Here is a 487,587-nt window from a genome sequence, read left to right as displayed (position 1 = left end):
AAGTGTAGTTATTAGACATTTTAATTACACATGGGGCCCACTTTATATTTCTATTGGACAACACTGCTATAGACCAGAATTTCTTCAACTTCAAGGTGCAGATGAGTCACTCAGTAAAAGTGCGGATTCTGATGCAGGAAGCTCAAGGTAGGACCTGCGATTCTGCATTTCTCACAAGCTCTCAATGAAGCCAATGTTGCTGGTCCAGGTGGAGCACATTTGGGAGCAATGGTCTAGATGAGCCAAAGGGTGTGGGGGGGGGTGGAGATCAGCATTAGAATCCTTGGCAACTCCTGTGTTTATGAGGTCATGAGTAAAAATTACAAAAGGCTCTGAAGTGGAGGAGGGGAGAGGTGGCCTGAAAAGGTCCTTAGAGAACTGGAATAGCATGTCGTTGGGGAAGCCATGATGGAAGCATGTCCAGGTAAAACCATCAACAACAGCACACGCTAAAGTCTAAACAGGGCCGGACTGGTTTCTCAATGAAGAGGCTACTGACGAATATAGTGGGTACAGTGTCTGTGAGTAATGGATACTCAAAGCAGATTTCATAATATTGGGGGATAGTGAGTGAATAGAAGTGGAGCTCTTTTTTCCTACAAAGGGAGCTAAGGAAGCCTGCAGGGGCAAGTGAGGTAGTGGGGTGAGGTGGGGGAGGGGTTATGGAGATACTTGTTTGGTTTGGTTTTGCAGGAGTGAGACCTGAGTTGATGATTTATGCAGAAAGGGTGGGGCATGAGGGAGAAGTCAGCCCAGAGACTACTGGTGGCTTCGCTCCTAAATATACGAATGTGTTTACTGAATGTCAGCTGTGTGTCAGCTTCCGGAATAAATGACACAGCCTCAAGGTTCACAGATCCCACAGTCTTGGCTACTAAGGGACCTGTATGCCTCTCCTGTGAAACTTTGAGAAGGCAGTAAACCAAGCATGGATTAGTGATGAGCAATCTTTTCTACAAGAGGCATGATGTCTATGTATATAAGGTCCTCAATTTTTTTGAAATTATATTTAAACATTTTTTATTCCCCAATCACTGAAGGGTTCCATTTTTCTGCAAAAGTTCCACAATGTCACTAGTAGCAACCACTTCAGTATGAGAGGACAACACCAGTCTTTAAAGAAATGTTGAGTGAAATGACACCATGTGGGGCTGATGAAGGGATCAAGACACAGACACAGGGAAGAGATTTGGCATCAGGATTCACTCACAGATCAGGAACAACCAGAAATGCTAGCCCCTTGGAAAATTCTACATCTGGTGGCAACTGGAGTGGGGTGCTGCCCTTTTAGTGGCAGCGCGTGGGGGGATGTGGAGAAAAGTGGCAGCACGCAGGGCTGGCGTGAGGGGGAGCTGGGGAGCTGGTACCAGAGAGAAATGTCATCCTCTCCTATCTCCTCTCAGCCTGAAAACAGTTAAAAAAGAATACAAGTTTGGGCCCCACCCAGCCCATCTTCTGAATAAGCTCTTCAGTCCCTTAAATTGCTGTAGAGATTCCCAGAAGAGTTGAAGGTCAACCTTCCTTCAACTCTGTCCAGAGACCAGCCCACCTGGGGGTTTGTGTGACTATTGTCCCATTGTGTCTAATTGATATGCAAATATTCTAAAGCACAGCAATCAAAGAACCAGCCCCAGGGGAATAAACAAGCTTTAGACACAAAGACAATACCACTCCGCTTCCAGCTTTAAGAGTGCCTTCGGATAGCAGAATCAGCCCACTGAAGATTCTGGGGCTTCTCTAGCAACTTGTCTTCTCTGGGGCCTGACTGCCTCCTAGCTCTGACTTCTTCCTCCTACCTTTTTCCTCTCCCTTCCCAGGGGGGCAGTCTGAGCCATCTGAAAGCAGCCTGGCCCAAATAAAGGAAGAAGCATTCCAGTTCTTTCCTTCAGGGATGAGTGGTTTACCAGGCAGAGACGTGCGTTAAGAAGTGGCTCTTTGTAACACGTCTCTAGAGAAGGGCCTCCTAATGCTCCAGTACATCGAAGCCCAACAACTTGCCCCCTGTAATAGTTTTCTGACACCTAAATAATGAAGGCCCACGCACCTCAACAAGGTGATTTTAAAAACCTTTCTGTTTTCTTCAAACTTCCTTCCTGCAACCATGACTAATAAGCTTCCTCCCCTCAGCCTCCTCCCCAACCTTCTAAGCTCAGCTTGGTCTCCCAAAACCCGCTCCAGCTTGCCAGCCTGGAGAAGCCCTGCCAAGCCTTGGCCCTTCCACGAAGCATGTCTGAAATTTCACATTCTCTGAAAGGCACACCTAGCTCTCATGAATGACTTCTTTCTCTTCACTCCTAGGGTTAGATGTGCGAAACCTCTTCACTTACACTCGTTCATTCAGGAAATGTTTATGAGGGCTTCTTGTGTGCCTGGAGGTTTTGTACAGCACACTAACAATTCCAAGACAAATGAAGTGGGCAGTCCCATTCCCCAAGGAGGAGACCAACCTTGGAAAACCAACCCAGACTTGGGGGTCCTGGTAAGGCTTTCCATAAGAGGAATGGGGAAGGGCATCCTAGGCAGGTGAGTAGGCCGACAAAGGCCTAGAGAAGGGTCCTGGCCTTGTTAAAAAAACACCAGCGGGTCAGCTGAACTGGAGGGCAAGGTCAGACAGAGCAAGGGAAGGGTGGGATGAGGCTGAGTGGGGAGCAGGAACCAAAGCCAGAAGGATCTTTTGAGCTATGCTAAGGAATTTGGTCTTGATCCCTCAGAGATGATGGGCCATTGAAGAAATAACACTGGGGGCACCTGGCCGGCTCAGGTGGTGGAGCACGCAACTCTTGGTTTCGGGGTGATGGGTTCAAGCCCCATGTTGGGCATGGAGATTACTTTTAAAATTTTTTAAAAAAGGAAAGAACTCTGGTGTGGTAAATGCATTGGTTAGGGTGAGGGGGCCCAAGAGTGAAGGAGCCTCACACAGGGTCTGGCTCACAAAGAAACTGGACAAGGATGTCTTTCATGAAACAGCAGGTGAAGTTTCCCAGGTGAGTGATGACTGAGGCCTAAGCTAAACAAATTGTCTTCAGAGAATTTATTTCTTCATTTGTGTGTGTTTGGTCTCTCTCTTCCATTGGAATGGAAGCTGTGAGGTAACATTTTTGTCTTGTTTACTGCTGATTATAAGCCCAGGACTTCTAGTAGTGCCTAGACCCTAAGAGGCACTCAGTAAATATGTGAATGAAGGAATGGAAGCTGCTGGCATATGATGTGACAGATGACTGATGGGGGGCAGGGACGAAGGGGGTAGAATTGCCTGTAATCCCTGCCCTAATGCCGTGACCCCAGAAATGAGGCACCCTTGAAGTTGGTGACTGTATTGGTTTCCTATTGCTGCTGTAACAAATGACCACAAATTTAGTGGCTTAAAAAAGCACAAATTTGTTTTCTTACACTTTTTTTTTTTTTTGGTTCAGCATCTCTGCAATATGGTGCTTCTTTTTTTTTGTTTATGTTTATTTTTGAGAGAGAGAGAGTGGGAGGAAGAGAGAGAGGACCTCGAGTGGGGTAGGGGCTGAGAGAGAGACAGACAGACAGACAGAAGATCTGAAGCGAGCCCCAATGCCAGACTTGAACTCACCAACCATGAGATCATGACCTGAGCCAAAGTCGGATGCTTAACTGACTGAGCCATTATGGTGCCCCTTCTTACACTTCCTGAAGTCAGAAGTCTGAAATCAGTTTTCCTGAGCTAAAGGCAAGCTGTAGGCAGAGTGGCTCTTTTTGGTGCTGTATGGCAGAATCCATTTTCTTGCCCTTTCTAATTTCTCGAGGCTGCCTTCATCCTTAACTCCGGACTCCTTCCTTGAATCACTCCAACCTCTTGCTTCCACCCTCAGGTCTCCTACTTGCTCTTTTCTACTCAAATCCCCTCTGGCTTCCTGTCAAAGGGCACTTGTGATTACAGTTAGTGCCTGCCTGAATAATCTGGGATAATCTCTGTTTAATCACATCTGTAAAATCTTTTTTGCCATACGAGGTAACATTCACAGGTTCTGGACATTAGGATTTGGGTATCTTTGGGCACCAGCACTCAGCCGACCATAGTGACCAGCACATGAGGTAGTGGCTGAGCGCTTGCACGAGACTGCTTAGAGGTTGGGAGGACTGAACCACTTCACCTGAGAGGCAAGGAAACACAGTGGTTAGGAGCATAATCTGGGGCTAAACTGCCCAAATTCAAAGCTCTGCTATTCACTAGCTGTGTGACCTTGGGTAAGTTACTTAACTTCTCTGTGCTTTAGTTCCCTCATCTGTAAAATGGAGATAATAACTACCCCATAAGGTTTCTGGGATAAGTTAATGCCAAAAAAAAAAAAAAAAAAAAAAAAAAAAAAAAAAAAAAAGAATGTGGTAGACTAGTGCCAGTCACACGGTAAGTGTTAACTATTTGAGATAGCCCACAGGGAAAACGTGCAGCTGCCCTGATCCCACTACTCAATTCAAGGTTTCTTAGCAGCTCAACCCTGAAGAAGCAAACTACACTGGGAATCTGAACTCTCTCCCATGCAGGGGAGACCAAATGCCTTGGGAGTGGTAATGCATGACTCCACATTGTTACTCAAAACTCTCCCATTGATTCTCTGTCTTCAGTGTCAGCAACTCTCAATTTTAGAGCATCTTTCTGCAAGTTTCCTAAAAGCAAAGGGGTAAGGAGCTCCCATTTTCTTATATCCCCTTCCACTTGTTCAGTATGAGTTCCAATCCTGGCAAATTATTGTTCTGGGCCTTAATTTCCTCACGTGTAAAATAATAATAAAAGTCAACGTTAAAATAGCACTTACTAGGGGCCCCTGGGTGGCTCAGTCAGTTAAGTGTCTGACCTTGGCTCAGGTCATGATCTCACGGTTTGTGAGTGCGAGTCTCACATCTGGCTCTGTGCTGACAGCTCGGGGCCTGGAGCCTGCTTAGGATTCTGTGTCTCCCTCTCTCTGCCCCTCCCCCGCTCACTCTCCATCTCTCTCTCCTTCAAAACTAATTAAACATTAAAAAAATTTTTTTTAATAAAATAAAATAGCACTTACTGTATGCCAGTATGCTGACCTAAGCACTTCATTTGGATTCATGTAATCTTCACAGCAAACCTACATTAAAGGAACTGTTGTTATCTCCATTTTAAAGATAAGGGAAATTGAGGGCCAGAGTCCTCTGAAGGAACAGTCTTGCTAGGAAGTTGGCATTGGTACCTCTGCTGTGGAACACTTGGTGTAGCTGGGGGTGAGGGGAGGGCATTGTAAAGAATCATTCCTCAGCCATCCCTACTTCTTTAGGGATTTAGGTCGCTAAATCCTAGGCCCTTCCTGGATAGGGTGAGCCTGGGTCATGTGCTCACATGTGCCCAAATTCATCAGGAATTGAGGACAAACCATACCTGGCTCCTTTCAACACCTCTGATAGAGGCTGAGCCACATCTCCTACCAAAGCTCAAACAATGGGTGACTTGCCCCTTTGTTGTGTGACAAATTACCCCAAATCATACCAACTTAAGACAGCAAACATTATCTCACAGTTTCTGTGGGTCAAGAATCCAGATACATCTTTGCTGGGTCCTTCATTTCGGCTCAGGGTCTCTCACAAGGAAGCAATTATGTTGTCAGCCAGGACAGATCCTCAGTCGTCTCAAGGCTCAACTAGGGGAGGATCCACTTCCAAGCTCACTTGTGTGGCCGTTGTCAGAGCTCAGGTCTTTGTTGGCTGTTAGCCAGTGTTCAGTTCCCTAATACATAGGCTTTTCCATTGGTCTATTTATACCATGGCAGCCCTTCCCCCAGAGTGAAGGCTGAGAGAGAGGAATGCCAATATGCCTTCTCAATGCAATATTTAGGAGGAAAGCAGAGAAGAGCAGGAAGAAGGAGTTAAGTTAGGAGGTAAGGGCAACCCAAAGGGCTGGTGAAATGGCTTGATCTTCAGTGTTTTTATTTTGTTTTTCCATATGTTTGGCAGATAGATTCCATATGGAAAACATATATATAACTTAAAACTAAAGGAAAAATAACATAAAATTCAGGAATCCACCATGTAGCAAGAAATGAACAAATTCTCGATATAAAAAACATGCACCCATAATTTTAAAATGGATAAAACTGAAGAAGTCTAACAGTTGCCATGAAATACAAGATCATTGGAACAGATGGAAATCGCCAATGATACTATACAGCAGGTAGAGAAAGCAAAGTTAACCCCTGGAAAAAATGAGTCAGTTTGAAACCTATAAGATTGTGGCATACATTTTTTTTTTTTTCAACGTTTATTTATTTTTGGGACAGAGAGAGACAGAGCATGAACGGGGGAGGGGCAGAGAGAGAGGGAGACACAGAATCGGAAACAGGCTCCAGGCTCTGAGCCATCAGCCCAGAGCCTGACGCGGGGCTCGAACTCACAGACCGCGAGATCGTGACCTGGCTGAAGTCGGACGCTTAACCGACTGCGCCACCCAGGCGCCCCGTGGCATACATTTTAATGGATAAAAGTTGTACCATCCTGTTTCTGTGTTGGGGCTCCCAATTAAAGATACTCTAGGGAGTTATCTTTGTGTATGTAATTACTTTCCACATACCCCGAGACCTGCACTAGTGAATCTCAAATGCTTTTGACTTGGACAAAGAGTAAAAAATACACTTTTATACCACAACTAATGTGTACACATTCACACACACGTATCTGAAGTACAAGTTTTATGAAAACAACACTTAACCTTATTATATTTTATTAATAACATGTATTCCACTCTGATTTTTATATTCTATGTTATTTTAAAATTCTGGTCAAGATTCACTACACAGATTTCATAACCATTGATAGGTTGTGACATGCAGATTGAAAAATACTGCTTTGTAAGATTTTCACCCAATTTCACCCTCAATTACAGAGAATAGGATAAAGCCACAAAGCCTATATTTATATCATTTGACTTCCCCATAGGGAAAAGGAAGGGACTCATGTATGAAATAAACATTTTCTTTTTGTAATTTTAATAATTTATAAAGTTGAATCAAGTACTTTCCTTTCTTCTTTCTTCCTTCCTCCCTCCTTCTCTCTCTCTTTCCTCCTTCCTTTTCTTCCCTTTCTTTCTTTCTTTCTTTCTTTCTTTCTTTCTTTCTTTCTTTCTTTCTTTCTTTCTTTCCAGTCAAGTACTTTTTTCTTTCTTTCTTCTTTCCTTTGCCCAGTAAAGGCAGGCAAAGCTTTATTGGAGCTATTGCTCAAGCTGAAGAGACATAGTACCAACAGAGAGTAGACCTACCTCTCAACCAAGTACTTTACAATCTTTTTCTAGGGCCACCTGGGTGGCTCAGTCAGCTAAGTGTCTGACTTCAGCTCAGGTCATGATCTCATGGTTTGTAAGTTGAAGCGTGGCATCAGACTCCCTGCTGTCATTGCAGAGCCCGCTTCAGATCCACAGTCTGCCCCTCCCCCGCTCTCTCTCTCTCTCTCTCAAAAATAAACAAAAAATAAAATGAAAAATTTCTGTATCTGTGCTTATTTTCCCATCTTCATTTTTATTTTGTATATTCATGTTTTCTTCTTTTTTATTATTTTTATTAATGCTTATTTATTTTGAGAGAGAGAGTGAGTGAATGTGTGTGCAAGTAGAGAAGGGGCAGAGAGAGAGGGAGAGAAAGAATCCCAAGCAGGCTCCCCACTGTCAGTGTAGAGCCTGACATGGGACTCAATCTCACTATGAGATCAAGACCTGAACCAAAATCAAGAGTTGGATGCTTAACTGGCTAAGCCACCCAGGTGCCCCTCTTCTTTTTTATTTCTTGGGTAAGTTAGTAGTTTACTGCATTTCAAAGAGTTGGTTCTTGGATTTATTTTTCAGTTCTACAATTTTTTAAATCTCTAATTGGTTGATTTTTGGATTTGATCTTTGCTTTCCTTTTTTAAAAAAAATTTTTTAAATGTTTATTTATTTTTGAGAGAGAGAGAGAGAGAGAGAGAGAGAGAGAGAGAGCACTCAAGGGGGAGGGGCAGAAAGAGACGGAGACACAAAATCTGAAACAGGCTCCAGTCTCTGAGCTGTCAGCACAGAGCTGGATGTGAGACTCGTACTCCCAAATCGTGAGATCATGACCTGAGCCGAAGTCGGATGCTTAACCGACTGAGCCACCCAGGCACCCAATCTTTGCTTTCCTTATGTTTATTCTGGTTTTAAAAATGTTTTTATACACAGTGCTTAATTTGTTTAATTTTTCTTATTGTATTAGTTGCCTATTACTAATTATTGTTAATAAATTACCCTAAAACTTGGTGATGTAAAACAACATACTTAAAAAAAAATCAAATTAGGGGCACCTGGGTGGCTCAGTCGGTTAAGCGGCCGACTTTGGCTCAGGTCATGATCTCGCGGTCCGTGAGTTTGAGCCCCGCGTCGGGCTCTGTGCTGACAGCTCAGAGCCTGGAGCCTGTTTCAGATTCTGTGTCTCCCTCTCTCTGACCCTCCCCTGTTCATGCTCTGTCTCTCCCTGTCTCAAAAATAAATAAAACGTTAAAAAAAAATTAAAAAAAATCAAATTATAGTTGACACACACTGGTACATTCATCTCAGGTGTACAACATAGTGATATGACACTCTGTATGTCATGCTGTGTTCACCACAAGTGTAGCTTCCATCTGTGACCATACAACACTTACAATTTCATTGACTGTATGCATTGTTGCTGTACCTTTCATCCCTGTGACTTATTCATTCCATAATTGTAAGCCTATACCTACTACTCCCCTCATTCCTTTTTGCCCATCCTCCCATACCCTCTTTCCCTCTGACAATCATCTGTTTCTTCTCTGTATGTATGTGTCTGTTTCTGCTTTTTGTTTGTTCATGTGTTTTGTTTTTTAGACTCCACATATAAATGAAATCATATAGTATTTGCCTTTCTCTGACTCATTTCACTTAGCATGATACCCTCTAGGTCCACCTATGTTGTCACAAATGGCAAGATTTCATTGTTTTTTATGGCTGAGTAATATCCATTGTTTTTATATATACCACATATTCTTTCTTTTAAAGTAGCTGCATGCCTAATGTGGGGCTTGAACTCACAGCCCCAGGATTGAGAATTTCATGTTCTACCAATTGAGCCAGCCAGGCATCCCTACATACTGCATATTCTTTGTCCATTCACCCTTCAGTGAACACTAAAGTTGTTTCCGTGTCTTGGCTATTGTATATAATGCTACAGTGAACATTGGGGTGCGTATACCTTTTCAAGTTAGTATTTTAGTTTCCTTGGGATAAATACCCAGAAGTGGAATTGCTGGTCCTATATTTAATTTTTTGAAGAAACTCCATACTGTTTTCCATAATGGTTGCACCAACTTAAATTCCCACCAACAGTGGGGCACCTGGGTGGCTCATTAGGTTAATTGTCCAACTTCGGCTCAGGTCATATTTTCATGGTTCATGGGTTCGAGCCCTGCGTCAGGCTCTGTGCTGACAGCTTGGACCCTGAAACCTGCTTCAGATTCTGTGTCTCCCTCTCTTTGCCCCTCCCCCACTCACACTCTGCCTCTCTCTCTCTCTCTCTCTCTCTCCCCCTCAAAAATAAACATTAAAAAAATTTTAATTCCCACCAACAGTGTACAAGAGTTCTCTTTTCTCCATACCCTCTCCAACACTTGTTATTTGTCTTTTTGATAATAGCCATTCTGACAGGTGTAAGGTGATATGTCATTGTGGTTTTGATTTGCATTTCCCTGAAGATTAGTGATGTTGAGCGTCTTCCCATGTGTCTGTAAAACAGCATACATGTATTATCTTATAGTTTCTGTGGGTCAAAAATCCCAGCTTTACTGGGCCCTCTGCTTTAGGATCTATGGTGAGGCTGCATTCAAGGTATTGGCCAATAACACAGTCATCCCTAGATTTAACTGGGATAGAACGACTTCCAAACTCACTCAGTGGCTCAGTTCCCCTTTAGCTATTGGTCTGAGGTTGGTTGTTAATTCCTTGACAGCTGGCCTTCATCAACAGAGCAGGCATGAGAGAACAGCCGAGGATAAAAAGGACCAGTAAGATGACAGTAGCAGTATTTTGTAATGAAGGAATATGTCACCCAGGATATGTCACCCCAAAATAGGTCTCTTTGTTATAAAAATAATTTTGAGGGGCACCTGGGTGGCTCAGTGAGTTAAGCGTCCAATTCTTGATTTTGGCTCAGGTCATGATCTCACAGTTTGTGAGATCAAGGCCCACATCAGGCTCTGCACTGACAGTGTAGATCCTGCTTGGGATTCTCTCTCTCCCTCTCTCTCTGCCCCTCCACCACTTGCATGTATGCACTCTCTTTTTCAGAATGAATAAATAAACTTAAAACAAACAAAAATAAGAATTATTTTGAGCTGAATACAATTGAGAAGCAGATACAAGAAAATCTCCCTGCCCTCCCCCATTTGCCCAAAAGTAGCACATAAATATTAAAAGGTATCCCTCCTCCCCTTTCTACCAGAGAGGACAAAAGTTAATTACCAGAGACAACTTTAGACCCATAGCGTCCTGGAGGTGACACTAGAGGAATCTACATAACAAATTTTACTAAATAGCCTTTTCTTTTTTTTTTTTTAAGATTTTATTTTAGGGGCGCCTGGGTGGCGCAGTCGGTTGAGCGTCCGACTTCAGCCAGGTCACGATCTCGCGGTCCGTGAGTTGGAACCCCGCGTCGGGCTCTGGGCTGATGGCTCAGAGCCTGGAGCCTGTTTCCGATTCTGTGTCTCCCTCTCTCTCTGCCCCTCCCCCGTTCATGCTCTGTCTGTCTCTGTCCCAAAAAAATAAATAAACGTTAAAAAAAAATTAAAAAGAAAAAAAAGATTTTATTTTATTTTATTTATTTATTTATTTATTTTATTTTTTTTTTATAATTTTTTTTTCAACGTTTATTTTTTTTGGGACAGAGAGAGACAGAGCATGAACGGGGGAGGGGCAGAGAGAGAGGGAGACACAGAATCGGAAACAGGCTCCAGGCTCTGAGCCATCAGCCCAGAGCCCGACGCGGGGTTCGAACTCACGGACCGCGAGATCGTGACCTGGCTGAAGTCGGACGCTCAACCGACTGCGCCACCCAAGCGCCCCTAAGATTTTATTTTTAAGTAACATCTACATCCAAGTGGGGCTTGAATTCACAACCCCAAGATCGAGTCACATGCTCTTTGGACTGAGCCAGCCAGGCATCCCTAACTGGCTTTTATTTGCCATTAGTTTCCCATATATTTACTTTCCCACAGTTTGCCACCCTTGGAAATGTAAAATTACTTTCCTTTGCCCTGTCATTTCTCTACAGATTTATTGTTCTTTGTTGAAGATATATATAAGTCAGAGTTCTAAGCCACATCTTTGAGTTACTCTTTCCAAGTCTCTCCCATGTATATATGAGATATGCATGTTAATAATGTCATTTTGTTTTTCTCTTTTAATATGTCTTTTGTTACAAAGGCCCTAGCTGAGGACTTAGAAGGATAAAAGGCAAAGGATTTTCTTCCTTCCCTACAGTAATCTACTTACAGAAGTTCCAATCCATCACTACTGCTGAATTTTATTTATTAGAAGGAAATCATTAGGTCTAGTCCATGCTCCAGGGGAAGAGAATTCACAAGGGTGTGAATACAGGTATTAGGGATCGCTAGAGCTATGTCAATATTGCCTACCACACTTACATACAGTCAGTCTTCAGGTGCTTTTGAAGTCATTCTCAGACATGTGTAGAATGGCAAAAAAATGAGTTGGTTGTTGTTCTTGTTCCTATCTGAGGTTGAATAAGGTGACACGCTGCCTTCTTATTCCACATTTTTGTGTGGCTGTTTATCTATTTACTTGTGATTTCACTGTTTATACCCTTACATTAAGTGCTGAGGTGCTGCCTAATGTTCCCTAAGTGCAAGAATGTTGTGATGTACCTTAAGGAAAAATTACATGTGTTAGATTAGCTTTATTTAGACATGAGTTATAGTGCTGTTGGACATAACTTCAATGTTAATCTATTAACAATATATAATAAACAAGCTGTTTTTAAGCAAAACACCCGTAAACAAAGTTATGCATTGATTATTTGACAAAAATATTGTGACCAGAGGGCCACAGGAAGCTTACTCTATATTTTCCATAGGAGCAGTGGTTCAGTATTTGTTAGATTAGTGTTTGAGGTCAGTTTATAGAAGTTACAAATGCTAATACTAATACTACTACTATTAAATAAGATACATTAAATAAATATACATTATTGGGGCGCCTGGCTGGCGCAGTCGGTTAAGCGTCCGACTTCAGCCAGGTCACGATCTCGCGGTCAGTGAGTTCGAGCCCCGCGTCGGGCTCTGGGCTGATGGCTCAGAGCCTGGAGCCTGTTTCCGATTCTGTGTCTCCCTCTCTCTCTGCCCCTCCCCCGTTCATGCTCTGTCTCTCTCTGTCCCAAAAATAAATAAAAAACGTTGAAAAAAAATTTTTTTTAAATAAATATACATTATTATTAAATAACGTGAATCAATCTATATTAGTCTTTGTATTTAAGACTGTGACTTTTCTTTCAAGGTGGGCTTTATATATGCATCTCAGAATTCTGATATGTAGAGCATGTCTATTGTTAAGCTATTATCTGTCAAATCCAAATCCAGAAAGAATTGCTTTTCCAAGTACTTTGAGTCTTACATGCTAGTGGTTTTGAATCCTCCATGCTGGGCTTTGTGAGGTGGGGCTGGAACTCTACAAGCTGTATTTCTTCTGTGTCAGCTGGCTGCTTTTAGGTTCTACCAGTAGGGGATACTAGAGGAGGGGCTTGAAGGCAGGAGAAGGAAACTCAAACTTCAGCCATCAATGCCTTTTTACTATGGTGGTAGCAACAGCAGCTGGTTTTAGCCTCCAGATTCTTTTCCCATGCTCCCTGAACCAGCCCCACTGTACCCCCTCAAAGGCCTGAGTCTCAGCTCGATGGGACCTCTGTCAGAGCATGGCAGCTGCTACCTGTAGGCATTACCTTGAAGTTACCTCAGTGTCCCTTTCCTTCTTTCTGTCCTTTAAGATCTGTCTAAAGTGCTTTAATTTCAAAATTAAATCTTCTCTGTTGAACCACCTATTAGGGTGTCCATTTTCCTGGAAACTAAGTGACACATAGAGATTCTGTAACTTTTTTCTTTAAGTTTATTTATTTTGAGAGAGGCAGAGAGACAGTGCAAGCAGGGGAGGGGCAGAGAGAGGCAGACAGAGGATCCGAAGCAGGGTCTGTGCTGACAGCAGAGAGCCCAATACAGGGCTTGAATTCATAAGCTGTGAGATCATGACCCGAGACAAAGTCAGATGTTTAACTGCTTAACTGACTGAGCCACCCAGGCACCCCTCTTCTTCTTCTTTATTTTTTATAATTTCAAATTTATAGAAATATTGCAAGATTAGTACACAGAAATCCTGGATGCCCTAATACCCTTTGCTGAAATCCATCAATCTTTTTTCATAGAGGTGAAATTCACATAATATAAAATTAACTATTTCACTTATTTATTTATTAAAGTTTATTTATGTTTGGGGGACAGAGAGAGAGAGAGAGAGAGAGAGAGAATCCCAAGCGGGCTCCATGCTCTCAGCATACAGCTCAGTGTGGGGCTTGAACCCATGAACCATGAGATCATGACCTGAAACAAAATCAAGAGTCAGACCCTTAACTAACTGAGCCACCCAGGAACCCTAAAATTATCCACTTTAAAGTGAACAATTAAGTTGCAATCAGTACATTCACAAAAAATCTATCAATTTTTGACATTTTGCCACATTTGCTTTATAATTCACTGTCTCTATAGATGTATATCGATGCATGCATAATTATGCATAATTTTTTATCAACCATTTGAGAGTAAATTGCATATATGACTCTCCTTTACTACAGCTCTTACTACAATTACATGTACTTCTGAAGAACAACATTTCATTTTTTTAAGATTTTTCTTTTTTTAATGTAATCTCTACACCCAACATGGGGCTTGAACTCACAACCCCAAGATCAAGAGTTGCATGCCCTACCTACTAAGCCAGCCAGGCACCCCTGAAGGACAACATTTCATACAAAACTATTGGTACATTACTTTAATCTAATCTATAATCCATAGTCTCATTTTGTGAATTGTTCCAATAATGTTCTTTATAATATTGTTTTTCCTGTTAGTGCAAGACCCAGTCCAGGAAGACATTTAGTTGAATTTAGTTGTCATGTCTGTTTAGTCTCTTTTAATGTGAAATAACCCGTGTTTCACAACACTGACATTTTTAAAAGAATACAGGTCAGATGGGCCTCATGTATGGCTTAGTCATTGAGCAATGGACACTTGGTCTCAGATCATGATCTCACAGTTCTTGAGTTTGAGCCCTGTGTGGGGCTCTGTGCTGGTTGGCATAGAAACTGCTTGGGATTCTGTCTCTCCCTCTCAAAGTAAGTTAATAAACTTAAAAAAAAAATATATATATATAGATCAGTTCTTCAGTTTGGGTTTACTTCTGATTACAACCTGGTTTTACATTGCCATAAGTGATTTGTGACCTTTTCAGGGTATCACAAGATATCTTTCTGCCTCTATGACAATATTAATTTCAATCATCCAGTCAAGGTGTTGCCCAGTTTCTTCACTGTATGCTCATGTGCTCCTTACAACTAATAAACAATATATGAAGAGACACTTTGAAACCATGAAAATATCTAGAAATTTCATAATATTGGTCTTCTATATAGTTTGCAGTTTAGTCTTGGATATTCTGTTGGATTTTTCTTTGATTCAAAGTTATTGTAGGGGTACCTGGGTGGCTCAGTTGGTAAGTGTCCAACTCTTGGTTTTGATCTCATGGTTTGTGAGTTCAAGCCCCATCTTAGGCTCTGCACTATCAGTGCTTGGGATTCTCTCTCTCTTCCTTTCTTTCTGCCCACCCCCCCACTGGCTCACGCTCATTTTCTCTCTCTCTCAAAATAAATAAACAAACTTAAAAAAAAACCACAACAGGACATCTGGATGGCTCAGGTGGTTAAGTGTCCAACTTCAGCTCAGGTCATGATCTTGCTTTTCATGGGTTTGAGCCCCACGTTGGGCTCTGTACTGACAGCTCAGAGCCTGGAGCCTGCTTTAGATTCTGTGTCTCCCTCTCTCTCTGCCCCTCCCCTACTCATACTCTGTTTCTCTCTCTCTCTCTCTCAAAAATAAATAAACATTAAAAAAAATTTTTTGATAAAAAATAAAATTAAACTAAAAACAAACAAACAAAGTTATTGTAAAGAGAGCTTTCAACTGTCCAGATCTTATGGTGCAACATATAACTCCACAATTTCTGTTATTTATTATCTTTTAAAGGAAAAAGAAATATTATTAAAGAAACTATTAGTTATTCTTATTTTGTGATGTGTTTTAATTCTCAGCCTTTTCAATTAAAACATCATCCTTTCATGTTGTTGATATAGTTCAAAACTTGAAAGATGCAAAAAGCATACAAGGAAGTCTTTTTTTCACCAGCTACCCAGTTCTCTCAAATAACCAAAGTTACAAGTTTCTCTGTGTCCTTCCAGAGCTAGTTTCTGCATATAAAGCAAAAACATATGTACACCCTATACAAATTAACTTTTGCCTATACTTGGCTTTTTTCATTTACAATATATCCTAGAGGGGTGCCTGGGTGGCTCAGTGGGTTGAGCAGCTTACTCTTGATTTCAGCTCAGGTCACTTCACAGTTCATGAGTTTGAGCCCCTTGTCCAGCTCTGCACTGATAGTGTGGAGCCTGCTTGGGATTGTCTCTCTCTCTCTCTCTCTCTCTCTCCTTCTCTCTCTGCCCCTCCTGCTCTCTCTCTCAAAATAAATAAATAAACCTTAAAAACAAAAAAAACCCAAAACCGCCCCAAAAAAACCAATACAATAAAACCTTGGATTATGAGTAACTTGTTCTGTAAGTGTTCCACAAGACGAGCAAACATTACTAATAAATTTTGACTTGATAAATGAGTGATGTCTTGCAATATGAGTAGTATATGATACTGAATGTCACATGATCACAATTGAGCCAAAGGTTCTTGAAATCCACTTTGATATACAAGTGCTCTGGATTACAAGCATGTTTCCGGAATGAATTATGCTCAGAAGCCAAGGTTTTACTATATATCTTAGAGATTATTAAATATTAGTACATTAAATATTAGCTTCCTTTTTCATCCTGATGGCTGCATATTATTGCATTGTTTATGTGTACTGTGATTTACTCAGCTAGTCCTCTTGACATTTCAGTTGTTTCCATCCTTTTGCCTTTATATAAACTATGGTGCAGAATAACCATGTTCATATATCAGTACATGTGCAAGTATATATATAATATAAATTCCTGGATGTGGTATTTCTGAGTCAAAAAGTATGTAATTTTGTGCTGCAATTTTGATAAATGTTGCCAATGTATGCTTCATCAAGATTCCAAGAAGATTGTACCAGTTTACAGGGAATGAGTCTTAGCACAATTGTTCCTTTATATGCAATAACTGAGAAAGGAAACTTGAAAATAGTATCAATCCAAGAAGATTCTAAAGGAGTGGCTTTTCCAAAAATGATACATATATTCAATATTGCAAAATATAATAATTAGGATTCAAAAAACTTACCTCCTAGATAAGGCTGGAATTTTAGCTTAATTCTTGTACTTGCAAAGACTGTTGTTTGTCCCAATCTGAAGTCTTGCTATTTGGCTTAATTTTTTACTTTACTGATGTGCATATTTCCAGGCCTGCTTTAAACAACTGAGTACAAACTCAGGAAGGTAGCAAATAGTTCAGCTGTTTAACAGACATGAGCCTGGCAAAGGGGAAGAGGAAAAAGGGCTTTCAGCTAAACCTCTCCTGTAGGCTTTTACTGTCCCTGAGGCATTTTCCTTGCCCAAATAAGAAGGAAAATTATTTTCCAGTCTTAAATCGAATGCCAAAATTATTCTTGGAATTGCTCCCTTAATCTGTCAGTTTCATTTTTCCCATGGAGGCGTGATCAGGGTGGCCAAAACTTCCCAGTCAAAATCAGGAATGGAACTTGATTGCTCCTACAGACAGCTACTTTGGAAAAACTCCTTGCAAGGTGATTTTAATAGTGATTACAAACATCAGAGATCTGGTAGTGGGATCTGAGGCTCTAACTGTAGAGGTGACTTCAGTCTTTCTACGGTGTAGTGGCTAACAGAGATATAAAGGAGTCAATCATTTCCAGCAAAGAGAAGACTAAGGAATCAGATTCAAGGGCTCATCAGTGTTGATCTCTAGCTCATTTCTTTTTTTTTTTTTTTTTTTAATTTTTTTTTCAACGTTTATTTATTTTTGGGACAGAGAGAGACAGAGCATGAACGGGGGAGGGTCAGAGAGAGAGGGAGACACAGAATCGGAAACAGGCTCCAGGCTCTGAGCCATCAGCCCAGAGCCTGACGCGGGGCTCGAACTCCCGGACCGCGAGATCGTGACCTGGCTGAAGTCGGACGCTTAACCGACTGCGCCACCCAGGCGCCCCTCTAGCTCATTTCTTAAGTTCTTCATTTTCATTCTCTTTCCAAGTCTGGTCAAGTCAAGAGTATGGACTTTGGAGCCAGACCCACCTCAGCTCACATCCAAGCTGTGTCCCTTGCTGTGTTGGGAACACAAGTGAGTTAGTTAGCCTCCTAGAGACAAAGGGTCCTCACCAATAAATATGGGATCCCACTACCTTCTTTGTAGGGTCAGTGTGAGGATTAATGGAAGTCAAGTGCATGGGCACAGTGCCTAGCACAGTCTTGACAAAAAGTGTGGATGTTTATTTCTTTCCTATTATCTCCTTTCGACCCCTCTGACCAATGGCTTGAAACTCATTCTTTCAGAGTTTATAGTCTTGCAAGCATTAAGTTAAAAAAGAAACATTATAGTAAGGCAATCAGTGGAAACACCAGACTTCACCTGGGCCTAAATTAGAATTTGGAAATTAAAAAAATATCCATTCCTTTCTAGGTGGTAAGATTTCAAGCCTTAGGAAATGTATTTTTCAGTATTGACAGGTACACTGTTAGAAAATCCACACCTTTGGGGGCAAATGTGCCAGATTTTGTAATCAAGTCAAAACTATAGCTTATATTTAAACATTTCACAATCTTGTAAAGCAATTTAAATACAAACGGAGTTTTTACAAAAGTCAAGTTCAAGTTTCTCCTCTCTTTCCTCTCCCTGAGGAATACAAAACCTCTCAAGAATAGGGAATGGTTTTACCATAGATGGAGACTTTGGAAATTCTCTGAAACAAATGGTTTGCAGATTTTATAAATGCAAATATACAGTAGTGAATTATTTTACTCTAAACTCTTTATTTCCAGATATTTAACAGGGACCAAGTTATTTAACCACAGCAGCAAGATAGGCTAGCTGTTCATCAGACCTGTTTCTTTCTCATACTAGGCATGCAGCTAGACTGTCTTTCCCAGCCTCCCTTACAGTTAAGTACACCAAGTGGAATGTGGTCAAAAGTTATATGGAGCACTTCCAGGCCTGGCCCGTTAAAACTCCCATGCATCACCCTCCATGCCCTTGAACCCTCCCAGCTGACAGGAATGGAGATGACTCCCAAGGCAATCTTGGAAGCCACATTTTTAATATGGAAGGAGCGTGAATCCCTGAATCACTACTTAGAGAAGAACCATGCAACCAAGAACATCTTCATTAGACTATTTTATGGGTAAGAAATAAGCTTTTTTGTATTAAACCAGTGAGATTTTAAGGGATTTATCTCTTACAGCAGCTAGTATTGCCAGTGTAGTCTTAAACACAAAATGTCATCTCAAAGTCCTCAAATGTCTTTATACCAGTCTCCTTGTCTCCTTCCTTCTCATCCTCCCTTCCTTCCTTCCTTCCTTCCTTCCTTCCTTCCTTCCTTCCTTCCTTCCTCCCTTCCTTCCCTCCTTCCTACTTTCCATTTTTCCTTACCCAGTGTGCATCCAGTACACTCCTTCTAGGCTCTATTCTAGGCATTGGGGATGTTGAGTAAACAAAGCAAACAATTTTTGCCCTTGTGAAGCTCACACTATAATGGAGGAGATAGGGGCGCCTGGGTAGCTCCGTCGGTTAAGCGTCCGACTTCGGCTCAGGTCATGGTCTCACAGTCCATGGGTTTGAGCCCTGCATCGGGCTCTGTGCTGACAGCTCAGAGCCCGGAGCCTGCTTCGGATTCTGTGTCTTCCTCTCTCTCTCTACCCCTCCCCTGCTCATGGTATGCCTCTCTCTGTCAAAAATAAATAAACATTAAAAAAGTTTCATAGGAGGAGACAGGCAATAAACAAGTAAATAATATGGTTACAAGCATTGATAATTGCCTAGAAAAAAAAACCTAAAGAATAATAAAACGAGTGAGACAGTGGCCAGGAGGATCTTTTAGACAAGGTTAGGAAAGGCCTTTTGAGGAGATGGAACTGAGCAATGATGTGAATGATACAAAGAAGCTAATCATACAAAGATCCAAAGACACAAAGATCTTAATCATTTCTCTAAAAGCAGTGATTTGTAGAAGGGAACAAAACATAAAAACAGTACAAAAAGAAACAGTGAAATGACTCAACTTAGTCAAAGATGAATCAAAGGGAGATGAAACTCAAACCCCAGATTCATGTGTTTCTAACCTGATGTTGCCCTTGACCAAGAATCTTCAGCATCTTCGGTAAGCCCTTTCTTCCACTCTTGGTTGACTAGTTTCATACTTCACAGTCCTTCAATTTTTTGCCCATATATTCAGGCAACTCAGAAAATATAGTAATATGTCAGGCTCCATCCTTAGACATTTCTAACCCATCTAAATTAACTTAACTGTGGGAACTCCAACAGGTTATTTAACTCTCCAGTCCTAAATTGCCTCATCTTTCAAAATGGAGAGAATCCAGGGGCGCCTGGGTGGCGCAGTCGGTTAAGCGGCCGACTTCGGCTCAGGTCATGATCTCGCAGTCCGTGAGTTCGAGCCCCACGTGGGGCTCTGTGCTGACAGCTCGGAGCCTGGAGCCTGTTTCACATTCTGTGTCTCCCTCTCTCTCTGACCCTCCCCCGTTCATGCTCTGTCTCTCTCTGTCCCAAAAATAAATAAAATAAACGTTGAAAAAAAAAATTTAAAAAAAAAAAAAATAAATAAATAAATAAAAAAAATGGAGAGAATCCTAGCAACTAAGTTACTTCATAGGCTTATTCTGATAATAGATGAGACTGTAAATGTAAAATGCTAGCACAGAGTGCCAAAGAAATATTTTTAAGGTGGAGACTCGTTAGCTCAGCCGTTAGAGCATGTGACTCTTGATCTCAGGGTCATGAATTCAAACACCATGTTGGGCCTAGAGCTTGCTAAAAAAGAAAAGAAAAGAAGAATGTATGTATTTTTAAAGTTTATTTATTTTTGAGATAGAGAAAGAGAGCATGCATATACACAGGAGGGGCAGAGAGAGAATCCCAAGCAGGCTCCACAATGTCAGTGCAGAACCTGATGAAGGGCTTAATCCCACGCACCGAGAGATCATGACCTGAGTCGAAATCAAGAGTTGGATGCTTAACTGACTGAGCCACCCGGGCACCCCCGAAAAATGAAATATATTTAAGGTTAAATTAACTTACAGCATGCCATTCAAAGACTATCTATCAAATTCCCAAGTCCATGTTCTTAAAACGCCAAGATATTTCTGTCTTCTTTAGGGTCGTACTCCAATTCAATCCTCATCTGAAGGGAAAGGATAATATTCCCCACAGCCTTTGTAGTCAGGAACAGCCAGCAGTTGGCTCTGATAGGCAGGAGGCTTTGTGTTGGGGATGTTTATTTATGAACCTGAGATACCCATTTGGCTGTCTGAGGAAAGATCACCATCGGCCACTATCCCATACAGCTTCCAAAGGGCACCATTTACGTAGAACTGTGAGTTGTACTCTGTTTGTGGGTTGGGAAATCAATTTGTAGGCTATGGCCAGAATCTTTTAAAATTTTTATTGAAGTATAACCTATAAGCATAAAAGTGCACACATCAAAAGTATAGAGCCCAATAAATTTTTATAAAATTTATAAAATTTTATAAAATAGGCACACCATGTAGCCAGCCTGACCTGAAGAAATAGAATATCGCTAACATCTTAGAAACACTCCTCTTCTGCCTTCCTAGCCACTACTTCCCTCCAAAACTAACCACTAGCCTGATTTCTACACTAGCTATAGTTTTGCCTTAAAAAATAAATTTTTATTTTTAAGTAATCTCCATGTCCAACATGGGACTTGAACTCACAACTCCAAGATCAAGAGTCACATGCTCTACTGACTGAGCCAGCCAGTTGGCCCAAGTTTTGCCTTTTTGAAGTTTCATACAGATAAAATCATATGGTATGTAATTCTTTTGTATTTGACTTCTTTTGCTCAACATTATATTTATGAAATTCATCAGTGTTGTTGTGTGTATCAATAGTTCTCATTGCCCTAGAATATTCTATATGAATATACTGCAATTTATCCATTCTACTCTTAATAGACATTTGGGTTGTTTTCAAGTTTGGGCCATTAAAGATAGTAGTATTAAAAAATGGCCATTTATCAGGGCACCTGGGTGGCTCAGTTGGTTGAGCGTCCGACTTCAGCTCAGGTCATGATCTCACAGTTTGTGAGCTGGAGCCCCGCGTCGTGCTCTGTGCTGACAGCTCAGAGCCTGGAGCTTGCTTCAGATTCTGTGTCTCCCTCTCTCTCTGGCCCTCCCCGTCTCATCCTCTGTCTCTCTCTGTCTCAAAAATAAATAAACATTAAAAAAAAAAAGGGCATTTATCATGCTCACAGATTCTGTGAGTCAGGGATTTGGAAGGGGCACTGTGGGGATGGCTTATCTCTGCTCCAGGGAGGTATGGGGCTCTGGGTGAAAAGACTCAGTGGTTGGAGGTGAATTGACAGGAGCACTGGCACGTGTCTGGTGCCTGGGCTGGGAAGACTCTTAGGACTAAGTAGGTCAATTAGGTCACCTATATGTGGATTCTTCTGGTTGATGGGCTTCCTTATAGCATGGTAGCCTCGGGACAGTTGGATTTCTTACAGGGTAGCTCAGTTCCAAGCATGAGGGTCCCCAGGAGCAAGGTAGAAACTGCATGGATTTTTCTGATAGGAGACGTTAAATGGTTCTTCCTCCACCCATCTTAGTTGATTGGCTGGGGCCTTGTAAATTAGATTGACAGAAAACCAGCTTAACATGAGAAAAACAGTTTATTAATATGTGCATTACACACACACACACACACACACGGGAACACTCAGTGATGAGTAACACAAAAGGTGGTTATTCTTAACAAAAGGTGTTATTCTTAACAAAAGAATAATAAAATTTTAGAGAAATGACAAAGCAGATGAAAGGGACTTCAAGTTTTTAGGATGACAAATTGTGGGAAGGGAAATATATGGGAGAACTAATGGGAGGTAAGGCTTGGGTTAGCAAGTTTCTTTTAAATTTTTTTTTAATGTTTATTTATTTTTGAGAGACAGAGGGAGACAGAGCACAGTGGGGGAGGGCAGAGAGAGAGGGAGACTCAGAAGCAGGCTCCCGGCTCTGAGCTGCCAGCACAGAGCCCAACACAGGGCTCCAACTCACAAACTGTGAGATCATGACCTGAGCCGCAGTCAGACGATTAACCGACTGAGTCACCCAGGCGCCCCTAGCAAGGTTTTTATTTATTTATTTATTTATTTATTTGATTTTTTTTTTTTTTTTTTTTGAGAGAGAGAGAAAGCACAGGCAAGGTGGGGAGGGGCAGAGTGAGAGAGAGACAGAGACAGAAACAGAGAGAGAATCCCAAGCAGGTTGCATGCTATCAGCGCAAAGCCTGACTCAGGGCTCAATCTCATGAACCATGATATCATGACCTGATCCAAAATCAATAGTCAGATGATCAACTGGGTGACTAAGTCACCCAGGCCCCCCTAGCACGGTTTGTTATGTAGATACCTCTATTGTCATCTCTGGGCTGCTAAGTTCTACAGTTGTCTCTGGTGATTAACTTCTGTCCTTCCTGGTAGAAAGAAGAGGGGAGACACCTTCACAAACTATGTCCTGCATTTAAGCACATAGAGGGAAGGCAGAGAGCTTTCCTTATATCTATTTTTTCTCAATTGAATTCGGCTCAAAAGGATCCTAATGCCCAAATGGCATATTTTGGGGTGATATATTCTACTACCCTCCATTGACTTGACTTTGCATTTGACTTAACACAGCATTATTTCTACACCATTTTATTTGTTACAAGTGAATCACAAGCTTGCTTAGTTTCAAAGGGCAGAAACACAGAACCTACCTCAGCCTAGGGAAGAGTCTCTAGGTTACATTATAGGAAAGTATATGAGATGGGAGACTGTTGCAGCCATTTTGGAATACACAATCTGCCCTAGCTGCTATGACCATTCTTAGAGATTTTTCATGGCCATATGTACATTTCTTTTGAGTATATGCCTTGGAGTGCAATTACTAAGTCAAAATATATATGTATGGTTAGCTTTAGTAGACAATGCTAAATAGTTCTTTTTTTTACCTTGTGCCAATTTATACTTCCATAAATACTGTATGAAAGTTCCTCCATATCCGTGCTAACAATTGGCATTGTTTTTCTCAGTTTAGCCATTTGACTGGGAGTACAGTGGTATTGCATTGTGGTTTAAATTTACATTTCTCTGATGACTAATGAAGTTAAGCACCTTTTCAACTGTTTATTGGCTATTTGAATGTCTTTTGTGAAGTGTCTGTTCAGAGGGTCAGTATATTTTTTCAGATGGAACAGAATAGAAAATATCAGAGTACATTATACATAGCAAAAGTAGGTATTTTTTCCTGAAACATTTATTTATTTTTATGTATTGTAGTAGATACTGTGGTATACTACCCTGATCACCCCCTACAGGATTAAGACACACACTCCCCAGCTGCCAGGAATGTTGCCTACTGCTGACTGAATGCTCAAAATGAGTCTCTCCCCAGAAATTGCCCTTGGTCTGAGGGAAGTAAGTCATCTAGGGTTAAGATCCCTCCCCAGGGAAAGCCCACTTCCAATGGCTGGTTGATTTGGAAAGTGGGTACAAAGGTCTGGCTCTCCTAGAGGTACCAACTTATCCTGGTTTGCTTGGAACTTTCCTAACTTTAAAACTGAAAGTCCTGCATCCTGGGAGACCACTCAGTCCTAGACAAAGTAGGATGGTTGGTCACCCTATTCTTGCCACAACTTGGCACATCACTGATGAGCCAACTTCAGAACTCTCTATAGAAGCAAACGAAGCTTCACTTAGGTTGCAAGAGCATCACAACTCAATTTATCCCTCTGTCCAATCCTACAACCCTTGTTCTTTCACAGGTGCTGATCCCAGAGTACTCCCCAATAAATGAGTTGTATGCAGTTCTCCATCCAGAATCTGCCTCTCAGGGAACCCAAAGTACTGTATACATGTAGCAGGTCCTAATGATAAAATTCATTTTCTTTCTGGGCATTAAGGTCAAGAAAGATATGGAAGCTACTGTTAAAATAGACATTACCATTGTCCACCCAATATTCTTCTCTTGCATTAGTGATAGCAATCTGGTTCTTTTAGGGAAATACAACTCCTCTGACTCAAGTCAGGTGTTCTGCTGGCACCTCCAATTCAAGTACCCCATCCTTTGCAAACTCTCAACCACCACTGTGATGGTGGGCCTGTGACTCAATCCAGAATCATTTCCTAGAATTTCTCTATTCAGCCTTAGAGAAAGAGTCCTTTCTTGGGTCAGCCTCTTCCATTACAATACCAAACCAGAGGCCACATAGCCCATACACAGAGGTACATGGAAAATATGGAGAAAGGGATTCTTCTGACATTATAGTCTGGCTCCAGGACAGCCCTGAGACCTATTTGTACCACTGTATCTCTTCCGGCTGGGCTTCTGCCATTTGCAGCCAAAAAGATCCTGACTAGTGCACAGACTTTTAAGAAGAGCAGATTATGATAATTCAGCAGACAAATAATCAACAGCTGTACTGCTATTATTTTTCAATCTTCTATTTATCTGTCTTCCCTTCTTTTGCCTTGTTTTCTCTACTTAATCAAATCAAACCCATCCTTCAAGATTTATTCAAAAGCCCCTTGCCCATAAATAAACATTTAGAGAAAGAAAGAAAGAAAGAAAGAAAGAAAGAAAGAAAGAAAGAAAGAAAGAAAGAAAGAAAGAAAGAAAGAAAGAAAAGAAAGAAACACCTGGGTGGCTTAGTTCGTTAAGCGTCCGACTCTTGATTTTGGCTCAGGTCATGACCTCACGGGTTCGTGAGTTTGAGCGCAACATTGGGCTCTCTGCTGTCAGCACAGAGCCTGCTTCAGAACTTCTGTCTCCCCTTCTCTCTGCCCCTCCCCTGCTTGGTCTCTCTCTCACAAAAATAAATAAACATTAAAAAAAAAAAAGTCCCTTGCCCAGTGAAGTCAAGCTTTCCTGCCACTCCCAGTTTACATGCAGGCAGAACCCAAACATTATTGAGCTCTTGCAACTATTGTGCTGAAAGCTGCTGCCGTGCTAACACTGGACTGCAAAGGTAGAACAGCGCACAGCCCAGGCCTCCAGGTGCTTTAGTATTATAGTGGGAGAGGCTGACCCACAGACAGTTACCATCTTGAGGTGGTAAGGGCAATGATAGGAATCTCAGAGAGTCCCTTGGAGGGAGGCTACCCTCCAGGGTGGTCCCCAGTGATGCCCACCTCCTGGTATACATACTCTGGGTAGCCCCCTCCCACACTGTATCAGGGTTTATCTCTGTAATCAATAGAATACCATGAAAATAATGGTGTGTGACTTAACAAGCCTACACCAGGGGTTAGCAAACTTTTCTGCAAAAGGCCAGATAGTCAATATTTATTTTTATTTTTATTTTTTTTAAACGTTTATTTATTTTTGAGACAGAGAGAGACAGAGCATGAACTGGGGAGGGGCAGAGAGAGAGGGAGACACAGAATCTGAAACAGGCTCCAGGCTCTGAGCCATCAGCACAGAGCCCAACGCGGGGCTCGAACTCACAGACCGTGAGATCATGACCTGAGCTGAAGTCGGACGCTTAACCAACCAAGCCAGCCAGGCGCCCCCAGATAGTCAATATTTAAAGCTTTGCAGGCTATATGGTTTCTACTGTAACTACTCAACTCTCACTGTAGCATTAAAGCAACCAATAAGTAAATAAATGAATATATCTGTGTTCTAATAAAACTATTTATAAAAACAAGTGGCAGCTGGCTTTGTTGGCCACTTGTAGCTTGCCGACTCCTGTTCTAGGTCATAAAAGACATTTCAACTTTTGACTTGCTGTCTTGGGTCACTTGCTTTGGGGGAAGTCAATTTCCATGTCATAAGGACATCTGAGTCCTACCAGAGAGGTCCACATGATGAAGAACCAAGGCCTCTGCCAAAAGCCAGTGCCAAGTGTGCCGGTCATGTGAGTGGGCCATCTTCCAAGCAGATCCTTTAGCCCCACCAATCCTTTGGATGAGACTGAAGCCCCAGGTGCATCTTGACGACAACTTCATGAAAGACACTGAGCCAGAAGTGCCCAGCTAAGGTGCTCACACATTTCTGAAATTATCTGAACTAGTGAGTGTTTATTATTGTTTGAAGCCACTAAGTTTTGGCTTAGTGCAGGAATAGAGAATAGTGAGATTTGTCTCCCTCCTGACTCCTGAGATAAGCATTAAGAAACCATAAGCTATAGCTTAGGTGTTTTGGTAAATCAGTTATTTAAATTACAAATACATAAATACAAACTCATTGTAAAAGATCCAAACAATACAGAAGTACAGAGACCAAATTAGAAAATCTCCCTGTAGGGGCGCCTGGGTGGCGCAGTCGGTTAAGCGTCCGACTTCAGCCAGGTCACGATCTCGCGGTCCGCGAGTTTGAGCCCCGCGTCAGGCTCTGGGCTGATGGCTCAGAGCCTGGAGCCTGTTTCCGATTCTTTGTCTCCCTCTCTCTCTGCCCCTCCCCCGTTCATGCTCTGTCTCTCTCTGTCCCAAAAATAAATAAAAAACGTTGGAAAAAAAAAATTTTTTTTAAATAAAAAAAAAATAAAAAAAAAAAGAAAATCTCCCTGTAACAATTCCCTACCCTCCTCAGCCCTACAGCCACAGCCCTTGGAGGTGGTATTGACATTTTTGTGTATAATCTTTTAGCCCCTTTCTTGTAGCAAGAATACCTAATGGCTTCTTCCTTTTTTTAAATTTACTCAGCACCTGGTGTATTCTCTAGTGTTTATTTCATTCTCTTTGGTCTTAATGGTTTGTTGTTTTCTTAAGGGACAGCTTCATGGGTGTGTAATATATGCAGGGCCCTGCAATTAGAAAGGCTCTGTGTTTGATTTAATGCTCTGTTGTCACTTTCTTGAAACTCCTAAAAATTTTTTAAGAAGGGAACCCACATTTTCATTTTATACTGGGCCTGGCTTTTGGATTTATCTTCTCTAAGATTATAAAGACAGTGAGGCCCAGGATTGCAGTCCTGTCATAGACATCTTTGAATTTCCCATAGCACCTTGAGAATGCTCACAATAAACATTGTTAATATGAAGGGGAAATTTCTTATCTCTACAGGGCTTTTTTCTTGTTTTTGTTTTGTTTGGCAAAGCCATGCACAGATATCTTTAATCATGATCAACAAACAGAAGAATCCAGAGTTTTTATTATCATAGTTGAGTCTCATTTTCCCTCTGATTTTTGCATGTTACTCTGAGCTTCATTTGTTCCATGAGAGGAACAAAAGAATACTATTCTCTGTTTCTCATTCAGAGAGATCTATAAACACATTCTTAAGAAGCAACAACTTTAGCCCCTTGCAGCCTGCAAGTTCCATGCTTGATAAGTATCCATGCCCAAAGAAGAATTGTGAGCCAGGCATAAAGAAGTGCATGTTTTCAGACAAGCTCAGTAGGAGTGAGTGAATATATAATGGAGTATATAATTATGATATTTTAAATTTTTCATCTGTCCATGCTTCTGTCAGCGATTCTTCTGGTCATTTCGGGGATTCAATGTTCCTTGAATTTCAATCATGGAAAGATTTATCATGACTTCTTGTAAAGAATATATCAGATTTCAGGTTATTCTGGTTAACTTTTTCAAACAGGTTATTTAAAATCAAATTCCCTATTTTTCCAAAATTATATTTAGAATTAGTCCAGGCCTTTCTTTAAGCCATTTTCCCCAAATATTAAAAGAGAAATTTCCCCAAATTTTATATTACTACTTAAAGTTTTTTATGCTTTTAAGAGTGAATGTTCAGGGGCGCCTGGGTGGCGCAGTCGGTTGAGCGTCCAACTTCAGCCAGGTCACGATCTCGCGGTCTGTGAGTTCGAGCCCCGCGTCAGGCTCTGGGCTGATGGCTCAGAGCCTGGAGCCTGTTTCCGATTCTGTGTCTCCCTCTCTCTCTGCCCCTCCCCCGTTCATGCTCTGTCTCTCTCTGTCCCAAAAATAAATAAAAAACGTTGAAAAAAAAAATTTTAAAAAAAAAAGAGTGAATGTTCAATGATTTTTTTTTTTTTTTTAAGTTTTTATTTAAATTCCAGTCAGAGATGCCTGGCTGCCTCAGTCAATGGAGCATGCAACTCTTGATCTCAGAGTTGTGAGTTCAAGCCCCATGTTGAGTGTAGAGATTACTTAAAAATAAAAATCTTTAAAAATAAATTGGGGCGCCTGGGTGACTCAATTGGTTAAGCATCTGACTTCAACTCAGGTCACGATCTCACGGTCTGTGAGTCTGAGCCCCGTGTGAGGCTCTGTGCTGACAGCTTGGAGCCTGGAGCCTGCTTCAGATTCTGAGTCTCCCTCTCTCTCTGCCCCTCCCCCTCTCACATTCTGTCTCCCTCTCTTTCTCAAAAATAAACATTAAAAATTTTTTAATTAATTAATTAATTCCAGATAGTTATCATACAGTGTAATATTAGTTTCAGGTGTACAATTTAGTGATTGCCATGATTATTTTTAAATGGAGTAAATTAGAAGTCCAGAAAAGTAAAATAATAGAAATTTAATAAAATAGTAGTTACATCTTAAAATTTAAAGTAAAATGTTTTCATTATTCATTTAATCATTTGTTTATCAAATATCTATAAAGTTCCTCCTATATGTACCTGACATTGTTTCAGATAGGGAACACAGCAGACAAGTTCTCTGCAGTCTGGAGGTCACATTTTGGTGTGAGAACGTGAGAGTCAACAGAAATAAATAGAGGATGGATAAGTAATAATAATAAAATGTTTAATTTAAAATTTAAATTTTTTTTTTTTTTTTTTTTTTTTTTTTTTTGAGAGAGAGAGCATGAGTGGGAAGGAGACACAGAATCTGAAGCAGGCTCCAGGCTCTGAGCTGTCAGCACAGAGCCCAATGCGGGATTCAAACTCACAGACGGTGAGATCATGACCTGAACTGAAGTCAGACATTTAACCAAGTGAGCCTCCCAGGCGCCCAGGAATGTTTAATTTTAGCTGTTAATGTGTAGTAAGAAGGAAAAGACAAATGGCAGTGGGGGGGCACCTGGCTGGCTCAATCAGAGGAGCATATGACTCTTGATCTCAGGGTTGTGAGTTGGGCCCCATGTTGGGTGTGGAACTTACGAAAAAAACAAAACAAAACAAAAAAACTTTAAAAAAAATTTGGGTATTTATTGATATGTAAACATCTTTATATTATTAAATAAAAAATGGGAATTGTAAAATAATAAGGTATAGGGATCTCAATTTTAGGGATATGTAGGTATATTACCAAAAAAATACATAAATAATAATAATAATAAAAGTTGAGAAGTATACACACTAAGATATAAGTGTAAAAAATACTTGAAAAAAAGAGAAGGGTGCCTGGCTTGGTCAGAGAGTAGAGCATGGGACTCTTGATCTCAGGGTTATGAGTTCAAGCCCCACATTGCACATGCAGCCTACTTAAAAAACAAAACAAAACAAAACAAAACAGAGAGAGACCATTTGAATTTGGGATCTATTTCCCAATATTAAGAACAAGAAAAATATGGGAAGCTTAATTCTCTGGGACCATCAAAAACATTGGCTCTATCAGATTTTATGGCCAACTGGAGAGGAATTTTTCCTGATGGCCTGGAGCCAATACTGACAAAAATAATCAACAGGGTGATAATTATTGTAAGATCTCTGGTTTGCATTAATGTGCTCCCCTGCCCACCTCTATGGCCAGATTTTCATGCTACCCGAAGCAATGCTTTGCACATAGTAGGTGCTGCATGATTATTCACTGCAAGCTGGCAGGAAGGAATGTATGACTGTGCTGTGGAATGGAAAACAGATGTGACTACTTAGGAAATGCAATCAAACAGATTTTGAGGTACTGGGAAGGAGGAGTGTATTTGCAAACCAGGAAACACCCAACCTCAGGAAGCAGATGCTGGTCTGCTTTGGGTCAAAACATCTTTTTCGTAGAAAGCTCCTGGGTCTCATTTTTACTTTGGTGACAATCAAAATTTTTAATCTGTCTGGGGAGTTTCGTTCCAAAATGAGATTCTGAGTGACTGCCCCCATTCACAGCAAGCTGGGTTTTGCGATAATTGCCTTTGATGTCTGTTCTTTGGCCTTTCTACCTCTCCTAACCCCTGTCGCTGTCAATTACCCTGGGAGGCTGCCTGAAACAATGGAGACTATTGCCTCAGTAACAGTGGCATCAGTAGTGGCAGAGGCTGCAGGCACTGCTAAAGGCTTCATTGAGAGCCAAGGAAACTTCCCAGGGTTTGCTCAACTGGTATCTATGGTTTTCCTTCCCACAGTGTGTGTCTACCATCACAGTGTGGGGTGGCAACTCCATCTCAGAGCTCCAAGAGATCCCCAAGTTGCCTCCGCTGTGGTCACAGTGATTCCTAATAGTGCAAGGCTGCAGCTGAAGAATTTGAGGCCGGGTAGGGAAAAGAGGAGATCCTAGCTAGGGGGAGGGCAATGCCCTAAGGGGCTGTCTTCCATAAACCATTTTGCCGTCTGTGCTCAGCAGTCTTTGTTGAAGGATTAAGATATTTTAGGCAGTGCCAGCGACAGAACTAACATCTATTGAGTAGTGATTAAGGGCCACAGGTTGTACAGATCTGTCTTAATCTTACCACATGTAAGAGTACTATCAGTCCCACTTAACAGATGAGAAAAATGAGGTTCTCTTGGGGTCAAAACTTAGATCTCTTGAATCTAAAATCATGTTCTTTCTACTACAAGGAAGTTTGAGGGAATTGAGAAATAGGAATCAAAATTCCTGGCTTGTTTGGTGCAGTATGCTCAATAATTGGCACCAAAACAAGTTCTTCATAGGGACTGGGTTATATAAAATAGCCTAATTCAACATATTGGTTTAATTAAGTTAGAATAAAATGCTCACCTTCAATGCATCCTGATTTGGGGGAAATAACAAATTTTAAGACTATTGAAAGTACTTCATTATGAACTTAAAAAATATTTTTTAGGGGCACCTGGGTGGCGCAGTCGGTTAAGCGTCCGACTTCAGCCAGGTCACGATCTCGCGGTCCGTGAGTTCGAGCCCCGCGTCGGGCTCTGGGCTGATGGCTCAGAGCCTGGAGCCTGTTTCCGATTCTGTGTCTCCCTCTCTCTCTGCCCCTCCCCCGTTCATGCTCTGTCTCTCTCTGTCCCAAAAATAAATAAACGTTGAAAAAAAATTTTTTTTAATAAAAAAAAATATTTTTTATATTAAAAAAAATATTTTAAGTAATTTCTACACCAAACGAATTTACAACCCCAAGATCATGCCTCCATTATGAACTTTTAAAACAGTTTAATAGGTGTCTTGATTCCCAGACCATCACACTTCGAGGATTAGTCAGGCACCTGAGGCTCCTTTTTCAGTTCCTTTCTCTCCAGATTTCCACCATTGGCCATTTTCCTGTGAGGTAAACTAAGGATGCCAGCCATACTGGATGAAGTTGTACTTTGGGCTCCCAATATCTTCCATAAGCAATTGCATTTCAAATCTGCTGAAGTAATATTAGTTACCTCATAACCATGAACTTCTCTGTGACTCTCTGAGCCTAGTCCTAATATTATTTAGCAATGACAAATTGGGGGACTGGGTGGCTCAGTGGGTTAAGGGTCTGACTCTTGATTTCAGCTGGGGTCATGATCTCATGGTCTGTTGTGGGATTGAGCCCCACCTTGGGCTCTGCACTGGTTGTAGAGCCTGCTTAAGATTCTCTTTCCCTCTCCTTCTGCCCCTCCCCCACTCACACCCGCAAGCGCCTGCTCTCTCTCTCAAATAATAAAAAAATAAAATACACAAATCGTTTCCCATTAGTGATATTAAAATGTACCCATAAACCTGGCAAATAGAATTACAGGTAGAAGTGGTTACAAAAAATTCCATGAAGCCAAGAAGTTCACAGAAAGGAAACAGATGGTGTCTCATAATAAAAATTATCAAATTCTTTACTGTGTGGAATAGAACAAGAACAAATTGTCATAGAAAATGCTAGGTTTCTACAAGCAGTGTAAAATGAATTCTTTAGAAATAGAAAAAGAAAAAATTTTTAAGTGTCTACACTCAATTCTGGCAGGGAAAAAAACATATGGCAAGAGAAGTCAGTTCACCTCTTCTGTTTGACACATGTTCTTAGAGATAACCTTGTCCTAGGACTGTGTTTATTTGTTTAGTTTTTAAATGTTATTAATTTATTTTTGAGAGAGAGAGATCGAGTCTGGGGAGGGGCAGTGAGAGAGGGATACAGAGAAGCCCAAGTAGGCCCTGCACTGTCAGCACAGATACGGACGCGGAGCTCGAACCCACAAACTGTGAGACCATGACCTGAGCTGAAATCAACAGCAGGATGCTTAACCAAGTCACCCAGACACACACCCCTGCTCAGGGCTATGTACAAAATAAGAAATTTGTCTTTTCCATTGTCATTAGATAAGTTCTACTTATCAATATAAAATTCCAGCTTCTGAAAAAAGTTGAATACTTACAAAGGAGCTTACACTTTGTAGCAATTCGCCTGAATGCACATACTAAATGTCACAAATTTTATTTTGAACTTGTAAATCTGATTTTGGAAACAATCTGATTTTAGGAAACATTTTCACATTAGATTTAGTTTTATTCTGTCCTACTTCTGTGCAAAAATCTCTTGGTTTCCTGAAGTTTTCCCAAATTCCTTTTACCTATTTTATAACAGTGCTTCTTAAATTTTAATGTGCATGGACAGCTTGTTAGAATGCAATTTCTGATTCAGTAGCTCTGGGATTCTGCATTTTTAACAAGCTCTCAGGTAATGACAGTGTTGCTGGTCCCTAGACTATACTCTGTGTAGCAAGATTTTAGATCACAGAATTCTTAAAACCCAGTGAACCCAGGTCTCAAAGCAGGGATTAAATGGGTTAATAAAGAAAGACTTTTCATAAAGGGACATTTAAGAATGAAAAGAAGGGGTGCCTGAGTAGCTCAGTCCGTTAAGTGTCTGACTCTTGATTTTGGCTCAGGTCATGATCTCTGCACTATCAGTATGGAGCCTGCTTGGGACTCTCTCTCTCCGTTTTCTCTCTGATCCTCCCTTACTCATGTTCTCTTGCTCTCTCAAAATAAATAAATAAAGTTTAATAATAAAAAATAAGAATGAAAAAAATATAAGGGGTGCCTGGGTGGCTCAGTTGGTTAAGCATCTGACTCTTAGTTAAGTGTCCTACTCAGGTTATGATCTCATGGTTCGTGGGTTCGAGCCCCACATTGGGCTCCACACTGACAGTGAGGGATCTGCTTGGGATTTTCTCTCTCTCTCTCTCTCTCTCTCTCTCTCTCTCACTGCCCCTCCCCTGCTCATGCATGTGCACGTTTTCTCTCTCTGTCTCAAAATAAATAAATGAACTTAAGAAAAAAAAAAGAATGAAAAGAATATGAATAGAAAGAAACTACCTTAAATCAAGACTTGTTGAGGTCTTGACCATGGAGAAACATGGATAGTTTTAAACAAAAGGGATTTGGTCACATTGGTTTACTATCACTCCTTTCTTGTTAAGTAAGCACTAAATTTTATTTATTTATTGAATGTTTATTTTTGAGAGAGAGAGAGAGACTGTGAGCAGGGTAGGAGCAAAGAGAGAAGGAGACAGAGGATCAGGTCCAAAAGGGTTCTGTGGTGAGAGCAGATAGCCGAATTTGGGGCTCAGACTCACAAACTGTGAGATCATGACCTGAGCCAAAGTCAGACTGAGCCACCTAGGCACCCCAAGCACTAAATTTTAGTCCCAGAGTCAATATTAACAACACACAAGTCACCACTGGGGAAAGAAGCCATATAACAGAGCATCAAACCCCTAGCCAAGTCTTTATCTCTCCCTGTCTCCCTCCCTCCCTCATAGCAGTTTAAATGCAAGTTGAGAAATTTCATCAAGCACAGGATCGGAGATATGGTTTTTGTTCAGGATATGTATGATCTCCAAGCTACAGACTTCTAGGCCTTCACAGTTTTGCAGAAAAAAAGGGTCATCATGAGAAAAAACGATATAGTCCAGATGGTTTATATCTCACCTCAACAAGAATCTTTCCTGGGCCCTTATTAGGCCAAGCAACTCCTCGGGGCTTTCATAACCCCAATGCATGCTTCGATTATGACACTGAATACCTTGTATTTATAAGCCTCTTTATTTTCTTACTTAAACTAGCTCCTTGAAAAAGATCAAGAAAGTAACCTTTATTGAGTACTTACTATGTGCCAGGCATATTCTAAACACTTTGTATCTCTACAATAGCCTTATGATGTAGGTACTCCCCATTCTACAGATGAAGAAACTGAAGGGCGCCTGGGTGGCTCAGTCAGTTAAGTGTACAACTTCGGCCCAAGTCATGATCTCATGGTTCATGAGTTTGAGACCCACATCAGGCTCTCTGCTGTCAGCACAGAGCCTGCTTCATATCCTCTGTCTCCCTCTCACTCTGTCCCTCCCCTGCACACACACACACACACACACACACACACACACACACACTCTCTCTCTCTCTCTCTCTCTGTCTCTCTTTCTCTTTCTCTTAAAAATAAATAAACATTAAAGAAAAGAAAAGAAAAGAAATTGTGGTAACTGCTGAAATTCATTGAACTAATTCGTGAAAGGGCTGGGATTTGAGCCCAGGCAGTCGGGCTCTAAAACCCACATTCCACTTGAGTGAAAGCTTCCTCAGATATTCCTCTCAATAAATCTACCATAACACAGTGTGGTGTGTAGTAGGCATCCAATCTTGTTGGATTTCACATTGGTGAAATCATCAGGATCCTGCTAGAAATGTAATAAATGGTTATAAAGTCTGGATCTCTGCAAGAAGTCTCAGGTATATCTGCAATGTAAATTTTCCACCTGTGCTGTCTCCACATCTTCAACTTCCATTTGCCCATTGGAATCCAGCTAGGCCTGTCTCATTACTCCACCTTCTCAAGTCACTGCTGTCTTCCATGTTACCATATCTAATATATGCACTCGAGTTCCTACTGACACAGTTTCCAGCTTCTCAAGCAGCATTTCACCCAGATCAGCCCTCTGGTTTCCCTGACACTATACCGTCTTTAATCTGGTGTCCTCATTCCCTCTCAGTGTCCTTTCCTACTTCTTCCTCCCCCCGGGTCTGTAAATATTGGAGTTCCACTGTGATGTTGCATCAGGTAAACTGTGCATTTCCTCTCTCATTCTTTTTCTTCCTCCTTCACCCCTGCCCATTTAGCCTTATGACTTTAAATACCTTCCTTGATGATGTTAATGTCTTCCAAATGTATATGGTCAGCCCAGGCTCTTCCCTCAACTCTAAGCTCAGAACTTTCTTGACATCTCCACTGGCATGTTTCATGGACATTTCAAATTTCACATGTTCAAAACTAAACTTGATAGTAAGGTATAAACAGAAAAACTAACCCCAACAAGCTGTGGAGATAGGGTGAATCTCTAGTCAAAGGAAAGGTCTTGTCACATGACAGTAACTACAAAGAGGAAATTAAGGGGTAAGGAAAATATTTATTAGTAACCTGCCTGAAATTAAAATATGGCTCCTAGATGAGGTGCCTGGGTGGCTCAGTTGGTTAAATGTCCAACTCTTGATTTCAGCTCAGGTCATGATCTCATGGTCGTGGGATAGAGCCCTGCTTCCAGCTCTGCACTGGGTGTGGGACTGGCCTAAGATTCTCTCTCTCCCTCTCCCTCTGCCCCTTCTTACTCACACTCTTTCTCTCTCTCTCTCTCTCTCTCTCAAAAAATAAAAATACAAAAAGTCTCCCAGACGTGTGTGTGTGTGTGTGTGTGTGTGTGTGTGTGTGTAAAATTTGTTTATTAGTGAGGGAACTGGCAGATTGTAAAGCTGGTCCAAAAACCATTTGAAGAATAGAGATTTATGAAGTCTGCCAGGAAAGACAGGCTGAAATAAATTTGCTAGGTGAGGGATAAAACTAGTTAATGTCCTATAGGGCAATAAGATTGTAGCCATTTGGAGGTATCTTTTCTGCTGGAGAGAAATTATTTGCTTCTCTGTCAGACAAAAAACTGCAAGTTATCTTGTAATTTCGTGTTAACTCTTCACAGAGCCTGGGCCTAATCACTTGTATAGAGCATTGCAAAAGTGGTCATTTCCCTAGAGAATTAAATCATCCTTGGGCAAGCCTGTTAAGACAGAATTCAAGTATGACACTGAAAAGATACACATCCTTCTTTTTGCCTTATTTCCAAATTTTGGATAACTTTTCTTAACAAATGTTAGAATCCTTACATACTTTTTTCCTTGAGCACATAGTTTATAATGGACAGAGCTGGGACATTAACTCCAAAGCTCATATTCCTTCTATCATACCCCATTGACACATAATATCTTTTGTTTGGGAGAAGTGCTATAGAGATTTCCAGGCTCTAGGGCTGACAACTGAATATCCATTACCAGGACCGAGTGTTCTTATAATTTGGAAGATGGAATCTTGTTTCCAGATTTCCTCAAAGCATACTCTGTTAGTCCCATTGAGTTCTCTGTTCCCAGAGACCTAGTAAATACTTCAGGGTTTTTTTTTAACTTTTTAAAATATTTTTATTTATTTTTGACAGAGACAGAGCGTGAGTGGGGGAGGAGCAGAGAGAGAGGGAGACATAGAATCTGAAGCAGGCTCCAGGCTCTGAGCTGTCAGCATAGAGCCTGATGCAGGGCTCGAACTTGTGAACCATAAGATCATGACCTGAGCTGAAGTCAGACACTCTACCAACTGAGGCACCTAGATGACCCAACTTCAGTTTTGTATCATTCATTTGTCAATTTACCCAATGTTTTCTTAGTGTGATTTATCTTTATGTACATGTCCAGTCTCCTTACATAGATTATAATCCTCTCAAAAAGTCAAAAGGAGGTAAGTTTTCTAAAAAAAAAATTAAATTAAATTAAAAAAAGGACGCTTTCTTTCTTAATACATTGCTGTAGTACCAGCTCCTTGGATATGCTCTATAATGCTCAGTAAGGATTAGCAAATAATAAGGTCATATATAGATGGCAAAATGAATGCTAAAAATATTGAGAAAAGGGAGACATACTATAAAGTAAAATAATGTGGAAAAACTTAATGGAAAGAAGGAATCTGGAATTCAACTACAGGGACAAATATAATTTGTACTGATACAATAAGAAGGCCATACTTAGCCCCAAGGAGAATTCCTATGACTGGGAATTTCCAGTGATAAGTTCTACACAAATTGTTTCTTCATGAGCAAATAATTTATTCATCCAGCAATTTACATTGAGGGTCAGCTATGTGTTAATCACTGGGGATATAGCTATGCCTAAATCGGACATGACCCTAACCTTCATGGAGATTATAGTGTACTGGGAAAAATCAATAATAATTGCACCACAGAGAATTAAATTACTACTGGGAAATTATACTTCAATAGAAAGTTTACTTGAAAAAATAACATCAAACAATATTAATAACATACTTGAACTTACTTGAAAACAATAATATCTCAACAGGATTCCTCAAAACTGTCAAGGTTATCAAAAATCAGGAAAGTCTGCGGCGCCTGGGTGGCTCAGTCACTTAAGCATCTGACTCGGTTTCAGCTCAGGTCATGATCTCACGGTTTCGTGAGTTCAAGGCCCATGTCAGGCTTTGCTCTGGCATTGTGGAGCCTGCTTGGGATTCTCTCTCTCTCTCTCTCTCTCTCTCTCTCTCTTTTTGCCCTCCCCCCTGCTGGTACTGTCTCTGTCTCTCTCAAATAAATAATCTTTAAAAAAAATAATAAAAAAAATAAGGAAAGCCTGAGAAACTGTCATAGCCTAAGAGGACGTGATACTAAATGTAACGTGATATTCTGCATAGGATGTTGGAAAAGAAGAAGGACATTAGGTAGAATTTCAGAAAAAATAAAGTATGGACTTCAGTTCACAATAATGTATTGAAAGTAAGAAACACATATTGGTTCATTAACTGTAACAAATGTGCCATTTTAATGGAAGATTGTCAAAAGCATGCTGTGAAGGCGCACACATGAGTTGTGTCCATCCGCAATACAGCTTATTCAGTCATGTTTTATGACTAACATAATTGTATAGCAGGTTCAGGATCCTGATTCAAACAACATTTCTCTATGCATTTAACTTGGCTTCATACACATCACAAAAAGCAAAGCACAATACGAAGTCTCACAACAAACAAGATACAACAAGGGGCAGGAAGTTAACAAACCAAATGCAAAATCAGTCTGTGAACACACAGTTGAGATGACTCAGTCTTGTCTGGGTCAGCTCTTGGCACATGCTGCTTATTATTTTAAGCAGTGTAGTATCTGTTATGTTTAAAGATCAATCCAGCAAAGCATCCCATAGCAGTTGCCCTTCTGATGTGGTCATATGTGAAGAGGGTCAGTGTCTGGAGAGTCTGATGGTTTGCTAAAAAGTCCTCCCTTGCATTTATTTATTTTTATAAGTTTATCTATTTTGAGAGAGAGAGAGCATGAGAGAGAATGTTGTGGGGTGTGGAGCCCAACTCGGGGCTTGAGCTCATGAACCATGAAATCGTGACCTGAGCTGAAACCAAGAGTCAGATGCTCAACAAACTGAGCCATCCAGACGCCCCAAAAGCCCTCCCTTTTAAAGGAGTTTAATCAGTCTTGGGCCTTTGAAGGCCTTTTCTGGTTCTGCTAATCATAAATTCTGGGTGTCATCAGCCTGTGCTGGTTTTGGCAATATGTGGCCTTAGCTGCACTGTCCTTGACTGTTTGACATATGTGACTCCATCTTGTTCTCTACACAGATGTTAATAATAGGGGAAACTGTGTGTGTGTTGGGGGGTGTTAAAAAACAATATTCAACCAGGTAAACTGGAGGATCTAATTGGCTTTATTAAGGGATTCATGAATTGGGCAGCATCCCATCTGGCAAGTAGAGAGGAGCTCTGAGGAGGTTGTACAAAACGGAAGGTTTTTATAGGAAGGAGGGTGGGGCAAGAAAGTTATTAGTAAAAGAAAAGGAAGGATTATTCCAAGCAAAGTCACCTTTCCTTTAAGGGTGGAGGGAGAAAGCAGGGGTCTTATTAAGTGGATTACTTCATCTTCCTTTGGGGCATGGAAAGGCACCCCCCACCCCTTGACAGATGACCTCATTGGTACTTATCAGAAAATTCCTGATTAACAAGTTAAGACTATATTATTTCTGGGGGGAAGTTGAAACTGCAATTAGGTTTGGGCTTAAGCCCTGATTTGGTGACTTGGCCTGGCCTAAGTGATGCCATTTCAGCGTAGAGTTTTCTTTTTCACAGGAGAGAAAGTATATGGGCACTGGGTGCTGTCTGCTCAATCTAAAACAATTCTAAGAAAATAAAGTCTAGAAGTTTAAAAAAATTTTAAAGAAGTTTTCTTCACTGTAAATAAAAACAAAAATTATTTGTGATAAACACTAAGAAGGTGAAAAACTGGGTATTTGTTGTTAGAGTCTATAAAGGTCATAAGAAAATGTTTTCTTGAAGAAATCACATAGAAGCTGAGACTTGAAGTTTGAAAAGGAATTGGCTAAGAAAAGAGGAAGTCAAGATCCTTCTAGGCAGGGACCACAGGGAATTCTAAGACTGTGAGAAAGTTAAAAGCGAGGTCACTGTGGCTACAGCAAAAGCCCTGGACATTAATGATAAGACTGCCCTAGATAGACCTTGGATACCAAGTTAAGAACTTTAAATTTTATTCTAAAGCCAAAGGAGAACCATTCATTTGATAACCAATATTATCAGCACTAGTATGTAAAGGTCTGCTAAGCATTGGCCCTAATGCAATGAAGAAAACAAAACCCCTGCCCTCATGAAGCTCCCAGTGGCTTTGGGGGGTGGTGCAAGAGGGAAGATGGGAAAGAAGGCGGAGCACCAAAAAGCTTTTTGTTTTATTCTGTGATGAAGGCTTTTGAGCCAAGGAATGACTTGACCTTTGTACATTATTTATAGAACCTCACTTAGGCTGCTACACATCCCTATAATCCATTCTCTTACACCAGCCAAAGTGACCTTTTGCAAACATAATCAGGCCTTCCTCATTCTCCTGCTTTAAACCCCCTTTTGTTTCTGCTTGCACAGAGATAAAAACCCAAACTCCTAAAACACTTAAAGAAACACTTAAAACCCTAAAGAAATTTCAGCAAAATATGTCTATCTGAAAAGAAAACATGATTTTTTTCATATAGGTTTTTACCTATTTATGATTAAAGTGGGGGGGGGGGTAAGGGGGGAGGAATTCCCTCTCCAGAATAAACCAGGTCCCAGAGGAATTTTAGACATCAGTCTGAAATTACCTGAATATGCAAACCAATGTTCTTTATCCATTCTACCAAACCCTTATCTCTATTTAAAGACCACCCTCCTGTAAATGAGGGAAAAAAGTTTTCATTGTATCCTGAAACTGCATATCACAAATGCACTAAATAAGCAGGTTTGGGAAACATCCTCTTTATTTCTTCCATACTGACTTTTTCTATCCTTCTATTCAACTAGTCCCTACTTTTGGGAGATTTTCTCCAACAAATTCACTTTGATCTTTTTATATATAACCAGATTTGGAGGGTTTTATATCTGAGCAAATTTTGCTATAGTCTTTCTAGGGTACACAATCCAGTGAAAATGATGAGAGTATATTTCATTTGCACAACCTAATGCAGACTTAATTTCAGGATGCAAATATTTAATTTTGTCCTTGGAATGCTTTAAAAATTTTAATTAATGGAATTCTAGGAAGTTATTAAAAAGAACTAGATAGATCTGCATAAAATAATAGGTTCAAGATATATTATTAAAGGAAAAAATTTCAGGACAATACAAAATAATCCTTGTTAAAAATGTTTATCTTGGGGAGCACCTGGGTGGCTCAGGTGGTTAAGCATCTGACCCTTGATCTTGGCTTGGGTCTTGATCTCAGGGTCATGAGTTCAGGAGCTGTGTTATGGAGCCTACTTAAGAAAAAAATGTTTATTTTGTATGTATATTTATATATGGTTGGAAAAAAAGCCTATGTAACTAAGTGCGTAGCTATTTATACTACTTATTCTTGAGCATGAATAATATATAAGATTTCATCTTCCAGATGCACATTTCTGAAATGTTTGATATTTTCTACAACTTTCTTCCTTTCTTCCTTCCTTCCTCCCTCCCTCTCTTTCTTTCTTTTCTTTTTCCTTCTTTCTTTCTTTCTTCTTTCTTTCTTTCTTTTTTCTTTCTTCTTTCTTTCTTTCTTTCTTTCCTTCTTTCTTTCTTTCTTTCTTTCTTTCTTTCTTTCTTTCTTTCTTTCTTTCTTTCTTTCTTTCTTTCTTTCTTTCTTTCTTTCTTTCTTTCTGTCCTTCCTTCTTTTAATAAGCTCTAGGCCCAACATGGGTCTTAAAATCACAACCCTGAGATCAAGAGTCACATGTTCTGCAAACTGAACCAGCCAGGTGCCCCTCTACAACTTTGTTTCTGGTTAGTTGTGAATCACAAAAAATTTAGAGTCTAATATTTATGAAGTATATAATACATTAGTATTTAAATTCATATTTATAGAAACTAATAAAATAGAAGCAAATTATAAGACTATCATAAAATAATGATAGCCAATGATTAGACTAAAATTTCTCTCTGGATGTGAATGACCCTTTTTATTTGGACTTCCAGCTCAAAATGACCTTATACTTGTTAGCACATTATCAGTGATTATTCTAAAAAAAAAAAAAAAAAAAAAAAAAAAAAAAAAAAAAAAAAAATTATGCTGCCATTTGCAGCTTAAATTAAGGAAAAGTCTACCTCTTTAATTGTAATTCCCACTCCCTTCTTTGGGAAAAAAAAAGAGCTTGCCCAGTTCTTACTCATTTACTAAGCAAGCCCCATTTATTATTGACCAACAGTTGCTCTTCTTCCAACCCATTCTATAAGTGAGAAAGCGTGGATGGCACCTGACCGCAGGCCAAATGAGTCTGGGGGAATATCACCTAGGAGTGTCAGCATCTGAACATTCTCAAAAAGTTACTGAGACTGTCCTCCTCTCTCACGGCACCCCTGCCCTAATAGAGACTTTGTATCTAGGCTTGTTGGATGGATTTCTTCCACAAAGTCGCTGTCTCCTCTGGTAAGCCTATCCTGGCCTAGATTACATTGGGTCTCTCTTTAATGGATCTGAACTGCCTTTCATCTGTTCCCTCATCCTAGCTCTTCTAGTAATGCACGGTCTATCACATCTCAGTCTGTCCTCCCCACAAAACTTTGAATTTCTTTTTATCCCTGAAGACTAGCAGGGAACATGTCATTGGTCTACAAATACGTATTTGAATGCCTGTTCTGTACCAGGCCCTGTGCTGGGTGCTGGTATTACCATGGTGACCAAACAGTAAAAACTGACATTATGGAATGTACAGTCTGGTGAAGGAAATTAGTTAAGTAAGTACACAAGTAACTAATAAACTAAAATGGTGTTTAAGGCCACTACATCCAAATACTAACAGAGCATAACAGACTTAGTAGGACTTGGTATAGTTCAGGTGCAGGCTTCCTGGAGGATGAAATCCTTAGGTAGACTCCTGAAGAATGAAAACAAGTTACCCAAGCAGAATGTGTCTGTGTTGGGATGGAGGTAGGTAGAGTACTGAGGCCCAGAGGAATCCTCTAGGTAGTTGCAGAGGCACATGAAGGGAGACTGAACTGGAAACGGCCAGTGCCATGGAGTTAGTGAAAGAAGAGGTAACAGTCCAGGCCTAGGCCAGATCTGGCAGCTCCTCACAGGCCTTGTTGAGCAGCTTGAACTTCACCCTACAAGAAATGTAAAGGTGCTGAGGGGATTGTAGTGGAGGAATGATGTGATAAGGTGATCAGATGTGCATTTTTAAAAGTTGACTTTTTTAGGCCACTAGATGAAAAATGGAATGTAGATGAGTAGGAATGGGCAAAGAGAGATTAGTTAAGACAAAATGTAATAGTGGCTTAATGAGTGTACATTGAATGAATGAACTTTAGAATCAAAGCATAGGATATAAGGTCTGGAAAGTCCCCCAGATCCCATCCAAGTTTTGTATCTCAGTTAATGAGAAAACCGAGTCCCAGAGTGGCACCATGAAGTATTCAATGCTGCACAGTTTATTCATAGCAGAACTAGGACAGCCAACCAGTTATGTATTTTGTCTCTTTCCATGGACCTTCTTATGTGACTCAGCAAGTTTTTAAATGGAAAAACAAAAAAAGCAGTGCTTCACTAAGTGATGGATATATGGAGTTCATTGTGCTATTCTTTGATGTTTGAAAAAATGGATAATAAGCAGTTTTACAAGACACATGGCTTTTTTTAAAAATTTTTTGAATGTTTATTTATTTTTGATAGAGAGAGAGTGAGAGAGACAGAGCATGAGCGGGGGAGGGGCAGAGAGAGAGGGAGACACAGAATCCAAAGCAGGCTCCAGGCTCTGAGCTGTCAGCACAGAGCCCAACATGGGGCTCGAACTCACGAGCCATGAGATCATGACCTGAGCTGAAGTTGGATGCTCAACCGACTGAGTCACCCAGGTGCCCCAAGATGCATTGCTTTAAAACTGTTGGGGCATAGGTCAAATTCAAGACCTTTGAAACAATTTGGCTAAGGAAACCAATCCAGGGCTTCCTGGCACTATGATACTTACATAGTACCCTCTGGTTCCTAGCCTGGTAGACTCAGCTGGTGGTATTAGGATTGACTGCCATGTCATAGATGAAGCCATATTGCTGAACTCCATGGCACTTGTCTAGAAACACTCAACCCCTCTTTGGTTCTTCTGTAAAATTGGGAGCCCATGCTGTCAAATGCAAAAGCAATATAATTTCATAACAAGTTTGATGTCCTTTGTTCAAGGTAAAACAATACACGGACTGGGGAAGTGCAGTGCCTGACAAGCTGTAAGCACTCTTCTTGAGAGATTTTGAGCAAGAGAGAGTCCTACAGAGTGTTAGAAAAGGGAACACAGAAACAGGGCATGATTGGCTAGGCGGTTAGTGGTTTCCTTGTAAGATTAGCAGGTCCCATTTTGCAGGGTAAGCTAGCTGAGTTGGAGGATTGTGATTGGTTTATGTTAGGTTTCCTTGACAGTGAGGCATTTCTCCTAAGAGCAGACTATCAACCTGAGGTAAACTGGGGCAAGTTTGAACTACCTGGAATTGAGTTTATTTGGAAATAGAAGAAATGAAATTCAGGAAACACATGCTATAGCAAGCTACAGGAGAGTCTGTTGAAGGTTTGGGACAGGATTATCAATGTGTAGGGAGTGTAAATAGGGGGATATCCAGCCAGAGTCCAAGCAATAAGTTAGGTGATTGAGGATGAGGAGGGACTCTTGGCAGATGTCCATCGGAAAGGAGATAAGTCTCAGTCTTCCATAAATCAGGCATTTAATGGAAATCAGTCTCTTCGTTCTTAAATTCTTTTCTTCTGAAAGCATGTTCATGAGATTCATTTCATATCCTCTGGTTCCATTTTAGATTGAAATGCTTTCACAAGGTTTACTTAGGTTTAGATTTGTGACCTGGGCCGGGCCACTGGAGCAGCCTCTATTTAGTGGGTCCCCATACACAAAATAACTTTATCAATACTTTTTATAGAGGGGATGTTGTGAACCCAGAGTGAGTCCATGTATGTCCCGTATTTCCTGATCAATGAATGCTATTTTTTTCTTCACTTTTCCTGAACTCTGAGTAATCAATGTCACCAACAGCTGTTTGTATAAACCACCAAGAGTGACCAAATAGTTGTCTACTTATGATTTATATTGCATGCTAAAAATAATCTTGAAGGGGTGCCTGGGTGGCTCAGTTGGTTAAGTGTCTGACTCTCAATTTCGGCTCAGGTCATGATCTCACGGTTTGTGAGTTCAAACCCCACAATGGGCTCTGGGCTGACAGTGCAGAGCCTGCTTGGGATCCTCTCTCTCCCCCTCTCTCTGCCCCTCCCCTGCTCACTTGCTCTCTCTCAAAATAAATAAACTTTTAAAAAATTTAAATAAATAAACTTGAAGAAGTTCTTTTTTATTTTTAATTTAAGCTGGGGATTGTTATTAATTCAATAGTTTCAGAATATAGAAAGCAAAGATAATAGTTTGTATCCACTAAGACAATTTTATGGAAGATGGGTGAGGTAATCCTATTTGCTGTCAATTTGAAATCTCTGGGTTTTGGAGGGTGGTGGCTGACAGTTAAAAGAATTAATTAGCTTTAGTTACCAGTTTCTTTTCCAAAGTCATTGGTGAGGTGGGCCTTCCTTAGATGATGTGATCAAGGAACTCTTCAGGTAGGACCCTCCATTTTATCTTCTTCCCAGTCTTTTTGTACCACTAGATTCTCTGGTATTCAGAAAACATGCAGTTAATCTTCTCCCTATTTTGTCTCCTTAAAAAAAATTTTTTTTAATGTGTATTTATTTTTGAGAGAGAGACAGAGCAACAGCAGGGGAGGGGCAGAGAGGGAGAGAGACACAGAATCTGAAGCAGGCTCTAGGCTCTGAGCTGTCAGCACAGACAGATCCCGACGTTGGGGCTCAAACTCATGAACGGTGAGATCATGACCTGAGCCAAAGTCAGACCCTTAATCGACTGAGCCACCCAGGTGCCCCTATTTTGTCCCTTTTAAAATTATTTTTTCACCTGGGGTGCCTGGGTGGCTTGGTTGGTTAAGCGTCTGACTTTGGCTCATGTCATGATCTTGCAGTTCACGAGTTCAAGCCCCACATCAGGCTCTGTGCTGCCAGTTCAGAGCCTGGAGCCTGCTTCAGACTCTGTGACTCTCTCTCTCTGCCCCTCCCCTGCTTATGTTCTGTCCCTCTCTGTCTCTCAAAAAATAAGCTTAAAAAAAATTTTAAATTATTTTTTCACCCAATCTTTTCCCAGTGAGGGCAGATTCAAAGGGACAAACCTGGTGGCACATTGTAAGTACAAAATAGTTTTTGAGTGAATGAAGCAATTCATAAGCAAATTTGAACCCTATAATTTAAATATAACATTGAAAGATGCATACTGTAGAAATGCATATTATAGAAAGTGAAAGTACCCTCCCATAAGCCCGTTCCACAATATAATCCTGGCTAATATTTTGACCAGTAACTTTACTAAAAATACTGGATTGAACATTCTTGCAGATCTCTGTGCACTGTGGAAGGTTATATTGGGTCAAAAGCTGTGTCTATATGTGTGTGTATTTATTTTGGCAGTGCCATCTTATTCTCCAAAAAAGCTGTAGAATTTATACTCCCCAAACATAGTGTTGTGAGATGGTCCATGAACATTTTATTTTAGTTTAAAAACCCTTACTTTCTAGATTATAAAAGTAATGTATTCTTTTGAAAAGAGCTGGAATAATTTGGATGCATACAAAGTAGGAAATTAAATTTTGCTACAAATTTTGGAGATTAACATATATATGTTAATTCTATATATATACATATATAGCACTATATATAAGCCATATATATATACAAGCACTATATATATATATGCGCATATATATATATATATATATATATATATATATATTTTTTTTTTTTTAAGTAGGCTTCATGCCCAGTGTGGAGCCCAACTCAGGTGCTGAACTCATGACCCTGAGATTAAGACCTGAGCCAAGATCAAGATCAAGAGCCAGAAGCCCACTAACTGAGCCACCCAGACACCCTGAGATTATCTTAGAATGAGACAACAATATGGTCAATATAGTAACTTTCCCAGACCAACTTTACTTTATCTTTTCTTCTTTTTCCTCCAGCATATGTAACCAACCTATGCCACTGCTAAGAAATTCTGAGAGGCCTGCCTAGACCTTCAGCACTTTTATATTTCCAGGCCCTACTTTACATGCAACAATTGTCTTCAGATGCACAAACATCAAATATTTTGTGTGTGTGTGTGTGTGTGTGTGTGTGTGTGTGATATAAAAGGGCAATAGTATAATATTTTTTTTCTTAAAAATACTTGGCCATAAGTAATTTATTAGCTATAATTCCTCAATAACTTTCCTGCATGTTCAGGATTTCTTATGAAGTGAGGAAATCTAGCCTATAAGCTTTAAAACATAAGACATTTTAATAAATGCCAAGTTTATTAAGCTGACATAATGTATATGTAGACATTTAATTAAACCTGATGTTTGTCTTACAATTTGGTTTTCAAATTTTGGAGCATAAACCTTTGTAGACATGGCTGACCTGGCTTAAAAATGATCATATCAGGGGTGCCTGGGTGGCTTTCTGTTGGTTAAGCATCTGACTCATGCTTTCTCTCTCTCTCAAAATAAAAACTTAAAAAAAAAAATGAAATGAAATTGCTGGGACAAAGAGTAAGTACAATGAACTTTAAAATTTTTTTAATTAAAAAAAAATTTATTTATTTATTTTTGAGAGGGACAGTGTGCCCAAGTGGGGAGGGGCAGAGAGACAGAGGGAAACACAGAATCTGAAGTGGGCTCCAAGCTGTCAGCACAGAGCCCGATGTGGGGCTCAAACCCACAAACTGAGATCATGACCTGAGCTGAAGTCGGACACGCAACTGACTGAGCCACCCAGGTGTCCCCAGTGAAATTTTTTAAAACCTTTATTTATTTATTTTTGAGAGAGAGAGAGAGAGAGAGAGAGAGAGAGAGAGAGACTGTGTGTGAGTGGGGGAGGGGCAGAGAGACAGTGGCAGAGAGAATCCAAGCACAGAGTCTGACATGGAGCTCAAACTCACAAAACTGTGAGACCACGACCTGAGCTGAAATCAAGAGTCAGATGAGCCACCAGGCCTCCCAAACTGTTGAGCGTTGTAGCCAAATTACCCTCCTACGAAGTGATACCCATTTACACAGCAACTTACAGTTTAAGAGACTGCTTAGAGTTTACTTTTCTACCTTCCTTCCTTCCTTCCTTCCTTCCTTCCTTCCTTCCTTCCTTCCTTCCTTCCTTCTGTTCTTTCTTTCTTTCCTTCCTTCTTTCTTTCTTTCCTTCTTTCTTCCTTTCTCTTTTGAACAGGGAGGGGAAAACATAGGGAGAGAGAGAATTCCAGCAAACAGCCTGTCATGGGGCTTGAACCCACGAACTGTGAGATTATGACCTAAGCCAAAACCAAGAGTTGGACACTTAACCTACTGAGCTACCCAGGTGCCCCCAGAGTTTTCGTTCTGAAAATCATTTATTTATTTACTTTACATTTTCTCCCCACTGGAATTAAAAAAGCAATATAACACCAGCAAGTACATATATTTGAAAGCAGATGAAAACCTCTCATTGTAGCCTTAGATCTATTTCTGCTCTTCTGTGTTCCTCTGCACCTGAAAGGGGAGCTGGTCTTTGCCAGCTATATGTCCTGGGCTTCCTGTAAGCTGGTATCTGACTGGTTTGGGCTAGTGGGAAACATTGGCAAGAGACTGGAGCAGTGAGTAGTGAGAAGTAAGGCATTTTCGGGGTGCCTGGGTGGCTCAGTCAGTTAAGCATCTGACTCTTGGTTTCTGCTCAGGTCATGATCTCACAGTTTTGTGAGCTCAAGCCCCACATCGGGCTCTGTGCTGGCAGGGCAGAGCCTGCTTCAGATTCTCTCTCTCTCTCTCTCTCTCTCTCTCTCTCTCGCTCTCTGCCCCTCACTCATTCTCTGTTTCTGTCTCTCTCAAAATAAATAAATAAACTTAAAAAAAAAAAGAAGAAGAAGTCAGGCATTCCCCCCTCTGTCCTGGGAAGTGTCTTAGCAAGGACAGTGATTTCCTTTGCTCCCCCTCCTCCATGGATCCACCTGCTGCTAAACAGGCCCACTGCAGAGGTTCTGGCACCTGTGGCATACCCCTAGCTTTTGGCGGCCCTATTTGGCTTCTCTGCTCTTCCACTGCCTCTGCAAACAACCTCTTGCCTCAAATTCCCTCTGTTTTAAATACTTAGAAATGGAATCTGTTTCCTGGTAGGACCCTAATTGACACACACATCACCCCACCATCCTTGCATTATTTTCTAATTTTTTTTAATGTTTATTTATTTTTGAGAGAGGGAGAGAGAGAGAGAGGGTGAACAGGGGAGGAGCAGAGAGATAGGGAAACAGAATCAGAGGCAGGATCCAGGCTCCAAGCTGTCAGCACAGAGCCTGACAGGGAGCTCGAACTCACAAACCACAAGATCATGACCTTAGCCAAAGTTGGATGCTTACCCTACTGAGCCACCCAGACGCCCTCCCTTGCATTATTTTCTTACCACATTTTCTTCCAAATGCTCACATATTTTTACTCTGTCACAACCATGTAAGTTAATATTTTGTCTTCTGTTTCCTTCATTTCACATGTCATCAGCATACAATATAAACATATTTTTGAGTACTTTTAATAATTATATTTAAAGGTTGCAGAGTATCTTTTCTTGTTGAGGTACCATGAATCATTCATCATTTAATGTACATGTACTATGAAATTGTTAGCCATGAGAACTGAGAGTAACTTACTTTCTTGTCCCTGTGCTAAACAATTCTGGGATCAGACAAAAATAACTTAGCTATTTGCTCTGTGAAATTCTTGTTCTTAAAAGACACCACTATGAACCAATTAAAATAGGTTACTAATCAAAATTAACAACTTGTTCATTAATACTTGTTTTAATACCCTCATCTTGCTATGCTCACTAATCCTAAACTATTATATTATAAATTCTGCTTATTCCCAACCAGTTTCCTGCCCTCCCAGACCTGTTTAAGTCATCCAACCTGGGCCTAAAACCCTAGAAATATCCTCCTCTGACTACTAAGATTCTGTCAGGGTACTATTCCCTCTCTCTGTAGTATTCTTTTTTCTGGTGGTCTTTTGGGAGGTTAATGATTGACAGCAATAATCTATATCACAGGATTATCATGAACAGTGAATGAAAACAAGTATCTGAAAGCATGTCTAAACAATAATGCACTTTCCTGTGCATGGCACACAGACTCTAAGATGGCCCTAATTATCACTTCCCTCTTCTTCCCTTTTCTGGAAACAAGAAGATCTAATATGACCCGAGAAACTTGGAACAGAAAGGCAATGAACTGACATTTACTGAACACTCAATATGTGTCAGGCACTTCTGAGATTTCACTTTGTCCTCACATGAGTCCTGCCAAAATGGCATTATTATTCTGATTGTCCAGACTAAGTGAGGCAGGCTGAGAGAGTTTAAAGGATTTGCTAGAGGTCTGACTCTAAATGGCAAAGCCAGGATTCCACCCATGTCTGTCTGACTCAGCTTGTACTTTCCCTCCTGTTATGGCTTTACTTCCCAGACTTGTATTGTTTTTACTGCAATTATAGAAGGTGAGGCTAAGATTTCAGAGCAGGAGACTGTTCAGCTCCTTTACAGAACCCCACAGGGGAAAATAACATTCTAGAGCAGCACTGATCAAATAGAAATATAATGCAAACCACCTATGTAATTAAAAGTTTTCTAGTAGCTGCCACCGAAAATACTAGAAAGAAGTGAAATTAATTCTTTATTCATTTAAAAATAATTACAGATTCACAGGAAGTTCCAAAAATAGTACAGAGGGGTCCTGTGTTCTCTTTCTTCCACTCTCCTCTAATGAGAACATCTTAGATAATTATAAAAATCAAAACAAGGAAATTGACATTGGTACAATCTACAGACCTTAGTCTGTAGAAATCTTAGAGTTCATTAGATTTACATGCAGACAGAAGTGTTCCATCTCCATAAAGATCTCCTTTGTGGTATCCCTTTATACTCAGCAAGCCACCATCCCATATCCCATTCTTTTTTTTTTTTTTTTTAATATTTACTTATTTATTTTTGAAAGAGAGAGCACAAGTGGGGGAGAGGCAGAGAGCCACAGGGAGACACAGAATCCAAAGCAGGCTCTAGGCTTTGCGCTGTCAGCACAGAGCCCGACATGGGGCTTGAACCTCTGAACCGTGAGATCATGACCTGAGCGGAATTCAGATGCTTAACTGACTGAGCCACCCAGGTGCCCCCCCCCCCCCCCCCCCCCGCCGACATCCCATTCTGAACACTTGGCCACATCTAATCTATTCTCCATGTCTGTAATTTTGTTACTTTGAGATGTTACATAGATGGAATCATGCAGCATAGTAGTTTCCCAGGGCTGCTAAAACAAATGGCTACAAACTGAGCTGTTTAAAACAAGAGAAACTTATTCTCTCACAGTTCTGGAGGCTAGAGGTCCAAAATCAAGGTGTCAGCAGGGCCATGCTGGCTCAGAAAGGCCTCTAAGGAAAGATCCAGTCCAGATCTCTTTTAGCCTCTCGCGGTCGCCAGCTTCTTTGGCTTGCGGCCACATCACTCCAATCTCTGCCTCAGTCTTCACATTACTTTCCCCTCTGTCTGTGTTCTCCTCCGTGTGTCTTATATAAGGATTTATGTCAATGACTTTAGGACACACCTAGGTAATCTAGGATAATCTCCTCATTTCAAGATCCTCAATTTAATTACATCTGCAAAGGCCCTGAGAAAGGAGTATGCCTGCCATGGGTGGCTGGAGCTCAGTGAGTGAGGGCTAGAAAAGGAGGAGATGTAGTAGGAAATGTTAGAGGAGGATAGTAGGAGAAAATGCAAAAATTAGAATACCAGTTAATAATAATTTAGCTGCCATACACACGCGCGCGCACACACACACGTTTTGGAGTCAAAGTATGGGGTGTATATTATTAGTATTGTTTTGTGAATATGGACTCAATGTCAGGAGAGATTAAATGATTTGACATCTATTCTAAGCCATGGAAAATCCAAGTAAGCTGTCCTTTGTCCTAAACCTAGCATATATGTTTCTTTTTTTTTTTTTTTTTCATTTTTTTTTTTCAACGTTTATTTATTTTTGGGACAGAGAGAGACAGAGCATGAACGGGGGAGGGGCAGAGAGAGAGGGAGACACAGAATCGGAAACAGGCTCCAGGCTCTGAGCCATCAGCCCAGAGCCCGACGCGGGGGTCGAACTCACGGACCGCGAGATCGTGACCTGGCTGAAGTCGGACGCTTAACCGACTGCGCCACCCAGGCGCCCCCTAGCATATATGTTTCTAACAGCCACATTCAATGTCTCAATCCTCCCTGGACAGTGTTAGGTAAACAGTGCCAACTTTTCCCCCTTCATTTTCCTCCTTTCTAGATTATATGCAGACTAGTTTCTTATGGCAACACATTCTTTCTTCTGAGTACACTACAGGAACTTACATTTTATCTTCATCCAAATCAATATACTTGATGTTGCTAAGGTTTGATTGTGTGATGGTCACAATTATTATTAGATTGTAGTGCTGATTTTGTTTTTGTTTGTTTGTTTTTCTGAGTGAATTCATCACTACTTATTTAAGACATTGTTGGTAGAAAGCCAAGCCCATACTTGAAAGAGTGTCAGTCCTAAATTGATGTCATGTACTTCACTTTCAGTTGTGTTTTGCTCCAACCCCAGCTGGTTTACTATTCTGGTTTACCTGATTTTTTTTTTTTTTAACATTTATTCATTTTTGAGAGACAGAGAGAGACAGAGCATGAGTGGGGGAGCGCAGAAAGAGAGGGAGACACAGAATCCAAAGCAGGCTCTAGGCTCCAAGCTGTCAGCACAGAGCCCGACATGGGTCTTGAACCCATGAACCGTGAGATCATGACCTGAGCCGAAGTTGGACACTTAACTCACTGAGCCAGCCAGGCACCACTGGTTTACCTCACTTTCTTTCCCACAACTCTGCTCCTGCCTCTTCATCTTTCAGCAGAGACCCAGACTCTCCTCCTCCTGAAATGATACATTAAGAATGACCTTAAGGTAACCAATCTCTAGACTTTGGACTAGAGGCAGTCCACGGACTGCTTAGTTTCCTATAAGACACACTCTACTGCATTGTTGAAGCTTTGCCTAGCTGGAAGCAATTTCTCTTCCAAACTTGAAAAGCTCTTACTGTCTGTTCTTTTACTAAAGCAGGGTTTTATTTCCCCAGCTAAACTGTAAGCTGGTGAAGGTCAAAACCTAGTTTATATTTCTTTACCTGCCTCCCACCCTGCAACCCCATCCATGTGCCCTAAACAGAGGGAGGTGCTTGGTAAATACCTGTGAAATAAAATAACTTTAGAGATAAGAAGTGACTTTTTTTTTCATTTGACAGAGAGAGCATGCATGCATGAGCCAGGGAGAGGGGCAGAGGGAAAGAGAGAATCTTAAGTAGGATCCACTCTCAGTGCAGAGGCCAATTCAGAGCTCTGTCTCATCACTATGAGATGATGACCTGAGCTGAAATCAAGAGTTGGATGCTTAACTGATGGAGCCACCCAGGCACCCCAAGAAGTGACTTTTTAGTATAAATTGGTGAGACTCTATTAGGAGAAAAATCATCATTCTCAGATGTAACATATTGTGAAAGAATTTCAAACACTTTCCAAAATAACTCAAACATCCAGACAAACTCATGTCTATTCTCTACGGCTATGTTTTTATTTTTACTATTCTTATTTTTTTTAATTTTGTAATGTTTATTTAATTTTGAGAGAGAGACAGAGACAGAGTGTGGGTGGGGGAGGGGCAGAGAGAGGGAGACACAGAATCCAAAGCAGGCTCCAGGCTCTGAGCTGTCAGTACAGAGCCTGACGCGGGTTTCGAACTCACGAACCATGAGATCGTGACCTGAGCTGAAGTAGGACGCTTCACTGACTGATCCACTCAGGAGCCCCTACTACTATTATTTTTTAAAGATTTATTTATTTTTGAGAGAGAGAGAGCACAAGTGGGGAAGGGGCAAGGAGAGAGTGGGGACAGAAGGTCTGAAGCAAGCTCTACGCTGACAGCTGCGAGCCCAATGCAGGGCTCAAACTCACAGCCATGAGATCATGACCTGAGCCGAAGTCAGAGGCTCAACTAACTGAGTCACCCAGGAACCCCTCTACAGCCATATTTGTTAAAAGTCAGGCTTATTAAAATTATGTAAAATTTGCCCTTTTAAAAGTTGTTCATTTCTGTGAATTTTGGGAGGTTTATACTGTAGTGTAGCCATCACCTTAGCCAAGATATAGATCACTGACATTACCTCCAAAATTCCCTCATACCTGTTTATAGTCAATCCCCTTCCCTAACCACTGGCCCCTGGCAAACACTGATCTGATTTGTGTCTCTATTGACTCGCCTTTCCCAGAATGGCAATGGAACCATAAGGTAAGTGGCCTTTTGTATCTGGCTTCTTTCACTTAGCATAATGCTCTTGACATTCATCTATGCAGCTGCCTCATAGCTAGTTCATTTTTATTGCTATTGGATGGGTCCAGAATATGCCACTCACTGTGGCATAAAAATTTTTAGAAGGCATTTGAGTTCCTGAAACCTCTCACCTTCCTAAAAGCAGAGCCTCTCAAGAGTAGTTTTAAAAAACTTCAATTGTCATAACCCCTTCCCTGGGATCAACTAGGACCATAGACTCTTATCACTTATCCCAGAAGATGAGAGGTCTCCATACCGTATCACACATTGTCACAAAACAATCATATCTCTCGTCTCTTCTGAGGCCCATTTATCTTTCTAAAAACTCATTTGGTTTTCCCTTAAGTGCCCTTTCTTCCCCCACCTGCCCTTATTAAGAAGTCATTACTTTTCCCATAAGTGTCCTTCTCCTCCTCCCCTGACCCTATTAGGATGGTATATAAGCCCCAGATTCTCACAGCCCCTTTGTGTCATATTTTACTGTGTACCCTTTTACATACCTTAACGAAAAGGATGATTGAATTTTATCTTTTGCTAATCTGTCTTTGGCAGTCTAATTCACAGGGCCCTGATCACTTAAAGTAAGAGAGTACAGGGAAAGTTTTAGTTCCCTGACACTATTATTCCATTGTATGAGTGTATTATAAAATTTGTTTATCCACTAACCAATTGGACTTTTTTGGGTTGTTCCTAGTTTTTGGACACTTTCCTACAGGGTCTTTGCATGGCAAATATTTTCAATTCCCTTGAGTTAAGACTGTTAAAAAACAAAAATTCAACCAAGTAAATTTGAAAATCCAATTGACTTTATTAATCAGTTCATGAATTGGGCAGCCTCCCCTCTAGCAGGTAGAGTGGAACTCTGAGGAGTTGTACAAAATGGAATGTTTTATAAGGGGGGGGAGGGGCAAGGAAGTTATTAGCAAAGGGGAGAAAAGATGGTTTCAGACAAAGTCACCTTTCCTTAATGGGAAGGGCAGGGATATTATCATGCAGATTACCTCATCTTTTTGAGGGGGGTGGTGGGGGATGAAGAGGGCCCATGTGACAAATTACCTCATTGATGCTGATCAGAAAATTCCTAACTGATCAGTTAAGACTACATTTATGGAGGAGGTGGAAACTTGGCTTAAGTGACACCATTTTGGACCTGTGGTTCTTTTTAATAAGAACAACAGGATGCCTGAATTAAATGCTATGTGTCTCTGTGAGGAACTACACAGACCAATTCCAACATTTCCATCAGTAATATATGAGAGTTCCAGTTGCTTAGTGTTCTTTTTTTTTTTTTTAATAAAGTTTCAAAATTTTATTTCTAAGAGACAGAACAAACAGAGGAGGGGAAGAGAAAGAGGGGGAACAGAGGATCCAAAGCAGGCCCCATGCTGACCGCAGACAGCCCAATGTGGGGTTCAAACACATGAACCCTGAGACCATGACCTGAGCTGAAGTTGGGTGCTTAACCAACTGAGCCACCCAAGTGCCCTGCTGAGCATTCTTTTTTTTTTTTAAACGTTTATTTATTTTTGAGACAGAGAGAGACAGAGCATGAACGGGGGAGGGGCAGAGAGAGAGGGAGAGACAGAATCCGAAGCAGGCTCCAGGCTCTGAGCCATCAGCCCAGAGCCCGATGCAGGGCTCGAACTCACGGACCGTGAGATCGTGACCTGAGCTGAAGTTGGACGCTCAACCGACTGAGACACCCAGGCGCCCCTGAGCATTCTTTTCAATACTTCATATTGCCACCTCTTTTATTTTTAGCCATTCTAGTAAGTTAAATGATTATTTGAAGACAAATAAGGAAAAGGTGAGGTTTTACTCATCTAAGAAACATTTATTGACAAAACCAGTGTCTGGTTTTAACTTTGGGTGGGTTGATATACTTTGTCAGGTGTTTGATTTTCTTGACTGTGGAAGGAATATTATCATATTGAGAACACACAGTTTCTTATCTCCAGGCTCTCTCGGTCAGGTGAGAAAGACACGAGAAAGAAAATATGTATGAGTATACTTTGGGAGCACAGACTGGGAGCTTTTTGCTTCTCTGTGGAAGGAAGGAAAAGACTGACAGAAGTTGTCTTTTAAGTTAAGTCCCATTTCCCCTAAATTGATGTTGAGTTTTGTAGGTTAACATGTTGATGCTGGGTCTTTAGTATTTTAAACGCAATAGAGGACAATAAGGCTTTCCCTAGCCAGAAAGTAATTAATCTTAATATGAAAATAGGCTTGGGTACCTGGCTGGTTCAGTCACTATATAGCATGTGACTCTTGATCTCAGAGTTGTGAGTTGGAGCCCCACGTTGGGTATAGAGATTACTTAAATAAACAAATACATCTTTAAAAAATACATATATGAAGATAGGCTTAAAAGTTAGGGACATATAGGGACGCTTGGGTGGCTTAGTCTGTTAAGCGTCTGACTTCAGCTCAGGTCATGATCTCATGGTTTGTGGGTTCGAGCCCCATGTCAAGCTCTGTGCTGCCACCTCAGAGCCTGGAGCCTGCTTCAGATTCTGTGTCTTCCTCTCTCTCTCTGCCCCTCATCCCCCCTCTCTCTCAAAAACAAAATAAACATTAAAAAAAAAAAAGTTAGGGAACTATAGATCTGAAAAGACTTCTTACCTTGGATATACCTTGTCTGTGCAACCATTGAACAAAGTGGCTTATCAGGTCCAGAGGAGTAAAATGTTTTTGGGAAGGGGGCCACTGGGGCCAGGGAAAAATAGAGGGAAGACTGGAGATTTTGAGAAATGTGGAAAGAGCATCTGTCTGGCTGGAAATCTGAGCCCCTGAATCCTAGTTCCAGCTGTACCCTAACTTGAGTGCAAACCTGCATAAGCCAAATGCTTGCAAGTCTATCTTTCATCTATAAACTAAGCGCTTGGATGCCTAAGATCTTTTTCAATTGTGAGATTTTGTGGTCTGCATATTATATGGGGGGAGAATTCTGGGAGGAAGGACAATGACAAAGGCCAAAGTAAATGGGCACCTGGGTGGCTCAGTTGGCTAAGCATCCGACTTCAGCTTAGGTCATGATCTCACGGTTCATGAGTTCCAGCCTTGCATTGGGCTCTCTGCTGTCAGCACAGAGCCTGCTTCGGATCCTCTGTCCCCCTCTCCCTCTTCTCCTCCCCCACTTATGCTCGCTCTCTTTCTCTCTCTCTCTCTCTCTCTCTCTCAAAAATAAATAAACATTAAAAAAAAAAAAAGGCCAAAGTAAAGAGAATGCAGGGGAGGGGCAGGGCAATACAGACGCAGCTCTCCAGGGAGGGGGTGTGGCTTACATTTAAACACTGGCAAATAGAGGGGCACCAGAGGCTCAACAGACTGTTAGGGGCACCAAGGAAAATCCAACTAGAGATTGGTGTGTGAAACTAGGGCTATGCTAGGAATACAATATGCAGAAGGGCAGAAGGGAGATTTCCAACAGGAAGGTAGACCATAGGAACCAGGGGTCCAGGAGCATTGTTTTATTCATTCAACAAATAGTTATTGAAAAGGGGCTATTTTAGGGGAGATTCAAAGAGGCAGGCTAGCATGTAGCATGAGGGAAGTCTGTAATAGGTACTGAACTGAGGGTACTGATATGAGTACAAGATGTCTCCACTTTGAGAGACTGCAAAAACCAAGGTACTATCCCCTAACCATTCATTTCACAAACTCTTATTGAACAACTACCATGTTATAGGCACAGAAAATACCAATTTCATTGTCATTGTCCTTCTAGTGAGGAAAGAAAATAAATAAGATAAATAAAATACATAGCATGTTAGTTAGTCATAACTGCTAATAAGAAGGACAACAGGGATGCCTGGGTGGCTCAGTCAGGTAAGCACCCAATTCTTGATTTGGCTAAGGTCATGATCTCAGGGTGTGTTTGAGCCCTGAATTTGGGATTCTCTCTCTTTCCCTCTCTCTCCCTGCCCCTCCATGGCTCTCTCTCTCTCTCTCTCAAAATACATAAAATTTAAAAAGAAAGGACAACATGATTAGATGCAAAAGGGAGGAGGTTGTAATTCTGAAATCGTGGCATCTGAATCAAGGAGAGGTGGGAATGAGCAGCATGGATAGAGGGTACTGGACAGTCTTTCAGAAGAGGAACAGCAAACAGAACAGGGAACCAAAAGGGGGAGAGTAGCCAGGGTTCAAGGAGGCCAGTGAGGCTGAAAGGAAGAGGAACAAGGGAAGAGTTGTTCAAAGTGTGGTTGGGGCTCCAGGAGAGGGTAGGATGGAACCCAGCTCATTCTGGAGTTTCCTTGTTCACCTCCCTTCCTTCTCTTAGCACTTAGGGGACATCTCTGTGTCTCAAGCTGCAGATACTATAGTGGATAAAGACCCTGTGCTCAATTGTCAGAACCAGAAAAATAGGTCAGGGTCCAAATGGAAGCAAGGATAGATGATCCTGCATTTAGTAGAACTAGACCAGGCCTTAAATCCCTGTCTTCAGACAATGCCAATCTTCTTTTTTTTTTTAAGATTTTATTTATTTATTTTTTTAATGTTTTTTAACTTTATTTTGAATGACAGTGAGAGAGTGCATGTGTGAGCGGGGGAAAGGGGCAGAGGGAGAGGGAGAGAGAGAATTCCAATGACATGGGACTCTATCTCACAAACCATGAGATCATGACCTGAGCGGAAATCAAGAGTTGGATGCCTAACCCACTGAGCCACTCAGGCGTCCCTTTTAAGATTTTATTTAAAAAAAATTTTTTTTTTTCAACGTTTATTTATTTTTGGGACAGAGAGAGACAGAGCATGAACGGGGGAGGGGCAGAGAGAGAGGGAGACACAGAATGTGAAACAGGCTCCAGGCTCTGAGCCATCAGCCCAGAGCCTGATGCGGGGCTCGAACTCACGGACCGCGAGATCGTGACCTGGCTGAAGTCGGACGCTTAACCGACTGCGCCACCCAGGCGCCCTAAGATTTTATTTTTAAGTAATCTCCACACCCAATGTGGGGCTCAAACTTACAACCCTGAGATCAAGAGTTAAATGCTCAACTGACTGAGCCAGCCAGGGGTTCCACAGACAACACCTGTCTTGAGGCCAGCCAGTTATGTTTCAAGGCTACTGGTATGTCTCCACAGGGGCAAAAGAGAGCCATAGAGAAGAAACTAAGGATGTCACGTATATTGAACTTAAAAATATATAATTGTGGGCACCTGGATGGTGCAGTCAGTTAAGCGCCCGACTCTTGATCTTGGCTTAGGTCATGATCTCACAGTTTGTGAATTCGAGCCCTAAACTGGGCTCTGTGTTGACAGCTTGGAGCCTGCTTGGGATTCTGTCTCTCCCTCTCTCTGTCTCTCCCTATTCCTGTACTGCACGTGCTCTCTCTCTCCCCAAAATAAATACACTTTAAAAAATTAAAAATATATGTATATAATTGTACTAGGAAAAACTACACATGATTTGAGATTTCAAACAGAATAAAAAGTATCCTAGATTTCCAAGCTGCTGACAATTTTAGACATCACTAGTCCAACCTCTTCATTTTACAGGCAAAATTCAAGAGAAGTGATTTCTCAAAGCAACAGAGGGAAGGAGAAACAATTCTCTAGCCTACCTGCCCTATGCTTGCTGTTCTTTCTCCCTCCCCCCTCCTTCTTTCTTTCTTTCCCCTCTCTCTTTCTTTCTTCCCCCCTTTTCCTTCCTTCTTTCCTTCCTTTCTCTTTCTGTTCTTTTTCTTTTTTTTTTCCCTTTGTAAACTTGCTGAAACAAGGACTCAAAAAATTGGCTTAAGACTCAAAGTTGTTCCTTTCCACGAAAATCTTCAGTAAAAGGTAAAAGATTTGTATGATTTGAAGAGAAACCAGAGTATCCAGTGCACTTTCCATCCCAACTTTTTTTTACCCTCACTAAAAGTTTCAGAATAAGGTTATAGAGAAAGCAAAGCACTATTTTTTAAGTTGTCTTTTAAGTTCACTGTGAACTAAATGAGGAATAGAAATTGTGCTTACTCACAGAGCACAAACTTCAGAACCAGAGTTCAATTCCTGAAGGATCAGTTGGGGAGGAGATTCCTGGAGGGGTGAGCAGTGACAGGTACCACTAAAAACGAAAGGAGAGTGGCAGGAAAGGCCTGAAACATTGGTCCTTGACACACAAATATCTTCCCTTTGGCTGGTGACAGGAAGAGTGGAAGTGAAATCTTTTAACATCAGAATGGAGATGTTGTATCCCAATTTTTATTCACAAACTTGAGTCATGTAATATGTAAAACAGGTATTTGAATTTCAGTGTAACATTAATGTGGGTTCAGTCAAACTAAGCTCTTTTCTAGAGAAAAAAATGAAACACAGTTAGGAATAAAAAGCACGTAGAAGCACAAACACATTTTACCAAACTTTTGAAATAAATCTCCAGAGGAAATGTTATTAAAAACATATGATAACATTTTAGTTTAGTAAAAAGTTGATGAATTAAATATGTAGGAAAGACCCCATATTCTCAAAATAAGAAAACCAGAACTCATTCATGTGTCAAAGTCTTTATCTTGCAGAAGATCTTAAATTTTGGATGCAGCAAAGTAAAATACAGCCTCTTGAGAAACAATTAAGAATTCAAGTTCATAGCACCAGCTCTCCCAAAGGAAATTTTCTATTGATTTGTAACTTGGCCTTGAATTTGACCTGTGGCCTTCATGTCAGGATAATTTGGGTCACTCTGAATATGCCATCTCTTGAACAAGGGCCTCTGCTAATTTTAAATGAATGCAGCTGCCAATTTGCCATTCTTCTTTTTGCATCACAATATGTGGGAATAACTTCGCAATTAATAAAACATCTCCAGCAAGCAGTCAGACTGAGGAAATGAAGGACATTTATCGAGTAAATTTAAAAAGAGATGTCTCATTTTTGCCTTTTTGGACTTAAAAAAAAGGGAAAGAAAACAGTTTATGCCTTTGAGGGCTTTGATAGAGGCCAGAATTGTTCCCTGGGTTATAGCATCTAAAAAAGCCGTGCAGCTCAAATTAGATTTTAGTTAAAAAGAAAAAAAGAAATTAAAAAAAAAAAGTAGAGATAAGTTTGTAGCAGACCTAAAACTTCTTTCTTCCTTTCCTTTCCTCCCTCCCTTCCTTCTTCCTTCCCTCTTTTCTTTCCCTCCCTCCCTTCCTCTCTCTCCTTTCCTTTCTGCATTTCTTTCCTCTCTTTGGTTCAATGAGAATGAATACTTCCCAAGTTTGAATCACAGGAAGTGCTTGCATTTGATATGAAGTAACCAAACCTTTAGTGGTTAAGCCCCTAAGGCCTTTATTCCATCTTGCATCTAAAGCTGCACTAATTAATAATGTACTGTCCTGGGGCACCTGGTGAGCTTAGTCCTAGGAGCATGAGACTCCTGATCTCTGGGTTGTGAGTTCAAGCCCCAGGTTGGGTGTGGAGATTGCTTAAATAAATACAAAACTTAAAAATAAAAAAATACTGTCCTAGTATAGGGAGACAAGGGTCCTACTGAGGTGAAGACCAGGAAAGTGAGGAGTATGGAAGTTGTGTCATAAGAGAAGCAAGTGAAGGAACTTGAAAAAGAAGGGGAGCTGGAACAGGAATTAGGCAAGGCTCAATTGATGGGTTTTTGAGCTGGCTGTTTGCACTGTGTAGAATGTTCCTTCCCCTACTTTCCACCTATTGAAATTCTCCCAATAATGTAAGGCCAGATTGGATCATCATCTACTTTGAGAAGTTTCTAGATCCTCTTAGCTAGGGACCATCTCCCTACTTTGAACCCCCATAGCATTTGCTGCTACTTCTTTTTTAATAGTAGTGGTAGTCCAACATGTCCAGATCAGGTTAGTCAGGGCCTTGAATGCTACACAGAGAGGTGTAAGGAAGCCATTAAATTTCTGAGGATGGGCATGATCCAAGGTATCAAAGGCAGACTAAGAAGGCGTTTCTGGTGTAAACAGAAGGCAAGGGGTACATGAGACTACATTCTCTCTTTTTTTTTTTTTTAAAGCATATTACCATTGTCCAGGTATTATGCATGGTTACCCCACTTTATAAACATGGAAGCCAGGTTACTCTCCGACACATGGTCGCCAGGCAGCCTCCTTGTCCTAGGCACCTGCTTTACCCTCTGTAATCTGAGGATAATTGCTCCACTAAAATCGTGTTTTGAAGGCTCAGGAATGACCTGCTTCGTGCCACGTCTATGGACTTGTCCCCTCAGTTCTGAGTCCGTGATCTTCCCGAGACATTTGTTTTTTCACAATTCACGAACGAATTGCTTTTCCTCGCTTATAGTTTAAATTTGGGATGCACTTTTACCGAGTGAGTATAACGAAGCTTAATTAGTTAAGGGTGGCTATGGGTGGAGATTTCAAGAGATTCTAAAGGGTATTTCCGAGCCCTTTAGACTTGAAAGGCGGGTGACAATAGTTCTAAAGAGAACGGTCAAAGCCTGCAGATTTTTTCTTTTAACAGCTCTATTCTCATCCAGGAGCGGCAAGGCTGGGGGGCAACTTCTCTGTTGTTTGTTTACAAAAGAAATCAAGAAGGGGAGCGGGGCTCGCCTCTCTTTTGACCAAGGGCAAGAGTGAGGGGTCGGGAGGATTAGGTGCGGCTCCCCCTAGGCGCGCCCACAGCCCAGCCACGGCCCAGGGCAACCCCCTTCGCCAAGGGGCGGGGCGCGCCGGGCGGCCACGCGCGCGGGCGGCGGGGTGGGCGTGTCCCGCGGGCGCGCGCGGGCGGTGGAGGGGGCGTGTCTCACGGGCGGCGGCGGCGGCGGCGGCGCGGGCTGGGTGCGCGGCGCAGCCTCCTGTGTTGGAATGTGCGGCTCCCGCGAGCTCGCGGTGCAGCAGAAGAGCAAGCGCCGCCGAGGCCCCGGGCCACAGACCCCGGCGGCGGCGGCGGCGGCGCCCAGGACGGCGTGGCGAGAGCCGGCGGCTTGAGCACTCTCTGTAGTCCCTCTCTTGGGCCTTTGCGGGTCTCGACGTCCCCAGCGCCCAACTTTTCCATCCTCCCACTCCCCTCCCCCCGAAACTCCAGCAACAAAGAAAAGTAGTCGGAGAAGGAGCGGCGACTCCGGGTCGCCGGCCCCTCCTCCCCTAGGAAGGCCGGTAAGCGCGGCGGAGGGCTGGGGGCTCAGTCGCAGTGGGGGAGGGCCGGCCGGGCGGCGGCGGCGGCGGCGGCGGCGGCGGTGGCGGCGGCAGCAGCGGCGGCAGCAGCAGCGGCAGGGGGAGGGCGCGGAAGGACGCGGAGCGAGGCGCTGTCCAGGGCTGATTTGCAGATACTGTGGCTCCGGCGGCGGCCGCCGCGCCGGGCGGGGGCGGGCGGCCGAGCGGGATCGGGTTACACCGGCGCGGCCTCGGGGCTGGGCCGGGGGCGTCCATGGGGAGCGGCGCGGAGCCAGAACCCCCTCCCCAATCGAGGCCAGGCCGCCGCCTCCGCGCGGGCCCGGGCGCCCCTCTAGTCGAGTCCTGAGGCCAAGGAGCGGAGCTGCTTGAGGCCCTGGTCCTGAAACTTCCTCCCCGTCCTCCTGCTCCCAGGTCCCGCCGCAGCCCCTCGTCGGCCCGCGGCCCTCCCGTCCCCCTCCCTCTCTGGCCTCTCCCTTTCGCCGGAAGGCGCCGTTGAGTGCGGCCGGGCGGGTTGAGTCAGCCCCGCGGCCCGGGCGGTTCCGCCAATGGGGCTGGACAGCGATTTCTGCTCTCGGGCCGCCCCGCCGCCGCGGCCCTCCTCACCCGGCCACCTAGGCGCGCGAGCTGGCGGGGTTGGGGCGCGCGTCCCGCGGGGCGCTGTGGCGGAGTGAGTTCGCAAACTTCCGGGGCGCGGGGGAGGCGGCCAGCGCGCGTGGGGCCCCCCTCCGGCGCTTGGGGCCCGACGCCTCCGGAGGGCGCCCGCGGAGCCTCCCGGGCCCTCGGCGGAGGGCGAGTCCAGGGGCCGTGAGAGGAGCCGGGACGCCGGCAACGCGGTAACTTTCTTCCCTCTACCCAAGACTCGGGGCCCGCAGGCCGGGGAGGGGACAATCCCGAATGGGGAAGATTTGGTCTGGCCCAGCGGCGCCCCGAGTTTGACCACTGCCTTTCTTAGTGTTGGGGAGCTCAGGAAAAGCTTCAGGACGAGTGTTGGGGCAACTCCCGCGAGTTGGTGTGTAAATGTGTGCAGTGAGCGGGCCCAGCCGAGAGGAAGCGAGAGCGCCCGAGTTTGCAAAGAGCTGCTTTGTGTTTGGTATTTTGAGAAAATGGCCGAATGCCTATTTCAGTCAGGAATGCCGCCGCCGAGGCAGGCGCTGGTGGCAGCCACACATAGGAATTCGTGCAACACGTTGGGTTTTCGGGCTGTGCTTAGACGGCCTTCCTGACGAACGTTAAAATTCCTTTAGGGATGGTAGTTAGGGTTCAGGGGGGTATTAGAAAACTCGATTTTGGGTAAATTGCCAAGTAGCCTAGGCTGTTAAGCCCTGGGGCAGCTTTTGCCCTCAGTTTGCTTTCTGTGATGGCATTTGATTCCAACTTTTGGTACGTTGGTTTGTGTTTATGCACCTGGATGAAACGGATTACTTTTTGTATTGGGGTTTGGTTTTATTTTTTGAGTGCTTGTCACTTTACTTTTTTTTAATTTGCAAGGCAGCACTCAATTTGAGAATACCACGTTTTAGATTGGAAAGTAATGTGGTTAAGGCGATTTTAAAAGCCCAACATGTTTTCAAGAAGGTGATCTTGTAATGGCTTCCACTAAGCAAGTAGGCCAAGTCAAGCACAATGCGAGAAAGTCGCTGATTGTCCGGTTGAGTTGTACGATTATTAGCGGGGCCGAAAGTTTCTTTATTTTCATTTGTGAAGTTTTGAATACAGGGAGCTTCCTTTTTTCATAGGAGAAAAGGTCTGCAGTTGTTTTTGTTTTTGTTTTTTGTTTTTCCCTTTTAAACAGATCTAGTCATTAAAAATAAACTGTTACTTTTTTACAGTAGTTTATTCTTCTGGAGTTAGTTAAGTTCATCTGAAAGTCAAGTCAGTTGACCAATTACTATAGGCTTCTACTTTCCAGACATGTTTGTACTTAATAAATGCATAGTATGGCTTTTTGATTTCTCCCTTTTCTGATTTAGACAAGTAAACCATTGAAGGGGAAATTGGGAGGACAGCAATTAACTATTCATGTATTGAATTTAAATATAATTTTAGTTAATGTTAAAGATGAAGTTATTTTTTTTCACCAGAAAAATGAAAAGCACTTGAGGGAAGGCATGCCACTGGGTAGGCCAAGTTGATGGATGAGTTATGTCAAACAATTGATAGAATTTTTTGCAGGGATAAGAGAAATTTTTTTGATGACTGCAATAAAGAAAATTTGGAATTACAAAAATATTTTAAAGCCTTAATTTTAGCAATTAATGAACCTCATTGAATTTAAAGATTATATTTGAGAAAATTTTTTTAAGACATGAAGAAGTATAGCGATATTTTGGATGTTGTGTTTAAACTGGTACTTTGTGGTTTTTGTTTTATTTTGAATTCAGAATACAGTCATGGCCACCCAGGTAATGGGGCAGTCTTCTGGAGGAGGAGGGCTGTTCACCAGCAGTGGCAACATTGGCATGGCTTTGCCTAACGACATGTATGATTTGCATGACCTCTCCAAAGCTGAACTGGCTGCACCTCAGCTTATCATGTTGGCAAATGTGGCCTTAACTGGGGAAGTAAATGGCAGCTGCTGTGATTACCTGGTTGGTGAAGAAAGACAGATGGCAGAATTGATGCCTGTTGGAGATAACAATTTTTCAGATAGTGATGGAGAAGGACTTGAGGAGTCTGCTGAAATAAAAGGTGAACCCAGTGGACTGGAAAACATGGAACTGGAAAGTTTGGAACTGAGTGTTGTAGAACCACAGCCTGTGTTTGAGGTATCAGCTGCCCCAGAAATTTATAGCTCAAATAAAGATCTTCCTCCTGAAACATCTGGAGCAGAGGACAAATGCAAGAACTTGAAGAGCAAGCCCTTTCGCTGTAAACCATGCCAGTATGAAGCAGAATCTGAAGAACAGTTTGTGCATCACATCAGAGTTCATAGTGCCAAGAAATTTTTTGTGGAAGAAAGTGCAGAGAAGCAAGCAAAAGCCAGAGAATCTGGGTCTTCTACCACAGAAGAGGGAGATTTCTCCAAGGGCCCCATTCGCTGTGACCGCTGTGGCTACAATACCAATCGATATGATCACTATACTGCTCACCTGAAACACCACACCAGAGCTGGGGATAATGAGCGAGTTTACAAGTGCATCATTTGCACATACACCACAGTAAGCGAATATCACTGGAGGAAACACTTGAGAAACCATTTTCCAAGGAAAGTATACACATGTGGAAAATGCAACTATTTTTCAGACAGAAAAAATAATTACGTTCAACATGTTCGAACTCATACAGGTAAGAGTACCTTTGTAGTCCATAAGTTCAACTCACTTCTGATAGTCAATTCAGTAAATAGTTAAAAGTAGTACTGCAGAAGGGGGATTCTGTTTTCAAGTCCTGGTTTAGTTATTTGCTGTCTTTTTGACCTTGTCATTTAACCTTTTTGTGCTTCAGTTTCTCTCTCCATGGGGGTAACTATATGGGACTGGAAGACAAGTGAAGAAACACTTATTTGAAAGAATGGGCAAGATAACTATTATCAGTGTTATTGCTAAAATTCGTATTCTAACAACTTGGGATTGATCATTTAACTAAATTAGACTACTATTTTTTTAGAAGCTGTATTTAGTTGATAGTGAATACATCTAAGATGCAGTATAGTTTCCCGAAGGAATTGAGGACTTAGACAAAAAGGAAAACTCAGTGATTAACCCTTGCATAGATCCGTTTAACAGAAACAAGCTTTTTATTTGTTTATTTTTTTAATATTTATTTTTGAGAGAGAGACAGCATGAGCTAGGGAGAGGCAGAGAGAGAGGGAGACACAGAATCCAAAGCAGGCTCCAGGTTCTGAGCTGTTAGCATAGAGCCCAACGTGGAGCCCAACACAGGGCTCAAACCCACAAACTGCGAAATCATGACCTAGGTTGAAGTAGGACGCTTAACCGACTGAGCCACCCAGGTGCCCTAGCCTTCAACTTTTTTAAAAAATTTGTTTTGTGGTATTCAGTTCCTACATAGAACAACTTAACTTGTCCCCAAAACATAGGAATGTGAGAAGTTAGTTTTTGAAAGATTGGTGGGATTACCACACTTGAATTCATTAGAAGAAAGCAAACACACATGTGGAAAATGCAGCTATTTTTCAGACAAAAAATAATACTGTTCAGCATGTTTGAACTCATACAGGTAAGAGGACCTTTCTAGTTTGTAAGTGTACTCTATCAAAAAAAAAAATGGAACAATCTTAAAAATACGAAAATTTTCAAATATCCCAAAGAGAATATGAACTTATACCCATTATTATCTGTATTCAACAGTTACCAGTATTTTATCACAGTTGGCAATTTTTTTTTTAATATCAGCTTTATTGAGATATAGTTCACTACAATGGAATTCATCTGTTTAAAGTTACAATTCATTGGTTTTAGTATATTCACAAAAGCTGTGTAACTATCACCACAGTTTTTAGGACATCTTCACCCTAAAAAGAAACCCTATTAGTGGTTGGTCCCCATTTCTCCCCAACACCCCTTAATCATTCACTTTTGAATTGATTTATAAATCTGTGTAAAGGTTCTTTCTCTCTCTCTTTTTTTTTTTTTTCCAACGTTTATTTATTTTTGGGACAGAGAGAGACAGAGCATGAACGGGGAAGGGGCAGAGAGAGAGGGAGACACAGAATCGGAAACAGGCTCCAGGCTCTGAGCCATCAGCCCAGAGCCTGACGCGGGGCTCGAACTCCCGGACCGCGAGATCGTGACCTGGCTGAAGTCGGACGCTTAACCGACTGCGCCACCCAGGCGCCCCATCTTTTTTTTTTTTTTTTTTTTTAAAGTAAGTTGTAGGCCCAGTGTGGATCTGGAACTCATGATCCTGAAATCAAGAATTGCATGCCTCACCAAGTGAGCCAGCTAGGCGCCCTAAGGGGTGTGTCTCTCTCTCTTTTTTAAAAAAATATTTTAGAGAGAGAGGATGTGTGAGTGGGGGGGGGGAAGGGGGAGAGAGGCAGAAAGAAAGAGAAGAATCTTAGGCAGATTCCATGCTGAGCCCAACGTGAGCTATGTCCCATGACCCTGGGATCATAACCTAAGCTGAAATCAAGAGTAGGTTGCCGAACTGACTGAGGCACCCAGGCTCTCTGAAGTCTCATTTTTTAAGAAAATGTTTGTAAATTATTGGGACTTAATTTTCTCACGTTACATTATTTGCTAAGAATTGGTACCTTTGAGGACTGATTAGTGGTCTGAACAAAATGGATGGGATAATCTAGTATGGTACTCTGGATCACAAATGAAAAGGGGTTTGTAGGATGCTGTTTGAACATCAGGTCCCTTTTGCAAGAGTTATCACTCTGCAGGACTGAATCCCACCGGTAGAGCAGGGCACACAGTAGGGAGAAGGAATCGATAGTGCTTTACTGAAGTGGTAGACTTAATAAAACTTGCAGGTGAAATTCTATTACAAGAAGGATGTCTGCAGCAAGATTTCTAAGCCCCAGGAGATAGCTACTGAATTTAAAGCTTTAAAATCTAGTCAAATAAGAGAATTTGTAGATCTTTTGGAATTTGTTGTAACCTTTGACTATCTCCATACTTTGAAACCATTTTAATTTCAGAATTGAAAAAGTTCAAACATTATAAAATTATGTGGCATAGGAAATGAAAGTTACTTGGAACTTCTACCCCATTAAGTACTTAATAGTTTGAATTAAACAGACTAGCCTCATCTACAATGTCTTAAATTCCAGCTAGCATATATACTTCAGCCATAAGTACTTGATATTCATTTAATAATATTTTGAGAACCTTAGGGCTTAATTTAGATTGGCTGTGATCTGTAGAGCTTTCAGGTAGTAACCATGGCATGACTTTAATCTGTACACTTTGATGAACTGTTTTAATTGAGGTATAACTGATGATGAACTTTTACAAATATGTGTACTCCTGATCGCCATATCAGCACCCCAGTGCTTTTGTCTTGATACACTGGGATTTTTTTTGGCCAGTTGTATTTTGCTAATTCATATATTTCCTAAAAAGCTAAAAATGTTTTCAACAACAAATTTAAATTTAAATTTGTCAATTTAAGAATATTTTTAGAACCAAAAAGAAAATGGAGAAAACTGGAAAAGTGTTTCAGTATTCAGTATTTTGTGTGTATTTCCAATTTTTTTGTGAAGTGTTTAAAAAAAAATTTTTTTTTTTAACATTTATTTATTGTTGGGAGACAGAGAGAGACAGAGCATGAGCAGGGGAGGGGAAGAGACTGGAGGAGATACAAAATCTGAAGCAGGCTCCAGGCTCTCAGCTGTCAGCACAGAGCCCTATGCCGGGCTTGAACTCACAAACCATGAGATCATGACCTGAGCCCAAGTTGGACGCTTAACCCTACTGAACCACCCAGGTGCCCCATGTAAAGTGTTTTTTTTAAACAACTCTTTGCCATTTCTTAATTTTTTTGTGTAGTGTTTTATTTTAATCTAATTGCAGTCTAGGTGACTAATTTTTTTTTAATGTTTATTTATTTTGAGAGAGAGCGTGTGCATGTGTGTGTGTCAGTGGCAGAGAGAGAATCCCAAGCAGGCTCTGTGCTGGCAGAGGTCATGACCTGAGCTGAAATCAAGAATCGGAGGCTTAACCAACCGAGTGGCCCAGCTGCTCCTTTTTAAGGGTATATTTTGTATACTGAAGTGTACCACCCACACCTTTTTTTCCACATTAATTTAAGGTTGATTATTTCCACAGAAGGCTAACATTGGTTGTATGTATCTCTCATTTCACATTTTAGCGTTAAACTTGTGTGGTCTCAATGCTTTTTGAAAAGATTCTTTTCTCCTTAATGTCACCTTATTTATGATTTTTTTAAAAGTATTTTAAAACAGTTTGGTAGTGTATACATTGGAGGATAATATTTTGATTATATAAAGTCTGAGTATCTGGTGTTAAATGCATGGTTCTGAAGATTGTATGTATTTATGGAAAAATAAATTCATTTAGTGCTGAAGAGTTAAAAAACGATAGAATCACTTCTCACTTAAGTAGTCTAGTTTTCAGATTCACTTAATAGGTTTCTTCTGTTCTTTATTGAGTGCCCAGTATTAGGTACTTATGCTAATCTTCAGAACAGTCTATTGAGGAATACAAGATAAGTTATAATAGTCCATGTTTACTGAGAGGTAACTGTGAAGTAATGTGCCCAAGGTTAGATACAACTAAGAATCAAAGTTTGATTCTCTTTTTATGGTTAATTATCATGGTGGTGGGCTGAGGATTATTTTTATTTGGGTCTTCAATCAGAAGATTTTTAATTTTGTGTGTTTAATATTTAACCAGTTCACAAATTTTACTTTAAAAGATGACATTTTAACCTTTATTTGTGACTGAAAAATGACTAAGTTTTCTAGAGTAGTTATGTGTATTTTGTAGAATTGAGCAGATAGAAGCAATCTATTCTGTTATAAGGAATTTAAAATAAATTATTAATTGATCCTTTATGTTAATCTATAATGGTATTTAATTTTTCTTCCATTAAGTTTTTTTGGTAATAGCTTGATGGACATACATTTTACATTACCATACAGCTAACTATGGATTGGCCCATTCTGGATGGTTCACATAAATAGAATCATACAGTTAGTATATGGTCCTTTGTGACTACCTTCTTTCACTTAGCATAATGTTTTCAAGGTCCATCCATGTTGTATACACAGTACTTGTTTTCCTTTTATTGCCAAATAATATTTTCTTGGAGGGATATACAACATTTAGTTTATCCATTCATCAGTTAGAATATTTGGATTGTTGGGGCACCTGGGTGGCTCAGTCGGTTAAGTGTACAACTTAGGCTCAGGTCATGATATCACGGCTTGTGGTATCACATCGGGCTCTGTGCTGACAGCTCAGAGCCTGGAGCCTGTTTCGGATTCTGTGTCTCCTTCTCTGTCTGCCCCTCCCCCGCCCATGCAGTGTCTGTCCCAAAAATAAACATTAAAAAAAATTAAAAAAAAAAAAATATTTGGATTGTTTCTGTTTTTTTGCTTTTGTGAATAATTCTATGAGCATTCATTTGCAAGTTTTTGTGGACATAAGTTTTTATTTCTCTTGGGTATGTACAGTTAACCCTTGAACAATGCAGGGATTAGGGGCACCAACCCCGACGTAGTCAAAAATCTGCATATACCTTTTGACTCCCCCAAAACTTAACCACTAGTAGCCTACTGTTGACCAGACTCCTTGCCAATAACATAAACAGTCGATTAACACATATTTTGTGTATGTGTTACATACTGTATTATAATAAAGTAAGCTAGAGAAAACATGTTAAGAAAATCCATGAGGAGGAGAAAATAAATTTACACTACTGTACTGTATTTATTGGGGGAAAAAAAGCACGTATAAGTGGACCTGCACAATTCAAGCCCATGTTGTTAAGGGTCATCTGTGTATACCTGGTAGTGGAGTTGCTAGGCCATATGGTTTTGAGGAGCTGCCAAACTGTTTTCCAAAGTGGCTGCACTATTTTACAATCTCACCAGCAGTGTATGAGTATTCCAATTTTTCCATATCCTAACCAATACTTGATAACATCTGTCATTTTGATTATAGCCATCCTTGTGGGTATGAAATCTTCCATCTCATTGTGGTTTTGATTTGCATTTCTGTCATTGGTAAAGATAGTGTGCATCTTTTCATATACTTACTTGTCATTTATGTATCTTTACAGGAATACGCTCAACATTTTTTTAAAGGTTTTTTTTTTTGTTTGTTTGTTTTTTTTTAATTTATTTTGAGAGAGAGTGTGAACAGGGGAGGGGCAGAGAAGGGATCAAAGGATCTGAAGTGGGCTCTGTGCTGACAGCAGAGAGACTGATTTGGGGCTCAAACTCAGGAACTGTGAGATGTCTGAAGTCGGACACTTACTGACTGAGCCACCCAGGCGCCCTTCAGTTTCTTCATGTGTGTAACGGGGAGTACCTACATCATAAGGTTGTTGCAGAGAGAAAAAGTGTTTAGAATATGCCTTGGTACATAGTAAGTGCTCAACAAAGGTTACTTTCATTATCTTTTTTCACGGAGCTGGTTTAAGAAAGAAAATAAAGAGACTTATAAATACAAGGTATTAAGTGTCATGATCGAAGCATGCATTGGGGTTATGGAGCCCAGTGCAGAGCCTGCTTAGGATTCATCCCCACCCCCCTCAATAAATAAACTTTAAAAAAAAAAAAAGCTCAGTACTGTATGTATATTGTCTATATTGTTAGAATTGTATTTGCCTTATTTACCGTATTTAACCCTAATTATTATATTCTTGCAGGAGAACGCCCATATAAATGTGAACTTTGTCCTTACTCAAGTTCTCAGAAGACTCATCTAACTAGACATATGCGTACTCATTCAGGTTGGTGAGAAATGGGAACTCTTCTATGATTTTTAGTAAACAATTTGTCATGATAAGGAAGTTCTAGACCTGGAACTGGGTCATTATTTATGATTGATTTATTTTTAAAAGCAGTTTATGATTTCTTTTTAATAATTAGAAATTAGAGTGAAAAATTGGTGTTGTATTCATGTGGAGCTGTATTTAAATGTAGATTCTTAACAAGGAATCCATAGGTGGAACTCTTGAAACTGAATGTAAATGCACGCATGCACCTTTTCTGGGCAGAGGGTCCTTAATATTCACCAGATCTTCAACTTAATATGACTAATAAAACTTGAACTACTAGCATAGGCTAAGGCTATGATACAACCCCTACCTTCTAACCCTCTCTCCCACCCCAACACAATATAACACCAAATTTCATAGTGTGTGGTTTTTAAGTTACAAGGATTCCTTCTTAACTTCAGTCCTGAACTGTGGGTTTGTCCTCTTTTGAGAGCTGATAGGGCTTCTGTGGGCTGATTTACAAAAGCCAAACTTTAAAGAATAATGGATAATCCAGGATCTCAATTAATTAATTTATAATAGATAAAATGCAGGACTAAAATAGATAATCCAGGTTCTCAGTTTATTAATCTGTAATAGATAAAATGCAGGACTATAAATGCAGTAGATTCGTCCACTCTGGTGACTGAAATAATCATGATCACCAACCAGAATTGGTCTCCATTGTCAAGATAGGTAGATGGCAAAATTAAAAAGTAAATGTTAGCTTAGGTGGTCTTAAATGGTTAATTCATTTTGGCTACAGTTGATCCTTGGTGAACTACCACATCTGATCAGAATACCCTACTTCCAAATTTAGAATATATACCCCTGTGGGGAAACTATGCTAAAATCTTCCTGTTAACAAAAGTATATATAGGCCCATCTCCCTTTAATAATTAATTGCCTTAAATTTGTGCTGTCTGGATAGCCACCAGCCTTATGTGGTTGTTGAGCTTGTGAAATGTAGCTAGTTTGAATTGAAATGTATACAATACATAGATGAATTCAAACTGAATAAAAGCATGTAAAATATCTATTTTGGGGTGCCTGGCTGGCTCAGTTAGAAGAGCATGTGACTCTTGATCTTGGAGTCTTGAGTTTGAGCCCCATGTTGGGTTTAGAGATTACTTAAATAAATAAAACTTTAAAAAATTTAAAATACTGATTACATGTTGACATGACATTGGTTATATTGGGTTAATTTTATCTGTTTTTTACTTTTGTAATATGACTACTATAAAATTTAAAATTACATATATTGCTTGCATTTTATTTCTCTTGGATATCACTATTTTAAGTCAGTGAGTAACACTTGATTACAGATTCTGACTTGAGCAGCTGCAAAGGGGTCACATAATATGCGTGCTAGCTTTTCTTCATCCTACAGGTTTGTCATGTTAATATACTTTGAATGTTCCTTTTAAATCTCCTAAGCTATTAGTTGAGTCACTTAACCAGAAACCTGATTTTGTTGCTTTGGGGTATGCCCTGGTTTCATTTTCTAAGGGTAGTTTGGATGCTCTCTCAGGCTTTTGAGGGTAGGCATCATGTTCTTTTGATAGATGTGATCTAGCCTTTAAATAAAACATTTAAGAATTTTGTATGAGTTAACTCATTTTAGTCTTTTTTAAAAAAACATTTATTTTGAGAGAGAGAGCAAGTAGGGGAGGGGCAGAGAGAGGGAGAGAGAATCCCAAGATCGATGCAAGGCTTGATCTCATAAACGGTGAGAGAGAAATCGAGTCAGACACTGAGCCACCTAGCACCCCTCATTTTAGTCTTTATAACTGTACTATCATGTATAAGTTCTATTACTGTCCCTGTTTTACCAATGGGGAAACTAAACTAACGCTTTGAGGGAATATGGCCATTTTTCCTGTAGCATGTCCCCCTTTCTGGATTTGTCTTATTTGCTTTCTCATGGTGTCATATAGTTTTTCCTTTGACCCTGTGCCTTGTATTAATTGTACACTGGAAATTAAATCTGAATGCTTGAATTCTACTTAATGTGTCTCATTTGAAGTCCTATCTGGTTGACCCATTATTAGTGTTGCTGGGTCACTGGATTAGAATGATGACAAACTTGTATCTTTTTCATTGAGTCAATAATACTTGTGTCACTGTCTCAGTGTCTGGTGTTTTACACTAGTCGCTAACTTTTGTGTGAATAATTTTTGTGTTTGTTAGCTGTTGTCTTTTGAATCTCTTCACTATGTTAAAAAAGATGATACTCCTTAGTCGCTGTTATAGTACAGCAAGTATTTTAAAAGTCTCTTAATGAGTCGTAGCTACTATTTTTTTTTAATGTTTAAGAGAGAGAGGGAGAGAGAATGCCTTGTTGTTGGCACATAGCCCCATGAGGGCTAGATCCCATGAACTTGTGAGATCACTACCTGAGCTGAAATCAAGTCATGTGCTTACCTGATAAAGCCACCCAGGTGTCCCACTACTATTATTATTATTTTTTAAGATTTTATTTTTCTAAGTAATCTCTACATCCAATGTGGGGCTCAAACTCACAACCCCGAGTTCGAGAGCCGCATTCTCTGCTGGCTGAGGTAGCCAGGCATCCCAGTAGTAGCTATTATTTATTATATGCCTGCCAGGCAATGAAAAATTAATCTTAGTACTCCTAAAATACTTAATCCCAGTTTATGGATTAGGACACAGGTGTAAGATAAATGCTTTATCTAAGGTTGTCATTCCTTTAAATCAGAAGAAGAGCTAAGATTTCAAATGGCTCAAGAAGCTATAGCATAATGAAATTGAAACCACAGTGTATAGAGAGAGCAGATATTGTCTTTTATTGGATGCCAATGGTTTGAGACTCAAATGGGAAATAGTTTGTTTTGTGTATGAGTGTGCAGTTATTTCCAGCAGATCCTATATTTTAATGCTTTTAATAGAAGTTGCCAGTAGCGCTTGTAAGTAAAGTAAGGCTATGTTAGATCAAATTGGGTTGGTAGTTTTTTCTTTTTAATGGATTGCATGGAGTGAATATCTTGGGTGCCTCATCTGTGGCCTGGAGTCTGAACTTTAAGGTCCCCATGGGCATGTTTGTTCCTTGTTCATGTGAGTGTATTTTAGGGAAGAAAACTGTGCTCAGTCTCTTATTTTTGGAAGAGATTAGGCTCTATGGAGTTGGTACATTTTAGCTTCATCTATAGGGTTTGTCTTTTTAGGGCAAAGTAAGAAAGGATCAAAATGTTGATTAGGTGAAAAATTGTTATACTAAATTAATCTAACCTTATCTGGTGTTATTCTCCATTTTATTGGTGTTTCTCCCTAATGGTATTAAAGTATCCTTCACTTGGCTAGTCTTAATTACACTGACATTATATGTTCTCCCTTTCTTATTCTCAGAAATGGTACCATTTCATCCTGGATGAGATACTTCATTCTGGATGAAATACATCTAGTTTGTTTTGTATATGCTGTTACAATATTTGGCTAGTACCCTGTCTTGCTAGCATAGGAGTTCATCTTGAATATTTTTCCATAATGAGTGTAATAGATGTTTGTTAAAGGAGATTAACAACTTACCAAGTTCCACTTCCATGTATTACTCTTTTTAAGGTGGAAAAATATTTTATTCAGCAATAAATTTATTTTCCTTTCACCAAGTATTTGATAATTATTATGGAGGCACTATTTTAATAGCTGGACTTATTTGAAAGATATTGTGGTTTGACAGTCTTCATGAATTCTAGAATAAGCTTTTTCCCTGTTTGCTATTTTATTTTTCCCCTCATTAAAAAAAAATATTTTTTTAAATTCAAGTTAGTTAACATACAGTGTAGTATTGGTTTCAGAAGTAGAACTCAGTGATTCATCACTTACATACAACACCCAGTGCTTATCCCAAGTGCCCTCCTTGATGCCCATCACCTATCTAGCCCATCCCCCACCCACCTCCCCACCAGCAATCCTCAGTTTGTTCTCTGTATTTAAGAGTCTTAGGGTTTGCCTCCCTCTCTGCTTTTTATCTTATTTTTCCTTCCCTTCCCCTGTGTTCTTCTGTTGTATTTCTTAAATTCCACATATGAGTGAAATCATATGATATTTGTCTTTTTTTCTCATTTTAACATGTCATGTCAAATTCAACTTACTATGCAGTTTGGGGTTTTGTTGTCAGTAAACATTTTTTATTGAAGTATAGTTGATATATAATGTTACGTTAATTTCAGGTGTATAGAATAAATTTTTAAACAGTATTATATTGAGGTTCAATTTACACATGTGAAAATGCATACATGTATCTGAAGTGTAAAGGTCAGTGACTTCACATGGTTTCTCCTGTTTGACTGCCACCTGGAGGAAAAACTGAAACATTTCTACACCCTCAGAAAAGTTTTCCCCTTACGCTTTCCAGTCAGTACTCCCTCATAGTCTATCTACCCCCAACTGATACTCTGACTTCTATCAAAAAGATTACTGTAATATTTTTCTATAAAATGTTTTTGACATTCATCCCATGCTGCTTTATCAGAACTTTGTTTTTATTGCTGGGTAGTAATCAATTGTGTGCCTCAGTACTCTCTAATTAAAAAAGGTCCCTTGGGGGGCGCCTGGGTGACTCGGTTAAGCATCTGACTTCGGCTCAGGTCATGAACTAGTGGTTTGTGGGTTCAAGCCCCACATTGGGCTCTGTGCTGACAGCTCAGAGCCTGGAGCCTGCTTCAGATTCTGTGTCTCCCTCTCTCTCTGTTCCTTCCCCGCTCTTACTCTGTCTCTGTCAAAAATAAATAAAGGTTATAAAGGTCCCTTGCTATTCTTTCCAGATTCTTGATAAAAACATGTAAAGCATATAAAAAAACTTTCCCCTTTTGAATTTGCTGTATACCTTTAAGTTAATTTGGGAAGAATAAAATAGGCATCTGATACATGTATAAAGATGAAAAACAGATAAATATTATTAGAATTGGAAAGGAATTAAGTTAAAATCATTGATACAAGGCAAAAAATTATATTTACCTAGGTACTAATAAACTATAAAGTTTTGATGACTAAATCTTCTAATACAAGCAAGATTTAATGACAAGAAAATAAAACTGAGGGGAAGGAATGGAGCAAGTAAACTTTGCCATCAAAATTTAAACAGATTATGAACTCCCTTTCTCTGACCATTTCATATGTAGAGGCTAGCACTTTGATGCTTGCTGTGTAAATACCCTTATTAGTTAGGAGTTATACAATGGTGATATTTCTATTAGCACAAATGTTTTCATAAAAAGATAAACTTCATTCATCAGCTATTAGAGGTAGGGTTTAAATGGAAAAGAAGATAGAGGTGTCTGGGTGACTCAGTTAAGCGTCTGACTCTTGATTTTGGCTCAGGTCAGTCTCCTGGTCGTGAGATTGAACCTCAAGTTGGGCTCTGCACTCACAGCGCAGGGCCTGCTTAGGATTCTCTCTCTCTCTCTCTCTCTCTCTCTCTCTCTCTCTCTCTTTTTCTTTTTCTCACTCTCTCTCCCTCTCTTTCTCTCTCAAAATAAATAAATAAACTTAAAAAAATGGAAAGGCAGGATAAACACATGAATCTTGCCTTTTGTTTACCCATACTAAATTACCAGTTCTGAAAGTGATGATTTATAGGTAATGTATTTGGGCTGCTTGACTCTTTGCTCCAGACTAAGTGCTTTATATAGATTAAATTATTTATAGCTCACAGCACTTAAAGTATTTTACAGATGACATTGAACCTTACAGTTTTCAGTACATTGCTTAATATCTCAGTGAGTTGGAAAAGAGCCCATATTTATTTGATCTCCCATAGTCTCATTCTAGAAAAAGTTCTTTTTTTTTTAATAGTTTATATATTTATTTTGAGAGAGTATGAGTGGGGAAGGGGCAGAGAGAGAGGGAGAAAGAGAATCCCAAGCAGGCTCCACACTGTCAACGCGGTGCCCAGTGTGGGGCATCATCCCATGAACTGTGAGATCATGACCTGAGAAGAAGTCAAAAGTGGACTCTTAACCAACTGAATGACCCAGGTGCCCCTCTAGAAGAAATCCTTAACCATTATGTCACCTGTCTTTCCCCATTCTGTGTCTATATATGTTAAGCAAATGTTTATCTCCGCTGAGGTCATTTATGGAGAGGACAAGAAAGGGCCAAGTAATGCAGCATGTTGTAGAAACCTCTATTTATGAATCTCTTAGTGGACTAATGTGGAAAATGAGTTGTCCAATTAGCTATATAGCCAATCTGATATACCTGGATAAGTTTTTGTTTTTGTGATTATTTTTATCATCAGACATTTTTTTAATCATGTAAAGCTTACCATGGTTTTACTTAATGTCTGAGAAATTTGCTTTATGAAAAAATTAGATTTGCTATGAATTTGATAATGTTTGAGAGATGAATTTTCATAAATGTCAATTTCCATTTTTCTACTATGCATTCCATTGGACCAGTGGGGTATGGATACCATTTGGTAATATTTACTAGAGTGTGATCTAGATGGGTATGTATTCAGGTAGAATGTGTTAATCTTACACCTTTAATTTGGGGGTGGGGGTGGTTTTGGTTTTGTATGTACCTGTGATCTGTGATCATGACTTTCTTCAATTATTTTACATACCATATCTATTTGTATGCCCTTTCTCATTTATGTAGTTTCTTTGCTCGTTTGTTAGAAGAAGGTAGGGAAAAATTAAGAAAAGGTTTCTGGCTTTACTATATTTTTGCTTTAAAATAACACTTCTGGCTGGAAGAATTTGCTGAGTGAAACTTTACTTTTGCAGGGATGGACAAAAGAGTTAAATTTAAAGAAAAGGCCTTTTGCTCCCTGAGGCCAAAACTTTTGTTTTACAACTTCTACATGGAAGATCTGGGAATATAGCCTGGAGTGTAAGATCTTTCCTTTGAAGTCTCAAGATTTATCTTCAAAATGGATGGGAATTTTATATTCTGCTCCATTATACATTTGTTTTAACTGAACATAAAACATTTAAAATTATCTTTTCTCTTTGAGTGCCCTTGTCCCAAAATTCACATCCAGAATCCAACTAACTTTGCCAATAATTGTTGTGTACTTCTTGATGAATTGCTGTTCTCGTATAGTGTTTGAGAGCTCTAGCTTCATGAACTTTTTAGAAGATGATGCTTAAATGAGATCATTGTTCCTGCATTTGGTGTGAGAATTAATGTCAAGGGGTAGAGAAAAGATCTACAAATAAATATGGTAAATGTAAAGTGCATGATACAGTCTTTTCAATGAATAGTTTTTGTGTGTGTTTTTTAAACATATATCCAATTCCCTATATTTTAATAAAAACTTGAATTCATTTCTTAATCTCTGTTCTCTCTAACATCTCTTGTTTGCCTTCAGGTGAGAAGCCATTTAAATGTGATCAGTGCAGTTATGTGGCCTCTAATCAACATGAAGTAACCCGCCATGCAAGACAGGTTCATAATGGGCCTAAACCTCTTAACTGTCCACATTGTGACTACAAAACAGCAGATAGAAGTAACTTCAAAAAACACGTAGAGCTACATGTGAATCCACGGCAGTTCAATTGTCCTGTCTGCGACTATGCAGCTTCTAAGAAGTGTAATCTGCAGTATCATTTCAAATCTAAGCATCCTACTTGTCCTAATAAAACAATGGATGTCTCAAAAGTGAAACTAAAGAAAACCAAAAAGCGAGAGGCTGACTTGCCTGATAACAACATTACCAATGAAAAAACAGAAATAGAACAGACAAAAATAAAGGGGGATGTGGCTGGAAAGAAGAATGAAAAGTCTGTAAAAGTGGAGAAAAAAGATAATGTTTCAAAAGAGAAAAAGTCTTGTAGTAATGCTTCAATCCAAGTGACTACCAGAACTCGCAAATCAGCAATGGAAACTAAAGAAATGGATGTGCACACAGGAAATAATTCAGAAGCAACCTGTAAAACCAAGAAAGGCAAAAGGAAGATGGAAGCTGAAGCCCATCCCTTACAAGATCTTGTTAACGAGGAGGAACCTGTGACAAAAAAGAAAAAGAAGGCAGAAAGCAAATCCAAAAATAATCAGGAAGTGCCAAAAGGTGACAACAAAGTAGAGGAGAATAAAAAGCAAAATACCTGCATGAAAAAAAGTACAAAGAAGAAAACTCTGAAAAATAAGTCAAGTAAAAAAAGCAGCAAGCCTGCTCAGAAGGAGGTTGCTCAGAAAGGGCCTGCTCAGACGGAGCCTTCTCCCAGGGGGCCTGCACAGACAGAGCCTTCTCCCAGGGGGCCTGCTCAGACGGAGCCTTCTCCCAGGGGGCCTGTGCAGATGGAGCCTTCTCCCAGGGGGCCTGCTCACCGGGGGCCTGCTCAGACGGAGCCTTCTCCCAGGGGGCCTGCACAGACAGAGCCTTCTCCCAGGGGGCCTGCTCAGACGGAGCCTTCTCCAAGGGGGCCTGGGCAGAGGGAGCCATCTCCTGTCCCAGAGCCTGCTCAGACGGATATGGGTCAGAGGGAGCCGCCTCCTGCCACAGAGCCTGCTCCAACAGAGTCCCCTCCTTCTGTGGGGCCTGCTCAGATGGAGGTAGTTCAGACGGAGCCTCCTCCCACAGAGCCTCCTCTTCACATGGAACCAATTCCCAAAAAGTCTCCTCGAAAAGATAATAAAAAGGAAAAGTCCCACACGCAGAGTGAAATGGCACAGAAGGAGCAAGTCCTTATTGAAGTTGGCTTAGTGCCTGTTAAAGATAGCCAGCTTCTAAAGGAAAGTGTGGGTGCGAGAGATCTCTTACCACCATCAACACCACTGCCAAAGGAAAACTTAACAGAAGAGGAGTCAAAAGACCAAAAATTATTCACCGAAGACGAAGGAAATAAAGAAGCCCCTCTTCAAAAAGAAGTAAAAGAGGCAGATAAAAGTCTAGCTGGTGTTGCTGCTATTATCAATGAATCTGCTAATATTTCATCCTCTGAACAAAACTTGAATATGCCAGAGGGTGAAACTTTAGATGGTAAGTGTCAGGCTGGCGCAATGCTTTGTGAAATGGAAATGGACACTGATGAGAACAAAACCGAGAATCCCCCTGGCAAAGACTCAGCAGTTGAAGAACAAATGTCACCACTGCTGCTTCCCCTAGCAATAGAAAACCATGAAGCAGTGTCCAAAACTACTGCGACATCACCTCCTGTCACCACGGCAGTAAATGAGTCTCAGGAAATGGATGAAGATGAAGGCATCCATAGTCATGATGGAAGTGATCTAAGTGACAACATGTCAGAGGGTAGTGATGATTCTGGATTGAATGGGGCCCGGCCAGTTCCACAAGAAACCAGCAGGAAAAATGCTAAGGAGGCCTTGGCAGGCAAAGTGGCTGAGGGAGATTTTGTTTGTATCTTCTGTGATCGTTCTTTTCGAAAGGAAAAAGATTATAGCAAGCACCTCAATCGCCATTTGGTTAACGTATACTTCCTTGAAAAAGCAGCTAAAGGGCAGGAGTAATTAAACGTAGGATAAGGCTTCAGTTCTTAGTTTATAAGATCTATTACATTTAATATTCATTTATAGTTATAGACAACGTTTTATTTTTTAAATTGCTTTAATTAGTGTCCAATGTTGATTTTTAAGTGGCACTCTTTTCCTTAGGACTCTGTACACCTATTGATGGGTAAATTTTAGCATATCCAAGGAAGTTAGTGTACTAAACCAGCAGACTCCTAAATCTGTTAGTTTATACATTTAATTGAAATGAGAAGGCCAAGGTGGTATTGTAGCATTCCGTTGCTTTGTCTGGCTGTAATTTGTCACTTTTCTCGCCATGTCTGTCTTCTTGTTTCACTTTAGTGTTTTCTTAGTTCCTGGTTTAGCGCTATAAAAATTGGCATACGTAAATAGCAAATTACTTGAAAAATTTGCCTGCTTTATATAAAGTTAGCACTTTAAAATCTTTTTAGAGATGAGAAGAGACATTTAAATTGAAGAAAAATTCTCCCAACAGTGGACATTGTATCAGTCCAGGTATTTACTTCCTGAATTTTGATCAATATTTCTTATTTGTGTGTGTTAATTGTCATAAAAACAATGATTTTGGTGTGTGTGGTTTTTTTGGGTTTTTTGTTTTGTTTTTTGTTTTTTTTTTTTTTTTTTTTTGGTGCTTTAATGGCTTAAGATGTTGCACATTGTTGTTTTTTTTTAACCTATGCAGTTCAATTTTTTTCTAGAAATAGCATTTGTGTTGAACAGTAACACTTTATACATATATATGCATGTTTATTTTGTCCTCTTTGGAGGGATGCTTTTAGTCTTGTTTGCAAAAGGGCAGTTTTCCTTTTCCTTTGCTGCAATTGTCTTTTTTGCAGAATATGTGTGCAAATTTGTGAGCAAATGAAACATGCAGGTTCAATCCATTGATTTTGAATTTCACATCTTATATCTATGCCAGAATCTGTATTTCACATAAGTTATTTATTTTAAATGGATGTAGTGAATTCACAGCTCTCATTTTGACCTGTACAAGAAACAAACCACTAGGCTCTATATTGAACAGATTTTTATCTCAGAAACCAACCATAAGTGAAAATTTTTGGCTTGTTTTAGTACAGCTACTTCCTAAATGTTCAGTGTTAAGTCATATCTTTGAGGAAAACCTTTTTACATAGATGGTTGGTGTCCATATGGCTACTTGGCTGAATAAAGAACTGAAAGTGATATTTGGAAACTGCAAACCTGGAATTAGGAGACATAATTACTCTTTCAAGTTATACAGAATATCAGTTGTGAGAGTCCAAAGCCATAGCAATTACACAGGAAACCTAGGTGGAGAGAAGTAGTATGAGTGCTGGGAGACCAGCTGCTACTTACTTCCTATGAATACAGTGCAAAAGGCAGGTGAAACTTAAGTACAGTCCAGATTTTAAAAATCACACTTTCTCAGGGATCTCCACAAACTAGTGGGTGTCCTGGCTGTCTCTGACAGCCTCTTTCTACAGGTGAGGCCTCAAATGAATTGCAGCTATCCTGGTGTTCCCATGGGGGCACTTTGTATGAAGAAAGAGTGTATTCCCAAACTTTTTTGGTAGGTTCTTTGGCCAGTTGCCAAAGAATATGAAAGAATCCAACATTGGATTTTTCTTGCTGATAGCAATTATTCATTACAGTAAAAGTGTGATCCCAATAGGGAATCTTGAACAGTGCTGATCCTCCCATGTTCTGTTCTGAAATAACCACTTTCTGTGTCATTTATTTTCTTTTATCTGATGATCTCTTTGAGGCAGGTTTCAGAGTTTGGCAATGCAACATGAAAGATTAGGAAAAGCATTGATGAAGTGTGGGTGGAAAACTTGTTAAAAATCTGAGAGTGAAGTTTGAGTTAAAAGACATTTGAACTCGGAATTGACTGGGAGGCCAAAGATTTAAAGAAGAGAAGATTCTCTCAAGACATGAGGAGTAAGTTGTGTGTTAATGGTGTGTGTTTTGTGTGCATGAATGGGAATTTGTAAATGATGTTGAATTCTAGGTGAATTCATGGCTCCGACAATCATTGTCAACAGAAGATCAAGCTGCAAATATTTATGTTTTAAAACTTAAATTATAAAGCTAGTTAAATCCTTCTAACAACTAGTTTTAATGTTCATGGGTACATTTTATGTAAGTTACCTTTTACATTATATATGAAAAGACTCATGTTAAGTACAGATTGGAGATTGGGAATCAGTTTGGGGAAAGTTTTGTGGATTCTTTCATGCTACAAAAGAAAACAATTAGACATCTAGGGAATTGGACTAATTTTCTTACCTAGTTTTTAAGACTAGAATGGTAAAAACAAAAATATGAAGGAAATTAAAACCCCTTATTATTAAATTGATCTGTGAAAACATTGTTACTGGAAATTGAGTGGGACTTGAGGCCTTTCTTCCAGAAAACAAGGACTTGATTGTCAGGCCTATATTAGGTTCTGAACTTTAATGCCATGTATTTGTACTTGTTAAAAATTGTTTCAATGAAAAATATATTAGTAATATGAACTTCTGGTCTAGTTGGGAGTTCTTCCATTTGAAAAATGTGATATTTGCATGGAACTGTTTGAATCTTTGTTTTCTCAGTTTCCCCTCCACTGGATAGAATTGAAACTAGAATTTTCCCTTTTGTTAAAGGAATAAAAAGTGAACATGTTATTTGTAAATTGATGTTTAGTAACTAGAGATAAACTTGAAATGCTAGAATACATTATAAGCCTAATCCTAGGTAGTCTTATGAAAATGTATCTCTTTTATCTATCTTTTGAACCTATATTCACATTGGTCTTCAAGATATCTTAAGTTATATTTTTTCCTCTTTTCAGAGCTGCTTCTTTGGGGCTACTTTTTTAAATTGAGGTGTAATTCATAAGGGGCTACATTTCTGATAAGGTTTCTTATAACTATGGTTGGATGTTTTGCTCTAGTCTTCCAAGAAGGGCCATTTTATTTTTTAGAGTCACTTCTAAGGTCATGTGGTCTTTAACTTTGGGGACTATTTTGCATATAAGTGCTAATGCAGGTAAATTTAAACCCAAGTAGACCTCATCACATGTCACCCCATGAATGTTGACAATGGAAGGAATACCTTGCCTGTAGTATAATATCAGTTCTGGACTGAAAAGCTGGGGAAGAAACTTAATTTTCTTTTTTGCATAAATCAGAAAAACAGCTAGTGTGCAGTTTCCTTGTTGACCTCAGCAGATGAACTGAGCTGATAGTGTTAATTCAGATTGAAGAAATTATCTGAATCTTGGTTTGTGTAGATTTACAATCTACATGCAATATTAACTAAATCAGATAGCTTTTACATTTTCACGTGTGTGCATAGGCTCTCCCCACCCTTTTCAACATCCACTAGTTAATTGATCGTTTTAAACTGGCATTGAAACATTACAACAATGTTTTGTTGCACCAATTTTATAAACTTTTACAGTGCAATACGTGTTATTTTTCCGAGACAAACCAAAGGTTAATTTCTCAAGGTTCTTGCTGCCTGCTTTAGCAGCATTTGATGGGAGGATCTTTTATATACATTTATGATAGATGAAAAATAAACCAGATTGCAAATCTTTTTTTTTTTTTTTTTAAATGCTTAAACCATGTACCAAGTTTTTGGTCCAAATTGTGTAGGATAAGTTAAACTTAAATTGCATTCTATTAACCAATATGAGTGTATTTCTGTAAGCATAGTTATGTTGAAATAAAGTTTTAAAAAGCATTTTATGCCTTTGTTTATTATTGGTACATCAAGTATTGAAGAACCAAATTTGTTTTGCTGTAATTGCAAGTATATTAATTCCAAAACTATTACGTCTGATAGCCCGTGGTAGGTAGAAAGGTCATGGCAGTCTGTTTGGGGTAACAATCCAGTGGGTAGTAGTCCAAAGCATATCTTTCCTAAATGGTGCTTTCTCAGAGATGGTCATCAGGAAGAAACAACCTAAAGACAATTCATAGTAGGTTTTACATAGTAATTACTTCCCAACCCTTAACAGTTTTAACATAAATATCCTTTCTCAGTAGTAGCAGGCCTGGTGTTAGTACATTTTGACTCATAATTAAAAAGATGCATTGAAGGGAAAATAAGTTGAATTACACTGAGTGTTGACAGCCAGGGTACCATTTTAAGAATTTTACTGTGTTTAGCGGAGATCTGAGAAGAAAATGAAACTCAAGGAAAAGTGATAAGCCATGTTCTTAATAAGAGTCTGCTTTTTTGTTAATGGAAAAACATGTGCTTTTAATGTGTTTTTGTTGAGGTGGAAAAAAAGGGGGAGAGGGTGATGGAGAAAACTGTGCAGAACATCAAAACAACTGGATTGCATTCTGTCCTGATACGGCAAGTGACCCGGAATGTATGGAGTCCTAAAGAAATGGGACGTTTCATACTGATGAGAGATTCACCTTCTGACTTCTTTTGCAAGACTCCTGTCAGCAAAAAAGCAAAATGAATTTGCAAGATTTATTTTATTGGCATGGTAGAATCAAGAACAAGGAGCATGAAAGTTTGCCCGACCAAGGATATGTGGGGAATTTATCTTGAATATAAATGCTATTGATGTCTGACTTGGTTTGTTATCTTTAATGAGTGAAAGAGTGGTTACAAGTGTCTTTCTCCAGTCCCTTTCTACCTCTTTTCCAGAGGCTTACCCTTGTTAGGATGTCTACATATGCGCTACATTTACACTTAACCAGTTGGCCATCTTTTTTTCTCCCCAAGTTCTCAGGGCTTGACTCATTTGTAGGTAGTTACAGTGTAGAAGTATGAGCTTCCAGCCAGGGTACTTCACAGCACTCTCCTCAGCTCCATAAAGGCAGATTGGTGAAGGTGCTAAGAACAATGTGCTAGTGTTTGGTAATAAGGGAAAGTTTCAGTGTTAAGAAATTGCCTTTTCAAAGGATTTTGATGCTTACTGTATCAAGTACTCTGTCAGCCTTTGAGATAGAGCTGGGTTCACAATGGGCCTCTCTTCCTAAGCACTATAAATGGGCAAACCATTTTAACTTTACTGACCTTATTTCTTCATCTATAAAAGGGGATATATGGAATTACTATCCAAAGAGTGGCTTTGAGTATTAACTGCTTATGAAGCGTTTACGCTGGTGCTTTTATTAGGGCCTCTTTTAGCTACATGAAAAGCCAAGTAAGTATCCTTAAATATATAAAGTCCTTCCTCTATTTGGGCATGATTAAATTGTACAGTTCACCTGCTTGTCTTGCAAAACTGAGCTTTTAATGTTAAAGTAGTACGTGGGCTTTTGTATTAAACTATATTGTAATATCTTAAGAGTCAGAATGCTTTTATTTTTTTTCCAAATGCTTTTATATTCATTGCTTTATTTAAGCGGCTAAAATAGGTCCTGGTCCTTAGTAGGGTAAATGGTTGCCCAGGCCGAGAATTGTGTGTGGTGAGTGTTTTTCCTTGATTCAGCTAACTGATATACGATGGTAGTTTTACTGTAATTTTAAAATTCTGATAATGCAGAAATCTCTTCATTTATAGGCAAAGGTATTTTTCTGGATGCAAAGAGAGTCAATCCAAGTAGCAGGAAATAGCAAATCTTGAGAAAGAGTTTTTATTAAGAAACTTGATTTTAAGAAAGGTTCAAACTTACAGAGAAGTTGCAAAAAATGTTACCTTGAAATTTTGTGTACCTTTCATGTGGATTCACTCACATTTGCTTTCTGTATATTATGTGTGTATGATTTGCTGAACCACCAGAAATTAAGTGGCATACCCCCTTTGTCTCTGAAAATTCAGTTTGTATCTCCTAGGGATAGGGCATTCTCTTGCACAACCACATTATATAGTTATCAAATTTAAAACTTTTCAGATTGGTACAGTATTTATATTACAATCTATATTCAAATTGTGCCAAATGTCTTAACTAGTAACCTTTAACAATCCCCCTGTTCCTATCACCCATTGCATTTGTTGTCTCATTTCTTCAGTTTCCTCTTAATTTGGAACAGTCCTCTAGCCTGTTCTTCACAACAGTAAGAGTTTGAAAAGTTCATGCCAGCTGTTTAAAAAATGTTAATTTAGATTATTCTAGTTGTTTCCTCATGCCTCAATTCAGGTTATGCATTTTGGAAGGAATACTAAATACTGGTGCATTGTACCAGAAGGCACACATCATGTCAGTTTAACCCATTATTGGTGTTCACTCTTAGTTAAGGTGTTGTCCACCAGATTTCTCCATTGTAAAGTTATTTTTTCCCTTTATAATATTCTGTGGGAGGATATATTGAAACTATCTGAACTTTCAACAAACCCAATGATTTTAGCATATAATTAATATTTTTTTACAGTTTATTTTTGAGAGAGAGCATGAGCGGTGGAGGGGCAGAGAGGGAGGGAAAGAGAATCCCAAACAGGCTCCATCTCACAAACCATGAGATCATAACCTGAGCCAATATCAAGAGTGGAACGCTTAACCAGCTGAGAACTGAACCACCCAGGTGCCCCTAGCATATAATTATTTTTGCTTGAATCAATTATACCTCCTGTTTGCTGGTACAGGGTCTGTCAAGAGGGGCTTTTTCTTCCCATAGACTCCAGTTCTTGTTTCATGCATTTTACCTCAATTCAGCCAGTGGGGGGGGGTTGCCCTTTCTGACTCCTTTAATAAGGCTAAGTTACATTCTGTTAATACATTGAGGATTCTTATTTATGACCAAGTACTTTGAAACATACCAGATTTCTCTCTGCATAAGTCCTAACAGTATTGTGAAATTATGAAAGCTTGCTGGGATGTCTTAAGGGATAAACTGCAGGTGGAAATTTACCTGTGGTCAAGATTCTGTCACCAGAAGGGGCAATTTCAGAGAATCCTGTCCTAATTCTACACTGGTTTTTGAAATGCTACATACACCTTTTATTTCTTCATGTGTGTGCCCTAATTGCTTTTTTAAAATCACATAATGCAGGGGACCCTGGGTGGCTCAGTTGGTTAAGCACCTAACTTCAGCTTATGTCGTGATCTCACAGTTTGTGAGTTCAAGCCCTGCATTGGGCTCTCTGCTGTCAGAACAGAGCCCACTTCAGATCCTCTGTCCCCTTCTTTTTCTGCCCCTTCCCTGCTTGCACTCTCTATGGCTCTCTCAAAAGAAACAAATAAGAAAAAAATCACGTAATGCAGGGGCGCCTGGGTGGTTCAGTTAGTTAAATGTCTGACTCTTAATTTCAGCTCAGGTCATGATCTCATGGTTCATGGGATCAAGCCCCACGTTGGGCTTTGTGCTGACAGCACAGCCTGCTTGGGATTCTCTCTCCCTCTCCTCTTCCCTGCTTGTGCGCACTCTCTCTCTTTCTCTCTCTCTCTCTCTCTCTCAAACATTGAAAATAAATTCTGAAGCACAGAAAGATAAAATTTCTTAAAAAATCACAATACGTATGTAAGTTCTCAAAATTCAAATAAGTAAATCCATCTTGAATAGCTCTCTTCTTATAAACCCTTACTCTTTCTAGAGTTAACTACTGTCAATGGTTTACTGTTAACTTTTTACCTCTATCTGTATACATATTAAAATGTTTTGTTTCTATGCTTTGACATAAATTGAATTATTGATTTTGCAATTTGCAGAATTTGGAGATCTTTGTCAGTAGTTAAGCATCTTCCTCATTCTTTGTAACTATTGTATAATGTTCCAAAGGGTGGATGTGTCAGGTTTTTATCACTTTAATGCCTATTCTCTGGCCTCCTTCCTGCCAAAATTGGTTGACAATATGGAGGTATTCTGAGAGTGGAAACCATATAAAGTGAGGTTCAGAGAACTCATAATTTCTTACAGTCTTAAAAATTACATTGGTTTATGCTTGTGTTCTTTAAAAAATTTTTCTTTAACATTTATTCATTTTTGAGAGACAGTGAGTTGGGGGGAGGGGCAGAGAGAGCAGGAGACATAGAATCTGAAGCAGGCTCCAGGCTCTGAGCTGTCAGCACAGAGCCTGACTTGGGACTTGAACTCACAAGACCGCAAGATCATGACCTGAGCTGGTGGTATGCTTAACCAACTGACCCACCCAGGTGCCCCTATGCTTGTGTTCTTAAGATTGAACTTCTTTCAGGTTTTCTAATACTAATCAAGTCTTGCACTTTTTATGTTAAAGGTTTTTTGGTTTTTTTTTACACAGAGGATGTATATATTTGGAATGTTTATTTTCGTGTTGCTTAAAATAACAGAATGATGAATAACATGTCCAATATTTAATGTTCAGCATAGATGTGGGTAAGTAATAGTACCTCACACTCAGCTAACATTACTGGGATGAATGAATTATCCACATAATGATATAGTAAGGTATTACAATAATTTAAAGAGGTCCCTATTTGAGCATAGATCTAACTAGCTGGGTCATGTCTACTACACCAGTGTGGGGAGAATCTTACTGGCTTGAAACAAAGATTTTTCCGATGAGTTGCTGTTGTGCCCTGTGCATGGAAGTATGAAATTCCATTAAAGGAAGCTGTTGTTAGAAATAAAATGGCTGATTTTGTGTAAAAGTAGATATGACCCATGATCCATGTGAGACAACCTTGGAGACACTCATGTCGTTGGGAAAAAGCGCAGGCTGGAGATCCTGCATTAGCATCTAGGAGTAGAAGTACTTGTAAGTACCAAGCAGTATTCTAAGCACATCACATTAACCGAATCCCCTCATCATCACTGAGAAGTAGGTGGTTAATTCCCACATTGCATCCTACAGACAAGTGAATTGCTTGATGTCACAGTAGGAAGTGGCAGGTCTGTGCCACATTGCCTTTATTAAATGAAGAATATTATGTGGGGAAAATGGATGTTATAAAAGGAGAAATTAGGAATGGGAATCAAAAGGATTTCCATCTAATCTGAATGTCCTCAATTATAATGTTCTATTAACATGATAAAAAGGGCACTTTATTTTGAAGTATGCTTCATGCCCAGTGTGGAGCCCAGTGTGGAGCCCAGTGTGAGGCCTGGACTCAGAGCCCTGAGATGAAGACCAGAGCTGAGATCAAGAGTCGGATGCTCAACTGACAGAGCCAGCCAGGTGCCCCAAAAGGACACTCTTTTAAATAGGCTTTCCTCTATCATAACTTCTAACCAGTTTATATTCACTAAAGACCATATGAGAAGCTTACCAGCAGTAGTCAGATTAATTTCACCTTTTCGAAATAAACCAGGATAAAACCATTTTGCCCTGATCCTACTTAAGCCTAGTTCTGAGAGCAGAAGCTGGCATTTTTGCTATGTTTTTATATTTAAGCTGGCATTTTTAGATAAGCCACTGTATTCATTATGTGCATAGCTATTTGAAAGTATAAGAATGTCATAATTTAACGTGGAAAGAGCTGGATTTATTTGAAAATGCCCTTGGTTCTTGGGCTCTGTGAGCCTGCTGTATTATAGGCCCTGATTCTTTGTCCCATCTGATCCATTGATTAAAATCACAATTTGAAGACTTGGCAGGAGGTGCATGTCTCCTAGTCTCCCAGAATTGATTGGGAGTGGTGGAGACAGTCATAGGCTATCCACCCTACACAACAGGGAGGAAGGAGAGTGACAGATGTCCCTGACATGGGTTTCTATGTTTTCACTTAATTTTTTAAATTAAAAAAAGCTTCTCTTTCTGCTGTCCTCCCACATGTCTCATTTCTTGTTGAACAGTCACAGAAATAATACTGTTAGCAGTAATAGTAATAGGCATTTCTCTCCTCGTCTTCTGCCTTTTTGGTGTTTTTCAGTGTGAGCACACACATACGTAAATGCATGCAAAGACTGCTGCATTCTGCACAAACACTGGCTGGAGTACTGTCTGTGATCAGCAGTTGGCTTACTGGCAAGCAGGCCCAGGTCAGTCCACCCCATGCAGCTTAAGACAGAGGGTGCTATTTCAGGGCCTTTGTTTCAAGTCCATGAACTCCAGAGGAAAGGACCCTTGAGATCCCCTGGGCTGTGCTCACACACATGGGAAATGTGCTCCGTAGCAGAGCCTGAAAAGTTGTAGATGATCTGTCTTGAGACCTTTGCAGATCCCCAATCCTGCCAGAAAATTTTATCACTTTGAGTAAATATCAATTAAGTGTCCTCTTCAGACTGTTTACAATTCTGTAAATACACAATACAGCTTTAAGAATCTTGGGGCGCCTGGGTGGCTCAGTTGTTGAGCATCGGACTCTTGGATTCTGCCCAGGTCATGATCTCACAGTTTGTGAGTTTGAGCCCTGCATTGGGCTGATGGTGTGGGGCCAGCTTGGGATTCTCTCTCCTCTCTCTTAAAGAATCTTTAATGGTATAACTTCTTACCTAAGTTTTTTTTTAATGTTTATTTTTGAGAGAGAGAGAACAAACGTGAGCAGGGGATGGGCAGAGACACACACGCACATAGAATCCAAAGCAGCTCCAGGCTCCCAGCTGTCAGCACAGAGCCTGATGTGGGGCTTGACCCATGAACCCAGAGATCACGACCCGAGCCAAAGTCAATGCTTAACAACTGAGCCACATAAGCACCCCTCTTACCTAATTTTTTCACTTTGATGATCATTTTCACATTAACTGGTGGGATAGCTCAAACTGTTTCTTTTGGGTGGCAACCATTTTTAACCTGTGCTGCTTTTTGTTGAACGTAATCCCATTGTACTTCCTTCCACCACCCTCCAAGGCTGAGACGTGTAGTGGGGTCTGCCTCCTTTTCCCCTTGGAGAACACTGGATATTTAGAAGAGAGGTGCCTTTTTTGTTTGTTTTTTGCATATCTGGTTAGAGTTTTCAAGTTGAGAGGTTTTACGGTTTGATGGGATTGAAGCCAGGGAGCTAAAAAAGCCCAAATTCTGCCCTGGCAATTACTCTACCTCAAGAGTTCCTGGGTAGGGTGGGGGGCTCTAGTGGGATAGAAATTAAACTAATACTTTTATCAAATTTCTAGATACCCTAGTATACATTTCTAGTAAAACATTGATTCAAAGACTGTTTTAGGAGCAAGTGGGACCACCTATATGATTCCTTGTGCTTCCCATTCCCTGCTCCAGTCTAAGCCAGGGCCCAGTGTGTTCCCCCAGGACTGTAAAGGCGAGGGGCAGAGATGGAGAAATGCTGGTAGGTGGCCAGGGGTAAAAAAGGTTCCAACCCCATGTCACTCCACCCCTCACCCTGGTTGTGGAGCCAGGAAAAGAAGCTAGGGTCTCAGGATCCTCAGCTTGGATTCTGCCTGAAACCTCTTTTTTCCTTCCTGGGGAGCAGCAGGATACTGTTTTGAGATCTAAAGGTCCTTCACTTCTGTATTCTCATTGCCTTTCCCACCACAGAGACTTTGTAAATAGCTGACTTCCTGAGATAGCTTTCTGGTATGGTAAGTGCTCCATGGGGGTGGAGATAGGCTAGATTTGTATCTGAATGGATTTTTTTTTCACCTTAAATTTATGAAAGTAACACATGCACAGTTAAAAACACTATTGCTAAAAGATTTATGATGAAACCTACATTCCATAGCCTTTTCCTCTCTCCTTTCCTCAGTCACATAGCTGCTATATGTATCTGACTCCTGAAGTAAATTTAAATTAGTATGAAATTTCTTATTTTGCAGATTTACAGTGGATTCTCTTCATCAGGTCGTTAGATAGCATGTCACACTGCATTTTCCTCAAGGTGGTCAACATGATGAATATTTGTGGTGAATAAAAATTGAGGCGCCTGGGTGGCTCAGTTGGTTAATTGTCCGACTTCGGCTCAGGTCATGATCTCACAGCTGGTGGGTTTGAACCCCGCATTGGGCTCTGTGCTGACAGCTCAGAGCCTGGAGCCTGCTTCAGATTCTGTGTCTCCCCCTCTCTCTGCTCCTCCCCCCCACCCCCCATGCTCTTTCTCTCTCTCTCTCTCTCTCAAAAATAAGTAAACATTAAAAAAAATGGCCACAGTCTTTTTTTTTTTTTTTTTTAAGCTTTATTTTGAGAGAGACTGTGAGTGGGGGAGGAGCAGAGAGAGGGAGAGAGAGAGAATCCCAAGCAGGCTCCATGCTGTCAGTGCACAGCTTGGCTGAGGGGCTCCATCCCAAGACCGTGAGATGATTACCTGAGTCAAAATCAAAGATTTGGATACTTAACCGACTGAGCCACCCAGGCATCCCAGGCCACAGATTCTTTGTAGCCCTTCTGATCAGCTTGACTCTGTGCTGCCATTGTGACTTGCTTTCACCAATAGAATTGCAGCAGAGTGACATTGTGTAACTTATGAGCTTCAGCCTCTGGAGGCCTTGCAGCTTCTTTTGTGCTTTCTAAACATGGTCACTTTGTGAACAAGCTTGAACCAGCCTACTTGAGGATGAGACGCTAGGTAGAGAGAGTGACCACTGGAAAAAGGCCCAGATTTCCCAGCTGTTACAATCATCTCAGCTGAAGCTGCAGATGTAGAGTGAGTTCTGCAAGCGCAGGTTCGTATGGAGCAGAAAAAACACTGAGCTGAGCCTAGATGACACTGCCAAACTAAGGAATGGTAGCAAATAAATGCTTGTGTAAGTCACTGAATTTTGGGTTGTCACTTAGTTTGTTACCCAGCAATAGATATGGATACAAACCTAATAATGCCCTCAATCTAGTTAATAAAAAAGCACTTCCAATGAACAAATGTTCATTGTACCTGGAAGTGACTTAACCCATGCCTAATGGGAGAGTGAATGGGTAGATGGGTCTATTAGGCATTGTTTTCCTTTGTTAAACAGTCTCATCCAAGTTCCCATGCTGAAAATGTTCACATTTCTCATAATTAGCTTTATATAATAGCTTTATTTGTCCAGTGAAAAAGAGATTTTTCTTCAGCTAGTGTTCCACTAAAAGACATCTTTTACCTGGCATTTTAGAGACAAGTAGTACCCATTTCTCTAATTGTCCTTCCTGTTAAGTATTTAACCATGGAATTTAAAGTCAAAGACAAGAAAAAAGGTTTTTTAGGCCAGATGTTAAGTGCTGAGAAAAACAAGAGAATAGAAAGTTTTTAGTTGGGCAACCAGGATCCCAATATAGTGAAAGTAAGATGTAAAAACAGGAAATAGGATGAGTGCTATACAAGTAGAAAAGGCAAGTCCATTTAAACAAGTTCAGGACCAAATCAATTTGGTTTTTGAAGCTGATTTGTGAATAGAGAACACCAGTTCTTCTAATTCTATGTTCCTAGTAGAGTCAGAAGTAAAAATCAGTTTCTTTTCTGTGATAGTTTAGTGGTATAATTCTTTGAATGTTTGCATTCCAGATTTCCTGTGTATTTAATGTACTATTTTCTTAATCAGAACTGTAGGTCAGGATCTCCATTCATGCTGTGATCTGTCCGTGGTACTTGGCAAAGCTCACTAGCAATGTGAAAAGATTCCCAGCCAGCCATGAAAGCACAGTTGATTTAAAGCTATCCGAGATGGTAAGAGAGCATGGAGCATGGAAATCACACTGGGACACTTGAGGTTGTTCAGCATTGCTGAAGTAAGACAGCAAGAGTATAGCATCTCTCTCTCTCTCTCTCTCTCTCTCTCTCTCTGTCTGTCTCTCTCACTCTCTCTCTCTCTCACTCACTCACTCACTACCCTAGCCCTGAGAAATAGTTTTTCCTCACAGAACTGTGTATAGCTGGATTCAAAGGATGTTCAAAAGAATTACGTGGCAGTTACAGAGTTTCCACGGAAATTGTTATTACCTTTGGAGGTCTTCAAAGTGGGTTACCTTTCTTTTCTGAGATAACATGTTTCCCACCTGAGGTTGAAAATTCTCTCCTTTAGACTTGTGATGGGTTCCCATATAAAGAGGCAGTATTGTGTAGTGGTTAGAAACCTGGGTGCTATCAGATGGGACTGCTCTGTTTCCTGATTATGGTGGTTGTTACACAAACCTATATGTATATTGAAATCCATACAGCTACAATGAACGGGAAAATAAGTTTTACTGTAAAATTAAACACACCCACAGGGGTGCTGGACATAGACTGCTTGGATTTGTTTGAATCACAGCTCCATCATTCATTAGTTGTGTGACCCTGAGAAGTTACTTATGCCTTAGTTTCCTCATCTGTAAATGTGGGTAAGAATAGTACCTCCTACATGGGGTTGTTGGAAGGATTCAACAAATGTATCTAAAGCACTTAAAACAGTGCCTGACTTATTATTTTTTATTTTTTTTTGTCTTAGTATGAGCAGGGGAGGGCAGGGGGGGGAGAGGGGGGGGAGAGAGAGAGAGAGAGAGAGAGAGAGAGAGAGAGAGAATATCAATCTTAGGCAGGCTCCACACTTAGCATGGAACCTGATACGGGGCTCAAACCCATGGCCCTGGGATCATGACCTGAGCTGAAATCAAGAGTCACACACTCAATTGACTGAGCCACTCAGGTGCTCTAGTGCCTGCCTTATTGTATGTGCTATGTAAGGGAGAGCTACTATTATTATTATAATGTAAAGGAATAAAAAGATAATATGGGCTCTCATATGACCACTATGAATAGTTTGAAATACAACTGCTATGAGGTGGTGCCCTTATGCAGTAAAAGGAGGAAACCCTAGAAGAATGCAAATGCTATTAAGCAAATTGAAGTCTTCTCTGTTGTTATATTCCAGGGGAGGCAAAAACCAACCAATCAAACAAGAAAATCCCCTCATTCTCCTAATTCATTCAGTTATGCCTGCTATTTTCCAGGGACTTACTGAAAAATTAGAAGGGATCTTGGCAATCTTTCACTTCCCAAATCACCTGATGATATATTCTCTAGCATATGTGGTTCTTTTATTTCTGTGGCCCATTTTTGGCAGATTTACCAAAGCTACTGGCTAGAGGTACTGATAATGTTTGCAATTAAGCACCATAGCTGTTGCATCTACCAATGAGAATATTAAGACCAAAGAAATTCTTCCTCCAGGTTGATTACCTAGAAGATAAATTCTGAGAATTATTTGGGAGGGAAATGGAAGCTTATGAAAAACAGGAACCTGGGGATCTAAGACATGGGTATTTTAAGGATGCTTTAGACAGACTTAGGAATATTCAGATCATGAAAGTCTTATACTAAATGAAAGAATAACAATCCTCTTTGACATGAAGGAAAAAATGAGGCATCATTCCCATATGATGTTAAAATATTAATTTTGAGCTGCCCCCTCCCACTACAGGATATGAATGGGGCAGATGACACGACACAGAGACATTAAGAGCAGGCGGAGGTGCTATCTATTCGATTCACATGAGTGTGAGGTCTTGTTTTTAATGTTTAAGCATTACTCTTTGACAGTTGAGAAAACAATCCCCCTGGGAGGAGGAAAGCAGCCAAGAGAAAATGGAACAGTCTGAGAAAGAATGGAAATGATTCTATTGCTCCACCAGACAGAGCCAAGTGGGAGGGAAGCCAGGATAAATGATCAGAGGCTGTCTACGAAACAGCTCGCCTCAGCTTGAGCGCTGGGTGCCTACTCAGTGAAGCAATCACAGCTCTGCCACGGCTGGCACAGCTGGAGTTCCAAGTTAGTCATCTGCAGGAAACTGGCCTTGATCTCCATTTTGTAAGAAGTGTCTGTATGCTCAAGAAACACAAGTGTACACGATTGCATCTGTGCTCCACTTCTCCTTGGTTGTCATGGGAAGTGAGTGTTGCAAGTAACATAAACAAATTTAGACTCTGGGGAACTACACAGTAAAGTTCTAATTGCCATTTATGGTGATTAAAAATATGAAATGTGTTAAACTATGTTTCAGTAACTTTGAAGAAAATGCTGTTTCAAGGAGGGGAAAAGGAGAGATAAGGTATAACTTAAAAAAAAACTTTGAGTTTAATGTTACAAAGAAGTCAAAAACTTTTTTTTTTAATGTTTATTATTTTTGAGAGAGAGAGCATGAGCAGGGGAGGGGCAGAGAGAGAGGGAGACACAGAATGTGAAGCAGGCTCCAGGCTCTGAGCTGTCAGCACAGAGCCCCATGCGGGGCTTGAACCCACGAACTGTGGGATCGTGACCTGAGCTGAAGTCGGGCTCTCAACTGAACCACCCAGGTGCCCCAGAAGTCAAAAACTTTTTGATGGCACATCTTTTACTTCTTTTAGGTGTCATGAATACAAAAGAGGTGACATGTTAAACACCACAAAGCTGCAGAGCTTGTAAATGATCTAGCATGAACTTGCTCAATTCTTTTCTAGCCACTCAAAACAATCACTGTTCTGTGGAAAAGTGAGCAGGCTGTCCTGACATTTTGCCATTAATTCTCCTCTTTACTTATTCCTGCATGTTGCCATAGTGTAAATGATTAATGATTCAATCGAAGTCTCCATACTCAGATTACTGGATTAACAAGTATCAGTAAACTGACTAAAGCTCAGAAAGCAACAGTGATAGAACTTTAAGTAAAATCTACTGCGGAGCAGTTGAATATACCAGCAATGATCCTGGGCTGCATTAGGTGGCAGAATATGGAGTGAATTAATACAGATCCTAGCAGAAGTCCTCAACTGTCTAGGCATGTGGCATCCTGTTTGTGGTATTGGAACCACTCTTTCCTGGCTTTCCTGCCTGTTTTTGCTGAGAATTATGAAGGGACTGAGAAAAATCCAATGTTTTCCTCTCGTACTATGGGTGAGAAAATGAAGACCTGAAGAAGTTAACTAATATAACCAGGGAAACTAAACTTGCTTAGTTAATTTTGCTGTTTGAAACTTCTAGCAAGGTACACTGAACATCTGCTTCAGTCAAGCTTTATGCAGCAAAAGCATAGAATTTTAGAGGTAAAGGAGATCTGAGAGTATAAATTATGAACATTTAAAAACCGAATCTCTGTTAATCAAGAGGCCAAAAACCTAGAGAAAACAAGGAGGAATGTTTTGCTTTCTAAAATACATATTCAGGGGCGCCTGGGTGGCGCAGTCGGTTAAGCGTCCGACTTCAGCCAGGTCACGATCTCGCGGTCCGTGAGTTCGAGCCCCGCGTCGGGCTCTGGGCTGATGGCTCAGAGCCTGGAGCCTGTTTCCGATTCTGTGTCTCCCTCTCTCTCTGCCCCTCCCCCGTTCATGCTCTGTCTCTCTCTGTCCCAAAAATAAATTAAAAAAAAAAAAATAAAAAAAAAAATAAAATACATATTCAGAAGTTATCAGAGTAATGACAGCATCAGTTCCTAGGTTCTCTATTTCTACACAAATGCCAAATTTTTAGCTTGTAAAATTAATGATATTTCATTTCTCCAAAATAAAAATGAGAAATTGATTTTCTCAACTGGGAAGCCACCGCCCTCTAGAGGGTGGGCTTGGAAGCGTGAGGGGTACTTTCGTTTGTCTCTATGACTAACGGGTCAGGGGGAGAGGTTACTGGCATTTATTTATCTGGGGATGAGGGATGCTGGCATTCTGAAATGCAGTCTTACACACTAAAGATCTCTGTTCCCCAAGATGCCAATAGTAGTTACTTTGAAACGTGATGAAAGTGAGATCTATGGTTTTTACAAGTTGAATGTTAAAATGCTAACCATTTATTGTAAGCGGTTTTAGTGAGATGGGGGTTAGGGGATGCTTGTTGACAGAGAACATGGGTATGTCTACTAATTTTATGCTAAACCTTAGCCTACAGGAAGTTCATGGATCAGACTGCATTTCAGGTCAGCCTTTCCCATTAGCATTTCTCTTAACATTGGGATCTGGTACTTGACTTGCCAATTGTTCACTGTACACGGCTATAGCGCTACTTATCGAACTAGGAATAAAAGGTAGATTTCTGACTGATGTAATGTTATACAATGTATATAGGCGGATGTTGATAAAATGGTTAAAAGTGCTCTGATAATCGCAGAACAGACTTTGAGTGCCAGAAGGATGTAACCTGAATCTTAAAAGATTCTCAGGTAGGATTATGTAAAGGTGAATGTTTGTTTCTCCAGTGTTTATTCTCCCTTAATAATAATCCAAAATAGTCTCCATCTCCTCCAACATCTCCCAGCTTTCATGTGGGTAGGTAATGACCATATAACTTGATCAATAGACAGTATGAAATGTGTGCAACTTCTAACCTTTCCCCTTTCCTCGAAATAGGGAAATTGTGCTCTTCACTCACTTTTCCTCTTTCCACTTGCTGGGAAGGGATGACAACCTGAGCAACCATCTTAGACCTAGGAATGAAGCCATGGAGCCTTCCACCAGCTGCATACCTGGATGACTATGTGGAGCAGAGGCACCCATTCATTCCTGTCTTATTTGAGCCCATTTATTTTGGAGAAATCCTCTTTTTGCCGTTTTTTCATATGCCAACTGCTTTGTTGCTCTCTCAACTAGACTCCAAGTAAGAAATGACATCTGGTCTTTTTTTTTTTTTAAGTTTATTTTTTTAGTAATCTCTACACCCATGTGGGGTGCGAACTTACGACCCTGAGATCAAGAGTTGCATGCTCCTCTGACTGAGTCAGCCAGGCGCCCCGACATCTGGTCTTAATAAATAGTGAGAGAAACTTGAATGTAGCTGAACTCCTTTTGAGGTATATTTGGATGACAAATACATACATATACACACCCTACAAAAAAAACAACTTGTATTTACAAACTCAATACAGTACAAACAGGCACAGTCCTTGGTGGCTTAAAGGGGGCAAAGAAAGCTTTATTATAGTTATGTTTAATACAACTTAACATATGTAGTTATGTCCAGTATAGTTAATATTTTCAGTGTGAACAGGGTCAACTTCATATTTCTATCTGTTTTTCTTCTTCTGCAGATTGTACACAAGGGAAGGAGGCTTCTTGGTTTTATAGGCCACACTTCTCTTGATGCGCTCGCCTTTGATGTTAACGATATATGGCAAGAGAGGGGGCCGGACCGTCAGAACTGTTCCTTGAGGTGTATAGCCTCGGAGACGCAGTCTGTCCTTAAACTGAGGTGTTACTGCAACCCAACCTATGCAGGCATGTGATAGAACACAAAATGGTGTTAGCAACCATCTTATTAAAAATGTCAACCCCAAGCTCAAAATGGAGCACCAAAGGAGGCTACTGGTCTCTTTCACTTTATTTTTTAAGAAAGCATACAATGCATTTATGAAAAGGTACAAATTTATTTTCAGAGTAGGCTGCATTTAATGAATAAATTAGTATATTTCTTTTCTTCTTTTTTTTTAATGTTTAAGAGAGAGACACAGCGTGAGTGGAGGAGGGGCAGAGAGAAAGGGAGACACAGAATCCGAAGCAGGCTCCAGGCTCTGAGCTGTCAGTAGAGAGCCCGATGCGGGGCCTGAACCCAGGAGCCGTGAGATCATGACCTGAGTCGAAGATCATGACCTGAGTCGAAGTCGGATGTATAACCGACGGAGCCACTGGTGCCTCTAAATTAGTTTATTTCTTAAAATCCTCAGTTTATGTCAGATAAATGCACATTTCTATAAAAATACCAGTAAGGCCACTTAATTCACCTTTTAAGTGTATTTATTTATTTTGAGACAGAGAGCATGAGCAAGGCAGAGAGAGAGAGAGAGGGAGAGAGACAATCCCCAGCAGGCTCTGTGCTATCAGTGCAGAGTTCCATGTGGGGATGGATCTTACAAACTGTGAGATCACGACCTGAGCCGGGATCAAGAGTTGGGTGCTTAACTCACTGAGCCACCAAGGTGCCCGTATTCACCTTTTAAAAAGTGCTTGGTGTACAATTACCTGCAGAAGAAAACTTGATGTCAGCCACTGCTTCAGATTCCCCAAGTCCTTCGTTCAATGTAATGTCTTCACCAACAAGAGGAGGAAATCCTGCCATTCTTTCTTCTCCACCCATTGGAACCTGCCATTGAAATAAAATGATTGTTTGGAAGTTCAAATTAAACTGTCCATAACTCTAATATTAAGTAAAGCACTGATACACTAGTTATGTAGAGGGATCAATAATAATCTCAGCTATTGAAAACCCCAAATCACTTCTAGTTCAAATGAAAAGCATGGGAACCCTGTGACGAGATAAAGCCTACAGATCCCAGGACGTAAGAGCTGCATGTGAGTATGTGTCCAGTGGTAACCTCCTAACAGCAGAATCTTATTTTACTAGTTTACACTGTTTTTATAGCCCTCCGTAAAGCTTCACAGAGTAACACTGGGCAATTAAAGTAACATCCTTCAAAATACCTTAGGTCTCATAGGCCTGGCTGGCCTCAAAGATTAATCCCTGCCTCATTACAAGTGAAGGGTACATGTGCAATGGGTAAGGTTTAGCTTCTGTTTATAGATGTGTCCATGAATGGGAAGTAACTGGATAATAACTTATTTATTAATAAATCTTTCTCTGTTTAACACCAGGGACACAAAGATAGATGTTACAATATGGTCCCTGTGCCCAAGGAGATCAGAAGGTGGAAATAACATGTAAACAAATTACAAGGTAAGAAATGTCATGGGAAGCATCTATCAAGTACTACAGTTGAGGAGGAAGAAGTAATGAATGTTTTAGTCAAGGAAAACCTTGACGAAGCAGCAATATCTGAGGAGTATCTTGAGATAAAGTTGAAGTTACTCAGTGGAAAAGTATTCCGGGTTAGCATCATGTACACAAACAAGACAAAGGATGATGAATTCAGGGAATTGTAGTTGAACTGTCTAGGGTATGTTAAGTCTGTGTATATGTGTGTGTCAGTGATGAAGCTGTTGGTTTAGACTTCTCAGTAATGTGAACTACCAAGGAATTATAAGTAGGAAAAAGAACAGAGATAAGAATAAAAAAGAATACTGTGATCTGCTTTGTATTTTGGAAAGATCTCTGTAGTGCAGGGTTTGTTAACCTTGGCACTACTGACATTTTGGGCTGAATAATGCTTTGATGGGGGCTAGAGGGGAAGGCTGTGAGGCTGCAGAATTGTAGAATTGTAAATGTCCCCTGGGGGCAAAAGTCAATCCTGCATGAGAAGCCACTGCTTTAGTGGCTGTAGAGGTATATTTGGGGTGGGGGTGGGAGGAGGGCAATAAAAGCTGGAAGCTAAGAAAATACTTCAGGATCTCAAAAACAGCCTAATGAAAGATTACAGCTTGAACTGGGAGGCTGTATTCAGTGATAATGAGAAGGGAGGGCTGACTTGGATTTGGGAGGTAAGTAAGAAAACCAGGAGGCAAGAATGAGTCTCAGAGCACCCCCCAGAACGTTTCCCTTATTGGGAGAGAAGACAGGGATAGTTGCTTTGGAAAGCATCAGTGATGTCCACTCTGAAAACTATACAGATGCACAGGGGCAGAGAACGACAATTCATTTTCAGGAGAGCCATGTTATACAAACTACGAAGTTTCCTTCCCTGGAAATCTCAAGCTGTATTTGAACTCATGTATTATTGTTTTACCTAAAAAGGAAGCAAATTTAACCGGAGAACTAAAGTCTTTTAAATGCAGAAACACCAACAGATCTATATTGCTGATTGCCTTTATATATTCACCCATCCTACAGGTCTCTGGAATATTAACTTTAGGGCAGTTATGTCAATGGAGTTTTTTGGTTTTTTAAAAATTTTTTAATGTTTATTTGTTTATTTTTTTTAATTTTTTTTTTTAACGTTTATTTATTTTTGAGACAGAGACAGAGCATGAACGGGGGAGGGTCAGAGAGAGGGGGACACAGAATCTGAAACAGGCTCCAGGCTCTGAGCTGTCAGCACAGAGCCCGACGCGGGGCTCGAACTCACGGACCGCGAGATCATGACCTGAGCCGAAGTCGGCCACTTAACCGACTGAGCCACCCAGGCGCCCCTGTTTATTTATTTTTGAGAGAGAGAAAGAGAGTGTGAGCAGGGGAGGGGCAGAGAGAGAGGGAGACACAATCCAAAGTAGGCTCCAGGTTCTGAGCTGTCAGGACGGAGCCTGACACAGGGCTCAAACTCACCACCCCTGAGATCATGACCTGAGCCTAAGTCAGACGCTTAACTGACACCACCCAGGTGCCCCTGTCAATGGAGTTTTAATTTCAGTCTGGCTTTCTTAGGAAATACAGATAGAAAGAAACATTTACTTCTCAAGTCAGGTTTATTTTTATCCTCTGTGGAAAGCAGTGTATATTGTGGGTTCTGGCTTACATTTAGTTGCATAAGCACTAATCAATACTAAACCACCTTTGCTGGATGCACCTGGTATTTGTGTAGATGTGTTTCATCATCATCACAAACACTCACGTAGCAGTTACAACAGTGCCCTGGAACTTAGTTCTCGCCACAACCTTGTGATGTAGGTACAACACAGTGTTACACAGCTTTGTCAAGTGGTGGAACAGAGCGAGCATTTAAACCCAGTCTGGCTCCAATAATCTAAATATTATACATTATACATTACCAATGTCTGTGTCAGGTCTTATTTTTAAAGAGCTGAAAACAGTTCCCACTCAGTACTTGGTGAACTTTGTAAGAACAATTTCAATGATACAGGAAGGGACAAATGTGGACTGCAGAGGATGGACATGAGGAGCAGGAGCAAGCTTGACAGTAAAAAGAAGGAATAAATAAGCAGGACACTGAGGGATACTGAATTTCTTGTTTTTGTTTTTGTAATTCTTTTTAATGTTTATTTTTGAGAGAGCGTGTGTGTGCAGTGCATGAGTAGGGGAGGGGAAGAGAGAGGGAGACGTAGGATCCGAAGTAGGCTCTGTGCTGACAGCAGAGAGCCTGATGTGTGGCTTGAACTCATAAACTGTGAGATCATGACCTGAGCTGAAGTCAGACGCTTAACTGACTGAGCCAGCCAGGCACCCCAAGTTTTGTTTTCTTTCTTTCTTTCTTTCTTTCTTTCTTTCTTTCTTTCTTTCTTTCTTTCTTTCTTTCTTTCTTTCTTTTTTTTTAAAGATGAGAGAAACTGGATGCGCCTGGGTGGCTCAGCTGGTTGAGTGTCCGACTCTTGATTTTGGCTCAGGTCATGATCTCATGGTTTGTGGGACTGGGCCCCACACTGGGCTCTGTACTGACAGTGCAGAGCCTGCTTGGTATTCTCTCTCCCCCTCTCTCTGCCCCTCTCTGGCTTGTGCTGTGTCTCTCAAAACAAATAAACTTTAAAAATAAGATTAAAAAAAAAGGTGAGAGAAACTGTAACATACTTACAGGTGGAAGGAAGGAGCTGGTAGCGCAGGAGTAAAGAGGCAGCATAATCTCTAAGTAACTGGGATTAAGAACCTGGGAGGAGAGCTTTTCCATCCAGACCAGGACTTCTCAACCATGCAACTACTGACATTTTGGATCAGAGAATTTTGTTTTGAGCATCTGTTGTGTGCATTGAAGGATGTCCAGCATTATCCTTGGCCTCCACCCACTAGACGCAAGTAGCACCCCCCCAGTTGTGAGAACATCTGTAACTTCTCTTCCCTCAGCATTATCCAATAAACTTTCTGTGATGATGTGACTGCTGGGCAGTTGAAAAGTGGCTAGTGCAACTGAAGAACTAAATTTTAAAGTTTATTTACTTTTAATTAATTTAAATTTAAATGGCACTTGTGGCTATTGTATTGGTCAGTGTAGTTTAGAGAAAACACAAGTCTGTAGCTATTCTAGGATCAGTCCAAACAACATCCTTTTCTTCTACAACCCATTTTACTTGCTAGTCAAAATCCTCAACCAGAACAGGTGAGGAGGCAGCTAGCTGATTGTATAACAAAGATGGTTATGTCCAAGAAAGGATTTGTTAGCAGGGCTGTGGGACTGTCACAGTGGAGGTTAACCTAACCGTGCAATCTTCAAAGTGTGTTGCCTCACCTTGAGTAATGTATGACCGGCATGTTTCTTATACATAGTATCTGCCTTGTCCAAGGAAGTAATGTGCACAGGAAGGAGGCTGGAAGCCACAACTGTAAACCAAGCTGACTGATTTCCCTTAAGAAAGGAAGAAAAGAAGTTATTTTACAGAATGAAAAACTTGCAAAACCAGCACATTACAATGTACAATCAATAAAAAAAAAAAAATCAAGCTCCTTTTATAAGTAAATGGATATGTAAATAAAGTATAAGTAATCTATAAGGAAACATAAGTAAATGTAAGTAAATGTTCTAATTGTCCCAGTGTAAAGCTAGGTTTAAAATATTAATGTTCTATGGGTTTTAATGAAACACAAAACCCAAGAAATATGCTATAGCAATAACTTGCAAGTTGCATTTAGTGTTGTTGGATACATCCACATTTCATTTCCCTTTTTCCTCACTTTGGGAAAATACGGAAGAGTTCTATAAATACTCTAAAATCCCCAGAATAATGCTAAGTAAATGAATACTAAACAAAAAAGTACATACATAAATGTATACATTTCATGGGATATAAAGGAGTGTGACGGGTGCAGGGCTGGTTCAGTTGGTGAAACATGTGACTCTTGATCAGGGCATTGTGAGTTTGAGCCCCACATTTGGTATTAATATTACTTAAAAAGAAAATCTTTATTTTTTTAAAAAGAAAATCTTTAAAGCAAAACAAAAAAAGAAATGTGGGATTTATTTAATGCACACTAACCCTACACCTAAGGTTGGACCTATGATTTCCATGTGAAACAATACCACAGGATAGGTACAGTAACTTTTCTCCATGCCAAGTTGTCTGGGGCATTTAATATCCTAATGAAGATCTAGTTTCTGAGACCTACTAGTTGTTTTTCCTCCCCATTTCTTTTTCCCAAGTTTTCATTATGGACATTTTCAAACAAACAAAAAGCATACCAACCTCCTCAACAGTCATGATCTAGTTATCAACATTTGCCAGTCTTGTTCACATATTTGTATCCTTAAACTAGTCATTTTTTTGTAAAATTTTTTTTAATGTTTATTTTTGAGATAGAAAGTGCGAGCAGGTGAGAGGCAGAGAAAGAGGAACAGAAAGAGGGAGGGAGAGAATCCAAAGCAGGCTCCGCACTGTCAGCACAAAAAGACCCATGTGGGGCCTGAACCCACAAATCTCGAGATCACAACCTGAGCTGAAGCTGGATGCTCAACTGACTGAGCCACCCAGGTGCCCCAGTAGGTCATTTTTTAATGGTGCAGACTTTTCTTACCTGCAGAAAATCAATGCGGCCTATGGCACCCAAAAATAGAACCATTCCTGGTTTAAGCACAAAAGTTCTTGGAACAATGGAATGTGTTGGCAAAACAATATTTACTTCTTTTTCTGTTAGAAGGTTTAAAACCTGTAAAGCAAAGGGTAGATTTTTTAGAGAATTATTACTTTTTAAAAAAACGTTTATTTTTGAGAGTGCAGACAGGAGAGGGGCAAAGAACCGGGGCAGAGGATCTGAAGCAGGTTCTGTGCTGATGGCAGCGAGTCCAATGTGGGGCTTGAATTCCTGAAGTGGGAGATCATGACCTGAGCCAAAGCTGGAGGCTCATCCAACTGATGCACCCAGGTGCCCCAAGCATTACTTTTATTGAAGATATTATATATTTTGATTTACCTCTTAGGTAAAAAAATATTTCGGACTTCACAATAAACCAAAACATGTCAGAATTTGCTGCATATAAAATTGCTATATTCATTCTGTCTAAATCAATTTATGGATGGCTCTACTCTTGCTTCACAACTTAATATTGAGTAATGGCAAAACAACTTTATGGGAGTATGAGACTTTCTATGTGAGCAGCATCCCTCAAATGTCAAAACTGGTGTGAACTGAAAACAACTGATGAGTCAGTTCCAAGATGGCATATATATGCTCTCCATCAAGGCTTCTGGGGGGCAGGGGGTCAGCTAAAGGTAAGGCAAAATACTACTTATATCCCAGTGCCAAGTATGCATGCATTAAATGCAAAATGGTCACCTCATTCTAGGAGCAGGTAAAGAGTTCTGAAGAACCTTTTTCTGCATTCTAGTCATTTTATTTCCCCCAAATGCTCAGCAAAAAATGAGAAAAAGTTATGAATCCTCTGGCTGCTTCTTCTTCTTCTTTTTAAAATGAATCCTCTGGCTTCTAAGGATGAAGAGTTCCTAAAGAGACTAGAGAAAATGGAAAAGGAAAGCCAAGAAGAACAAGATTTTGGTAAGATTTAAAGAATCAAAATCTGATTAAAAAAGAGCAATATTATGGGGCATCTGGCTGACTCAGTCAATGGAGTCTGTGACTCTTGATCTCAGGGTTGTGAGTTTGAGCCCCATGTTGGGGGCAGCGATTACTTAAAAAATTTTTTTTGAAGAGAAATATTAGAGAAGGTAAAAAAAAAATGGATAAAAAACTTTTGTGAACTTGTTTAAGAAAAATAAGGAAATAAAGAATATGTGAAACCTAGACAGCCTCACAAGAAAATACATAACAAGGGGCTGCAAATACTTTTCCTCAGCATTTCTGTTTGAAAAAAGCACATTAAAAGCCACCTGCAGTAAAGAAACCTTTTAACACTTTTTAGCAGAGCCTTTAATACTTTTATTTCAAAACAGAATACCTTGAATCAGTTTGGGAAACACTAGTTTAAGGCATCTAATAAATGTATCAATAAACTGACACAGAAGCAGACTGCCAGAGACCTTTTAGTTCTAAAAATTTGAGGGTCTCATTCTGCTGGCTAGAATATTTAGCAAATTCTTGCTTTTCTATTTGACAAGAGGGTATATATGATGGAAATAACTGCTATCCCTGAAGAATACATTGGTGAAGTGAAAGTGCTGGAACATTACCAGAAAGCAATCCAGTTGCTCTGAAGTTCTAGATTGTGAAGAGACAGGTGACAAGCAATTACTGTGGGAGTGCAAAAATGTTAAAAAAATCTATATGATTCTGTGACATGGGACACGAAATAAGAGTATCATTCTGATAACAAAACTGTTAAGTGATCCACATAAGGCAAAGAAGGAAAAGAAGCTAAGACACCAACGTTGTTTCACAGGCATATAGACATAATTAGGCGATTCAGGAACTTGGGTCAGTGACCAGATTCAAAGGAAACTGATTAATAGATCTGTTGTAAGGCTATATCCTGGATGCATACCAGTCAATCCAGGACTTGGATGATTATCAAAACTGCAAATGAATAAAAAGTTGTGAGATTTAATGAGTGTGTGGAATATAGGCTAACTTTAATGAGATAAAACAAAGTTGCCCAGGAAATCCTGCAATTGGATTAAAAAGATGTATTAAGGGCAGGCACCTGGGTGGTTCAGTCAGTTGAGTGTCCGGTTGAGTGTCCGACTTCAGCTCAGGTCATGATCTTGCAGTTCATGAGTTCAAGCCCCACATTAGGCTCACTGCTGTCAGTGCAGAGCCTGCTTAAGGTCCTCTGTCGTTCTCTCTGCCCCTCCCCCACCTGCATGCTCTCAAAAATAAAACATTAAAAAAAAGATGTAATAAGGGCAAGAGAGAGACGATAAGCCTATTCTCTCAGGGAGAAGAGCTGCAAGAAACAGACAAATTATCTGGATTATGTCAGTGCAGTAAATGTTCAATGTTTTGTTGGATGAACTAATGAAGGTGAACAGTAGAGTGAGGAAGAGACAGGACATTACCCATTAAAGTAGTTCAAAGTCTAGCAAGGGTAACAGGCATTTAGTCCATACAGGTCCATTTGAAGAACAATAGGTACAAGTTACAGGGAGACTGTTCAGCTCAACCCAAAGAGTAGGTCAAGGCCAAATGGGGTTACCTTGGGAGATGAGGGGACACTGCTTCAGCTGGTGGTGAGTCACTCCTTACTTTAGTGTGAGCTGGATGGACAGTTTTAGAGGGAATTCAAGCATAGAATAGGTGGCTAGACTGTAGTGATATTTACGCTTTCTTCCAACCTCAAGATCTAGGATTTTATAAATGTCTCCCTAATAACTAAGGTAACAACAACAATAACACAAATATGTTGGCAGTGAAGCCTACCAAATGGAATACACATCTTGATGGCAGATAGATCACCCTGAACTGCTTCTAGGAAGGAACGAGAAGTGAGTCTGAAGTGAAAGAATACATCCTTTCCTGTGTTCTGACAATTAAGACAATACTTGTGCAATTGAAAGTATTTCTAAAAGACAACAAATACATACACAATTTTCTTTTGTAATTCCAGGGGTGTCATGAAACCAGTGGGCATCTTTCACATCTTGTGGGGTCAATTCTATTCGTTTGGTGGATTTATCTGCAACCATAACAGGTTCATTTCCCATGTCAAAAGCAAGGGAATCAGCATCAAACTGAAAGGCAGCTTCATCCTTCTGTTCTTCTGAATATAGGAATGTTCTTCCAACTCTTCCTAGAACAAGTTATAGTTAAGCTATTAGTCACTCCTTTGAAGGTTTTGACTCCAGACAGATAATTCTTATTCTTCTTACTTGCTTCAAACAAGTTACTTAGACTAAATACGGTGTACAGAAGCAAGACTACAATGATACCCTTGCCCTCTTTTCAAAGGCAGTGGGAGTCAGACTCTTGCAATGGTCAAGTATGTGGCTAGCTGTGTACACCAGGTGGGGGGATGGGTGGAAAGTGCTGCAAATCAAAATATTTAAAAGAAAAAAAAAATTTTTTAACGTTTTATTTTTGAGACAGAGACAGAGCATGAACAGGAGAGGGTCAGAGAGAGAGGGAGACACAGAATCTGAAACAGGCTCCAGGCTCTGAGCTGTCAGCACAGAGCCTGATGCGGGGCTCGAACTCACGGACTGTGAGATCATGACCTGAGCTGAAGTCGGACGCTCAACCGATTGAGCCACCCAGGAGCCCCAAATCAAAATATTTTTAGTAAAGGAGGGACAATCTATTTTTTTGTTTATTTTTGAGAGAGACAGAGCATGAAAGGGGGAGGGGCAGACAGAGAGGGAGACACAGAATCTGAAGCAGGCTCCAGGCTCTAGGCTCTGAGCTGTCAGCACACAGCCTGAAGTGGGGCTCGAACTCACAAACTGTGAGATCATGACCTGAGCCGAAATTGGTCCCTTAACCGATTGAGCCACCCAGGAGCCCCAAGGAGGGACAATCTAATTTAAAGCTGCTGCATGCAGTCAACAACCTGTGCTGGTGGTCTGCAAGGAGAGGGTGCTGTTTCTTAGTGAAAATGCTTCTACTGCTGACAGTGGTTGGTGGGCAGTTACTGCAAGTTTCCTTCCCTGGATTTCTCCAAGTATCAGCACAGTGAACTCTGGGTTTCCAAATAGTAGCTTTGCCTCTAAAGGGGCCTCTTTGTTCCAGAACTGGGAAAGTTCCCAGTCTCTTCCCAGTAGCCACAGAAACTGGCTAGCCCCAGACAGCTGTATTCCATGTTGCTCCACAAAAATTTTTAGCATAGCCCCGACAAGAGTTTTCTTTTTTTTTATTTAAAAAAAAAAAAAAAAAAAAATTTTTTTTAACGTTTCTTTATTTTTGAGACAGAGCATGAACAGGGGATGGTCAGAGAGAGGGAGACACAGAATCTGTAACAGGCTCCAGGCTCTGAGCTGTCAGCACAGAGCCCGACGCGGGGCTCGAACTCACAGACCGCGAGATCATGACCTGAGCCAAAGTCGGACGCTTAACCGACCGCGCCACCCAGGTGCCCCCGGCAAGAGTTTTCTAAAGAAGATGCTTACCTACTACATAACCGTGCTTTTTCAAAAGATTAAGTTGATGTTGCTCTTGCTGACTAAGATCTTCTTCAGCTTTAGTTGCATCTTTTTTAAGCCTTTTTTGCCTTTCAAACATCCTGTAAGGTGTTGGGTTGCAAATAGGAAACTTCAGAAGGTTTAATGTAGTACCTGAAATACCAAAAAATAAATATGTTGTTATAAACATTATAAAAGAAGAGAGAATAAGGGGAGAAAAACCTACATTTTTGAGGAGCTACCTTGTCTTGGGTACAGTGATTTACTTCACGGAACCTTTGTGACAACCCTCTACAAAATAATTCTTACTTTTACAGATGAGGAAATAGGCTCAGAGACTGGCTCAAAGGCTCAACCTGGAGTTGAATCTCAAATCTGCAGACCTGCTTTTTTTTCCCTTCTTTTCATTTTCACTGTACTATCATCAAGTATAAGAGCACTTCTGTGTATAATTTAACTAAAGTCCTGGACAGAGAAATATGGCCCATCAAAGCTAAACACTGGTTTCAAAGGAACAATGAGGCAGTTTTGCCAACTGTTAAATACAAACAGGGTCACAAAAGGACCTGTTTTGCAATTACAGAAGTTTCTTTTTTCCTTTTTAATTTTTTTTTTAATGTTTATTTATTTTTGAGACAGAGACAGACCATGAACGGGGGAGGGTCAGAGAGAGAGGGAGACACAGAATCGGAAGCAGGCTCCAGGCTCTGAGCTGTCAGCACAGAGCCCGACGCGGGGCTCGAACTCACCGACCGTGAGATCATGACCTGAGCCGAAGTCGGGCGCTTAACCGACTGAGTCACCCAGGCACCCCTACAGAAGTTTCTTAAAACCACAAACTTGAGGGGTGCCTGGCTGGCTCAGTCAGTGGAGCCTGCGACTCTTGATCTCAGGGTTGTGAGTTCGAGTCCCACACTGAATGTAAAGATTACTTAAAAATAAAATTAAAAAGACAAACAAAAACCGAAACCACAAAGTTGACTTTTTCTCTCAGAGTCACATCATATAGCATGAGTGAATTATTCAAATGTTAAATGTGTATAGTATACTGATCTTATGAATAAACTTAAGATATGGAGAATAAGACTGAGAGGGTGGAGTGAGCTTTAGAAAGTAAAAGAAGGAAAAAAAAAGTAAACGAAGGACTTTCCAGAGAAACATACAAATAAGTAAAGCTACCGGAGAAACTTCTAAGAGAGCAGGAACTCTTGCTTTGCTCCCCGGTTCATCTACAGTGCCTAGCACAGTGACTGGAACATAGAAGTGCTCTATGAGAAAATTACTCTAACATATAAGTTTCCAAGCACTAGGCTGACACAAAAGAGAGGTGTGACCAAGGTAGGGAGAGAATTTTTAAAGGGAAGACTCCAGACAGCCCTTGGTGGACATTAAGGAAGGATATACTAGGTGGCCGCGATAAGACTCTCAGCATCTCACAAAAGGAAGGGGACGGGCCTCCTAAGGCTCACCAGGCCAAGAGGAGATGGTGGCTCTGTCGATAGCTTCAGCGCCCTTGGCGATGCAGTAATCAGATTCTAGGAGCGTGTTGAAGAGAGTGGACTTCCCAGCGTTGGTGGCGCCAACCAGGTAGACGTCGCCGCGGTAACGCCAGGAACGCTGAAGCACTGAGATCAATTCTTCGATTCCGTAGCCAGTCTTGGCGCTAATTAGCCTCACGTCCTTGAGCACCGTACGGACCCTGGCAGAAGGCTTCGAATTCTCCTTCTCGTCTCGCGGCCCGTCCTCCCCAGCGTGCTGTAGCCCTCGGTGGCTAGACAGCTGAAGGAGCCCTGCGCGGGTACAGTCGTCCCACAGTCGCTCCCGGAGCCGCTGCAGGTAGCCAGGCGCGTCCTGGGGCAGCAGGTCCACCTTGTTCCCCAGCACGATCAGTTGCTTGGGGCCCACCAGCGCGGGCAGCTCCGGCAGCAGGGGGTCAGGCAGATCCAGAAGGTCCACCATGTAAAGCACCAGGGCGGGCCCCGGCCGTCGCAGCGCTGCGCTCACCAGCTCTAAATACTGCTCGCGGTTCATCTCTACGCGCAGAGCGCGCCGGTGGTGCACTAGGAGCCAGCAACGCTGGCACACGGTCCGCGCCAGCCCGCCGTCGGTCTGCGCCGCTGCGCTGAGGAACTTCTCGCTGGGGAGGTAGCCGGGCACGCCGGGATCCTGGCAGTGCAGCTCCGCTCCGCAGCCCGAGCAGTTCAGGCCGCTGGGTGGCACCGTCGGGTCCGGGTGTCCCACGACCGGGTGTTGTCGACTCCTGTCCCGTAGCTTTTGCCGCCGCCGCTCTTCCCGCCGCTGCTGTTTCTGTAGCTCCTCCTCCTCTTGCCGCTGTTGCAGCTCTCGCAGTTGCTCTTCGAGGGTCGGTGCGGGCTCGGGCTCCGAGACGTACTCGGGGAACAAAAAATGCTCCTCCATGTCAGTTCTTCCTTCGTAATCCCTAGTTGCCGTTGAGCCACGAGAAAGCCTACGTCCCAGGTTTGATGGGTGTTGGGAGGAAGAGGCAGCCACACATCTCTCGAGAAGCTGCTCCTGAGTGCCATGGCGCGCTACCGTGGGAGCAGATCGCCGTAAGAAGGGCCACAGCCGCCTGCAAGCCAGGCGAGCAGGCAGCATGGGGAACACCGCCACGGGTAAGGGCGAGGGTGGAGTCACGCGCGCGCAGGCGCACTGAGGTCTGAGGTGCGTGTTAAATTCGAGACGTAAACCCTGGACTAGCTGAGGGCTGTTGTTTGTCCGACACGTTTCGTCTCTTCCTTTCGTTTCTATTCCTGTGGGTTCTTGAGATGAAGGATCTGAGGCCTGGAAACCCATTCAAAGCTGCGGCAAAAGCACCGGCGACCTAAGCTGAGCTGGGTGGGCAGGAGGCTAGCGGGCTTATTCTATGCGCCACCGCTGGCGCAACCTTTTAATGAATCACGTTTTTAAAAACTTGTTTTTTGGTCCTTAAAACTGCAAAGAAAAATCGAATGCCGCATACTCATGGTCCCATATAAAGCCTTTTATCAATACATCTTTTTGTTTCTTTTTTTCCAGGTGTCATCGTGCAAGGATATAGAAAAATAAACTTTAAATGGCATGCGCCGACTGTGAGAGCCTTTCTTGCAATCAGCCAGAGGAAGCGATGGCCCATGACTTGCGCGTGCGCAATTCTAACCCTTACCTAGGCTCGGCCTACCACTTGCGCAGGCGCAGATCTTACGTTGGCTTCTTTGTGGGTGGCCTCTGGCCTGAAAAGGAGAGCATTCTGGGAACGCCGGAGACGGAAATTACTTCGCCTCACGCTCGAGCGCCGGCGGCCGTCGCTCGTTTTTTTCGGATTTCTAGAGTTAGGAACTTGGAAACCCTTTGCCAATATGTATGACGCGGACGAGGGTAGGTATCTACTCAGAACACTTCGAGGCGACCCATCTAAGGAGGGAAAAGTGGGGAGCTGAATTAATTGAGAATTTGCGGCCTCCTTCCAATCGCCGCTTAAGTATTCCCGGTCATGCCCCCCAAAATTCCCCAGGCCGGGTACAAACCTGGGATTATGAAAGATAGAGGGTGCAGGGAACGTAGCATTAATGTCCCTGGTCAGGTGAGTCTTGTTCTCTCTGCTTTCTGCTCCTGGGTAAGTCTGATACGCCGCTTTTCTATATTGAAATGGCGCGCAGAACAGTTAAGACAAATTCCGTTGTTTGTACTTTGAAGCAAAGGACTCCGTTTTTGATTTCCCCCAGGGCCCCAGTGATTTATTGAATAGTTGAATTTTTGAGTGTCAGCCTGTGCCAAGTATTGTGCTAGGTCAGGAAATACAGCAGGGTCAAAGAATATAGCGTGTATGGAGGGTCGGGGAGGTGAGGAGGGGTTGGTCTCTTTTGGAATTCCTTCATACTGTCAAATGACTAAGTATATTGTCCTAAAAGATCTTTAAATTTCTTCTTCCCACAGGATGGTAGTTTTCAGGTGTTATGTATTTTATTGAGTGGGATCAATATGTATTTTTTCTTTTCACATGTAGAATTCTTAGTCAAATCTAGTGTATTTTCATTATGAATTTTTTAGTATTGTTGTGATTTTAATGTTTGTTTATATTTGAGAGGGAGAGAGACAAAGCACAAGCGCGGGAGGGGCAGAGAGAGGGAGACACAGAATCCCAAGCAGGTTCCAGGCTCTGAGTTGTCAGCACAGAGCCCCACGTGGTGCTGGAATCCACGGACTGGGAGACATGACCTGCTCAGAGTCCTACGACTAACTGAGCCAGCCACCCAGGTGTCCCTCATGTATTTTTAAAGTTCAGTCTTCCATTATTCACAGCTTCTATTTCAGACTTCACTTTTTTCCGACTCCCAGTCCTGTGGCCACCTCTCATGTTTCTATTTCCGCAGCCACTTCATGGAGAAAAAGAAGAGCATAAACTCTACTGTTTAAACTTCTCTGTCTCAGATCTTGAGTCTACAAATTTATAAATATCTTTATTAGATTTCTTAGATTAGAAATTAGATTTCTTCTAGCTCAGAAAAAAATTTGAAGTTTTTTTAGTTTGACATTTTGAGTGCATAATGTATTCTCATTAGAGAATTAGATTTAGATTAGATTTCTTCTAGCTCAGAAAAAAATTGAAGTTTTTTTAGTTTGACATTTTGAGTGCATAATGTATTCTCATCACTCACAAGGTAGAACATATAAAAGTATTAAAGGGTAAGGTCTTAACTCTTGTCCACGATCTAACGTGAGTCCCTTCCACAGTAGGTAATCTCTGTTCTTAGATTCTCTCTTCAGAGAGCTTTATGCATACTAAAGCAAATATAAATGGGATTCTGTTGTCTACCCTTTTACAAACAAAAGGTAACACTCATACTTTTCTGCATTTTTTGAGATATATATAGCTCAATAAATACATATATTTTATATATATGTTTTGTATATATGGGATATTCTCATGAGCACCCTCAGATTTTTTCACACCTTCCTGGTTTGTCTGGGTATACCGTAAGTAGTGTTTTATTGATGGGTATTTGGGTCATATCCGGTCTTTTTCTGGTTCAAGTAGTGCTGTTGTGAATTATCTTGCACTCGTCATTTTGTCCAATGCAAGTATGTCGTTTGGAGAAATTCCTAGGTACAGAATTGTCAGCGTGAATAATACACATTTTAACATTTTGTTAGCTGGTGCCAAGTAACCACTATAGTGATTGTACTAGTTTATATTCTCATTAGCAATGTATAATAATCTTGTGGAAAGAGAGTTAAAGGTATTTCATTTATCAATTCTGCTCCAGCATTGAGTCTACATCCCATATCTGCTTGTGCCCTTTGATATCTTTATTAGATAATGCCTTCATCAGTTTTTAGACACTCCTTTTCACCTGGCTTCTTTTTCTATATGAAATACTAGATCTCTTGATCTCAAGAAAACGTTTGTTTTTCTGTTTGTCCTTAAACTCTTTGTTTACTTTTCTTCTAATATTTTACCTTTCTCCTTTCTTTCACAGCTAGTCTTCTTAAAAAAAAAAAAGTTTCCAATTCCCATTTTTTAAATTCTCAACCTGTTATAATCTAATTGTGCTCAAGCCACTACATTAAAACAACTCTTAGAATGTCAGTGACTTCTCAAGTGATAAATCAGAGGGATTTTTTTTTTAAACATTATCCAAACCCAGGGTGCCTGGGTGGTTCAGTTGGTGGAGTGTCCACCTCTTGATTTTGGCTCAGGTCATGATCCCAGGGTTGTGGAATTGAGCCTTGCATCGGGCTCTATGCTGAGCGTGAAGCCTGCCTAGGATTTCTGTCTCTCTCAAAAATAAAAATAAAGGGGGCGCCTGGGTGGCTCAGTCGGTTAAGCGTCCGACTTGGGCTCAGGTCATGATCTCGCGGTTGGTGAGTTCGAGCCCCGCGTCGGGCTCTGTGCTGACAGCTCAGAGCCTGGAGCCCGTTTCAGATTCTGTGTCTCCCTCTCTCTCTGCCCCGTCTCTCTCTGTCTCAAAAATAAATAAACGTTAAAAAAAAAAAATACAAATAAAAACATTTTAAACCTTAAACTCTGTTGTGGTATTTAACATTGTTGACATCCTCCTGGAAACTCACTCCTTCCTTCTGCCACATAACTCTCAATTCTTCCTACCTATCTGACTTTCCTTCTCATTCTCTTATACTATTCATATTCTCTCTGGAGGATTTCATCTATTTTCCATGGCTTCAGTTACCATTTATTTGTGGATGACTTTGAATTTATATTTCCAGTCCATATGTTTTGGATATCTAATGCCAGTGGACAAATTCACTTGGATGTGCCCCAGGCTCCTCAAATTTGTCACTGCCCAAACATCTATTTTCTTTATCTGTCTTCCTAATCTGCTTTGTCCTGTGTTCTCCATCTCCATGAGTGGTATTACCCTCTTCTGTTGTTGAAGCCAGAAGCCTGGGCATCATTCTGGATTCCTCTCTTCTGTCCCTATTATCTAATGAGCCACCAAGCCCTGAGAGTTCTGCCTCTTAAATATGTCAAATCTGGCCATTTCTCTGTTCACTCTGCCACAATTTCTAGTTCAGGCCACCACCATCTCTTGCCTAGATTACTTCTCCAGATTCTCAAATGGTTTTGGTGCTCCAGTTTTCTTGCCTTTCCAATTCACTCTCCATACTGTGGCCATAGTGATCTTTCAGAATTGAAATCTGATCTAGCCACACCTTTGTTAAAATCTTAGAATGGTTCTATTGGTAAAAAACAGTCTCTTTTACCACTCCAACTTCACACTCCATCCTTCAGCTACATTGGCCTTCTTTCATTCCTTGAATATCTTTCATTTTGGAGTCTTTCACGAAAATTTTTTTCTGTTTGAAATATTACTATCTCTACCCCTCCTGTCTCACCCCTTTGCTTTTGCCTGGTTTACTCCTGTTTGTTCTTATGTGAGATTGCTGCTCAGCTCAGCTTTTGGGAAGTCTACCCTAACCTCCTTAGGTCTTGGTTAGGACTGTCCATATCACTTTGTTCTTCCTGTTAATTGAGTTCATCTTGTTTGTATCCCCCACAGTAGGTGATAATCTGAGGATACAGCTGAAGATTTACTATATCTCTGGGATACAGTAAATACATTCAGTAAATATTTGATGAGCAGGTGAATGAGTAAATGAGTCTCATTCATGGATTCATTTCTTTTCACATGACTCTAATAGGGGTATTCCTTAATTTCCCCCCTTCAGTCTTCTCTACATAAGCTTTCCATATTCTACCGGAATAATTATCACCTATTTGTAATATTAATACAATTATCACCTTATTAATTATTATCACTTAATAATTATCACCTGTTTGTAATTTAGAACTCTTATTTGAGCTTTATATTTATATCCAGTTGTTTGCTACAAGTATTTAAAGGGATAAATGATCTACAAGTATACCTAAAGCTGACCTCCTTATTTCTCCCCCTTTCCCACCTTTTTATTTGCTTCTCTGTGGCTGTGATGTTAGCCTCTAATCTTTCATCAAAGCTGGGTATCTCTGAACTATTTTAGATACCTTTGTCTTACCCCTCCCACCATGTATAGGGGTCAGTCCAGTCCATTGAAGAAGCAGTCATTACATAATTTATTTTGAATATATGTGTTAATTTTATTTTATTTTTTAATTAAAAATTTTTTTAATGTATTTATTTTTGAGACAGAGAGCATGAGCAGGGGAGGGGCAGAGAGAGAAGGATACACAGAATCCGAAGCAGGCTCCAGGCTCTGAGCTGTCAGCACAGAGCCTGATGCAGGGCTTGAACTCATGGACTGTGAGATCATGACCTGAGCTGAAATCAGACACTGAACCAACTGAGCCAACCAGGTGCCCCATGTGTGTTAATTTTAAAATAGAAAATTCTTAAGTTTTGCAGACTGCATAAAAGTCAGAATATAAAAATACAGCACTTTTTTTTTTTTTTTTTGAGAGTGGGTGGTGGAGGGGCAGAGGGAGGGAGAGTGAGAAAGAGCCTAAGCAGGCTCTATGCCCAGTGAGGATGGGGGGTGGGGGGGCTTGATCTGAGTACCATGAGATCATGACCTGAACTGAAATCAAGAGTCACACTTAACCAGACTGAGCCACCCAGGCGTCCCTCTCATACTAATTAAAAAATTTTTTTAATGTTTTATTTGTTTTTGAAGGAGAGAGAGACAGAGTGTGAGTTGGGGAGGGGCAGAGAGAAAGACACACACAGAATCCATCCAAAGCAGGCTCCAGGCTCTGAGCTGTCAGCACAGAACCTGACACAGGCCTCGAACTCAAACTGCAGGATCATGACCTGAGCTGAAGTTGGACGCTCAACTGACTGAGCCATCCAGGCACCCCCATTTACCTTCTTACATAAGAAGATGAGCCTAATATCAGAGGACCAGTGCACTCTGATTTTTCAAATGTCCTATTGTTCATATTACTATTGCTGCATAACCTAAAATTTGGCTGCTTGAAAACTAATTTAGTGTGTTCATGGATTCAGTGGGTCAGGAATTTGGACAGAGCATAGTAGGAATGACGTGTTTGCTCCATGATGTCAGTGGTTCAGTGAAAGACTTAAAGGCTGAGTGTTGACATTTGTGGGCTGTATGATCTAGAGTGTTTATTCACGTTTCTAGAAGGACTCAAGGACCAGGATTGCTGACCGAACCATCTATAAGTGTTCTCTCCGTATGGTTTGGGCTTCCTCACATTAAACAAGCCTTAGAGTAGTAGAGCTTAATTAACGGACACTCAAAGCTCCAGAAGCATGTGTTTCAGCAAACAGGGTAGAGCTGTGTTGCCTTTTCTTACATAGCTTTTAAAGTCATGTAGTGTGGTTTTAGTTGCATTATCTTAGTTTTGGCACTGTCAAAAACCCCTCAGATTTAAGGGGAGGAAACATAGACCCTGTATCTTGATGATAGGCATATCAAGGTGACATTATAAAAGAGCATGTGAAATGGAAGATACAGTTGTGGCCATCTTCAGAAAATACAGTCTGTCACACCTTTACATGTATGAAATGCTGTTGTAATAGACCATTGTACCTTAAGGTATTGCCCAGCTATTGGAACACTTCTCTGGCTTTACTCCCCTACCCTAATCTGTCCCTCCAGTCTCTGAGGAGCTTATTTTTTTTTAATGTTTATTTATTTTGAGAGAGTACCCAAGTGCATGTGAGCAGGGGTGGGGGGTGGGCAGAGAGAGAGGGAAGGAGAATCCCAAGCAGGCTCTGTGCTGTTAGCACTGAGCCCAACTTGCGGAATGATCTCAGGACCACGAGATCATGCCCTGAGTGGAAATCAAGAGTCAGACGCCTTAACCGACTGGGTCACCCAGGTGCCCCTCTGAGGAGCTTATTGACTAGAGGACTACATGCTTGCTCCTAGTTATTATTACAGTTAGCTATTCATGAGAATTACATGGACTTTCTGGAGAAGATGGAATATTAAACAAATTCACACAACTTACACTGAACCTTTGTAATTGTAGCCTCTGTATATTGGGAGAATACCTATGTGACATAGACCTTTGTATACGTAGATGTATACCTATGTATATTATACGTTAGTAATAACTCGATTAATTGAGATTTTTGAAGAAGGGTAAAAGGATTGTTTTTTATTTAGCAGAGAGTAAATGTGTTTCTGCTACTTCAAACCATAGGAGTGAGATATGCACATGAATACAATATTTTTGGTTTTTGCAGATATGCAATATGATGAGGATGATGATGAAATCACCCCAGACTTGTGGCAAGAAGCATGCTGGATTGTAATCAGGTAACTTTTTAGACTAAACTAAGCCTTAAGAGGCACAATAAACTATAAAAGGATTTCCTGCTTATTCTGTTCTTGAAAATTAGATGTTTTATATGTATATGCTCCATGAGAGCTGGTTTCTCTATTTATGTATTTAACTTGAACCTTTAAAGTATTTTAAGACTTAAAAAGTTACATGAAGAATTTACGTATACATTTCGCTTAGATTCCCTAGATGTTAACTTTATACAGTTGCTTTGTGTTTTTTTCCCTCTCACTACATATTTTTTCCCTGCGACATTTGAGAGTCTGTTGCAGACCTAAACATATTCTTTTACATGCTTATAAGTTCTCAAAATCAGGAAATTGATACTAATACAATAATTTAATCTACAAATCTTATCCAAATTTTGCTGGTTGTCTCACTAATGTTGTTTATAGCAAAATAAATTTTTTTCTGATCCTGGATCCAACCTAGGATTACATATTATGTTTAGCTTTCATGACTTGTTTTTTTGTCTCTTATAATTTAGAACTGTCCATAAGCCTTTCTCTCTCTCTCTCTTTTTTTTTTTTTTTTTTAACTTTGGCATTTTGGAATGCCAGTTACTTTTTAGAATGCCCCTCAGTTTGGGTTTGTCTGATGTTTCCTTATAATTAGATTCAGATGATGACATTTGGCAGCAGTGATGTTCTCTTTGCAGTCCATCAGGAGGCATGAGATGCCTATTTTTTCCATTTCTGGTGTTAATTTGATTCCTTAGTTGTCTTATTATTTTAAATGGATAAAGAGTTATGTTAGGTTGTATTTTAACCCAAATTTCCATCGAATTCTAAATGCAATTAAGATGTAATAAAACTCGGAAGCCTTAACAATAGGTAAGAAAAGTAACTTTTCATTTTTTAATGTTTATTCTTTTGTTTATTTATTGAAGTTTATTTATTTTGAAAGAGAGTGAGCGAGAGGCAGAAAGAGAGGGAGAGAATCCCAAGCAGGCTCTGCACTGCCAGTGCAGAGCCAATATGGGGCTTTGAACTATGAACCATGAGATCATGACCTGAGCCAAAACCAAGAGTCAGACATTTAACAGACTGAGCTACCCAGATGCCCCTAGTGTTTATTTATTTTGGAGAGAGAGAGAGACAGGAGAGAGAGAATGAATCAGAGGATCTGAAGTAGCCTCTTTGCTGATAGCAGAAAGCCTGATGCAGGGCTCCAACTCACAACATGACCTGAGCTGAAGTCAGATGCTTAACCAACCGAGCCACCCAGGCACCCCAAGAAAAGTAACTTTTTTTTTTCTTTTAATACTTATTTTTGAGAGAGAGAGAGACAGAGTCAGGATGTGAGTGGAGGAGGGGCAGAGAGAGAGGGAGGCACAGAATCTGAAGCAGGCTCCAGACTCTGAGCTGTCAGCATAGAGTCTGATGTGGGGCTTGAACTCATGAACTGTGAGATCATGACCTGAGCCAAAGTCAGATGCTTAACCAACTGAACCACCCAGGTGCCCTGAACCTTGTTTTGTTAAAAATGTATTGAGATTTGGGGATATAAGTGTATATTTTTACAATTAAACATGGCTATAAAAACTTTGTACTGAGATATTGGTATCTTCTGTGATATTTGAGTATTAAAACACCAAGAGGCATCTTGCTAAGAAAAAATAACTAGGTAGTTACTCTGTGAGTGTGCACAGGGAGAGGGAGAGAATCTTAAGCAGGCTGCATGTCCAGTGTGGAGCTGGACATAGGGCTTGATCTCACAACTGTGAGATCATGACCTGGGTTGAAATCAAGGGTCAGACACTTAATATTAAGTCACCCAGGTGCCCTTTAAAGACATTTATAATTAGGGTCTCCTTATAGTTCTTATATTATGGTTTAATTATTTTACCCATAAGTCTTGTTTTCCTAAACTTAATAAGTTCTACAAAGAAAGTGTTCCTAGTCTCATCCCTTTTTTGGATACCTCATAGTATCTGGTATAATGATGGACATAAGGTGGTTGGTATTTAATGATTATTTGTTGGATTTAATTATAATGAAAATGAGGAAGTATGCTAGAAAACGTCACTGAATTATAACTGGTTTTAAACCCAAATATTTTCCCAGTTCCTATTTTGATGAGAAAGGCTTGGTCAGACAGCAGCTGGATTCTTTTGATGAGTTTATTCAGATGTCTGTTCAAAGAATTGTGGAAGACGCCCCACCTATAGACCTACAAGCTGAAGCTCAGCATGCTAGTGGAGAAGTTGAAGAACCGGTAAGATGGTTATTCTAATAAAGTAACATATGTAAAAGAAAAGTATTGATTTGAAATTTCAGTCCTTCTGTCAGCTGGCCTAAAGGTTTAAAAAAAATGGTAGGTGTTTTTAGCAGGGTGCTTACAGCATTTTTAAGAAGCTCTTGATTTATTCTTCCTAATGGAGAGATGCATTTTGCAAGTAGTCCAAAACTAACCTTTATTCAGATAGTAGAGATTTAATAACTGGGGAGAGGGAACTTAGAAATATAATGAATTACTAAGAGAAACAAGCCACAAATAGTTAAGCCCCCCTTTTTTCTTTTACAGTAAGGAATCATAAAATGTATTTGAAGGACTTTTCCCCTTTTTATTATTATTTTTTAAAGTGTATTTATTTTGAGAGAGCGTGAGAGCACACGAGTGGGGGAGGGGCAGAGAGAGAGAGGGGTAGAGAGAATTCCAAGCATGCTCCCGGCTGTCAGCGCTGAGCCTGACTCAGTTCTCGATTTCAGGAACCATGAGATCATGGCCTGAGCCAAAATCAAGAGGCAGACGCTTAATCAGCTGTGCCACCTGGCACCCCTCTTTATTTTTTTTGTAAGAAACACATTATTATAATTATATAAGAGATTATAAAGGGAAATGACCCAAACATACCAGCTGTTTTAGTTTTTCTAAGTTTCCTAGAGTCTTTGTTTACACATATGTGTGTTTTTAGCATTGTTAAAATCATAGGAAGAGTCTGATTTTATAATCTGGTTTTACATGAGTGATTGTGAAGAAGTATGTAGTCCAAAATAATGGCTGTCCCTAGTTTTTGAGAAGAGAGGTAGCATTGTGGGCTTTGAGAGCAATGGGGAAACTGAAAAACAAAGTGAGGGAGAGCCCCAGTTCAGTCCTTCTTTTATATCTAACCAGTTCAGTCTTTCTTTTCTGTAGCTAACTAAGCTTCTTTTTTTTTTTTTTTATGTTTTTTATTTTATTTTTGAGAGAGTGAGACAAAGCACTAGCAGGAGAGGGGCACAGAGAGAGGGAGACACAGGATCTGAAACAGGATTCAGTCTCTGAGCTGTCTGAACAGAGCCTGATGCAGGGCTTGAACTCACGGACTGTGAGATCATGACCTGTGTTGAAGTCACACGTTCAACTGACTGAGCCACCCAGGAACCCCTCTGTAGTTAAGCTTCTGAGGGTTGATCTGTTCTTCTCATTCTAACTGGAGACACTGCATAGACTTGCTGTTAAGAACAAAAATAATTGACTCTTTTGGCACTGTACTGGAAAAATGGGTATACTTTTTTTTTTTTTTAATACTTACGGCATTTTCTCTTCTTGGCATTTGCAAAACGAGAGATAACAATAAACATAACAGATTCAGAGTGCCAGTACCATTGAGCTCTATTGGAGGAAGAGATTTCTTTTTTTTTTTTTTAACATTTATTTATTTTTGAGAGACAGAGAGAGATAGAGCACAAGCAGGGGAGAAGCAGAGAGAGAGGGAGACACAGAATCTGAAGTAGGCTCCAGGCTCTGAGCTGTCAGCACAGAGCCCAATGTGGGGCTCGAACTCACAGACGGTGAGATCATAACCTGAGCTGAAGTCAGCTGTTTAACCAACTGCATCACCTAGGTACCCCTGGAGGAGGAGATTTCTGAAGGGTATCAGAACTCAGTGGAAATTAAGTTGAAATTAAGCTGAAATTAAGCTGACTGTGACGGCAGGGTAGGACTTGTCTCAGTAGAGAAAAAAGATACTTAGGGGCTTCAGCAAGAAAATAAACTTGGTGTTATTTGGCTTTGGGATAGAATGACCACAGCAGTCAGTATATGATTTTTGGCTTGATCTATTTTGTTTTAGTGGCTTGATCTGTTTTTGATAGGTGTTAGTAGAAGATAAAATAGAACGAGATTGTCAGGCTTTGGATGTCATTGGAAATTATTGAAAGATTGTCACAGTATTTGCATAAAGCATTATTTTAGAAGGGTTACTTTGGAAATGGTGTTTAGTGGTAGTGGGAAGAGGCTGAAGACAGGTAGAAATCTTTAAATAGCATAGGTTTAAGATAATAATGTTCTAGATTAGGATAATGGTAGAAATAAGGAGCAGAGGGGAGGGTTCTCTCTGGTTCATGATCACCACCAGTTCTCTTTGCCCTTTACTCTAGTTTGGGAATCTTGGGTGTTAATAATTTACCGTTAATGGTCTGCTTAGTCCCACTGTCTACCTTTCTGAGATTTGGTTTGGAGAGAAATCCACACTATTGGTGTATCTCTGGAAAGTTCTTATGGATCTTGTTTTATTGGGGGAGCAAATAGATATTAATTGGAAAGTTTTTTTTTTTCCACAGGGTTGGAAGTTCTCAGTCCCCCCCCCCCCCCGCTTTTTTAAAAAAAATATTTGCTTATTTATTTTTGAGAGAGAGAGAGTGTGTGTGAGCAGGGGAGGGGCAGAGAGAGAGGAAGAGAGAATGTGAAGCAGGCTGCACACTGTCAGCGTAGAGCCTGATGTAGGGCTCGAACTCATGAACCATGAAATCATGACTTGAGCTGAAGTCAGACCCTTAACCAACTAAGCCACCGAGGTGCCTGGAAGTTGTCAGTCCTTTTTATAGAGTAAGTAGGGGGACACCTGGATGGCTCAGTTGGTTAAGCATCCAACTCTTGATTTTTTCTCAGGTCACGAGCTCATGGTTTGTGGGTTTGAGCTCTGCCTTGGGCTCTGCTCCAACATTGCGGAGCCTGCTTGGGATTCTCTCTCTCCCTGTTTCTCTGCCTCTCCCCTGCTCATGCTCTCTCAAAATAAATAAAGAATAATTAGAATTTTTTGTATATTTAATTGAAGTTAGGCTTGTGTGTGTGTGTGTGTGTGTGTGTGTGTGTGTGTGTGTGTTCTGTCGATTAGATTAGCATGGTCCTAATTGTCTGAATATCTTTTTGTTTTTTGGTAACTTTGTACTTCTGACCTTAACCAAGGAGAGTGCACATGAAACTACATAGATCATTAACACAAATCCTTCAACTGTTTGATGTAAACACAGAGCACACGAGATATGTGCATAGTCTTTATTTACTTGGGATATTTTAAGTCGCTTTGTCTTTTGCCTTAAGAAAGCAATTAAGTATAAAACTTGACATCTATGGAATGTGGATGTTGGCTTTGGAGAGTCCTCATATCAGTAAAGTGGGTTAATTTTAGCAGTTCCTAGAGCTGTTTCTACTCAAAATGTTAGTGTTGATTAAATTGGAATCATTAAAACTTTAATGGACAAAAATTACCCTTCTTCATGTTTTTTGGTTTCATTTTAGCCAAGATATTTGCTGAAGTTTGAACAAATTTACCTCTCCAAGCCTACCCATTGGGAAAGAGATGGTGCTCCTTCACCAATGATGCCAAACGAGGCCAGATTAAGAAATCTCACGTAAGAATTTTTCCAGTAGCTGATATTGAAATACCATTCAGAAAATGTAAATTTAACCAGTTGAGAGATTTAGTAAACATCTTACTGTTACTTGTGATCTACTTTTGTTTTTAAAGGTATTCTGCTCCTCTTTATGTTGACATAACCAAAACTGTCATTAAAGAAGGTGAAGAACAACTTCAAACTCAGCATCAGAAAACTTTTATAGGAAAAATTCCAATTATGTTGCGTTCAACTTACTGCCTGTTGAATGGTTTAACAGATCGTGATCTTTGTGAGTTAAATGAATGCCCCTTGGATCCAGGTGGATATTTCATTATTAATGGGTCAGAAAAGGTATAGTAAGCATTATTTAAAGAAAATTATAAAATCATAATAAAGATTTAAATTATGAAAGTTGAAATTAAAAAGTAAGCTTGTATACAGAATAACCTGGAAGTTTAAGATGCAGATTTTTTATTCTTCTTTCTACTTCAAGGACCTGTGGGTTTTATGGTGTAACTTTTTTATTGTCCACAAAGGTTCTGATTGCTCAAGAAAAAATGGCAACAAACACAGTCTATGTGTTTGCCAAAAAGGATTCTAAATATGCCTACACAGGAGAGTGTAGATCATGTCTGGAGAATTCTTCCCGACCCACCAGTACTATTTGGGTTAGCATGCTGGCGAGAGGAGGACAGGTATGGACTGGAATATGATATTGTTTGGGTTTACTTCTTTTTGTCTTGTCTTATAATTTTTTTTAAGTTTGTTTATTTTGAGAGAGAGCATGAAGAGAAGAGGGGCGGGGGGATGGGGGGAGAATACCAAGCAGCTTCCATGCTGTCAGCACAGAGCCTGATACAGGACTTGATCTCATGAACTGTGAGATCATGACCTGAGTCGAGATCAAGAGTCGGATGCTTAACCAACTGAGCAACCCAGGCACCCCCTGTTTAGACTTATGGTTTATCAGGCTGCATTCTTAGAGCTTTTCTGGACTATATTGTCAGTGTTATGTGGTAGGTATTGTATTATTTACTTATTGCTGTGTGGCAAATTCCTCCAATAGCAACATTTATCATCTCACGGATATGTAAGTAGAACCAAATGGCATTTGGAGATATGAGGGCTGAGGGTACAGGAAAAAGGGCAAGATGAAGATTTGCATATCATTTATTTTAAAGTTTATTGAGAGAGAGGGAGGCAGGGAGGGAAGGGGGAGGGGCAGAGAGAGAGAGGGAGAGCAAGAATCCCAGTGGGCTCCGTGCTGTCAGCAGTGAGCCCAATTCTTGACTCAAATCCATGAACCGAGAGACCATGACCTGAGCCAAAACCAAGAGTCGGATGCTTAACTGACTGAGCCACCCAGGTGCTCCTGGAAATCGTTTGTGAATTGTTACTGAACAGCCATAAGATGGGAGTTAAGGAAGGAGGCCTAAAGTAGGAGGAGAGAGATGACAGAAATTGTTATTAGAAGGACCATGATAATGTAGGGTTATGAGGCCAAGAGAAGAGAGAGCTTAATATTGAAGAAAAAAATATAAAATGGAGAGGTCAGTTGATGGTATGTCATTGTAGGTTAGTAATTTTTTGTATGTGTGTAGAATTAAAGAGAAATTGGAAAAAAGAAACTTGTGTGAAAGAAGCTATTTGTTAACTTTGAAATATTCAAGTGAGATACAGATCACCTCTGAATTTTTCATTCTCTGCTGTGTTTTTCCCCCATGTTTGTCTCTGTTTTTTTTTTTCCCTTTAGCCCTCATATCTTTCTTTCAGAGAGTTTTGTGTGTTTTTTTTAGTTTGTTTCTGTTTTTGTTTTCTATGGGGGGAGAGGGTGTGGGATCAGTGTTCATATTCTTTTGTATCCTGATGTAATTTCCAAATACAGTATTGGGTAATTCTGAGAGAATTTTGCCAGGCAGATAGTAGAGGATGGAAGTTTTTTCAGTTCTAATTTTTTTTTTTTTTTTTTCAACGTTTATTTATTTTGGGGACAGAGAGAGACAGAGCATGAACGGGGGAGGGGCAGAGAGAGAGGGAGACACAGAATCAGAAACAGGCTCCAGGCTCCGAGCCATCAGCCCAGAGCCCGACGCGGGGCTCGAACTCACGGACCGCGAGATCGTGACCTGGCTGAAGTCGGACGCTTAACCGACTGCGCCACCCAGGCGCCCCAGTTTTTTCAGTTCTAAATGATCAACCTGTTCATAAAATTAGTAAACCTGTTCCAGTGGTTTTGGAGAGCATCCATGGGATGTTCCTTAGAGTATGAGAGGTATGCGTCTTTTGAAATATATACAATGAACATGTATATGAGTGGTTCTCATGGTGTTTTTATATGGCTGTGATCTCTTTGTATGATACTCTAATGATTTTTATTTTTTCAGGGTGCAAAAAAGAGTGCTATTGGTCAGCGCATTGTGGCAACGCTACCGTACATCAAGCAGGAAGTTCCCATCATTATTGTGTTCAGAGCATTAGGTTTTGTGTCTGACAGAGATATTTTAGAGCATATTATTTATGATTTTGAAGATCCAGAGATGATGGAAATGGTAATGTGAAAGCAAAATGTCTTTGTAGTGTTTTCTAAGAGGTTTGAAGTTACTGACTGTTGCTAATCTTAAAACAGTAGAAAGCTGCTCTGAAGAGTAATTTAGCTGTCAGAAATCCCATGCCATTTACTATTTAGCAAAAGCCTTCAGCCTGTCTTTCTTGACAATTCTGTGTAAAATAGTCATAAGAACTAGAGGCAGCCAACTAGAGGCAGCCAAAAGTTCACTGACAGCAGCAAGAGGAAACCATAGTAAGGAACATCAAAAAGCATACCAGCTTGGTGCAATTTAAAGAAGGAAAGTGAATAGTTGATACAACTTCTTTTTTAAAACTTTTTATTTTGAAATAATTTCAGATTTATAAAAAATTACAACTCTTGTATATTCTTCATCCAGATTCACTGGTTTACCTTTGCTACATTGTGACCTTTGCTACATTTGTTTTAGCATTCTCTATCTATATAAACACATTTTTTTTCTGGACCATTTGAGAGTAAGTTTTGGGCATCATTTCCCTTTACTCTGAAATACTTCAGTGTGTATTTCCTAAGAACCAGGACATTATTCATAATACGTTTACCAAATGTATATATTCATAATACATTTACCAAAATCAGAGCCTTTAACTTAGGTACAGTACTGTTAAGCCATAGATCTTATTCAGGTTTTTGCCACTTGTCCTGATAATGTCCTTAATACTTTTTTTTCCCCCCCCGGTTCAGAATCCAGCCCAGGATGGTGCATTGCATGTCATTTTTAAGTGTCTTTAAGTCTCTTTAAATCTTTCCTTGTCTTTTTCTTCAGTGTTCCATAATATTGAAATTTTTGGGGAGGAGGATAGGCCAGTTGTTTTGTAGAATTTCCCTCCATTTGGGCTTTTCTGGTATTTCCTCATGATTAGATTCAATTTATGCTTTTTTGGCAGGAAAAATAATAGAAGTAATATTGTGTGCTTCCCAGGGCATTGCATCAGGAGTTTTGTGATGGAATTTTGTCCTGTTATTTATAAACTCTACAGTGGTGTCTTAGGTTCCTCTACTGTAAAGTTACTAAATTTGTTGGAAGATTCTTTGAGTCTAGATAAAGAACCATTTCCTTGTCATTGTTTTTCATTGATGATTCTTGTTTCAGTAGTAGTTGATATACTTAAAGTTGTCCTGAATTGTCCGGAGTCTTTAAGACTATAGAGAAAAAAGGTTAAATGGAGGCTACATAAATGTTGGTCACATAGTGAGATGGTGGAGTGAGTACATATTAGTTTTTAGAACATCGATGCAGTTTCATGAGAAAAATGGATTCTGGCTAGATTTTACTTTAAGCTTTTATCAGTAGTCATATTAGTATAAAGTATAAAAGAAAAATACGTGATTTTATCCAAAAGGCATCCCAAGTGATTCAGACTGTATTCAAACTAGAATTTTCTTAGTAAAGTGAAACAGCTGATTGATATATATATATATATATATATATATATATATATATATATATATATATATATATATTTTTTTTTTTTTTTTTTTGAAAATTACTCTTTGTTCCTTTAGCTCTTTTGAAGCTTAGGCCAATTTTTACAGTCTGTGAGTCTAGCATTTACTGTGCAAAAGTGCTTTAATTCTTTATTCTGAAAATGATTGTTACTCCTTTTCCAAATCCAGATTAACCTTTTTTTTTTAATGTTTATTTTTGAAGGAAAGAGAGACAGAGCATGAGTGGGGGAGGGGCAGAGAGAGAGAGAGAGAGAGACAGACAGACAGACAGAATCCAAAGCAGGCTCCAGGCTCCAGGCTCCGAGCTGTCAGCACAGAGCCTGATTCGGGGCTCGAACCCAGGAACTGTGAGATCATGACCCCAGCTGAAGTCGGTCACTTAACCGACTCAGCCACCCAGGCACCCCAAATCCAGATTAACCTTAACAATTTCAGAACAAGAATGACAATTTAAAAAGATCACTTTCATTTACCATACGCTGACTGCTTTATGTTACCTTTTTCTGATCTTTGGTTCCATGATTGGAATTTGGATGTTTAAACTTGAGGATCAGTGTTAAATAGACATAGGAAGTCAAAGGCAGGAAAGGCATTTCAGTATATGTGATAGGATTAAAGGGTATTTACAGTGGCCAGAGTTACTCAGTGTTACCCTTCATTCCTCATGCTCATTATTGTGTAAAATTGGAATTTTAGAATGTTAGAACTAGAGTGAAACCTAGAGATTATTTTATCTAGCCACTTTGTAGATGAGCAAACATTACATGGCTGCTCAGAGGCCACGGTTTACTTAATCGCAGGTATGAAATGTAGGTCTTTATAAAATATTCTCCTTTACAAAAAAAAACTGAGTGGTTTTATTTATAGGTTAATAACCTCTTAAACCAAGGCTGAAAATAGCCTGGCACTTTTATGCATTTGTAATTTAGTAAATTTTAATTTTGACTATTAAAAGTTCTCTAATTTGGTATAAGGTGTTTAGAAGGAATTTTTGTTTTGCCATTTGTTAAAATGTAAAAACCAAAAACACAGTACTCTTTATAATGGAATTATTTATATTTTTTAAGGAAGTAGAGTTGCCTGTGTTGATGAGATTTTGTCAAGAGATCTCTAGATCTTAAAAGTGTATTCAACTTACAAGATTTTGTGATTCCTTGGTTTTTCAAAAAATATTTGCATATTCTGTTAGTACATAGGGATATTTAACATGTTACAAAGTAAAGTTATAGTTGACTTAAGGTGAAAATGACTCTTATTTGAATTGTCTGATAGGTGAAACCTTCTCTCGATGAAGCTTTTGTCATCCAAGAACAGAATGTTGCACTGAATTTCATTGGCTCAAGAGGGGCAAAGCCTGGTGTCACCAAAGAGAAAAGAATTAAATATGCAAAAGAAGTCTTACAAAAAGAAATGCTCCCTCATGTCGGTGTCAGTGATTTTTGTGAGACCAAAAAAGCTTATTTCTTGGGGTACGTTAAATACCGTTTTAAGTTTTTTGCCAAGATAGTTTTTGTTGAAGTTAAAAATATCAAAGGGGTGCCTAGGTGGCTCAAAGAGCATTAAAAAAATGCCAGAATGGTGTTTTTAAATTTTTTAAAAAGCCAAAAACCATATGTTTTCTTTTTCACTTCTTCTTTTTTTTAAAGGTACATGGTTCATCGGTTGCTTTTAGCAGCTTTGGGTAGAAGAGAATTAGATGACAGGGATCACTATGGAAACAAAAGATTGGATCTTGCTGGACCACTACTTGCATTCTTATTCAGAGGGTAAGGAATGAGAATGATAACAGTTACAAATAGAGAGATTTCACTTTAGATTTGTCATTGCACTAGTGGAAGTCCTAAACTGTCTTGGCATCTATATTGGGTATATATGAAGTTGGCTACATTCTGTTTGCCACTTGCCCAGATTTTGTTCTACTTCGTGTCTGTGAATTTCAGGTTTGTAAGGGCAGGTTATTACTTGTATACATTTTCTTTATTTCTCTGGTAGCTTTATAAGTCATTTGCTAAGTACTGATGATATTGGAATTTTCATTAGTCCTGCTTTTGCGTTTTATAAAAACCCAAAAGCTGGAGGGAAATCTGTCAAAATATTAGCAGCTGTTGTCTCACAGTATTGATGTAATATGATTTTTATTTTATTCTTCCTCTGTTTTTGTATTTTCTATACTTCCTGTAATGAACATATAACACTTTTATATTCAGAAAAGTTATTTTTAAAAGCAAAATCTGTAAACAATATAAAAAAGATAATATTAGCACTATTTCTTTCTTCATGTTCTATTAGTGTGTTGTAGAATAGTGATTTGTCAGCCTACTGTTTCACCCTACTAAGGAGTCTCTGACATTTTTCCCTAGTTGCTCACCTCATGTGTGTTTATGTACTGTGAGTACATTAGTGCTTTTTACATAAAAAGTAGTAACGCTTCCCTCCCCCTACCCGAACTACTTTTCACCCCCTGTGGGCAAAATTGTCCATATTGAGAATGCATGTTGTTGACCTTTACATATTTAAAATACCATTTTATTTGGCAGTATGTTTAAGAATTTGCTTAAAGAGGTGCGGATCTATGCACAGAAGTTTATTGATCGAGGAAAGGATTTTAACTTGGAGTTGGCAATTAAAACAAGGATTATATCTGATGGCCTAAAATATTCGTTAGCTACTGGAAACTGGGGTGACCAAAAGAAAGCTCATCAAGCCAGAGCTGGAGTATCTCAGGTAAGGACATCGACTGTAACTACAGGTTTGATAGGAAAATGTTGTGAGACTAATAGATCCCTTCATTCATTACATGTAAATTATTTTACTTTTTTTTTTTCTTAGATGTAAAAGCACTGGGGGATATTGAATTATGAAAATGAAATTTTCCTTAAATTAGCTGTTAGCATTACTTAAGAGATTAAAGTTTTGGCTTGCAGCAAGGTAGTTAATAAGTTAGTGTACCTGCTAAGACATAAGATGGTCCATGTTAGTGAAATTTTTATATCTTAAAAGCTCCATATTAGAAGTTAACTAAAGTACAAAGTACAGTACCGTGTTGACCTGTGAACAGTGGGGGGTTAGGGACAGTAACTCTTGTGGGACTAATATCCTAGTGGTTGGAGGTGATCATATATAAAACATTTATGTGGATATGTTAGAACTGTATATCACATATATGCCATCCCTGCTATGAGGGGCACTTAAGTTATGGGATGAATGATATTATCTAGGGAAGGGATGGAGAATGGAGGGATAGGGAGAGTTCGAGAGTCAGTTGATTATAGGTTAAAATGTGACTTTGCCTCATTCTAGTATTTGCTAAAAATGCGGTAGCATGAGTTAACAGAAATGCCCAAACTACAAAGATTTGATATTGTTTTCTAGGTGTTAAACCGCCTGACATTTGCATCTACTCTTTCTCACCTGCGTCGTTTAAATTCTCCTATTGGTAGAGATGGCAAGCTAGCAAAACCAAGACAATTGCATAATACATTGTGGGGAATGGTGTGTCCTGCCGAGACCCCAGAGGTAATACATTAGAATTTACGTTCAGGACAAAAAGTCTACCGATAATTATGTAGGGTATATAATTACTTTTAGAAGTAAGTAATTTGTTGTGCGGTTTTAGAATTAATGTTTTATTTATGATTTTGTTCTTAGAGTAAATCCTGAAATCAAATTGAAGGAAAAATGTTTATGGAAAGGAATTTTGATAGGTATGTTAAATCCATATGAATAATACTTTGTTTATTCGTAGGGCCATGCTGTAGGACTTGTGAAGAATTTAGCCCTGATGGCTTATATTTCAGTTGGATCTCAGCCTTCTCCAATTCTTGAATTTTTAGAAGAATGGAGTATGGAAAATTTAGAAGAAATATCTCCTGCAGCTATTGCTGAGTGTGTATAGACATGATTTCTTCTTTGAAACTATTGTTAATCTTTGGTTATTGCTTAGCATAGAGTTACTAACTGCAAAATGCTTTTGGTTTCACATTTTAGTGCAACCAAGATTTTTGTTAATGGCTGCTGGGTTGGAATACATAAAGATCCTGAACAACTTATGAACACCCTGAGGAAGTTGCGGCGACAGATGGACATCATTGTGTCTGAAGTGAGCCTTTAATTAAGAGTAGATGATTCTACAGGATTTCTAAACAAGGCATAAGACTAGTGACAATTTTCTTTACATTGGCATTTCTTTAACTGCTTTCTCTTGAATTATAGAGTACATTGTCAGAAGTCTAGGTGATTCTTTTTTAAAGTTTATTTTGAGAGAGAGAGAGAGACAGACAGTGTGAGTGGTGGAGGGGCAGAGAGAGAGGGAGAGAGAATCCCAAACAGGTCCCACCCTGTCAGCACAGAGCCTGACGTGGGGCTCAAACCCACGGACTGTGAAACCATGACCCAAGCTGAAATCAAGAGTCGTATGCTTAACTGACTGAGCCACCCAGGTACCGCATAACTATGTTCTTTATTGAGAATTTCCCCCCACTTTTTGTTTTTTGGAGAGGGGCAGGTGGGGAGGGGCGGAGACAGGGAGTGAGAGAATCTTAAGCAGTGTGGAGCCCAATGAGAGGCTTGAGATCATGACCTGAGTCAAAATCGAGAGTCGCATGTTCTACTGACTGAGCCAGAAAGTGCCCTGCCTAAAATATCTTTTATAATTTCTGGGAATAGGGGCTCCTGGGTGGCTCAGTCGGTTAAGCATCCAACTTCTGCCCAGGTCATGGTCTCATGGTTCATGAGTTCGAGCCCTACATTGGACATGCTGCTGTCAGCATAGAGCCTGCCTTGGATCCTTTGTCCCCCTCTTTCTGTCCCTCCCCCACTGCACACTGTCTCTCAAAAATAAGTAGACATTAAAAAAAATAAAGTATGTTTTCTGGGAATATATTTTCTAGTGCTGCCCAGTAGAAATATCATGTGAGCTACCCATGGATGTAGTAGCCATGTTAAAAAATTAGAAAATGAAAATAATTTTAATAATATATTTTATTTGACCTGTTGTATCCAAAGTACTATAATTTCAACATCTAATTAGTAGTTATGAGAAATTTTGTATCCTTTATTTTTATGTGGTACTTTTTTTTATTGAAGGGTAGTTGATGTACAGTATTGCATTAGTTTCAGGTGTATAACATATTGATTTGACAGTTCTATACATTATGCTGTGCTCACCAGAAATGTAGCTACCATCTGTCATGTATAATAGCAATACATGTTATTATAATGCTATTGACTGTGTTCTCTGCACTGTACCACTTATTATCTGTTCATTCTATAACTGGAAGCTTGTACTTCCTACTACTCCCCTTTACCCTTTTTTGCCCATCCTCCCAACTCCTTCCTGTCTGGTAACCACTAGTTTGTTTTCTGTGTTTATGGGTCTGTTTCTGCTTTGTTTATGTGGTACTCTTTGAAATCCACTATGTAATTTATACACATTGTACACTGCAGCGTCTCTCAGTTCAGAATGGCCATATTTCAAGTGCTTAATAATGACATGTGGCTAATGTCTGCTGTATCGGACAGGTAAATTATAAGCCATTTGTCTGATTAGGTCAGTGTCAGAAGGTGGGCTTGTTTCCGAGAAAGTATGATAGATGCAAAATGATAATGGCTGGTTACTGAAAGGTTGCAGAGTGAAGTCTATGTAATTATCAGGGACAAAATAAATTGCTATCTCTAGTGTTTGTGATGACACACATATATTTTCTTCATTTTGCTTTATCTTGCATGACAGTATTGCCAGATATTCAGCTTTATAATTACCAAGGTTAAATAATTATTCTTTATAAAGTTTTAAATTATACTTAGGTTTTTAGTATATCGAACAATGATAAACTAAGATTTGTCCATTTTTTTAAAAGGTTTATTTATTTTGAGAGAGCATGCACATGCATGCAAGCAGGTGAGGAGTAGAGAGGGGGAGAGAGGATCCCAAGCAGGCTTAGTGCTGACAGCGCAGAGCCCGATGTGGGGCTGGAACTCAGGAACCATGAGATCGTGACTTGAGCCAAAATTAGGAGTTGGATACTTAACCGACTGAGCCACCCAGCTGCTGCAAGATTTGTCCATTTAAAAAAAAAAAAAAAAAAAAAAAAAAGATTTGTCCATTTTATTTAATAATCGTTTGCTCCAGAAATTTACTAGGAACTTTATTATATTTTTAGCTAAGTCTTAATGATACAGAGAAAAAGCTCATGAGACTGTTTTGTCTTTTTACATATAGGTTTCTATGATCAGAGATATTCGAGAGCGGGAGATTCGGATCTATACCGATGCAGGACGTATTTGTAGGCCACTTCTGATTGTAGAAAAACAAAAACTACTTCTAAAGAAGAGACATATTGATCAATTGAAAGAGAGAGAATATAACAACTACAGGTAAGAACATGCATGAGGAAAAAATTGAGATATAATTCGTATGCCATATAGTTCAGTGGTTTTTAGTATATTCCTGATTGTGCAACTATCACCACTAATTCCAGAATATTTCGTTGCCCCAAAAAGGCACTTTGTACAGTCACGTTTGTTTTTCTTAATTTTTATTATCAAGTAAAGAACTTGTAGCGTTTTGTTAAAGCATTAAAGTCTTTGTGACATGTTGAAGTCTGATAAGAAATAACTTACATAATAGAAATTGTATAGCATGTAATAGGAATAATATGATAGCAAATAAATTTAATAAAAAGATGAATCTGCTTTAAAATTTATTTTTAAAAATATTTGAATGTATATTTTTTTGTAAAAAAAGTCAAACAATGTATATAATAAAAATAGATAAAACCCCTAATCCATACTTTCCTCTTAAAAAGTAACCCATATCCATACACCCATGTATTAGAACAAACCAAGACAAACTAATAGTGATATAGGATCATACTTTGTGTGTGTTGTTTATAGTAACTTGCTTTTTTTCACTATTAACAGTAATATACCTATTTTGGAACTCTTTCTGTATCTGTACATGTAGATAAAAGAATACCATTTTTTTGTTTGTTTGTTTGTATTTTAGAGCAGGGCGGGGGGGGGCTGGGGGAGGGGCGCGAGGAACAGAGGATCTGATGCTGGCTCTGTGCTGGTAGTAGAGAGCCCACTGTGGGGCTCCAACTCAAACTGTGAGATCATGACTTGGGCCAAAGTCGGATGCTTAAGTAACTGAGCCACCACCTAGGTGCCCTGATATAGGAATGCTCTTCATTAAGCAGGAAGCTTAGTTAAAATACTTCAGTAGATAAGGAAATAAAGTGAATACTTCTTTTTCTTTTAAAGTTTATTTTATTTTTATTTTTTTAGAGAGAGTGTGAGCAGGGTAGAGGGGCAAAGGGAGAGAGAGAATGAATCCTAAGCAGGCTCCACACTTAGCACAGAGCCAGATGCAGGGTTTGATCCCATGACTCTGGGATCATGACCTGAGGTGAAATTGAGTTGGACACTCAACTGACTGAGCCAACCAGGCACTCCAAAGTGAATTCCTCTTTTTTAGTTGGCAGGATCTTGTGGCCAGTGGGGTAGTAGAATATATTGATACTCTGGAAGAAGAAACAGTGATGCTTGCAATGACTCCAGATGATTTACAGGAGAAAGAAGTAGCTTATTGTTCCACATATACACACTGCGAGATTCATCCATCGATGATTCTTGGTGTCTGTGCATCTATTATTCCCTTTCCTGATCATAACCAGGTTGGTAGCAGTTTTTTTAACTTCTGGTTTTTTGAGGTATTGGGGGAAGAAGAATAATACAACTTAGAGATTAATCTGTAGTTTTTTGTAAAGAAAAGTGTGTTGATGAAAAGGCAGTGAACTCATGGAATCAGCATTTAATATGCTTTTTTTTGTTTGTTTCACTGTTAGCTATAATTATTCCAAATGGTTATGACTTCTCTTTCAGAAAAAAACATGACTTTTACCAGCCATATTTCTGATTTGTGTAGTACCCTGTAGAATCTGTTGCTTTAGAAGCATTAAATTTTCATTGATTCTGCTTTTCATTTCTACCTTTAGTCCCCTAGAAACACATACCAGTCTGCTATGGGTAAGCAGGCTATGGGAGTTTATATCACCAACTTCCATGTTCGTATGGATACACTGGCCCATGTTCTGTATTATCCTCAAAAACCACTTGTGACTACACGGTCTATGGAATATCTACGATTTAGAGAGCTGCCAGCAGGTATGTTCAGTTTTGTTTTTCAGTTTTTTTAAAATTTTTTTTATCAAAAAAAATTTTTTTAATGTCTATTTTTGAGAGAGAGTGAGAGAAAGTGCATGAGGGGGAGGGTCAGGGGCAGGGGTGGGGTCAGTCACAGAATCTGAAGCAAGCTCCAGGCTCCGAGAGGTCAGCACAGAGCCTGACGTGGGCTGGGACTTACGAGTTGTATGAGATCATGACCTGAGCCGAAGTAGGATGTGTAACCTACTGAGCCACCTAGGCGCCACTATTCTTTACCTTTTAAGATCCCTGTCATGCTTAAGTACTTTGAGTGCTTGGGAGGGTGAATAAAATAACTTATGACACAACCTCTTTTATCTCAAAATTTATAATGTGGGAAACTTGAACACAAATAATAAAAGATAGATATGTGGAAAGTGTTACGATGAGGTACAGAATCCTTTGAAAGCACAGAGTGAAGGAAATGATTGATACCTGTTGGAAATCTGGAGCCAGTTTCATGGGGGAGGTGGCATTTTAGAGTAGCGTATACTTTGACAAAAGGGTATTTGAGAGGTGGGTTGAGGAAGGGCTTAGATGCATGAATGTATGAGATACGGAACAGTTAGTAGTCATGGCACTTTAGTATAACTGAAGTGTAAATGTATGGGAGTGAGCTTTGGTCTCATAGTGTAGAGAGCAGGTTGAATTTTGAGAATGAAGACCCATCCAGCCTTTTGGAACAAGGAGGTAATACAATTTGGGATTTATTTTGAGGGTTGGGGGTGGGGTGCCTGGGTGGCTCGGTTAAGCATCTGATTCTTGATCTCAGCTCAGGTCTTGATCTCAGGGTTGTGAGTTCAGACCCCACATTGGCTCCACCATGGGCATGGAGCTTACTTAAAAAAAAAAAAAATTAGGAATATCATTCTGGCAGTTGATACAGATTACAATTAGATATGGTATTGGAAGAAGATAATTTAGAGGTTTTTGCAGTGGTCTGAGAATTGGTAAGGTCCTTAAGAAATGAAGAAGAGTAGGAGATGAGATGCCTAATGGAATACCCTTGATGGGACTTGGAAATATTATTGGACATATTGTTGGTGTTCGTGGCTTGGGTGATAAAGAAGAGAAGAGTACTATTAATAAGGTTGGAAGCCCATTAGAAGATGTTTTAGAGGTAAGATAGTAAGTTCAGTTTTCAGCATGTTGATTTTGAGTTGCTGCTATAACGTGTAAGAAAAGATTTTCCAACAGTGAGTCGCAAATATGATTTGAAAGAAGCTCAGATCTGGAGCTGTGAAGTTTTTTATGTATTAGTGGTAATTATAGATTATGATGAAATTGCTAAAGGGAAATTCAGAGTGAAAATAAAGTCAGAGACAGCTTTAGGCACCAGGAAAAGAATCAGAAGAGATTTGAGATGTAGCTGCTGCTAAAGAGAATCAGGAGTTAGCAGGAGATTTTTTGTTTTGAAGTTTATTAATTTATTTTGAGAGAATGTGAACAGGGTAGGGGCAGAGAGAGAGGGAGAGAGAGAATCCCAAGTAGCGTGGAGCCTGACATGGGGCTCGATCCTATAAACTGTGAGATGATGACCTGAGCTGAAATCAAGAGTTGAGCTACTCAGGTGCCGCTGCAAGAGGAGTGTCCTAAGGAGACTGGACAGCCGGCAAAATGGTGCAGAGAAGTCTAAAGGGCAGAAGAGTGTTGAATATTAAAGGAGACAGCATAATTCTTTGGCATAATTGTTTTCTTACCTTATTATTAACAGGGTTTTGGCTTTAACTGTGGGTAACGTTATTTAGTGGAGTTTGCTTTGCAAGTAGTGGCCTTAAATTATTAACTATACTAGGGGTTTAGCATTTTGATAGCAAATTCTTACAGGTAAGAATGATTTATTTTCAAAGTCTTCCACAAGGGGTTACTCTTGTCTAGGAAAACAATCTGTTAGGTTGTCTGCAAGTATGCTCGTATCTTTGGGGTATGCTTGTAGTGTTGTGCTTTCTTCAACATTTACATGATTATTTCTTTATGGCTAGAGAAGAAAAATAGGTAAGGGATTGGAGTTGAAATGTTCTTTTGGTACTGGTATGAAGTGGTGAAGGCATGGGACTACAAGCCTTTCATTTTTTTTTTGTTTTCTTTTAATGTTTATTTTTGAGAGAGAGACAGTATGAGCGGGGGAGGGGCAGAGAGAGAAACACAGAGTCCAAAGCAGGCTCCAGGTTCTGAGCTGTCAACACAGAGCCTGATGCAGGGCTTGAGCTCATGAAACACGAGAGCATGACCTAAGCTGAAGTCAGATGGCTAACCGACTGAGCCACCCAGGTGCCCCGGGACTACATGCCTTTCAATTCTGTTATTGCTTCATGCCTTAATCACATCTATTCTAAAAGCTAAATTTCGCCTGATCTCTCAAACTTGCCCATATAGATAAAGGCTGTAGGATGGAGGGAGCTGCCTCTTGGGCTCTAGTTGATACAGTGTATGTGGGTGATCGGGGATTGTTACAGAGGCAGAATGTCTCACAAGGACCAAGACAGTTGAGAATCATAGACTATATCACCTGGAAAAAGAAAGGGGGATAGGTGGGCTCACCAAAATATGAGGACATGCTGAGGAAGTCTTGCCTATTTCATGTTTCACAGATGTCATATATGTCCTACTACTGGCTTCCTCTGTAGTAGGATCATATCACATCTCCCAAGATCCTGAGATTTCTGCAAATTCTCCAGTTTTCAAACCCTCCTCTGCCTTCAGGAACCTGCATCTTTATGTATTTTCCTTATATTATGCTTCTTGATTATGTTTGAGACTTTGAATTCTTCCAGTTCTCCCAAAGAATCCACACAAAAGGATGGTGACCATGTGGGTGCTACTAAAGATTTCATAGGGGAATCATGTAGATTTCAGGAGGATTATTTGACTTTTCTGAAGACCTTGCCTGCTAATGGGGTTTTATCCACTGTCAACTTCCTTGACACTGCCCTTTCCTTGGAGAATTTCATACTCCTTTCGTCCCAAGCAGAACATTTTAGCTTTTTCTGCTCCAAATTTATTTTTTTATTTTTATTTATATATTTTTAAATGTTTATTATTTTTGAGAGAGAGAGACAAGACACAGCATGCACAGGGGAGGGGCAGAGAGAGGGAGACACAGAATCCGAAGCAGGCTCCAGGCTCTGAGCTGTCAGCACAGAGCCCAATGCGGGGCTCGAACTCACAAAACGCAAGATCATGACCTTAGCCGACGTCAGATGCTTAACCAACTGAGCCACCCAGGTGCCCCTGCTCCAAATTTAAATACACAAACCCGTCAAGGTTCTCAGAAGAACAAATACCTTCTTATTAGAATGATTCTTCTTCCTTAGAGAGCAAAGTTATATTTAGCACAAAGTGTTTAGTGTTAACTTTTAAAAAAATTTTATTTTTAATTTAATTTTTTTGTTTAAGTGTTTATTTATTTTTGAGAGAGAGAGAGAGAGTGGGAGACACAGAATCCAAAGCAGGCTCTAGGCTCTAAGCTGTCAGCACAGAGCCCAATTTGGGGCTCGAACTCACAAATTATGAGATCATGATCTGAGCCGAAGTTGGACACCCAAGTGACTCAGCCACCCAGATGCCCCTAAAATTTACTTATTTTTGAGAGAGTGCAAGACAGAGCATGATTGGGGGGGGGGGGGCAGAGAGAGAGGGAGATTGAGAATCACAAGCAGGCTCTGCACCACCAGGACAAAGCCCAACATGGGGCTGGATCTCACAAACCGTGAAATTGTGTGACCTGAGCCAAAATCAACTTAGATGCTTAAGCAACTGAGCCACCCGGCGGCCCCAGTGTTAATCTTTTAAACAGGGCTTTATCTTAAAAAAAAAAATTTTTTTTTTAAATGTTTTATTTATCTTTGAGACAGAGACAGAGCATGAGCAGGGGAGGGGCAGAGAGAGAGGGAGACACAGAATCCGAAGCAGGCTCCAGGCTCTGAGCTGTCAGCACAGAGCCCAACGCGGGGCTCGAACTCACAAAACGCAAGATCATGACCTTAGCCGATGTCAGATGCTTAACCAACTGAGCCACCCAGGTGCCCCAGGGCTTTATGTTTTAAACAGGGCTTGCAACCTCAGATTCCTACAGCATTAGGCAGGATTGGTGAGTAAGTAAGTTAAAGGTTTGCCTGTCCACTGGGGTTAGCCCGTAGCTTCAGCTGTGGCTGTGATGTATATAAGTGGACCCAGTGATGCCCGATCTGATATTTCAAAAAACGTTTGAAATCTAAGCTTTTGAATTTACTTTTCAAAGCGTTAGGAATGGATTCAAGTTAAACACAAAACTCCGGAATCTGCTACCTTGGGCCAGGCGTGTTTAAGATAGCCAGCAGAAAGCTTTCTGTGGCATAGAAGCCAGAGCTTTTAAGGGGCAAATGTTGTTATTAGGGAGGAGGGCCTGCCCTTTGCATGCATCTCTCTCTCTATAAATCTGTTTGTGCCTTCGGTTGGGAATTACTGGGAATGAGAGACTTGGAGGAGAGGAGTGTGTCTTCAGTGTCCCAGACCCAGACCAGTAGCACCACCACCTCTTACGCTGCATCCTCCTTGTTAAAACTGCACCCCTGGCTGTATGCATAAAGGAGTAAATGAATGGTGTGCCTTCTCATGAGGGGTGGGTTGCTTTTTGAAAGTTGAATTTAGCTTTAGGGAAGCAAATATAAACATTTGATTCAGAATTCAGATAACCAGAACATTGAGTTATCCAGATTTAGTTGCTTTGTATTCTGTAGTCATAGTCTTTTACTCCACATTTGAAATATTTAAATCAAGATATGTTAACTATAGCTTTAGAGTTGAATGTATTTTAATTTTTGGAAAATCTGATTCACATATATGTGCATTATGTTCATTGAAACTCCACCCACATTCAGCAGTCATTTCTTAGATTTCAGTCCTACTAGTTCATAGGGTGTTTTAAACTTTTGTCTTTTTAAGTACTTGTTATTTTCTTTACAGTCTAATCAAAAGTAGTTTGGGCAGCAGCAACTAAGAATAAGATTGTGGTGTGGAAGGTGGCCCCACGTTTTTGTTAGTATAGGGAAAGCAGAATGGTACTAGGTTCAAACTGCAAATCAGGAGACAAGGAACTGGGACTTGAGTCTGTTGTTTACTAACTTTGGGAGCATGGATAAGTCATTTAAATAGTTCCTTCTGATAATGATGAGAATAGTAGTACCTCATTTATGGCACAGGGTTGCTGTGAAAATTGTGAAACTTGGTTTAGGGAAGCACTTTGTAAATTAGTGCTTAATTTACAAAAAAATTATTTTTGAGAGAGAGTGTAAGTGGAGGAGGGGCAGAGAGAGGGAGACATAGAATCTGAAGCAGGCTCTAGGTTCTGGGCTGTCAGCACAGAGACTGACACAGGGCTTGAACCCACGAATGGAGAGATCATGACCTTAGCCGAAGTTTCACGCTTAACCGACTGAGCTACTCAGGCTTCCCAGGGATGCACTTTATAAATATGAGGTGACTTGTATGTGTAATCACCAATTATAAGATGGGTACATTGAGAATGACTACCTCTTTTTTTTTTTTTTTTTAAATTTTTTAATGTTTATTTATTTTTGAGAGAGAGTGCAAGCAGGGGAGGAGCAGAGAGAGAGAGGGAGACACAGAATCTGAAGCAGGCTCCAGGCTCTGAGCTATCAGCACAGAGCCTGATGTGGGGCTCGAACCCACAAACCGTGAGATCATGACCTGAGCCGAAGACAGACGCTTAACTGAATGAGACACCCAGGCGCCCATGACTACCCCTTTTTTAAAGTTTGTTTATTTTGAAAGAGCATGAGCAGGGGAGGGGCACAGAGAGGATTCTAAGGAGTGCTGTCAGCATGGAGCCCAACTTGGGGCTTGAAGCCATGAACTATGAGAGCATTATTTGAGCCGAAATCAAGAGTCTGATGCCTGACTGAGCCACCCAGATGCCCCAGGTTTTGCTTATTTTATTCATTAAGCCTTCAGAGTAGTTGCCTCATTTATTGCTATCCCAGGGGAAGTAGACTTTGACAGGTACTGCCGTGAAAAACATTTGTGGCAAATATGGTTACATAAAATTGCTTTAAAAGAAAGGGTCAGTGACTAGCCTCATCGCTTCCTTCGGTCCCATATCAAACTTGAGTTGGCAGAGGCAAGTCTGGTTTCAAAATGGTGGTAAAACCCCTGCCTGATCGCCTCCAGCCCCACTCTAGCCATCGCTACCAGGGGGAGGAAGGGCATGATCCACAGGAACCGGAGCAGTTGAGAAAACTTTATTGGTGGGTTGAGCTTTGATACTACATATGATTGTTTAAGAGAACATTTTGAAAAAATGGGGCACACTTACAGATTATATGGTTTTGAGGGACTCTGAAACAAAACGTTCCAGGGGTTTTGGTTTTGTGACTTATTTGTTGAAGAGGTGGATGCAGCAATGTGTGCTTGACCACACAAGGTTGATGGGTGTGTAGTGGAATCAAAGAGAGCTGTTTTTACAGAGGATTCTGTAAAGCTTGGTGTATTAAAGAAAATACAGAAGAATAACATGAGAGACTACTTTGAAAAGTAAGATTGGCAAGATTGAAACCACAGAAGTTATGGAAGACGGGCGGAGTGGAAAAAAGGATTTGCTTTTGTAATTTTTGATGATCATGATACAGTTGATAAAATTGTTGTTCAGAAATACTACACTACTAATGGGCATAATTGTGAAGTGGTAAAGGCCCTTTCTAAACTAGAAATACAGTCTGCTGGATTGCAGAGAGGTTGTCGTGGAGGTGGATCTGGCAACTTTTTAGGTGGTGGGGGAAACTTTGGAGCTAGTGGTGACTTTGGCCATGGTGGAAACTTTGGTGGAAGAAGAGGTTCTGGTGGTGGAGATGATGGCAGCAGAGTTAGTTATAAAAGAGGTGAGGGTGACAACTATGACAGTGGTCCTGGTTATAGTCGTGGAGGAGGTTCTGGTGTTGGTGGACCAGGATATGGAAACCAAGGAGGTGGATGTTGTGGTGGTGGTGGTGTTGATGGTTACGATGAAAGAGGAAATTTCAGAGGTGGTAAATGTGGTGGTGGGAACTATAATGGTTTTGGAAATAGCAGTGGGCCACAGAAGTAAAATTATGGACCCACGAAACAGGGCAGTTTCAGTGGAATAAGCTTGGGCAGTCCCTGTGGTGGTGGTTATGGATCTAGTGGTGGAAGTAAATGATGTGGTAGCAGAGAGTTATAAAAAAAAAAAAAACTCAGAAGAAAAGGGCTACAGTTCGTAGCAGGAGAGAGAGCAAGGAGTTACCAGGAAAGCTACAGGTTACTTTGAGATATTTGTCCCAAATGCATTAGAGGAACTGTAAATATCTGCCACAGAAGGATCAATGATCCAGAGTGAGAAAAGTTACTACAGCTTAAACGGGAAACTTTTCTTATTTAGGACTGTCCTAGCCACAATTTGCAAAAAGTGCAGCTATTGCTTAATGCAGGGTAGTGTCAATTAGATGTACATTCCCACCCCGACTCCCTCTATTTTTAAAGATTTTATTTTTAAGTAATCTCTACACCCATTGTGGGGCTCGAACTCATGACCCTGAGATCAAGAGTCGCATGCTCTACTGATTGAGCCAGCCAGGCATCCCTGGATGTACATTTCTGAGGTCTTTTATCTGTTGTAGCTTTGTCTTTTTTGTTGTTGTTTTCTTTTTTTCTTTACGTCTGGTGTATTGCCCTATAAATTGTGGTAGTGGTACCAGGAATAAAAAATTAAGGAATTTTTTAACTTTTCAAAAAAAAAATAAAAGGAATAATTTTTCTTTGTTTCCTATATGATACTTAAATGTATGCTTTTACATGCACTACAGGTATCAACTCCATTGTGGCGATTGCATCTTACACTGGATATAATCAAGAAGACTCTGTTATCATGAATCGTTCAGCTGTAGACAGAGGCTTTTTCAGGTCAGCTATTTACAACAGTTGTCAAAACATTAATATTTTAATCAAAAAAAGTTTTTTAAAAACAAGTTTGGCTTATGTATCCAAACTTTTTGGTGGTTTCGAAGATCAGGCTAGAAGAGATTTTGATCTGACTTGACAGCAGAGAAATTTTTCTGTTAAGATATTTAATCTTTTGCCTCAATTCACGATGCTTTGTGGATATTTGGCAGACATATACTGTTGTGTGGATGACTATATATAGTGTGAAATCATTGCCTGACTCCAGAAAACAGGAGGCCTGGTTGATGGTCATGAGTGACTGAAGACACTATTTCTTGTGTCTCAGGATTTTCAGATGTTAATATGTTGAGGCCCCCACCTCCCACACTGTTTTTTGGTAAGCAAAGACATCTTTGCATTTAGATAGTACAGAAACGTCTAAAGAAATAAAAATAAACCTGTAATCTTAGGATCCATAAATAACTATTAAAATTATAGTGTGTTTGGGGCGCCTGGGTGGCGTAGTCGGTTAAGCGTCCGACTTCAGCCAGGTCACGATCTCGCGGTCTGTGAGTTCGAGCCCCGCATCAGGCTCTGGGCTGATGGCTCAGAGCCTGGAGCCTGTTTCCGATTCTGTGTCTCCCTCTCTCTCTGTCCCTCCCCCGTTCATGCCCTGTCTCTCTCTGTCCCAAAAATAAATAAACATTGAAAAAAAAAAAAAAAATTTATTTTTTTATTTTTTATTTATTTTTTTTTTTTAATTTTTTTTTTTTTTTTTTTTTCAACGTTTATTTATTTTTGGGACAGAGAGAGACAGAGCATGAACGGGGGAGGGGCAGAGAGAGAGGGAGACACAGAATCGGAAACAGGCTCCAGGCTCTGAGCCATCAGCCCAGAGCCCGACGCGGGGCTCGAACCCACGGACCGCGAGATCGTGACCTGGCTGAAGTCGGACGCTTAACCGACTGCGCCACCCAGGCGCCCCAAAAAAAAAAAAAAAATTAAAAAAAAAAAAAAAAATAAAATAAAATTATAGTGTGTTTTTTTCAATCTTTTTTTTATCATGCTTCAGTTATTTTATTGGCAAATCTCAAATGCATGGCATATGAAGATTGGTTAAAAACTGGGAATTTAGAAGATGGATTTTTTTCTGTTTAGTTTTAGAGGATAGCACTAGGATCAGAGGGTAGACGGTAGACATGATAGCCAAATATCATAAACTTCTGACTAGAAATATTGGAGCAGATCCTGTGTGACCATCTCTGAGGGACATTATGGAAGGGATTCTTATTTCAGATAGGAGGTTGGATTTAGTGACCTTTCTCACATATAATCCAGCCATGTTAAGATTATGGGTCAAATGCTACATGTGTGGCCCATGTAACAGCAGTTAGGACTTAACTTTGACCCTTAATACAGTTAACTCTTGTCCTAGATTCATGGTTTAAATTGTCTCCCAAATAACAAGTAAAAATTATTGGTATGTTCTAAGTCCTTTTATAAAAGGAAAGTAGAAATTACCTTTATAACCATGTGTTTTAGGTCTGTTTTCTATCGATCATATAAAGAACAGGAATCTAAAAAAGGATTTGATCAAGAAGAAGTTTTTGAGAAGCCAACCCGTGAAACATGCCAAGGTAAGTGATACTGATGTTTAAATTACGGAATTTTATTTATTTATTTTTAAAATTTTATTGTTTTTTTAATGTTTATTTATTTTTGAGAGAGGGAGAGACAGTGGGAGTGGGGGAAGGAACAGAGAGAGGGAGACACAGAATCCGAAGCAGGCTTCAGGGTCTGAGCTGTCAGCACAAAGCCCAGTGTGGGGCTTGAACTCACAAACTGTGAGATGATGACCTGAGCCAAAGTTGGACACTTAACTGACTGAGCCACCCAGGCGCCCCTAAATTATGGAATTTAAAGTTAGTTAACTTTACCATTGCTTTCCTGAATAATTTTTCTTCTCCCTCCCCCCAACCTCCCACCACATGAGAATATGTTTTCATGTTATTCTTAGAACTCTTATATAAGAAAATATGTGTGTTTGCTAAAAGTCTTTGCATGTAAGAGCTGGCTTATTAGAGTTCTTCCATCCTGGTAGATCCTGCATTGAAGAGGGTATTTAGGAGATTAGAGAGGTCATATAATTTCATACAATACGCTACAGCCCCGTTCTTACTTGTACTGTGAACTGTCCGTCAGTTTATGTGTTTGCATGGGAACTCCCTCTCCTCTCCACATTGTAGTGTGACTACATTTGTGTAATCACAATATTTCTTCCATCCTGGTAGATCCTGCATTGAAGAGGGTATTTAGGAGATTAGAGAGGTCATATAATTTCATATAATATGCTACAGCCCCGTTCTTACTTGTACTGTGAACTGTCCGTCAGTTTATGTGTTTGCATGGGAACTCCCTCTCCTCTCCACATTGTAGTGTGACTACATTTGTGTAATCACAATATTTGTGTACATTTAACAGACAAATGAGAGGACACCTAGCACTTTTTTTTTGTTTCTTCTAGAAAACAAACTTATTTTCTAGTTATTTTCACAGGTACTTAAAAACTGTGTATGCAGTGGAATGGATGGATGTCCCAGGGAAATGGGGCATCTCTGCCACAGTTTTGACTTCTAATGGTATTGTGTGAAGTAAAATGTGTTACATTTTTTAAATCATCTATTCCATTCCTGTGGGTGGTTCTGTGTAGTAATGAATTGATGTCCATCGAAGTTAAGATTTCCACAAGATGAAATTAAAAGTTTCTGTGGGAGGATGTGTGTTAGAGGCATAGTCTTTTCTCCTTGATATTCCTTTTCATGTAAAAAAGAGATCAGAACATGGCAACACCCTTATCCAAAGTCACCCAGCAAATAGTCTGATTTTCCAGTGCTCAGTCCAGTGCTTTTTTTTTAAAAAATTCATGGTGTTAAAGATTCCTGTGAACTTCCCTCTGACTTGGAAATGATTTATGTATTTGCTTTTTAATCTTTTAGAGGGATTATGTGACATTGTAAATACTTTTCTATATAGTAGTACCATTTCAGAAAATTCCTTGTCTGTTTCTTCATAGGTATGAGGCATGCCATTTATGACAAGCTGGATGATGATGGTTTGATAGCTCCTGGAGTCCGTGTGTCAGGAGATGATGTTATTATAGGCAAAACAGTCACCTTGCCTGAAAATGAAGATGAATTGGAGGGCACTAATCGACGCTATACCAAGAGAGATTGTAGCACATTTCTTAGAACTAGTGAGACAGGAATTGTGGATCAGGTTATGGTAACTCTCAATCAGGAAGGATATAAGTTTTGTAAAATAAGGGTGAGTATAGCTTTGTCATATTTGTATGTTTGTGAAGAGCTGTTTATAAAAAGTAAACCAGTTTGAACTAACCTCTTTTTGTATGAATTCAGGTCCGCTCTGTTAGAATTCCACAGATTGGAGACAAATTTGCTAGTCGACATGGTCAAAAGGGTACTTGTGGTATTCAGTATAGACAAGAGGTGTGTGTCTTTTATCTCCCTCACCCCCACCCAAAGTTCTGTTTAACATTTTATTAAAATTTGCTTTAATTTAAAAGTACAAAGGTGATAAAGGCTTGACTTTTTAGTGTTGAATAAGTATATGAAGATACCATGTTGAGCACAATTGTGGACGTAGAAAACTTCAAGGGTGGGGGCCAGTTCTAGTTTTGTAGCTAAGAGAGTTAAGTTTGTCTCCTTTTAAAAATCCCTTTATAGGATATGCCTTTCACCTGTGAAGGTATCACCCCTGATATCATCATAAATCCCCATGCCATCCCCTCTCGTATGACTATTGGTCACTTGATTGAATGTCTTCAAGGGAAGGTAAGAGATTTTCTTTAAAAATATATACTCCAAACTAATGTTTCTTCCAAAATGATGATATGTGATTTCTGTCATATTTGAGTTTGGGGTTCTTTGTTGGAAAAAGCTAGTATGATACTCATTTTCCTGCTTTTAAATTGGTTATGATTTTTTCCCCCCTGGCAAAAATTTGTGAAGTTTTGGTTATGTCAGAATTTTTGTAAAATTTACTACATCCAGCCTCTACATACATACATGGTTATTCTTTAGACTGGTTCTTTTCTATAGATGAAGAGTTAATTCATTGGTGGTTAGTTCAGTATGCACTTAATAATTTTATAGCTATATTACTAGCTATAAAGTTTTCTAATTTTAAGTATCTTGTTAAGGTGGAATGGCTAACCCTAACCCTAACCCTAACATGCGTGACTTGGTTTTAGGGCATTAAAATGTCATTTTCTTGGAGCCATAGGTGGGAGTCTCATTCTTTTTGTGTCTGGTCTCAGGGATAGCTTCCTTTTTTTTTTTTTTTTAATTTTTTTTTTGTTTTTTTGTTTATTTTTGAGAGAGACAGAGACAGAATGTGAGTCTTTTTGTGTCTGGTCTCAGGGATAGCTTCCTTTTTTTTTTTTTTTTTTAATGTTTATTTATTTTTTTTTTAATGTTTATTTTTGAGAGAGACAGAGACAGAATGTGAGTGGGTTAGGGGCAGAGAGAGAGGGAGACACAGAAGCAGAAGCAGGCTCCAGGCTGTGACCTGTCAGCACAGAGCCCTACGCGGGGCTCGAACTCACAAGCTGTGATATCATGACCTGAGCCGAAGTCGGATGCTCAACTGACTGAGCCACCCAGGCGCTCCTGATAGCTTCCTTTTTGAAGGCTTATAATGGAATTAGTTTAATCTTTTTGGTAGATTAGTTTGTTATAAATATTATTTCATGTAAGATATTAATAAAATGAAACTTATAGTATTACAGCTTTATGTAACATAGATTTTTAAGTTCAAAATCTTACCTGTATAGAAAGGATTTAAATTGAATATATTTTTATTAATGAAAGTCTCCTTCTAAGAGGAGACTAGCCTTTTAAATACTTTTTTTTTTTTTAAAGGTATCAGCTAACAAAGGTGAAATTGGTGATGCCACTCCATTTAATGATGCTGTTAATGTGCAGAAGATTTCTAATCTATTATCTGATTATGGCTACCATCTCAGAGGAAATGAGGTACGTTTGCTCTTTAGTAGTTATGTCTGTTCTGTTTTGTATGTGTGTACTTTCATTCTTAAAAAAGATCAACCCTTTTATTGAAGTATGACACATACTTTATATACACAAATCATTAATGTGCAGCTTGATGAATTTATTTTACACAAAGTGAACACACCTTGTGTGACTGGCACCCAGATCTCGAAAAGAAAATTACCAGTACCCTTTTAGTCCTAGATACCCCCTCATGTCTCCTTCCAGTTTTTACTACCTTCCCACCCAACCCCAAGGTAAACATTCTCTTGACTTTTTATTAGTTTTGTCTTTTGATTTTTGTATAAATGAAATCATACAGTATGTGCATGTATATTTAGTATTTTAAGTCTGTACTCCAAAATTTGTTTCAGGTCCTGTACAATGGGTTCACTGGTCGAAAAATCACATCACAAATTTTTATTGGTCCTACATATTACCAGCGTTTGAAGCATATGGTGGATGATAAGATTCATTCTCGTGCCAGGGGACCTATTCAGATCCTTAATAGACAGCCCATGGAGGGTAGATCTCGGTAAGAGAGCTGCATCACCATCATTGTTATTATTTATTTATTAAAAAAAAATGTTTATTTTTAAGAGTGGGGTTGGGGGGAGAGAGACAGAGAGGGGGGTTGGGACAGAGAGACCGTGAACCCCAAGCAGGCCTTGTATGAGGGGCTTGAACTGGTGAATGGTGAGATCATGACCTGATCCAAAATCAAGAGTCAAATGCTTAACCAACTGAGCCACCCAGGCTCTCCCATCGTTATTATTTTTTAATTTTTTTTTTTTTTCCAACGTTTATTTATTTTTGGGACAGAGAGAGACAGAGCATGAACGGGGGAGGGGCAGAGAGAGAGGGAGACACAGGATCGGAAACAGCTCCAGGCTCTGAGCCATCAGCCCAGAGCCCGACGCGGGGCTCGAACTCACGGACCGCGAGATCGTGACCTGGCTAAAGTCGGACGCTTAACCGACTGCGCCACCCAGGCGCCCCGACCATCGTTATTATTTTTAAAAAAATTATTTTGAGAGAGAGAGTGCAAGTTGGGGAGGGGCAGAGAGAGGGAGAATCTCAAGCAGGCTCCGCACTGTCAGGGCAGAGCCCGCACTGTCAACGCAGAGCCAGATGCAGGGCTTGAGTATTAATTAGCCTTTTTAAATGAAAACTGTCACTTACAAAAATAGACACAATGGTATAATGAAACCCCCATGTGCCTGTCTCTCCACTTCCATAATTAACAGTGGGATTTGTTACGTTCATCTCCCCATTCCTACCAACTCCTGATTATTTTTAAGCAAAGTCCAGATACCAATTTTTTCTGTAAATGTAGTTTAGCATAGATTTACAAAAGAGTGGTTCTCAAATTTCTTGGTTCCAGGACCTCAAAGAACTTTTAAGTTGTATTTATTGATGTTAATCATGTTAGAAGTTAAAACTAAGAATATTAATTTATTAAAAAATAACACTAATAAGCCCACTACATATTAACAGATAACATTTACAATTTTTTTAATTTTTTAAGTATTTGAGAGAAAGAGCCATTCACATTTGCACATGTGCATGTAGGGGAAGGGCAGAGAGAGGCAGAGAGAATCCTAAGCAGGTTTCATGCTGTTAGTGCAGAGCCTGACATGAGGCTTAGTCTCATGAACCATGAGATCATGACCTGAGCGGATATCAAGGGTCAGATGCTCAACCAATTGAGCCACCCAGGTGCCCCCAACAAATAATGGTTTTAATGGAAAATATATTTTCCAAATAAATTTAGTGTAATGAGTGACATTGGTTTACCTTTCTGCAAATCTTTTTAATGAGCTGATTTGCTAGAAGACAGCAGGATTCTTCTGTCTGCTTCTGCATTCAGTCCACTGCAGTATTTTATTTTTTATATTTAAGTATACAAGGAAAATCCTACTTCCCATAGATACGTGGTTGGAAAAGGGAGGAATATTTTAATAACATTTTCAGGTGACTTTGGATATTATGTTTTGATGCTACACCAAAATGAAAAGTTGTAGTTTCTTAAAGGCTAGTTGTAATGTAGAAGCCAACTCAGTGAATCTTTTGTATTCATTATATTAAAATCCACTGGCTTGTCTTGCACTTTGAGTGTATCTTTCACACATGTGTAATTTTGTAGCACCATAATTGGCTGTTTGGAAAATACTGGCTTATGTTGACATATTTATCCAAAAATAGTTCACATTTGTAGTGGCTTCACCAGTGTTATCAGAAGTCTTTTATTGGGACACTATTAAAGCCATAATGTTGAATAGAGGTTTTCTAAAATTCTAATTTTTGACTGAAAGATCAAAAGCTTAATCATTTTCAACAGATATTTAAAATTATTTTCCTTTAAGTGATAGGCATATTACTTTGTTCATTTTCCTAAAAATGTCTGCCAAATAGTTGGTGTTCTCAGTGTTGAATTAATATAATTGCTGTCAGCTCTTTTTTCAAGATGTACTCCCGTGGGAAAAGTGATTAGTTCAGAATCGTGCAAGTATTTTTCTTCAAGCATCCTCAGTATAGAAGTGCTTTAGAACTTACCATTAGGTCATAGAATATTAAAAATGTGTACTCTGAAAAGTCAAGGTTTAGTAAAACTCTTTAGTTTCATTAATGACATTCTTAAGTAAAACTGGCTTTTCCCTCCTCCCTTCACAGTGCTAGTACGTTTGGTTCCACTGCCTGGACTTGCGTTCAGCAGTTTTACTCTGTTTCTTTTGCAGCCGTCTCAGTGCAAATGTCAACACAGTGAAAGAAGTAAATATGCTGTATTATAAAAATAGTTTTCACCCTCACTGGGTCCACAGGCCACACCCAGACAACTTCTACTTGAAAAGATTAGAACACTAACCTAATCGCAGTATTTAGTTGACTCTTGAACAACACAGGTTTGAACTGTGCAGGCCTACTTATGCACGGATTTTGATGCAGTACTATAAATACTTTAACATTTTTTTCTTCTAGGTTTATTATAAGAATACATATGTAAAATATGTGCTAATTGTTATTCGTAAGTCTTCCAGTCAGCAGGTTATTAGTAAAGTGTTGAGAATCAGAAGTTCTATTTGACTATGATTTTTGACTATGGGGGGGAATCAGTGCCCCATACTCAGGTGTTGTTCAAGGGTCACCTCTACCTCAATATTCAGTGTCCAATGTTCAAATTTACCCGATTGAATAATTTTTAAAAAGGTTTGTTAATTTTAATCAGGAGAGAAGTCCGTGCTTTGCAGTTGATTGATCTAAAAAAAATTTTTTTTTAATGCTTACTTTTGAGAGAGAGAGACACAGAATCCTAAGCAGGCTTCAGTGTCCACGCTGTCAGCCCAGAGCCCGATGTGGGACTCGAACCCACAAACCGTGGGATCATTGACCTGAGCCAAAGTCGGTCACTTAACTCACTGAGCCACCCACGTGCCCCTAAAGCTTTTATTTTTTTAAGTCTATAGATTGCCTTCCAGCTTTTTTTCCTTGCAGTTTATTTGTTGAAGTAATTGGATTATTTGTCCTGGAGTGTTTTCTCACACGCTGGATTTTGCTGATTCCATTCTTGGGCTGTATATTCCTGTTTTTCTTGTAAACTGCTAATTAGATCTTGAGCTTTGATGATATGAAGGGGTGCATTCTTGTGCAGTAATACTGTATAGGTGGTATTGTAGATTTCTAGTATCTGGTTGTCTCTTAGTGATTTTAGCAGTTATTAATGATTGAAGCCCTTAATTTTATTTTGTCACTTAATAGTTGGAATAGTTCTGTAGAGAGAAATCTTGTTTCAACTGGTTACCTGGTGACATAGTTCCTAAAGGCATGATAAATGCTTCATTCTTTATCAGTTTTCAAAATAATGAGTTGTCTTTCATCCTCCAAAGTTGACCGATAAATTGTTTTTTTGGTAATATTAGAAAATCATTGGTTTTATGTATTTTGTACATTAGGAGTGTTAGGGAAACTGTCACCATCCACTTTTTGGCCATTTGAACAATGTATTTCATTTTACTTCCATATTGGGGAATCCTGTGATCATTCACCTCTTCTTTCCATTAGTTTTGCCAACATACATTTATCATTTCAGGCTTGATTGCCTGGGAGACTTATTCATGGAGAAACGGATTTGGAAAGTCAAGGTGGTGTTAGTAATAGAAAGTAAGTACAAAATAATCTGTTATTTGTTCCTTAACAGTGATGGTGGCCTGCGTTTTGGAGAAATGGAACGAGATTGTCAGATTGCCCATGGAGCAGCCCAGTTTTTAAGGGAAAGATTGTTCGAGGCATCAGATCCCTATCAGGTTCATGTTTGCAATCTTTGTGGAATAATGGCAATTGCTAACACGAGGACCCATACATATGAATGTCGGGGCTGTCGCAATAAAACTCAGGTGTGTAGACCTTACGGGCGGTTGATACTTTGTCTAGGATATAACCATGTTGGTCTAATCATCCAGGCAGGTTCAGTGTGGTGGAACAGATGGACATTTTCACAATTTTGATTAATACTTCCATAAGTTTTAAGTGAGAAAACAAGAAAAACCAGTATATCATCTTTTGGAAATGACTTGTACAAGGAATTTTAAACATTTTAAATTAGGGAGTTTTTAAAAAAAAAAAAAAACCTTTTGAGAAGGGCGAATATAAATATGTCTGACAGAAAGGCTGAAATACCAAAGCTGCTCAGGAGAAAACCATGAAAAAGCCAAGGCAGCAGGAGGAATGCTACCAGCCTACTCCCTTATTTCTACACTACCAAGCCCTTACAATTTTTTCTGGGGTAGGTAAATGGGGTCACTTCAAATATAGTTTTGCTAATTACCTTTTTTTCTTTCCCCCAGATTTCTTTGGTGCGAATGCCTTATGCGTGCAAACTGCTGTTTCAGGAACTTATGTCTATGAGTATTGCGCCTCGAATGATGAGCGTCTAGCTGTTTTAAAGAAGCCTCAAGATGCTTGTAAATACTTGTTTTTACAGTATGGCTTAAAACAAAAAAAAACCCAATGTACTGCATTGTGAGAGAAAGCATTTTATTGATTTTAATTACATGCATGTTTTTCTTCTGTAAATAGACAATAAATTTTTGTAGATAGTCTTGATGTGTTACCTTTATTTTGGATTTTCCTCTATGTAAAACCAGTGAATATAACTAAGCGTTAGTGGGTTGGATGAAAAGAAACTGGTTATTAGGCAAGCACTGGTTATTACAGCAAGTATCCAGGACTGTAGTTATCCAGGACTGCTGTTAGTGATGCAGACTAATATATTCTGCAGGTTTATAGGTCAGCACCTTCACCTATTCGAAAAAAGAAAAAGATGAAAATTAGAAAGTCAGCCACATCCATATCTGTAACTAATTTTCAGGTACTTTAGTGTTTTCCATATATGTGAGGATAAAGAATATATAAGTAACTATAAATGATATGGTGGCATGCTCTTTGGAATTTGGGCTGTGATTTTTGTTGTACCGGTCTATGCATAAGAGATGGGCCTTACTATAGAAGTGGAAGAGTTCGTTTCACAAATGAGCAAGTCGAGAGCTAGAGAGGCTTTCATTCAAAATTTCAGGTGGAGGATTAGTGGCAGAGCTGAGATATCACCTCGCTTTACACATCTTGGCCAAAGAGAATTCTGGCCAAACCATGCTCACTTAATACTTCCTCCTTCCATACCACAGGTGAGTGATCTGCACGGTGGGACAGATGCTGATAAATTTGTTATTTTTGGTTTAAGAGAGAGCCAGTTCGGACATCAGTCCACTAGAACTATGGAAATGTAAAGTAGCACCACTCTGACGCCACCAGGATATTGATGGTGAAGTGGATAGAGGCAGCTAGAGCTGGGTACTTGTCAGTATACTTCCTCTTCTGGCTTTTTCTTATAAAATCTCAAAGTGAAGAACCAGAATTGCCCACAATCGTTTACTTTTAAATGGAAGTTTAACGTAATAGTCACAACACCAAGGAAAAAATGCCACGTGGATAGAAAGTTAAGGGAAATAGAAGTGATTCCCTTCAAATTTGAGTTTTAACTCTTACATGTAAGATAAGGTGAAGCACCTAAGTCCTAACAGTAGTGTTCCATAGGCATCCAGATGTTGTTTTACAGCCACGTGCTCTACATTTTGGTAGCATGCTTTTGTGGATAACGAACATCCAAATTTCAGTAAGAGCTATGTCTGATGTTTTCATTCTTAGTTCTGTTATTAAACAAAAGCATTAGCCCTTTTTAAAGGGCCTTGGTTCTCTCCTTTTTAAACAAAAGCACGAGTTCTTTTTAAATGGTTGTAAGATTTGTTACTTACCTTTTCTCACTGGTATTTCATGTAAGGCATCAACCACTGTAATTTTTGCCGATGCTGAAGCCTGTCCTTGGGAATTGGATGCATGGCACTCATATTCTCCAGCATCTTCCTTACTGAGAGGAGATACCTGTGAAGGAGAAAGGATGTTTAGTTCCTCTGTGGCAGTCCTCTCTTTTCCCAGTGGCTTCAGCTCATTCTTTCTTAAGATGAATAGTAAAGAGACTGCTAGAAATAGCACCAGTACTGTGCTGGGGGACTGAGCTGCTCTTTGTGTTCTGCTAGGAGGATTCACGCTCTGAGGGCACACCATGGACAACTTCTGATCACCCTGCAGAGGTAAAGAGCTGTCCAACAGGTACACATACTAGTTTGAGGAAGACCTTGACAGAGTAAGTTCTATCTAGCAGTATCACACGTCAAGTTAAGTTAATAATTGATTAATGCTCGGGCCATTTAGTTTCCTGTGAGGATTTTGCTTTGAATTTCTTTCTTTTTTTTTTTTTTTTAATTTATATATGAAATTTATTGTCAAATTGGTTTCCATACAACACCCAGTGCTCATCCCAAAAGGTGCCCTCCTCAATACCCATCACCCACCCTCTCCTCCCTCCCACCCCCCATCAACCCTTAGTTTGTTCTCAGTTCTCAACAGTCTCTTATGCTTTGGCTCTCTCCCACTCTAACCTCTTTTTTTTTTTTTTCCTTCCCCTCCCCCATGGGTTCCTGTTAAGTTTCTCAGGATCCACATAAGAGTGAAACCATATGGTATCTGTCTTTCTCTGTATGGCTTATTTCACTTAGCATCACGCTCTCCAGTTCCATCCACGTTGCTACAAAAGGCCATATTTCATTTTTTCTCATTGCCACGTAGTATTCCATTGTGTATATAAACCACAACTTCTTTATCCATTCATCAGTTGATGGACATTTAGGCTCTTTCCATAATTTGGCTATTGTTGAGAGTGCTGCTATGAACATTGGGATACAAGTGCCCCTATGCATCAGTACTCCTGTGTCCCTTGGATAAATTCCTAGCAGTGCTATTGCTGGGTCATAGGGTAGGTCTATTTTTAATTTTCTGAGGAAGCTCCACACTGCTTTCCAGAGCGGCTGCACCAATTTGCATTCCCACCAACAGTGCAAGAGGGTTCCCGTGTCTCCACATCCTCTCCAGCATCTATAGTCTCCTGATTTGTCCATTTTGGCCACTCTGACTGGCGTGAGGTGATACCTGAGTGTGGTTTTGATTTGTATTTCCCTGATAAGGAGCGACGCTGAACATCTTTTCATGTGCCTGTTGGCCATCCGGATGTCTTCTTTAGAGAAGTGTCTATTCATGTTTTCTGCCCATTTCTTCACTGGGTTATTTGCTTTTCGGGTGTGGAGTTTGGTGAGCTCTTTATAGGTTTTGGATACTAGCCCTTTGTCCGATATGTCATTTGCAAATATCTTTTCCCATTCCGTTGGTTGCCTTTTAGTTTTGTTGGTTGTTTCCTTTGCTGTGCAGAAGCTTTTTCTCTTCATAAGGTCCCAGTAATTCACTTTTGCTTTTAATTCCCTTGCCTTTGGGGATGTGTCGAGTAAGAGATTGCTACGGCTGAGGTCAGAGAGGTCTTTTCCTGCTTTCTCCTGTAAGGTTTTGATGGTTTCCTGTCTCACATTCAGGTCCTTTATCCATTTTGAGTTTATTTTTGTGAATGGTGTGAGAAAGTGGTCTAGTTTCAACCTTCTGCATGTTGCTGTCCAGTTCTCCCAGCACCATTTGTTAAAGAGACTGTCTTTTTTCCATTGGATGTTCTTTCCTGCTTTGTCAAAGATTAGTTGGCCATACGTTTGTGGGTCTAGTTCTGGGGTTTCTATTCTATTCCATTGGTCTATGTGTCTGTTTTTGTGCCAATACCATGCTGTCTTGATGATGACAGCTTTGTAGTAGAGGCTAAAGTCTGGGATTGTGATGCCTCCTGCTTTGGTCTTCTTCTTCAAAATTACTTTGGCTATTCAGGGCCTTTTGTGGTTCCATATGAATTTTGGATTGCTTGTTCTAGTTTCGAGAAGAATGCTCGTGCAATTTTGATTGGGATTGCATTGAATGTGTAGATAGCTTTGGGTAGTATTGACATTTTGACAATATTTATTCTTCCAATCCATGAGCAGGGAATGTCTTTCCATTTCTTTAAATCTTCTTCAATTACCTTCATAAGCTTTCTATAGTTTTCAGCATACAGATCCTTTACATCTTTGGTTAGATTGATTCCTAGGTATTTTATGCTTCTTGGTGCAATTGTGAATGGGATCAGTTTCTTTATTTGTCTTTCTGTTGCTTCATTGTTAGTGTATAAGAATGCAACTGATTTCTGGGGCGCCTGGGTGGCGCAGTCGGTTAAGCGTCCGACTTCAGCCAGGTCACGATCTCACGGCTCGTGAGTTCGAGCCCCGCGTCGGGCTCTGGGCTGATGGCTCAGAGCCTGGAGCCTGTTTCTGATTCTGTGTCTCCCTCTCTCTCTGCCCCTCCCCCGTTCATGCTCTGTCTCTCTCTGTCCCAAAAATAAATAAAAACGTTGAAAAAAAAAAATTAAAAAAAAAAAAAAAAAAAAAAGAATGCAACTGATTTCTGTACATTGATTTTGTATCCTGCAACTTTGCTGAATTCATGTATCAGTTCTAGCAGACTTTTGGTGGAGTCTATCGGATTTTCCATGTATAATATCATGTCATCTGCAAAAAGCGAAAGCTTGACTTCATCTTTGCCAATTTGGATGCCTTTGATTTCCTTTTGTTGTCTGATTGCTGATGCTAGAACTTCCAGCACTATGTTAAACAACAGCGGTGAGAGTGGGCATCCCTGTCGTGTTCCTGATCTCAGGGAAAAAGCTCTCAGTTTTTCCCCGTTGAGGATGATGTTAGCTGTGGGCTTTTCATAAATGGCTTTTATGATCTTTAAGTATGTTCCTTCTATCCCGACTTTCTCAAGGGTTTTTATTAAGAAAGGGTGCTGGATTTTGTCAAAGGCCTTTTCTGCATCGATTGACAGGATCATATGGTTTTTCTCTTTTTTTTTGTTAATGTGATGTATCACGTTGATTGATTTGCGAATGTTGAACCAGCCCTGCATCCCAGGAATGAATCCCATTTGATCATGGTGAATAATTCTTTTTATATGCCGTTGAATTCGATTTGCTAGTATCTTATTGAGAATTTTTGCATCCATATTCATCAGGGATATTGGCCTGTAGTTCTTTTTACTGGGTCTCTGTCTGGTTTAGGAATCAAAGTAATACTGGCTTCATAGAATGAGTCTGGAAGTTTTCCTTCCCTTTCTATTTCTTGGAATAGCTTGAGAAGGATAGGTATTATCTCTGCTTTAAACGTCTGGTAGAACTCCCCTGGGAAGCCATCTGGTCCTGGACTCTTATTTGTTGGGAGATTTTTGATAACCGATTCAATTTCTTCGCTGGTTATGGGTCTGTTCAAGCTTTCTATTTCCTCCTGATTGAGTTTTGGAAGAGTGTGGGTGTTCAGGAATTTGTCCATTTCTTCCAGGTTGTCCAATTTGTTGGCATATAATTTTTCATAGTATTCCCTGATAATTGCTTGTATTTTTGAGGGAATGGTTGTAATAAATCCAATTTCATTCATGATTTTATCTATTTGGGTCATCTCCCTTTTCTTTTTGAGAAGCCTGGCTAGAGGTTTGTCAATTTTGTTTATTTTTTCAAAAAACCAACTCTTGGTTTCGTTGATCTGCTCTACAGTTTTTTTAGATTCTATATTGTTTATTTCTGCTCTGATCTTTATTATTTCTCTTCTTCTGCTGGGTTTAGGCTGCCTTTGCTGTTCTGCTTCTATTTCCTTTAGGTGTGCTGTTAGATTTTGTATTTAGGATTTTTCTTGTTTCTTGAGATAGACCTGGATTGCAATGTATTTTCCTCTCAGGGCTGCATTCGCCGCATCCCAAAGCATTTGGATTGTTGTATTTTCATTTTCGTTTGTTTCCATATATTTTTTAATTTCTTCTCTAATTGCCTGGTTGACCCACTCATTCGTTAGTAGGGTGTTCTTTAACCTCCATGCTTTTGGAGGTTTTCCAGACTTTTTTCTGTGGTTGATTTCAAGCTTCATAGCATTGTGGTCTGAAAGTATGCATGGTATGATTTCAATTCTTGTAAACTTATGAAGGGCTGTTTTGTGAGCCAGTATATGATCTATCTTGGAGAATGTTCCATGTTCACTCGAGAAGAAAGTATATTCTGTTGCTTTGGGATGCAGAGTTCTAAATATATCTGTCAAGTCCATCTGATCCATCTTTCTTTTTTTTTTAAAGTAAGCTCTAGCCCACCATGGGGCTTGATCTCACAACCCGGAGATCAAGAGTCACATACTCTACTGACTCAGCCAGTCAGGCGCCCCTGCTTTGAATTCTTAAGAGAAAAAATTAGTTCTCATTTATTTGTTGGTTATTTCCAAAACATTCAAACAACCTCAACTTTTTTTTTTTTTTTCCTTTTTAGTTACCTCTGAAAGAGGAATAGCAGGCTCCTAGTAGGGCCATTGCAAAGACGGTGGCAGGGCAAATTCTTTCAGCCTGGGCAGGACATCTGGCACCTTTGCCAGGTTTGCAGTGTCTAATCCTAAGAATGAAATCCTTGCCCGTTCTTTGTACTCACCAGCACCCAGCCAGTGACTTCATGCTTTTCTGGGCCACCCCGTGTCTGAATAGCCAGGTTGTCCCGGTCACCAGGCAAGAGTTCTGTCCTTTGAACTCCATAGTTACCCCTTTTTACCTGCAAAAACAAAAGGAAATACTGTTGGGCTTTCTGCATTGATCTATCAGCTTGGAACATGATCAACATTCTTAGAATTGTACAGGGCATACATCAGACTTTCTAACTGGATTAAACCCAGCAATTTCCATATTACCCTTTCCTTAATACTTACATATAGATCTTCTTTTATTTCCTCCTGTAAGTTTCCCTCTAAGTTTATATTTTTTATTATTTTTATTTTTTTTAACATTTATTTATTTTTGAGACACAGAGACAGAGCATGAATGGGGGAAGGTCAGAGAGAGGGAGACACAGAATCTGAAACAGGCTCCAGGCTCTGAGCTGTCAGCACAGAGCCCGACGCAGCGCTCGAACTCACGGACTGCGAGATCATGACCTGAGCCGAAGTCAGACGCCCAACCGACTGAGCCACCCAGGCGCCCCTATATTTTATTTTTTAATGTTTATTTTTGGGGAGAGACAGAGCGTGAGCGGGGGAGGGGCAGAGAGAGAGGGAGACATAGAATCTGAAGCAGGCTCCAGACTCTGAGCTGTCAAGACCAGAGCCCGATGTAGGGCTAGAATTTGGGAACAGTGAGATCATGACCTGAGCCAAGATGGCCATTTGACTGAGCCATCTGGTGCCCCTTTGTATTTTAAATTATTTTTCTGCATGCTTGGGGGCAATACACACCGTCATACTTTCCTGCCACTGGCTACCATCATTCACTCATGCCCTCATAAATTCTGTTTTTCTTTGCTGAGTTTTTTCTTCCTTGCCACACCATGTTTGACAAACTGTGTCACCAAGTGCTAGGTCTGATTCTTGGGACCTTATACAAGAGCCCAGGTCCTGCAACCACTACAGAAATGGAAAATCAGTCGAGTCCAAAGCCAATATCATTCCTTTTGTTCTGAGGGCCAAGGGTTCATCAAATGGTTTACTAAAGACCTGACAAAAGCTGCCTACCCCCGTGTGTGTCATGGTGAGAACAGGGATGGGTTAAGAAGACATGCACCTTGGTTTGAGGGCAATAATGAACACTGTCCTAATTTTCCCCCTCCTGAACTGTGTTCATTATATAAACTCTGGAAAATACATAAAAATATATGGAAAAGTAAAATTTACTTATAACCCTTCTGTGCATATAGATTTAGCATAAATTTGGAGAAGTGGAATTGCTTGAGTCACAGAATACAAATATTTTAAGGTGTATGATAATGATGGGTTTAAAAAATCACACAGATACATGAAGTAATGTTTGTTTATTCCATCCCAGGCCACCTTTAAGAGCTAGCTTGATGTTACTACCTCTAGTTAGAAAAAAGGATCTACAATTTCACAGGTAGCTTTCATTTTTTTCTTTTATAATTAAGCAAATTCTAAGCCAAAAAAGACCACCTTACAGTACGAACCCTCCACATTAGTGCCGCTGTTCTCCTGCGTGATCCCACGCTTACCACGTGCTGTCACTCTGGTCTCGACTTCAAACCTACTCTTTTTCTGTGGTGTGACACCAGGGCCAGGGCTCTGAAAACCACGAGGAACCTAGGCCAACTCCTACTCTAAAAAGTATCTAGCATTACTGATTCGTAATGCCTGGATTTTGCTTGTTTGCTTTCCCCCCCCCTTGGATTTCCCCATATTGCGACTCTTAGAGAAAACCAGGTATCTTAGTGTTTTTCACATATAAGCGCTAGAAAGACAAAACAGATGAACAGGCATCTTTTTTCCTTCCGTTTCTCAAGTAGCTGGCAAAACAGTTCATGCTAGTGCAGATTTTTTTGTTTTTGTGCAGATTTTGAAATATTTAAAAATGGCTTTAATAATGGTGTAAGTATTAATTTGATTTAATGGCCAAAGTAATAGATCTCTGGTCTTTACTGAATTTTAGGATTCTTTAAGAGCTTTGTGTGTGACCAGAGCAAAAAAACACTACTGCCTGAATTACTGAATCTCCACAACTAACCTGTTGGTCCTCAAAGTATGTCACTCTTAGGGAGAGTGTTCTGTGAGGAAACCTGGTTCACTACGTACAGACAAATTGTTCTTGTTAAGTATTGGATTAGAAAATGAATGTTTAACGGAACTCATATTTTAATATATTGTAAAAAGGTACACACCACATAGAAAACCTGTAGAAATGTCAAGAATTACTACATAGTGAATTTTTTATATGGCATACTCCCCTGCTCCCTTATGTAAGGGGAGTTCACTGATAAATGTGTTCCCTAATTTGGGGGGGAAAAAAGTATGCAGGCTGAAAAAAGTGGCTTCTAAAACAATTCTACAGATGTGCAATAGGCTGGAAGTGCTTCAGAGTTTGACCCTTAGAAATCTAGGCACAAAAAACTGGCTAGCAGTCCTGCTCACCATAAAGGGTCAGCTAGGAGAGAATCAGGAAGACCCAGGAAGTCCTTTCAGCGCCCTCTGCTTGGATTTTAGTTGCAACAACGTCTTCCTGAATCCTATTGCAGATAAGCAATTAATAATAAAAAAGTGCCAATGACTTTGGAAGTAGGGTGGATTAGTCTGATTCTTACAGGTTAATACATTTTGAAGCTTCACTGAATTTCAGGGAACCATTAAAGGACATTTATGCAGTACGGAACATATTTGCTGTGCCTTTTTGGTGAAGTTTCTGAAGAGGTTTATGATGAAATAAATACATGTCTGTTGAAACTTTCAGATCTCCAGCCACTGTAACCCATTAAAGACAAAATGTCTAGGAAAAAAATATTTGTAATATGTGAGAAAGTTGGTCATTATCTCTCATGTACAAAAAGCCACAGACTAATAATAACAACCCAACAGAAAAATGGGTAAAGGAGGCGGGGGGGGGGGGGGGGGGCGCCTGGGTGGCTCAGTTGATTAAGTGATGGACTTCGGCTCAGGTCATGATCTCACGGTTTGTGAGTCTGACCCGCACATCAGGCTGTGTGCTAACAGCATAGAGCATGCTTTGGATCCTCTATCCCCCACTCCCCTGCCCCTCCCCTGCTCACGCTCACTCTCTCAAAAATAAAAAATGGGTAAAGGATATTTGAACAGGCAATTCATATAAAACACAAACATGAAAATATTCTCTTCAAAGTATGTAAAGACCTTATATATAAAATATATAAAGACCAAAAAACAATGCAATTAAAACTGGGCAGAAGACATGACCAGACATTTCTCTAAAAAAGACATCCAGATGGCCAACAGACACATGAAAATGTGCTCAACATCACTCATAAGGGAAATGCAAATCAAAACCACAATGATACCACTTCACACCTGTCAGAATGGCTAAAATCAAAACAGCAAGAAACAAGTGTTGACGATGTGGATAAAAAGGAATACTCATGCACTGTTGGTGGGAACACAAACTGGTGCAGCCACTATGGAAAACAGTATGGAAGTTCCTCAAAAAGTTAAAAATAGAACTACCCTATGATCCAGTAATTGCACTGATTATTAACCCAAAAAATACAGAATGCTAATTCAAAGGGATACACGCACCTTTATGTTTACAGCAGCAATATGTGCAACAGCCAAATTATAGAAGCAGCCCAAGTGTCCATTATTAAATGGTTAAAGATGATGGGGTATACATACACAATGGAGTATTATTATTCAACCATACAAAGAATGCAATCTTGCCATTTGCAATAACATAAAGCTAAAGAGTATAATGCTAAGTGAAATAAGTCAGAGAAAGACAAACACCATACAATTTCACTCATATGTGGAATTTAAGAAACCAAAGGGGGAAAAAAAGACAAATCAACAAACAGACTCTTAACTACAGGGAACAGTTACCAGAGGGGAGGTGGAGGAGAAGATGGTTGAAATAGGTGATGGGGATTAAGGAGTGCACTTGTGAGGAACACTGGGTGATGTGTGGAATTGCTGAATCACTATATTGTGCACCTGAAACTAATAGAACACTGTTTACGGTAATGAAAATAAAACAAATATTTAAAAAAATTGTAGAACCACAAAAATATTTAAATACTACAATGTGAAAGGGACATCTGGATGGTTCAGTTGGTTCAGTGTCCAATTCTTGATTTTGGCTCAGGTCATGATCCCAGGGAGTGTCCAGCTCCACACTGAGCATGGAGCCTGCTTGGGATTCTCTCTCTCTCTCTCTCTCTCTCTCTCCTCTCTCTCTCTCTCCCTTTCCCCAGCTTGTGCTCTCTCTCAAAACAAAAAACAAAGCCCACAAAACTACAGTGTGAAAAAAAATATTCTCAATGTAGTCAAGGAAATCAAAGCAATAATGAAAGGAATTCTTTTACCCATCATTAACAAAAATTAAAAAGTGGGTGCCTGGGTGGCTCGGTTGGGTGAGCGTCCAACTCTTGATTTCAGCTCAGATCATGTCCCAGGGTCGTGGGATTGAGCCCCATGTTGGGCTGCGTACCAAGCATGGAGCCTGCTTGGGATTCTCTCTCTCCCCCTCTCCCCGTCTTGCACTCTTTCTCTCTAAAATAGAAAATAATAATAATAAAAAAAAGTAGGGCAATATTCAGTGCTGGTAAGGATGCAGGAAAATGGCACCCATCCCTACTGGGGGAGTGTGAACTACTACAATCTATTTAGAAAGTAATCTGACATTGTCTATTAACACTAGCATTAAATCTTTTGACATACTTAGTCATGTATCTTTTGGGGGGACTCTATCCTATCGGGGCAGGGGGAAGGACTTACATATAGGATATATATAGACTCATGTTTAAGATTGCATTATTTAACGTGGTCACAAATTGGAAACCACAGAAACAATACAGGAATGATTTAGTAATTACGGAGATCCATACTTGGAATATCTTGTTGTTGCTGAGAAGCAGACCTAGAGGGATGCCCACAAAGTATTTACTGAGAAAAGCAAATTTCAGAGTAATATGCTCACTATATTCCTACCTCACTCCATATACTGAGGATATGTGGGTGTATGTATGGGCACAAGTGAGGGTATAGAAAGATAAAAACCAGGGCAGTTCACACTGGTTATTTTAGGGAGTGGAAGGAAAAAGGGAGATTTTGAACTCTCTTTTTACATCTTTGGAGAGCTTCTCCTTATTACCATTACCACTTATTATTTAAAAAAAATTTTTTTAATGTTTATTTTTGAGAGAGAGAGAGAGAGAACATGTGCGAGGCAGAGGAGAGGCAAAGAGAGGGAGACAGAGGATCCAAAGCGAGCTCCACACTGACAGCAGAGAATGAACTGCGAGACCATGCATGACCTGAGCCGAAGTCACTTAACTGACTGAGCCACCTAGGCACCCCCTTACTGTTTTTAATTAAAAAAAAAATATTCTAGGTTTTGCAAGCCCAAATCTGGAGAAATCTCAAGGCAGGAAAAGAAATGAATAGAGAGCCTCAGTCTCAGAAACTCCCAGTGTTTGGAAGGAATTCTAGATGATTTATCTTCTCTGTAAGCACCATCTCTCTGACTTACCTGGGTTAAGGCTATTTCAGCCTGAAATATGGCTATTTCAGTTCATTTCCCCATATCAAAATATTGCTCCTGGAATGTTTGTAGGCTGGAGGTTTGTGAAAAAGTATGGGGCTTGTTAATATCATATGATAAATACAGGGCAGAAAAGTACAGACTGTTCACTGGGCTGTGGCAGCCACAAGAGGTACTACTTGAGTGTCTGGAGAGCAGCAGGCTTGTTCTGTCAGCTCTGCTCTTGCTGAGAATTCTTGAGCAAGAAAGACATGCTACCTTCTTTGAACTTCAGCTTAACAACTGAGATTCTAATATTCGTTTATAATAAAAAATCACTTCTATGCTTAAATTGAATTTGAATGTGACCTTTTTTGCTTGTATTCTTAACAGTCTGGTTACAGGGAGAGTGGGGAAAAAATGGCCTATTTAAGTTTTTGTGTCGGTGACATGGCCCATAGAAGTATATTCTGCATTGGGATCTGGAATATACAAAAGAAAAGTTGTATGAAATGACACCCCTACTAAATGTGATCGATGTGCCTTAAGATATTTTCTGTTCTTCTTTTTATTTTTAAAGAATCTGGGGCACCTGGGTGTCTTGGCCGAGTGTCTGACTTTGGCTCAGGTCATGATCTCACAGTTCGTGAGTTCGAGCTGTGTATCGGGCTCTGTGCTGACATCTCAGAGCCTGGAGCCTGCTTCAGATTCTGTGTCTTCCTCTCTCTCTGCCCATCCCTTTCTTGTGCTCTCTCTCTCTCTCAAAAAATAAATACACATTAAGAAAGAAAAGAAAAGAAAAAAGAAAAGAAAAGAAAAGAAAAGAAAAGAAAAGAAAAGAAAAGAAAAAAGAAAGAGAGCAAGCAAGCAAGCAAGCAACCACACTGAGAGAAAAAAGTTAAAAAAGAATCTGTTGGTTGTGATCCCTAACATTGAACTGAACACTCACTGATGGGTCACGGCCTAAAAAAACATTGCTTTAGGTCATGCATGTGGCAAATTACATTAAGAAGGTACAGAAAATTCAGCAGAGCCTGGCAGCTGGGGTTTTGCTTGTTTCTGGCAAGTCTCCTCTGCCCCCCACCTCCAGCCACAAATCCTCAGGGAAGCCCATGGGCTCTGCTCCATATTATCCCAAAAGCTTAAAGGAAAAGATTCCAAGGCAGATTTATTCCCCTGGTATGTATGTATGTTAGCTGGGGTGGGGCAGAGCAAGGACTGAGGAAATCATTCTCTGCCAAGATTTGTCAATAAGGTCATAGACTCCAGACACTTGGGTCACCCTGGCTTCTCGTTGTATAATCCCTAGAGAACTGCAAGAGAGCTTTTTATGGATACTCTTTGGAAAAGTTGTTCCTCTGCTTCTCCACCCTCTGAACAAAGCCTCCAAATAAGCAACGAGGAGCAGCAGCAGCTTTGTCAGGAGGCGCACATCCACTGGCTGCATTTTTGCTCTTCACTGCTTGCTCCTTGCTCCCCTTCCAAAAAGAAATTTATGGAGGTATAATTTTATTATTCTCTTCAACAGAAGTTTCAGCTGTAAAAGTTAGTTGTAATGTAGCTGGTGGTGTCTCTGCCCACCCCCACTCCCAGGCACTTTTTGGAATCACCCTTCCCTCCCAACCGGATGGTTCCCTTGTGGTGGTGGTGGTGGGGGGTGATGCACCCCTCTGGCCACCTGGGGGAGCCAGAGGGCAGCAGGTGACCCGACCTGAGTCCTTCAATGGGATTTACAATGCAGCAGGGAGAGGGGGAGCCCTTTCTTTCCTCTGGAGTCTTCAAGCTGTGATAATAACATGAGCTTGGAGCTGCCAGTGACAATGCGGCCTAAGGTGTGGAAGAAGCTTCTTGAGGTAAAAGAAAAAAAATGAGACCAATACACTGAGAGCGAAGAGTCCTGACCACTTGCGTACCTGGATCTAGCTGTCCCAGAGGCTGGAATCACCACTCCTCACCCTCCCTTTTTCTTTCTTTTTTTTTTTTTTTTTTTTAATTTTTTTTTTTTTCAACGTTTATTTATTTTTGGGACAGAGAGAGACAGAGCATGAACGGGGGAGGGGCAGAGAGAGAGGGAGACACAGAATCAGAAACAGGCTCCAGGCTCTGAGCCATCAGCCCAGAGCCTGACGCGGGGCTTGAACTCACGGACTGCAAGATCGTGACCTGGCTGAAGTCAGACGCTTAACCGACTGCGCCACCCAGGCGCCCCACCCTCCCTTTTTCTTGCCCAAAGTAGTTTGAAGTGAGTTTCTACAACTTGCAGCATAAAGAGTTCTGACCACAGGAGCCACAATCCGCCTGGAATTCTAGAAGTTGATCCTCTGGTCAGATACCAGCAAACAAAATAATCAAGAGAGACCACCTTAGAGCTTGCTGGAGAAGTAAACCAGCCAAAAAGGAGTATCTGGTTATACCTTTTTACTTAAACTAGATTTCCTTTTTGTTGGCACAAGTTTGATGATATTTACTCCATAGTGCTGTCGTGAGGCTTAACTGAGGCAAAATGCACAAAAAGGGACATAACGAAAAATAACGTACAGTATAACTGTGAAGTATTATTTGATCTGGCAAATGAGTATTTTCTTTTGCCTTCTACAGACTTGCTGAGAATATGCTGTCCTTCAAATGTGAAGACAATTACACAAGATAATGCCACTTGAAGAGATATATTTCCAGGAACAGTAGCTACCATCAACTGAATTCTAGCTATGTATCTGATAACAAGCCAAGTAATTTTACCTGCATTACTCTATGCAACCTTTACAGAAATTATATGCTGCCTTCACCAGACAGGAGGAAACTGAGGTTTAAAGCACTCATTCTCATTCTAGGCGATTTTTCCCCCAGGAGACATTTCCCACAACTTCGGGGAGGGTGCTATTGGCATTTGGTAGATAGGGGGTCAGGGATGATGCACAGGGCAGCCCCCACAACAAAGAATCATCTGGTTCAAAATGTTAATACTGCTCAGGCTAAGAAAGCCCAGGCTTAGAACTCCAACAACCTGGTTAAGAGACTCACATCCTTACCCACTATGCTATACTATCTCCGATGGGAACACACACACTCATGCTCACACTCACACATGCACACACTCAGAGGGTGGGTTAGTGTGTTCAGCATTATAGTCTTCTAGTTCCTAAGGCTCCCTTCTCAGGCAATGATCACAAAAGCAGAGACTATTTTTGAGGTCAGTAAAATTGTTCAACAGAGCCAGGCGATGTGTCTGCAAGATGGCCACAAGGCTTCACCACATTTGAGGAGCTGCAGGGAATAGAAGAGGCCAAAGGTTTTAGATTACTGCCATCATTGCACAGTGAGAGGGGAGACTGTCAGTCGAGGATGTCTTCCTGAAATCTGTGTCACTGACCTTGTTCCAGATGAGGACAGGGGTTGGGATTCCGATGACCTCACAGCTCAAGTACACCTGGGCGCCAGTGATATTCCAGATGTCCTTGGGAGGTGTCACAATGGAAGGACCTACAAGAGAGGACACAAAGCCAAACCCGTCTTTTTAAACAGTCTTTTAACATCAGTCAGCATGCTAGCCAGTAAGTCCTTGATTATGTTTATGAGGCTGTCCCTTCTGTGCATTATCTAGACAAATTTCAAAGATCAGACTGGTTTCCCCCTGCGACCAGCATGATTTTAAGCTCTGCTCTGGAAATGCATACATCTAAATAAAAAAATCATTAGGATGAATGATTGTAAATTTATTATTTACAAAATTTTCTACTCCCTCAAATCATGTTTAGTGGTTTAAATTTACCAGTTGTTGATGAATAAAGAAATTGTGGTTTATATACACAATGGAGTACTACGTGGCAATGAGAAAGAATGAAAATGGCCCTTTGTAGCAACGTGGATGGAACTGGAGAGTGTGATGCTAAGTGAAATAAGCCATACAGAGAAAGACAGATACCATATGGTTTCACTCTTATGTGGATCCTGAGAAACTTAACAGAAACCCATGGGGGAGGGGAAGGAAAAAAAAAAAAAAAGAGGTTAGAGTGGAAGAGAGCCAAAGCATAAGAGACTCTTAAAAACTGAGAAATGGGGCGCCTGGGTGGCGCAGTCGGTTAAGCGACCAACTTCAGCCAGGTCACGATCTCGCGGTCCGTGAGTTCGAGCCCCGCGTCGGGCTCTGGGCTGATGGCTCGGAGCCTGGAGCCTGCTTCAGATTCTGTGTCTCCCTCTCTCTCTGCCCCTCCCCCGTTCATGCTCTGTCTCTCTCTGTCCCAAAAATAAATAAACGTTGAAAAACTGAGAACTGAGGGTTGATGGGGGGTGGGGGGGTGGGAGGGTAGGTGATGGGCATTGAAGAGGGCATCTTTTGGGATGAGCACTGGGTGTTGTATGGAAACCAATTTGACAATAGATTTTGTATATTAAAAAAAAATAAACACTTTATACTAAAAGATAAAAAAAATAAATTTACCAGTTGTTTTGCATTATCTGGGATATTCCAAAATAATTAAGTTCAGTTCCAAAATGTTTAATGTTTTTCCTTTTTGTTTATCAGAATTTCTATATTTTTTTGGTGGAGAGGGCAATACCCAACCACTCCTTAGGTAATGAAAGAAAAAAATCTAAGAAGATATTTGAAAAGATGCTGAGCACCCAGAAAAGATGGCAGTCCCTGTTTTAAGAAGCTTAGGGTCTAAGATTGACAAATCAAAGTGATCAGGCAGGAATGGATCTTCCTTCTGCCTGATGGATCTGTCTTCATCTAAGACAAAAATGTAGAGTGCTGTGTGCCCTGGAGACTGCAAAGGTACTTCTGAACAGAAGCGGCCTGGGTATCCAGGGAGAAGGTAGAAAGGTCTTTCTTCTCAGTTGGGGGATGCAGTGGATAAAACAGCAGCAGTGACAGGTCTCTTGTGTGTGACCAGGACACCCAAGGAGATAGCTCTTTCCCAGAGTTCTAAGTGTCTAGCTCCTGGGCAAGGGGGCATTGGCAAGTGGGGGACCTGTCAAGGCACTGCCTAAAAGCCTCAACAGGTATGAGGCCGACCACACAGGGAGAGCCTAAGTGATATCTTCCCTTCCCCACCTCTGCCAATTCTGAAACACATCTCTAGGGCTTCTGTATCAGATCTATCCCCTCCGGTAATTACACAGGACCACCAACAATGGTATACATCCTTTTTGTTCCTAAAGACATCCTTGGGCCAGCAAAAACTATGGCCCATGGGCCAAGCCTGGCCTGCCACTTGATTTTGCACAGGTCCTAAGAGGTCTTTGTGTTTTTAAATGGTTGGTGGGGGGAAAAATTTGTGAAAATTAAAAGAGCTTCACATGTCAGTGTCTATAAATTAAGATTTATTGGAACACAGTCATGCCTAGAATCTGGCAATTGTGGCCAGGGTTGTATGGCCTAAAACATTGACAATCTGGGCCTTTATGGAAGAAGTGCTGATACCTGCTCCAATCAGCCAAGCAATACCTAAGTAAGATGCCACAGGAAAGTCTCAGGACTCCAATCCTTTACACATCACCTGGACCTGATGCAAGTAACCCCACCTGCTGGTCCAGCTCTGAAATGCAACACTTTTGAAACCAACAGAGAGAGCTGGGCTCGCTTACTGCTCCTTGGGGAGTGGGGGGCAGCTCCCCAGCATCTGCTGTAGAAGAGGCTCGCACACCTGCTTCTTAGTGGGTTGTACTTAATTAATATTTCACTTCTGCTAATTAAGAATGCCAGGCTGTGGGCACAGGGACCTTCAGAGAGATTAGGGTCAGTCCACAGAACAGGGAGGCAGAGCTGGGAGCCTGCCCTCCCTGCCACCTCGGCCCCTTCCCAGGTATGACAGCACACTTCTCAAGAACCAAAGCCGGCCCGTCCTCAATGCTCACTGCTGGTTCTTGAATGAATGAGTTAATCGTCCCCTCTGAATTTCAGCTCTCCACTTCCTTGGGTCCTCCAGCCAAATAAAATGTCTAACTATAGGGTCATCTTGCATCAGTGTCCTGGGAAAGGGACAACTTCCCCTCTAGGCCTGGAAAATTTTCTGGCATAATCAGCATTCAAAGGACACGAAGTCTCCCCTTTTGCAACAGGCTATTTCCAGCACGCTAATAATTTCTTGAAACAGAAAGGAAATGACTCCAGCACAGAAGATTTTTCCCACTCATCTCAAGTATTAGATGCTGATTTTTTTCTAATCCCTTGGGGTATTTTTATTTTTTCCCCCTTTGTAAGAATGTGCAAAACAATCAAAGTTTTGAAAGCTCTAAATATATTTTGTGCTTCCTCTCCTCTAAATCTTAGGTCTGAAGAGGAAGCATCTATCGTGGCCTGGGGTCTTGGCTTTTCTGTTGCAATGTGGATGTGGGGAGCACGGCAGTGTGTGTTTATGTATGTTTCTGGCTCTGTCTCCAATGCTTCCTAGTCTGACTGAACCAACACGGGACCCCGCAAAGGGCTGGGCTGGGCCCGACCCCATCTCAGGCTTCCTCCAGGGGCTTGGAGACCAGAGAACCGGATCTGGCTGGAATGTGAACTACTTTCGCTCACCTCTCTGAGGACTTCCATGTGGCTCTGTCCTCCTTCCCACACACAGACTTGTCAGGATGACCTCAAAGCTCAGGGGATCCCAAGAGATTGTTCTGAAAAGAATACTCCAGTGTTCAGCATTGTGGAGGGGCTTGGGAACAAAGCTGCCTCTCATGTATTAAAACCACACAAGGAACAGAAGACGTTTTTTATTGTGAGGTCTCAGAGCCTCAGCCTTGCAACAAACCACTTATCTTAACTTGCATCCATCTCCTTAGAGTCACATCTTTGTCAGGGGGGCACATTCTGGAATGCCCGTGGAAGAATTCCAGCCTGATTTTCTGTCACAGACCTTGAAGACATGCTCTGAAGTCTTCCTATGGCATAATTTTTAAACTAAGATACTCTTAGTTTTCATATAGTCCAATTTATTACATTTCCTTTTATGATTAGTACTTTATGTGCCATGTTAAAAAGAATTTCTTTCCCAGCCCAAAGTCACAAAGATCTCTCCTGTTTTCCCATTTTCTTCTACAAGCTTTATGGTTTTACCTTTCACATTTAGGTCTGTGGTCTATCCTGAATTAATTTTTGTGGATGTTATAACATAGAGGTCAAAGTTCACACCCCCTCACCCTGCAAGGACATCAACTGCTTTGGCATTATTTCTTGAAAAGCCCATCCTGGGGCGCCTGGGTGGCTCAGTCGGTTGGGCGTCCGACTTCGGCTCAGGTCATGATCTCGTGGTCCGTGAGTTCGAGCCCCGCGTCGGGCTCTGGGCTGACAGCTCAGAGCCTGGAGCCTGTTTCGGATTCTGTGTCTCCCTCTCTCTCTGCCCCTCCCCTGCTCATGCTCTGTCTCTCTCTGTCTCAAAAATAAATAAATGTTAAAAAAAAAAAAAGAAAAGGCCATCCTTTTCTTAGTGAATCATAATGATAAATTCATTCATTGTATATGTGTGGACTACTTCTGGATTCTTTATTCTGTTCCTTTGGTCTATGTGTCTATCCGTGCACCAATGACTATGGTATAATTTAGAAAAGTGTTCAAACTATAATACTGAATAGAGGGCAGATCGATTATACCCATCCATCTCCAATCTTCTCCTTATTCCAAGAAGAATAAGGAATTCCACTTCAGGAAGAGCAAGAATTCTTTCCAAATATCTGAAGCCAGGAATACTTTGAATCAGAGCCATTGCTACACAGTTCAAGATTAGGACAAATCATGCTGTGGGTTCCTCTTTCTCTCTCCCAACCCTAAAATACATATTAGGAATGAGGTGAATGGGCTGAGTCAATATTCGGACGGTTCGAAGAACATAAATGATCTCATCAATTCTGCTACCAGGCTATCTCAAGAATCCTACATATCCTGTATGTATAGAATCCACAAATTCTGTATTACTCACTGAATCAGCTGAGTTGATGGAGCAGAGGAGCAGAGGGGCCATTAGGACCAGTTTGCTGCACCACATTTACAAAAACCTTTGGCTATTTCATATGTCCTTGAACAAATGGCAGATTCAATAACACAATGAAAACTTTAATAAACAATATTTAACCTGGAAAGTGCTGACCTATAGAATGGCATTCAGAGTTTGATATGTAGTGTCTTGCAAAGCAAAGTCAGATCAATGAACAATTAGACTAATACTCAAGATATCAACCAAACTCCTGGAGTAGGTGGAGGCAGGCTGGCTTCAATCTGACTTCCCGAGTTGGAAGAATCCATGGTTTCAGATTCTTCCTGTTTACTCTGTTCGGTGCTGATACCCACTGGGTCACCTACTTACTAAACTCCTGGTTCTTTGCCACTCACTGGTCTGGAAATTCCCTCAGAGTATGAAGAGAGAGTGGACAAACTCGTGATGAAGGCAGAATACAGCAGCATTATAGAAAAATGAGTGATGATGATACATTGTGAAAAACAGTGAGAAAGAGACTTAATGGTGACCCATAGGGACACCAAGTGGACAGGTTTTGTACGGAAGTGAAGGGATGGTGAAAACATTTTGGGCTAATACGATGGCAGATCCAACAACACTTTACTCCCCTCCTCCGAACTAAAGAACCATCATTCCATATATTCTACCGATAAGCAATTTCACTGCCAACAATCCTCTTGAATTGCAGGTCTATCATGCAACTCAATTCCTGAAGGTTCTGTTCTACCTCAGGAGAAAGCTCAGTGAAATGACTCTACCAAGTAGCTTCTCTTTCCACTCTGCCTTTTTTCCAAGAGTCCAAAGAAGATCCAGAATTTATTTCTGTTTTTCAGGGTAAAGGAAGTTTTAGTTCACTCTGAGCTTGTTTTCAGGCTTTTGAGCTTTCTGCTCAAAATCAGTTCTCAAGGCTGGGCCAAGGGTAACAACGTTACTGTGTAAATCATGCTCAGTGTTTGGATTCCATTTAAAGCAAGTTGCAGAATATTTAAATGTATAGGGACCAACACCAGGATAGGCTCAATTATTTATTTATCCTTGCCTTTGTTCCAGTAAGCACTTCAGGCTGCTCAAACATCTGTCTAGCAAACATCCTGTACCTAGAATTATTGAATGCCCCCACCTGTCTCCTCCCCTTCCCCGCCCTGGCCAACCCCAGGCGGGAGCCAAGCCGCCCAAAGGGCTGCCCAGTGGCTGGCATGAGGAGTCCACCCCAAGGCTTTCTCACCTCAGAGACACATATCTGTCTCAGATGACTGGGCCCAAACCAGGCTACTCCATTTTCCGTTCTTACCTCTCACATCTCGATTATCATCCAAGCTCTCTTTTTTTAAATGTTTATTTATTTTTGAGAGAGAGGGAGATACAGCATTGAGTGGGAGAGAGGCAGAGAGAAAGGGAGACACAGAATCCAAAGCAGGCTCCAGGCTCTGAGCTGTGAGCACAGAGCCTAACTCTTGCCTAGTAACCTTATGTGGTCTCTTCTCTTTAATCACTCCTTGAAGGGAAAGAGGGAGGAAGTGGAGGAGAAGGAGAGAAAATGAAGAAAGACAGATCCTAAGTGAAATTATAACCAGGAAGAAGAAAGTACTGAGTTTGGAAAAGAACTAAAATTCAATTTAATGAATCCGTATCACCTTAAAAGTACCTAGAAGGAGTCAGAAGTCTCCCACACAATTTCCACCTAGATTTACATCCTCCTCCTCAGCTTCTTTTAATTTCTAGACAAATTACCCACAAATTATCAGATTATTTTAGGAATACTCAATTATAACCTAGAAAGAGCTGAGTTCTGAAAAATCATGAAAAATACAAAAAAGGAAGAATGGTAGTAGATGGATGGATTTAAATTTGGAATATTTCATTTGAGTCAGAAGAGGCTAAGAATGGCAGTTCTTACCAAACACACAAATGTCCTAAGGAGAAGATCCTGAAACAGAATCTTTAATTTGATCAACAACGCATTTGAGCTGATTTTACATGAAGATGCAGTAGAGAGAAGAGAGTTAAAATTTATCCTATAATAAGCATGAGGATAATGTAAAAGAAGTCTGTGAACAATTTCCTAGTCTCTTACAGAGCACAAAACACTCCTCCAACACGACCTGAGATGTCCTTACCATGTTCCTATTAAAAAGACACACACACACAAAACAAAGCAATCTTGGGGACAGAACACTTGGCTCTGGAGCTCTCATGCCCCGTGAACCAGTTCAGTGTTCTCCTCCCCTACCTTAATGCAATGTATGTGACTCATAACAAGGTTCATTCTCCCAGTGATGAATAAAATAGAGCTTATAAAGGTATCAGATATTACTTAGTTAGCCAATTTTTTAATCTGAAAGAGCTACATAGAAGATGTTAGGAGAAGTCATGTGTTGAAGCTGAATATATTCCACTGAGTCTGGAAAACAGTCAAAAGTTAAATTCCCCCCAAAGTCAGTTTCTGTCTTCTTTTGTTGATATCACATTCAACCACATTTTTTTTGTTTTTGTTTTTTGCTTCATTGCTTTCTTCATTTCCCTCATCTCTTTTGTTTTCACCCTACAAATATGTTCTTTCTTACTTCTACCCAAACTCAATCTCTGCTCTTAGCAATCATGTTCATCCACCATTACATGCTCATTACCACTTCCAGAAATTATACTTGTGATGATGCGCTAGCCAACTTGGGATGCCCTCCCTATCCTTTATTTGAAGCTCCAAGGCTAAAGTGTGACCCCCCACCCTTTGGCATTTTTGTATGGGTATAGTTCCCACTTATTTTTTCTCTGAAATCTTGTTGGGTTCACAGTGCCTCACAGCTTGGTGCATCATTGTTCTCTAATGCTTTCCCCAGCAGGGCTAATTGAAGATGCCAGTGCCCTGATGGAGTCAGAACTGAGCCAGAAACTCCAGAATCAGGTGTTCTTTGTGTTCACTGGAAGGAGGGACAGCTCGGATTATATGCAGTGGGTAAAGGGCAGCAGTAAATTCAGAACATAATGTGATCAGTCATATGGAATTGAGTAGATGGCCATGGTCTTGAAAATATACCAGTGTACACACTGCCAACACAACCTAACCAAACTGATGCCAGAACCACCTATTATTTACCAGCTAGCAGATCATTTATCAAGATTTTCTTTAATCCTCTACTTGACTTTCTCTTGCCCTAAGCCATGTTTCTTGGCTACTGCCCACTCATTAACCTGTTTGTATATGATCAGGGGATGCAAATTAATTTGTGTATATTAGTCACGCAAATCCAAACAAGGAGAGTAGGTCTGCTGTGAGGGAAAGCATCTGCAATCATCCTCATATGAAAAACAGGGTCTCTGTATCATGTTGGGCTATATGATTAACATTATAGCTCTCACTGAGTACTTATCAACATGGCTAAGACAGCTGAGTATAAAGACTTCTCTAAGTTATGGTAGATTTGCAAACCACACTCATCTGGACTCTTAAGGATGCTGAGTCTTGGAATAGTTCATACACAGTATGTGCACTTATACCAAAAAAGGAGGGTTTAAGAAAGAACTGTGATACCACATATGGAGATAGAGTTCAGACACCTTGGCAAAATTCCCCAGATGGGATTATGATAACACTCAAAGGGAAAAGCACCAAACAAAAGTACAAACTGGGAAAAGAATAGTAGGAAGGCCCTATGGCCAAGAGGGGGAAGGGGATGAAACACGTGAAAACTTCCTGATATTAAATAAGGGGAAGCAGTAGCTTTATGGCTAATTAAAGAGCAGAGTCATCTGCCAAGGCAAGTCATTTTGGGAACTTCCAGAGGTGGCATGATGTAGCAGCTGAAGCTTGATATGGGAATCTAGCACACAATCTCAAAGGCATCAGAGGAGGACAGCAAGGGCAGGAGGAAAAAGGACTAAATTGCAAACAGCATGAAACAGGTTTAATTTCAGGGTTTTAGTTTAAGGCAAAGTCATCTGGTTATGGTAGCTACTGTTAGTCATTTACTCTTTAGTCTGATGAAGACCCAATAGTTTATGCTGATGGGGCCCTGTCAAACACTGCCGGGGGCAAAAGTGTAGAAGAATTGCTTCCTTTCCTCCAAACATGATCTATTGGGATACAATGGGGGAAGGTTACCAGTTTAGACTAAGAACAAAATGCTGGAGAGGTAACAGACTATACAGTGAGTTTGGAGCACAGACCCTGGATGAGCAATTCTACCACTTCTGAGTAATGTGACACTGTACAAGTTACTTAACTTCTCTCAGTTTGTTCATCTGTGAAATGGGGTAACAATATAGAAATCATGAGAGTATCAGAGAGAGCAATCAAGATACAGCAATCAGCACGGTACCTGGGGCATGGGGTAAACAGTACTAACTCTTGCTTTTGTTTCAAAGTAAATTCTTTATGACTGGAGTTGATAAAAATTGTTTATTCAGAGAATGGAGACAACACACTACTTGGACTTGGGGTGGTTAGGGAAAGGAGATGGCGTCTGAGTAGCCCCTGAAGTTCAGAAATAGGCCTTCTGACAAGGAAGTGTTCACCTTTAGGGACTTGCCTGAGCAGAGGTGTGGAGGCAGGAAAACAGTTGCCTGTGGGCAGAACAGTGAGCACACCAGTCTGGCTCCCTGAGAGCGTTGCATAAAAGGAGAGGATTGGAGATCCGGGGTGGGGCACAGTGGAAGGTGCAGGAGGTGGGGCTTTATGGCGGAATGTGCCTCCTGAATGCTGGGCAGGCATGATGCAGGTAGCATTTCAAGACATGATTCTGAAGGCCTTTGCAGCAGGAGTAGGGGGCTAAGTCAAGGCTGTAGCAATGAGAACAGATAGGACAGTGGCAGACTGGAGAGAGTATTCAGGAAAACAAATGCCATCCAGTAACCGCCTGGATGTGGGAAGTGGGCGCTGAGTCCAAAGTTGTGGGGCTGGGTAAGAGGAGGCTGCTACATCATGAGCAGGAGCAGGATGCTTGAGGAAGGCACTGGATTGGAGAAGGTGCAAAAAATGGATTTGTGTTTAAATTTGCTGAATGTGAGGTACCATCTGGCACTGAGGTTTGAACCCTATAGGAAAGAGAGTAACAGATACAGACTGCGGGGACCAGTGGTGCCAAGGCAAATATTGTCTAGCTTACATTTTAGCCCTGGGAAGGTTAGCGGGGGGGCCCTCGTATAGAAGGAAAGCAGCTTTGGCTCTCCGGCCCAGGGGCAGCTTCTCTGAGGGATCTCAGCTCACTGACCACCTGACCATCCCCACCCTGCCCAAGGCAGAGCAGGAGACAGCTAAGGTGCTGCTTAGCCAGCCGTGAGCCATTCATTTGTAGGGGCAGTCGTCCGAAAGCAGACTGTCCAATGACAGAACCCTGGTGATGGTGTACTCCAGTCCTGTGAGTTACATTTCCTGACTCCTAGTTACCTCTGGGCTTTAATGAGACACCCCATTTTGACTCCAATATTTGACGCTGAGAATCTTCCTAGAGTGTATTTAGTCTATTTTTTCTATTAAAAATAAGTTTTTTAAGTTTATTTATTTTGAGAGAGAGAGAGAGTATGGGCACAAGTGGGGGAGGGGCAGAGACAGAGAATCCAGAGCAGGCTCTCAGCTGTCAGCACAGAGCCCGACTCAGGGCTCAAACCCACAAACCATGAGATCACGACCTGAGCTGAAGCCAAAAGTCAGATGCTTGACCGACTGACCCACCCTCGTCTACTTTTTTTAAAAACTGTAGTAGATATCATAGTATTCACATCTCATCTTATGACTGTGAATCTTGCGGCATCTCAAAATTTTTACCGTAAGTCTGACCATGGAACATAAGCAGAAAGCTTCTTCTTACAATCTGTTGGTTACAAACAAATCTCTTATTTTGACAATATTTTCTTGTTCTTTTCCCCTAACTTGGGTCTAGCTCGAGAAGTGGGGTACAGACCAAGAGTCTGACCCCAAGGAGTGACTGCCACCCACAGGTGATTCTGGCACATGTGGTCTGGGGTCACCTTTGAATGAACCCTGCGTTAGGCAAAGTAAATCCATGAAAGGTTCAGATGTGTAAGGTGGAGTGATCCCTGTGGCAGCCACGTGGTAGATGAGCTCACCTGGGTCTGTGTCAGCAACAATGCCAAGGGAGGAGTTCATTTATTCAGCAGGGCTCGCATGGAAGTTGAAATACCTAAACTCCCATCACACTACCAGAATGACTGATGTCCATACAAATTAAATTAGCAGGCTAGATTTTTATTTGGTTTGAGTATATGGAAGAACTGACTTTATATGGGATGCCATTATGAAGGGAAACTCCCTAGTCATGTGGGTGTATCTTAACGTACCCTTGGAAATACTTTTTTTTTTTTTTTTCTACATTTCATGGGCCTGTCCTGTCTGGACTATGACTCATCTTAAATCCAACATAGAAAAATTTTGGTTACTTGTTCCTATTCCATAAGCACAGAATTGGGTGGGGAAGTTTCCACAGAAGGGCACTTCTTGCCACCTGATTCTGGGATTCCTAGAAACCTAGACAGTTCCCCCAAGATGTTTCATCTTTGAGTCCCTGCCCACTCCCCTTTCTCTTCATATGTACTCAGTGCCTGGCATGGTCAGGCATCAGGAAATGTTTCCTGAATCAAGTTGTAAGGGAAAATCTTTCAGAGCCTGGAGGTCGCCCACCCTCAAAGCTTCGTCTCTGTCAACAGGCCCTGTTTGTTAACAAGGGCTACAGTCTGGTCTGTCCCAAAGACACAGATGCTCTTGAACCCAGACATCAGAGAAGCCCTCAGAGGTTGACACTGTAGAAACCCCAGCAAATCCCTCAGGCCAGGCTGAAAACTCCAGAAGCAGCCTGTGGGAATGGTCAGGCCAGCACAGGGTCAGTCTTTCAGACTAGGGGTTATCAAAAAGTGTAGACTTGGTCAGTCTCCAGAGGTGACACAGGTTGGAAAAGATCTCACAGAGGGGCGTCTACACAAATAAGCAGCAGCCAGACACACAGAGCCAATGGGGTGAGCTCCAGCTACCCGGGAACCGGCTTCTAAGAAGGATTCCATCTTGCAGCATCTTACCCGGTGGCTGCCAACCCTGGCTGCACACTGCATGCCCCTGGGAACAGTTCATGCCCACGCCTGGGCCTCACTCCCAGAGTTGCTCGTTGGTCTGGGCGTGGGGTCTGGCACTGGTATTTAAAAAAAAAACTCTCGGCAGAACCACTCCATTACAACACAGCTTCAGAGCGTGAGACACTCAGATGATAAGGGAGACAGGAAGGCAGGAAGTAGGAGAGGAGGCGGGGAGGACAGATTTGAGGACGAAATGCTTCCAAGCCTCTTCAAGGAGAGGCCAAGGACCCCAGGGAGTTGCAAGTGTTCAAGGAGAAGAGGGAAATCTCTGGGGAGCCGGCTCTGGTGAAGGGCACAGAAACCGGATAGTAGTGACACTGTATTGTTGCTATTACTATTGCTCCAGCCATATGGGTGGGGGTGGGGTGATGCGCAGTGTCTGAGTTTTAAGCTGTGAGTTGTCCTGAGTCTTAGCAGTTCTCTGTCATTTTCCTAAAATAAAGCAGTTGGTCCTCAGCCCTGCCCTGCACCTCTGCTGCCTCCTAATTCCTACCCTTCCCTGGCAATGCGCAGGCAGGGGGACTCTGTGCCCCAAGTCGGTGCGTCCTACTTAAAAAATCCCAGTAAATCAGGGCCTTTTCCCTTTGCTCATTTCGGGGCAGACTGCCTCTGTTAAGACACATTCACCTTGGTTTGCAGGGGCCAGGAGCAGGGTACAGGGACCTGTGAGAAAATGGCCCCTTCAGGCTGCCGAGGAACAGAGCACAGGGCGCGCTGGGCCTGCGTCTGGCATTTTTACTTGGTGAGGTTTTTGCCCTTCGGGCCCCAGCCTCCTTCTCACTTAGAACTCATGGTTACAGTTGCCTCCTTGGCCGACAACCCCAGACGTTAATCAGCCGCCCACGAAAAGAGCTCCCCCTGTTCTTTCTCAGTGTTATTCCCTTTCACTGTGCCCTCTGGTTATTTTCTGTACTCCTCTGTGATGTCCAGAGACTTGAAAGCTCTCAGCTATTTATCCCAAGCCTCAGCCTTTGTTTATATCTGCTTTGCTGAGTGTTCTCAGATTTCCTCCCAGCTTCCTCATAGGATTTAGCCTTTCTTCTCCCAAGTTCTACATTTTCTAGTGCTGTCCCTAAGGCTTAAACTAGAACAGAAACACCCCTCCTACCCTGTGGGCTAATTCTGATGTGTCCTGGGTACTTGTTAGGTGTGCCACTGTGTACTTGCTTTATAAATCACTGTGAACAGACTGGGTGTTCCAGCACAAGGACAAGACATTCTGAGTGTGGACAGGAAATTCACATCATAGAAGGTGCTAGATGTGGATTGCAGTGGACTATCTGGATGAGCTAGATTGTTCAATGAGGCTCAGAAGTGCCAAACAACACTACTCTGAAAATCAGAGAAATGGGTGTATCTTGCTTATCTCGTGGTAGGAGGACCTATCTGGTAGGAGCTGGAGAACTTTGAATAAGGATATTGTATTTTTCATTAGTGAAGCAAATCATGCTTGCGCTTATTGGGTGGAGGACAATCTGGAGCCCATCTGGGTGGCTATGAGCTAAGACATACAGGAAGCAGGTAAAGCAAAGCTATGCCAGTGCACAGAGGAATAATTGCTCCAGAAGAAGGGATTCACGGGACATGAGAATGCTCTTTGCTGCTCTTACCAGTTGTTATAGGATCAGACATCTTTACTTTAGCACTTTTAGGTAGGGATTATTTTTCTGTAATTAGTGGTGCCGTGTTTTGTTTTGTTTTTCATGTTTTATTTTCCCTAAATTCATTCTTTTTATGACGCAGGAAAAAACAAGGGGAGTTTTCATGGTTTCAATAGTAGGGTGAGTTTTTAAAGTGAGGAGACTGGGAACAACCACATGCAAAGTATCCTAAGGGGAGATGAGCACTGGGGGGAAAGCCTCACCCCCAGAACCATCCTTTTCCTCCCCAGGTGTTCCTTCTAGAGCCACCATCAGCTCCAGCCACGGAGATCTTACTCTTTTGTTTAAGTGAAGGAAAATAATTTCCTCACTGAGCAGCTGGGATCGCAGATCTGGCACCTCTTCAGAGCAACCATACATAAAAGTAGGAAAACTCATTCTTTATAAACTTGGGGAAGAAAATGTCCTCGATCTTCCTGAAATTGACGTAAAAGTTGTAGTTTATGCCCCCTCAGTCCTTGTCTTTTGGATCCATTCTTGGGAAATGTCTCCAGCAAAATGTGTGACCTCTTCAGGAAGCTGGAGTCTTCAAAGATGATGCCTGTTCACAAGGGGGTTCATGCTTGTTCTGCTTGGGAACAACGGGGAGGGGACAGAAAAGTAATCCAGGCTCATCGAGTCCATGGGAAAAGATTATGGTTTTTGAGCCTGTCAGTCAGTGAAACCGATGCTTGAAGAGAAGAAAACTCAAAGTAGACTCAAATAAATAAGAACAAGACCCCTAGGACAAGTAGAATGCTGGCTGAACATGCAACTTGTCTCGATATTTCCACCCACATATCCACCCATGTGAGCTTGGCCTGTGAAAACTGAGGGCCATGATCCCTGGATTGGAGAGAGATTAAATCCACTCAGTTCCAATTTTTTCTTTTTCTTTTTTTTTTTTTAATGAGCAAGCAGCATTTTAACCTACACACAAATAATAACAAGTCCACAAATATTTTGTAGTGTCAGTACTACATAGCTTTCCCAATGTCATCTAACACACTCGGAAGATGTTTAAAAGAACAGATCTTTCTGGAATACACTGATCATCAGACGTTAAGATTAGGCTGGCAAGAGGTTTAATTTCTAATAATTAGGTAATATCAAAAGAAAAATGTCATCTAATCATCAACTTCAATATCCATCCCTGTAATTAGAACACTAACTTCTATTGCTTAGTTGAATTTATTCAATAAGGGAAAATCCCTATGGAAAATGGCATGAAAGGTGAGAACAATCCACAATGATATTAACTAAATCAAATTAAGCAGGTAAAAACATGGAGTGGATTAATTAATTCAGGCCCTCCATGCACTAAATTTTGTGCTGGTGACGTGAGGGATAGAAAGATGGGTTGGGTTGGACTCTTGCCTGATAGGGGTTTACAATACAGAAAGTGTAGACAAGTAGGCAAGTAGATAAGCAATTACAATATGCTTGTATTGTAATTTATAGCATAGGACTGGTGTAACTGGTCCTATGATCTAGATGTAAATATAAAAGGTATTGTAACTGAATAGGTCAGAACTGAATTCATGGAAGAGACAAGGGGCTTTCAAAAGTTAAAGGTGGTGGGTGGGGTGGGTGAGGAGATGGCAGGCAAAGGGATTAGCATGCTCAAAGAAATGAAACGTCACTCGGAGGAAAAATAATAATTGATAATGGTATCGGGCTTTATACCACACAAAGTGCTTTTCTATCTATTAACTTCATTTTGATTTTCCCAACAATCTTGTGAGCTAAGTGAGTCATTTCACAGATATAAAAGTTGAGATTCAGTAAAGTTAAGTGGCTTGTGCAAAGTTGCCCAGATTGAGAGTAGTGTGGCCAGGATGTGAATCCAGTTTTTCTGAGTCCAAACCCAGTGGTTTCCCTAGGCTCTTTCCATAATCCACCATGACTGACATGTTCCATCTTGCTTTCTTTTGTTGTGTGTGCGTGGGGGGTGTCAAATGTTTGGAGAGAAGGAAAAGAAACTTTGAGAGGTAAAGGCCAGACTAGATTGCAGAGGTTTTCAATGTCAACCAAGGAGATTAGTTATGTCTACAAGTTATCATGACGAAAAGGCAAACAACAGAATACAAACAATATATTTTGGAGAAAAGGTCACACAATTGCTAGAATCCTAAAGAGAGGCAATGGCTCACCATTCACACTCTGGCCTGAAATGCTTCAGAGGTGTTATCTGACTGGTTCTGGGTAGTGGACTTACAACCCCAGATAGGTGACAATTATCCTCCTTATGCTGAATGCTGGGCAGATATTAACCCTACCGTGACTATATGATTGGAGTCCTACCCATATCTTGGAGTAAGAGAGTCTGGAAACTCTAGCCATTTTGACTGTATTTTAATGGTTTCAATAAATGTTTAATGTGACAATCAGTATTAGAAAATATACTTCATGTTTTGTCTTACAAATCATTAAGAAGATGCCATATTCTTAGAAAGTACCTTATATATGCAGAAATCCTATGACAACTTTAAAAGTCAATGTTAACACTTAGTAAACATTCCTGAGCAGAGATAAGCAATCCCTGTCTTAGTGAAAATGTTGTCTCTCTGGGATAGGTTTTAGATTTACATCTTCATCTTGAGAAAAACTTTTTAACTGCCAGAAGGGGGATAAGGGCCCTAAATGAATACATTTACTAAACTATAAAATCCAGAATAAATCAGATCTGGCCCTGAGTATCTTCCCAGCCTCATTTCTTGCCATATCCCTCTGGAACTCTGAGCTCCAGCCATAAAGAACTTCTTGTGTTCCTCAAATGTCCTGCTCTCTGCTAATCTTTGCACGTCATTCCTTTTTCTGGAACAATCTTCCCTCCCCCAACCCCTCATTTCCCACTCCTCCCTACGTTTGCTTGGTTAACTCCTAGATATCCTTTGGGTCTCAGCTTTTTTTAAAAAAAATTTTTTTATGTTTAAGAAAGAGAAAGAGAGAGAGAGAGAAAGAGAGAGAGAGAGAGAGAGAGAGAGAGAGAGAGAGAGAGAATGAATCCCAAGCAGGCTCTGTGCTGACAGCACGGAGCTTGATCCCATGAACCATGAGATCATGGCCTGAGTCAAAAATCAAGAGTCAGATGCTTAACTGACTCCCACCCAGGCACCACTCAGCTATCTTTCTATTTAACAAATTTTCCTTGACCCTTCCTTTCTCATCTCCCTCAACTCCTCTTCACCCCTCACCCCTGATTTAGAATGAGGCCTCCTTTCTGGTTCTTACATGGCTCTCTATATTTACCCTTATCCTATCATTTTCATAAGGCATTTTAATTATGTCTGCATAGCCCATCAGATTGTGGGCTCAGTGCTGGTAAGGACCTGCCAATTTACTCTATTTCTTTTCTGTGTCTCACTGTCTAGCACTGAGTAGATGATCAATACACTGCTGAGTAGTTGAGTGAAACAATGCCTCTGCCAAATTACACACCAGGTGTAGTATTTTCATGTGAAGGTTTAAATAGCATGAGTTTAGGGAAAATGGCTTTCTTTGTGCTATTGAATATTAAAAATATTTGGGGGGGGGGTGGCTAGTCAGGTATAACTACTCCTATTCCAGAGTTTGTACAGGGCATGCTTTAGCATTTGAGAAAGGTTAAAATGCAGAGATTTTGTTAAGCGTGGACTACTTAAAAGTTGGTCCTTAACTGTTCATAGGTACAAACAGGTCAATGTTTAGGTATGCCTTTCTTTTGTTCCTGACTGAGCTACCTAACAGAGCAATCAAATGGCCCAAATTGCTGATTCTGTATTTTTACCCTTACACTAACATAGATCATATGTTAAAAATCTATAAAAAAGTAGCAACCTCATTTAAAAGCTTAGATAAAACCCAGAAGTCAGAAGATAAAGGCTGACTCCATAGCAAAATGCTGCCTTATTAGTCAATTTACAAGATTTAAAAATCAGGGGTCACTGGTTAGACTTTTGATGAGAAACTAGAGTGGAAATGGGATAAATACTTCAAAGTGCAAAAGTGCAATTCCAGGTTGACCAATATTGTTCCATTGGAAAAGACGGATTAAAAAAAAAAAACAAACCAGCAAAGCATAAGCCCCAGTTATCCAAGGATGTTTAAGATATTTATATCAGGTTTGAAGTGAAAAGGTCAACTTAAAAATCTGTTTCCAAACATGGAAGAATTGGTGATTCCACACGAAGAGGAAAAATTCCAGTTGAGAGACACGCCCTTCCCTTTCTAGTGGGATAGGAGTACTAACATTCATCTCTTATAATAAATAAATCCTTTTCTATTAATACTTTCATCCTCTTAAATTATCATATAGGCAGTGGACTGTAGACTTGTAAGAGCCCAGATCCATCTTGTCCAGATCCTTATTTATTTAAACATTTATTTTTGAGAGACAGAGCAAGAGCAGAGGAGGGGCACAGAGAGAGAGGGGGGGAGGGAGGGAGACACAGAATCCGAAGCTGGCTCCAGGCTCTGAGCTGTCAGCACAGAGCTTGACACAGGGCTCGAACCCACGAACTCCGAGATCATGACCTGAAACGAAGTCGTACGCCTAACAGACTGAGCCACCCAGACGCCCCTGTCCAGATCCTCATTTTACAGGTAAGGTTGGGGGTGGTGGTGTTAGACATTTGCCTAAACTCATTACTGGAAGCTGGCAGCAACAAAACTAGAACTATAGCTTCCTGCACTTTATTATTCACTGAGAAAAACCAGGATCTGTTCTCCATCAGCTGGCCACCATTAAACAGTGTGAAGCTGAGAGATCAGAAAGGTGGTGAGCAAAGCCATTAAGTATCCACAGCTACATTTCTTAGGCAGATGGGCAACACAGTTTGGTTGTGGGAATACTTCTAATTTGCATGAGTAGAACATGGAAAAATAAGATAAGCTGGCTTCAGGAAAGTAACCCCCCCAATTTCCCTGAGCCGTGAGTTTGGAAAACCGCAGGCTGCTCTGGAATTTGGGAACGTCACAAATGGTACTAGAACTCCCCAAGTGGCCGCAGCTCGTGCATGGAGGATCGTCAAGGTCCCAGGTGCTGGCTCACCCCCGAGCTATGACTGAGACAGAAAAACAAAGAAAAAAAATCCTCCCTGAGTGCACACATAAACAAAAGCTATCTTCCTGTGTCCTCTGCCAAGAGAGCTGGGGCCAAAGACAGGAGTTCGAAACTCTGATTCATCCCTCAAGACAAATAAACTCGGTCAATGGAGGTTAGGAAGGCAATTTAGGCAACTTTTATTTTAAGTAAACAAAAGTTAAGTTTTGGAAAGGGGCTTTGGAAAAAACACAGAGACCACCCCAGAATCTAACTCCCAGTGAAAACAGGAAAGAGCTCACTCTTAAGCGCTGATAATGCCAACAGACGGACATGTACAAAGGGGCAATTCCAGAGGCAAAGCCCTTGTCTTAGTTCACAGAACTGTGGAATCTGGGTTCTGAGCCAGCTCCTTGCCAAGCAGAAGAAACATCTTTAGAGCAGCAGAGGGCCTGAAGGCACTGCACTGTTCAGTTTCAGCAACAGCAAACAAAAGCCTGATTGGAATTAAGTACTTCTTCCTTCCAGGAGTGCGGAGCTCCTGGGCTGGCCCAGAGCATCCACCTTTGTTCCCTGGTCAAAGCCACTGCCCTTACCTGTATCACTTCTCTAGTCTGGCTAGTCGGCTGTTCCCCTGGTTCTTTCCGCCCCACACCCACCCCACGTCAACCACAGATGTGAGTTTGTGTCCAATTCTGTCTCTCTGTCTTACAGCATCACTAGAATATCCAGTCCAGGCCCTATTTATCCTTCCTACTGCATGGGTCTTCCCATCTCCATATCAAATCCTCCCTCCCTTTCTAGGCAGAGCCTAATTCTGCTCCCCTTGACTATGGGCTGGACTTGTAGTAAATACAATGCAGAAGTGACAAAGTGTGACTCCTAAGACTAGGTCATTAAAGGCATAGCAGCTTCCATCATGCTTTTTCTTGGGAGAAGCCAGCTGACATGTTAGGATGCTCAAGCGGTGCAGTGGAGAGGTCCATGTGATAAGGAACCAAGTCCTCGTAACTACAGTCATGAGAATGAGCCAATGTGGAAACACATCCTTCCAACCCTAATCTTCAGATGACTGCAGTGCTCACCTGACCTCTTGACTACAACCTCATGAGAGATCCCAAGCCATAACTACCTGGATAAAGCCAGTCCCAAATCTGTGACCCACAGAAAATGTGTGAGATAATAAATATTCATTGTTGTTTTAGGCTGCTAAGTTTTGGACCGATTTATTATGTAGCAATTAGAAACTAATACAATATCTTTGAACTTTATCATCAACTAGAGTTGTTCCTTAATTAATCATAATCCTTTTTGGAGAATGTGTTTGTTTTGTTTTTGTTATAAAGTCCTCTCACCATGGGCTAGGGGAAAAAAATCCCACCTACAGAGTCCTCATGGATGGACATTTATTGATTTGGGGCCACTACTGCTCAATCCCAAAGATATGACCACAGCGATTATGATATCTATTTCCAAGGACTATTCTTTTTTTTTTTTTTTTTTTTTTTTTTTTTTGAGAGAGAGGGAGGGAAGGTGGAAGGGAGAGGGCGCACAAGTGGGGAAGGGGAAGAGAGGAGAGACAGAATCCCAAATAGACTCCATACCATTAGCACAAAGCCTGATGTGGATGGGGCTTGAGGTAGATAAGTTTATCTATCTATCTATCTATCTATCTATCTATCTATCTATCTATCTATCTATCTATAGCAAGCAGGAGGGGCAGAGGGAGAAAGGGAGAATCCCAAGCAGCCTATGCATGGTCAATGCAGAGCCTGATGTGGGGCTCAAACTCATGAACTGTGAGATCATGACCTGTGCCAAAACCAAGAGTTGGACACTGAACCAACTGAGCCACCCAAGTGCCCCTCCAAGGACTATTTTTTTTTTTCAGTATATGAAGTTTATTGTCAAATTGGTTTCCATACAACACCCAGTGTTCATCCCAAAAGGTGCCCTCCTCAATACCCATCACCCACCCTCCCCTCCCTCCCATCCCCCATCAACCCTCAGTTTATTCTCAGTTTTTAAGGTCTCTTATGCTTTGGCTCCCTTCCACTAACCTCTTTTTTTTTTTTTTCCTTCCCCTCCCCCATGGGTTTCTGTTAAGTTTCTCAGGATCCACATAAGAGTGAAACCATATGGTATCTGTCTTTCTCTGTATGGCTTATTTCACTTAGCATCACACTCTCCATCCATGTTGCTACATGGGCCATATTTCATTCTTTCTCATTGCCATGTAGTACTCCATTGTGTATATAAACCACAATTTCTTTATCCATTCATCAGTTGATGGACATTTAGGCTCTTTCCATAATTTGGCTATTGTTGAGAGTGCTGCTATAAACATTGGGGTACAAGTGCCCCTATGCATCAGTACTCCTGTATCCCCAAGGACTATTTTTAACATGTTATTTGTGCCTGCTATCTTAGAATCTTTTATCTTACTTCATCACTACATAATAAAGAATCAGAACTTCTATCACCCCAGGATCTCTAAAACATAAGCCTTAACTGTGAGCATTTGTAACCTTAAACAGCCCATAGAAGATATAAGGGACTCCCCCCCCCCCCCCGCCTTAAGAGTCTTGTATTTACACTTTAATAATGAGTGAAATTAACCTGCTACATACTACAACATGGACGAACCTTGAGGACATTATACTAAGTGAAATCAGCCAGTCACAGTACAAATACTGCATGATTTTGCATACGTGAGGAGTCATACTCACAGAAGCAGAAAGAATGGCAGTTGCCAGGGGCGAGAGGGAAGGGAAAATGCAGAGTATAGAGTTTCAGTCATGCAACACGGAAGTTCTAAAGATTCGCCGTGAAACAATGTGCTTAGAGTTAATACTATTGTACTATACGCTTAAAATACACTTAAAAATTTGTTAACAGGGTAGATTTCATGTTTTCTACCAAAATAAAAATTTAAAAAAAGGGATCATGAGATTAAAATGACCTTATTCCAAGGTTCATGGCAGTGCTTCCTTTTCTGCAATATTCTAGAACTTCTCTAGTGTATGTCATTCTGTCTTAAAACCTCAAAATTTAAAAAAAGTTTTGCTTGGGGCACCTGGGTGGCTCAGTCAGTTAAGCATACGACTCTTGATTTTGGCTCAGGTCTTGATCTCCTGGTCATGAGATCAAACCCACATCAGGCTTGGTGCAGAGCATGGAGTCTGCTTGGGATTCTTTCTCTCCCTTTCTCTCTGCCACTCGCCTGCCCTGGCTCTCTCTTTCTCAAAATAAATAAATAAAACTTTAAAATATTTTTGCTTGTTTTTACATTAAAAGACACACATGTTGCTCTCTTCTTCTTGGAGGACTGGCAGGGTAGAGAAGGAGGTAGGAGGTCATACAAACCAAAAGGGATAGAACATTACAATTCCAACAGGTTTGGGAATTACTGATCTGGAGATGTGTTGCGGTTTCAAAATAAGTGGGCTTAAAAAAATATCTGAGCATGTGAAAAGCTAAAGTCCAGTCAAAGGACTGAGGTCACCAGTTCACTATCTCATTCTCTCTATGCCAAAGAGCTGTAGACATAATATACCCAAGAGGACAGGGAAAACCAGAAGCCAGATAACAAGAAGCTAATGCACAGATAAGAAACCAGCTTGGTAATACATCAGTAATGGCAGAGAAAAATAAAGACTGAAATACTTCCTATTCATTAATACATGATTGGGGTACAACATGAAGAACAGATAGGTTCTTTCACATCATTTTCCATAGGAAGAAGAAAATATCAAAAGAGAGGAAATGGCACAAGTAGGGTTGCATTTTCACAGAGTAAATACAAAATTATCATCGCCATGCAGTAAGCTGGGAATGGGATTAGTGGAAGGCGTGAAGGGAAGTGAAAGGAAACTTCACGTCCTTCAAGGACAAGGAGAAAGGGACAAATCTGATAATCTCTTAGATATCTGATAATGCTCTAAGAGTTGACTGACAGCCATGGTGTGCTTTCTCTTCATTCACTCCTCACCTTGCTACTTCTTTTTACATTAAAAACTAATTCTGTGAAGCTTTTCAAGTGCCACTCTTGAGTGCAGAACGCTTCTGAAGGGCATGAGAAAAAAGCCATGGAAGGAAGCCTCTTGGGCCGAGACTAGAGAAACGTTCTGAGCCCCTTGCCCAGACACTGGGGAGGGTCAAGGGTGGGTGACTGAATGATGGGCTGGATCCCCCACGGGGCCCACCTCTAGGTGTGTTCCCAGGAGTTGGGAGGAAGGAGACCGTTACACCCTCCCGTTGTACTGTTTCAAGACAGAACATTACCATCCAGACACACTGACTTGCCAGGAAAGAAACTCAAATTGGTGTGGAAACCCAAATACCCATTTGCATCTCTTGGGCCATTTCAGGCTGGAGGGAGCAGAAGAGAAGAATAAATATAGGAAACAAGGAGAGAGAAACTGGGCTGGAACCACAGGTCAGGATAGCGGGAACTTTGAACTGCTGAGACTTCTCTCTCTCTACTTGTGCATGGCTGGCTCCTCCAATAAAAGACAAATGGAAGTGTTAAGCAGTTAGTTAGGCCTGAGGGATGAAGTTAAAGCAGGTGCTGGCCACACCCTCGGTGCCACCCCTAAGGGTTAACAGCTACACCTTCAGAGCCACCTCTACAGGCTAACAGAATAGCAAAGGCCTCGCCATAGAGCTGCCTCAGAAGACACAAGGGGACTGCCAAGTGCATGTGCTGCATGCACACAAAGGGTGCAACTTGCCATTAAGTACCTTTAAGGTCACAACGAAAGTTCATTAGAGGGGTGCCTGGGGGGCTCAGTCGATTGAGCACGCTTGACTTCAGCTCAGGTCATGATCCCAGGGTTGTGGGATTGAACCCCACGTTGGGCTCCTGTGCTGAGTGTAGAGCCTGCTTGAGAGTCTCAGTACCTCTTTCTCTCTCTCCCTTCCCCGCCCCTCATTCATGCTCTCTCTCTTAAAAAAAAAAAAAAAAAAAAGGGTGTTTGCCCCTCACTACCACTTTGCTCTGGCAGTGGCCTGCTTTCATTCTAGAAAATATACTATACTTATCTACTTGATAAACTCTATCTCCCCATTCTGGTCTCGGGTCTCCAATTCTTTGGTGTATCCGGGACAAGAACCAAGTGACCCCATAAGAGAAGTTTCTCCATCAGGAGACCTTCAGCACCAGAGCTCTCTTTACATTTCCTACAGGAATCTTAGGTGAGTCTCTCTTTCTTTCAGAAGTCCTCCCAGAGAGAGACATTTTTCCCCTGAAAATGTTGATTAGACTCACTGTTATAACATCTTAACAAGAAATTAAGTTTATAAAGAGCCCAGTTTAAATGAAAATGAAAACCAAAGAAATACTCCTTTCACATTTGACAGAGGCTTTATCTTTGTTTCCTCTATCCTGCCCTCCTCCCCATTCCCCCACCCCAAAATGTCTGATTGTCTTACTATATTAACCCAGATTCTGTTTATCTATGCATTTCCATTATGGCTAACATCAAAAAAGCACATTTCCTGCTGAAAAATCACATTTAACAAATCCCTTTGGGGACAGAAAAAAGTGCAAACCATTTAAAAAGATTAGTTTGTGGGAAGATGAAGTCAGTCCCAAATCACTCCTCTGCATTATGCTCTAGTTAAATGAGGTGGGTGCCCCAGGACACATTTATAATGATGGAAAGTTCTCAATCTCTTACTGCAGGCCTAAACCTCTCTGAGACCATAACTGTTCTCAAATCAAAACATGCAAACGTTAAAACCAAAAGCTTAAATAAGAACACCTTTGTTTTCTCTTATGGATGCCTGAGACAACTCAGCCCAGCTGATGATTTGGGGGGAGGGTTGAGAAGCAATGAACACTGGTGGGGAGCCTCAGTGCATTTTTCTATTTGATTAAGATTGGTTAATCCTGAAAAACAAATGTGATCAATATTGTGGACCAAGAACGAATGGTAGAACACACACATTTCAATGTATTAAATAATTTACTGAAATACAACTGCTAATCAAAGAGGCCAATTTATCTGCAGATGGGCCCTCCCGGCATGTGTTCACCTTATAGGACATCCTATTTCTTCTGCTCTGAACACACCTGGCTCACCAGGTTAGCAAAGTCCCTCATGCTCAGGTGCATATGGTGGTGGCAAAGTCAGGTGGAAGGAAGTTTGTGAATCAGTTCAGGCTGCAGCACGAGGATGTTATAGCCAAGAGTGATGCTCATCAATGCACGACTCTAGGTCCTACGAAAGACAAGTATTCAGGGCTGTGGAACACCACTGGAATTTACAAAGAACGCTCCTCCCGCTGCTGCGGCCTTTGGAAAGCCTCTTTTAGTCAAACACTACATTCCATGCTGTCACTGAGCACACACACACACGTCTCATCACATCAGGAGAGTTCTGCGTGTGCAGGGAGAAGAGGGTCAGGTGGTAGGAGGCCCATTTGGGATTCTTACATCTAGCATCTCCTTCCTCTGTCTGTGCTAATGTTTGTTTCTGGACACTGTAAATGTCTGGCACTGACCACTCAGGCTTAGACTAAGCAACCTCAGATCGCTAACACCGGGGAGAGTTCCAGCATACAGGGTAAGACAGCCTCACTTTGTTTTCCCTGGCTGGTCACTGAGTGGGTGGGGGGCCCTTAGGCCCCCAGCCCACAGACCCACTGCTCAACACAGCAGAGGGGATTGGTCTTGGTTAGTATTCTAAGAGGTCAGCCACAAGGGAACCAGACTGGCATTGCGGCATACTTAGCATGACAGATATCAGGGTAATCAGGAAGGCTGGTCCACAAGGGCTTTCAAAACTTAGGGCCTGTTTATTAGGAGGGCTTGTCTTGAATAGCTGTTCTTGGTAGATTAGGAACGCTGCCTGGGGGAAGGGAGGTGGTTGTAAGAATGTTCCAGGAGTGCCCAAGATTACCAGGGTCTCCGGGTCATGAGGATCAGACTAGGACGGGCCTTTAGGTAGCCCTGTAAATTTCCATGACTATGCAGTAACTGGCCAGCCTCTAAGCCCAGATAGAACACCACAGTCATCACCACTACCTCCAACTTGCCCCACCATCTGTGGAGAACTTTCTAAAGTGTGTTATCGTAATTGACCCTCGGTACAGTCCTGTGGAATGGACTGGGAACCACGATGACCGCTGTTGCACAGAGGGGAGTAAGTTGCCTGAGGCCAGAGCTCACACAGCCACTATTCTGGTTTGAGTACACAGGTCTCTCAATTGCCTCACCTGCTCTCCTCTTTGGAAATTTCATCTCTAACCCAGAACAAAACCATTTTATTGTTTGACTCTCCCTTTCGTCCTCCTGCCTGCCTCCGAAGGTGTTACAAGGTAAAAGGGAGTTGTAACTGGCACCTGGGTTCTGCTTCTCATTCAGGCAGGTATGAAAGTACCTCAGGCTTCACTCACTTATCTCTCACTATGTGGAATGCTCTCCAGACTTATCTCAGGGGCTTATGTCACTCTTGCCACAACTCTTCATTCTTTCTCTTTTATCTCTTGAAGTTCTGTCATAATACCCCTTTGTTTTCTGGCCTATTCATAATATTCTAATAACTGAGGCCTCTTTTTATTTTTTATTTATTAAAAAAAATTTAATGTTTACTTCTTTTTTAGAGAGAGTACGAGCAGAGGAGGGACAGAGAGAGAGGGAGACACAGAATCTGAAGCAGGCTGAGCCTTCTTTTTAAAAAACACCTTTCCAGACAGCTTCCTTCTCTCAAGCCTTTCAATTAAAAGAAAAAAGATACAGCTCCCCCCCCAAAAAAAAAAATTGCCAGCACCCAAGTACTGTCATGCTTCAGGAACTTAAATTGTTTACTTCATTTGGTACAATCTGTGTTAAAACAATATAGCATTATCTACTTTGAATGTACTAGAAGCCCTCAGGGTAGAGTTGTGTTTTGTGAGAGATATTAAATCTAGTTGGAACTCAACAAGAAGCAGCGTCATGTGGGGCAATCCATGCCTACTGGACCCCTGACTGATCACATTTCAAAGCCTAGTGCTTTGCTAAAGGGCATCTGACTTTAAGAATAAGCAATCCTATTACTCAGAGCCTTCTCTGCACACCATAGCTTTGAAGGAATTTGAGAGTTTGCAAATTCAAAGTTTAAAATTAAAAACCCACAAATAAGACTTGAATCCATTTATTCATGGTAAGATGAATATAGCTTTGAAAAGTCTACCCTCATTAGGATCATGAGGGAGGCTGCTTAACTAGCTTCTTCTTGCCCATGACAAGAGAACCATTTTCCTAAAACAAACTCTGTCTTCAATAGACTCAGGAGATACCACAGAATAATATTCACTTAAGTACATTTCTTTTTCAATGACGTTTCATTGTTTTCTTAATCACTGTGATTTCTATTTTGCCAGAGTTAGAGTACCTCTTCCCCTACTCCCAAAATGCATTAAAATAAATCCGAGGCCCTGCAGGAGTGATCAAAGCTTTCCTGTTCACGGAGGAATGTCCATTCCTACAAGCTTGGGGAGGTTTCCTAACTAATGAACTAGAACACACTGTCAGATGTCTGGTTGCCAAGTAATATATTAAAGTGCTTTTCTAATGAGATTTCTGTAAGGTAACTATAAAACCGTAAAAAGCACACTAAGCTTCAGTGAAGCAAAAACAAACAAAAACCCAACCCGACAATAAATGCCTTTAAGGAAAGAAGAGTTCAACATGGCAACTAAAAAGCTAAAGAGAATTTGGCAAGTAGAAAAATAAAGCTCAATAATTTTCAATCTGAGAAAAAGGGTGGGCATAAAGCAAAGCAGTGTAGTAGTTAGGTCATAAAGGAGCCAACTGAGTATCTCTTTTCTTCTTCTTCTTCTTCTTCTTCTTCTTCTTCTTCTTTTTTTTTTTTTTTTTTTAAGTGAGCTCTACGCCCAGTGTGGGGCTTGAACTCATGACCCCAAGATCAAGAGTCACATGCTCTAGGGGTGCCTGGGTGGCTCAGTCAGTTAAGTGTCTGACCTCAGCTCAGGTCATGATCTCACGGTTCAAGCCCCACGTCAGGCTCTGCACTGACAGCTCAGAGCTTGGAGCCTGCTTGGGATTCTGTGTCTCTCTCTCTGCCCCTTCCGTACTTGTATTTTCTCTCTTCTCTGATACTATATATACTACATTTTAGTATCTTAATATCTACATCTTTAAATATCTCTTTCCTTATCTATTTGACAAGATCTATTTACACAGATCTCTGATAAACATAGCTACAAATGTCCCCTATTGTTAAAAGAAGAAACATTTTTCCATTGTTAGAACTTGTGTCTGAGAATTTAGAAATAGTCTACAAAAATCTTGAATGCCAAGGATCTCTTTGTTAGAGGCAATATAGTGAGGAATTCTCACCTGAAATACAAACAACAGTAATGGTACCAAGACTACTATGGACCACCCTGAAACAGTTTGGGGAAGCTGTTTCCTTGGCTCCCCTTGCCACTCTCCCTTATTTAACCATGGAGCCCACCATGACATCAATGAGGCTAAGAGGCTAGAGGCCAGCCCTCTTGGTGTGCATTCATGTAAGCCTGTGATTCCAGTGTGTTCTACACTAATCCTTACAGTCCTACATTCCTGGGTCCCATTTAAGAGGTTAAGAGTAGAACAGACCCATCAAAGAATGGTGTGGGGTCTGAAAACCAATACAGAAGGTGATGTGGGTGGCTAGTTTAAAGAGGAGAAGACTAGAGTGGGGAAGTCCCTGGTTAAACATCTTCTAACATCTGAAGGAACGCCATGTCAGGAGATGAGAAGTCTTGATTTTAGTTACCCCAGAAGGAAACACTAAGATCAAAGTCATGTTACATATTTACGGTCAAGGTAACAATAAAGTGTCAGCAGTTAAAGATGTCCAACAATAAACATGCTTTAAATGTAGTCATGTGGATATGAGTGATGGGCTGAGAGTTATCAGGAATAAAGTCTTCATTTTATTCACAATTTCAACCAAATCCAATCAAATGATGGATTGATTCCAAAGGAATTTTTTAAATTACTTAATGGTATCATTTCTTTTAAACAGCTAACCTTATTAATGCTGGGAAATGATTTATTGAAGATTAATAGAAGTACTTTTCAAAATCTGGTGCTCTGCATTTAATATGGGAAGAAACCAGAATAAGGCATGTACTCATGGATATTAACCATTTGCTTCAGTGGGAACGTAGAACAATAAACCAGTCTTCCCTTTGCAGAAGTTCTTCCAGGTAATCACATAAACAAAGCCAAATAAGTGACAGAACAGTGACCCTGGCACTCCAAACCCAACACAAACACTGGAGTGTAGCTTTCAGTGGATTGCTGTTCTGAAGCTTTAATCTTCAGGAAGGTAATAGAAAATGGAATGCAAAGAGAAAGGAACCGCTCTCTAGTTCACCTCTGGATTCAGACAGACCTAGGTGACGTTGCATAAGATATTTAACATTTTGAGCCTCAGGCTTCTCATCTATAAGATGGGGCTGTAACAGTACCTAGGTCTTTTGGGATTATTGTGATTATTATGCACAGGACCTGCCGTGCTATCTGGCACACAGTGAGCACTCAATGATCACTGTTATTTGCAATTTCAAAATAATTATTTTAAAATGGAATAGGAATTGTTTTCCATGTTAAAAGGAGGCTGGACTAAATAGTTCTTTTATACTTCCTTATATGTACCATATTATCATCCTATTCCACATGACTTTCCCCTCCTCAACTCACTCCTACCACACACCTCCCCACCAATGGCCATAATAAAACAACAGCAAGACTTATTCATTGACTGCTCACTGTGGGCAGACAGGTAACTACTTTAAACCTCTCAACAACCCTGTGAGGTGGGGGCTGTCTCCCATTTTACAGAAGAGAAAACTGAGGCAAAGAAAGGTTGAATAGTTTGCCCTAAGTCACAAGGCTTATAAGTAGGTGTACTGGGATTCCAAACTAGGTAATTTGGTTCTAGAACCCAGGTTCCCAACCATTATCCATATGGCCTTATACATGACCCAAAAGTCTGCCTCAACAAATCAATGAACAAATGCACAAACTACTTGTTGTGGTGGATGTAAAAGTGGTAAAAGATCCAGTGTTGGCTTTAATCTCCTTTTCTCCATCTTCAACAGTTCCTCTAGATCTAAATTCTGGAGCTTCATTCGTGATTATCAATTTCTTTCCCTCTCTTCCCACAAAACACTCTTACCCTTGATGGGTCAGGTGGATATAAATATATTTATGTGCATATAAACATGCACTTCCCATTTATCCGTGAGTTTGAGGCTTAAAAAAAAAGGCTCTGCCACATTCCCTTGATCTCTGCCTGTAATACCGGTACAGGGGTATGTGGAAGGCTGGCTAATCCTGAGCTTACCAAGCTGTGAACACAGTCAGGCATTTCAGAAATGCACTCGGATGATGACTAGGAGGTTCCTCTAATAATGGAAAGTTCCCAACAGAACTGTTAGGGCTCAGGAGGACCAGCTCCAACACCCATCCCTGCCAGCCTGGGAGGTGCCACCTGGGCAGATCTGACTCCTGGCCGCAGGGTCGCTCAGTTCCCTGGCTCAACTCCATGCTTCCTGCTGCAGTTGCTCATTTCTTCTTGTCCCACATGTTCTCCAGCCTTGATGATTAATGTCTTCTATGTAGGGTGGGGAAAATGACCCTGCTGTCATATGAGTGGGAAACCTTCATCCCTTCCGTCTACAAGGAAACACACAGCTCCTCAGCTCAACTCAGAGTAATTCCTCTTTACTGTCTTCTTGCTGAATACCATCACTTCCTCAAGCAAGGTATATACGGTCTTGTAATTTCCTTTTTTCTTAAAACACAAATTGCAAGTGATTCACTGCATTCTGTGTTGCTAAAATTCATATCCCGGTGTAGTTCATTAGTAAAAGCCCTTTTGCTCCCTCTCTTCCCCCCTCCCCCACTGCAACACTGTTTGATGAGATGCAAATAGAACTATTTTGGTTTTCCAGCTGAGCAGCCATGAAAGAGAGAGAGAGAGAGAGAGCGAGAGAGAGCAGCTCCTTGCTTATCTCTGTGTTACACATTAACACGGTTCTCCCTTGCAGAGGTTCAAGGTAAGCACACTCTAAAAAGTCAAATAATTGACAAAACAATTACCCTGGCACTCCAAGGTCAATGCAAAGGCTGGGCTGTGGTCTTCAGCTTAATACTGTACTAAAGATTCAGTCTTCAGGAATGTGATAGAAAGTGAAATGCAAAGGGAAAAGAATTTCCCAATTTCTCCATGAAGATGTGATTGAAAAATATAATAGAGCTCAAGGGAAAGCAAGCTGGCAGGCCAAGTTCTACCCAGAACCTTCCCAGGCAGGCACCTCTTGTCTGGCAGTCTCTCCCCCACTGGCATCTAACAGTGCTTTCCTCTATCACTCTTGTGCTGTTGGTCTCATCAATAATAATAAAAATTGCCACCAGCCTTCCCGCTACCATTAATCCTGCCCCACCACCTTTTACTGAGCTTACATGCCAGGCATAGCGCAGTCTCTTCTTTCTGGTAGTTCTTGTAAAAATCCAATGAGGGGTTATGCTTTTTAGCCCAATTTTACTGATGAGAAATCAGAGGCTCTGAGAGGTTCAATGACTTGTACAGAGTCATAGAGCTTATCAGTAGCAGGACCAAGATTTCAGGGTAGGCTTAACTCTGCAACATTCACCCTAACCATGACTCCTAGTTTTCTGAGTATTGACATGGCCCTTTCCCTCCCAACAGAGCCTATCGTAGGTTTTGGTGGACACTTGCATGAATGAATGAACGGACTAATAAATGAACAAATCAACAAACAAGTGAATGTACCTTCCGAAGACCAGTTTTTTTTTTTTAATGTTTATTTAGTTTTGAGAGAGAGAGAGAGAGCGAGCGAGCACAAGTGGGGAAGGGGCAGAGAGTGAAGCAGACATGGAATCTGAAGCAGGCTCCAGGCCCTGAGTTGTCAACGCAGAACCTGACATGGGGATTGAACTCACTAATGGTGAGATCATGACCTGAACCAAAGTTGGATGCTCGACTGAGCCACCCAGGTGCCCCTGAAGAATAGGTTTTTTAAAGAAAGTACTCACTCTCAGAAAAGCAAGAAATGTCTGAAACTGAGTATGGCAATACTTAGGATTTCAAAATGAAATAATTTCTTCACCCACTTAAAATTCAAAGGAGAGGAACTGAGAACTGCATTCTACCTACACTGGTCCTGAGTGCTCCTGGCTGTAGGGATAATGGCTAAAATAACTGAAACTGACATATTCAAAAGAATCTTGATTTCAGATACATGAAAGGTTTTATTAAAGTTAACATCAATGCCTTTTCTTCCAATATTGAATGTCCCCCCTCCCCATTTAGAGGGAGTTTGCTGAATGACATTATTTTTCTTACTTTTTATTTAGAATCAAGCAGAGAAAATGCCATTCTCATTTATTTTTTGAGAGAGAAAGAGAGAAAGAGAGAGTGCGCATGCACGCACAGGGGAGGGGCAGAGAGAGAAACCCAAGCATGCTCCACATATTGTCAGCATGGAGCCCGACTAGGGGCTCAAATTCATGAACCATGAGATCATGACCCTCACTGAAATCAAGAGTTGGCTGTTTAACTGACTGAGCTACCCAGGCACCCCGCCCCCCCCCCCCCAATGCCATTCATACCCACACCCTCTTCCCCCAACACACACTATCGAGGAAATGTGAGGAGACAAACCAAAGAGGTGATGAGGAGAAAGTGCTCAAAGACATTAGCTGGATCAGCACTACCAACGGAAGTGCTTTGCATCCCAAGAACTGTGCTGTTTTCCTTTCCCCTGCCAGCGAGACAACTACGTTGGCTCTCTCTTCTTCAGTCTCTCCTCCCTGCCCTGGACCAGCATCCCCAGAATTCCCTGGGTGGGCTGAGGATGCTGAGAGGTGCCATCTGGTCCACTTCACCTTTCCTCCCCCAGAAGTCAACACCCATTTCCCCTACAGAGCTTCCCCCTTTTGTCAGCATAGGAAGTGAGGATCCCAACTAGGGAACTTAAAGTGTGCCTTGAGTGGATACCTTTTGGAGCATTCCCAGACTCAGGGTGGGAACCAGGGAAACCGGCCTCAATATCCAGTTTATTTTTAATCTTGCTTGATAATCACTTTGGAACTGCCCGCTCTTCATAGATCCCATCCCTCTTCTCTTTTGGCCGGCACTCAGCTATTGGTTCTAAGTAGGAAAGCCTGTCAGGGTATTAAAAATGGCTTAAGAATTATGAAAAGAGGAAGCTGATGTTTAGATTTATTCCCTTCTACCCACCCCCACTCACACCATAAACTGCATAGTTTCCCTCCAGAAAGGAAAACATTCTTAACCCCTCTGTCTAAATGTTTATCAGAAGTTGTCTGGACATGCAGAGTCTCTGAAGTCACATTCTTTATTAGTCACATCCTTCTTGGTGTGACCCTCATATCAGGCCAGGAGGAATGCTTGGACCTTGTGCAGAAACCATTTGGTGCTGGAAGCATCTACTACCACTCAGGGATTTTCACTTAGCCCAAACAAGAGCAGAAGCTGAGCAAAGAACTTGAGCTTCCTGATGGCAGGAGAACTTCAGATATAAACAGATATGAAAAAAAAAAATCCTCTTGGTTCCTAATGCTGTGAGGCTTTGACTTCAAAATAAAGCCTCAGTATGGAGCTTGAACCTAGAACCCTACTTCCAGGTGCTCAGCCCAAAATGAGTGGTCAGAGTTTTACCCTTGCTCTGAAACACTCCTACTTTGGTGCAGGATGGCAAATACCAACGTCCATAAATTAGTTTATAGTTATTTTTTTTCTTTCTTCTAAAGTTAGTTAGCTAGTTTGTTTGTTTATTTATTTATTTTGAGAGAGAGATAGGGGGGTTCCAGGGCTGCTCAGTCCATTAAGCACCCGGCTTCAGCTCAGATCATGACCTCAGTGTTGGTGAGTTGAAGGCCCCCATGTGGCTTTGTGCTGACAGCTCAGAGCCTGGAGCCTGCTTCAGATTCTGTGTCTCCCTCTCTCTCTGCCCCTCCCCAGCTAGTGCTCAGTCTTTTAAATAAATAAATAAATAAACATTAAAAAAATTAAAAAAAAAAAACAAACCTTTATTTTGAGAGAGAGCGAGCATGGGAGGGGCAGAGAAAGAGCAAGGGAGGGGCAGAGAGAGGGAAAGACAGAGAATCCTAAGCAGGCTCCACACTTTCAGTGCAGAGCCCAATGTGGGACTCGGACTCACAAACTGTGATATCATGACATGACCTGAAACCAAGAGTTGGACACCTAACCAACTGAGCCACCCAGGTGCCGTTAGTTTATATGTCAAAAGTTATGTAAATAGTATGTATCTAAAAGACCTTGTATCAATAGGTAAAAGGCACTGTTGTAGAACCAATTAGGTGATGCTGGTGTGTGTCTGAGAGAAAGGTATGACTAGCACAACAGAGAGTGCACTCATCTGGCAAGGAGGATAAGGGGGTTTTGGTACCAGTTCTCACCAGAGGCAGGTTATACATTCTACTTGGTCCTTGGCTCTTTATCATCTCTAAGATGGGAAGGTTGAAGCAATCCTTTAGGAGGTCCTACTGAGGCCCAGAATCATACATACACACACACACACCATACATGTATATATATGTATATGTCATGATATCATGTATATACACACACATATATACACACATGTGTATGTGTGTGTGTATATATATCTACATATCTATATATACACATATGTATTTATATATCTGTATATACGCATTCATAAATACACACACACACACACACACACACACACACACACACACTTTTTTTTTTTTGAGGGTGGAGGGGCAGAGGGAGAAAGGGAGAGAATCCTAAGCAGGCTCCATGCTCAGTGCAGAGCCTGATGCAGGACCTAATCCCAGGACTGTGAGATCATGACCTGAGCAGAAACCAAGAGTCAATCAACTGAACCACCCAGGTGCCCCAAGGCCTAGAATCATTTCTGATTCTTTGTTTCTAATATCTGAAGTGGATAAAACAAGTGTAAGCTCCAGCCCAAAGGATATCAGTCACAATAAAAAAGACCTTCCTGACAGTAAACCTGAGGATTTGCAAAGGATACTCTGAAATTTTCCCTTCTAGACCAGTGTGGGTGGCAAACTGTGATCTGAGGGAACTCTTCTAATACTGGTGTCTTTGGCACAGTCCCGTTTGAAATCTTCTAGACTGCGATGATATAGGGAAGAGGCAGGGGATGGTTAATGGTAAACTGAAATATCACTTGATAATCATTCTAGATATGAGTCTATACTTTAAATCTATTAATTTTTTTTGTAACTAAAAGAAGGGAGAAAAACACCTCACAATTTGAGTGACTTTTGTTATATTACATGCGGAATACCAATGCTGTAATGGTACATTTTTTTTTTTAAGTTTATTTATTTACTTTGAGAGAGAGAGTGCAAGTGCGCTGGAGTGGGAGGGGGAGGGGGGGAGAGACAGACAGACAGAATCCCAAGCCAACTCCACGTTGTCAGCGCAGAGCCTCATGCAGGGCTTGAATCCACAAACCATGACCTGAGCTGAAATCAAGAGTCAGACGCTTAACCAACTGAGTCCCTGAGGTGCCCCATGGCACAGAATTTATAGAAGATATTTTGTTGGTATTTAAAAAATATATAAAAGTACATAGTAATATCAATATACGATAAAAATTCTCAACAAAGTGGCTATACAATGTACTTCAACATAATAAGGCCTATGTATGACAAGCCTGCAACTGAGAATGTGCTCAACAGTGAAAAGCTACAAGTTTTTCCTTGAAGACCAGGAACAAGACAAGACCATCCAGTCTCACGACTTTTACTCAACATAGTATTGGAAGTTATAGCCAGAACAATTAGGCAAGAAAAAGAAATAAAAGGCACCCAAATTAGAAAGGAAGGAGTAAAACTATCATTATTTACAGATGACATGATATTATATATAGAAAACCCTAATGACTCAGTCAAAAAATGGTAGAACCAATCAACAAATTCAGTAAATCTGCAGGACACCAAACCAATATATAAAGATATGTTTCTATACACTAAGAACCATTAGAGAAATTAAGAAAACAATCCCATTTACAACTGCACCAAAAAGAATAAGATACCCAGGAATAAATTTTTAACAAGTAGGTAAAAGACCTGTATAAGAAAAACTGTAAGACACTGATGAAAGAAACTGAAGAAGACACAAAGAAATGGAAATATATTCCATGCTCATGGATTGGGAGAATTAAAAACTTTTAAATGTCCATACTACCCAAAGCAATCTATAGATTCAATGCAATCCCCACTGCAATGGCATTTTTCACAGAAATAAAACCCCTAAAATTTGTATGGAAACACAAAAGACCCCAAATAGCCAAAGCAATCTTGAGAAAGAACAAAGCTAGAAGTAACATGCTCCTTGATTTCAAACTATATTACAAAGCTACAGTGATTAAAACACCTTGGGGGTGCCTGGCTCAGTAGGTTAAGTGTCCGACTCTCGATTTTGGCTCAGGTCATGATCTCATGGTTTGTGACACTGAGCCCTGGGTCAGGCTCTATGCTGACACTGCAGAGCTTGCTTGAGATTCTTTCCCTCCCTCTCTCCCTGCCCCTCCCTGCTCATGTGTGCTCTCCCTCTCAAAATGAACAAATATTAAACAAAAACCCACTATGGTATTGGCATAAAAACACACACAGATCAATGGAACAGAATGCGGGGCCTAGAAATAAATCCATGCATATATTTATGACAAAGGTACCAAGAATACACAATGGAGAAAGGACAATCTCTCCAATAAATGGTGCTGGGAAAATCATACCACTATTTTACAGTACCCAGAAAATTCAACTTCAAATGGATTAAGGACTCAAATGTAAGACCTGAAACCACAAAATTCCTAGAAGAAAACATAGTTGATAAGCTCCTTGACATTGGTCTTGGCAATAATTTTTTGGATTCAATACCAAAAGCAAAGGCAATGAAAGCAAAAATAAACAAATGACACTACATCAAACTAAAAAGCTTTTGTACAGAAAAGGAAATCATCAACAAAATGAAAAGGCAATGTACCAAATGGGAGAAAATATTTGCAAATCATATATCTGATAAGAGGTTAGTATTCAAAATATATAAAGAACTCTTACAACAGCAAAGAAACAACTAAAAATGGGCAGAGGATCTGAATAGACATTTGTGCAAAAATGACACACAGCTGTCCAAAAGGTACATGAAAAGGTACTTAACATTATTAATCATCAGGGAAATGCAAATCAAAATTACAATGAGATCTCACATCCGATAAGTCAGAATGGCTATTATCAAAAAGACAAGAAATAAGTGTTGGCAAAGATAATGAGAAAAGGGAACTCTTGCGCACTATTTGTTTGAATTTAAATTGGTGCAGCCACTATGGAAAACAGTATGGAATTTCCTCAAAAAATTAAAACTGGAACTACCATATGATGCAGCAATTCCACTTCTGGGTATTTATCTGAAGGAAACTAAAATGCTAACTCGAAAAGATAAATGCATCCCCATGTTTACTGCAGCATTATATACAATAGTCAAGACATGGAAGCAAACTTACTGCCCACTGATGGATGAATGGATAAAGAATAGGTAGAATAAAGAAAGAATATGTGGTTTATAAAGAGCAATGGAATATTACTCAGAAATAAAAAAGAAGGAAATCTTGCCATTTGTGACAACATAGATGGACCTTGAGGACATTATGCAAAGTGACATAAGTCAGACAAAGAAAGGCAAATATCTTATTTATATGTGAATGTAAAACACACAAGACAATGAAACAGCGAACAGACTGCTGATTGCCAGAGCTGGGGGTGGGTAGTGGGTCCAATGGGTGAAGAAGGTCAAAAGGTATAAACTTCCAGTTAGAAAATAAATAAATCATAGGGATGTAATGTACAGCATAGTGACTACAGTTAATAATACTGTGTTGTATACTGGAAAACTGCTAAGGGAGTAGGTCTTATTAACAGTTCTCATCACAAGCAGCACCTGGGTGGTTCAGGTGGTTAAGCATCGACTCTTGGTTTCAGCTCAGGTCATGATCTCATGGTTTGTGGGTTCGAGCCCCATAACAGGGTCTGCGCTGACAGCACGGATCCTGCTTAGGATTCTCTCTTTCTCCCTCTCTCTCTGCCCCTCCCCTGCTCACACATACTCTTTCTCTCAAAATAAATACATAAGCTTAAAAAAATTAAAGAAAAAATTTCTTATCACAAGAAAAAAACATTGTGACTAGGTGTGGTGATGGTGGTTAAGCGGACTTATTGTGAGAATTGTTTCACAATATATACAAACAAGTCATGTTGCACACCTAAAACTAATTTTATAACGTCAATTAAAAAAACCTTAATAACAAAAGATTACAAGTCTTATTGTGTAATATTATTAAACTATTATAAAAACTATCAGGGTTGGAAGGAATCTTAGAGTCATCTAGTCCAACTCCCAAAACCTGATATAAAAGTCTTCTCTCCAATAGCTTATGGTTTTCTGCCTGAATATTTCCAGAGACCCTCAACTTAAGGTTCCCAAATCCACTGCTGAATCACTGTTGTGGCAAAGTTCTTCTTCCAATGAACTAAAATCAGCCTTCTTGCAACTTCCACCACTGTTTACAGCTCCACCCTCCAAAACATCATGGAGTAAGTTAAACTGATTTAGCATATGATGTTAGAAAACAAAAAAGTACATGTTCATTGTAACAATTCAAACATTATAAAAGTATAATGTATAAAGAGGCAGTAAACTACTTTAATCTCCCAAAAATGCTGAATGTCCAATAACATGTATTAACAGTTTATACAACCATATATTTTTCATTTTTTAAAAATTCCGTATCTATTACCCAATAAATTGCCTTTTGTTATTAAACAATATAACCTATAGTGCTCTTGTTAGGTCAATACAATACACATAACCAAATTCATTCAACAGCTGCAAAATGTTCCATAACATGGGTAAACTTTTTCAAGAATATTCAGGATGTTTCCATTTTTTTCTACATAAAAAACAAACTAGGATACAATAAATATTCTTATACATGTCCTTATGCATTAGTGCTTTTATGTCCGTAGGATAAGTTCCAGGAAATGTGCTTTCTGGGTCAAAGGGTATGAGAATGTTTCATTTTAATAGAAGCTCCTAGATTACTTTCAAAAAGGTTAGAAATTCTTGGACGTGTGCTCATTTCCTCACACATTTCCCAGCAGTGGGAGTTAGGAATTCACAGAAATTAGGCCAAGCTGAAGGGGAAACACTGTATGCTGTGGCCGTTCTAACTGCATTTTCAGAACTACTTTCAGGCCAAGCAACTCTTCACATGTTTATTGGCCATTTGCAGTTGCTTCTCCTTTTAATTCACTACCTATAACTTTTGCTTATTTGTCTACTGGAGTACTTGTTTATTAACTTACATGAGCTCTTGTTATCATATATTTTGCAAATAATCTCTCCAGGTCATCTTTTTTTTTTTGTTTTATTTTTACGGCCATTTATTTATGGTATCAGTTGCCATATAGCATGTAATATAAGCTCTTTGTGAGCAGTGACAGTGGCTGTTTAGGACACCGCCATATCTTCAGCACCAAGAACAGTACCTGGCACATAGTATGTTCTCAGTAAAAACAATGAATGAATAAAATAGAAGCCTAGAATTTTTATGTAGCCAAGTCAGTCAATCTTTTCCTGTATGGTTTCTGAGCTATCAGAATAACTCTATTAGTGTTACTTTTTTGCAATTAATCCATCTTGAGTTTGTTTTGAACGTGGTATGAAGCAGAGTAAACTGTCTGACCCTGAACTTTGTCTACTACTTTGTATAAAAAGTACTACATAAAATGCAAATTTGGGGCACTTGACTAGGTCAGTTGGTAAAGCATGCAACTCTCGATCTTGGGGTCCTGAGTTTGAGCTCCACACTGGGCACAGGGATTGCCTAAAAAGTAAACTATTTAAAAATGCAAATTCCCTTTATTGTTTTAAAATTTATTTATTTTGAGAGAAAGAATGTGAGTGGGGGAGGGGGCAGAGATAGAGGGAGAGGGAGAGAATCCCAAGCAGGCTCTGCACTGTTAGCACAGAGCCCAGAATGGGGCTTCATCTCACAAACTGTGAGATTATGACCCGAGCCGAAATCAAGAGTCAGACACTTAACTAAGTCACCCAGGTGCCCCCCACCAAAATGGAAGCTCCTTTTAGATTTTAAGGTATGCTATACATTAAAATATAAATATACCCTACCATCCATTTTATGCGCCATTAAAATAAATTAACCAAAAAATAAGGATGGAGAGTACTGACTGGGTGTCAGCCAATCACAGTGTCGCATTCCCCTTGACAGTTACGGGTTCAGACATGGGTGTATGACCCAATTCTGGCTGATGAGACCTACAGATAAATCTACTGGAGCACTTCCTAGAAAAGTTTTCTCTCATAATAATGATGTGGAATGCAGGAGAAGACAGGACCCTTTTCTTTGTCTCTGGTTGTCATTGAGCTGCCTTGCAATCACAAGGAGATAAATCCCTCCCCACTTCTACCTGGCCTCTTTCCTTCATTTCTGTTGTCTCTTTCCCATCCAGTTTTGATCCTTCTTCTAGAAGTTCCTCCTTAGTGCAGAACGCTGTCTTGGAAGGGAGCCTTGGCTGGCCAGTTTTGAGAACTCTACTCCAGCTCCTAGACCCTTCCATGGTCTCTTACACTCACCCACTAATGGACTTAGTACACCACACTTTCCAGTGAGTACCCCCTGGGTATGTTGGGATTTGCCAGTAATCAGATCTGTCATCACCTTGTTACTTCCCTTTGCTTCCTACCACAAAGCTGTTGACATCATACAGACCTTGAAGCATAGGTGGTTTAACACACTTGTATTTTGGGATTCTTTTTAGGGGACAGCTTGTCACCTTTTGTGTGGTAAATGTCCATGGGGTTTGGGTTTTGGTATCTAGTGCCTTTATTTTATTTTTTAAATTTATTTATTTAAGAGAGAGCACATTAGTGAGTGGGGGAGGGGCAGAGAGGAGAGGGAGAGAATCCCAAGCAGGCTCTGCACTGTCAGCACAGAGTCTGACGCAGGGCTTGAAGCCACGAACAGTGAGATCATGACCTGAGCCAAAATCAAGAGTTGGCCACCCGACTGACTGAGCCACCCAGATGCCCCTCTAGTGCCTTCAATACTAAAAAATTGTGGTAAAACACACATAAAATTTACCATCTTAACTATTTTTAAGTATATAGTTCAGTATTGTCAAGTATATTCACATTGTTGTGCGTCTCCATAACTTTCTTCCTCTTTCGAAACTAACACTACTCATTAAACAATTCACCATTCTTCCCTTTCCCAACCTCTGGAAACCATTCTTGTATGAGGTTCTGAAGGGGTTCTGTTTTTATGAGGAGACTGAATTCGGGGTACCAACAAAGTCTGCCACCACAGCCCCATTACTAAACTATAACTCCGGGAGACTGGAGTCTATTCTATGCCCACAGCACCAGCACAGCACCCAACACACAGAAAACACTCACATTATTTAACCAGTGAATGAATCACTTTGAATTCCTGCACCTTCTGGCAGGGTGATAGGATGCATTCTTGTACTCATTAAAGTGATTGATGGTTAACATAAAAGTTGCCATCGTTACCTGGACTAATACCTTTCTAGGTCAATATGCAACATGAGCTTCTGGAAAGAACACTGCCAGCTCTTGATTACCTGACTAATGAGGGGCAGGAGAGGAACAGACTATCTCAAATTGATGCTGATTTTAGAGTACTTTATATGTATTTTTTTATGTATGAATTTGTTGTGGCAGATATCCTTACTAATTATGCTTGGTTCAGGCTAACATTATAACATTAGTAGTCCCTGGGCACTATTTGTGGGTAGTGATTTGAAGGGAAGGAGGTGGTCCAGGTGTACGTGGGGCAATCTATTAAAAAGTAAAATCTGACACAGATGTACACAAAATGGTTAACTAAGTGGGCATATTTGAGAGTTGTTGCTATAACAATTGGTGAAACCAAAAGGAATAAGAGGTTGTGTTCATATCAAGCTTTACCATTACAAAGGGCTTTCAAACCCATAACCTCACTTTTCTCACAACATTAACCCTTTAATACAGGCCCTGCTAGCGCCACTTTACGGGTGAGGAAATGGAGCAGCCCGAGAGACTAAGTAATATGATTGTAACCACACAATGTATAGTCTGGACTGTCTTCTAAGCTTAGTGTTTTTTTGTTTTGTTTTGTTTTTTACAACACTACCGTTACACCTGAAGAGCGTGGGCACACAAACTACTCACATCCTATGTTGGAAGAAGGCAGGGTATAAATTATACATATATAAAAACAATGACGTTCTGGACTAGTTTGGACAAGAATAACCCTAGTTTTCTCCCTGCAATCCCTAAAACCACTCCTAGCACTCAGTTTCTGCCTCCATCTTCAATCACCACATCTCTAGGTACCCTTACAGAAAAAGACAGAAAAAGAGGGAAGAACAAGGGTAAAAGTACCATGGCATTACATTTTGGGGCTGTTCCAGAAGCATCAGCACTACTACTAACGATGAAGGCAACAACCAGACTGTGAGCCCCTACTGTGCACCAGGCACTGTGTTTGAAGCCTCAAATCACCAACCCTGCTGGGTAGGCAGTACCATTCACAGTTTACAGACAGCTTTTCTGAACCTTGGTTTTGTCAAGTCACTTGCCCAAATCATGCATTTAGCAGGGATTTGAACCCTTTGCTCTCCTAAACAAACACCTCTGCAATATGATTTAAATAAGCATAAAAATAGGGGTGCCTGGGTAGTTGAGTATCCAACTCTTGATTTCAGCTCAGGTCGTGATCCCAGTGTTGTGGGATCAAACCCTGTGTTGGGCATGGAGCCTGCTTAAATTCTCCCTCCCTCCCTCTCCCCACCCCCCGCCCCCCTGCCCCTAGCACATGCTCTCTAATAAAAAATAAAAAAATAAAACATTTAAAAATATAAATAAATAAGCATAAAATCACAACAATTAGGAATTCACCACACCTAGCCTGAAGATGAACTGAAGGTTATCTTTAGACAATTTATGAAAATCCAAGTATGCTTGTTTTCTAACATATTGACACTAAAAAATGACTTTTCTTGTTTACCTTCAATTTATTTATCCCTTTCTACATAATAAAAGCAAGTTAGGGAAGGATCCTCAAATCTCTTAGCCCCCCCTCTGTAAAGGAAACCATCAAAGAGTGAAATGTCATTTCTTTCAGAATGGTCTTGTGAAGATCTTCAGTACTCTTTTTTTTTTTTTTTTTTAATGTTTTATTTACTTTTAAGAGAGAAAGAGACAGAGGGAGAGCAGGGGAGGAGCAGAGAGGGAGGGAGACACAGAATCTAAAGCAGGCTCCAGGCTCTGAGCTGTCGGCACAGAGCCCGATCCAGAGATTGAACCCACGAACTGCGAGATCATGACCTGAGCCAAAGTCGGATGCTTAACCAACTGAGCCACCCTGGTGCCCCAGTACCTTTGCAATAGAACTTCTTCCCATGGAATTTTGGGAATGACCTATTTTGCTACAAAGCTGGTCTCTTTTTTTTTTTTTCCAGACATGATCTATTTTATCTGGTTTTCAAAAATGACTGATCACTGTTCAATGAAGTCTGATGGGGTCCGTGAACTCCAAAACACTAAACTTCCAGTCATTCTTTAAATTTGCCTTCACAACGGTTTCTGGAAAGAGAAACTGCTGCCTAGCTCTGGCAGACACTGGAGGTGGACTCTGCCCCACTCTACCCTCTCTCTTCGCAGTCTCTTGCGCTGCTAGGGGTAGCCAAGTGACCTATTTATGGCCAATGAGCTTGGGCAGACATTTGCTGAGAGGAGAGCTTCTGGGAAACTTTGGCTCACCTGATAAAATGGGACATACAACTGGCACCGCTCTTCTCCCTGCTCCTTCTAACCACCCTGAATTAAGACTCAATGGCCAGAGGCACAGTAGCCTTCTTGAAACTATTAAACATGAAGACAAAAGCAAACACAAGGTAAAGGATAATGGAGCAGAAAGAACCTGGGTCCTTCAGTGGCATTGCTGAGCAGTTGAACCCACACCAGAAGCGGTCTACATCTGGACTCCAAGCAAAGAAACCCCATTTTGGGTGAGCCTTGTAGACAGGTCTGTTACCTGCAGCTGGACACATTCCTTACTGATAGACTAGCTGTTGCCCTTTTTGGTGATCAATCTTCTCTTCCTCTTCCCTAAATCCAGCCATCTGTTTCTTTTTCTTACTGTTTTGTTTATTTTTGAGAGAGAGAGAGTAAACAGGGCAGGGGCAGTGAGAGAGGGAGACACAAAATCTGAAGCAGGCTCCAGGCTCCCAGGTGTCAGCAGAGCCTGACGTGGGGCTCGAACCCATGAGCCGTGAGATCATGACCTGAGCCGAAGTCAGACACTTAACCCACTAAATCACCCAGCATCCCTTTCTATGCTGAAGGAACTCATACAGAATGGCACCTTCTAATCAGGCACAGACTTACATAACCTAAAAGTATTTCAAACTAAAAAAAATAATATAAAGTACATACAAACTAAATTACAGGACTAAGAAAACTGCTGAGGAATATTCCTTCACCTCTTTGTCTAAGAACTTCTTGAATCTGAGATACATGTCATACTTCCATGAGAAACTTACTAATTCCTGCTTTCTTTGGCAGTGTTTTAAGGTTTGGCTTGCCAGCTGTTATGATACACCCTGTTGGTTTCAAGGACTTTTCAGTGGGTCACATTCTCATTCCATAGAGATGAACACACACACACACACACACACACACACACACACACACACACACACGCAAGCGCGCGCACACACCCACATGCCAAAAAAAAAAAAAAAAAAAGTCTCCCAGGACTCAATTTTATTCAAATTGACTGAAAACTTAATTTGTTCTTCACAAAGTTCTGCTTTTTAGTGATACAGGTTTTATTTTTAGAAACTACATGTGAGCCACGTCTGGGTGGCTCATTTGGTTAAGCATCCAACTCTTGATCTCAGCTCAGGTCATGATCTCACGATCGGTCATGGGACCGACCTGCATTGGGCTCTGCGTGGACAGTGCAGAGCCTGCTTGGGATTCTCAATCTCCCCCTCTCTCTCTGCCCCTCCTCCACTTGCATACGCACTCTCTCAAAATAAATAAACTTTAAAAAGTGTTTATAAAAAGATTATATACAAAGTGTATATGTAAAAATTCTTATAAATTGTGCTATTCTATGTTGACTTAGGGTATTGTTACTATTCCTAACTCCTGGTAAAATATGGAAAAAATTCTGCTGGAACAATGATGTGCAGCCACTCCACTTTATAAATATATCCTCAGCACTCTCAAGAGTGCTCTCAAGTACTACTGGATTAGCAGGAATAACTGCCTTACAGAGGACTATTGTCCCTCACTGAAGTGAGGGAGATTAAGGATCTGAGGAAAAGGAAACAAGGCCTTGGCAATCTCTAAGGACCTAAGGAAAACTGCAAGGATATGTGCAGTAAAATGTTGAAAGCAGATTCTTTTCCATTTTTTTTAAAGTTTATTTATTTATTTTGAGAGCGAGTGAGTGCATGCTTGAGTAGGGGAGGAGCAGAGAGAGAGGGAGAGAATCCCAAGCAGGCTCTGTGATGACCACACAGGGCTCAAACTCACAAACAGTGAGATCATGACCCAAGCTGAAGTCAGATGCTTGACAAAGCCACCTAGGTGCCCCTCTTTTCCAGTTTTAATAAGTGGAACAGGCCACAGGCTGTCCCCAAGAGGTGGAGACTAACAGTACATCTCACACAACCTGATGAAACAGGTGGTCAAGCCACAGGCTCAGTATTATGCACAGAACTCCTATTTAATGAGACACTGAGAATCAACTGTGTTTGATTGTAGTCAAATAGAGTTGTAAAGGCTATTATTTTTCTTCTATGAAAAAACACTAAAGACAAAACCTCCAAATTTCACTAAGTGTTTATTGTTTGTATCTCATGCAGGTGGCTACAATAGGCATTTTCAAGCTACTCTAGCAGAGATACGCATGATTTTAACGAATCCCAGCTCAATGATGCACAAAGGCATATTCTCTCCAGCCACTATTATTTTGAAATGTATGATTGACCAAACTGGACTTTAACAAAAGAAAGGCATTACAGCAAACTCCTGATGGAGGAGATCTAGTTGTTCTCTATCTATTCCCAATGCCTGGCAAGCTTGGATGCAAACTAGATGAATGGCAGGGCTCCTGGGTGTTGGCCAGTCACTACGCATTTCATAAATAGGGACTGGGGTGAGGGTACTACTCTCAATGGTCTCTATGCCATTGGAGAGAGACAGTCACAGTAAAATCCAAGTCTGAAGATAATTCAGAAGTAATTTTGACTGCATATTGAAATGCTTTGCTTTTGGCCTCTTGTTTTTTGGAGAAAATGTGTCCAATTTAGAAGAGGCTAATTTTTAAAATGTAATCATCAATGTCAATATACACTGAAAATTTTTTATTAAAAAATTTTTTTTTAACATTTATTTATTTTTTTGAGAGAAAGAGACACAGGGCATGAGTGGGAGAGGGAGACACAGAATCAGAAGCAGGTTCCAGGCTCTGAGCTATCAGCACAGAGCCTGACACCGGGCTCAAACTCATAAACAGTGAAACCATGACCTGAGCTGAAGTCGGACACTCAACCAACTGAGCCACCCAGGCACCCCTCAAAATTTTTTTAAATGTTCATACCTTTGAATCATAATTCCAATGTGATGTCTACTCTAAAAATGTAATGAAGAAACAAGACCTTTATGTCCAAACATGAGAATTTAAAGGTTATTTTTGACAGAGGAAAACTGAAATGAATTATGATTCATTCTAATGATCATATAGCATTATAAATGACATTTATAACATACTTTAAACACATGGAGGATAGTTATAAATGAAAAACAAGATGTAAAAAAACATGGATAACACTATTTAAATAATTATATATGTCTAGAAAAACACTGGAGTGAAGTACAGTAAAATATGGAATGGGTACAATAAAAAGATTAATAATGATGGTCTTTATTTCAATGAGTTCTACAAGTTTCCATGATGTTTGTTTTTCTTGAGTAACAAAAAAGATCTTAATTGAAAACAAAATTAAATTAGCTCACATTCCCAGAACACCCATAAACTTCACAACAGCTGAAATTAATTAACAAGGATAAGTAAAGTCTAGAATTTAAAACCTACTGTAGTTTGTCTAAAAAGCTAGACATCTGACAATGGATCACTAACAGCAAAATAGTATCCTCGTGGTCTCAATGGGTCATTTGCATCTATTTAAAAATTTGCTTTTACACATTTGCCAGGGAACTAGGTAGAAGAGAACTTACTACATTTGGTTTTCTCAGTATTTTACCAAGGTAAAATAATCTTTAAGATTCTTTTGGATCAATATTCTATCCTTAACTCAATTCTGAGCAAACAAACATAAAATTCATTTGTCTCCCACTCCAGAATGTCACTTTGGGCAAAGTCATAACTAAGTCATTTATATACTCCACATCTAGCCATAGTTACATTATTTATAAGCTCATGAAGTCTGTAATTAAATTATAATGTATTTGTAGGCTACAAATGTGAATGTACCTTTGTGCATTTTTTCCATTCCAGTAGAAATTGCATTGAAAATATACACTTCTAATTATTAAAAAAAAAAAGAGAGAGAAAGAGAAATGAGGGGTAGGTGTATGTTCTTTGCTCCTATGCATTTTTATTGACCTTTTATTTTAATTTAGTCTAACTGCCTCTTCTGCCTTGCTACACTTCACACACCACCAGACAGACCACAGCTTTGTAGGCTCCTTTGGAAAGGGGCATTATCTTTCTCATCACTGCAAATTTCCTTATTATGGCACTTAGCACACAGCATTTACAAAAAGGTACTTGACATGACTCATAGGGAATCATTACAATATTCTACTTCTAATGACAGTGATGATCCAGGTAACCTTTGCTTCCTGAGTTAAGTGATGGGTGAACCCAGATAAGCCAGGACACAGCCTAATTGCTGAGTGTACATCTAGAGAGGGAGGAGAGGGCTGGTTTGGGGTAAAGTGAAGAATCGTGCCTGCAAGCCTGGCTCTGTGTGAGGGAAAGGTCATGCAGGAGGCTCTAGCTGGGGGGAGGGCTGGAGAGAGGAATGGGAGGGACTTTCCTGCTGTCCCTATAAAAACATAGTAAAATCTATACTTCTTACTAACACCTGTAGAATGGGAATCCTGCTTGCAGATGCACGAAGGGCAAAAACAGAAGCCTGTCATGGGTACAGTTGACAATAGGGATAGCATATGTATTTGTTAAATTGGATGCAGAGTCCAACAATTATCTACTAAGTACCTGCTCTGTGCCCAGAATGGTTATATGCCTTGGGACACACCAAGGAAGAGTGATCCATAGTGTGCTCTGCCTTCAGAAACCTGACAGTTCCCTAACGCTTGTCACTGATCTATTTCCAACAGTTGATCCTTATTATTCATGGATTCCGTATTTGTGAAGCCACCTACTCACTAAAATTTGTAACCCCCAAATCATTCTTGTATGTGCAGACTGGCGAAACACAAAACAAAACAAAATCTGAGGTCCCAAACTGCTTTGTTTCTACTTTCATACTGTAAACAAGTATCCCCTTCACAGACTTTTTTTTTTTTTAATATATTTTTGTGTTTTATGTTGGTGACCTCGCTGTTTAAAATAGTGCCTGAGTTGATCAGTTGGTTGAGTATCTGACTCTTGGTTTCAGCTCAGGTCATGATCTCATGGTTTGTGAGTTAGAGCCCCGCACTGGGCTCTCTGCTGACGGCATGGAGCCTGCTTGGGATTCTGTCTCTCTCTCTACCACTCCCTGTCTCAAAAATAAACAAACATTTAAAATGGTCCCCAGGTATAGTGTTAAAGTGCTGTCTAGTGTTCTAAGCAAAAAAGGGTTATGTGTCTTACAGAGAAAAATGTGTGTTAGATAAGCTTCATTCAGGCAGGAGTTATAGGTTGTTGGCCGTGAGTTCAATGTGAATGAATCAATATATATTGAGGTGTCTATAAGCAGAAACATAAAGCAAAGCTATGTACTGATTGGTTAACAAAAATGTGATCAGGAACTTAACTGTGTTGCCCCTAAGAGCAATGGTTCAGTACTTAGTACACTAATTCAGCATTTGTAGGACTTTGTAAGAACTACCATTAATAATGAGAATGAACTGAATTTGTGACTTCCTCTATTGCTATTTAATGGAAGGGGAAAGCAGACGAGAAGTAAGCTTTATTAAGGGCCAACTGTGGGCCAAACACTGTGCTAAACATTAACTCACGTAACTCTCATAACCAATTTGTGAGGCAGGTAATATCTTTATTTTACAGATGAGAATACTGATGATCAGAGAGGTTAAGTAAATTTCCCAAGGTCACACAGCCAGTGGTAGAACAGTATTCCCTAATAATGCCTGGGAGATGATTGGGGGAGATGATAAAATTGAACTGAACATTTGTTTTCAGTCTCAGAGTTTTTGTAATAGTAGGACATAAGTATAAGGGGCAATTTTGGAAGATGACAATGAGGAAGAGTTCAGCCAAGTGACAAAAAATTCTCCTCTAGGTTGGGGGACCTAGAAGCTGGACAGTCACCTCTCCCTGTTAGAGATTCTGAGGGGGGTGAGAGAGGGATGGGCTTCCCCCAGTGTAAAGGTTCTCCTTCCCCACAGGGCACATTATAATCTACTTTTATTCTTTCATTTACACAATAAGTATGTACTGAATACCTACTATCTTATCCCAAGGACTGTTTAGACACTAGAGTTTCAACAGTGAACAGATAAAAAGCACCAGGCTCGTGGAACTTATGTTCCAGTGACAATTTTTTCTTTTTTTTTTTTTTTATTTTGAGAGAGAGGAGGAGGGGGAGGGGCAGGAAAAGAGGGAGAGAGAAGCCCAAGGAGGTCCTGAACTGTCAGCATGGAGCCCGACGTAGGGCTTGAACTCACAAACTGTGAGATCATGACCTGAGCTGAAATCAAGAGTCTGATGCTTAACCAACTGGGCCACGCGGGCACCCCTAGTGACAGAATTAAAAGATTGAGTCGTGTGTCTTTAGATTACTATTTTTCTTAAAGTACTGTGGTACTCCAATTTTTATTAATACCAACAAATACTGACAGTTGTAGAAATATTTCCATTCTGTCTGACTCAGATAACAGCACTGAAATGGCCAAGGAGATAAGCAGCAGCCAAACCACCATGCTGCTTGCGTTATCCTGAGTGTTCATGCTTTCTAGGGCTTCCATTTCCCACAGTGAACTAGATATTCTGAAAAGTTGTCCTGCTGTGAAACATTACATGCTGGATAAGTGCAGGAAAAATTGGCTCATCATTATTATAATTATCCTAATGAAATGGTGCACACCCAGTCACTTGAAGTCTTTTTAGAACAATGCTTCTGAACCTGGCCTGGACATTAAATCATCTGGGAGCTTTTAAAAGGCCTGCTGCCCAGGTTACACGCAAACCAATTAAATAAGAATCTTGGAGTAGAAGTCAGGCATCAGAATTTTATAAAACTCCCCAGGAGATTCTGATGTCCTGCCAAGGTCAAGAATCACCGCTTTAGAATGGGATCGAGCACACGATGTACATGGAGAGTTGGTGGTCCCAGTGTTTTGTCAACTTTACTCACAATTGCTGAAGCTGGTAGATCTGAAAAGTTATCCAGCGTCTTAAATTTCCTCCCCATACCCTCATCTTCTGCTCTCCACCCTATGCTAGGAGGTGGATGGCATCACTTTTCAGGTAGATGCAAAGAACCAACCTAAGTGGGTACCTTCCTGAGTCTAAGTATTCCCGTTTATAGTTAAGTGTTTTGATTTTTTTTAAACTAGTTCCTGCTGAGGTACATGTAAAAGCCAAAGAAGAGACACATGAATTGCAAGCAAAGAAGAGACACAAATTCCACAAGTCTCCAAAGTCAAGGATAATACCCAATATGTACCTAATAAATATTAATCATACTCTCCCTCTGCCAATCTCAGTGATTTTGGTTCATAGTCTTTTTTGTAGCCAATTATCTCTGGGTTTTTTGGTTTTTATATGAACCAAACAACAAAACACAAAAACATTTTCGATGTATGCAGGGAAGAAACAGACCAATCATTACTTAAGTGTCCTTTGAATCTAAAATGTCCTCTATACTTGAAAGGTGCTCTCAGGAAACAAAAAAAAGGGTGTGACATGAAAGATGGAAATACTCCATGTTGTAAAGCAAAGTGAACCCTCTGGCCAGCACCCTGGGTGGTTACTTGCATTTGACTCTGGGGTCTCAGAGATGGAGCACGGCTCTCTGCCCTGGAATCCTTGAAGAACAATAACAAGAGCTAGATGAAAGTTTCCAGGGATTTGGTTCTAAGAACATTACCCTGACATTTTGCTTGCAGAGTTCTAAACACAGGTTTCAGATCTAACTTGGAGATACACAGGGCGGTATTACATTTGGATTGGTCAAGTAAGACATAATGCATCACAGTCAAGGTGCTTATAAACTAACTCGTACCAGGGCTTATAATGCTAGGAACAACAAAAACTGAAATGAAACAGCATTTAATGAGACTTTTCTATGTGCCAGGTACCGAAGCTTTTCGTGTATTACCTCACTTAAGCTCCCAACAACCCTAAGTGGCAGACATTATTATTACACCAGTTTTGCAAGTAAGAAAACTATGGATCAAGGAGGTTTGGGTCACACAAGTAGTTAAGTGGCAAAGGGGGATTTGACTCATGTGGTCTGATTCCCAAGTTCACATCCTTAAACATTCTGCTGTATTTCCTCACTTGTATCAAATTTTGGCTGCTGGGTGACCAGAAATCATAAGAGTTGAAGACAACTGGTAGGGTCAGGCCTGGGATCGGCCTTGGAGACCTATCAAGCCCATGGTTATGGGGTTATGGCTATCTCCCCTTCCTCCTGGACTGGGCCGGAGAGGGGCTCTACTGGGTTTGGACTGATACATGGAATAAGTGAGGATCCTAAAGTACCTGAAAAAACTTCAACCCAAAGCAGCATCAAGAAAAGAAGGGACAACCGTCTCCTGGATAACACCGACCTTTCAGAGGTAGCATGCCAACGTTTGGCTTATTTGCTATCTATGGGAGAATGCCACATGTGGTTCCTAAGTCTGGGGATGGAATTGGGGAGGCACACTGAGCAGTGTTCACCGTGTATCAAGTTGCTGGCCAAGCTCTGTAACTAACAAAGGGCTGGGACTGGAGAGAAAACCTCATTTCTTTGTGCTCAGGCAGGAGAAAGGGGCAGCATGCAATGATAGGCCAGGGAGGGAGGTGGGGGGAGAGGGGGGGGAGGGGGAGGAGAGAGAGAGAAGAGGGAGAGAGAGAGAGAAGAGGGAGGGAGAGAGAGAGAGAAGAGGGAGAGAGAGAGAGAAGAGGGAGAGAGAGAGAGAAGAGGGAGAGAGAGAAAAGAAAGACGCCTCCAAGGAGGCAGGAGTGAGGGAGGGGCTGCTCACTTTCCCATATCACAACCAGGTCCAAAAGGCCTGCCCCTGCCCCAACAGTTCTCTTCTAGTGAACCAAAGCCTTGGTGGGGCACAAAGAGCTGAGCTGCATCAGCCTCTCCCGCCTGCTCCACAGCGCTGATCTGAGGCACACCTGTGCACAGTGGGGCCTCTGGCTCCGAAGCTCTGGCCCATCAAAACTTGGCAGCTTCTTGCTCTCCGCCCCAGCCTGCCCTCTCCAGCTGGGCTGGGCATCTCTAATAAGCAGCCTCTCTGCATGGATCGCCTCGCCTCACCTCACCTCCTGTAACTCAGAGCGGCGCTGCTGCCTAAGCATTTCAAGCTCAGTCACATGCTCTACGGCTTCCTGGGGGGGGGGGGGGGGGGAATTCCTTCGGAAGCCAGGGTTGCCGCGTAATTGCTGCAGCTGCTGCTGAAATCCACTTTCGGATTTCTGTTCCCGGAGCAGAAAGTTCTGAAAGCGCCCGTGGAGAAGGAGCAGGCTTTGCATCCCTGCAGGCTCAGGCTACCCAGACAAATTCCTAAAGCCTCATTTCTGTGTGGTCTCTTTCAAAACCTTCTGAATGTTCCCGGAGATCTATTTCTTGATAAATTTTTCCTCCCTTGCTTGGGGTCAGGCCAGAAGAGAGAACAGATGTCAGATCTAAAGCTTTCCCAATTCAACCACTTGACCACTGGCCAGCTAATCTGCCATGATGTAAATGAAATGTCTTTGAGCCTTTCTTGCTGGGGGGGTGGGGTGGGGAGACAAGCCTCCAAAAAAGCTGGAGACGTCCCTGTTTCAAGAAAAACAACATGAAAGAACAGAGTGATTGAAGTCAGCTGCATTTCTGCCTGTTAGAATATTAAAGTGCTCTCTCTTTTTTCCTCTCAAAAAGTCAAAATGGATTATGCTGGAGTTCTCAAACCCCCACAAGGATTTTCCTTCTCTTGCACGTGATCACCTGACAAAATATATGCTTCAGTCTGTAAGGGGAGTAATCCCACAACGAATCCCAGCTCAGATGTGCAGTAAATATTATTATCCCAGCTGAGAAAACTGATGCCAGAGTGGTGCCGGGGTGGGTGTGTGCAGGGCTCAGTCAGCACTCAGAACTAAAATTTCAGGTGAAGGGGAACACTGGAGTGTGTTGACAGTTATCTTAACTGTCTTTTTCTCCTTCCTCACCTTACTCGGACTTACCAGAAAGCCTGGCAGATGATCAAACACCATAGAAACAAACGTTATGCTCCCAGAGGTCCTGCTTGGGAAAATATTCATGCTAGCTGCTCCCAGCACACCAGCCCTTCAAAAGCCTCTTGGCTGCAATTGAAGAGACTTTCCAATCTGGCCCTGGAAGGACTGCCACTAGACTGAGCTATCTGTACGCAGCGCCCCTTCGATACATTCTTTTAAGAAATATCATTCTGCGTTGCATGTAATAGGACATTTATTATAAGGTGAACCACAAAAAGCCAAGTAAACTAAGACATTAACTTTGTTATCATAAAGAATTTCTATTTTATGCTAAAAGAAAGAGCTCTTCTAGAGCTATTTATACAGGGATGTATCATATATCCCCGATCAATTCATCAAAAAAAAACTGTAAGATAAATGTATTAAGGTATTCTACAATGCACTATGTAGAGTTCTTGCTCCCAAAGAATTTACAGTCTAGTCAATAAGGACTCTTTACATTTGGTGCAGCACACTTTATAGTGATTTCATATCTGTTTTATACTCTGACATTCACAATAATCCTGTGAAGGAGTACACCAAACTGTGCCTTCATTTATTAAATGCATTACCCTGAAGTTTTGAAGGTGTTGCTTTTTCATAGTAAACTCTATTTTGAACATGTTGGCTTGTCCTTGGCCCTCTTGGTGTAAGTAAGTAACATCATACCACAGGAATGGGGCACTGTCTACACTGGGTTACTAGGTTTGTTTTATCTGGTCTGAACCTACCTACCTACTTTCCTTCCTTCCTCTCTTTTTTTTTTTTCCGAGAGAGGGCATAAGTAAGCAAGGGGCAGAGAGAGAAACAGAGAAGCAGTGCTCGAGCTCACAAACAATGAGATCATGACCTGAACTGAAGTCAGATGCTTAATGGACTGTGCCACCCAGGCGCCCTGGTCTGAACCTTTCTTTTCAGACACAAAAATGCTCTGCAACCTCAACGTGCTTTTGGACGCAGTCCATTTCTGGTTGGTTCCTCTCTCTGGTAACCCACTGCTTGGTGGAGGCATTGAGAGAGGTGGGGCTATTGCTCAATCCAGCTTTTTCTTTTTTGATTTTGGGGGCTTCAAGCCCAGTGCTGAGCCCAATGTGGGGGTTGAACTCACCACCCTGAGATCAAGGCCTGAGCTGAGGGATGCTTAACAGACTGAGCTGTCCAGGCACCCCTCCAGCTGTTTCTAATAACCTCACCTAGCTTTCTTTTGTAGAACGGTAAAGTCGATTCAACAAATTAGCTTTTTCTAAGGCACCAGATCATTTTGCCACTAATCCAACTTGAGAAAAAAAGAGTTCAATTATTTAACTCATCAATTTTAAGTAAAAATAAATAAATAAACATTTTCCCCCTCCCCCACATGTTATCAACCCTGGCTTTCTTCTACAGACCTCTTCACTTTCTTGTGTAGGCTTTGTGGGGGTAGTGGGGTGCTGGTCTTAACGGACCTGAAAAACCCACCCAGAACAGCCTTGGGAAAGCTTTCCTTAGCTATTTCTAGTCCCTCCCACCCACCCTCCTAAAGAGTAAAGGTCTCCCTGCGAAATCTTTAAAATTGCCTAATATAAGCTAACATTCATTTACACACATGTCTTCTTCCATCTCAAATCTTTCTAACAGTGCTGCCCTGGATCTAAATTACAAAAAAAGGTTACATTCATATGGTCCCTAGCTTAAAAGTTCTTTTGACGATAGTTCAGGGTTCCTTTTTAGTAAAGCTGCCAAAAACAAGATGTTGTCTTACAATTAAAAACACAGATGAGGTGAGATCATTTGTGGGGTAGCTTGAGGTAAAGGAAGCACTATAATCTTATCCACTGTGGGCAGGAATTTAGAGTGAAGGAAGGCTGGCCAGCCTTGGACTCCATCCAGGAGAGTTTTGTCGCTAAACTACCCAAAGAGAGCCTTATAAGGCAGTCTCTTGTAGAAGGCAAGTCTGCAGTAAACCGGAGAGCAGGCTCGTGGGGAAGGATGGAAATCCTATTTAGCGGTGTCAATAAATGCCTGATCAGCTCAATCATTCCATCTCACAGGCCCAGGGTATAAAAGATTTTTAAAGTTATAACAACCTCTTCTACAGGTTTCCTCTCCTCACTGAGGTGATCTCTCAGCTCCCCAAAGAGAATCTTTGAAACTGAATTCCCCAGACTCCCATGTGAGCAGGTTACGGTATTCAACAGTTTTTACCAGCAAGTTCTTCCTACTGTGTATTCTAAATGTGCCTCATGGCTACTTAATTCCAGGCCTTTTAATTCCATCTCCTGAGGAACTGTAGAACAGTAGGTCAGGCACCTTCCACTTAATAACTAATTCCCAACCATGAAGAAACATTAACTTGTTCTTTGGATTATTTTCCTCCAAAAGAATCTTAAGTCCTTTAAGACCCCTTTGGCAAGGCTGCCTATGTTCTTTTCTAAAGCTTCTTCAGGTTTTCAAATCCTTACTAAAATGCAATGATTAAAACTAGGTAAACTAAAAATGAACCAGTGATTCACTTAACTTTCTAGAAGTTTCTGTGCTTAAGAAGGGCAAATGAGGCCAGAAAAAATTTTAAAGCATTTCTGTTGGTCTGGGGTGGACTTTTTGGGAGGTGACATTTTCTGTTTCTGATCTGAAAGCAGACGGAGGAATGGGAATTGTGGGCGAGAGAGGAAGAGCTTCCTGAAATGAGCAAGTGGGTTATAATTTGGGAGCAGGGCTAGCTAATGAGCAGAGGATGTGTGGGTACTTTGTAAGGAGTCATTTATAAGAAAAAAGCACAGTACAATGGGCTTGTCTCTGCCAAGCAACACACAGCTTGCCATGGCAGGTTAAGAGCCCGGATCTGACAATGCTTCTAAGATCTGAGAAACGTAAGGTCTTGTGAAGAAGTCTAGGCAGCTTTTGCTGGGATTATTGTAACAGCCTCCTAAGGCAGTCTCTGACTGCAGTCTTGCCCCTCTTCCAATCCCATTCTAAGGGTGGCCAACACAGATTTTTAAAAAGCATAAATCCAATGTTATCACCGAATATGTCCCTCAGCTCTGGTGATCACCTCTAAACTTCAATGCATCTAAACTTCTCCATCCTTGGGGTCAAGTGTTCAGCAGTCGCCTCTGCTCTCCTGTTCTGCGAGGCAGCCCTATGGAACCATGTGCTATTCCTTCTGCTGCTAATGCTCTTCTCTCCATTCTAAGTCCGTTCCAACCCCCATGCTAGCTCTTCTCCAGCCAATTCCTTTACATCCCCATCTCAGGACCTTACTCTTCCAGGAAGTCATTCCTGGCCCTTTTTCTACAAGTTTGGGTTAAGGATCCCCCTCATCTGGGCTCTGTGGCCATCTTTATGGTATAACTGTTAGTTTACAAAGCATTGCATGGACTTCCGTTCCCCCCATCCCTGGAGATAAACCAGACCATTAGTAATCTCATTTAAGTTTCAAATCCCTATTCCAACTTTCAGTAAAGTTCTACAATTCTGGTATCAGTGGCAATGTGTTTTTTTCATGCCACCAAGCAATTCTTTGATAGCAGCTGTGCATCCTACTGTTCAACTCTTTTCTGACACTATCTACCTAGAGATAGTGTTAGATCACACAGCTCGGTCCCACAAGACTACACTCCCACTTCAGATGCCTATCCCAAGTCCAGTTGGTCACCTGTGCTTCTGACTGGCCATAAACTGGGTTCCAACGACTCCCTCTCCTTGGTTCAATGGATTGCTAGAATGCTCACAGAATTCAGAGAAACACTTTACTTACAAAATTACCAGTTTATTATAAAAGGATGTAACTCAGGAACAGCCAGACAGGAGAGATATATAGGGCAAGGTATGGGGGCAGGGGTATAGAGTTCCCATGCCCTCTCCAGGAGGGCCATTCTTCCAGCATTTCCACATGTACACCAGCACGGAAGTTCTCTGAACCCATCCTTTTGGGTATTTGTGGAGGCTTTGTTACATAAGCATGCCTTAATGATTCGATGACAATCATTGGTGATCTCCAGCCCCTCTTCCCTTCCAGGGGGTGAAGAGTAGGCCTGAAAGTTCCAACCCTTTAGTCATGTGGTTGGTTCAACTGGCAACCAGCCCCCAACCACAGTCCCAAAGTAACTCATTAACATACAAAAGACACCCCACCACTCTCCATACCTCGGAAATTCCAAGGGTTTTAGGAGCTTTGCTGCAGAAACGGGCAGGAAGATCACATATATATTTATTATTATAAATCACAATATCACAAGTTCATAACTCATTGAACGACAGTAACAGAACATGGACATTTGAATGATAGGTTATCAAAATAAAATGAGCCTAAAATGAGCTTCTCAAAGAACAAATGTTTAAAGTCCATCAAATAAAACTAACGTTAAGAGTTCAGGATAAGAGAGGAAGAGGAGTCAAACGTCAGATGTATTCCCGGGCCTAGACTTCAGAAAGGCAGAATATACAAGAAGAAAAGAGAACAGACAAGCAGGAGAGTCCACAGCTTGCATTTCCAAACAGGAAGGCCCTTTCTTACGTGGATTTCTTTGTTTAATCAACAAACATTTATAAAGCGTCCAATAGCCAGCTACTGTGTTTATAAATAATTATAAGACAGCGTCCCTCTTTTAGGATGCTCCTATGAGGAAAACAGACATCCAAAGAGCCCTTTGGTTGGGGCGGGGGGGGGGGCACCTGGGTAGCTCAGTTGGTTAAGTGTCCAACTTCGGCTCGGGTTATGATCTCATGGCTCATGAGTTTGAGCCCCATATTGGGCTCTGCTGACAGCTCAGACAGAGCCTGAAGCCTGCTTTGGATTCTGTATCTCCCTCTTTCTCTCTGCCCTTCCCCTGCTTGTGCTCTCTATCTCTCAAAAATGAATAAACATTAAAAAAAAAAAATTAAAAAAAAAAAAAGAGTCTCTTTGGTTTGTCCCCCCCCCCTTTTTTCCCTTTCCATATATTCATCTATTTCACAACACTGAACCTTAACAACAACTCTGAGATAGGTATGATTATAATCCTTATATTAAGGGTGAGGAAACCCAGGCCCAAAGAGGTCAAATAATTTGCTTAAGGATCAGTAAGTGACAGTTACAATTCACACCCAGGGAGTTTGGTTCTAGAGCTCAGTGTCTTAACTATTCTGCTAGAATGCCTCTTGCTTATATACACACAGCATGTGTGCAATAAATATTGTTGAAAAAGGACTGGAAGCCTACAGAGAACTGAAGGACATCATTAAGGGGGTAGAGGGTAGGTGGAGCCAGGGGAGTCAAGGAGCTTCCTGGACAAAGGGACAGGCCCTGATCTTGAAGGCCTAATGTTCAAAGGGCGGAAAGACAAGTGAGGGCAAGGGGGTGACTGTGAACAACAGCAAATAGCAACACTTACTGCGGCTGGACCATGACTGGGTTGGAGGGAAGAGGCCAAAGAATACAGTTATGGTAAAGAGCCTCATTCGTCCTGATAGGTGGTTTGAATTTAGTTCTAGAAATGCTAAACACAGAGACTCTTAAAGAATTCTGGGGCACCTGGGTGGCTCAGTCATTAAGCATCTGACTTCAGCTCAGGTCATGATCTGATGGTTCATGAGTTCGTGTCCCACATTGGGTGAGTCCGCTTCTCTCTCTCTCTCTCTCTCTCTCTGCCTCTTGCTCACTTGCGCCCTCTCTCTCAAAAAATATAACAAAAAAACAATGAATTCTGATTCCACAATTAAAAACTGTGAGGGAGAAGAGGAGGAGAGGGGACCCAAAGGGACCAACGTGGTTGAAACGGAATTGCCAAGAAGCTCAGATTTAAAGGACCAGGAACAAAAGGTGTTAATCAAGAATTGGAATAAAGGAGCACCATGTTCTCTTCCAACCATGAGATTTTAATACATATATCTCAGCACCTCTATATTAACTTTTTATTTTTTTTTAAGTTTATTTATTTTGAGAGAGGGAGAGAGAGAGAGAGCACATGCACAAGTCGGGGAGAGGCAGAGAAAGAGACAGAGAGAGAGGGAGAGAGAATCCCAAGCAGGCTCCACACTGTCAGTGCAGAGCCTGTCATGGGGCTCGAACTCACGAACCTCAAGATCATGACCTGAGCTGAAATCAAGAGTCGGACGCTTAGCCAACTGAGCCACCCAGGTGCTCCTATATTAACCCTTTATTAAACTGCATTGTCACATCCCCTCTTCCAGTTACTCATGACTTCAGGGACTTCAATAATGACACTAAATGCATGATGGCAGTTCCAACCTTTGAGATTATCTTTCAGACATACTTTCAAAAAGGTGGCTTTGCCTCTTATCACAGGTACAGAAAACAAGCAGACTAAGATCTTTTCCCCAGACAGTGGGTAAGTGGTAATCTCAGAAAAGAAGAGGATGATTGGAAGTGTCTCCAGCCCCCCAAGGAAGGCACACAGGGAGGGGAGACTGCAACCTGTGTGGATACATTAATTAGCAGGACCAGATCTGTTCTGTGCATCCCCAGCTGTAGAACATCTAGCACAGTGCTGACACCAGCTATCTGCTCAATAAATGTTGGTTAGTGAGATCAGCAGGAATGTCCCCTTCCTCTCAACACTTGAGGAAGCATAACTTGAAATTCCTCTCAGGGTAGAAATGGCTGGAGGAACCTAGAAAACACATTTCCTATTCTTTGCAAAGCCCCAGTACTAAATGGCACAGAAATAAATGGCACTCTGTCAGATTTGCCTCTGTAGCTGTCAAAACACATCCACATCAGGAGAAATATATTAGGAGATACGGTTTTAGTCCCATTTGTCTCTGCTGTAGACAAGCACACTGGTAGACCTCACATTCTTTTCTGCTTTCTCTGACATTCTCCTACAAATGGTCCCAGGCACCACACCCCCATCTCTAGATTCAGACTGGGAAGAAAAGGCTAATTTTGTCAAGGTTTCCAGTTTTGGACGCTATTTCACTTAACATCTTCCTAAACAAAAAGAAAAACCAGGTCCACATCTTCAAGGGATTTGCAGTCTGGAAAGATGCTGGGGAACGGGGTGTACATGGTAATGAGGTGATAGGATTAGTTCTCTACAACTATCACTCTCAAGATTTTATAATCCCACTGTGCATTTAGAGACACAAATAGCAAGAGAGAAAAAGGGATAAAACTAGCTACGGGCTAGAATTGACAACAATGCTTAAACAATCCCCAAGCTAACCTTTGGCTGTGATAAGCAAGTCCCAATGATCTGGAAAGACTGTGGGGAAAAATTCCCCTTAGAATGTTTATAAGAAAATCTCAGTATTTGGAAGGAGTTTTTAAACGATGCACATTTCTCTTTTCAAGATATGACTGATAAATGAGATCCAAAAAAACAAATGACTGTTTCTGTTGGAAAAGTATATGAATTATTTTGGGTTGTGATTTTCCAAGTTCAAGGTGATGATGGTAATATAAATAGTCCACAGTAAGTTACATGATTTAAAGCTTTCAATAGTGAACTCTGAAATGAGTGACATACGACCTATCAGAGTATGGGCTTCTGGGAAAAACTCTAAAAAAAGAACTATTTGGAAAGTGTGGAGAAAGTCTGAGCTGTGCTTAAAGAAGCAACTGCTTCTGTCATTTCAGGAGAACTGCCTCCCTCCCTTTTGCTGTGTTGGCTGGGGCTAGGAGAGGGACTGCCAAGGTTGGATCTCTCTAACATTTCCCTATGGAAAATGTTATTTCAGACAGAGTTAAAAATCTCCGAGGTTTTTTTCCCCTTACAAGTCCGGGCTCTTATTTATTTTCTCCTTTCATTTATGGCAAGTTTGGATCTGTCTGGAATAAAATAAATGATCAAACATAACCTCAAAGGCATTCCTGCCGAACAGTGCATCCTGGGGACGAATTACACATAAAAAAGGGACAAGAAAGAAAAACAAAATGGTCATAAGGTTCACAGTATAAACTACATCATAAAAACATTCTTCAAAGACTTTGCACTTTTTGCCCACAAATAATTAGCTAGTTAGATTATTGTTTGAGAATCGTTAATTTCCAGTAAGTGAATTACTTTCTCTAACATTAAGAGACCATGAAATCCAATTTTTAAAATTCTTACAATCTAGCCAGTTAAACGTGGGACAAATAACTTCTCTGACAGTCCTTTACTTTGTATTTCAGAGTCAAACTCTTCCCCCTTCACTCTTGATTTCACTTCTATATCCACACAAGCCAAGAAAGAAGGACGAGAAAATGACATCTCTGGGTTTCCAAAAGAATGGGGGCAGCTTTTGCTTATCGACTTGCCAGCTGTCAGTATGAGCTGGGTCGCGGGAGTCTTGTGGTGCCAGAAAAACTTTTCTATATATACACTCGCCCCGCAAAACCTCACTTCTTGGCGCACGCAACAAGCTTCCAAAATAAAACCCCGAGAGAGAGAGAGAGAGAGAGAGAGAGAGAGAGAGAGAGAGAAGAGGGGGCGTTGCCTATGCCTCCTAGCCTCTCAGAGGCGCCCAAATCCTCCCCTCGGATCCGTCTCCCGGATGCCCAGGGAAGTATCCCGGGGCACAACGGCCGAGTACGCCCCGCCGGGTCTGACCCGCGAGGGGGCGCGCGGCCGACGGGGCAGGGTTGGAAGGGAAAGCGCTCGTGCCCACCTTGCTCGCAGGTGCCCTTGCTGACCTGGGTGATAGCCTTCTCCCCGCGGCTCTCGGCCCTCAGGCTGGCGGCGCGCAGCTGGCACCCGCTGGAGTAGGTGATGCCGTCGCTACCGCACACCGGGTAGCGGCTCTTGCACACGCACACGCCGCTCACCCCCGGGCCGCCGGCTGCTGCCCCGGCTTTACCCTTCCGCCTCTTGCGGCTCTTCACGCACTCCATGCCCGGCGCGCAGTGCCCCCTGCCGGCGCCGCCGCCCCCGCACGGCTCGCCCTCGCCGCGGGCGCACACCGGGCAGCAGCCACAGGCGTCGCGGGTCTCGCCCAGAGGGCAGCCCCGCGGGGGCAGGGGCGGGCAGGCGGCCGGCTCGCAGGGGCCGCAGACGTCCGAAGAGGAGGAAGAGGAGAGGGGCAGGAGCAGGAGCAGCAGCCCGGCCGCGCTGAGGAGCAGGGCGCGCAGCGGCGGCCACTCCATGGCTGGGCGCGGAGGCGGCGGGAGCGCGAGTAAGCCTGATCCCGCAGGCTGACGTTTTAAACCCCGCGCCCCGCCCGGCGGGGCCGCGGGAGCCACACCCCAGGGCGGCGAGAGCGCGGCCGCCCCGCCCGCGCCGCGCCTCCCGGGACCGCCGGGCTCCAGCGCGCCCCTGCCGGCGGGGCGGGGCAGGGCATCCGCGCGGGCCCGGGATGCTGGGTCTCCAGTGCTTCCCGCCCCTTAGCCCAGTGCACCGCTCCCCAGTCCCTCGAGGTCGCCGGCAAGGACGGCGGCTCCCTCAGCTTCTGGTTCCTCGCCCAGACAGTTATACTTCTTAACGACAACAACTTTGCGATTACCCTGTGTTTAATCTATTAAATTCTCCGTGGGCCTGGGAGACCTGAGTCCTAAATTACTCTGAAGTTTGGAAAGCTTTTTAAAGAACAAAACGCCACAGGGTGAGGGGGCGCCTGGATGGGTCAGGAGGTTGTACATCTGTCTGGGTTTTGGCTCAGGTCATGATCTGCTGGTCCTTGGGAACCAGCCCTGCATTGAGCATGGAGCCTGCCTGGGATTCTCTCTCTCTCTCTCTCTCTCTCTCTCTCTCTCTGCTCCTCCCCCACACCGACTCAAAATAAATAAACATTAAAACAAACAAACAAACAAACAAAAAACTCCACATGGGGATTTGTGTCCCTGTTGGCCACAGGCCCCGTGTGGCCTTGGGTGCCAGGCTAAGAGGACAAATCATTGCCAACCACTCCTCTTTTGGGAACCTCATTAATTGACTCCTCCTCCAGTGCTTTTCTATGCCAAATCAAGTTTCAAGTGTGAGTACTGAATCCACGAGAGAGCTGTTTCACCGTTTCATTGTCGTAGGTTCCTACTAAATTGTGTTGGAGCTCCATCAAACTTCTCCAGAGAACAGGACACAGCTGGGTGTGCCACTGAGGCACCTGAAGAAATGGTAAACCCATGAAGTTTTTGATATTAAACACCTGACATTTCCTCCTCAGCCTTTCTGTAAAATGCTCTGCAAACTTAACCTTAAAGCCTCTTTTTCCAAGAGTATGCCCTTCAAATCCCTCCTATCCATTTAAATTCTTTACATTTTTATTGAACATACAACATTGCAATGTGCATGATTCTGCATGTCCTTTTAGTTCTCTTTTTTCTTAGCATAAATTCAAGGATTTGTAGGATTGCTAACTCAAAGTGTGTGATTCATGATGCCACCAGCAATATATGGCTGTCATTCTCACCAGCCTTACTAGCATTATTGTAAACTTTTTTGGAAATTAAATAATCATAAAATTTACTTGGGGAATAAAAAACAAGCACCTTTCAATCCAGAAAACCTAGCATTGCTTTTTGGCCTCTCCTTAGAAATATTCTGGAAAAGTGGCACTTTTTTTTTTTTAAGGTCATATGTTGACATGACCATTGTTTTTTTTTTTCTTTTTTTTTCTTTTCTTTTTTTTTTTGAGAGGGAGAGAGAGAGAGAGAGAGACAGCGTAAGCAGGGGAGTAGCAAAGAGAGAGGGAGACACAGAATCCGAAGCGGGCTTTAGGCTCTGAGCTGTCAGCACAGGGCCCGACTTGGGACTTGAACTCATGGACAGCAAGATCATGACCTGAGCCAAAGCTGGATGCTTAACCGACTGAGCCACTCAGGCACCCTGACATGACCGTTGTTTATAAAAGGATGAAAAGTCTTTGGAGCAGAGTTTTCCTAAATATTCTTGCCTTTGTCCCACTATAAGAGATATAGTTTACATGACCCAGTGTAAGTCCCAAATTGAAACAAATGTGGAGTGAGCTCTGATATTTCCTGTTATGTTGCAACATTACAAACTCACTGGTAAAGGTCTACTAAGTTGATGATGACCCACTATAACTATCTATCATAGATTTAAGTTGCCTAGAAGCGGACCCTGAGAACAAGGATTCCAGTGCATATAGTTTACCTGAGAGGCCACATGAGGAACACCAGTTGCATGCGGTTTGGGGATGGAGGTGTTGGGAGTGGGCAGAAAGGGAAGACAGACAATAAAGGTGCTTATTAAGTTAGCTCCCAGGTAGGCTATGCAGCCAGATGAAGCCTTCAGGCTCTACAAGTTTGTGGGTGGGTGGGAGGGCACAGGGGTACTCACAGCCACTGTATGCTGTGGTGTTTTGAAATCCTGCATTGGAGCCAGCAGTAAGGATGCAAGCATATGGGAACCCTCACTGTCCAGCAAGCAGAAGAGTGAACAGCATTCTTGTCACTGAAGAGGGCACCTGGGTTGTGTGATAGTGCCTATGTGGAGCACCTGAAAATAGGAACAGATGTGGTTATTCAGAGGAAGGAGAAAAGGCAGGAAAATAGAGCCTTTACAAAGAAATTTGACAACTTCTTGCTTCCAAGAAAGAAGATACTGTCACCTATTCAGCTTCAGTTCTAGTGAGATGAAAAGCCTAGGTATGGAGAAAGGATTATATCATTTGCAAATAGAGAGAATTTTATACTTCTTCCTGTTTAATCTTGATGCCCTTTATGATTTTTTTTCTTGCCCAATTGCTCTGGTTAGAACCTCCAGTATAATGTGGAGTCAAAGTGGTGAGAATGAGCATCCTTGTCTTGCTCCTGACCTTAACCTTAGAGGGAAAGCTTTCAGTCTTTCACCATTAAGTACAATGTTACCTGGGAGTTTTTCACAGATGGTCTTATCAGGTTGAGGAAATTCTTTTCCATTCCCATTTTGTTGAGTGCTTTTATCATCAAGAATTAGAATTTTGAATTTTGTCAAATGCCTTTTTTTTTTTTTTTGCATCTGTTGAGATGATCAATCAAGATGTATTTTCTTCTCTTGATATGGCATATTACATTAATTGATTTTTTGAATGTTACACCAAACTTGCATTCCTGGGATAAATCCCACTTAGTCATGATGTATAATCCTTTTTTATATGTTTCTGGATTTGGTTTGCTAGTATTTTGTTGCAGATTTTGGCACTTATATTCACTATTAGACTGTAGTTTTCTTTGTTGTCTTTGGTTTTGGTATCAGGGTGATAGTGGCCTCAGAATGAATTAGGAAGTATTCTCGCATCCTCCGTTTTTGTTTTTGTTTTTTTCCAAGAGTTTCTGAAGAATTTATTTTAATTTTTCTTTAAATGTTTAGATTTCACCAGTGAAGTCGTCTGGGAGCAGGCTTTTCTTCATGGACAGTGTTTTGTTATTAATTCAATCTCTTTACTTGTTACAAGTTATTAGTTTATTAGGGCTGCAATAAATATAAATAAATAAAATAGGACAGATGAGGCGGCTTACACAACAGAAATGTATTTTCTTACAGTTCTGGAGTCTGGAAGTCCAAAATCAAGGTGCTGGGAGGGTTGGTTTCCTCTGAGGGCTATAAGGGCAAGATCCTCTCCCTACTTCTGACAAGGTGCCACCCACAAAAGAGTAAGCACCCCCTGCCTCACTAAACAAGACTGTTACTTTAACTAAATAAAAACTTGAAAAAGAAGAAAAAAGATTGCTACTTTAACAATTATTTCTATTACTCGTGTCTGCCCTCCCTACAGATAAGATTTATTGAGATAATCATAGAATTGTTCCATCCAGAATGAACTCCTGCTTCCTTAGACCTTCCCCAAAATTACCCAAGTCCAAAACCTGTAATAGGTTCTTTTTAACACCTTCTTACTGAGACATCACCCAGTTCCATATGGAGTCCATTCTGTCTTGCTACAATGAGGAATAAAGCCAACTTATTACTTATTTGACTACAGGTGCATTCTTGGTGGCCTTTGGATAAAGGGCCATGAGAGATTTGCCCTCCAACTCCTTCTCTTCTATTCTCCTTCAGTTCAGCATTCCCCCACCCCAACCCATAGCACATTCCAAATCCCTTTGCCACTGGGTTCATGTATCTGGCAAGCACCCTTCTTGGTAGGGCATCTCCAAGACTTCTCAGTCCAGCAAACTTCAATGACATCTGTGGGAAACTCATGGTTCCACGTAGCCTGCCCTGCTGTGTCCCCCTGGGCCCTGCCTCCTCAGCAGATATCTAACTGGAAAATGGAATGTTTGTTTCCCTTTATTGAAAACACCACAGACATGTTGGCTTTACCCCCTCACTTGGCTTCTTTGGGTGGTAGGGGGCAGGCATGGGAAGGGAGGGGAACCCTCCTACACCCTCCACTAGGCTCTCACTCATTCCGAACGTGCTTATAGAGAGCAGGGGTTCGTGAGCCAGGTTGGGTTGATTATGGCCATTTAGCACTGAGGAACATTCTGCACCAGTTCTTGGTGGCTCTTTTCTCAAATGTGGGGACACATAGCATCTGTAGTTTTAGGTTGTGGATCCTAGCTCCATTTCCAGGCACAGGAAAAATTGTTCTATTTAACAGTCCATTACAATAGTTCTTCATCATCTTTAACATCATTTAATTTTCTCCTCCTCTCTCTCTCCCCCTTCATCACCATCAGTAAGTAGATTGTCAGATGGTGGGATGGGGTGTGGATGATTATCCCAGCCCAGATAAACAGCACATGAGAAGGATGAAGCCAGTGGAAATCATTTTGTCACATTCCAACAACTGAAAGAAGTCCAGCATAGCTGAAACAAGGTGTGCATGGAGAGAAATGCAGGAAAATGGGGAGAAAAGGCTCTGGAAAGAGGGCAGATATGAGATGACTGAGGGTTTTGCACATCATGCCCAAGACTTTGAACTGGAGCTTATAGATGGCAGTGAGTTGTTGAAGGAGGGAGAGGCAAGATCAGGTTTGCAGTGTAGGAAGGTTAATACAGAAGAGAGGAATGAATTCCAATAGGGACAGACTTGAAGAAGGAGCGAAATTTCCACAAAGTAGGGGCTACCTTTAGCCTTTGTAATGTCCTTAAATAAATTAGAAAAAAAGCCCCCCTACTGGGCAGATACAGTACAGACTGCATGACTTGGCAAGCAGACTGTGCCTTTGTGCCAAGAGGAAGTCACCTCTTCCTTCTGGGAGGAGGACCTAGCCTGCACCAAAATACATAGCCTAGCAGGTGAAGGGAAGGCTGAATTCCAGCCTTGCTCGCCTCTTGTGTCCACACTGCACAGCCTTACATCGAAGCCCAACCTGGTGCCAACATTGTGTCTGACACAGAATTTGCATTCAGTTAACACTTTGAAAAAGTAAATGAGAGAGAGAAGTAAATGAGAGAGAGAAGACAGTTGGGTAATGACTACTGCCCACGACAACCACCATACGGGCAGGAATCAATGAGGGCTTGAAGTGAGGCATGGTGATGGGAAGGAAGGGAATGGACTGTATCATTTGTTGTCCATCTTGGACACTTTTGTGAGCAAAAGGGAGCACTGTTCATAATTATGCTGCAAAAACTGACATAAATCAAGATCGACCTGGACAACGGGGACATATGGTCACCCTAGATAGAGGGGATGGGGTGGATGAGTGGTCTTTAAGATGTAGAACATTCAGGCTTTGGAAAGTGACCATGACAGGAAGTCAAGAGGACCCTCGAAATTTCTTGCATGGAAAACTTGGTGGAAGCTGGTGCTGAGGCAGGTTTGTATTGGTGGAAGATAATGATCTTGATTTTGGACATGCTGATTTTTTTTAAGAGTAGAATTTTTAAAGTTTATTTATTTATTTTGAGAGAGAGCACAGGAGAAGCAGAAAGAGAGGAAGAGATTCTCAAGCAGACTCTGCACTGTCAGCATAGAGCCCTACGCAGGGCTCAAACTACGAACCATGAGATCATGAGCTGAGCTGAAACCAAGAGTTGGATACTTAACCAACTGAGCCACCCCTGGATGTGCTGATTCTTTATAAAACCAGGTCTACTCTTTTTCTTTTTAATTTTTCACCTTAAAAAAATTTTTTTTAATGTTTTTATTTATTTTTGAGACAGAGAGAGACACAGCATGAGCAAGGGAGGAGCATAGAGAGAGGGAGACACAGAATCCGAAACAGGCTTCAGGCTCTGAGCTGTCAGCACAGAGCCTGACGTGGGTCTCAAACTCACGGACTGTGAGATCATGACCTGAGCTGAAGTCAATGCCCAACCAACCGAGCCACCCAGGTGCCCCCAAACCAGGTCTATTCTTCATGGACTGTTCTAGAAAGGGAAGTGGGGGGAAGCCTCCCTAGTGATCATATCACATTGTCATAGAGACATTGCAAGAAGCTTGACTTAGAGCCAGCCCTTGATGTTGGTTCTCTCTGTATATGTGAAGTCCCTCAATGATAAAATCTCATTGTTTAATAAAGTACAGAAACCACTTTCTTATCAGCATTCTATATCTGATCTCTTAAAAGAGCTACAGCTATGCAGGGAAATAGCTAATGATATAATTGAAAAGGCATTAAAAGCCTATAAAATTCAATATTAGAGACACAGAACTTGAAGGACTCTCTAGAGGTCATTTAAAGCTAGGTGATGTTGGAGCATGCCATTAACCCTGACCGTAAGTCATCAGGGGCACAGAGACACCTGAAGGACTTTTAGAGATCATCAAGGAAGATGGTCTCTCTCATATTATGCTGCTATGACAGCCTTTCAAGATTTTCAGAAGGTCACTGAGTAATAAGCTAACTTCCAAATACACACAGTTGCAAAGAAAATGTAGGTTTATGCTCTAATCCTCACTATACCAGATATATCACTGAAGCTGTTAAATCCCTAGGAGCTTCATTTTCTGGCTTAAAATCCATTATTTTACACTTTAACTTTGAATTAACACAGACTTTTACATTTGCATCCCCCTATAAAATAAATTAGAGAAGCATTGCTTCTTGTGACAACAAGTAGAAAGAAATCTCCTTGGGTTATTCCATAATTAGACTCCATCCTTTTTTGTTATGGGGGAAATGATATGATCATTTGGCGGTAAATGATGCAGTGCCCCCATATTAATCTTCCAGTTGCCTGATTCCATAATTCACCTTGGCAAAGTAGAAAAATAAAAAAAATAAAGAATGTCTCCTCATTGTTGTAAGAGGCCTGGGAGAATATCAAATCAGGATGAATAAAATGTTTTCAGCGAATAAGTGGCCCAGTCAGAAACTTAACTTCGAGGAAAACTTTGTGCTTAGGAGGGGGCCCTATGGGTGCCTGAAAGTTTGTGGGGATATTTATCCTGAGTGCTTGATCCCTTCCCTTCTGAACAGATCATCAGCTAGGATGTTAAGATGTGGAGTTTAACAGATTTTCTTTCACTGATGCTGCTTTATTCTTTTTTTAAAAGCTTGTTAAGGGAGTAGGATAACAACATTCTTTTCACTTTTTTAAAAGCTGATAACCAAATGACATGATAGTTACTTTATCTACTCCTACAATGCAGCTAGCTGGCTGATGTGTCAGCCTCTTGGGTGGATAACAAGCTAATTCCAGTATTGTCACCATCTATAGCTATCAAGTTTCAGATCCAAATCCCTAAAGCCAGGGCACCTCCCTCATTACTGCCTTCTCATAGCATTCATGTTTTATAAAAATGCTTGCTTTTTAAGAGAAGTGTTGATGTGCCAGAACAGTGGGAAAACTGGAAAAATTTGAGTCCCTCTTCTTGTGATTCTTGTTGAGTGGAATTCTTTTGAGTCATTTGAATATATGTCTATGCCTTATTGAGAAGTAACATTTTTAGGTTTTCTCCAAGGTTGAGAGGTGAAATTTTTGTTCTCATGTCACTTAATCTTGGGTTCTGGAAGCCCATGAGATGTCCTGGTGGTTGGCTTGACAGTCAAGGCCTTCAGGGGCAGGGGAGTTCCCCCAGCGATTTTCTTACTGCAGTAGAAATGATTTGAGGATGAGATATTTAAGAGAGGGGAGAGGGGATACAACTCCAAGAGAAAGGAACTAGTGTCTCCTTGGCCTTGGGTGAAATCTCCCATGTTCTGTGTGTGATCCCAGGTCTCAGGCATTCATGGGACAGTCTAGCTCATAGCTGGGGAGTCTCCTGGAGGCTTGAACAGCCCCCAGGATGGGAAGTAGACCCAACTGAGGTATCCTGTTACTACACAGTGGGAATATTAGAAGGGGCTTTGACAATGACAATGTGACAATGATGCCTGTCTGGGAAACCTTCCACCTTTTTAGCCATGGCATTGTGGTGATGGATGTTTGTAAGTCCAAGAAATTGGCTTAATGTGGGAAAGCGACACCTTCCAGCTTCATGTGCCTCTCAGAAGACAGCCCAATAAATCTTTTTGGGTTATGTTCTTAATGTAATTCTATACCACAAGCATTTGCAAGCTCACTGGGGACCCAATTAAAGCTATTCTTTGATATAACTGCATCAAACCAATTAGAATATATAACATTTTTAATCTGGGCCTCCTGAGGCAGCTCTGGTCAATCGAAGGTTTATATCTAAATAAATGCTGTTGATTAACCCCCCCCCCTCCAGGTGATAATAAAAATGCCAGACTTATCACAACATTTTTAATATTTTAAAATGCATCCTCCATCACATTGCTTGACCCTTGCCCTTTGACCTCGCTGATCTGCCAAACCACAAGACTTCCAGTTCCCTGAATGTGCCATCCTCTCTAGACTTCTCACGTGTTGCTTCTTTCTGGAATTCTCTAGAGAATCTGAGCATTTGTCACATTCCCAAGATGCTATACCCTCTCTCTGGGACTGAACTCCTCCTCCTTTGCCCAGTACCCTTCTGATGGTGGTGCTTTTGAACCCTAGCCAAGCCTGGACTCCCGCGGTCTGGAGCCAGGTCTGTTTGACTCCCACCTGCGGGTGTAGACCTCTGTGTCATGAGCTGCAGGAGGCTCAGCTCCTTCTTGCCGGGCCTTCCTGGGGTAGCTGCGTGTCAGGACTACTTTCACTCAACCGAGTTGTATTCTTCCTGCACATGCCCAATCCAGCTACAGATGCTCCCCCACGGCATATGTAGCTGGATTTGCCCTCAAGAGCTTCCTTCCTTTCAGTAAGGGCATCACATCCAGGCCTCCAGCCTTTCCCGGTCCATCCACCCTGTCCTGTTCTGCCTTTGCCAAGCCCTTTCTTTCTCCCTAGGGGCTTTCTGGGTAGGAGGAAATGACTGGGTTCTTTTGGAATTTGGCTGCCATAGTCTCTTCCTCTCTTCTTTTTGGGTCTGTTTTTAAAGCATTTAGCGCTGGAGGGGGAGGGGGAAGCAAAACCCCTTCTCAAAGGGCTAAGGCACTCATACTTCAGGTCTCAGTTAATACATCGCTTTCTGTGGGAAGAGCCTTCTCTAACCCTCAGGTCTGGCGGTGGGGTCCCTCCTGGGCACATTTTCCATTTTAGTTCTACTGCCCTGGATCTAACCACAGGGCTGTGCAATCTCAAGGTTAATAAGTGGCTTTAAAAACTGATTTACTATTGCTGTATCTCTAGCTCTCAGCCCAAAAGATGCGTGCATGCATGCATGAATGAATGAATGAATGATTTTTCTGTACATCTCCCACTGGTTAGTCCTCTGTCATCTAAGACATCTCAGCTCAGGGCACCTGGGTGGCTCAGTTGGTTAAGTGTCTGGCTCTTGACTTTGGCTCAGGTCATGATCTCATGGTTGGTGGGTTCAAGCCCCACTTCAGGCTCTGCACTGGCAGCTTGGAGCCTGCTTGGGATTCTCTCTCTCCTTCTCTCTTTGCCCCTTTCCCACTTGTATGCTCTTTCTGTCTCTCTCTCTCAAAAAATAAATAAACTTAAAAAAAAGACATCTCAGCACAAAATATATAATTTTTTTGGGATCGCTTTCTTCTCCTATTCCAATTTCCAGCACTTTCTAGCTCTATGAATTTAAGTAAAGTAACTTAACCTCTCTGTGCCTCAGTTTCTCATCTGTAATACAAGGGTGAAAATCACAAGGTTGTAGGGACATTAAATGAGCTAATACACATAGAGCACTTGGAACAGTGCTTAGGACTTACTTAACCCTCAATAAATTATTTTTCAATTATTTTCTGTGTATTCCTCAGTGTTTCCACAGGATTACTAAACCAGTGAGTTTATCAAAGTTGATGAATAGACTAAAATAGATCATTGTCAGACCTTCACCTCTCACTAGGTTGGGGGGGAATTGCATAAACACAGCTTTATTTTCCTTTTTCTTTATTCCTCCGATTCCTCTCATATTTTTTGGTGGGACTCAGGGTGTGAGGGGGTGGGTGGGTAGATCTTTTGGTGTCCCTGAGGGGCTAAATGACTTTGCGGGCCACACTTAGGGTATTAGAGATATCTAGTGTTTGCCTTAAGTCTGAAAATCTTTCAGTTGTTTTACAACCCCCTCCCCCACCTGTTTTAAACAACCCAATGTGAACACTGATGAAGTTAAAATGGTGAGTGGGACAAAATGGAAACTGGTATATATAGTGCTGGTCTGTCTAGCCAAACTGGCAAGACTTACAAGCTGGATCTCTGAGCCATCTGCTGATGGGAAGGTCTATGGGAGAACAGTGCTTAGTTTTGAAAAGAATAGTGTCCCCTGCATCTGTGGAGTTCTTCAGTTACATGGTTGCTGCTTTAGGACCTGCCAAGGTTTGGGGATTTTCATTCCACATTCTTTTAAGATAAGCAATAAGGCAGAAGTTCCAAGGCATCAAAGGGTGTTCCATTGCTCTTTCACTCTCTATCTCAAAGAATGGTAAATGACATTTTAATATTCCCCACTCTGGTTTCAGCCCCCTGCTGGTGAGATGTATTTTTTCCAAAGGCTAAGCAGTTCTAGTGCTTCACTTTCAAGGGCAAAGTGGACACAGAACGTTCTGCTCACAAACAGGAGCTGATTCAAAGGGCTTGAGGTGGGACCCTTTTTATTATCTCCCATGTAGCTGAAATGTTAATATCCAACCTGAATTTAATCACCCCATTTAAAGTAGGTTCACAGTTAAGTCTGCCTCTCTCTTAACCTATGGTAGTAACATTGAATGGCAAACCCACACGACTTTTCTGGAGACAGGTGTCTCCCAGGAACCTCAGAAGCATTACAGGTTTTTGGGGCACCTGGGTGACTCAGTTGGTTAAGCGCCCCACTCTTGGTTTTGGTTCAAGTCGTGATCTCACTATTTGTGAGCTCAAGTCCCACGTTGGGCTCCTTGCTGTTAGCATGGAGTCTGTTTGGGATTCTCTCTTTCCCTCTCTCTCTGCCCCTCTCCTGCTCATGCTCTCTCTTCCCCCCTCTCAAAATAAATAAATAAAAAGAAAATAAACTTAAAAAGAAAAGCATTACACATTTCACCTGCTACAGTATTTGTCTTTTTGGAAAAGGTGCTTGCAGATCTTGGTGTAACTTGCATGATATTTTAAAGATTCTCAGTTCCATCTTTTCTTTTAGACAGAGGATATATTATTAATTTCATGGTGAGTGTCAAGGGGATCTTAGGAATTTGATCAAGCAGAATCTGAATAAGAAAAACTGATAGAGGGGCGCCTGGGTGGCGCCGTCGGTTAAGCGTCCGACTTCAGCCAGGTCACGATCTCGCGGTCCGTGAGTTCGAGCCCCGCGTCAGGCTCTGGGCTGATGGCTCAGAGCCTGGAGCCTGTTTCTGATTCTGTGTCTCCCTCTCTCTCTGCCCCTCCCCCGTTCATGCTCTGTCTCTCTCTGTCCCAAAAATAAATAAAAACGTTGAAAAAAAAATTTAAAAAAAAAAGAAAAACTGATAGATGCTTTGGAAATGTCCTGTCATTCTGGGCTTTAATAACAGAGAGGGTGGTGGTGTTAATTTTCTATTGCTGCTTAACAAGTTAACACAGGTTTAGCACCTTGCAGGATTGACTGGGCTGAAATGAGAGTGTGGGATGGATTGGGTTCTTATCTTGAGGGTCTGGGGGAAGACTCCATTCCAAGACCATTTTCATTGTTGGCAAAATTTAGTTTCTGTAGTTGTAGGGCTGAAGTCCTTCTTTTTTTGCTGGCTATTGTCTGGACAGCTCTCTGGTACTTGTATGTGGCCCCCTCCATCTTCAGAGCAGCAATAGAATTATCGAATCTTTCTAGAACTTCAAATCTCTCTGACTTCCTCTTCTGCCACCAGCCAAAGAGGACTGTCTGCCTTTAGACGGTTCATGTGATTAGACTAGGCTCACCTGAATAATCTCCCTTCTGATTAACTGCTAGTCAGTTGAGCAGTAATAATTTAATTCTACCTGCAAAATCTCTTTTGCCATGTAATGTAACATAATCATGGGCTTGATATCTCATCATATTTAAGGCCCTGGAGATTAGAGGGGGAAATCTTGGGTGGTCAGTTGAGAATTCCGCCTACCAAAATTGGCAAATACTGTTTTCTGGAATGAACTCTTCACTGAAGCCAAGCTCTGTGACTTCCCTTCCTTGCTTTTGGGTGCCTGTGAACTTGCAGTTGGTTACCTATGCCCTATATCTTATCAGTGGAATTTTTCCTGGGTTTCAAAGAAGGTGCCAATCTCCCAGGCCTCTGATACGTGGGGCTCATCTGTAGGCTTGAACTTCGAGGTTTGGTGTTCCAAGCACCCATCTTTGTTTGGACCACACAGGGAAAGATATGAGAAGCAGAGAGCAGTCAAAGCACCTCGGCTAGCCACCACACTCATGTGTTTTAGTGTTATAAGTAAATAAGAAACTGCTGCTGTATTCACAGACCAACAATTATCTCATTAAATAACTCCTTAGACCTTGATTTAGCCATTATGAAAGATGTTTTGGTAAAGAACATCTGGTGGTGTTTTCAATTAAATATTATACCACTAAAGTTTGATTAAAAACTGATTTAAAATTTTAATAGCCCCTTCTTTAGACGATGGCTAAATGCAAAGAAGAAAAATATCACTTATTTAAATTGTTTTTTTCCTCCTTTGTTGCTCTATTTTACCCAGATTCCCATTAATGACTGTTTAAAACCCACACAATTCTGGATGCAGTAAATCTAGATGCATAAATAAGATTACCATACCAATACTGCTGTTCTCACTCTTTTACTATTGATACCTCATTTTATTTTTATGCTTTAATTAAATTGAGTATATTTTATGTTTCAGTTTGCTTTAAAACAACTGCAGTGCATATAATTGACACTATTTCATCCTTGTTAGAAAGTGCTGAGTTGAATTAAACACACCAGCTCCATTTCCTTTTACATTTAATCTGTGGAAAAACTAAGACAGAAATAATATGAACTGTATTTCTTGTTCAAGTTTCCCTGATAGGTGAAAATAACTAAGCATCTAGTAATTATTAATAAAGACTGAAATGAAATCTTTACTGTTGGCATAACTCTTATCTATATAAAAATAGATATTTAGTGGTATAAGGTAATTTTACTTAGTAATTTTTCCCAAATGGTATGTAACAAATAATAAACACATTGTTGCTATTCCATGTACTCTTTATAAAGTGTAAATCTTCAAGCATGTATTTTAATATATTTTTACTGAAGCTATCATGGTTAGCCTAAGTATTTTTGGTGGGGAGATGATCTTATTCTGTGTTTTAACAGAGCAGGGTTTGGCAAACTTTTCTGGCAAAGGGTCACATAGGAAATACTTAAAACTTTTTAGGCTATACAATCTCAAAACTGTACAACTCTGTTATTGCAGCATCAAAACAGCCATAGATGTTACATAGATATGTAAACAAGTGAATGTGGCTGTGTACCAATAAAACTTTATTTTAAAAAACAGGTGGTGTGCTGGGTTTGACCCATGGGCCATAGTTTGTTGACCCACTACTAGATGGAGGAAAAAAACAAAGCACTGGCTAATGTTCACAGCTGAGAAAAATCAATAGGTTAATTCATGAATTAGGCTCCTGATCAGGATACTTTTGTTATCATAGGTATTTTTTGTTTGTCTTGCAATCATTTGTCTTAATTTAATCTGTAAATTTCCATGTTGGAATTTCCTACCACATTTTATATTTTATTTATTTTTAATTTGTTTTTAACTTTTTAAATTAATTAATTTATTGAGAGACAGAGAGAGAGCAGGAGCAGGGGAGGGGCAGAGAGAGAAGGAGACACAGAATCCGAAGCAGGCTTCAGGCTCTGAGCTGTCAGCACAGAGCCCGATGCGGGGCTTGAACCCACCAACCGTGAGATCGTGACCTGAGCCGAAGTTGGACACTTAACCAGCCGAGCCACCCAGGTGCCTCCCCCTTATATTTTAAAGTAGGGAAGCTAGGCTCATCAACATTTCCACAATCGAAATTAAGTCAACAAATAATTATCCTGATTACAATGTGCCATATTCTCTTCTCTAATGGTTCAGGCTATAACGACATGTTTATCTTACCTACAAACTTGGTCAAGCCAGACTTCATACCATTGCATTATACATTTAGTTCCAGTTTTGGGTGGGAAGGGGGACAAGTACAGGAAAAAGCCAGGAAGAATTTCTTTAATGGAATTTGGGAACTGGATACTATTATTTTGCTAATAAAAAACAGGAAATGTATTTCTCCTTGTTTTTTGTGTATGGTGATGGCTTTTCTCTCATACGTAAATGTGGCTGAACAATGTGAAAGATGCTTGGCCCACATTCATGTGATATTCCCATAGTGTCTTTGCTACCCACTGCTTTCTGTAGGCACAGCATTCTTATTCAAGAGCAGTTACTGACTTCTGTGTCAGTTGCTTTGTGACAGAATAGCTGCCTCCTGGTCTGGAGTTGCTGACACAAATGTTACTTATTAAGGGCATAGCGCCTCAATGAAGAGTCAGAGTCTGGATGATGTTACCTCTCAGAGAAGAGTATATCCAACTGCAAGCAACTTTCCCACATGACGGCTGAGGGGGTCTATGTAGAAGCAAAGCAACCCTCTTTAAAGCAGTAATATTTTGTTGCGTAGGCAGCACTGCCTTATATATTTAAACCATATAGTGTTAAATATCACTGTGCAGCAGGTTGTTGGGGGTGGGGGGACATTAATAATGGTGGGACATTATACCCACCATTCCATTGAGGGCCCATTATGTTCTAGGAATTTTAAACATGTTTTCTCCATCCTTACAATAATCATATGAGGTAAGAATTACTAGCCGCATTTTACTTGTATGTATGGAAAGGGAGACTCAAGACATTTTAAGTGACTTGCAGAAGATGTGTGAAGATGGTAAAGGATGGGATTGGGATTCATGCTCAGTCCACTTTGGAACCAAAGCCCTTGTCTTTCTCTTATGATATGTGTTTTGTTTCAAATGGTTCTCAGTGACCATGCCCCACCTCAGAGCAATTAAGTCACCACCTCTAGAGTGAGGGTCTGGACATGGATATTTTTCAAAAGCACCCCAGGTGACCTTAATACACAGCCAAAGTTGATGCCCATTGGTCTCAGGGGTAAATCTAGAGATAGCTTGCATTGGGTAAAGACTGGGCTTGTCTTTGTTGTTAGATAGGCAAAGTGTAACCTTATCAGCCTTACGACTTTTCTCTATGTCATTTTGTACATTCCACAGTACCCTCCAACAACCTTCTTCAGGAACCTGTGTCCTCTGCATGAACACACTCCTAGCAGTCTCTTGTACCCGGCATGGATGTCACGCTTTACTTCTGTAAATTTACATTTTACTATCTGATTCTTACCTTTGTCTTTGAAAGAAGCCTGGAGTAAGTCCCTAATAGAGGTCACAACAAGGCAGATCCTGAGTTTGGGGAAAGGAGTGGCTAATTGAGAATGGCAGAATCTGAGAGAGGGCTAAAATCTGAGTTGATTTCTGACTTAAGGTTATAACATCTGTAGACTGATCATGGAGATTGGGCTAGTTGGGGGTGAAGCTTTCTGGCAGAGAGGGAATAGCTTCAGGCAAGATCTGGAAGTAGGGGATACAGGGTGACCTAACATCAAGTTTGAATGTCTAATCAGAGTTAGGCATCTTCTTGAAGACTGACCCACATGCATAGGGTAGCAAATGGATTATACACACACTTGTGTACATACATGTGTAGTGGGAGGTAATTCTGCAAGGTGGCAAGTCCCCTCTGAGACAAGTTTCAGTGTCTTCTTCACCCATAGATCCCTTAGAGACCAAGCACTTTTCAGTCCCTTGTAGAGGGCAGTCTATGACCCCTCCCCTATGACCGAGGACAGATGCCCGAACTAAAGGCACAAGTCCATTTGCTGGCTAGAGAACCAATCAGATGTTCTCTCTTGGGAATCTGAACCAAAAATCACAGAAATTCCATAGCAGGGGGTGTGAAAGATCATGCATTTCATGAGTGCTACCTGCCTCCTGCTATTTTAGGATGGTGGTGATGTACAAGTCAAAGTCCTGCTCTCACTGAGGGTGTGTTAAAGTGGGGAAAAGAATAGCAAATAAAAAATTTTGGGTGGCAGTTGTATTAGTTCAGGCTTCTATAACAAAGTACCATAAGCTGGGTGCTTGATAAACAACAGAAATTTATTCCTCACAGTTCTAGAGGCTGGAAGTCCAAGATCAGGGCACCAGCAGGATCGGGTTCTGGGGAGGTCCTGCTTCCTGGTTTGCAGACAGCCAGCTTTTTGTTATATTCTCACATGGCAGAAAGAGGGCTAGGTAGCCCTTTGGCCTCTTCTTAAAGGGCACTAATCCCATTCATGAAGGTTCCACCTAATTATGACCTAATCATGACCTAATCATGACCTAATTACCTCCCAAAGCCCTCACCTCCAAATAACATCACATTGGGGGATCAGATTTCAACATATGCATTTTGGAGACCAATATTCTATCCGTTGCAGTGACAAAGGCAATGGAATGATAAAACAGTTATCTGATAGAGAATTGGGAGAGACAGCAGCAAATGGGGGTCAGGGAAGGACTTTCCAAGAAGGTGGCCGAGGCTGGGGGCCATGGGGGCCATGGCAAACAGGAAAACAGTTGACGAGGGAGGGGTCTGTGATGGACCTAGAGATGGGAGGGGCTACACAGTCCCTGAGACATCTGATTCCTGGTGGATTTCTAGCTCCTTTGAGCCCCAGAGCTATTTCTTCCCTCATGTCCTTACAATACCACCTCTACACACACACACATACCCTCTTCAGCTAGCTTGAGTGGGTCACTCATTTTACAAGCCAAAAAGCTTCAGCTAAAATCAGGGATAAAGCCAGGATGATTCTGAATGGCAGTCTGCAGTTTCAGACTTTGTTCCATCTCAGAAAGGGCTTTTCAGCAGTGCAGACGTGTGTCTTCACGCTCTGGGGTCAGGGAAAACATTCTTTTTCTGAGGATGGAAAGCTACTGATTGTACCGAAGCATGCATTCCTCTGCCAACTTCTGGAACAAGAAAAACAGCCACCACCACCCTGACTGCCAGCAATCTGGCCAGCCACCACCTGTTCTCAATGCCTGTGCATTGTGTTTAGCTTAGCTCGGCAGCTCCAACAGCACCTGGGATGCAAAAACATCCTGAATCTCTCCAAACACCGCAGCAGGGCTGTTTAAACAGCACGATATTCAGGAAATAATCATTATCTCCATACCTCCTGCATCCAGTGGGGGGGATTATTGGATGAGCTTCAGAGGGCAGCTCCACCAAGTGCCAAGTCCTGCCGGCCCTGATCTCCCATCCATGTGGGTACACTGCCAGTGGGGCGATGGAGCTGGGCTGCTCCCCAGGATGTTGGAGAGGAATCTCGGCTTGATTCTCTCACTCCGGGTGGGGTCCTCTCTGGAAATCAAGTGAATTGTCTGTATCAGCACAAAAAATGGGTGCATATTTGTAAGGGGAAAGGGAAGAGATTGCTGCCATTGAATATATTTTCCACAGGGGACATTGGCCAATTATAGGGGGAAAAGGTGGACATAGGCAGAATAGACTCATCTCTCTTCACTCACATGGGAAAGAGAGAGGGTACACTGTTAGCCATCACTGGGGGTTGTCTTCTTTTCATTTCCCCTTTCCTTCCCACATCTGGCAGTAGTCAAAGCTAATTACTTCAAAGGTAAAGTGATTGTTACTGTTTGGGCCGGATGAGGTGCTCATCAGGGAAAAGCGCGGTAGTCAATAACCATGTGAGACTTTAAAAATATTCTTCAAGGGAGCCTGGGTTGAGCGTCCAACTTCTGCTCAGGTCATGATCTCAGGGTTCCTGAGTTCCAGCCCTGCATCCGGCTCTCTACGGCCCCGAACCTGCTTCCGATCCTCTGTTTCCCTCTCTCTTTGCCCCTCCCTACTCATGCGCTCTCTCTCTCTCTCTCTCTCTCTCTCTCAAAAATGAATGTACTTTTAAAATCTTAAAAACAAAATAAAAATACTCTTCATTTACAAGTACCCATTCTAACTCTCTGGTGTACCCTGATGTGCGTGCTTACTCTTTTGTGGTTTTTAAACTTTACTTAAAAAGTCAAACCTATTATTCAAGTGAATTTTGTAGGGCTGGATTAAGAAGTAGGTCAGCTGAGCTACCTCCTAGGGAGGCAGCTATACAGGATACTGGAGTACAAGAAATATGGTTCTTTTTAGCTCGGGTTTCAACCTGCCATAATTTGTAAAAGCATTAAAATGCATATTGTTCCTAATCCTAATGAAGTATAAAGGGCCTCATGTGGAAGCAAAAACAAAAACAAAGCACTCTCTGATGGGGTGGCCAATTCTGTCTGAATGTTTTTATGATTCCAGCATGTGTGAAGTTCAGTCAGCCCCAACCAACCCTAGCCAGCCAGCCGACAGCAGCCTGAAGTTGGCAGCTGCAATCAGCTGAAATTCTGAAATCCAACAATGCGTTACTTAGTCCTGCTTACTGAGAACAAGTGATTTATTTTATCATATAAATTTTAAGCCCTTTAATGTCTCCTAAAATGTATCTGGTTTGGCTACATCTAGATTTACATCCTAAATAAGAGACGTTACGTTGAAGTCAGAAAAGGGAATGTTACGTTAACGAGAAAGACAAAGCAAAACAGTATAAAAGCCCATTGAAAAAGCTACGTAAGCTGCTTCTATTCCCAGTGAGTTTGAGGGGCTGGGCATGTGCGCATAGTGCTTTGTAGCTAGGAATAATGAAAAAATCAGTGAAATGAAACAATTGCAAGTAAGTTCAAATAAAGTTAATGATTAAGTGTATGTAATTGTATCTTGTTCTGAACATAAAAGGGTATCTAATTTTTACCAACAGAAGTCAAGTTCTTTCTACTCTCACCCAATACATAAAGAATTGGTCACGGGGCACCTGGGTGCCTTAGTTGGTTAAGTTTCTAAGTCTTGATTTCAGCTCAGGTCATGATCTCATGGTTTGTGGGTTCAAGCCCCACATCGAGCTCCACACTGAGAGCACAGAGCCTGCTTGGGATTCTCTCTCTCCCTCTCTCTCTCTGCCCCTCCCCTGCTCATGCTCTCTCTCTTTCTCAAAGTAAATAAATAAAACTTAAAAAAACAAAAAAAGAATTGGTCCAAACTATTAGCCAGTCAGGAGAATCTATGTCTACTCTACTTTTAAAGTTATTAAAATGCTCTCTCTTTTATGAAATGATGCGGTAGCAGATTTAAAAAATAATCCTCTTGGGGGGCAAAATATAAAGTTATTAGCTCTGTGTTAATCTCCAGGATTTAATAAATTAAAATTATAAAATTCTAAAATCCAAGCACCACTGTTTTAAGATACATTAAAAAATTTTTTTAAACATTTGTTCACCTTTGAGAGAGAGACAGAGTACAAGCAGGGGAGGGGAAGAGAGAGAGAGAGAGAGGGAGACACAGAATCCAAAGTAGGTTCCAGGCTCTGAGCTGTCAGCACAGAGCCCGAGTTGGGGTTTGAACCCGTGAACTGTGAGATCATGACCTGAGCCAAAGTTGGCCGCTTTAATGGCTGAGCCACCCAGGTGTCCCTTAAAATACATTTTAAAGACACTCTATGTTTTATTGACAAAGGGAAATGTGGCTTTTTTTTTCTGATTACAAAGTTATACACATTCATTAAAAATTTTAGAAATTACAGGTATGATGGAACCAGGGACATTAAAAAGTATTAATATGTAAGTAATCACAGTTTTTCCCATGCCCCTTTGCTAAGGAGGCTAGGATCTAGTGTTTGCTGTGCTAGTTGAGAAACTGTGAGTCCGCAGAGCTGGAAGGAAGAGAGACAAGTCTGACTTGTAGAGCAAAGAGCGCTGAGCTATTGGAAGAACAGAACAGATCTCTGGGCAAGTGATCAGTGTGGAAGGGAGAGGAGGAAGGATGGAGTTTTGCATGGAGCTGCTAAGGAGAAATAGAAAAAAAAAAAGACTTTAAGAGGCTTTCCCTAGCATCATGCCACCTAATACCCTTTCTTTTTTCTTCAGGAGAATTCTATAAAGATTTACTTTTCAGTATCTTCTTTTGGATTCTTTTGTGTGCAAACTGTATTGAGACTGACCACAAAATACAGTATCTGGTTTTATTTGAGTCACAAGAGAAAAAACAAAGAAGAAAATATTAAAAATTCATATTCCTATCTTCAGAATCTATTGTTTTTAAATTATGGTAAAGATAGTATTTCACATTTATTATCTTTTATTCCTCCAAGGAGAGTAAGCACATCAGAAAATATGTCATGTTCTTTTGAAGCAGGTGAAAACTTGCTAGCCACTGGCTTCTCTTGATAATGGCACTCTAGTGTCATCATTAGCTTTGTCTCTGCTATGAATTCTTTCTGGTAACAGCCTTCTGGCTGTTGGAACGTGTGACCAATGTTTTAGGTGCAATCTCAGAGGCCTTGAGATACTAAAACCTTCCTTTCTTTCTGTGACAGAGAATTCTCTTCCACATGGAGAGTTGTTGATCAACCATCTTTTGCTTAATGATTGTGTGGAGCTTCGAGTGCCTAATAATATACGGATTCTCTTCTGCAACCCTCTATATACTCTTTCACCAAAACAAATAAGTGGTTAAAATTATGGAGTATAAAATGCTACACAATTTTGAAACATCCAAAGCTAAAACAGGGGCAGAGACTAGCTCAAGGATGCCTTTTCAAAAGGGTTGGAAGAGGGGTGCCTGGGTGGCTCAGTCAGTTGAGTGTCCAACTTTGGCTCAGGTCATGATCTTGCAGTTCATGAATTCGAGCCCCGCATTGGATTCTGTGCTGACAGCTCAAAGCCTGGAGCCTGCTTCAGATTTTATGTCTCTCTCTCAGCTCCTCCCCTGTTCACAGTCTGTCTCTCTCTCTCTTTCAAAAATAAATAAACATCAAAAGGGTTGGAAGAAACCTTCCCTAGGGAAACTTACATCCTTCTTCAATCTGGACCTAAGATGCCTTTTAGTTTCTGGATGTGCATGCCTGAATGTGTTTCCTAGATGTTCATTCAGATAATTAATCCTCCCTCCAATTTCTTCCATCTCTTCTCCCTATACCTGACCCAAATAAGTTTAAAATTCTTGCTGATTGACATAAAAAACATTTTATGACTAAAAATGCTCATATCAATATTGTAGAGTCATTCAAAAAGTTCTTAATAGAAATCTCCTTTTTAAAGGAGTACTAGAGAACCAAATGTCAGAGTCCCTTGTTCTGGGAATCTTTAGTTTCTTACTTTTTGTTCTGTGGTGATCATGGCACTCCCTGCCTTGCCCTTTTTCCTCTTGCCCATTTATGGACAGTTGCTCTTGGATTTCCAGGGATTTCTTGGCACTTCTGAAAATCTTGTATTTGTTTCCTCCCGTATGTCCATGGTGTCTGATATCTGTTATGTTTGTCATCTCCATTGCATGTTAGCTCAACAAACATGTGATAAGTGGCTTCTATTTGCCAGGTGTGTCTCTTGAGACTGGAGATCGATGCAATGGTCACTGAGATCGTGGGCCCCACCTTTGAAGGTGGGAGAGGGAAATACCCCACATTGATTCTTTTTTTTTTAAAGGTTTTAAAAAAAATATTTATTTTTGAGAGAGAGAGAGAGAGAGAGAGAGAGAGAGAGAGAAAGAGAGAGAGAGAGAGGGAGGGAGAACATGAACAGGGAAGGGTTTTTTAAAAGGTTTTTAAAAAATGTTTATTTATTACTTTTGAAGAAGAGAGAGGGAGAGAGAGAATCCCAAGCAGGCTCCCAGCTGTTAGCACAGAACCTGACTTGGGGCTTGAACTCACAAACTGTGAGATCATGACCTGAGCCGAAATCAAGAGTCAGACACTTAACCGACTGAGCCACCCAGGTGTCCCTCACCTCCAAACATTGATTCTTTATGCACAATCCCACCAAACTGTCAACACCCCACACCATTGTTTAGATATGATGGTAGGTGGGCGATCTGCCTGACTCTGAAAATCTGTCTATGTTCTTTCCACGAGGCTACACCACTCTGACTTAGCTGGAAGGCTGAGGAACAAATCCATCACAACTGGGTGAAAAAATAACCACATTTGAGTATCCACGGTATGACTGACATTTTAGAAATATGGCTTAAGGGACATAAATTTTAGTCATTGAGCCAGTCTTTCACTTTCTACGTGGAGAGAGAATTGAGATTTTTTTTTTTTCCAAGAGAAAGCGAGCCCAAGGCGGGGGGAAGGGCAGAGAGGGAAACAGGATCTGAAGGGGGCTCTGTGCTGACAGCAGAGAGCCCGATGTGGGGCTTGAACTCATGAACTGTGAGATCATGACCTGAGCAAAGTCAGATGCTTAACCAACTGAGCCACCCAGGCATCCCAAGATGTGCTTTTAATTGGGGGAGCCAGGTGCACATTTAGAGTCTGAGAGTGAGAAGGTGGAAGAAAGTATTATGACGAGGGTAGAGGTAGAAAGTTACTATTTGAAGATACAGTAGGAGGCAAAATGGACAAGACCAATTGAAAGTTGAGGACAAGACCTCAGAAGGGAGGTGGTATAGCATTTATCCTGAAATGAGTTTGAAGGAGGATGGCAGATAATGAGGTAAGCACATCCAAAGATTGAGAGGAGAGAGTTCAGAGGAGTTATCCCTGGGCAGGTTTCCTCAGAGGCCAGTGAGTTCTGTGATAGTTACATTGGATAATCTCAGATGAGTTTGGCTATCCTAAAATGCAAGAAGTACATTGTTTCAGTTAGTATTAGAGATCTGGGTGAAACAGACACACATGAAGTAGGGGGGATGGGAGTGCGAATATGTTCCGTACCACCTCTATAGCAGTCACTTAAAACAAGCCATAAAAGAAAGTTAGTGAATATGGCAGCTCTGGGCAATATTAGGATCCATACAGAGTAGGAGAACTTCAGTCAGCAAAGACTTTCCTGGAAGGAGATGATAAAGAGGCCATGACTACATGTGCAGCCTGTCTCAATTGAGTAGGGGTAACGACTCTGTTCTAACGGAGAGGAAGGAGAAACATGATTAAGTCATTCATTAGAGAGCAAGAGCCGACAACAATGATAAAATATTGGTGTACCTAGGGGGATTTTTTTTTTTTTTTGTGCTGCTCTAACTGCAGTATTCTATACTTCTAAAAAGAAGGTTAAGTCAACTAATTTGTCTTGCCGACTATATAAAGCATTACAAACCTTTTTTAATGACACTCAATTATATTGAAAGGTATGTTTCTCTTCAAATCCTCCTTGTGCCTGTCTGCTGGTCCTGTTTCCTTCATTAGGCACCTGGGAGAAAGCAATGATGTGAGCTATAAAAGGCAGGAAAAACTTCTTCTGGGACTCACTGAGCAGGTTCCCAAATGACCTCTGGAATTTTGCTACTTCTATCTTCAGAACCTTTCACTGGGACTGATTTCTCTTATAAACTGGACTGGTGTTTTCCTCGAGCTGATCCTGGGTTAAATTGGAACTCGGGGGTGTCTTTCTGCAATTCCTTTCTCTGACTCTCTTGCTGTCCCCAATGTCTTTCCCCATCTGGGTGTTTCATATTCTCATAAAGCCTTTTGCTTGGTGCCTGTCATCTGAGAAGACATCTCTGCTAGGGTGGAGATAATATGCAATCCTCTTAGTGGTGCTTGAATTTTTATGAGGGCCACTTACAGACCCTAATTCAATAGAACTCTCATGAAACAGATTTGCAATAGTGAGATTTTAGGTATAGGCTGCTGGGGAAGGGTCCTGGGTTAGGGGAAACTTTTAGGAGCTCTTTAATTCTATCCCATAAGATATTTCCAGCTCACTGGCCTCCAGTGTCTTGGGGTTTTATGTAGCATGAAGCTAATGCTCAGACAGACTGTTCTCTCCCTCTGTTGACCAACAATGACCAGCCAACTACCTTCTGAGCACTTTTGGTAGCCAAGTTAGTCAGAAGAGCCTAATGCTTTTTAAGCATCAGAAAGTGGTAGATACAAACATCTACTGCTGCATTTGAGCGGCAAGGATGAAGTTTAGCCTGGCTTAGGGAGAGATGATGTTACCTGGTATCTGTGCTGGTTTCTATTTGGTCCCTTTCACAGGCCAGGAGAAAGTAGGGTAGATCATGCCACCAGAGATTTAAGTTGTTAAATGGTGGCTGGGCCTGGGAATATGGGGTGATTTTTAAGAACTCAGTTCTGCAAAAGATTTTAAAGAATAGCAGGGCACCTCCATCTTAGTCAAATGCAGGCAATCAATCTGCTCTTTGCATGCAATAAACTGGGACCTTAGAAGTGAAGATCAAATAATCCAGGATGGAAAATTGGCTGGAGAAGGTCCAGCCTGACCTGGATGTAGACATTTCTCCTGCTTTGTCTTGTCTCTTGCTACAAATCATCCTGCAAGGAATAGGCAACAGCAACTTCAATTCCCACACATTTGAAGGATGGTGACTCCCGCATTAAACATGGTGAAACTCACAGCCAACAATCAATATGTATTTTCAGGCAAAGAACCATCATTCATTTCTGTTATCGGACAATCTCAGGCAGAAATCATATCTTTTGTGACTTGAATGTACAGCATTTTCAACTGCTTTATTTCTGTGGCTGAGAATAGGGCTTTGCTCTGACTGGCATTTCGCTGCTGAAGCTTTCTGAATTGCCACTTGCATTGGGGTATCCAGGACAAGTGTGAGTTTGGTGGGGGGAAGAGAAGGGGAAGAAAAGTTGTATGCAGAAAAGAGGTGTTTTTGTTAAGCTTAAAGCAGCTTAATTTGTTATCATTGACACTGAGTGTAATGTTGATTTAACTTTTGCTTTGGGATATTGATTTTACAGTGAAAAGCCAGATGCCAGCCATTGTCTAACAATGACCAGCACAGTCAGAATTTCAGACCCAGCATGATGTAGAGGAAGAATGGAAGTCAGAAGATAAAGGATCTTGTCCTGGCTCTTTGAAGAATTAGCTGGGTGACTCTAGCCAAGTCACTTTGCCTCTGTGGACTTAGACTTTGCATCTATCAGGTGACAGATGTCGACAGATGTGCAATACTTGACCTACGTCCCTTCTAGCTCTAAAAGTTTTTGACTCTATGATTGGGATTGTGCTTTGCTCTTCATCAACATCATAAATGCACAAAACGAGGCAGGTTTCTAAAGAAACATAAAAGCAGGGGTGCCTGGGTGGCTCAGTCTGTTAAGCGTCTGACTTCAGCTCAACTCATGACCTCACGGTTAGTGGGTTTGAGCCACACATCGGGCTCCGCACTGGCAGTGCAGGGCCTGCTTGGGATTCTCTCTCTCTGTCCCTTGCTCATGCACGTGTTGTCTCTCTCTCTCTCAAATTAAATAAATAAACTTAAAAAAATATAAATTAACCTCTAATTAAAAAAATAAAAATAAAAAACAAACAAAAACATACTTTAATGCACGGATTGAAGTGTCTACTTCTCTCCAATCTTTATTTTCAAAATCAGCTATTAAGTTGGGAATATGATAGAGCCATTTTTAAGAAGCTAACCAGTTTCCTGAGCACTAATCACCAAGATTCACATAGCACTCTAAAGTTTACAGGTGGTTCCATATACACCATCTCATTTGCTTCTTCCTTAATCTGTAATTCTTAGTCTTCTTGTAGTACCACTCAGAGAAGGGAGGTGAAAATACTGTACCTCACATTAAAAATCTTTAAACATGGTTTGTCTAAAGAACGGGTTATTAATTCAACAATATCCATTGAGCCTCTGTTATGTGTCAGACCCAGTGCTAGAGATGGGGCTATAAGGAGAGGCATGGTCCTACTCTTATGGAATTAACAGCACAGTGGCAAGAATGTGAGTAAACACACGATCAGATAGTTAAGAGAGTGTAAATAGTTCATTACTTCATTGAAACTGAGTTGCCCAGGAGTGGGCCTAGAACGGGGTACTAAAACCTCTCCACTGAATGAATCCAGTGCTCTCTGGAAACCACTGCATACTGTCCCTTCACAGCGGGTGTTTGGTGGCCTCTGAGACATGAGTTGATGGTCTCAGGTAAGTTTTCAGGGGTGCATGAGCCCCGCACATAGGAAGCCCTATGGGTTTTGGTTTTTGAGATGTTCTTTGTCTCAAAAACTCATTTGCCTATTTTACAGAGTGAAAGCGAATATTGTTTATGGGGCAGTTGGGGGGTCAAGTCTATGACAACTATTGGTTTTCCCAGCAATCTCATCATCATTGCCATGAGCTCTGGGTTTTCTTTTTTGGGGGGGGGAAGCCCTTGAAAAACTAGTTAGATGTAAAATGCAACCAACACATTTCTTGATAGCACTGAATGGTAACTTGGTGGTAATAACTTTACATGCACCAAAACCCATGGCTTTACTTAAAAAAAATTTTTTTTTTTACTTAATCTTTATTTTTGAGAGAGAGACAGAGCGTGAGCAGGGAAGTAGCAGAGAGAGAGGGAGACACAGAATCCGAAGCAGGCTCCAGGCCCTTAGCTGTCAGCACAGATCCCAACGCAGGGCCTGAACCCAGTAACCGTGAGAAGAAGAGTAACCTGAGCAGAAGGCAAATGCTTAACCCACTGAGCCACCCAGGTACCCACCCATGGCTTTACTTTTAAGAGATGGATTTACTCTGTGATGCATTATGACCAAATCTTCAAAAAAGTAGGTGAGGCACAGTTACTTTATGGCGCAGATATACTCCTTGGTGTTACCTTTACATTGAGGCTCATCTTTGTATATCCAGGGCCTGGCATAGAGCCTAGCATACAGTAGGCACTGATTGTTTGCTGAAACAAAATATAACTAAATGCATTGCTTTTTAGTGCTTTTCTTTTATTCTTTTTTTGTTTTATTATTTACCAAAGTAGTTTACATTTGAGCTAAACATTTTACAATATAAAATGCTTTAAAATAAATGTCCGCTCATCCCACTCCACAGAAGTAATCATTTGATCCTTGCAGACCTTTTTAATTTCATGTATTCATCCCTACCACCTCCAATATAGTATGAAAATATCATTTGAAACTGTTTATTTTTACTTATCAATAGAAATCTGACTTTCTTTTCCTGTCACTATATTGGTCTACATCATTCATTCTAATGGCATCACAGTATCCCATGATACAGGTGCAACATAATTTATTGGTCCATTCCTCTATCAAATGACACTAGGCTGCTTCCAACTCTTTGCTCGAAAATAATACTTCAATGAACTTCATGAATGTGTGTGTGTGTGTGTGTGTGTGTATTTCCAAAATTGTGAGAGCATTTCTGAAGACTTTATTTCTGCAAGTAGAATTTCTAGGACAAGAGTTACGCACATGAAAAAATTTTTTATAGATGCTGACAAGTTGCCTACCAAAAGATGTATTAATTTATACTCTGTGCGCATTAGGGGGCGCCTGGGTGGCACAGTCGGTTAAGCGTCCGACTTCAGCCAGGTCACGATCTCGCGGTCCCTGAGTTCGAGCCCCGCGTCAGGCTCTGGGCTGATGGCTCAGAGCCTGGAGCCTGTTTCTGATTCTGTGTCTCCCTCTCTCTCTGCCCCTCCCCCGTTCATGCTCTGTCTCTCTCTGTCCCAAAAATAAATAAACGTTGAAAAAAAAAATTTTATACTCTGTGCCCATTAAAATGTTTTTAGTGTCAGGGAATAGAAAAGCCAACCCAAAGTGGATAGTGCAAACTTAATGTATCTTGTACCAAAAGGTCCAGAGGGGTGCTTGTTTAAGCCATTGTTGGATACAGGCTCAGAAATGATATCTGGCTCCACCTTCACTCTCCTGGCCTCTCAGTTCTACTTGTTCAGGGGCTCCATCTCAGACAGGTTTCCTGTCATGGGATTAAACCAGGTGGAATTCTAGGTGTCATCACTTCAGGTTATTGTCCAGTGAGAAATATCACATGTGTATATCCCAGAAGATTTAGTCAACATCTCATTGGCTTTGAGGACTCATGTTCCCACCTTTGAGTCACATAGGTCATATGCCCAGGGCGAGGAAGGCTTTCACTGGCCAACCCAGGAACTGGGTGTGGGATTACCTGCACCAGAAATTCATGGTCTGAGAGTGGGACAGGGTGGCTCACCAATTAGAGTTGGTAGCTATTTCTGGGTCAATGGATAGAGTGTGAAATCAATAATGGTGTGTGGAATACTATTACGGAGACAGATTCTTTCATGTGGATTTAGGAGCTTAGATTGTGTTCCATCTTGAGAGTTGGCCTTTAGAAGAGTTGGCATATAGGATCAATTAAGTGGTATGATTTAAATGACATTCTTTGTTCTGCTGGTTGGGACTGTAATTAGGTACTACTGAAATATTTTTAAGAGCTATCCTTACTTAAGATTGGATTTATAACTGAAAAAGAAACACAGTCCCTTTAAAAGAAGTAGCAGGTATATTAAAGAACAAAAGCATCTTAGTGGTTTTGTTAAGGTTGCTATGGAAATCACTGAATGCAAATTTTATTTTAAGTCCTTTGGAGTTAGTAGTCTGTAGAGAGATGTTTGGAGCAGGTTTTTGTTGTTGTTGTTGTTGTTGTTGTTGTTTGTTTGTTTTGTTTTTATGAGAAAGAGGGAGGGAGAGAGAGAGATATCTTAAAGTTGGGGTGAAAAGAGTTTAAAGGTTTCTAATCTGGAAGAGGCCTGTAAGGATCATTTCTGCCAGTGGTTCTCAAATTTGAGTAAGAATCACCTGAAAGTTTACTAAAAGATTTCTGGGCTGCATCCCAGAGATTCTGATTCAGTAGGTCTTGATGAAGCTCATACATTTGCATTTCTAATAAATTCCCAAATGTTGCTGGGCTGCTGGGGTGGGGTGTGGGTTGTAGTGGTGGAGGAGCACCACACCTGGAGAAACACTGATCTAGTGAATTTCCCTTCCTCTCAGTTTATAGATGGGGAAATTGAAACTTAGAGAGATGAAGGGCTGGGTCAAGGTGACTCTGAGAGTGAGCAGAGGACTGAAGTCAGAGTCAATTCTGCTTCCCTTCCTTTCCCTTCCCTTTCCTCTGTAAGGAAGCTGTCCCCAGACTGGATATTGCAAAGACCATAAAACAGAGTTAGGAAAGAACCCAAACCTCCTGACTTCCAGGTGGCACTTTATCCTTATGTCTCAAGCTTTCCTCTTCCAGAGAAAGCCCAGGAGATGGTGAACTTTACCTTTCAGTAGGCAGATGATTCAGAAAGTGTTTTCCCTTAAAATAGAGAACAAGGAGAGCCTGCATTGTTAGGTAGAATAAGTCTTGAGCCCAGAGAGAGGGAAGCTCAATAGTACTCAAAAGGGCTCTCTGGCTTGAGTAAAAAGATGCCTATAGCTGATATTGGGAGGGGGGGAGGGGAAAGTTTCCCTACCCTCTTAAGTTCTTTATCTGAGGGTCTGTGAATTAAACTAACAAGAGACAGATTGACAAGAGAAAAGAGCACAACATTTTACCAAATTTTATGAGCACAGAAGTTCACAGAAAAGAAATGAAACTCAAAGAAGTGGTTAGACAACCCTCTTGGCAGCTTCTCTCCCAAGGTGTAATCTGAAACTGGCCCCCATAGAGATGGAAGAAAGCAACAGACCACTCCAGCTTGGTAGGTGGTAGGTTTTAACAAGCAAAGGCTGCTCTTGGGTGGCAGTAAGATGGATAGATCCCCACACCCGCCCACCAAATCTTAAAAGTTATAAAGAGACTGTAAGTGGTTTAGTCATGTATTCTAAAGCAGGTGTTCTCAACACATCACTATCCCAAGGCTGTGTCCTTGGAGCAGCCTCTGGGAGTGGGAAACGCAAGCAGAACCTACATTCCAGGGATAGGGGAGAGGATGAGGAGCTTCCAAGTGCTTGGGTCCAGCTCATGGGTCACCTGGCAGTCACATCTTTTCAATGACCTTCCCCAACAGGTTTCAAGGCATGACGAATTGTGGGGAAGTGGCTAGGAAATATATGGAGGAACTGATGGAACATAAAAATTATTTTAGTAAGATATGTTGATGCAAACTCGTCTCAGTGCGATAAGAATACCCTTCTTAAACATCGAATGTCAACTATACTTCCATAAAAAATAAAGAGAATGCTCTTCTCTTCCTGGTTGGGGTTGGGAGGGGGTGAAGGAAGGAGGTGGTAGATAAGATCACAAGGAGAAATTTATTCCCTCCTTTTAAGCAGGTAGAGGGAGGGCAGAAAACTATTCTTACATCTTTTGGCTCTCAACTGCCTTTAGCTCAAAATAATCCTGTGCCAAAGTGGCATATTTTGGGGTGGCACATTTTGGACCCTCTTACAGGATAGAGAATCCAGAGACTTGCCAACATGAGGGCTGAAGAAACTCAGATGTGTGATAGAGCAGTGTCAGAGGGTGAAAGAGTCAGAGTGACAGTCCAGGCTGAGGGTAGCTCTGCTTAGATTAAGCATTTATTGAAAGGACTAGTAAGATTGGATTTCAAGTGATTTTATTTATTTTTATTGAAAAGACTTCCCTTAATTGTTGTTATATTTAGTGACTGGTATTTAATGATGTTGCTTAACGAAGAATTCTACTCCAGCTTTTAGAAAATATCTATGTTAACTGTGTCTGTGTAAAAAACAGTTTTTGTTTGCTTGTTTTTTAACCAGTAGATAATTGCTAGAGGACCATTGTCTACCTTATCTCAATTATGGGCAACATAGCCAGGAAGAGATAAACAGCTTTGGGAGTATTGGACTTCCAAACACAAATCTATAAAGTGACAGCAAATGTCATGATCCTCCTGCCTTAAAATATCTTTCCAATCTGGCACCCCATTGCTCAGGTTAAACATTAGTAGCTTCCCGAATTATCTTGCAAAATGTACACACATTGTCATTTGCATGTCACTCTGAAGGAGTGAGTTTATCAGATCGCTTCTCTCATGATGGCAGGGTCTAGGACAACATAGGAACGGGAGGCAAAGCAGGGGATGATAGAAAGGAGCAGAGAGAGGGGGTGGCAGAGGGGGTGGCGGTGGGGGGGGCTTGCTGACTTAACCGTGTGAATATATTAAGTGGATACAATTCTCTTCTCAGGATTTATATGTTAATTTTCCTCTCCAATTTTGGAAAGAAAGGGATTGTAGTCAGCACTTGGCCAGGTGGGAGGAATATTTTGGGTGCCGGGTAGATTCCAAAAGTCACTGAAACGTGACTGCAATTTTTCACCCATCTCTGTTCTTTCCTTAAAAGGGCCCACTCTTTCCCTGACCTTCTGGTACACTTCAGGTCATCAGCAATATACTTGGTACTTGGTGGGTCTTTTTTTTTTTTTTTAAAGTTTATTTATTTTGAGAGGGAGAGAGAGGGGGAGACAGGGAGCACACAGGCAGGGGAGGGGCAGAGAGAAGGAAAGACAGAACCCCAAGCAGGCTCTGCACCATCAGCACAGAGCCTGATGTGGGGCTCGGACTCACAAACTGAGATCACGACCTGAGCTAAGATAAAGAGTCCGAAGCTTAACCCACGGCACCACCCAGGTGCCCCTTGGAAGGTCTTCTGAAACGCCCTTCTGCCACTGCATGAGCCAAGGGTGGGTTACTAAACCTCTCAGAACTTTGGTTTCCTCAGTTGTAAAAGGGGACTGAAACATATACAATATACTATACATACCATATATAATATTGTATATATAGTATGCTATATGTACACTATAGTATATACATACTATATACAATATACTGTACACAACACACACACACACACACACACACACACTATACAATAGTGCACATTAAGAGGGCCAACGTATGTAAAATATCCAGTATAATCAAATCCAGGCCATTGCAGCTTGGGTTTTTGGAAGCAGATGCTGAGATGGCATTTGATGCGCAAGGCATTTATGAGGGGTCAGCTCCTGTGCATGACAAGAGGAGGAAGCAGGACCAGGCAGAAGTTGAGAGGCAACGCAAGCCCCACAAAGCCTCAGCCAACCTATGAGCGCTGCAGGGAGTACTGCCCATATAAGGTGCCCTACAAGGGGCAATGATGGCAGGCCTTTCATATCCCTGCCTCACTCAGCCACCAGATGTGGCTGACCTGGGAGGGCACACTCTCATGTGAGGGGGCTCCTCCAGCAGAGGCAGGCCCTGCCCTGACATCTGGTGGCTGTCTGCTGGCCATATTCCTGCAGTGAAGCAGCAAGCATGTTCCTGACAGCTGGTTATCTTCAAGTCTTCCACATAGGCATTCAACAAACATGTCTCCTCCCTGCCACCAGAACCATCCTTTTTTTTTTTTTTTAAACCTTTTCTCCACTTTCTTTCCATTTCCCATCTGTCTGCTTCTCTTGTACCTGCTTCCTCAGATCCCACCCTCCCCAGCAGTCCTGAGAGCTTGTGGCTACCTAGTCGGGGACTTAGAAATGGTACATACTTCAGAGGCCCTCCTGTATGGCTCCATTTAAACAGGAAGTATCGTAAACATTGTTTTATCTCATTCATATAATTTACCAGTTGCTCATCACTCCTCATTTACTTTGGTAGAGATTAAGAAAACAGCCAGGCTAGGGGCGCCTGGGTGGCGCAGTCGGTTAAGCGTCCGGCTTCAGCCAGGTCACGATCTCGCGGTCCGGGAGTTCGAGCCCCGCGTCGGGCTCTGGGCTGATGGCTCAGAGCCTGGAGCCTGTTTCCGATTCTGTGTCTCCCTCTCTCTCTGCCCCTCCCCCGTTCATGCTCTGTCTCTCTCTGTCCCAAAAATAAATAAACGTAAAAAAAAAAAAAAAAAAGAAAAAAAGAAAACAGCCAGGCTTTATTCTGCAGTATAGAACGACCCAGATGCTGGCAAGTGCACTGTCAGCCTGTGGCCCGCCAGCTGGTACTAACAATAGGGGAGAAGGGGTTGGATGCCTCACTAACAGATTTCCAAGAACGCTATGGACAGCCAAAAAAGCCATTTGGGCCTGTTCCTTGTTCCTCTGTTACCTTTCTAAGAGATAAAGAGCCTGACAGATCATGAATGGGGATATGAATTTGGCAACATTGGGGAGGAGGTTAATGTCAAGGGCTCTAGGAAACCAATGTATAAATTAGAGAATAGGAAACCATTTAGATTCCTAAATGGCTATGACATTTAGAAGCTGCTCTTACAGAAATTTGAAGGTGTGCAGGCAGTGGGAAACCAGACCATAGGCAGAGGATTGGAAGCAGCTGTGAGGGCACCAGATGAGTCTGGGATGGTCTTCCTAATATGACTGATCCTGGCATCATTCCCTGGAGATGTCAGCATCCTTAAGTGTTCCAGTCCACATGTCTCTGAGCTTCTGGGATGATGAAAAAATGGCAGACAGAGCGAGAGCATGTATATCGCTTGGCCACATTGTAGAGCATGCCTCTGATTCTGTGTTCTGGCAGTTGATTGGCTCTTTGTGAAATCTCCCGCATCTGGACTGGAAAAGACCAGCAGCTCCCTCCAGGGTCTGCAACTCTGAAATTCACTTGACGATGGCCTCTTGTGGGCTAGCTTCCTTCAGGGGCCCCATGAAATCCTAGGGAAGTGGGAACTCCCTTTCAAGATTCAGCCATTTAAGAAAAAAAAAACTTATTTTGATGAAAAGTTAAACTTATTCATTAACTGAAACTTTATGCCTGTTGATTAATAATGATCCATTCCCCGCCTCCCCCCCCCACCCCTTTAGCTCCTGGCAACCACCATTCCAGTCTTGGATTTTATGACTCTGACAATTTTGAGGACTTCATATAAATGGAATCATGCAGTACTTGTCTTTCCGTATCTGGCTTATGTCACTTACCATAATATCCTTAAGGTCCATCCATATTGTCACATATTGTAAAATTTCCTTCTTTTTTTTAATGTTTATTTTTGAGAGAGAGAGAGAGAGAGAGAGAGAGAGAGAGAAACGTGGGTGAGGGGCAGAGAGAGAGGGAGCAGAGGATCCGAAGCAGGCTCTGTGCTGATAGCACAGAGCTTGATGTGGGGCTCGAACTCAGGAACCACGAGATTATGACCTGAGCCAAAGTCAGATGCTTAACTGACTGAGCCACCCAAGTGTCCCAAATTTCCTTCTTTTCTTAGGTCAAGCCTCAGCCATTCTGCGGAAGAAGCCAATAGTAGGAGCCGAAACTAGTTCCACATTCAGGGAGTTCAGGCTGGAGTCCTGAACATCTTTGTGCAGGGTTCCACAGTCCTCAGACTGGACTCTCCCAGCTGCACTACCTTTCATTTGCCAGGATATTGGCACCCGGAGAGATTGAGCGACTTTCCCTGGTTTTACCAATTGTGAACAGTGGGTCCTGAGTCCTGGCCCCATCTGGCTCCATAGACTCTAGGTACATAGTGATCCTTGTTCCAATTTTTCTCAAATCAGAGAAGACATGGGGACGTGGACACTTAATCCCATGGAGACTCACGTCAGGCCCACTGAATAAGCAGGGCTTCAGAGGATGCTACTCATCCTTACTTGAAATTGGTCAGACATCTCGCTGCTGCCTCTAGACTGCGCTGGCTTGAGCCACCTGTGTCTGCTGAGCCCTGGAAATGTGGCTAGTCCCCACTGAGATGAGCAGTAAGTGTGAGTATCAAAAGCTTAGTATGAAAGAAGGTAAACCACTACACTCATAATTTTTATACGGATTACATGCTGAAATGATATTTTGCATATGTTGGGTAAAATAATTATATTTAAAAACCGTAATTTATATTATTAAAATTAATTTGACCCGCTGCTTCTTAATTCTTAAAATTGTTGCTACTAGAACATTAAAAATACCCACATGGTTCATGTTACATTTCTATTGGATTACTCTAGAGTCACCTGCATCCCTAAATGCCTTTACTCTATTTTCAGCTTCTGCTTCTTCATTTGATAGCACTGTTATGGTGGTGACTGGGCAGGTCATCTGCTTTGGACCTTGACATTTAACAAGTAGTTCACAGCATGAGTGTTATTTCATACTCAGGTAAGCGTGGTCATAATCTAGTGCTCCTAGGGGAGTCAGCAGCTTAATGTCAGTGAAGAAGGTTCCTGGGGTCATGCTTCATTCATTCAACAAACATTTATTGATGACAGACTATTATACCAGGTTCTGACACTGTGTCTGAGAACCGGAAATAGTCATGATCTCGAAGAACTTACAGTCTGATAGGGGCACTGGACATTTTGATGGTTCATTTTATTTGTCAACTTGATTGGACCACTGGGGTGTCCAGATATTTAGTTTAACATTATTCTGGGTGTGTCTGTGAGGGTACTTTTGGATGAGATCAGCATTTGAATTGGAAGACTGAGTAAAGCAGATTGCCCTTCCCAATGTGGGTGGCCTCATCCAATCCACTGAAGGCCTGAAGGGAACAAAGAGTCTGCATAAGACGGGAGTTCAGGGTTGCCTGGGTGGCTCAGTTAAGTGTCCAACTCTGCATTTCACCTCAGCTCATGATCTCATGGATCCTAAGATCCTGCTTGGGATTTCTCTTCTCCCTCTCTCTCTGCCCCCTCCCCCTCTCAAAAATAAATAAATAAACTTAAAAAAGAAAAGAGAGGAGTTCAGTGACTTGACCTCTTAAAGTGGACATTGGCCTTTACCTGCCTTCAGATGTGTACTGGAACTTACGTCATTAGCTTTCCTGGGTCTCCAGCTTGTCAGCTGCAGATTTTGGGATTTTTCAGCATCCATATGCAATGAGCCAATTCCTTATAATAACTCTCTCTCTCTGGCTATGGAGATACCTATGTATCTATCTATCTTGACAGTTCTATTTCCCTGGAGAACCCTAATACAGACATTAAACAAATGATTTACATACTGAATACTTATAGAACTGCTTGGGGGTATGGCATGTGGTATGTTAATATGGAAATACCTAGGGGCTAACTCTATTCTAACATCTCAGGGTTATTCTAGATTCTGGCCTTTCCCCAAAGAGTCATGGACCACTGGATCATCTACCACAATTTGGTCACCTCTTTTGTTCACAGTAAGAAATGACCTAGCCAGGTCTATACCCCTAAGTCCAAAATGAGAAAAGCCTCTCCCTATCCTTTGACCAGTCTTGATTCCAGGGAGGGGAGGCCAGAAAAATGAAATACCTATTTTTCAGTTCCCCTCATTTCCTTTTTAATACTTAAAATTCTTTTGATAAGATGAATTAAGGAAAACAAACACCTTGAACACCTCTGCCACTTGGTGTTCTGCATGTTTCATGTAGTTTTGACAGTGAAACTAAAAATGTCACCATTCTTTACATACCTCAATACCTTGCTTGTAGTTTTAGGAATAGTCTTGCATTCACAGTGGACAGTTTGGGATGGTGGGAGGGTGGGTGCTACGCTGTGGGGGCGGGGGCAGCACGTAGGTTTTGGATGTGGTGGAATATAGTCGGATTAGTGTGGATGTCAATCCTGGCTGTTTACTGTCTATGTGACCCTGGGCAAGTCATTCAAATTTGCCTGATCCAAGCTTCCTTACCTGTAAAATGGGGCTCCTACAACAACTTGGGTGGGTTGCCAGGAAGATTAAAGATAAAGCCTGGAAAGTACCTAACACCACTCTAGCATATAGCAGATGCCCAATTAACTATCTCTAGTGATTTTCATAGGAAGATCCCTGTGTTCTTCTTGTTTCTTGGTCCTATGTTGGTCAGGTTCACAGAGCAAGACAGTCTGAGCAACAGAGTTAAACCATGTTCTGGTTATCTATGACAGCATAACACACTACCCCAAACTTGGTGTAAAACAATAGCCATTTTGTGCACATGGATCACATGGGTCAGAGATTTGGACAGTGCACACAAGGGTGACTTGTCTGTGCTCCACCTTGTCTGGGGCCTCAGTGGGAAAACTTGAATGCCTGCGGGCTAGGATCCTAGAGGCTATTTAACAGGCATCTGGTTAGGTGTGAAGTGGTGTCTTATTGTGGTTTTGATTAGCAATTCCCTGAAGGTTAATGATGCTGAAGTTCTTTTAATGTTCTTCTTGGCCATTTGTATATCTTTTTTGGAGAAATGTCTGGGTAAATTCTTTGCCCATTTTCAAATTGGGTTGTCTTTTATATCATTGACTTATACGCATTCTTTATGTATTCTAGACACACTTTTTGGATATTTGATTTGCAAATTTTATTTTTCCCATTCTGCAGGGGGTCTTTACACTTTTGTCGGAGTGGCCCTTGAAGTACAAGTCTTAAAATTAAGTCCAGTTTATCTGTTTTTACTTTTGTTGCTTGTGCTTTGATGTCATATTTAAGAAGTCTGATTTACTCCTATATTTTCTTTTATGAGTTTTATAATTTTTGCTGTGATGTTTAAGTGTATAAGCCATATTGGGTTAATTTTTGCATTTAGTGTGACTAAAAGGTCCAACTTTATTCTTTATATTTGGATATTCAGTTTTCCCAGCACCATTTGTTGAAAAGGCTATTTCCCCCCATTAAATTTCTTGGAAATCTGGTTAAAAGTCAATTGACCATAAATGTTAAGGTCTATTTCTGATTCTCAGTTTTATTTTATTTATCTCTATGTCAATCCTTATGCCAGTGCCACACTTACACCATGATTACTGTAGCTTTGCACTAAGTGTTGAAATGAGGAAATGTGAGTCCTCCAACTTCGTTGTTTTCAGTATATGATGTTTTGGCACCAACAACACATCCTATCATCAAAGCTGAAATTCTGGGTAAAACAGTGAAATAGGCAATTTTGGGCTGACTGCCTCCCTTTTTGTGTTCCTTTTTTAAAAAAAAATTCCTGTGAGTATTCAGACCCTCCACATGCTTTTCTTCCATCTCTTTCTTCATCAAAAGCTTCTCTCTGGGGGAAGAATACAATAAACTTTTCCTTATGCAGGTATAAGTGACTAAAGCTTAAAGTTATTAGCGTTCTCAGGAGAATTTGCTTTTCAAAAAAGGGGAACAAAAATGTCTTAAACCTGAAGAATTATTCTCTAATTGGTAACATTTTCTTTATAAGCAGGTAGAGAAAAGTGCTTGTTATCAGGCAGAGAAGTTCTCATATTGCATCTGAAATGACATTATGGATGTGCTGGTATGTTGTCTATGCTCAAGACTGGCTTTACCTAAAGTTTATTGATTTTCTCTCCCCCAATTGTGAGTTTTATTCCCATCACTTACTTGCTCGTTGACTTTGGAAAATTAACCTCTATGAACTTCAGTTTTCTCTTAATATGGGGAAAATCATCCTCGCTGCAAAAATGTCTAGCATTTGGTCTGTTTTGCTACCCAAAATAAGACTGACACACATGTCAAGTTGACAACCCCCCAAAACAAATGCCCTTGTCCTTCTCTCTTCAGGGAGAGGTAAGCTTTTTATTAAAATGATTTAATTTCTTCCTTACAACACCCCTAGTGATGGTATGGGAGAACCATTTAGGAAAGACAGATTTTATTAAAAACAGTATCTGGGAAGGGGTAGCTCAGTTGGTTGAGTGTCTGACTGCTGATTTCGGTTCAGCTCATGATCCCACAATCATGGGATTGAGCCCTGTGTTCCGTGTGGAGCCTGCTTGAGATTCTCTCTTTCCCTCCCCACCTCCCCCTCTGCCCTTCTCCCTTGCTGGTGCGTTCTCTCTAAAAAATAAAATTAAACAACAACAACAACAACAACAACAACAACAACAGTATCTGGGAAAATGGAATGGAGAATCTTAAATTCTTCCCTCAACACCAACAACTTCTGGATGTGTGACATTTTGCTCAGTCACCTCTGATGGGGAACAAGAGTTTGCACTTGATCACATTAGCGATAACTTGTAGCTTTCCTCAGGGCATTCGTTTGAGGCCATCACTATTGCCATGTCAGTGATGAAGAAACTGAGCTCACAAAAGCTAACAGACTTAAGACCCAAATACTCTTTCCATGCACTCCATGGATCTATAAGGATGAGAATGACCTTGGACCCTAAGACTGCCACCCACACCATTTCAGACCCCAGAGACTGATCTGCTCTTTGTTGTATACACTTCATTGGAGATTTTATTTGGCCAGACCAGTGTTTCTGTTTCTAGCAGCTTCTTTGTTGTTTTATTATTTTTTAAAATTTAATTCCAGTTGGTTAACATACAGTGTTATATTAGTTTTAGGTGTAGGATATTTCTTTGTTGTTTTAAGACGGAAAATACAAGACGGGTGACCGCAAAACATAAAACACCTGCATATTTTTTTGAGTTGCTGTGTGACCCAGGTGAGTGTCAGTCGCAAAGCCTGAAAACAGATAACAGATCCTGATAACAGATCCTGGTGCTACTATAGAGCAGCTATGCATTTAAGTGCCTGGCCACCACCTGGGCCAGAGCATTCCTGGACCTTCCCGGTAGATGGCAGCATTGTGCAGCCGATGCGTCCTCTCCCCGCGAGAGCCCCACTTTTCCCCTCCCCCCATTCCCGGTGCTTGGCTTCGAGGCGTAGGTAGCAGCGCCTCTCTGACTCCCCCGTTGTCTTGTGCTGCACCATCTACAGATGGTCTGCGCCTGGCAGGTCACAACAGGTCCGAATCCACGGCACGCGGCTTACTTAGACTTGGGTGTTTTAGTGGCTCCGGGCACAACCGTTGCTCTGGCTAATTAGCCCAGATCGTTATTCCCCCCCCCCCCCCCACCGCCCTCATCTAGGAGAAACATAAGGAAGGCTGATAAATGTCCCCATCTATATGGTTTCCTCCCCCAATCCTTTTGGGTCCTGAGCTTTATCCTTACAGACCACCGAGTCTTCGACCACCCCTCCACCCCCGCCGACGCTCTCGGTGCTGGGTCGCTGCTTCTCTTTCAAGTTCTTCCGCCAACACAGGCTCCGTGTACCCATGCGATGCCAACAATGGCCACTAGAGGACACCATAGTCACGCGGTGCGCAGGATCCCGGCTGGGAAGGTGGCGGGCTAGTCCCGTGCTGTCCTAGACTTGACCTTGGAACCCGCAACTGCTGGTAGAGGAGGCATTCCCTCTTCCTGTGTGGAATCCTTCAGGGAGTGCTCTGAATCCCATACCCTCAGAAATGTCATTCCACCCATCCTCCTCCTCCTCGTTTGTTTCTCAAACTTTCGGAATCGATTGGCTCTTTCCCATCAGCTTTTAAACATCTTCAAGTAAACCTTACCTTGGAGGAAAAAAAAATCTCTATGACACTAAGTCCTCTCTGCGGCCCACCTCTATCTTTCAGGGTATCTTTCAGCTTCTTTCAGAAGCTCATCCTTATCTTATTTGATCTCCCTAGATTTGGCATCCTCTCCCTTCCTCCAAACTCTATCCCACCTTGGCTAGATCTTGGTTTTAAGACTTCCACTGCCCTGGCTGTTCCTTTCTATTCTTCAGGAATTTTCTTCCTTTGCCAACTCTTTCAATGTCCCTGGTCCCAGCATTATGTCTTTGGTCCCTTCTCACTTTCCTCTACCTATGTGAGAACCCGTTTATGTGCACAGACACAAAACTCACCACCACTTTCTCCACTACCACCATTTATTGCTCAGTAATCCTGATGATGACCACATTTTCATCTCCAGCCAAAATTTATCTTTTGAGCTACAGACCCATTTCTTCATTTTGCCAGACTGACAGTGGCTGTTTGGAAATATGCTTAGAAAGCCATCTCTGTGCTATTACACTGAGGATAGTGGGAAAGGATGTCTCCTGTATAGCAATGCTTTGAATAACAATGCTTCACCTCCACACAGCTGGTACTTCTCTTTCACAGCTTGTCTGAGATTGAAAAATGTCCTTACCTAGTGCTTAACTAAAGACGCAGTCAGTTAATCTAACCAAACCATCTCCTTGCACCTCCTGTTCAGGGAACCTGGCCACATGATCTGAATCTCTGTCTTAGCCCTGGCTTGTTGGACTGGGACAGGACACCTGACCCAAAGCTACAAAAATAGCAGTGGCTGTGTGATGATCAGAGCCTTCTTTTGAGATTTTTGGGACCAGAACACTGAAAGGAATCGTCTAGTTAGAATATGGAGAGCTGAGCTGAAAAGTCACATAAATGGGGGTAGGGGACATGTGAAGGATGAGCAAACTGAGGCAGCCAGCTGAGTAGAAGCAGGAAGAAAGAGATGAGGGTTAGAGCCCTACAATGTCTCCATTTCAATTTTTTGATAACCTAGCAGTCTTTTCTGCCTTTGGCTTCTGAAGGTTTTTCTTTTGTTTAAAAAAATTTTTTTAAGTTTAATTATTTGGAGAGACAGAGAAAGAAAACAATCAAGGGAGGGGCAGAGAGAGGTGGAGAGAAAGAATCCCAAGTAGACTCCATGCTGTCAGCATAGAGCCTGATATGGGGCTCGAAATCAAGGTGAGATCATGACCTAAGCTAAAACCAAGAGTCTGACGCTTAACCTACTGAGCCACCCAGGCATCCACTGAAGGTTCTTCTATATTCTTTCAGTAGACTCTTCACCTTGAGCCAGCCCAGAATTATAGCTAATTCATGAAGAGGTAGAGGGCAGAAAAGCAAAGAAAGAAAAGACGGGCAGCAGAAGGGACTAGCAGGATTGAGCAGGCACCCCCACTGGACTGACAGAAGTTGCGGAGATTAGTGACTGGCAGTGGTGATGGAGGAAGCAGACTCATGGCCCCCATGTGGAATTTACCACTTCTGTTCCTGAGAATCTCCACATCCCACTACCACTGGATCTCAGCGAGTTGGTCAGCAATGGCTCCAAAAGTCTGTTTTCTGAAAGTGCCACAAGACTCGCGGAATGGGTAATACCAAAAGACATAGCAGCAGGAACATTTATTGAGTGCCTATTGTGTGTTTTGGGGGGGAAATAGAGGTGAATGAGATAATGGTCCCTGCCTTCCAGGAGCTGAAAATCCTTCAGAGAATGCAAACATCTAAATATAACAGGTTAAAAACGCTAAAGTAGAATTATGTACAAAATGCTACAAGAATTTAAGAATGGAATCATTAGTTTTGCCTTTGATGGGGGTGGGAAGGAGATAGGGAGAACTTGAAATGGGAGGTGACTTTGACCTGGACCTTGAATGATAAGTAGGTGTTTGTCAGAGTAGAGGGGTTTGCATTCTGGGGACAGAGAGCTAAGGCTCAGAGATAGAGGAACACATCATATATAGGAAGACCTGTGGTATTACACTAGGTGAAGTGGGGGCGTTGGGGTGGTGGTAGAGGCAGCAGAAGATAGGAAAAGGCAGGTGAGGGCCAAAACGTGAAGGGCCTTGAATGTCATGATTAAGAGCTTGGACTTCATCCTGAGGAAACTGTGGACCCAAAAAAGTTTTTAATCAGGGAGTTGTGTAATCAGAGCTGCCTTTGGAAGGTCAACTGGAGGCTGTATAGAGGATGTCTGGAGAGAGGAGAGAGGAGAGGAAGTCAATCACAGTATGGCTGGATCTCAGCTGTATTGGACACCCTCTAGCAATATTTTGGGGCTAAGATACTATGTGGGTAGGTCATAAATTGTAATTGACTTGAGCACTATAATCAAAGAAAGTTGATGAATCCAGGCATGCTACTATCAACACAGAAGGTCAGTGGTTTTATTGCTGTGCCGTGGGGTACTATATTCATTCATTTAGGCATACATTCATTCATTCAGCAAATATTCATTGAATATCACTCCAGACCAAGTACAGCACTAGCTATCATTCTGAGAAAGTAGGTATGGCTGTTGCTGTCATAAAATCTTTTGTTGAATGAGGGAGACAGCTACTAATCAGATAATTTAATGACTGGAATTTCCACTTGGAAGTGCATGAATTTCCACTTGGAAGGAAAAGAATATGGTCTCCTCCCAGACATTAGCCTCTCTTGTATTTAATACTGTGTCCATTCTCTTGCTGGACAAGAGAGAAATCCACACTGAAAGCCTGTGACAATTTGGCTTTAGTACCAGTGGGGTGAGATGGGCAGCCTTTGTCAAGAAACATATTCCATGACAAAAAAACATTGTGGCCTTATGATGGGTGCCTCTGCCTTACATTTGCAAAACTAAAAGAAACTGCTCATGTGATTGTTTCCAGAACAAAAACGTGTCCCAAGATGACTTGTTAGACATAGAAGTGGCTGGCAACTTTTAACTTGCAGATTTTCTTGCTAACAAAAAATTTTAAATTCTGTCTCATCAGGGATACTGCTGCATATTCATGAAAAGAAATTGACTGGAAAGAGCTATACCACAGTATTAATCGTGCTTACCTCTGGGTGGTGGGATTCCAATGGACTGTTTTCTTTTTAATATATTTTGTTATATTTTCCAGATTTTTGACAATGAATATGTATTACTTTCACAATTAGAGTCATAGATTCTGCCAATACATTTATTAAAAAAGACAAAAACAAACATAGTCATTTGAATGGATACCAGATGAGGACATCTGTGTGACTTTTTACCCCTGTCCTAGATCCATCGCAGTTATTCCAAAAGACAATCCCATTTTTTGCAGGGATCCTGCTGTCCCCTAGTACCACTGAGAGGTCAGTGGGTCTGTTATATAAAAGTTGTGTATGGCAACAAAGAGGGAGGTTACGAATTAGCCTTTGTGTTGGGTTCTACCTCTGAGTTCTGAGCCCCTTAACCACCCCTCTACATATTCTGCCATTGGGAGGTATGTATGGGGTCCCCAAGACTACTGTCAGGTTTGACAATTTGCTTGCAGGACTCACAGAATTAAGAAAAGCTGTTATACTCACAGGTACAGTTTATTACAATGTAAGGATACAGATTTTTTTTTAATGATTATTTACTTTTGAGAGAGTGTGCACACATAGGGGAGGGGCAGAGAGAGAGGGGGACAGAGGATCTGAAGCGGGATCCATGATGACAACAGAGAGCCCTATGTGGGGCTTGAACTCACGAACTGTGCTATCATGACCTCAATCGAAGTTGGCTGCCCAACTGACTGAGCCACCCAGATGCCCCAGGATACAGATTAAAACCAACAAAGGAAAAAGGTGTATAGGGTGGAGTCCAGGAGAAACTAGGCACAAGCTTCCAGTTGTCCTTATCCAGTGGTGTGGCATGGCAACTACTCAATTCCCCCAGCAATGATGCATGACAACACACACGAAGTATTGCTAACTTGAGCCTTGGTGTCCAGGGTTTGAGGGGTCAGTCAGGTAGGCATGGAGTGCTCAGGTAACTGACCTTAGCTACTCAGTCTCCAGCATCCCCAGAATAGGGCCCAGGGCTCCAGGCAAACAAAAAGGGGTATTTACCATATATCACATTGTTAACATTAGCTATCTGTCATGGCCCCGGCCCCAGGTATACAAAGATTCTTTTCACACATAGGATATTCCAAGGGCTTACAGGTTACCTCTTAGTAGCTGGTTAAGGGCAAGTCCTTTCTTTGAAATGTTTAGAATTTGAGTAGCCCAATCTTTTACTGCACAGGACACCAGGCTCTACAAGCTTGGGCCTAGCTCTCTTTTGTCTAGATCTCTTGGGTACTTAGAGTTTTCCTCTTTTTCACCCCTTTCTAGATGATGGGGCCTGTGCCAGGTGGGCAAAGGCCTATTTTATTTTCCTCATGGCTTTAAACACTGTTCTCTGAGGACCTGGTGGAGGCAGAATTCTTTGTAGGACCTTGGGCTAGGTTGACATTCTCATGGTCAATATTTTATATCTCTGAAACTGTGTCCCTGCTCCTATCTTCCCACAGGTCTCTGTGAAACCCCTGCAAATGGGTTGCATTGGCTATGTGTCTGCTTGGATTAGGATTTGGACAATTGATAGCCTGTATTCGTGCCACAGCTCTACCCACATAGCCCTGTACCCCTCCCAACCTGGGTCCAGCTCCTTTCTCCTCATGTGCCTTGTGATGAATGCCACTGCCTTGCAAGGTAACTTACTCCCTGATGGGTGCAAATCTATAACATATATGAAAGTGTAAGAGGTCTGTGGTTGATCATAAGCTTTAATGCAAGAACTGAGAGGTAGTCATTTAGAAAGTATTGGGCAGTATAGCATTATGGGAAGAATGACAGTTTTGCAGTCAAACAGAACTGAATTTAAATCTTGCTTAGCCATTTCCTAGTTCTATGAACTTGAGCAAATTATTTGCTTCCTGAATTTTAATTTCTTTTCATCTATAAAATGGGAATAGTAACATTGTGGTTCTGATTAAAAATAAAGGATGCTAAGTGGCTAGCCCAGTATCTGGCATATGGAAGGCTACAATGAATAGTAGCTACTACTAATATAATTTGGCTATGTTAATAGAGTGTCTCTAGATCAATGAAAGTAGTTGACACACTGCTCAGTTTCACCTGGGGACACATGTTCAATTTGGGGCACTCCACTCTAAGATCTGTGTGTTGTGTGTATGTGTGTGTGTTCACGTGAGTGTGCATGATTGATTGAACATTTATAGTCTTTCTAAAGATGGTGGTCAGGAAGGCAAAGAGTCTGGAAAACATCATCTGAAGGAGATGGGGATATTTATCTTGGAAAAGAGAAAGCCTAGCTTGCACTGCCTTTAAATATTTGCTTGTTACCCTTTGAAGCAGAAGTAGACACATGTGCTGTAGATCCAAAGGATCTGTCCAATGGGTAAACTCTAGGAAGGCCAGACTCTGCAAGAAACAGTGTTGGCTCTCTAATAATTAGAGCTGCCCAATAGCAGAGTAGACCGCCTCTGTGTTGTCCCGGCCCTGGAATTATGCATTGGCAGATGTGTGATTTGTGTATACACAGAGATTTCAACTTTGGACAGGAGCCTGGCTGAGAATGAACGCCAAGGCCCCATGTCTTCAGTGGCTGTCTTGCTCATTTTTCTTGTTAAGATCCTGCAGGAGGCACCACTCATAAAAGGCCCCTTGATATTAAATACCATTATAATTTTGAAGGAGCTGCGAATACTCATGGAATGTGAAAAGTGAAGTCTTCCTACCTTACACCTACTTGTCTCCCTAGAATGGAATTTCAACTTGGTTTAGGAGAGAGTGTCCCAGCAAGTGTTTCTTTTCAGAATGATTAAAGTCTCTGGGCCTATCTGGACTCATTCATTTTAACTATTCCATTTCCCAAGAATATCATCTCATTACTTTTTCAATGACCCAATATTTTCTGTACAAGTGAATGAGTCCAGAAAGTCATTTCAGCCATTGATTATTTTTGGTGACCTTCTGATCTGTTCTGAATCCCTTTTCTTTTAATTTCCATTTATGTCCTCCTGTCTTGTCATCTGTTCTGAGCTGAAAATAGTAACTTGGCTTGACCTTATTATCTACCATTTAAGATTTTATAGTCTTTGGTTAAATCTCATCTTAATAAGTATTGCTAGGCTGTAGAGTGTAGATTTTTTTTTTTAAGGCTCTTCTTTGCAGCTCATATCTGTTTTCACAGGACCAACTTTATTGTCCTTCTCTAAATATGCCAAAATTTCAGCTCATCTTTTTGGTAAGAGTTGGCTTCAAAGTCAGCCTTAAGAAGATACACTCATTTGGGGTGCCTAGGTGGCTAAGTTGGTTAAATGTCTGACTTTGGCTCAAGTCATGATCTTGTGGTTTGTGAGTTTGAGCCCCACATCAAACTGGAGACTGCTTTGCATTCTATGTCTCACCCTTGCTCTCTGCCCATCCCACGCTTGTGCTCTCTCTCTCTTTCCCTTAAAAATAAACCTTAAAAAAGAAGATATACATATTTGTTAGAAACAAAGAACACTCCTATTTAGCCTTGAACTATCTTGCAATTCTGTTTGTGAAAAAAATGCTACTTATATGAGACTTAAAATGCCACTGCGCAGGGCAGCCTACTAAGTGGTATTAGTTAGGTCTTAATGTGGCTGAATTGTTTAGCTGCTTTGGTAGGAGTAAATTTTGATGTGGGAAAAGAGCGCAGTGGGATAACTCTGGGTACATATTTGGCCAAGCAGTATTCTTTTCGGAAACGTTTATGGAATGCCTGTGTATGAATTGGCAGTAGGATATGGAAGCACACACCAAAAAGACACACTAGTTGACTTTAGGGACCCCCTTGTGCAGGGATGTGGCCTGTACATTAAGACACATAAGAAAACATAAAGAAGTTTCAGAGCTTAGAAGGCAAACTTTAGGTTTTGAGAAGAACAGGATCTGGGCGGCCAAAGTTGTTTTTAAACTCAGAAGTGGGGAAACGAAGACAAAGTGGTAGAAAAGAGTAATTTTCTTCCATCTCTCTCAGATGATTTTTTTCATCGAGGAATAACAGTTTCTAGAGAGTTTTAATTACCTTTCTATTATGTCCTGTCTGATTGGGCATTACTCAAAACCCATGTAATCCTTTGAGGTTTGGGCAGGACTTCTGATGTCCTTAGGGCCTTTGTTGGCAAATCCAATTTACGAGGAGGCAGCAAATCAGCAGGAAAGGAAAAGACTCCTCTTTCTTCATGGCTAAAGCCCTCCTCCTTCTCTCTGTCACCAAGTCTTCTTCATGTTCCCATGCCCAGTCCACATTCCACCTGCCCTAGCACACCTTCTCTGAACTTCCAGCTGGACGTGAGCTCTGCTCAGCTGCAGTGTGTTCAGCCATCACTCTCCAGAGCTCTGCTGTTGTGCTTGGCACCCACAGGCTGGCATTGCAAGCTGGCCTTTTCTGTTTATGGCAGAGGTTGGCCATGGTCATGTCGCCATCATCACTCTCAAGTAGTGGGAGAAAAACTACCAGGTGAAGGTGCTAAGGTTATCATACAGGACAACATTCAGACTGGCCCTCCTTCAAGGGCTTACAATCCAGTACAGTTTCTCTGCAAATGAAGTTGGCTGGTGTTAACTGAGATCTATGAATTCTATGAGAACTTTAAAAAGTTGTGTTTTTCTTTCAATAATAATAAAGTATTTTTATCATATATGAGGATTGAAATTATATTTTGCATGATAATTTGCTATGATATATATTTTAAAGAATAAGAATGAAGTTTCTTAAGACTATTATTTATTTATTTAAAATGTTTTTAATGTTTATTTTTGAGAGAGAGAGAGAGAGAGACAGAGCATGAGTGGGAGAGGGGCAGAGAGCGAGGGAGACACAGAATCCAAAGCAGGCTCCAGGCTCTGAGCTGTCAGCACAGAGCCTGATGCAGGGCTCAAATTCACAGACTGTGAGATCATGACCTGAGCCGAAGTCTGATGCTTAACTGACTGAGCCACCCAGGTGCCCCAAGACTCTATTATTTAAATTGAGGTTTTGTAGATAACATCTTGGGTCAAGAGACTATTATTTCTCCAAAAGAAGTCCTTATATTACTCAAGTTTGAAGGACATTGGTTTAGTTGATTTCATTCATTCATTCATTCATTCATTCATTCATTCAACATTTATTGTATGCCTATGTGTTATGTGCCAGGCACTGTGTCAGGCACATAAGCAAGTAGTTGGGACATACTCTAGGCTCCAGAATCCTAAGTGCTGTTACTGACTTATCAAGTAGCACCTTCCACATGGGTCAAGCCAACAGTTTTGCTATGCTTTGCTTTCTCCATCAATAAAACAAAAGTAAGAGTATCTTATCTATTTCTGTCCTCTCAGAGGCATAGAAAAACATCCTGGGATTTAAAAAAAAAAAACAAAAAATTACTTGTATCCAAATTTAGTGTCTCCAAGTCAGCTGCGAGAGCTAAATCCATATTTCTTCCTACCTCCTGCTAGTCTCAGTGGGAGGGATCTGGGACCCATGGAAGGTCTCAACCAGCTCTAGCAAAAATGGGTTCTACACTGCAGAGCAGATTTTTCACAAGAGCTATTTTCAGATTGTTTATGCTGTCATCGACCTCCAATTTCACATTTCACAAACTCCCAGGGGGCCGAGGAGTTACTCCCTTGGAATCTTCTCTGCTTAGCAGGAACTCAAGGGCAGCATGCTGATGGGTCTGGTGTTTAAAGAACAATCTGTCACAAAGCTAAGGGGCTTATTACTCATTCTAACACTGAACACTAAATAAACAGCAGACTAGATGGAGACATAACCTGGGACCTTTTTACACAGAGCTAATATGAATAGCCATTAAAGTAGCACATTTGCAAACTCACACCCACTGAATCAGTTCTTGTTAAAAATGCCCACTATCAGCATTCAGTTGCAACGCAGTCAGCAAGAACTACAGCATGATGCTTGAACATGTCAGGGTAAATCTCTAACAGGGCCACTACCCTGCTAGTCCACTACTACTAGAGCAGTAGTGGGATGAGCTTTGCTGTAAAGGTAATAAATGCCTTTTTAAATATTCTAACCGACAGAGGTGGATATAGGATCATTCAATCCAGTCGTGCAAGTTGCTCTGATCCTGAGAGTCATAACCAGCAGTTTCCAAAGCTTCCATGCCTGGAGCCAGATCTCCATGAGCAACTAAAAGACATCATTTGTGGACACCGTAGGAGGCACTGTGTGGTCCTATCAGTGGTTACTCTCTCTGTGTGGAGCAAGGACTGCCAGGGACTTTAGGGGGTTATGGGGGGCACGAACCTTTATATAGTCAGCCAATATTTACTGAGTGTCTACTTTGTGCCAGACACCACACTATATGCCAGAGATATAGAGGTGGGTAAGACGCAGTCCCTACCTTACACATGCTTGTAGTCCAGGTGGAGGTACTGACAAGAGAAAGAGGCAATTTTAATAAAAAGCAGTCAGAGTGATACAGGTTGCTTGACCCAGTCTTGGAGGGTCTGAAAAGGCTTGTGGGAGCATGGGTGTTCAAAATGAGATCCTGTGGATGTGTAGGAGTTAACAGGTCAACTTGAGGAGATGGTAAAGTGTACAAGTCCCAAGGTGTGGACAGCATGTCAGTGTGGAAACCCATTTTAGATTGGCTGGTCAGAGAGTACGAGGTGGTAGAATAAGAAATGAGACTGGAGAAGTAAAATTCTTGATCACATTGCCTCCTAATTATTTTTCCCTGCATTCCTTCCCCCCCAAAAGAAATGGCAGGTACATCTGTGTGTGTGTGTATGTGTGCATGTGCGTGCATGTGTGCGCGTGCTCAATAAAAGAAACAAAACAAAACCTCAAGTAACCTTTTCAATTGAAATGTTTAGTTTGCTTGGTTAGAGGCTATTTAGAAGTGAGGTGATGGTCTCTCTGCTTGCTCCAAGTCAGGCTGTGGAAAACATCACACGTGAGGCTAGTTATCATAGGATCTGTGACCTGGCATTTGCCAAGCTTCCAAATTCTCAACTGAAAATTCACTTTTTAAGGAAGAAAATTACTAGGGACTGTCTGTATAGAAACAAGGAACTGTGCTGGAGGGATGCTAGGAGCAAGCCTCCTGTGTGGATGCAAGAAAGATGGGAGGGATAGTGACAGTACAGATGGGCCTGAGGTCCCCCTGGGACCTGAGGCAGAGTATGGGTATGAATGTGGGTTTGGGGGTCTCTTGGCAAAGAAATGATTAGTGGGGAGGCTTCACTGTACAGATACTATAAATAAAAAAATGACATTCTATTTTCCTTTTCTCTGATTAGAAAAGATACATGTTCAGTATAGATGATTTAGAAAAATGTAAAGGAAACTAAAGGTCACCTGTAACTTTCATCCAGAGGCAACCATGGTTAACAGGAAATGCAATTATGTTTGGTCACACTTATGTGTAGATAGGTTTTACAAACAAAATTGGGAACCATATATGTTACTGTTTTTTGACTTGCTTTTTCACTTAGACTGTATCAGGAGCATTCCACATACCTTAGCATGTTCTTTGATGACATAATATGTAGTGGATATATGGTACTCTGTTATAAATATATAATTTATATTATAATCTAGATTATATATATTATAATCTATTTGGTCAATTAATGATTTTTTGGACTTTCAGGCTATTTGAAAGTTTTTACTCTTATTTATTACCTTGTGATGAATATCCTTTTTATTAATCTTTCTGTGCATTTCTCATCCTTTTTTTAAGACATAGTACTAGGATTAGAGTTACTGGATCAAAGAATGCCATTTTTAAAAAAAATTTTTTAGTGTTTATTTATTTTTGAGAGAGAGAGAGAGAGAGAGAGAGAGCAGGTGGGGGGGGGCAGACAGAGGGGGAAACAGAATATGAAACAAGCTCCAGGCTCCAAGCTGTCAACACAGAGCCCGATGTGGGGCTCGAACTCACGAACTGGGAGATCATAACCTGAGCTGAAGACGGATGCTTAACCAACTGAGCCACACAGGTGCCCCAAACAATGTCATTTTTAAAAACGTTTATTACTAAGTTATTTTCCAGAAAGTTTATACCACATGGCATATTCAGCCAGGCTTAAGAGAATGCCAATGTCCTTGCATCCTCAGGAACACTGCATATTATTTAAAAAATTTTTAAATGTTTATTTATTTTTGAGAGAGAGAAAGAGAGAGACAGAGAGTGAGCAGGGGAGGGGCAGAGAGAGGGAGACACAGAATCTGAAGCAGGCTCCAGGCTCTGAGCTGCCAGCACAGAGCCGAACGTGGGGCTTAAACCCATGAACTGTGAGATCATGACCTGAGCTGAAGTTCGATGCTCAACTGACTGAACCACCCAGGTGCCCCAAAACTGTATATTATTAAAGTCTGTTTGACCAGTTTGTTTCTGTTAGAGATAACATTCGGGACACCTGGGTGGCTCAGTCCATTAAGTGTCTGACTTCAGCTCAGGTCATGATCTCACGGTTCATGAGTTCAAGTCCTACGTAGGGCTCTGTGCTGACAGCTCAGAGCCTGCAGCCTGCTTCGGATTCTATGTCTCCCTCTCTCTCTGCCCCTCCCCCACTCTCACTGTGTGTCTCTCTCTCTTGAAAGTAAATAAACATTTAAAAAAATTTAAAAAAAAAAGAAATAACATGCAATGATGGGTCTGTGCATTGGGTATTAGGATCTAGGACTTGAGGTCTAAAGATTCTAGACCCTACTTTTTACAACACACTCTAAATTAAGTGCTAGATATGAAAGTGCTTTGTTAACTCAACGAGTCATACAAGTCTAAAGATGTCACTGTGGTTGTCATGCCCAGCAGAGTTGGGTTGAGCTAGGATGCTGCTGAAACGCAGTCTGGTATAGTAGAAAGAGTGCTGACTTTGTACAAGTCCTTGCTCCAGTATTTACTAGGTGTGTAACTATCTAAGTTGGCTTAAAATGCTATTAAAGACTATGTGGCTTAAACAATAGACATTTATATCTTATAATTCTAGAGGCTGGGCGATCCAAGATCAAGGTATTAGACTGATTTAGTTCCTAGTGAGAGCTCTCTTCTTGTTCTGTAGGGGGCTGCCTTCTTGCTGTGTCCTCACAGCCTCATGTGGCTAAGAGAGATCATCTCTCTCCTATCTCTTCTGGTAAAGGTACCAATTCCTTTCATGAGGGCTCCACCCTCATACTAATTCCCTTCTAAAGACCTCACCTCCTACTATTATCACACTGGGGGTAAAGGGCTTCAACATATGAATTTTGGGAGGACACAAACATTTAATCCACAGTGGTAACCTTGGGCAATTTATTTAACAACCAGAGGCTCAGTTTCTTCATTTTTCAACTGGAAGAATAATGCACAGAGGGGTGTTGTAAAACTCACATTACATAATGTGTGTGCATGGAACAGGTACTCCATCAAAGAGAGTTATTAGCCAGAATTACCAAAAGGTAATCACTTTCTGGATATTACTCAGAGGGATGATCTATTTAGAATCTAGAGTCCACCTCTGCACAAAGTATTTAAAAATTATTGAGAAATGCACACACACACACTTCGCTGATATTAGAACAATAGAGGGAAAAGGGATTTCAGCTTTTGTTGACAGGTGTTCTATTTTGGGTTCCTGGACCCAATTCCAGTGTGTGTGTGTATGGGGGGAGGGGTGGGAAGGGGGAGGGAAGCCTCCCACCGAACACCAAGAAATTCTCAGACACCCTCCTGGTTTCCTTAATTCTGACACTATCTACCTGGAGATAGCATCAGATTCCACAGGTTAAAGGGTCAGTCATGTATGACTGGCTCTCCCCCCACTCCCCCTCCCCAGCCCCTCCCCATGGGGAGACAGGGGTAGGTGTCAGATGACAGACTAGGTACAGGTTGTTACCAGTACTTCTGACTGACTGGCTATAAATTTGAGGTTCCCATGACCTCTTCTTTGTGTTTGATTAATTTGGTACAGTGGCCCACAGAACTTAGAGAACGATTTTACTTACTTGATGATTGCTTTTTTAAAAAAATTTTATGATGTTTATTTTATTTCTGAGAGAGAGAGAGACAGAGTGTGAGTAGGGGAGGGGCAGAGACAGGGGGAGACACAGAATCTGAAGCAGGCTCCAGGCACCAAGCCTTCAGCACAGAGCCCGATGTGGGGCTCGAACTCATGAACCGTGAGATCATGACCTGAGCTGAAGTTGGACGCTTAACTGACTGAGCCACCCAGGCGCCCCTAGATCGTTGTTTCACTATAACAAGAAGTGCTAGATTGGGGCACCTGGATGGCTCAGTCAGTTGAGCTTGAGCGTCCGAATTTGGCTGACATCATGATCTCACAGTTTGTGGGTTTGAGCCCCGCTTTGGATCCTCTGTGCCCCACTCTGTCTGCCCCTCCCCCCACCCACATGCACTCTCTCTCTCTCTCAAAAATAAAAAAATAAACATAAAAAAAAAATGAAAGGAACTGCAAGAAGGAAGAGATGCATAGGGCAAGGTATGGGGAAGAGGCCTGGAGCTTCCATGCCCTCTCCAGGGCATCACTCTTCTCGAATCTCCATGCTTTCACCAACTTGGAAGCTCTCCCAAACCGCATCCTTTTGGATTTTTATGGAGGCTTCATTACACAGGCATGATTGATTAACTCATTGGCCACTGGAGACTGAGCCAAACTCTAGTACCTCTCCTCTCCCTGGGGGTCAGGAGGGTGGGCCTAAAGATACCAATCCTGTAATCACAAGGTTGGTTCCTCTGCCAACCAGGCCCCATCCTTAGGTGACCTAGGGGAAATCCTAAAGTCACCGCATTAACGAAAGAAACCTTGATCATTCTTAGCACTTAAGAAATTCCTAGGGTTTTAGAAGGTCTGTGTGAGAAACAGGAGGAAGACCAAATATGTATTTCTTATTATAAGTCACAATATCACAAGCACCCTGGGGGCATGGCAAAGGTCCAGTGGTTGATTATCATTGTCATTTCTCCAGCGACTCCTGTTTTTGCTTTATTATTAAAGGCAGAAAAGAAACCCAGAACTCTGAGGGTTCAATCCCCATCCTTGACGGACATTGCCCACAGGCACACAAACCCATGTGATTTCAATTTCTACATTTGTTTTTGTATTCATTTTAAGTGACCATTATTGAAAAGTTCCTTCCTAGAACTTCATTTGGGCCACACCTCTGACCTAATTCAAAGCTCCTTGTATCGGCTCTCGCCTTCACCCCCCTCCCCCTTTCCCTGTCCACTCATCTTGTTTCTCCTTCCTTTCCAGATTCCTCACCTGCAGCTGACTCCAGAAGCATTTTTCTTCTTTAAGTCTCTCCTCCACAGTCCACCCTCTTCCCCTCATCATTTCTCATTTCTCACCGCGAAAATCTCTCCTTTCTCTCTTTATGGCTTCCTGAGACCTGAAAAGAGGTAATTTAAATTTGGCAATTATGACGACAACGAAACACCTTTTGTGAAAAGTAGAGTTTAAAATTCAGGAGTTTGCTGGTCTGGAAACATAACTCTCTGTGTCTTCCTTCTGTGGATACCCCTGCAGGGGTGCTTCTAAGGTCACCTCTGACCTCTTTGCTGAACCAGAACGAGCTAAGAACCAGCTATCACGTGCAGGTGGGTGACTTCTCCACTTGGAGGGGTGAGGGTGCAGTGAACCAGAGATACTAGGTTCAGGTTCAGCCTAGCCTCTTCTACCTAAAATGAGCTTCCTAACCTTCTTCCCCCACTTCCCGAGGAATCTTTGCCCTCCCACACTCTGTACTCTGCCCCTGGGCTGTTCCATGCTCCAGTCACATGGTGGCATTAGGTAGCTGGAATCATGGAGTGGGGAGGTTGGGGGTACAATTTCTTCTCTGCTAGTGACTAGATGAGTCACCTCCTGTGGGCTGTTCATGGCAACCTTTTCCTCCATCCTTGGAGCAGGGCCTTCTGAAGATTTCTCCCCGTCTGTTAATGAAGTGCCTTGAGTGCTCCAAAAGTCAGCAGCAAATGTATTAGTGCATATTAACATCCTCCTTTCCTGGCACGCATCTAGGCTACCACTTAAACAACTGGGCTCCAAACCTGCTAAAATCAGGTTTCAGGAGGAGGACATGGGAAGTATGGAATGTGCAGCCTGTCTCCAGACAGGTGCCATCTGCTCTCATCAGAGAGATCTATCAGCTCTGGCTTGGGAGGGAGGGGCCTCCAGGTGTTTAGAAGGAAGCCTGCTCCTGCATTAAACTTCCAGAGACTTTGCTCTTTTGTTTTGTTTAGTTGTGTTTTTGTCTGGCAGGCTGAAAGAGAGCCTGTCTTACTTTCCAAGAGAACAATTGTTCCAATGTTGTAAGAAATTAAGTCCCTGGGAAAAAAATCTTGTTTGAGAGGGCTTGTAATGGCTCCTTGACCACATGCTGGGCTGCCCAATTTATAAAAGAGAAATATTACAGAAGTTGGGAGCCAAAGTTGGTGTGCAAAGCCATTGCTTAAAAAGGAATGGATGTTTCTTGGGGACAGATCCTCCCCCCAGGCCCCCCAGCATTTATTTAGTCTGGAGAGAATCTGTCAGCCAGGCTCCCACTCCTACATCCCAGGAAGAGCTAGGCCCATTCATTGTACTCTGCATTCAGAAATGATAATAATTCCTCTGAGCCTAATGGGGCCCAGGAGAATGGGATTGGAACTGCTTTTTATGTGTCTGTGTGGGGTTTTCCATTTTGCAGGTGTTTTCTATTGCCAGCCTGTGGAGTTGCCCACTGAGTCAAAAATACATTACTGTGAAGATAGGCCTTTTGGAGGTATCTTGTATCACATTTTTTATTTCCCTCCCAATAACAAGAGCATTTAGCCCCAGATTTAAAATGATCCTTTCCTATATTTTATATTAAAGACTTGGCCTGCAAGATTGATCTAAGGACTAAAGCATGACTTTAGGTCTCCTGGATATCTTCCTCCTCTTTGGGGGTCCCCCATCCTGCCTGTCCCCTACACCCTTTACCAAGCTGCTGTTCTGCATCCTATCAAAGTGCTTTGTTTGTGTATCATGTCCTGTCAGCTGATTCCTGTTAAAATGCTAGCCAATATTAGGATACTCTGGGGGGGGGGGGAGGAGGGGGGGTATTTGCATTTTAATAGGTAGCTTGAATATGGAAAAGCTTCAGATTGAAGCAGCACATCCTCACTGGGGAAAAGGCAGGCCATCTTGGATGGGCTGAGGGTGTGCGAGATTGGAAACATTATCAAATCCTACTGTGTATGTTCTAAGATGCATTGGTGTGGCCTCTGAGCAGAGGTCAAAGACTGAATGAAAGGTGCTCCTTTATGTTCCCAACCCTAGGAGAAAATAGGGGCTGCTGTGGGAGCACAGTCGGCAGTGACCATGCTACAGTGTGGTCAGATTTAGCATATAAAAGTACAAGATGCCCAGCTAAGTTTGCATGTCCAATAAACAATGAACACTTTTTAGCATGAATATGTCCCATGTGATATTTGGGACATAATAATACAAAAAAATTCTTGTTTATCTGAATTCATATTTTACTGGGTGTATTGTTGTTAAAAAATAATTTCTTTCTTTGTTAAAAAATGTTTATATATTTATTGTGAGAGAGAGTGAGCACGTGTGTATGTGTGTGTGCACATGCACAGGAGAGGGGCAGAGAGACAGGGAGAAAGAAAGTCCCAAGCAGTCTCTGTGCTTTCAGTGCAGAGCCCAATGTGGGGCTCCATCTCACAAACTGGGAGATCATGACCTGAGCAGAAATCAAGCTTAACCGACTGAGCCACCCCGGAAAATAATTTCTAAAGAGATAAAATCATAACCCCTATGCAAACATAAACATGTATCAAAGGTTAAACTCCTTGATTAATGAGAGAACAAGTAAGATGTTACAGTTGGTTCAAAAGAGAATTCAGCACACATATAGACACATACATATGTACAATCAGGAAATGCTGAAATCAATTAGCTAATAGAGGCAAAACTAGCCATATTCATAGAGCTATAATCAATTGCATTCCAGTGGGAAAAATTAATTTGCATTTCTCTGGACAAGAGTCATGGGCATTACTCTCAGTTTTCTACAATTTGCAATAGTTATAAAATAGGTCAAAGATAATGAAGGCACAGATAACTAGGATGGGTGTGTTAGAATATCCAGTAATAATTTTTGCCAATTTTTTTTAAAGTTTATTTATTTTGAGAGAGAAAGAGAGCATGCGCATGAGTGAAACAGGGGCTGAGAGAGAGGGAGAAAGAGAATCTGAAGCAGGCTCCACACTTCCAGCACACAGCCCAACATGAGGCTCAATTTCAAGAACTGTGAGATCATGACCTGAGCTGAAACCAACGGTTGGACCCTTAACCAACTGAGCCACCCATGCACCCCCAGTTTTGCCTATTTTAAAGTCTTTTATAAGCTCTCCTAACAATGTCATGATATTTCCTGTCTCAGGGCCTTTGCAAGTGATGGTTCCCCCACCTCCTTAGTAATCTTGTACTTGTTATTGATATCCCAAAAATCTTTACCTCTGGGAATCCCTCTCTGACCCTCAGTCTGGATTAGATTCATGCTCTACAGCATAGGAACATGTTTCTTTCATTAGAGCATTTATGTCACTTTGTAATTCATGCTTTTTACTGAGGTCTGTAATTTCTTGCAGGATCTAGCCTCTGTTCTCATTAGCTTCCTCTTTAATAATTATACTCTGTTCATACTTTTCTCCTGTCTGTTACTTGACCATAACAAGTTCTTCCTTGCCACAGAGACTTTGCACCTGCTGTTCTCTGTGCCTGGATTTTTTTTCTCTTGGCTTTTGCATGGCATGTTTCTTTTTCATGTCTCAGGTCTCAGTTGAGTACCAGGAAGGCCTATCCTGATCATCTTATCTTAAGATGCTCCCTTCCCCACCCTTACTTTTTATCCCAGTGGAACCTTAGTGCAGATCAGAATCCCCTCATGGGCTTGTTAAAACATAGATTTCTGGGGTCCACGCCCAGAGTTTTTGATTCAGGCATTAGGGAAAGGCATTAGGATCTGTGTTTTAACATGTTCTTGGGTGATGCTGATGATGCTGGCTTGGGCACCACTCCTGGACAAACAATGCTCTGATTATTTTCTTTCAAAACATAACATTATTCCCCTCATCTTTTAATGATTTGCTTTCTGTCTCCTACACAACTGATAGCTCCATATGTGGAGAGACATTGATGACCCTATTCTCTGCTTTATCCACAGTACTGAGGGCAGTGCCTGGTTTTATAAAAGATAATAAATATTTTTTGAATGGATGAACAATTTTCTCTCTTTTGCTCCTGTTCTGTACTATTATAAAGGGTTTGTTCACCAAAGCACTGCTGAATTCAGGTGCTGACACTAAGCCAAAGGGATTGGCTTTCATCACTAAGTTTGTGGAGGAGCGGTCTTGATAAACCACACCAATATCTGATCCGTGTCTGTTGGGACCTGTGCTGTCCCATGAGTGTAACCTCCTCTCTAAGGCCAATGTCACAAACCTGCAGTTTGTTAGATGACATCAGGGCTTTGGGTACTGTTGGCAGGGTCCAGGCTGACCTGGGTTTTATGAAGACTAGTGCTATGATGACCATTTAGAAGACATGGGCAGGTAAAGGTGGGGAGGGCCTTGTGCACTGGCTTCCTGTGTGCCTTCCCATGAGGCAGCTTGTGGAGAGTAACAGAGGGAGTTGGGAGCAAGGCCATCCCTCCTCTAAGTTTGGCAGTAGGTGATGCTCTTACATCTTTAGTCTTTGTATCTTCTTAAATGTCTTTGGGTCCTTTGCCCTTCTAGTCCTAACTTCTGGGCCTCCTGATGCCAATATTCTATTCCACATTCTACTGTCTTCTGTATCATTCCTCTAGGCTTTCATCTCACCAAGTTACGTGGTAAACAAATGCATCCTTGAGAGTGAGAGAGACAATATGACATAGTGCTTACTCCTTGAAAGTATGTGCTTTGAAGCCAGCCACAGATTCTAATCTTATTCATGCTAGATACCGTGTGTCCTTGAGAAAGTCACTTAACCATTCTGTACTTCAGATTATGGGGATAACAATGGCATTAAATCATAGGGTTGTTGCAGGTATAAAAGAGATGATGCTTGTAAAGAGTTTAGTCTCTGTTCCTTGCAGCTACCAGGATAATGGTGTAATACTCCTTTATGGAAATAGTTTTCCATTTTAGTAATGGACTTTCGGAGACACATGCTTTGACTGCAAGAGTCTTTGCAGGTCAGATATTTGGGGGCCTTCAGATGACAAGACATGAGCAGATGCTCATTCTGTGTGTGGGTTAAAGGAACCCTCTGCAGATCTCTCTGGGAGTCAGAGCACTAGGTAACTTGGCCATTGGCTCTGGTCCTAAGGAAGAAGCCCTGGAAATTGAGGATAAGACAATAATAGCAATGTTGTATTCAGGAGCATTGCTTTAAATAATCCTTCTCCTTAATAGCTTTGCCCCTGGCGTGTGACAGGTGTTTACATTATTAAGTAAAAGCATTTAAACAGCGACCTCCTTGGTATAAGGGTGAAGGAGATTAAAATCCAAGCAGTGCTCCAGCCATTTAAATCAATGAGACTTGTCAGATCTGTAACACATGAGCTACTTAGAGGGCGCAGGCACCTATTGTTTTTGAGGTTCGACTAATATCTCAATATGCTCATTCCTTCAAAGTCTGGCCAGGCCCTGGGTTGCTCATTAAAAGCTGGTTTGGCCACAGCCTCTCTGCCTTTGGAACTGGCATTATTTAATAGTTGCCTAAATGTGCACCAGGTAGTTAAGCTATTAGGGAAGATCAGAGCTTGGGTTGATTTCTGCTTAGTAAAATGACCTTTCAAGGAATCCCAATGCACAAGTCCCTTAACTCATCAGAGCAAAGACCATGAATGCTAGCTCCTCCTCCAGTAGGGGGTGCTAAACCAGGTTGCTGGGCTTCACCCAGAGTCTCCCTTTCTTGAGTTGGGTTTCAGAGTTTTGCCATAGCACTGGCAACCTCATGTCCACCAGCAGTATTGAAGAACCGAGTTTTTGAGACCTAAGTTTTATTTGTTTTTGTTTTTAAACTTCATGTTATCGCCATGCCCTGGATTTTGTTTTTCTAAATTAGACTTTATTTCAGTTTCTAAGAAACGTGTACACGTGTGTGTATGACAGGAAGAACATGGTCCAGCCCAGTTCATGGCCATGGGTTTCACCTGATTTTGGCAGACACTAGGTCAATGCAAACACAGTCAAGCGTGGCCCTGGGGCCCCAGATGAGCTGCACAGATGCTATGTCATAAACACATGAACAGGAGTGACTGACCATGCACATGGGGAATGCCTGGGGCCAGGCCAACCTTGGGCCCCTGCCTGTGCCACCCCACAGTGGGCACACAGGTGTTGGCACATGTGCAAACTGGTGGGCCCTGGCAGACACATGCCATCTGTCCGTTGAGGGTTGGGGTGATCCCACTAGATGACTCACAACTGAGTCAGGCTGGCCACAAAAGGAACTACATGCAGGAAGGGTTACATGGCAGAGTTTACTTTCCTTCTGCTTATGGCCTCATGGGTCAGCCTATCCCTGACCCCTGAGGGACTGCTCAAGCCTCAGCTTCAGTTGTGCAGCTCCAGCAGAAGGTGAGGAATTTCCTTTCTGGGCGGTCTGAAGGGCTTTTTCCCAGGTGATTGACTTGAGGAATGTTCTCTGCTTCAGAGGAAAGCCCTCCTTCTACTCAGAGCAATGATGTAAGGCCATGGCCTCCAGTCTTTATGGAACTTCTTTGTCAAAAGGCGACATCAAGGGCTTCACAGTGGAAACGAGATATGTGCAAATAATACCGGGCCACACGCAGTGTCAGGACCAGCAGTGTGGGCATTGCTGGGAGCTTATTAGAAATGCAGCCTGCTTGGGGCGCCTGGGTGGCTCAGTCGGTTAAGCGTCCGACTTCAGCTCAGGTCACGATCTCGCGGTCCGTGGGTTCGAGCCCCGCGTCGGGCTCTGGGCTGATGGCTCAGAGCCTGGAGCCTGCTTCCGATTCTGTGTCTCCCTCTCTCTCTGCCCCTCCTCCGTTCATGCTCTGTCTCTCTCTGTCTCAAAAATAAATAAACGTTAAAAAAAAAAATTAAAAAAAAAAAAGAAATGCAGCCTGCTCAAATGCTTTGCATGCTCTCTTTCTCTCAAAAATAAACATAAACAAATCTAAAAAAAAAAAAAAAGAAATGCAGCATTTCAGGACCCCAGACCCACTGAAACAGAATCTGCATTTTAACAAGCTCCTTGTGTGTATGCCAAAGCCTGAAAAGCACTGATACACACAAAAAGGGCCATTTCTTTTTGTCCACACCACCCTTTGTCCACACATCTCCCTCCACCACAGGAAACAACTCCATGAAGCCTGGCTCAGGGAAGAAAGTCTTGTGACATCCCTGTGCTCTGGAGCTGAGAAGTCAACATGGCCTCTGAGGGGTTTTTCCTGGATTATGGCAGAATGACTGGGACCTTCTGCTCAAAGCGAGGGGATAATGAGACCATGTCATGGGTTAGGGACCATCGCACAGATTAATTTGCCTCTTTCCATAATCATGGTCAGTACTTCTGGTATCACCTTACCAATGGTGTGTAGGCCTCCAGGGGACCTGGAGCAAGACCATCACTGAGGCAGCAGCCTCCTAGGAAAATGCCCTAGTGAAGCACAGGGAAGTCTCCCAGACAATGCAGCACTTATTCGGGTCAATCAGTTCTGTCAAAAGTCCATTCACTGAAAACAATAGCTCGTGGGTTTATGACTGCCTGGTCAGTTCAGTTGCCACAGCAGTTCAAACAACACTGGTGAATGCAGCCTTGGGTGTTAAAAGAATTCAGGTTATTTAAGAGGCAGTAGAAACCCCTATATCCTCCACTTGCTAGCTCTGACTGGAGGCAAGTGATTTAACTTCCCCTACTTTAGTTTCTCGATTTTAATTTTTTTTAATGTTTATTTTATTTTTGAGAGAGAGTGTGTGAGTGAGTGGGGGAGGGGCAGAGAGAGGGAGACAGAATCTTAAGCAGGCTCCAGGCTCTGAGCTGTCAGCACAGAGCCCTATGCAGGGCTCAAACCCACGAATCGTGAGATCATGACTTGAGCTGAAGTCAGATGCTTAACGGACTGAGCCACCCAGGTGCCCCAGTTTCTTGATTTTTAAATTGATTATCAGAATGGTACTGGTCTTATAGGTGTGTTGTATATAGTAAGCTCAGTATTTACTCTGTAAGACTCTATTACTCAGACTTAAAGTCATATTTACAGGAGGTGAATTATATTTAGAAGTGGTAGGAATCTTGAAATCACCTTATGGAAAGGGGATGAGAAAGGAAAAACCACGAAGAAGAGAAAAAGCCTCTTTTCATTTTGCCAGAGCCCCAGGTTCCAGCTCTAGGTCTGTCACTATGATCCCGAATGAGTATAACTTCCTAGGACCTGTGAAGAACTCTGGACGAAATATGAGTGAGGAGTAGGCATATGATAGTACAAGTCAGCTGGAAGCCATGGAGTTAGTTAACAGAGGAGAGAGATAAACATATTTATTTTGGCAAAATATCAGAAGATCTGAGGTTTCAATAGTGTTGGAAAATAACATGATGGTTGATTCTTGATGATCAGTGTTCTTGGGAAGGAGAACCACACAGCCAAAAACCATGTTGTGGATTATAAACACCATGTTATGGTTTTTAAAGGTGACTCAATCAGATGTACCCACGTGCTCCCATGCACTGCTGTCTCCTGCTTGACCTCTACCTTTACATCCCATGGCTGGTAGGGTACCACTGGGTAGACGGGGATTTTCAGCAGCTACCAATAAGCTTGCAAAGTACATGTACTTTCTAAGGAATATTCATTTTTGCAGCTAGATTCCTGGGGCTTAAATAGAGCAGTACTTTCTAGTGACAAATGATTTCAGAGTGGGAGATCTTATGACCTTGTAAATATATGGCATCATACATTTGAATATTTTATTCTGGAAGCTAACTGCTGAAAGCAGAAGTTAATTTTTTTTTTTTTTATCTCCCTCTGTTTTATCTCTGGGAGAGGCTAAAAATTCAGAGACGGGTTTTCATTTGGCAGACTTGAGCTTCCCTTTCTCATTGCTGTCCCTTTGATCTTCTATTCTCTGTGTTCAGGATCCCCTTTGTGCCTACCTGAACCATATGAAACAAATCATCTTAATTACTTCAGGCCTGGCTTCTTCCTCCAGTTCTCATTTTTTTTTTTTTTTTTTTGAAATTCCTGCAATGGTTACCAAATAAATCTGTGTTGGGCTCCAGCCCTTGGAAAAAGCACGGAGGGACCCGCAGCAGTGAGAGGAATTTCAAAGTTAGTTAAAAGGCACAGGAGGAGTGAGGGAATTGAATGAACCTCTCTGGTTTTCAGCCCGTAGATGTAGTGCTGACTGTACTCCAAGTCCGTGTTCATTGCAGGGCACAGCCCTCGCACCTTTGCTTGTAGAAGAGAGAATAATTAATGCTGTGTCTCCTTGGCTCGGTACCCAGAGCTCTGCTTCTGTCAGCTGTACTCAAATACTGTAGGAACACATACCCTGTGAGAAAGCCCAGGCGGGCAGAAAAAGGGGAAAGAGATGGTGGCGTGCTCTCATCTGCTGGGGCTCCCTGGCTTAGCCAGTAGGAGGCCCCAAGCCAAGCAGGGGTAGCAGGAAGGTAGGCAACTCCAGGGGCCTGTCATTGAGTTGGAGACCAGTTGTGTGGGGCTGCATTTTAAGCGGGCCATTCTGAATGAAGAACCTCTAGCAGAGAGGTGCTGAGGCAGGCCAAGCTGTTGATCCTGTATGCTGGGGGGTCCAAGGGGAGGTAATTAGGAGCAATGAGCTGAAACTGCGGAAAAGAAAATGTAAGCCGTGCAGCATAAAAACCTTCCTGACAGTGATGTCTATTAGCCGATGGCATTGTCTCCTAAGGGAAGTTGAGAAGACCCATTACTGGAGGCATTTAAGGGGGCCCTGGTGACACCGGGGGGTGGAGGGGAGTGGGCTGCTGGGAATTGCATTGCTCCTTCTCAGGGCTGGGGCTCTACCAGAGCTGGCCTAAGGCTAACTGCTTGGACCTCCCCACCCCTTCAGTCCTGTTGGAAGAGCCACTTAATACAAGCCCTTTCAGCAGGATCATTTCACCTTGGAGTGATTTTTGCCTCTGCAAAATGAAGGTGCTGTGTATGCATGTGTATAAATACATGCGGTACACCCCACAGCCCCTCAGGTGTGGGAGGGACTGCTGGGTTAAATCAGAGAAATTTTGAAACAAAATTTTCACTGGTTAGGTGATGGTTTGTCAAATATTTTTTTTGGGGGGGGGCTTGTTTGAAGTGGATAGATTTATTCTTCTAGCACACTTAATTTTTAAAACATGGTGATGAGACAGCTCTGTGTCCACCAAGTAGAAGGTGTCACTCCTCTACCCCTCTCTCTGATGGCCCCAGTTTCCTGGAGGACTTTGGAGGTCACCCAAGTGACCAGGAAGTGGCTTCTCCTGAGATAACCATAACCGTTGTCTTTCTTGGTTCTAGTCACAAAACACAGCAGTCTGTTAAGTACCCTAGGTAGACAAAATGATCAGACTTGCCCCTTGCCCCCAGTGATTTACATTCTCTTCCATTATACCCTTCCTTCCCCTTCCTTAGAGGGGCTTCTGGAAGCTCCAGGCCAGGCAGTTATTTAGAATGCAAAGCTGGACTAAGTAAATAGCTGGAACTGGTAGTTGCTTTGGGTACTGGCTCACCGTTGATTTTCCTAGGCCAACAGTCCCATACTCTGTGAATAGCTTTACATGATACTGCTCATATTCACCGTCTCTGTCTTACATTAGATGATTTGAGGGCTCATTCTGGGATAATAGCCATTGTGTGACCTCCCTGTGTTTATGCTTGTTCCTTCAAACTTTCCTTCCACCATAGCCTGGTCCATCTCTGGAAACTACCTTCTCATCATGATATTTTTGCAAAACTTTTCAATGGCTCTCCAGGGATTTCAAGGCAGAGTACTGGGGCTAGAATAAACATCCTTTGCTATCTATAAAATTAGTTGGTCCTGGTAATATTTTCAGAAATTCAGACCTATTCATTTCAGGAATTGACTAGGGTTGACATTAAAAGCTGGTTATTTCTTTTTCATGATTCTTTTAAAATATATCTAAACATTGCCATTGACAATCAAGTTATATTCTGAATCCTTTACCTTTTGAAGTGCAGCCTCTTCTAAAAGATGAGTGGTTGTAGTAGAACAGTGGTTCTCAGCCCAGGTTGAATGTCAGAATCATTTGGGAACTGTTGCAAATTATGGATGCCTGGGTCAGAATCTTTAGAAGTGGGGTCTGGGTCTCTAATTTTCTAAATATCTCCCCAAGTGATTTAAACATGCAGTCATTGTTGGGAATTATATTAAATTACCTGTTAGACTCCTATAATTTCAGATATTTTTTGTTTCCTAATTATTGAACTCTTCCAGGCCAGCTGACTACTTCCTACTAGCATGAAATTGGATCCTTTTAGCTAAGGTCAGGATAATAGATCCAAATTGACACTACTTTTTTGTGGCCACTATAACTCCAAACAAGATTTTCATTTTCTCTTGTTCCAACCCTCCCCCATCTCCCAATTTATCCATTCTACATATGTTTATTGAGCACTGACTATATGCCAGGGGCCATATTCTAGACACTGGGGAAAGATACAATGGTGTCTTCTCCAGGGAAAACAAGGAGCTTGATCTCACAGAACTCATATTCTAGAATCAGGTCCAGATCAATATGAATCTCCTCTTTGTCTTGTATGATTCTTTTTGCTAAGCTTTCATCCATATTCTTCTGGCTACTCATTCTTGTTTCATCCCAGGGCATCAATTAAATTCCACTTTTATACTTGGTTACCTTTCATCTACAGAAAAACACTAAATCAGACAAGAGACAATAATGGTGAAGTATAGCATCTAAAGGGTATTATGGTGTTTTCATAGCAGGTAGGATCAATATTCTTTTATAACTACAAAGGTTAAGGAATCTAACCATTTGGATGCATATTTTTTGCTCTCTGTATTTAAAACTCATTCTTACTTTCTACTGGTAATGAACATCTGTTGTTGCTATCAGCATTCATTTATTCTCTTGTTAAATGTTAGGTGACATTTATTCTCTATTCCTACATTGTGTGTATGAAAGTTTTCAGAGTAACAATCTTAACTCCTCTACCCCCTAGCTGCTCTCCCTTCGCCCCAACTGGGGAAGAGTGACTTATTCGATAGGTGAGTTTTGATGCAGTGGCTGAGCCCTATTTCCTCTTCTGATGTTACCTATCAGTATGCAGAGAACATTCTGGGCTTCTTCATGCCATAAATCTGATAGGGACAGGCCCCTGTGGGAGCCTACATGTCCGTGATGGGGCCGATTCATCTAGTTCAGGAATTAGCAAGCCCTCTTGGTTAATAGACCTAAACTCATATAATAAAGGTAACCTTTTTGTGCCTATCTGGCTCCTGGGTTTTTCAGCTGGTTCCAATGGTGGGGCATTGAGCCTCCTCAAACCCCAACAGTAAGCATACATTTCCCCTGTAAAGATCTACCTTGTCCAACTCATTTTGGATTAAGTGAAACTGATTCCACACATGACACCACAGTTACTTTTACTGGCTATGATAATTAGCTTAAGGATGAGTGTATGACTCCCAATCAATTCCAATGAGCCACAGTGATGTCTTCCACACTGAGGCACTCTTGATCTTATCTGCTGGACCTAAAGAGGGTGTAAGGGTTAGAACCAGTGTAGCCATTCTGTTCCAACATGAAGCTCAGAGATGGAGAAAAACAGTCCTGATGACATTTGTTGAGCTCAGGATTCAGCCATGGCTGAAGCTAAATATCCCTTTAGACTTTTCATCCTAAGTGAAACAATAAATTCCCTTTTTGCTTAAGCTAGTTCAGACTCAGTTTTATGCTACTTGCAATGGTAAATGAGCCACACTTTGTTTTATTTTCACATTGTTAGTTCTGATTGATTTTAGAAGCTCACAGATCAACTCTATAACTCACTTTAGATCCCAGGAGCTAGAGATGACTTTAGAAAGTATTAATTTACTACAGGGAGAGTAGTTAGGTTATAATGTCACAATATTAATTATTTTAGGCACTTTTCATTACTTATTTCCTTTGTCTATTTATTTTTTGGAAACATAATTTGACGTGGTACTTGACTCTAGTAAGTCTTTAATCAAAAACTTTCAACATGCAAACAGCTTATATTTTCCTTCTGATTAACTGGAGAAGAACGAATCTTGTTCTTAAAGTTGTAATTATCAAATAAATATCTTCAAGGAAACAGACTCTTTTGGGAAAGTTACTTTAGTTACTTGTCAAGATAAAAGACTAGAGATTTTTTTGCTGGGAATTCTAGTGGAGGTAAAATATAACCAGAAGGGGGCTGAGATTTGGATGAGCAATAAGAAGGGAGAAAAGCCTTCTGGTAATTGGGAAGGAAGTTAGCAGAGGAAGAGTGAGCCATATTCATAGCTGCTGAGGTGCAGATGTACACAAAACTTGTGTTCTCCCTTCCATTTTGTAGAATTTGTACAACACCAAAAACCAAATAATCCAATTAAAAATGGCAGAAGATATGAATAGACATTTTTCTAAAGAAGACATACAGATGGCTAACAGATATGATGCTCAACATCACTTATCATCAGGCAAATGCAAATCAAAACCACAGTGAGATATCACCTCACACCTATCAGAATTGCTAAAATAAAAAACACAAGAAACAACAAGTGTTGGTGAGGATGTGGAGAAAGGGGAACACTCATGCACTATTGATGGGAATGCAAACTGGTGCAGCCACTGTGGAAAACAGTATAGATATTCCTCGAAAAGTTAAAAATAGAATTACCATATAGTCCAGTAATCATACTATTGGAATACAAAAACACTAATTTGAAGGGATATATGCACCCCTATGTTCATTGCAGCATTATTTATAATAGCCAAACTATGGAAGCAGCCTGTGTCATTGATAGAGGGAATGGATAAGGAAGAAGTGATGTATATAAATAATATGGAATATTACTGAGTCATAAAAAGATGGATCTGGATGGTATAATGCTAAGTTAAATAAGTCTGTAAGACAAAGAAAAATATCACATGATTTCACTCATATGTGGAATTTAAGAAACAAAACAAGCAAATTAAACAAAGAGACAAACCAAAAAATTAGACTCTTAACTATAGAGAACAAACTGGTGGTTGCAAGAGGGGAAGTGGATAGGGGGATGGGTGAAATAGGTGAAGGGGATAAGAATAGATCTACTGTGATGAGTAATGAGTAATTTATAGAATTATTGAATCATTATATTATATATCTGAAAGTAATATAACACTGTTAATTATGCTTGAACTAAAAAAGAAGAAAAAAATGGTCTGATTTCTGGACATCTTTTCTCTCTTCCACCTGTATATGCTCCTAGTGGTTAGTAGAGATTTCAGCTCAAAACCTCTTGGGTCCCACACTCACTGAATGAAATAAACTTGCTGTTGATTGTTTTGTGAAAGAAAAATAAACTTCTATGGTATTTGGCCTGTATACATTTACAGATATATTTGACACAGTGCGAAATTGATGATACTCAAAGTATGGATGCCAGACAAAGAGCATCAGCATCATTGGGGCTTGTTAGAAATGTATATTCTGGGACACCTGGGTGCCTCAGTCAGTCAAGCATCTGACTCTTGATCTCAGCAGATTGAGCCCTGCATCAGGCTCTGTGCTGACAGTGTGGAGCCTGCTTGGGATTCTCTCTCTGTCCCTCCCTTGCTTGTGCTCTCTCAAAATAAATAAATAAACTTAAAAAAAATGCAAATTCCCTAGACCTACTGAATCAGAAACTCAGATCCAGAAATCTGTTTTCACAAGCTCTCCAGGTGATTCTAATGAATATTTAAGTTTGAAGGCCATTGCCTTCTTTATCAACTTCACTGCCACTCTAACTGATCAGCAGACATGAGTTGTTTTCTCCTCAACGTTGCCTTTTCTTGTTCAAACCCTCAAAGTATCCCTCAAAGTTTCTTAAATTGCTGGCTTTAATTAGGAATGGTGGCAAAAAGTTAAGAATAATGTTAGAAAACCTGGTGCAGTTGTGAAGATGTTTGGTGAGTTTGAATTTCCTTTGAATTTTGAGAAAGAAACATCTTTGCTTAGAAACAACTTTCATACATTCTGAATATTTTCATTACAAAAGATTTTTTTAGATTTTTTTAAAGTTCATTTGAGATAGTGGGGGAGGGACAGAGAGAGGGAGAGAGAGAGAGAATCCCCAGCAGGCTCAGCACTGTCAGCATGGAGCCCTATGTGGGGCTTGAACTCAGGAACTGTGAGATCATAACCTGAGTTGAGGTCAGATGCTTCACCTATGGAGACACCCACGCGCCCCTGAATATTTTTATTTTTAGAAGAGTATATACCTTCAAACAGGGGTCACAAGCTAAATGCCTATCAGGTAATCTTACCAAAGGAAGAAGTCTGAGTACAGGGCAGCAGCCAGTATTGAGCTACAGCTGATTGTTGAGAATGTGGGCCCACTGTTTTCAGGTCTAAATATTTTTAAAGACAACTGGAATATTGGATTTCCATGTCAAACCTTCTGGCTTATACATGTTAGCTTACATTTAAAAAAAAGAAAGAAAGAAAAAAGAAAAAAGCCCAAACCCCAAAACCTTTGTGTGGTCAAACATGCCTAAGTGTTGGATGTGACCCCTAAGCGACCAGTTTTATAACCTTTGTCTGGAGGAACCAGGGAACCAGTCAGGCTGGCTGATCTTGTCTTAGTCATTAGGAGGCAAAATAACTTTTACATAAATGATGAGCTTCAGGGGAGGGAGGAATAAGAGCTCTACAAAGTAGTTGCCAAGGTAACATCTTGCTGATCAGAAAGGGACGGCAATTGGGTTTTATGTAGACGCAGTGGGAGAATGAAACATAATCTTTCTCTGTATTCTTTCTGTTTAAGATCAGTGAGCAAATGGATGTGGATGCAATGCGGCTGCCTGAGATTAGCAGGAAGCAATTCTTTTCCCATTTGGAGAGACCCCAGTGAGACCTGATCACCAACCAGCAACATATGGAAGTCACACCATTAAATCTTCCAATTTGCTAGCAGCAAATCAATGGAATCTGATAGCTGCTGCCCTAAGCTAGCATCCTGGGAACTGTGGACAAGCTATTTGATACCTGAACTTCAGTGAAGGAAAGTTAAAGCTTTTTCTTAAAGCAGGGGGGGAAAGAGATTATATTAAGCAATGAGAGAAGAGAATTGAAGTTTTATGAGAGTTGGTTGTTTTAAATTTATATTTACTTAAATGTGTTGGCAAACTGTTGGCAATTAGTATTTTGTTGTATATTTTACCAAATTAATAAGAAAGTCTTTTATACTTTATTTCATTGAATTGAAGTTTAACTTTTTTTTTTTTAATTATGAAAATAAGACATTTAGGGCCTGTCAAACATAGGCATTCTCTTCTCTCTGGGCAAGATCATACTTTGGTATATTTTCAGCACAATGAGATGGAAATTTTAGAACACCAAGAGACAGATACTTGCCTGAAGGTGGGCTTCTTTGATTGTGTAAAGAGTTCTGGGCCATGGGGGTGACCTTGCTTACTTTGTGACAGGGAGAAATAATAGGATGTTGTGTGGCAGTCAAGCCTCTTTTTCATGTAGCCAATTTTGGGCCTTTTTTTGGGAGAGATCCAACTCATGCATTTTTTGTAACTACATAGACTTTTGGACATTTGGAGTTCTCCAAATATTGGTTGTAACTTTTTGTAATTTTGTAACTTTTTGTAATATTGGTTGTAATTTTTTGTAACTACATAGACTCTTGGACATTTGGAGTTCTCCAAATATTGGTTGTCATCTATGGTATATTGTTTTTGTTATGATGATATTGCCATCAATATCCTAGCAAGTCATTTTTGTTTACGCCTAATATAGTATTTTTGAAGGATAAATTCTTGCATAAGAAAATGAAGGGTCAAAGTATATGTGTATTTAAGATTTCAATGGTTATTACCTAATTGCCCTATACTGAGATCATAATAATTTATACTTCCATCCATAGTTTATGAACCTAGTTTCCTTGATACTTCTGTCACGTAAGGGTTATAAAAATAAATATTCTAAGTATTCACAGTCTTAGCCTAAGGCACCTTGGGAGAATCTAGACAGCAGCTATGCACAGCTATTTGCCCAGTGAAAACTACATGGATCTCAGGCATATAGGATAACCTACAAAGAGGCAACTTGCACATGCAAATCTGTAAAGGAAGACAAAGTCTGAAGGCCATCTGGAGACAATTTATTGAGTGCTCAGCACAATGTCATGGGCACAGGTGATGATTCGAGGTGCCTGGGTAAATGTGTGGTGGGTAGGGGGAGTCAGGGCTAGGTCTGAGGTGGGATTAGTAAGAGTAATGTATATGTGGGCAACTCAAGGCTAGAGCTCTCATAGTAGGGTTTCTTTACATTTGTACTCAAGGACATCCCTTTTGCCTCACTGCTTCTTGCTGGTGCATGGAGGACATTTAGTTTCCTGCAGATCCCTTTTGCTGCCAATGCCTTTCCAGGCTAGTGGAGTGCTTGTACTCAGCTTTCCCTCACTTAGAGCCCCAGGCTGGCCTAAACCCTCTGTTAAAGCTAAATAGTAAAGCCACAATCCGGGTTACCCAATTTTCCCCTTTGGTATTTATAAAAAGCACCACTTAAAAACCTTGAAATTTACCTAACCAACAACAAAAGCCATTGCTTTGTTAATTCCTTCCTGGAGATGGTTCTTTCTTCTCAAATAGGCCAATTTTCAGACTGGAAATCACCCCAAATCCTCAAATAGCCTGATGTTTTTCATGTGTGATTCCAGCAAATTGCTGTTTGCCTGATGCCTTGGTGGGGACTCACATAAGAGCTAGATTTGTTACTGTATTTACTGACATTTTAACATGACGTTTTCAGCTGCTTAAATAATTATAATATTTATCAGAAAAAAGAAATCAAAGTAATAAAAGGTACCTCAAATTATTCATATCTCAACATTACAAGTCTTAATTTCCCGCCTGAAGCATGGTGAATGACTCATTTTTAAAGTCATCTCTAGCTACTGGAAGTCTATGGTGATGTATATAGATGGTGTGTAGATTGGAAAAATCAATGAATATCACATATTGTCAAGACAGGCAGTGTAATTATAGAATAATGAGGTCAGTAAAAACATCAGACTTCAGACATCCACATTGTAATAGAAAATGAGGACTAGCAAGAGGGAAGTATCTTGCTTAAAATCTTGCAGGAGCATCTCCCCCACATGTAAGATCTGCTCATACCCACCCATTGCTCTTTTTGCCCTCACAGAAGGCCTGACTAGGCCAGGAGATAGCTTCGCAGGAGCAGAGGACCATGAACTGGGCTTTGGGGGATGGGCTCTCTGGTTTTACCCTGGCTATACGCACTGAGAGAGGCCTGGGACAGCTATTGTTATTCTTGGTGGCCTAGCACTAGGTTAGCCAACCTGCAGATAGAGTGGGAAGCCCCTATAAATTGAATAAACAGAGAATGCTAACTTGATAAAAAATCACTTATTTCTTCTGGTAGAAAGGGCTATTATTAGAGTCACTCCTTAAGGGCTCATTAGTGTAAAAATCCATTCTAATAGTTTAACTATTCCTTTTAACTGGGAAGGATAGTGCACAAATAGGAAAATAAACATGTAAGTGTTATCTCCTCCCTTCCTCTGGATCTGGTCTCATAAACCCACGTGCATTTTTATGCCTCTAAGTCTTTGCTTATATTATTCTCCTGACTTGGAGAGATCTTCTCAGACTGGATAAATTTTATGATTTTCCAAGAGTCAGATCAAATATCAATTCTTTCTATGATTTTCTTGATCCTTCCTCCCAAGTAGAACACCACATATACGCCTGCACAATTTGTTTGTAATCAACATAAACCTCCTCATTCTATACAGAGTTTGAGAAATCTTACCAACATACCTACAGAAGGATAAAGGAGGATTTGGGATCAAGGGGAAATAAGGGCAGCAAAACAAATGCCTACCACCTGCTCTCGTATGGTTGGTAGAGGAGGACTACACATTTGCTCCTAAGCTTCCAGCAGCTACAGCAAAAATGGAGACACAATGAATTATAAGACTCTGTTGTATCCATAAGACAAAAACAAATGAGCTGTTCTGAGGAGGCTCTTCCTGAATCTGAGATGTGAGAAAAACTCCATACGGACCTTAGAAAATGAACACAGGGATGTCGGAGAGGACTCTCTCAACATTCCTACATTGGATACTTATTTAATTTCATTCAGCAGTTTTTAAAATGTTGCTCGATCTAGGCAGATGAGGAGACACCAACGTATACCTGGGTAAAAGCAGTTCTACTGAGGTATGAAAACAAGGCCATGGATTGTGTTTAGTTTTTTATAGATTTTTTAAAAAATTGAATTATGTTTCTGTGTACATGAAGGTAAAATTTAGGATATCTAAAGTAATAGATGGGCTGTTTGTCTTTTAGGTAAACCTCCATAAATTATTTATTGTAAGTTTATTTGATAAGGATTATATGACTGTGAATTCAAGGTTGCATTTTTTTTTCCCTAGCAAGAACCAAGGATGCAGATAACCTGAAGCCAATTGAGGACAGATCTGTATGGTTTGTCAATCAATCTGCCAGAATGTACCTGTATTATAGCACTTATCACTTTGTTTTATAGACATCTGTGTCCCTGGAATAACTGCATACTCTCCAAGGGCAGGAACTATTTCTTTTTTGTCTTTGCATCCCTAGCCCCTAGCATAATGCCTGAAACATAGCATTCGTATAATAGATTTTGTTGAATTGAATAAATCTCAAAGCTTCCCATTATCATCCAGTGCTAATTGATAAAGAAAGAGCCCTGAGGAGACAAAGGAGGGAAACATATGATAGCTAAGCTCTGAGGAAGGGAAAAGGCAAAGAGACAGGGAAGGGTGGGAACTTGGAGTGCAGTTTGAGAAAGCAAGTCTAGGTGAGAGGTTCCAGTGAAGAGTGGTGAGTGGGGCATCAGCTGATTAAATGAGGGGGACCAGAAGGGATTCTGAAAGAGCAGTTGGGGTGGGAGGTAGTAAATGTTTATTGTTTCATTACATTTTGAGACAATTTGTTATATAATAGCAATAGGTAACTAATACAAGGGCAGATCCATCATTTCCAATACGGGCAGCAACTGTGTACTGGTAAACTGTGGATAGAACCATACTCACTCCTTTGCTCCTCCAGCTATAGGGGCCATGGCAACTTCCTGCAGTTGCTGACCTCTAGATAATGCCTCCTTTCCCTTAGCCAGCATTTGCAACACCTTTGTCACAATTTTCCTATATTAAATCTCTTCTCTCTTAAATATCTGAATGGGGGCTGATACATCCACATAACTATTTTTCCTGAGAAAGACATAAAGGGGAGCATCACATTATTCTAAATGCAGTCACGTTTTTTTAGATGTTAAAAAATGTGATGCAACTTTTGGTTTCTTTTTTTTAAAAAGCAAATAGAGGTCTGCTTCTCTGCAGGTCCTGGTTTCTGGGAAGGTCAACTTCAAAAAGTAGAGTCATCTGTACCTCCTTCCTGGGTGTAGCTGGTATATATCCCTGCCCTACAGGAAGCAAAGGCAATGCATGAGGGATTGTGAAGGACACACAGTGGCTTCTTCATTTTCATGTGAGAGTCCATGGAAGTGAATCGCTGTATGCTCCCTGTAACTAGGATAAAATAACATGGTGCGTGTATGAGGGCAAACTCTTAACTCAGCAGGTGAACAACCATATCGACTCCATTTCCCTTGGAGACAGTCAAACTAGAAAGAAACCTGCATATCAGGCCAGAGAAGCCCTTGATGAGGCTCAAAAGAGAGGTGGCAAACTCATAACTACACAGCAAAAACCAAGTCAGAGAAAGCAAAAGCTGTAGCTTGAGAACAAAGGGAGAAAAAAGGCTAGTCAAAGAAGCCATATCTAGCCACCCACAGAACACCCAGTGAAGAAAATGAGCTACACTTCTGCCAGTGGAAGGCTTGAGGGGAGGAGACATTCAGGAAAACCACAGGTGCAGAAAATTAGATAGTTTATCTGAAATAGGAAAAATACACTGAAGTGTGCTTTTGATATATGGCTGAAAGTGAGGACAAAGGCAAAACACCAACATATACTTAGCATTGGAAGAATGCCTTTTATCCAAAGATCTTAAAGCAGTTTGAGTCTATTAACTGACTTGTGAGACAGTTAAATTGTTACTTTTGTTTTTATGTGACACTTTATTCTAAAATTTGCTAATTATTTTACAACCCAAGTACGTTGGTTGTACCCCAAACGCTCAGATACATTCGGTGTGGCCATTCCTGTTGGACACATGTGGAAACTGACTCTCAAAGAAGTTGGGTAATGTACTGAGGATCAGGGGAGGGCAGAAGATCAGAAATGAATGTTTAAAGACTGAATAAGGAATGGGGAACTCAGTGGAGACAACTCAGTTGTTTTCTTATTTTTTTTTTTAAAGTTTATTTATTGAGAGAGAGAGAGACAGAGACAGAGAGAATGTGAGTGGGGGAGGGGCAGAGAGAGAGAGAGAGAGAGAGAGAAAGAGAGAGAGAGAGAAAGAGAATCCCAAACAGGCTCTGTGCTGTCAGCATGGAGCCTGACGTGGGGCTCCATTTTACGAACCATGAGATCATGATCTGAGCTGAAACCAAGACTTGGATGCTTGACTGACTGAGCCACCCAGGTACCCCAACTCAGCTTTTTCAATGGCTAGTTCTTCAGGACATCTGTGTTGGGCAGAATAATGGTCCCCCAAATGTCCATGTTCTAACCCCCTGGAAACTGTGAATAAGTTACCATATGTGGCAAGAGAGACTTTGCAGATGATTAAGGATCTTGAGATGGCAAGATTACCCTTATTATCTGGATGGGGCCAATATAATCATAAAGTTCTTTGTAAAGGAAAGAGAAAGGCTGAAGAGTCAAAGAAGATGTGATAATGGAAGCAGAGAGTGGAATGATGGGAGGCCATAAGCCAAGGACTGTGGGCAGCCTATGGAAGCTAGAAAGAGCGAGAGGCACTTTCTCCCTTAGAGTCTCCTGACAACCCACTTTAGACTTCTTTCAAAACTGTAAGATAATACCTTTGTGTTGTTTTAAGCCTTTAAGTTTGTGGTCATTTGTTACAGCAGCAATGGGAGACTAATACAGTGTCTTTGAGGAATGGAGATCTGGATGATTCCCTGACACTACAGATCTGAAATTTCATTTTCTGAGTTATGAATAACACAAAGAAGTTTTTTTGGGGGCAGGAATTTCTTGGATATTTATTCACAACAATAACAGATTTAATGGTTTGAAGGAAAAGAATAATGGCAGTAATCACAGTAACAGTAATGGGTAATAGTTACTGAGGCTTAATATGTGCCACATTCTGGATCAGGCTCTTGATGTGTCTTATCTTTTGCTTCTTATAACAGCTCTAGGAGCTAATAATTATCCTCATTTTACAGTGGAGGAAGCTGAGTCTCAGAAAGCCATGCAGTTAGGGAGAGAGCTGACATTACACACCAGTTTATCTGACTCCTAACCACTACTTGAAATGGCCGTTTTAGAGACATCCTGATTTATCAAAGGGAAAGAGTGAGTCACATGTGGAGGCAGGTTATGACAGAAGGTTGACGACAGGCTTCTTTCAGGCATTGAGGAAGTGTGATGACTCTGCCTCAACCAAGGGGGAGGTTAGGGACTCCTCTTTTCCCTCTGCCGTTCTAGCCAACCACGTTACAACACACCCATCATCAGAGGGTGAAACTTTTCCCCCACTTTTTTCTAGCCAAGAGTGATACCCTCTATTGAAATCAAGCAAGCACACTGCATAATGAATGTCTTTCCCACTAGAAGCAACTACAAGCAGGCAGAAGCTCTGGGGCTTCAGGTTACGTGAGTGGTAGGGGGGCTTCAGTGAGTGGGATCTGGAGGATTTGAGATGAGACAACCACAGTCTTTTTAAAATGTTTATTTATTTTGAGAGAGACAGAGAGAGAGAGAGAGAGAAGAGGAGAGGAGAGGTTTAGAGCATGAGTAGGGGAGGGGCAGAGACAGAGGGAGAAAGAGAACCCTAAGCAGGCTCCATGCTGTCAGCATAGAGCGTGACATGGGGCTTGAACCCACAAAACAGTGAGACCACGACCTGAGCCAAAACCAAGAGCAGGACACCCAACTGACAGAGCCACCCAGGCACCCTGAGAGGACCACAGTCTTAATGAGATGTTGCTGGAACTAGCATAACCAAGTTTGGTATCAGTTGGAACTGAAATAATTCAAAATGTTATAGGCACTATTGTAAAACAGACATTTATAATAATCCCTGCTTCATAGGGTAGTTGTGTGAATTGACTTAATAAATGTAAAGTGCTCTGAACAGTGCTATAAAAAAGTGTAACTGTTACTTTGCTGCACCCAGCACTGCAACTACTCCTGGTGCTATGATTATCACCATTGCATCCATTACTACTCTGCCGTTGCCCCCACTACTGCTCTGTTACCACCACCACCACTGCTACCGTCACTACTACAGTATCACTCCTACTATTGCTGTTACTATCACCACCACTGCTACCATTACTATTAAATCGTTGCTCTTACTACTGCTTTATTACTGCAATTACCACTGCCATGATTACTACTATACCACTGCTACTGCCACCACTATGATTACTACTCTTCTGTTGCTATGATTATCACTATCACAGCTACTCTTACTACTATTACTATTGACTACCTCTGATACCATCACTATTATTTCGAATACTCCCATTATTGCTATTACTACTACTGTTACTACAATTATAATCACTACCACTACCTTTACAATAAATATGCAACATGGACATATGTACCTTCAAAAAGGCATGGCTAGAGCAAATCTTCAAGTCATTCGGGGTTTTCCTGGCAATACTTCCTCATCTGGTTCTTTTCTTTGGGTTATTGCCATCCTTTGGTTACTGTCAGGCTTGGACAAAGTGGCTGTCATTGCCCTGAGCTCTCTGAGGTAGCAACTCTGCTTGCTTCACTAATCCTTGTCAGTGACAAATACTCCTCAAATCCATTCCCAATGGCCCTTTGAAGTGGACAAACAACTCCACAGCCATGAAATATCATGTTTTATATAGAAGGCACTGTGTCAAATGTCATCAGTAGCTCAGCCATGGGGCTGCTGATCTCAGACTAATTCAGATAGTTTGGGGATAGTAATAAGAACTAACATTTATCTAGTGCTTTTCAGGTCTTATCAAGTGCTTTTCGAGGCACTAAACACAGATTGACTTATTTAACCATCCACTAATCTTTATGAGGTGGTTCCTATTATTAACCACATTTTACAAATGAGAACGCTGAGGCTTAGAGAAATTAAGACACTTGTTCAAGGTAACACAGTAAGTGGGAGAGTTGGGATTTGAACTCAGGCAGTCTGATTCCATGGAAGATGCTGCTAGCAACCACAAACCAACACACTGGCTTCACTGTACACAACATTCTAGTCAAAGGAGATCAAGGCCTAGTGAAGACAGCTGTTCATAGTAGTTGCTTAATAAATGCTAGACCAGCAAATAAATGAATTAACAATGAGTGGAAGAATGAGAATAACCTAACCTGTTGTTTGTGTGAGTAAAGAGAGGAGGCAGCATTTTGAGTGTTCTAAACCAAAGGGACAACTCAGCTATTGGTAAAACAGATTGGCAAGAGAGTTACGGAGGTCAAGAAGAAACTGATGAGGAGGGGCATAAAGATACCTGCTTTCCTGGAGATCTACTGAATTTGTCACTAGGTTTTCACACTGTGAGGATTTTCCTGGGCTTCCTGGGTCTACTGGTGGCTGGGCAAGAGGAAGCTTGAGTGGTGGGAGGCAGGAGTACTTCCGGACGCTTGACTGGTCCTTGGACCTGCATGGAATGATGCATGATGTGGTTCCATCCCCCACAACAAATCAGCACCTTTCTCTGATGTGGAGAATGATTTGTTTGCTTTTCTTATGTATAAAAATTGTAGGCCATAGAATTTTAATGCTGAAAAACTCCTTAAAGCTCAACCCCATTCATTTTACTGATTAGGAAAGTGAGTTACAAGGGGTCATGTAACTTGACAAGGCCACAAAACTAGCGAGGGGCAAATTGCCCTGATTTTCCAGGCACTAACCACACCTTTAATTATGGTTTGTTAGTCTGCCCCAATCTGGTGACAGTCCCTTTTGTCAACTTAAATGTCTTGGTGTTTCAGAAAAAGGGTTGGCGTGAACCAGGGCCACAGGCATACTTTGCCTTTCATAATACTGGATACAACAAAGATCTAATTAGCTAATTAATCTACACTGCATTCCCTCGATACAAGGTCATACAACTTTCATCTTTAAGATGGACAAACTAAGGTAGCTTGCATTTTCCTTCATTTAATATTTAAAACCTCTTTAAAAGAGGAAGTGGCCCCAAAGAATTCTATTTGCACTTATATTAATATCATTTAATTAAAAACATTTTTCAGCATTATAACAAATAGAACTATCTCAGCTATAATATATGCTCTTTTAGCAGTGAAATTTTGCCTCTTTACATAGTTAACAAATGTGAGCATCATAAGATTGTAATAAATTATTTAGAGGGTATTTACTTTTAATTATTATTTTCTCAATAAATTCTAAAATTCAATTCCAAAGAAACTAAGATGCCTTAGTTACATACAAATGTTTCACACTGGACTCATTTTGGCTTTCTGGAAGTGACTATGTTACTTTACTAAAAATTTCTTTTGCTTTTAATAAGGGAGAAAGCACTGTGTCATTTAATCGCTCACTCTGTCCTGCCTAGCATGTTAACTTCTTCATAATTATACTTTACCATAGTTCCTCCTCCTGAATAGAAAATATCAAATCTTCTCTCCAAATCTTCACTGTAATTATTACTCCTATCTGATATAAAACAGTGATTAAAGTAACTCATGTCTGGAGCCAATTTGATATATGACAATAAAAATTTCTTGTCAAATTCCAATGTGATCTGGGTGATTTAGGTATATAAATCATCTATTACTTATTTTTCCTACTTTGATAATTCAGCACTACTTGTCTTGGGGTTTTCCTTAGCTCAAAGGGGGAAAAATGCCATTTTGTTCTTACTGTCACCAAACATTTTTAAGTGACCATTCTGTACAAGTCATATAAGATTCTATAGTATTATAATCCAGGTAAGCAATCTACTTCTAATAGCTTTGAATTGTGGATGGGCACACACATTTTTGTTGGTTCAATGGCTTACAATTTAACCTGATCCCAAGACTTTGTCTATTCCCTTTCTCTTATATTTCTCTCTTCCATTATTCTACTATTTGATTCTTGTGGGATTGATAGGAATTAGCACAGAAAATGGAACTCAAGTGTCTGGTTTGAGGCCCCTTTCTTCCTTCATGGAGTTCATAGCAGAGAAAAAGGTAGCTCCAGGATTCCTTTTCTTTGTGACCTCAATAAGGGGCCACTATTATTTTTCCATTTCATAGATGGAGATATGAAGACAGAATCAGCTTGGGGACATGCTTCAGGTTGCACAGTGAATCAAGGCTGCAGTCAAGAGGAACAAAACATAGGAATGAAAGTTGATTAAATAAATAACCTCATTGCCTCATACACAGCTTTAGCTGAAAATGCTAATAAAACTCAAGGAGGGTTTAAGTAAAGTTGTGCATGACAGAGCATTAGTAGGAATTTAAGGACATTTAGGAGTTGCTTCCAAGCTTGTGAAGCCATGATTATGGAGGAAGTTGCAATTCCTTCCTACAAAATGTCTCTTGGTACTGTTTTCAGACAGTTGGTCTAAGCCAGCATGGCAATTCTTATTTTGTTATGTTTCCCAAAACCCCTTTTGGTGTTTTATCTACTGGAGCGTTCATTTGAGACAAACAGCTTATGTACTCTTTCTGGCCAAGCAGAAACTAGAATGAATGAGAACATTGCCTAAGAAAATCTGTCCTCCTGATTTCCCACATGAAACCGGCTGGAGAGTCACTGTTCCCGTGACAGGGCCTTCTGCAGGCTCCACCAATACTTGTCAACTGCCTGGCCTGTCATGGGGATAGTGGCAGCTGTTGCTTCCACTTCTTCAAAATAAAAACTGAGAATAAGTATATTTAAAAAGTGTATCCCTCCTAGTTCATCTTCCCAGCTGTTTTCCTTGTGGAATGAGATTAGTGGTATAAGTGAGATATTTTCTGAACTTCACTGAAATCCAGACTTGCCTAGTCAGTGGCTTCACCTATTTATTTTTATTTACCTATATTTTTATTTATACATTTTTCTTATTTTTTTGAACATTTACTATATGCTAAGGACTATGCAAAAAGCTTTATATTGTTTCTTAGTCAATTCAGGTTGCTATAACAAGATACCATAGACTGGGTGGCTTAAATAGAAGTTTATTTTTCATGGTTCTGGAAGCTGGGAGGTTCAAGATCAGGGTGTCAGCAGAGTCTGTGTCTGGTGAGGATCCTCTTCCTGTATCCTCACATGACAGAGAGAGCGAGTTCTAGTCTCCTTCTCTTCTTATAAGTGTCCTCATAACTTTAAAAGGTAATATCATCATGGGGGTTCCACTGTCATGACCTCATCTAAACTTAATTACCCCCCAAAGGCCCCAGATCCTAATGTCACCAAACTGGGAATTAGGATTTCAACATTTGGATTCTTTTGAGACACAAACATGCAGTCCATAACACATGTACTATTTTATCTCAAACAGCCCTACAAAGTGGGTGTTATTACCCACAGATGACAATACTAGATTTAAGCGACTTGCAGAGGTCACTCAGCTGGGTGGCATACTCAGGTCTGGCTGACTCCAGGTCCTATGTTCCTAGTCAGGATGCTCCATGCCCCCAGCAGGGGACTTTACTTAATAGTCTGTAGTCTTGCAGAGTTGAACCTCTTCAGTGGTCTTTGCAGATGCACCTTGAAAATGAGTTCTTAAAGGGCCTTTGGCACTTACAGTTTTTGTATACTTCCTAGAGACTGGTGGTAATGACGTAGGCTTTCTGTCGTAAGAAAAGAATAAGGTCTCACACATATGGTGGCAATACTAAAAGTGCAAGAGAAAGTGTTCATTTTCCATATGCCTCTTCACATCAGAGATATGAATAATAAGATATAAAATAGGAACCTTAAATAATAATGAGTTTTTTGGAAAGAATATTTTTTTCCCTTAGGATGTCTCCAATTCTGGGCCTCAGGCTCACATTTACGGAAATTTCACAATGATGGGTATCAGTTGATGCTTTCAGTTATAAGTAACTGAAAACAACTCTGACTCTAAAGCAAATAAGGGCAGTGGTGGTTGGGAGGTCATGTTTGGAAAATGAACAAGAACGAGAGAGTCAAGAAACAAGAGAATCTGGTCATGCCTCTGTGTGGTCAAACTGCTGCTGTGAGTACATTTAACCAACCCTTTATCTTTGTTTCATTTGCTCAAAATTCAAGTGAGTGAAAGCATCTGACAGGCTGAGCCTTGATTGTGTGCCAGCACTGCCTACTAAGGAATGGGGAGAGAAAGGATTGAGTCTCTGTAGCTTCCTCTGTGGGAGCCTGTGGGAACCCTCTAAGCCTATGCTCAAGGAGGTAGATATTCCTTAAAGCCAGGAAAGGGGTAGGTTGGATGCTAGACTGCCATTAAAAAAACCCCACAAAAAACATTAAGAAGTCAAAGAAGACAAATGACTACAATGGAAAAAAAAAAATCTGATGGCCAGTCCAGTGTATTTTTTCAGTACTGTTTTTTAAAAATATCAATTAGTATTCCTAACAGTGTTCTGAATCTATAGCCCTCTCTTTTGTTCTTTCTTAAACACACACTTTTTAGGTTAGCAATTGCCTTAATATTGCCAACATTTTATACTGAGCCTATACAGTCACTGCTAACGCGTATAGTGAGAATTGGATTCAGAAGATTGATGTCCTCTTCAGGCTGCAGACCATCTGATTACTGGATCTCCTCTGGGCAATGAAGCTGCCTCCTTTTTCTCCTCTCTCGACCGTCAAGCTTGCACCACAGTAATAATATTTAATAAGAACAGCAGTAAAACTATGTCATTGCTTCTCTGATGGTCAGAGTGAACGCAGCTCCAAATAAAACAGGAGTGATTGTCATACAGATAATACAGTTGTTTTAGTTCTTTCACCTTGAGAAAGGATGAGGTAGCCTGAATGTTGATTGATGCTTGTCTCTCACAGCCTACTGGAATAATACATCGGGTGTTTGGGTGAAATTGTGAGGTACACTTGATCATGTATTAAACATTCGTGAGCTATTTGCTGCTGCACATTCTGAGTGGATCCTGAAAAACAACCCTGAACTAGTAAGTTCAGGATAAAGGAAATAAAGCCTTTGTATTTTTTCCTATTCTACCTGAATCAGGTGACTCTTTCTGAGGCTATCTAACCACTTTGCCACATTTATCTGCCTTTTTCACATGTCATCTCAGAATAAATAATGTAGAATATATTATACAGGGGAACCTCATTTAAAAGAAACTTCTATGTACAGAAATCTGGATTTATGAAACAGAAAAATTGTGGTGAGGTTATTTACATTAGCAAATAACTTTCTTTTTGGTTTTACAAAAGGATTCACATTAGGATTCTTTAAATATCAAAATCCCATACTAGATTAAGATTGTGACCGAAACCCTCTCTCAGAAATACGTCTATTAGGAAAACAAGCCATGTTTTATGTCATCTAATTTTATAACTGAAGAACTGGGAATAATACAGGAAAAAAGCCATAGAAACTTTTTGTAGCTCTAGAGAGAATCCAGGATACCTGATTTTCATTTCCTTACTCTTCCAGAAAGAGAATAGCTTCCATAGAAATAAAAACTGGGACCTTTTTTTTTTTTTCCAAAAGGCTGGAAGATTCTTGCATTAAGTCATGACATTATCATAAGGTCATTCTACTATTAATGGTGACATTTTCAAACTATGTTGGGAATAACTCATTGATGGTTTGGATTTTCTGGTTTGGAAAAAAGAATTTTAGAAAGTATGATTTCTAAAAATAAAATACATGCCAAGGAAATACTGTCTTAAGATACCATAGTTTGTTATTCAGGGAAAGACATTTCACTGTAATCTTTCTGAACCTTAGTTCCCTTACCAACAAGATAAAAATTTTAAAAATTGAGATATATCTGACATATAACATTATATTAGTTTTCGGTGCACTACATAATGATTTGATATTTGTATATATTGTGAAGTGATCACCACAATAAATCTACTTAACATCCAAAATGAAGTTTTTGAACTAGATAATATGAGGTTTTTTATAGCCTCCAAATTTGCTACTTAGTTCTTTATAAGAGTAACATAAATCCTGATTCCAAGATTCTATCCCCTTTCCTTTGCTTAATTCATATTCTATGTTAAATCACTGATCTATTCTACACTTCATCTTCTAATCTTTTTTTTTTTTAATTTTTTTTCAACGTTTATTTATTTTTGGGACAGAGAGAGACAGAGCATGAACAGGGGAGGGGCAGAGAGAGAGGGAGACACAGAATCGGAAACAGGCTCCAGGCTCTGAGCCATCAGCCCAGAGCCTGACGCGGGGCTCGAACTCAGGGACCGCGAGATCGTGACCTGGCTGAAGTCGGACGCTTAACCGACTGCGCCACCCAGGTGCCCCTCATCTTCTAATCTTATAAACATACTTAGTTGGTGTTTTTAAAGTCTGTGTCCAGATTTACAGCTCATTAGAGGTCTGAAGAACTGCAAAAGAATGTTAGGTGTACCCAGATACTGTTCTTCTATTTTAATGAGGAAAAAAATCTTAGATTCTTACACAGCAAAGGTGCAAAAAAAAAAAAAAAAAAAAAAAAAAAAATTAAGGGAGGAAATCTGAAAGAGCCAATGGGCAGAAATTCCCCTCTGGTAAGGATCTTGCAGCTGTGGTGGTTCATCATTATCATGAATAAGCCCTGAGTCTGGTGTGTTAAAGTAAGATCACCTGGTTATGTGGGACAATGAAACATGGACATGGAAGCAACAGCCCTCAGAGAATTGCTGCTTGTCAAAGCCAATTGATGGTCAGTTCTGAATCCTGAAGATCAATTTCAGTCAAGCAATGATCAATACAGGATTTTCCACACAGCCTTGAGCAATGACTCCTGATGCTAACCACCTAGACTTTGGCCGAACTTCACAGGTTAAGGGCACAGTCCTCCACAAGACCGCAGCCACCACTCGGTCTCAGGGCTTCCCAAGCCATGCTGATTTCTGACCAATTGGCTACAAATTTGGGATACTTTGCTAGAATGACTCAGAACTCAGGAAAGTGGCACACTTACAATTAAAATCATAACGTGGCAAACGAAGAGACTCAAAAGCATGAGGTGTCCTTTCCTGGTAGAGATAAGATGCATCAATCTCAGCTCCTCGATGTGTAACATAAAGATACTGTCTCTGTAGTTTCTACTGGGGCTTCATTAAATATGCATGAAAGACACTTCTATTACTCTGGAAAATCCAAGGATTTAGAGGCTGCCTTCCAGGAACTCAGGACAAAGGCCATCCAAATTTTTGTCGTTAGAACACCTTGCTTTTGTCTGTCATGTAGTCTTTGTAAGGAGTACAAGTTGCTAATTCTATCTCGGACAGGGGCTTGAGGAATGGGTGAGGTCATTAATTGGGTTAGACACCGAGTAGCAGACTGGTTCACAGCACTAGGCTCTTTGCCCTTGCTGCGACCTCAGAGTTCAGCAGAAGTCGATTCGGAGCCCCAGGAACACCGCTCACAGACCCTGCCTCCTGACCTCCTGCAGGGCTAAACATCTAGGGCCGCACATGCGCAGTTCATTGCCCCACGGCGCCTCAGGCGGTCCCGCCCCTGCTCTTCCGGTGGGCCAGAGCACAATGCCCAAACCTAAACGAGTCCCTGTGGTGAACCCTGGCAGCACTGACTGCGACAGGGGTGCGAGGTGCGCGGCCGAGTGGGGAGGTGTCCGTCAGGACTGGGATTTACCTGAAAAGTGGCATAAACCACAACCCACGCCAATTCATCTGGAGGAAGTGGCCTCTGGCAACTGGGTGTTTCTCATCCCAGGACGCACGGATAGCCCCGCACGACTCCTGAGATCTCGTGAGATCGACCTGCCTCTGGGGAGAGTAGGCGGTAGTGTCCTGGGACTGCTTGCTCTAGACCTCCTAGACTACCCCGACGGTAATGGTATCGTAACCCAACCAATTTCTGCCTCAGTATCTGGACTCGGCCTTCTGCCCCTTTCCGCACCTAGTTTTAGCCACGAGGTGAACGCCCCAAAGGCTTCAGCCATGTCCTGCTTCCCTTCCTGGGACACCTCGCATTTTACCCCCCTAGACGAGGCTTGGGAGCATCCCCCATGGTGTTTGCAAGGGAACATTTCCCTAATCAAGGGGCTTGGGCGAAGAGGCCAGCTGCCCTACTGCAGAGTCCTGGGACTGGGCTGAGTCAGAGCAATGTTCTGAGGCTGTGCTTCGTGGAAAGGCCCCAGGGGCAACTTCTGGGCCCCTGGCTGCTGCCAGGCCCTGCCAGGAGGGATAACGGGCCCCTAGGGTGATGGAGTGGTGTGTTTTGGTTGCTGCGGCCTGGTACCCTGGCAGACTTCAGATTGGCACCACAGGAGCCCGTGCTCAGATTCTCTGTTAAACTGCTTGGCTTTATCCTGGTTCCACCAGTTGCTGGCTGATGATCATGGGCAAGTTGCTTAACTTTTTGAAGCTTCAATTTCTTTGTCAGTAAGGTGATAGTTTACTATGATGAACTGTTAATGCCTATAAGGTGTTGAGCATAGTACCGAGCTCGGAGAAACTCAGGGTTTGTCATTTTTGGACTTTTGAATTACCATTGGATATTACTAAATGTTTACTTGTTAAAGGTGGTATATTTTAAATATCTCCTTTAGGTGGTATAGTTTAAATTTCTCCAGGTCAGTGGTTTCATCCGTTTAGAAGTTGATGCCTTTGTTAAAAGAAAATCTTTCACAAAATCCTAATCTATAAAGCAGATAAATTCTATGCAGAGCTGGGCTCTTCTAGTTGAAGAGAGTCTTGCTCATCTAGCCACCCTCTTATTTCCAGGATATTGAGCTGTGTTGATGAAGTCGTTTGAAAACTGGTCTAGACCACTTCTAGTCTCCCTCCCTGCCAGTGTCCTCCCAGCCAGCTTCTGTAATAGGGTGAACAGAAGTACTTCTGTACAGTGTCAAAGTCAGGCTCTAATTTTCTTATTTCAGTTTCTCCATAAGCAAAATGGAGAGAATAATGCTGGCTTTGTTGTGACAGTGAATTTTATGTTGTCTGTAAACTATTTTGAGTCTTTATAGATCAGTTTTAAGGACAAAGGTCCTTGCTATCTCTAATTTCTAGTTCACTTAAAAAATCTGGTGTTCTGAACATACTACTTAAAAATGGGTCAAACCCTTATTCTGTGTAATCTTAAGATAAGGTGGCAGCAATGACTTAATCATCAGGGAAAAAATGTGCTCTACTTAATTGAGAAGAGAGAGTTTTGATTTAGAGTTATTCAGAGAGACTGTACAGAAACAGCAGAGAGAAGGATATGTGTGGCAGCTTCTATACAAAACTGTTTATGGACCTGGGTTATAACTGGGTCATTCTGGTCCTTCTTATAATTTAATGTCCTTTGCTGAGGCCTGGGACAGATCCTTACTAGGGTTCCCTGTCCCAGTATGACTAGTTTCATAGCCAGGCCTAATGTAATCATTCTGCACTGCAGTAATGGGAGGTGAGAAAGCATGGCTGTTAACAGCATGGGCTCTGCTGTTAGTCTGGAGTTTGGTCCTGTTTCCATCACATTACCAGAGAAAAGTCTGTAATTTATTTGAGCATTGCAAGAATGGAAGTAATAACACCAATTTCAAAGGTTTGCTGTAAAGATTACATGAGATAATATATAGAAAGCACAATTCCTGATACATGGTAAATGATAGCTATTTTAAACATCAGTATTTTTTTTATTACTTTTAAGCCTTCTTTTGTTGAGGTATAAGTGACATAATCTTAGTTTTACATATACAATGTAATAACTATATATTACAAAATGATCACCAAAGTAAGTACAGTTAACATCCATTGTCATGCATAGTTACAAATTTTTTTTTCTTACAATGAGAATTTTCAGGATCCACTATCCATATTTCATTTCAGATCCATATTTCAAATATGCAGTTTAGTATTATTAACTATAGTCACCATGCTGTATATTACTATTCCCATGGCCACTCATTTTATAACTGGAAATTTGTGCTTTTTAACCCTCTCCCACTTATTCCCCTCACCCCACTCCAGGCAATCATAATCTATTCTCTATATTCATGAACTTGGTTCCACATATAAGTGAGATCATCCCTTTTTCTGTTTGACTTATTTTGCTTAGCATAATACCCTCCTAGTCCATCCATGTTGTCTCAAATGGCAAGATTTCATTCTTTTTAATGGCTGAATAGTATTCCATGTGTATGTGTATTATATATATATGTGTATGTGTATTATATATATATAATATAGTATATATACCACACACACACACACACACACACACACACACACACACACCATATTCTTCATTTATTCATCCATAGATAGACATTTAGATTGTTTCCAGGTCTTGGCTATGGTAAATAATGCTGCAGTGAATGTGGGGGATCTTTATGGGTTTGTGTTTTCGTTTTCTTTGGATAAATACTGAGAAGTGGAATTGCTGGATCATGTGGTAGTTCTATTTGTAATTTTTTGAGGAACCTTCATACTGCTTTCCATAGTGGCTGCATAAATTTACATTCCTACCAACAGTGCACAAAGGTTCCCTTTTCTCCTCATCCTTACCAACACTTGTTATTTCTTGTCTTTTTGATAATAGGCATTCTGACTGGTAGGAAGTGATATCTCATTATGGTTTTGATTTGCATCTCCCCCATGATTAGTGATACTGAGCATCTTTTCATGTGCGTGCTATCTGTATGACTTTGGAAAATATCTATTCAGATGCTCTGGCCATTTTTTAAAATCAGATTTTTTTTTTGATATTGAGTTGTATGAATTCTTTACATATATTTTGGGTACTAACCCATTATTAGGTATATGATATGTGAATATTTTCTCTAATTTGGTAGCTTGCCTTTTCATTTTGTTGATGGTTTTCTTTGCTGTGCAGAAGCTTTTTAGTTTGATGTAGTCCTACCAGTTTATTTTTGTGTTTGTTGCCATTACTTTTGCTATCAGATCCAATAAAATCATCACTAAGACTGATGTCAAGGGGCTTACTGTCTATGTTTTCTTGTAGGAGTTTTATCGTTTCAAGTCTTACATTCCAGTCTCTAAGCCATTTTGAGTTGATTTTTATGTATAGTGTGAAATAGTGGTCCAGTTGTATTCTATTGCATGTGGCTGTCCAGTTTTCCCAATACCATTTAATGAAGACGTTGTCCTTTCCCATTATATATTCTTGGCTCCTTTATTGTAAATTAATTGGCCATATATGTGTGAGTTTATTTTTGGGCTGTTTTCTGTTCCATTGATCTGTGTGTCTGTTTTTATGCCAACACTATCCTGTTACGATTACTATAGCTTTGGAATATAGTTTGAAATCAAGAAATGTGATACTGATTATTGTTAATTTTAACTTTGTTATTATAGGTTATAAATATCTGCCCATCTATATCTTTGACCCTGATCTAAAATTCTAAGTCCTAAAATCATCAACAAGCTAAAACTTGGGAGGTAATGCCTTTTTGCAATTGGAAAGCCTGAAGTGAGGAGACATTTTGACTTACTCAAAGGTATTCTAGGAGTCCTTATTATTTAAGTCTTCATTATCTGGGCTCTTGCACTTATGAGCTTTCATGTGGGTAACAGAGCTCCTTATGCTCCTCCCAAAATGAAATGACCACTTACAGTATTAATCCCCCATTTCAATATCTTTGGGAAGGATTAGCTTTTATCTCTGCTCATCTTATCAACATTTTAAAAAACTGGTCTCTTGCTGATTGCCTCATGTTGTTAACTTCAGATAATACAATACAATAAAATGACAAGGAAAACTAGTTGCAGAGTAAAATTGCAAATCATATAAAGGATGTGGGATTTCTTGAAGGTGACTAAATTAATATTGGAGAACTGCTGAATCAGTCATTAATTCAACAAATATTTATTGGGCACCTTCCCTGTAGCAGTACTAGGTAGGTATTGGAGACTAGGCCTGAATAAGACAGATGAAAATCCTAGCCCTCATGGACCTGACACCAAATTTACACAGAACCAATGACAAATGGATCTGGCAGAGTTGAATCAGTCAAAAATCAGAAGAGAAAATCAACAAAGAAGATGACATGATAGACACTTTTGGTAATTTTAAAACATGTCCACAAATTCTTTGATACTTCTCCCATAAAAGGTAGATCTTTATGCCTCTTCTCTTGAAATAGACTGGCTTTAGAGATTTACTTCAAAGGAATAGAACATGGCAGAACAGTGATACTGTGTGACTTTCCAGCTTAGGTTGTAAAAAGTGATGTGGCTTCAGCCTTCTCTCTCAGGGGCCCTGAGGTGCCATGTGTAAAATCCAGTCACCTGAAGCCACTATGTTGGATAGACCATGTGTTGAGACCAGGGAGAGAGAGAGAGAGAAAGAAGCCTGAGGAGTCTGTGCTGTTTTGGCTTCCAGCTGAGTCTTCCCAGCCCAGGTGCCAAACATATGAGTGGCAGGCTGGCAGATGATCCTAGCCCCCAGTCTTTGCTCCAGTGGATGACAAGTGGAGCAGTGACAAGCTGTCCCCATTGTGCTCTGCTCAGATTGCTTATTAAGGAGTCCGCCATTTAAGTTTCGTTACTGAGCTGCTTCTGCACTAATGTAGTAGCTAGGTAGAGAAGAGAGCATTTTCACAGAATATGGTATTTAGCAGAGGGAGAATGTATTAAGGTAGGTGTTGTTATTTTAAGCCACTAAATTTTGGGGGTAATCTGTTACATAGCTGTAATAACTAGAAGAATGCCTCAAAAGAAACTGATATGAATATCAAAGGAAAATAGAGACCCATGAGAAAACTGAAGGAACCTTTGCATATTTTTTGCAAAAATAACCACCCTCTTTATGATCATTCTGTAGAAGTCAAATGGGAATTTATCAGTCTTAAATTGGGTTGTCATTTAGTTCTTTCGGGGGGAACATAAATGAAAAAACTCCTCCACATCATGATTTAATATTTAAAGATATTTACAACCTACATTCTGTTAAATATAAGGTATAATACACATATTCTCTTAATACATACTTTCATTTTTCTAAATAAAGTCCTTTCAGGCCCTCCCTGCCCACTATGACTTATTTCTCAAATTTGTTCTCTCATTAAGTAGAGTCATGTTAAAGCAGTCTTTTCTCACCTTTTTTTCTCAGGACATCTTACAGCAGTAACAACAAAGGGAGTGGGACTAATGAGGCATTCGATTTATTATGATTGTTACGCAGTGGTTTTCCTTCAGTGTTCTCTCAGAAAGTATGGAGCATTTTCTTATATCAACCTGAGACATAAACCGTGAATCAGTTAAAAGGAGGAAGAGGACATGTAGAGGCATTGTTGTATGTAGTTGTCCTAGAGATGTGATGGTCTTATCAGAGGGTGCTATAAACCTAAACCAATCCTTTCTGAAGGTTCCTGAAACAAAGGGTCTCTGATTGGACTGTCCTTCAATTGGTTACGAAGGCCTTGCCTTACATCAGACTGTAACAACATAATTCACGGTTCATTAGGAAAAGCTTTCACCTTGAAAACCAAGATGCGTGAGTATCTCCAAGAGGGTGCCACACAGAGAATAAGGGGTTAACCATTTAAGTTTTGGTACTGAGCTGCTTAGAGTTTTTGTTTTGCAGTTGGGATCTCTTAGGATGAGCCTGGAATTTTTGTATTGATTGCCTTCTGAACTAATGTAGTTGGGTAGGAGAGAGAATTTTTGCAGAATGTAGAATTTAGCAAAGGGAGAATGTATTATACTGGCTGTGTTTCCTTGCCTCTGGGCATGGTTTGCTCCTTGAAGGTTAGAACCAAGGGGATTCTTTATCTTCCAACATTTTCATTTAGGGCAATCAAACACCACAATTTGCAGTCTTCAGCTTTAGGGAATCTCAGACTTCAATAAAGAGGATGGTGTTTTATTATCTCCTCAGGTTGTTTTCAGAACTTTGAAAAAAATCACAGAAACACTTCTACGGACTGGATGACTATAACAGGGCAGAACAAACCACTCGAGTCTAGTTTCACTTAGGAAAGCAATTTTCATTGTTCAAGACACTTGTAGTAAGGGTACTACTACAAGTAAGATTTTGGATTTCTTAGAAACCTCTTAAGTAGCCAGCACTTCCATTTTATTGAGTGCACAGAGAGGGGAAGTGGCAAGTCAAAGAATTGTTCATAGTATACAAATGGAGGGCTCCATAACTTTGTTTTTCAAGCTGGTATTGGCCAGGACAAACCTGATCTACCCACTATGAAATTTTTTTCCCTTCAAAAATAAATCTACCTCTGAAATCTTGGGTGAATGTAGGGAGATCTACTGTTGTGCCTAAATGTGGAGTCAAAGGTGTTGGTCCTAGCTGCAGCTCTCTGAATGCTACATGACTGTACTTGAGCCATTCAACCTGTTGAGTCTTAGTTTCCACATCTCTAAAGTAGGGGCAAGTAATAACTTCTTTGCTGCTAGGATCAGAAGTTTCCATGAGGTAGCTTGTGTAGTGGCCTCAGACAGTACCTGGCATATAGGAGATGCTCCATGAGTATTAATTAGCAGCCTACATACTCCTTTGAGACTTACCTTTCTTATCTTTATCATCACTTCAGGAGGCTGTGAGGATCAGATGTGTGTGAAAGGGAAACTGATGCAAGAGACAAATATAAGGCATGTAACTGTTCACTTCTATCTAGAAAGTAGGAAGGGTGTCAGTAAAGACCATGGAAAGAGTGCCCTAAATGAGCAGTCTTTGAGATGATCTATACAATAGCCACGAGCTAGATCTCTGGAAGAGTCAGTCATCAGGCTATTAGGACTTGGGCTTAAGGGCTTATGTTCTCACCACAAACGTGGGTCTTACTTTTTACCTTTAGAGTAGAAGGGAACAGTACTGTCATTCTACAGAAGTAGGCTTATCATTCTTGGGCCTGTAGCAGGTTGGTAGTCTTCATGTGAACACTGGGCAGAATTTGGGCTCTTGTGCCCAGTTTACCTGGTGCAGTCCAGCCTCATTCAGTGAGCCCCAAGATGGCCAATGCATCTTTGCCCAGAGGCTGATAATAGCAGTGAGGGTGAGATGCAGAGCAGGGAATGCTCCAGGAGACTCAGGTGGGAAAATGCCAAGTCATAAACCAGGAGCAACTGAAATGCTTCTTCATGTGACAATATGGCTTGGCTTTTCTTTCTTTCTTTCTTTCTTTCTTTCTTTCTTTCTTTCTTTCTTTCTTTCTTTCTTTCTTTCAAGTTTATTTATTTTGAGAGAGAGAGAGAGAGAGAGCATGCACATGCATGAGCAGGGGAGGGGCAGAGCAAAAGGGAGAGAGACAATCCCAAGCAAGCCCTGCACTGTCAGTACTCATGAACTGTGAGATCATGACCTGAGCTGAAACCAAGAGTCTGACGCTTAACTGACTGAGCCATCCAGGTGCCCCTGACATTTTAGCTTTTCTAGACAGTACCTACTCCTACTTGTTACATGCTTAAGTGATTGGTTGATGTGGGTTGAGTACTGTGTGGTAGTGGAGGAACAGCTAAAGAGGAGGAAGTTGAAGGTCAACCAGTAGGGGGAAGAAAGAATTTAAGTTATTAAAGTTAGATTTGTGCCCAGTCTTGGAGGCAATTACTTATTACATCTAAGAAATAGACAATGAAACTTTGTCTTAGCTTTGGGTCCTCTGTCTGACTCCTCTCTCTCTTTGTCTTTGATTCTGTCTCAGTCTATGTTTCTCCCTCCCTGTCTCATTGCCTGTGTCCCATCTCTCTGCTGCCTTTCTCTTTCTCTTTTGTCTCTCATTCTCTCTCTTTTCTTTCTCTCTTTTTTGGGAAGGAAGCTTTCTTTCTTGCTCCTTTTGATTAGACCCAGAAGATAAGTGAATAACAGCAATCCACCTCCATTGCCTAAGTAAGAGTCATTGGATCCCAACACTATCTCATCATGCTGGCAGAGAATACAACAGGATATTCATAGTGTTCTCATTTACAGTGGCCTTAGGCAGTCTTCACAGAAACTAGTCCAGGAAAAATGCAGGGCAGGATTATTATCTTCATGTTTTAAATAGGTAGAGAACTTGGAAACTTGCCCAAGGTCACCTGGGCTGTGGGCCCAAGGCAGAGTTGGTCCTGGAGCATAGACTTCCACCAGAAGGACCTCACTCTTCACCACAGGGATGGATTCTGTTCAGGACCAAGATGTTCCAACCTAGGTCTATCTGGTCTGATCTGAAATGTAAGAGTTGAGTCTGCGTTTAGGGTCAGTACTGATGGTGCTGTGTATTCTACCTTTCAGCCATTTTTATTTAGTTGTAAAGTTAACAATAAAGAACACAAAGGGGAAAAGAAGGCTGGGGTGGGGGAAGAGGTAAAATCACAAAACGGAAAAATGGAACTTGCAACTTGAGGGGATGTATGGAAAGGTCTGTTTAATTTCATGCAAGCTGGAATCAAATTTCCTGGTTTCAAATCCCAGCTCAGATCACTAACTGTGTGATCTTGGGCAAGTTACTTAGTCCTTCTGAGCTTCCATTTCCTCATTTGTAAAATAAGGATAGTTTTGTTATTTACATAATAGGGTCACTTGTAAATATAAAATGAGACAGATATCAAAATATTTCCTACAGTGGCATAAGCACTCAATGAAGGATTTTGAAAACAAGCCCCCATTTTTTTGGTTTTGTTTGAACATAGCTGGGACTGGGGCTACCCCTATAGGCTGCCTCCTGAGTCACTATATTTATTGAGTGCTTATATCAGCTAGGCACAATTCCAAGTTCTGCAGAAACAAAAGTAAACTAAACCTATTTTCTGGTCACAGAGAAATTATTGCCTATTGGGTGAGATACGCCATCACGTTCCTGGACAGTTTCAGGACAGGGTGACTGATGTGTGTTGAGATGAGGTAAACACAGGGTAGTATAGGAATCCAGAATGAGGCATCTAGTTGAGGTTCCCTAAATCTGGACCCTGGTGCTACTCCTTTGATTTGCAAACCCCAGGCATACTCTGGACAAGATTTCCATCTCAGCGGGTTTAGCAGAAAGGAATCACTGATGAAAATGGGAAGGTCTCAAAAGTATGGGTCACCCTGTGGGTCAAAAGCCTTGCCTGTGGGACAGACACTGCCACTGGAGTATACAGGCTTTCCTGGAATTTAGAACATTAATAAAAATGGAGAGTAATCCTTTTGAGCCATTTTGTTTGATCTTTTGTGACTGCCTCTCCACAGTACTCACTGTAGATGGAGATGTTTTAGCAGCGGGAAGAGCAGGCAGTGCTTACACCTTTGAAGGGCTTCCTATCAGCACGGTTAGCAGTGGCAGGCATATTCACATTTTGTGAGTGGCTACAAAACGTATTTTCAACAGGCCAGCATCTCTCAGCTTTATCTCCTTATGGGTCTTTTCGCACAATAGCATTTATAGAAAAAAACAGCAGGGTCTAGAAAAAATAAAATAAAATCACGGCCTGCTCTCCAAAGACAGAGAGGATACTGGAGTGGAACTGCAGTTCTAGTTAGTCGTGGGCGACCTCAACAGTTATGATGGCTGCTACCCCTCCAGTAGGAAGCAGAAGGTTTTGCTATTTGGGATGGCAATGACAGGTGTTTGGGATACAGAATGCCCTCTCTCTGCATCTTGTCATAGTCTGCAATATAGCACAATGCTTCCATTCATATGCTTTCTCTTTCTTGGGAACAAGAAGATTTTCCCCCAGATTAGACCACCAGTTTTAAAAGGAATTGTTGGCATTGAGACATAATGATGATTTGAATACCCTTGTGTGATAAGAGGAGGCTTCGGAAGGAAATTCCTTGCTGCTGCTGATTTCTTTTTCACCGTTATTGATCGTCATGTTGTTCAACATGGCCTCAAAGTATCCTTCTTAGGCAGGAAAGCAGGGTGGTTAAAAACAGACTGTAAATGCTCTCGCTCAACCACTTAATGTGTGACTCTGTGCCAGGCATATCACCTCTCTGGGTTTCCTCATCTGTAAAATGGGCATAATGTACTCCTTGCCCTAAAGGGATATTGTAAGGATAAGTTAATTATTGAAAACGGTTCCTGGCCTACAGTGAGTTCTATGTAAGGATTTGCTATTGTTATTACTATGAATACACAACCAAATTTTTCATGCTAGATATCGCTTGTGGTGAAACTAGACAGATTTCATGCAGCAGCCAGCATGTTAGTACCAGCTCTGGAGTCAGTCAGATGGCTCTGAGCCCTGGTTTAGTAGTTACTAGGTGTGTGACCTTGGCCAAATTACTAACCTCTCTGTGCTTCAGTTTTCTTATATATAAAATGGTAACTCCCTCAGAGCATTGGCCTGAGGATTAAATGAGATAATAGATGAAAGGTGAGTCACTTAAGGTCTCAGTACCTCAGTTCTCTCAAATGTGAAGTAAGAATTATCATGGAACCTGCCTTGTGGGGCTGTTGGAAGGATTAAATGAGGATTAGACATGGGTAAAGTGCTTAGAACAGTGCCAGGAATGTAGTAAGCACATGATACACTTGAGCCATTATTTTTATTAAATGACTTCTTTCCTCCATTACGTCATTATAATATCACTACTACCATTTATTTAATGTGCATTGTATTTAAGACTCTAATATAGTGACCCACATATTCTGACTTGTCTCACTGTGTATTTCCTTGGCAACTGGCAGTTTCATCCCCCCTCCCATTTTGGCCTGTTTATCCACTCTGACTTTTTATTGACTCAATTACTGCTTCCCTGAGTACCATTCACACACACCAAGTTAATGGCATGTTATTTGCTGAGTGAGGCTTTTTCCCCATCTTGCTTCAGTCTATGAACAGTCTCTTGAGCTCCCTTCTCACATAAAGAGCTCAGGTGTAATGTTATTAAAGTTCCCAATGGACTCCTGGTGTACCTTGGTTTTGTGACTATAACTGCTTTTAAGCAATTTCAGAATGTTATTAGCCTGAGGCCTTTGCTCAGGTAGGAAGAGTTAGCATTAATTAATTAATGCTCCCAATCTTGGGCTATTTGGAATCTTTCTCTGTTTTACCTTCCATGGTAGTTGTCAGAACATATAAACTCTGACTTGTATAATTAATTCCTCAACCTCCTCAAATCCTTTCTGGAAGCAGCAGAATATAAAAAGTGAATAATAACAGCTTAAATCTTCTCTGCATCATTCATGTATTCATTCACTATTTGAAGCGTTTTTTGAGCTTCTACAGAACTGTGTTTATTCCCTGCCCCTGCCTGGCACCCCCACCCCATCATCAATACTGCAAGGAACTTGATTCTACTGCTTTGTCAATTTTTTCAGCCAGAAAAATGTTCTGCCATGTGCCTTTTGTTCTTTTTCTGAGGCGGCTACAAAGTTATAATTTACTGGCATGTAGAGAAAAGTGGATTTTTTTCACTGCAACTCTATTTCTCCCCTCCTTTGGGATTCTTGGGAAAACCTGATTAAAATGTCAGCCAGAAGAATGGCTGGTGATTCTTTAAAAGGACTGATTAAACCAGGATGACCCACAGTACTAACAGGAGAAGAAAACCCTGTGGGGATCTGAGCATATAACTTTTTAGTTATTTGGGTATAGCAAAAAAAGTCAGAAAGAAACAAGAAGCTTTGATAGGAAGGGTGATGATATTAAAATTATTATTATTAACAATGCTAATAATAAATGCCACTTGATAATTTCTGGCCTAGGCCCCATCCTAAACCTTCGTCTATATTATTTCCAGCGTCTGTACCCTTGGAGGTGGGTAGGATTGTCCCATTCTCTATATGAATGTAAGTAATGTGCCATGCAGTCATATAGCCAGGACCTGTATGGTCATACTTACATGAGTATAAAGGGTTTTAGTGGGAGGAGACTGTCACTTCCAGGATGGCACTATACCACACTGGAAGACTTCATTCCTTCTGCTTGGGATTTAAGCACTAACTCTTGCCGTGTTTTTCTGGGACCTGGCCCTTTTGCCCTCATCTCATACCTGCTTTCAAAATTTTTTTGCTAGCTGTTTTCTGTTTTAAATTCTCACATTGGAGAAAAGCTGATCATAAATATATGCATAGAATGGTTCTCTGTAGAAAGGGAAGAATTTGTTGGCTTAGTTGCAGTATTTTAATTTTGTGTTTTCTGAGAATTGGTTCTATGTGTTGAATAATCCTAAGGAGGAACATAACGTGCGACCAAAACCTATGGCCTGTTTATAGGTTAATTAGATGATGGAAATTAAGGGGTGCACTTGTGATAAGCACAGGATATGATGTATGGAACTGTTGAATTACTGTATTGTATTATGCAGTAGAATTATACCTGAAACTAATAGAACACTCTATGTATGTATTGTAACTAACTGGAATTAAGATAAAAACTTAAAAAACAAAATTCCATGGCTTGTTTGATCTCTCCCGAGTTTATTTGTGGCTCCCATTGCCCTATATGGCCACATAGTGGTAGACCAATAGGGACAGGGTGATTGACTTTGGCCAGGCCTATCTAGAGACTGATCTCCTCTATCATTTCTGTTTTGTTCTCATACCATTCAAGACCTATTCCAGGTTAAAGCACATGGAATCTGGTCTCCTCCAGTGCTAAATATGCTATTGTTTCTGTGGCACGAAGCACCATATTATGTTACCTTTAAATTTATTTTATAATGATACTCTTGTCCATCCAGTGAATTGTGAATTCTATGTGGGTACAAACAGATCTCTCTTTACTGTGCCTGCCTTTCCTCATTCTCCCTGCCACCTCAGTCTTCACCTCTTACTGATCACAATGCTAGGCATATAGAAGTCACTCAGAATCTACCCTTGAGTCACTATTAAAGCATTTTTAAGGTGTTAATTTTGATAATAAAACATATGTTCTATACAATGAACTTATCCATTATCAGAAGGGAGTGGGTTGGGGAACATAAAAGAGAAAATGTCAGGAAGAGGAACAGTGACCCTGTAGACCACTATTCAGCTCAGTGTTGGGGAACACCCTTTAAAAATCCTCTGAGAATAGAAAACATACGGAAATATGTCACATTTCTCTGCACTATTAATGAAGCAGCAGAAAAATAAATCAAGCAATCAACCCCATTTACAATTGCACCAAATATAATAAGATACTTAGGAATCAACCTAGCCAAAGAGGTAAAAGATCTGTACTCTGAAAACTATAAAACACTGATGAAAGAAATTGAAGACAACACAAAGAAATGGAAAAGCATTCCATGCTCATGGATTAGAAGAACAAATGTCTTTAACACATTGTTAAAATGTGTATATTACCTAAAGCAATATACACATTTAATGCAATCCCTTTCAAAATACCAACAGCATTTTTTCACAGAGCTAGAACAAACAATCCTAAAATGTGCATGGAATCACAAAAGACTCCGAACAGCCAAAGCAATCTTGAAAAAGAAAAGCGAAGCTGGAGGCATCACAATTCCAGACTTCAAGATATATTACAAAGTTGTAGTGAATAAGACAGTATGGTACTGCACAAAAATGACCAGTAGATCATTAGAACTGAATAGATCAGTAGAACTGAATAGAAAACCCAGAAATGAACCAATAATTATATGGTCAATTAATCTTTGACAAAGCAGGAGAGAAGATCCAATGGAAAAAAAGACAGCGACTTCAACAAATGGTGTTGGGAAAACTTGGCAGCAACATGCAAAAGAATGAAACTGGACCAGTTTCTTACACTGTACACAAAAATAAATTAAAAATGGATGAAACACCTACATGTGAGATAAGAAACCAAATCCAGAGCAGAACACAGGCAGTGACCTCTTTGACATTGGCCCATAGCAGCTTCTTACTAGATATATCTCTGGAGGCAAGGGAAACAAAAGCAAAAATGAATTCCTGGGACTTTATCAAGATCAAAAGATTCTGCACATCAAAGGAAACAACCAACAAAACTAAACGGCCACCTTCAGAATGGGAAAAGATATTTGCAAATGACATATCTGATAAAGGGTTAGTATCCAAAATATGTAGAGAACTTATAAAAGTCAATACCCAAAAAACAAATATTCCAGTTAAAAATGGGCAGAAGACATGAATAGACATTTTTCCAAAGAAGACATACAGATGGGCCACAGACACATTAAAAGATGCTCAACATCACTAATCATCAGGGAAATACAAATCCAAACTACAATGAGATACCACCTCACACCTTTCAGAAGGGCTAAAGTTAGTAACACAGGAAATAATAGGTGCTGGTGAGGATGTGGAGAAAGGGGAACCCTCTTACACTTTTGGTGGGAATGCAAACTGGTGCAGCTACTCTGGAAAACAGTATGGAGTTTCTGCAAAAAGTTAAAAATGGAACTACCCTACAACCCAGCAATTGCACTACTAGGTATTTACCCAAAGGATACAAAAATACTTACTTGAAGGGATACATGTACCCCAGTGTTTATAGCAGCATTATCAACAATTTCCAAATTATGGAAAGAGTCCAAATGTCCATTGACTGATGAATGGATAAAGAAGAGGTGGTATATAAAAATGGAATATTACTCGTGATCAAAAAGAATGACATCTTCTCATCTGCAACAACATGGATGGAGCAAGAGACTATCATGCGAAGTGAAATAACTCAGTCAGAGGAAGACAAAAACATGATTTCACTTGTGGAATTTAAGACCAAGAACAGATGAACATAGTGGGGAACAAAAAGAGAGGAAAACCAAGAAACAAACTCTTAACTATAGAGAACAAACTGATGGTTAGCAGAAGGGAGGTGAATGGGGGATGGGCTAAATGGGTGATGGGGATTAAGGAGGGTGCTTGTTGTGATGAGTACCGGGTATTAGGTTTAAGTGTTGAATCACTAAATTCTACGCTCTACACCTGTAACTAGTATTTCACTGTATGTTAGCTAACTGGAATTTAAATAAAAAATTGAAAAAAAAATTGTCTGAGATATCCCTGCATTGGCAGGGAATGTGATGAACAAATGGTAATCATTGGCTTCTGTTCTTAGTTGTGGTATACTTGTGGGCTCCTTTCCAGAAATAGACTAAATATTTGCAACAGTGAGAAGAGTGTGCATTGCCTGAAAAATCCCAAGCTCAAGACTCCTTCTTTGTTTAGGAAGAATAGATTTCTATAAAAGTGGAGGGATAAGCCTGCCCCTTTCTTTCTTGAATAAAATGATATGTTGTAAGTGGATATCCTCATAAGTCCCCAATCTCTGTGTTGAAGAAAGTTGTAAACAGGGATGGAACACCTTCTTGGCTCTGAAGAGGTTCCAGGTTGGTTCTAGAATTTTCATGTCCAGGAGCAGAGGACCACTCTTGTTGCTATGATCTAGTTACTTGTAAGATCCCTGGACTGTTCACACAACTGAAGAATCCCTTCTTCTAGCAGAGGGAAGAGATAATGCCGAAATAACTGGGTCTTACTTTAGCCCACATTTAATCGAGTCTGAAGCAGGGTCTCTGCCTCTTGGGTACTGCAATTTTCTCATCACTAAAAAAAAAAAAATATAATCAAAGTATTTTTTTCCCTGGAGGGTGGTGGCATAACTCATTTGCGTGGACCCTAGAATATTCATTTTCTTCTTTTTTGGTGCTTCCACATATGCTTTAAACCTTCTTATATATAAATCAAGAGACTCTATAGAAGAAATCTCAACTATCAGTCATTCTGTTCCTCTTTTTAATCCTTCCATGTTTTTGTTTTAAAATCTATCCCAAAGGGAAGAATTGAACTAATTTTAAACAGACTTTTTAATGCAAAAATATACACAAGGGAGCAAAGGGCAAGAATTTAAATTACGTGCGATGATGAATTTTTTCCAGATAATACAGTTATTTGATAACACTAGCTTGTCCTGAAATTTCTCATTTGCAATTAGATGTCTGCTGCTTTTTTGTATTCAGGAGAAAATGTTACCAAATAGACTCATGGGGTTTAAAAGATTAAAAATGAAACAAAACAAAACAAACTCAAACTGCTGGTACTCAGTTCAATAGATATAGGAGACTGGGAATATGATTCTGGTTTCTTAAGCATTTGCTGACCTCCTGAGGTCCAGTTTTAGGAGTTTGAGCAATTTATTTTAGCATTTTTGTGGTGTTTCACAGAGCTATGGTATGTCAGGGTTGGCAGGAGCTTGGATTAATATCTAGTCCAAATACCCAGTGCTTGAATCTTTCCTTCAATATCTTTACAAAAAGTCAATGGGGAGTTCATTTTCTTATAAGATATTTCATTTCGTTAACGGACGATTCTATAGGAATTTTTTTTTATGTTGAACAAAAATCAATTAAAATATATTTATTGAGTGTGTACCATGTTCCATATACTGTTTAAATTCTGAAGATACAGCAGTGAACAAAACAGACAGAAATCCCTATGCTCTTGAGCTTGCTTTCTACAGGAGGGAGATGGTGAATAAGGCAAGTAAAATGAAGAGCATGACAGGAGATAATTAAGAAAGGAAGAAAGAGAGTGTCAGGAGTGGGAACTTGCAATTTTAACTAGAGTTGGAAGGAAAGCCTTCACTGACAAGTGACTTTCAAGTGGAGTCCTGAATGAGACATATGAATGTCTGGAGGATGAACATTTTAGGTAATGGAAACAGTAAATGCAAAGGCCCTTGGCGGGCATGTACATAGTGTGTTCGTGGAGCACTGGTGAGGCCAGTGTGGTTGGAAAGGGGGATACCAAGGAGAGAGCAGTGGGTTATGAGATTAGAAAGTGAATGGGAGCGAAATCATGAGGACCATTGTAAGGACACTGGATTTTTCTCTGTAAAAGGTGGGGAGTCACTGGAGGGTATTCAGGTAGGGAGTAATGGGATCTGATCTGTGTTTTAAAAGATTTGCTCTGCAAATAAACTATACAGAAAAAAATGTGGACTTAAGGAGAGTAATTAGAGGCTGTTACTATACTTCAGACCAGAGATGCTGGTATATTGGGTGAGAAGAGGTGTCCAAAGTGGTTGGGTTCTGTATATATTTTGCTCTTGGTGCTTTTCAAATTTCACTTGCTGATCCTAGCATTATCATCTGGGACTTATTTATCACATGTATTTCTCCTTCATTTATTTGGACTAAAAAATAGGATAAATCTTCCCTTTGATTCCCCTCCTCACTCTTTGTAGGCAGCAACCCTAATACATGTGATGTGTATCTTTCTATTTGTATGAATTTTTATAAAACAGGCATTATTCTTTTATCATAGATATTTTTTAAAAAAAAAATTTTTTTTTCAACGTTTATTTATTTTTGGGACAGAGAGAGACAGAGCATGAACGGGGGAGGGGCAGAGAGAGAGGGAGACACAGAATCGGAAACAGGCTCCAGGCTCTGAGCCATCAGCCCAGAGCCCGACGCGGGGCTCGAACTCACGGACCGCGAGATCGTGACCTGGCTGAAGTCGGACGCTTAACCGACTGCGCCACCCAGGCGCCCCAGATTTTTTTTTTTTTTTTAAATTTTTTTTTTCAACGTTTATTTATTTTTGGGACAGAGAAAGACAGAGCATGAACGGGGGAGGGGCAGAGAGAGAGGAAGACACAGAATCGGAAACAGGCTCCAGGCTCTGAGCCATCAGCCCAGAGCCTGACGCGGGGCTCGAACTCCCGGACCGCGAGATCGTGACCTGGCTGAAGTCGGACGCTTAACCGACTGCGCCACCCAGGCGCCCCCCCAGATTTTTAATTTAAGTAGATGGCATTGTGCTACAGGTCATATTTTGTTTCTTCTTGTATTTTAAAGATTTATTTGCGCTGCTGAATGTACCAAGAGTCTGCTGCTTCTGGATGAAGCAACTTCTTCAAATGAGACCACTGAACTATGAAAAGACTATGCTAGCATCTGTTTCCCCTGAGTTTTTTCCTCTCCAGTCCAAACCTACCCACTTCTTCCAAGTGTCCCCAGATAACATGGCTTTGAGCCTTTTCCTGGCCTGGCCACTCTCCTCTGAGCCTCCCATCGTCTATCTCTGCTCACAGACCTGGACTTCTGAGAGCAGTACCTATGCCTGGAAACCCCTTGCCATTTGTCAGACATGGAAACAAGGTTTAGTGGCTGAGAAATGTCTGGAGGGACTCTGGGGGCTAGAAAACAGAAGCCAAAGGACAAAGTGAGGCTCCATATTTCAAATGTGCCCAGAGTAGGCCTTTCCCTTAGTATTCATGGGCACTGTATAGTAGTGGTTAAGAACTTGGGCTCTTGGATCATATAAATGTCGGTTTGCTTTCTTCTTCTCCTCCCTACTGGTTGGGTGACTTTGGATTAGTCACTTAGTCTTTCTGAGCTGCATTTTCCCCATCTTTAAAATGGTGATAATCCCAGGATTAATTTCATAGGGTTGTTGTTAGTATTAGATATAATTCTGTATGTGAACCTTTTGTCATTGAGCCTGACTCAGAGTGGACCTTTGGTAAATACTGGGGTAGTTTTAAAATATAAATTTATATAAACTCAGATTATTACAGAAAATGAAGTATGGGGTGTTTACTTGCATTACAAAAGATGTGAAAGGATTCTTAAAAAAAATTTTTTTTAGCGGTTATTTATTTTTGAGAGACAGAGACAGAGCACGAGCAGGGAGGGGCAGAGAGAGAGGGAGACACAGAATCCAAAGCAGGATGCAGGCTCTGAGCTGGCAGTGCAGAGCCCAATGAGGGACTTGAACCCACACACTATGAGATCATGACCTGAGCCCAAGTTGGATGCCTAACCAGCTGAGCCACCCAGGAGCAGAGGATTCTTTTTAATAACCGTTTCTCCACTGTACTTACAGTTTGCTTTAAGTGAACAAAATTTGGCTTACATGTTGCTTTTCAGCAGTACATACTATATAAAGTGTGCGATGGCAGGGAAGGAGATGCAGCCATGACAGTAAGAACTATGTTAAAAGCCCTATGCAGACATGATGACATTGTTGTTTTTTTTTTTTTTTTTCTCTCTCTCCTCTGTTTCTTTCTCTTTCTGTCTTTCCTTTCTCAGACTCTGTATGCTTGTAGTCTCAGTAGTGGGCTATACTTTTAAAAAAAACTTGAGGATAACACTATACTTTCAGAAGTAATTACCCTATTTTTCTGGTGAAAACCTACAATAATGAAAATATAGATGTGCTGGATTTGAAGAGACTGGAAGAGTTTAGTGTCACTGAAATCACAGGACTGGAAGGGAATCCAGAGGTCACCAAACACTCTCTTTTCTTTCTACAGATGAGGACACTGAGACTCACAGAGGTGGGGTGACTTGGCTAAGGTCACCCAGCTTATAAATGGCACAGCATGGGCTCAGATTCCCTGTCCAGTGTTCTTTATTCTTGTGGTTCCTATTAAGAGTTGGGTTTTAGTCACCTATTTTTGGATTATTTATTTTGTGTTAAAAACTCAAGAGAATAGACTTTGTACCTTCCCATAGTCATCTATCCCAGTAAGAAAAATTTTCTTTAAACACAGTCCAACTGCCTTTTGGAGCAATTTAAATACCCAAAGTCAGAACTGTGGTGGTTCTGTTACATTCTGGATATGGTTAAGAGAAAGAATACACAATTTAGGTTGCACACGTTTAATTTGCTTTTTCCTCCTTCTGTCCCCAGCTTGAACTTTTTAAAGGCTCTACCTTCTTTCCTCCCTGCTTGTATTTAATCTCTCCCCCACTGGAATGTGAGGATCATGCATGATATCATCTTTATCTGTTTCATTTCCTGTTGTATGAAGAGGGCCTGGCACTAATTAAGGGCTAGGTGGATGTTTGCTGAGGAACTAGTGAATTTATGCAGTACCTATGATGTGCCAGGCACTCTTCTTGGCACACTGGGCACATAGCCACCCTTAGTCCTCAGAGTAGGGAAGAGTCTGAGAGAGAAAATAGATCTGTCTGTGATGGAGAAGCAAGGCTTAAATTCACCCTATCTGTCCTTAGCAAACTCAGAGGAAATTTTTTTTTTAATCTTTTGACTAAAGAGCAAGCAACTTTTCTCCCTAACCTTCAAGTCATAATGCCACAACATCCCATGCCTCAACATGCCACACTGGGACTGTGTATACATGTGCACATACTCACATATTTGTGGGTTAGTATGTTGTGATGTAAGCAGCACCTAAATTCTTCTGTCTTCCTAATATGTATTTCTCATGGTCTTGCTTGGTGTCTAAAATCTTCATGATCAAAATGACTTTCTGGGTTAAGGAATATCTATAATAGACCCATTTTAAATGATAAATATTTTACCTAGAGACACCAAACATTAACCATTAGCAACATCAATACCTTTACATGAATTAGCTTTTCAGCTTAGTCACAGAAAACAGCAGAGAATGTGGGAAATGAGCATCAAAACAGTTATGAACTGTTTTGATAAGGGGACTGAGAATGTTGTAGAACAGTGCTACTCATAGTGTGGTTTGGGGATTGACACTGGTCCACCATGAGATAAAGTACAGGTTATGAAGCACTCTTTTAATTTAAGCTGTTTTTTTTTTTCTTTTGTGATCAAGAATTTCTCATTGAAGGAAGCAGATGTTAATTTATATTCTAGTTCAAACCCTTTATTTCAACGCTGTCTGCTAACAAACTGCAATGGACAGCTACTTTGAGTAGCATTGATCTAGAAGGCAGGCCAGTGTCTGGTTAGGTTGCCTTACTGAGGCATAGTGAGAGGATCCTTGGGCTTATGGGAGCAACATGAGGATTCTGTTCCCTGGAGTTGGGCAGCAAAGACAGAGATCAGTTGGGCTTACTTTATGTCTTTGTCTAAAGATTAGGTTGAGTTAAGATTGTTTTCATTCTTTCTTTTTTTTTTTTTTTTTTAATTTGCTTTAGCATCTTGGCAAATGTATGCTATAGGAGACACTCAGCACATTTTGTTGAACATCATTGTGGTGCAACAGAAAGAACAAAGAGGCAAATAGAGTTCATGTTCATAGAACTCTGTTAGCTGGTTGAACTTGGGCAAATTTCTTAACTTTCCTATTCTCTCATTTATAAAAATTGGAAGCCACCATGTAAGTGTCATAATAATGATTAAGTGTAGTAACATCCCTAAAAGCAGAGTTCTGGGTCCACAGATGCATTTTTTGAATAAATGGATTGAGTGATATTTCCCATGTATTCTCTCATTTACTCCTCTTAACAATACTGTAAGGCAGGAGCTATTATAAACCCATTTTGCAGATGACAAAACAGAGGCTTAAAAAACAAAGCCTGAGAAAAGTTAAATAGTTTGCCTGAAGTTGGAGCTGAAGCCAAGATGACTCATAGAGCAAAAGAACTGCTGTAAAGCAGCACCCACGATTTTCCTAAATATAACTTTGTTATGTTTGATACCAATGACTTGGCTGTGTGGGAAGTGGCTTGATAAAGGAACAGGAACTGAATCCTTAAGCCTCCAATTTATTGTTTCCACTTTACAGACTACAAAACTGACTTGGGTGAGGAAATTCTACCAAAAACTTTAATATGAAGAAAAAAAGGAAGGTGAGATTCCTCTAAATAGCTTTGCAAAGGTCAGTAGGATTAATATACCCTCTGAACATGGTTATTTTAGCTGAAATAAGGAACCAGCATGGGGAAAACTTCACAGACTCCTTGGGTAGTAGAAATGTAATATATTTGTCCTTTTTTCCCTTTCTTTGTGATGAATGTGTGATTACATGAAGCAAGTTGGTAGAACAAATGGTTACACCAAAAATTTTTGCTCTGGAAATGGGTTGATTATCTGTAAATGTTATTTTTCATTCTGAGATTCATCAAAATCACTAACTCAAAGTACCTTGAAAGGAAAGAGTAGATAATGGGCAGCTAAAATTGATGGATTGGAAGTCTGGAGAAAATGTATGCTCTTGGGGACATTTGCAATTGCCTCCTAAGTTTTATATAATTTAAACAAACTACCTCTAACTCACTTTATAGGTCAAACTTAATTTTTAACCTTCTGTGAAATGAAAATTAACCTTGAGGTAAGTTCATGGAATTTCCCAAGTAGAAATTAGAGTCCTAGCAGACATTAATAAAAGTGTTCCCAGAAAAAAAGGTCATGTGGTTAAAAAGTTTTGAAGCCACTGGGTTCAGCAGAGTTCATAGATTTCTTTAGTGCAGAACTTCTCAGAGCCTCTAAGTGCTAATGTGGACATGAGCCTCGCAGAGGGCTGCAAATCGCATAAACTAATTTAACCATACAACCCCACCCCAGTGCTTCTTTTTTTCTCCCCTGAACATGTTTTAACATCTTGTAGGGTTAGTGTCCTCTGGAACATACTTTGAGAAATATTGATCTTCTCCAACCCTTCTCATTTTGTAGTTTAAGAAATGGAGTTTCCCAGAGTTATATACCTTATATTCAGTAACTTTTGTGCTTGCTTATGAGGTGTGACTTTAAAGTTTGTGTTGCCTTATGAGGTGTGGCAATTATAATTTTATGATCATAGATATACTGTTGGAGATGAGTGTTAACTTTCAAAATGGAACCCAGGAGTGTGTTTACATTGAGTGTCTCGATGATGGTTTCTTCATTCAAAACTGTTTCAGAGCTTCTCTCTTGGATATTGCTGTGCCCATGAAACAATTAGCCTCAGGGCTTCAGAGCAACAACTGACTGGTATTCTTGCAGTAGAAAGAGCACTGGATTAGGGCAGCAAAAAAGAAAAAAAGAACTTTGGTTCTTTTATTCTACACTCGACTATTAACAAATTAAGGGACTTAATTCCTTAAACTCTCAAAGCCCCAATTTCTTCATCTGCAAATTTGGTCATTAGAATAGCTTTTTTATAGGGACTTTGTTTGGATTAAATCAGCTAATGCTTGTGTACATCCTTAATGGGAGAGGTGTTAAGTGTGTAAACTCTGGAAGTTGACTTCTTGAGTTAGATTCTCAGTACTGCTGTTTACTAGCTTTTTGACTTTGGGAAATGTATTTTACTTCATTTCCTCACTTTTAGAATGGGAATGTAAGAATTGCTACCTTATAGGGTTGTGTGGATTAATAAAATATGTAAAGTGCTTAGCACAGTGCCTGACACATAGTAAATGTCCTATAAATGCCTGTAAAGTATTAGGTGAATCAAAAGTGGTTCCCTTTCAAGAGAATTCTTGATTTTCTTAGGAGTGCATAGGTAGAAAAGTAAGGTAAGGAAAAGATAATTAAGAGGATAAAATTTAAGAATGATATCTTGGGTAAAAAAAAATTGCATGTTATATTGACTAATCTTGGCTCAGAATGATCAGCTTTCACATTAGTTATCTATTACTGTGTAATAACATCACGAGCTTTGTGGCTTAAAACAAACTCATTTTTTTTTTTAATTTTTTTTTTTCAACGTTTATTTATTTTTGGGACAGAGAGAGACAGAGCATGAACGGGGGAGGGTCAGAGAGAGAGGGAGACACAGAATCGGAAACAGGCTCCAGGCTCTGAGCCATCAGCCCAGAGCCTGACGCGGGGCTCGAACTCACGGACCGTGAGATCGTGACCTGGCTGAAGTCGGACGCTTAACCGACTGCGCCACCCAGGCGCCCCAAACAAACTCATTTTTTATCTCAGTTTCTGTGGCTCAGGAGTCTGGGCATGGCTGGGTCCTTTGTAAAGCTGCAGAGTATTAGCCAGAGATTGGTTTCATCTGAATGCCTGGCCAAAGAATGGTTTTCTTCCAAGCTCACGTGGTTGTTGGCAACATTCTATTCTTTCTGGGCTGTTGGCTAAGGGCTTCAATTTCTTGCTGTCTGGGCTACCCACCTCCTTGCTCTGTGGACCTTCCCAGCATGACTACTTGCTTCCTCAAAGCCAGCAAGGGAAAGAGAGTCTACTAGCAAGATGGGTTACAGTCTTAGGTAATGTAATTATATTCATGTAATTAAATACATGTAATTATATATATTCTGTCATTTTTGCCATCTTCTCTTGGCTGGAAGCAAGTTATGGACCCCACTCACACTTGAGGGGAGGGGATCACACAAAAGCATGAACACCAGGAAGCAGGAGTCATGGGGGCACCTCAGAGTCTGCCTGCAGTTGATTGTTTTCCAAAAATCAAGCCTAGCTGAAAAGCCCAGATGAAGATTTTGACAGAATGTGCCCTGAAACTAATTTTAGAAGATGATATATTTTGAACAAAAGTAGCATAGGTAGAGTATGAATAATCTCCCAAGATGACCATTTTGAAAGGGCAGTACCTATTTCAACCAGAATTTACATCTTATCATGCTGTTAGAAGTCAGTTATTTCATGCTCAAATTTCATCAATTCCAAAACTAAAAGGATTTTCCTTATAGTCCACATTCATTCATATACTTTGTATAACCTTTTGGCATTCTACCCTGCATAGACTTTCCCCTAAAGACCTGTCCAGGCTGACAGATAGGTTGACTGAAGGTGCTTTTCCTATGCAGCAAATCTTAGATATGACCTCTCATTACCTACAGAGATCTGAAAAGATAAATCTGCCTTTATTGAAATTTCCTTGATCTTGTGTGTGCTGATCTCTGAATTTACCACATAATCGCACAAGCATTTGTTTCTCTTTGACTATGTAGTCCTGTGGGAGTTTGTGTTAAATAGTTCCAGTGGCCTCTATTATAATTAGATACAATCACCAGGCACTTAGTATTGAACCTCACAACATGGAAGAAGTGTTGTATAGAATTGTGTTATGCTCACCCATGTGATAATCACCTTGAGGAGAATGACACACACAGGCATCATAAAGAAACTGACACTAGGTAGCTTTCCAAACATGGTCTTGGAGTATAAGGTCATCTTAACTTTGGGTATAAGGAAGCTATAAGGTCAACAAATCACAGGGTGCCTGTGGAAGACAGGTTGTAGGTTGTGTTTAAACAAGGGAATATGAGGTTATAGCCAACTCTATGAAAAATGGAAGTGAGCAAGAAGTCTTGCTTAGTTTCTGCTCCATAGAAATTGCAGTGAGCCAATAATAAATGCATTTGGATGCTGCAAAAGCTCCCTGGAAGAAAATCTTTTGTGATGATTTTTCAGAACTCTGATCCATTCCCCAGAATTTGCCAGTCATGTATTGATTCATTATTTTCACTTCATTTGAAGCATTATTCATCTATGACTTTGGTTTGTGGTTGAGTTCTACTGAGAATAAAATCAGAAAAACGTTTCTACTTGAACTTCATTTTTCTTTGGATGTTCTTCATAGTACAAACAGAACCTGTAGTGTTTTTGTCATAGGCAAGTATATGTTTGTTTGTATTTAAATCTGATACACTCTTCATTGAATCTTTGGATTAGGGTGGAGCTTGCTGGCTGTACATATAAATTTATAAGTAAGTCCAAGGTTTCTTATAATTCTTACTGTTTTGGCAAATTAATATTCTTAGGCTTATACTTAAAAAAATTACATTCCTGAAAATAACGAGCTCAAGATCACAAAAGAGAAAAACTCTAACCCTATCTATGACAACAGTATTGAACAACAAAAGATCTCATCATTACATTAGATTTTAGTCGTAGGTCTGCTCCATATGTGACGTTGGGCAGTTCACCAATTCAGATATTATATAAAGAGCATTTGAGCTTTGGAATCCCATAACTCCTAGGTAGTCAGAGGGGTAGCAACCCTTCATAAACAGTGTCAGCTTTTTAACCTTTGATCTTCTGATATTTTCAAGGGATAGCTGAGGTCACTTTATGCTGACACCTATGAGCAGGGATGAAAGAGGAAGTACAGTGATGATAAAAGGATGAATAGTGGGTCCCAGACTGCCAAAAGAAGGTGTTATTGATAAATCCAGCCACATTTATTGAACATTTTCAAGTTCAGGGCATAGTGTCAGGTATTGAAGAAGGTGCAAATAGGATTAAGACATAGTCGCTGCCTTAAAATGCTGACAAGGTAGAGGAAAAATAAATGTTATAAATTAATAAATAAGCCCAAGCAAAACAGGCAAGAATTATTATTGCCACAAGGGAGATTCATACAAGGTGTTATTAAAGTTTACATGGAATTATCGTGTCTAGTTTGGAGAGGTGGGCCCAGAACAGCTTTCATTAAAAGATGACATTGCAATAGACCTTAAAGATGGAGAGGAGTTTGATGAAAGTGGAGGGAAGGGGGCTCTGGTTACAGGGAAGATGCACAAGCTTAGGCTTGGAGATGGGAAAACTTGGACTTTGGGGGTAAAATTGAATAGTTCTGTTCAGTTGGATATAGGGCAGTTTTGTTGAAAGAGTAGGCAGTGGGCTCATGGCTTTATCCAAAGCAAAATTATGAAAGCCCAGATAGGTTATGTGATTGGGTATTCTGGCTTATCAGCATGCTGGCCTTCTGAGACAAACTCCTTTTTATCTTTATGTCAATAGAATGCATTTTAAGGATACAACTGTCATTCTAACAATATCTTGTCTTTTGCACTGACCCAGTGGAGTTATACAATCTCTGTCTGTGTAAAGCAGTGCTTTCTAACAGCATTAGAGAAATAGCTAACGTCTTAATTATTCAACAGCAACAAGCATCATCCAACATTCATTTTGGCAGAGCATTAAAAAAAATCTTCAAGGCTTCTGTTTGGAGAAAACTACACTCTACTTAGTGTTTCCTCTTGAAAATGAAAATGGTCTGGTTCTTGAAGGGACCATTTCCAAACCAGGCTAAAGACTGTGGTACCTCTTTTACTTGTATCACCTGGTGGCTGTCACCTTCACATTGCTTTTGGGATTAACTGTTCTTTAAATATTGTCTTGTGTTCTTTGGAGCACTTTTTTTTTTTAAAGCAGTACTGAAATTCCATGCTGGCTTCCTGTGTTATCAAAGACCGTGGAAAGGCATGTAAGGAATAAGCTGCTCTTGTGCAGTTTGCCTTGTCTTTGTCAATTTCAGGCACAACTCTCATGAATTATTTAAACTACTATCCTGGAGTGAGCCCAGGAGTACTTCAGGTATTCATAAAGACATCTCCTGAAACTTCCTTTAAGGAATCATAGTCTCAGTGGTAATGAGTAAAATGAGGGGGCAGCAGCAGTTGTAGGACTAAAATAAACATTGGGCCAAAGTCCTGAACTGAAATTTGGGCATTTCCATAACCAATGTCTGTTGTTACCTAACTTAAAGTACTTTTTATACATGGAAGAGGCTGGCAAGGAGGGAGCAAAGCAAAGTAACGAAAACTTTAACAACAGGAAACGTTTTCCCAGTGCTTAGGTGCCAGGAGCTATATTCTGAAAAATCCCATATTGTGATTAGTATTTTCATTTTTCAGGTGAGGAAACAAAAGTACCAAGAGATAAGTTACTGATTCAAAATCACATAGTAAATGGTAGAGTTGAAATAGGCAATAGTTTTTTCTAAGGACAGAGGATTCAACTTTGTCAGTACAGCTGAGGATAGCAAACATGGGGAGACTTGTGTTCTTTGATGTGGTGGATGCTGTAGGACCCTGCCTGGTTCTTTTTGTGGGTCTAAAGCACTCATTTCTTTAGTTTCTGGGAGTATTGGTAGCTGATTCTTGGCTGAGTCCTTCTTTGCCATTGCTGTCCTCAGAAGAGGGCCACTGCACCTAAGGTCATACTCTCCTCTCCGGGAAGTCAGAATCTAGACTTATCAATAAGAGAGTGGGATATGGAGGCCCAGGTCCCTTGCCTTAAGACTGGACATCTCTGAAAGGCTGTCTCAGCTCTAGAGCCCTATATGGGATCTTGGGGTCAGCATCCTAATTATATTTCTCTCCTGCATGCGGTATTGAGTCTCCCCACCAATAATCTTCTGCACAAACATCTCAAACTTAGTCTGTTCTTGAACTAAGAGATTGGTATGGTGGAAAGATCTTGGGCTTTGGAGCCTGGAGCCTTGGCTTTTCCTACTGGATCCAATACTTCCTTCCCAGACATAAGATTTTGGGTATGCTATTATCTTCCTGAGCCTCAGTTTCATCATCTGTTCAGTGGAAATGATATTCTAGGGTGATTGTTAGGACTAAGTAAGATAAATGTATAAACTATATATTGCATGATGGTTAGCCCCTGGGTGGTGCCCAGTTAACACTGTTTATGGACTAGTGAGTGTCTGGTTCTACAGTCTTGGCAGGAGGTGGCTAGGAAGAAGAGAAGCCTGGAGGTTCTCTGGTGAAGGTCAGTTGGATAGGTGCTAGGAAGCCTGTGACCTAATCAGTGCTCATCATCCTCTTTAGTGTGAGACCCATAGTGATGACTGACAGTTTCAGCAGCTTTGCTCAATGGCCTGGCTTCAGGGGAGTTTACTAAGCTTGGTTTGTGCTGAGCTTAGTTTGTCCTGTCAACTTATATATATTGTGTATTAATTATACATATTTTAATAGATAAATCTGTTTTGATTTTCCTGTATAAATGGATATGGGTATGTGGTAGGGAGAAGGGGGAAAGAAGGAGGGAGGGACAGACAGATAGATTGAAAAAGGGACTGAGTTCGCTTCATGACTTCCTTTTTTTCATTTTATTTTTGAGAGAGAGAGAGCGAGAGTGAGTGAACAGGCAAGCAGGGGAGAAGGGCTGAGGAAGAGAGAGAGAGAGAGAGAGAGAGAGAGAGAGAGAGAGAGAGAGAGAATCTTAAGCAGGCTCCATGCTCAGTGCAGAGCCCAACATTGGGCTCCATCCCATGACCCTGGGATCATGACTTGAGCTGAAATCAAGAGTCAGATACTCAACCGACTGAGCCACCCAGGTGCCCCTAGGTTCATGACTTTCAAACTCTTTGACCATGACCTTCAGTGAGAAGTATGTTTTACCTCACTACCTGGTACACATATGCAAACACACAATCAAAATAAAAATTGCAGGAACTAATTTGTGCTTTTAGTATGTGCAATGCATTGTGATCTCTCCTGTCTACTCTGTTCCATTCTATCCTCTTTCTGAATGTCTCTGAAGGCTCATTTTCTTTCTTCTTAGCTTAGTAGAGAGCTGGCTCTGTAGGTCTAAGACACTCAGCAGAAGAACAGGGCTGAGCTCTGGAGTGTCCCTATCACTTTCTGAGGGGGAAGCCCCTGCGATCTATACAAGTTGCCTCAGTAGAGATATGTGGATTCCTCTGTACTGATTTGCTTGCTGTGTGCATCTGGTCCAGTCAACTCAGTAGGATGAGAGCTTGGTGATCTTATGCATACTGTTCTCTACTTATCAATGTTATTCCTACAAATCCTATTTTGTATTTACTTTGCATGGCACTAGGAATGTCTGTTGGTGACCACGCATCCCCTGCCCCCAGACAACTGAGAGATACATCAAAACTAGTGGGAAAGGATGTTTTGAAAAGCTCAGCAGATATCTCTGGCGTGTGCCTCCCCACTCCCAGCAATGAGAAGCCTTGTTGTGGAGCAATAAAACACCATTGAAGTAGAAAGGAGTTTTCTGACACTTGTTAGCTGGGTTGTGCTAGCCAGAGAATGTATAGTGCAGAATGAGTAAAACTCTGGGGTCTGATGTGTGCATGTGGCACCAAGGTTCATAAGCAAAACTGAAGTTTTGAAAAAGTCCCCATTTTTTTCCTACTGCTTTAAGTGCTTGGGGAAGGTACCTTAAAGATGTGTCTAAACCCCGGCACTACAGACAGATGGGGCAGATAATTCTTTGTTGTGGGGGCCTGTCCTATATATTGTAGGATGTTCAACAGCATCCCTGGCCTCTATCCACCAGATGTTAGTAGCGCCCACCCCCCAGGTGTAACAATGAAAACTGTTTCCAGACATTGCCAATGTCACCTAGGGCAAAATTGTCCTCAGTTTAGAACCACTGCTTTTGATTGACCCTAAACATCATTAATGCTTTCTTGTATACACATCATGTTGTTATTTTCTTTTCTTGTAAAAGGTTCAAAACACTTCTACTTTGAACACGTAATGTCAGACATTTAATACTATTCCTACTTATTTGACATACAGGGATATCACTTTTTTGTATACAGATGTTTGACATACTTTTACAGTTGCTATTAAAAATGCTATAGGCTACCATTAGGCATAGTAATGAATAGACATAAATATTTCCCCCCCTTTGTTTGATTGATAGGGTCACCAGGGAGAATACTGTTAGAAAGGCTTACTGAGTAATGAAAAATGGAATTCTACTGGATATTGATTAAAGAGCAATCCTTCAACAGTAAGTCCCATGATTAACTCTACAACTTATTAATAAATAAATTTCAATAAAATATATTAAGTGTTAGCTGTTTCCAAGGTAAATGTTAATAGTAGAGTCTACAGGGAGCCTTTTTTAGAAATGAAATACAGAAAAGTTCATGTGGTATCATTTAAGACACACTGTGAATTTAGTTTCAGCTTGCCCCTGTTCCTGGCTAGGTTTCTCTTTCCTCCTCCAGAACAATATTAATGTGTGCTAGGAAATGCAAAATTCTTTAACCTAAGCAGAACATGAGGAAGGAAAGGGTAGCAACTGGGAAAATAATAATAATCACACTGCATGTTCCAAAGCATTTGGATTGTCTGGTCTTTTGAATAGACCCCATTATGGTGCTTCTCCCCTAGCAGAGAGGTTGCAAGCCTACTGGGCGGGGGTGGTCGCTGGCCTTCAGAGAGGCACAGAATCACTCAGAGAGAAGTGAATGTTTTTTGTATCCAAGAAACAAACAGTAGTTAGCCGCTCAGCATTTAATAGCCATGGCAAGGTGAAGGTCACCAGAGAAAGCTGAGAAAATATTGTAGAACTTGCCTGTGAAACCTCACTTACCAAGGCTGTTTGGCTTACAGAAAAAGGAACTAATTGTTTTGGAGTGGTGCTATTTTTCTTTCTTTCATTGTTCCTTCATCACTGTCTTTTGGTTGTATTCTTTTGTTGCCCCTTTGCTCTATTAAGCAGTACAGGCATGTGTGTACGCACATACACATACACAGGCACACTCACACAGACATATGCACACACTGTGAAATTTCTGCTGGGCCCTCATTTCCTTTCCTAAAAGCTATGGAAATAGAAGAGGGACTCAGCTTTTGCATAGGTTCTATCTGCTTGGGGTGAGCTCTACCTTATCAGATACCTCTTTGTCTACATTTTGCTTACTTTCACTATCTCTCTTACAGAAGAGGACAGGAATTTGAAAATATATATTTAAAATAAGTTTTAAAAAATAGGCCTTTTATAGGATTTACTTTGTTCCTCCATTATGAGAATATTACACACTTAGAAAAATTTGAATTTAAACAAAAGAAATTCCAAAGGAGAAAGGGGAAAATGGGAAGGAGGTGGTGGAGAGAGAGAGAGAGACAGAGAGACAGAGAGACAGAGACAGAGAGAGGGAAAGAAGACCTCTGTATATTCCTGCCACTCAAAGGTGACCACTAATAGGCTTCTGATCAACATTATATGGGACACAGTACACTGTTTTGCAGTTGATAGCTTGCAAGCTCCATGAAAAAGGAAGAAGGTTGGGGCGCCTGGGTGGCTCAGTTGGTTGAGCGGCTGACTTCGACTTGTGTCATGGATCTCACGGTTCGTGAGTTCGAGCCCCTTGTTGGGCTTTGTGCTGACAGCCCGGGGCCTGGAGCCTGCTTAAGATTCTGTGTCTCCCTCTCTCTCTGCTCCTCCCCTGCTCACACTCTGTCTCTCTCTCAAAAATAAATAGAGATTAAAAAAAAAAAAAAGGAAAAAGGAAGAAGTCCGGCCTGCATTAATCTTTGTTTTCTTTGTATTCTTAGCAGAGGCTAGCTAGCACAAAGTAAGACCTCTATAAATATTTGTTAAATGTTAATTATTTTTGCTTTACTCATAATGAAGAGAACTGCCTAGCAAAAGGTGAAAACATGCAGGATCACAGAATGCTGCAAGCAATCATTATGGTTAAACCCTTCAATTTATGGACGAGAGACATCGAGCTCAGAACGCTTTAGGAACCAGCCCAAAGTCTAATAGTGGCAGAGCCAGGAGATAACCCAGTCCTGTTCTTTCATAATCAGTCTTTTATAATCTAAAATCCTTTTGATTGAGGTTGCTCAAGAAAGTTCAACAGTATTTGTTTATTTAAAAGAAATCTTTTCAGTTTAACCTTTTAGGTGAGTTTGAACATTTATCTTTGATTTTCTCTTTATCATTGGTTTTAGCCCCAACATCCTGTTCACTCCTGGGGACTTAAAAGTTTAGATGTCCAGCCCCCTACCTAGATTTAGAATGTGTGGGACTTAGGCATTGATATTTTAAAATAATTTTCACAGGTGATCCTGATATTCAATGACATCAGTCACAGGTGATCCTGTGACATTCAGTGATGTTTGGAAAAATTGCTCTGGATAGTATACTTCACGTCCTTGACGATATTTCTAGAGTCCGTTTCCAATGGAGCTGAATTTGAGACTCTTACTCTTCATGAAAGTGTCACATCATTACAAATATACCATGATTTTCTACCAGGCTGGTAAATTATTAGTATTGGGCATTTAATTTTATAAGTGGGCCTATTTTGGCTTTTTTTGAAGTTAACAAGTGTGACTTGCACTATCTATTTCATCTTCCTCTTCTTTTTCATCATAATAGAAGTTTCTGCTTCTACACATGGCTGCTCAGCAAAAGACCACGATTCCCAACTTTCTTTGCTGCTAGGTTTGGCTATGTGACTTGGTTTGGCCACTTGGATGGGAGAGGAGGTAATATGTGTGAATTGGATCATACCTGAAAAAAGGAAAGAAGTTTGTCCTCCTGGTCATTCTTCCCTTCATGCTGGAGAGCCATCACACCAACTCTGATCCATACTATTATGTGATAGAAATAAAGTGCTATCTTGTTTAAGCCCTTGTATTTTTGTCCTTTGTTACAGCCAGTGCAACAAGGCTGATAAAATGTAAATTAGAACTTTGGCCTTCCTGTATCTCATTTCCTTTGTTTATAATCAAATAACTGGGATCAAGTCTCTTATATTCTTTGCAATTCAGAAAGTTTAGCAATGCTAGCTGCACCTAGTTACTCAATAGCTGTATGTTGATCAGTGCCAGTCTGTCTGCACTGTAAAATAGAAAAAGAGATAGACAATTTCAACCTGAGACAAGTGCATTAGCAGAGTGATAGAATCATAGAAGAACATAGTGACAGAGAATGACACTTGTTCATGAAAATCCATTTTCCCTTCTTCCAAAGCACACTTTCCCTGGAGTTAGATGTGGTCCCATGACTGAGCTCTTGATTCATTCTGTTAGATCACTCTATCTTTAAATCACCTTACCTGCCTTCACATAGTTTGCCACTCTAACTTCTTTTCCTGTTTTCCATTTCCCTATTCAGACTAACTTCTCTTGGAGTCTACCAAAATTTGTGTGCTCAGAATATACTTTATGCATCTTTGAGTTGAGAAACAGTTTTTCTACTGCCTTCTCTCACCCTATCACAATATTCCAGCCATGTCCAACATTCATCTTGCAGGTTGCATTCAGAGAGAAACTGTTCATTCAGAAAAGTAACATTGCACTAATGTGCTTGCTTTCTCCTTCAAATTAATTTTTCTGTTGTTCCTTCTTGAAGTATTGTTTTTATATACTTCTTATTTGCAGTCTTTCTTGGGCTATGTGCCACATTTCTGGCCTTGGGAAAAGTATGCCTGAAAGCACATAGAAGTATCTTTTATAACATTTTGTTTTCTCTGACAGCATAATGCCTGCTGCAATCTTTGTTTGTTCTTCAATTGTCCTTAAAGTAGGAGCATTCATGTATTTCTAACTTGGATGTCCTCTTCCATTGTCAGGTGCTGATTATAGCATGTATTGGTGGAACTGAAACTAAAGCTTGTAACAAGTCAGTGAGTACTCATTAATGGGATGGCAAGTGTAAAACTTGAAGTATGAGAGTCATTTCTAGAGGCTTACTTCTTTGCAAAATAGAAGAGTGACAGTATAAGAAGGTACTCATGTTAATGTTGAAAGTATAGTTTTAAATGTCAAATGCTCATAAATAAAGATGGTCTTCAAAATATTTACTTGCATACAGTTTAATTTCATCAGAGTGTGGATTTATTTTGACTTTCTGCTAATAGAAGAAACTTCAGTTCTTAATGTGAAACACCTCAATCTAGCCACCAGTTAGGTTTCCAGTTAACTCCCACTGTATTCCCTGCATGCCTCCCTATTCATGTTTGCCTGAATGTACCACCTGCATTAGTTAGGGTAACATTAGCTCCTGTAACAAGTAGACCCTAAATGCATAATGGATTCAAACACAGAAGAAGTTCATATATTTCTCACTGAACAGTCCAAGGTGGGTGCTCCTGGTGGGCATGAGGGTTCTCATCTATGAGGCGATACCTAGAATTGAACTGCTGAAGGATGTGCCATGTTTATCACAGTGCTTCCAGAGTTGCCCTGTTCATCTGTGTTCCAGCCATCTAGGTGGGTAAAAGGGATAGAGAAGCTCATGTGAGAGGTTTCTCTGGGTGAAGCCTGTCAGTCATCACTTCTGTTCATATTCCATTAGTTAGAAGTTTTACTCTAAATGTGGCCACCCTGAACCACACAAGAGTCTTGGGAGATATAATCTGAGCAAGTCCAGGAGGAAGAAGAAATGAATGTTTATGAACAGCTGGTAGTCTATGCCACACGCCCTGCTATGACTCTATCCTTATGCTCACACAACTTCTTTAGACTATCAAAAATTTTACTTAGTTTTCAAGATCTAGCTCAAAAGAAACTTCCTTGTCCTATACTCCTAGTTGCAATGACTTGTTCCTTCCTCTGCCTTCCATTTTCAATATTTATAATTTCCCCTATTTAATTCTACCTTGTGTTCTGGTGATTATTTTTAAGACTTCATTTTTAAAATTAAAAAAAATTTAAAATTATTGGAGAGAGAGAATGAGTAGCGGAGAGGGGCAGAGGGAGAGAGAGAGAGAATCTTAAGCAGATTCCATACTCAGCGTGGAGCCTGACATGGGGCTTGATCCCCTGACCCTGGGATCATGACCTGAGACAAAATCAAGAGTTGGACGTTCAACCTACTGAACTATTCAAGTGCCTCAAGATTTCATTTTTTAAGAGCGGTTTTAGGTTTACAACAAAATTGAGAGGAAGGTACAGAGGTTTCCAATATATCCCCTGCCCCCACAGATGCATAGTTCCCCCTTTATCAACATCACTCACTAGATGTAAAGGTTTTTCAACCAAGGATGAACTTACGTTTATACATTAAAATAACCCAAAGTCCATAGTTTTACTTTAGGGTTCACTCTTGGTGTTGTACATTCTATAGGTTTGGACAAATGTATATAATGACATGTATCCATGATTATAATATCATACAGAGTATTTCACTGCCCTAAAAGTCTTCATCCCTACCCTGCATCCCACCCCTGGCAACCACTAATTTTTTCATTATCACCATAGTGTTGGCTTGTCCAGAATTTTCATAGCATTTTCATATTGGCTTCTTTCACTTAATAATATGCAGTTAAGTTTCCTTCATGTCTTTTCATGGCTTGATCATCATTTCTTGTTAGAGTTGAATAATATTCCATTGATTACATATAGCACAGTTTCTTTTTCCATTCACCTCCTGAAGGACATTCTTGGTTGCTTCTAGGTTTTGGCAATTATGAGTAAAGCTGCCATGAATATCTGTATTCAGGTTTTTATGTGGACATAAACTTTGAACTCCTTTGAATAAATATCAAGAAACACAATTGCTGAGTCATATGGCAACAGTATATCTGATTTTGTAGGAAACTGCCAAATGGTCTTTCAAAGTGGTTATACCATTTTGCATTCCCACCAGCTATGAATGAGAGTTCCTGTGGCTCCACCTGTTCACCAGTTTGGTGGCATCAGTGTTCTGGATTTTGGCCATTCTAAAAGGTGTGTTGTGGTATCTTATTATTTAAATTTACATTTTCCTGATGAGAAATGATGTGGAGCATCTTTTCGTATGTTTTTTTGCCATCTGTAAATCCTTTTTGGTGAAGTTTCTGCTAAAGTCTTTGGCCTAGTTTTTAATTGGGATGCTTGTTTTCTTATTGTTGAGCTTTAAAAGTTTTCTGTATATTTTTGGATAACAGTCCTTTATTAGATGTGTCTGTTGCAGATATTTTCTCTAAGTCTGTGGCTTAACTTATCTCTTTTTATTTATTTATTTTTATTTTTTTATTATTTTTTTTAACGTTTATTTATTTTTGAGACAGAGAGAGACAGAGCATGAACGGGGGAGGGGCAGAGAGAGAGAGACACAGAATCTGAAACAGGCTCCAGGCTCTGAGCTGTCAGCACAGAGCCCGACGCGGGGCTTGAACTCACTGACCGCGAGATCATGACCTGAGCCGAAATCGGCCGCTTAACCGACTGAGCCACCCAGGTGCCCCAACTTATCTCTTTTTAAATCATTCATGTTTATTACCTAAGTTGAATGGAAAGATGAACAAACTTAGGTGGAAAAAATATAGAAATCTTGTCCTAAACATGACACAAAAGTTCTTCCTTTACTTAATGTACCTGGACACTATTATGCTCTATTAGACATGAATTGATCATGACAATTTCTCTGACTCCTTTTGCATTTCTCTCTCTCTCTCATTCAATGTACTCCAGCTGCTGCTCTTCTGATTGACCTTTAGGAACACCATGCTCATTCACTTTTAGGGCCTCTATGCATACTCTTCCCCCCAGGGCTTTTCTTGGTCTTATTCTCTTGATTTTGTCTTTTGCGAAGTGGACCTTTTTAATTTTAATGAAGTCTAACTTATCAGTTATTTCTTTCATGGATTGGGCCTTTGGTGTTGTACCTAAAAAGATCTCTCCTTTTGCAAGGTCAACTTTTTCCTATGTTATCTTCTAGGAGTTTTATAGTTTTGTGTTTTACATTTAGGTCTCTGGTCAATTTTGAATTAATTTTTGTGAGGGACGTAAGGTTTGTGTCTAGATTAATTTTTTTTTTGTGTGTTTGTGGATGTCTGTTCTAGCACCATTTGTTGAAGATACTATCTTTGCTCCATTGCATTGTCTTTACTCCCTTGACAAAGATCAGTTAGGATTTCTATTCTGGGCTCTATTTTGATGTATTGATCTATTTGTCTGTTCCTTTGCCAATACCACTCTGTCTTGATTATTGTAGTTTTATAGTTAGTTTTGAAGGTGAGTAGTGTCAGTTCTCCAACTTTGTTTTTCACCTTCAATGTTGTGTTGGTTATTCTGGGTCTTTTGCCTTTCCATATTAACTTTAGAATTGGTTTGTTTATACCCATAAAATAATTTGCTGGGATTTTGATTAGTAGTTAGCTCTTTAAAATTTTTTTTTTTCAACGTTTATTTATTTTTGGGACAGAGAGAGACAGAGCATGAACGGGGGAGGGGCAGAGAGAGAGGGAGACACAGAATTGGAAACAGGCTCCAGGCTCTGAGCCATCAGCCCAGAGCCTGACACGGGGCTCAAACTCACGGACCGCGAGATCGTGACCTGGCTGAAGTCGGACGCCCAACCGACTGCACCACCCAGGCGCCCCAGTAGTTAGCTCTTTAAACACTGGTCTCACTCATTTTACTGTAAGTTCTTTTTAGCAAATCACTATAATGTGTTGGGAGAGAGCAGAGGCCTGCAGTCAGACAGGCCTGGATTTAAATTAGCTTTGCTACTTCTGGCTGTGAGATCTTGATCAAATCACTTTCCTTCCTTCTCATTTCCTCATCTTAAAACAGTGGTAATACTGCATAGTGTTGTGGTAAGGGTAACTGAAATAAGATGTTTGAAATTTTCTATCAGGACCTTGTGTATAATACAAGCTCAATAAATATTAATGTTGGTGCCTTTTATCTGTTGCATAGTGATTTGCCATTAGTCCGTTAAAAAAAAAAAAAGTAACTGAATTGAACAGTAGGTCTTCACATTATTGTAGTAGTAGAAGTTCAAGTTAAGAGTGTGAACTCCTGAGATATACAGCATGGGCAGCAGAGACCAGGACAGAAGGAAACCATTTGGAACAGTGTCAGTATGTTGGCTGGGCAGGTGTGCCTTCAGCTCCGGAGGACTCATTGTCTGCTTATGAATTGTGTTAACTAGCCAAGCTTGCTCTTGCTTTACACAACCTCTCAGAATTGTGTCACACCAAGCAATGGCTGCTTTATCACATATAAGGCCTGAGGCAGTAGGTACAGTTCAGGCCAGTGCTGCCCCCACCTGACACACTTAAGCCTCCCCCAAGGGCTGCTGGATCATTGGTGTGAGAAGAGAGGCTAAGGGGAAATCAGATATCAAGAGAATGGCCTGAAATATGTTACAGATGATTCCACTCAGTATAGATTTATTCTGATGTCAACAGCTTTTCAGCCACTTGGGAAGTAAGATTTTAGCCTTGGCCATTTGTCTGAGTGAGATTGAGAAAAGGAGACCAAGGGATGTAGATTTTTCACTTGATTGTTCTTGCATCTGCATTTCTACCTCACTGGAATATTAGCACTGTCACATCACATTGGGGATCCAGCCTGGGCTGGGGGGCTCTGTGGCATTGTGATTATCAATAGGGCCTTGGAGCCAGAGCATCCTCAGAACTTACTTGTGTAACCTCAAGTCACCAAATCTCTACGTGCCTCGTTTCCTTATGCGCAAGGTCGGCCTAATTACCTTGTAGGGTTGTTTTTGGATTGCATGAGTTAATATATATTAAAGCCTTAGAACAGTGCCAATGGTAATTGTGATGTTTTTAAAATAAATATTCATATATGTGTAGAGCTGAAAAATTCTTGTGCTCCACAGCAGTATTTATCATACTTATTTAAGATGCGGAGGCTTCAAACCCCTCAGCATTTACTACAATTGGGTTCAGATCCACTTGGTAGGTTGAATGTGCTTATGTGTACATAAACTAAAGCTACATCTCAAGAAGGGTATTGTGAAGATGTTGAGAAGAGTTTACTACAAAGATATCCTGAGTCTTGCTCGACTAGGAACACAAATTTCTGAGACTTGGAGAAAAGTAGATTCAAGGCACAGGATGGTGGCTGGTAATGTAACTTATCCTTCCTGACTACCGTGGCAGTGTCTTCCTGTCTTGGGGAGAAAAAAAACTGTGTGAACTGAGAGACACATGTTGGTGGAGCATACATAGAGGAAGGGAGGTCCTTTCTGTATCACAGGGGACTATAGAGCACTCACAGGGCATTGAGGACTGAGGGACTGGTTTCTGGGGTGACCAGCAGAAATGTGTATTGGAGCAAGGGGATAGAGGAAGAAGATCATGCTAAAGTATATGAGGCTCTCTGGGCCAAGCCAACTGCTAGGGGCAGCCAGGATGAATTCTTATCATAGGTTGGGTTTTCTAGAAGCAGATGCTGAGATGGAGTTTGGTATGCAGGATATTTATTAGGAATCAGCATCTGTAGAGGGAAGGGGCAAGAAGTATGATTGGGTAAATAGAAATTAAACTGTGATGTCAGCCAGACAGCCTTAGTTAATTCCATTGAGAGTACTGGGTTGCATGTGACCCCTTAGAGTTGTCTCTACTGGGCTGAGATGGTCAGGCCTTTCCATCTTTCCTCCATCAGCCAATGGGTGTGGGCTGCTCTGGGCACATATACCCTTGGATGATGTAGCTTTTGCAGTTGAGGCAGACTGCAAAGGTGCTGACTGCTGGGACAAGTGCTTTCCTAAAGGAAGATCTGAGTGATGCATCTCGTTATCTACCAGAGTTCACAGAGCCAGAGAATAGGATTCTTGGAGATCCTGGAGGCAGGATCTGCTCTGCCAAAGCCTAGTGTTTCCATATTAACAAGTAGAGCTTTGGAGCTGATGAAATGTGTGCAATTAATATTAATGTGAACTTGTTGATACCCATAACCTGGTGAGATCTGGGCATTCAAGTTACATATGTTGATTATATACTCTTATAATAAAAATAACAGTAACAATGAAAAAAATGATCTAAAATTTCACCACCCCCTCTAGTCACCTGCTTCCTTTTGGTCTTCCTCAGATATGTCTGTAACTTTTATAGAGTCCAATTTTATCTTGTTTTTATGCAAATTCAAGGACTTAGATCTGAACATGTAAACACTATATAGGAAATGTGGTCTTCGGTAGTAATGAGAGGGGTGTAACATAGACAGCATGGGTGAGGAGATGTGGCATACATCACTGCTCAGCTGAGGCATTAAGTAAAGAATTGGCTAGAGGAAATAAATACTCTTACAGCTCTAAGAGCTCTACCCCTCCTTTTAGAGAAATTAATCTTTATGATTAAATGGTGATGTTGATATCAAGAGCAATGTTCTTAATATCTTATAGCAGCCTGTTCTTCTGAGTCATCAGTACAATTTTCATGAGCTTGTTAGTTTTTCCATGGTGGCCTCATCATAGGCAGCTGCATTTTGGGTTGATTATCTGCATTTTAAAAAATAGCTACTCACATTGCATTAAATTTTTATAGCTACTGTGTTCATTGATTAGATCGCTCTGTTAGCAGTTACTATTCCAGTTGTATATTTTAATTACACTTGAACAATCAGCCTTTCTTAGTCCTTGAGTAATTCGCTGAGTTTAATTTGTCCTTTTGTCTAATTCTGACTTAAATTATTTCATTAGTGTTGGCAGTCCTATATTACACGCCCTTTCGCGTGTTTTAAAATCCATTTCTTGAGGTTTTAATTATGTGGAACAGTCAATAAAAGTTGATGCCAACAGAAGAACTATTGAGGCAAATGATCACGAAGAACATATGCCCACAAGATATATTTTATTAATGAACATCCTTATTATTTGTGCCAAAACATTGACTAATTAATTCATTCCATTCTCCTTAGGTATGGTCAGCAATGTTATTTTTCATTTAGTTAATTACAAATTATGGCACAGAGAAATTATACAAACTATTGAAAGCTGCACAGCAGGCCAGAAGAAAATGATTAGATATTTCTGGATCATGGGAGCACTAAAATAAATGATTTACTTGGAGGTAATCATAACATGTTAAACTCTGATCAAAACATTGACCTCTGATAACTATTTTATTTTGATACCCAAAAAATTATAGAAGAAAGGGACCTAAACATCTAGTTCTTAGGTGTTAAGTTGCTTGACTTAGGGGCTACATTCGAATCACAGCCCTGTTTCTGAGGTTTCACAATTTTATTTTTTTAAATTTGGGCTTGAGTGCCTTAATAGGGACATGAGCTCTTCAGCTTCCCACCTCTGCTTTGTAGTCTTGTATTCAGCCTGCTCTATACATATATAAATTACCTTTGTGATTGTTTGAGGCACTTGAGTTTGTTACACCTGATTCTAGTTCAGTGTCCTCACTTTCAGCCAGAAAACTAGGACCTAAAGGGCTGAAGTTTGAAGGTATCCATAAAATTACTAGTAGAGGTCAGCCTAGAACCCTCGTTTCATGGATCTACTCCAACATTTTTTTCCATTACACTGAGCAGCCTCTATAAATTTCCCTTGGGGAATTAAGGCAAGACAAGTATTTCATTACATCTTTTTGGATTATGGAAATAAGGCCTTAAAGCCATAATACAGATCCGTGCTGTACATCATAAGTTTCCTAATGCTTAAGAAGTGTGTTAGTTTGGTGTGGTGTAGAGAATGTTAGCTGTGAGTCAAAAGACACAGTTCCAGCCTCAGCTGTATCACTAACTAGAGGCTATTTGACTCCACAGGCTTTAGTTTCCTCGGGGTATTGTACTAGATGAGCTCTAAGTTCGCTTCCAGCCCTAGGATCCTATGATTCTTTCATGAACTCCAATAAGAGAATACACAGGAGGCAAAGAAAGATAAGCCATTTGATTAAAATGCCACTGTTCCAGGCAATCCATTGTCTTCTGGAAGTATTTTGAAACTGAGCTTTAACATCCTCACCCACCTTTTCAGTAGGGGATGAAATTCAGAACTATGTAGTCTAGGAAGGTAGTTGTTAGTAAATATGCATATTAACACTTAAAAGATCTCTGGAAGAACATAAATAGATACATCAGAAGACTTGAGACTCTGTGATCCCTTTGAAGAGGGTATTGCTAAGTCACTGACTGTCATGTCAGCTAGACGATGAGCTCCTTGAAAATGAGGGCTCTCTTTCATTCATCTTTGTTTTGTGTGTGCTTAGTGCATTGTCTTGTACATAGTAGGTGCTCAATGAATAGTGACTAAATTTTAACATTCAGAGGAGGACTATGGAGTCCTAGTACTGAGAGGGATCTTAGAAATTGAATCCAGCCTCTTGCCAATGCAGAAATCTTGTCTACAGCATTCTAGAAGGCTGCTCACCATGCTGCACTAGTTCACCGAGTCATTCATTCCATGAATATTTAGAGTGACTCCTATATGGGAATAATTCTAGGATATAATTGTGAGTCAAAGGAGATAATAGTCCCTGTACCAGGAAGCATGCTATTTTAGCTATGGCACTTTTAGTGACTGGGATGCACTGTGTGTGACAGTTTTGCATTCTACCAGTGGCCATCTCTCAGCTCTAACAACCTTCTTCTGGGAGATGAAACCCCCTTTCTAGTGATGCCAACATCAGTTCTCCCTGATTCTTGGTCCATGTGTCCCAGCACTCTGCTTTAGGACCTCCAGTATTCCTGATTTGTCTTCAAGTGCCTTATTATTATTATTATTATTATTATTATTATTATTATTACTATTATTATTATATTTATTTTTTTGAGAGAGAGAGAGTGCACAAGTGAGCAGGGAAAGGCAGAGAGAGAGAGAGAGAGAGAGAGAGAGAGAGAATGAGAATCTTAAGCAGGCTCCACACCCAGCACAGAGCCTGATGTGGGGCTCAATCCCATGACTGTGAGATCATGACCTGAGTCAAAATCAAGAGTCAGACACTTAACTGACTGAGCCACCCAGTGATTTGTTTGCATTTGTGGCATCTGTCACCCACCCTTCACCTTGAGGTCCATTTCAGATACCATTTAACATCTCTTAAACCACCAGCACATGAGAATGTACCTATGCCAGTGGCCACATTCACCTTCAGACCAACTGGGCTTCTACTTGATCCTGGGAGTGAGAGCAGGAGATGATAGTCTAGTGTAGTCATATTTTATCTGGTTGGGCAGAAAAAAGCAATAGTGACCAGTCTCATGTTAGGAAAGACTGCCTTGTACTTAGCCTGGAGTTTTCTTGCTTGATTGCCTGAAGCAATTCAGTCCTTTCTCCAAAACCTCAGTGCAGACCTGGTTGAAAACTTGTCTTTTTGGAGTCTAAATTAAGGAAGATCTGAGTGATTCTGGATGGTGAGCAATACTGCTGAGGGGCAGGCTGGGCCTGCCATGAAACTTGCGCTGTTTCAGGAACACACTGTTCAAAATTGTTGATCTCCACCTGGATCCTTCACAATTGATTGTTGAACCAGATCCAAGGTATCCAAGGTCTTTAGCATGGAATTCCCAGCTCACCATGGTTTGCTCATAGCCTGTCTTTCTAACTTCATCTCCCACTAGTTGCCCTCATAGAATCTCTTCTTTAGTCACACAGAATCACTCATTATTTAAATCCTGAATCATCTCTTCATTTTCTTTCTTCTACTCCTTGCTGAGGTTTTTCTCTCAGTTTGGAATTCCCTTCCCTTACCTAGAAAACCCTTCCCTCCCATCTCTCCATGCTGAAAGCCTACCCACCATTTAAGGCCCATCTATGATGCTGCCTCCCAATGAAAGATCCTGTAGTTTATGATGGTTCTCCCTCTCCCACGACTTCCTCCCCTGCTGGAAGTGTTCTCTTCCTATTTTGAGCTTCGATAGAGCTGATTTCTGCTTTTTCAGAAAGTATGTGCTTTTAAATTGAATATAATTATCATAGCCATTAAATGGTAATTACCCCAGGTTAAGCTCTTGGAAACAGGGTCCTTAGGTGATCTTTTTGAGTTTTGTGCAGGCCAGGTTGAATATTTTTGCACTCAACAAATAATAAATAAATGGAATAAATTACTCTCAAAAAAATGCCAAATAGGTATAAATATCTAAACATAACGTGTAAGATGAAGTCACTATATAGGCTAGTTTCAACATAGTCTTTTTCAGAAAAGGACTCATGTCTGGAATTCCAAAAATACTTGAAAAGCAATTTAAATCTTTAAAAAAGCAATCTCTCAAAAATATAGCAAACAAGCAAACTCAAAACAAACATAAAACCAAGCCAAAAGGATTTACCTTCACAGTGAGTCGCATAACTTCTTAAAACCATCTTTTTCCATCTTCCTCTTTTAAAATGTCTCAAAGGCCCTTGTGGTCCCCACCTGAGCACCCTAACTCTCTCACGCGCAACTTTAGCAGTTTCTCGAGGATCCCTGGCTTCTTTTCTCTGCTCTTATCAGAATAAATCCAGCTAGTCTTTTTGGGTTTGCCAGTTCTCCCCTGTCTTTGCCCTTAACAAGATCACAAAAGTGCAAGGGTTGATGGGGCTGGGTAAGCCAAGACTCCTCTGGGTGGATGTGGGGGTTTGACTAGGGGTCTTCGTGTTTATAGAAGTTGTGTGGAGCTTTTAAGTTCACTGTCAAGACAGCCCTCAGTGGATGTTTTTTTACTAAGGATTTCTTAGGCAGGGAATTGTCATCATTTCCTTTTTGACAAAAAAGCATGTGAGAGCATCATCTGGAGTTAGTGTCTGACAGTGTCTTTCTGAGCTGGACCTTTGGACTAAACAAGTGCACATCGAGGTAGGTGCAAACATGGCGAATTAGGTGAAAACCAGTCTTGCTGCTGGTTGGCAGTTGTCAGCTCCCAAGCTGCAGGTGGGAAAGCGAAGAGCCAGAGCCTGCTAAGCCATTTGTTACTGATGGTGGCAGGCTTCCCTCTCCCCTTGTATGAGGTGACAGTAAGCATTTTTCAGCTTATGCTTTCAGAATGTAACCAGTGTAGTATTTTTTATTCCATTGCTGCTTGACTTGCTTCATTTGCTTTTATGACAGTGCTTGGGTACGATTAAATGACAATTTAATGTGTATAATAACTCATTTAAAGTTTTAGCGAGGGCTTGAATGAAGGTGATGGGGTTTGAGCACATTTTAGAGCAAACTGTACAGTTTAAACCTAAGCCAGGGGCAACTTAGAACAATTTCCTATCTTGGCAGAAGACAGCCCCATTTTCTACATTCTTTCTCTTCTCCTTAGCTCTTTTTTCTTTACATTTGGCTCTGCTTCTCAGTTGTATAGGAGACAGTGCTGAGGAATCTGGGCTTAATCCCCCATGCTGTGTATGTGAATTATCTCTGGAAATTCATATGATATCTGAAAAATATCTTGAGTCAGTGGAACTCTTCTAAGCCAAGATTTTATTAACCAAGAAAAGTGTAGGGAAGTAAGGAGGTTTGGGACACAGACAAAGGCTCTAGACTCTTTCTCTTCCTGTAAGAACATGAAGAAAATGTAACTTGTCATTTGTTTGTCTCATATGTGTCTTCTGCAGAAGACACATCAGAAGATATTTGGTGACTTATTTTGTTACCATCCAGTGAACAGCTGGTAGAAAGAGGGACAATGGGAATTGAGTTCTCTGTCCTCTGCAGGAGATCCCAGACTGAACCCAGGAGTTTGGCTGAGGGGGACAGGCATTTTTCTACCCCAGAATGGATGGCTCATCCCTTGTACTACTCTCTTAGGCTCACCACTATAGTTGTGGCCCAGAGGAGTGGAAGGCAAGGGGAATCCTGACCCAACACAGTTTTCTAGCTTTAAATGTACCCTGCAAATGGAAGTGGGCTGAATGGAGTGAAGGGTAGGGCCAGAGTCTTTGGGTCTGGAGTTCTTAACAGTCTTCTGTTGACCATGTGTTCACACAAGGTTTGGCACCAATATGGTGACCTCCTGGGAGCAGGGGACCACCAAGTTGCCAGAGGAGAGATGAACTGGCCCAGATCAGAAATGGAGCAGGTCAAAACTCCTGTGTTACCATGACTGATTTCAAACTATCAAGTTGTGTGAAGAAATGTTCACAATCCACTCTTGAGGAGGTATGAGCTGGCTTAGAGCCATCACTAGAGAAGGTGTATAGGTCAAAAAGGTTGGCCAGGAGTTGATAAGTTGTTCACCTCAGTGTTGGGTACAAGCAACTTCATTACCTTACCCTATATGTTTGAAATTCTCCATAATAAAATATTTTAAAATGAAAAAAAAAAACACCCAAAATGAAAATAAAATTCCCATGCCGATCAGGTATTGGTTTGGGAATAAAAGGTTCTTTTTTCTTTGTTTCATTGTTTTACCTTTTCACATTTGAAATGGCAGTTCACAGAGTACATCACATGTTTATAATGGTTTATACATAACTACTAGCAGGTCTCCTTAGGTCCAGAGCTCAGCTTGCTAGGAACCTGGGACACCTACCACTTTGGGAGGAAAAACTATTGGACCCTTGTTGAAGTTGAAGCAAAACTGCAGTAATTTCAGAGCCATTGCTTTTCAACCTACATGTTCTTTTTTAAAAAAAAATTTTTTTTTATGTTTGTTTATTTTTGAGACAGAATGAGACAGAGCATGAACGGGGGAGGGTCAGAGAGAGAGGGAGACACAGAATCCAAAACAGGCTCCAGGCTCTGAGCTGTCAGCACACAGCCCAACATGGGGCTCGAACTCATGGACCATGAGATCATGACCTGAGCTGAAGTCAGATGCTTAACCGACTGAGCCACCCAGGCACCCCTTAACCTACATGTTCTTAATCCTGATTCTAGGAATGCTGTGTTGTCTGCCCCTAGGAGACATTTTTGGATTCCTTATCTTGTCTTAGCTGCTTTGTACCAAAGAAAGTCAAAGCTGTGCCAGGCTGGCATGGACAGAAATGACCCAGTTTGTAGAAATGTGGTCCATCATAGTGGGGTCTTTTCTTTTTAAATTATTACATACTGGATTTGTGTGTGTGTGTGTGTGTGGGTGTGTGATAAGACAACACAAAATCTACCTTCTTATACATTTTTAAGTGTAAATGCAGTATTGTTAAGTCTAGGCACTATGGTATACAGCAGATCTCTAGAACTTATTCATCTTGCATTCATCTTATTCCCTATGGACTACAACTTTATACTTGTTGAACAGCAAGTCCCCATTTCTCTACCCGCCCCCCACTCCAAGTCCCTGGTATCCATCATTCTAACTCTGTTTCTTTGAGTTTATAGATATTTCACGTAAGTGGAATCATGCAGTATTTGTCCTGTGACTGGCTTATTTCACTTAGCATAATGCCCTCCAGGTCGATCCATGTTGTTACATATTGTAGGGTTTCCTTCTTTTATAAGGCTGAATAATACTCCACTGTGTGTTTATACCAGATTTTCTTTATCCATTCATCTGTTGATGGACGTTTAGGTTGTTTCTAAGTCTTGGTTATTGTGAATATGCTGCAGTGAACATAGGGGTGCAGATATGTCTTTGAGATACTGATTTTGTTTCTTTTGGGTATGTACTCAGAAGTGGGATTGCTGGATCATATGGTACTTCTATTTTGAGGTTTTCAGAAAATCTTTTTTTCATAATGGCTGTATAATTTACATTCCCACCAACAGTACACAAGAGTTCCCTTTTTCTCCACATCCTCCTCTATACTTGTTACCGCTTGTCTTTTCAATAAAAGCCTTCCTAACAGGTATGAGGTGATATCTCATTGTGGTTTTGATTTGCATTTCCCCTATGGTTATTGATATTGAACACCTTTTCATGGACCTGTTGCCAATTTGGATGCTTTCTTTGGTAGAAATGTTTATGGTAGAAATGTTTATTCAAGTCCTTTGCCCATTTTATAATTGGATTATTTGTTTGCTTGCTATTGTATAAGTACCGTATATATTTTAGATATTAATTCCTTGTTTTTTCTTTCATAACTGTCTGTTGGCTCTGGACAAATTAATATCTCCAGTTTAGTGATCTGAGCCTTACTAAAGTCTGTACTTTACTGCCAATCAGAAGATTCTTGCAGAAGGTAGAGGAAGTCAGGTTTCAGTGGCTCATTTCCTTCCTCTTCAAGGGTGCCTGAACAGGAGTGCCTTGGCACAGTGACCTTGAAGGGGGCTCTTGGGAGAGCTCCCAAGAGAAGTGTGAGTGAGCAAAGACAGTGAGGCTGATTCTCTTTTTGTGGAAACCCTTCAGATCCAACTGGAAATGGGTATCTTAATTACACATGCTTTTTTATTTGTTTGTTTTGTTTTTTCCTACACAAAGAGATGGTCAATTTCCACAAAGCACAACAACCATATTTTGGAATGTCAAGTTTTAAAGTCATTTTGTTTGTATCTCAATGGCCATTTTCAAAATAGGGGCAAGGAGGGTGGTTTGAATGTGCTGAGAATAACAGGGTAGCCAGAACATCAGTGGGGATGCCACTTCATAGGGCAATCAGAAGGAGAGCTGAAATCACAACCTCTCATTTATCCACTGGTAATAATGCCAAGTGAATTACAGGGTGTTTTTCTGGCAGGGGCATTTGTTTCTATAGAACAGGAGTAGGTTTGAAAAATGCATTTTGTGTTAGCAACCCCATTTCCCCCTGACTGAGGGATAAAGGACTTGAATATCACTTTTGTGCTCACTGGCTAATTGTGTGTGTGTGTGTGTGTGTGTGTGTGTGTGTGTGTGTGTGTGTGTGTATGCATGTGGGTACACACATGGATGCCCCCACACATGATGTGGGAGCAGAGAAGGGTGGGAGAGGGCTATGCCATAGAAATGTGAGAAACAGAAACATGCATGTACTCCTAATCACCTAGCTTTTGTTCCTAGGTCTTTTCCTTGGTACCAAATCCAAGCAGTAGGTGCTAGGAAAGAGAAATGGGCACATAATGGAAAAATGATGAAGATAGAGGATGGCAAGGGGGCATCTACTCTTTGTCTTTATCACCAGTACCTAACATTTGAATCTGAAGGCTAAATTTCAATTATTTAAAAAAAAATTCAACTTAATTTTAATTCCTATTTTAGAGGACTTAGCTGAATGTTGGACATTTAATCTAATCAAGATTACACTCAGCACCACTTTTAGTCCTTGCTGAGAGCTCTGTTAAGTCATTTATTAACTCAATGATTTAAACAGAATTTACAGGACAGCCACAAATCTAAGAGAGAGGAGGCCAGACTTAGATAAGAAAGGAGAAGAGATTTAGCTTATTTTACACCAGGGCTAGAAGGCCCTGGACAATGTGACATTGGCCTCTAGATGTGGCATGTTTTTGATGAGAAGGATGGAGACCGCTGGTTGTCATAATGTAAAGTGGACAAATAGTTCATGACTTTTAGGAACTGTAAAATCTGTTCCTGGTCAAGGAGAGCTTGCCACATGGAGATGTTCCTGTGTACCAGTGGAAACCTGTGAAGAGAGTGTCCCCTTCACTACTTGCCCCCCTAACAATGCATTGTCTACTCACTGATGGTTGCCACAAATGTTCATCTAGTCTTTGAAGCCCACCGAACAGGGATGCATGTTCTAGGAAACACGCATCCCACTGAAGCTGGACGTCGTCCAGGTTGCTTTAGACATGAAAGTGATATGAGGAGGTCCAGCTCTTGGTATCGGAGGAGAAGATCTCTTATTCATATCAGGTACTTCAGGTGATTTCTAAAGTTCTTATTTTCCTAATTATTCTTTTCTGAGCCTGTTACTTCTCCTAGCTGATTGGAGGTGGACACATCTGTGCATCATACTCTCACTCTTCCATTTCTGATATCTTTATTTTTGATGCTCTCCACTGTGGTGAAGGGACAAATAGAAAATTTTGCCTTCTCTGTAAAAAGTCTATGGCCCTGTCACTACCAATATCTCTGTGAAGATACAACAACAGTGGCTTGTCTAGATCTCAGGGTGAGATGTGATAAACTGGATATGGTAGCTCCTGAGTCCTCCAGTTAAACACTCTGGCATGTGTAAGTATTTGATTATGACAGTTAAAATCTCAACTTCTTATTGTCTCATGTGTCTCCAATGAGAGCTGAGGTACTGGATGTTTATATCTTAGTCTATAGCACTAAACATTTTCCAGAGGACAGGGATCATGTCCCTCTTAAATCACACCATGTCCATTATGCTTTAGTCTGAGCTAATCAATCCCACTTCTAGCAAAGTAGGTTGGTTAGTTGTTTTCATTTTCAGAATGAAATGAGGAATTTGCAAACCGGTCCCTAAGCTCAACAGCTGCTCCCTAGATTTTTTTCAACAAAGCTCTCAAATTGAGTATAGGTATGAAGACATTGGGTAAAGGGTGACAGAATGCTGTTGTCTTGTGTTTGAGGGCAGAGCTACTGCATAATTTGGCAGGGATGAGGAGGGGCTTAAATTTAGCCTGTGTTCAAGACAGTGTCAGTCTTGAGGAAACATACTTTTCTTTTTTGTTTGTTTGTTTAATTTGCAAAAAGACACTGCCTGCCAAATTCTGCACCATCAGAGGAGTGACTTTTTCTTTTTTGCACAAAGATCCCATATATGCTATGACCCTTCTGCATCCAGCATGCCACAATCATATTCATAGGGACTGAAGGAAAATTTAATGGCAATCCATTTGGTCAAGTCATTCCATTAGCACCAAAGCATTTGACACACTCAGATTATTAAGGAATGCAATCATGTTATGGGAGGGCCTATGGAAGCAGGGAAAATAGAGTAGGATGGGGGACGCAACTTCCCCCCTTTCTTTTGTATGGGGCTCTCACAGTTGTCTAATAAAGGGAAAGGGAAGCTGAATTACCAAGAAAAGCAGAGTAAATTTCAGGGAAGTGATAATCTCTTACAAAGAGAAATGCAATGTAAAATGTCCCCCAAATGTAAATTCAAGCTGTGGAGTTTGTCTTTGGGCTGTCTTCAAGAAATGGGCTTAAATCCAATTGCTATGGCTACAAGAGACTCATCTGATCAGCAGGCCTTCCGTTCCACAGAGGCTAACACTGTTTTGTTTTCAAAGGGGAAAAACGTATCTGTGTTTGCCCTCCTTTGCTTTGTAAAATTGAATTGCAGAGAACTCATGAATAATAGAAAGAACACTAAGGACTGTGAAATTAACACTGGCATGAAACAGAATTTCTAAAAGGGGAAACTCTACTGGAGGAAGGCTTACTTCAACCTCCCGTACACAGGGGTTTGGAAACTGGGACATCTTAGCGTTGGAGGGTGAAATAAGTTCTTAAGAGGTCCGTTTTGTTTCCTGCTTTCAAAAGGGTGACTATTTCAAATCATTTAGGTCAGAGATATATATTTTTTATTTTTTGAAGATCTTCAAATGTGGTAACTATGGTAGTTTATGGCTCCAATGAGGACCATAGGTCTTGTGACATTTGTCCATGGGAATCACCATCTTACTCTTTAATGATGAAGATAGCTAACTTTTATAGAGTACTTATTATGTGTCAGGCACTGTGCTTTACACACACTTTCTCACACAGTTTCGTAACTACCTAGTAAGGAAGGTATAATGACCCCCGTTTTACAGATGCAGAAACTGAAGTGCAGAATGGTTAAGTCACACAGCTGTTAATAGATGGGGCTGGCCACCCGCCCAAGCCTGAGGGACTCTGGAGCAGCAGCCCTTCATCTCTATGTGTCTTCTTAGCCTTTTGTCTGCAAAGCTCTCACCCAACTTACTGTGATAGCCTAGTGGCCCCTCTTCTTTCTCCTTTCTGTTCTTCTCAAGGCAACACCCTGCCCTGTGTATTCCTCCTGTTCCACATTCTCTCCAGGTTGTCTTGGGGTCCTATTGAATAAACTGGGGGAAAAGAAAGTATCTTACAAGAGGTGCTTTATTGGGAGAAATACTACTGTGGGCTATTTCTACCTAAGCTACTGCAGCGTATGGGAAAGTGCTTAAAAATTATAAACCACTGAATAAATGCACATAGTTGAGAGTTTGAACTTTAGAATCAGAAAGATCTGGGTATCATTCACTCATTCATTCATTTGTGGATTGTTTAGCACCTACTATGTGCTAAGCACTATGTCAAGTGCTAGGTTTGAATTCCAGATTCACATTTATAGCTATGGATCTTGGGAGATTTATGCAGCCTCTTTAATGAGAATAATAATAGTAACCTCTGGGCTCTTCTAAGATTAGAAGCTGGCACATAGTAAGAGCTCAATAAATGGTATTATTAATGAAAAGGTAAAAAAAGTGCTGTTGTTGGGCCAATGCCCACTTATATTACTTTCCCTCAGGGTCTTGCTTGCCAAGGTTTCAGTTAGCTAGTGTGAATCACAAGGGGCTGGGAAGTTAATGTGCTAAACTATGCTATTAGCCTTTCAAAGGCCTTTTAGTGAGATAATGACTTAGCTCAAAGGAATACCTAATTCTGGGCACAATGGCAGACTCAGATGGAGGTCATTTCAACAAGGGACTTGCACATCAAGCCATCAAATATCTGCCTGCTCTTTACTTTAGTAACTGCCTTCTCCTGACTGAGAAGAAGCTTTTCTCTTGTGTGATCAAAGGAATAGGTAGTAGCTTAGGAAATATGGATAAATTTATTTTAAGTAATGAAAGAATTTCCATTTGTCCTTCTAGGTGTTAGTATCTCACCTCTATTTAATGCATAGTCCACTGACGTTAGCACTTGACGTTTTTCGTTTTTCGGATGCCCTCAATAACACTACTTGGCTAATCTAATGTGATTCAGCTAATAGGTTTTCTATCAGCGTTTATGGACCATCTCATCCATCCACCTTCTGCCTAAGAGAAGTATGTATATGCAGTAGGCCTCAGCTGTCCTTTTTCTGAAAGCAGTTAATTCTGTTTCAAGATCAGTGTGTTGAATTTGGGCTTCCCTGGTGTGTTCTCTGAAACAGAATGGAAGCCAGTTTCTCTCCAATAGATTCACAAAAGTATGAAGAATGAGTCTTGAAACAATCCTGTTTTTAGAGTAAGTTTTTTTTTTTAATCTATAAAACATGAGGGTTAGGGATAGTAACTTCTAGAAAATGATTTCAGTTGTTAGGAAATAAGAGTGTTCCCTCTCTCCCCCACTCTGTAGCCTCCAGTGACTTCCATTTTACTCTGAGTTCCAGCCATACAGAGCTAGGATGGTTGCAAAACCAGTCCTATCTGGCCTCTTGTTCTCTCTGACTCTGTTTCATACCAGCTTCTCCTTACCAACTTGAGTACCGCCACATCAACTTTTCCACTACTCCTAATCTCCGTCACATCAAGAATGCTTCTGGCACAGGGTCACTTGCTTCAGGTCTTTGCTTACATGTCAGTTTATCAGTGATGCTGTTCCTACTCTCTCTAACCTTTCCTGGCATTCCTTAACTCCTTTCCCGATCTTATTTTTCTTCCTAGCACTTATACCCATCTCATATACTACTTACTTTCTTGTTTAATCATTTATTATGTCTCTCCCTGGTACAATGTAAGCTCCTTGAGAATCAGAATTTTCTTCTTTCTTGTTCACTGCTCGGTCCATAGGGCCTGGAAGGGTATCTGACATGTCATAGGCACTCCATACATACATGTTGAATTCAAGTACAATTATGGATGGGTTATTTAGTTTTTAGTTTGTTAAATTCCACTCTTGGCATTTATTTTTAAAAAAATTTTTTTAAATGTGAATTTATTTTTGAGACAGAGAGAGACAGAGCATGAATGGGGGAGGGTCAGAGAGAGGGAGACACAGAGTCTGAAACAGGCTCCAGGCTCCGAGCTGTCAGCACAGAGCCCGATGCGGGGCTCGAACTCATGGACCATGAGATCATGACCTGAGCCGAAGTCGGCCACTCAACCGACTGAGCCACCCAGGCGCCCCTCCACTCTTGGCATTTAGATAGAACAACAATAATACCTTGCTGTCGTATAGGAATTTAGAGGTTCTCAGACACTTTTCAGTCTAGGCTACTGAAAAGCCAGTATTCAAGATACCTAGAGAGCAGCAACAGTTTATCTGGCATTCCAAATAACTTAAAATATAGAGGTTGTTATAAAACCAAGTGAAAATAGAAATCTACATGCTAAAAGAAATCTATGTGTAAATGAAAAATGCATTAAAGACCCAGGTCAAAGGACTAAGGAGGAGGGGCTGGGGATGGAGGGGTGGGGGTGGGGCAAGAAGAGAAAGCAACTGGTTTGCAATCTTAGCTTACTTCTGAAGTCACTTTCTGACCAATGGCAATTTTTCTAACCTCTGGGACTCTTTAAATTTTTTCTACAGGGAGATGACTTGCCTCCCTCTCTTTATTATATTTTATTGTTTCAGTCATTTGCTTTGAGATCTTTAAGCTGGCATGTTATTTGTAATGAGCTAAGGAAGGCACACTGGCTCCTTTGAAACTTTGATTGTTGTTAAAACTACTGCAGTGAAGTTGAGCCTTCTCCCAGGGCTTCCCTATAGCCCTTGCTTGCAATCAGTAAATATTCATAAATCTGCTATCATGGAAATGAAATGGAATGCCTCAGAATTACTTCAGAGGCATAAAGAAGGCCCAAAAGAATGAACTGGGAGGGCAATTTCACTTTTAGATTTGGAATGAAGAAAATACTCTTTTTGTCAGCTGATGACGTGCTCTGCCCTGAAATCCCAAGGACCTGAGCAGATCTTGTTAAAAGCCACACTTGCACAGTGGGGGCTGGGGGCAGCAAATTCTATCCATATTGAAATTGGGTACCTCTGAGGGGGCTGGACGCAACTTCTTTGGAGTTGTTATCAGTAAAAAGGGACTCTTGGCACCAGTTTACATTTTGAATTACACTTTCTTAAAACTTTATGCCTTTTCATGCTAGTTAAAGATTTTCTTTAGGCCGGTGCACATTTACTAAATATTTCCACTGAGCTAGGCATCCCAAGGGGTTGCCCCAGGAATAAAACTCCCCTGGGGAAGGTCTAGCCCCATCTGTAAAGAGTGGATAACAAGCAATTTCTGATGGTGGCCACACTGTTTAGGGCACCTTTAACTGTAGTGTTGAATCTCCTCCTCAACCCCTTCTCATTATCTCCTTGTAGGCAAATTTAGGTTCTAGGGTCAAGGGTAGAATGATTCAGTGGTTCTGGTGAATTGATGAAGATGGTGTGTTTAATCAGAGGCTGTTTCTGGAGAGAGACTTCTGTTCTTTGGAATCACTTAAAGGAGAACTATAATCTAGTAAATTAAAAGCATCAGCAATATTTGCAGTTTCGGAACGTCAAGGTCAGGAGACAAAAAAAAAAAAAAAAAAGCCCGAGAGGGCACTCTTGTCACTGATTTCAAAGGAGCTAATTCTTAGGGTTATTAGCTACCTCAATTTATAACGCTATATACTCTTGAACACCAAATGCTCATTATCAAAAATTAAAGAAGCGTGGAGCTAGGATTTGAAGTATATTTTAGATAATAGATTTTGGAACATGCCTCACATTGTTAGGATTGACCTGACCTTACAACTAATAAAGGTCTCCAATAGGCATGGAATCTCAGTAGTAATACCTTGTTTCCATGAGTGTGAGAAAAGCAACGAAAAGGTCCTTTGTCTTTATTTCCATTGTGGTGATGGGATGCAGGCAAAACTGTTAGGTAGTTAAAGCCTAGCTTTGGAATCTATAGCCTCTACTCTCTTTGGATTTCCTGTGTCTGCAAGGTCTTAACCGTCCACTCAATCTTAACTTTTATTTTCCTAAGGAAACGGAAACATCCTCAGTTTTAAAAGATGGACAGTAGCTTAGTGTGTTTACAGGAAGTCAGAGAAAAATGTTCTAATTATGAGTTTTTAGGCTTCTGCTCTCTATAGGGGCATCTGGGAGGTGGTGGTTACATACTGAGTCCATGGTAAGGCAGGCTCATTGCAGTGACTCTAGCTGGCCTCCTTACTCCTGCTCTTTGCTTATTCTAAGCCAATCTACATATATATATAAGTGCAGGAAAGAAAACTTCCTTATATATGATTTTTGACACAATAGTTCTCTATTCAAGAGTGACTACCCATCTAGAATAGACTACCACTCTATTCAAGAGTGACTATTCAAGAGTGACTGGCACCATCACAGACACCTCTGTCTGGCTTCAGTAATCAGACTTCTGTGCTTTGGACCTTGACATTTTACCTCCAGAGTGCTTTTTGTCCCCTATTCCACCAGGTCACATATCTTTGCTCACACACACACACACACACACACACACACACACACACACACAATTGTCTAAAAGCCCACTTCCCAGTCTAAGACATTCTGACATACCTTTGGAGAGACTCATGAACCATTTTGAATAATTTTTAAAGGTATTTCTAGGCAGAAAAAAAATTACTTTTGGGTAAATTAAATCCCTTACTTTATGGTTCAATTCCATGTGCTTTTTTCTCCTTCCTTTGTTTTCTTAGAATATAATAAAAAATCTTGTCACCCTCTTCCATTTAAGAGTTCTTCATAAATTTAAAGCTTGTTATAAAATTGCCATTTCCAGCTAAGTACTCTCAGTTTTCTTCAGCCCTTTATTATTGGACATATTTTCCAAACTTTTGATTATTATCTGCCACTTTCTCTTTATATCAAATCCAGACAGAAATATCATATTTCATCGATCCTAGGAACCTTTTTTTCTCACATTTTAACATATCAAATTCCAGCATTTAAAAGGATTCATCATACAACTGATGACATTTTACAGTTATAAATGGCAGCACTTTTTTTTCCCTTAGTGATAATTAAAATGAAGGTATATCTTGATGATTTAAAAAGGCAGGGGAATTAGTCTAGATTAAAGGAGATTAAAGAGAAATGACAACCAAATGCAATGTACAATTTCTTGATGAGATCTTAGATTAAAAAATGAAAGAGCAATATAAGTTTTATCAGTCTTAGAATTATTTTTTCAGCTTTACAAAGGTATAATTAACAAATAAAATTGTAATATATTTAAAGTGCACAGTGTGGTGATTTGATATATATACACACACACACATGTGAAAAGATGCCCACCATTGAGTTATGTAGCATATTCATCACCTCACATATTTACCTTTTTTTGTTGTTGAGAACATTTTTTTGCTCCCTTAGCAAGTTTCAGTTAGGTAATACAGTGTTATCGACCATAGTTTCCATACATTAGATCCTCAGACCTTATTCATCTTATAACTGAAAATCTGCCCTTTTACTAGCCTCTACCTATTTCCCTCATCTCCTAAGCCCTTGGTAGCCACCGTTCTAGTGATGCCATGCAGTATTTGTCTTTCTCTGTCTGGCTCATTTCATTTAGCATAATGCTTTCCAGCTTTATCTATGTTGTCACAAATGGCAGAATTTCCTTCTTTTTAAAGACTGGATAATATTCCATTGTGTACACACACACACACACACACACGCACGCACACACCACATTCTCTTTATCCTTTCATCTATTGATGGACACTTAGGTTGTTTCCTTACCTTAGCTATTGTGAATAATGCTGTAGTGAACATAGGAGTGCAGATATCTCTGAGATACTGGTTTTGTTTCCTTTGGAATGCATCCAGAAGCGGGGCTGCTGGATCATATGGCCATCCTATTTTAAATTTCTAGAGGAACTTCCATACTGTTTTCCTTAGCAGCTGCATCAGTTTATATTCCTACCAGCAGTGCACAATGCTTCCCTTTCATCCACATCCTTTCCAACAGTTGTTATCTATTATCTTTTTGATAACTATTCTAATGAATAGAGATTATGTGAAAGTTGTGAGGTGATATTTTTCAAGAATTTTTGATTTCTGATTTTATTAGTTCTGTGACTTGTGGTTGTTCAGGAGTGTGTTGTTAAATGTCCACATATTTGTGAGTTTTCCAGTTTTCTTCTTGTAATTGATAACTAGTTTTGTACCATTGTGGTTAAAAAAGATGCTTGATACGATTTCAATCTTCTTAAATTTGTTAAGACTTATTTTGTGGCCTAACATATGATCTGTCCCAAAGAATATTCCATGTGCTCTTGAGAAAAATGTATATTCTGCTGCTGTTGGATGGAATGTTCTATATATGTCTATTAGGTCCCTCTGGTCTAATGTGTAGCTTAAGTCCAATATGTCCATATTGATTTTCTGTCTGGATGTTCTATTCATTGTTGAAAGTGGGGTACTGAAGTCCCTTACTATGATTGTTTTGCTGTCTATTTCTCCTATTTATTTAGGTTATCTGATGTTTGGTGCATAAATATTTACAATTATTATATCTTCTTGATGAATTGACCCTTTTGTCATTCTATAATGACCTTCTTTGTCTCTTGTTACAGTTTAAGGTCTGTTTTGTTTGATAAGAATATAGCTACCCCTTGTTTTTTGTTTCAATTTGTATGGAATATATTTTTCCATCCTGTAACTTTCATTCTGTGTGTGTACTTAAAGCTAAAGTGAGTCTCTTGTAGGCAGCATATAGTCAGGTCTTTTTTTTTTATCCATTCCGCCAATCCATGTCTTTTGACTGGAGTGTTCAGTCTATTTACATTTAAACTAATTAAATTATTAATAGGTAAGGACTATTACCTACTAATAGGTAAGGACTTATTGGGACTCCTGGGTGACTCAGTCGGTTAAGTGTCTGACTCTTGATTTTGGCTCAGGTCACGATCTCACAGTTTGTGGGCTCGAGTCCCTCATCGGGCTCTGCACTGTCAGTGCGGAGCCTGCTTGGGATTCTCTCTCTGTCCCTTTCTCTGCCCCGCCCCTGCTCTCTCTCTTCATCTCTCTGTCGAAAATAAATAAATAAAAACTTAAAAAAATAGGTAAGGACTTACTATTGCCATTTTCTTAATTGTTTTCTGATTATTTTTTTAGTTCCTTTCTTTCTTCCTCTCTTGTTCTCTTCTTTTGTGTTTTCATGATTTTATGTAGAGTATGCTTTAATTTTTTTTTTTTTTTATCTTTTGTGTATTAACTATAGGTTATTGCTTAGTGGTTACCTCAAGGCTTAAATAAAAATCTTACATTTATAACAGTCTATTTTAAGCTAATAACAACTCAACTTCAAATGCATATATAAGTTCTACATTTTTATACCCTTCCCACATATTAAAAATTTTTTTTAAAAAATATTTTGATTTATTTTTGAGAGAGAGAGAAAGAGACAGAGAGAGAGAGGGGGAGAATGAGAATGAGAATGAGTGAGGGAGGGGCAGAGAGAGAAGAAGACACAGAATCCGAAGGCTCCAGGCTCTGAGCTGTCAACACAGAGCCCGATGCTGGGCTCGAACTCGTGAACTGTGAGATCATGATCTGAACCAAAGTTGGACACCTAACTCACTGAACCACCCAGGCGCCCCCATATCTTTTTGGATGTCACAGTTTACATCTTTTTACATTGTACATCCATTAATAAATTGTTATAGTTATTTTGGATACTTTTGTATTTTAATCTTTATACTAGAGTTATAAGTGATATAACCACTACCATTATATTATTCTGAATTTAACTATTTGTTTACTTTTACCAGTAAGTTTTATACTCTTGTATGTTTTCATGTTACTAATTAGTATCCTTTTATTTCAGCTTGAAGAGCTCCCTTTAACATTTCTTGTAAGTCCAGTCTAGTTGTGAAGAACTCTTACCAGCTTTCATTTGTCTAGGAAACTCTTTATCTTTCCTTTGATTCTGAAGGACAACTTTGCCAGGTAGAATATTTTGGTTGCCCAGCACTTTGAGTATATCATCCCACTGCCTTCTTACCTGCAAGCTTTTTGTTGCAAAATTCACTGATAGCCTTATGAGGCTTCCTCTTGTATGTAACAAGTTGCTTTTCTCTTGCTGCTTTTAAGATTCTCTCTTTGTCTTTAACTTTTGACCATTTAATTATACTGTGTTTCAGCGTGGGTCTCTTTGGATTGGATTCATCATGTTTGGTTTTTTTTAGACTTCCTGGATCTGGGTGTCTGTTTTTTTCCCCCAGGTTAAGGAAGATTTTAGCCATTTTTTCTTTGAATAAGCTTTTGGTCCCTTTTTTCTCTTCTCCTTCTAGGACCTCTATAATGCTTATATTGCTGTTTTCTGGTGTCCTATAATTCTATTAAGCTATCTTCACTCTTTTTCATTCTTTTTTCTTTTTGCTGCTCTGATCGGATGACTTCCACTTCCCTGTCTTTAAGTATACTGATCCTTTCTTCTGCTTGATCTAGTTTGTTGTTGAATCCCTCTATTACAGTTTTTACTTCAGTAATGGTATTCTTCAGCTCCATGATTTCTGTTTGGAACTTTTTAATATTTCCTTTGTTGAAATTCTCATGTTTTTATGTTGCTCTCCTGATTTTCTTGAGCATATTTATGACCATTATTCTCAACTCTGTACTGGGTAAATCACTTATTTCCATTTTATAAGATATGTTTCTGGAGATTTGTTTGGAACATATTTATCTATTTCTTCATTTTCCTTGGCTTTCTGTGTTGGTTTCTCTCTGTTAGATAAAACAGCTTCCTCCTCCAGTCTTGGTAGACTGGTCTTGTGTAGGAGATGAAAGTTGTCAATCAGTGTGGCTTGAGTTCCTGGTTGCCTCTCAAACCTTTATAATTATTCAAGCCACAATCTGTTCTAGGTGACTCCCAGGACTTGAAGCTGTGCCAAGACCCATCATTGTCTAAAAGGGGAGGACTGTAAAATGATCTAGGTTTTAAATAAGTATCTAGGTACAGGCTGATTTAGAAGGTGGACTCTGAGGCAGCAGCTTGAAAAGTATGTAGTCGGGGTTTTCCAAGGAACAACTAGGAGATGGGCATTTTTGCTTGCTCCCTCCTTCATTTTGCTTTCTGAGCCAGGTGTTTAGCTGTTGAGTGGTTCTTCTGCACCCATCTAAAACTGCTGCTTTATTTGCTACAGTCCTGTGGGACTTGTGAACATAAAACTCATTGGCTTTCAAAGCTATGTGTTTCGGGGTTCTGTCCCTTGGGTGAGAGCTTTAAATAAATTCTCTGCCCCCTTTTCCTGCTCTTCTTTTTCTGGGACTCCTATGATATGGATATTGTTTCATTTGATGGAACCACTAAGTTCTCTAAGTCTCCCTTCATGATCTAATAAATTTCTTCTCCCTCTTTTTTTTTTCCCAACTGCATTATTTTCCTTAATTTTTATCTTCTATATCATTTATTCTCTCCTTGACTTCTTCAGTCCTTATTGTGACTCTATCCAGTTGGTATTCATCTCAGTTTTAGCATTTTTTATTTCAGCGTGACTAGTTTTTAGATCTTTGATTTCTGCAGCAAGCGTTTCTCTGGTGTCTTCTATGCTTTTTTTCAAGCCAAGCTAGTAGTCTTATGATTGTTCTAAGTTCTCGTTCAGATATACTGCTTATATCTGTTTTGAACAAGTCCCTGGCTGTGATTTCTTCTTGAGCTTTCTTTTGGGGTGAATTCTTCCATCTTGTCATTTTGGCTAAGTTTCTCTCTTTTGCATGTTTTAAAAGCTTGTTATGTTTCCTGAACCTGAGAGTACTGTTATATTAAAAAGGGGTCATACACTGTCTAGGGCATGGCACTTCAGGAAGTATTTTTACTGTATGCTGTGTTCAACCTGCTGTTGAATTTTGGCTGTTCTTTCCCACTGGTCAGTCCTGTCAGAGCTCCTCCTTGTTTGCAGTGGGGAATGTTTGGACCTTTAAGTAGGTATGTTTTGATTTGTTTTCTGAAGTAAGCCTGGAAAAAAGGGGAAAGAAAAAAAGACCTGATCCTGAAAAAAGAGAAAAGCAAAGGGAACTAAAACACCAAATAGAGAATCAAAAAACTCTAAGGCTGATTCCTAAGAAAAAGAAAGGAAAAAAAAGAAGAAAAGAAAAAAGAAAGAAAAAGAATAAAAAAGCCTGATCTCAAAAGGAAAAGGAAATTAAAAAAGAAAAGGAGGAAAGAAAGAAGGAAAGAAACTATGAGCCTGATTCCAAAAGAAATAAGGGAGAAAAATAGAAAAAAAAATTAAGCCCAGTCCTATTTCTACCAGAACTGCAGGTAACATTTTGAAGCACTCAGTTTTCAGTACACTTGGTGCATGTGGGGTGCTGGCTGTGCTGATCTTCTGGAAGAGAGGCCCGCTGTATTGGTTCAGTTTTGCCCCAGGAAATAAACAGATGCCAGGCACTGGGGGGCGGGGTTTGGTGTAAGCAGTCCTGCCTCGCTGGGAGCTCCTGTGTTGCTCTCTGAAGTCCCACCGTGTTGGTGTTGGGGGGAAAATAGCACCACCCCAGTCTCTCGGCCCCAGACTACAGATCTTACCTCTACCTTGCTGTTCAGGCAGCCCTCACAGAATATTGAGAGCAGCCAGCTTACCCTGTTCCACAACTCTCCTGCATTTTTTCTTTGGTGCACTGCTAGGATTCAACACCCGAAGTCATTGTTCATATCTGCACCCCTCCTCCAGAGTAGAGCCCCTCCGTAGTGGGTCTGAAGCCCTCTGTCCCTTAAAAACAGTCCTACACTTTCACAGTGTGTGGAATCTATGGTGTAGTACCGCTAAAAGCAGCAAAAGGTCATATTACTTCTGGGTGCACCTCTGTCCTCTGCTGATGAAGGGTCTTGGCTGGCACCTGCAGGGTCTTTTGTCCTTGGGGAGGTAATATACCCTCTTCCAAAAGTAGTCCAGAAAGGGGAGTGTTCTCTCCCAATGTGCTCTGGAGACCCTACACCAGGCTATGCAGTCAGGGGCCAGCTCCCTTCTCCCCAAGAGCATGTACCACAGCTCTACTCTGGAGAAATTCACACATGTCCAACACCTCAGAGTTTGAGCTCCAAATGCTGTTTGCAAAACCGCTCTCCCCCCCCCCCCCCAATCCTGTGACACTCAGTACTTCTCCCTAGTCTGGTCCAGAGAGGTTTTCCTATTGTGTGAACTTGATGCCACACTTTCTCAACCCCTCTCTGTTTCTTTTCTTTTTGTCTTTCCATGGAAAGGGTTCTCTCCCCTCTGTAGCACCACAGTTTGGTGTCACCCAATTCATTTCCATGCACCTTGCACCTGCCATACTATCTCCCTCCAACTTTGGAGATCTTCTGCCACTGCACAGATCGATTTCCTGGGTGTTTCAAGTGACCTGACCTCAATATAGCTGTGTTTGAGGGACAAGCAAAGCTCAGGGTCCCCGTACTGCTCTGCCATCTTAACTTCTTCCATTGGGTGAGAGCTTTAAACTCCTGGGGAGAGCACTAGTTGTATGATCCAAACCCTTCACTCTTAGGGAGAAGCTGGGAGTTAAGGGTTCTCTCCAGATTGTATGGTGCTGTGCTGAGAGTGGGTTTAATGGTGAGAATGTGTCTCAGCCTTTCTATGTGTGTTTTTTTTTAATTTTTTTAAAGTTTATTTTGAGAAAGGGAGAGGGACAGTATGAGCAGGGGCAGAGGAAGAGCAGATAGAAGGAGACACAGAATCCAAAGTAGGCTTCCGAGCTGTCAGCACAGAGCCCGATGCAGGGCTTGAACTCACAAACCATGAGATCATGACCTGAGCTGAAGTAGGACACTTAACTACCTGACTCACTCAGGTGCCCCTCTACATGTTTCAATGTGGGTATTTTCTCATTTACCCAATGTGTAGGAGTCACTCATTTAGTTTCTGGATTTCTCTCTGAGGGAATTGCTCTTTGTGTAGCTGTACATTCATTGCATCTGTGGGAGGAGGGAAATTCAGGAGTCTCTTATATCACCCTCTTAGTTCAGAGTTAACTGTAGGGGTATGAATATGAGCCACCTATTAGATAGAATTGTTGGATGTGATACTACTAGAATGTTTAGGAGTGAGGTCTCCTTGCAATGAACCTCTAGGTTAGGGGAAAAAGTAGTTGGTGTGTTTATATAAGCATATATCTTACATATATACAACATATGGTAAAAATGTTAACAACTGAATTTACCTAAAATTAATTTAGGTAAAAAGGATGAGAGTTAATTGTACTGTACATTCAACTTCTTTTGTGTTTGAAATTTTTCAAAATAAAATGGGGAAATATGAAAAAAAATGAAAACAATAATGAAGGCTTCTGATAATTGAGAACATCTTAGATTTGATGATATTTGGTGAGATTTGTAAAAATAGGAGTTTGTAAGATGTGCTGTTGGCTCGTTTCTTCTTAGTTTGTATACTAGATTCTTTTTAATTTAAAATTTTTTTTAAAGGGAATGAGTAGGGGAGAGGGCAGAGGGAGAGAGAGAGAGAGAGAGAGAGAGAGAGAGAATCTCAAGCAGGCTCCATTCTCAACATGAAGCCTGATGTGGGGCTCAATCCCATGACCCTGGAATCATGACCTGAGCTGAAATCAAGAGTCAGATGTTCAACTGACTGAGCCATGCAGGTGCCTCATATATACTGGATTCTTGACCAAAAGAGTCAAATAGGCCCTGTCAATTCAGAAATTGTATCTGGAATGAGTTGTGAGTATCTTCAAGCATTTAGGTTCTATATGTTCTATAATAAAATGGGGGTAATAATATCAACTTCATAGATTTGGTGTGAGAATTTAATGAAAAAGTATAGAGTGTTTTGGAGAGAGCTTAAAACATAGTAAGCACTCATTAGATATTAGTTATTAGCATAATCATCACTATCATTATTTTAGTCATCATCTTAAGTCTTTGCAAGGACATAAACCAACCTTTACAAGCTTAAATAAAAAAAGAAGGGATTTATTATAAGAATTCATGAGAACTCAAGAGACTTAAGGCCAGGAACTGCAGTCAGGTCTCAGGGAAGATGGAACCCAGGAACTGGAAAGCTGGCAGGATTCAAGGCAACCATCCCCTGAGTTTCACTGTTTCTCTGAAGCCAGAGGGTCTTCCTTTCATGCATTTGCTTCATTTCTTTCTGACCACAGACTAATTTTTTTCAGCTGCTTCATGCACAGATTAGAGCATAGACACCACAACTCTGAATCTTCATGTCCTCAGTTCACAAGACTAATTACAGAGGTCTAGTATTTTAAGGCAGTCACTTAGGGACCCTTTTTTCAAATTCTTAAAACTTGATTGGTACAGGTTGGATCAGGTGTCTATTCCTGGTGCAATCTGTTGCCATAGTGAGATTTTCAGATGTATGCAAGGGCCCTTTGTGTCATTATTCCACACACAAACCAATTTTGATGCCAGTTGGGAGTCCAGCAATTAAATTTTGTAAGAGTTAGTGAAGACCTATGGGTTAAGGGCCAGTCTCATAGGACTGTTCCATATTTAGACACCATCCAACAATGTGGTGTCCAGGCTACCTACACTTCTGCCAGGCCTACTATACTATGACCCCCTCAGTTTCAATAATTTACTAGAATAACACAACTCAGGAAAGTGCTGTTCTTACTGTTATACTTTATTACAAAAAATACAGATGAATAGCCAGATTAAGAGTATAAAGGACAAAATCTGGGAGGGACCTGAACATAGGAACCTCCGTCCCAGTGGAGTTGGGGTGGATTACCCTTATGGTACATGAATGTGTTCACTGACTTGGTATCACTCCAAACTTCAGGGGTTTTAATCCAGATTTCCTTGTTTGGGCATGATTGATTAAACCAATGGCCATTGGTGATTGAACTCAATCTCCAGCCCATCTTTGTTTCCAAGTCAGAGGGTGGAGCTCAATGTTCTAACCTTCTAATCATCTGGTTGGCTTTTCTGACAACCAACCCCCATCCTGAAGCTATCTTGGACCTATTCCATGAAGTGTCACTATTACCATACAAAAGACACTCATAATTCAGGAAATTCCAAGAGTTTTATGAGCTCCGTAGCAGGAACTTAGGACAAAGACCAAATATTTATTTTTTATTATATTGCAGGCCCATAATGTGAGTGGACTCCAGAAGTTCTCAAAGAGTAGAGTGTGATATGGCTTAAACAGACGTTAGTGATTTCCACATGACCAATAGTGATTATCACATGATCTTGGAATACATAAGGGAATGAAGAAACTTTTTCTCTGAAGGATAACTCTATCCTTAAACATATCTCCTGCATCTGTGTGTATTGTTGAGGGAATGCTCTCCTCAATCTGCTCTATAGGATGTTTCTCCTTGCTTTATTATCCCTTATCTTAATAAACTCAGGCTGGCATACAAAATACCACAGACTGGGTGGTGTAAGCAACAGGAATTAATTTCTCATAGTTCCAGAAGCAGGGTAGGTTTCATTTTGAGGGCTCTGCTCTTGGCTTGTAGGTAGTTGCCATCTTGCCATCTGCTCACATGATTTCTTTGTGCCCGTGAGAAGTGAGAGAGAGAGAGAGAGAGAGAGAGAGGGAGGGAGAGGCAGAGAGAGAGAGAGAGGGAGAGAGAGAGAGAGCAAGAGAACACTCTTTGGTGTCTCTAATTATAAGGACATCAGTTCTATTCCTAGGGCCCCACCCTCATGACCTCATTTAACTTCCTTATGGGCCCTATCTCTAAATACTGTCACATTAGGGGTTAGGATTCCAACATACGAATTTTGTAGGGGGATACCACTCAGTCCATAGCATTTTCTGTTTTGAGTACTACCTCCAAGTGCCTCACACCCTGTTCCTAGTGAATTTGCTTTATAAAAGACCACCAATGAGGAACTAACTCAAGGGAATTGATTACTAATGGTGAAGTTTTAGTTGTCATTAGGAAAGAGATTTGTGGGATAATGTTGGAAATAGCTGGGAGGGGAAATGAGAGGATCTGTTAATTTTAAAATCATGCTTTCTGGGCAACCTTGTATTTTAACTATAATCAAGACTAAGTCTTCATTCTTCCAACAAATGTTATAACTAGTTTTTTGGACCTGGAATTAATGTTCATTAAAATTTATTTTAAATTTCTGGTTTTCTCCTCTTTATTTTGAGTAGCTCTTGACTTCTTTGGGGAACTATTTTTCTTTTTCCTTGAAGAATTCTCTGATTAGAACAGTTTCTGAGTTCATCGCTTTGAGACACATCATAGATAGGAAAACCTCACTGTGTATGTTGGGATATTTTTGTATTGGCCCCATTTCTCCTCTGCCTGCTCACTCTATGGAGCTGATTCAAGCCCAGAGCTCCCACTGACTTCACAGAGCTCTGAGCTAAAGTGAGAAATAGTCTTACAGAAATTTCCCAAAATTATTTTGAATTTGTAAAAAAGCATTGGTATTATTTTTAAAAGATATGAACATTAGTCCTGGAAAATGAATGCATATTATGATTACCAGTTAGACAAAGTCAAGAAATTCTCCTTTGGAGAGGAGATGAAGATGCTTGCAGAGTAGGAGGACCCTAGACTTGCCTAATCTCATGAATACAACTAGTTAACTATTAAATAATCCTAAATACCTCCCAAACCAACTTGAAGACTGGTGGAACAAACTCCACAACTAAAGGTAGAGAAGAGGCCACGTGATGAAAGTAGGAAGTGTGGAGATGGAGTTTGGGAGAGAATTGGATCATAGCCAATGTGGTAGGGAGGGAGCTGTGGTCGTGGAGAAGGGTGTGAGACAGACTAACAGGGGAGCACATGGGGAAAATGAATCCCCATAACAATTGGCTTGGAAGGTGAGAGGGCCCAAATTTTCTGAGTTCCGTTAAACAGTGGGACTTAAAGTCTCGTGTTCTAACGGTCAGCAAGCGTTGCTTGGGGAGAGACTGGAGGCATTAGGACTGCTTTTGGAGAGAAGGCAGGGCAAACAGTCTGTGGACATACAGTAGGAAACAGCAATATGGAGAATGCCTGGGGGCACACAGTGAGGAGGTTATTTGCTTATCTCTGAGCCCGTCCCAGAGAGGCAGCATTCAGGGAGAGACCCCTCTGGGAACAAAGGAACTGGCAGGCTTCATTTCCCTCCCCTGCACCTCAGCATAAGCACAGGGCCACCTGTGAGAACCAGCTCAGTGCCAACACTTACTACCTAAGTTGCTTACAGCAACCCCCCCCCCCCCCCCAGTCCCCCTGCACTCCAGTGGAACCACTCTTCCTAGTCACACTTGCTTCAATCCCAGTGAGGCAGCCCCTCCCCAGAAGACCTGTCCAAACCCCTTCCCATGCTGCGTCTCCCTCACCTGGGAGTTTTGTAGGACTTTGGTTCTGGTGGAGGTGGTGACAGGTCTCATTTTATAAGCAGATCAGAGCATACCTAGTTAAAACTTACCACATATAGACCAGGGATCAAACATTGCCCATTATAGGCACAGAGCCTCTGCAGATGACTGACCCAAAGGATAAAGTGGCCAGGATGCAACAGCAGAGCACACACAGCACATATTGGGGTCACTTACTGAAGTGCCAGGCCCTGGAGAACAGGGGACACCACACAGCAGGATACCACAGCACCTCTACTTTGTAAAGCCATTACTTTCAAGATCAGGAGGTATAGCTGACTTTCCTAACACCCCAAAACAAGCACAGAGTCTTAGATGCAATGAGAAGACAGAGGGATTTGTCCCAAATGAAAGAACAGGACAAAGCCATTGCCAGAGATCTAAGCAAAACAGATGGAAGCCATGTGCCTTATAGAGATTTTAAAGTAATGATTATAAAGATACCCACTGGACTTCAGAAAAGGATGGAAGGTATGAGTGTGACCCTTAACAGAGATAAGGAACAACATAGCAAAGATAAAGGACTCAATAAACAAAATGAGAAACATGCTTAATGGAATGAACAGCAGGATGGAAGAAGCAGAGGAACGAATTAGTGACCTAGAAGACAGAGTAATGGAGACTAATCAAGCCAAACAAAACAGAGAAAAAATAATGATGTAAAACTAGAATAGACTTAGGGAATTGAGTGACTACATCAAACTTAATAACATTAAGATTATAGGAGTCCCAGAAGAGGAAGAGAGGAGAAAGGGAGCAAAAAATGTATTTGAAGAAATAATAGCTGGAAACTCCCCAAATCTGAGGAAGGAAACAGATATCCAGATCCAGTAGGCAATGAGAACTCGCAACAAAATCAACAAAAGTAGATCCACCCAAAAACATATAATTAAAATGGCGAAGTATAGTGATAAAGAATTTAAAGGCAGCAAGACAAAAGAAGGCAGTTGCATACAAGGGAAACCCCATAAGGCTATCAGGTGATTTTTCAAGAAACATGCTAAGCCAGAAGGGAGTGGTATTATATATTCATAGTGCTGAATGGGAAAAAGCAGTGGCTAAGAAAACTCTATCCAGCAAGGCTATCATTCAAAATAGAATGGGAAATAAAGAGTTTCCGAGACAAACAAAATCTAAAGGAGTTCATGACCACTAAACTAGCCCTGTAAGAAATATTAAAGGGGACACTTTGAGTGGGAAGGAAAGACCAAAAGTGACAGAATGAAGGTAGGAAATACCAAAGTAGTAAAAATAAGTATTTTTGTAAAATACCAGTTAAGGAACTGACAAAAGGATGTAAAATATGATACCATATACCTAAAATGTGGGGAGGAGGATAGTGAAGAATGGATTCAAACTTAAATGGCCACCAACTTAAGATGGACTGCTATACGCAGGAGATGTTATATATAAACCTGATGGTAACCACTATCAAAACTATTTTTGATCAAAATAAAAAATTACTAATAAATATGCAAAGAATAAAGAGAAAAGAATCTAAATATATCACTAAAGAAAATCAGCAAACCATGAAAGAAAGACAAAGGATCAGAGAAAATCTCTGGAAACAGCCACAAAACAAATAATAGAGTGTTGTGCATATTGATAGTATGTATCAATAATCACTGAATGTAAATGGACTAAATGTTCCAATCAAAAGATGTTAAGGTAACAGAATGGATAAAAAACAAGACCCATCTATATGCTGCCCACAGGAGATGCATTTCAGATCTAAAGACACCTACAGATTGAAAGTGAGGGAATGGAGACACATTTTTCATGCAAATAGATGTCAAAAGAAAGCTTGAGTAGCAATACATCAGGCAAAATTGATTTTAAAACAAAGACTGTAGGGGTGCCTGGGTGGCTCAGTTGGTTGTGTCCGACTTCAGCTCAGGTCATGATCTCACAGTCTGTGAGCCCAAGCCCCATGTCGGGCTCTGTGCTGACAGCTCAGAGCTTGGAGCCTGCTGCACATCTGTGTCTCTCTCTCTCTGCCCCTCCCCTGCTCATGCTCTGTCTCTCTGTCTCAAAAATAAATAATAAAAACATTAAAAAAATAAAACAAAGACTGTAACAGTCAAAGAAGGACACTATATAATAATAATAATAATAATAATAATAATAATAATAATGATGATGATGATAATAAAGAAGGACAATCCAACAGGAATATTTAATAATTGTAAATAATTATGCACCCAACATAGAAGCATCCAAATACATAGAACAGTTAATAACAAACATAAAGGAACTAATCAATAGTAATACAATAATAGTGGGGGACTTTAACACCTCACTCATATCAATGGACAGATCATCTAAACAGAAAATTAACAAGGAAACAATGGCTTTGAATGACACACTGGACCAGATGGATTTAAAACATTATTCAAAACATTTCACCCCAAAACAGCAGACTATACTTTCTTTTCAAATGCACATGGAACATTCTCCGGAACAAATCACATATTATGTCACAAATCATGCCTTAACAAGAATAAAAAGACTGAAGTCATACTGTGTATCTTTTCTGACCACAATGCTATGAAACTGGAAGTCAATCATAAGAAATCTGGAAAGAGCATGAATATGTGGAAGTTAAATAGCATGCTACTAAAAAATGAATAGGCCAACCAGGAAATAAAAGAAGAGATAAAAAAGTACAAGGAAACAAATGAAAACACAATGATCCAAAACCTTTGGAATGTAGTAAAAGTGCATTCCCTTCTAAGAGGGAAGTTTTTAGCAGTATAGGCCTACCTTATGAAGCAAGAAAAAAAAATCTCAAATAAACTACCTAACCCCACAAAAAGAGCAACAAACAAAACCTAAAACAAGCAGAAGGAGGGAAATAAATATTAGAGCAGAAATAAATTATATAGAAACTAAAGGAACAACAGAACAGATCAATGAACCAGGAGCTATTTCTTTGAAAAAAAATCAATAAAATTGATAAACCTCTAGTCAGACTTATCAAGAAAAAAGAGAAAGGACTCAAATAAATAAAATCACAAATGAGAGAGGAGATATCACAATAAATACCACAGAAATACAAACAACTTTAAGAGATTATTATGAAAAACTATATGTGAGCAAACTGGACAATCTAGTAGAAGAAACAGATAAATTCCTAGAAACATATAAAATACCAAAACTTAAATAGGGAGAAATGGAAAATTTGAACAGATTGATAACCAGCAAAGAAATTGAATCAGTAATAAAAAAAAAAACTCCCAACAAACAAAAGCTCACTGCCAGATGGCTTCACAGATGAATTCTCTGAAACATTTCAGGAAGAATTAATACCTATTCTTCTCAAACTATTCCAAAAATAGAAGAAAAAGGAAAAATTCCAAGATCATTGTATGAAGCCAGCATTACTCTGATACCCAAACTAGATAAAGACACAACAAAAAAAAAGAGAACTACAGGCCAATATTTTTGCTGAACATAGATGCAAAATTCCTCAACAAACTACTAGCAAACCGGTTTCAACAATACATTAAAAAAATCATTCACTGCAAGTTGGGTTTATTCCTGGGACACAAGGTGGTTCCATATTTATAAATCAATCAATGTGATACATCACATCAATAAGAGAAATGGTAAGATCATATGATCATTTTAATAGATGCAGAAAAAGCACTTGACAAAGTACAATATCCATTCATGGTAAAATCCCTCAACAAAATAGGTTTAGAGGGAACATACCTCAACATAACAAAGGCATTATATGAAAAACACACAGTTCACATTATACTCAATGGTGAAAAACTGAGAGTTTTTTCCCCTAAGGTCAGTAACAAGAGAAGGATGTCCACTTTCACCACTTTTATTCAATATAGTACCGGAAGTCCTAGCCACATCAATCAGACAACAAAAAGAAATGAAAGGCTTCCAGATTGGTAAGGAAAAAGTACCAACTTTCTTTATTTGCAGATGACATGATACTGTATATAGAAACCCCTAAAGACTCCACCAATACTAGAACTGATAAATGAATTCAGTAAGATTATAGGATACAAAATCAGTGTATAGTAATCTGTTGAATTTTTATACATCAATAATGAAGCAGAAGAAAGAGAAATTAAGAAAATGTTCTCATTTACAGTTGCACCAAAAATAAATACCTAGGAATAAACCTAACTAAAGAGGTGAAAGTCCTGTGAAAACTATAAAGCGCCGATGAAAGAAATTGAAGACACAAGGAAATGGAAAGACATTCCATGCTCATGGATTGGAAGAACAAATGTTGTTAAAACGTCTATACTACCCAAAGTAATCTACACATTCAATAAAGTCCCTATGAAACTACCAACAGCATTTTTCATGGAACTCGAGCTAATAATCCTAAAATTTGTATGGAACCACAAAAGATGCTGAACAGCCAAAGCAACCGTGAATAAGAAAAGCAAAGCTGGAGGCATCATAATTCTGGACTTCAACTTATATTACAAAGCTGTAGTAATCAAAGCAGTATGGTACTGACACAAAAGTAGACACATAGATCAATACTATAGAATAGAAAACCCAGAAATAAACCCACAATTACATGGCCAATTCATCTTTGAGAAAAGAGGCAAGAATATTCAATGGGAAAAAGTCTCTTCAACAAATGGTATTGGGAAAACTGGACAGCTACATACAAAAGAATGACACTGGACCATTTTCTTACCCCATACACAAAAATAAATTCAAACTAGATTAAGGATCTAGGGGCGCCTGGGTGGGTCGGTTGGATAAGCATCCAACTCTTCATTTTGGCTCAGGTCATAATCTCACATTTTGTGAGTTTGAGCCCTGCGTCAGGTTCTGCACTATGTCCATGTGGAGCCTGCTTAGAAGTCTCTCTTCCTCTGTCTCTGCCCCTACTCCTCCCCCCCCAAAATAAATGAACTTAAAAGAATAGATTAAGGACTTAATGTGAGACCTGAAACCATGAAAATCCTAGAAGAGCACACGGGCAGTAATTTCTCTGACATTGGCCATGGAAACTTTTTTCGGAATAGGTCCCTGAAGCAAGGAAAACAAAAGCAAAAATAACCTGTTGGCTCTACATAAAAATAAAAAAGCTTCTGCACAGTGAAGGAAACAATCAACAAATCTAAAAGGCAACCTACCTAATGGGAGAAGATATTTGCAAGTGACATATTCAATAAAGGGTTAGTATCCAAAATATATAAAGAACTTATAAAACCCAACACCCCCGAAACAAATAATCCAGTTAAAAAATGGGCAGAAGACCTGAACTGAAATTTCTCCAAAGAAGATATACAAATGGCCAACAGACACATGAAAAGATGCTCACCATCACTTATCATCAGGGAAATGCAAATGAAAACTACAATGAGATATCACCTCACACCTGTGAGAATGGCTAAAATCAACAACAGGTATTGGTAAGGATATAGAGAAAAGGAACCCTCTTACACTGTTGGTGGAAATGCAAACTTGTGTTGGCACTGTGGAAAACAGTTTGGAGGTTCCTCAAAATGCTAAAAATAGAACTATCTTATGATCCAGCAATTGCACTACTGGGTATTTACCCAAAAGATAGAAAAATACTGATTCTAAGGGATAAATGTAACCTCTATGTTTATGTCAGCATTATTTACAATAGGCAAGATATAGAATATGTATATATATATGTATATATATATATGAATCTTACTCAGCTATAAAAAGAATGAAATCATGCCATTTGCAACAACACGTATGGAGGTAGAGAGGATAATGTTAAGTGGAATAATTCAGTCAGAGAAAGACAAATACCATATGATTTCACTCATATGTGGAATTTAAGAAACAAAACAAAGGAGCAAAGGGAAAAAGAAACAGACTCATGGGGTGCCTGGGTTGCTCAGTTCGTTAAGCATCCTACTTTGGCTCAGGTCATGATCTCATGGTCTGTGAGTTCAAGCCCCATGTCGGGCTCTGTGCTGACAGCTCAGAGCCTAGAGCCTGCTTCAAATTCTGTGTCTCCCTCTCTCTGCCCTTCCCCTGCTCGTGCTCTGTCTCTCTCTCTCTCAAAAATAAACATTAAAAGAAACAATTAAAAAAAAAAAAAGAAGAAGAAACAGCCTCTTTTAGCTATAGGGAGCAAACTGATGGTTACCAGAGGTGGTGGTGGGCTAAATAGATGATGGGGATTAAGGAGTGCACTTGTTGTTATGAGCACTGGGTGATGTTTGGAAGTGTTGAATCACTATGTCATATACCTGAAACTAATATAACCATGTATGTTAACTAACTGGAATTACACTTAAAACTTAAAAAATAATTCTCCTTTGATAGAAGAAAAAAAAGCTCTTGTAAATGCATACTTGGTAAATGCATTCATCTGTCTGGGGAGAAATTTTTAGCTTCTTTTGTGGTTTCAAAACCATAAATATGGAATCGTTTAAATCAAATCTCTACAGATGTCAGGTATCAACCACACTATTTTCATGATATGAATATAAAAATTATAAACTCTTTTGAGATAGATATATGGTACATTTAAAGTAGCTGTTTTCTGGGCACCTGGGTGACTTAGTTGGATGGGTGTTTGACTCTTGGTTTCAGCTCAGGTCATGATCTCATGGACTGTGAGTTTGAGCCCTGCATCAGGCTCTGTGCTGACGGTGCAGAGTCTGGTTGGGATTCTCTCTCTCTCCCTCTATCTCTGCCCCTCCCACGTCTCTCTCTCTCTCTCTCTCTCTCTCTCTCTCTCTCTCTCTCTCAAAATAGACAAACTAAAGTAGATGTTTTCTGAATTTTGTAAACCTTTCAAATTTCTCCAGAAAAGTTGTTTTAAATTTCAAGTAGGATCTGGACAGGTACTAGTTGTGTGTGTAATTGTTGTTTCATAAATGGGAGAATATCACACATCTGTATGAGACTTACACAGATACCTTCAGAAGAAATGAAACATTATAAATATACAAGGGTACAAACAGACTGGAGCTGGAAATAGGGTCAGCAAGTATATGGGGATTGACTCTACAATCTCTTTTTTTTAATTTCATAATATGATAAATCAAAATTTATTAAGCCAATCCTTCAATACAACAATTACATTACATCCAGTTGTTCATTATTATACATAAGCTGGAGTGAACATCTTTGTATTTGGATCTTTGCCATTCTTTTTTTTTTTCAGTATATGAAGTTTATTGTCAAATTGGTTTCCATACAACACCCAGTGCTCATCCCAAAAGATGCCCTCCTCAATGCCCATCACCCACCCTCCACTCCCTCCCACCCCCCATCACCCTCAGTTTGTTCTCAGTTTTTAAGAGTCTCTTATGCTTTGGCTCTCTCCCACTCTAACCTCTTTTTTTTTTTTTTTTTCTTCCCCTCCCCCATGGGTTTCTGTTAAGTTTCTCAGGATCCACATAAGAGTGAAACCATATGGTATCTGTCTTTCTCTGTATGGCTTATTTCACTTAGCATCACACTCTCCAGTTCCATCCACGTTGCTACAAAGGGCCATATTTCATTCTTTCTTATTGCCATGCAGTACTCCATTGTGTATATAAACCACAATTTCTTTACCCATTCATCAGTTGATGGACATTTAGGCTCTTTCCATAATTTGGCTATTGTTGAGAGTGCTGCTATAAACATTGGGGTACAAGTGCCCCTATGCATCAGTACTCCTGTATCCCTTGGGTAAATTCCTAGCAGTGCTACTGCTGGGTCATAGGGTAGGTCTATTTTTAATTTTCTGAGGAACCTCCACACTGTTTTGCAGAGTGGCTGCACCAATTTGCATTCCCACCAACAATGCAAGAGGGTTCCCGTTTCTCCACATCCTCTCCAGCATCTATAGTCTCCTGATTTGTCCATTTTGGCCACTCTGACTGGCGTGAGGTGATATCTGAGTGTGGTTTTGATTTGTATTTCCCTGATGAGGAGCAACGTTGAGCATCTTTTCATATGCCTGTTGGTCGTCTGGATGTCTTCTCTAGAGAAGTGTCTATTCATGTTTTCTGCCCATTTCTTCACTGGGTTATTTGTTTTTTGGGTGTGGCGTTTGGTGAGCTCTTTATAGATTTTGGATACTAGCCCTTTGTCTGATATGTCATTTGCAAATATCTTTTCCCATTCCGTTGGTTGCCTTTTAGTTTTGTTGCTTGTTTCCTTTGCTGTGCAGAAGCTTTTTCTCTTCATAAGGTCCCAGTAGTTCATTTTTGCTTTTAATTCCCTTGCCTTTGGGGATGTGGCAAGTAAGAAATTGCTACGGCTGAGGTCAGAGAGGTCTTTTCCTGCTTTCTCCTCTAGGGTTTTGATGGTTTCCTGTCTCACATTCAGGTCCTTTATCCATTTTGAGTTTATTTTTGTGAATGGTGTGAGAAAGTGGTCTAGTTTCAATCTTCTGCATGTTGCTGTCCAGTTCTCCCAACACCATTTGTTAAAGAGACTGTCTTTTTTCCATTGGATGTTCTTTCCTGCTTTGTCAAAGATGAGTTGGCCATACGTTTGTGGGTCTAGTTCTGGGGTTTCTATTCTATTCCATTGGTCTATGTGTCTGTTTTTGTGCCAATACCATGCTGTCTTGATGATGACAGCTTGGTAGTAGAGGCTAAAGTCTGGGATTGTGATGCCTCCTGCTTTGGTCTTCTTCAAAATTGCTTTGGCTATTTGGGGCCTTTTGTGGTTCCATATGAATTTTAGGATTGCTTGTTCTAGTTTCGAGAAGAATGCTGGTGCAATTTTGATTGGGATTGCATTGAATGTGTAGATAGCTTTGGGTAGTATTGACCTTTTGACAATATTTATTCTTCCAACCCATGAGCATGGAATGTTTTTCCATGTCTTTATATCTTCTTCAATTTCCTTCATAAGCTTTCTATAGTTTTCAGCATATAGATCTTTTACATCTTTGGTTAGATTTATTCCTAGGTATTTTATGCTTCTTGGTGCAATTGTGAATGGGATCAGTTTCTTTGTCTTTCTGTTGCTTCATTGTTAGTGTATAAGAATGCAACTGATTTCTGTTCGTTGATTTTGTATCCTGCAACTTTGTTAAATTCATGTATCAGTTCTAGCAGACTTTTGGTGGAGTCTATTGGATTTTCCATGTATAATATCATGTCATCTGCAAAAAGTGAAAGCTTAACTTCATCTTTGCCAATTTTGATGCCTTTGATTTCCTTTTGTTGTCTGATTGCTGATGCTAGAACTTCCAACACTATGTTAAACAACAGCGGTGAGAGTGGACATCCCTGTCATGTTCCTGATGTCAGGGAAAAAGCTCTCAGTTTTTCCCCATTGAGGATGATGTTAGCTGTGGGCTTTTCATAAATGGCTTTTATGATGTTTAAGTATGTTCCTTCTATCCCGACTTTCTCGAGGGTTTTTATTAAGAAAGGTTGCTGAATTTTGTCAAATGCTTTTTCTGCGTCGATTGACAGGATGATATGGTTCTTATCTTTTCTTTTATTAATGTGATGTATCACGCTGATTGATTTGCGAATGTTGAACCAGCCCTGCATCCCAGGAATGAATCCCACTGGATCATGGTGAATAATTCTTTTTATATGCTGTTGAATTCGATTTGCTAGTATCTTATTGAGAATTTTTGCATCCATATTCATCAGGGATATTGGCCTGTAGTTCTCTTTTTTTACTGGGTCTCTGTCTGGTTTGGGAATCAAAGTAATACTGGCTTCATAGAATGAGTCTGGAAGTTTTCCTTCCCTTTCTATTTTTTGGAATAGTTTGAGAAGGATAGGTACAATCTCTTTTTTATTGACTTCAAAAACCTCTCTAGGGATGGTTTTTTTTTTTTTTTTTTTTTGGTGTGTATGTTTTTTCCAGCATACTTTCTCTCCTAACTGACCAGTTGTAGACACCATGCTTGACATGTGCAGTTAATTATTTTTTTTATCCTGTTTTCCATCATTCTCCATTTCTTCCACTGCAACAGCAACTCTGGTAGAGCCTTGCACAAATGCTGGGTGTCCTGGATGTTTCTCTCAGTGCAGAGACAAACACAGTAGATGAAATTAAAAATAGAATTGAGAAGGGGTACATGGGGGCTTAGTCAGTTAAGTATCCGACTCTTGGTACTGGCTCAAGTCTTGATGTCAATGATTGTGAGAAGGATCACCACGTCAAGCCCCATCTCAGGCTCTATGCTGGGTGTGAGTCTGCTTGGGGTTCTCTCTCTTGCTGCCCCTCCCTCACTTGCACTCTCTCTTTCTCTCTCAAAATAAATAAATAAACTTAAAAAAATAGAAATGAGAAGAAAAGCCCAAATTACAGCCTATAGAAAGAATGATATGAGCATAATAGAATAACATCATGAAACTCAAAAAACAATATAGGGTTCTTTGATTAGAACTGGATAGATATCTTTCTTTGATCAGAAAGTTCTGTCATTTCTGTCTTGCTCCTAATTTGTTGTTCTTTTCACTGTTCATATGTTCAATCATTGTGAATGACCACTGCCAGCATCCCACCCCCATGAGGGAAAAGGACCAAAGTGGTTTCATGGTAAACTAGTCAATTGATGTCTTTCATTTTCATGAACCTGTGGCTAGAGGTTCAGGAAGTATCTAACCTTGATCTCCTGTATTAGTATGTGGATATTTAGCATTTTCACTGCCAGATATAGAGCTTCCTTGGCATATTAAAAAACTATTTCATCAGAAGATACAGCATCTTTTAAGGGAAAACCAACTTCTTTAAGTTTAACAGAGAGCATGAGAGTGCTTTGTGTCGATCTATTCACTAACTCCTTATCAGGTATAATATATTCCTGTTGGCAGCTTGACTTAATTGGATTTGTGGTAACTGGTTCAGATGAGCACTTTAATTAGGTAATTATTTTGTTATAAGAACCACTTTTCAGCTTGCTAGAGAGAGGAAATTTTCCATTTTTCTCGGGCTAAAAAGATTCTTTTCTTTTATAATAAAGTGGAATAAAAATGATCAGATATAGAATTAGGTTGGGATTGAGCTGTAGAATGAAGAAAAATAACCTTGACTTAGGTATTGATAAGAGACAAGTATGCTTTGAGAAATGATTACAGAATGAGATTTTCTTAGACTGTGAGTACTGACACCAGCTATTCATCACTGTTGAACAGAGTGATTATTTGTCCTTTGCCTCAGTTTCCCTTCGGAGGTATAGATTTCTTTTTCTGACCCTATGCAAGAATATAACTGCTGGAAAAAGAAAACAGAACATAAGTACCCTTGACTCTAAACAAATGTCCATGATCTAGGGAATTTTTAAAAACAGATTAATTGATTATTGCCTTCTTTGAAATTTTTTAATGAAAATTAGTTATTTATTAACTTCCTAAAGAAACGTTGTCCTGAAGAAAAGACCCAGGCTCTGAAAATTTTGCCTGAGATTGAGCATACAGGATAAAAGCTGTTTTCTAACTCCCATATACTTGTGAGATTCAACCTTATTATCTTTTGATGGTTGGCAGGAATGATAGTAAATAATCTAAGGATACGTCAGATCAGACAAACAAATAATTAGAGTTGACACTAGAAAAGCTAACAAGACCCTAATTAATTGATTTGTTAATAGCTACTCTCCATTTACAGACATTAGCCCAAATTGGGTTTTAAGCTGTGACAAGGGCCACCGGATAAACATTTTCTTTCTAAATTTCCTGATTTCCTGCCAGCTTTCTAGTCTCACCATCAACTAGTCTTTGGAAGTTTTTGTTCACTAAAGGATTGAAGGTAATTCCTAACAGTTTCCATCTGAAACATAATATTCTTGTATTATCTCTTTGTGGAATGGTCAGTCAATATAGAAATTATGTTTTGCTGTAGAATTTTTTAGCTTTATCTTTTCTGTGTGAAAATAGAACAAAAGGAAACATTTCTCAATGAAATTCTCATTTAAACAAATGATGTTGCAAGTGAAGCTTTCCCTAGTGGATGATAAGAACAATGACAATTCTGTTCCAGAAACCCAGGTGCCAGAAAGGAGCTGGTTCCAATCACCACTGTGTAACAAACCATTCCAAAATCTACTGGTGAAAAATAACAAACATTTTAGAATCTGTAACAACTTTGTAGGTTGACTGGTCTCAGGCGGTTGTTCTTCTGTTCTTTTATGATATCATTTGGGCAGCAGTTGTATAGGCTGGAATATCCAAGTTGGTTCATTTACATGACTGGGAGCAGATGCTGGTCATCTGCTGGGAGCTCAGCGGTTGATAGGAGCACCTCAGTTTTCTCCATGTGAGCTTCTTAAATCATCTCCAGTTTCATGTGATGTGGGTTTTGTGGTTTTGAAACTGGGGCTGCAACTGGGAGGGGACCAGGGAGCAGTGAGTGGAAGCAGACCAGGAACATACATGTTAGGACTCCTGTCATCTTTACCTAGGTAATATGATACCAGAACCTCTTGAATTGTGTGAGCCTATGGCTTTTGTATTTTATTTTTTAAAAACTTTTAATGTTTATTTATTTTTGAGAGAGAGAGAGAGAAAGTGAGAGAGAGAGAGAGAGAGCGAGAGAGCGAGCAGGGGAAGGGGATAGAGAGAGAGAGAGAGAGAGAGAGAGACAGGGAGACACAGAATCCGAAGCAGGCTCCAGGCTCTGAGCTGTCAGCACAGAGCCTGGTGCAGGGCCTGACTCATGAACCGTGAGATTGTGACCTGAGCCAAAGTTGGATGCTTAACTGACTGAGCCACCCAGGTGCCCCTGGATTTTGTATTTTAAATTATTCAACAGCTGCTGCAAAGGAAAAATTATGTATTAGGTATCAGGTATTTATCAGAAAAGGAAGAGTGGTGATTTGCATGACTTACACCACCTGGGAAAGCAAACTTAACATATTCCATTTTCTGCTATCTCCTGCATTTATTTGCTCTATACTGTGCTGTGACATAATGTTTGGAAAAGTGACACTTACCAATAGTTTGCCTGTCATGGGAAGGGTTCTCTTTTTTTTTTTTTTTCTGGCTTCACAGTTTCCATGTGCAGGGATTTAGAGTAAACCTTTGGCCTCTAGTCCTACCCATTATTTCCTGTGAGTTTCCTCAGTTTTCTGAGTAACATCCACCAGTCCATGATTCTCAAGGCCCCAAACTCTGGGGATATGATCTCTTACTTTCTGCACTACCTTAGATACAATGAAGAGACACTTACTTTTTTTTTTTAAATTTTTAAAAAATCTTTTTATTTATTTTTGAAGGAGAGAGAGACAGAGCATGAGCAGGGGAAGGGCAGAGAGAGAGGGAGGCACAGAATCCGAAGCAGGCTCCAGGCTCCGAGCTGTCAGCACATAGTCCGATGCGGGGATTGAACTCATGAACTACGAGATCATTACCCGAGCTGAAGTCAGATGCTCAACTGCCTGAGCCACCCAGGCACCCCAAGAGACACTTCTTTAAGTGTATGTGTCCTGCAGAGCCAATCCTTCCTTTAGATGGACTTTCTCAAGGTTTATTACGGGATAGGAAGGAGTCATAAATTATTTAGGTTACAGATTGCATGGCTCATTTTTCAATGGACCTGTCAATACTAATGCCACAATTATCAGTGTACCACCTTTATTGGTCCTAAAGTAGGAGAAAGAATAAATGGGTGTTACTTATAGGCTCCCTAAAACTTCCACAGTGACATTTTCCAACTCCATTTAGCTGGGGTTGTCTGAATCGTTGAGACCAATCTGATTGAACTTAACTCATATTATAATATCTATGTATAGAGTAGTAAAAAGCTTTTCATTTTAAAAGCACATTTGTAGAGCTCTTAAAAATAATTATTTCTTGTATACTCCGCATGCTCTTACATATTCCTTCTTGTGTAGTACCTCCTTTAGTGAGACATTTGTGTTTCTGTCTACTAATCCAACAAATATTTATTTAGCGCCTTCCACATGCCAAGCACTGTCTTACGTGTTGGAGTTATCACTAGGAAACAAAAACAGATGGGGCCCCTACTCTTCTTGTTGGTCTTATATTCTAGTGGGGGAGGAGACAGGCATGAATCTAAAAATAAATAATAGAAATCGTTGTTTGTGTAAGAACGAGCTGAGACCAGTGGTATGAAGTCCATGATTCTGTGCAAGTGTTTAATAGAGCGTGACTTGGATTTGTCCCCTAAGTTGTCAATTTATTTTAATTTATTCACTCACTCATTCACTCTTTCCATCTGTTTATGCTTTCACTCACCCATCCATCTACTCATCCATCCATCCACACTCATCCATCTATCCATCCATCCAAACACACATTTATCGAGTGTCTGTATGTGCCTAGTACCATGCTAGGAAATGAGTTTATAGAAGGGCATAAGAATGAAACAATGGTTAATTGATGTTAATTATATCTTTCCCTGGGCTCCAACACTATTGTGTTTCTCTCTCTGCCCTTTCAAGTGTTGTATTTATTTACTTTCATGTTTATCTTTTTCATAAGGCTCAGCTCCGCAGTCATATACTTTGTCTCATTCACATTTGGATTCCTGGTGCTTAATAGGGTGACTTGCACACACTATTTAAGAAACACTTGTTAAATGAATGAATTTAATGCATCACTATTACTGAGTAGTATCAAATTAAATGCCAGATGAATTCTCACTGTTATGTGTAGGCTAAAATTGGAGTGACCAGTTTGATGTTTTGATATCTTAAACGATGAACTCAGGTACATTAAAATTTTCAATTATAAGTTGGGCAGTGCCAAACCTTAAGTGGTTAGGAGTGCTCCCCTGGGGAAGAGGTTGTTTTTTTTTTTTTTTTTTTTAATAGAGAAAATGTGGCAGTAAGGCAAAGAAATTATTTGACTGGTTGTATCTTAAGCAGTTGCCTGCTGGCTGTTTGTGATTGGTTTTTCTTAAGTTTCGCTTTCTTGGATTCAAGTGCATTGACTCCAGTTTATGTTTTGGTTTCCTTACATAAGTTACCAAAGCATTAGACCCACCTCAATCTAATAGCCTTCTCGTTTAAAATATGTTAACAGGTACAAACCAATAATGCTATTCTTTGAATGAAGTGGATGGCTTCTAGTGAGACCTCAACAGGCATGGCCAGGAGCTATCAGTACTGGTCCCTCTGTCATTGTCCTAATTGGATCCCTCAGCCAACCACTTTGCCCCTGAGTACATCAAGTCTTGAAATATTCCAGGGAGAAAGAGCAGTAACACGTTTCCCTGCTCCTTGGGAAGATGAACAAAATGAGATTAATAAGGGGACCCTGTTCCTTGGACACAAGAAATGCATAACCGGGGGTTTAATGATTATGGCAATCTAAGAATTGATGTATCTTCATCACACCACACTGCATTGTGTCTCTAGATTCTAGAAGAGTTTAGCAAAATAATCAAAAGCAAAGGAATGAACTTTTTTCTTAGCTTCAGAAAGCATTTCTATAAATTTCACAGTTGAATTCTCTGAAAGTAAAGGCTGTTTTAAAAGAGTGAACGAGGTACTTTACACAGATCTCTCAACTCTCAAAATAGACCTGTGAGATTCAGATGCAAAAAGGGGTCATAATTTCTTCTCTCACAGGTGCAGTTCAAATCAAATGATTTCCATTTGTTTTTCTTGTCACTTTAGCCACCACTATAGCTTTATTATAGCTATGTGTTTCCCTCCTCTTTGCCCTACCAATTCCTCCTAAGGTTTTCCACAGTTCTTGTCTGAGAAGTAAACTTATAAATTACCTGACAGTAAAGTCAGGGGATAAGTAAATCACCATTCAGTCTGATCACAAAATCAAAATGTTTGTGATATGTCAAACCTCTAACAAGTCAATTGCTTCTTTTGAAAAATGTGTCTCTTCTTCATGCTGAGAACAACTGTGTCATTCAGTGAATTTTACTCTGATGCAAGACCAAAGGCACAATGTCTTCAGGCAATAAATTATGTCAAATATCTAATAAGATGGCTAAGCAGAATTAATGTCTTTTTATTTTTAAGAATCTTATTTCATAGTTTAATTCCCTATAGGACAGATTGAGCTCTGTGTCTGTGGTAACTTGAGTAGATAATATAAAATTTGTCCTGAAGTTTCAGGGAGTAAAAGTTTAGGTCTTGCAGGCCCTGAGCCATTTGTGGTGTCACCAGACATTTTCCTCCTAAGTAGTCTTCAGAATTATGCTCTGTGTGTGTGTGTGTGTGTGTGTGTGTGTGTGTGTATGTGTGTGTGTGTTCCTCTACTCTAAGAGTTGTTCATCAGACCCTAGTTTGTTAATGACTATTGTTCCTGCTGGACTTCATTTAATCTTGCTCACAGATGAAACTGAGGAGCACATTGGTCAAACCCGTGTTCTTTTACAAAGCCAAAAATAAAGATCTTCTAAAAAAGATTTAAAAGAAGTGTTTGGACATTAGAGTTGAGCAAGAATTTTCAGATTTGCTGAGTAATAGTCACTGCAAACAACAGACTCATTGAGCCTTGAGGAACTCAATCAAGCAAGGATACCAATTTCTAGATGAAAAATTTAATACTAGAGGAATGTGTTGGTCTATTAAATATAGAAACCCATTTCTGAGAATGATTGATAATTGGAGCATTATATAAAAAGGTAGCTTCTCACAGGAAGTTTCAAAATGCTTAAAGAAAACATTCTTGAGCCTTTCCAAATAGTGTAACTAGTAACGTGAGATTTAATGTGAATACTCGTTGAATTGAAAATAGAGAAGAAAACATATTCTTTCTTTTAACCCCCCCTTTTCTCTCCCTCTCTCTCAATCTCTCTCTCTCATGCACATGCATGCACACACATACATACACCCTTACACATGTACATGTAGAGTCCACATAATGCTCTTTCAAACTTAAGTGTGAATTTCTGTGGATGAGAGTTTCAGAACAAAAATATCGTATCCGGTCATTTAAAGGACTGCAAGGTCCTTTATTCTCAAACTTGTCACTTTCTCTAATCTTGTTTCCTATCTCAAACAGCTTACAAATAAGCTCTAAACACATCAGTGTTTTGGGGTTGTCCGACAACTAATAGTCATTTATTTTTCTTGTGTATAAGTATCGCTAAGGTAAGTTGGCTAATTCTCTCAAAGAGTAGGTTCATCTTGTCATCTTTATTTTAGCTCTAAACGCAAGGTGAGGGGCCAAAAAGACTTTCCTGAGTGTAACTGGGTGACAAGCAGTCTTTCAACGCCCTCTGTTTAGAACCTCCATTATCATTTTTCTCATACAGTGAATCAGATCATCCTCTTTTCATTAGCCAGCCCTCCCAATGGCTTGGTCTGCTTCAAATGGATTGCTAGCTGCAGATTATGCATGCTCAAATATCTCATCATTTCCACATAATTCCCCTAATTGAGAAACTTGTACTTTCATTGTGTCCTCAAAAAGCAATTTCCTAATGACTTATTAAAATAATGCCATTTGCCAGCCTTTTTAAAAGTCCCACTTTTGCATGGTGTCATGCTATAATTAGTAATACAGTATCAGTGATTAAGTTGAATACCAAATTGAGGCATTTGCACAGCCTTAACGGGGTTTGGTCACTAATGGGGTATGACACTTTGATTGTTTCTTGATACCTGAATGCTGCAGCAATATCTAGATCCACAGATTACCTTGAAATGTTGATTTCAGACTCTTGAAACCATGGCAACAGTTGGTTCAAATGAATCCCAGGGCTTTAAATACCAGAATTCTGTTGTTGAATTTTTTTTTCTTTTTTTTTAACCCCTTGGTCATAAAGCTCATGAGAAAATAGTTACATCCAGACTTTGTATAAATGTGGTATTCATTCACCTTTCTATGGAAAAGGGCAGAACACAGGTATGATTATCTTCCCACCAGGATGAGAAGGGAAAACTGAAATGTGGGTCCCATGACTGGTGTTTAAAGGTTACATGATAATATGGTAGCAGAGTAGTAAACAGTATGGTATTAGAATCTACCCAGTTGTCCAAGCTTAGAAATCACCCCTGCCATATCCACTTGGATACCAAAACCTCAAATCCTATTGATGAAATATATATTTTTAAGTTTATTTATTTATTTTGAGAGAGAGAGAGAGAGAGAGCAAGCATGTGTGTGGGAGAGCACGTGGTGGGGGAGGGGCAGAGAGAGAGAGAATCCCAAGCAGGCTTCGTGCTGTCAGTGCAATGCAGAGCTGGACAAGGGGCTCAATCTCATGAACCGTGAGATCATGATCTGAGTGGAAATCAAGAGTTGGACACTTAGAGGTTCCTGGATGGCTCAATTGGTTAAGCGACCAACTCTTGATTTTGGCTCATGTCATGATGTCATGGTTGTAGGATTGAGCCCCAAGCTGGGATCTACACTGGCAGTGCAGAGCCTGCTTGGGATATTCTCTCTCTCTCCCTATTTCTCTGTCCCTCCCTTGTTCTGTGGTGCATGCTCTCTCTCCCTCTCTCTCAAAATAAATAAATAAACATTAAAAAAAAGACTTGGACACTTAACCAACTGAGCCATCCAGGCACCCCAATTAAATAATTTTTGTATTTCTTCCCTCCTCCTCATTCTCATTGCTACTTCCCTAATGTAGGCAATAGCCCATTAACCCAGCTGCTTGCTTCTTATCTGGCACCTTTAAATCCATCCTTATGTTTAGTTGATGCCTGAGTGATTTTGCTACTTGAAAAATCCATAATGGATCTCCATCATCTTCAGAATAAAATCTGAATTTTTGACATGAATTTAAGGCTTTTGACAAATTGGCTCAAGCCTAACTTTTTAAGCTTTCTCTGTTCATTTCTCCTCATGCATCCCAAATTCTAGATATATCAAATTATTGATAGTCCCTGAACAGAGCTTGTCATTTCTTTTATTTCTGATTTTGTTTTCACTATTCTTTCTAGGATATCCTTTCCCCACCTGGTCTAATAGCCATCAAGAATTCTTCAAGTCTCATCAAATGTCTTCTCCTTTCTAAGTTTCTCTGATATTTTTGCCCCTTTCTATACATCTCAGCAAACTGTCAGCCATGATAGTATTACGTCAATATTAGATTTCATTTTTTTCATATTAGATTTAATTTTATTGTACATTTCTATTTTCTGCTGCACTATGAATTCTTTGAAGGCCAAAAACTTGCCACATTTTCTTCTATGTTCCCAGAATTTAGTACAATGCTTGTCAAATGACAAAATTCTAGTTTTTGTTGAGATGAGCTGAATTATCCCTGAAACTGATTCTATACCTGTCACTAATTGAAATAGTCCAAGATAAAATGGTGAGGAAGTAAAAACTTTTTTTCATTGTTTTCTTTTTTCTTTTCAGACCTAACCCTTCTTGTCAGTTTAGTTCCAACATTATTCTTATAGCTTTGATCAGCATGAAGAGAATCTTCCACAGTTGGACCTCCTTCAGAATAATCTCCACAGTTTGTAACACAACCTGAGCAAATGCAAAAGGAGGGGATTCCAATACAAAGGTTAGGAAAGCATAAAAATGGCAAGTCTGGGTTAATGTTTTGATGCTAGGTTTGGATGAATTCCCATCAAGGGCCCCTGTCATATTGTTCTCCTTACCCCCTCTCCTCTCCTTCTCCTTAATGTCCTGGACAAACACAAAATTTCATTTCTTTACAGATTGTCACCCTGAACAACTCTTTCAGATTCTACAGAGAGTCCTTTCTCATTCCCTTTTGGTGATTTTTTCTTCATCTTCTTTTTTTTTCCCCCTTCTAGATTTCTGATGCCTCATGGCAAATAGGTAAATTAATACGATCACTTGAGAACAGGAGGTAGTCATGGTCCATTAATAGTTATCTGATTTTCAATAGCATCTGAAAATAGAAGAGATAAACCCCTTGAGAAGTTGCCTACATATACTTATTAAAGAACCTCAATCATTTCACCCTGAAATCCCCAATGCTATATTGCCCCATCCTGTGGGTCAGAAAGTTATACAGCAGAAGCAAACTGTTCATCTCAGGATCTTCTCTGTTTATGAATTTTTTTAATGGCTATTTGAGAAAAGGAGGACAGAGAGAGAATAGCAGGAAAAGTGAATTCTCTTTCTGACTGGGGCAAGGCCAGAAGTAGTAGGGATGCTTCATACAGTTTGTGTTTTCCTATCCTTTGTCTTCTGTCTAGGCTTCTTTAATTCTTAAATCTATCTTGTTTCATTCTTAGTTTTACCTTTCCTGCTCATGGTTTCCATCATCTTTATTTAAATATATAAGGGAGACCTAGGTGGTTGTGGGATTAGGAACAGGCTTTCAGAACAGGCCAATCCCTGAACTGAGGTGTGATAGTGGAGTTGGAATTAATCCAGTTTCAGGGTAGGAAGAATTCCAGCAGAGGAAAAATGATGGATAAAGGTAGAGCAGTGACAGGTATCTTGGTGTATTTCAAGATCTATAGGCAGTTTGATGCTGTAGGTCAAGATCCAGGCTGGGAGTTGGGAGAGACTAACTGTAGAGATAGGTGAGACCAGGCCATGGAAGGCATTTTATGCAGTGCTAAGGAGCTCACCACTTATCCTAAGTGATGGGAGCTCTTGAAAAGTTTCATTTAAAGGATTTAAATAATCAAATTTACATTTTACCTACAATCCGCTGGTGGCTATGTGAAGGATGGGTTGGAGTGAATCAAAAGATCAGTTAAAAGGCTTTTAAAATACTTCAGGAAGGCCAAATTTTGATATATCTAGTTTTCTTTCTTGTTACAGAGAGAATGTAAAATAATAACAAATTTCTCAGTATCACCACACCACTCATTTGTCCTCACAACAGCCATGTGAAAGAGGTATTGTTATTATCCCCATTTCACAGTTGAAGAAACTGAGGCACAGATTGTGTGCATAAGTGGTTAGTAATTAATGGCACCAAAATTCAACCCTCTGTGGTCTGGCTCGAGGGCAGACTCCTAGTAATATAGTCTGTATGCTAGTGTGTGTGTGTGTGTGTGTGTGTGTGTGTGTGTGTGTGTGTATATATATATATACATATATATATATATATATATATATATATATATATATATATATAATGAACCCCTAGTTTGTAGTCTCCCCATATGAAGTAGTGTTACAATTTATTAAAGTTACAAAAAGCTGGGTGGGTTATGTGGGTGAGGGGGAAAGGAGGGATTGGGCAGTCAAATCAGCAAGGGGTGAGCCAGTCGAGGGTACAGGGACCTTCTCCTGAGGGGCCAGGTATTCTTCATTCTGCAGAAGAAAGAACTTAGGCACAGAAAGATAAATGACTCACCCAAAGTCCCATAATTAGTAAGTCACAGAAAAAGGATATGAACCTAGGTAGTTATTTATGGAGTCCATATTCTATATCACCACGCATTGTTGCCTCTCTCTGTTCCACACACAATCAGTTATTGAGAGTGAAAAGCATTTTCCTGGAATGTGAGAAAACCTTGGCTCAATTTAGCAAACCTAAATTTAGGAAACGTTTCGCAGTTATCAGTAAATAGTTTCTATCAATAATAAAACAGGAGTAGCTGCAGAATATACATATTCTTGGTAAAAGTGGGAGCCATTTTCACAGTTTGCTAATGAATTACTTCTCCCAGATATCATAAGGTCTTTAAAAATACGTATTTATGTCTAATTTGGTGGTATATGGAAGTGTCCTAACTCTCTCAGAGCTCTCTTGGGGCTTCCCTGTGTTCATTTTCTTTTATCCTGAGGGTATACAGCCCCTTGCTTAGAGCTACCATATACAGGGCTGACTATATAATATGTGGGGCCCAGGGCAATATGAAAATGGGGGCTCCTTGTTCAAAACTGGTAAGGATTTCAAGATGGCAACAACAGAGAACTAAACCAAGTTTGGGGATCTTCTGAATGTGGGGCCTTGTGTGGTTGCACAGATCACACACCTATGAAGTAGGTCCTGGCAGTGGCTCCATCCAACACTTAGCTCAGTGGTTCCTGAAGGCATGGTCTGGGGTGCAGTGTTCTGTTGATCCCTAGATTCATTGTGTTTGTGTCTCCAATATGCTTAATGTGCTCATTGGTGGGGGGGGGGGCTCCTCATCTTTAAGGTCTTCTCAGTATGCCTCATTGCCCAGAGGTATAGATGATAATGGCTCTGAGAGGACCCTGTTATTTATCCTGGAAGGCAGCCAGGCTGCTCATCTCAGTCAGATTCTATCTCTCTGCCTCATGGTATCTTGATGCACGGTTAAGATGATGGCTGGAAGGAAAGATTGGGACTCAGTGGCCTTTTTGGTTTTTAGAATATGATCAAAATTGAGGAGGAAGTTTGTTTTTAATACATTTAACTGTCACAGGTAAGTGTACAGAATATATACAGAACCCCTATAAAATCAGTAAGAGAAAGACAACTCAGTAGAAAAATAGGTAAAAAACTTAAGCACTTCACTCCAGAGAAATTGTGAATAGCCAACAATTATAAACATTCTTTTGTATATATTTATTTTTATTAAACATTTTTAATGTTTATTTATTTTTGTGAGAGACAGAGATAGAGCGCAAGTAGGGGAGGGGCAGAGAGAGATGGAGACACAGAATCTGAAGCAGGCTCCAGGCTCTGAGCTGTCAGCACAGAGCCCAACATGGGGCTGGAATTCATGGACTGTGAGATCATGACCTGAGCCGAAGTCAGAGGCTTAACCGACTGAGCCACCCACATGCCCCACTATTGTGTATATTTAATATCAGCAACAGCAAGTATTAAGGAAAGGCTTAGCATCAAAGCAATTAGGAATATAGCTTCCAAAAGAACATATTTTCTTTTAAAAGAAGTTAAAAAAAACAGTAAATTTTTGTATAAAAAACACCTACTTTCTTTGCGTGATAAGATGAAAGCATGCAAAATTGATTTAGAAACTACCCCTGCAGCATAAATACCCTTTTAATCACCATGTTGGTCAAAATATTTAATTATGGTACTTTATTCTTCCATTTCAATATAAGAAAAACATGGTTTTGCTGATGACAATTATGCTCTCATATTACAATGGGGGCAGATGTCTGCACTTAATCTGCAAAATTATTTGCATTTCAATATTGCAAATACCCTTCATAGTAATTGATAACAGACTGTGAAAGCGGACCCTTTCACCTCTCTGACAAATTCAGCCAAACCAGTAATACATAACCATCTACAAACTGAGATGCCATATGTTCCATGTAGCATTCCATTCAGGGCTGGACACTAACTAGTCAAGATTTATTAGGCTCTCATCGTTTACTGAGTCTACCATTTCTTTATTATTTATTCTTTACCAGCCCTGAAGAATAGAGCTCGATTGCAACTTCCATTTTGTAGCGAAGGCAGTTAGAGGTGAGGTAATTTGCTAAGGGTGGAAGAGTGAGTTGGTGACAGGCTTGAGATTAGAGCCTGTGGTCCCAGGGGGGTAATTTGGATTCCACTGCCTCTGTGAGTGCATACTGGCTCTGTGTTCATCACGCGCTCTCATCGAGGTTGCTGAAGCATTTCATGAACAGAAATCTTTTTTCCTCCTGGGTCTCTCTGGCCCTCCCAGGATATATTGTACCACTTAGCACCTACATTGCTCTTATATGTTTCTATTTTCTTCTTTAAATGTTTCGTTTGTGTAAAGGAGTGGAGTCCCTAATCAAATTGTGAGTACTTTAACAGCAAGAAACATGTTATTTTACTTCTTTTGCTATCCTCTCTCCTTATCAGCATAATGCTGAACATGTTTGGTAAACCCTCAATAAGTAGGGTTATTGTTCTCTGATCCCTTATTATCACCCTTTGTAAACTAGGTGACCAAAACACAGGATTCCAATTTACTTTGCAAAATTAAAATTTGCTTTTATCACAAGGGATCTGCGACTTTTGAAATATGGCTATATTTAAGAAGATTCAGTTTTGATATAATTTCATGTGTGTGTATTCAGCAGGGGTAGTATATGGAGTAATTAACTTAAGGGATCATTTGATCATACATTTGATCTGTAAAAAGTTACAGAAAATGTGCTCTGTGTTTCCCGTGAATACTTGCTTGGGAAACTGGAATTGTGTAAAGTACCATCATCCCTTGTCAATTCTAATGTTAGATTTCTTACTTAACGAAATATGTCTGGCCTGTATGATTTCAAGATTTGAAAAGAAAATGAAGGAAAGGACAAGGGAATTGAAATGCTTACCCATGGATGGTAGGAATTAATGTGAAAAATACTAATCTTGAGTTTGAATTATTTAAAAAATTATTAGTTTTGTAAGATGATCTCTGTTCTTCCCTCTTTTTCTTTCTTTTTTCCTTCTTTAAGCCTTTAAAGTATTTCATTTTGTTTGGTTTGGAGGCTCCTAAGTATCAAATCCATCAACCCCAGGCTGACAAATTGCACAGCTTACCCAGGCAGGGCTGATATGCACCAGTTCCCACTGATCGACATAACAGTTGGCATTCATACTGAGTTGTCAGTCCCTGCACCACACTGGGTGTTAAAGATTTTGACTATAACCCATCCCCTGTCATACATGATATAGGCTGACTACATATTTGGGTTCTCTTCTATCACAATGTTTTTGCTGAACCTTTCTCTTCAGTTCCACTTTTGATTTCCAAAGTTGAAGATGAACAGGCCATAGTGGACCTTTATTATTTTTGCTTGCCCAGCGCCTATGGATCATGCTTCTGGTAATAGGCCTTGGCTTTTGTTTGGGGCTCAATTCTCCCCATCTCAGCCCATGAGGTCCCAGTAGAACTCATTTCATCCCCACCATGTGTTCTGGACCTGGCCACATTGATTCAGGATGATGTGATTCCCTGCTGCTTATTAGATGCTCTGAAGTATTTCCTGGGACCACTGGCATAGAAGTAAAACATCACTTTCACGGGTTTTGGACTTTAAGGCTGGAGGATCTGGGGCTGCTGCTGCCATCATGGTAAAAATAGAGTCTGAGGATGGAGTCAGCACAGAGGTATAGAACCAGGTAATGGAGAGTGAGAGAAACCTAGTGAGAGTGAGAGAAACTGCCCTAGTAGGGCAGTCTCTACCTTAGTAATGGCAGGTAATTTCACAGGCAGGATAAACTGACCACCCTAGTCTAATCAGTGGTTGAGAGTATTGAACTTGAGAAAGCAGTGGGCAGACCAATGGTATCAAAGTGACAAAGGAACTGTGCAATTCTTATATCTTTAGGGGCAGTAAAAGTGTCCTGTCAAAAAACCATGAGGTGACATGTTTCCAGAAGGGTCACACATTTGACCTGCATCACAATTATAGGCATTTTAGAAAACAGCCTTAAATCCATTTGGAACAAACTGAGATGCCAGTTAATCAGAAAACGATCTCTCAAGAAAGTATTCCAAAATATGAAAATGTTTGTGAAAAGATGCTCATAACTTATAAATGCATATCCTCCAAAATGTGGAAATAACATTGGATAGATGATTATATCCACTCCATGGAATATTTTGCCATTGTTAAGAATGATGATTACAAAGTCTTTAATAACATGAGAAATACAACAAGATAGGATACATACCTGTATATATGAATAATTACAGCTGTTTGAAAGGGAAAAAAATGAAGAAAGAATGAAAACTTAAGAAAACTTTGGTAAGAATTACCCCAAATGTTGAAAGTGCTTTTCTGTGGGTGGTAGGAGATCTTTTCCTTTTTTTTTTTTTTAACTTTGCTGTATTTTTCAAAATTTTAATAAATGGCCTAATATTACTTTTATAGTGAAAACTATCAGTGTTTTAAAAGAGGGAATGTGAATACTGTTATTAGTTATTTGTTGTTATATCTGTTTTCCACCCTGGATATAAACTTTTAGTATTGTATTTGACATATAGTAACCATTCAGTAAGTAATTATTCAGTGAGTGAGGACAGGTAATATGTCTGTATTCTTTTTTTTTCTTTTTTTTTTCTTTTTTACTGTATTTGCTATATCCAACTGAGAGTTGAATGAATGGGGGATTTTAGCTCTTGGAGGTTTTGGACAAGCTTCCTAGACTTTATGGGACTCTGTTTCCTCACTTGTAAATTCAGGACTTAGACTACGACTGATCTCTGTGGTGGTCTCAAGAAGCTGAAAAACACTGTGATTATTTGATTGTGCAAGGCTTAGACTGTCAGACAGGAAGGGTAGCAGTCAGTTCCTGATCTGATAATTCCAGGCCACTTCTTATCTCTAGATGTCTCTACTTTAGGATCTGGCAAGCCTTTTATGATGGACTATATGATGAGACTTCAGAACTGCCCAGTTGTACAGGGATCACTCATGATTATATCCACTGCTTCCTGTATTTCAAAGATTTTATTTTACATCGCTCCTGTGCTTTCTGAATTATTGCTTTGTTCTGTAAGGGTAGCAGTGTCTGGCCTATATTAGAATTGTTGGCATTTGTCAGCTGCTCTCTAGAGTTGACTAGACAGTTTGTTGTGCCTATACTATATCAGAGAAATGGCATGTTGAGCTGACCAGTTTCTTCTATTGTTACAATTGTTATTTTGTATTTGGACATTCAAAGGGTATTTCATACAAAAACAAATTACCAACAAGAAAGAGGAACTCAGAAACCCTTTATGCTCAGGATTTTGTTTTTATCCATTTGAGGCACATTCATAGGTAAACCAGCTGAACTGGTTATGTTAGGGAGGACATTTCTGGGTTCAACAATTTTTATGGTGGGTAAGCCTTTCTTATTTTTAAGATTTTTGATACTGTTCTCAAAAGCTGTTTTCCAGCTCTTTGCTTATAATAAGAGATGGTTAGCAGGTATTTACCTTAGGCCAACAGCCCCTAAAATATTTTCCTGGTTTTAATAATATATAATATTCTTTTTATCTTTTCCTGAAAACTACTTGGTTTCCTTGACAGAAATAATTTCAAATATTATGTGGATAGTTTATTTTTAAGGAAAACAAGAAACCCCTGGGTAAATTCTACTTATAACAGTAATCAGCTGAAAATGACATTGGTCCAAGGCTAAGTGAGTTGTGGAAGTTTCAGGAAGGTTGAGTTACCAGAGCCACATGTTGCATCTTTCTCCATATTCTCCCAGGGTTTACTCCTTAGTTCCTTTAAGAGAGGTTCAAATAGAGACAAAGACATAGCGGTAAAGTAATAAATTCATGAAAAAACTCCAAATATACAAAATAAGGAAAAAAATTTTCTTTAACTGTAAATGTAAAACATTTGTGCTTATAGCACACAAAGACAAATGCACATGAAAAGCCAGCAATATTTGGTTCTTATAAGAACACTGTTTTTTGAAACCTTATATCTACATCGGTTTGCTCCCTCCAATTAGTACCTAGCTCTGTAATGTGTTTAGCCTTTCTCTTCACAAAAGTTTATTGATTTTTTTTGCAAGCATTCCATTATTTCAGAAAAAGAGAATATCAGATATTGAACTGACATAAACATTCATACAACTGGATACTTGGCTATTCTAGTCCTTGCTCTCCAGCTATTGGGTTTTGACTGCAATTGTTAGAAACTGACTATAAAGGAAGAGGGAGCATCAATATCTATTGCAGGAGCAGTTTATTCCAATCTCACTCGCAAATTGAGGGGAAAAAATAAAAATGAAAGACCCCATTTCTACCTTCTGTAATAAGGATGTGGATGTTGAATTTAAATTTGTCCATTGGAGGAGGGACAGTTGGCTTGAGAGGATTTGGAGAATGAGGTGGGAAGACATTCTTCAGTTCAGTGAAGGCCCACAAAGCCCACAAGCTTTTATGGGAAAAATGTGGAATGAGGTAGTGTTTTCTTCAATAGACCAGGAGGTGGGTCAGTAATTAATGCACATATTTAAAATAAATAAATAAATAAATAAAATAAATAAAAAAATCATAATTATTTATTTGTTCTGTGACTTTGGGGCATAATTCCAGTTCATGTCTTAGCTCTAGATGTCCCAACTGTAGATAAGGCAAGCCTTTTATGATAAACTATTTTGTGAGTCTTCAGAATTGCCCAGTTGTACAGGGATCACTTACATTAAGATAGGTCACAACCTATCTTTCCATGCTGTCACCCCTCTTCCTGATCACCCCTGAATTCTAGACTCACTGTTCTATTTGAGACTCTATAAAAATATCATGTGGTTTCATCCTTTTATGCTTTGCCTATATGGTTCACCATCCCACTGTCTTTACTTCCCCATCTCCAAATCATGCTTGAAGGCTTGGTTAAAATGTCATTTCCCTATGAGGTCTTTTCAGATACCTTCAGGCAGAAATAACTGCATCCAATCTGTGATCCCACTGCAATTTAAAAATTATTTTTAGAGATCACTCATTATATTTTAGGTAGATATTTGTAACTATCTTGTCCACTACTATGAGCTCCTTGAGAACATGCTAATAATGTTAATCAACCCTGTTTCATAAAACATTGGATATGAAGTAGGCAACTAAATTTCTTATCCATTTTCTTTCTGCCTGTATGTGGCAGGATGAGATTTTTATTCCCTTTTTTCTTTGTTAACTACAGTAAAGAAACAGTGACTTTGCATAGCATATATCCAGCTTGAGCTATAAGAGGCAGTCAATAATAGCAAGATAAAGATTTGTCTTGTTCAACTCCAAAAGATGTGAAAGATCTAAGCTTTCTCCTTTGGTAAACTGTAGGGTTCTTTTTCTACCCCACAAGTATAGAGACTTGATTAGCATTCATGCTTTCAAGGACATTGCAAATTATCTCTGAGATGAAAACTAGACAAAAGTGGACCTTGGGGAGCTGAGGGAAATGGAGGGGATCCATAGAAAGTAGGGATTGCTGTTTTTCTTTTTTTCTGATGAGATCCCCATATGGAAGGAAATATGACTCAGAGGAAAGATTGAATAGACCCTTTGTAACATCTTCAGGACTTTTTGTGTTTATAGTCATCTAAAAAGGGATTGTTTTAATGGACTATGCTCTAGATGGGAGTCTGAGAGTCTCTCTTAATGGTGTCCTTTTCTTTCTCTTGTCCCCAACATATGCAAGTTTCTGCTTTGTCTCAATTCCATCTTCAGGGCTCAACCCTGACTTAGTGGAGGGTGATTACTTCTGTGCTGTAAGAAATAAGCATAGGTCCAATCTGTGTGAACTGGTGTCCCCTCTACCTCCCCAATTTCTCCTGGTACCAGGGGTTAAGTTTTCTACCTGTCCATTGAAAAGGGGCCTTGGAGTCAGAATGTAAGTTGAGTTATAGAAAATAATGTATTACTTTTTGCATATTTATGTTTGTGGACTATGATACATGCCTGCCAACTTTTTAAACATTTATTTCTTTTTTGGATTACAAAGCAAACATGTCCATTATATACATGTTAAGAATATAGAAAAACATAAAAAGGCCCATCAATAATTCTATTATTTTATCTAATTTTTGAGGTATAAAAAGTAAATAAATCAAAGTTTCCCTCCTCCACTCATGTCCTCTGTTCATAACACCTATATATTGTTATCCAATCTATAATTTTCTTTTAATATATTTAAATACATAAATTATTTAATGCATTAATTTACTAGTATAATTATACAGTTCCAAAATATTATTGAATACCTTGAGTGTAGAACATGGTAGTGAGTTCTATGAAACTGTGTGTGTGTGTGTGTGTGTGTGTGTGTGTGTGTGTGTGTGTTTGCCTGTGTTTGTAATGGTAAGCTTGATTCTTGCCTTTGAGGAATCAGTTAACCACTTGTCAGATATATGTGAAAAAGATGAAAATATTTTAAAAAGAAATATGTAACTACACCTAAACAGTTTCAGTAAGACAAATTGAATTACTTCTTAGGAATAGGTTAAGATTGGGGGAAAAAGAATCTATTTTTTTTTTTCAGGTCCTCCAGTGATATTTAGTACTTATTATACCTTTGAAGTTACTGCATTGAGTCACACACTCAGAATCTAATCAACTCAAATACTATGTGGCTTTATAAAGAAAGTGAAAAATCCCTTTTTTTCCAGACCAACTGTAGTAATCACCCCTTATCTTTGTGCCCCAATCTGCCTCCCACACAGCACTGTTTGAAAGTGGGCATGAAGAATGATTGGGAAGACAAGCCCCTCTGTGGTACTGACAGGAAGTGAGTAAATACAGCAGTCTTTCATCTTACAAAAATAAATAACATTTCTTCATTCCCTCACCTTGGTTTAGGCTTGATTGAGCATGAAAGGGGAATTTTCTTCCTCCTTTCAGAATAGCATTTATGAACCTTTAAATGGAAGTCTCTCTGCTTCTTTGCTCAGATGAGGGGCCTTGCTTCCATATCCTCAGGGTGTACTACATGGACCATGTACTGCCAAGTGGGAGATGCAGATCCTATTTCTGGCACTGCCCCCTGGCTTGCTGTGTGACCTGGTATAAATCACTTACATCTCTCCATTTCCCCCATGGCAAGACAGCTGCTGAAACATTCACTCCTGTCTCCAGTGTCACAGCCACTCTCTTGCTACAGGCTTGAGAACAGGACAGAGTTGTGTCACTTGTCAGAGGAATCAGCCAGTCAGTTACTCATTTCTTCTGATATGATTAAATCGTTCTGGATAAATCCACCAGAGGCTCAGAAGCAGATGGTGTGGTTTTTCACTGTACCCAATTAAAAAAATGAAAACAAAATTCTCAAAACCTAGAAAACACTCACAAAACACTCAGGTAAAGTTTTGGGAGGTTTTAAGAATTCGATGTTTGGTCCTTCCTGTGAGATATATATAATATATATATATTATATATATTATATATATATATAATATATATATATATATATTTGGCTTTAAAAGGAGAATTTTGGAAATTCTTAGAATTGTAAAACTTGAGGATTAGAAGAAAATTTGGAAATAATCACAATCTGATTGCTGATTAGAATCAACCAAGGAATTTTAACAAGAATATAGAGCCCCATATTCCAAGTGAAATGTATTTATTCAGGAGGCCCAGGCAACTGCCTTCTAAGGAAAATCCTCAGATCAGTTAGGGTGGGGAACCATGGATCAAGTCTAGTAAATTGGACATTTATGTTTTCTTTCAGTGTGTTTGAATACTTTCAGATTTGGGGAAATCACTACTTATGAAGAGAGTAAATTCTGGTTTGGAGTTGTTTGGGAAATCAGTTATTATTATCTCCTTTGATTAGGAACTAAAGCACTAATTCTGCCTCAATTGCTACTACCACTAGTAAATAAATGTTAATATTTATTGAGTACTTTTTGTGTATCAGATACTGTTTTAAAGACTGACCAACCATCCCAGGGTGCTTGGTACTGTCACAATTTATCATTATCCCTTTTAATTCTCAAATCAGGCTAGGAGATAAATCCCGTTCTTGACCTCACTTAACATTTGAGGAAACCAAGGTACAAATAAATAGTTTGCCTAAGGTAATGCAGCATGTAAACCGAGATCTGGGCTTAGAATCCAGAGAGTTCAATTCATGAGGTCCTTTTCTTCATCATTATTCATTCATCAAGAGTCATTCTTACATCTTTATTTCTTGACAGATTCACCATTGCTTGTGTCAGTGGGCCTTTTCAAGTAGTCCTATTTGGCGCTCTGTGATTGGACCTGCTTAATACTGGCCGTTCTGGGTGACAAAATCTAACTCTTGCTATAGTGCTGTGGGAATTAATAAACCTGAGTTGAGGGGTTGAGGGCATGTGCAGGAGACATGTGCCTGGCTGCTGACCGTAGAGTGTTTATGATATAATTGTTTATGAGTCTCAACATTAGAAGTTTTATTTTATTTTACTATTACTATTCTTCTTCTTTAGCATCAGTTGTTAGTGCTCTCAGCTTGTGTTATATTACCTGACCCTCACTGCTTTAAAAAATTACCCTAAAGAAATTTGAGTGCTGACAATATTTTATGATTAAGGAATTATTTTTTGAGTCATGATAGTGATATTGTGATTATGTTAAGAAATACAGGAATCTCTTAGAGATATACACCAAAATATCTATGGATGAAATAATTTGCTGTGTGGATTTGGTTTATTTAAAAAAATTTTTTTTAATGTTTATTTATTTTTGAGACAGAGAGAGACAGAGCATGAGCGGAGGAGGGGTAGAGAGAGAGGGAGACACAGAATCCCAAGCAGGCTCCAGGCTCTGAGCTGTCAGCACAGAGCCTGACGTGGGGCCTGAACTCACAGACCATGAGATCATGACCTGAGCCAAAGTCGGACGCCCAACCGACTGAGCCATCCAGGCGCTCCTGGATTTGCTTTAGAATAGTGGAGGAAAGGGACAACTAGGGAAGTAGGCAGATAAAACAAGATTGGCCATTATTATTGAAGCAGGATTATGGCTACATGTGGGCTTATTTCCCCCCCCCCCTCTATTTTGGTTTAAAATTTTCCATAATGAGAAGTAGGATTAGGGAGGAGTCCCACTATATTTCTGGGTGATTATATTACATAACATAATTCAAAGTTTCTTTTGGTTTGATGTTCCACTTGAGATACCTTCTTTACTTAATGTGACCTGATTCATACTGAAGAGACTTTAGAAGGCACTACATTAAATATGACTTTATTTTAAAATGACTTTGTCACATGTACATTTCCTCTGTGTGCAGATGGGGCAAAGCGCTAGGGGCCAGAGGTAGACTTGCAGTTAGGTCACTGGCTTCTGGGGGTAGGACAGAGTTCCAGGAATGATCATAACAGATATGAATCAGGTGAGGATGGAGTGGGGTCTAAACCAAGAGAAAAGATCTTGTTTAGGGTGTGATTTGATTCCTGTCAGCTTCAGGACACCCTTCTCAGGCTTTCTATCCCTACCTTCTGCTTATCTCATTTTGCGTAATTTCCTCTTTTCCCCATTTCTTAAAAAAATTCCTTTGCTTCCAGACACCTTATTAAAGCTACTTTGTTCTAAGTGTTAGAGTTAAGAATCTGTCAGCAATTTCCATTAAACACTTCTCTCAGCTGACATTCTATTCCTGATTGGCCCTGTTGTAGTGGAGGGAAAAAGACAAAAAGCTTTACTTAATGCTGGGGACTAAGCTAGGTTCTCAATCTTAACTCTCCATTTTCTGGATTAGTGAGTTGAAGTTAGTTCTTTCATTTACTTGAGTATCTTTTATTCCCAGGTGACCTCTTTGTTATTTGCAGTGCTGTGTTGTGTCAACTGACAACCAGAGGGAATTTCCTTTGCCAGAAAGACTGGGTTCTTCACTTAAATTTAACCCTGATCTCAATAGGTTTTCATATAGACCAGTTCTTAAAGGAGAATGGTAACACTGCAGAATATACCAGTTGGAAGTGTACATAAAAATTATCTTGTCCTCCCAGCACCATTTGCTAAAGAGACTGTATTTCTTTTCTTTTATTGGATGCTCTTTCCTGCTTTGTCAAAGATTAGTTGGCCATACATTGTGGGTCCAATTCTGGGTTCTCTGTTCTATTCATATGGTATCATATGTTTTCATTCATAGGTAGATCTTGAGAAACTTAACAGAAGACCATGGGGGAAGAGAAAAGGAAAAAAAAAGTTACAAACAGAGAGGGAGGGCGGCAAACCATTAGAGACTTAAATATAGAGAACAAACTGAGGGTGGGGGAGGTGTAGGGGAGAGGGGAAAATGGGTGATGGGCCTTGAAGAGGGCACTTTTTGGGATGAGCACTGGATGTTGTATGTAAGCCAATTTGACAATAAGTTATAGTCATTAAAAAAAAAAAGAAATTATCTTGTCTACTCTCCTCATTTTGTGGATTTAAAAAATTGCCCAAAATATTTGGATGACTTTTCCAAGTCAGAAATCTATTTAGTACAATAAAGTTTTCTGACTTCCATTTAAAAACAGATTCAGCTATGAGTACTTTTAAAATTCACTTTTAAAATAAGACATTTCATCACGAATTAGAGAATTAAAAAAATATAAACATTTTAAATATTTATTTACCTTAAATATATACCTAAAATATTTATTATACCTCAAATATACCTTCATTTGCCAAGTATTGGAATTTTCTGACACCCATCATATATCATCTTCGATTCTGTTCTCTTTAAAATGATTTTTAATTTTTTTTTTTTTTGAGAAAACACACGAGCACATGAGTCGGCATGAGTGGGGGAGGGGCAGAGAGCGAGAGGGAGAAAGAGAATCCCAGGCAGGCTTCATGCTCAGCACAAATCTCATGAACTGTGAGATTCTGACCAGCTGAAAATAAGAGTCTGACACTTAACTGACTGAGCCACTCAGGCACCCCTCTAGTTTCTTTCAAGGACTTGTAGGGCAGTGAAGCTTACAGACATTTGTTCAGCAATCTGGCTGCAGAATTCTTCTCAATTTTTAAGACACCCCAGGGGAGCCTGGGTGGCTCAGTCAGTTAAGTGTCTGATTTAGGCTCAGGTCATGATCTCGTGGTTCATGACCTCATGATCTCATGAGTTCGAGCCCGGTGTCTGGCTCTGTGCTGACAGCTTGGAGCCTGGAGCCTGCTTTGGATTCTATGTCTCTCTCTCTGCCTGTCCCTCCCCCCTCCCCTCTCAAAAATAACCATTAAAAAAATTAAAAAATTTTAAGACACTCCAACAATTTTACAGTTTTGTAATTCGTAGCCAATTTTTAGTAACTTACTTTATAGTCTTTCCAGAGAATTCAAGCTGTTTCTATAGAAACAATAAATCCCTCTCTTTACACACTCATATTCCATCAGTCACCTTAATATTTAATTAAATTCTGGAGTTAAAGTTACAAGTACCCAGGCAGTGACAGGTTTAGGAACCAATACTGTTGACTCTTGGTAAACGTAGCAACCAGTCAGTGAAAGAAGAAAAGTTTATCGGTATTCCAGGGAATGATGTAGCCAAGATAGGGGCATTAGTCAGTAGGTTTGCAAAGGTAATGAAGAGTTTTGGTTTATCTGGCCAGATGGTTAAATGGTGGTTATTTAAGAGATGATTTTTTAATAGTTTTCAATAGTTTAATAGTTTTCCCCTTGATGTGCTTTGGGCTTGTGGCCTAATGTAGGAGACCTGGCTCCACCTTTCCTGCCTCCTGGGACCCTCACCAGGTTTTGGCCCTGGACCTGAGACCCTCTTCCAGGAGCACAGCTCTGCTGGAAGGCCATGAGATTAGCTCATACATCTTGCTCTGTGAAATCCCTTTTGTTTTTAAGCACTTGGATATTTCTAATCTCTGTATTTCAAACTGAGTCATGCATAATTTTGGGAGGCCATATTTTATCCAAAATATCTTTTTTTTTTTTTTTTTTTTTTTTGAGGAGGGGACTCATCCACATCAGTTTAGTTCATCTGTCAGAAGCCATCTAGAAGACCTTTCTATTCTAAAGAACTGGTTCCAGAAGGAAGCGCTGTAAATCTTTCAGTGAAACCTTGCAGATTTTTGTTTGCTTTCAAGAAGGCAGACACAGGTCTCCTACTGGGGGAGTCTCCTTTGCTTATATGCACTCAATATTGGAGCTGCCTTTGTTCTAGCAGGCTCCTCACCCCCCACACATTACTCCCAAGTTACCTTGGAAGCACTCCAAGTTATCATTGCTTTTTGTCTCCCTGGAAGCCAAGTTTTAATTCCACTTCCTATTATCCCATCACTCTGTCTCTTGGACATTTTTCCTTTGATATAGATCTGTCAGGCCCCTTTGTAAAAATGTAAACCTATTACATTCCCTTTATTCACCCTGGCACTAATGTCCTGACTTCAAATAAATGTCCTGAAGCTCTGTTGGCTGGCCTTTACAGAGCAGCACATTTTTAAGTTACCTTCCATCTACTGCCCTCTTTTACTTTGTTTAAGATGTAAAATGAGGGCAAAGAATCACAGGGCTTAACTAATGGTCTGCAATTTCCTGCTGTCTCTATACCTTTTTTATGACATTAATTCATTGCCATTTCTCTGACCTGGGGAATCTCTTCTGGATAGAAATGACTAGGAGTTAAAATGAAGTTTAAAAAAATGCCAGTGTGATTCAGTAGTCTTGTCAGAGTTCTTGTCACTGCCTCTTTGGGACAGGATACACTATTGTAATCATTTTAACAACAGGTCTCTGTGTTAAAACACCTATCTTAATTACTCATCGGAAGGTTAGGGTTTTGACTTAGTTTCCTTTGGTTAAAAAAGAAGTGTTATCCACTTAAAGTATTAAAGTCATCTAAATTTCCTCCCTCTCCTAGCTTCTCTATTTTGTCAACTTCTTCCCAACAGATCATTATGATACAAATCCTAGGAAAAACATCCAGTTTGAGTTTTATCTTCCTGGTATTATCATTTGATATTCCATTCTTTGAGTTTCTCAAAGTTGTTATGGTTAGTATACATCAGGTAGGTTGTTTGAATTGCAAGTAATAAAAACTGGATTTTACTTCATTTAAGCACACTAGGAGTTTGTGCCTAGTGCCTCACAAGATCATGAATCTGTAGGTTGACTGTGGTTTGGTGGGTCCTGGATGGACTTGACCCCTGTGGTAGGCCGAGTAATGCCTCTTTCAAGATATCGAGGTGCCTCTGTAACCTGTGAATATTACCTATGTGGCAAAAAAGACTTTGCAGATGTGATCTTGAGGTGGCAAGGCTATCCTGGATTTTCCTAGTGGACCCTAAATGCAATCATAAGTGCCCTTATAAGAGGGAAGTTGAGGGGAATTTTATACAGAAGGCAGAAGGTGATGTGCAATGGCAACACAGAGAGATTTAAAAATGCTGTGCTGCTGGCTTTGAAGATGAAGGATGGGGCCCTGAGCCAAGGAATGCAGTTCTAGAAGCTGGAAATGTCAAGGAAAGACATTTTTTTTCAATATATGAAATTTATTGTCAAATTGGTTTCTATACAACACCCAGTGCTCATCCCAAAAGGTGCCCTCCTCAATACCCATCACCCACCCTCCACTCCCTCCCACCCCCCATCACCCTCAGTTTGTTCTCAGTTTTTAAGAGTCTCTTATGCTTTGGCTCTCTCCCACTCTAACCTCTTTTTTTTTTTTTTTCCTTCCCCTCCCCCATGGGTTTCTGTTAAGTTTCTCAGGATCCACATAAGAGTGAAACCATATGGTATCTGTCTTTCTCTGTATGGCTTATTTCACTTAGCATCACACTCTCCAGTTCCATCCACGTTGCTACAAAGGGCCATATTTCATTCTTTCTTATTGCCATGCAGTACTCCATTGTGTATATAAACCACAATTTCTTTATCCATTCATCAGTTGATGGACATTTAGGCTCTTTCCATAATTTGGCTATTGTTGAGAGTGCTGCTATGAACATTGGGGTACAAGTGCCCCTATGCATCAGTACTCCTGTATCCCTTGGGTAAATTCCTAGCAGTGCTACTGCTGGGTCATAGGGTAGGTCTATTTTTAATTTTCTGAGGAACCTCCACACTGTTTTGCAGAGTGGCTGCACCAATTTGCATTCCCACCAACAGTGCAAGAGGGTTCCCGTTTCTCCACATCCTCTCCAGCATCTATAGTCTCCTGATTTGTCCATTTTGGCCACTCTGACTGGCGTGAGGTGATATCTGAGTGTGGTTTTGATTTGTATTTCCCTGATGAGGAGCAACATTGAGCATCTTTTCATGTGCCTGTTGGCCGTCTGGATGTCTTCTCTAGAGAAGTGTCTATTCATGTTTTCTGCCCATTTCTTCACTGGGTTATTTGTTTTTCGGGTATGGAGTTTGGTGAGCTCTTTATAGATTTTGGATACTAGCCCTTTGTCTGATATGTCATTTGCAAATATCTTTTCCCATTCCGTTGGTTGCCTTTTAGTTTTGTTGCTTGTTTCCTTTGCTGTGCAGAAGCTTTTTCTCTTCATAAGGTCCCAGTAGTTCATTTTTGCTTTTAATTCCCTTGCCTTTGGGGATGTGGCAAGTAAGAAATTGCTACGGCTGAGGTCAGAGAGGTCTTTTCCTGCTTTCTCCTCTAGGGTTTTGATGGTTTCCTGTCTCACATTCAGGTCCTTTATCCATTTTGAGTTTATTTTTGTGAATGGTGTGAGAAAGTGGTCTAGTTTCAATCTTCTGCATGTTGCTGTCCTGTTCTCCCAGCACCATTTGTTAAAGAGACTGTCTTTTTTCCATTGGATGTTCTTTCCTGCTTTGTCAAAGATGAGTTGGCCATACGTTTGTGGGTCTAGTTCTGGGGTTTCTATTCTATTCCATTGGTCTGTGTCTGTTTTTGTGCCAATACCATGCTGTCTTGATGATGACAGCTTGGTAGTAGAGGCTAAAGTCTGGGATTGTGATGCCTCCTGCTTTGGTCTTCTTCAAAATTGCTTTGGCTATTTGGGGCCTTTTGTGGTTCCATATGAATTTTAGGATTGCTTGTTCTAGTTTCGAGAAGAATGCTGGTGCAATTTTGATTGGGATTGCATTGAATGTGTAGATAGCTTTGGGTAGTATTGACCTTTTGACAATATTTATTCTTCCAACCCATGAGCATGGAATGTTTTTCCATGTCTTTATATCTTCTTCAATTTCCTTCATAAGCTTTCTATAGTTTTCAGCATATAGATCTTTTACATCTTTGGTTAGATTTATTCCTAGGTATTTTATGCTTCTTGGTGCAATTGTGAATGGGATCAGTTTCTTTATTTGTCTTTCTGTTGCTTCATTGTTAGTGTATAAGAATGCAACTGATTTCTGTTTGTTGATTTTGTATCCTGCAACTTTGCTAAATTCATGGATCAGTTCTAGCAGACTTTTGGTGGAGTCTATTGGATTTTCCATGTATAATATCATGTCATCTGCAAAAAGTGAAAGCTTAACTTCATCTTTGCCAATTTTGATGCCTTTGATTTCCTTTTGCTGTCTGATTGTTGATTCTAGCACTTCCAACACTATGTTAAACAACAGCGGTGAGAGTGGACATCCCTGTCATGTTCCTGATGTCAGGGAAAAAGCTCTCAGTTTTTCCCCGTTGAGGATGATGTTAGCTGTGGGCTTTTCATAAATGGCTTTTATGATGTTTAAGTATGTTCCTTCTATCCCGACTTTCTCGAGGGTTTTTATTAAGAAAGGGTGCTGAATTTTGTCAAAGGCCTTTTCTGCGTCGATTGACAGGATCATATGGTTCTTATCTTTTCTTTTATTAATGTGATGTATTACGCTGATTGATTTGCGAATCTTGAACTAGCCCTGCATCCCAGGAATGAATCCCACTGGATCATGGTGAATAATTCTTTTTATATGCCGTTGAATTCGATTTGCTAGTATCTTTTTTTTTTTTTTTTTTTTAATTTTTTTTTTCAACGTTTATTTATTTTTGGGACAGAGAGAGACAGAGCATGAACGGGCGAGGGGCAGAGAGAGAGGGAGACACAGAATCGGAAACAGGCTCCAGGCTCCGAGCCATCAGCCCCGAGCCCGACGCGGGGCTCGAACTCACAGACCGCGAGATCGTGACCTGGCTGAAGTCCGACGCTTAACCGACTGCGCCACCCAGGCGCCCCTCGATTTGCTAGTATCTTATTGAGAATTTTTGCATCCATATTCATCAGGGATATTGGCCTGTAGTTCTCTTTTTTTACTGGGTCTCTGTCTGGTTTGGGAATCAAAGTAATACTGGCTTCATAGAATGAGTCTGGAAGTTTTCCTTCCCTTTCTATTTTTTGGAATAGCTTGAGAAGGATAGGTATTATCTCTGCTTTAAACGTCTAGTAGAACTTCTCTGGGAAGCCATGTGGTCCTGGACTCTTATTTGTTGGGAGATTTTTGATGACTGATTCAATTTCTTCACTGGTTATGGGTCTGTTCAAGCTTTCTATTTCCTCCTGATTGAGTTTTGGAAGCGTGTGGGTGTTTAGGAATTTGTCCATTTCTTCCAGGTTGTCCAATTTGTTGGCATATAATTTCTCATAGTATTCCCTGATAATTGCTTGTATCTCTGAGGGATTGGTTGTAATAATTCCATTTTCATTCATGATTTTATCTATTTGGGTCATCTCCCTTTTCTTTTTGAGAAGCCTGGCTAGAGGTTTATCAATTTTGTTTATTTTTTCAAAAAAATAACTCTTGGTTTCGTTGATCTGCTCTACAGTTTTTTTTAGATTCTCTAGGTTAATTTCTGCTCTGATCTTTATTATTTCTCTTCTTCCACTTGGTTTAGGCTGTCTTTGCTGTTCTGCTTCTATTTCCTTTAGGTGTGCTGTTAGATTTTGTATTTGGGATTTTTCTTGTTTCTTGAGATAGGCCTGGATTGCAATGTATTTTCCTCTCAGGGCTGCCTTCGCTGCATCCCAAAGCGTTTGGATTGTTGTATTTTCATTTTCGTTTGTTTCCACATATTTTTTAATTTCTTCTCTAATTGCCTGGTTGACCCATTCATTCTTTAGTAGGGTGTTCTTTAACCTCCATGCTTTTGGAGGTTTTCCAGACTTTTTTCCTGTGGTTGATTTCAAGCTTCATAGCATTGTGGTCTGAAAGTATGCATGGTATGATTTCAATTCTTGTATACTAATGAAGGGCTGTTCTGTGACCCAGTATGTGATCTGTCTTGGAGAATGTTCCATGTGCACTTGAGAAGAAAGTATATTCTGTTGCCTTGGGATTCAGAGTTCTAAATATATCTGTCAAGTCCATCTGATCCAATGTATTATTCAGGGCCCTTGTTTCTTTATTGACCATGTGTCTAGATGATCTACCCATTTCTGTAAGTGGAGTGTTAAAGTCCCCTGCAATTACCACATTCTTATCAATAAAGTTGCTTATGTTTGTGATTGTTTTATATATTTGGGGGCTCCTGTATTTGGCGCATAGACATTTATAATTGTTAGCTCTTCCTGATGGATAGACCCTGTGATTATTATATAATGCCCTTCTTCATCTCTTGTTACAGCCTTTAATTTAAAGTCTAGTTTGTCTGATACAAGTATGGCTACTCCAGCTTTCTTCTGACTTCCAGTGGCATGATAAATAGTTCTCTATCCCCTCACTCTCAATCTGAAGGTGTCCTCAGGTCTAAAATGAGTCTCTTGTAGACAGCAAATAGATGGGTCTTGTTTTTCTGTCCATTCTGATACCCTATGTCTTTTGGTTGACGCATTTAGTCCATTTACATTCAGTGTTATTACAGAAAGATATGGATTTAGAGTCATTGTGATGTCCGTAGGTTTCATGCTTGTAGCGATGTCTCTGGTACTTTGTGTCACAGGATCCCCCCTAGGATCTCTTGTAGGGCTGGTTAAGTGGTGACGAATTCCTTCAGTTTTCGTTTGTTTGGGAAGACCTTTATGTCTTCTTCTATTCTAAATGACAGACTTGCTGGATAAAGGATTCTCGGCTGCATATTTTTTCTGTTCATCACATTGAAGATCTCCTGCCATTCCTTTCTGGCCTGCCAAGTGTCAGTAGAGAGATCAGTCATGAGTCTTATAGGTCTCCCTTTATATGTTAGAGCACGTTTATCTGTAGCTGCTTTCAGAATTTTCTCTTTATTCTTGTATTTTGCCAGTTGCACTATGGTATGTCGTGCAGTAGATCGATTCAAGTTATGTCTGAAGGGAGTTCTCTGTGCCTCTTGGATTTCAATGCCTTTTTCCTTCCCCAGATCAGGGAATTTCTCAGCTATTATTTCTTCAAGTACCCCTTCAGCACCTTTCCCTCTCTCTTCCTCCTCTGGAATACCAATTATGCATATATTATTTCTCTTTAGTGCGTCACTCAGTTCTCTAATTTTCCCCTCATGCTCCTGGATTTTTTTTATCTCTCTTTTTCTCAGCTTCTTCTTTTTCCATAATTTTATCTTCTAGTTCACCTATTCTCTCCTCTGTCTCTTCAATCTGAGCCGTGGTTGTCTCCATTTTATTTTGCATCTCATTAATAGCAATTTTTAGCTCCTCCTGGCTGTTCCTTAGTCCCTTGATCTCTGTAGCAATAGATTCTCTGCTGTCCTTTATACTGTTTTCAAGCCCAGCGATTAATTTTATGACTATTATTCTAAATTCACTTTCTGTTATATTGTTTAAATCGTTTTTGATCAGTTCGTTAGCTGTCGTTATTTCCTGGACGTTTTTTTGAGGGGAATTCTTCCGTTTTGTCATTTTGGATAGTCCCTGGAGTGGTGCAGAACTGCGGGGCACTTCCCCTATGCTGTCTTGAATAACTTGCATTGGTGGGCGGTGCAGCAGTCAGACCTGATGTCTGCCCCCAGCCCACCGCTGGGGCCACAGTCAGACTGGTGTGTGCCTTCTCTTTCCCTCTCCTAGGGGTGGGATTCACTGTGGGTGGCGTGGCTTGTCTGGGCTACTTGCACACTGCCAAGCTTGTGGTGCTGGGGATCTGGCTTATTAGCTGGGGTGGATCAGCAAGGTGCACAGGGGCAGGAGGGGCAGGCTCAGCTCATTTTTCCTTCGGAGATCCGCTTTGGGAGGGGCCCCTCTTCGGTGGGCCTCTTGTCTGCACTTGGCTCTGGAGACTCTGTTCTGCTAGTCTTCTGGCGGTTTTCTGGGTTATTTAGGCAGGTGTAGGTGGAATCTAAGTGATCAGCAGGACGCGGTGAGTCCATCATCCTCCTACGCCGCCATCTTCCCCAGGTCTCTTGGAAACACATTCTTTACTAGGGCTTTTGGATGGAGCATGCTTCTGTTGATACTGTGATTTTGGCCCACAGAAACTCACTTTGGGCCTCCCCAAGTGTAAGAGGATAAATTTTTGTCCTTTTAAGCTAACAATTTTGTGATAATATGCTAGCATAGCCACAGGAAACTAATACAACTGGGTATCTCTGCCTTGAGGTGCGGGTTGGCTGGGCTAAGGTTAATGCTTTGAATTGGGTTCTAATATGCTGCATGTGTGTCCTTCCTTCGGCTCAGGGAAAGGGAAGAGGCTTGCTGAGGCTTTTCCTGTGGCAAATCCCTGGAGTATAATGGTCAAGTAAGTGACCAAGTGTATGTAAACCTCTGTGCATCATGTCAGCTAATATTGTTTTGACCAAAGCATGTCATGTGGTCAACCCCACCACTAGTGGTTTGGGGAGGTATACTGGGCAAATGGTAGAAGGCAGGAGGTGGGTGGAGTATTTGCTGAACTATAATCCAGTCCATCACAGGCAGGGATCAAGTGAATTTGTGGGCCTGAACCACAGCCATGGGGGTCCACATACCACAGGAACAGCTAGTGGTGGGTTACTAGATATTAGGTGTTGCTACTGGGTGCTAAGGACAGGATGCTACCATTACCACTTGATGAATTCCAAACTGCCTCTTGCCTTTTTTTTTTTTTTTTTTTTATTAAACCAGTCACTTGAACTAGAGTCAGTGTCCCTGGGTCCCAGGTACAAACATTTGATTAGCCAATTCTGGATTAATAATAGTTCAGAGAGAGCAGTTGTCTAGCTTTTATTTCTTTCTTTTTTTAATGTTTATTTATTTATTTTTGAGAGAGAGAAAGGGGCAGAGAGAGAGGGAGAGAGAATCCCAAGCAAGCTCTGTGCTGTCAGCACAGATCCCTATGTGGGGTTTGATCCTACAAATGGTGAGATCGTGACCTGAGATAAAGTCAAACCACCCCTAGCTAGGCACCCCTAGCTTTTTCAGCTCCACATTGGGAGGGGGGCCCTGCTTACTGCCAAGTCTTACATAATTGGAAGGACTCCCTCAGTAAAAGGGGATTTAGATGCTGGGCAGCAAAAAGCAGTAATAAAAATCTTCCAAGGGGAAGTGTGATATGGTTGAAAAAGCAAGGGTTTGGGAAAAATTACTTAAATGTTCTGAAACTTCATTTCCTCATCTCTGACGGATAAAAATAACCATAAAACTTTTCATGAATAATAGAATTCAGTACTTGACACATTTGATGCTTAATAAATGGCAGCCATTTTCCTTCTTTCCTTTTTTTTTTTTTTAGGAGACAACTCACTTTTTTCTGCTTCATTTTTTTTATGAGGAAATTTTGATTTCATTGCTTAAAGAGGAATAGTATTTTATGGCTGTATGTGTGTTTGTCAGCCATACAAAGCCTGATCCCCTTTTCAGTCTCTGTTCTTTGTCTTTTATTTCTTCAGGAGTGGTTTACCTTTTCACTGAGGTGGCAAGAATTGGACACCCACTGTCCACATTCTTCTGGGTGAGTTTCAGGTGATGAGCGTTGCTCTTCTCCTCTGGTCTTTTCTTCTTCATTCCCTTTGCCTATGCTTTGTACGTTCATCCTTTCCTTCTCTACCTGCATGTGTTAAGTCTCCTGCAGTGAGACTCAGTGTTGTAAAGGGTAGATGGTTTTGTTCTGTAGATAAAGTGTTAGGAAAACCATATGGGGATGGGTCCATGTGTCATCTCAAACCAGGCACTACCAGCAGTTAAGCTGATACTTTGATATCTAGTTGACCACTCTTGTTTCTCAACTGATTCCAAATCCATAATATGAAGGTATGTAATTGGCAACCTCAAACTCTCTGACATTATTTTAAAGTTAGTCAAAGAAGAAAGTTTAAGGTGGAGAGTTGTTATCCAGAACTCTCATTTCTAGTCTTATCTTACTGGGCCAGTTACATGTCCTATAAAATGGTTTATTTTTATATACATAAATGGCTGAACTCCAAATGTCAAAAATAACTTGAGAAGGCAAATGCAAATAGTTGAGCAGGAATGACAGTGAATAACAATCTTAAGTGTTTATAGTCATCTGGGTTGGTTCAGATAAGCAGACCATGGAAGTAGCATATAATGGGGAGCCAGGACAGATCTATTGCTGACTCTGCCACTGCTTATTCACGTTTCTTTACTTTTGGACCATATGGGCTGCGTGTTCTCTGTGAAGTGCACAGGATGTTCAATGGACCTCACCATAGCCCTTTCCACCTAGGTGTGGGGATGCTCACAGAAAGTTGTCCAGGGTGGGAAGTCATCATGGCCCTTTCAAAGTGATAGTAAGTTACTTCTTTCCAGAGGAACAGATGGTGGATAAAAGAGTTGTCAACACAAAGTAATCTTTTTTTTTTTACTTTCCCAATCCTGACCTGGCTCATACCACTTTCAGATCTCACTACCCTGGCTACATCTGAGAAGAAGGAATCTGTTTGGAGAGCATGAAAGCTATAAAAGCTTATCCTTAAGTATAGTTCCTAATTCAGAGAAATTATGCTTGAAAACAGTTGCTTAGCTGTATATATAGTCATGCAGACTTGTCTTTAACTAGAACTTTTCCAAAGTGAATCCTGTAGATCAAAGCAAAGATACAACCCAAGAATGAAGGCACCTAATGAAAGTCAATGAAACATTGATAAAGTTGACAGACAGACAGACAGACATAGATGAGGCTATTTAAGAGTAGCATGGACATCAGTTTTTTGTTTTTTGTTTTGCCTGCCCAACATCCATTTTACATTCTGATGTCAGCATCCTGAACTTCCTTGGGTGAAACCATCCTTTCTCCATCCTCACAAATCCTATGTGATTTGGGTGGGGCTAACTCTACTTTCTAGAGACTGAGAATTGCCACATGACCCAAAATGAGCCAATAAGATGAAATCCAAGGAATTTTGATAGAGCAACTGGAAGTCCTATGGGAAGTAAGAAACTGCCTGAGAATGGCATCACAGAGACAAGCAAAATTGAGAGATGAAGAGAATAATAACCAAGCAGACAACATAAATCAAGTTCCTGGATTCAGCCATGCCTGAATCTCAGCTACCCTTGGACTTTTAGTTTACTTTAGCCAATAAGTCTCTTTTCATCAAGTTTGGGTTGGATTTTTGTTACAAATCAAGAAGCTTCCATTCATATAAAGCATTGACAGCAGATAAAACAAAATAGAGGCAGCATGAAATAGCAAGTAGAAAGTGTACAGGTTTAGGTTATTAGGCCCAGTTTAATCACTAAACATTTGTGGGCCTTCTTCTTCACCTGTGAAATGACACGCAGTTTTATAAATGTTGTTTATTTTATCGAGGTTCTAAAGATTACATGGCTATAAAACTAGTTACTAGCAGAGTCATGCAGTGGGCAGCTGACCTATGTTTTCATTCTAGGGCTCTGTTTGCAAGATTTTTTTCTCTGAGACAAGTAGCCTTTTATGGTATTGGATTGACATTATCCCCAACCTTTGGAAATTCACATGGATAAAATAGTATTGATTTTGGACCATGAATGAATGTTTCTTCTATGGCAGAAAAACATTTTGTATTAGATATAAGAGGGGGATTGGAACACTGACCCACATTTTTCATATATTAAACCAAGGATTGATACATTAGAGATTTCTTTTTCTCTATTATATCTTTTGAGACATGTTTGAGGAGAATTTAAGTCAGTTGTTTATTAGATCTCTAGTGCCTTAGTGATGTGTCTGTTACTCAAGAAATATTTAGCAAATTGTTGAGTTTTTGGGATTATTTCTGCTTATATTACAGAGTCTCTCATTTTAATTCAATAACACTTTCAAAAGAAGGAGATTTCCAGAAGTATGTTCTCTTTGTTATTACTAATGAATGTTTAAAAGTGGTATTTTCTTATACACATTAACAATGAAAACAATAGACATTTATGTATGATGTTTTGTATTATTTAAAAAAATGCAGCTTCCTTAAGGACTTTATATTTTTTCTACAAAAATTCCACATTTTGCCTCATACTGGTTTTCTTAAATTTGTTTGACTCACTTTTTATGTTGCTTTAAAAGATTAGCTTCCTCCTTTCTAAATAAATCAATATTATTCATGTTGAAATCATATTTTCTTAAATGTTAACACATTCTACTCCCTTCCATCTTATTTGCCATGCTAGTTCCTTCACTGCACACAGATTATGAAATATATTTAGATATAATTGGGTCACAGATTATTAAATAACCAGCCTCTCAACTTTGTCCTGTAAAATTTCCAGATGCACATACACGTTTCCTTTTCTGCCTGCCACTGCAAAGCATTTCTCCCCACGGAGATTAACTGAATGGAAATTTGTTCATGATCTGAATTTATTCAGTGGTAGATACCTCTTATTTGTAGCCCCTCTTTGAAGTCCTTTTTAGGCCCCCAAACTAGATTTGTAATTGGTTTCCTATTTTTGGTTGTTTATTTTTTCATTTTCCCTTTCTTCCTCACACACACTGGCCTTGGATCTCTTCAACTATTCCATTGTTACTAAACTATTTCCTTTCATCCTTCCTTCCTTTCTTTTTTCCCCCTCTTTCCCTTTCTTCCTCTCTCCCACTCTCCCTCCTTCCTCCTTTCCTTGCTTCTTCCTTTTAAAAAATTATTTAAATGAATGCTTTGAAACTGATTGACCAATAGATTTCCTCATTCTGGAAATTCTTGGTCAGTCACTTAGGTCCATGTATATATAAGGACTCCATTTCTACCTTTTTTCTTTATTCTTTTCTTTGTACTCCTTTAATATATATAGTTTTGGGTCTCTGGATTTTTTTTTGTCTTTTCCACAAGAAATAATAGTGACATAGCAACATGATCCAGTCTTTAAGGGGCAGAACTATGAGATTACTGGCCTGTGTCCACAGCTAGCTTTGAGATGTGTATTTCCTAGCAGCTTAACCTTTCTGTATGTTGAACAGAGAGAACGAGAGGGAATTTAGTTCAGTTATTAAAAGCAGAGTTTCTGGCTACAAACTGCCTGGGTTGAATCCTGGCTTTGCCATTTACCAGTGTATGACCTTAGGTAAGTTACTGAATTTCTCTGTGCTCAACTTACTTTAAAATGAGAAGATACTAATAGTACCTAATGAATCAAAATATTGGGAGATTTAAAGTCAATAATAGATGAAAATTCTTGAAAATCTTTTATGTATACCAGCTTTTATTACTAAGTGAGAATTATATTCAAATAGCTGGAAGAGGAATATCAACATTTTTATCATTATCAAAATGTCTAACTTAGAAACAAATGTTAAAACAATCCAATCAGTCAAGCAATGAATAAGGAACTGTATAACTTCGAAAGTATTAGATGCAAGTGTAAAACTCTTGAAAAATTTCTTTCTATATTAGGAAACATCTTATTGACCACTTATTAAAATATTGTATATGTGTACTAGGAGAGGGTTGTTTCACTCATCTATTGCTGGGTAATAATCACCCCCAAATCTAGAGGCATAAAACACCACCATTTTATTTGCTCATAGATTCTATGGGTCAGCAATGTGGACAGAGCACAGTAATGTGGACAGTACATACAGCTCTGCTCCACAACGTCTGTGGTCTCACCTGGGAAGATTCTGATGCCTGGAGATTGGAATCGTCCAGAGCCTCCCTCACTTATATGTCTGGCAATAGATAAATGGATTGGGCTGGGGTAAACGAAGGTGTGGGCTAGCTGGGATGGTTGACTGGTCTACTTGTGTCCTCTCCATGTGGTTTAGACTTCTTCACAACATCATGGCCTCAGAGTAGTCAGTCTCCTTACTTGGAAGTTCAAGGCTCCAAAAGCAAGTATTCCAGAGAAGAAAGAGAAAGCTTCAATATCTTTTATGGCCTAGCTTTGTAAGTACATACTAACACTTCCACCAGCTGCATTTATTGAAGTAGTCACAAGCCAGACCAGATTCAAGGAATGGGGGCATAGATCCCACATGTTAAAGAGAGAAGTATCAAAGAATTTGTGACTATATTTTAAAAACACTACAAGAGGCTAAAGAGAAATTCATTTTTGTTGCATCTGGTCCTTATTTATTTACATGAAAACATAGGACTAAAAGATAGATAACTTAATGGAAGGAAGAGCTTTTAATAAGGAGCATCTGTAAGAAAAATAGTGCTATCTCCCGGATCCTTTTTTATTTATGCTAAACTTAATATTTTTTCTTGTTTAAATACTTGTTTATGTTTTTTAGGTCTCTCCCATTCCCTGATTACACAGTTAACATGTTTTGTAGTAAATGCAAAATTCACGTAAATATATAGGAAGCAGAACTGTGCCTGCATCCATTCTCCCACCAGTAGTCTTACTACCAAGAGGAAAGAGCTGTTAATATTCTGACATATTATCTCTCTCTGTTGTTTACTATGATAGTTTTACACATTTTCTGTAATACTGTGCACGCAATATATATTGACTACTTTTTCAATTTGACACTTTGCTAAAAGCACTTTTTAAATATTACTAAAAGTTACCTGTAATTTTTTTCTCTATATACATGTTATTATTAGGCTTAAAATGAAAAATTTAACGAGTTCCTGGGTGGCTTAGTCAGTTAAGCATCCAACTCTTGATTTTGGCTTAGGTCATGATCTCATGATTCGTGAGTTTGAGTGCTGCATCAGGCTCTGCGCCGGCAATACAGAACCTGCTTGGGATTCTCTCTCTTTCTCTCTCTCTCTTTCTGCCCCTCCCACTGTCTTGCTCTCTCTCTCTCAAAATAAATAAATAAACTTAAAAAAAAGAAAAATTTAAATTTAAGTTAAAACAACACATACTCATGAAACATTAATGTACACAGGTGTGTAAAATTAAAAGAAAGCCTCTTCCCTACCCAAGTTATAAAAGAAACAAGTATTTAAGCAAGAAAAAACATTAAGTTTAGCATAAGTAAAAAAGGATCTGGGAGATAGCATTATTTTTCTTACAGTTGCTCCTTATTAAAAGCTCTTCCTTCCGTTAAGTCATCTATCTTTTAGTTATCTATAAATAGATAACTTTTTTTCAAAATGTGGTTTTTGGTGTATTTATTGTTTTACAACTTATTTTCTCTTAACATTAGCAAATTTTGAACTTTCTCTGTTAGCATTTGTGGATTTACCTTTATCTAGATACTCTCTAACCCATATTTTCTTTTTTTTTTTTTTTTTTTTTTTTTTAAAGTTTTTATTTTTATTTTTGGGACAAAGAGAGACAGAGCATGAACGGGGGAGGGGCAGAGAGAGAGGGAGACACAGAATCGGAAACAGGCTCCAGGCTCTGAGCCATCAGCCCAGAGCCCGACGCGGGGCTTGAACTCACGGAGCGCGAGATCGTGACCTGGCTGAAGTCGGACGCCCAACCGACTGCGCCACCCAGGCGCCCCTCTAACCCATATTTTCTAATGTTTGATGGTATGAAAATGCTGCAACAAACAATTTTTAAATATTGTTTGCACATTTATAAACGCTTTTCTGTAGGGTAGACCCAGAGGTAAAAATGTTGGCTCAAAGGATTGATAATTCATAATTTTGATAGATACTGCAGAATTTGTAATCATCTGTTTTAATTGTTGCATAATATTCCCATATATGGATGTAATTTAATTTGTTTAATCATTTCCCCAGAATTGGACATGTAGGTTGTCTGAAGTGATAAATAATGCTGCACGAATATCCTCATGATTAAATCTTTTTAGCATTTACTATTTGTAGATATTAATATATTTAGCATTACTTTAAGATTGACTTTTATAAAGGAAATTTGTTGTCATAACATATGAATATTTTAAAGACTCCTCATTCATACCATGAAATAGATTTTTCTGAAATGTTGCATGAGTTTACATACCTGGTATGTGCAAACCTTTGAACTTGAGATCAGGCTAAAATGTTGCTATAAAATGTTATGGCTGGTTCTTAATTTCCTATATTTAAGATTAATAATACCTTGATAAAAAGGGTGAACATTTGTGCAGAAAATGATGAATACTTTTCAGATGATTCATATATTACTTAAAATGTCATGGAATTCTGATGCAGAATTGTCTGATGCAGACTGTCCTCTGTTGTCCCTTGGCAGTCACTTCTTACTGCTACAACAGTTGGGAAGTCTGGATATGTATAGTGGAGTCAGGAGAATTGCCTTGGTATAGGAGTATTGTACAGGAATATGAAATAAAAAATGTTCAGCTACAGAAATATTATGTTTATCTAGAGTAAGAAAATATTAGAAATGATCCTTAAATATGGTCCCCATATTTGTAACTAGATTCCAAACTTTGGATGCTGTATTGTATTACTTTATAGTTTTTCTTGTCCTTTGGATAAAATAAAGGCAAATTATTTTTGGATCTTTCGAGAGAAATATTTTTAGTTCAGGATATAAATAAAGAGAGGACTGTATTTCCAACCATCTTAAATCTTGACTTCTTTTTCCTTTTCACTCACTTGTCGTCTAGTTCCCATTGCTGTGGATGCTTAATTTTATTTAGTTTGTGTGTGTATTAGTATTTAATTTCACAATAAGGTTCTCAGCTCAATAAACACAGGAATTATTCCTTATATATCTTTGTATTCCCTGATAGTAATAGAAAAGGACCTTGACTATATATAGTGTGTTCTTCATTCATTCAATATGCTCTTGTTAGGCACATATTCTGTACCATTCTGGAGACTCTATGAGAAGACATAGCCTTGGTGCTCATCAGATAGTGCTATAATTCCTTGTATTTCTAGCTTCCGTTGCAGTTGGGTTGCAGCATGTAACTGGTTCTGACCAGTGGATTGTAAGCATGTAACTGGGCTAAGACAGTTAAGAATTGCTGTGGCACTACCATCTCTCTCTTACGCTGATGTGGCAACCTGGGAAGCTAGATATTGAGATGATGACATGAGAAGGTGGGGTCTTAATCCCTGAATTGTCATTCAGGGAGTAGAAGTCCTCACCATGCACACCAACCAGACTTAAGTGTGAGTGAAAAATGAACTTATGTTGTTTTAAGCAACGGCGATTTTTGGCTTTATTTGTTTCTACAGAACAACCAATTCTATCTTGAGACACTTCGCTTAAGCAGCTTATAGTCTGTGTGAAGTAAGGATGTGTATGTTTAACTTTTGATTATGTGGTTGGGAAATAGAGTGACCTATAGACTTTCAGGTTCTCAGTTGAATAAGAATTCAACATGATTAGTTTCCCTGGGTTTTGGACTCTACTTTAACTATTAGTGAGTTTGAAGAAAAACACAACCTCCCAGGGCTGTAATTTCCTCATTTGTAAGGGAGGGGGTGCAGGCCATTTTTCTTGCTCTAACTGCATCTCTGTTTTGTAAGCAGCTGTGAGAGTAGAAGAAACAGGGACCATAAGGACATTCATATCTTTATAAAAAGAGGTACTTTTCTGTGATTTATTGGTTAGGTCCTCACAACACTACACTTGAAGTAGCAGATGGAGGAAGGAAGGGCCATTATCTTCTAGCTCAAACAGATCTCTCAGTCTGTCTTCATGGCAGCCAAGAAAATTTGTCGCAATACATTCTTTACTATCAACAAGGATACCTTTTCTTCAGAAAGAGGATACTCACAACTCTGTTAAACTCCTACTCAACCTTCCATGTCATATATTGCATTTTAGGGCAATCTTTTCTTGAATATCTTTACATTCCCTTACACAAAGAAAGTTATCCACTACCTCCTACATGTTATCTCTACAGTCCAGACACACTTTCATTATTTTACTTATTACCTAGTATTTTGTTGTTTTTTAAACAGCTATTTCTGCTCTGCTGGACTGTACATTTCATAAGGAAAGGACTTTTTTTCGTTATATCCCCAGGATCTAACCTAGTGCCCAGCATCTTGTAGCCACCTAATAAATACTTCTTAAATAATTGAATGACAAGCAAGGAATTGAATGACAAGCAGTGAATCCTTCACTGTTAATCAACATTTCCTGGTAAACCTGACTTGGAAATGGATGCAACAGCACTAGGACTCCAGTCAGTTTACTATTACCATAATCCCCTCCCCACCACCTTTTTTCTTTTAAGAGATGGGCCATTTCCAGGTGGCCTGCCATGCAGTTGAATTACAGAATCATGTTTTAGCTCTGACTTCTTAGCTTGTTTTGCAAGGGAATTAGGAGATTTAGTACATTTGTGTTGCTAAAGAGCTTGAGATCTGCTCAGGAAAGTAACTTTAGAATCCCTAAGTGCTTAGTATCATAATATTTATTGAGAGTTGATGAATAGAATTCTTAAAATAGTCTTGCTTATTGTGGTATCACTGAAAGCATGTTATACTAAATCCCATTTGTCTTGGATATAGAATTTCTGGAAGATGAATGGAAAGTGGAAATTAGTGGATTTTGGAGTGGATTGTATGAGAACGAACAATTTCTTTAGTGTCCTTTCGTAAAGTGACAAATGCTAGAAAAAAGTGCCTTTAGCTGCACCTACTTGGTTGGGCCTGGTAATTACAGGTCTAATAAATGGGCAAATCCCATATGCTGCCAGATGGAGATGTGAAAAGAGCCTCTGCTTTGAATTCTGTTCTGGGATGGGGCAGAAGAACCACTGAGGATCATTCCTCTGCAGGGTCTCTAAATTTAGGCATGCCGTCTATGGATGTATTCATTTTCCAGGAGAAGAAAAGCTTCATTCTTGTAGCTGTGTGGAGTTTGATGGCATTTGGTATTTGTATCAGGCATGGATTTTTAAAAAGTGAACAAATATATCTTCAATGCTGAGGAAGGATTTGATGGTCAGAGCAATTGCTGGCTGAGTTGGGATAGTCACCTTCATTTGGGAGAACTTGGACAGTGACACAGGGAGATAGCTAGAGGAGAATGAGATTGACTTCATCTGATGGTGCTAAAATTTCTCTGAAGTGTGTTTCAAACATCTAGTCTAAAATATGCCCCTCCCAACAAAAAAGGGTAAGACTGCACTTCTGCTCTTACCTCTATTCTTTGTACTACCCTCTGGTTTCTCTGTTTTCTCTACAAAAGTTCTCTTGATATTCATTTAAATCTTATTTTACTTATACAAAAATATACAGAGGTTTTGGTTCATTACCCCCCTAAAGACCTGCCTTCTCCCAATGTTAAGAAATGAATATCCTAAAACAGAGAAGCTAGCCCAGTTTTTGTTGTAGGAGAGTACTTATCACAGTCTTCATTCACAAACTCCTAGAGACAATCCATCCTGTGTAATAATAGTTATAACAATAGTACCAGTTATTGAAAGCTTACATAGAGGTTCTTACATGGGGACCATTCAGGGACTTTCGTAGTTAAAGTATAGCAGAAGCAAAAATAGCATCCGAGTCTTACAAAGTCAGTTTAGAACTCTATCAAAGTGATTGCTTAGTCGTCATCTATGCTTAGACAGACAGGTTTTGATGACCGTTAGCTCCTCTGATTGGAAGAAGGGAAATATTTCAACCAGAAGGAGAGTAGTAGGTACGGCTGGGTGTGGATACAGATAGGTTTGTTATGATTGCCAGTCAAGTGTGTACTAGAGATGACAAGTAGAAAATAATTTTAGCTGGATGACATTGATGTTATTCTCTCTAAAGTAGAAGGCGAAGTCTTCTCCTGAGAGTGGGCAAAAGTGGAGGCTTAAGGGTGTGGTTATTACTCATCTGTGGGTTATCAGATGTGTCTTCAAATCACAACAGATGTCAACTTTGGTAAATTACAAAACTTAATTTTCTTCTTCATCATTATTATGATAATAAATCCTGTAGGTCTGTGACTTCATCAGATAGTACATATGCTTATAGAATGGTGAAGAATTGGTTGATATTGAGATATCATTTTGAGAGCACCACTTAATGTAGTACTGGGATGCACGAGCCCTAATATTACTTGCAATTGGAAAGTTTGTGGACAAAGACTGCCCCGGGCCTCAGTGAATTCTCATTAACTCCAAAAAGCCAGAGGAAAGATAGAAGAGGTTGACACCTCTTAGTGCTGCATATCACTCTTCTTCAACTGCCCTATGGGAATCGGGCAGGACACCCATTTCTACATTCTTCATAGAACTTCAGGGATGATTGTATCAGAGTGAAACAACTTTTTTTACTTTTTAATTTTGTTGCATTTTCTCTCTTGGAAGATTTACATTGAAAAGACTCTGTACATAGCTTATCTGTTCATGATTTTAGCAATTTATCTGCATTTCTATTCTGAATTTAAACTATTACCCTTTAGAAGCTTTTCATGTCATGTTAAAAAAAAAACCCTTCTGTTTTTTATAGGCATAAAAAGAGCAAAAGTAGATATTGCTATTCAGTAAGGAGTGGGTATCATTAGTTCAGCACATCAGAAATCCTCTGAATATAGAAAGATTTCTTCTGAAATGATGTAAAAATTATTGTATTTAGCAAAGAATACCATTGTCATAAGCATTTATTACAAAGAAGAATTTGAACCTTTAATTTCTTACTTCTCTTTTCTGAAGTGCTAAGCAGGGAAAGTCTAGTGTCAGTACTTATAAAAGTCCTTTTTCCTTACTAAAGCAGTAGCATGGCCTTCTGGGTAAAGATGCAAATTAAAATTTAGGAGGACTGGGTTCTTTCAAACTCAACTATTGCCTGACCTTGTTAATGCTGTTTACCCTCTTCAAGCCTCAAGCTCCCCATCTATAAAGTTGGACTCATAATGATCTTGCATTTACACACTCCTTTGAGGATTATAAAGGGAAGGTACTACATAAACCAAGAGCTTTTTATTCTTTATAGTTTTCAACTGAGGGTATTATTTAGCTAGGGTTCCGAACAGATCAATGAAGAGCTAGGAAGTAGGATTTTAAAAGAAAGGTTGAATTAAAAGTTTTGCAGAGAGCAAATATTTATATATTATTTTATGTAATCCCATTGAGTTTCTTTTTACATTTTTTATTTTTTACATTTTTTTTGAGAGAGCACTAGTGGGGGAGGGGCAGAGAGGGAGAGAGAGAGAGAGAGAGAGAGAGAGAGAGAGAGAGAGAATCCAAAGCAGGTTCCAGGCTCTGATTGTCAGTGCAGATCCCAGTGCGGGGCTCGGACTCGAACTCACAAACCGTGAGATCATGACCTGAGCTGAAGTCAGACACTCAACCAACTGAGCCACCCAGGCGCCCCCCACTGACTTTCAATATGTTTGGAAATGTTACTATAGGAAAAACCAAATGGCCCCAACTCATAAGAGGAGATTTCACTTGAGAATCCTGCTACTCAAGTTTAGGAATATTTAGCCTTTGTCAAAAATATAATCTGTTTACATTTAATGCTTCTCATCACACTGGTGAGTTGTTGGATGACCATCCTATGTAACCACACATATATTTAAAAAACACATTGGACACTATTATCTCACTGCATGTCCTTACTATCTTAACTAAAGTTAATCTGTCCGAGTTATGAGATGTCTGTAGTTGATTAGTAACCATCCTTAATAGGAATATGCAAAGGAGGGTGTATTTTCAGAGCAGATGTCTGCATTTAGCATAATAACAGACCTCTTCACTGTCAGTGGATATTGGTTTCAGAACTAGACCAAAAGAAGTTTCCAACAATGGCAGTATTGATGAAACCAACAAGAGTCTTGTTATATTTTATATATGACTTCATATCTAAAACAGATCATTGTTTAATAAAATTGACCTAAACCAGATGTGATCAAGGTAAGAGAGAGTTGTTATTTGGAGGAGAATAGATAAACCTAAATATAAATAATTTAATAAGGCTTCTGGATGTATGATGGTGAATTGCAAACGGATGGTTCAGGTGTCTGTCTTTTTTTAATTAATTAATTTATTTTTTTTAGGGTTTATTTATTTTTGAGACAGAGACAAAGCATGAACGGGGGAGGGTCAGAGAGAGGGAGACACAGAATCTGAAACAGGCTCCAGGCTCTGAGCTGTCAGCACAGAGTCCGACGCGGGGCTCAAACTCACGGACCGCGAGATCATGACCTGGGCCGAAGTCGGCCGCTTAACCGACTGAGCCACCCAGGCGCCCCACGTGTCTGTCTTTTTAATAGTAATGGTAAGGAACAGCACTGGGATGGTGGTGAGTAAAAAGCAAACCATCTGTATATACAAAGAAGTTTCTTAAGAAAAGGATAAACAAAATAAGAACAATGATAGAATCATAATTTGGTAATTAAAGATCTTCAGGATAGTAGAACTACACAAGCCTTTAAATGGGTAAAATATGCCAGGAGAAACAGTGGCTGAAAGGATAAAGCAAATTATTGGAAAGAGGAAGGGAATGAAAGAGAATGGGAAGCATGTTAGAGTTTATCATTTATGAAAGACTGACAGCACCATATTGAAAACTTCTGGGATGTTTTTGTGTTATTTGGTGATGGAAAAAATGATTTTGTGTGTAGTATGCAATAATATTTTATAATGAAAACTTGGGGGAATTTCCTTTCTAACATTTCGAGGGAGAGGATATAGAGATGTCTTCTGTCATCCATGGCTCCAAGGATAAATGATACTTGGCTTGAGGTATTAAGGAATGGTGGAGACTGGTGAAGTGTGAGATGTTAGCTATAGAGGAAAGAGGATGGACTCTCTGACCCCTTCAGAGAGTCCTTGCCTGTAAGTAAATTTCTTTATGCTACATTCAGGACAAAATAAAATTTGGCTTCCTTGACTAACAGATCACCTAAGAGAAGCTGGGCTCATGGGAACAAAGGTGTTTCAAAGCCTAAAAAAGTAACAACTCATTTCCACAATGGCACTTTTCTCTAGGAGCATTTGGTGCCCTGTTGCTGATTCCAGGCAGCATAAACTTTGTATAGCTGACATTTTCTGACTCAACTCCTGCTATAATTGAAATTACTTTATTAAACAAGCTTGAATCATTTCAATTACCTCGTGGCCTGGAGTGCTGGTGGCATACATGATGACTACATGCTGATTAAATTAGAGCTCACACACCCCAGAAAGATGTGCATACCAGAAAATGGCTTTCTCTTTCTTCAGTATGAAAAAGCCCTCTCTAATTCATATTCACTGGCTAGATCCCTTTGGGTTGTATATTAATATTCATAAGATAAACCACATAGCTAAAGCAGAAGATTAAAGTCAAGTCTCTTAATAAAGAAGCAAGAGTAATGACTACAGTAAAATCTCCAAAAATGCCATTATCCCCCTGAAGAGTGAACACTACTACTGTACATGTGTTGAAGCTGAGCAAGAGAACAATAAAAAATGAATTACTGCAGTGATTTGGATTTTAAAATACGCTAGAGAGGAATGAGCAAACACAAACACTTAGACCAGTAGAAAAGAATATCAAGATCAGATGGTTGTACAAAGCACCAGCTTAAGAGTAGAATGTACAGTTCACCTTATTTTGATATGAGAATAGATTTGTGCTTTGGAGATAGCACTAAAAATTATTTCCCTTAAATAGACTATATGATTTTTTCTTGGATTTAGTACCAAATCCTGGGGACTGAGGTAAACTAAATCACCAAGCATAGAGCTGCCCTGTTAATTCTTTCTAGTTTATCTACTACTATACTTTTGCTCTCCTTTGATCATTTGTATTGATCTCTTCTTGATGAGATGAGAAAATTATACCTCCATAGATACCACCTTCCCTTGCTCCTTCCTTTCCTTCCTTCCTTAGATATTTACTGAGGGCCCATTTTAAGCCAGGTACTTTTGCAGGAGCTGCGGATCCGCAACTGGCAGACAAAGCTTCTGCCCTTGGGAAGCTTATATTCTAGTGGGAAAACAATACACTTCAAAACCAGTTATAAATAATAATTTAGGAGAGTGAGAAGTGCTGTGAAAAAACCAAAACTGATAAGGGTATTAGAGGTGACTTTGTTTTTTATGGGAGTTGCTATTTTAGATGGTGATACAAGGGAAGACCTCTCTCTGAGGAGGGGGCATTTGGGAGGAGAATATTTGCATATTTATGCCTTTATAATAATACAATTTTGTTTAGAGTTTATAGGTCACTTTTATTATTTTTTTTTTTTTAAAAAATTTTGATGTTTATTTATTTTTGAGAGAGAGAGAGACAGACTGTGAGTAGGGAAGGGGCAGAGATAAAGGGAGACAGAATCTGAAGCAGGTTCCAGGCTCTGAGCTGTCAGCACAGAGCACGATGCGGGGCTCGAACTCACAAACTGTGAGATCATGACCTGAGCGGAAGTCGGACGCTCAACTGACTGAGCCACCCAGGCGCCCCATATAGGCCACTTTTAAATAAAATATATTATTTAATTGTCATATCAATCTTGTAAGATCAGAATTATGATCTCAATGAAGCTAAGAAAGCTTAAGTGACTTGTCCCAAATTGCATAGCCAATGTGTGGCAGGACTTAGGTCCATGGCTTATACTACAAAGATAATTTTACTATGACAGAGAAAATTTTGGGATTTAAAAAAAACCTAAAGGGGCGCCTGGGTGGCGCAGTGGGGTTAAGCGTCCGGCTTCAGCCAGGTCACGATCTCGCGGTCCGTGAGTTCGAGCCCCGCGTCAGGCTCTGGGCTGATGGCTCGGAGCCTGGAGCCTGTTTCCGATTCTGTGTCTCCCTCTCTCTCTGCCCCTCCCCCGTTCATGCTCTGTCTCTCTCTGTCCCAAAAATAAATAAACGTTGAAAAAAAAATAAAAAAAAAAATAAAAAAAACCTAAAATCCTACTACCACAAAAATATTATTTTGGCATAACTTGTTTCAATCTGTATGTGTCTATACGTATATGTGTGTGTGTGTGTGTCTGCATGAATGCACAAGCCTGTGTAGTGATTCAAAAAGAATTGAACTCTTTCAAAAATTTATTACTCAGTAACTAGGTTATACGTTAACACTTGGTCAAAACCAATTTATGTAGGAATGATGACAGTCATTTCTCTAATTTGCAACATGCGCCTCTCATGTCACAAGGCATATGTTAATCCTATAGTCTAGTTCATCCAAAACACTTTTAGCTGATTACAGTTAGAGGGCAAAATGGCAGCCTCAGTGCAGTCCTTTATTTCCTCGTGGCTACAAAATGATGTTCTTGACATAACCTATGTGCAAACCACTTTTCTTCTCTTTGTTTTGGTTTCTTTTTCTCTTCTTTTCTCTTCTGTTCTCTTCTCAAGTAGGCTCCATGCCCAGCACAGAGCCCAACGTGGGGCTTGAACTCTTGGCCCTGACATCAAGACCTGAGCTAAGATCAAGACCTCAGCTGAAATCAAGAGTTGGACACTTAACCAAATGAGCCACCCACAAACCACACAAACCACATTTTCCATAATTCTGGTTGATTGAATAATATAATACAAAAAAGGTCCAATTCTTTTAAAATTGCAATCAGTTTCTCCCTTTATGTATTTTTAATTAACTTGACTTGCCATAATTTGCTAAGTGGTTCAGTTGTTGAATGCAGGTTTTCTTGCCCTAAAGTGTTAGTACAATTTCCATTTGTTAAAACAATCTCCTCACTTCTAAAAGCTCATCTTGCTTCTGCCAGAGCTTAAAGTTGTGTCTTTATTTATTTATTTATTTATTTATTTATTTTATTTTATTTTATTTTATTTTATTTTCAAGGAAGCTTTTCTATGACAGCCTGTCCCCGGAAGAGGGAAGAGCATACACAAAAGCCTGGAGACTGATACTTACGGAGAGGAGGAGGGTGACAAAAGATAAAGACCGAATGGCACATACAGAGAGGCCATATCTGGAGGGACATTGACGCCATGCCAGGGAGTGTGTACTTTCTCAGGTTGGTGGGGAGTCTTGGAAAAGTTTTAAGCAGGAAATGGACAAATTGACTTAGTTCCTTTGATTATTTTTCAAGTGTCATTGTCTTTAAAGTTCCTATAAATTTCATAAGAAACTGGCTGTATTTATGTGGGAGGGTGTTTTTGTACTCAACTCTGAAACATATTAATAGACATAACCAAAATAATTTTTTTCTTTTCTTCTGGACATAGTTTCTGTTGTCACTGGAGAAATTTGATAAGCTCTGAAAAAATATATATCCATATTTTCAAATGTGCTTTTCAACTACTTAAAAGTTTAGTGCATCCATGTTCATGTGTTTGGGAGTATTAATTCCATCATCTTAGACAGCTCCATTTCTCCTTCTTTCATTTCCTTATCTCCTTCTTGGAAAGCAGTGATGAAATTCAGTGCTGTATCAGAATTAGGAAGTAACAAAAATATCCCTGGTATTATCATTTGGGTTCATACTGTTTTAAACCATAGTCTTGAAGAAGATTGAAAAATTGGATTTTGGGATTGAACACTGACTGACTCACCAGTAGTTACCTTCCTGTGGAGATTAATATTTTCTTCTGTGTGAGGAAAACAATGACTTACAGGATATATTTGACTGAGTGTTAGAGGACTGGAGCTCTTAAAATGGCTTTACTACATAATAATAGCTGTAATGTATTGTCTCTCTGTCTCACACACACATATAAAAATGTAATTTGCCAAACAACTCTATATAGTAGGTACTATCCCCATTCCAAGGGCTAGGGAAGTTAAGAATCTTGTTCCAAGTCACACACAAGAGGTAGAACTTGGCTTTGAACCAAGTTCTGACTTCTGAGATGTTGCTTCTAACCATGCCATTCACTTCTACCATTTCACAAGCCAACTTTAGGCAAATAACCTCTGTGGACTCCAGTTTTTATAAATTATAGAAGTTGGACTAGATAAAGAAGATAGGCTAAATTATCTCTAAACTTTGTAGCTCAGACATTTCATAAGTGGTCTTTCTCTTAGACATTGCCAATAATGAGCAATAGTATTATTTAGATAAAGTCATTATTTTATATTTGGTTTTCAGAAACCATTTTCTTTATAGGAAGCAATAAGGAATCAAGGTTGGTAATAGTCCAATAGTGAATGATGAGGATAGGAATTTTGTAATATATATATTAAACCACACTGTCTAAATAATTTTGTATATATTATGTATATATAAATATACTTAGTATATACTAAGTGCAGGCACTGGAGCCTGAGGTAGCTGGATTCCAGTCCCAGGTCTGACACTCACTAGCTGGGTCACATATTTCTAAGCTCCTTATCTGTATACCTGGGATGGTGATATATAACTTGCAGAGTTGTGTGAAAATTAGAGGTAATGTTTGTTTCTAAGTTGTCATTGATGTTCAGTAAATATTATCATCAACATTATCATCATCATTAACATCACTGTCCTTCCAGAATCCACAGCATTAATGATAGAAAAGGGAGAACTTGCTATGATTTCCTTTGAGATCTACTCAAAAAGGGTCTGAATGAAAGAATTGGTTCACAATCAAAACCCTGGGATATTGCTGGGTGGGTAGAGCATAAGTAGTTGAATATAATATTTATTAATTCAACAAATATTAATTGAAGACCTACTTTGTAGCTGTTACTATTTTATTTTTTATTTTTTTTTAATTTTATTTATTTATGGGGCACCTGTGTGGCTCATTTGGGTAAGCTTCCAACTTTGGCTCATGTCATGATCTCACAGTTTGTGGGTTCGAGCCCCGCATCAGGCTCTGTGCCGACAGCTCCGAGCCTGGAGCCTGCTTCGAATTCTGTGTCTCCCTCTCTCTCTGCCCCTCTGCTGCTAGCACTGTGTCTCTGTCTCTCAAAATAAATAAACATTAAAAAAAAATTAAAAAATTTTTATTTATTTTGAGAGAGAGATAGAAGACACGTGTGTGAGCAGAGGAGGGGCAGAGAGGGGAGAGAGAGAGAATACCAAGCAGGCTGTGTGCTATTAGTGCCTCATCTGATGAATCGTGAGCTCATGACCTGAGCTAAAATCAACAGTCTGACACTCAACTGACTGAGCCATCCAGGCACCCCTATGTTGCTATTTTAAATCATGAATTTAATAATAAGCAAAACAGTTCCTGTGCTTGCAGAACAACATTTAAGTGGTCATGACAGAAATAAACAAATATCAACTATGTCAGTATTGATTAGGGCAATGATGAAGAATAAAGTAGGGTAAGTGGAGAGTGTACGTTTCCGTGTAAGGAACTTTGTTTTATATATACAGTCATCCGAGGTGAACACTCTCATTAGGTGACATTTGAGGAAAGACCTAAAGGGAGTAAAGGAGTAAATTGTGTGGACATCTGAGGAAAATTCCAGGAAAAGGGAACAGCATGTGCGAAAACTTTGAGGTGGAAATGTATTTCAGCGCTCAAAGAAGAGCAAGGAAGACAGTGTGTTTAGAGCACAGTGAACCCGAGAAGAGCATGAAGAGACGATAGAGCAACAGCCAGAGCCGATCACCATTATTTCTGTCATTATTATTTGCAATATTCCAAACTGGGGAGAGAGTAGGGAGAGGAGTAAAATGTAAGGTAAGGAGTTTGTAGATGGACCAAAGCCCTAGATATGAGCTCCCCCTGCTTGTTACCAGCTCTGAGATTTGGGGCAAGACCCTTAGGTTTCTGAGCCTCAAAGTCTTCTGCTATAAATTGTAATAATACCTGTCCTTTTGACTTTACATTTACTGTGAAGAGCAGACGAAAATGCCGGAAAAACATAAAATAGATGCTCTTTTGCTGGGATACGCAGGCTTCAGGTGTGTTCAGAAACCTCCTGAAATTGAATGCAAAATTTGCCTTTATTATTTTCTCCCTAGATTCTCAAAGGTTTGTCATCAGATTCTCAAAGGATTTTCTGACAGCATTTCTGAAAAGCAGTAACATCAGAGGCAGTAGAGTTGGAATGATTTTCTCTGGCCAGGTGTGCAGTCCCTAAATCACAATAATGTTTTCTGTGCTCAAATGAGGATTAAAAATAGCTCTGCATATAGTAATGGTCCTCAGCCTTGAGCATGCATCGAATCACCTGGAGGGTTTGCTGGTCCTCACCCCAAGGTCTGAGGCAGAAACTGAATCTACATTTAAAAATTTTTTGGCATTTAATTTATTTACATGGCATCTGTTATCACCTGTGTCATTAAAAAAAAGGTATCACACACAGAGAGAAGTATAGTTGACACACAATGTTACATTAGTTTCAGGTGTACAACATAGTGATTTGACAGGTTTATAGTTATGCTATGGTTACAATCTGCATTTCTAATAAGTTCCCAGGTGATGCTGCCTCTGCTGGTCTGGGGCTCACATTTTAAGAGTCACTGGCATACAGTAGAGTTAAGCTCTGTAGATATTTGGTAGGCAGGTTATTGGAGAAGCTGCTGATGTCCCTGAATAGATAACGGTAATGGTCTCTACTTCGGACTTCTCTGTTGAAAAGAAAAATACATTTCTTTCCATTTTGGTCAGTGTGTGTGAATTCATTACTAGAACTGTCTTCTTTCTTGAGCAGCATGCCACAGCGCAACAGCTCTTAACATCTCTTTTGGAGACCAAAATGGTATAATATTCCATCTGACAATATGCCTGCTATTTCCCTGCTAATCTCACAGAGTGGCAGAGTAAGATCCTTGCTGTCTCAAGCTCCGGAACTGGCAATGGCTACCGTGTGGGCTGAATGGGCCCTTTAATTGAGGAAGTTACAGGGTTCTCTGTAAAGCCTTTCCAAGAATTTGAAAATACATTTTCTTTTGAAAGTGAAGGAAAGAGGCTTTTGGAAAGAAGTACTTTTTGAAGATGTTTACATCAATGGTGAATAGGGAGGAATTGAAATGTAAGCACTATTTGTAGCTTGGATTCTGTATTTTTTATTGTGCAGCATGGTCCAAAGCCACCTGCCCTATTCGTTCTTTAGGAGAATGATGCAGACACATTTTACATGGCTGTCCTGGACAGCAACAAATAACACTGGTGATTAGCATTGAAATACAAGTACTAACCAGCAGCACCCAGGATGAGAAACACTCGGGCAAAATGTCATTGCAAAGCAGGAGAGCATATTTTAAACATGCTGAAAATGTGCTCTACAATAGAATTAAATTTGGCTAATTTCATTTGTCCTCACAAATGCCATTTTTCAAAATCTTTCTTCATTGCTGCTATTTTAATTTTCTCTGTCCTGCCCTCATCTTCACTTTCTGTTTGCCCTAATCCTTTAATACATTCTTCTTATCTTTCCTTGACTGTTCCGAATACTTAATGTTTGGAGAAACTCTTTTTCAATCAGATCTGGTACCAGTCAAGGAACAGTAAATAAGCATAGTATTATAGATTCAATTTTAAAAAGGCTATTTAAGTCATATCAGTGTGAGCCATATTAATATCTGAGATGCTAAGGGACTTTCACAGCCCTGGAACTTGGAGGAGACTGGAATGTCTTAATCCTTGAAATGTGTAAGAGGAAGACAGAGAGAACATAGTAAAACACAGTTTTACACAAACAAAACTTAGACGTGTCTGTCTAAGGACACGTAGAATCTTAGAAACACAATGCAAAAGGACTTGGTAGACAGTTTCCTGATTGGGGGCAATTTTGTGTGTTTGCCTGTACAGATTTCTTCAGTACCTCCAACACCTATCCCCTTCAAAATCAAATGGGATGTACTCTCAGGCACTTGCAAATTATTTTTAAACAAGCCAGAGCTGGAGCATTAAAAATGGTGAATAGCTGTAAATCCCAGAGAAACAGCATATGGGTAAAACTGCAGATATTTATGCAGTAGTTTTGGTCCCAAACATCCCCATTTCTCAAGACATTTGAATATTTTTGGTTTACAAAATACTTACACTTGTTTTTTTAATGTTAGAAGTGTCTACACTTTTATAACTCCTACTAAGGTATCTTATGTTCATTACTGTCTCCATAAAAGCTAGTGATTTGGTGGCAGTGCTGCACTTTATGAGCTGTCATGGGATGTGCTACATATTATGTTAAGGCGAGGAGGGAGAAGATGACAAACAAATCATAAAGTTGTTCGTTTTCCTAGACAATTTTACATCTGTTTACCTCATTTTTTAACGTTTTTAAATGATCTGTATGTTTGGCGAAGTAAAATGTTTGTGTTGCTTTTTCATGCTTGGTGCAATTAAGGACTTTGTTCTTACGAAAAACATACATTTTACAGTTGTGGGCTTTGTTTTGGTTTTGCTTTTATTTTTGTTTTTCAACCAAACGGTGAAGAGATTTGGATGTTCAGTTTGGTTATGCCATTAACAAAGTGAGTCATTTCTGAGTCTCTTTCTTTGTTGTTAAGGGATAATAATAGTAAATTCTGTGGGTCCAGGTACAGAATGGACTCCAAGATGTAGGAGAATGGGGCAAAGTTATTTATATTTACCAAATTGTCTATGTGGTGTTTGAGTTACTGCTGGAGTGTAGTTCTCATTATAAATTAATATATTGATATTTTAGTTTTCCAGTCAATTTATGGAAGTTTGTTTAATGCAGCATAATCCCACTTGAACCTGATTGCTTTTGGGGTAATTTGGTACAAAGATAAAGGTGCATTTTATGTACATGTAAAGCTGAATCTAAAGACTTAGATTTAATTGCGTAAGTATTCTAAGCTTTTGCACATAAATGATCACCATAATCAAAATTAAAAAAATGATAAATTGGGATAAAATATTTGTAATGAATATGATGGCTAAATGATTAATGGCCTCAGTGTATCAAGAGGTCTTAAAAATTGATAAGAAAAACTTTTAAGTCACAATAGAAAAAAGAACAAAGGACATGAATAGGCAATTCATAAAAGAAAAAAATTAATGGCTGGTAAGAATAAAAAAGTCAAATTTCATTAGTAATCAAAGCAATATGAGCTAAAATCAAACACCATTCCTCTTGATCAAATTGGCAAGATCTAAAAAGATAAAATTTAATTCCTAATCATTTATTCACTACAAGTGGCTGCCCTAGCACCCTTAGGATGGCCCTGAGATTTTAGAAGCTATGCCATTATAGCACACGGTCATTTTCTTCCTGGGCAATGCAACAATGGGGATTGATTCCAAGCTCTGGATTCAGGCACTCCCAGGTTAGATTCCCAGTACTCCCTTTTAAGTTTGACCTTGAAGAGGCTGCCAGTTTCTTAAACCTTCTGAGCTTCTGTAAAGATGTGGATAATGCCTAATTTGTAAGGTTTTTGTGAAGAGGCAGTGACGCTAGTAATGCTTCCAGAAAAAATGCTTCTAGAAAAAGCTCTTCTATCATTTTAGACTATTTTCTAGTTTTAAACCCAAAATTTTGAAATTTGTATTTTGTGATATAAAAGACTTGACCCTTCAGAATATGTGTTAGATGCAAATATTGTGCAGGAACTGTCTTAATCAATACATCCCAGGCTGCTTTGTGCTGTGAGATAATTGATGGTGTGACTCTGTGTGTCACTTGCTTCTATATAACAGGGAGCTTTTTTTTTTAAAGGTAATAGACAACTTGGAACTTTTTTATTTCCACCAAACTCCATACTGGTTGCAGCATGGAACATAAAGTTTATGTAGAACAGAGTGAGACAGAAAGAGGCATCATGCAAAAAAGAGAAAATGTATTCCCTGGGTACCAGGCCTATTCCCCTAGAGGGAATTTTACAGAGTATATACAGGAGGAGAATCCAATCTATTTCACAGATGTCTACAGTAAGAGGTCAGGAATGAGTCTCTCTCTAGAATGAGGGAACTGCAGTTGATGAAACTACTGTATTTAAAACGTGAGCACTGAACAACTGAGGAGCAGAGACTGAGAGAAATGTTGTAATACTGCTAAGCAGCCTATGCATGTGGTGGTGGAAGAGCTAGGCGCACTGAACAAGAAGACTTGGGCAAGACCAAGTCAGAAAAGCAAATGACAGCCTCTGCCAGAAAGAGGTTTCTCTAATTGTGCAGTGGTGAGCAATTGAAATTAACAATTAACAAGATGGGTATAGTTTACTCTGTATATGTGTAGCTTTCGTATCTCCCAGTCTCCTCTGTATTCTGCCTGAGAAGTACCAAGACTTTAGGTCTCCCTCATCCAAAATGCATATTCGCCCTTATTTTTGGGAATCTTTACAGAATGGCAGTCAGTTGACTAAAGTAGCTAGCTAGCATTAGCTTTTCTTCATAAGCTTCTTCTCCAGTGCTGGCTCCCAATAGTCCATACCTGCTACTGGCAGACTCTTTGGAGAGGCACTTCTTCTGGCACTGATGTCATGAGAATCCAATGTCCACATGGAGGGGCACATTTCTGGAGCACCAGAATTAAGCTGGGTCCTAGCAGAGGTGGGGCAAAGAGCCTCTTCAGCTCTACTCATCCAGGTCCCTGAAGTCTATCTACTTGTGCCCAGATAATCGAAAACCTGCCCAGGGGACCACAATGGACAATGCCCAACTCTGGTCAAAGTATCTTCCCTGTCTTCCTTTATGGTTTTCTCCATCAAATCATTCCCTCTCCTCTCCTGAATATAGCCATTTATTTCCCTCTCCCCTTCTCATCCCAGTGTGGCCCTGCAGGAGACCATTGATACGGTCTGTGAGTGAGAGTGTGATCTACAACCTAGATGCTTACCCAGCTAGTTCTAAGCCTACTTAAGTTAACTCTTAGGAAGAGTCTTCATTCACTGCCCAGTGTAAGAGGCAACCATCCTCAATGTCTGTTTGTTCTTATAAAGTTTTCAGGAAAAGAATCAGCGTCCCAATGGAACAAACTGAATAAACTCAAAATTAAAAGGAACATTCTGCTTCCTGGAGCTGGCTAACCAATTTGGCAGGTCCTTACCCCTTCCAGCAAGGGCTGAGCAAAGCTTATTTTGGTCTGGGTGTGCCTCACATTCTCTATGCTTCTGAATAGGTTATGCTTTCTGATGCTCCGTTTTATCAGCTTATAATTTTCCTCGGATAACAGCAAGCAATTTCTCATTTCCTTCCTCCTTTGTTGTATGATCTTTCAAATATTCATAGATGTTTTCCCTGCCTTTTTTGTTGTGAACCTGGGGTATTTATCTTCAGTTCTTCAGTCATATCAGTTTTGCTATTCTGAGTTCTTACCCAAATGTATGGTACTTGGATGTTTCTAGAGTCTGGCTCCCAGAGTGGAATAAGAATGTAGAAGATTTTGGGCAAATGGCCTTGTGCCTTGTAGCCATAGACAATGATGTATGCTGGACTGGGCCCTTTTTCATCTCTCTGAACCTCAGTTCAGGTTTTCCTGTTCTTCCTATTCCAGAAGGAGCATAATTATGGTACCTAAGGGAAGGGAACTAATCTTTTTGTTTTTTTTTTAAGGGTGGAGTGAAAACATTAAATTTAGGAAGCTCTCTGTCCTGTTTTGAGCAGAGTGAGGTTCAGGTGCAGGTGTCACGGGAGTGAGAAAACAGATGTGCATGGAGCTGGCTCCATAGCCTTAGATAAGTGGCTTAAGGTCTCTGAGCTCAGTTCTCTTATCTGTAGAATGCCAATAATTTTGAGGCTAAATTGAGATGTTTGAAGAAGGCTCTGATCATTTGGAACATACAGTAGGCTTGAAATAACAAAGAGAGATTGCTGCTATTATGTATCTTGGAACTAAAGAAACCTAGTTATATTCTACCTCTGCGACTTACTAGCCATGTGACCTTCTGTCAGGGGACAGCAAGCTTTCTGTAAAAGGCAAGAGAGTAAATATTTTATGCCCTACAGGCCACATCGTCTCTGTTGGAACTATTTGATTCTGCCATTGTAGTGAAGCAGCTGTAGTCTATATAGAAACAAATGGGCATGATTGTGTTCCAATAAAACTTTATTTGTATGGGCCATACTTCGCTGGTCCTCATCTTAGATCAATACTACATTTCTCTAACTTTGAGTCTCTTCCCCCACCCATCCCCCCCACCACCCCCCTACGAATTGGGTTGGTGTGTATTTCAAAGAGGTATAGTACTTGACATATAATAGGTGTTCAATAAATTGTAGTTGTTAATATAATAATAATTATTATTAACATTAGAAAGTCGGGACCCATATAGTGTAATGGTATATATTTTTAATTTAATGTGATTACAGTTAAGGAAAAAGGCTTCAGTTAGGTTCCTTCCCCCACCCCACCCCCATACTTGGTTAATTTATTATTATTATTTTTAAATATTTATTTATTTATTTATTTTGAGAGAGAGTGCACAAGCACTAGTAGGGGAGGGGAAAGAGAAGGTGGGGGGGGAGAGAGAGAGAGAGAGAGAGAGAGAGAGAGAGAGAGAGAGAGAGAGAGAAAGAGAAAGCTAATGAATCCCAAGCAGGCTCCATGCTGTCAGTGCAGAGCCAGACTCGGGCTTGATCCCGACCTTGAGATCATGACCTGAGCTAAAATCAAGAGTCAGACACTTAATAGGTTGAGTCACCCAGGCACCCTGTTCATTTATTTTAGTAATAAGGAAGTATTGTATCTAGCAGAATCCTCATGGCCAAAGAGTTCCTTTCAGTAAAATGATGTGACTCCCTTTAAAGATTGGTCAGTTCCTAATTACCCTAGGGTATTTTCATAGGAAAAAAAACCCCACATGGTTTTATTTGTGAAATGGAATTAAATTGTCATGTTGAATAATATTTCCACTGATCAACTCAGATAAATTTTCTTTTTTTCTTTCCTTTTTTCTTTTGGAGAGAGTGTGAGCATGGGAGAGGGGCAGAGGGAGAGAGAAAGAGAGAATCTTAAATGGGCACCATGTTCAGGATGGAGCCTGACACGGGCTTGATCCCACAACCCTGGGATCATGACCTGAGCCGAAATCAAGAGTGTGTTGCTCAACTGAATGAGCCACATGTTTCTTTTTTCTTTTTTGTTTAAATTTTAATTCCCGTGTTGTTAACATACAGTGTTATATTCATTTCAGGTACACCAGATAGTGATTCAAATATTTCATGTATTATTCATTGCTCATCAAGATAAGTGTACTCTTAACTCCTTCACCTATTTCACGCATCCTCTCACCCACCTTTCCTCTATTTCTTTGTTCTGTATAGTTAAGAGTCTGTGTTTTTGGTTTGTCTCTTTCTTTTTTTCCCCCCTTTATTCATTTGTTTTGTTTCTTAAACTCCACATATGAATGAAATCAAAATGGTATTTGTCTTTATCTGACTGGTTTATTTTGCTTAGCATCATACCCTCTAGATTCATCTGTGTCGTTGCAAATGGCAAAATTTCATTCTTTTTTTATGGCTAAATAATATTCCATTACACACAGACACATGCACACACACACCACTTCTTTTTTTTTTTTTTAATGTATTGTTAGAATCAGTCTGCCTAATATTTTGTTGAGGATTTCTGCATCTATGTTCATCAGAGATTTTGCCCTATAGTTCTCTCTCTCCCTCGCTCTCTTTTTTTTGTTGTGTGTTTATATGGTTTTGGAATCAGGGTAATGGTGGCCTCAGAATGAATTTGGGAGTTTTTCTTCCTCTTCTATTTTTGGAAAAGTTTGAGAAGAATAAGTATTAACTCTTCTATAAATATTTGGTAGAATTCATCTGTGAAGTCATGTGGTCCTGGACTTTTGATTGTTGGGAGCTTTTTTCTTATTGATTTGATTTCATTGCTAGTAATCGATCTGTTCAAATTTTGTTTCTTCCTGCTTATTTGACAAATTATATGTTTCTAGAAACTTATCCATTACTTCTAGGTTGTCCAGTTAGTTAGCATATACTTTTTCATAATGTTATCTTTTAAAATCCTTTGTATTTCTGTGGTGTTGGTTGTTATTATTTTTCCTTTTTTTATTTCTGATTTTGTTTGAGTCCTCTCTGTATCTTTTTTTTTTTTTTTTTTTTTAAGTGGTTGATCCCTTCAGAGAACCAGCTCCTGGTTTCATTGAGCTGTCCTATTGTTTTTTTAGTTTCTGTGTCACCTATTTCTGCTGTAATCATTATTATTTCTTTCCTTCTTCTAGATTTGAGTTTTGTTTGTTCTTCTTTTTCCAGCTCCTTTAGATGTGAGGTTAGGTTGTTTATTTGAGATTTTTCTTGCTTCTTGAGCTAGTAAGCTTGTATTGCTATAAACATCCCTCCTAGAACCAATTTTGCTGCATGTGAAAAATTTTTGGATCATTGTGTTTTCAGTTTTATTTGTTTACATGGACTTTTTAATTTCTTCTTTATTTTTTGATTGGCTTATTCACTGTTTAGTAGCATGTTATTTAACCTCCATGTATTTGTATTCTTTCCAGATTTTGTCTTATGTTGGATTTCTAGTTTCATTGTGTTGTGGTCAGAAAAAAGGCACGATGTAACTTGATCTTTTTGAAATTGTTGAGACTTTTTTATGACCTAATACATGCTCTATTCTGGAGAATGTTCCATGTGCACTTGAAAAGCATGCGTATTCTGTTGTTTTGGGATGGAATATTGTGAATATGTTTGTTAAATCCATCTGGTCCAGTGTGTCATTCAAAGCCACTGTTTCCTTGTTGATATTTTGTTTAGATGATCTGTCCATTGATGTAAGTTGGGTGTTAAAGTTCCCTACTATTGTCACATTATTATCGATTAGTTCCTTTATGTTTGTTATTAGCTGCCTTTTGTATTTGGGTGCTTTCATATTGGGTGCATAAATATTTACAATTGTTATGTCTTCTTCTTGGACTGTCTCCTTAGTGATTATACAGTGTCCTTCTTTGTCTCTTGTTACAGTTTTCATTTTAAAGTTGACTTTGTCTGCTGTAAGCATTGCTACCCTGGCTTTCTTTTCACATCCATTTGCATGATAAATATTTCTTTATCCTGTCACTTTCAATCTGCATGTGTCATTAGGTCTGAAGTGAGTCTCTTGTAGGCAGCTGTATATGGGTCTTACTTTTCTTTTTTTTTTAATCCATTCCATCACCTTCTGTCTTTGGATGGGGGGATTTAGTCCATTCACATTCAAAGTAATTACTGATAGGTATGTATTTTTTGCCATTTTGTGTGTGATTTTTGGTTCATCTTTGTTTCTTTCTTCCCATGCTCTCTTCTCTCACTGTAAGTTGGCTTTCTTTAGTGATATACTTGTATTCCTTTCTCTTTCTCTTTTGCATATCTATTACTGGTTTTGGATTTGTTGTTACTGTTAGGTTTGTATATACCATCTTCTGCGTATAGCAGTCTGTCTGAAGGTGATGGTTACTTAAGTCTGAACCCATTCTTTACTCCTCTCTTCCCCTCGTTTTGGTTTATGGTGTCATACTTTACCTCTTTTTGCTTTGTCAGTCCCTTGAGTGAATTTACAAATATACTTATTATTACTGCTTTTGAGCTTTCTACTTTTCTTACTTTTACTTATGGTCTTTCCTTTACACTCACAGAGTCCCCTTTAACATTTCTTGCAGGGCTGGTTTACTGGACATGAACTCCTTTAACTTTTGTTTGTCTGGGCAACTCTTTATCTCTCTTCTATTCTGAATGATAGTCTTGCTGGATAAAGTGCTCTTGTTTGCAGATTTTTCCATTTCAGCGAGTTGAATATATCATGCCTCTCCCTTTTTGCTTGCTTAGTTTCTGTTGAAAAATCTGCTGATAGGTTTATGGGGTTTTCCTTGTATGGGAACTGTTTTCTTTTCTCTTGCTTCTTTTAAAATTCATTCTTTGTCACTGCTTTTTGCCGTTTTGATTACTATGTGTCTTGGTGTGGACCTCCTTGGGTTGATTTTGTTGGGAGATCTCTATGTTTCCTGTATCTGAATTTATGTTTTCTTTCCCAAATTTGGGAAGTTTTTAGCCTTTATTTCTTCAAATAAATTTTCTTTCCCCTTTTCTCTTTCTTATTGTTCAGGGATTCCTATAATGTGAATGTTATTATGCTTGATGGAGTCACTAAGACCCCTACATCTAGTCTCATTTTTTTCCCCCTCACCTACTCAGCTTGCTTACCTCCCATTAATCCATCTTCCAGGCCACTGATTCGTTCTTCTGCCTCTTCTAGCCTGTTCTTTTTTCCTTCTAGTGTTTTTTAAATTTCAATCATTGTGTTCTTTATCTCTGATTGGTTCTTTTTTTTTTTTTTTATCTTTGTTAAGGGTGTCACTGATGTCCTCCACTCTTTTCTCAAGTCCAATGAGTATCTTTATGATTATTACTTTAAATTGTCTGTCAGGCATATTACTTATTTCCATTTCACTTAGGTCTCTTGGTCTGATTTTGTCCTGTTTTTTTCATTTGTGACATATTCCTCCATTTCCTCATTTTGTCTAACTCTCTGTGTCTGTTTATATGTGTTAGGAAAGTCAGATGCATCACTTGCTCTTAAAAATATGGGATGCTTCATGTATTTGTGTGTCATCCTTCTCCAGGGGCCATACTAATTTTCTTCATATGGTTCCAAGTTTTTAGTATACATGTGGCTAAAGTGAGTGTTTTAGTTCCTTTAAAAAAATTTTTTTTAATGTTTTACTTATTTTTGAGACAGAGAGAGACAGAGTATGAGCAGGGGAGGGGCAGAGAAAGAGAGGGAGACACAGAATCTGAAGTGGGCTCCAGGCTCTGAGCTGTCAGCTCAGAGCCCAATGCAGGGCTTGAACTCACAAACTGTGAGATCATGACCTGAGCTGAAGTTGGTCACCCAACCAACTGAGCCACCTAGGCACCCCTAGTTCCTTTTTTGAATTTGCCTTATATAGCAGGGTAATTGATTGAAATGCAATTTTATAAGCTCCCCATTTATTTTATGTTAAAGAATTTCTCTGGTCTTTGTCCTGGGTTCTTGTGAGTGAGCTTCTAAACTCTTGGAATTTTCCAAGTGTCAGGAGTGTCTTTGTTATTCACTGTGGGGACCCAGGATCACACCTGAGTTTGTGCTTACTCCTTTTGGGACCCTAGATGTCAGCATGGGGACTGGTCCATTTGGAAAAACCAATTGTATGGTTAGAGGGTTGAGGCTTTGGTTCAGGTGACTTCTTGACCTTTAGGAAATGGATAGGGGCTGGAGATTGAGCTCTGTCATGTGTTAAAGATTATTCCACCAATGTTTAGGTGGGCCCTGGTTGGTAATCATACACTGATATGTTCGAAGGGTGACGTGTCCTAAGGACGTAGAAGCTTTGTGTTTGTGACCCTCCTAGACTTTGCTCTATGGATCTCTTCATTTGTGTTCTTTGTAATACAAACTTTAATCATAAGTATAACACTTTCCTGAGTTCTGTGGATTATTCTAGTGAATTTATACATAGCTCCAAGTAATTTATGGAACAGCACTTATTTTCATATCTGACTTGATTCCTTGTGTACATATTTCCCTTGGCCAGACTCTAGAGGGGAAGAGAGTCAGCATGGGATTTGGCTCGAGACTTGCCTCAGTCCCTTGATTCAGTTCTCTACAAATTTGACTTCTGATTTTTATTGTAATGTTGCAGACTGAGGATTATTTTATTATCCCACTTTAAAGATGAAGAGGGTGAAGCTCAGAGATAATAGGGGGAAGAATTATCATAGTTAAAATTCAGGGCTCTTCCTACATGTCAGAGCGATGCCCTAAAACTTCTAATTGTATGAGCTATTACATTACTACTTAGTATTATATATTGTCCTAACCCACAGTAAAAATAGTAATAATAACAAAATGGCTAGCATATGTATTATATACTATTTGCTAAGAATTGTTCTAAGTTGTGTGTGTGTGTGTGTGTGTGTGTGTTTGTGTGTGTGTGTCTTGGCGTACTTGGGCTGCTGTAACAAAATTCCACAGACTGTGGCTTATAGACAACAGAAATTTACTTTTCACCATTCTGGAGGCAGAGAAGTCCAAGATCAAGACATAGGAAGATTCAGTGTCTGGTGAGGTCTTGCTTTCATCTTTTTACTGTGTCTTCACATTGCAGAAGTCATAAGGGAGCTCTCTGGAACCTCTTTTATAAGGATACTAGTTTCATGAATGAAGGTTCATGCTTATGACCTAATCACCTTCAAAGAGCCCCACCTCCAAATGTCATCACTTTAGGGGAAGAGATTTCAACATGTGAATCTTGTAGGGGACACAAATATTCAGTGTATAGTGCACTCTCTCTTTCATTTTGTTTCTCTCAATTTCTCTTTCAATTATATATATATATATATATATATATATATATATATATATATATATATTTAGTTTACTTTTTAAAGTTTCTTTATTTTGAGAGAGAGAGAGAGAGAGCAAGCACAAGCTGGGGAGGGGCAGAGGTACAGGGAGAGAATCTCAATCAGGCTCTGTGCTGAAAGCACAGTGCAGAGCTCAGTTGCACAAACTGTGAGATCATGACCTGAGCCAAAATCAAGAGTCAGATGCTCAACCGACTGAAGCACCCAGGTGCCCCATATTTAGTTTAATCCTTACAATAATGATTTGTGATACATAACATTATTATTACTCTTCTGTAGGTTAACTAACATGGAGACACAGGGAAGTTCATGACTTGTTTTAAATCACACAGCTGAGAAGTGGTAAAGTCAGGATTTGAATCCAAGTAGTTGGGCTGTGGAGTTCATATTCTTAGTCACTAAAGTGTACTGCTTCTTTGAAAAATTGTGACAGCAGCTAAAAATATGCTGGGGATAATCACTGTGTGCCAGGTGTAACACATGCCTGTGTTCAAGTATTTTACTTTCATAGCCATCCTGTATTAGAGACTGTTATTAACCTGTTTTATGGATGATGAAACCAAAATACAGTGAGGTTAAATACTTGCTCAAGGCCACCAGGTTGGTTTAATAACTGGCAAACCTAGAGCTCACACTGCTGTGTAAAAGAATCACCCTAGTTCTCTAACTCGCTTGGTGAAGAATGTTTATGTGACAAGACTGGCTAAGGGGAGAGTAGTTTCCCTTGTGTGGTTCTTGGGGCACATGGCTGAACCTTGTGGGAAGAAAAGGAGATAAGTGGGCAAGGGTACTGTTGAGAATTACTCACATGCATGCTTACATTAAGATACCAGAGATAATTTGTAGATGGGGAGACAGTCCTTGAGTTACCTGTGGCCAGCATTTGAATAGTAAACCTGCCATCCTCATGGGAATATGTGTCAAGGAGCTTCTTTCCAGTTTACATCTCTGAGAGTATTGTCAAGTGCCTGGTGTTCCTCTTGTTTCTGCCTCTCCAGGCAGCCAAGAAACAGATTGGGCTGCATTTTTGCTGAAGCTGGTCATTTTGCAGGTTCCTCAGACATGTGATGTTGTGTTTTTTTCCTTGTGCCATTATGCTATGGAGAGGAATTACTGACTTACACCTTCTCTGTCACATTTTCTTCACTTTAGCAGCCTTTGTTTATAGATCCTCAGGGATCAAACCTCACATTTACAAAACTGTGACTTCTGCCAACAAGCTTTTACCGTGAAAGGAAGAGACAAACCTTTTAAAAAAATACATCTTTTAATTGTTTCATTTGGGAAGAGAAAGGATAAACTATAAATAATTTTTACACAGGTGTGTACACAGATAATTAATTTCTCTAAAAAGAGTAATAGAGACAACAAAGTATGCCTGGTGGGGTGCACAGCAGTGTGCTGGCAATATTGATCTGGGGACTGGAAGCTTGTTATCAGATAAGAAATTAAAAAGAAGAACCACACAGCTCACTTATGCTCTGCGTGAGCACACGGCATCTGTGCTCTGCGTTCAATGCTGGCTTCCCATCTGCTTGGTGACACAATTTAAGGAGTCAAGGTGGAGACTGTGATCTATGGGCTCATGGTGATTGGATCTTCACTCCTGAACCGTGCCTCTTTCTCAGCAGGGGCTAGTGACAGCTGAAATACTGAAGTCCTCTTGGGAAGAATTCTATATCGGGACTCTTCAGGCAGGGAGGTCCCAGGAGAGGGCCGTCAGAGGTGGAATGAATGTCCTGTTATCCTGCAGCATCCTAAATCTGTTGACTTTCACTGGCCCCTGGCAGAGTTCTCAGGCACTAACATTTGGCTTAATTTAGTGATGACAGCTCTGGGGAAAGGGGAGGTAGGTGAAGGCCAAATTGATAGGGGGATGGGCTCAGCGTACTTTCTTCTCTTCTTCTGTTTCCCACCCCTGCCCCTCCTCTTGTGTTTTCTTTCTCAGTTAAATTTGTTAATTTGTCCCAGTACCATCTATGCTGTTGCCCTGGGAACCCTGGGATCATTTTCCACTTCTTTTTTCTTATTTCCCATGTCCAATTAGTCAGCTCAGTCTGACATTTGACCCTTGCAAAATTTTTTCAGAAGAGGACATCATCCCTTCCATTATTGGGATCTGTCCTAGATCAGATTTGTCTCATAAGAGAGCTTCCTAACCAGTTTCTCTGCCATCATTGTGGCCCTTTCCGATTTAAGAACAACACAGATTCCAGAATTATTTGTCTAACGGGGTGGCTCTCAAACTTTTCTGCGTATTCGAATCATCAGGGAACTTTGAAAACTGATGTCCAGAGCATACTCCATACCAATTAAATCAGGATCTCTTGGGGTTGGACCTTGGCATTGGCATTTTTCTATATCTCCCTGGATAAATCCAATGTATGGTCATGTTTGCAGTCATTGTCTGATAATATATCTAATTGTTTCTCTCGCTCAGAATTTTTTTAATGACTTTCTATTACCTGCAGAATTGAAAGCTTAATTTTGAATTTCTAACCCTAAATGATTCAGCCCTAACCACTATTTGTAATCCTTTCTAGGTATCCTTCTAGTTCTGGTGCTAATCTGCTGTCTTGGGTTACTCACTATTCCTCACATGTGCCATGCCTTTTCTTGCCTCAGTGATCTTGCATATATATATATATATATATATATATATATATATATATATATATACATACACACACACACACACACACACTACTAGGATTGCTAGTGTATATATAGTGTATATATATGTATACACACACACACACACACACACACACACACACACACACACACACGGATTGCTATTCTGTCATTTATGGATCTAGGCAGTATTTTTACTATTTGCTATGTTAAGACACCCTGTCAGGCAATGGTAAGCAAAAGAAGATGCTGTTCTCAGCTTCTTAAACCTTATAGACCTACTACAACCGTACAGTTGTTACTGTGACAGGTACTATACAACAGAGGCATACAGTGCCACAAGGGCTTATAGTGAGGGCTGATCTACTTAAGAGTAGTCAAGAGTTTCTCCTGAGAAAGAGATGCTTGAGATTCCTTAGGGTATCTAATGGCTGAAGAAATAAAATTAAGTTCCTTACCTAAAAAAAGGAAAAGAAAAGAGCATGATTGTAATAAACTCTTCTAGGATGAGTTCTTCAGGCAGTGGAGTGGTAGGAGCAATGGCAGGAGGGGGCCTGATAAGGACACAATCTAAAAGAAGGGCTAGGTATCCTGACCAGACAGAGCAAGGGAGAGCACGTTGGTGTGAGAAGAGGGTGGAGGGGAAATGGGGCAGGCTGTGCAGGGCCCATAATCATATTCATGTACTTTTGTTCTAAGAGCAATGGGAAGCCACTGAAAGCTTTTCAGCAAAGGGATGTGCCGTACTTTTTTTGTTTGTTTGTTTTAGAAGATACCTCTGGGTGCTGGTTGAAGAATAGACCAGAGCCAGCATATTGTGCACAGTAGATGTGGATAGATCAGTGGTAGTTAATTAGTAGTCCAGGCCAGAGAGATGTGACCTGAGGACCTGCTCCCGTGTCATTTCTTTGAGGTGAAGCTTATCCAGAGGGAGAGAGGGACAAAGGTATGAGTTGGACTGGACTGTCCATAGGTTTCAGTGCTACATTACACACTTCCCAGATGATGAGGCCTTCTTGATCTCTGGATCAGGATGAGTGATACATTTTGTAAGCATCACAGCCACTCTTTCATTTCCTGAAAGCAAAGACTTGTCCTACTCATCACCACATAATGAACACTCAGTGCTCACTTAAATGAGACATAGCATATGGACTTCTGGAGCCAGAGAGCTTGGATGGGACTAGCCACTTTGCCACTTCCTAGTTCTGTGACCTTGGGCAAATTAAGTAGTGTCTCTCTGCCTCAGTTTCCTCATTCATGTCAAAAGGTTGTTGTGAGTTGAAAAAAAAATAAGGGTCACCTGGGTGGCTCATTTGTTTCAGTGTCTGTCTCTTGATTTTGGCTCAGGTGATGATCATGCAGTTCATGAGATCAAGCCCCTTATTGGACCCTGCTTGGATTCTGTCTCTCCCTCTTTCTCTGCCCCTCTCCCACCCTCTCTTTCTCTCAAAATAAATAAATAAAAAGATTGTTGTGAGTATTGAAGGAGTTCATAAAATGTACTTAGACAGTGCCTGGCACATGATAAGTACTATATTTGTGTTTGCCATTATTATTATTATTATTATTATTATTATTATTATTATACTATTATCATGAATAAGAGCATTTCTCTCATTCTGTCAGGATCTGGTTGCTTTAGGAAAGGGTTTGAAAGGAAGTTATAAGACTCTTAAGTTTTCATCACATTCCTGCCTCCTTCCACATAATCTATAAGATATTTGTGTAGGGAGATTTCTAATGTCTCTAATTTGCTCACCATGTTACAGATTATGATGGTTAATTTATGTAGCAATTTGACCAGGCTATGGGGTACCCAGATATTTGGTGAAACATTCTGGGTGTGTCTGTGAAGGTGTTTTTGAATGAGGTTACCATTAGAATTGGTAGACTGAGTAATGCAGATTTCCCTCCCTAATGTGAGTGGACCCCATCCAATCAGTTGAAGGCCTGAATAGAATAAAAAGCCGGGTAAGAGGGAATATCTTGAGGTACTTGAGCTGGACATCAGTCTTTTCCTTCTTTTGGACTTGAACTCAAATATCATCTCTTCTTGGGTCTTGAACTTGCCAGCTTTCAGACAAGAACTACAACTTCCATTCTCCCGAGTCTGCAGCTGGCCCAGGAGATCTTAGGACTTGTCAGCCTCCATAATTGTGTGTTACTTCCTTATAATAAATCTCTGTCTGTCTTTCTATATGTTATTTGTGTTGTTTCTCTGGAGAACACTGAGTAAATACAGAGATGGTGTAGAAAGGTCTTCTCCAATTTTAGTATATGTGCTGCCGAAGCGAGCACTAGAAAGGTCTTCTCAATAAGGCTTTATTATCCTACTGGAAACCCTTGGAGTAAGTAGTCATGATCCAAACTAATCACTAAAGACATCTAGTTAGCCCTCCTTCTGCATTTACCCTACTTTAAAAAATGTCAATGTTATGACCATAGTAAGAAAGGTCTTTAGCAGTTTGAGGCCGCACTTAATTATAGATGCCTCATTCATCATGCCCACAGGCTGCTTTCTAGCAGGACCCTCCTGAGGAGCTATTTTCCCACCTTGGTCTAGATGAAGTGAATGATGTAAGAATTAGATGTGTCCCCTTTTCCTCTTTCCATTCTGGTTTCCTGGCTCTTTTCCTACCCCACATCCATCTTCACACTGCAGAGTCTAAACAGAATATTTTATTTCTTTCTTAAGTTATCACAGCTTTTAAGGGAGCAAATGAATCTTTTTCTTTTTTATCATAAAATTACTGCAACTTGTGCCTACTGGTGCAGGATGCTTCTTCTTCCCCATAGTATTGCCTTCCAGCAAATGCTGTGGCTCTCCTTTGTCCAAAGTCAAACTGTAAATCCAGTTACTTTATAACAATATTGAATGAAATGAAAATCTTTGAAGTTTCTCTTCTCTGACTTAACATTTGGTTGAGAAAAATGAAGTTGCCATTGTTTGAGCTGATGAAGATTAAATGGACTGCCTCTGAATTTAATTGAGTCTCTGTTTGAATAATATCCATGGTGGGTCCTACTGCAGTGTTTGGTGATTAATGGTGAGAATGAACAACAGTAACATCTGGACCCAAAGCTGTTCTTGGCTTAGAAGGTGTTCATTCCTTTGAGAAAAAGGATTCTCTGCATCATTGTCCAAATAATCATTAGCAGATAGATCAACTGAGACATTTTAATTAAAGTTTCAAAATCTAGGGAGAAGAAGAGTTTTTAAGACTCTTATTTTATGTATCCAAGTTAAAATAAAAATTCTGTTATTAAAAAGGGAGATAGGTTTCTACTTCCTATGAGGAAGAGAAGAAAGGGTGAATTATGAAGTGGCTTTTGTTTGCTCGTGAATAGATGCACAAAAAAGAGAACTTGGGCCTAAGGTGTGTTTTGGTTGGTTGTTTTAAATATCATGGTAGGAAGTACTTAAGAGAACTTTGAGGAATCATGAAGATTTAAGAAATAGCTTTGCCTGGTTTTATTATATCAATTTTGTGAACTAAATGTAATAAAATAGTAGTTATAAAAATATTAATGATGAATAATTAAGATGATATAAGAAAAGCATAAGAATGTTTTGGAAGATTTTGTTTTTAAATGCTGACTGTACGGGAATTATTATGGAATGTTGGGTAAATAAAATGACTTCAGCATCTGTGCATGTTATCATAGGCATATTCTGGGAGGAGGGGGAGACAGCTAATCAAATACATCAACAAATTACTGGGAAAGGGCATCTTAACTGAAGATATTTTAGTCTAACGCTCAACTAAAAATACAAGGAATGCATTTAACAGAGCCAACTGTTTAGAAGATTTAACCCTTCGAAAGAGGAGTTGCTGGATCTATTAACATTAGGGAATAGCACAAGCAGACTAGGGAACATTGTGTTTATCTGAAAGCAACATGCAAGTTCAGAAGTTTCATTTCACAATCTAAAGAGGCACCATTGGTTAAAATAAAAATAGCCAGTAGGGAAATATGAACCAATAGATGTGGAAAATAATTGTTTTCATCAAGGTCATCATTTGATATTATTATCATTTTTCCCAGCTGGCTTACTTTGTCAGAATAAGTGTGCAGTACCATAATCACAAGTAGCTGGGTTGAGTGTAAGCCTTTCCCTAATACTAGTAAATGATTTGCATCATAGGGAGCAGGTGTGTCTGACTCCCTATAGTCTGAAATCTCTCACATATGTGGTAAAGATTTATCTTTTTATCTTTGTCCTTGTTAGAATTGAAAAACCCACATACTTTCTGCCCAAGATGAAAATACGTACTTGGTTTGCACAAAATGATAAGCTCGGTGATTATCTTATATAGAAATAATAGTTTAGTAAGAGCATACTATGTTTTTTGTACAATATGCAAATATGTCTAATTACTTTGTAGGGTTGGAGTCTATTGTAAATGCATTTAGTTATTCAGCAAATAGTATTGAGTTTCTGTTGTCTATAGACACTATTCTTTACGAAGAATATACAAGTGAATTAGATCTAGCCCTTGTCCTCAGAAAGCTTATAATCTAGTAGGGGAGATCAAAAAACTAGAGTTTAAGGGAGACTATGGTAAGCATCACCACAGGCTGGCAGAGAGCTTCTGCTCATCAGAGTCATAGAGTCATGCAGTGACCCTGGGTAGTAGGGCTTCTGCCGTCTCAGATGCTGCTGGTTACTGTGTCAAGAGAAAAGGTGCTTGAGCATCTCTCATCACGTTGGCAATGAAATGTGCAGCCTACAAATGACACATGTAACTTCCTCTATAACTCAAAGTCCAGAGAGAGTCACAGGGCTTCACCCGATCAGGAAATGCCAATTTGCCATTTGCAAAACTACCTGGAACTGGAAATAAGTGGCAAGCAGCATTAATGACTTTTCCAAGAGTTAATCCTCTTGTGTTGGAATATCCAGATGCCCTTGATTCTGTGGGATGAGATTAAATGAGAAGAATATATAATAGGGATAATAATTTGGCTTTAGATTCACTATTGCAACATATATTCAAATATCTGTGCTGATGGTGTGAATCACAACATTTCATATTAAATACTAAAGATAGCTTTCTTGCAGACCAATTATAAGAAGAGACTTTTGTGTCTGGTCTCTTGCTTGCTTTCTCTCTGATTGCAAAGGACAGCGATAACATTTAATTTAAAGCAAAGCACCTTTTTAAGCAAAGTGACTTGCTTGTCTAATGGTTCTTAACAAGATGTCTTTTGGGCTTTCATCTTCTCTGAGAACAGAAGAGGGTTAAGTGAGTTACAAGGAGATTTTCAAATTTTTCTGCATTCTGGCTTTTTATAATATCTGGCAGTGTTAGCCCCTTTTATTCTTCTTTTTCGGTTTGTGGTCAAAGCTATTCTTGTCTGTTTGTTCCAACATGTGAATATTAAAAATCATTTTTGTGCCTTTGGATGGTAATGTTGCATAGACAATAGAAGTAAACAACAGCTACAATAAAGCAACACAAATAAAAGGGTTAAGTATGAAACAAGGGTAAATAATTAAGTCCAAAACAATTCTGAAAATCTAGTGAAAGTAGTTGAACATGTCCATTATGTTTGTCATTACTACTATTCTAGGAAGTTCTATATTTATAGCATTCATTTCACAAAGGGATGATCCTTTTGGGAATTATAAATTAATTGAAATGTGTTGGTCAAATTCATGAAAGTCAGATTCATAAATGGCTTCTGAGACAAACTAGAGAATATAGTTTATCTTTAAAAGTGACCTGTGGGAGGATATAAGCAAGACCTTCTGAGCCGTTACTATCTCCTTAAATTCTCCGAAGTCTCACTATGCCAGAGAGAATATGCTTCATATGCATCATTCAAAAGTTAGTGGTAGAGTAAGGGTTTTGTTATATGATTATTGGAGGAGTTTCCAATAGTCAAAACACTACTTCGAATGAACAATGCTAATTGCCAGTGGGAAACCATGCCACAAATTCAGACATTGAAATGTCTGGAGGTACAGGGAAAGGTTGGGATGGCATTGTTTAGAGAAAAGGTGTTAAAGGAGACAACACTTACTGTGGAGTTCCAACAAGGTTCTTGTATTTGTATTATCTCATTCTGTCCTCATAACAAAATTTGGAGGCAGGTTTATTACGTTCCTCAATTTGTAGATGAGGAAACTCAAGTTGAGAAAGGCTTGCCAAATAGCTTTGAACTGGGATACACGGTATTGGCACCCGTGTGTGTTGAACTCTAAACCATGCTCTTTCCATGACACCCCACCACTTCCTTGGATTGTCTTGTTAAGGGAGGCAAAAAGGGGGGATAATGGAGAAATGGAACCAAGAAGATTTTAGCAAGGGATAGTATCTTAATCTACTTTTCTGTCTTTTTCCATGAACCTTCAAAGTTTTTACTTTTGACCTCAGTGCATTAAATCTATAGATATGTAGTAATTTTGTTCTGAGGAAAAATCATCGTTAGGCCTCTAGAATTATTGTGCTTTCTAGTGATCCCAGGGGCAACTTCAAATTTGCTTTGCCTTCTGCAAAGGGTGGCCTATTACTTTATAGAACCACGTGTAATATATCACATTTTTGATTCAATTTAGTTTTTGAATATCTATTACTTGCATTGCTTATATATTTTTGAGCCATGTAAAGTTTAAAAGAGCAGTTTTTCTTTATTTTCAGGCTTATTTAGCTTAGTTACCTCAATCACTAGAGGCTTATTTACTTTTCTGTGATAGGTGGGCCCTTTTAAACTATCCTGACAATTCAGAGGTATTCAAGCCTGGTCTAGATACTCAGACTAAAGATTTCTTTGGAATATCAGAAATAAAAACTGCTAGAGGTTGTTGGTTAAGGACTGAATAAATAGCTCATACTTTAATCAAGCCATGGTGTCTTTGAGCATACTGGGGCAACATGCAAAAATAACTAAAGCTCCTTTCTCTTAGGAAGTGGCAGCAATTAATCCTGTATCTGTATAGAAAATATTACTGCGGATAGAAAATATCTGCAGAATAAGTACATTTGAATGCAATACAATGATAACATTTTTGCATAACACTCTTCAGTTTAGAAAACATTTTCTTATAGAGTGTCTCTCTAAGGTTGCCAACAATTCCATTAGGTTGGTATGACAATTGGTATCATAGCCTCATTACCTGGTGAAAAAATGGAGACTTAGAAAGTGTAAGTGACTTTTCCAGGGTCACATAATCAGATACAGAATTCAGGTTCTCTAAATCCAAAATCATATCTTCCGAGCACTAAAGGACCATACCTGCATATTTGTGATCACTTATCAGAGAAAAGACTTCAGGGTCAGGGTTACTGATAATCCCACTTGTTCCAAAATAGTACTTCAGTACCCCCCAGCCCCTTCCTGCACAGTAATGGTAGCTCTTATTCTACCATTAACTTTTGAATGATGCTTATAAAGCATATACTCGCTGTCACTGTCACTGGAAGACTTTGGAGAATAATTTAATGAGATAGTTAATGACCTAGAAGGTCTTGCTTGTCTCCCCAGCCCACTACTAATGTTACATAAGTTCCATAGATGTTCTCAGATAGCATTTCCCCAAATTGTGTCGATTGTACTTCTTACTGTGTGATATTGTACAAATTGCTTAACCCCTCTGGACCTGGTTCCATTTGTAAATGCGGATAATAACAGCCCCTGCTGTGAGCATGAAATGAGTTGGATCTATTCAAATGAAACACTTAGAGTAGTGCCTGGCACATAGTAGTACTCAACAAATGTTGGACATTTTTATTAATGCATGCAAAGTGCTTGACACCCAATAAGTGCTCAATAAATGTGAGTTTAAAAAATTGAAGAAAGAGGAATAAAGGAAGGCAAAATATACTGTATTCATAGTTTTTAAAAGGCAGGCCTTGATAACTAGAAAGAACAGCAGAACTAATGCCCTCTCCCTCCCCCAACTTAGAAACAGTGACCCTAATGTAGCAGAATACTGAACCTCTTCTGCTCCAGACTCTGCTAAAGTTTATCACTATCCATCAAGAAAATGCCAGCAAGCCACTGGGCTGTGATTCACCGTGCCCATCAAAGCTGGTGCCTGTAATGACCTCTGTTGCTGCCTCCTTGAATGGGGTTTGAACTGGGTAACCCAGCCATTTACCTGTACATTTTTCAGGACTCTGAACCCCTGCTATAATGAATGTATTCACAGCCACTTTTCTCAGCAAAAATGACAGCAGTGCTTTTAGGAAGAATGTTCAAAAGCACATTCACAAGAATGTTAAACCAGGCATGTAAGTAAATGTGAATTAAGTCATCATAGTCTGGCTAATCCCTAAAGAGAATGCGCCTGCCTTTGAGCAGCTAAGAAAAATAAAAGAAAGGATTAAATTATTTTCATGCAGTCAAACTAAATGCTAAGTTTGTCTTTAGGGCAGAATGTTTATATTACTTCCTACCAGGTATGCAAACAAGCTATTGTGCTACCAGCTAAGAAGATTAAGTGCCCAGCTACCTGGGTCTTCAAAACACCAAGTCCTAACTAGTCTTTGAAGAGGAAAAGGCTCTTACACAGTAAGGATATAGGAAACTATAAGGGACAGCAGTTCTAGTTCTAAGGCTTATGTTGGCATTGGCACTTTTTGTCTGCAATGACAATTAAACGGCTAAGGGTGATTTGCTTTTCCTAAGAATGATTCACTTTTCTCTAAAAGCATGGGTTGTAGAGGGGCACCAGGGTGGCTCAATCGGTTAAGCATCCGACTTTGGCTCAGGTCATGATTTCTCAGTTTGTGGGTTTGGGCCTGCATCAGGCTCTGTGCTGACAGCTCAGAGCCAGGAGCCTGCTTTGAATTCTGTGTCTCCCCCTCTCTCTGTTACTCCTCCCCCTCTCAAAAATAAATACACATCCAAAAAATTCTATATATAAAAAAGAATGGCTTGTAGAAAACCAGGGAGTAATTGCCTCTCTGGCAATCTACTCCACAGAGGTGCAAGAAGTCAGGAGTAGGTAACTGTAAACAAAAAAGTCATGCCATCCTCTTCTCTTTGAGGATACCAAGTACCCTATTCCCTGTTTGAGGTTTGATATAATTCTTTTGAGAAATGCAACATGAATTAGTTTGATTTATGTTAGTGCATAAAGGGAGATTATAAAGTGCTTCGCAAGGAAATTATGATGACAACTTGCATGAGGGGCGTTTCTTCCTGAATGAAATTGTTGATGACTGGGGTTGATTGAAATTGAAAATAGATTATTTTGTTATTCACAGTACTTAAACCCCAAACTTACTTTGACTTCCTCTTGCATGATGTAGAGATATGTGATAATACTAATAATAACAATAACAAAGATAACACTTTAAAAATAACTAAGATTTATGGAGTGCTTGTTTAATGCCACTAACTTCCTTTATGCATATTTATTTCTTGCCACAATCGTAAGAGGTACATATTTTCATTAACCCCGTTCTAGAGATGTAGGGAATTTATATAACTTGTTCAATTTTATTCAGCTGATAAATGATAGCATTCAGATGCAAACTAGCTCTGAATTACTACTTCTGCTTCTTCTACTGCTAACACCACTATGACTGACAACAGCAACCACTACCACTACTTACTGCTATTACAGAACAAGTACAACAACTACTGCTACCGCAGTTGCTGTCACAGCAATATCTACCACCATTTCCTTTCTTCCATTTGAAAAAAAATATTCATTCATTTTTGAGAGAGAGAGAGTGCAAGCAGGGGTAGGGCAGAGAGAGAGGGAGACAAAGAATCCAAAGGAGGCTCCAGGCTCTGAGCTGTCAGCACAGAGCCGGATGTGAGGCTCGAACTCATGAACCATGAGATCATGACCTGAGCCGAAGTCAGACGCTTAATCGACTGAGCCACCCAGGTGCTCCCCTCCCCTCAATTTTTATTTAAATTCTCATTAGTTAACATACAGTGTAGTGTTGGTTTCAGGCATAGAATTTAGTGATTCATCACTTACATATAACACCCAGTGCTCATCACAAGTGCCCTCCTTAATACCTAACATCCATTTAGCCCATGCCCCCTCCATCTCCCTCCATCAGTTCTCAGTTTGTTCTCTATCGTTAAGAGTTTCTTATGGTTTGCTTCCCTCTCTTTTTTCCCTTTCCCATATATTCATCCGTTTTGTTTCCTAAATTCCACATATGAGTGAAATCATATGGTATTTGTCTTTCTCTGACTTATTTCGCTTAGCATAATACATTCTAGCTCCATCCACATCATTGCAAATGGCAAGATAATCATTCTTTTTGATGGTTGGGTAGGATTCCACTGTAGAAGAATATACCCCTTTGTCGTAAACTCTGGGTTTGGAGTTCTTTCTTGTCCAGCAAGACGGTGGACGCAGGATTAAAATGCAAGAGAGAGTAACATCCAGGAGACCTGGACAAGAGACCTGAGTAAGGGTCCTTGCTTCATTTTTATTTGGATCAGAAGTCTTGCAGATGTGTACAAAGAGACAATGAAATCATGAACATTAACTCATGTGTGTGAGGGAAAGGGGTTTTCAAAGATATGCGGTGTTAGGAGTTTGGGTCAATACAAAACAAAATCCTGGCACTAAGATGGTTGTTTATGGCAGGCATGAGGTGCTGAGGTCTGTTTATATTAGTTAGCCTAGGGAGTAAGGCAGATAGAGAATGCTACCTCAGGGTCAACAAGGCACCTTTCTTTTGTTGATAAGCTCTGCTCCCTGATGCAGTCTATAGCCCTGTTTACCTATTTTGGTCCTTCCTTTCTGTGAAAGCAGCTTTCTGCTATTGTACTAAGTTGGGGGGCGCTTATGCTCTGAATAACTAATATTGATTGTCTAATCTTGTATGCTTTCATCCTGAGGTTGCCTATTCTTATATGCCCTGTTAACCCATGGGTGCAACCTCAGGGAATTCCTGCGCTTAATCACCATACCACTTCTTCTTTATCCATTCATCAGTCGGTGGATTCTTGGATTCTTTCTATAGTTTGGCTATTGTTGATAATGCTGCTATAAATATAAACACCAAGGTCCATGTATCCCTTCAAATCTATTTTTGTATCCTTTGGGTAAATACCTAGTAGTGCAATTACTGGATTGTAGGGTAGTTCTATTTTTAACTTTTTGAGGAACCTCCGTACTGTTTTCCAGAGTGGCTGAACCAGTTTGCATTCTCACCAACAGTATAAGAGGGTTTCCCTTTTTCTGTATCCTCACCAACATCTGTTATTTCCTGTGTTGTTAATTTTAACCATTCTGACAGGTGTGAGGTGGTATCTCATTGTGGTTTTGATTTTTATTTCCCTGATGGTGAGTGAGGTTGAGCATCTTTTCATGTGTCTGTTAGCTATCTGGATGTGTTCTTTGGAAAAATGTCTATTCATGTCTTCTGCCCATTTCTTAACTGTGTTATTTGTTTTTTTTGGTATTGAGTTTGGTAACTTCTTTATAGATTTTGGATACTAATCCTTTATCAGATATGTCATTTGCAAATATCTTCTCCCATTCTGAAGAGTACCTTTTAGTTTTGTTTATTGTTTCCTTTGCTGTCCAAAAGCTTTTTATCTTAATGCAACTACCACTATTATGACCATGACTACTACTATTGCTGTTGCTGCTGCTGCTGCTGCTGCTAATAGTAAAGATGAACACATATCCATCAAGTCATTTAAAGCTCAGTGATAAAAAATAATCTTGGATCAGATCTGAGCCTCTCTTTGTTAATGCTACATCAGTGACTACTCACACTTTTCTGTTGAATAGCCTTAATGATAGGTGAAAATGAATAGTGGGGTCAGGCATGGCCCACGACAACCCTATAGAAGGCTAGGACTTTCTAGAAGTTTTGTATCTTTTCTTAAAAAAAAAAAAAACCCTCAAATATTTGTTTTTATGCCATAATAAATCTGTGTTGATTTTAATATAATTAAAATTTTTTTTTCTAAAAAAATGGAGTAAAATTTACAGAATAAAAGCTGTGCCAAGTAATGCAGTGGCTTTGTATTTTCCCAGTGTATTTAGGTGGGTGAGTTTGTGCATACTAGATTGAAAAACATGGATGCATGATGGCAGATAATTGGTCGACTACCATATGGTCTAGAAGTTAACACCAGTTCAACCTTTAGTTCTTAGTTCAAATGCCATCTCTTTGAGAAAGGTTTTTTTCCCTATTTCCCCTTGTCTCTACAGCTACGTCAGTCCTTCCCTGAGTCTCCCCCAACCCCAACCTCCAATTTTTCTTAAATATTACTAACCCTTAGTAGTTTGTAAGACTGTTAAAATTTTACATGTAAATTTATGTATAAATTTACGTGTATATTTATGTGTAAATTACCCAAAGACAAAGATGATGTCTAGAATTCTCCCCCTCCCCCCACTGTTAAATTCCTGTTTTTTTTTTTTTTTTTTTTTTTTAAATTTTTTTTTTTCAACGTTTATTTATTTTTGGGACAGAGAGAGACAGAGCATGAACGGGGGAGGGGCAGAGAGAGAGGGAGACACAGAATCGGAAACAGGCTCCAGGCTCCGAGCCATCAGCCCAGAGCCTGACGCGGGGCTCGAACTCACGGACCGCGAGATCGTGACCTGGCTGAAGTCGGACGCTTAACCGACTGCGCCACCCAGGCGCCCCTAAATTCCTGTTTTTAAAAAATTTTTTTTTTACATTTATTCATTTTTGAGAGACAGAGAGACACAGAGCACAAGCGGGGGAGGGGCAGAGAGAGAGGGAGACAAAGAATCCGAAGCAGGCTCCAGGCTCTGAGCTGTCAGCACAGAGCCCGATGTGGGACTTGAACTCACGAGCTGTAAGATCATGACCTGAGCGGAAGTCAGACGCCTGATCGGCTGAGCCACCCAGGTGCCCCTAAATTCCTGTTTTTAAGAAAGTGCTGGACAAGTAGTAGGGACCTAGAACAATTTGTTAAATGAATGAATAAAGGAATGCATGAGCTTCCTGAAGAGTCTGTTGTCCTCTGCCTCAGCTGGATGCTGATGGGAGCAGCCTTTCTGGGTTTGGTTGTCTTCTTTTATCCAGAGCCAGTACAACTGGTACCTCATTTATTAGTCATCTTTGGAGTGTGAAGTGGTTCTCTGATGTGATGTAGCTATATAAAGAGAAACATGTATTTAAGTTTTAAAACATTAAAACAACAGTCATTTGGACAGATGCCCATCTGGACACCCTGTACTGTCTACTGATAACATTTTGGTGGAAGGCTCTGTGAGATAGCACAGTCTTGGCTTCCAGAAGTGTGTCTATACCTTGCTCAGAGTGATATTAAGTGTGGTGAGGTGACGTTAGGTAGAAGACAGCGATGCCTGTCAGTCTTCTTTTGAAGATACACTACACTCTTGCAACACTTATTTTCCTAATGGGGTGCTCTTTGGGAATGACAGATTTACCCCCTTTGGCTGGGAAACTACAGGGAAAGTTGAATCCCCTGCAGGTTTCTTTTTGTTTTGTTTTGTTTTGTTTTGTTTTTGGCCTTGTACTATTTTGGTCAGCCCATGCTGGGCTGTTTTAAATAACACTGTGAAATTATCATTTATCTAGCACTGTGGGGGATAGCGGTTTTCCACATAAGAGGATTTTCCAGATAACTGAAACTTATCCTGCTACATTGCAAACTTAAGAAAAAATTACCATTTATATAAAGCCTTCTAAAATATGTGATATCCATCCCTGTCTGCCTTTTAAATCCAAGTACAGTGAATATATTTTACCTTTACCTTGATAGCTTAAGGTCAGAGCTTTCGACATAGAATCATAAGGTTTTAGAGCTGGATGGGTCTTGATTCAGCCATCTGGTTCAACTGCCTCAAAATAGACAGGAAGAGAATAAGGTCCAGAAAGCTGGCATGACTTTCTGAACACTGCACAGCTGGGCAAATAGAGACCTAGATGAAAATGTAGCTCTCAGCTCTTAGCTGAGTTCCCTTCTCATTGTCCTAGATCAGAGGTTCTTTAGGTATGTAGGGTTTTTGATCTTTTCAATAAGTAGCTATAAGCTACTGTGTTTATTAAGTTTTTAGTCCTAATTTTCATTTTCCCCCTGAATTCTCTGTAATTGAAGAAGTCAGTTTTTATTTCTTGCTTTCATGATATGTTTACCTCTGTCCTGTCCTCTTACTTGGAGTACCTCTTTAAAGTGGGTTGTGGTGATGGCATGGGTGGGACTTAAAAAATTGTTTTAAATGAATAAACTTCACTTTTTAGAGAAGTTTTAGTTTCACAGCAAAATTGAGTGGAAAGTACGGAGAATTCACATATGTCCCCTGGAGTAGAGACTTCTTAATACTTTCTTGTATATCCCACAGTTTAGTGCAATATCTTGTATACAGTAAGTGCTTAATAGAATAGTTTGATTTCTGTGTTCCATCATCTGTGGGTTGAAGAATCAAGTAGTGAAGGTTGTTTGAAATGAGTTTTTTTAAAATTTATTTAATGTTACTTATTTTAATTTTTTTAACATTTATTTATTTTTGAGAGAGAGGCAGAGCATGAGCAGGGTAGGTGGGGAGAGAGAGACAGAGAGAGAGAGAGGGACAGGCTCTGAAACAGGCTCTAGGCTTTGAGATGTGAGCACAGAACTCTATGTGGGGCTCAAACCCACAAACCGTGATCATGACCTGAGCCAAAGTTGGACACTTAACTGAGTGAGCCACCCAGGCACTCCTGAAATGAGTTTTAAGTGAGAATAGAACTATAACAAGGTTCTGATAGAGGGCTTAGGGGGCCAGATTATAAAGTATAGCAGGGGCTCCTGGGTGGCTCAGTTGGTTAGGTGTTCAACTTCGTCTCAGGTCATGATCTCACGTTTTATGGGTTCGAGCCCAGCATGGGCTCTGTGCTGACAGCTCAGAGCCTGGAGCCTCTTTCAGATTCTGTGTCTCCCTCTCTCTGCCCCTTCCCCACTCACACTCTGTCTCTCTCTCAAAAAAAAAAAAAAAAGAAAAAAAAAAAAAGAAAAAAAAAAGTATAACAGCTCTATGACACTGATGTAGCTCCTCAAAGACCTTGTTTGCTTACTTCTGAGTTTTCAGGCCATTCTGGATAATTGAAGCCATTGTATAAAAGAAGTATAACTATAGTAGGAATAGCAATGAAAATAATAAAAATAATATTCTACATGATCAATGCTTGAAGCTAGATTTGGGTCTGGGAGTTAGATTTTAGAACTAGTTGTGCCACCAATACATGGCTAAGTCATGTTTACGTTTGTAATCTAGTGTCTTGCCCAGGGCCTAGTTGTAATCCGGTGTCTATCACAGCTCTAGTACCTAGTGACTAGCACAGTGCTCTATACATAGGAGGGGCTGTAACCCTTAGAGTAGGCATTGTCTGAAGAATAAATTAGAGTTACCCAGGCAAAGGGAGGGATTGCCTTAGAAAAGCACTTTACTCAGAGGGAAAATCAGTTATAAACCCCATTAGGAGAGAAAAGTCTCTTGAGAATGAGGGGTTTGTAGTCCAAGGTGCAACCAGAGCAATAAGCAGAGACAGTTCATGGAGGGTCTGAGAAATTTTCTATGGAGTTTTATCTGGAAATATAATAAGGAGTCATTGGAGCATTTTAAGTTGGGAAATTACATGGTCAGATTTGTTTTAGAAATATCACTTGAGCTTCATGATGGAAAATGTACTCATTCTACAAATACACACTGAAGGTTTGCCTTGTGCTAGGCATTTTCCCAGGAACTGGAGATATAGCTCTGATTAGTCAAAGTCCCTAATTTCAATGAACTCACATTCCAGTGCATGTTTATGTGTATGGTAGCAGCAGCAGAGGTGAGGAGAAGTAGGCATATGTGTTTATAATTACAGGTAGTGACAAAATGTATGTATCTGAAAAATACATACACTAGGGCAGTAGAAGGTAGACAAGGGGACTGACTAATTGGATTGGATGATCAGAAAATGTCTCCCTGAGATGTGACACCAGAGTGGAGAGACCAGTTAGGACATTACAGATTTGCAAATGAGAGGTGATGGGAGGGTAAAGTAAGGTAATGATAAACGGTAACAGGGAAAAGGATTTCAATGACAACAATATTTAAGGAGTTAGAGGCAGTAAGACTTTAAGAAAAATTAGATGTGAGAGATGAAGGACAAAGGTTAGGATTTTGTATGTTTCTGGCTTGAATAACTGGGTGGATGCTGATACCATTCATTCAGACAGGAGAGCAGGGTTGAGTTATGGAGTGGGTCTAGCTGTGCTGATGAGATCGATTTGGGGCATGTTTTATTGTAAAGCAACAAAAAAACTCTGTATATTACAATCCTATATCTTCTCTGAATGCCTGAATTCTGTGCCCCATCTTTTGTATTTCAGGCTAGGCAGGTATGGGCAGGATGCCCAGGGTCCTCACCCCATGTCCTAGCCCAACCCACAGAGACCCTGGAGTCTTCCATGCTAGGTGATGACAATCTGCATCTTGAATTTGGCCCTCTGGTGACAATCAGCTCACCTGCATGTTCCAGGATCTCATTGTCCTCCAGTGAAACCATGAACATGGTGGTCTGGCATTTACGCCTATGCAGGCATGACTCTGGTGCCCTCACTAATGGCCGAGGCCAGGTTCATGTCCACCTGCTCTGTAAAGCTCTCAGGGTGGTGATGGTGATGGTGTTGGTAGTCACTGCCTCTGGGCCCAGTCCTGCATGAGGATCTCATGCCTGGCTCTGGCCTGTCAGTCTTGGACATTTTGGAAAGCATAGTGGTACTCCTGGATGGTTCTTCTCTCTCTTTTTTTAAAGTTTTTATTTAAATTCCAGTTAGTTAACATACAGTGTAATATTGACTTCAGGTGTACATACAGGTGTAATATTGATTCAGTACTTCCATATAACACCAAGCACTCATTACAACAAGTGCTGTTCTTAATCTACCTATTTCACCCAAGCCCCCACTCAACTCTCCTCTGGTAACCATCTGTTTGTTATCAATAGTTAAGAGTCTTTTCTTGGCTTCTCTCTCTCTCTCTCTCTCTTTTCCTTTGCTTATCTGTTTTGTTTCTTAAATTCCACATATGGTATTGGAGTGAAATCATATGGGATTTGTCTTTCTCTGACTGGCCTACTTCACTTACGTTATACTCTAGCTCTGTCCATGTTGTTGCAAATGGCAGGTTCTCTTCTCTTTTAAGGTACTTGGAAGACTGAATTTCCTAGCCCTCTTGAGGGTGTATGGGGTCATATAACTGGACAATGGGTTGTGAGTGGAAGTGACACATGTTGTTTTTGGTTAAGGCACTTAGGTATTAGTGTAAGAACTTTCACTTGGTCTTTTACCTTTGTGGACCATGGGGAAGACACTGTTTTGAGATGGCTGGACTAAAGAATTAAAGCATCCTGGGTCTCTGGGTATAGAAGCAGTTACTCTGGAGAGGCATGAAGATCTGAGGTAGACTTCGTATGATGGAGAAATAAACTTCTGCATGTGAGATGTGGGGTGGCTTATTATTGCACTATTAACAAGCCTGTTTTGGCCAATGCAAGCATGTTGAGCTTAATATAGCAGTGGGATCGCCAGGTGGTTCAGTAGGTAGTCAGATATACCGGGCTGGAGTATAGAAAAGGTCTGGAATGAAGATATGGTATTTATACCATAAACGTATGGTGGTTGATAGGAATGAATGAGATCAGTTAAGATGAGTGAGAAGTGAAGGCTGAAGACAAAGTTTCAGAATAAACAAAATTTAAATAGAGAAGAGAAAGAGAAACCCACAAAAATTAAAATAAATAAAGAGTGGCCAGGGAGATAACAGTAATGTTGGAGACAGTGGTATGAGTTTGGAGAGGTCGAGGGGAAGGGGCAGTACAAAGAGTGGCTCTTAATAGGCAGGGCTTAGGGGCTGCAATATAGTTGGAAGAATGTCTGGAGTTCTTGCCTGTTGCATCTGCAGAGAAAACACAGTTCTTTCATTGGCCTTGTATGTTTATTGGGTCAGAGTTGAGGCAATTGGTGAAAATCATGGGGAAGGGAGGCACTTCTCTCAGTGCTGCTGGTAGGTGTGGAAGACATTATGAAGGAAGTATGGCAGAAATCTCATTAATTTAATACATATTTATTCAGTACCTATGATGTGCCAGACATCCTTCTAGACACGGGCCATATAGCAGGGAACAAAATAAAGTTCTTTTTCTCAAGGTACTCATCATCATTTCAAAAGAAATGATAACTATGTAATATTTCATGTAAGTATTAAATGGCGGTAAGTACTAAAATTGGAAGGGAAGCACAGTAAAGTGACAGTCTAACAACCTGTAAGGTATTTGGGTAAGTCTGACATAGTGATATTTGAACAGAGACCTGAATTAAGGGAGGGAGTAAACCTTCTAGATATTTGGTGAAAAGAGTCCATCCCAAGGAAACATCAGGGGTAAAGGCCCTGGGGCAAGACTGTGTTTGGTATGTTGGGGGGATAGCAGGGAGGACAGTGTGACTGGGGCAGATGAGCTGGGGGAAGAGTGGCACGAGGTGATCTGCAGAAGGATAGCAGGACTTGTTGATGTGGACTTTGTGAACCCTGAGAAAACTGTGGCTCTTATTCTGAATAAGACTTGGTTCTCCTGGAATATTTTGAGTAGAGAAATGACATGAAATGCTTAACATTATAAAACATTATTCTGGTGGCCCTGAGAGGAGATAAATGTAGGTGTCAAGAGAGAAAACAGAAGTTTCATTAGAAGGTGACTGCACAAGTCCAGATGAAGAGTGACAATGGCTCGGACTAGGGTAATGGTGGAGGTGGTAGGAAGTAGCTGCATTTGGTTACATTTTGGCTATGTTTGGAAGGTAGTACCAAAAAGATATGCTGTTGGGCTGGATACAGGAGAAAAGAGCAAGAGGGTTGAAGATAATTTCAAAGATTTTGTCATGAACTACTTGAGAGGTGGAATTAATTTTTTTTGGAGAGGGACTTGACTGTAAAAGAAACAGTTCAGAGAAGAAGAATTCAGTGTAACTTCTGTATATGTTAAGTCTGAGATGCCTGTTAGATAGCCAAGTGATGGTGTCTAGTTGGCAGTTGGAGACACAAAGCTAGAACTTTGGAAGAGGTCATAGCTGGAAATATCAACTCTGAAGTTGTCAATTTATAGTTGGATCCTTGCCCTGGAGCCCAAGTGAAGAAGGTATTTCAAGGAGCAAGGACTAATAAGACCTGTCACAGGCTGCCACTGTAAGAGGTTTAGATGAGAGTTATAGCCATTGTTATGATAGAGATTAAGAACAGGTATAGTGGAATGGTGGAGGACAAAAGTCCAGGTCAAAAGAGAATTGGCAGAGAGGAATTTGACACTGTAAATATAAATACTTTTTTTAATTGAGATTTTCTATAAAGGGGAAATGGTAGTTGGAAGGGTGAATATGAGATCTGGGAAGGATTTTCAAAAAGATAGGTGATATTATCATATGTTTGTATACTGATGGGAATGATCCAGGAGGGAAATTCAATGATGTATGGGGTAAGGGTATCAAATCCTTAGGTAGGCAGGAACAGAAGTGATCCAAAGTATAAGTTGAAGTATTGCCTTCTTACAGGGCTATAAACGGTTCATCTGTTTTAACAGGAGGGAAGGAAGAGTATATGGGTACAGATGCAGGCAGGTTTATGATTATGGGAAGGTGTGGAATCTCTTTGGACTGCCTCCATTTTATCAGTGAATAAGAAGCTATGTCATAGCTGAGAGAAAGGATAGCAGAAGAGATGTTGGAAGTCTAGGAGATAAAAGAAGATAGGGAATATTCCTCTGGAGAGTGAGAGACTGAGAAACGATTAGGAAAGTATAATATGCATGTCAGGAAGCAGTAGAGTCCCACTTGGAGTTTGTAGTAATGAATTTGAGGTGCAACCAATCAGCATAATTATATGTTTGCCTACCCAAGGGCTTCAGTGATTCAGGGGCAGGTTCAGAGTGAGTTTTGGAGTTAGTCAGGGTTGAGGGTAAGTGATGTTAGAGCATGTACAACGTTACAAGTAATAATGTTGGGTTGTGTGGAATCTAGCGTAGGGTGGGGAGGGACAGTGAAAACATGGATAGGTTCAATGGATTGTTGGAGTTAGGGTACTAGAGGAAGTGAGCCAGAGGTTAGCAGATGGAGGTCAGAGAACAGGATGCTTGAGATTGAGCCAATGATAGGAGTGTAGTCTTTGGAATGACAGTGGCAGTGTGTATAGCAAAGAGGGAAGCTGACATGGAGTGGAAGATTAGATCACTGTAGGTGACAAGGCAATAAAAGTGAAAAACCAACATATTGGAAGGGGTTACAAGTAGACATTGAGGTTACCAACAGCAGTGGTGGAGGGTGTTAGTGAATCAGGTGCTGCATCTTCAAGGGATGAAGAGAAATAACTTGTAGCTTTTTAGGTAAGTACAGCAGCGAAGATGAACAGTATGATAGAACATTGATAGCATGACTTTGAAAGAGTTGGGATTCAACAATATATATATCTCATATATGCAACTTGTGTATGTCTTTGTGATGCTGTCTTATTCTACATTTTGATTTAGTCTGTGCCCTTATTCTGTCTCTTTTACAGGTCCCATCTTACTAAACTGTGAGTTCATTAGGTGCAGGGACTGTGTTCTCATTTTTAACGGCTGCAGTGCCTAACACAGTGCCTGATCTATAACAGGCAATTACCATTTGTTGAATTAGATTGCACCAAATGTGGAAATTTAAAGATCAAGTGGCTAACAACCTTAGAGGATACAATACTGAAATGGAATTTGCACCTAGATTTATTGTGTGTACTAAAAACATAGCACTGTCAGCTAATCATGTAGTTCCAATTGTTTCTAGAGTTCCAAAGACATTAAAAATATAATT

At 40.3% G+C, this 487,587-nt stretch overlaps 4 protein-coding genes, 1 long non-coding RNA gene, 2 other non-coding genes and 2 pseudogenes across 11 annotated transcripts; 5 read left to right on the top strand and 4 right to left on the bottom strand.

The window, feature by feature from the left end:
* Positions 1-405: 405 nt before the first annotated feature.
* On the top strand, positions 406-86,273 carry REST (RE1 silencing transcription factor). Of its 3 annotated transcripts, none has more exons than XM_086704972.1 (4): positions 406-424; positions 66,068-66,971; positions 72,993-73,076; positions 80,440-86,273. In XM_086704972.1, exons 2-4 carry the CDS (start codon positions 66,077-66,079, stop codon positions 82,536-82,538), a joined length of 3,078 nt encoding a protein of 1,025 aa, XP_086561098.1. In that variant the 5' UTR covers positions 406-424; positions 66,068-66,076; the 3' UTR covers positions 82,539-86,273. The 3 variants fall into 3 exon arrangements, with proteins under 3 accessions (XP_086561098.1, XP_086561097.1, XP_086561099.1); XM_086704971.1 differs by lacking the exon at positions 406-424 and adding an exon at positions 63,317-63,668; XM_086704973.1 differs by lacking the exon at positions 406-424 and adding an exon at positions 64,362-64,519.
* On the bottom strand, positions 60,316-60,431 carry LOC112859104 (U5 spliceosomal RNA). The gene has a single exon (XR_003223424.1). It is a non-coding gene; the product is annotated as a U5 spliceosomal RNA (small nuclear RNA).
* Positions 86,274-94,454: 8,181 nt separating the features above from the next.
* LOC147581983 (uncharacterized) lies at positions 94,455-101,511 on the top strand. The gene is made up of 2 exons (XR_015250434.1): positions 94,455-95,941; positions 100,565-101,511. It is a non-coding gene; the product is annotated as an uncharacterized LOC147581983 (long non-coding RNA).
* NOA1 (nitric oxide associated 1) lies at positions 101,106-114,598 on the bottom strand. Of its 2 annotated transcripts, XM_025922008.2 has the most exons (7): positions 113,452-114,598; positions 111,971-112,135; positions 110,453-110,658; positions 107,493-107,624; positions 106,213-106,329; positions 102,170-102,290; positions 101,106-101,420 (listed from the first exon to the last, which is right to left on the bottom strand). In XM_025922008.2, the coding sequence occupies exons 1-7, from the start codon at positions 114,596-114,598 to the stop codon at positions 101,218-101,220; spliced, it is 2,091 nt and encodes a 696-aa protein (XP_025777793.1). In that variant the 3' UTR covers positions 101,106-101,217. The 2 variants fall into 2 exon arrangements, with proteins under 2 accessions (XP_025777793.1, XP_086561100.1); XM_086704974.1 differs by lacking the exon at positions 106,213-106,329.
* On the top strand, positions 114,478-157,653 carry POLR2B (RNA polymerase II subunit B). 2 transcript variants are annotated; one of them, XM_086704970.1, is made up of 26 exons: positions 114,478-114,615; positions 115,019-115,357; positions 121,654-121,726; positions 123,818-123,968; positions 127,257-127,369; positions 127,486-127,705; positions 127,891-128,049; positions 129,739-129,903; positions 132,663-132,859; positions 133,037-133,156; positions 133,928-134,114; positions 134,763-134,906; positions 135,136-135,275; positions 135,378-135,489; positions 137,611-137,765; positions 138,868-139,066; positions 139,388-139,556; positions 147,413-147,509; positions 149,031-149,125; positions 150,562-150,812; positions 150,905-150,994; positions 151,232-151,339; positions 152,429-152,542; positions 152,932-153,092; positions 156,753-156,948; positions 157,399-157,653. In XM_086704970.1, exons 2-26 carry the CDS (start codon positions 115,339-115,341, stop codon positions 157,486-157,488), a joined length of 3,525 nt encoding a protein of 1,174 aa, XP_086561096.1. In that variant the 5' UTR covers positions 114,478-114,615; positions 115,019-115,338; the 3' UTR covers positions 157,489-157,653. The 2 variants fall into 2 exon arrangements, with proteins under 2 accessions (XP_086561096.1, XP_025777101.1); XM_025921316.2 differs by lacking the exon at positions 114,478-114,615 and adding an exon at positions 114,692-114,838.
* LOC147581982 (heterogeneous nuclear ribonucleoprotein A3 pseudogene) lies at positions 139,945-147,401 on the top strand (annotated as a pseudogene).
* IGFBP7 (insulin like growth factor binding protein 7) lies at positions 157,568-234,670 on the bottom strand. Its single transcript, XM_025922122.2, has 5 exons — positions 234,133-234,670; positions 172,440-172,549; positions 163,527-163,643; positions 158,863-158,989; positions 157,568-157,854 (listed from the first exon to the last, which is right to left on the bottom strand). The coding sequence occupies exons 1-5, from the start codon at positions 234,605-234,607 to the stop codon at positions 157,835-157,837; spliced, it is 849 nt and encodes a 282-aa protein (XP_025777907.2). The 5' UTR covers positions 234,608-234,670; the 3' UTR covers positions 157,568-157,834.
* Positions 234,671-366,825: 132,155 nt separating this feature from the next.
* LOC147581981 (signal recognition particle RNA) lies at positions 366,826-366,930 on the top strand (annotated as a pseudogene).
* Positions 366,931-462,323: 95,393 nt separating this feature from the next.
* LOC147581980 (U6 spliceosomal RNA) lies at positions 462,324-462,432 on the bottom strand. Its single transcript, XR_015250680.1, has one exon. It is a non-coding gene; the product is annotated as a U6 spliceosomal RNA (small nuclear RNA).
* Between the last annotated feature and the right edge of the window lie 25,155 nt (positions 462,433-487,587).

This window comes from Puma concolor, chromosome B1, assembly GCF_028749965.1.
Source record: "Puma concolor isolate L17-30 chromosome B1, mPumCon1.1.hap2, whole genome shotgun sequence".
Lineage (NCBI taxonomy): Eukaryota > Metazoa > Chordata > Mammalia > Carnivora > Felidae > Puma > Puma concolor.
This window is presented reverse-complemented; position numbering and strand designations above follow the sequence as displayed.

Excerpts from the sequence above, each read along its gene's own strand:
- REST (XM_086704972.1), top strand. The coding sequence starts at position 66,077 with ATGGCCACCCAGGTAATGGGGCAGTCTTCTGGAGGAGGAGGGCTGTTC. Across the intron at positions 66,972-72,992 it reads ACATGTTCGAACTCATACAG|GAGAACGCCCATATAAATGT; the intron begins GTAAGAGTACCT and ends ATATTCTTGCAG. Across the intron at positions 73,077-80,439 it reads ACATATGCGTACTCATTCAG|GTGAGAAGCCATTTAAATGT; the intron begins GTTGGTGAGAAA and ends GTTTGCCTTCAG.
- NOA1 (XM_025922008.2), bottom strand. The coding sequence starts at position 114,598 with ATGCTGCCTGCTCGCCTGGCTTGCAGGCGGCTGTGGCCCTTCTTACGG. Across the intron at positions 106,330-107,492 it reads GCCGCATTGATTTTCTGCAG|GGAAATCAGTCAGCTTGGTT; the intron begins GTAAGAAAAGTC and ends TCCTTTCTTAAG. Across the intron at positions 102,291-106,212 it reads CCGGTCATACATTACTCAAG|GTTCCAATGGGTGGAGAAGA; the intron begins GTGAGGCAACAC and ends TTTCAATGGCAG.
- POLR2B (XM_086704970.1), top strand. Across the intron at positions 134,907-135,135 it reads GTCCTGCCGAGACCCCAGAG|GGCCATGCTGTAGGACTTGT; the intron begins GTAATACATTAG and ends GTTTATTCGTAG. Across the intron at positions 156,949-157,398 it reads GCTGTCGCAATAAAACTCAG|ATTTCTTTGGTGCGAATGCC; the intron begins GTGTGTAGACCT and ends TCTTTCCCCCAG.
- IGFBP7 (XM_025922122.2), bottom strand. The coding sequence starts at position 234,607 with ATGGAGTGGCCGCCGCTGCGCGCCCTGCTCCTCAGCGCGGCCGGGCTG. Across the intron at positions 172,550-234,132 it reads CAAGGGCACCTGCGAGCAAG|GTCCTTCCATTGTGACACCT; the intron begins GTGGGCACGAGC and ends CCTCTCTTGTAG. Across the intron at positions 158,990-163,526 it reads AAGTCACTGGCTGGGTGCTG|GTATCTCCTCTCAGTAAGGA; the intron begins GTGAGTACAAAG and ends TCTCCTTCACAG.